This window comes from Pleurodeles waltl, chromosome 2_1 (assembly GCF_031143425.1).
Source record: "Pleurodeles waltl isolate 20211129_DDA chromosome 2_1, aPleWal1.hap1.20221129, whole genome shotgun sequence".
NCBI classification, from domain to species: Eukaryota; Metazoa; Chordata; class Amphibia; order Caudata; family Salamandridae; genus Pleurodeles; species Pleurodeles waltl.
The window spans coordinates 269,368,451-269,945,166 of NC_090438.1; the positions used below are offsets into that span (position 1 = coordinate 269,368,451).

Genomic DNA, 576,716 nt, shown 5'->3' on the forward strand with positions numbered 1-576,716 from the left:
TAGATCTGGGTTTAATCCATCGTACTTTTGCTCACCATGCCTCCCCAGTTTGGACCCAGCCATATGCAAATCAGTCTTGACCCTGTTCCTCATGGGAACAGTCCATACCGAACTGCCAAGCCATGTCCTCACTGGACCAGAAACAAGCATCCTGGGACCGGTTTCGGGGTTTCACCCCTCATCAGCCAGGCTAGCTTGAATCCAGTGGCATTGGAAGCACGGGACCCACGTCTGGGCATACCCTTCCCACTTGAGGCGACAAAGCAAAAACAACAAGTGATGGACGGAATGCTGAACATTGTCAAACACTCACCCCCAGTCACAGATCTGGGTTTAATCCATCGTTCTTTTGCTCACCATGCCACCCCAGTTTGAACCCAGCCATATGCAAATCAGTCTTGACCCTGTTCCTCATGGGAACAGTCCAGACCGAACTGTCATCAGCCTTCATTAAAAAAAGATTGCAGCACAATTGATGGTACTGAGAGAGCGTAGCTTATATAATCTATATTAAAATGAAATGTTTATGAACTAATGTATACTAATGACGCATAGAAACTGTATTAACATGTTTTGCTAAAACATGCACTTGAAATGTGACCACGGGGAGTGCCCGCCAATGTATACGGGGACTAATGAAACTGACTAATAATGGTGAAATGTTTTATTAAATTGTGATTTTACATTAATGTTGAAAGGCTAAATGTATTAGATTCTTGCTAATGAAGCAGTAGGCCTTAGTTAGCATTAGTCGAGGCCTAGCTGCCTGACTCCCATATTAAATGTATTTTTCTAACGTGCAGTGTGCTGACTTGCTAAAGGACATGAACTCTTGTTTTTCCAAAAGTTAGAAGCTGAATGTAACTGTAGTAGATCTGTTCTCATAAATTCACCCTGCCTATAGTAACATTTTCTTAGCTAAATGCAACAATGTAGATTAACATGATGTACAAGGTCGCCTAAACAGGTACGGACAATAGAGTCACTGACCGAAGATGTGCAAAGGACCACAAGACGATGAAATCATACCGGACATTCCACCTGCTAAAGAAGTCAATCATAAGCACCGATAAAATACGTGAGAACTGTTGTGGGGTAACAAATTTGATGAGCTAATGGGTTTTTAATTGGTTAAATTTGGTGGGGTGCAACCCCTTGTCCAATTAGATTTTAGGGGAATGTACAACGAAAAAGGGATAAAAACCCTTGTCACCAGGAAGTAAATTAGACTAGAGAGAATTAGGGAGCAGGAGACTAGGAGAGGGGGAGATGCTGACGCTATTTGCTATGACCCAGACACTTTGTCACTCTTCATAGAGACTTTCCTGTTTGGTTCTTAAAACCATTCTGTCCTTAGATTGGCCATTTACACTTTACCTCCTTATGAGGGAAGTGCCTTTTTTTTCCTTTTTTGCTGGAGCTGAATCTCTTTTTATGGCGAATCAACTGATGTCCTGAAGACGAAGACAGAACCTGAGTGCTGACCAAACTTGGAGGGTAACTATATGACAATGAAATTGTGATTGTCTGTTTGCTTTTTCTTTCTAGGTACCAACTGCTTTTCTTTTGACAGGTGCCATAGTTAGATGTTTTCCAAATTAGTGTTACGAAATTGTTTTGCATGAAGCCCAACATGCCAATGCTAATTTGAGGTTAGGTGAGGGGTTCAGTGAACTGACGCAAATAGACAAAGGACTGAATCTATGTTTTATTGAACAATGCACTGATATACTCTGCTAATGACAGTCTATGTTCACGCCGTGCTATATTCTGATGTTTGTGATTCTAGCTTTGATGAAATCTTATCAGAGTTGCCATATTGTGACTATGCTATTGTGTTTCTTGGTTTTGAGACTAAAAAACTTGCTAGTAGTATTGTAACCAATAGGCAATAAATGTCACTAAATTCATACTAAACTGGTGTGGTTATTCTTGACTGCAAGGTAATGGTTGTGTCTTGAGTTTGATTAATGTCTTTGACTAAAGTGAAATGCATTGTTGTGATAAATATTGATGATATTATTGACGTATTGATTGACATGTTGATTAGCTATCTAATCCTAAGGTGTCTCTCAACAAGGTCAAAAGATTCATTGGCCTAAAACGAGTCCCAATGTGCAGTAATTTATCATAAAGGGACACGTTAGCAGTTCTGGTAGCAGAGCGACGGTTTAGGCCCTTTGGGGCCCTAGGACGGAGAATTATTGTTTCGATTATTTTTTTGAGATAATTCAAATTAGAGGTATGATGTGTTTCTAAATTCCCCATGACTTTCCTGGGACCTCGGAAGCCTGAATAAGTGATTTGGGAATGTTCTCGGCATCTTAGCATGTGTGGTATAGAATTTGCGCTTGCTTAGCTTATGCATATTGCAGGTGATTTGTGAAGTTTGTGTGTTTAGGCCAGGTAATGTTGTTTTAGGAGGAGTGGGCGTACTCCGCCGTATGAGAGTAGGGAAGTCGACGTATTTCATATGAGTGTGGTGCTTTGTGCAAAAAAATTATCCAGGTGGTTGTTTGGTGATGTACGGACCCGTCGTGGTCTAAGACTCCGTAGTATATTGACAAGTGTAGGAGACACTTGGGTTTATGTTGTAATTTGTGAGGTTTAATAGGTCAACCGGGCGTGGTTGACAAGTCGAGTTTGAGTCAAATTGCGTGTGTGAAACCTTCGATGGAGATTTAGCAAGTTCTACAGTGCACTAGAACAAACCATTGACAAGTCGAGAGTAGGATTTGTGGGTCGAATTCTGCTTGCGTATGCGGAAACTGAGAAGGAAAGAGTAGCGGCCGAGGCTTCAAGTGAAATCTCTGTAAAGTTCTGAAGCAATTGTGAACCCTTCCTGTAGTGAACCGGCAAATTTGAGTTGTTGTTGTTGTTAAAGGTGCTCACAATAATTTTGCATTCATTTGGTGTGAATCCAGTGTAAGGAGGACAAGCCCTAAGACTTTGTCAGCTGCAGTGTGTGAGTGTGACGTCAGTGGTGCCGCGCTGGGATAGGTCAGTTACTGAGAGGGGTCGCACACGGATTGGCAGCCGTCCATGAGACGCTATACGTTGAGAAAGGCAGGTGAAGAGTGTTCTGGGAATTAAAGTCACTTCCTGATTAGATTCAAACAAAAATAAAAGACGTAATAATGAATTTTCTCAAAGCTTTGAGGAGCGCTCTGAAAGGAGACGCATGCATTATGGCGAGTGAAGGGGAGCCTACACCGCCTGAGGGTACTCCAGCTTATATAGTAATGGAGGAGAAGGGAGTCGCGCCATGTCTTTGGATGAAGCAGTGGCGCAAATTAACAGAGAAGGAGGACTGTTTAGCGTTTCTGGAGCATGGAACGTCCAATACAAGAATTTTAGAGAATTTTTTGAGAATTTGAGGTGGATGTTGAGTGTACAAAAGCAGCCTCCGAGACCAGCTCAGTATGAGGCGTTAGCGGTTTGGGATTTAATGGCCATGCGACAAAGACATCAGAAACTCGAAAGCAGACTAAAAAGGGCAGAAAAGACATTAGCTGAGGCTAGATGGGACAATGAGAGCAAAATGTGGAGAAGGGGAATAGTTGACGGACTTAAATTGTTTCTGGCAATTACACAAGAAGATGAGACACAGGGAAAGAAAGCCACCTGTAAGACAGACAAGGGCTCTAATAAGTCTAGGGAGACTCAGAGGTCTTGGGTAGACTCAGATGATGAAGAGTTTCTTAATCAGTTGTTTCATGATCGCCCACCACCATATGCCATAACTGATACTTCTCCAAGCACTAGTGCGGGTCCTGGGAACCAGACACAGAGTAAGGAAGTTACAAATACAATGCAGACAATTGAACAGTTTTGATACAGAATGGTGTCAGTGTACCCACTGCGCCAGACGCGCAGATACAGTTGCAACCTCCACCACAGATACAGAGGATTTACTCAGACATCCCAGTACTAGAGACAAACATGAGTCTAATGGTGCGGCATGATCCAATATATACCTGATCAAAGCTAATGCAGATTGAGCCAACTCCACAATTGCTGCCCCAGCCGCAGCAACAGCTGATTCCAGGTTATAATCCAGCAGCAGGACTTCTGTTGGTACCTGCACCAGCTACATTGAGTCAAGCCTTGGGAGTTACTGCTCCACGGGGTTTGGGACCAGGTCAGACACCAGCTGCCATATCATTACCAATCACTGTTGGTCCCCCAGTACCATTGTATGCGCAGGGTAAGCCTGATGTGTGTGATCAGAATGTGAAAACCCTAGAGATAGTAAGAGGAGGGTTTGCAGGAACTCCTCAGCCACTAACACCAAGAGAACAATCAGCAGAAGGACTCCGGTCCTTGTTGGACCTCAGTCCGATTGGGGCTCCTTTGGAGGCAATGAGACAAGCCGGGTTAAGTGTGCTAGCCCCACAAACAATGAGTACAGATACATCACAGTCACCCTTGATGCATTCAGGGAACATTTTGTTGCAAGGTTTTTCTGCGCAACAATTAAATGAGTGGTTAGAAAAGACTAATGCTTCCCAAAATACTGCAGTAACTATAGATAATCCGGAAAAGGAAGAATACCTGAATTTTGTGAGACTGGGTGTAGAAGCTGCGGAACTAGTGGAAGGGACAATTGGGGTAAACAGATTAGAGTCATACACAGAAGCAGAATTGAGGTATCTGTGCTCCAAGATCACTAAAGTATTGGGCATGGTGCATTAGAGGTTGGCAAACCTGGCAAACAAATACAACATAGACATTGTAAATACTAAACATTTGAAAAGAAGCTACAGATTAGACTTTGATTCTAAAGATTTTGAGCACATGAGATCTACCGGAATGAAAGCGCATCTTAAAGGGATACTGCACGGTGCGCAAATCTTGGGAGCCTTAGAGAAGTGGGAAGGCAGATGGGCAAAGAAAAGAGATAAAGAGAAGGGCGAAAGTCCGGAACCAAATCAGGCTAAAACCGCACCGGACACGGGGACAGTAAATATGTTACCAATGAAAGAAACAGCTGGAGGGTTCTAGTCCATGTGCCGTGGTCCAGGGGAGACATTCTGTCATTCACAAATGATTATCTTAGATTGAGGGAGAAGCCGATAGAGTGGTACCAGCAGACAGATAGGTTTGTGAAGCTTGCGAAATGTCCCTGGGAGGACTTGAATACCCTGTTTGAGATTATAGTTCCACCTGATCTATGGCTTGAGTGCAAGAGAGGTGTGGACTGGCCGACACAGGAACCAGTGATGAAGTACTATCATAAAGTAATTGAGTTTTTGAAGCAGAAAGTTTCGCCGAAAGTGACTGATTGGCAGAAAATTGATCGAACCTCACAGGAGGCTAAAGAGTCTATTCATGCTTACTATGAAAGGTTGTTGAAAGCGTTCAAACATTACAGTGGCACGGAGACCATAGAGCCGAAAGACATGAATCACCTTGTGTTCAGGTTTGTTGGAGGGCTGAGACCAGAAATTAGCCAGATGATTAAGAATCATTTGGTCTGTTGGCAGGTAAAACCGATTGATGAGGTGTTGCAGTATGGGAAATACTGTAGTGACGAGATTGAGCTGAAGCAAAGAAAGCTAAAGGAGAAAGTGATGGTGATGCAGATTAAGGCAGCGCAGGCAGGGATGCAGGGAAATGGAATCCAGCAGATGGTACAGCAGCAACCGCAAGGGAATGGCATGTTTCAGGCACAACCGAGAGGCCGAGGTCGGGTTTTGTGAATTGTGGTCCAGACTTGAATACTGTAGTGGTTCAAAATTATGTACAAGGGATGAAAAAGATGACACCATGTCACGTGTGCGGAGGCGTGGGGCATTGGAAGCGGGAATGCCCAAATGTGGTGCAGGATGGTGTTGTTCAACAAAGCAATGATATCGGTACATTTCAAAATGTGAGGGGTCCAAAGGTAAGGGGCCAAAATCAGAATTTCCAGAATAACATGGTTCAGATGCAGGGGTTACAGCCCATGCAACAAATACAAATGCTGCGTGTTCAACCAGCACAAGTGCAGCAGATACAACACCAGGTTCCCATGGTACCTAGACAGCAAATGCAATTACCATCAGCTCAGGTGATGCTTCCTCAGCAGGTTACAGGCCAAATGATGAGTCAAAATAATACAGTACAGCAATTCCCATTGCGTGGTGAGGATGGAATAAATGATGAATGGTCACATGACAGTTCTGACAGTGAGGAGTGCAGGTTTGCAGCGTCCCTAGAAGTAGATCAGAGGGGACCCTATGTAGAGGGTAAGGTGATGGGTCACAAGGTTTCCTTCTTGGTTGATACAGGAGCTACACGCTCTACAGTCAGAAGTGCAGAGGTTCCGAAATTACCACTTTCAGGACGTACCATAAGGGTGGTTGGTGTGGCAAATCAGTATCTAACAACCCCGATTACAGACCCAGTTCAAATTGAGATTGGCAACTTCCAGAGATTACATAAATTTGTAGTCTATGATTCTAGTCCCGTGTCCCTACTGGGAAGAGACTTAGGCCCTCATTCTGACCTTGGCGGGCGGCGGAGGCCGCCCGCCAAAGTCCCGCCGTCAGGTTACCGTTCCGCGGTCGAAAGACCGCGGCGGTAATTCTGACATTCCCGCTGGGCTGGCGGGCGGCCGCCTTCAGGCCGCCCGCCAGCCCAGCGGGAAAGAGGCTTCCACGATGAAGCCGGCTCGGAATCGAGCCGGCGGAGTGAAAGCTGTGCGACGGGTGCAGTTGCACCCGTCGCGTATTTCACTGTCTGCGCAGCAGACAGTGAAATACATTTAGGGGCCCTCTTACGGGGGCCCCTGCAGTGCCCATGCCAGTGGCATGGGCACTGCAGGGGCCCCCAGGGGCCGCGCGACCCCCCCTACCGCCATCCGGTTCCCGGCGGGCGGACCGCCGGGAACTGGATGGCGGTAGGGGGGGTCGGAATCCCCTCGGCGGCGCAGCTAGCTGCGCCGCCTTGGAGGATTCCAATGGGCGGCGGTACACTGGCGGGTGACCGCCAGTGTTGCCGGTCCGACCGCGGCTTTACCGCCGCGGTCGGAATGCCCATTGGAGCACCGCCGGCCTGTCGGCGGTGCTCCCGCGGTCCTCCAACCCGGCGGTCATGGACCGCCAGGGTTGGAATGACCACCCAACTGTGCAAAACAAAATGTTCGATTACTTGTTCCAATGAAGGGATTGAAGTGCAGACAAACAGTGATGATGAGGGTGATGATGGACAATTTACAGATCTAGAGACGTAAAGTACAAATGAAGAATACCCTCTGATAACTTTATTCCCAATGCTTACAGTGACTGACTTGTCACCTGAGTTGCAGGGAACAGTGACAGAGAAGGTGTGGGACCTGACAGGAAAAGAAGTAGGACTGATAAAGGGAGTTGGACCGGTTAAGGTACAGGTTAAGCCGAACGCAGTGTTTCCTCAGGTGGCCCATTACCACATGGCACAAGATGTCCTCATTCAGGTGTCACAGACAATTGCAGACTTTGTAAAGCAAGGAGTTCTGAAAGAAGTGATGAGCAGCCTGTGTAATTCACCACTAATGGGTCTAAAAAGGCCCTGTGGGAAGGTTCAAATTGTTCAAGACCTGAGGAAAATAAACGAGATTGTGGTAAAGTGTTGCCCCATAGTGCCAAACCCAGCAGTGATCATGTTTCAGGTTCCATGTGATGCAGAGTGGTTCACAGTTGTGGACCTGTCTCAAGCATTCTTTTCGGTGCCTCTTCATGAGGACAGCCAATTTCTCTTCAGTTTCAAATTCCTGGATAAGGTGTACAGTTGGTGCAGAATTCCTCAAGGGTTTTCTGAGTCACCGTCCATCTTCAATCAGATATTGAAGAAGGATTTGGAGTCATTAGAACTGCCTTTCAGTTCGTCTCTGGTACTGTACATTGATGACTTGCTGATTGCATCCAGAACAAAAGATGACTGTAGGTATGACACAATTGCCTTACTGAACCATTTGGGAAAGAACGGACATAAAGTGTCCCCAAAGAAGCTGCAATACTGTCAGAGAGAGGTAAAGTACTTAGGCCATTTGATCGAAAAAGGGCCCAGGAGAATATCAAAAGAGAGGGTGACAGCCATACTGCAGATGAATCCCCCGACAACCAAGAGAAATGTCAGGATGTTTTGGGTAATGGTGGGCTACTGTCGCCAGTGGATTCCCAACTTCTCAATTATCTCTAAACCATTCATAAAACTGACAGGCAAGGAAGTTAAAGATGACCTGAGTACCATAATCTTGTCCGAGGAAGAGTTTGAGGCATTCATGGAATTGAGAGAGTGCATGTGCAGGGCACCAGCTTTGGGTATGCCTGATTACATGAAGCCTTTTTTACTGTTTTGTCATGAATGTGATGCTTGTTCTTTGTCTGTCTTAACACAGGTCCATGGGTTGCAAACTGCCCAGTAGCATGTTTTTCAGCTACTTTGGACCCAGTCGCAGCTGCCTTACCGTGTTGTTTGCGCGCAGTTGCAGCAGTTGGTCAGAGCCTCACCCAGTGTGAAGGCATAGTGATGGGACATCCCTTAACAGTAATGGTTACACATTCAGTTGAAATTCTGTTAACCCGAACTATGACTCAGCACATGACAAATGCTAGGCTAACGAGATATGAGACCATTATACTGGGGTCTCCTAATGTCTCTCTCAAGAGGTGTACCATATTGAACCCGGCAACTTTACTTCCTGTTGAAAATACTGAGATTAATAATACTGAGGAAGTAGAGCATGACTGTCTTGATTTAACAGAACTATGCACCAAACCCAGACCTGACATTAAGGATACACAGTTAGAAGAAATTGATTACATTTTATTTGTCGATGGTTCATGCTTGAGAGACTCAGTCGGAATACTGAGAGCTGGTTATGCCGTGTGTACAATCACTGGTATTCTAGAAGCTTCCTGGCTCGAAAGAGTGTATTCTGCACAAGTGGCTGAATTGATTCCCCTTATTAAGGCATGCCATGCAGCTGCAAACCTGAAAGTCACTATCTATACTGACAGCAGATATGGATTTGGAATTGTACATGGTTTTGGCCAATTATGGTGACAGAGGGGTTTCATGACGTCTTCTGGCTCACCAGTGAAAAAAGGCGAACAGATTAAGGATTTGTTGCATGCGATTCAGTTACCTCTTGAAATTTCCGTGGTGAAATGCAATGCTCATGTCAAGTCACAAGACTTTGTGTCAATGGGAAATGGCTATGCAGATCAAGTCGCAAGGTTTTGCGCATTGAACTGTATATCGTTCAAGGAACAGTGGGAACTACTACCTGAAACTGAAAATGAAACATGCTTGAACTTTGCATTAAGAGTGGTTGATACATTAGATGAGCTAAAATCACTGCAGGGCTGTGCCAGCAGAGAGGAAAAATGCTCCTGGCAGAGAATGCAATGTGTACAGAGGGCTGACGACTTGTGGGTCTCAGAGGAGGGGAAGTTGGTTTTGCCAAATAGTCTTTTATCCCAGTTTGCAAGGCTTTACCATGGTCAGGCACACCTTGGGAGAGACGCAATGATCAGGTTATTCAAAATTGATTGGTTCAATCCAAAATTCAGACAAGCCGCAGAAGTTACCTGTCACAGGTGCATCATCTGTCAACAGATGAATGCAGGAAAAGGGACTGTTGTGACTTTGAGCCACATAGGGAGAGCTGGAGGTCCGTTTAGCAAGATGCAGATGGATTTCATTGAAATGGCTGTGTGTGGAGGCTTGAGGTTCGTGTTTGTGATTGTGTGCATTTTCAGTCACTGGATTGAAGCCTACCCTACACGTAGGAATGGCAGTCTCACAGTAGCAAAGCTGTTGCTTAGAGAATTAATACCACGGTTCGGATTTTCGGTCTCTTTAGAATCAGATAGGGGCAGACACTTCGACAATGAGGTGATAAAGCTCTTTTGTGCTGCACTGGACTTTGAGCAGAAGCTGCATTGTAGCTACCGCCCTGAAGCGTCAGGACTAGTGGAACAGATGAATGGTACCTTGAAGTCGAGAATGGCAAAAATGTGTGCAGCTAACAATATGAAATGGCCAGATACATGGCCCTTAGTGCTGATGTCAATGAGAAACACACCTGATAAGAAGACAGGACTATCTCCCCATTAGATTTTGATGGGAAGAGCTATGAGGTTTCCCCGCAGTACCTGCAAATGCTCTTGTGAATATCACGGATGATATGGTGTTGGACTACTGCAAGGGTCTGGCTGATGTGGTCTGCTCTTTTTCTCACCAGGTGGAGGCTAACACATTGCCACCGATCAGTGATCCAGGCCACACCCTGAAAGCCGATGACTGGGTAGTTGTCAAGAAACACGTGAGGAAGTCGTGTTTGGAGTCGCGTTGGAAGGGGCTATATCAAGTAATACTGACAACAACCACTGCTGTGAAATGTGCAGGCGTTCCAAACTGGATACATGCCAGTCACACAAAGAAGGTGACATGTCCGACTGATGAGGAACTTGAAGTGTCCCAAACAACAACTGCAGAGAAGGAAGTCTCAGGGCCAGAGAGTACTCAAAAAGGAACTGAGACTGAAGGAGAGCCCACTGAGGACGGCTTAGTCCCTCAAACAGTAAACGGGTTCGAGAGAGGTGACAGTGAGCCTGTCTCAGTGGGGGCAGCAGGAGAACCAAGACAAGGAGGGGTTCTCCCAGAAGTTGACGGATACAGGTTTGAACTTGAGCCCGTTACAGACCATGAAGATGAAGGGGAAGGAGCAGAAGGAGGTCAAAGTACATCAACTCCTCCTGAGCCGTTTGCAGGTCCGTCAAGAAAAAACACCATAGCACAAGAAGAGGGTGCTGTTCAACGTCCTGAAAGGCCAAGCAGAAAGAAAACACATAAAGGAGACGACTGGTCAAAGAAACAAGCTGCAAGGGAGAAAATGATCCCGGGTGATACAATAGAGGAAGAAATTGACACAACTAGAAAAGGGGATCTCAGTGAAGGAGAATTGCAAAGCGAACGCAGACTGAAAAGAAAAAGAGTCGCAAATAGAAAGTACGCAGGTCCTGAATGGGCATATACAACGACATCTGAATGGCAACAAGAATTCTTAGCGTTCTGTTTTGATCGAGAGGTACCAGGCCAATATTACAGCACCTGAAATCAACCAGAAAAAAAGACTGTGTTAAAATTGAAATTGAAATTGAAAGTGAAAAGCTGATAAAAGAGACTGAAAAATTACCGGATGTGACACTGATAACCTGAAATGACACTAAAAACAGATTATGACAAGCTGCTAACCTGATTTGACAAAAGGGTTCTGGGGTGAGTGGAACGCTGTAAATACTCACAGAAAGAAAGAGAGACTTTGCATTAAGAGAAAAAAAAAAGGAAACAAAAGAGAGCTTTAAAATCGTCCTCAAGTTGATTGTTTGTCTTATATCTTCTGCCATCTGATTCTTTACAGATCATGGCTTACACTAGAGGTAGTAGCAAGAAGGGTAAGGTGTGTGGTTGGTTGAGTGCTATATTAGGTATTTTGTGTGCAATAATAATTATAGGTGTGATTGTGGGAATGCCTTGGTTGGATAAAAAGATGACTAACAAAATGTAAAAAAAAACAATGCTTCAAAACCTGAGACTGCTACACTAACACCGTGGGAAAAGATTGAGCAGGATACCAAATACTTGCATGAGGGAACTCATTCAAAAGGGGAACTTTCTATTAATGTCTTCTATCGCTTGCTGAATGAATATGTTGATAGAATGGATACAAGAAATTGTTATGTATGCACAAAGATTCCTTCATCAGTACAAGAAGGGGTCACCTACCATAGTTTGCCTCTAACGTATAAGATAAGCTGTAGTTTGCTGCTAACAAGATTCTATGACAAGGAACATGTGCAATATTTGTATTCCAATTTAGATGTTGTGTTTTCTTTTGTGCCTGGGATTGAATTTCTGAACAAGTTAGCTAAAGAGCATAGCATAAAATTAGTTAGAGGTTTCTTTGAGCCGACACTAACCTTTGGGACAGCTTACGCGCACCGCAATAATTTGACCTGCTAACTAACACCTGTAGAAAAGAGCTTCTTAGATCACACTGATGATAGACGCATAGCACTGAAAGAAAGGCTAGAAAAAGGACTAGAAAAACGCACATATGCAAATGATTATGCTTACACCGCAATAAAGACGCAGGGCAAGTTAGCTATAGACGCATTACATGTAGGAAGGCTTTGTATATATAGGCCAAAATCTGATCTTGACACTTTATTTGTGGGAACGAGTGAATGTAGGCATGTGTTTTTGTTTCAGAGTAAATGGACATTCATGTTAAATGGACATGATCCAGCGATCCCTGGGATCTATTACATATGTGGGCTTAATGCTTATTACCATCTCCCTAAGGGATGGTATGGGACATGTTATTTGGGAATAGTTTTCCCAAAGATTTACCAGATTGATGACTTAAAACAAATACCTAAAATGTCTGAATTACAACATGCTAGACAAAAGAGAGAGACAGCGGCTGCTGTCGTAGGTGACATATTTGGAGCCATAATTCCTTCAGTAGGGGTATCTTAAACTCCATAAAGATTCAAAAGTTTTCTGCTATTGTGGATAACATGCTGACAAATTTCACAGGGGCTATACTCTTGATGGATACTGAACTTGCTGCGGAAAGAGCTATGACTCTTCAAAACCGGCTTGCTTTAGGCATTCTTTTAGCGAAGAGCGGCGGAGTCTGTAAGATGCTTAACGAGCGTCATTGTTGCTCATTCATACCTGATAATAGCAAAAAGATTTGAAGTATGCTTACTAACCTAACAAGAGATAGTGCAGAGTTAAAGGAGCTGAAGGAGCCTGGAGTTTGGGAGAAAGTTGGGAAAGGAATTACTAGAGTAGGGAGTTGGTTTAGTAATATTTGGAATGGGGTACTTGCAAAAATATTAGGGGGTTTATTAATTGTCCTGATTTGCCTATTGGGATTATGGGGAGCATGCAAAATTAATGAAAGAAACAAGAGAAATTTGACAAAACGAAGCAAAAGAAATGAAGAAAATGAAAGGGAGAAAATGTTTAATGAAATTTGGGAAAGCTCACACAAAGGGCAAGATGTTGAAATGCGCATTATGCGCAAGGTGAAAAATTGAAAGTGAAAGGTTGAAAGGGAAAGGTTTGTGTGATGACAAAGGTCATCAGAGTAGGGACTGAGAGAGCGTAGTTTATATAATCTATATTAACATGAAATGTTTATGAACTAGTGTATATTAATGACGCATAGAAACTGTATTAACATGTTTTGCTAAAACGTGCACTTGAAATGTGACCACGGGGAGTGGCTGCTAATGTATACGGGGACTAATGAAACTGACTAATAATGGTGAAATGTTTTATTAAATTGTGATTTTACATTAATGTTGAAAGGCTAAATGTATTAGATTCTTGCTAATGAAGCAGTAGGCCTTAGTTAGCATTAGTCGAGGCCTAGCTGCCTGACTCCCATATTAAATGTATTTTTCTAACGTGCAGTGTGCTGACTTGCTAAAGGACATGAACTCTTGTTTTTCCAAAAGTTAGAAGCTGAATGTAACTGTAGTAGATCTGTTCTCATAAATTCACCCTGCCTATAGTAACAAATTTGATGAGCTAATGTGTTTTTAATTGGTTAAAGATAGTGGGGTGCAACCCCTTGTCCAATTAGATTTTAGGGGAATGTACAACGAAAAAGGGATAAAAACCCTTGTCACCAGGAAGTAAATTAGACTAGAGAGAATTAGGGAGCAGGAGACTAGGAGAGGGGGAGATGCTGATGCTATTTGCTATGACCCAGACACTTTGTCACTCTTCATAGAGACTTTCCTGTTTGGTTCTTAAAACCATTCTGTCCTTAGATTGGCCATTTACACTTTACCTCCTTATGAGGGAAGTGCCTTTTTTTTTTCCTTTTTGCTGGAGCTGAACCTCTTTTTATGGCGAATCAACTGATGTCCTGAAGATGAAGACAGAACCTGAGTGCTGACCAAACTTGGAGGGTAACTATATGACAATGAAATTGTGATTGTCTGTTTGCTTTTTCTTTCTACGTACCAACTGCTTTTCTTTTGACAGGTGCCATAGCTAGATGTTTTCCAAATTGGTGTTACGAAATTGTTTTGCATGAAGCCCAACATGCCAATGCTAATTTGAGGTTAGGTGAGGGGTTCACTGAACTGACGCAAATAGACAAATGACTGAATCTATGTTTTATTGAACAATGCACTGATATACTCTGCTAATGACAGTCTATGTTCATGCCGTGCTATATTCTGATGTTTGTGATTCTAGCTTTGATGAAATCTTATCAGAGTTGCCATATTGTGACTATGCTATTGTGTTTCTTGGTTTTGAGACTAATAAACTTGCTAGTAGTATTGTAACCAATAGGGAATAAATATCACTAAATTCATACTAAACTGGTGTGGTTATTCATGACTGCAAGGTCATGGTGGTGTCTTGAGTTTGATTAATGTCTTTGACTAAAGTGAAATGCATGGTTGTGATAAATATTGATTATATTATTGACGTATTGATTGACATGTTGATTAGCTATCTCGACCTAAGGTGTCTTTCAACAGGGTCAAAAGATCCATTGGCCTAAAACGAGTCCCAATGTGTAATAATTTATCATAAAGGGACGCGTTAGCAGTAATATATTTTGTCACTGTCAGTTCTATGTTAAGCATCCATCACCAATCAATCCAATAATCTCATTTACATGCCATACCTTAATCAAAAATCTGCATGGGTACATTTTGTTTTGTGTTACTACTCAGAGAAATCCATGATTGTTCCTAATTTCAAGGAATACTCCTGGGACTAAATGTGAATTCACAGAAAGCAAGACATCTCCTCCAAGCATAGGAAATCTACAGGGGTAGGTGGCTGACCTTTTCCAGCTGGCCTGCCTGAAGCTTGCTTTCCATGTCTTGAAAGTGTTTTGTTTTCAGTTTTGCTGGGATTCAGACTAGTCGTTGCAGAAAACTTACCGTCAATGACAATGCACATTTTTGCAACATCAAACACTACTCTAAACGCCGTTCTACAACGTTGCATTCATTTGCACATGTCTCATCTACGAAAAGATGGAGCTTACTTAAAACTGCATGAATTCCTGTATTAATCCTGAGGTCGGTTTAATAAAAAACGCTCCAATTTGTTTTGCCTTCCAAAAAATTCTTTGTATCTAAACTTGTTTTCATTTTCGCTGCTGTGAGCTCAATCCTGATTTTCTCTTTGCCCTGTCTCATTGGCTTTCCACCTGCTATTCCACCAGCAGGAATCTTCCAACCAATGTAGCATGGTGCTCATGTCGCCATAGCCGCCTCAGCCGTTGTCCATGTTTCATTCATTGGCCCGATATTTACATGGCTCCAGCAGTCCATCGTTGATAGTCCCAAGCCTCTTTATAGTGGACTAGCAGAGCATGCCACGAACAGCAATAATGATGCTGCAGCTGTTGTATGCATTATCCCAGCAATAATGACTTATAACAACCACAGTGAAAGAATGACATGCCAATAACACAGATCACAGAGCTTCTAAACCATTCCTCCGTCCACGAGTAACATTAACAACATGTCAAAGCACCTTGTTCTTTCATGCAAGCATTCTTCTGAAGAGAGCATTTTAATAGAGAAACATTCCCCGAAAGCAACGCGAAAGAAAGGAGCTAAGCATCATTAATACAGAAGATACTTTTATTTGTGTTGGGATATTTTATTCCAGGGATCTAGCTATTTTTCTAAGCACATCTAATTCCGAGGAGACAGTGATGATTCCTCTCTGTTCTTAAGGCAGATATTTCGACAAACGAGATGCCTCGCTGAAGGTTTCTAGCATACCATTATGTTGAGTTTGATGTGGGATCTCACAGAAACGTGTTAATTGTGGCCTGACGGCCGCTGCTGTCTCCTCTGCACAGTTATATTGCTACTTCACTCGAACAGTGCTACCCAATGCCAGCTTGCAGCGGCTGATGGAATGAAATGCATTGTATACACTGAACAATGCGGCGGTGAAGACGGCGCTGCAGCTGGTGCAGAACTTGCCAGAACATTTTCTGTGAACTTCCTGTATCATTAAGAGGATTTATCCTCTCTCGAAGAATCTACACATGAAGCTTGCATTTCCCTTTTTAAGGTGTACACATAATGAGAAAGGGCTAAGGGCTTGATGTACAAACCTATGATTCATAAAGTCACAGGGTGTGCGACCACAGCATGGCTTTTTCACGTTAAACTCATCTGTGTGAGTCAGAAAAGCCTGAGTTTTGCAATGTATTCTCAATCATAATTAGAGGTAGACGTGAAAATGGTGACTCCTGATTGTGAATCACAATAGTGTATATCAATAGTTTGGGACCACAATTTCCGTAGTATACTATTGATTAGTTACCGTTACTTCAGATGAGATTGCAACTGATTCGAAAAGGAGACATGTCTCCTTCTGTTGGTCAGTCTTGGATAGGAGGAGGCAGAGGTTTAGGGATTTAGGGCCAGATGTGTCATCACGGCCCTTTGCGATTTGGAAATAGTGATTTTTAAGAAATTGCTATTTCCGACTCGCAAAGTGCCATGTATCACATTTGCGAATCGGTAATAGCGATTTTTTAAAAATCGCAAATGCTATTACCGTATCGCAAATTGCGATACCGGCCACATTCACAGCTATGGGCCTGTTGGCCCATATCTGTGAATTTTTTGCATTTCCAAAATTGCGATTTCTGAACCAGAAATCGTAATTTTGGAAATGCAAAACCCCAGGGTGCTGGGGGGCTAAGGCCCCCTCTCCTGCACCCCCCAAAAAATTTGGGGGACATGTAAGGTGCACACATGCCAAAAGGGCATGTGTGCTTTACATGTACAATTTAAAAATGCATTTTAAATGCATTTTTACATTTTGCACCTGGTTACCACCTGGTTTCAATTAATGGTATTTTGCATGCGCAAAATGCCATTCTGCGAAAAATAGCAGTTTGCGATTTTTTGATGCATCTCTTTGCGACTTGGATTTTGCGACTCGCAATTTGCGCCTCACAATTTCCTACTGGAAATACCGAATCGCAAATTGCGACTCGCAAAACCAGGTCGCAAAGCAAAAAATCGGAATTTTTGCGATTTCGTATTTTTGGTCTGCGAATGCCTTTCATGCATCGCAGACCACTTATTCGCACACGCAAATGGCCGATTTTTGCGATTTGCACCGCTTGCGAGTGCAAGAAAGTTTCATACATCTGGCCCTTAATCCCAACCTTTTTTCTTAAATTAGTTCTTCTTCCTTTAAGGAGAATGTGCTGCCTTACAAATACAAATATTTCAGAACTGTAATACAAGCACAGGGATAGGTGTATGTTGTTCCTCGCAGGCCACCACCTATGTGTTTGTAGCCAAGCACACAGGCTTGCAATTGCCGACCTATCTAATGTATGCAACAGGTTTCTCTGCACCCCTAGGTGACTGAAGATTTTGTGATGCAACCTATTATTACATAGTTTCCATTGCAAAATTAAAGAAGCAGTCTTTTAGTTCACCTTGCCCATAAATGCAGTACTTAAGAACTTTTTAGATCTAATGTGAGATTGTACGTTTTCCTGTGAATAAACACAAAAATATTGAGAACAAACTGTACCACACATGCTGGGTTTATACTTTTTCGGAATACTGCATCATTACAGAACCAAAAGAATATCTGAGTTTGCATTTTCGATCATACGAAAATGGTAAAGTATTAAAAATCATAAAGTCATGTCCTGGCAGTCTCCCCTCTCACATTTGAAATCACGTCAACATTTGTATCACCTGCCATTGTTTTAGCATCAGGGAGGACTGTGCAGCTTTCAGTTCCGAGACACTATACTAGATCCAATCAAATAGTCAGTCCATGTGTGCATAAACTGTAAAAAGCTTGTTTTATGTGTATGAAGAATCATCAAACTGAATTTGTGAAAGCACAAATTACATTGCAGGTGCAAAGTTAAGGTTATGCACATGTAGTTGAGCGTGCGGGCCCAAGGGTATGATAGTAGGAGAGCTAGGTGTGTACCTCAAAGAATGTTGAACCTCATTTTATACTCTCTCTCACAGTTCCACACTCTTAGTTCTTCCCTTGTGCAGGAAAATGAGTAATGCAGTCTCCGTGCAAACATGTCTCTTGTCTGCATTGTGCACTCACAAATATCAGCACTTCGGCAGGTCGTGTTGGCTCAATTAGCCCATTGGCTCATTTCATTTCGGCTCCTAAATTCAAGGTAGAAATGAATTCACTCAGGTATTTCTACACAGATATTTCAGATCAGTGGAAGAAAATACACTTCCTGACCAACAGGTGTATTTTAAGGATGATTGACGGTGTAGTGTTTGCCCTTAAGTGTCTCATGGACTCATATTTCATGCAGCAGCAGAGGTCCTGTGCCTGCTACTTTGCTATGCAATAAGGGTTGTGCTGCACCAGTTGGTGCAGTACTAGCACTACTAGTCTAGCCTTTCCTTGCACGCAGGTATTAATATTGAGACAGTACTTATTGGTAATCGTCATTTCTCAAAGTCACAAAAAAAACATTTCTGCCCCACATATCATGGACACCACAGAAAATGTTTGATATCTGACCAACGTAGGTGGGGCCATAAATGAGCATTCTAACTGCTTTAGCAAGGAAATAAAGCCAAATATCAAATTGTTTTATCTTTTCTAAGTGAAGGAAGAGAAGGAATCTAGATCTGTGAATAGGAAAACTATGACTTGGAGTAATAAAGAATATCAGTAAGTAATTGCACATAACCTGTCTCATCCACTTCCCCACCCCAGTCCTAACATAGTGGACATATACCCAAACCATCTGTGAAACAATTGATACACAATTCCGCCAGGTAATGCACCACCCAAATTGATTTATTATTGAACAATTTCACATAAATATATCCTCAATGGAGTTAGGGAAGCACTGCTGTCCAAACATTACAAGCAAAAACGTCACGCATTCTTAATTTGTAATGTATGATGAAGGCGTGAGGGGAGGGCTATTTGTCAGCAACACTTCCAATTTCAAGGAAGTGCCTCTAAACGCTGTCTATGAGGAAGGCATTTCTTTGGATATTGGGAGAAAGGGAAACTCCAAAGTTCTGGTAGGTCACAGAAACAACTCTCCTAATCCAACAACTTAAAATCGAAGTAATAAAATATTGCTCCTTATTGGCTAGACCAAATGTAACACAAGGAAATCTGCCTAATTGGAGAGGCGCTTTTCAGGTATTTGGAGATGGATCTTAGACGATCCAGAGGACACCAGTGGGCATCGTACTCTAAAGACAGAGAGAGGAAAAAAGCAGAAAGCACCAGATCCTGGGAGAGATGTAGAAGAAACCTTTGGAAAATTGTAGCATCTGGTCTCATCACTACCTTGTCTTCAAAAAAACTCAGTAAGGGATCATGACAAAGCAAGGCCTTGGTTTTTCTCAGTTCTGGGACCGAAGGTGATGTCTATGAGGAAAAATACCTGTTGTGTCGAATATTTTAAATAAATAGTTGGCAGGGACTCAAAAGGGTTTTTCTGCAACACATTCAAAACCAGAGGCAAGTCCCAGAAGGGGAAGAAGGGGGCAAGGGAATGGACAACCGGCCTCCTCCAATGGAAGATCCTGTGCAGCGGAGAAGGCAAATGATCATACTGTGCATGGTGGTGCTCCTGGTGGCTTTGATCACCATCTATCGATAGTGATAACCTAAAGAAAAACCATCCTTAAGGAACTCCAAAATCTTTCCCCCTCACAAGAGATAGAAATAAATCCTCTTCAGTGCACCATTTAAAGACATTCTTGCAATGTCTCTAATAAACTCCTCAGAGTTCTTTCTGTCCTAGAATTCTGAATCAGTAAAGCGATCTCTGAGGAACAACCCAAAGCCTGTAGCCTCTACCTCTCAATTTCCAGATCCCCAGGGAGAAACAGAAGTAAGGACTAATGGATGATGCAGCAACAGGAACCAAGGCAGATAGCTACAGGCGAGAACCACTTCCAACACTTCTACCTGCCCCCCTTTGAACTTGGACAAGACTCTGACGAAGAGAAGAAAGTGATGAAAAGTGAAAGGAGATATGTGGGCCACCTGAAACTCATCATGTTGACCCTCCATGCCATCCAAAAGGATAGGAGATAGTAGAGGTTTGGAAGGAGGGCATCCTGTGAAGACACAAATATGTCCAGCCACAGGGCACTGAACTAATCCACAATCTCCTGAAATATCTGAGGACAGAGAAATGTAGACCAGGAGGGGAATGTTCATCCAAGGTGATCTGAACACCCATTCTCCTTCCCCAGCAGGTATGTTGCCATTAGACAAAAGGTTCCTGTTTGCCCAGGTCCCTCCAACTAGGAAAGCTAGCTGAGGAATCTTGGTGACCCCCCGGGTGATTTATGTTTGCCTTTGTGTCCTCACTGTGTGTCCTGATATGGACTGCTTTGTTATGGGGCAAAAACCAATACAGATGTGAGGACAGCGGCCACCTACTTTCAGTTCGAAGAAGTCAGGAACTCCACTGATGTCCAAAGTTCCTGGGCTGATAGGGCCTCCAGTGTCAAGCCTCAGTCCAGCCTCTTGACATCTGTTGTCACTGTCAAGAGAAAGAGGGAATCCAACAATAATCCTCTATAAGTTTTGATATTGTGAACCATCATTGCAGGTTCTGAGAAACTCGACTGAAGGCTGTAACTAAAACCTCATTGTTCTGAGAGTTTGGGTTCCAGAATTAGCGGAGGTGATAGGCCAGATGAAACAGATGCATAGAAGGCCAGTGGTTTAGAAACAAGTCTGTGGCCGTGTCCCTGTGCACCCTCAACAATTTTCTCTCCGAGGCTTCTTGAGAGTGCAACAGATTTTTCAGGTGAGCCATTAATTTCTGTTGCCACAGGGGATACTCTCTCTGCATATTTGTGTTGAACAAGGGACTGATGAACTGGAACTCCGATGAATGAATCAATTGTTACTCATTGGTATTGAAAATTAACCCCTGGTCCCTCAACATTCACATACCTGTTGCACTTCACCCATAAGAAAAGAGGAAGCACTAATTAACACGTCCTCCAACTAATGGAAAACAAATAACCCCGAGGTGCCAGAGGTTTAGTGAAAACCCTTGGAGCAGAAGCAAGGCTAAAAGAATAGACACAGGATTGAAAATGTTGACCCAAGACAAAGAATTTCAGATAGCTCTACAAAAATTGTTAAAGAAGTGTGGAAGTAATCTTCCAAGAGGTCAATAGCTACTACAAACATGCCTGCGGAAGCCAGAGGCAAAATGTACTGTAGACCTACTATTTTGAATCTTTGGAAGGGAAGAAACAGATTGACAGGCTTTAGATCCACTACTGGACAATACTTTTCAGAATGTTGCTGTACTGAAATAATAAGCCACTTTTCCTCTTCTTGCACTGGAACAGTTACACCTTTCCTTAAGAAGTGGTGAATCTCCTTGATTTGAGGGCCTGACACTTTTGGGGATTGTGTTGACTTGAGATGAAGACATACTTGGAGGAGAAAGAAAGTCTATCTTGTAGCCTTGTTTTATACTCTGGAAGACCCAGGTGTCATAAACATCCTCCTCTAAGGCTGCATAAAATCTGTTGATCCTTCCTTCTACTTTGTCTGGATTGTCATGCCTTGGAGTTGACTGGAAGGGCTCGAGAAACTGTGGGTTGCTGCTGGGATTTGTTTTTGAAGAGAGTATCACTGTCATGTTCTGTCCCACAAAAGGGCTGTTTTATAAGAGTGGCTGTAGAACCTTGACCGTCTTCACAACTTCTTCACAAGGTCCTCAAGCTGGGAACCAAAGAGTTTTGATCAACCAAAAGGAATCTAAATCAAAAGAGCCTTTGGTGAATTGTCTGCCTTCCATGAATGTATTCAGATATGGCGTTTGGCAGGTATCACAGATCCTGATGCTGCGGCAGCTGCTGATAGAAGTCAAAAGTTATGTTAGCTAAAACCTGATGTGTTGCTCCATGATGGACAATCTTGCATTCCTATCTTCACCCTGTTGCAGTTCATCAACCAGAGCATGAACGTCTTGAAGGAGAGACTGGAGGGTATGCTCTTGGAAAGGCAGCTTTAGAATAATTCACTTTCCTGAAAAGAAGGCTGAAGATGTGCATGAAAATGGCACTCCTCTCTGCTACTACAGGTTCCTGAAGTAAATGAGTCATCAAAAATATCCATTTCCATGCATTTGTATCTTTAAAACACATGACTGTTTTCAGTTTTAAATTAGTTGCCTAATTGTTCTGTCTCTATTACAATGTTACTTATTTAAATATATGAATAATTATTACCTTTCAATGTAGTCACTTATTAGTGATAAGAAGATACATTTTTATAGGAAATAAATACTAGATTGTAAAACGTTTTTTATGATTTCCCTATACCTTACATACATTAAAATGGTTTCAACGACAGTGTGTATTTCTGAACACAGATGTAACTACGACAAAGGGGAATGAGCGAAGTAAACAGGAAAATAAATTGCCCAGAAAACAATATGTGCATAGGGTCTCACTATCAGTAGGGCCACAATCTTTGCAATTTAAATATGACATCTATCTGCACTGAGCTTCCAGAGCCTCTAAGCAATCTACTTCCATGCATTCAAATGAAAGATTAAATCCTATAATGTGGAATAACATTTTACTATTTTAAATGAGGTTGGCATTAAGTAACAGAGAAGATAGGTAGCCTGCAGAAACAGACTTGGAAGGGGAATGTTGGACTTAGTAGAGCTCACACTTATTAACCTTCTTTAAATATATTATCCCAAAAATGACTAATAACCCACGCTTCACCTCACATTTTTTGAAACAGCTGTTTTAATAGCTCGACATTACTCTTCAATGTGGATAGAGTGTGTTCTTCCCCATAGGAATGACTTTAAATTAAACAGCTCCCATTTCAGCAACTTGGAGTTCAGGACGGCCTTACTTTTGCCATGAATATAGAATATTAGCACTTTAGTTCTGTTAGACCTGTCAGCCTTAGGGTGGTCTTCTCCCTAAATTGTGTTTTCTCCTCCCCTTTCTGTGATATTGTTTTTGCTGATTTTAGGACTCTGCATACTTTACCAATGCTAACCAGTGTTAAAGTGCTTGTTCTAGCTCCTCTAAGCATGGCAATACAAGCCTATCCCCAAGAGGCAAATTCTATTTACTTATAAGTCCCCAATAAGGTGGCACTTCCAGTGCCCGGGCCTGTACGTTAAATGCTAATAGTGGGTCTGCAGCACTGATTGTGCCACCCACTTAAGTAGCCCTTTAAACATTTCTCAGGCCGGTCATTGCACCCCTGTGTGTGTGCAGTTTTAAGCTGCCACTTTGACCTGGCAAAATAAACCTCTTGCAAGACCAAACCTTCTTTTTAATACATATAAGTCACTCCCAGAGCAGGCCTTGGACATCCCAGAGGGCAGGGTGCCACATCTTTAAAAAGTAGTGCTGTTCATTTTTACATGTCCAGGTAGTGAAAAACCCTTAAGTTCATTTTCCTCCACTGCAAGGACCAACTCTCCCATATGATAATATTGGACATACCTTATTACATTTTCTAAGTGTAATATCCAAATGGGAAGAGATAATCAGTTCATGTGTGGTGTCTGGAATCACAATGTAAAAGCCTAACATATGGTGAAATCAAATTATAAATTGCAGCACGTATGAAAATGCCACTTTTAGAAAGTTTACATTTTTTTGCTCTAGCTGTTTAGTGCCTGTAGCCTGTCTCTGGTAACATGACTGGGTGTAGCTGGCGAATAGACTTTGTGTATTCTTCCTAGAGAGCCATCCATTGATGCGTCATCACTGGCAGGATGGAAGGGAGGTACCGGACACAGCCCCATTTACACTTTAATAGGCTGTGCCCTACTTTCACACAAAGGACTGCATATCCCATGTAGTTAGTCTGGAGCCAGGGCACTGAAGCTTCTCCCCCACCTCAACGGCACAAATGGGTATAAATACTGGACCTCAGACACCAACTCTTCAGTATACTTTTAGACCTGTAAATACTCTGCCAGGAAGAAGGACTGATGTGCTCCTGAAGGACTGCTACTCTTGTGGACTACATTTTACTTGACTCCTGCTTTGCTGTTCTGACCTGCTGCCTGATACCTCTTGCTCGATGAGAAAGATTGGATCTACATCTCTTGAATCCAGAACCCACAGTAACTCCATGGGCTAGTTAATTGGCCTCCTGATATGAAGTTGCAGAGACATAACAAATTTCCAAAAACTTTGCACTTGCACAGTGGTGCCACCCCAGCTCTGGAGCCTTGGAAGTAGGCTTAAGATGCTTACTAGCATCTGTGGATCCATCGGAACTGGCAATCTTCTCTGCTCTGCAGCTCAAGCTCGAGCAGAACCAATGCATCACTCCTGCTGTTTGGCTTGGATCCATTGCAAGGAAATGCATTGAATCTCAGCTCTTTGGAACTGCAGCATTACCCTGACTGTGTGCCACATCCTTGATGGAGACCCTCTCATCCCTTATCGATGACACCCTCAACAATGTATTCCGCATCACAGCCTTTCAGGTCTTCGGCTCCAAAACATTGCCCCAACTGCGCACCACATCCTTAACACCTAACCTTACATCGCAAGCTTCATCAATAGGACCCTTGATGATGACACAGGCCCTCACATCGCAGCCTCACTGCATCTCAGAACCGATGCATCACTTCAGCTACATGACGTATCTTCTACGTGGATCTTCTCAACACTCTGCAAACCAGGATTTAAGGTACTTTGTTTAGCAGGCCTAACAGGGTCCTTGTGACCAGCCTGTGCTCCATCACTGTCAGCCTGAATTTGTGACTTTGTCCCAGTCCAACAGGCCCACATTGACACAGTTTGTGCCTTACACCTTATGGCTCTATTTTTACTCATAACCTTTACAATTTAATATCTCTGGATTTATTGGTTGGATTTGTGTTGTTTTGTTCTTGGTTTATTTATTGAAGAAAGTCCTATTCTTTTGTGACCTGGTGTGGAATTCTTTTTGTGTGGTGTTTTCACAGTTTTTCTGTTTGAAGTGTAGCATAAATATTTCACACATTGCCTCTAAGTTAAGCCTAACTGCTCTGTGTCATGCTACCAGTGGTTGATCAAAGGTTAATTTGGAGTTTCCTTGTATCTTACACTGACGAGGACTATGTTTGCTGCTTGACCAGGGCTCATGCCACAGTCATCCAGTAACCCGATTTCTTACAAGTTGTTCATTGGAATTCTGTGGTGAAGCTACAGTAGATCACTGGGGAACAAACTGGCAGAATGTTGTTAGAAGTGTGAATTTTCAGACTCTTTTCTGTCATTGAAGAGGAATATACTTATTCATTTATCCAAAATAAGAGGTCATTTTGGCTTTTTATGGTACTAACCATATTTTCACGAAGAAATCATGAGATAAAACCACTTTATCTCAAAGATGGTTCATCAAATCCCACAAAGGGATGAGCATTTTCCACTGTCCAAAATCACCTTAGAACTCACCACAGTTCCAAAAATTTGTATTGCACTGCCAATAGATGATTTATATTGTGACTACAATGTTATTTCACCCTACTATGATTTTCAGACAGTGACATTACAACAGGTGCTGGTGCACCCCATGCACTATAGCATTGCCCCCAGCTCTATTACAAGCCTGAGACAATGCTGTAGCCCGTTTCCCACTGGGCCAGTGAGAAACTCATAATGGCCCTGTGTGGAGGCTGCCATACTGGCAGCAACCTACCTGTCAGAACTTTTGCAGACAATGAACATTGCGACAGGTGCTGGTGCATTCTACACACTACAGCATTGCCCCAGCTCTATTACAAGCCAGAGACAATGTTGTAGCCGGTTTTCCCGCCGGACCAGGGAGAAACTAATAATGGTCCCGGCAGGGAGGCTGCCATACTGGCAGCATCCTACCCATCGGAACTTCGGCGGATGGGGTTTTCCATCCGCCAAAGTCATAATCAGTGCCAATAATTGTCTTTTGTGAGATTCAAATCTAATGCATTTCAATAGACTGGAACTGGCTATGCATTATCATAAAAAAAAATCAAAGAGGTAGGCTTTTTGTAACCTTTCACCTTGAAAGTAAGATGAAAGACTCACCATATAACAAACTATTTTGTAAATTTCAATTCAGATTGCAAGTGATTTACAATTGTACAAGTATCCGAGGTTGAGGGCAATCCCGGTTAGTAATCGACTTTGGTGGAATGTGGTCCTCAGGTTCTTCTCAAGCCCTTTGATTCCCCCAGTCAGTCACTACCTGGGAGTGTCCCACCCTTGGAAAAGGTTGTTAAAGTAATGAATAAATATGTATAATTGTAGTATCTTCCATTGAAAATGAAGTTCACTGAGAAAAAGCGGCACATCCATTTTCACTTTTTCAATTTGTCAATGCAGGTCTTGAGGAGAAGAGACACAGGAACCATCAACATTTCAGCTCTCTGTAAAAGTGTTCAGGAGACAGATGATAGTAAGCGTGGGCGTGGGTTGGGACAAACAAACATTTTAGCTTTCTTTTGAAGGAATTGTTGTGTGAGTTAGTTTTTATTACCAGTGAGATGGAGATCTATGCCAGGGCCCACTTCCAAAAAAAGAATTCTTGGTGGTTGTTTTTTTTATTTCTGCAGGCCTATTGTTCAAGCAGGAGTGTGCCAGTACTCCATAGTTATCATACTCTACTTACCATTAGTTTATGGGCTAATTAGTTGAGAGTCTGAAGTTGTACAGTTTTGTGACTAATGCAGGCCAGTTTAAATTTACTCTTGACTTTAATCAGAAGCCACTGCAGTCAGATAAAGAATGGAGAAATACAACAATATTGAAGATAGTGACCAGTCTAGCCACTGCAAGAAAATCAGCATTTAGAGGTAAAGATGCAACATGAAAGTTCTGGTAAGGACTAGCCAGAGTTTAGTCATGATCAGATTAGAGATTATACCACTTGTTTAAATTCCTCTTTGGGAAGAGAAGGATTTTTCGGTGCACAAGTCTGAGTTAAAATGGTCTCCTTTCGCTAAACAATTGATGTGCTCTGGGCGTTTCAAATTCTTGTTGATTAACATAAAGCATATGGATTAGGAAGATTCAATACTGGATGGAAATTTTTCTAATGTCATAAATGCATTCATTCATTTATGCACAGGTATGGAACATGTTGGGTGGGCAAAAACCAGACAAAATAGAATTTCAATTCGTTTTTTATGACGTGTTGGTGGGTCATGTGTGAAAGGAGGACAATATAACTCAGGGAAAATTCCTTCATTTAAAACAAAGTGCCATTCGTGTAAAAGTGGTAGGAGATGGTGGGGTGTTTAAGGAGAAAGCCAAAAGTTCTATGTATTCATTAAAGAATGTAGAAGAGAGACTAGACCCTTCAGCAAAGCTTTGTTGAGGCATGACAGGATTAGAGGAAAGGATTAGAGAGAGAGATCCACATTCTTATGCAATGGCATGAATTTGGTTGTTTTTTAATGTTAAATGATGCTGGTGTTTGCTGCAGCTATGTTCTCGTGGGTCATATGGCCCAGCTTTTTATTTGTGCTTTTTTTATTTATATATTTCAATGTACGATTCCCCGCAAATATGAACTTTAACCGTTATATGTTATTAACAGTTTACAAACCGAAATGAAAACTCAGTCACAGATGAAAAATAATAATAAAGGCTGTATTTTTTTATAATTGTTTGAAATGCTGTTCACCTTGTTGGTTTGGTGGTACTAGATGTTCTGCTTGTCATTTTGTTGTCTTTTCATGATTAATAAAAGTAAAACACGAACTAAAATTACACCTGATTGCTCAAATTGAACTCCTCTCAATAATGCTTAGGGGACAGTTGCTTAAGTTTTGTGAATTATGATCAAGTTGTACACCAGACAATAAACATTTATTCTGGATAATGTTCTATAGACCTCTGCCCTCATATTAAGATGCAACAAATTTCGTACGAGCACACCATGGTATTGAAAAGAAATCGAATTTTCTGTGAAAATTCTGGTTTAATGCAGACTATACTGTAGAATTTGATGGGGATGGTTGTTTCCATCTCCTTGCACACAGGCAGCTCTGCTAATGTTGACTGTTCTGAAGAGGAGGATACCGGGTTGATACCTAATGTACACCACTCTGTGGATTTCCAAGATGTGTTTAAAGAAATAACATTTATTCAATTTACAACCACCAACAGTTTGCATTGTTCTACGAAAACAAATATGTTTTTAAGTTATGCTAAAGCCGTCTGAAATGCACATTCCTTAACCCCTGAGGTCCCTTGGACGTAACGGTTACGTCCCGGGCAGCACTGCTCGGGAACCGTTATGTCCTGCTACCAGCCCTCGTGGGAAGTGGGAGGGGGAAGCCCTCCCCTGGGCAGCGATGGAAGGGAAATGGTTCCTCTTTCACAACCGCCCTCCCACCCCACGTGGCGTCTGATGATGTCAGCGCGCAATGGCACGCTGACCTCATCAGAGGCTGTCCCCACTGCTGAGCTTCCAGCACGGATCAGAGAAGAAATGCAAAAGCATTTCTCCTCCAATCATGTGGAGGGGCGAGAGAGGCATCAAAGGAAAAGAAAGGCCTTTCCTTTCCTTTGATGTCTCTCTCAGCATTTCTTCTGATTGGGCAGCGGAAATGCCAAATAGACACCAGAGAGTTATTTTTTATATATATGCATAAGGGGAGCGGCCCCTTGGGCAAGGGCCTCTCCCCAGGGGGGGGAATTATTTTTAGGCCTTTTCTGGCCCCCCATGGGGGCAGATAGGCCTATTCTATTTAGGCCGATCTGCCCCATGGGGGCAGAAACCACTAGACACCAGGGACTTTTTTTTATTTGGTCAATTTCACGCAAGGGGAGCGACCCCTTAGGCAAGGGTCGTTCCCCTGGGTGGCAAATTTATTTTAAGCCATTGCTGCCCCCTTTGGGGACAGATCAGCCTATTTTTATTAGTCCGATCTGCCCCCAATGGCGGCAAAAACCACGAGGCACCAGGGATTTCCTTTTGAGCCAATTTCAAGCAAGGGGAGTGACCCCTTAGGCAAGGGTCAGGCCCTTGGGGGGGCAAATTTATTTTAGACCGTTTCTGTCCCCCTTGGAGGCAGATCGGCCTATTTCTATTAGGCTGATCTGCGACTGGGCGGGGGGGCGGCAGAAACCACTTAGGTACCAGGGATTGGTGTGTGTGTGTATGTGTGTGTTTTGTTTGGGGGGCAGCCCCTTGGGTAAGGGTCATTCCCCATGGGGGCACATTACTGTTCTGTTGGCCATATCTGCCCCCCTTTGGGGCAAATCGGACTATTTTTGGAAGGCCCATCTGCCTCACAAGTCACCCCATCCTGGATTCCTCTAGGTGTCTAGTTTTAAAAAATGCACAGGTTTGGTAGGTTTCCCTAGGTGCCGGCTGAGCTAGAGGCCCAAATCCACAGCTAGGTACTTTGCAAAAAGACAGGTCTGTTTTTTTGGGAAAATGTGATGTGTCCACATTGTGTTTTGGGGCATTTCCTGTCACTGGCACTAGGCCTACCCACACAAGTGAGGTACCATTTTTATATAGAGACTTGGGGGAACGTTGGGTGGAAGGAAATTTGTGGCTCCTCTTAAATTCCAGAACTTTCTGTCACTGAAATGTGTTGAAAAAGTGTTTGTTTTACCAAATTGTGAGGTTTGCAAAGGATTCTGGGTAACACAACCTGGCGAAAGCCCTACATGTCACCCCATCTTGGATTCCCCTGGGTGTCTAGGTTTAAAAAATGCACAGGTTTGGTAGGTTTCCCTAGGTGCCAGCTGAGCTAAATGCCAAAATACACAGCTAGGCACTTTGCAAAAAACAAGTCAGATTTTAATGTAAAAATGTGATGTGTCCATGTTGTGTTTCCTGTCGCAGGCACTAGGCCTACCCACACAATTGAGGCACCATTTTTATCGGGAGACTTGGGGGAACACAGAATAGAAGAAGAAGTGTTATTACCCCTTGTCTGTCTCTACATTTTTTCCTTCCAAATATAAGCCAGTGTGTAAAAAAGACATCTATTTGAAAAATGCACTGTAGTTCACATGCTAATATAGGGACCCCGGATTTCTGAGATGTGCAAATAAACACTGCTTCTCAACGCCTTATCTTGTGCCCATTTTGAAAATACAAAGGTTTCCTTGATACCTATTTTTCACTCTTTATATTTCAGCAAATGAATTGCTGTATACCCTGTATACGAGAAAAACCCATTGCAAGGTGCAACTCATTCATTGACTCTCGGTATCTATGGATTTTGATGAACCTTCAAGCTCTATATATCCCCACAACCAGAAGTGTCCATCAGACGTAACGGTATATTGCTTTAAAAAATCTGACGTCACAGGAAAAATTTACAGAGTAAAACGTGGAGAAAAATGGCTGTTTTTTTACCTCAATTTCAATATTTCTGTATTTCAGCTGTTATTTTCTGTAGGTAAACCTTGTAGGATCTACACAAATGACCCCTTGCTGAATTCAGAATTGTGTCTACTTTTTGGAAATGTTTAGTTTTCCGGGATCCACTATTGATTTTACATCCATTTCTGTCACTAACTGGAAGGAGGCTAAAAGCACAAAATATAGTAAAAATGGGGTATGTCCGGGTAAAATACCAAAATTGTCTTGAAAAATGTTGTTTTATGATTCAAGTCTGCCTGTTTCTGAAAGTTGGGAAGATGGTGATTTTAGCACCGCAAACCCTTTGTTGATGCCATTTTCAGGGGAAAAAACACAAGCCTTCTTTTGCAGCCTTTTTTCCATTTTCTTTTACAATTACATTTTTGCTGTATTCTAGCAAATTTATTGGTCTCCTCTATGGGAACCCACAAACTCTGGGTACCACTAGAATTCCTAGGATGTTGGAAAAAAAGTACATAAATTTGGCATGGGTACCTTATGTGAACAAAAAGTTATGAGGGCATACGGGCGAACTTCTCCAAATGGCCAAAAAGAGGCTTGCCATCTGAGGGGGAAAAGGCCTGGCAGCGATTGGGTAAAATTAGTTCAAAATAATCTGCACTCAAGAACGTGCTGTGAATGCTGTTATCAGTCAGATAGTATTTCTACTATAATTGCCCCTCCCAACCATGGATGTCCATACCAAAACACACATACCACCATCTCTTGTGTATAAATAAACACACAACCCGGGCATCAAAATTCCTGACATAGCGGACATCATCACAGGACTCAACCTACCTGCACTCATCACTGAGACCTGGTGCAAAGCCATTTCCAAACACATACCCACAGGTTATAATATTCAACATCTAGAATACACAAACAAGAATAGAGTAAGACTTGTTCATTCAAATAACAACCTGACCCTGCTGTTCAATTAGCTAAGCAAAATCCAGGTCACTCACTCGCCACAGCTGCCACTTCCAACTCTAATCATGTAGACAGCCACTCACTATAAACCTGATTTGCATATCTTCTGGACCTAACAAAGATCTCACAGAGGAAATCTCAAACTTCATGAAACCCAGCTCAATTTAATATGCCCCCCAAATTCCTAGCAGATTTCAAACTCTGTGAAGTACCATGCAGCAAGAAAGTGAAAACAGTGCTTAATTTGTAAAAAGATAGGTACTAGGGCCCTCATCAGTAAGTTATTCAATCTTGTACCATTCATTGCCCCTGCCAACACTGACAGTGACAGTATCAGCACAACTACTAACCATGACACTCCTACCAGTGTGGCAATTCAGGCTATTCCAGGCCCCAAGAGATATAAGAATGGCTTATGTGGCACGGTATGGTAATTTTTTAATGTTTATTGAATTTATAAGCAACTGTTGTTGAGCTCATCTTTAAATTAAATAAAGAGTGCCACCATTTGGCTGACTGTCATAAGTGACAGTGATGACAATTAAGTGTTGGTGCTGAGCACTGGAAACCACTGGCTCTAATTATGCACTAAATAAAAGACTCCCTTGACACATTTCCCAACATCTTGGACATTAAACAACACATCACAAACCCAGCCCTTCCAGATCCAACACCCTAATTTCCAACATATTGGTTGCCTCTGTTTCATTATAGTGCAAGACTCAGCTACTCCTGATTTTGAATCAACATCTTGTCATCCCTTTTTCCCTCTTCCAAACTATCCCGACCGCCATGGTCAACAAAAACATAAAAGTAAATCTATTGCTCCTTCAAAGACTTCCTCACTGTCTGTAATCAAGAGGTACTCAAGAAACTCTCAACAATCCTTACATGAAGAACAGAAGTCAATGCACTCTTCAATGCAAACAACACTGCCAACAAAACACAGTATCCCCAATGAACAATTACATTTTGACCTTCCAAACTGGGTCCCTGATCACCTTGGTACTCTCAAGAACTCACCAAGAACAAGAATGCCATATGAAGACAAGACAAACAAGACAGACCAAAACCCTGATGACTTCAAACATCTTGAAATACTCTGCACTGCCAACAGGCATGACCTTGGCTACACCCAGTTTCTAAATCACCACAAATGAAACATCTAACATAAGCAAAGCACTCTTCAAGGTCTCTCAAAATGACAGGCTCTCTTCCTTTTGAAATAGCCCACCATGAACTCATACAATAGTTCCAAATACCACAACTGCTTGTGGAGGAGAGGAGACAAAGGGCTCCTTTGAAGCTCAGGGAGATTCCCGTGTCTATTCCCATCCCATTGGTCATTCAAAGGGATACCCCTCCCTCAAACAAATTAAAAGATAGTTAAGAGGACAACCTCCCTTGTTTCTACCTATATTTTAGGTCTCCCCTGAAAGCAGACTCCCAGCTCCAACCCATCTTCTTCTAGCACCTTAGAATAAATGCTTTGGCGGGCCAATATAAGTGGAATAAGCAAAAGGGGCAGGACTGCCCACAGAGGTCTCACAGCTGACTATTAGAATCCACAACTGCTTTCTGCAACTTAGAATATACATCAGGCAAAACCTTTCACCGACTGTGCCAAGATTTACCAACAAGAAGCCAGGTACCCACACCTGTGGTAACAAAGGAAAATGTTTATGCTTCAGCCCTGGAGTAGGCAGTGTGAACTCCTCTTGCCATGTTCAAGACCAGAACATAAAGACGTTTGACAGCCTGCCAGCAGAATCTGCCTTGAAGCATAGCTTGAATGAAGAATCTGATTGACAGCAGGGGAAATATTTCTGGTGACTTTGCACCAGAAGACATAGGCTTAGAAGCAAAGGATCTGAGAAGGTGGTGAACTATTAAGGCTGCTTTAGCCAAGGGAGGACCTGTACCTCATGAAATCAGGTGAGGTTCAGGTGACCTGAGTGTGTCTACAGCATGAGCTGTCCTATGGAAGTACCCGGGAATAATTGGACTTCCTGAAGATACATGAAGAGCAATGGGTGACTCCTTTGCTAGAAGCTAGCATAGAGAAACAGAAGCAATAATCAACTTACTACTGCAGTCAGTGATTGCACTATATTGAGCACAGCCACAAAGGAGGGTAGTCCCTATTCACAGAGAAGGACATCAAATAATGCCTGGCTTATCAATGTAACTGGGTTGGGATAATAGCTTTATTTATCTTGCAGGATTGTTGTCTGAGCTGGAGGAAAATCCAAAGACCAGGATTCACCTGACCATGAGCAGTGAAAGCACTGCACAGTTGCTCTTCCACTGATACTGTGTAACCTGCACTTCCCTTACTGGGTATACACAGATGCATTAACCAATGAGTAGAATGAATGTCTGCTGGCCCAAAGTGAAGACACAGGCGAGTCCTCCTCAGTGGGCCATGCAAAATGTACCTCATCTCAATCAGTGGGGCCATTTTCCAACAACGAACTGCAGAATGGGCTGGAGGAAACTACAATCAAAGACTGAAAGGGACAGTGGCATTATGATGCTTCAGAAGGCAAATAATAATGATATTGTTTTGCTGACTGAAAACAGTAACTCTTAAGCTAGAATGGTGAATGGACATAGCGTATCTATCCCACAGTCACCTCCCCTGAGATTCCCAGCAAAAGGGCCAAGAGACAATGATCATTACATCATAGATCTGTCCAAAGAAAACACTTTATATGGTGCATGCTGGTGTATGGATTGCCGTAGTGATTGAATTACAATGGGTTTATTGCTTAAGATGCTCTATGAAGATTTCATAAAGTAGTTGCTTTATGTGTTAAGTTTAAAGTGCTTTTATTTTATAAACAAAAGTACTGACTGGACAGTGCTATATTATTTATCAGATGTTTTATTGAATGTATATTCTTTACCCCACACCATCTTTCTGAGTAAGCCTTGGACTGCTCACCTTCACTATCCTGAGGGTCAAGTGCTAAAGGCGAGCAGTTGGTGTTCAGGTTTAGGCTCATAATAAGGTTAAGAACAGTGGTAAAAGGCTCTGAATATTTCAACACATTTCTGACACCAATCAAATAATCACAAGAATTCACCGCATCATTCACCACCTTCAGCGTGGTACCAGCTCATCCTCTTGAAGAAACTGAAGACTACTTCAAAAACAACAGGTTCAGAACAACTGTTCAAGTCTTATTCATTTCCCATCTGTGACAAGGCTCTTCTTCCACAGCCCCTCTAGTGCCAACCTGACCCAATGCAATGCATCCTACAAACTGCAGCATTTCTTACTAAAGACAAACCATATCACTCCAAGTCTTAAGGAATTATATTGGCTCCAACTTGAAGCCACATTCATAATATATTAGGTCAATAGAAATTATATCCCTGTACATACCTGTCTAGAAAGTGACTATCTGAAGGAGGACAGAGATTCACCAAACAGGACATCTCCAGGCCAGAAAGCTAAAATAATAAGCCATTTCTTCTCTTTGTATGCTCTTGGAACACGAAACAATATCCCAGTCAAAGTTAGAACAGCCACAACTCTCCCAAAAGTTGGAGAGGATCTGACCAATCTGCTTCAAAGAACACTTAATACCCCTTTAACTATAGGAAATGGACAGAGGCCCATTGGATGTCCCTGACTTCACACAACATTTGGCTGAATGCATGTGTTGGACCTGGTCCTTTTTGCAGGATTACCCCAAACTTTTTCCCTTCCTCCTCCTATCTTTTTAACTCTTTTTGTTGGCTTTAGGCCTCTGGGCACTTTACCACTACTAATCAGTGCTACAGTGCATGTGCTCTCTCCTCTAAACATCGTATAACTGGTTTACATCTGATTGGCATATTTGATTTACTTTCAAGCCCCTTGTAGAGTAGTATACCATATACCAAGGGCCTGTAAATTAAATGCTACAAGTGGGTCTGCAGCACTGATTGTGCCACCCACAGAAGTAGCCTTTCAACCTGTCTCAGGCCTGCCACTGCAGTGCCTGTGTGTGCAGTTTACTGTCGCTTCGACTTGGCTTTTAAAACTGCTTGCAAAGCCTTGAACTCCCCTTTTATTACACATAGGTCACCCCTAAAGTAGGCCTTAGGTAGTCCTAATGGCAGGGTGCTGTGAAAGTAAAAGGCAGAGCATGTACTTTTATGTTTTGCATGGTCTAGTAGTGACTAACAGTCTACTTTGTTTTTCACTACTGTGTGGTCTGCTCCTCTCATAGGTTAGCATTGGGAGTTCCCTTATACACGTTTAAGTGGTAATTCCAGATCAGAAAGGAGTAGCTTTGTCGTGTTTGTTATGTTTAAAATGGTGGTTATAAATCCTGCTTACTGGTGTAGTTGGATTTTGCCATTTGGAATACCTATTTTGTTGTGCTAGCCTGCTGCCTGCTGGGTTGCTGAAGGGACTGCCACTTTGCAATCTGCCTTTTGCGCTGGCCTGCCTACCTCTTCGTGCCCCAGTGTTCTCCAAGGGCTTGCCCCCTGTTCTCCCCAAGGTCTCAGGAACATCAAAGACCTCACCCTACCCAGGTCTGCCTTTAGGAGCTACAGTGCTGTCCGATCACCACAGGTTCAACGTGCTTGGAGTTTCCTAGCAAAACCTCATAAATTCTTCTGTGTTCTGGACTGACTTGTACCCCGAGCTTTCCTATTGGTTCATGAGTGCCTCAGCAACACATGGTTGCTGAGTGATGTAATTATAACCTGCAAACATCATCAGACCCAGCCTGAAGAGCCTGACCGGGATGAGGGCACCGCCCCCACTCGCCTGCACAGGAGGGGGACAGCGCACAGCAATGCCTCTCTCTGTAGCTCAGCATGGAAGTACTTGGGGATTTCCTGCGACCTTACCCGAGTGGTCCCAGCACCCAAAATGGCTGCATTGATCATGAGGGTGTCACAAAAATCACTGCAAGGTTTCCAGTTTGAGAATATTTTGGCCTGCATTTCACCAGGAGGAGGCTCATCATTTTCAGAAATACCATAGTACATATGGTAGGTGCACTACACAGTGTGTGCTTATGAGGATATGTGGTGATTCATGTGTTTTTTCATAATCTGATGCATTTCATGCCCTAAGTAGTTTCTGATGTATGTTGCTTTTGCCTCCCATTGTCCAGGATAACGAGTAATATCTGAGTAATAGCATTCAATGCAGAGTATGTATGATCCATGTCGTTTTAGTCTTGTTTTTTTCCATGATATACCATATTTTGTTTTATTAGAATCCTCTGTGGAGTCTCTTTTGAGGTGTAGTCATTGTGTTGTTGTGTGACTGTGTTGCGCAAATGCTTTACACATTACCTCTAATGATAAGCCTGCCTGTTCTGCACCAAGCTACCAGTGGGTGAGCACAGGTTGTCTTTGGTGTGTACCTTACTTGCCCTGACTAGAGTGGTGGATTCTGCCTGGCTTAGGTGCATACCCTTGCATACCAGAAACCCTATTTCTAACAATATGCATGAGTAGATGCAATATTTCCTTCTGTTAGAGGAGGAAACCGCTGGGCCATCTAGGGGGAATGTGGAGTAACTTGCCAAAACTGAACAGTGTAAGAGAGTGGAGCATTGCCATGAAGGTAAACCAGATGCCCCTTGTGGAAATGTGTATCCAAACATCTGAGGTTATGAATGTTATCCCTGTAATAAGGGATATAACTAGAGAGCAAAAGGGCACCTGTTCATGGCACAGAACAGCACTGGATCAGGTTGAACAACCACACTTTCAATAGGCTCAGCACTTCCATCCTGACCTTCAGCCAGAAGACTAATAACAGACAGGATGCAATAGACTTAACAACGAACACCCTAGCTAAACTTCCAAAATGCAAGGCATGGCAATATCCAAAAATACCTTGAATCAAAGGACAGCACAACCCTTGATCTATTCGCTCCACCTCATCTTTTCCTTACTTTCACAGATGTTTCCTCGAATGCCAAAGAGGCACATCTTTCTGCTGCAAGAGAAGTTGTTTCCTTCTCATAAACGTTTTTCATTTCACTCATCCTTACAACATATCTTACATGGGCTCTTGGGTGTTGAATAAATAGCACATTATATAGGGCCATGTGCCCTTCAACTTGGAAGTGTGCAGTTATTGCAGTGTTTGACATTTCAAAAGTAATTCATGATGACAGTGTCTATGATGGCATTGATATTTCCATTCAATGGTTGAATACAATTTCCCACTGGTGGCAGTTTATCATCACTACTGTCTCCTTCATTCACCAGCACCTCAGGGATGTGCCACCTAGCAGTTATTTTGTGGATCATGATAGATAAAAGAATGTTGCAACACTTATTTTCGGACTGCTTTTCCCAGGCACACACACTGTGGTATTGACTTCTGAATCTAGTCTTCAACATTCCTAATGCATACTTAATTTTGTTCTATGTGCTGAAATTAGTTCATGGTTCTCACAGCAGAGTAATGGGCCACGGCTTCAGGCGGTAACCAGCATCACCAGCTTAGTATATAAATATTAATATCAGTTTTGGAGAAGATGACACGTATTTACATATTCTTTCTAGGTATCAACATATTTGTCATGCTAAACAAAAATTGTGCAAGGTATATTATGTCAAGGTTCTGACAGGAAGGCACGGGACACTTACTCATGAATACATATCACTCCCTGTTCTCACAGATGTTGTCCCTAACTAATTATTCTTTGCATAGTTACAATATTGTCATGCCTTTCAGGTCACATGGCAGTTGATGTCAGTGAGGCATTACCTTGTTTTAGCATATTCACAGACTGTACTATTAGAAGTGAATGTATTGACATGTTTGATGCAAAATGTTGTACTGCTTCTGCAACATTGGGATCCTGTCTAGCTTCGTACTTGGACTGTCATTACTCACTGTCAACGAGGAGGTTGTCACATACTCATGAACATCCCTGTCCTTTGCAGGTGGTTGGTGTCCACAGTGTTTGGAATGCAACTCCTCAGCATCATCAAGTCAAGTGTTAATTAAACTACGATATCTGGGAGAGTAGTGTATGAAGCAGAGATCATTGTGGTACATCATCTGGACATTCATGGTGTGCTTCATCTTGAGGTTTCTAACACCTGATCCTGTCCCAGGGGGGCTGGGGGCAGTGCTGTCTGGGAGCAGTTTACCGCTCAAACTACAGTCAGAACGTCTGCTATAGCACATTTCGCGCTGATGGCGTTTGCTCTCTATGAGTCAGTTTCAAAGTCAATGTGCTGAAGGCTCACATTGAGCAAAACTTCGATGACCAGTATGAGTATTTTGCAGAATGCTGGATGTGCAGTCCAGGTACTAGACCGAATGTAAGCCAGTTCCCACACATTCCTGTACAGCAATCATTTTAGGGGGGCGTGCAAAGGTGCTTATGCCTATGTCCGGCTCTAACAGTCCCAAACAGAAGCAAGGAAGTTGTGTATAGTATCCATATTCAGCCTGTTTGTTTTAAGGATCTCTGCCGCTGTGAGATTTAGTAATCAAACTTTGCCATTTTAATCTTTTCCTGCAAATTTGGGGTATGCTTTGCTTTTGAGGGCGGTCATCCTTGCTGTCTGTGTCCTTCTGTAAGGCAGGCTGTAGAAGCACAGGGGTCTGGCAGAGAATTATCAAGTGGCTAAAAAGTTGACCAACATAGTGCTTTTCGCAGGAAGTGAATTGAGGGGATTTTTAAAGGGCATGTGATTGCAACACCCATGTGTTGTACAGGTGGGTCTTGCGAGACTATGTGCTAGAATACGTCGTTATAGGTGCGTGTACGGTGCTATAATTGCTTATTTTATCCCTCATTGTGGGTACAGTGTGTTGTTTCTCTATCATTGTGGGCAGTTCTCTGTTTGTAGACATACAGGGGTCATTCCGACCCTGGCGGTCAAAGACCGCCAGGGCCGCGAATGGAGGAAGCACCGCCAACAGGCTGGCGGTGCTTCCCTGCCCATTCTGACCGCAGCGGTAAAGCCGCGGTCAGAAAACCGGGTCCGGCGGTTTCCCGCCGGATTTCCCCCGGCTGGGCAAATCCGCCAGGGCAGCGCTGCAAGCAGCGCTGCCCAGGGGATTCTGACCCCCTTCCCGCCAGCCTGTTTCTGGCAGTTTACACCGCCAGGAAGAGGCTGGCGGGAACGGGTGTCCTGGGGCCCCTGGGGGCCCCTGCACTGCCCATGCCACTGGCATGGGCAGTGCAGGGGCCCCCTAACAGGGCCCCAGCCTGCTTTTCACTGTCTGCCCAGCAGACAGTGAAAAGCGCGACGGGTGCAACTGCACCCGTCGCACACCTGCAACACCGCCGGCTCCATTCGGAGCCGGCTTCAATGTTGCAGGCCCCCTTCCCGCCGGCCCAGCGGGAAGGTCGGAATGCCGCCAGCGGTCTTTTGACCGCAGAGCGGTCAAATGGCGGTTCCCGCCAGGCGGGCGGCGATCGCCGCCCGCCGGTGACAGAATGACCCCCACAGTGTTTTCAGGCAGTTTTGCTGATTTTAGAGCTTAGTCCCTGCATTAGCCTTATTTGCTACCTTCTTTATGGTGAGGAAGATTTAAGGATACATTCATTTTGTTTTGTGTCCACCTTTAGGCTTCAAGTAACTTTTTTTTCCACGTCTAATAATTATTGCATGCGGTAATTATTGATATCAATATTTATTGCATTCAATAAATATGACCGTTTTTGTTCATGATCTGGTAGGCACATGCATATTTGTCCGTGGCATGCAGTATGTGGTCTGAAGCACATTGCTTGTGATAAAGACAGGGGTGTTGTAACTGTTTCAAGATGCATAGATGCACTATTCCACCCCTCGGTGCAGATTTAACTCTGCTGAGAAATGAGGAATGCTAATGCAGGTATTGGTGACGCGATATGTCAAAATGATACTTTGTTGATTAACCTAGGAGGTTAAATGAAGACTATTGTGTAATCTTGTGCATATCCACTGTGATGGATATGCTTGTACTGTATGAGGTGCAAGTGGGATTTTAAAATATTTAACTCGCTGTACGTGTTGTGGTCTTTAACTTGGTGTAATTAATCACTACTTTGGTGGTGGGATTGATGTTGCACTAGGCCCTTTGCAAGCATTGGCAAAGCCCATAGGTCTTGCCTACGTGAGATCTATTGGCCTTGTCAATGTTCTTGTTAACCGTGTTGCACAGCAGCACGAACTGGTGCTCAGCTTGGCTTGAAGTAAAAACAAAACACTATGACAGCACATTGCGCGTTTTATGAGCCATGTTGCACAGCAGACCGAGCTGCTGTGCAATATGTTAACAAAAGTATGAAAGCAACAGGGTGGGTTGGTGAGGAGGATGGGAGCAGCCACAATGGGTGAGGTTAAAAGCAACATGAAGGAGGTGCTGGGAGAAGGGAGGGAGCAGCAGACAGGGCAGTAATATGGAGAGGCAATGGGTGGGAGGCAGTGCTTGAAATGGAAAGATAGAAGTGCAGGTACTCTGTACCGGAGTACCTGCTTGTTTTTGAGAACTGATGGTACTCTCTAATTAAAAGTATTATGTTTCTCCCAAGAAGTGCAGATACTCTCCTTCTCAAAATAAACAAGTGCCAGTACTCAGTACCGGACAGTACCGGCCCATTTACAGCAGTGGTGGGAGAGGAAATACACAATAGTACCTCAATCAAGGTACAAGCAGCAGACAGGCACTAATTAAGTTTAGGCATCTGTGCTGGGTAAGTGCTCCATAGAAAGGAAGTGACCCTTGGCCTGTACTCACCCATTTTGGAGGCAGCAAAGCAGAGTGACACTGAAGCCACCAAATGGTAAACAATGGGTTGGCTCCACCCCCTTTATTGCGAGAGCGCATGCAGTGCATGCGCTGTTGCATGTTCAACCTAAAAATGGTAATCAGTGCTGAGTATTTGAATGTAATCTTGCGGGAGAGTGTCAGAAACAAAGTGTGAAATGGTCTATACTTCCTCATAATTACAATTTCACCCTGGACACCAGGACCTATGAGATCAGATACATTGGGGGATACAGAATAATTTAAAAAAATTCAATGCTATTACTTCAGATAGGGTTGTGTTGACCAGGATATGGACAGTCAGGTATGGCACCTACATCCTGTCTAATCTTGATTTCTTAACTCTTTTAGCACCGTCTGCTAATCATGTGAAATGACAAATCCCTTGCTGTACCATAAGGCGCCCTATCACTTTTATGGGATGTGCTTCTTTCTATTCACATCTTTTCTTATTTAAACATCCAGAAAGGTTTTTCTTTTTCGTTTTGCATCCTTTGAAACTGTTGGAGAGTTTCGAAGTGCTTCTCAAATGATGAGCACATCAATGGAACATCAGGGTTGCTTCTTATTTATGCAATTATAATGATAACCCTGGGATTTGTTATCTAGCACACTACATTAATGTAACAACAGTTTAAAAGTTACTATATCATAGGAAATGGTAATCCAAAGTGTATTACCAAATTCTGACCTAACCTACCCTATAATTAAAATACGAATTCTGATATATTTCTACATTTTCAAAATATGGTTCCCTGAAACTGAAGAGTTTTAGAGTTTGCATGTGAATCTTGTAAAGGAAGAACATTTTAAACATTTCTTTAACAATGGATGCTACTGCTGCATGAGATATGCTTTGAAGTAAAACATCCAATTTCTCAGGTGCATTTTTTTATCTCAACAGCCTGTAAAGGATTTTTTCCTTCTTTTGGATATTGGGACTGGGAAATATAAATGCACAAACTCAAGAGTGATTAAGGAGCGTATTCGCAATAAACAGATGTTAGGCAAGAGCAAAGGCAAAGTGAAAATGAAAAATGAATTTTAGACGCTGCTTTATAACACATGCTATTTGTTTGCACCAGATGTAGCGTTGTGCATCAGTATGGTCCATCAGCTTCTTAGCAAAATTACCTGCGGTGGATTTTTAGTTTTCGTTTCTTTTTTATGTTTTTATTTGCGCATATAAAGTGCAAGAGCATCGGAGAGCTGCACACAGAGACTAGGCAGGGTATAGGACAAAATCAGTAGCATATGCAAACAACAAAATAGCCATTGGCTATAATAAATGAAAATAATTTACACATCATTAAAATTATCATAAATTACTAATCCATTTGGCACTACCAAATGGGTTTGATCATGCCCATTTATTCAAGATGTGAAGTGTAAACGTTCCCCTGTTTTCAGAATGATGTCCTCGATAAGAATTAACCATTTTCATTGATAGGAAGGCCTTTCTTAATTTAACAAACGACAGATAAAGATGAAGTGATTAGATTGCTTTAAGTATTATTATGTGCTAATATATGCATCATAACATCCATTTATAAAAACATATTTTTTACTGTTAAAACAAGTGTCTCTTAATTGAGTGTCGGTTAAGTCAGTCCTGAACGAAGAAAATAAATTCATCGAGAAAAAGTGCACGTTCAAGCATTGCGGTTCTTGCAACATACTCCTTAAAGCGCAAGTCCCACATTTGTGAAATGGAACTGTAAGTCCTGCGGACAGACCATTTTATGAATTGAAAACTCCAGAAGTGTTAGGGCATGGACGTCAATTATAGCTAGCCAGGAAAGCCATTTCTGGCCCCCTTTAACCCCTTGTACTGGCCTTCTCCCCTGGTCTCAGGCATCAGCAAAACAGAAAGTAAAGAGGGCATTAAAACAATGTTTACCTTGTGTAGTGTCAGCTCCTTGCCCTTCTACCGAGCTGTCTCGCAAATATTAGATGTTGACGAGAATAGGATGTGACAAAGGGCAAACAATAGTAATTTGAAGTCAAAAGGTTTTTGAGGTCAATTCCGCTGTTGATGGCATTTTGGTCAACCAACGTCTATATGGTTGGAGTAGAGGTCATTTGCTTTACTGAGCAAAAAGGTGGAATGGGATTTATTTTTATCATTTCTGAAATCTGCCTAGCAAGAGGCAGAAATTGCACCCCACCCACCGACTAACCCTGAATCTGTCTTCTTGAGCTCAGGCATTAGCATGACGCAAAGTGTTGCAAGTTGTGGTCTGATATTTATTATTAAGCACAATAAGTTTTAGCTCTGGAAAGGTGCACTTTTCAAATTACATGAGCTACTTTGCGCTGCTTTGGTCAAGAGCTTTCAAACCAGAGAACAGTCATTTCGGATCATGCCCCAGTAATAATTGGCTTTGACCTCCTTCCAGTTCATCCTACTTTCCATAGATGAAAATTTAAGAACTCCCTGGTACAAGACCGTACAATCTCCTATTCTTCATTACCTTCGCTGAGGAAGTTTTTGCAATCCATGCGCATCCTGATATACCTCCTTTATTGTTGTGGGATACTTTTAAGGAATAAGTACCAGAGTGCTGCATAAGATATCTTTACTCTCCATCATAAAACTTTAAGAACATCACTATTATTCCTCTAAATCTGGAACTGATTTAAAGGCACCCTTTCAAACCAAAATACATTTTAATAAACTCTCTACTGATAATGCTTCATCTATCTTGTTTCGTACTATTGCATGTTATTACAGGGGTAGAAAGAAAGCAGGTAAATGTTTGGCTAATTATTTAAAGGTGAGAAAACAATGTACAAATTCTTAATATATAGGCATAGCCTGAGGTAATCTTTTACTTAAAGGCAATGATTTTCTGGTTGACTTTGTTATGTTTTATCAGACCCTTTATACTCTTAAATCTGTCTCCAAGTTTCTCATATTGATTCCTACTTACAAAATTCCCGATGAGTCATTCCTATTGATCTTAATTTTGTTTTTTCTTGAGAAGAATGTATCTCATTCAAATATTCTTCATGAACTTTCCCTTCTTAAGAAGGGCAGTACCCCAGTGATGGCTTCACTGTAGAATGTTGATATCATTTTTCTAACCTTTAGGCTCCTAAATTACTATGACCATTTAGTTATGTCTCCGCTACTGGTGCTGCAGGAAGAACATTAAAAGAAGCCACAATTTGGCAATTTGGCTCATACATAGAGAATTCAAGGGTCCGTCTCAATGGAAAAAAATTATAAACCCATTTCAGTAGTAAATGTTGATTATGAAACCTTTGCCAAAATCATAGTTTAATGCCTTTATCCTTTTCCTCTGAAGATAATTGGCAGGGAACAATAGGATTCATCAAGAGTCATCTAACTTCAGTCTGGGATTCTCTACTAGACTATTCTTTAACATCTTGAATAGATCCCCTTCTCTAACCTACTCATTATATGCCATCACTGTTGATAAGGGAAAAGCCTTTGATAAGCTTGATTGGTCTTCTTGCTCAGATCTCTAAAGTGGCATGTCTTCAGGCGCAATATTATCTTTCTGTTATCTCTACTGTATCAACCCCCAAAAGCCCCAGGTCTGGTTAATTGGAATGTATCCCAATCGTTTTAACTTCCTTGTGGTGTTTTAGCTCTTGAACCATTTCTTTTTCATATTTCTGCTGATTCCTCAATTCCTGGCTTTCATTATGGTGACCAACAACTAAATATATCAGCTTATGTTCACAATATCCTTTTTTAGTACAAATCTGGACACTTCAGTACCAACTTTCTTCAGATAAATCTTTGATTTCTCCTCTGTTTCAGGCAGGATACAAAGCAAACACTGAAAAGACTGAAATGCTTCCTCTTATCAAATTCTGCTTAAAACATTTCTTTGATTCTGCTGGTTTCCAATAGACCACATCTAAAATTAAATAGTTAGGTATATGCTTTACAAATTCCGTCAAATTATCTGTATCAGAGAATTGTAAAGTAGCCTTGGTTATGTATGTTGAACACCTGTCATTGTGGAATCCATTATTTCTCTCCTGGTGGGGCTGACTTGATTCACTTAAAGTGATAATTTCTCAATTTCAATTTCTAAGTTTCAATGGAATATAAAGATCACTATTTTTGTTATCACCAATAAAGGAATCTAAACAAGAGGATGGTTTGAACTTCTCTGTTTTTCTCCTGCTTAAAACAAGCCTGATTTTGGATCTCTCAGTTATCTTTTCTCTATGCACCACTCCTTGAAAGTTGTGGTTTTCTCTCCAAAATCATTTGTTACAACTTCAACACTGTTTCTTCATACCTATCAGCTTTTGAAGTACTGTTTTCCTTATTACCCCATATCTTGTAATAATTTCTTGCAGTCTCATCCTTGGTAAAACACTCTTATTTCAATTGATAACAAACCAATCTTTTGGAAATCCTGGAGACAAAAAGGTATTATGAAAGTTTCTGACTTATTTTTTGATGGGACATTTCATTGTCCTTGATCATTCCATCCTTGGTTTTCTCTTCTACAAAATATTATTTTGGATATCTTTAGGAGCTGCCGCTGCAAATATCAAGGGGGAGGTGCGGGTGGAGGGGAACAAGACAGGAGATAATAAAAATAAAAAAACACATTTCCCAACGATGACGGCCGCCTCGCGCTCCTCTTCTGATGATGTACCAGCAGTCCCTTGGACACCAGCACATGCTCCCCCACAGAATCCTAGCATTGCTCTCATGCTTTACCTAGCATGAGAGCAGTACCAGGATTGGACTGAGCATCGTGGCCTGCCACTCAGGCACTCCTTTGAAGTCTGTGGAGTTTCTCCAAACCGGCTGTGTAACACAGTCAGTTTAAAGAAACCTAAGTACGCATGTCAGTTTGGCCTGCCTAAGACGGTTGGCCAAACTAACATGCACACTTATTGCACTCCACTCCTTCTCCCTCAATCCCCCACCAATGGCCCAGTCCCTCCCATCCCTTCACAAGCTAGCTCAGCGGAGCCAGCAGCTGATGAACTAAAACAAAATACTATTTTATTTCTCAGCTTCAGGCTCTTAGCCATTAGGGTGACACTCCTCTGCCATTGTGAAGGAGTCACCGCTGGATATTCTGCACTCGTAATGTAACATTACAACTACTTCTTCCTCTGACTCAGGTATTTCTAACATTTTGGTCTCTTCTCCTACAGTTTACTCTTATATATTAATATTGTCTAACTGTTAATCCTTCCAGACTGAAATCCAGTTTGGAACTCCTCTGGGGATATGATTTCAACTGTTTGTGGCCCGTTGCATTCTGGAATAAGCTATGGCACAAGTTACTTAAGGTTACCAGCATGGCTACTAAAACCTAAACATTATTCTTTTCATTTCACAGTCATTATCTTACTCCTACTTGAATACATTTTCTACAGGCACTAACGGCAGATGTTGGCCCAGCGATCACCCCAAAGGAGAGCTTATGCACATGTTTTTGAATTTTGGCATAAAGTCTGATCTGAACTTAGGGCCTGATTTTGATGTTGGTTGTAATGGTTCACAGTTGACTTTTTGACAGGATACCAGCCCATCCCCATGTTGGTCCACACACCTTATTTAGATGTCAGCAGGAGCATCTGCAAAAAGACTACCCACGGTCTGCCATCACTGGCAAGAATCTTCAGCCACATTAGTGGTGCCATAGGCAAAAGCAACTGGTGGAGGGACAACAGTCCCTTTTACCACTGAACCAATCACGATGTGCAGTCCAGCCAAAGCAACTGCTGCAGCTAAACCTCCATACCTAAGTTGTCAGCTTGGGAGCTATGTAAACACAAAACTCACCTTTTTAGCACTTTCCACATATACTGCCACCATGTAAACACTTCTACCAGTCCTCTCATTCCTCTTGGAATACGTCCAAGATGGAAATCAACCCCTCATCGCTGGAACAGACGGTAAGTCACAGACATTCCCGTTACCCTCGGAGTTGTAGCTTTAAAGTAATTCTGGACTCCTGTATGACTCATTAATTTGTGTAAACACCACCATAATGTTTGGCAATGCTGAAGTGTGTAGTGTTGCAGTCAGAAAATGTATTACAGCAGTCCTCAAGATGTAAGTAGCACCCACCAATCTGGTGAGGACTGCCTTAATGTCTATGCACACCTACACAAAAAGTCTCAATGATTGCAATTAGAAATGTGTCTGTAAAGGAGTGTGCAATATTGCCCCCAAAACATCAAAAGTATCAACTTAAACAGTACCTCCAAATTGAACCAATTAATCCCATGATAATGTAGCAATTACACTACAACATGCTACACTTGGATGTACACAGAATGCAACACCATTTTTACTCTTGAACTGCCTACATGTCAGAGATGTATGAAGGTCACTTGTTCCCTTGGTGTGTGCAATATATCACAAACATAAGATCCCATTCAACTGTAAAGTGTCAGGTTATGTGTGTAATGCATATGTGCATATTATTGCTACATCATGTCAAAATAAACACACATGCATTCTCCACTCACAAAAACAAAAATACATATAATTTTGGTGTAAGTGTCCAGTAACAACATGAATGCTTGCACCAAAATTAATATGTCCATCACTAATGCACAACACTAATGTATGCATTTAAAAAAACAACTAAAATATAAAACCTGTGGTTGTCACTGTAACAAATGAGAGTAAGTTCCTGACACACAACATTGGACAGAAAGAGCATCACCAGCAAACAATCAAAAACTAAGACCACCACAAAGGTATTCTCAAAATAGAATGTCCTTATATAAAGATGAGATAAGTCTCCCAATGAGAAATAAGAAAAGTCTATCTTGACAAATGGGTATGCATATACATATGTATATGTATATGTATAGATATATATATATACATATATATATATATATAGAGCTATTAGCCCATGTGGTCCATAATGGCTGTCAGGCCCATCACATGCCTCCTAATTCATTGTGAAAATAAACTACCTCTGGAAGGGGCATCAATGGGGCACAGAGCAGGTACCTCAATGATCTTAGTGGGGGGTCCTTAGGTTTGGGAGGGGAGTGTTTTGGTTTCGAAGGGGAGGGTTTGAGTTTGGGAGGGCTGGGTTTGGGTTTGGGAGGGCTGGATGTGGGCTTGAAAGAGGTGGGTTTGGGAGGGGCAGGTTTGTAGATGTGATTTGGGATTTGGAAGGGGTGTATTTACGTTTGGTAAGGGAGGGGTTGGATGTGAACGGGCTGAAGGCCAGGGAAAAAAAGGCTTTCTTTAGGAAAATGGGTACGATGTTGGGTTTGGGGGGTAGAGGGAGTGGCCCTCTGTTGTGCATGTGTGTGTTGAAGGTGTGGTTGCTTGAGGGTCTGGTGTATATGCTGTAATTTTAGATTTGTGTATTTTAATGATTGTCTGTTGGGTGGGTGAGTGTGAGCATTTGTGTCGAGTATGTGTTTGTGTGTAGTGGATACGGTATGCATTGGTGTGGTCTGTGGGTGTAGTGGTGCATGCGTGTGTGGTGGTGGGTGTGCTGACTGGGGATGTGTTTGTGTTGTGTGTGGGAGTTTCTGTAGTGGTAGGTGTTGTGCCTGTGGGTGTTGCAACGGTGTGTGGTTGTGTTATGATGGGTGCACTGACTAGGGATATGTGGGATTGGTGCTGTAGTGGTTGGTGTTGTGTCTATGGGTTGGGTGGGGGCATGTGGTTGTGTCATGGTGGGTACACTGACTGAAGATGTGCTTGTCGTGTGTGTCAGTGTTACTGTATTTGTGGGGTTGTGCCTGTGGGTGTGGTGGTGGTGGGGGTGTGTGGTTGTGTCATGGTGGGTACACTGACTGGGGGGGTGGCTGTGGTGGTGTATGTGGTGCCTTCATCTGTGTGTCTGTGCTTATGTTTTTGGCTGTGTTGGTGTTGTGATGTGCTGCTTGTGGTTGTTGCATGTGCATGTATATATTTACATGTGTTTGGGCAGAGCATGGTTGAGGGGTTTGTGATGGGTAAGGGGTGGGAATCTGGGCATGAGGTTGGGGTGGGTGTGGGGCTGCGGACAATGAGGAGGCCAGACCCTGAAAGGACCACTGTAGGTCAGACTGGGCACAGTGAATGCCATCCAGATAAGCCAGCATCTAGGTATTCAGACCAGCCATCCCCTGGATGGCATTCAATAGGGTGGTCTGGCCTACAGTGATCATTCTTAAAAGATCAACACCCTCCTCAGTGAGCGCAGCCTGAGATGCGGGGGTACAGGCAGAGGTGCCTGAGGTAGAGGTGACACCAACCCTTTTAGGGAGGCAGCGACGGCCAACTGGGGTGGAACAAGAGGGAGGGTGGAGATTGGAATAGGGGAGGATGAAGATGCAGATGTCACAGTCTCTCCAGAGTCCATCCTCACTAAGGACTGATCTTCATTGGAAGCCTCCGAGAAGGATGCAGAGTCACTGGTGGCCTCCGTGCCAGTTGCCTCACCTTCTTTGACACTGGGTCTCTCAGTGTCTCCGGTGTCCACACCCGATCCCCAGTGATCAGCTTCTTCTCTGCTGGTGTGTCACCTTCGCTTTAGCCAATTGATGCTATAATTACAGATATAACAGTTACAGGGTATGTCTGAGAATACAATTGAACATCAATGTACATCACACAACATTTGCACCAAGTTCGGTAATCCCCCATCTCAGCTCCCATTTCATCTATGTCTTTGCCATTTACACACTTGTAGTTCACTCCATAACAAAGGGTTTCAACATTATGAATAAACACATAGGCCTGGTTACATCTCTGAACTACTACAGTATAGGGCTTCTCCCAAGGGGTAATATTTTTAGCGGGACATTGACTGCTCAAAGTGGCACACCACAACATATATGTGATGTTACCTTCATATGTAAATGTCCCTTGTAGTAGTACTTTGCTCCTCATCATCAATGTCTCCTCTGGGCAGGACTAAGGACACCAAAATGTTTTCTGTGGGACACACAATTCTTCACCAATGTGGAGACATTCCTGTCTGTTGCAAACAATATAGTTTGGCATGGAAATTCACTCTGGCAATCACAGACTGGCTTACTAAGGACTCAGGTCCACCTGCTACTGTCCATATTAACTTAACTAGAGGTTTTCTGGACAAACTGCTATCAAACATGTGCCAGATCAGGAATGATATCACTGTACACAAATTACCAATTTGTTTGGTGTGGATGCACATTCTCATATTGTCATAGCACTAGCTTACCAATGCCAAGTCTGATATATAATCTGCATCATAATTGTGCAGCTTTCCACAATTACCAGTAATGAATCCTACAGTCACTACACACATTTGTGACATACCATAACAACTGACCCAATCATGACATGGGACATGTTTTGTTGAATTGTCCCTCATGTCATTGTGAAACTGCTGGCAATCCCTTTGCATGCAGCCATGGGTCTGTCCACAACAGTACTTGCCTTGTGAGGAGGAATCTAGTGGTATCATTCAGCACAAAGCAATACACCACATATAGCATCAGAGTTTCTGATCATCTTACATCTCCAGAAATCCTCATGGGCTTTGAATCTGTGTCAACCTCAAAGCTGATGGCATACAACATAGCTGGAAAGTAAATATGTTAAACCACAATATCTACAGAAAATGACTTATCCCCTTGAGGCTGTGGTTTGGAACTCAACTGCTCCTCAAGCTCCGGGTTAACCAATGCAAGGATGTGTGCCAATAGGGGGGGGTCAGGATGTGGTGCACTCACCTGGATCACTAGGAGGAGTGCCCGTCTTGGCTTACGACTGACTTTCTTGTTGCCTGACCCAGGTCCTCCCACCTCTTCTTACAGTGCAGGTTATGCCGATTGTGGTGGACCCCAGGGTCCAGACCTTCTTTGTGATGGCCTTCCAGATTTCCCACTTCTGAAGGGCATTGACCTGTGCAGATGACGTTAAAGGACAAGAAAATAAAACTCAGTATTACTGTTGGGCAGTACTGCTGTGAAATTACATTTTGAAAAGTCACACGTACATCCACCACGCAGATATTTTGTTTACCAGCAAATTGTTACAGGTAGAGCAGAAATACTGATTTGCAGTGATCTCATGTGCACCATCAATATTTGCTAGCTTTTCATGTTACCTAATCAGGCTTACAACATCATCTTGGCCACAGTGTTGCAACCTCTCCTGTTGTGACAGCCATCCCTAATTAATCACAATCAGTGCGAGCAAATAAAGACCAAACCACCTGTACAATCCTTACACATAAACATACTCACAGCTACATTGCCTTCTTGCCTAAACTCCCAAAACTCAGAACCCATGGTCTGCATCCCATACAGTGACTGAGGGCATGATAGAAAGTCCACCATGTGTCAATGAAAGAAGGGATTTGTGGGTTGTTTAAACAAGTGTGTTTTGGAATGGGACAGACTGGGATGGATGATGGTGAACCAGTGTCATCTGAACTAGACATTGGCTATATTTTGTCAGTCATACTACTTGTGCACTGTTTACTGGCCACTGGTAGTCAATAGTCTGCAGTTTGTGTTACGAAATAAGATTTGTGTGCTACATGGACACACATTACAGCTTCTGCTTTCAGGTGACTTAACATTGCCATGCAAAGACATTTCAGACTTTGGTCAAAAATCTGTCCCAGCTATGTCATTCTGTCAACTCCAATAACTACACTGCCCCCTTGCCAAAAAGGAACCATATAGCTTGTGAATCAGAAAGGAATGGATTAATCAGTCAGGCATTCCCCAATGAGACATGTAGCTGTTTTTCTGGGGTCCTATAGAGTTGACAGTTCAGGGACAGAAACTCCCTGGCAAGGAGCTCCAGTCCCTCAGGGGTGAAGGCAGGGGCCTTGTCGCCTCCTTTGCCCATCATCCTGGCTCCCATAGATCAGTACCAGCACCAAAAAACAAGGAGGCCTTGATGGCTGCAGTGCTAGGAGGCACCTGAGTGTTTTTTTTTTACAATGCGGTGTACAAGTGCACAGCGGGCGCAATCCGTGATGGAGACAGGCCCAGCCATTGGCTTTCATGTGTAGCCGTCACACGTTAGCCTATGGCAGAGGCGATCATGGAGGCGACCACCTAATACATGGTCAACTTCTGCTGATGGCCCTCAGATAGTCAATGTCCTGATGACAAGGTCAGACAGCTACAACTTTAGGGTGTGAAGCTGCACATTTTTCAATTTTTAGTGCATCACCAGCACTCTAAATGGAGGCCAGTGCATTTCCAAATGTCAGATATGAACATCACTTTTCTTGGAAATATATGGCACAATAAAATGTGAACATTAATCGTGTTTCACAAAGAAAGTGTCGTGGGGAAGGTACTACCTCGGTTGACGGTATTTTAAAACAAATTAAAAAGTTATGTGCAAATAATACAGTGCAAATGTATTATTTGCACACAATGACAAAACATGAAAAATAAGCTTTTATTCAAATTCTTGATGTCCAAATATTTTATGTTAGTGTGTGCACATGTATTACCCAATGAAATTTATATTGTTGCCAGGAAGTCAGATGTGTTTTGACATTAAAAGTATGGGTGACTTTTTCATCTGATCTTTTCTTTTCATACATACAGATGTCTGAACCTAGCCGTGGGTAGAAGACAACAGCCTCAGGTGTTTCAGCCCTTTCCAGACCTTGCCACCATGGAGGGAAGGAACGTCATCAAGCAATATTGTCTACAAAGGCAACCTATACTGGATTTGTGTCAGCAGTTGGAGTCTGATTTTCTGCCTCACAATATGAATCCAACAGTCATGACACAAAGAGTAAAACTCATGGAAGTACGGCATTATGTAGCTACTGGTACCTTTCAATACACTGTGGCAGTATCTGGGGGCATGTCCCAGCCAACTTTCAGTGGTGTGCTACAGGACATCCTTGCTACCTTGATAAACAACATCAGCAACTACATCCAATCCCCATGTCCACAGGATTTGGCCACAGTGAAGGGAGAATTTTATGCTTTGGGTAGAGTACCACATGTGGTTGGAGCAATATATGGCACGCATATTGCCTTGGTGCCACTACACGCAAGGGAACAGGTCTACTGCAATTGGAAGAACTTCCATTCCATGAATGTGCAAGTTGTCTGCTTACCAGACTTATACATCTCAAGTGTGTTTGCCCTCTTCCCTGGGTCAACACATGATTCAGTCATATTACAGAACAGCAATATTCCCATGCAGATGTCACAACGTGAACCAGAGAGGGCCTGGCTTGTTGGTAAGTACAATGTGACTTGTTGATCTTTTGTCTTAATCCTTGTTCAGTAAGGGACAATGGCTTGATATGTGAGTAATCTGTTGATGTATTGCTTCCATGTAGGAGACTCAGGGTATCCTAACCGACCATGGTTATTGTCACTGCTGAGGAATTCAAGAATGCCAAGGAAAGGCTGCTTCAATGAGGCCCATGGAAGAACACAGAAGCCAGCGGAGAGGGCGTTTGAGCTCCTGAAGGCTAGGTTTAGGTGCCTGGACAAGACCAGTGGAGCCTTCCTCTACTCACCCGATAAGGTGTACCAAATCAAGTTTGTCCACTGCATTCTCCATAACATTGCTCTAAGGAGAGATCCCTATAATTGCAGAGGAGGGAGACCGTGATAAGCCCCCAGGGGAGAATGTTGAAATGTACAATGAAGATGACAGTGGTGAAGAATAAGGAGTTGACTTACAAGGACCTGTTGCCAACATTTGTATGTTCCAAAGTCATTCTCAGTTGAGTTTGTTTTCTTTGAATAAATTGGTTAACACTTTACTTCTTTGTAATTGCAACATCTTTTCCTAACTGTATGTTGAGAAGATTTGATCACATGACAGTGGAAGATGGATATCACAAAGGAAATGCAACTAAAAATCCAACAATAGTCTTATCCTCTGTGCCCATAATATTTATTATCATAACACAAAACAACAGTGAGGTGTATTATAAAAAGATGAAATAAACAAAAACAGGTCTATCATGGTAGATGGAAACATGGTAGTAGAGCCAAAAAACAGTTTGAGGTCAAATGTCCAACATAAAACTGTCCTCAGAAAAGGTAAATATGTCCATGACATAGTCACATCACCCTGTATGGTGTTATGATCCAGTCATCTGATGTCAACCTTGTTATCTTCTCTGCACTTTTTGATATTCTGAAGCCCCTGTTAGCTTCACTGTAAATGACATCCTCTACTCCCATTATGACCAACACACAACTAGAGGAATGAAAGCAGGCAGTATAATGTAAGAATAAATGAAGCTATTTGAGACTATAATGCGGAACACAGGTACTTCTACATTGTCACAGCCCAAAATACTGTCAAAGATCAAACTTCTATCTCCTCAGGAGCCACCACCACTTTTTGATACAGCACCCTCATTCAACGAACCTTCCAAAACAGCTACAACAACTAAATCACCACAGAAAATCTAAACCAGTCTAAGGCATGACTCACATAGCAGGTGGAGTTACACACCTGATACTTTTACATGGTCTAATCCTGATAACTAGAGCACAAAACCCCACATACATGAAGTACTTTCCTCCCAGGAACTTTTTCTCTAACTCCTCCTGATACACTTCACTTAGATCATCTATATCTGAAGAACCCGACAAGCAACTCAACCCCTATACTTTGGAGTATCCCTCCAAAGCACATTACAGCTAATAAACCCCACACACCTTATCACACTGATAAGCCTAACGCATGTCCTATTGCAACAGTCATCATAAATCTGACCATGAAACTTTACAAATAATCAACTCTTCCTAAGCCAGCGACCCATTTCCCAAATTACTCATCACATTAACCCTCCTGAACGTGAGGTCTGAGCTCTCTATTGCAGCTTTCAGATTTGTCCTTTTTTAAGACTGACCTTGATCCTATGGTAAAGCTAGCTTGGTCCAACCTTCACAATACAATCTTACTACTCGCATACAACATCTTCCACCTCCAATAGGAGAGAAAAATGGACAGTGGTTGCCCATATACCTGCAATCACTTAAAATGAAAACTGATTGACGCTATAAACTTCTCCTCATTACAGTGCCTCGTTTCATTTGCTACAAACATGATATCTAAACCACTGAGGTAAAACATCTAATCCCATCCACCCGGCGGCAAAAATAGTTTTATTAGTGGTTTCCTTAATTATAGCACTGATCAACTCACCTCCTCTTTTACTTTATTTCCCAACAGGAAATTAACAAAGACACCACCACTTTCCTCCTGAAGTCATTTATATCAATCAACCTACCACATGGCAGCTTCTCTACTTATGGTAAGGGCTCTGCCCTAAGCCACAGTTTCATAAAGAAACTCCACAGACACATCTTCAGCTCTCTCAAATGGTACAGTCAGACCACGTCTTCATTCTTTTCAAAATCCAGAGATTAAACCCTCTTCACATTCTGCACTGGAGAAGGAAATGATAAATTCTAGCGATCTCTGGTGTTAATGTTCTGATGCTTGCAAATATAGGTATGCACAGACTGCATGTGCTATATCTCTGTATAACTTGTCTTGTTTGTGCCTTCTATCTTGGTGACATGTTTTTAATTTGCCATGTTTGCTCTGGCTCTGCTCTTGTATTTCTTAAGCTTGCAGTGCTGGTCTTTTTATATTTTTAATATTGTTAGTCTCTAATTTGATGTAGGAATAGACCAATTATTTTCAATATTTAATGCTTGCTGATTAGTTGCACTACTATATGATTATACTAATTTAATATATTTCTTGACTGTCCTCCACAATGCCCTATTGTTTCTCTTTTCCCGCCTTCATCTCTCTCCTATTGTATTTTAGTTCCAAATAGACATGCTAGTTCAAGAATTACAATCTTATGACATATGTATCACTAACCAATTATTTTTTCGCAGTTATAAATAGCATACACCTCTGTCCTATCTTTGGTAATATTTCTTAAATGATGTTTATTCAAAATATATTGTATTTTATCTGATTCATATTTTAACAATCCCATTCTTAATATTACACTCATGTTGATTCTGCTGTGTAGAGGTACGATTTTGACATGTTTTATTTCTTGTTCTATATTAAATCAAATACATTCTTTCTGATTAAAAAATTATTTGTCAAAGGAGTGTTAGTGTTATGTTGACTCCTGGCAGAAATCATGTCAAACCTCTTCCATTATTAGAAGCCCAAAGTATTATCCTTGAACAAATTATTTACTGCAGGAGGTGTTTCCTCAGTTCGTATTCTGATGAATGTATTTACTTTCCTTTGCTATTCAATCTGTTTCTATTTTCTGGTATTGAGTTCAGAGCTATATCAAACCTGTATCCAAGCTCATTTATTAAATTGCTTGCCATGTTTTGCGAAATGTGTGTAAGTGGGTGTTGACTCATACGTTCCTTTGTATTATAATTAGCTAAATCTCCAAATATGAGATAGCATTGCGTCCTTTATTGTCCTTATTCATTGTGATTTGAATTCATTTGATTAAAGAAAATTGTGCAAGTGAACAGATTTGAGGCCACGACTGCTGTTTTATATCAATCATTGCTATGCTGAAATTTTTACCTCTGATTAAGATGTTGATGGTGGATGTTAGCTACACTATTTATCATTGTATTATCTATTTGACTTTACTAGTGTAAAATATTGAAAACTGCATTTGCCATTCATCTCCAAGACCAATAACATATTAAATACCATCAGGTGCTCCAGGTATTCCAATTCTTTCCTTGGGAGCAAACTAAGATGATATCCATCAGATAGTCATGGGTACCTTATGGATAACAAATAATCAAGACCCTTATCTATTAGTTCTCCTCAGCTGATGGACAGTAATGAAGCACCAAAGACCATTAGGTTTGTCTCTTATCCCTGTGTCATTAATCATACTCCACAACTGGTTCACCTTATTGTGATGCTACAGACAGTAAGTCCTGCAAATGGTAACCTCCAGTGCCACTATGTTGCAATGAAACCCAATGCCTAACAACCTGATTCAGTATGATTCAAAAAGGGATATTCCTCTCTTAAAAACTGAAAATTTGTTTTAACTGTCAATGAGTCCCTCGGGGTTCAGCCTTAAGTCTAGCTCTTGCAACATTTATAGCAGAATCCCTAGAGCCAAATTTATCTACATCTGCTATATAGATGACATGCCGTTGCTGTTCTCTTAGGCAAGGGAGAAGAATTTGCTGGAATACAGATCAAAACTTGTTTAACTGCATTCCTCCAGTGGTTGGCAACTCGTCAACCCAAGTGTAATGAGGGTAAACAGAAATTCTCATTTTTGGCAATGTTCCATAAGAATTTTGGCAGAATTACTGTCTTGAGGGTGTGCCCCCTAAGGGTCCCAGAGTGGCATAGTGAGAAATCTTGGGATTAAATCTGATGACAACCTGTCCTTCACGCCTCAAATTCGGGCATTGGTAGGTGCCTGTTTGCATCATGCAGTCCTTAAAAATATTTATGCACTTTCTGTCCTTTCTGCCAAATTGGTTATTCAGGCTCTGGTAACTGTAGGATAGACTATGGTAATGGCCTGTACTTAGCACTTCCAGATTATCTGATGGACAGGCTTCAAGTGGTCCAAAATGTGGAACCCCCTTCTGCTGAATGTGCCAGTCAGATCTCGGATTTCACCTTATCTGTGGGCCTTACATTGACTGCCCATCAGGAAAAGAATTAGGCTTAGGCTCTCATACTGGTACATAAAGCTCTTTACCAAACTGGGGCTGCTTATTTTAGAGCCAGATTTAGATTATACGCTCCTCCCAGAAACCTGAAGTCAGCTAACAAATTAGTAACATTGACTCCCAGAATTTAGCATGCCAGAGTGGGAGGAAGGTCTCTTACCTACATTGTCTCAGTAGCTTGGAACCAGCTACATTTGGAGCTGTGTGAAGTGAGTAATGTCGCAGCGTTCAAGAAAAAGCTTTAACCTGGCTTTTTGTGCAGGATTAATTACTGCCAACCTAAGCAACTCTCTGGAGTAGCTGTGCGCATTATAAATCATCATCATTAGGATAAAATATTTTAATAAACTTTTCAATTTAAAAATAAATGTTAGTTTAAATAATAAAGTCGTGCCTAAAGTAAAATGCTTGTGTTTACATATTAATAACTACAAAGTAGTATACAAAGGATTAATTTAAATGAATGTAATTGCTTTAAAACTAAAATTCTATTTCTTTTTAAATGTAAATAGGTGTTGAAATATTTGTCATAAAATCACATTTGTTTTTATTTGTATATAATTTTTTCATTTTTAAATCTACACATTTTTTTAGATGTAGAAAAAAATCATTTTATTTTAATATTATTTCCTATGGGTTCTCTTTCAAGTTTTAAGTCCCTGTCTCCATTATTTTCTATTAGACAGTATTGCAACAGCAGTGGTTGTCCATGTGTGGTGCTGAACTTACTACAGGTCTTAGCTGGAGTACATTTACCTCTGTTTTAGGTCATTTTTTGCAGTAGAAATGTTATACTCCCAAAGTTCAATCAATTTCATGTTTCAAGGGGTGGAGACATGTATGCCTGCATTCAGACAAAAGCAGTAAATTTACTACATAACAAGCATGCAGCAGTGGTTACATTACGCTGCACAGGTCCATTTACAGTCCAATCAAATGGTGTTGTGCCCAACCTCCAGATGCAACTGCTACCAACCTACCCTTCCAGATTTCAAATCATGAGGAGAGCACGTGCACTTTTATTGGATCACTTGTAGATCAAATATTTGCTCTATGTTGAGCGTATTACCACTTTCAAAACCTTTGAGAACACTGATCCAAAATACCTTCCATGGGATGCTTAAACTAGTTTTGGTATTTTCCTTTATTAAACTCTCATATCAAGCAGACCCAGCCAATGCATTTCATTCCCTCCATGAACTTCATCAGGGCCGGTTAAGTTCTTTGCAAGATCACACCATGTGGGAGGCTGGAATCAGAACCAATTTTGCCTTCTAGTGAGAAAGATGGGAACTGGCCATTTACTTTCTGTCGGATGGATAATAATTTTTTTAGGCTCATGTAGCTATATAAATTATCGTATTCAGTCATTGGAGGGACAGTCCAAGCAAAGGTTTTTTTTATGGAATATGAGCCACTGGTTGTATTTCTTTTATACAGTGTTGTGTTTTTTTAAATGTCACATTTCAGCTGTTTCTGACTGTTCCAGATTTCTGCAGTTCAAAATTCGTAGCATTTCCAAAACGTTATTTTATTTTGGTGACAAGTAGGGGTATGTCAGGATGGATGACGGGGTCTGCAAGTGTGAGCAGGATGCAAACTTAACAAGCACATCACACTTTATAACCACTCACAAGCCAGCCAAATACTTCCACGCAGGAGACCCTGTTCCCTCTCTTCCAATAAACGTCGGCCTCCCACCGCCCCCGGAAGCAGGAGCAGTAAATTTACTACAAAGTGTAAGAATTAATTTACACGGGTAGCTTTATGCACATGTAGGTTTACCTTTGTGAATAGACCCCTCTGTATCACAATTTATTAACCAAATACTTAGGTGAATCAATACAAAGGGCCCAATTCATAAAGTGATTTTACAGGTGTAATTCTGACATGCCTGGAAAGTTTTTAAGCTTATCATGCATAATACTGACTCATTTAAAGTGCGTGCCAGCAATGTATATGCAATGGACCTGTGAGAGTGTAGACTACTCACTCATTAACTCACCTAAAACCTGTGACTTTTTCGATGAGTATATCAGAGTAATGAACAGAAAAATCATCTACCAGCGAACATACACTCTGGCCCATTAACTTGCGTCTACATATTTCCAGTGCTTCTCTGCACATGTAAGTTACACTTGAATAAAACACACATAAATGCATTAGTGAGGCCTGTTGTGCCTGATTGTTGTATGGAAATCACCTAGTGGTTGTAGGATGGACAGACACTGAAGGGGAAATAGTAGGGAATGTTAAGTCACAAGATAAAAGTTTTATCTTAAATTCCATAACTATATGCTTGCTTACATCACACATTAGGTAGACTACGCAAGCGAAGGAAAAGGGCACTTGTCGTGCTTATTAGTCAGTTCCTTGCATTCATATGGATGATTTACTAAATGCAAGATTTAGGCTTGCCCACGTCAGAAACTTGTTGTGAATTAGTGAGACTAAATTATGACCACGTTTCGGCGAAAAATACAGATGTTCTATTTAAGGTCAGGTATCATTAAACCGTACCTTTCCAACCTGTTTGTGAACAAAGGTGTATGTATGTATAAGGCAGCACATGCCTATGCGAAATCATACATGCATTTGTGCATATGGCAAGTGGAAATGAGACTGCACATTGGTCTCTGTATTGAAATATGTGTAATCTTTCGACACTTGAGTGTTCGAACCCGCAGTCCATATTCGGCGTGGAATCATTTATGATGTACTTTTGATATGATGCAAAAAATATGTTCAAACGGATTTCTAAACCCAGAGAAAAAATGTACTGATGAAAAAGAAAACTTGAAAGGATAAAGCAAAGAAAAGAAACATGCATGAGAAAGATCAAAACAAGTTCCATATTTGAAACTTTGTGATTCTGACATACATTTCATATGCCCCATCTTTTTCTTTGGGTGGTAGTTTTTTCACACAATTATAAACGTGTGAAGAATAAACCCCTCGCGTTGATCTAATAAAAAGCTGGTTTTATAATACATTCATATACTTGAGCCAAACTTTCAGAAGCAAATACTTTTTTAACACTCTGGAGCGAAATGAAACAGGGACCTTTGTACATAACTCAACTTTTATGCATGTCACTTCAAGTGATTAACTATTCTTCTACATAGACAGGACGCCTAAACATTTCTATGAGTGGTTGAGACCTCTGACTTGCATGTATTGCTAAATGTGCCTTATTAATTTCAAAACAATAAACATGCATTTATTACACGTGACTATAGTGTAGCAATGCACCCTATTTCAAAGACATGCAATTCGTTTCCTTACACGGTGTCAGTCTTACTGACGATACATTAATTACCCACTTAAATAGTTTCAGGTTTGTGCTTAGAGTCAACAAAATAAATATGATACATCCCAATCCATGCATTCCAACTGTGTCAAACAGAAAATAGACTACAATAAAGACAGTCTTATTAAGTGGACAGCATCAATTAACAACAGGAATAGCCATGAGTTACTATAATGTTTATTTATTTCCAGGTTTAGCAATTGTGAGTGGAGAATGAGCTGCCTGAGTGAAGGATTTTGCTACTAGAATAACAGAAGGATTTCGCTGGTTTAATACTATGCAATATTTGCAATGGAGTATTGGTGAGTCTAGCCAAGACTTGCTAGAGGGCATAGGACATGCTCAACCTCCTCCTTTTATGCTACATAAAAATGTTAAGACGTGTAAGAAAATGGGTGTATTATTTGGTAAAGTTGGGGCCCTATCCTGCAGTACACTCACATGGGTCTCCTTGGGACCAGTCAGAGTTATTTACTCAACGTTCAGCTTAACCCTTTGGTGGCTGTGGCACCGAGCAGCAAGGCTCAGCACAAGAACAATGTGTAAACCATTTAACAGCACTGAACAACAAAATAAGAAAGTCACCAAACACAACAACACTTTATAACAACAAAGCATATTTGTATGAATTTTTAGAGTCCTTGATGACTGAAATCTACTGGAGGGTTCCAGAGGTATGAATTTTTAAAGCATTAATTTTTTTTTGCGTCAAGCGCAAACAAGCATTGGCGAGTTAAAAGTTTGCATACAAAACTTTGTAAAAGTTTGAAACACCGAGTTCAGCAATTCCAACCGTAGTTGGGCAACCAAATCTGATAGAATAGTGGTCTAGGAGTCTTAAAAGAAAACTCTGGACAGTTATTTGGCCACCAGAGCATTTTTATAGAAAGCTTAAAACTTTACAGGACAACCACCAATGACGTCTATGGAGTGGTCCTGATGCTGAGGAGTGCAGGCTTAAGGATGCTCAATGGATGGCTCCGATGTTGTGCGGTTCACGGGGTTGAAGTCCAGTTGAGTCCTCCATCCACAGGTGAGTGGGGGCAACTCCGGCCTCGGATCTCAGGGTCCCACAAAGTCCTCTATGCAGGTGTCAGAGGACTGCTGATGCAGACTTTTTATTTTTGCAACACAGGGGCTCCGGTGTGAACCCTTGGTGAGGGCTAGTGTCCCCTAGGGTGGATGAAACCAGTCACAACTAACACTCTTAGGCCCAGCAGACTCAGGTTGAACTTCTGGCTATTCCCAAATTGTCTGTCGAAGTGCCTGGCATCCACTAGTGGCAAAAAAGCTGCGGTGGCTACCAGGAATGCAGTTTGGGCTCTTCCAGGTTTAATGTCCTCAGTGCCATTATGGGGGGGAGAGGTGGGCAGCCAACAAACCCTTGGAGTCTTTGCTTTGGATTGGGGCTGGGAATCATCTTTCCTAGAGCCAGGCATGCAGAACAGGGTCCAAACGCTGCTAGCCCAAAGTGCAGCAGGTGCAGTAGCAGCCTCTCTTTGTGCACTTCCAATGGATGCAGAGTGGTCTTCTTCTCAACCTTGGTCCAAATCCAGCAAGTACTACAGCCTCGGGTGCCCATTATATCCTAATAAAGTGCTGTGAGGGTACAACGCAGTCACTAGCCAATTGGATAATTGGTCCCCTCCTCTCTGGTGACATAGTTCCAGTGATGCGTGGAATCTGGTTATCCCAGAATGCATCTTGCATGCCAAAACCAACATGGCTGAAATCTTCAAATAGTGTGAGGACCATGGCGAGGAAGTTGACTTCTAGATCCATTCACTTTCCACCTGACACACACTCCTGTTCAATTCTGTTGAATGCTTTCTCCGCGTCCAGGAACATAACCCTCTTCTCAACAGGATTTTGGTGTGTTTTTAATAAGATATTGTTAGAAATGGGGTCTTTGGTTGGCTGTCAGGTTACCCCCTGTCCAAGCAAGGACCCTCACTCTAGTCAAGGTAAGTCACACACAATCCAAATTATCCTGTGCCCACCCTCTGGTAGCTTGGCACTGAGCAGTCAGGCTTAACATAGACGGCAATGTGTAAAGTATTTGTGCAATAAATCATACAATAACACAATATAGCACAACAAAAATACACCACACAGTGTTTAGAAAAATATTTAATATTTATCTGGATATTTGCAGGTCAAAACAATAAAAGATGCAATAAGAAAATTTAAAGGTATCACTGGAAAGTGATATACAAAGTGTCTTAAGTCTTTTAAAAGCAAACAAAGTCTCTTTCAAGCACAAAGTACCTGGTTTGAGTGAAAAATCTCCACAAAGGGCCGCAGAGGAGGAGATGCGTGGAAAATGGTGTGTGCGTCAGTTTCGCCCCTTCACACACGGACTTGCGTCGTTATTTTCCACGCGGGGAACACGTTGCGTCGATATTTTTCACGCGGGGAAGACGTTGCTTTGATTTCTGGCGCACGGACGGGCCTCCTCTTCGGGTTGCGGGGTTTTCAGATGCCCCGGGGTCTGTGCGTGGAATCCTGGTCTTGTTGGCAAGCTCTGCGTCGTTCCGGTGGGCGATGCGGGGAAATTTCTCCCTCAAGGCAGGTGCTGCATCAATTTCCCCTCTGGGAGTCGGGCATCGTCGTTCCAGGTCGGCTGTGCGTCGATCTGGTGGGCCGTGCGTCGAAGTTCCGGTCGCACAGCAGGCGCTGCTTCGATCTTTTCTTTGCGAAGTCGAGCGGCGTCGTCCCGGGTCGCCGTGCAGTGAATTTTTCACTGCGGAAGAGGCTGGGTGTCATTTTTAGTAAGCTGTGCGTCGAATTTTTGCCGCACAAGGACTCCAGCTGCAAGAGAGAAGTCTTTTTGGTCCTGAGACTTCAGGGAACAGGAGACAAGCGCTATCCAAGCCCTTGGAGAGCACTTCTGCAGCAAAGCAAGAGAGCAGCAAGACAGCAGGGCAACAGCAAGGCAGCAGTTCTCTGTAGAAAGCAGTCAGGTGAGTCCTTTAGGCAGCCAGGCAGTTCTTCTTGTCAGGGTGCAGGTTCTGGTTCAGGTTTCTTCTCCAGGAAGTGTCTGAGGTGGTAGGGCAGAGGCCCTGTTTTATACCCAAATGTGCCTTTGAAGTGGGGGAGACTTCAAAGAGTGGCTTAGAAGTGCACTAGGTCCCCTTTCAGTTCAATCCTGTCTGCCAGGATCCCAGTAGGGGGTGTGGCAGTCCTTTGTGTGAGAGCAGGCCCTCCACCCTCCCAGCCCAGGAAGACCCATTCAAAATGCAGATGTATGCAAGTGAGGCTGAGTACCCTGTGTTTGGGGTGTGTCTGAGTGATTGCACAAGGAGCTGTCAACTAAACCCAGCCAGATGTGGATTTTAAGGCACAGAAAGATTTAAGTGCAGAGAAATGCTCACTTTCTAAAAGTGGCATTTCTAAAATAGTAATTTTAAATCCAACTTCACCAGTCAGCAGGATTTTGTATTACCATTCTGGCCATACTAAATATGACCTTCCTACTCCTTTCAGATCAGCAGCTACCACTTCAACAATGTATGAGGGCAGCCCCAATGCTAGCCTATGAAGGGAACAGGCCTCACAGTAGTGTAAAAATGAATTTAGGAGTTTTACACTACCAGGACATGTAAACTACACAGGTACATGTCCTTCCTTTTACCCACACAGCACCCGGCTCTAGGGGTTACCTAGGGCACACATTAGGGGTGACTTATATGTATAAAAAGGGGAGTTTTAGGTTTGGCAAGTACTTTTAAATGCCAAGTCGAAGTGACAGTGAAACTGCACACATAGGCCTTGCAATGGCATGCCTGAGACAAGGTAAAGGGGCTACTAAAGTGGGTGGCACAACCAGTGCTGCAGGCCCAATAGTAGCATTTAATCTACAGGCCCTGGACACATATAGTGCACTCTACTAGAGACTTATAAGTAAATCAAATAGTCCAATTTGGTGTGATCCAAGGTTACCATGTTTAAAGAGAGAGAGCATATGCACTTTAGCACTGTTAGCAGTGGTAAAGTGCACAGAGTCTAAAAACCAGCAAAAACAGTGTCCAAAAAGTGGAGGGAGGCAGGCAAAAAGTTAGGGGTGACCACCCTAAGGCTGTCAGGTCTAACATGTGTCCCCCCAGCTGAAAGTGGGGAGAGCTACCCAACCTCCTGGGAGCTCTCATCGCTAAGGCGAAAGTATCTGGAGAGACCATCAGCATTGGCGTGGTCAACCCCTGGGCGATGCTCCACTGTAAAGTCCGTCCCCTGTAGGGAAATGGGCCACCTCAAGAGTTTTGGATTTTCACCCCTCATCTGCATGAGCCATCTGAGGGGCCTGTGGTCTGTCTGAACCCGGAAGTGAGTCCCAAACAGGTATGGCCTCAGCTTCTTCAGTGCCCAGACCACAGCAAAGGCTTCTCTTTCAATAGCACTCCACCTATGTTCCCGTGGTAATAGACTTCTGCTAATAAAGACTACTGGTTGGTCTAGGCCCTCTTCATTTAGCTGTGCTAGGAACACCCCTATGGATGCTCCGAAGCATCTGTCTGCACAATAAATTCCTTGGAGTAGTCAGGGGACTTGAGCACGGGGCCGTACACATGGCTTCCTTCAGGGAGTCAAAGACTTTCTGACAAGCCTCTGTCCAAATCACCAACCTAGGTTGCTTTTTGGATGTGAGTTCTGTCAAGGGTGTCATCATGGTTCCATAGCCCTTGACAAATCTGCGGTAATACCCGGTGAGGCCTAAGAAGGCTCTCACCTCTGTTTGGGTTCTAGGTGGTTGCCAGGCCTTGATAGTTTCAATCTTGGCCTGGAGTGGCTGCACCTTGTCACCACCTACTAGGTGTCCCAAGTACACCACGGAACCCTGCCCAATCTGGCACTTACTGGCCTTGATGGTCAGGCCTGCCTGTTCCAGGGCCTGAAGCACTTCCTTGAGGTGGAGCAGGTGTTCCTCCCAGCTGTCACTGTAGACGGCAATGTCGTCCAGGTAGGCTGCGCAGAAGGCATCGTTGCCAGCTAGGATCCCGTTAACCAACCGCTGGAAGGTAGCGGGGGCATTTTTCAACCCAAAGGGCATCACCCGGAATTGGTAATGGCCCTCAGGTGTGGAAAATGCTGATCTCTCTTTAGCCCCCTCAGTCAATGCGATCTGCCAGTACCCTGATGTGAGATCAAAAGTACTGAGGAATTTGGCAGCGCCTAGCCTGTCTACGAGCTCATCAGCTCGGGGGATGGGGTGAGCGTCAGTCCGTGTGACTGAATTGAGACCCCAGTAGTCCACGCAGAACCTAAGTTCTGGCTTGGCACCGGGGGCAGTAGCCTTGGGTACCAGCACCACAGGGCTGGCCCAGGGACTGCTAGCCTTCTCAATAACCCCTAGAGCCAACATCTTGGAGACTTCCTCTTTGATGCTGGCCTTCACCTTGTCTGACAACCTGTAAATTTTGTTCTTTACAGGGGGACTGTCTCCCTTGTCAATATCATGGACACACAAGTGTGTGCGTCCAGGGGTGAGAGAAAACAGGGAGGAGTACTGTTCCAGTAACTGGTAGCAGCCCCCTCTCTGGTCTAGGGTCAGGGAGTCAGAGAGAATGACACCCTCCACTGACCCATCACCTTCCTTGGCAGCGAGGAGGTCAGGGAGAGGTTCACTCTCCTCCTCCGCCCCCTCATCTGTCACCAGAAGCATGTTGACCTCAGACCTCTCAAAATGAGGCTTCAGTCGGTTGACATGGAGCACCCTTAGGGTGTTCCTAGGGGATTGGAGGTCCACTAGGTAAGTGGCCTCCCCTTTCCTCTCCTTCACTTCAAATGGGCCAGACCAGCAGTCCTGGAGAACTCTAGGCTCTACTGGCTCCATTACCCACACTTTGTCCCCAGGTTGAAACTCTACCAGGCAGGTGGCCTTCTGGTCATACCAGCGTTTCATCACCTCTTGACTGGCCTCAAGGTTACTTTTGGCCACTTTCCAGAAATGGTGCATCTGGTTGTGGAGGGCCAGCATGTAGCTGACCACATCCTGAGGGGGTGCCTTTGGAGCTTTCTCCAACCCCTCCTTGACAATGCTTAAGGGTCCCCTGACAGGGAACCCATAGAGGAGCTCTACCCACTTCTGGGGTACCTCTCTGTAAGCAAAGAGAAGTCATGGTAAGAGGATGTCCCACTTACACCTCAGGGCCTCAGGGAGGCCTGTGATTATGCCTTTCAAGGTCTTGTTGAATCTCTCCACAAGACCATTAGATTGGGGGTGATAGGGTGTGGTGAACTTGTAGGTTACACCACACGCATCCCACATGCACTTCATGTATGCAGACATGAAGTTAGTGCCTCTGTCAGACACTGTCTCTTTTGGGTAAATATCCCCATCAGAGTTCTGGTCACCACCGGTGCAGTTACGGTCCTCAGAGGGATTGCCTCTGGGTAACGGGTGCCATGGTCCACCAAAACCAGGATGAACGTGTTGCCTAGGGCAGTTTTGGGGTCCAAAGGTCCAACAATGTCGATGCCCACCCTTTCAAAGGGGGTGCCAATGACAGGAAGTGGAATCAGGGGGGCCTTAACCCTTTTTCCTGTTTTACCACTGGCCTGGCAGGTAGGACAGGACCTATAGAACGTATCTGAGTTTGTCCTCATTCTGGGCCAATAGAAGTGGGTGACAAGCCTGGCAGAGGTCTTGTCTCGCCCCAAATGTCCTGCCAGGGGAATGTCATGAGCCAGTCCCAGTAGGAAGGTCCGGTAACACTGGGGGACCACAAGCGCACACGCTGCCCCAATGGCCGGAACCTTAGGCTCACTGTAGAGGAGATCATTCTCCCAACATATGTGGTGATCGCCAGAGGCTTCACCTGCTGCCTGGGCTGAGGCTTGCTTCCTCATGCCCTCTAGAGTGGGACATTCTTTCTGCGCCTTGCAGAATTCCTCCCTGGTGGGCCCACCCTCAACTTGCCAGCCAGCAAGCTCAGGTAGGTCACCTAGGGCTGCAATGTCTTCCCCAAATGGCTCGGGGGCCTCCTCTTCAGGAACCCCGTTAACCACTGCGGGAACTTCTGGGACCAGTTTCCCACACCCCTTGGCTCTCCTCTTGGCAGTTGTCTGGGCCATTGTTCCAGGCTCCAGATGCCCTTGACTTCCCTCTTGGTCAGCCATGGACCGTGTGGTCAAGCAGACCCACTCAGGCAATCCTAACAACTCCAAGTGAGACCTTAGCTCTACCTCCTTCCAGGTAGTGTGCTCAAGGTCGGTGCCCAACAGACAATCTAAAGGCATGGCAGGACTTCCAGCTACTTTTAGAGTACCAGAGACCTCCCCACTCAAAGAGAACCAGAGCTACCAGTAGGTGGCTCTCACGATTGTGGGCGACTATGACTTGGTGGAATGTATTTGGGATGACCTGCTCTGCTGACACCAGCTGACCCTTGACATTAGTCATGCTGGCTCCTGTGTCACGCAGAGCCTCCACCCTTTGCCCATTGATGGTGACCCACTGCCTATACTTGGAAGTATTGGCATGCATGTGGGTTTTTGGCACCATCTCTGCATCCCCCAGGGACACTAGGGTTACCTCTGTCTGCTCCCCAAAACTGACTGGGACCATCTCCTCCCCGAGCGCTACGCTAGCCAACCCAGGTGTCTGCCCTCCTTTGGGGGGCTGTGCCATCTTGGGACACTTGGAGTCGCCCTCAGAGTGCCCATACTTATTGCACTATGCACATTGGGGTACAAACCTCCCTGTCTTATGGTCAGTAAAACCTCTCCTTTGGGAATCAGACCGGGACTGGTTACCACTACTCCCTTGGGAACTATTTTGGGGGCCTTTTGAGAACTCCTTGTTTTTAAGTTTTTCTCCCCCCTCTTTCTTCTGATGGGAACCCTGACCACCTTTGTGGGTGTCCCCCCCATATACCTTTATGGACCCTCTGGTACTAGTCCAGAGGTCCGCCTCCTCAGCAAGCTTCCTGGGATCAGTCAGCTTACTGTCTACTAGGTGCTGGCGCAACTCTGTTAATCAAATACTGAGCATATGCTCTCTCAGAATCAAATTATACAATCCTGTGTAATCATCTACTTTGCAGCCCCGCAACCACCCATTCAGTGCCTTACTGGAAATGTCAAAGAAATCTACCCATTTGTGTGGACAGTTTGGTGCTGTCCCTGAACCTCTGACAGTATTTCACAGGGGTCAGCCCAAACTTGGCAAGTAAAATGGCTTTCTGAATTGGGTATGTGTTTTGATCCTTTGTGTCCAATGTGAGAAGTGTGTCCCTCCCCAATGGTGGCACATAACTCCACATAGCTGTACCCCATTGCCCTTCAGGAACCTCATGAGCCCTTAGTGCAACTTCATGAGCAGCTAGCCATTTATCTATGTCATCTCCCACCACAAAACTGGGCACCACATTTTTGGGCATACAAACCTTCTTTTCTCCAGCAGGTCCTGTCTGTATGCTGCCACCATTACTGCTGGATTCAGACTGTTTTGCCTTAAGATCCAGCTGCTTGTGCTTCTCTGTCTGCCCTTCTTTCTTCCCGTTGAGCCTCAATTTTCAGTCTTGCCATTTGCAATTGGAACTCCCTCTCCTTTCTCCTTTCCTCTGCGGCCAGGCCTTGATCAGAGACACTGCTCCCTGGTCTGGAAGGGGGCACAATTGCAGTGGTAACATCATCCACTGATGGCAAAAAAATCCTCTGCGGGGCCATCTTCTGGCTCCTCCTCCTCAGCATCCTCCTCTAAATGGGCTTCTGCCCAGGCCCTCAGTGCCACTTGAAAATCCTCCTTTCTGGAGGCCCCTTGGGTGGGTACACTCATCTCCTTGCAGAACCCTTTTAGCTGTTTGACAGTATATGTCTCCAAGAGGGCTAGGTCAAAATCTCCTGCTTGAGACCCAGCCTGAGACATGTTGAGTGAAGATTTAGGTTTACAAAATTGTCAGGAAAAACAAATTTGAAAAAAAAGATAAAAATCAAGTTGACCTTCAACTGTGGGTAGGTAGTGAAATACTTAGCTACTGTATGTCACTGCACAAATACAAGTCCTATCCTCACCGCTGATCACCAATGTTAGAAATGGGGTCTTTGGTTGGCAGTCAGGTTACCCCCTGTCCAAGCAAGGACCCTCACTCTAGTCAGGGTAAGTCACACACAATCCAAATTATCCTGTGCCCACCCTCTGGTAGCTTGGCACTGAGCAGTCAGGCTTAACTTAGAAGGCAATGTGTAAAGTATTTGTGCAATAAATCATACAATAACACAATATAGCACCACAAAAACACACCACAAAGTGTTTAGAAAAATATATAATATTTATCTGGATATTTGCAGGTCAAAACGATAAAAGATGCAATAAGAAAATGTAAAGATATCACTGGAAAGTGATATAAAGTGTAAGTCTTTTAAAAGCAAACAAAGGGGGTCATTCTGACCCCGGCGGCCAGGGTCGGCGGGAGCACCGCCAACAGGCTGGCGGTGCCCCACAGGGCATTCTGACCGCAGCGGTTTGGCCGCGGTCAGAAGAGGAAAACCGGCGGTCTCCCGCCGGTTTTCCGCTGCCCTGCTGAATCGCCGCCATGGGGATTCAGACACCCCATACCGCTATCCTGTTCCTGGCGGTTCGCCCGCCAGGTACAGGATGGCGGTATGGGGTGTCATGGGGCCCCTGGGGGCCCCTGCAGTGCCCATGCCAATGGCCATGGGCACTGCAGGGGCCCCTGTAAGAGGGGCCCCTGTAAGAGGGCCCCACAAAGAATTTCAGTGTCTGCTGTGCAGACACTGAAATTCGCGATGGGTGCAACTGCACCCGTTGCACCTTCCCACTCCGCCGGCTCCATTCGGAGCCGGCTTCCTCGTGGGAAGGGGTTTCCCGCTGGGCTGGCGGGCGGCCTCCTGGCGGTCGCCCGCCAGCCCAGTACCTGTTTTGAGTAAAAAATCTCTGCAAAAGTGTCACAGAGGAGGAGATGCGTTGAAAATGGTGTGTGCGTCGGTTTCGCCCCTTCACACACGGACTTGCGTCGTTATTTTCCACACGGGAAAGACGTTGCGTCAATATTTTCCACGTGGGAAAGACGTTGCATCGATTTCCGGCGCGTGGACGGGCCTCCTCTTCGGGTTGCAGGGTTTTCAGACTCCCAAGGGTCTGTGCGTGGAATCCTGGGCTTGTTGGCAAGCTCTGTGTCGTTCCGGTGGGCGATGCAGGGAAATTTCTCCCTCAAGGCAGGAGCTGCGTCAATTTCCCCTCTGGGAGTCGGGCATCGTCGTTCCAGGTCGGCTGTGCGTCGATCTGGTGGGGCGTGCGTCGAAGTTCCGGTCACACCACAGGCGCCGCGTTGATCTTTTCTTTGCGAAGTCGAGCTGCGTTGTCCCGGGTCAGCGTGCGGTGAATTCTTCAACGCGGAACAGGCTAGGCGTCGTTTTTAGCAAGCTGTGTGTCGGATGTTCACCGCACAAGGAGTCCAGCTGCAAGAGAGAAGTCTTTTTGGTCCTGAGACTTCAGGGAACAGGAGGCAAGCTCTATCCAAGCCCTTGGAAAGCACTTCTGTAGCAAAGCAAGAGCAGCATCACAGCAGGGCAACAGCAAGGTAGCAGTCCTCTGTAGAAAGCAGTCAGGTGAGTCCTTTAGGCAGCCAGGCAGTTCTTCTTGTCAGGGTGCAGGTTCCTGTTCAGGCTTCTTCTCCAGGAAGTGTCTGAGGTGGTAGGGCAGAGGCCCTGTTTTATACCCAAATGTGCCTTTGAAGTGGGGGAGACTTCAAAGAGTGGCTTAGAAGTGCACCAGGTCCCCTTTCAGTTCAATCCTGTCTGCCAGGATCCCAGTAGGGGGTGTGGCAGTCCTTTGTGTGAGAGCAGGTCCTCCACCCTCCCAGCCCAGGAAGACCCATTCAAAATGCAGATGTATGCAAGTGAGGCTGAGTACCCTGTGTTTGGGGTGTGTCTGAGTGATTGCACAAGGAGCTGTCAACTAAACCCAGCCAGACGTGGATTTTAAGGCACAGAAAGATTTAAGTGCAGAGAAATGCTCAGTTTCTAAAAGTGGCATTTCTAAAATAGTAATATTAAATCCAACTTCACCAGTCAGCAGGATTTTGTGTTACCATTCTGGCCATACTATATATGACCTTCCTACTCCTTTCAGATCAGCAGCTACCACTTCAACAATGTATGAAGGCAGCCCCAATGCTAGCCTATGAAGGGAGCAGGCCTCACAGTAGTGTAAAAACGAATTTAGGAATTTTACACTTCCAGGACATGTAAACTACATAGGTACATGTCCTGCCTTTTACCCACACATCACCCTGCTCTAGGGGTTACCCAGGGCACACATTAGGGGTGAGATATGTAGAAAAAGGGGATTTTAGGCTTGGCAAGTACTTTTAAATGCAAAGTCGAAGTGACAGTGGAACTGCAAAAACAGGCCTTGCAATGGCAGGCCTGAGACAAGGTAAAGGGGCTACTAAAGTGGGTGGCACAACCAGTGCTGCTGGCCCACTAGTTGCATTTAATCTACAGGCCCTGGGCACATATAGTGCACTCTACTAGGGACTTATAAGTAAATCAAATAGTCCAATTTGGTGTGATCCAAGGTTACCATGTTTAAAGGGAGAGAGTATATGCACTTTAGCACTGTTAGCAGTGGTAAAGTGCACAGAGTCTAAAAACCAGCAAAAACAGTGTCCAAAAAGTGGAGGGAGGCAGGCAAAAAGTTAGGGGTGACCACCCTAAGGCTGTCAGGTCTAACAGATATAAAAAGTGATTGTAGGTGGGAGATGGAGGAGTGATGGGGCACTGGCTTAATGTAAAACCCCCTGCAGAATGTGATGAGGGGCCTGAAAGTCACCCATATATCAAGAATATTCTTTGACGTTGGGCTGAAATGGGCCCCCTTGAAGGGTTGGTGGCACCCCTGCATCACAGGGGCTGCAGGGGTTTGTGTAATGTCCCTGCAATGGGGGACAATCTTATCAGGGCAGAGTACACTAATGTTGGAATAAGCCATGCTAGTCTGGTTGCCAATACTTTCACAAAGATTTGAATATCCGTGTTTATTAAAGAGATTAGTCTACTACTCCCAACTGCAACAGGTCTTTGCCTGGATTTTATCTGAGGGTGATGCACTATGCAGTGAGCTCCAGAAGCAGCTGTGTTCCAAGGGCAGTTTCTGAAAAGAGCTTCTGTAGGAGGCAACTACTGTCATCTTATTCCCTTTATAGAATTCAATGGGATATCTCACAAGGCCAGGGGGTTTATTAGTGTTCATTGCTGCTATCACTCGAGTTATTGCCTCCGTCATGTTTTCTGCTTCAAGTATTTGTGCTACCTCTGAGACAGGAGAAGAATCCTTTTTTTTTTAAAGAAGATCGATGTCCTCTACTGGTGTCATATATAGAACAGACTAGCAATGGTTGATGTAGACGGAGCTTAAGGAAAATATAGTGGCTGTTAAGATCTGCCAATATCTGCTTGACTAGAGTTGGTGGCCCTTTTCATATCAACATGGCCAGTCCTTCCTTTCTGTGTATTTTGGATATGCTGTCTAATGTTGTAGACATTGTTCACTTACAGGAGTAGTAGACCTTTTCCGCCCACTTCCACTTAAGCTTATAGTTTTATTGGGGGGTGAGATATATCTCCCGTAGGAGTGCTAGTTCTGGACAGGAAGACTTTAAGTAGGGAAGTGTCTTCCCTATGATACAGGTCAGGAGGCCATTCATGTTTAGTAATATAATTACCAAACCTTGACTGGCAGACATACAGCTCAGCAGGTACAGGGAGGCTTTCAGATTTACTTGTTGTGAGAAGTCATGGGGCAAGAGAGTAGAGAACTCTATGTGGATAAGGGTAGCTGAGGGTTGGCTGAGTGCACTCTTTCTGTACTATGTAACTAATGTTGTGCTTGTAAATATGTGCTATGTGCACTGGCAGTTCTAACAGGTTTACCCTCATATGGGAAGACTATACCAGAAGGGATCTTCTAATGAGAGATAATCAGGATTAGTTGAGAGATTTCAGCTTTTTCGGTGAGACACTGGGAGACAAAGTAAATGGGGAGACTGCAACTTAACGTCCACTAGTTGCTATTACTGATACTATGGGGGCCCAAGCAATGCCGTGTATATTTCACTAACAGAATGGGGAGTAGGCATGGGAAAGGGAACAACCAAGTGACTATTGTACCTGGGTCTTTAATTGTTGAATGAGATGATTGTTGTTCATGTGTAATGATTCCCCTTTGTATTGATTTGGGATTTGGCTGGAGTATATTGTCATGCACACCCTATTTCAAGGGAGAAACTATTGCAAGGGATTCAGAGGAAGGTCATCTTTAAACATTTCAATATATCGTCCCTGACCCCACACTCCTCTATCCAGTACCACCTGGCTACACCCTCTTTGTGCCTCCTCCCTGAGGGGAGGGGGGCACATCCCTAATCCTATTGGGGGAGTCCTCCATCTGCAAGATGGAGGATTTCTAAAAGTCAGAGTCACCTCAGCTCAGGGCACCTTAGGGGTTGTCCTGACTGGCCAGTGACTCCTCCTTGTTTTTCTCATTATCTCCTCCGGCCTTGCCGCCTAAAGTGGGGCCATGGCCGGAGGGGGCAGGCATCTCCACTAGCTGGGATGCCCTGTGGCGCTGTAACAAAGGGGGTGAGCCTTTGAGGCTCACCGCCAGGTGTTACAGTTCCTGCAGGGGGAGGTGAAAAGCACCTCCACCCAGTACAGGCTTTGTTACTAGCCACAGAGTGACAAATGCACTCTCCCCATGTGGCCAGCAACATGTCTGGTGTGTGGCAGGCTGGCAAAACTAGTCAGCCCACACTGGAAGTCGGGCATGTTTTCAGGGGGCATCTCTAAGATGCCCTCTGGGTGTATTTCACAATAAAATGTACACTGGCATCAGTGTGCATTTATTGTGCTGAGAAGTTTGATACCAAACTTCCAAGTTTTCAGTGTAGCCATTATGGTGCTGTGGAGTTCGTGTATGACAGTCTCCCAGACCATATACTCTTATGGCTACCCTGCACTTACAATGTCTAAGGGTTTGCTTAGACACTGTAGGGGCATAGTGCTCACCTGTGGTATAGTGCACCCTGCCTTAGGGCTGTAAGGTCTGCTAGAGGGGTGACTTACCTATGCCATAGGCAGTGTGAGGTTGGCATGGCACTCTGAGGGGAGTGACATGTCGACTTAGTCATTTTCTCCCCACCAGCACACACAAGCTGGCAAGCAGTGTGTATGTGCTGAGTGAGGGGTCCCTAGGGTGGCATAAGACATGCTGCAGCCCTTAGACACCTTCCCTGGCATCAGGTCCCTTGGTACCATGGGTACCAGTTACAAGGGACTTACCTGGATGCCAGGGTGTGCCAATTGTGGAGACAAAGGTACAGGTTAGGGAAAGAACACTGGTGCTGGGGCCTGGTTAGCAGGCCTCAGCACACTTTCAAATCATAACTTGGCATCAGCAAAGGCAAAAAGTCAGGGGGTAACCATGCCAAGGAGGCATTTCCTTACAGTACTGATCAGCTAGCCCTTGGAGGCAATCTTATGTCTTGGGTAGAAGTGGAAGAGGTCCCTCTCTTGTGGTTGATCCTCACATCATACAGCAGGCACATTCCTCCTTGGGGAAATCCTAGGTGCAGTCCTAATTAGTGCAGCCACTTTTGTGCAATTCAAGTATACAGCAGGAACGGTCCTGTTTTCCACAGGCCCAGCAGATATCTGAATTCTTTTGGAAGGGTTGATAATTTATCCTGTGCACAAACTTGTGTCATAGGTGGACTCACTGGCCAATAGGGCTGCCTCTCTCCTTGGTAATTCCACCCACCTTGTGACTATTTTTTGGTAAATGTTTAATCTAACTATCCTTGAATGCAATATTCTGCATTGCCAGACCCTTTCTTCTCTGTATAAAGTTCACTTGCCCACCCGAAGTGTGGCTACCTGGGTATTTCACTCCCTCCTTCAGGGCAACTCCTAATCTAATTAAAGGCTGGCCCACCAACAAAAGAAAAGGGGTAGGCATAAGCTCATAATAATGAGGGAATAGGTTGTACCCTCTGTCCCTATAAAAAGGAGGTGGTTGACACATCTGTGCCTCCAAAGAAGGCTATTACATATAAAGAACCACCTTTACCACAGCCTTCTTATCAATCCACTCCACCTCCTTCTCCACCACCAAATTCACCACCACATGGGACACAGGATTTAGAAGACACACTAGATGACCAGGATCCCTGGGACACATATGATTCAGATCCTATTACAGCTACCCGCCTCAACCATCACCACCTGAAGATTCCATCTCATACCAGCAAGTCATAGCTAGGAAAGCTCCATTTCATAATGTAACAATGCACACAGATCCTATTGAGGATGCCATTCTCTTTGACATCCTTGCCACAACATATAAAGGAAGTCAATTCCTGCCAATGTTCCAAAACATGCTAATGAGATCTTCAAGGAGCTAGTACAAGCACACACAAATGTAAGGCTTCTACCACTGGTCCTTTGTTATTAAAGGCTCAATACCTCCACAATCCATTGTTGTCTACTTTATGCAAAAGAGCTAATAGCCAATCTACAGGGGATACTCTTCCCCGATAAAGAAGCAAAAAGTTAGATTCGGCAGGCAAGAGTCGCAGCTCATGCAGCCAACCACTGGCACATTGCGAGTGCACAGGCTTACTGGCACGCTATGATATGGCACACTGGGATGCCATGGAAGAGCTCCTTCAGTATCCTCAAGAGCATCAAAAACGTGGTTCTGAAATTGTATCAAAAGGGCAGACCATCACAAAAATTCCATCAGGTGCGCATTAGATGCTACTGATAATGGCTGCATGCAGCATTCCTACCATTGTCATTATTAGATGCCATGCTTGGCATGGGTGCTCTAGATTTAAGACAGAAGTACAGAAGGCAGTCTTAAACATGTCCTTCAATAAGGACACGTTTTTGGCACATAAGTTGACACAACTTTAGAAAAACTCAAATAAGATGGCGAAACCGCAAAAGCAATGGTAGCCCTACGAGCCACAATGTGGCAATTTTCGACATCCAGGTTTCGCAAGAATGTTTAGGTCATTGTAGGAAGTTTGCTCTGTATTTCCTATTTCAAAGTAAGAAATAGTGTGCACAGAGTCCAAGGGTTCCCCTTAGAGGTAAGATAGTGGCAAAAGTAGATAATTATAATGCTCTATTTTGTGGTAGTGTGGTCGAGCAGTAGGCTTACCAGAGGGTAGTGTTAAGCATTTGTTGTACACACACAGGCAATAAATGAGAAAAACACACTCAAAGACTTACTCCAGGCCAATAGGTTTTGAAAAATATATTTTCTTAGTTTATTTTAAGAACTATAGGTTCAAGATTTACAATTAATACGTTAAATGTAAGGTACTTCACTTAGATACTTTAGGAACTTTGAATAAAAACAATATCATATACAGTCTTTGTAAAAATGGCAATAAGCTATTTTCAAAGTGGACACTGCAAAAATCAACAGTTCCAGGGGGAAGTAAGTAAAGGTTAGTTTTGAAGGTAAGTAAAACACTTAAAAGTCTCATGTTTGGTGCATAGGCAGCCCACCGTTGGGGGTTCAAGGCAACCCCAAAGTTACCACACCAGCAGCTCAGGGCTGGTCAGGTGCAAAGGTCAAAGAGGTGCCCAAAACACATAGGCACCTATGGGGAACAAGGGTGCTCAGGTTCCAGTCTGCCAGCAGGTAAGTACTTGCGTCCTCGGGGGGCAGACCAGGGGGGGTTTTGTAGAGCACCAGGGGGGACACGAGAAGGCACACAAAGTACACCCTCAGCGGCACAGGGGCGGCCTGGTGCAGTGAGCAAAGCAGGCGTCTGCTTTTAGGTTGAAAACAATGGAGAAACCAGGGGGTCACTCTAGCGTTGAAGGCAGGCACGGGGGGGGCTTCTCAGGACAGCCACCACCTGGGCTAGGCAGAGGGTCACCTGGGGGTTGCTCCTGCACTGACGTTTGTTCCTTCAGGTCCTGGGGGCTGCGGGTACAGTGTTGGTTCCAGGCGTCGGGTCCCTTGTTACAGGCAGTTGCGGTCAGGGGGAGCCTCTGGATTCTCTCTGTAGGCGTCGCTGTGGAGGCTCAGGGGGGTAGTCTCAGGTTACTCACGGGCTCGCAGTCGCCGGGGAGTCCTCCCTGAAGTGTTTGTTTTCTGCAGGTCGAGCCAGGGGCATCGGGTGCAGAGTGTGAAGTCTCATGCTTCCGGCGGGAAACGTGAAGTCTTTGGAAGTTGCTTCTTTGTTGCAAAGAAGTTGCAAGTTTTGAACAGGGCCGCTGTTCACAGGAGTTTCTTTGTCCTATAATCCAGGGCAGTCCTCTGAAGCTTCAGAAGTCGCTGGTACCTGTCTGATGCATCGATGGAGCAGGTTTTCGAAGTCAGAGACAGGCCGGTAGGGCTGGGGCCAAAGCAGTTGTTGTCTTCCTCCTTCTCTGCAGGTTTGTAGGTCAGCAGTCCTTCTTGTTTCTTCAGGTTGCAGGAATGTGATTTCCTGGGATCTGGGGAGCCCCTAAATACTGAATTTAGGGGTGTGTTTAGGTCTGGGAGGGCAGTAGCCAATGGCTACTGTCCTTGAGGGTGGCTACACCCTCTTTGTGCCTCCTCCCTGTGAGGGGGGGGCACATCCCTAATCCTATTGGGGGAATCCTCCAATCTCGAGATGGAGGATTTCTCAAGGCAGGGCTCACCTCAGCTCAGGACACCTTAGGGGCTGTCCTGACTGGTGGGTGACTCCTCCTTGTTTTTCTCATTATCTCCTCCAGCCTTGCTGCCAAAAGTGGGGGCAGTGGCAGGAGGGGCGGGCAGCTCCACTAGCTGGGATGCCCTGGGGCACTGTAAGAGGCATGAGCCTTTGAGGCTCACTGCTAGGTGTAACAGTTCCTGCAGGGGGAGGTGAGAAGCACCTCCACCCAATACAGGCTTGGTTCCTGGCCACAGAGTGACAAAGGCACTCTCCCCATGTGGCCAGCAACATGTCTGGTGTGTGGCAGGCTGGCAGGAACTGGTCAGCCTACACTAGAAGTCGGGTATGTTTTCAGGGGGCATCTCTAAGATGCCCTCTGGGTGTATTTTACAATAAATTGCTCCCTGGCTTCTGTGTGCATTTATTGTGCTGATATGTTTGATACCAAACTTCCAAGTTTTCAGTGTAGCCATTATGGAACTGTGGAGTTCGTGTTTGACAAACTCCCAGACCAAATACTCTTATGGCTACCCTGCACTTACAATGTCTAAGGTTTTGCTTAGACACTGTAGGGGCATAGAGCTCATGTACATATGCCCTCACCTGTGGTATAGTGCACCCTGCCTTAAGCCTGTAAGGCCTGCTAGAGGGGTGACTTACTAATGCCACAGGCAGTGTGAGGTTGGCATGGCACTCTGAGGGGAGTGCCATGTTGATTAGTCATTTTCTCCCCACCAGCACACACAAGCTATGAGGCAGTGTGCCTGTGCTGAGTGAGGGGTCCCTAGGGTGGCATAAGCCTTGCTGCAGCCCTTAGAGACCTTCCCTGGCATCAGGGCCCTTGGTACCAGTGGTACCAGTTACAAGGGACTTACCTGAGTGCCAGGGTTGTGCCAATTGTGGAGACAAAAGTACAGTTTAGGGAAAGAACACTGGTGCTGGGGCCTGGTTAGGAGGGTCCCAGCACACTTTCAAATCATAACTTAGCATCAGCAAAGGCAAAAGGTTCGGGGGTAACCATGCCAAGGAGGCATTTCCTTACTGTCATCCACTACGGACCAGTCTGCTACACAAGCCAGGACTACCTCTCAATCCTACACATGGGGATTTTATATATGTTCTTACAGAGGAAACAATACTAGACGTAGCAGGAAGCCAAACAATGACTGCCTCCGCCTTCCACCGCCACTCACCACTCCTGTAAGGGAAAGACTTCAACATTTTTACCCACAGTGGGCAAATACCACCACCAAGTGGGTTCTTTCCATCATCCTAAATGGTTACTGTCTAAAGCTCATTTGCAGTCCACCAAACATACCCCCTTGCACGCAGACTTTCACAAGAACATCTCACACTTCTCAAAGAGGAAGTACAATCTCTTCTCCTCAAACAAGCCATAGTCCATCACGCTTAAACATCATGGTTCGGGAGTATACTGCCTATACTTTGTCATACCGAAAAATAGACTGTTCACTCAGGCCAATTCCAGATCTAAGACTGTTAAAACAAGTCAATCTATCAGGGAATTTTCATATGGTCACTCTTCACTACTCAGGATGTCATTCCCCTTCTTCGACAAGGCATCTGACAAAGTTACACATTCCCGTCCATCCAGCACCCCACAAGTACTTCAGATTTGTGGTGCAAGGAAAACATTACCAGTTCAAGGTCTTGCCCTTTGGGGTCACAACCGCTCACAGAATATTCACCAAGTGCCTTGCAGTAGTTGCTACACACCTCAGAAGACAACACATTCATGTCTTCCCTTACTTGGACGACTGGCTCATCAAAGCCAGCATCTTTCAACAATGTCAACATCATACTCAATTTACAATTAATCACCTACACACTCAGGATTTGAGACAATATACTATGAATACCAATCTCCAGCTGCTTCAGATACCTTATCTAGGTGTGGTTCTCAATACATAGTTAAGGCTGGCGTTCCCCAGCCTGTGTTGAGACTTTTTACTCATTGATTTCTCAGTTAACAGAAAACCAGTCATACAGTGAGGAGTTTCATGCGCCTGCTAGGGGTGATGGCATTGTACCTCACGCCAGACTTAACATGCATCCCCTTCAAAGTGTCACTCTCTCCAATGGTCTCGGGCACAGGGTCAACTGGAAGATCTAGTTCTGTTGGACCACCAAGCTCATCGCTTTCTGCAGTGGTGGAACACCACAAACTTTATCAAAGGGTGGCCCTTTTGGACCCTGTGCATCAGGTCATTCCTATTACAGATGCATCACAAACCAGTTGGGGAGCTCATCTCCACAACCTCACAGCGCTAAGCCTATGGAATGTCATTCAACAGTCCTTACTCATCAGTCACCTGGAATTGTGTAGTCTTCCCAGCAACCTTGGTGTTCCTTCCACACTTGCAACGTAAAGTTCTGCTAGTATGTAGAGAACACATAATTGCCATATACTATCTTCAAAAACGGGGTGGCCACGTTCATCTCAACTGTCCCATCTTACACAAACAATATGGAAATGGGCAATTCATCACCACATTCACATAGTGGCATAGTATCTCCTAGGATTGGACAATCATTTGGCAGACCTACTCAGCAGGATGCAGCAACAAGTCCTCGAATGGGAACTCCACCCACAAGTCCTGCACCAGTACTTTCTAAAGTGTGGAACACTTCAAATAGACGTACTCATCACCGCGCAACACTCAAAATGCCAAAACTTTGCATCCAGATACCCTCAATGAAAAGGGCAATGCTCTGTGGATGAGTTGGCCAGAGATATTTGCTCATGCTTTTCCGCCTCTACTACTCCATTCTTTTTATAGTTCGGAAAGTCAGACACTATTCACTCACCATAATACTTGTAGCTATCACGTGGGCGCTTCGGCCACAGTTTGCAACACTTCTGGATCTCTCACTAGTTCCACACCAGAAGCTCTCCGTCAGGCCGGACACATAAATAAAGACAAATAAGACATCCTGACCCCAATTCATTTAGCCTAGCAATATGGCTCCTCAGTTCATAGAATTTGGATATTTACAGCTATCTCAAGAATGTATGGACATACCTAGAGAAGTGTGTAAACCCACAAATAGACAATGTTATGCAGCAAAGTGGAAACATTTTGTCTGCTACTGCCAACCAAAAAAAACCTTTTTATCTTTGTTACTTACTGCATTTACAAAAAGCTTATTTGTCTTACACCTCCATTAGGCTTCATCTAGCAGCTATAGCTTCATATCCGCCCAGGAAGAAGCACTGAATCGGCACTCATAGCAATCTGAGATGATCTTAAAAACACAGTTGACCGAAATGGAGTTGCTGCACTACTTCTCTTGGACCTCTCAGCTGCCTTTGATACGGTTGACCATGACACCATAATTCAAATACTCCACGAAGCCGGCATACAAGGAATTGCTCTCAACTGGATTACTTCCTATCTTCAAAAAAGATCGAATATCATCCACTCGCCCCCCTTCTCGTCCGAACCCTACCTCACAAAAGCAGGGGTCGCCCAAGGGTCAATCATCTCACCTTTGCTTTTCAACATCTATATGATATCTTTACCAGAACTGATCAATGATTTCCATCTCACATACTACAACTATGCAGATGACACACAAATACTACTTACATTAGAATGCCCCAAAAACATTGAAAACTCACAAATCTTCAGTTGCCTCAGAGCCGTTGATCAGTGGATGACCTGGAGCCATCTCAAACTAAATACCTCCAAAACAGAAATACTCATATGTGGTGACTGGAAAATTTATGACCCTCTGTGCGTCTGGCCTGACTATCTCGGACCACTTCCTCAATTATCCAAGGAAGTTAAAAACCTAGGAATCACCATGGATTCCAAGTTAACTATGAATCCCCAAGTGGACAAATTAGCACGAACAAGCTTCATCACCTTGAAGACTTTACGACGCATCTTCTCCTACCTCAGATTTCCACACAAGGTGCAAGCTACTATCTCGCTTGTACTATCCAAAGTGGATTATGCCAATGGCCTCTACCATGGATCATCTCTATCTATGATTAAAAAACTACAACGTATTCAGAACTCCGCAGCCAGGCTACTATTACATGTAAAGCCGCAAGCCCACATCTCCCCTGCCTTGAGAGCACTACACTGGTTACCCGTTGCCAGACGATGCACTTTCAAACTGCTTTGTATCACCCACAAAGCTATACATGGAACAGGACCGCTTTTTATCAGAAACAAAAAAAACAAATACATCCAACAAAGAAACCTCCATTCAAGATTGGCACCGGGCCTTAGAACACCACCATACAAGAAAAAGACTATAGGTGGTACATCCTTCTCCGTTCAAGCAGCCAAACTATGGAATTCATTACCCCCAACTATAAGAGCCACAGATAACTTTCTTATCTTCAGAAAACTACTCAAGAGTTGGCTCTTTCCTTCATAACCACCATATTCAAACAACTATGGACTGCATATGCCTATGTTGATAAATATTTTTTTCTGATTATGTGTATATTTCTAATTATGTATAGTTTCTTTAGAAAATATGTATCGCTATTATGTCATAACAATAAAATACACACACACTCTTCAAACCTGTTTGACTAAGTATATTTTACCCATGGTTCTACTTATGTATTGTATGTGCATATGTGTGTGTATTCATGTGTGTGTGTATGTATATATATATATATATATGTATGTATGTATATTTGTTGTTTCTGTGCTTGGCATGTTCGTGTATCATTGCATGGCTCTTGGGTGGGTTGTTATACTAGATATCTATGAATTCCTGCTCTCATCTAATCACACTTATCTACCCGTCATCATATGTCATGTCTCTATCAAACTATCCTCCATTCTCACTCTGACTCATCCCAAATCCTTTCTACTACTTTCATCTCCTAAATAACTCTGCCTAAGCTCTTCCCTCCGCTTCCACATCTAACTCACCAAACCTCACTCTACTGCCGTGAACTCCCACACAACCCTACTAAATTCTCCCGCATTTATCTCACCCTGCTACTATGCTCTCCCTAACCCTTCCACGTACTCTTCCCTCCTCCATCCCCCTTTACTCATCCCAAGCCTTTGGGTTGAGTAAACTAAGGATATACTCCCAATTAACACTTCTGGATTTCTTTCCTCCTCCACCCCTCCATTACTCCAGTCAATCTAACTAACAAACTCTCATATCCGCAGCTCAAATTAACTCATAAGAATACTAAAACTGTACTCATTATTTCCCGATACTAATCCATCACTAATTCTTGTTGGGGTCCAGAGTAGCATGCTACTCACCGAAAAGCGCTTTGACGCCTCGTCAGGGGTAGTAAGCGCTATATAAGTACGATTACAATACAATACAATACATTGTCCATAAGATTTGGTCATCAAGGATCAGCCTTCTCATTTAGGACAGTCTCAAGAAGTTTATGTAACATTGGAGAGGTGAGTACATCAAGTACCAGCAGGGTTTAATTGCAGTTACCTCATTCTTTGCAGTCTCTTCTTCAGGGGAAGGTTTCAATGGAAATCTGGATTTGTCTGGTGGGACTGAAGCTGTGTAAAAGTTGCTGGTCACATGAGAGGGAGTTAATATATGTCCTTTTCTGTTGGGTTCCATTCTTCTAGAAATCTTTCAAACTGTGTAGGGTCTATGAATTCTGTGGTACAACCTTCATGGGTAATTACCATTGTGGCGGGTTCCAGTGGGCCATATCAGATCACTAACTTCTTGAGTTTTATCCTCAAGGCCAGGAAGAGTTTTCTTCTTTGCAGCATTTCTTGTGAAAATTCTTGAAACGTGAAGATTTTGAGATTTCCTAGCTTGAAGGCCCCTTCACATTTTTACTCTTGATGTAACTGTCATTCTTGCTGGTGCTTGAGGAAGCATACTATTACTTGCTATGGAGAGTTCAGTTTGTTGGTGTTGCTTGTTTGGATCCTGCAAGGTTGTTGCAGTACTACTGGTGGGTCAAAGGACAAGTCTGTTAGTTCTGGTAGGAAGTTCTTCAGGAAGGTTATTACAGCTTCTTTCTCAATTTTTTGCTGTATTCCAGAGAAATGATGGTTGTTTTACCTGCTCCTGTCTTATGACTCCACCCTTTTAGGCCAGATGTGCCAGTGGTCTTATTCACAGACCATGGATGCTGAGATCTTATGTTCCACTTGTGCTAATCTCTCTTCTGTCATCATCAATGGGTATTCCACGATACTATATCAGCACTCAAAGACATTGATTCAGAGACAAATTTTGTCGCAGTCGTTTCTATGGAGAAAACTAACTCCTTAAGTAATGTGAGGTGTTTCATGATAGCATAAACGGTCAAATATTTCAACATGTTGTCTGTCGGTGCTGCTGTCTTTTCACTTTTGCCTGTGACCGCTGATCATGAGGAGCAGTTGCCTAACCAATTTCGATAATTGGAAGAGATTACAATTGACAATGAGTTTAGTAACTACCTTTAGGAGGTGTTCAAGGCTCATTTGCGAATCAACCAATCTCAATGACTCTCTGGGAAGGATTATTTGTGGTAGTACACTGGATACCGGCAGGGTTTTTTATGACTCACACTGAGCATCAATAGATTGTCTGGATAAGGTCAAGGCTGCAGAATCACACACTTTTTCCCTACTTCTGCACTGAGTCCTTGTTTTGGGGGAGTTCTGACAAACCAGCCTCATACTACTGCGCTATATGATGCCCCTTTTGACTCCTCTGAGAAAAAGAGTAGTAGAAAGAGTCCCTTTCTGCTCTGTAAGTCTTGGTGCAGCACGGTATGTTGGCCTGTAAATAGAGCAGGGACCAAGAGTATGAATTTCCTTTTATTTGAGGCTCAAGTCTATTTCTAAACTGGTGGTTTGATGTGCTCTCAGTTTTCGGATGCCATTGTTTTCAGCATGTGTAATACTCTTATTTTGGCTTGTGAGTCGATGTATGTATTTAGGTGGAACACTGTTCCTCATAAGACAGTTGGGTCTTGTAACCTTTTTGCTGCTGTTATGGACATTCACCACCACTGCCTGGATTCAAAGATTGTTTCAAGTTCCCCCTGCTTTCCGGGTGCCTTCAGTGCACATCTCAAACTCACCTACAGCTGGCGACCTCCTGTACATCAGTGATGCTGCCGTCAGAGTAGATTTGCAGTACTCTGTTTTTGGAGGTATATCAGCCCAGTTAGCAGTCTGACATCTCTGTCAGGTTGTGCCTCTGATATAGTTTAGAGAAGTGGAAAGGCAGGTAAAGTATCCACAGCTGCTTCTGCCATGCATATCCACTTTAAAGTCTAGTGGTTGTGATGATGGCTAAGTTAAGGCTGGGCTATTACAGGGCTTTTACTTGTGCACCTGGCTCATCCTCCTATTCCTCCCACCCTACGTCCAGTAGATCTTTAGCAGAAATGAAACACAAAATGCTGAACAAATGGCTATCCATTTCACCACCAGTTCACACCGATTATTTTGATTTACAGACTGAGGCCTATACATTTGTACATCTATAGAAATTGATGGCATTTTTTTTAAATACATGCTAAAACAGAGAGGGTTTCAGAACATGTGTGGCTAGCAGATATCCAAATGCAGGAATTATTGGACATACAGACACAAGTCTTACTTTAGGAGAATGTCAACTTGAAACAACTAGCAAAAGCTTTAAATATTGACTAAGTCCTCATAAATTATAGTGGATTCAAAATGAAATCATAATTTGTTCCAAACCCTGCAAATCAAGAGATAATTGATTTATTATATAATGTATACTAGAAGACTTTTCAAACATAAAAAAACCCACAAGATGGAATTCATCCAAACAAGAATAAGGGACATTAATGCTCCTCAAAAATGTTTCAAAATTACAACTGGGGATACCATTCGAGGTGATAATATAGTCAATTCTAAATGTCACTGATTATGATACAGAAACTAAAAAAACAATTAGATGATCCTAGTTGCTGTCATAAATTTTAATTGTAATCTTTTAGCAAAGTCAAAAAGCATGACGGAAATGTTACAGAAATGGTGAAACAATGGGATACTAAGGGCCTGATTTGCAGCTCAGCAGATGGTTCACTCCACTACAAACATGACAGATATCCTGCCCACCATATTGCAAGTGCAATTGAATAAAATACCCTTATAATATATTGTAATAGCGTAATATACTTGTAAGATAAAGAAAGATCACTTGATTAAACCATTAATATAAGGCCACCACTGGGAAGAGAGCTAATTTCTCGCACTAGCCCCTAAAAGAAAATGTGTGTTGTTTATTCTCTTCCACAAGAGAGCGAGGTGTCGATCCCGGAGAGACATCACATTTTGGGCAGGCTTTGCATTGATCTTCCACGCCCAGCGATGTTGCATTGAAATCCGTTTGCACGGTGTCAAGAAACCACGCTGTGTGGTGGGTTGCATCGTTAACAGCAGCCGTTGGGGGTGTTGGGCGTCATTTCTCCAGCGTTGTATCAATCTCCCAGCCGTGATGCTGGTGGAGCATTGAGTTTAGCCACAAGGCCGGTGGGATGTCTTTTACCAGCCACGGCTGAGTGGTGCATCCAAATTTTCCCCGCACTGCAGTCTTTGCGTGGATTTCTGTCTTTTTCCAACAGCTTCACCTTTCAAGGGTCCAGAGACAGGTTAGGACACCACTTGGCAGGCAGGACTCTCAGCAGAAAGCCCAGGTGCTGGCAGAGATAAGTCCTTGTTGTCCCTGAGACTTCAACAACTGGAGGCAAGCTCAGGTCACGCCCTTTGAGATTCTTCACCAGTGGGAAGTCACACAAAAGTCAGTCTTCATCCTCTCTTAGACAGAAGCAGCTACTGCAGGCCAACCCAGCAAAGCACAGTCACAGGCAAAAGGGCAGTAGTCCTCCTCCAGCTTCTCCAGCTCTTCTCCCAGGCAGAGGTTCCTCTTGGTTTCAGAAGAAATCTGATTTTCAGGGGTTTTGAGTCCTCTTCTTATACCCCTTTCTGCCTCTGAAGTAGACCTACTTCAAAGAGAAGACTCTGTTGTTTTCAAGATCCTGTCTTGCCCAGGCCAGGCCCCAGACACACACCAGGAGATTGGAGACTGCATTGTGTGAGGGCTGGCACAGCCCTTTCAGGTGTAAGTGACCACTATTCCACTCCCCTCTAGCCTAGATGGCCCATCAGGATGTGAAAGCTACGCCCCAGCACCCTTTATGTCACTGACTAGAGGAGAGGTGAAAACAGCCCAACTGTCAAACTAACCCAGATAGGGAATTCACAAACAGGCAGAGTCACAAAATGATTTAAGCAAGAAAATGCCTACTTTCTAACAGTAGCATTTTCAAACACACAATCTAAAAACCAACTTCGCTAAAAGATGTATTTGTAAATTGTGAGTACAGAGACCCTAAACTCCATATTTCTATCTGCTCCCAAAGGGAATCTGCACTTTAATGATATTTAAAGGCAACCCCATGTTAACCTATGAGAGAGATAGGCTTTGCACCAGTAAAAAACGAATTTGGCAGTAGCAGTAGTTACTTTATTTCGGTAAAACAGCCATAAAAGTATACATAAATACGTTCACAAAATTGAGTATATACAATCTCCTAGTGCAATCAGATCTTAAAAAAAAAAAATGTAATATTTATATGTGTAAAAGACTGAAAAAATACATATGCATAGTATAAGTGCAAAGTACAAACTTAACTTGGAGTACATGTACAGCGTATGGGAAATAGGTATAAATTTGGAGATGAGGTAATCAAGTGTAGGCTCAAAAAGTACATGCTCAATAGCTAGACAGCCTGGGCGCTTTGTCAGTCGAAGAATTTCCATTAGGACATGGCTCTCCGTCCGATGCGCCATGCTTGCTCCAGGTATTTGGTGACAGCAAAGACTATCACTGCCTTTGAGACACATTTAAGGATTCTCAGGGCCTTCCAATAGTATCTGGCACCCAAGAGCTTACAAACAGGGATTATCCATCTCCTGCGAGGGTGTGAATATTGTGGGCAGAAAAAGAGAAAATGCTCTTAAGTTTCCTTTAGCTGATGGCAGTAGTGGCAAGACACAGAGGGGGCAAGGTTCTCCCATTTAGCCATTAGATGTCTTAGTGGTAAGGATCCGTGTCTATGCTGTAGGTAAAAGCGCTTGGCAAAGGGGGGATGGATTTCATCCAGGAATTTTTCATAGGATGGAGACATTTGATATTTAGAAATTTCCCAGCCAGGTTCTCATGACCATTGTTCAAACATGTCTGTTCCAAGGAATAGTTCCAGTAAGCTCTTTTCAATGTCAAGGATACATCCTTGGTGACCACTGTAGGGCGACTTCCAGAGGTCAATCATTTTCAGTTTCTCACACTGGGACTTAATGTAATTCAGCCAACGCGTAGTTACCAGTGAGTCACTAGAGATAAGGTCAATCAACGAGTCTCTATATGGTGTTAGTTCCCTGCATTTCCACAGCCTCACCCGATACAGCAAGGGTTTAAAATCCATTACCAAAGTTATAGGATTAAGTGCTAAGTCCATCCTCAGTGGCACCAGTGGCGTTCCATTGGGTAACCTGAGCATGTTCCTAATGAAATTGTTCTCAGCCGTTAGAAGGATGAAAGCATCTGTGAAACCCAAAATCTCTGCCCCATAAGTGGCTGCCATGGGGGCAGTAGCTTTGAAGATCTGGAGAACCGGGAACACTGTGCCACCCCCCGTTTCCTTCTGTTTCCTGCTTATTGTGTGTAAAACACATCAGTACATGTCCCACCTTTAACATACACTGCACTCTGCGCATGGGGCTACATAGGGGCTATCATAGTGGTTTAGGCCTGGCAAGTGTGTACACTTGCCAAGCCGAATTGGCAGGTTAAAATGCACCCACAGACACTGCAGTGGCAGGTTTAAGACATGTTTACAGGGCTACTAGTGTGGGTGGAACAACCGGTGCTGCACGCCCAGTAGTAGCATTTGATTTACAGGCCCTGGGCACCTCTAGTGCACTTTACTAAGGACTTACTAGTAAATCAAATATGCCAATCGGGGATAAGCCAAATTACCCATATAATTTATACAGAGAACATTCACACTTTAGCACTGGTCAGCAGTGGTAAAGTGTCCAGAGCACACAAAACAGCAAAAACAGAGTCCAGAACACAGAAACAACCTTGGAAGCAGAGGCAAAAAGTTAGGGGAGACCACGCCAAGGATGGCAAGTCTAACACGTTTCCCCCCAGCTGAAAGTGGGGAGCAGCTACCCAACCTCATGGGAGTTCTCATCATTAAGGTGGAAGAATCTGGACAGACCATCAGCATTGGCGTGGTCGGTGCCAAGGCGGTGTTCCACCGTAAAGTCAATTCCCTGTAAGGAAACAGACCATCTCAACAATTTGGAATTCTCACCTCTCATCTGCATTAACCATCTGAGGGACCTGGGGTCTGTCTGAACCCAGAAGTGAGTCCCAAACAAGTAGGGTCTTTGCTTCTTTAGTTCCCAGACCATAGCAAAAGTTTCACGCTCAATTGCATTCCACCTACGTTCCCTGAGAAGTAACCTCCTGCTAATGAAGGCTACAGGTTGATCTAGGCCCTCTTGATGAGAGTACTGCTCCAATACCATGCTCTGAGGCATCTGTTTGCACAACAAATTCCTTGGAGTGGTCTGGTGCTTTAAGCACAGGTGCTGTGCGCATGGCAGCCTTCAGGCCATCATAAGCTGTCTGGCAAGACTCGGTCCAAGTCACATTTCTAGGCTGCTCTTTGGAAGTTAACTCGGTCAAGGGAGCAACAGTTGTGCCATACCCCTTGACAAACCTCCTATAGTATCCAGTGAGACCTAAGAAGGGTCTCACCTCCGTTTGGGTCTTGAGAGGCTCCCAAGCCAGAATAGTTTAAATTTTTGGCTGTAGGGGTGCCACCAGGCCAGTTCCCTCCTGGTGTCCCAAGTACACCACAGAACCCTCCCCTATTTGGCACTTGCTTGCCTTAATAGTGAGGCCTCTAACAATTTGCAGAGGTGTTACAAGTGTTCCTCCCATATGGAATTGAATACAGCAATGTCATCCAGGTAGGCGGCACTGAAATCATCCAGTCCAGTGAACACGTGGTTGACCAACCTCAGAAAGGTGGTAGGGGCAGTCTTCATCCCACAGGGCATCACCCTAAATTGGTAGTGCCCATCAGATTTGGAGAGCTGCCAATACCCTGAAGTATGATCAAATGTACTTAGGTATTTGGCAGCCCCACCCGGTCAAAGAGCTCATCAGCTCCGGGGATAGGGTGCGTGTCAGTCTTGGTGACCGCATTGAGTCCCAGGTAATACACACAGAACCGGTGTTCCGGAGTGGCACAAAGAGCAGTAGCTTTTGAGACCAAGAACACAGGGCTGGCCCAAGGGCTACTAGAAAACTTAACAACCCCCAACGCTAACACTTTAGAAACTTCATCCTTAATGTTAGCCCTAACCTTGTCAGTCACTCTGTAAGCTTTATGTTTAACAGGAGGACTGTCACCAGTATCCACATCGTGTGTACACAAGTATGTGACCCCTGGAATCAAGGAGAACAAGGAGGCAAACTGACCCAACACCTGTTGACAGTCCCTCTGCTGCTCTGGGGTCAGGGATGGGGAGAGGTTCACTCCCTTCACAGAACCATCCTTCTCTCCAGCAGACAGGGGGCCAGGAAGAGGATCACTCTCTTCCTTCACCCCATCATCTGTTGCTAGGAGCATGGACAATTCAGTCCGCTGAAAGTGTGGTTTGAGCCGGTTCACATGCAGGACCCCCAAGGGGTTCCTGGGAGTCCACAAGTCCACCAGGGAGGGAAATTCACTCTTGCGCTCCACCACCTCAAATGGACCAGCCCACTTGTCCTGGAGCACACCAGACTCCAATGGCACCATCACCCACACTTTCTGGCCAGGCTGAAACTCGACAAGAGTGGCATTATGGTCATACCAGCATTTCATGTCTTCATGTCTCTTGTGCGAGACTCCGGAAGCATCAGTCTGGTTTCTCAGAGCCAGCATGTGACTGAATTTATCCTGGGTGGATTTACTGGGGGCTTTCTCCGAAGCCTCCTTTACCAGACTCAAAGGTCCCCTGACTGGGCGGCCAAACAGTAGCTCAAAAGGACTGAATCCCTGCCCTTTTTGAAGCATCTCCCTGTAGGTAAACAGAAGGCATGGCAAGAGGACGTCCCACTTATGCCTCAAGGGCTCTGACACGCCCATAATCATGCCCTTCAAGGTGCGGTTGAACTTCTCAACCAGCCCATTGATTTGGGGTGGTAAGGAGTGGTGAACTTGTACGTTACCCCACAATCACTCCACAGAGACTTCATATAAATTGATATGAAGTTGGTATTCCTATCGGATACCACTTCCTTGGGGAACCCCATGCAGGTAAAAACCACCATCAATGCACATCCCACTACAGGGGCAGTGATCGATCTTAAAGTAATGGCTTCTGGGTACCGGGTGGCATAGTCAACCAAGACCAAGATAAACCTGTGGGATCCAGAGGCCCCACAATGTTAATACCAACCATTTCCAATGGGGTACTAACCACAGGAACAGTTTGGAGGGGAGCATTGCATTTCCCCGCACTCTTGCCACTCACCTGCTCCCAGCAAATCAAATGTGATCCAGGCTCTTTGCCAGGCGCCTGGTCTGCAGCCTGCTCCTGCAAACCCTCCAGAGGAGGGCATACTTTTTGTGACTCAGAAAATGCCTCCCTGGTGGCCCCCTTCCTGTTGCCACTGTGACAGCTCAGAGACCTCTCCCAGTTCAGCCACCTGTTCCCTTGTAGGCTCCAGGCCCCCACCTCAGATTCAGCCTCCTCCTGGACCATGGGAATTTTTGGAACCGGTTTCCCACGCACCTTGCCCTTCCTCATTCTGACAGACACCTGGGCCACTCTTTCAGGCTCCAGGGTCTCCTGATCACCCTGACGGGCTGCCATAGACCGGGCAGACACACACACCCACCTACGCAGACCCAACATCTCCAAGTGTGACCTGCGTTCCAACTCCTTCCAAGGGGAATCTTCCACTTTCTCCAACTACAACTGAGGAGCCCTCTCTGCTTGTCTGTCCGGCAACTCTTCAGGAGTCAGACCCTTGGATGACATACTGCTACTTGCCCTGGAGACTCTTCCCACAGACATAACAGGTCTACCCACTATCCCATTGTGTATGGTTTGCACCTCCTCACCCTCACCCTCATCTTCCTCTTCTCTGTGCCCCTCAGCTTCCCTGGCTGTCACACAGACCCTTAGTGCCTTCTGCAGCTCTTCCTTCCTGATGGAGCCCTTAATGGGTCAGGCAAGACTTTTGCAGAACTGTTTCAACCCTTGTAGATCTCTCCAGTTTCCCTAGGTCAAAAACAGCTCCAGCTGATACATCTCCAGATTGGGACATGATGAAGAATACAAAAATGCAGAGTTCCAAAGGCATAAAAAGAGTTCTCAATGGAAGGTTCAAGAGTCAATAAAGAATCACCACAAAATATGGAAGTAAGGAAAATATCCAAAAAGAGAAAAAGCAAACTCACAAAGTCAAGTAGTATGTGGACACGTAATGGTCTGCACTGAAAACAGTAGTGTACACTTAATTGTAATACTAATTGCAATTGTAATTGTAATAGTATTTATATAGCGCTTACTGACCCTGTCGAGGTGTCGAAGCGCTTTTCGGCGAGTAGCGCGCTATTCCAGAACCCAAAAGGAATTAGTGGTGGATTAGTATAGGGAAATATGAGTACAGTTTTAGTATTATTATGAGTTAATTTGAGCTGCGGATATGTGAGTTTGTTAGTTGGATTGACTGGAGTAATGGGGGGGTGGAGGAGGGAAGACTCCAGAAGTGTTAATTGGGAGTTTATAGTAATAGGATTTAGGCTTGGGATTAGTAAAGGGGGGATGGAGGAGGGAAGTGTCTGTGGTAAGGGTTAGGGAGATCATAGTAACAGGAGGGGTTTTGGATGAGTTAAAGGTGAGATAAATGAGGGAGAATTTAGCAGGGTTGTTTGGGAGATCATGGCAGTAAACTGAGGTTTGGGTGAGCTAGATGTGAAAGAGGAGGGAAGAGATTAGCCAGGGCTATTTAGGAGATTAAAGTAGTAGAATGGATTTGGGAAAGTCGGAGTGGGAATGGAGGATAGATTGATAGAGACATGACAGATGATGATGGGTAGACAAAGTAAAGCTTAAAAGAGAGTAAAAATATAATATTTTTTATTTAAAATTTTATATATATATATATATATACACATATCATGTTGATCACTGTTTTTATTTATTCTTTATTATTAATATCTATATTTGTTTTGATTTACTTCTAATTTGAATTTTATTTATAGATTTTATTTTATTTTAATTATTTTTTTTCTCTAGTACAGTAGGACTAGAGTAATAAATAAATAGATATGTAAGTACATAGTAAGGGAATATATGTCCAAGGAATATAATAATGGGTATAATATGAGAAGAAATGTAGTGTTGTAGAAACACAGACTTGTAATATTTGAAGTTAATTAATAAGTGTACTTTCCTAACATTTATTTATCTTTACTCAATTTTTGAATAGCCAAATTCCTATGATAATAAACATTTGATCAGTGTGATATAAAATAAGAGCAGGGATTGATACGTATCTAATATAACAACTTATCTAGGAGCTATGCAATGACCTATGAACATATTAAGCATAAAATAACATATATATATATATATATATATATATATATATATATATATATATATATTAATATATATATATGTATACACACACACACACACACACATGAATACACACACATATACACACATATATGTACACACATATTTAAACCGTGAGTAAATACACATTAGTTAAACAGGTTTAAAGAGTATGTGTGTAGTTTATTGTTATGACATAATAGCAATACTTACTTTCTAAAGAACTATGTATATCTAGAATATACACATAATCAGATTAAAACAAATTATCAATACAGGCATATGCAGTGCATAGCTGTTTGCATATGGTGGTTATGGTGGTTATGAAGGAAAAAGCCAACTCTTGAGTAGTCTTCTGAAGACAAGATAGTTATCTGGGGATCTTATAGTTAGGGGTAATGAATTCCATAGTTTGGCTGCTTGAACGGAGAAGGATGTACCACCTATAGTCTTTTTCTTGTATGGTGGTGTTCTAAGGTGGGGTGCCAATCTTGAGCGGAGGTGTCTTTGTTGAATGTATTTGGTTATTTTGTTTCTGATAAAAAGCGGTCCTGTTCCACGTATAACTTTGTGGGTGATACAAAGCAGCTTGAAGGTGCATCTTCTGGCAACAGGTAACCAGTGTAGTGCTCTCAAGGCAGGGAAGATGTGGGCTTGTGGCTTTACATGTAATAGTAGCCTGGCTGCGGAGTTCTGAATACGTTGTAGTTTTTTTCATCATAGATAGAGATGATCCATGGTAGAGGCCATTGGCATAATCCAGTTTGGATAGTACAAGCGAAATAGTAGCCTGCACCTTGTGTGTAAATCCGAGGTGGGGGAAGATGTGTTGCAGAGTCTTCAAGGTGATGAAGCCTGTTTGTGCTAATTTGTCCATGTGAGCATTCATTGTTAACTTGGAGTCCATGGTGATTCCAAGGTTTATAACTTCCTTGGATAATTGGGGAGGTGGTCCGCTATCTTCAGGCCAGGCGGACAGTGGGTCATTTCTTTTCCAGTCACCACATATGAGTATTTCTGTTTTGGAGGCATTTAGTTTGAGATGGCTCCAAGTCATCCACTGATCAAAGGCTCTGAGGCAACTGAAGATTAGTGAGTTTTCAATGATTTTGGGGCATTCTAATTTAAGTAGTATTTGTGTGTCATCTGCATAGTTGTAGCATGTGAGATGAAAATCATTGATCAGTTCTGGTAATGATATCATGTAGATGTTGAAGGTAGGATGTAATCCAGTCGAGAGCAGTCCCTTCTATGCCAGCTCCGTGGAGTCTTTGAATTTGGGTGTCATGGTCAACCGTATCAAAGGCAGCCGAGAAGTCCAAGAGAAGTAGTGCAGCAACTCCATTGCGGTCGACTGTGTTTTTAAGATCATCCCAGATTGCTATGAGTGCTGATTCAGTGCCTCTTTCTGGGCAGAATCCAGTTTGGTAGTCTGAAAGTATAGAATTGTCTTCAATGAATTGTGACATCTGGGTGAATGCTGCTATTTCTATCAGTTTGCCATGGAAATGTTCATTTGTGATTGGTCTGTAGTTGGGGTTTTGTGGGTCTAGGTTTGTTTTCTTTAATAACGGTTGTATGTATGCCTTTTTCAGGTCTACAGGAAAGGTTCCTGTAGTTAAAGAGTTGTTGATGATTATTCTTATAGGTGTGGCAGTAGAAGTAGATAAAAGAATGTTCTTGAAGATGTGTGGTGGGCAAGGGTCAGAAGGACAACTGGAAGGTCTGCTTGCTTTGACCAAATCCATAAATTCACCTTGTGATATTTGTTTGAAGGGCTGTAGAGGCTGGGTTGGTTTATTCTTAGAGGGTATTTTAGGAAAGGGGTTGGTGCTGATGGTTTTCTTCGGTTTTAAAAAGGAGTCCAATGTGTCTGCCTTGGTTGTGCAATGAGTTGCCAGTTTGTTTGTGAAATCTTGAGTAGTGGGATGGCTTCCTTCGATGCATGTAGGTTTTTATAAAATTCTTTGGTTGCAGATTTAGCATTTTGAATTCTGTTTGGGTAGTACCTTTTTAGCTTTTTTGATTGATAATTTGTATATTCTGTTAAGTTTGTGTAGCTGCAGTTTGCCTTGACTGTTGTTTGTTTTGAGCCAGGTCCGCTGCAACTTTCTGATGTGTTGCTTTATCTTTTTAAGTTCTGTGTTTCTCCAAGGTGTTGGTTTTCTTTTGTCCTGTTTAGTTTTTCTGAATGGTATTGGGATATCAAAAGGTTCCTATAGCCACTCATAAAGTTTTGGAACATAATTAATTGTATCTAGATCTGTGTTGGCTGTTAGTTGTGTTTCTAAGTCTCCACCTGTTTTGATTCCTTATCAGGTGGAAGTGCTGGGAAGTTGTTGTCAGTTTTACTAACAGATGTCTGCACCAACAACCATTAGAGAGCGGGTTACTGAGCAAAAAATGTCAGGTTGTCCAGGACGATGGCATTGCACAATTTAACAGTGGACTGGGGGGAGGGGAGTAGAGCAAGATTTGGCCCATGTCCACAACGTAGTGTCTGTAAGGACTTAGTTAACAGGTAAGAGGGGCTCAGTGGAGGTTTTCCCTGCAGAAGGACCTCTGTAGTAACACTGGTCTTGATCTCTAAGGTGGGGAGCTCTGGGTCAAAGACTTTGGCGTCCATACACATGACCATGACATAGGAAGGACTATGTTCAGTGGCCAGACCATGGGGTGAGTGGAGCACTGACTCAGTGGAGGTGTGAAAGCCACCAGTCTATTGCAACTCATCGTACTGATTCTCCTCATAGTGTGGCTGGCCAATCTCATGGCCCATGCCGTAATAGTTATCTCAATTTGTCTTGAACAGGAAATGCAGAGTATTTATTCTCCCTTGAGAAGGATTGGGTGAAGGAAGCAGCACCTTGACAGAGGTCAGGGGCAGTCTCGGTCGAGGATGAACTGACGACTCCAGAGGACATAGGTCTATGTAGTGTACCAATGTAGGGGTACACTGTGCAGATAGTCCAGGGTGAGAGGGGTGAAAATAAAAGCTCTCGTTTGTGGTAGTTGGGCGAGGAGCTAGGATATCAATTTATACAAAAATAATACTTATTTTTATATAAATTTAGATATCAGAATCAGGTAAGTACTTTTCGAGATATGAATCTTTGTTTCAAAAGTTGACACTGCAATTTTTGGAGCAGTAATGTTATCCTATGGGGAAAAAAACATATACTGCATTCAGGCACTTAACAACAACTTACAAGATTGTTCTTCTGGAGTCAAGTCTAAGGTCTAAAGAAGTACCAACAGGTCACTTTGGTGGGCACTGAGGCATCAGGATGCAGATCTGCATTTCAGCCTCGAGTGTCCTAATGTATTCCTATGGAAAGAAACATATACTGCATATGGGTACTTGGCAACGAATTACAGAATGGTTCTTCTGGAGTTAAGGTAAGTATGGAGCAAGGTCCAACAGGTCACCTGAAGGGGCTCTGGGGCATCCGGGTGCAGAGGTGTGTTACGACATCAGGGGTCCCAATCACTTCAATGGAGAACAGTCTGGTTAAAAAATTGTCTGCAAGCAAGGACTGGCTGGTGGGTGGTGGTGGAGGGGGGATTGGGAGGGGGTCATGCAAGAAACCCACAGGGGGATTCAGGTATTACAATGCTCTGGGTCACCTTTGGTCCTTTTCTCCTCGGGCAGGGGCGACCAGGTGCAGAGGTGTCCAGAGGCATTGTGTTTTTGTTCCCGGAGGCACTCGTGGTAGAGGGGGGTGCACAAAGAGGCTGCAGGTGACATTGAGAAGTTCACTGTTGGCAAACCCAAGGTGGGCTTTGGCTCTGGATGGCCTGGGGATCACACTGGCCCCATGGGCCCACATGAACTTGGGCTAGGGGGCACAGGTGCAGCGGTGCTGTCTGGTATCAGGTTTTGGCAGTCCAGAGTCTTCGTGAGTTTTCTGTGGTGCCTGTAAGGTACAGGAAAGCAGCTACGTTACTCCAAGGGAGATCCTGGTTACTTCTCGAAGTGTTGGCAGTCCTCCCAGGCTCTTGGATGCACATCAGCTGCAGGACGAGTTGTCTTTGGAGCAATTTTTGAGGACAGCAGACAAGCTGGCGCGGTTGGGGCTAAGTCAGTTGCTGCTCCTCAGTTCTTGCTTTTTGTGGCTCATCAAGTCCTTCTTTAAAACTGCAAATTTGAAGTCCTGGCATCAGAAGGTCCCCTAAATAATTTAGGGGTATTTACGGGGAGTGAAGGATTGTAGCCAATGGGCTACTTACACCCAGAGGTCACTACATGCCCTAGATGACCACTTCCTTCAGGGAGTAGGCATCACCCTGTCCCAGAATTCCTATTTCCACCACACACAAGAAGATGGAATTCCAAATTTTGTGTTCACTTCAGGCTGGTCACCCTAGAGGTGTGTCCAGCCGGGCAGTACAACACACTTCCTGCACAGCTAATTTTCCCACCTGTCCTGGTGGCAAATGCATCTCAGGGCAGGGAACTGCCTCTACCAGGTCTGGGGGAAGTGGGGGTCGCATTACAAAGGCAGCAGGGACTTTGAAGTCCCTAGCTTTGGTATGCAGACTTACTAGCCATCCTGTTGGCAGAGATGATAACACCACCTGCCAGAGCAGGCAGTATTTATGACCTCGGAGAGCATAGGGCCTCACCTCTAGGGAGTTAGAAATTAGTCTGTGGTGGCAGGCTGGCCGAAACCAGTCAGCCAGCACACATAAGGACTAGTAGGTTTCTGGGGGCACCTCTAAGGTGTCCTCTGGGTGCATGTCATAATAAATGGTGTTTGACACCAAACACCGCTATATTCCGTGCAGCCACTTTGTAGCTGGGTCACTCTTGTCGACCAGTGTCCAGTACATGCTTGAGACAGGCTTGCAATGTCTAGGAATAGACCAAGATACCGCAGGGGCATATCTGCTCCTGCAGATATGTTTTCACATGTATTATAATGCACCCTGCCTTAGGGCTCCTAAGGCCTGCTATAGGTGTGCTTACATTTAATGCATGCAGTGAAATTGGTATGGCACAAAATGTGTTTTCCATGTCGTGTCGTCTTTTCACTCAGGACTTCCACCCCGACAAACAGTCTGCAATGGCAGGCTGTGTGTAATTTGTGAGTGGGTCCACTTAGGGTGGCATAAGTTATGCTGCAGCTCTAAGGAACCCTCTTTAGTGCCCATGCCCTAGGTAGCAGTGGTACCATATACTATGGACTCTAAGGCGGTCATTCCGACCGTGGCGGTCGTCGGTGAAGCGGCGGTAAGACCACCAACAGGCTGGCGGTCTTTTTTCTGACATTCTGACCATGGCGGTCACCGCCATGGCCAGCCGCCGCTTCACCGTTCCGACTGCCACGGCGGTAACGACCACCGGGCTGGAGACCTGGGTCTCCAGCCCGGTGGTCGTCACATACCGCCGGCGGTATTCTGACCCGCCTGACCCCGGCTTACCGCCATGGATTTCATGCGGTTTGGGACGGCCATGAAATCCATGGCGGTAAGCACTATCAGTGCCAGGGAATCCCTTCCCTGGCACTGATAGGGGTCTCCCTCACCCCTCACCCCCACCCCAACTCCCTCCCCTACCCCCCCACCACCCCTGCCACCCCCAAAAGGTTGCAGGACCCCCCTACCCACCCCGATCCCCAACATGTACATGCACGCATACATGCACGCAGTCATGCACATACACACACCCCCCGCATTCATGCACGCAGTCATGCACATACACACCCCCCCGCATTCATGCACGCACTCTCAACGTACACACACCCCCCGCATTCATGCACGCAGTCATGCACATACACACATACCCCCGCATTCATGCACGCACTCTCAACATACACACACGCACACCCCCATGCACGCACACAAGTCACAACACCCTCCCACCCCCTTTCCCTAACGGACGATCACCTTACCTGTTCCGGTGATCCTCCGGGAGGGAACGGGACCCATGGGGGCAGCTCCGCCGACACCGCCACGCCAACAGAACACCGCCACAGCGAATCACAAGTCGTGATTCGCTGGGCGGTGTTCTGTTGGCGCGGCGGTGTAGGTGGAGCTACCTCCACTTCCCCGCCTGCCGCCAGTATGGCTGTTGGCGGCTCTTCGTCCGGAAATGGGCGGAGCGCTGCCAACGGTCATAATGGCCCGTGCGGAAGACCGCCAGCACTGGTGGTCTTCCGTACGGCGGTCCCTCGGCGGTCTACAAAAAAGACCGCCGAGGTCAGAATGATCCCCTAAGAGTTGCTAAGGTCCTGTGTCAATAGTGGAACAGTTAGCCACACTTTGTTTTCAGGAAAGAGCACTGGCACTGAGGTCTGTTTAGCAAGCCTCAGAGCACTGTCAGTTGAAAATCAGCATCTAGTAGTTCTAAAAGAGGGTAAAAATTGCATGTGGGGGTATCTGCACAGAAGGCCAGTTTCCTACAGTCACCTATCAGTGTGCAGAGTTATTGCTGAAAGGTTTCTAGATACAGTCGGACACCTGAGAATATTCAAAAGGTAAAGGATCTGCGGCTTGAAGTCTCTATCAGATCTATTTGAATTTGGGGTTACTCATGATATTAAGTAACTCAGAGGACGTTTTGCAAAATGTCTTCTAACACTGGCTTGCGTTTGAAAGCCAAAAATGCAGAGAAATCCAATTAGTAATAATAACTGTTATACTATACTGTGTTCTCACATGTTTCCTGATAAAAACAGTACCCCACTTGTGAGGCCAGACCTAACCCCTATGACACAAAGCACCTAAAAGCATGATCTGGAGACGTACCATTTCACCAGCAAGGTCAATGCATTTCTAATATGTGCGTATGTGTCAAATTTGAGCCTAGCACAGTTCACAATCCCCACCAGTGGAAACCTAGACATGTCTGAAAACTATACACTCACGAGAGTCCAGGATTGTGTGCCTTACATGGATCCCATGCCTTTTCTTACTCACATTGCCCTTCAAACCTCAAACTCAGGCAAAAAAGGAATATATTACTTACCCTGTAAGCATCCGCCCGTGGCATGAAGTGCTGCAAATTCACATGCTTTGCTTTACTCCTGCCATCTCGTGTTGTATCTGGATGAATGCTGGTGATTTTCTTCAAAGGAAGTCTTTTGAGTCACAAGGTAGATTGATGACTCCTTCTAAGGGATACTGTGCATGGGCATCTAGTCCACTGTTAGAGATGGTTTTCCCACAGGAGGGTGAGAATGGAATGTAGTGTAAGTGTAAGTTATGAGATGTCCATGGGAGAAAGATTAGAATAAACTTAAATAGCCACAGGAGTCCGGGGAGGAGGGTGGGTGCTTGTGAATCTACAGCACCACATGGCACGAACAGACGCTTACAGGGTAAGAAACATTCCATTTGCAGCATGTGTGACAGTGGATACCCATGCTCTGCATAGACTGTAAAGCAGTCCCCCTGAGAAGCAGAGGCTAACTTGTAAGTGTTGAAGTTGTTTGAAAAAGAGTACGTAGCACTGCCTGACCTACATTAGCTTGTTAGCATGCTAAAATATCCACACAACAGTAATTAATGAATGTGGTGTGGACAATGCAGCTGCTTCACATATGTCAGCTAAGGTAATGTTGCCTACAAAAAATTCATGGTCACTCCCTTTTTCCTAGTAGTGTGTGCTCTCAGGGGAGTAGTTAAAGGTATTTTGGCTTTAGCATAAAAAGTTTGTAGCAGTAGCAGCAGGAGTGAAAGCATCTCCCACCCACTTTACGGTTAGATCCCAAAAGCAGTGATGTAAGCTTCTCAGAGATAAACATAGACAATATATATATATATATATATCTATATATATCTCTATATATATCTCTATATATATATATATATATATATATATAGATATATATATATATATATAGATATAGATATATCTATATATATATATATATATATATATATATATCTATATATATATATATATATATATATATAGATATATATAGAGATATATATAGATATATATAGAGATATATACACACACACACATACACCCCCCCTTTGCAGTGCAGGCTGCCCTCACACACACAACTTGTCAGAAGCAGAGCACCTCTCCCTCCTTCATACTATGTACAGAATGTGCAATTGCCATATACATCTTACAACAAACACTACCGCTTGAGCAGCACCAGGAATCTTTCCTTGCATTTCCATGTATTTGCAAGAGTAAAGAAAGTTTTCCTTTCATGCATTGAAGGTTCAGTCAGAACAAACCACTGTCTCCACCACCACCACCACCCTCCTACCTGAACAGATTAAAGATGAAAAAAACTAGCAAACATATACAGCCAACATATGGGACAGCTTTCACAATTCTACTCTGTTACCATGAATGATAATGCCAACGGTAGCGCTCTTTTACTGAACATAGGCTTACAGTTCATAGACAGCAGCTCTAAAAGAGTGTGTGAAAAAGAAAAGGGAATGATGGTGATAAAGGAGGAGAGGGCTATATACTTAAAGAGACAAAAGTTTTGAACAGTGAGAGAAGAAGAAAGCAGCCGAGGACCTGCAAACTGAGAGAAAGAGCAGATGGTGAAAAGAGAAAAGGCAACAGAAGATGGGGCACAGAAAGAAGCAAAAAGGTATACAGAAAGCTGTTGAGGGTGACAGAGAGAAGGTTGAAACAAGAGCAAAAGGCACAGGGTACATAGAAAATGGAAGGTATAAGGAACTGACAAAGCATGTGAGGGCGTATGAGAGGCAGAGATGAATGGCAAGGTGGGAGAGAGGTGAGAATGGAGATAGATAAGGGAAATGAGAGATGAAGAGGTTGAATAAGAAATTAAGAGAGATGATGTGAGGGGTTACTTTGTAACTTGCATATCAGACCTTTCAATCCCATTTCGAATGCACCATATCTTTGAAAATATGGTGCTACTCTACTCTACTTTCCTTTTCATGCAATGCAGCACATCACCTTCACTTTCTGTGTTTGTTGCTTCAAATGTTAGTAAATATGTTCCTCAAAGATTTGGCACTGGTGTCCAGACCACGTACATGCTCAGCTGCTGTTTGTCTAGGGTCCCACTATAAAGAAACATATAAATATAGGCAAAAAAATCCCTGCATGTTATTTTTCAAAGAATGAGGAAGAGATCCAAATAAGGTTCCAGCCCGGAGCATTTGCCTGGCAGGTTACAGTGACACACTAGAAGATTCTGGGATTAGCGTACTTCAGTCTTGATATGCAGGCATTTCTACTTGTGCTCTTCATTATCTATTAACTGGAAATGTTGAAATAAAAACTTTACAGAAACACAGATTAAAATAAAATTAAATCTTTCCATTCATAGTGCCTTCCTACCTGTTCATCCGACAATCCACTGAAGAGCTTTTACAACAGGGTGTGGGGCAACGCAAAGGCTTCAGGAATGATAGGTCCGTCCCTGATGGGGCTAACTTTAATGCTGGTGCCAGATGGTGTGAGAATATTTTTTGTGCCCCCACCCCTCCCCTCAGACTTCCTTCTCCAATGATTCAGTCCTCAAATGATGTCCATGGATGTCATTTAGGGATCGCCAGGGGTCACAGCTGCGACCTCTGGCTTGCCCCTTGCAACCCCCGGAACTTCCTTTGCCACCCCTGGCTTCTGAAGTTGCAAATTCAGTGCCAGGAACATAGTGGCAGCTCCTCCAGGATATCAGTTGGCACTCCACTCTTTGTTTTTTGTCAATTTGTATTACACTTATATATTATAAGTAATTATATTTTATTCACTATTAGTGTAATAAAAATGCAATACTTTTAGCTGGGAATATCCCCTTTCAGGGCAGCTGAGATAAGTAAAAATGCTTTTAAATGTGTGTTGTGTGCGTGTTTGCAGGTGAGAGTGTGTTTATGTGAGAGTGTGTGTGTGTGAAAGTGGAGGTCCAAGGGCACGTGATGTCACTCTCACTACCCCTGGCATTTTGGTGAATTGACGTCCATGATGCTGTCTCTCATCCCTACATAGACCCGCTCATATGTGGATGTAATTCCTTTTAAAGTGCTACTCATCCCATCCCAAGTATGCAAAGTAGAGTAGGGTGCCAGAGTGAGTTATATCACATACATATTTTACAGAGACAATGGTCTGTAATTGTGTATATCAGTGTTCAGGAAATGATACTTAAGACCATGGCCACTGGAATTATGCAGTTGTGCAGCTGGGACGATGTTGAGTTGTGGTGCACTGTATGTCAAGCACAAATACAAGTCCAATCCCAACCGCTGATCACCAATGTTAGAAATGGGGTCTTTGGTTGGCAGTCAGGTTACCCCCTGTCCAAGCAAGGACCCTCATTCTAGTAAAGATGAAGGAGAATCACCCTCAGTTAACCCCTGCCTACCCCCTTAGTAGCTTGGCACGAGCAGGCAAGCTTAACTTCAGAATTTAAAAAAGAATGTCTTAATCCTTAGAAAACAGTGAGATTGCACAAAAGTACCTGGGTAGCGTAAAAATAAAGCTGTACGGGAGTGTGTGTGTCAAAAAAGGCCAGCAATGCGTTGATTTCTCATCACAAGCGAGACCATGCACCGTTCCTCCTCCGGTCAGGTCGGCGCACGTCATTTCTTCTCTCCCACAAGAGAGCGATGCGTCGATCCCGTACAGACACCTTGGGTCCGGGGAGCCTTTTCGTTGATTTTCTGCGCACAGTGATGTTGCGTTAAAATCCGATCGCACGGTGTCAACAATGAAAACAGACTGGCCTGAACTGGATATTTTCCCATTGGTATTTTAATCATAATAGTATTTCTTTAATACTTTACAACAACAATTATCAGTACATTATAATTTTATTTTTTTCTATAAATACTGATAACAAAATATTTACAGGAGGATTTTGAGTACAGGACTGTGTACCGGACTTTAACGTTTATTTTACATGTGTTTTTCTGTTGGAGATTATTTTTAAACTGTTCCTGCAGTAAAATATATTTGTCTTTAACATGCAGCACATATCACCTCTTCCATTGTTTTCTTCCAACACCAGGTGATCCACCCCTTTTGTGGTATAAGTGGGAAAAAGTGTTTACTAATTATATCAAAGTGTGTGGACGAAGCATGTATCGAGTGGAAAAAAAGTCCATGTTTATTCATTGTTTAGGGGTGGAGGAAAGGAAAGGAAATGTATGAAAATTCACCTGAGTTAAATGCAGAAGGTGATGAGGACACAGTAAATTAATTTGAAATTGCTTTTAACAAACTAGACATACATTTTCTTCCTAAAGCTTCTATAATTTTATAACAACATTATTTTAGGAAAAGGAAGCAGGTGGAGGATGAATTTGTGGAGACTTCATTATAGCTTTGAGGAAACTAGCAAGTATATGTTATTTTGATATAATAATGAAGAGAGAATACAAGATCAGTTCATGTTAGAAGGTAAGACTGACAAAGTGCGAGAAGAACTGTGGATCAAGAATGATCCCAATCTTGAGGAGGTCATAAATATTGCTAAACAGGAACATTTGTTACATTGCATACAAGAACTGAAAAAATCTGAAGAGAAAGTGTCTTCTGTTCAAACTAACATGGAAACTAAAGAGAAACAACTTCAGACAACTAAGAATAAGCTATTGTGTTTCAGCTGTGGGAGTCCTAATCACTTGGCCAGTAGTAAAGTGTGTCCTGCCATTCATGTTGCCTGCAGAGCCTGTGGAACAAAACAGACATTTCACCAAATATTGTAAGGCTATGTCTTCCAAAGAAAAAGTTCATGAGATTGAATGTGAACAATTAACTGTGATATTAGAAATTGTGAGTGATGTAAAATGTGTTTACAATGTAAACTGTGAGCTTCCTTCTGATGTAGTTGGTGATAATGGTACCGAGGTATCTATGATGATGGACTCTGGTGCGAGGCTAACGTTAGTCTCTGGTAAAGATTTTGGCAAGAACTTTGAAGGGAAAGTTATACTTTTGCTGATAGAAGACTGTATAGCTACAGTAGCAAGCCCATAGAGTTGAGAGGGTATTTTGAAGCTGATCTAGAATTTGCAGGTAACTATTCTGTTAGAAAGGTTTATTTTCCAGTTAAAGGAGATTCGATTCTCAGCTGGCCACACCGAAAACATCTTGGAATATTTTTGGATCCTTACATGGATCCCCACGTTCAAGTCTGATAGGTGTTTGATATAGGAGACATGTTTCAACAAGAATTTCCTTCAGTGTTCTCAGACAAATTGGTGTGTGTTAAGGGTCATGCACATCAGATAGTCTTAAAATATAATGCTAGCCCTATAGCATGTAAAGTTAGAAATATTCCTATAAATCTCCATCTAGCTGTTGAAGCACAACTACAGAGATTGAAGCTGGAAGGAATTATTGAACCAGTAGCTGCCACCAGCTGGGTCGCCTCAGTTGACACAAAATCTTCAGGAGGCATAAGATTGTGCATTGATCTGAGGTACTTTAATAGAGAAGTGGTGGAGAATAAGTTTCCTCTACTTAGTATTCAAGAAATGGTGGCAATTATAGGAAAATCCGAGTTTTTACAACACTTGATTTGTCCTTGGTCTGTCATCAGGTTCAACTTACAGACAACGCTAAAGACCTTACAGCATTCATTACACCTTTTGCGGTCTGTATGTTCAACAGGATGCCTTTTGGTCTTGGTTCAACAGCATTTGTTTTTCAAAGATTGATGACTTAGGGCCAGATGTAGCAAAACGCCAATTTGCGACTTGCAAATTGCGAGTCCCTGCGACTCGCAATTTGCAACTCGCAAATTGGTATGCAGAACGGTGTCTCAGACACCGTCTGCGAGTCGCTATGGGGTCGCAATGACCCACCTCATTAATATTAATGAGGTGGGTCGCAAATTGCAGCCCCATAGCGACTATAGGCACTCGCAAACATGGAGGCCTGCTGTAGTCCATGTTCGTGACTGCTTTTAAATAAAGCTGTTTTTTTTTTTTAAGTGTAGCCCATTTTCCTTAAAGGAAAACGAGCTGCACTTAAAAAAAAAAACGAAACCTTTAGTTTCGGTATTTTTTCAGGGCAGGGAGTGGTCCCTTGGACCACTCCCTGCCCTGAAAAAATATTTGTGGGTCCATTCACAAAGTGGAAGGGGTCCCATGGGGACCCCTTCTAATTTGCGAGTGGGTTACCATCCACTTCAAGTGGATGGTAACTGCGACTCCATTTGCGACCGCATATGCGGTCGCAAATGGAATTGCATTCCACTCCGAATCGCAAATAGGAAGGGAACACCCCTTCCTATTTGCGATTCTGAAATGCATATTGCGAGTCGGTCCCGACTTGCAATATGCATTTCTGAATAGCAAAGAGGCTTTTGCGCCTCGCAAACGGCGATTTTCGCCGTTTGCGAGGCGCAAACCCTTTGCTACTTCTGGCCCTAATTTCTTTAAAGGGCTAACACAAGTAAAGGTTTTTTAGGATGATGTCCTGACCTATAGTGATACATTTGAAGACCATCTTGGAAAAATAAGGAGGTTTTCAAGATTTTTCAAGATAAGGGAATGATACTCAAAATTAACAGATATTGTTTCTTTCTCACCAAGATCACTTATCTTGGTCATGTATTGACAGAAAAAGGTGTAAAATCTAAAGAAGAGTTGATTAGAATGTTAGTGAACATGTCATCTCCTAGTAAAAAAAAGAAGAGGTGCAGTCCGTTTCAGGAATGACAGAGTATTATTCTTGGTTTTTTCAAACTTTGCCAGTCTCACTCAGGCAATAAGAGTGTTACTTAAGAAAAACTCTAATTTCACTTGGACTGAACAATGTCAAGAGGAATTTGTTGACATAAAGAATGTTCTCTTGCCTGCACATAGGGGGTCATTCTGACCCTGGCGGTAATTACCGCCATGGCGGAGGTCGGCGGTAGCACCGCCAACAGGCTGGCGGTGCACCGCTGGGCATTCTGACCGCGGCGGTTCAGCCGCGGGCCAGAAACGGAAAGTCGGCGGTGTACCGCCGACTTCCCGCTGCCCTTGAGAATCCTCCATGGCGGCGGAGCGCGCTCCGCCGCCATGGGGATTCTGACACCCCCTACCGCCATCTGGTTCCTGGCGGGTCTCCCGCCAGGAACAGGATGGCGGTAGGGGGTGCCGCGGGGCCCCCGTAAGAGGGCCCCACGAAGAATTTCAGTGTCTGCTTTGCAGACACTGAAATTCGCGACGGGTGCAACTGCACCCGTCGCACCTTCCCACTCTGCCGGCTCCATTCTGAGCCGGCGTCCTCGTGGGAAGGGTGTTTCCCGCTGGGCTGGCGGGCGGACTTTCGGCGGTCGCCTGCCAGCCCAGTGGGAAAGCCAGAATGACCGCTGCGGTCTTTTGACCGTGGAGCGGTCTTTCGGCGGGAACCGCTTGGTGGGCGGCGACCGCCGTCCGCCGCGGTCAGAATCACCCCCATAGTGTTGGTAGTTTTATGCCAGATAGACCCTGTGTGATAGTTACTGATGTGAGTGAAAAATGTTTGGGGGGCTGTAATAAAACAAGTTCAGGAGGGAGGAGAAGTAACTGTAGCCCTTGCCTCTAGATCATTAAGGGGTACAGAAGAGAAATATTCAAGCATTGGAAAAGAAGCATTGGTTGTTTTTTAGGCCATCAGCAAATTCAAACAATTGTGTCAGGTATTACATTTGTTGTACACACTGACCACGGGCCTTTGAAAGAAGACTTTAGAAAAAATGTTTAGATAATATTTCCTCCCACATTTGCAAGTGGCTGGTTGTATTGCAAGATTTTCAATGTTAAGTCAAGTATATTCTGGGATTAGGGAACAAAATGGCAGCTTGTCTCTACAGAATGTCTCTACAGAATGTCAGTGGATATAGAAAACAATGATGTGTAATCAGGTACTTGGTGGATGTAGAATGATGTATATGCATGTGAAGGGACACAAGTTTGTGTTTCTGTGGAAAAAGGGTTGGAAGAACAAACATTAGTTGAAGAGTTCAGTGTGTAAGCACAATTTGTCAAGAATAATGATAAAAAGTGGGCAAAAGAAGATACATTTGCTGCATATGTCAGAGTTGAGAATGAGTTGCCGGTAATGAAGGGTATTGTTGTAAAGGAGACATGACTGGTTCCACCCAGAAGAGTGAGACAACAACTTGTACAATTGGCTCACATTGGTCATCAAGGCATGGCCAAAACATAGGAAAGACTCAGGAGTATATACTGGTGGCTGGCCAAGGATATCATGATTGAGCATATAGTGGGAGATGGTGGGTAATACCATCTGAGTAAAAACAGTGAGTTCTGCTCCCATTGTGTGGAGAAACATTCTTAGTGAGGTCTGAGAGGAAATAGCTTCAGATTTGGTTGGTCTCATTTATTCAGGTGGGTCTAACCGGTATATCTTAGCAGCTATGGATATGTTGTCTAGATGGCCCAAGGTAGCATGAAATAACCACCAAATCTGTGATCAGTTTTCTCTCAGAAGTATTTGCTAGGAAAGGAAATCCCAAGTTAATACTCATAGATAAAAAAGTACAATTTACAGCCAGAGAAATAGAAAGTCTTCTGCAAGACAGAGGCATTCTGCATAAGAAATGTGCTCTTTATCATCCCAAAAGCAATGGAATGATTGAGAGATTCAATCATGTATTAAAAGAAACCATTCAAATTGCTAGGGGAACAGAAGAAATTTGGATTCAAACTGTATAGAAAAGAGTTGTAGAGTATAGGTTTACACCACATGCCACAACTGGAGTTACATCATTTGTTTCATTCACAAAACACAGTCCCAACACCATTCTGATTCCTTCTGATTCCTCAATGGGTGAGGAATTATGGTGGGAGTGACAGTGGTAGTAAAGGTCAGGAGGATATACGACAAAAGGAGAAAGAGTTGCAGTTGAAAAGAAAGTTGAATTTTGATAATTGTAAAGCTGTGAAACCTAAAGAGGTGCAGTTCAGGGACAACGTGAAAATCAAAGCAAAAATCAATTTACCTGGAAAAAATAAAAAATTTCATTTCAGTGAAATATATAATGCCACAAAGACATTTCGCAATGCAGCCAAAAAGAATGATGGTTGCATATATACTTTTAACAGGATTGTGAAGATGAATTCGTTTTGCACCTTTTGTTTATTCATCTTATTTGTTTTCTCTCAAGAAGAAAGGTGTGTGACATTTTACATATTTCAATTTACTATATAATTTTGGTATGTATATTTTCCCCTATTTCCCCTTTATTGCCCTTCCTGCTGTATTGTTCCTCACCAAGTTCCATTACAATGTTAGGATTTGAAATGTTGAGAGGTTGCTAGGGGGTAAAGATGGAAGCTGTACTCTTCTGGCTACTCTGTGGATGGAGTTCCTCAAATATTGGAAATAAATCTACATTTCAACTTGGTCTTCTGCATTTTTTTTTATTTACTTGGATCTTCACTGTTAGTTACATCGAGCACAAGCCCTCACCCACCTAAATGTGGTATGCTTCATCATCAGGCTGTGCTCCTCATTGGACCAGCACTGCAATGCTCAAACTTCCCTTCAAGGGGGATCTTTTTGTAGATGGTAGCCTTATGAGTTGCTAGTGTGCACCTCTGATGCTATCAATTTGAGTGAGCACAGATGTATAGGAAGATTCGTGAGGAACTGTACTGCCTAAATTAACCATAAAACCCACGTCTTTTATTGTTCATTCTTGGGGTTTATGTTAAGGATTAAAAATATGAAGAAGAATGTTCAGGAACACGGAAGACAGGTAGGTGTCACAGCTTGGATTACACTACAGGGAAATGACTCCAAAACAGTCCAATCTTTAGGAATCCCAAGGGGCCAATTCAGCAATTAATTATGATCATAAGCAATTGCTAACTACTATTCTCCTAATTATAACATTGGAATGGTGGGAGCTCCATTGAAAACAATGTAATGCTTCAGGCTTCTAATGGCTGGTAGAAGCCTGAAGCACCCACATTCCAAGGTTATTGGTCACAGTTGTTGCTGTAAACAAAGTCCTCACAGATCCCGAGGGGTTTCAATCCCCTTGGGCTCTGTGAGACCTTTGCTGTGTTTATTAGAACATTTTGCCTTCAGTGGTGGAATGTTCTGATAGCCTTAAAGGCCTCCTTAGCTTGGCTCTACTGACATTTAAGTTCTGTTCCCTTGTTAAAGGCCATTTCCTTCGGCTCGGGCCTTTAACACTGAAGCTGTAATTTAATGAATGGTATAGCACGCTACATCAGGCTAAAAAGGCTATATTAAGGGATGTAATTCCATGAAACAACAATTTCTGTTGTAACTTTGTATGATTTTCACTAATGTGGGGTTTCACTTATTATTTCAATACAGTGTAGGAAAACCAATACAGCAGAAGATTAGATAGCTTTCAAGGTCCTGATGAATTGCCATAGATCCTTAGTACCTGGATTGACAAGAACCATGTTGGCCAACTACCATTTAGAAAGCATTTACAGAGCATTACTATCCTGCAAAGGAATGGATGGGCATAATGTAGCGGATCAGGATTCACTCCGGATGTGTCCATGTGTAGGTTCATGATGGTTGGAGCCTTCTCTGCCCCTGAGACTCTGATCAAGAGGATAGTCAACTAGCCCTTTGAGACAATCTGATAGTCCTGGGTTCAAGCAGTGCAATAGATTTCAAGCAGCGGGGAAGTCCTCTGGGAGTTAAATGCAGCCTTCAGACAGCAGAGCAGTCCTTCTTGGAGCAGTGAATAGTCTTCTAAAGTACACAGAAGGCCACAGCAGCAGGCAGTCCTCTGAGAGTCCTACAGCAGTTCCAGGAAGTGGCCTAAAGAGTGGTCTGAGTGTCCTATTGTTATGCCTGGTGTCTTCTCTGAAGTGGGAGAAGTTTCTAGAGATTCCCTTTTGAAAAGTGCTTGGAATTCATTGCATCTTCGCCCTGATTACAGGCCGATTGGGCTAGTGTGAAGTTCTAGAGTGAGCAGGGCCCTGCCTACTGATGTGTAAGTGGAGCTGTGCCCAACTCCGCCCTACCATCCTGCTAGTGATGGCCCATTCAGGCACACCATTTCCCTCTGTTGTGTGGTTGTCTGGGAAGACTATACAAAGAACAGCTGCCACTCAAACCTAATCATTTGACCCAGGCGCCAAATAGACAGGAAAACACCAGTTTTTTAAAAGTTGCATTTTCAAAATTGTGACTTTAAGTACTACTTTAACATTAAAGAGGATTTAAAATTACAAATTACAATTTCTGAGACACTAATAAGGACTTCCTTACCAGTTCCCAATCACAACTTAGCACCTATTAAATATAATAAGTTAACCCAATGTCATCTTAAGAGAGAGTTAGGCCTCACGGTACTAAACAATGAATTTCTGAGTTTTACATTACAAGGGTATGTCAAATGTAAGTGTACATGTACAACCTTTTAAATACAATGCACTCTGCCCTATGGGCTGGCTAGGGCCTACCTAAGGGGTGGCTTAAATGTAAGAATCCCTGTTTTCTGTTTTTCCTGATTTTTACAGATGAATACAGAAAGAAAACCATTTATGTGACAGTCTGTATTTACTTTACATGTGTATAAAAACTAAATTGGGTTGTTTTAGAGTGATTCTAAATGCTGTCAATAATGTGCTAGGCCAATAGCTGTGCAGGCAAATAGGTTAATAAATAAAGGAATTTAAGTAAAGAGCCTTAAACAGCAATAGATTTGTGCAACTTAACACTAAACTTTTCATGTTTTCTTTTAAGTGTATATTTTATCATCTGAGTGTATTTATATCATTGAAATCTGTCACGCATTCAGGCATGACTGCGCACTTAGTGGTTAAATAAATGTAGAAATATACACATTTCAGCTTCAATTTTCAAAAACCCAAAATAAATATGGTATTGCAGGAAACATTCGCTAAAAATAAATATGGATAAACACAGAAGGAAATGCTAATAAAAAAAATAAAAATAAAAATGGGAGCCCTACTTATAAATAATAAAAGGGAGTTTAAGGCCCAGCAAGGATGTGAGGGGTTCCTTTGCCATGTGGAATTGGCAGTTTAAAACTGCTAGCAGGCTGCATTGGCAAGCCTGAGGCATATTTTAAGGGGCTTCCTAAGTTGGTAGCACAGTAAGTGATGCAAGCCCACTAGTTCCATTTAATTTATTAGCACTGGGTATAAGGTATACCACTTTACCAGGGACTTATAAGTAAATTAAATATGCCAATGAGGTGTAGGTTAATTTTACCATGTTGTAGGGGGTGAACACAAGCACTTTAGTGCCATTTAGTACTGGTAAAGTGCACAGACTCCTAAGGCCAACAAAAACAAGTTCAGCAGAAATAAGAGGAATGAAGGCAAAAGATTTTGAAGACCACCCTAAGGTTGACAGGTTTTAAATAGCAAATCAATGTTTTGGGACCCTTGTTTTTCTTGGCCTCCGCTTAACAAGTGGCACCGAACTTGTATTAAGGAGCTGAGGTGGATGTACATTTTAGGACAGTTTTGAGCAGATTCATCACAGAAAATGCTGTTGCTGTGGGAACACTGGCCTAACCATTACTACACAGTGGAAATGACTGCCTAATAAATGTATATATTCACTGAAAAACACAAAGGTTAAAGTGACATCATAATTAGGACTACTGACAATAAAACACTTACTTTAACACTAAGACACTGAAATTTGCCTGTTATACTTTATTGACCTAACTATAAATTATGCCCCCAGACATATTATATCACTCATGACATGTTAAATGACATCATTATTTACATCATTAATGATATCACTGATGACATCATCCAAGCTACTGCTCATCAAACAGAAGTAATGTATTAGAGGAAACAAGTCTATTTCAATATGGTAAAAGTTATATTGTGCGCACTTCAGTAAACAGTAAAGTTTTAAGTCCAGCCAACTTAGTGAGCTGAACTAGTATGAGTTGTAGGTTTAAGTTTCACAAAGAACGTGCCATAATTCAAATGCCAGTTACCAAAAATATACAAGAAAAATAAAGCTTCTCCTTAGAATAAATTGTGGATGTCTGTGAACATGCACACATTAAAGAGTTGTTATGTGGTCTTCTAACAATTTCTATAATATGGCGAATTCAGATATTTATTTCCAAAAGATCTGTGGAAATTCTGAGACATTAAGCATTGTTGTAGAATGTATAATTTTCCGGGGACTCACTTACAGACGCATTGTTAAAATGTGAACACCGTTTCAGGAATATGCGTAGCATAGTTTTAGAAACTACAGAGGGTTGTGCCTAGAGCGTGCTAGTGCATGCCTTAGTTGGCTAAGGTTGCTCATTTTCATTGCACATATTCAAGCTGTCCAGCTCCTTCTTTTTTCTTGACTAGGAATTCTAGGTGATGTCAAGAGGATTAATGTATGTAATCCTGACAATAGTTTGTTCTGTCAAAGGGTAGGCCATTAATTAACTGGACAAAGTTTTATTGGCTTGAGTAGCAAGTCCTAATGGAGAGACACTGACATATTTTGTTAGATGTATGAAGGGCAAGGGGGTCTCTTTCGATGAGGTGAAGATTTTGGGGTCAGCTCCTCCCTCATCTTTCCGGGAACATATAATTTGGCAGGTCTTTCTAAGCCTCAGTGGGAGACATTGTGATATTCCACAATTATATTCATACTTGCCTCGGTGGTGGGAAGGTCACTCTTCATCAGGAACTTGTTGGTCAGTTTACTTGGTGCAAATGTGAGATAAGGGTCATGACTTGCAGAGTATGCATGTAAGGAAGTGGAAGTCTGTGGATAGAAGGAAATTAATTATTGGGTTTTCAAAACAGGCCGTCGTAAGGGTTTCTCATTATTAGATGTTATTATTCAAGCTAGCATTTGCCCTTGTAGTTTAAGGGGTATTTCGGACCAGGAAATTGGCGGTGAGGTTGGGTTTCACTTGGGTGACAGGCTTTGTGAAAATATAGCTTTGTGATCAGGCTATTCTGATGAATGACCATCCAGAAAGAAGGTAGCGATGGAGACCATTTAAGAAGGCCGAGAGTTGGAGTACTGTGATAGTGGCTTTGGAAGTGTCAATAGTGCTGCACTTACCAGCATCTTCATCAGTTGCCATTTTACATACAAATGTGGAACCACTGTTGCATTTGTTTTATTTTCTAACGTTGAAACGGCCATTGAATCAGCAATGGATTGATACCTTTCTTTTTTGAGACTGGGAAAGATTTTCATGAGCAAAGTCCTCTTGGACCAACTGCTGGATTTCTTTATTAAGCAGCAGCAGACCAATGGTCACCTACCACTGACCGTCACGCTAGCTTTACAGTTACCCAGCACCCACACAAAAAGCATGTTGGGCTTTACCACTGGGGAAGAAATGTACAAATTACTAAGAAGAGTGAAATTATGTAAAATAAATACGAGTCTGGCAACCCCGAAATCTAAATGGATACTGGAGAACAACAACAGTTCTGGAGCCCATATTTTCTCACATTAGCTGAAAACAGCAATAGCCGTGCTTCCAATTACTGGTCAAGGGTCAAGGGTACCACACAAATGAGAGCCATTTTCAACAGTGCTATAGTAACCAGAGTAAGAGATCCCTGAGGAATGCCTTTAGGCAATGTAAACGGCACGGTAATGATGAGCACCATAACAAATAGCCACAACCAGAAAGTTACACAACAAGCTCATATGGCAGCACAAAAGACAATATCAGGAATCGCAGTGGCTCCTGGTTTTTAGGTCGAGCATAGCTTTTCCGACCTGTTGGTATGTATCTGGGCTGTTAACCACGCCCACCTCACGCCCATCACTTCCACTCGTTCATGGGCTTGCCCCCCAAAACTCCTTTGTTGACATTGGTAAATGGTTAATGTTTGTCCCTCCTAGGGGAGGTTTTGTTACCGCCTTGTCCATCGCCCCTGTTACATGGCTAATTGCACATTTGTCAATATGTTTGACTGCGAGCGAACTTCTTTTTCCTTTTGTCTGTCTCTTCACGCTGATGCTCATGGCAGCCGTGGCCCTGTGAATCGGCTCACTTATGTGAAACTGTTTTACTTTTAATTTTCAGTTTATATGATGAGAAAACTCCGCTTAGGAGTTTATAACACTAATAGCTCTAACTCGAGCAAATGCGAGACCCATTGCATTGTAAATGCTTGTTAATCTTTTGAATCAATGTAATCAGACCGACCTTTGGCAGTTTATTAATAACTTCAATGTTCACAACCAATGCAAACACAATGGTGTAACTGCTGACTCTTGGGTTAAGCATGTTCAAGCACTGTACTGCAAGCCCCCCACCTGAGCTAGTGGCCTCTTCGACTCAAGTCACAGGACAGTCCAGCATCTAATCAATCATATCTTAAAACCAAAGCCCTCATATGACTAGACTTGCATGCAGCATGACTCAAGGAGATGCAGACAGTTTATCAAAATCCTGAAGAACATAAAGCAAGACAGGTCCCCAGGACCAAATGGGCTGCTAGGTTCTCTATTCAAGGAGGATTGCGCTTTTCTGGGCATCCCTGCTTTCCCAACTTTACCAGCATTGATTTTCAACAGTCACAGTACCAGATTCCTGGCTAGGATCAATCCTCCAACCAATACATAAAAAGGGCTAAAACACAGACCTGACTAAAGCAAAAGCTTTTGCTGGGGCATTACTACGAATTTGGAAAACTGAGTCAGAGAAGGGGGCATCCTGCCATTTTACCAATCAGGATTCAGGGAAGGGGCCTCCACTACTGACAACAATGTGGCACTAACATATTTGGCAAAGCAGGTTAACCTCTTAGCTGCTGGGCCTTCTACCATCCCCCCCCCCATCCCCTGCAGTGCTGAGCCCTTTTATGGCTATTTGGGGTAGTTGTCGCTTAGGCCTTCAGACCTTTTTGTTCACATAAGCTATCCACACCATGTTTGCGTCCTTTTTTCCCAACATCCTATGGATTCTAAAGGTACCCACAGTTTGTGGGTTCCCCTGGAGGAGACCAAGAAAGTAGCCAAAATAGAGCTAAAATGTTGTTTAGTTTTTCAACAAAATTGGAAAAAAGGGCTGGCAAAGAAGGCTTGTGGTTTTTTCTCTGAAAATGGCATCAACAAAGGGTTTGTGGTGCTAAGATCACCATCGTCCCAGCTTTCAGGAACAGGCAGACTTGAATCATAAAACCACATTTTTCAACACAATTTTGGCATTTTACTGGGACATACCCCATTTTTACTCATTTTTGTGCTTCCAGCCTCAGTTAGTCACAGGAATGGGTGTGAAACCTATGCTGGATCCCAGAAAGCTAAACATTTATGGAAGGTAGACAAAATTCTGAATTCAGCAAGGGGTCCTACAAGGTTTTCCTGCAGAAAATAACAGCTGCAATAAAAAAATATTGAAATTGAGCTAAAAGAAAACAGCCATGTTTCTCCATGTTTTACTCTGTAACTTTTTCTTGCAATGTCAGAATTTTTAAAGCAATATACCGTTACGTCTGCTGGACTCTCCTGGTTGCGGGGATATATAGGGCTTGTAGGTTCATCAAGATCCCTAGGTACCGAAAGTCAATAAATGAACTGCACCTGGCAATGGGTTTTCATTCTGTACTGGGTATAAAGCAATTAATTTACTGAAATATAAAGAGTGAAAATAGGTATCAAGAAAACCGTTGTATTTTCAAAATGGGCATAAGATAAGGTGTTGAGAACCAGTGATTATTTGAACATCTCTGAATTCCAGGGTGCCCATACTAGCATGTGAATTGCAGGGCATTTCTCCAACAGACGTCTTTTTTACACACTGTCTTACATTTGAAGGAAAAAATGTAGCAAAAGACAAAGGGCAATAACACTTGTTTTGCTATTCGGTGTTTCCCCAAGTCTCCCAATAAAAATGGTACCTCACTTGCGTGGGTAGGCCTCATGCTCACAACAGGAAACATAACATGGACACATCACATTTTTACATAGAAATCTGATGTGTTTTTTACAAAGTGCCTTGCTGTAGATTTTGGCCTCTAGGTCAGCCGGCACCTAGGGAAACCTAGCAAACATGTGCATTTTTAAAACTAGACACCTAGAGGGATCCAAGATGGGGTGACTTGTGGGACTCTCACCAGGTTCTGTTACCCAGAATCCTTTGCAAACCTCAAAATGTGGCCCATAAAACACTTTTTCCTCACATTTCGGTGACAGAAAGTTCTGGAATCTGAGAGAAGCCACAAATTTCCTTCCACCCAGTGTTCCCCCAAGTCTCCCGATAAAAATGGTACCTCACTTGTCTGGGTAGGCCTAGTGCCCGCAACAGGAAATGCCCCAAAACACAACATGGACACATCAAATTTTCCCAAAGAAAACAGAGGTGTTTTTTGCAAAGTGCCTACCTGTGGATTTTGGTCTCTAGCTCAGCCGGCACATAGGGAAACCTACCAAACCTGTGCATTTTTTAAAACCAGACACCTAGGGGAATCCAGGATGGGGTGACTTGTGGGGCTCTCAACAGGTTTTTTTACCCAGAATCCTTTGCAAACTTCAAAATTTGGCTAAAAAAACACTTTCTCCTCACATTTCGGTGACAGAAAGTTCTCGAATCTGAGTGGAGCAACAAATTTCCATCTACCCAGTGTTCCCCCAAGTCTCCCGATAAAAATGATACCTCACTTGTGTGGGTAGGCCTAGTACCCGCGACAGGAAATGCCCCAAAACACTATCTGGGCACATCAAAATTATCAAATACAAAACAACCTGTTTTTTTTTGGGGGGGCAACCTGCTTTTTTGGTCCTGGGCTCAGCAGCAAACTAGGGAAACCTACCAAACCCAGACATTTCCAAAAACTAGACACCCGAGGGAGTCCAGGGAGGTGTGACTTGCGTGGATCCCCCAATGATTTCTTACCTTGAATCCTCAGCAAACATCAAATTTAGCTAACAAACTTTTTTCCCACATTTCTGTGTGGGATCACCGCACAGGGACAAATTTCCTACCACCCAACGCTCCCCTCAGTCTCCCACTAAAAATGATACCTCACTTGTGTAGGTGGGCCAAGAGCTTGTGACAGGGAAGAGCCAAAAACATGTCGAAATTGAGGCTGACAACTGCAGCAGAATTTTTATCGGTATAGATGGGACAATGTTGGGTGGTAGGAATTTTGTGGACTCCTGCAGATTCCGGAAGGTTCCATCACAAAAATATGGGAAAAATCTGGGATTTTCAGCAAAGTTGGAGGTTTGCAGGGCATTGTGGGTAAGAAAATGGTGCGGGGTGCATGTGAAGCACACACCCTTGAATCGACCTGATGTTTAGTTTTCAGATCTGTCTGGGTCTTGTTGATTTTTCTACATGGCAGCGTCCCAAAGCAGCCCTCACCATTCCAAGTTGGACGATTTTGAGAGTTACCAAGCTCTCATGGCCCAAATGTAAAACCAAAACCCAAAGCAATCAAATGTCTTCTTGCTTGCCGTGGACTAAAATGTTTTATTGTGCGGGGTCAGAGCTGAAAGACTGTTACCCCCTTCAGCTGGGGTGGGGGGCGTAACCAGACTCATACTGGTTGGTAGCCACCACCCCACTATTTTTTGTTTTTTTTAATTCCATGCCATCTAGTAGACTTTCTGCCCCCCCCTCCCGGGTGTGGATCTGGGGTAATTGCCCTATCTGCCCACTGGTGGGCAGAACAACTTTGGCCCCATTTATTTGGGTTGGGGTATGGCCATACCCCCACCCTCTTATTTTGAAAAAAAATCTTCCCTGGTCTCTGGTGGGCTTTCTGCCCCCCTTGGGGACAGATGGGCCTTCCAAAAATAGGCGGATCTGCCCCCAAGGGGGGCAGATACGGCCAACAGTAATGTGCCCCCATGGGGAGCGACCCTTGCCCAAGGGGCAGCCCCCCCAAACAAAACACACAGATACACGCACACCAATCCCAAATGGCCTAAAAATTATTTGTCTCCATGGGGAGCAGCCCTTGCCCAAGGGGCCGCTCCCGTTATGTTCATTTAAAAAAAAAAATACCGGTTTCTAGTTGTTTCTGCCCCCCCCCCCGGGGCAGATCGGCCTAATTATATTAGGACAATCTGCCCCCGGGGGCAGAAAAGGCCTAGAAACAATTTGACCCCCCAGGGAGCAACTCTTGCTGAAGGGGTCGCTCCGTAAACATAAAAGAAAAAAAGTAAAAGAAATCCCTGGTGTCTAGGGGGTTTTCTGCCCCCCCAGGAGCAGATCGGCCTAATTCTATTAGGCTGCTCTGCCCCCAGGGGGGGCAAAAATAGCTTAGAAACAATTTGCCCCCCCCTGGGGAGCGGCCCTTGCCCAAGGGGCCGCTACCCTCATGCTTATTTCACACAAAAAATTCCCTGGTGTCTAGTGGGCATTTCTGCTGCCCGATAGCATTGCGATCGGGCAACAGAAATGCTTGCAGAGACATGAAAGGAAAGGCCTTTCCTTTCCTTTCATGTCTCTGCTGGCCCCCTCCTCCCGAGCGGAAGAGAAATGCTGAGCATTTCTCTTCCGCGATGGGAGGTGACCTCTGATGAGGTCAGCACGCTTTCGCGTGCTGACGTCATCAGGCTTCACTGGAGGGTTTTGAGGGTGGAAGTGGAAGCGATTCCCCTTCCAGCCCTGACCGCTCCCCCTGAGGGCCGGTATATGGACGTAATGGTTACGTCCATGGCGCCACACAGGGGCAGCCATGGACGTAACCATTACGTCCATGGCACCAAAGGAGTTAAATGCATGTCACACTTTATTAAAGCCAGGGGACTCAATTCACAAAGGTAAACTGAGACCAAAAGTCTAAGTCTAGACCGAAGTCTAAGTTTAGACCTTAAGTCTAACTTTACTCATAGTTAAGTTAGACTTTTGGTTTAAGTTTAGGCTTTTGGTCCAAATTTAGACCACAATTCTAAACTTAAACCAAAAGTCTAAATTTACTTGTAGTAAAATTTGACTTTTGGTCTAAGTTTAGACTTTTGGTCCAAACTTAGACTTTTGGTCTAAATTTACCTTTGTGAATTGGGACCATTATTTCTAATTCACGGAGTGCGTACCTGTAGAGAAGTAAAATAATTACTCTAATGCTTGGAAACCCTGGTTGACTTGGCAAAATTTGTCAAATTCATGGCCTTAACCCGAAATCTGTTAACTGGCCAACCTCCAAACAAATCACAGCTAAGCTCACAAACTACAAGACTGAAGTAACTTCTGAGTAGAAAAATCAAAACCCAAAACTTGACCTTTGCACTTATGATTGTTTGGCTCTGCAGTCAGCATGTTGCAATTTCAGATGTGGCTCCAACCATTACCTCACACAATTCACAGGGCGCCAACTAGAAGATACTGTGTAAGATAATGTATTTCCCAAAGACTTATTAAGAATAGTGGAGACACAAAAGACACTTCAACCAAGCCTTATGTACTTCTAGTATTTTATTGTTACCTATGATAAAATGTCCAAAGATTTAACAAGAGCAGTGGGCACAAAAATGAAATGTCTGTGTTGCGTGGCAGGTGCCTTCCTTTTGTAACAATTCTAAATTTAAAGCTTGACATTTGCACTGATAAATGGTTGCCTCCACAACCGCACAATGTACTTTTCCAGATGTGACCCCACCCGTGACCACAGACAATTCAAGGGGCCCCAACTAGAAGACATTGTGTAATACCATTTATTGCTGACAAGATAAAAGATATTTCAATCAAGTTATACACATTGCTAATATTTTATTGTTACCAATGATTTAATGCCCAAAATTGTAGTAAGAATAGTGGGCACACAAACAGAATTTTTATTTGTATTTTATGGCATGCGCTGCTCCTTTTCTCAACAAATTCAATTAATTGAATCAAATAAATGATTACTTACTTACTATAATAAGACAAAGTGACTTGGGGTTGAGTGAAGTTAAAAAAAATTAGGTGGTAGTCATCTGAATGTTGAAGTAACTATGGCCCTCATTACGACCCTGGCGGTCGGCGGTAATTTGGAGAAAGGTACTGCCAACAGGCTAGTGGTACCTTTTCCCAAATTATGACGTTGGCGGTTTGGCTCAAGCCAAACCGCCAATGTACCACTCCGTCTGGAAGGGTGGTATGGATTAGGACCCCACCTACCACCATGGTTTTCATGGCAAGCGTACCGCCATGAAAACCATGGTGGTAGGCTCTATCAGTGCCAAGGAACTCCTTCCCTGGCACTGATAGGGGTCTCACCCGCCCCCTCCCAAGAGTCCTCCCCCACCTTTCACCTCCCCTTCCTAACCCCCCCGCACATTTACACACCCACACATCCACACATACACACACGCATACCCACATCCACCCACGCATGCACACGTACATACCCACACACCGCAACACACACCAACATACATTGTCGCACACACGCATTCACAACACACAACATACATGTACACTCACATTCAGTCATTCACGCACTCATTCAACGTGACTCACACCCACATGCACGCATACAAAAACAGACACACACACCCCCACACACGCACACAACACCCCCACACATGCACACACCATCCCTCACCCCGTCTCCTGTCGGAGAACCAGACTTACCTGCTTGCAGGGGGTCCTCCAACAGGAGACGGGACGCAGCGCTTCTGCCAGCAGCAGTGTCCACCAGAAAAACACCGCCAGGCCGTATCATTGCTCATGATTCGGTCGGCGGTGTTTTGCTGGTGTGGTGTTGTTGCTGACAGCAGCGCCACCTTTCCGCCATCCGCCGCCATGAACGTCGGCGGTATTCCGCCAGCCTTCTGGCGAAATTCCGTCTACGCTCATAATGCGGGTGGGTGGCTGGTAGCCACGGTGACGGTATGTTGGCTGGCGTTGCCGTGGCGGTAGGCAGTCAATACTGCCAATGTTGTAATGAGGGCCTATGTGTGCAAAAAAGTGATTTGAATGTGTGTGTTTCATTTTGGATCTTACATGTGTTTCCCTTGTTCTTGTGTGTTATAAGTAAGAACTCTATCTGTCTAGTTAAATAGTCATCCTTCATGTGCTGGGCAGCAGCTACATGATTCATGAGGCCAGAGGCGTGGGAGTGAAAGCAAACAATGGCCATTCATGTGTAATGTATTGGTATGTGGGGACTGCATTGAACCAAACAGATTTGTTTAGTCTTCAGCTTGTTGGTAACCATTTGATGGGTTCAATTAGGAGAGTGAGCCCAGTTCAGAACAAATAAGCTTGCTTATGTGTGTGTACATCTACTCACATGTAGATCCACTCCTAACCAGGTGTAATTCTCCAGTATTTTGCTATTACCCATTTTTGAGTTGAGATTTACATCTAAGTCTAGACTTAAGAATCTTCATCTCATAAAATGAGTAGGGTGAAGACTCCTAGATTTTAATTTAATTGAATGAAGACATTCTTAGTAACTTTCCACTTGTTATTTGAGATCTTTTTTCAGGATAGAGATCTCCCTATATGAAAATATAGGAGAATGTAATACATTATCTTTCTTATTTTTAAAAAATTTGAATAAATATTAATTTCGTGTGAAATAAAAATGCAGAACAATTTAAAACATTGTTAGCCTAAGGCTGCGTAAAGTAAAATATACAACACACTGCCTCCTAAAATTAACTTTCTTTAAATTTGTGATTTCATTTAATATAAATATATTCATTAGTTTTTTTTAATATTATTTTTGAACAATAATTTAAACTAATCCATCCTCGCTTTCACTTTTGCTTTTATTTCCTGAGTAGCAAACCTGACTATCAGTCACAGTTTAATTAATGTAAAACATTTTAGACTTTTTAAACTAATTTAACACGTAATTCCATTTAAATTTAACTATATTATTAAATTTCTATTAGTGTTATTAAGTAATGATACAATGTAGTTTTAATGATATTTGAGTGTTTTTATTTAAAAAGTTGTAAAGACACAAATTGGATTTATAATTAATTTATGTTATTTTACATTATTTCCCACAGGGTTTAGTGTTACAGTCTCCATGTATTTCTGCTGGATGGCATTGCAGTAATAGTTGATGACCATGTTTGGCTCATAACCTACTCGAAAACGGGATTTGAGTGCATTTAGTCTGTGTTGCCACTATTAGGACTATTAGGGTTGTAATAGAATTAAAAGTGTATTTTGTGAACTGCAAGTATTTTCACGGTAAGTATACATAAGAATAGATTTTTTATTTTAACTCCACATCTACATACCTTGATGATATCTATCTCATAGATAAATAGATGTGGAGTTAGAAGTAGTAAATATACACTCACTTATCTATCTTTATGTTTACAATATAGTGATAGTATCCCACACTCATTATTTTTGTAAGTTCTCTTTTTGAACTTCATATTCTGAGACAGAACTCTCTCTAGGGCCAATGAAGACCATTGATAAAAGACCAAAGACAGGTGGTAAGCAGCAGTTCCCTCCTTGAACACCAAGACCTTCATAAGATCTTGGCATGGGTATCATAGTTCACCGAGTAGACTCCTGTCTTCTTATCCTAACAGACACGTAGGGCCTGATTTAAAACTTGGCAGTGTTAACACCAAGCAGCGTCAGCGGGGGACCTGAAAGGACCATCAAGTCAACGGTGTTCTGCCTGCTGCATTTAGATGTTACAGCTCTGCAAGTGGATTGACTGACAACAGATTGCTAACGGAGGGAGATGGCGATGGGACCCAATGGATTTTGTACAAAGGAAGAGGCTAGGGAAGAGATGTAAGTGACACACACACACAATGTCCCTTAGCCATATGTGTACCTCCGCCCTACACACTACACAACACACCACTTTCACACCACCATCCATTGCCATTCCAACACTACACAACACATACATGCTGAAAACACACATTGACATGCATCCATGCCACAATATACACACACCATTGACACTGAACCCACATATGACACAACCATCACAACTACATACACACTCAGCTACACAAACGTACTCACACAAAAGCACAACTACACACATCCCAACAACGTCCGCCAGACAATAACAACACTCACCTGAATGTGTGACACAGCAACACAACATACACAACATCAATCTCACATGCAAGGACACACATTTAGACACGATCACACCACCCTCTCCAGCTCCCTTCACCTCAAACAGCCAATAAACACACACACATACAAGTACAGACTCACATACACAACAGATAGCACAAATTTACCTGTACAGATCACCTTGCAATGCACACACAGACACCATTGTCCAGTGTGAGTGTACCATCATTTTGGTGCTAGCATTCATTTTGCAATGAATGATGACACCACAATGACAGTTGTGTATCTGTGCAAGTGTGTCCCAAGCCACGTCTGACACCATTGTGTACCCCATATATCTATGTCACAGTGATTAAAAAAATATCTGTGGTATGTATATGCCTGCAGTGGTAACGACCTCCCATGCAGTGCCCACCCAATGTACCCTGGCTATGCGGCATCCCTACCTTCGAGTCCGGCAACAGGGGGGTCTTGTATTCTCTGTGAGTTAGTGGCAGCAGTGACAGCAGATGTTATCCAGTTGTGTCCAGTCGAAGAATGGGGAAAAAAGGTGAGTGTTCACCACTTACCCCCGATCCACCAACTCAGACATTGAGGTCCGACCACCACTTTTTCATTAGCAGTCAGGCACATCCAAATCTACACGGCGGGAAGAGTGGCTGGCATCCATTTTTAACTCTCCTGTCATCAACGTGGGCAGTGTTGCTTTGCGGAGACAGTGATTCGAATGCAGGCTTGAGACTATGGGACCGCCAGTATGTAAATATGGAGGGCTGACCATCACAGTGGCGGACAGACTTTCAGATGAAAAGTCGACTGCGGAACCTTTATCGCCAATATCTAAATCAACCCTTTAGTTATTTGGACAGTGAGGTACTTGGTAGATCTACAGTTTAAAATAAAAAAGGTTATTGGTTTTAGTTAGGTCCCCAAAAGGTAGTCATACAGAATTCGGTATTTGGTGATTATTTTTGCTGATGTACCTTTGAGAGTTCTTTTTGTAACTGGAACACAAGAACAATGTGAACCTCCGAATTTTTATGTAGACCTTGAATTATTTTTAACTTTACTTTCATTATATACTTTTAGTAAATGCAATTATTAGGACCCAGTGGTTTTATTTCCCAAAAAACAACAGCAGCCGGATTTCATCAGGCTGGCAGGGAGCCATAATTAAATTGCCCCACATTTTATTTAGGTTCACAGACTGTGTGCCCCGTCCACAAGTCCCTAATTCAAGATTTTTGATATGTACAAAGCTCTATGCTCTTAGCCATTGCACTTTTTTGTGCTGCAGCTCCCAATACATTCTGACTGCAACAAAAATAAAAAAGACATAAATACTTTACTAAATGTGCATGCATTTAGTCTGAAGCCCATGTATCTTCTTCCAAGACCCACTACAGACCACCACATCTCACTGTTTGTGGCTCATGCTCTCATCCTTTATCACCTCCCTCTTTCTACGTCTCTGTGAGAAGAAAGTTAGGTAAACTATTTATAATTTCAGAATAGAATATAAAATAATTTGGAGGTTTAAATTGTAAAGTAGAAAGTGATTTGAACAGTTCATATAGGTACAATACAATACAATACAATACAATACAATACAATACAATACAATAGACATATATAGAGGACATGGCTACTTCTGGAGAAACGTCCCGGCCCTGATAGGTATCCCTGAGGATATTGGATAAGTCAATACTTTCAAATGCTTCCATAGACGAACGCACACAGCTCCATTTCTTATGTTACATAAACCAATTATTTATATTTACCTATTTGTATTGTTATGTGGCAATTTTGTAGCATGCTTTTCACTATTAGTATGGGATGGCCGTTAAGTGCTTGTATGAATGAGCATGCACATAGCTGAGATTGATTTTACCTAAACCAGTGTTTTATATATTGCTACTTAGACTATTCACAAAACTATCCTGGTTTTAACAAAAGTTGGGAGCTGAAATACTGGAAGATGATTTAGCTTGCCCTGGACTTACTGGGAGCAATTTTTAAAAACAAAAAAGGGATATTCTCAGGGGGGCTCCTTTGCAATGGCAAGGGAGTGTCCCCCTCCACCCCCCTTCCGGAACCTTCCCCCAGCTAAGTCAGGAGCTGAAAAATAAAATAATATATCATTATCGTTTTATTTTTCAGCACCTGGCTCAGCCAGCAGACTGTGAAAGAAGGGGCGGCGCTGGCCCACAGAATGGAGAGATAGGAGGGGGAGCGGAGTATGTGCACTTCTAAGTGTGCATGTGTGTTTGGTTGGCCATCTCAATCTGGCCCAGCACACATGCCCATTCAGGTTTCTCCAAACCGGCTGTGCTACACAGCTGTGTTGGAGAAATGCACAGGCTCCAGTGCACTGTCTGAGTGGCAGAACAAGCCACTCAGACCAATCCTGGTGCTTCTCGCATGCTTGGTTTAGCATGACAGCAGTGCCAGAATTGCTGGAAAGCCTGTGCTGGTGTCCCAGTGAATCCTGGGACACTAGAAGAAGAGCAGAGGAGCGAGGCAGCAGGTAGCGGCAAAGGGAACATAAACGTTTTTTTTCTTTAAATGTATCCCTACCTTCTATCCCACCCACCCCTCCCCTTGAGATTTGCAGAAGCCGCTGCTTGATATTCTATAAACAGAATGGTAGGCCCACAATTTTGCTTCAACCATTGGACACAACATAGGAACACGGCATGGGGAGAGGGCGTGGCCTTACACTGGAGCAGCCTACTTCGCAATTGGGGAACCAGGGCCAATATTTATGAAGCCTTTATGTTATCCATGTGTCATGCTAGGTGACAGACAGACAACACAAAGACTTTAGTAATATTTGCAAAGACACGCAAGACCTTCATGGCTTTGAGTAGCTTTGTTAAGAAATGAAACGCTGCTTGCACTGCATTACATTGATTTTCATCTTGTGAAGTGTTTCGTGGGTGGAGCATGGGTGTTCTCATGCATCTACCAATTGATTTTGGCAAATTCCCAAATTTACAAAGACTTGAAACCTGGAAATGCGTTAAAATGCTACACCTTCAAAAGTGAGACTTATCTAGGTGAAATAGTTTTTTTTTTTCTCCTCGTTATTTCCTCTTTTATCCTGCATCACACATATAAAAGAAAAAGGCCTCTAAGGGTTATTTTGTGCAGGAAAGAAGTCCAGGAACATCTCAATTCCTGTGCAGAAACAATCCTGCCTGTAAAGTAGGCAGCCTTGCACTATGGTTGGCGCTAGGCAGCACAGAGTGCAGAAACGCAAGGAGAGAACAAAAAAGCTGCATATTTTTGCATGTATGGAGCATTTCTGCTCTCTTCCTTTTATGCAACGCAGCACAGCACAACAACTTTGCTTGCTGCCCTGAGTTACGTGAAGGTTTAGTAAATCGGCTCCCCCAAAGCCCCATCCCAGATTCCAGTCCCTGCATCGGCTCAACATCCTGTGATTCTGCAGAAATCACTTTAACTCCCTGTGCCTAAAAAATTATGGTTCCTTTGTATATTGTAACTAGTGCCCACGTAAAATGCTCCATCTTCGGGTCAAGTCTGCACTATATAAAACTGAAAAAAAAAACTTAATAAATGCAAATGCTGCACTAAAGGTGGTTAAAAGTAATTTTTACACATGTTATTTGTGTTAGTTAAATTGCTTTCTGATATTGGCTGCTAATAAATTCTGTACTGGAACACAAATCGGTCACCGTTTGTGTTTGGTCAATCCTCTCTTTAAACTGGGACATAGAATGCATTTACTGACATTTGCTGGCACGCGTTGTGAAAAAAACAGGTCTGTCTCCACAAATCTGGCATGCTTTGTCCCTCTATAGCAACACAGAAAGATGATGGATGGAATGCTGAACACTTTCAAACATTCACCCCCAGTCATAGATCTTGGTTTAATCCATCATTCTTCTGCTCACAATGCCACCCCTGTTTGGACCCAGTCAAATGAAAATCGGTCTTAACCCTGCTCCCCAATGGAACAGTACAGCCTGAAGTGCCAGGCCAGGTCCCCCTGGACTGGAAAAAAACATCCTGGAACCTGTTTTGGGGTATCATCCCTCATCAGCCTGGCTAGCTTGAATCCAGTTGCAGAATCCAGTCCGAACTGTCAGACCTGGTCCTCCCTGGACCAAAAACAAGCAGCCTGGAACTGGTTTCAGGGTATCACCCCTCATCAGCCAGGCTAACTTGAATCCAGTGGCACAGTAAGCATGGGACCCACGTCTAGGCATACCCTTCTAACTTAGGGTGACTATAGCAACACAAAAAGATGATGGATGGAATGCTGAACATTGTCAAATATTCACCCCCAGTCACAGATATGGGTTTAACCCATTGTTCTTTTGCTCACCACGGCATTTCCAGTTTGGACTCAGCCATATGCAAAATAGTCTTGATCCTGCTCCCCATGGGACCAGTCCAGCCCGAATGACAGGCCAGGTCTTTCCTGGACTAGAAACAAGCATCCTCAGACTGGTTTCATGGTATCACCGCTCATCAGCTAGGCTAGCCTGAATCTAGTGGCACAGTGAACACAAGACACATGTCTGGGCATACTCTTCCCACTTAGGGTAATGATAGCAGCACCAAGAGAAACTGGGGTGGGATTGTGAGAAAAAACAACTATTGGTTTAACCAGATCTGTCACTGGTGGTGAGGGTTTGAAAGATTTCAGCACTCCATCCATCATCTTTTTGTGTTGCTATAGTAACTATAAGTGACCAGGTTATGGCCAGACATGCTTGCTCTCTGTGCCACGCGATTCAGGCTAGCCTGGCTGATGAGGGGTGATACCCTGAAACCGGTCCCAGGATGCTTGCTCCTGGTCCAGAGAAGACCTGGCCTGGCAGTTCAGGCTGGACTCTTCCCCTGAGGAGCATGGTCAAGACTGATTTTCATATGGGTGGGTCAAAACTGGGGTAGAATGGTGAGCAAACAAAACTATGGATTTATTCCAGATCTGTGCCTGGGGTTGAGTGTTTGAAATGTTTCAACACTTTGTTCATCAGCTTTTTGTGTTGCTATAGTCACCCTATGTGGCCAGGGTATGCCCAGACAATCAATCAATCAATCACAGAAATTTATAGAGCGCGCTACTTACCCGTTAGGGTTCCAAGGCGCTGGGGGGAGTGGGGGGGGACTGCTACTGCTCGAAGAGCCAGGTCTTGAGGAGTCTTCTGAAGGCGAGTAGGTCTTGAGTCTGTCGGAGGTAGGTAGGGAGCGTGTTCCAGGTCTTGGCGGCGAGGTAGGTGAAGGATCTGCCGCCGGAGGAGGCTCGTTGGATGCGGGGGACGGTGGCGAGGGCGAGGCTCGCGGATCGTAGATGGCGGGTCGGGGTGTAGAAGTTGAGTCTGTCGTTGAGGTAGGAGGGGCCGGCGTTGTGGAGTGCTTTGTGTGCGTGGGTGAGGAGCTTGAAGGTGACCCTTTTGTTGACGGGGAGCCAGTGGAGTCCTTTGAGGTGAGGGGTGATGTGGCTGTGGCGGGGTGCGTTGGTGATGAGTCGGGCTGAGGCGTTTTGGATGCGTTGGAGTCGCTGTAGGTGTTTCGCTGGGATTCCTGCATAGAGTGCGTTGTCGTAGTCCAGTCTGCTGCTGACGAGGGCGTGGGTCACTGTCTTCCTGGTGTCGGTCGGGATCCACTTGTAGATCCTACGGAGGGTGCGGAGGGTGTTGTAGCAGGAGGAGGTGACGGGGCTGACTTGTCTGTTCATGGAGAGTGCGGAGTCGAGGATGAATCCCAAGTTGCGGGCGTGGTCGGTGGGAGTCGGGGGGGGGTTCAGAGGGTAGTGGGCCACCACGAGTCATTCCAGGCGGACGGGGATGTCCCGAGGATGAGGATTTCTGTCTTGTCGGTGTTGAGCTTCAGGCGGCTATTTCTCATCCAGTCGGCGACTGCTTTCATTCCCTCATGGAGGTTGGCTTTGGCGGTGGCAGGGTCGTTGGTGAGGGAGAGGATGAGCTGGGTGTCATCGGCGTAGGTGATGATGTTGAGGTCGAAACAGCGGGCCACTTGTGCGAGGGGGGCCATGTAAATGTTGAACAGCGTAGGGCTCAGGGAGGAGCCCTGGGGGACGCCGCAGATGATGTTGTTGGCTTCTGATCAGAAGGGTGGGAGGCGTACGGTCTGTGTTCTGCTGCAGAGGAAGGATGAGGTCCAGGATAGGGCTTTTTCCTGGATTCCGGCTTCTTGGAGGCGTGACAGTAGGGTGCGGTGGCAGACTGTGTCGAAGGCCGCGGAGAGGTCTAGGAGAATGAGGGCGGGGGTCTCGCCACGGTCGAGTTGGCGTCTGATGTCATCTGTTGCGGCGATGAGGGCGGTCTCGGTGCTGTGGTTGCATCTAAATCCGGTTTGTGAGGAGTCGAGGACGTTGTTGTCTTCGATGTGGCGTGTCAGCTGAAGGTTGACGATCTTTTCTGCGACTTTAGCTGGGTAGGGGAGGAGGGAGATGGGGCGGAAATTCTTGAGGTCCTTGGGGTCGGCTTTTGGTTTCTTGAGAAGGGCGTTGATGTCTGCGTGTTTCCAGCTTTCTGGGAAGGTGCCTGTTTCGAAGGAGGCGTTGATGATCTTGCAGAGTTGGGGCGCGATGATAGAGTCGGCTTTGTTGAAGATGTGGTGGAGGCAGGGGTCAGTCGGTGATCCGGAGTGGATGGAGTTCATGATTTTGCGTGTTGCGTCGTCGTCGATGTTGGACCAGGCGGTGATGGGGTTGGTGATGCTAGGGTACGAGGTGGTGACGGAGGTGGGTGAGGTAGGGGTGTTGAAGCTGCTGTGGATGTCGGCGATCTTGCTGTGGAAAAAGGCGGCGAGGGAGTCACAAAGTTCCTGAGATGGCGGGATGTCGTTGACGTTGGTGCTGGGGGTGGATAGTTCCTTCACGATGCGGAAAAGCTCTTTGCTGTCATGTGCGTTGTTGTCTAGGCGGTCTTTGAAGGAGGACCTCTTGGTGGTCCTGATGAGGTGGTGGTGTCGGCGGGTTGCGTCTTTGAGGACAGCGTGATTGTCTGGTGTGCGTTCTTGGAGCCATTTCTTTTCCAGTTTCCTGCAGGCGCGTTTGGAGGCCAGGAGTTCGTCGGTGAACCAGGAGGCTTTCTTGCTGGTGGGGTTGTTGGGGGGTTTCTTCAGTGGGGCGAGGATGTTGGCGCAGTTGTTGATCCATTGACTGAAGTTGCAGGCCGCGGTGTCTGGGTCGGTGGGCTCGTTTGGTGGGTTCTGGGAGAGGGTGCTGAGGAGTTGTTCTTTGGTGACTTTGCCCCAGTTGCGGCAGGGGAGTTGGCGTCTGTGGTGGTGTGCGGTGGTTTTGTTGTAGGTGAAGTGGACGCAGTGGTGGTCGGTCCAGTAGGGTTCGGTGGTGTCGTTGAAGGTAACGTGGTCACTGGTGGAGAAGATGGCGTCCAGTGTGTGTCCGGCGGCGTGGGTTGTTGACGTGACAAGTTGTCTGAGTCCGAGGTTTGCGAGGTTGTTGATCAACGTGGTGGAGTTATGGTCGTTGTTGTTCTCGAGGGGAAAGTTTAGGTCCCCAAGGAGTATGTAGTCCGTGGAGGTGAGTGCATGGGTGCTTGCGAGGTCGGCGATGGAGTTGCAGAACTGGGCCCGTGGTCCGGGGGGCCTGTAGACGAGCGTTCCTCTGAGGGTGGTGTTGGGGTCGGTGTGGATCTGGAAGTGTAGAAGCTCTGCGGTGTTGAAATGGTCGTCGGTGTGGGTGGTGATCTTGAGGGAGGATTTGTGGACGATGGCGAGTCGTCCTCCGTAGCCGTTGGTGCGGTCCCTGCAGGAGATCTTGTATCCGTCTGGGATGGCGATGGCGATGTCTGGCGCGGATGATTCGTTCCACCATGTCTCTGTCAGGAAGGCTACGTCCGGGGCGGTGCTGTCGAGCAGGTCCCAGAGTTCTACGGCGTGTTTGCGTGCGGAGTGGGTGTTGAGGAGTATGCAGCAGAGGAGGTTCGGTCTGGCGGTCGTTGGTTTGGAGGTTCGGTCGCAGGAGAAGTGGCAGGTGCAGCAGGCGAACGGTCCGTGTGTGTGCTTCGGTGCGGCTAGGTAGCAGTGTTGGTTTTGGTTTCGGCCGTTGTTGAGTGCGTGGAGGGCAGTAGCGTCGTAGCTGAGCCTGGGCGGGGTGTGGAGCGGGTGCGAGGGCCAGGGGTTCTGGCGCTGGACGTGGTCCGGGCACAGACGGGCACAGACGGGCGCAGATGGGCTTGGCTGTGGCGCGCCTCAGGCGCGCCTCAGGCGCGCCATCGGCACGCCGGCTGTGCGCTGTGCGCGGTCGTGCAGCGACCTGCATTAAGAGGGGGTGGAGGGAGGAGGAGCTGGGGGCGGGAGGGGGGCGGGGCCGAAGCGGTGAGAAAAACGGGCGAGGGAGCGGCGAATGTGGAGGGGGTTGGAAATAGCACTGGGTAGCTAGAGGGGAGGGGGAGGTGGGAGGGCAGGGGGTGTAGAGAAGGGGAAAAAATCAGGGAAGCGGGCGGATGGCGATGGATTGGGGGTGGGGGGTCAGAGTAGGGGGAAGCGCAGGGGAAAGAGCGGGATCGAGCGCACAGAAAAGGCAATAGCAAAAGAGTCACTACTGGGCAAGACAGCTACAGAGTACAGATACTAATGAACACAGTGGGCACAATAGGGACAACAGCAACACAACAGAGACAGAAACGAAAGAGACAAACGAGGAGATTACAGAGACACGACAGAAGCAAACCTTACTGCCCACCACTGGGCCACCAGGGATGAGGCGCAGGCGGAGGCCTGCGGTGGAGGAGGGCCTCGAACACGGGCAGCAGTCAGGGAACAGGGCACCTGCAGGGTGCGCTGCGCAGCGGGGGGAGCGTCCTGTCCTGACAATGAGGTCAGAGAACGCCATGACATGGCTCCCTTGTTATCTGTGTCACTGGATTCAGGCTAGTCTGGCTGATGAGGGATGATACCCAGAAATGGGTACCAGGATGCCCTTCCAGTACAGGGAGGACCTGGCCTGGCAGTTTCAGCTGGACTGTTCCTATGGGGAGCAGGGTCAAGACTGATTTGCATATGCAGGGTCTAAACTGGGGTGACTTGGTGAGCTGGAAAATTATGGATTTAACTCAGATCTCTGACAAGGGGGTGAATGTTCAAACAGTTTCAGCACTCCATCCATCATCTTTTTGTCATGCTTGTTCACCCTACCAGGATAGCCTTTGCTGTTCCTTACCTCTGCTTTCCTCATTGCTGCTCCTTCTTAACTATTTCAAGATTTTAGGTAATTTGGAAGTGGAGAAAGATCAAATTTGTGGGTACCTGTTCTCTAGTATGCAGTAGGGAATGGCCTTTGGTAATCATAAATATTGAACATTACGTCTACCTTGCTCACTTACAGATGGTAAGGTCCAATGCTGAAGGCAAATGCAATGAGCAACTTGGCGCCCAAGAATGGCACTCTGGTAAACACCTTGGAAAAACTGGGGGAAATGTTTGCCATTTTCCTCTTTCACCATAATAACATGAAAAACCAATTGAGAACCAACAAATAATCACTCTAAGAAACTGTGAGAAAAGAAACATGTACATGTGAAATGAATACATATAACATTGCCTACGCATAGTCGTCTCTAACAAATCAGAGGTCTGGGAAGGTGGAAATGAGAAGGTAATCTTGCAAAGAGACAGAAAGGCCTACTTCTGTTCTGCGGCCCTTCAGACCACCAGGAGCCTTTGGGCTACTACTGGCATCCAAAGGTGAGACCTGGGATTATATTTTGGAGGCACTTGTTGCAGAAGGAGCACACAGTGTTTGTGTTGTCTAGAAGGAACCCCTGACCACTCTTGGGTAATCAACATAGAGTTTCATGAAGAGCAGCTATGGGAGTGTTATCTGCAAGACTTACTCCAAACGGCAATTTACACACAAACCTTTGTGGTTATGATCTTTAAAAGTAAGCACCCTCAACTGTCAAAGCAGACACAGTAGGTGCTGGTCTAATTTTGGCCTTTTTGCCCAACTTCAGAAGTATGAGCAGCACTATCATTAAAGGATCAGCACATTTGGCGCACAAGGTGTGGTATTCTGATCTTTTACATTCCTTCTTTTTCCTTATCTTACATGTACGGGCTTCATGGCACTAAGTTTGAGCAGCGACAATAAAACATGTCTAAATGGAGGTGGCACTGTGGTGATATAGGGCCCTAAATCCTTGACAAGAGTAGTCATTTGGTAACTATGATTTTCCCAAGAAGACAGCAAATGTTAGTGCTACAAAATAGAGAAAGTAAGAAGATGCTGTTGTGGAGGCCTTTTGCCAGTGGCAGCATCTATGACACGTTTTAAATAGAATACACACTCCTAAGATAAGTCCTTTATTTACTGTATAAAGTGTATCATTTGTGGTATCCAAGCTGCAAGGATAAGGGCACCTAAGAATCAATCACCCTTGACACCAGTTGCCACGCTGTCTCCGAAAGTGCAGCCTCTTCAGCATGTCTGGAGTGACAATAAAGGCAGCCCATGAAAACAAGCACTGGGAAGCTAATAGTTCTCACCCATGCCAGAACTATTGGTTTGGTAATGTGTTTTAGACATGTTGTACACCAGTGTGACAGTTGTTCAGAATGGCTAAAAATTAGTGGTGTGGAGTGGGGTGGGGTGTGATAGGCTGAAGCAGAGTGGAGTGTGGTAGAGTGGAGTAGAATGTAGTGGGTGTGGATATGGGTAGAAATGAGTGGGATGGAGTGGAGTACATTGGCATAGAATGGAGTGCAGAAGATTGGAATAGGGTGATGGAAATGGGGGAGCTGGGTAGATTGGTGTGGTAGATTGGAGTGAGGTAGATTGAATTGAGGTGGAGTGGGGTAGATTGGGGTAGAATGCAATGGGGTGGATTGGAGTAGGGTAGGTAGGAGTAGTGTAGATCAGGTAGATGGGGGAAGAGTGGAGTGGGATATTCTGGGGTAGATTGAAGTAGAGTGGGGTGGATTGGAGTAGATTGGAGTAAAGTGGGATAGATTGGAGTGGTGTGGGATAGATTGGGATAAGGTGGGTAGATTAGAGTGGTGCAGAGTAGGGTAAATTGTGGTAGATTGGGTGTATTTTTGACTGGAGTAGATTGGAGTGGAGTAGATCGGGGTAGGTTGGAGTGGGGTAGATTGGAGTGGGTGAGTGGAATAGACTAAATTAGGGTAGGTTGTTGTGGAGTGGGAGCCTGAAGTGGAGTGGGCAATGGGGTGGGGTGGGGTAGATTGGGGTGCAGTAGAGAGAGGTGAGTTAGATTGGAATAAGGTGGGATGGAGTGTGGTAGAATGGAGTGGAGTAGAATGGGTAAATTAGAGTGGAGCAGATTGGGGTGAGATACATCAGGGAGGGCTAGATTGGAGTAGGGGAGATTGAGGTGGACTGAAGTAGTCTGTGGTGGAGGAGAGTGGAGTGGATTGTGGCACAGTGATGCTGGGTGTGGTAGATTAGATTGGGGTAGATTGGAGTAGGGTAGAATTGAGTGGGGTAGAATGATGTATATTTGAGTGCAGCGTGGTAGATTGGAATGAAATAGAGTGGGGTAGATTTGGGTAGAGTGGAGTGTAGTAGAGCGGAGTTGGGTAGATTGGAGTGTAGTGGTGAGATTGGGTGGATTGGAGTGTGGTAGAATGGAGTGGAGTGAGGTAGATTGTGGTCGATTGGGTGGGATATATTGTGGTGGACTTGGGTGGATTGGAGTGGAGTGGGGTACATTAGAGTGGAGAGGAGTTGGATAGAATGCAGTGGAGTTCGGGTGGTGTAAATTGGAATGAGTGGGATAAAGTGATCTGGTGTGGATTGGAATGGAGTAGGGTAGAGTGGGGTGGGGTAGATTGGGGTAGTCTGGAGTGGAGTCAGGCAGTCTGGAGTGGGGGAAAGTGGACTAGGGTAGATTGGGTCATAGTACAATGGATCGGGGTAGATTGGAGTGGAGTGGTGTGGATTGCGGTAGAGTGGGGTAGACTGAAGTGGGGTCAATTGGAGTGGGGTACATTGGAGTGTGATGAGTTATCAGAGTGAAGTAGATTGAAGTGGGGTTGGTTAAATTGGGTAAGGTAGATTGGAGTGGGGGAGATTTGGTGGGACATGGTAGATTAGAGTGAAGTAGAATGTAGCAAAGTAGAATAGTGTAGATCGGGGTAGACTGGAGTGGAGTGGGATAGATTGGAGTGAAGTGGGTAGTCGATTGGAGTGTATTGGGGTAGATTGGAGTGGAGTGGGGTAAGTGGTGTGGAGTAGAGGGGCGAGGAGTGGAGGAGTAGATTGGTGCGGCGTGCTGTGTTGTTCAGTGGCATGTCGTAGAGTAGAGTGGAGTGTTGTAGAATGTTATATAGTGGTATATGGTTGCATAGTGTGAAGTATGCATGGTGTGGTAGCACACTGCCATTAAAGGCAACATATTTTCAAATGAAATGACTATCATATTTGCCCTGAAATACAATTTTTTCTGTGTACAAACAATGTGTGCAAATGTCATCACTTAGTGTATTCATGTGTTTTGCTTGATTCAAATATTTGTTTCCACCACATTTCTGAATTACAAAATAAGGGTTTCATTTGCACAAATTCTGATATATTCTAAAACATCAGCACAGTTCATTTTTTGTTGTGTGCTAGAAAACAAATCCTCACCCGGGGTCTACAACCTTTTCTGTTGTGCTATTGAAGACTAAACATTGCATGCATTGTTACCAGACACCATCATGCCCAGCTACATTGACTCTAAGCCAAACGTCAATTGAGGAAAATACTATGGTTTGAACGAAATACTTTGACTAGGGGCACTATGACAGGGCACCAATGTGCCTCAGTGTGACTGTGGTCTTTGTCGATGTATGAATATGTGTGCATATGAATGGGATATTTTTGCATGAATTACTGAGAGTCTGTCTCTTATGTACATGGTGCACAGTACATACCTTTCACCATATGTGACATCATTACATGTTCAACACAGACAACCATATTTTTTAAATACGAGAAATTTAAAGTGCAGAAACATTTTCTGCAAAAATGTTCATAATATAGAACATTTTTCTGTAGGTATGCCACACTGTCTACTTGCCACTGCTAACAACAGGCCTGCTGTTCGGTAATGCAAAATGGGAGAACATTAAAATGAAGAGTTAAGTTAATCATTAAGGCAACTTTTTTTGTAACTTCCTCCCATTTAAAAGCATTTAGAAACATAATTTTGTTCTCACACTCCAATATTAAGTTGACAAGGGCTTTTATTTAGGAGTTAAATACCTCAGTACTTCAGCTGTTCACCTCTGTCCCCCAACCCCAGCCTGAGTCATAAATCAAACTGTGCAGTGCTCTTTATGGGGCTCTGCTATCTGCAGCCCAATGATAACAACATAAAACAAGTACAGCCTTCCCTTAACTTTAAAAGGAAAATGTGACCTTGTGCTTATTTAAAAATGAAAGTGAAACTGCAATCTACTTAGAAGGTATTTAGGACGTAGTGGTAGCTCGGAATCGACTAGATGGAGACACCTGTCCTACACCATCTCCTCTCACTCATATTCAGCAGGACTGCTACATAAGTTCTTTCACTTTGAAGTCAGAGAAAGAAAACTGAACACCAAGCTCCCTCAGAAGACAGAGCCTGCTGACATTTGACCTCTGTCTTTGAATTCACAGCAAATGTGACAAGAGATTAACAAGATTTGAAAGGCCTTGTTGGAGGCTGGCTCTCCACAATAGTGTGCAAAAATGATGTACATTGTGCAGGGCAACCACACCTTGGTATCCAGAGGCAAAAATAAATCATCAAATGTTCTATTTGTGCGGTAGCTTGGTCGAGCAGTGAGTCTAATCCAGGAGATGCTGTAAGAATCAATATATGTGGGGACACACTCGAAAGAATAACTTGAGACCAACTTACAAAAATACTTCAGATTTTTATAAAATGTTTAAGACCAAGATCATCAACATCAGGTAGGTACTTTTTAAATTATGATTTTTCAAAATTTAGAAACTGTTCTGTTTCTGTGCAAGCTTACGCACCATAGGAATCAATGGGAGAAAAAAATTAAATTGCATATAAAATCAGGCAATGCTCTCACAAGTGTCACCTTTTGTTTCCAGGTCAAGGTTGTCAGGATGTCCTGTGGGGCAGCTGGATAAGTTTTGACGGCTCATAGTTTTGACGGGAGTAGCAGCTGAAGGTCTTGGAGCTGGTGTGCCACCGGAAAGGGGACCACTTGGAAATACACTGCACAGAGGGACTTAGAGGTATGTTCAATGGATCCCCTTGGAGGATGGAGGTCACAAAGCGTTAGGGACCACTAGAGCACAGTTGGTTCTCCGATGAAGGGTGCCAGAGTGGCCGGGTGCAGAGCAGATAGGTCCACCAAAGATTGTGCATCAGGGAGCCTTTTGAGCCAGATGCAGGTCAATTGGAGGGTGATTTGCAGGTCAGCAGAGCCACTCTAAGGGGTGGTTCTTGGGTGTCCTGAAGTTTATTGACTTGTGATTGTTCCTGGTCCTCAGAGAGTCCAGAGTGGACTTTTTTTCTGGATGTCCGACGGGTGTCCAGTACCCATGGCTATTGCACGGTTCAACCACTGGAGGTTGCAGTGTGACCAAACTTGGCACAATTTTAGGGTTTGTCCTGCTGGGTCTGTCAAGTGGAATTTGGCCTGGCTGCTGTGTCCAGTTCGTTGGTCAGTGACCGATCAGTGATCCAGGCAGCAACTGTTCCAGGGTAGTGCAGGTTTTGCAGTGACACCTTTAAGGTGGCCCCTGGGTACACCTTATAATAAATCCAACACTAGTACCAGTGAGGATGTATTACTCATCCAAGCAACCCAGGGTTCAGAGTAGCAATCATCTACCTGGGACACTCGTAATGACCCGAGTCCAGCATATGTACTTGCTATGGCTTCCCTGTGTACTTACTATGCCTTAACGTTTTGTAAACACATAGTAGGGGCATTTTTGCTCATGCAACTAGAGGCTCTTACATGCATTATAGTACACCCTGCCTTGGCGAGGGCTGTAAGACCTGCCATAGGTGTGACTTACCCATGGTGCTTGCAGTGTTAGTGGACAGGTGGACTCTTGGTGAGTGCCATATTGAGGTTGAAACTTTTAACTACACCTTGTCATGCACTTGCAATGGCAGTCTGCATGAGGCTGGTGTGAGGCCTCTTGGAGTGGCACAATTGGTGCTGCACATCTGGGGGGCCCACTTCAGCACCCATGCCCTGGATAACAGGGGTACCATTTACTATGGACTTACAGGGGTGACAAGTGCCAATACATAGTACAGTTTTTGGGAAACAGACCTGGCCCTGGGAACCTGTTTAGCAGGGGTCCCGGGCACTTACAATTTTGAAACCACATAATTTTCCAGGCAAAAAGCGGTGGGCTAACCATGCAAATGAGGCCTCTCTCCCAGGCCTGTTCACAGAAAGTGAGTTTGTGGAAGAATTCACTGAACAAGGTTTGGGCAATGGGACAATATGAAGTTGCTCAGTCTAAAACAAGTAATGCCAGCAAATAGAAAGCGAGAAAATGTGAGTTACAGTATACAAAGCCAATAGTCAGCAAATGACAGAATACATTCCCAGAGAAGCTTTCAGAATGCCCACAAAAAGTCATAAACAAACCAGACATCTGTGCTGTCTGGGAGGCTTTGACCTAAAAAATACCTGTACACCCTTGCACAATGAACCATGATCAAGTCTCGCCGGCCTGGCTAATCATCTTCCAGGGCAGTTTAGAGATAGCTGTGTGCACAGTAAAACAATTTCAAAGAGGTTAAATTAGTTGTTTTTCAGTACAGTGTCTCATATATTGGCTGAATGTGATATCTTTTACCAGCAGTTCTAAATCGAAACTTGTGAAATTTTCCAAAACCCAATGTTGGCACAGCACCCAGAAGTGGTTTTTTTGTATGTTTCAGCAAATTATGAATATACCTACAGTAAATGTAAGTGTTTAGAACAAAATGCTTATAGCTTATGGAGCCTAATGGGCAAATTTCTTTCAGCCCTTCGAACCAGGGGTTAGGGTTGCCACCGGGCCGGTTTTCTACCTGGACCACTGTGTCCTGGCCAGTACAAAAATAAGAAAAATCACTTACAGTCAGTATTTTTAGCCCTTGTTTATACACACTTCAAACAACAAATATAAGTAGAGAACCTTTTAAATGTGTTCTGGAGCTGTGTTAATGATCCTTGGCAAATAATTAAAGTAAACAAAGGCAGAAAGTAATGCTACAAATTAATACATGCCATTTTCTTTAAGGTCCTATTTAGTGTCAAGTCTGCAATAGCATGTGCTAATGTATGCATCTTGCTTGCGAGACACTCTTGTAAACAAGAAAAGGGCTTATAGCCCCCCTGTTGCTTACCATTTGTTGACTTGAGCAGCACTCTTCTTTGCAGCCTTGCAATTAGTCAATGGAGGCATATCATCATTTCCATTCCTGACTGTGGAATAAGGACCAAGCCCTGATTGATTCACCTTAATCAGTGCTCATCTGTTGCTCCTGACTTGATTGAAGTACTATGTTGTTCTTTTGAACTTCTACTTCCCTGCAAACAAAAGGCGTGTGACTGGCAAAAATGTGTCTCACAGGACAAACAAAATTGGAATGTTTTATTTTCTATAGTTATCTCTTTTCTTTGGTTTACCAAGTCCTCTTTTCTTACTTTGAACTCATGTTTTCTTTTGTGTTTGCTCATGGGTGCTGTTCTCAAAATATGATGATTATCTTGTTCTAAATTTTGCAAAGTGATGTTTTTTTGTAATGTGTACTTTCCAAAATGATACTTTAACACATAATTGTGCAGTAAACCCCAATCCACCCCACTCCAATTTAATCTGCTCCATTCCAATCCACCCAATTTCACCCCAGACCAATCCACCCACCAAGTCCAATCCACCCCACTTAATCCAACCCACCCGAGACCAATCCAATCCACCCCACTCAAAACCAAACCATTCCATTCCAATTCACCTCACTCCAAACCTCCCAACCTACCCCACTCCAATCCAAAACAATCAACTGCACTCCAATTTGCCCCATTCCAATCAATCAATCAATCAATCAGGGATTTGTAAAGCACACTACTCACTTGTGAGGGTCTCAAGGTGCTGAGGAGGGGAGAGGGAGAAGGTGGGGGGAGGGTGGGGTGCTGCTACTGCCCGAACAGCCAGGTCTTGGGAAGTTTCCTGAAGGTAAGGAGGTCTTTGGTTTGGCGCAGGTGGGTGGGAAGAGTGTTCCACATTTTGGCGGCGAGGTGTGAGAATGATCTACTGCTGGTTGTAGTTCTGCAGACGTGTGGGACAGTTGCGAGAGTGAGGTCGGCGGAGCAGAGGTGCTGGGTCGGGTGTAGAAGGAGAGTCGTCTGTTGAGGTATTCTGGTCCGGTGTTGTGCAATGCTTTGTGAGCGTGGGTGAGGAGTTTGAAGGTGATACTCTTGTTGACTGGGAGCCAGTGCAGGTTTTTCAGGTGGTCTGTGATGTGGCAGTGGCATGGGATGTCCAGGATGAGGCGTGTGGAGGAGTTGTGGATGCGTTGCATCCTCTTCTGGAGTTTGGCTGTGGTTCCTGCGTAGAGGGCATTGACGTAGTCCAGTTTGTTGCTTACGAGGGCTTGGGTGACTGTTCTTCTGGTTTCGGTGGGTATCCATTTGTAAATCTTTCGGAGCATGCTGAGGGTGTTGAAGCAGGAGGAGGAGATGGAGTTGATGTTGATTTGCTGGGTAATGAATAGTGAGGGGTCCAGGATGAATCCTGGGTTGCGTGCGTGGTCGGTGGGAGTCGGAGCGGTTCCGAGAGTGGCAGGCCACCAGGAGTCATCCCATGCGGAGGGGGTGGAGCCGCAGATGAGGACTTCCGTCTTGTTGGGATTGAGTTTGAGGCAGCTTCTCTTCATCCATTCGGCGATGGCCTTCATTCCTTTGTGGAGGTAGGTCTTGGCGGAGTCCTTGGTGAGGGAGAGGATCAGCTGGGATTTGTCAGTGTATGAGATGATGTTGAGGTTGTGGGTTGGGCGATGTTAGCAAGTGGGGCCATGTAGACGTTAAAGAGGGTCGGGCTGAGGGACGAACCCTGGGGTACGCCGCTGATGATTTTGGAGGCCTCCGAGCGGAATGAGGTGAGGTGGACTTTCTGGGTACTGCCGGTGAGAAATTAGGTGACCCAGTCCAGGGCTCTGTCGCGGATTCCAGCATTGCTGAGGCGTGAGCCTAGGGTGTGGTGACAGACGGTGTTGAACGCAGCCGAGAGGTCCAGGAGGATGAGGGCTGTGGTTTTTCCGCTGTCCAGTATGGTTCTGATGCCGTCGGTGGCGGCGATAAGGATGGTGCTGTGGTTGCTGCGGAATCTGGGTTGGGAAGAGTCCAGGCAGCAGTTCTCCTCTAGGAAGCGGGTTAGTTGTCTGTTGGCAGCCTTCTCTATGACTTTTGCTGGGAAGGGGAGCAGGGAGGTAGGCCGGAAGTTCTTGAGGTCCTTTGGGTGCATCTTGGGCTTTTTGAGGAGGGAGTTGATCTCGGTGTGTTTCCAGCTCTCCGGGAAGATGGTGGACTCGAAGGAGGTGTTGATGATCCTCCGTAGTTCGGGTGCGATGACGGAGCTTGCTTTGTTGAGGATGTGGTGAAGGCAGGGGTCAGATGGAGAGCCAGAGTAGATGGTGTTCATGATTTCGACGGTGTCGTTGTCGTTGACAGGGGTCAGAGGTGAATCTGTGGTGTTGGTGATTGCCGGGGGGGTTTGGGTGCTGAAGCTGTTGTCGATGTCTGCAATAAATCGGGGGAAGTAGGAGGCTAGGGAGTTGCAGAAGTCTTGGGATGGCGGGATGGCGTTGGCATTGGAGCTGGGGTTGGAGAGTTCCTTCATGACGTTGAAGAGCTCCTTGTATCTGTGTGTGTTGTTGTTGATTCGGTCTTTGAAGGCAGCTCTTTTGCCGGCTTGGATGAGTTTGTGGTGTCTGCGGATGGCGTTTTTGAAGGCTGTGTGGTTGTCCAGAGTCTGATCTTGGTGCAACTTTCTTTTGAGTCTTCTGCAGCTTTGCTTAGATTCATGGAGGTCGGCAGTAAACCAGAATGCCTTTGTGTTAGTGCGTCTATTGGAAGGATTCTTGATTGGGGCAAGAGTATTGGCACAGGTGTTGACCCATTGCCTGAAGTTGTGGGCAGCTCAATCAGTGTCGGTGGTGTCGATGGGTGGGTTCTGTGAGAGGGTCATGATAAGTTGGTCTTCAGTGACCTTGTTCCAACTGCGGTGGGGGATCCGTTGCGGGTGGTGGTGTGTTGTGGGTTTCTTGAAAGAGAAGTGGATGCAGCGATGGTCTGTCCAGTGGAGATGTGAAAGAGACGTGATTGCTGGCGGAGAAAATAGGGTCGAGTGTGTGTCCTGTGGAGTGGGTTGGTGTTGTGACGAGCTGTTTGAGGCCGAGGTTGGAGAGGTTGTCGTGCAGGGTGGCTGTGTTGTTGTCGTTGGTGTTATTGAGGTGGAAGTTTAAGTCTCTGAGGAGCATGTAGTCAGTGGATGCTAGAACGTGCATGCTGATGATGTCATTAATGGAGTCGATGAACTGCTCTTGTGGGCCGGGGGGCCTGTAGACGAGGGTCCCTTGGAGAGGGGTGTTTGGGTCAGGGTGGATTTGGAAATGCAGGAGTTCGGCGGTGCTGAGGGTGCCTTCGGTGTTGTTTGTGATCCTGAAGGTGTTCTTGTGGATGATGGCGATGCCTCCTCCTGGTTTGTTGGAGCGGTCCCTGCAGGTGATCTTGTAGCCGTCCCGGATGGCTATGGTGATGTCAGGCGCTGAGGAGGGGTTCATCCAGGTCTTGGTCAGGAAGGTGACGTCTCGGGAGGCTGAGTCGAGTAAATCCCATAGCTCTACTGCGTGCTTGTGGACGGATTCCAATCCACCTCACCCCAATCCACCCCCTCCATCCCAATTCAACCCACTCAATCCACTCCACTCCAATCTACCACAAGTAACCCCACTCCTATCCCCCACACCAATCCACCCCAATCCATTCTAAAACACTACAATCCAAGCCACCTCATCCAAATCCACTACACTCCAATGCACCATAGTCCATCCCACTCCAATCCACTCCATCCCATTCCAGTCCAATCCAATCCACCCCACTCTAGTCAAGTCCACCCCATTCCAATCCACCTCACTTCAGTCTAATCCACCCCACACCAATCCACCCCACTCCAGTCAGTCCATCTCACTCTACTCAATCAACCCCACTCCCGTACAACACACTTCAATCCAATCCACTCCACTCTAATCCAACCCACTTCAGTCCACCCCATTACAACCCATCCCAACCCACCCCAATCAATCTACCCCATTCCAATCCAACCCAACCCACCCCACTCAATCCAATCCAACCCATTTCAATTCAACCCAGACCACTACAATCCAATCTAACCCATTGAAATCCAATCCACTCCAATCAAATCCACTACAACCCCGTCGACCCCACTCCAATTCAATTCACCCATCCTACTCCAACACACCCCACGCTAATCCAATCCACCTTAATCCACCCTACTCAAATCCAATCTAGTCTGCCTTAATCCACCCCACTCCAAACAACCTTAATCCACCCCACTCCAATCCAATCCACGCCATACTAATCCAATTCACCTACTCCAATCCACCCACTCCAGTTCACCCCACTCCAGTCCAATCCACCCCACCCCACTCCAATCCAACCCACCCCACTCCAATCCAAACCACCCCACATCAGTCCAATTCATCCACTCCAATCCACCCACTTTACTCCAATCCAATCTACCCAACTCAAAGCCAGTCCTCTCCACCCCGTCCAATGTCACCACAATTCAATTCCACCCCAATCAAATCCACCAAAATCAAAACCACCCCACTACAATCCAACCCACTCAACCCGCTCCCACCAACTCCACCCCAGCTCAAGAAAACCACCCCACTCCAATCCAATCCACAGACTCCAATACACCCCACCCCACTCCATCCAGTCCACCTAAATCCAACCCACCTCAAACCAATTCATCTAAATCCAATCCAGTCAACCCAACACCAGTCCAATTCACCCACCCAAATTCACTCCAACTCAGTCCAATCCCCCACTCCAATACAATCCACCCCATTCCAATACAATACAACCCTATCCAATCCACCTCACCCAATCCATCCCACAACAATTGAATCCACCCCACTCAAACCAATCCACCTCATTCCAATCCAGACCACTGCAATCCAATCCACTCCACTCCTGCCCAACCTCTCCAATCTAATCTACCCCGCTCCATTCCACCCCACCTTACTCCAGTGCAATACACTCCAGTCCAACCCACATCATCCAATCTGCCACACTCAAACCAATCCACTCAGTCCTATGCACCCCATTCCAATCTACTTGACCCCAGTGCATTCCACCCCACTCCAATCTACCCCAGTCCAATCTAACCCACCCCTTTCTAATCCAATCTAACCCACCACAATCCAATCCACCCCACAGCAATCTGATCCACCCTACCTCTCTCCAGTCCACCCCATCCAATCCACCCCACTCCACCCTAATCCTTTCTATTCCAACCCACCCAACTCTACCCCAATCCAATCCAACCCACCAAATTCAATCATCCCACTCCAATCCAATCTAGACCACATACTCCAATTCAGCCCTACTCACTCCAATCCAATCCAACCTGCTCCCATACAATCCACCCCACCCCTCTCCAGTCCAATCCACCCCTCTCCTCACAACTCAGTCAATCCCACTCCAGTCCTCCCCACCCCACTCCACCCTACCCCAATCCAACCAACCCCAATCCAACCTACCCCAATCCAATCCACCCCAATCCAGTACACACAACCCCAGCCTACCCACTCCAGACCACCCAACACTTCCCAATCCAATCCACACCACTCAGTTTCAATCTGCCCCAGTCCAATCCACGCCATCCAATCCACCATCCTCCAATCCGCCCCACCCCACCCCACTCTAACCCAATCTACTCCAATCCACCTGATGCTACCCCAATCCACCCTAGTTCAGTCCACCACACTCCTATCTAATCTATCCAGCACATCCCGCTGCAATCCAGCCCACCCCACTCCAATCCAGTTCAACCCACTCCCATAACCTTCACCTCACTCCAGTCCAATCCAACCAGCCTCCAGTCCAATCCACCCTACTACACTGAATCTAATCCATCCCACTCCAGTCCAATCCAAATCACCCAACACCAATCTAATCCACCCCACCCCACTCTACCCCATTGCAAGTCAGCCCACTCCAATCCAATCCATCCCATCCAGTTCACTCAATCTAATCCAACCCATTCCTCTCAATCCACACTACTCTACCCTATTCCAGTCCATCCCACTGTACTCCAATCCAATCAACCCCACTACCTCAATCCACTGCAACCCAATCCATGCTATTCCACTCCATGACGCTCTATGACACTCTCTGCAACTGAGCCACTGAACTCTGCTTCCCCTACTGAACTCTGCAACACTCTACGATGCTCTACTGCAACAAATCCACTCTCTGACACTCTATCCCCCACTCCACTCTACAGCACAAACTTTTAGCCATGCAGAACAGCAGCCACATTGGTGTACTACATGGCAAAATCACATTGCCAATAAGTCGTGTATAGGTGAGGCCTATTGGATTTGCCAGTGCTTGTGCTCCCTTGGTAAGGTGGCAACCCTACCAGGGGTGTAGATAGCTATAGTGCAGCGAGTGCAGTAGAACCAGGGCCGTCGGCTTTAATGGACCCACTGCACCCCAATTAGTGGCTGTTTTTAGTGCCAAAATAGGGGATGGGTGTGTAATTTAGGGTCCCTGGTGTCCTTCCTACGCCAGTGCTTCCAGTCCAGGAAGCAGCTCGCAGTCTCCCAGGCTACGTGGTTTCTCTGCGCTCCACATGAATAAAACCAGATAACATTCCTATGATCCCGTTACACAAGTGTCAATCACACGATGTTATTTCTGTTTGTAACCTCTCCCTCCCTCGTCCCTCGGGTTAATTTAACCATAGAGATGTCGTTTTTACATCAACATCCAATCACCACCTGCTTGTTAAAACAGAATGTCTGCAGGCTACTTTTTTTGCTGTGACCTGCCATCTTGTGCGGACTCAGATGATGTAAAACCCGGATCGCTCTGTTCAGACAGAGCGTTTCTGGAGTCTAGCTTTAGGCAGTAGCACCCGCGCTTTCATATTTAATTTTGGTCCGGCGAGCTATAGCTTCCATTTCCGGTGTTCAGTAAGCAGGGCCGGTGTATTGGTATGCAGAACCGCCGCTTTCTGCCTAAGCTGCGGTAAGCAGTTTCGCTACCCCCTTTCCTGCCGCTAGTGATCTGCTTTTTGTGTCTTTTAATGGCTTGTTAACCCTATTTCACACCTGTGAATGGGGTTTAAATGGCATGTCACGTAACAAAAGAGTGGGGAGATGGGGAAGCATTGTAGCGAACAAGGTGTCGGAGAAGCTCTGTTTAACTGAAAGCTACCGCCAGAGGCACTTGCTTTTCTTGTGGATGTCTCATTTAAATGTACTAGCCAGGCCGCAGCGCAATCATTACTTCACCCTCAAGATTCTCTAACAAGAGTTTGTTTTTCTAGTAATACCACTTTATTATTTCAAGCCGGAACTATCAATCGGCTAAATTGAGTGCCCAACGGAGTTTCAAAGCGTAATATAAACATATATATCTTCCCTTTATGTCCTAGTAGGCAACAATTCAAGCATTCTAATGCTGGCGAGTTAATACTACACGACTTGTATTCATCCCGGTTTTAAACTTTTGAGACCGAATTAAAATGTACTCTCAAATGTTTTGCCCCAGGTTCTAATTGTTTTTAAGATGCTGCATCTTTCATTATCTTTCATTATTTCCTAAATATATTGTGCTACAGTGGCCAAAACACACTGGGTTAAAGGAAGCGTGAGTTTTAATCTGTTCTAGTGCCTGTCCTCTGTCTTCCAACTGTTTACGATTTCATGTGTAATGAGGAATATATATTAAGGTTCTTCTATGTAAATGTGTGTTGCAAGTTCATGTTCCAACACGTGGTTTCAGGTGTCTCGACAGATAAGTTTTAAAGTGTACTAATGATCAATCTCGTAGACATTACTTGCTCGTTTTAGACTGTCTCGGGACCGGATAATGTAAATGGCACCAGTGCCAGACTGGATACTGTGAATTAGAGCACCCCACCCCCGCCCTGCCCGGCATTATGTGATTTCGGCCAGCATCCCCAGGCCCGACCAAGCACCCCATGAAGTTCACACTGGAGATTTCAAGACCCTAACACATTAACAGCCGCTACCCGCACTCTGCCATCGTTAATGGTGGAGCGGAGGTTAGCAGCACATATCAGGATATGTTCTGCAAAAAGCCCCATTGTTCTAAGTGGAGTGCGACCCTTTCCTGTCCACCAACGGCTAAGACTGAGCATAGGCCTGGAGATGGGATCCACCAGGGCCCCAGTTCTGGGCTGCCCTTTGCCTGCGGCATTCCTCTCGATGAAAAGAAACAACGTGAAACTTCTTAGATTTCTTATTGAAAGCAGCCTTTTCCCACTAGAGATTATACACATGACACATTGGGATGTTCATCGGAGGCAAATTCAGTGCATCATCTAAGCTATTCTTATTGAGTACAGGCAAAGGCACAAATTCTCCAGAAATATCACCGCGGGCACCGAAGACATCCACAGACTGACCTGCTTGTTAAATAACCCTATGTAGCCTCGAAAGCATTCATAAGAGGTGAAGTCCTTTTTCAGTTCATTTTATTTCAATTTCTTGTATTTGTTTATATTGCTGCATTCTAAGCGCTATTTATAGAGAGAAAATCCAAGCGCACAAAAAGTAGTGTAAAAAAGTATTCGTTTAAATGGTAAGGAGGCTGAACCTACGAGGGGATGCTTCGTGAAGGAGATGGGCTTTCAGAGACGACAGGAAGAGGTTGAGAGTAGATGGAAAACGTAAGTTTCTGCTACCATTTAGAAGGAAGTGGAGAAATAGATTTATATCAAGAAAGGGCTCAAGAGGGTTACAAGAAATAAAACTCCCCGAGTACATCCCTGAGGTCCACTGCTTAAAATGGGTTTCTTATAAACTACACCTCAGGGGCTAATGCAAACCAGTGCAGCCCCTGATGTGCAATGGGGGTCCCCAAGCATTCAGAGGAGGGGTCAGCCATTCAAGGACCCTTCTTCCGTCCAAAACCAACGAATATCTGAGATTTGAAAGACCTATGGGCCCCTCATCTCATTTTGCGAGGAGAGGTGGGAAGGGACTTAGAATTGAACGCCTAGACTAGAGGTATCAGGCTGGCATGTTACTTAAGTACCGACTAGGGGTGGAAAAAAACTTGTATGTTAATCAGTGTGCAACGTGTAGAGTTCTTGTCAAAGCTGTGAGTAAAGCCCATATGAGGCGTGCGCGGTTGTTATGTATTAAAATTACACTCGAGAATTTGTAGCTGAGAAAGCGCCACTAAAGTGCTACAAATCTTCAATACCACAACCTCTAAAAACAGTAAATGTCATGGAATAATAAATATTTCTTCACAATAGTTCATATAAAAAAGAAAAAATAACATGTTTAAAAAGATCCAAAGGGCTTATTTTGCAAAGACTCACGCTGAAATGTTAAAAACAAAGCGTAAAATGTATGCATGCAACATTTTCAACATGTGGGTAATTGTTCATTCAGAAATTATTTTTAGATAATAATTTGTACATCAAACCTTTTTAGCCTCATAGTGAATATGTTTTACAGCAAGAAACGCCTTAATTTACACCAATGTAAATTTACACCCTAAAATTGGCTACTCTAAATATAAGCAAATAAAGGTGTATTTACAGGGCGAGAACTATTTCCAAAGGTTAAATGAATATTCAAAACCCTACAATTTTGGGGTTGTTCACCTACATCAGCCCCTTGATCATTCATAAATGTCATAAACCCCACCCTACCCCACCCCAAAATATATGAATGTGGATACTCCACCACACTGGCCAAATTACAGCATTTCCAAGTGCATCTTGCAAATTTAATAAAATCATCCTGAGAAAATACTGTTTTGGGCCCTGGGTTCAACATTGGTGCACACAACAATATATGAATGAAGCCTACCGCAGTCAGTGGCTAAACATGGATAAAAAACTATTTCAACTTTGCTGAGATCTGTACCTGTGACTGGAAGGTTGTACAATGATCTCTGCAGTGATTATATTAGGCCGTCGAGGTATCTTTAAACTGTTTATTTTATCTGCTCATTTACCTATGACATTATTGTGCAATATTCTTTAGCACTGACTACTTCTTCAATGACAACTGTTGTCAAAGGCAGTTGTAATCCTGATTAGGGATTGAAAGAAATGTGTTCTATTTTGGGACGTTCTCTCTCGTGTTATATGGGTTTTGTACTTTTTATATGGCACTGCAGGCTGAACTATCCATTGCAAGAGATGGCTTTTAATATATATATAAAAACCTTGAACACATACTTATACACATAATGATGTTTACAAAAGTGTGTTTACTCAGGATTGCCTATAAATAACTCTTTGGCTTTTAATAGAAAACTAGTTTGCTATTTCCTTCCTATCCAGCGAACGAATACCTGAGGTCAGCTATGCATTATAGACTACAACTCTATTGTCAGCAACTCAATAATTTAGCCAGCAGATCTGGCAAATGCCCCTAAAGTAAGCTGTGACATTAGCAGAGAATAAGAAAAATGGTCGATATTTCTCACCCTCCCTTTTAGTTATGCTTATACAAAGTTGGGGTGCTGAGAGTCAGACAAACCTTTCAGAGAACCTCCTGAAACCGCAGGCGATTTAGCAAAGCCCCACCCTAAACCCCCCAAATTATTGCATCCGCAAATGTCGATATTTTATAGTAATTTAGAATATTTTATGCAATATTCTTCCACAAATCATGTGCAAGAATAATCACCATAGTAATGATCACAGCCTTGCAGCATCATTTATTTATTTCAGATATTTCCCACATGTCTGTATGGCACACATCCTGAAATAAAATCTCATATGACAGCATCTCCCCAGGAATCGTTCATAAAGCGTGTCTGTCCCAATCGCTAAGGTCTTTTATGCCATGTTTATTTTGCACAATACCTATATTTAGGGACACTGAAATTATGCAGCAGGGGGAGGTCAAAATTATGACAGGGTTGAATAAATTATGTGGCACAACAAGGCAAATTATGCAGTGTAATGTGCACATTTTGTGAAAGAATTACTTCATTATTTTGTAATTTTAACACAGGTTAAACCAGGGCATAGGTTGAACCTCATTAATAGCAGCTTAACAGTCAAATTTAGTAATAAGCAGCAGATGTCACTGTGTTTTCAGTAACTTTTGAACTGTTTGAGTTAAAAACATTTTTTGTGGTTGAAATCTGCAGATCATGCAGCAGATGACTGATTAAATAGCAAATGCAGCAAATCTATAATTTTGCAAAAAATGTTGCAGCCGCACAATCGCATAATTCTAGTGACTCTGCCTATACTTAACAGTGAGCTTTCGCCTATGGCTAGCTTTCTTATTGATCTCATTTGCTTACTTTTTTTGATTGCTTTTCCTTCCTCTTCTTATGTTTATCCCTGCCCTGGAGCATAGCGTATTTACCGTCATTCTGATTGCATGACTTATATCCTTCGTGGCTGATATTCAGGGATTTTCTTTTTTTCTCTTCCATTGACCACTCCTTGGGAGTGCACGTAATTCCTTTATATCACTCAAGTGCTGGTATTTCCCTCCCATTCTTTGACCCCCTAGTCTCTTCTTGTTGCTCCATCGCGGTTCCTTTCATTCGAATCCTCATCTACTGCATCCCCTAACCTATTCCATTGCTTTGTATTTTTGTTTTTTTTCAACCCCACAGCTCTTCCATTGCACCCCACCCCTCCCAGATTTCCACTATGTTTCTCCTGTCCACTCATATGATGTTTAGATGCTTTAATGGCCGACCCCACTCCACCATTGCTTCCCATCCCTGTTTCGTTTTTTGAAATTCTGTTTTTAAAATTGTTTAGAAGGCCCAGCAGTTTTGTCTTCTCCTTTCTCTACAAGGCACTTTTGTGGGCTTTTACTTATGGTTTTCATTTACAGCTTCAAGATTGACGTCTGCTACCTTGGAATAGTAAATGTAAAAAAAGGAAAAATTGCTGGCTCTTTATGGCATATGCATGTTTCAACATGTTGACACATGCACATACGTCGTAGTACAACTGTCTTCTGGCTTTCTTTTGTTTTGTGGATGCAGTTCAGTATCACTAGTAAGCACTAGAAAAGACACAGTGAGCAGGAGAAAACGTGAAAATGTTGCACATACAAAAATGCTGTTGCAGCTACAAACACTCTGCTAGTTTGCAAACAGCGAGGCCCACAATTTAGGCCTAGAGAACTTATTATAAATAAATCAATCCTAATGCACAGACTTGGACTATGATAACATGCATCAACATCTGTAATGCATGCTAACATTATCACTCCTGTATAAAAAGCATGCTTACACATGACTGTTCCACGAGCAGGTGTGATATGATCATCTTGAGGCTGATTTTTCTCTTCATTAGACTCCATCGTTCCATAATGTCTGTCCATCCTTTCCTTCTCACATCCAATGGCTGTATTAACGGGGATAGCTCTGGCCTTTTTTAGTTTAATGACAGACAGAACAGAAACATGGCTGCAGTGATGGCACACGGTACTGGAAGATATGACAGTGGCTGCTGCTTCATTTAGGGAGGTGAAGCCTACATGACAAGTGCTGGGTATCTTACTAAGTTTGCCTAAAATGTATGTATTTTCGTTAAAGAATATAAGAAATGGTTGTTCTGTCCAGTGTGTGATAATGGTGCTCTGAAAAGATGACTAGAAATCTCTGCAAAGGAGGAGGAAATACTAATTTCCGCTTTCATCAATTTCGAGGAACACCATAGGATAGACAGAGGTGTTCAGCAGATTGAGGTTCCAAAAGCAGGCAATGATTGCTAAGGATATCAGGCAATCTGAAACAATCCAGATCCTGGGAAAAGCATAATGACACTTCTGAAACTTTTTCCGATGTTAAGGGTGTTGCCAAGGATCCTGAACACAATGGCACATATACTTTAAGGACATTATTACTGGCCATTAGAACTCGGAGATCAACAGTAGGCCCTCCCCCAACACCGGCCATACACAGTCCGACAAATTTGTCTTTCGTTGGAAGAAGGTTTTTATTTAACTTTCTCATTGCAAAATTAAAAACACACATTTCTAGATATAAATCACTTCAAGAAAAATTCTAAGCATATTTACAAATCTTGACTGACTTCATACCATTGATTATGTAACCATAAATCATTTTTGACAGGATCCCTTCCTGTCCTGAACCTCCCTTGGACCACACAGGTGAACTGTCCACCACCTGTATCCGTAGGGGGGGCAGTTCCCCCTGACTTCACCATTCCTTGCCCACACGCTCAGGGTTCCACCCCCTCTCCAAACACCAATCTGTCAAGGGGTGTAACGGGCGGCCAGGGACAGGAGACCCGTGCCCACCACAGCTATCTGGGCTCCCTACCCCTTAATCTGGTGTGTACATCCACAGGTTGGTACAGGACTTGAGGATCCTATCTCTGGTGTTATCCCGGGGCCCCAGCCTTGGGGACCCCGCTGTTGCTTCAGGTTACTTTAGTACCCCTTCACCAACATAAAATTAAGGAGAGGGTGGGTGGGACAACAACGAGCCGTCCAGACGATTCCCGCTGCGCTGCCACAAGGTAGAGCCTTTCTGGGGGGTGCTTATGTAGCCCCCCCACTGGCATGCGGCGGTTGCAGCCGGATCGGCGATCGCTGCCACAACGTACATCTCCCGTAAGGCATTTCCGCCCCCCACACCTTGCGAGGAGTGAGGGCGGAAATACAAAGGCCAGCCCCTTGCACAACTAGTGCAGGGGGGTCAGCCCCGGCGGCCCCAGCAGCCTCGACCTCTAAGGGGCCGTGCTCTCCCCATATTGGGGGGGGCACTTTTCCATTAAGTGCACGTTAGGATTATCTGTGGGGAATTTAGCAGGTTTCTAAAGACAGATACATTACTTCGTATTGGGTTAGAAGGGCTAAAATTGAGAGAACAGGGAGGCAGAATTGCAAAAGAACTATGCTCAGTCTTCTCCATCTATCAGGTCCAGCATCGCAGGTGTCTATATATCACAATCTCTTCTAGTGTGGCCTTGTATGTTATGTCGGATGAAGGCTACTACTGAACAGAACTATTGTTCATCATTACACACCATATTTAGATCTTGGCAGCTATCTCCAGTATCAGCATCAAGGTGTCAGCACTGCCTGATGGATCAACAGTGGCATAACACATTGGAATACAACTGGATCCCAGATGTTTTCCCTTAAAACCTGTTGCTGTGCATTACATTCTGTCTAGGGTTAATGTTTGGTCTATCATAGGAAAATGACGCAATGAAGGCACTATCCATGGTCTTTTAAAGTCAAGTTAAAAGTTGCATGTCTCAGTCAAAGAATTTCTCAATATTAATGACCAGGAACCAAATTTAATTCAGGCTCTTTAAAACCCCAGCAGCAGCAGTGGCAGCAGTTCTTGCCTTTCTGTTACCATCCATTGCCCATCATTAAGGAAACCTGCAAGCCAGAGATCAATTAAAGTGGATACTTTACACCTGGGAAAGATCAATTACTATACATGTGAAATAACCATTGCATGTTTATCACATAGGCCCTCATTACGAGTCTGGCGGTCTACTGACCGCCAGACTCGCAGTGGCGGTCCCACCACCAGACTCGCAGTCCCACCGCCTACAGGCCGGCAGTAAAGACTGCCACGTTATGAGTATGGCGGGTTGGCCTCTGCCAATCCACCACATCCCGCCTGTGCTGCCAGGGTGGTTGGACCCACCAGGAATTAGTATCTCCGACCCGGCGGTCCAATGAAGACCGCTGGCGGTATTAGGAGTCGCTTATCCACCAGGGTTTCCGCGGCGGTAGCAACATCATGAAAACCCCGGCGGAAAGGCTACTGGTGACAGGAAATTTCTTTCCTATCACTGACAGATGATCCCGCCTGCAAGCCCAATACCCCCCAACACTCCTCCATACCAGAACCCCCCACACCCCCACCAGAACAGCGCCCCCTCCCCTCACCCTCTCCTAGTATCGTGCCCCCACCCTGTTCTTGAACAGCACCCTCCACCAGAACAGCTCCCCCCTCCGACACCCATACCCCCACCGCCCTCCCTGCATACATGCACACAGACACCCACACTCACCCCGCATACACTCATTCATGCACCCCGCACACACTCATTCACCATCACTGACATACACGCATTCACTCACAAGCATCCATACATGCACTCACTTTAACATTCATACATGCACTCACTTCAACATTCACACATGCATTCACTTCAACATTCATACACGTATTCACTTCAACATTCATACATGCATTCACTTCAACATTCATACATGCATTCCCTTCAACATTTATACACACATATACAAACGCATACACACATACACACACCCATACACACACGCATACACACTTACATTCACACACGCAGACAACACCCATTCACACATGCACACACAACACCCCCCACCTTCCCACCCCCTCCCTTGTCACACACCCGACTTACCTTGTCTGGTGACGAGATCGTCCGGCAGGATACAGGAATGGGTGCTTCCACCGCCTGCAGTGCCCCACAATCAGGACACTGCCAGGCCATTTTACAGGTCGTAATATGGCTGGTGGAGTCCTTTTGGCAGGGAGGTGCCGGTGGTGGAACCGGCCATGCACCTCCGACTGCCAGCATGACTACTGAAGGATTTCTGCCCAAAATGTGGCGGAAATCCTGCAGTACTCTTAATATGATGGTCTTCTGGCGCCCGCGGCTTTGGCGGTTTTGTGAAAAGACCGCCAATGTCGCAATGGGGGCCTTATTCTTCATAATTCATCCTCCTGAACCCAGTACAGTAATCATTTTGGTTTGAGGATAGTTTCTTAATACTAGCCCTTTAAGAAGGGAGTACGAGCCTCATGCTATTATAACCAGCCCTACTAGTAAAAGGGGAGAAGGTTCTCCCATTCAAGGTGGCTAGAGAATACCTGATTCAAGATAGGCACATCATAAATTAGCATCCTCTTAGAACACGAAACACATCACTAAATCTTCAGTATGAATAACTGCATGTGCATATTTATCAGGATCACCAGAGGATTCTATGTTTTGCTGATTTAAAAATAGCCCTCTACTTTCCTTTGCAAATTGCTCCCACAATATTCATCTAATTCATGGCTCATTTGAAAAGGCGTTTGGAGCAGAAGTACCTGTTGTCCACGTATACGCTCAACCCCCCCATGAATATACTATTTTAAACACAGAATCTGGGTGCACAGAGGTGAAGGAGCATGAGTGGCTACTGAACTTCAGTAGGTCTCATCTTACCCGAGAAGCAAGGCTGTTGCTCAACAGGCTTTGTTAAAAACAGATGTGTAAACAGTTTCCCTCTCCCAGCTCAAGGTCTAGAAGCTCTAATTCCTCCTTCATAATCAATGGGGTTTTCTTCACTTTGCAAGAGGAAACGTGAACATATCTGTCCTGGTCATTGCAATTGTCCTCATTTGCTATCTGCTCTACAAGTAGAGTTTGCACGCCATCTCAAGCATTTACGAAATTGATTCCAGATTGATAATACTTCAGTATATGGCTTTAGTGGAGGTTGGAACATGATCTCGTATAGATGCTGATGGTCTTTGAGCAGCTCATGTAGTGCCAGATGTTCCAGTGGTCAAGAGTAAGCCTGAAGTCCCTGGTTGTGCATGGTCAATGGCGGTCAACTTTACTCACACCACCAAGTAGACTGCATGTAAAATGGACAAGTGAGCACCTGGCACCCTTTTACTGTTACCCGAAGTGTACAATAGTATGTTGCCCAGGTAGAAATCTTGTCGATTGTTTTCCCTTTATGACCAAGATTTTTTCGTTTTTTTGTCTGTGCTCCCCTGCATTAGGAATGGTTGTTTAAATGGCGAAATAGTGAAATAATAATGTCACAGAACCTGCAGTGTTTTGCGGTATAATTTGCCTTTTATTGCTGCATGATTTAACCAGCCCACCTGTATAGTCTGCTCCTTCATTGCCTCATAATTCTACTGTAGTGTTCCTGATCAAGAGAAACACTGTGACTGCTAAGTGAATTACTATGGCAATTTTATCTTATTCATGTGATCAATTTTGTGCCAAATTCATCCAGCATTTTATCCATATTTTTTGCTAAAAAGATTTGCATATGCACTGCATTGACATCAAATGATGACCTAGATAACCTGCAAACACATATTTAGTGTGTAGTCGGATAATGTTTGTGTTATATTGAATTTAAAGCTTTTTGAAAAAACGTTTCACAATGCTCCTCGCTTTCATTTATTTACATCTTTGTATATGTGCATGTTTCTTTATAATTGTTGATTGATGCTTTTTGTTCTGTGCTCAAAACGAGCAATTAAATACACATGGTGCAGCAGTTTTTTTGAAAGGTTAAATCAGACAGGGCGGAAGGTTATATGAGTTATCAACTAAGCTGCTCACTTTTAAATTTGGAGGCTTTGGTTTGCTTGACTGATTATGTTGTAATTCTGGGCAAAATCTGGACTATTCTCTAGGATCGTGCGAGACTCGCTTAATGTGCTGTGGTATAATTATATAAAATGGCAGCAAACTTATGAATAAATTCTGCAAAATACATCTTGCACTCAGAAAAATTACCCAACTGATCCATTCAGGTGAAAATTCAACTTGAAAATGTAATTTTGAGTTGATTTCTGTCGCTCACTTTTAAAACACGACTGTACACGTTGGGATTTGTAATTTTGTGCTCACAAATTACCTCAGTGGTCCACTTGGGTAAAACATCTTCGTGAAATTCTTGTTGCCGAGCCATGTTAAAGAAAAGGCTGCTCACGTTTGAAACACTGTTGCTTGAGTTCGGATTTGTAGTTTCGAGCTAAAAATGATCCAAACGATACATATCACATTAAAAAAAGGAAACAAATGTGAATATATCAAAAGCAGTTGCAATTATGTGAATCTTGATAAATCACTCAATATCACTGTGCCTAGTAATATTAAATATATGAAAAGCAATTATATATCAAATGTCAAGGAATTGTATACTTCAAGGATGTAAACCCTGACATATTATACTCAAGCCTGGATTGTTTCCAGCATGCCACATAGCGTACAGTACCCCTGATTTGCACTAAACACATTCCAAAATGTACATAAAATAACAGGGTTGAACTAATACAGGAAAGCTAATGATCCAAGTATATAGGATACGCAGGGGCTTATCCGCAAATTCAATTTTTCACCCTTTAATAGTACTTTCATAGTACAACTCAAGTACTGCAAAATACTACTCACTAACCTGCATGCAGAGGTCTACGACTCTGCCCCTCATATCTTTCACATGTGGAGACTCCCCTCAGACTGCATAGGTCTCTGAAACTAACACCTACATTTTAGTAGTAAAAGTGGGAGGGATGGTGAGGGGTTGGAAAATAGAGAAATACTACTAAATGGAAGGAGTTTAGGGAGTAGTAGGTAGTGGTTAATGGAGGTGTTTAAGGAGGGACATGCAGTCACCCACAAAAGGGTAAGCCCATTACAATTTACGGACTGCACTTCTAAAGTTACTACAGACAAAAAATAAACAAATCAGTTGTAAATGTGCTCAGACCTGGAGTAAGTTCAACATCACAAAGGGTCCAGTGCTAGTACTGCAACACCCTCCCATGGAAAATGATGGCAGCAGGGACTTATATTAACACCACATACAAAATAATGTTAAAGTACATACATTTATTTTTACTTTAAAAAATATATATCAGTTTGAATTATCAATTACGTGTGCAAATAAAAATATTTTTATTCTATTATAACAATTTAATAAACGTTTATATTTGTAAAAATAAATGTAACTGGAAATAAACTGAGCAGAAGATTACCACTGGTACTGTGTATATCCAGATAGATTGTCCAGAAAGAAAGCGTGACATTAGGTGTCATCTGGCTTTATCCTTTGCATCTTATTAGAATTGTATGGTATCCCTTTTAAAAAAAAAAGTTTTCCAAAGCTACAAACCTCGGAAGTGGAGTTCCTATCTTTCTGTCTGGTTGTTTAATTCAATAGCTAATGTTCTTCAAACATCAAAGGGAAGGCAGTGGATGTGGTCCATTTTAGACCATGATTTTCCTATTTTCATTATTGACAGTAGAGAAGTGATAATTCACAAAGAAATTTGACAATCTGCAATAAAAGGCATTCACCCAAGTTTGGGTTTCAAATTTATTTTTCAGGAACTCTCAAGCATTCCAGGAATATGGCTGGAAGCCTGTGACAGGATCCCAGGAGTAATCTTGGAAATCATCTCACAGTTATCATGTATGTGTAACTGAGCCTAGTATAACTGTGCCTGCAAAAGTGTTTTGCAGGGATAGAATTGGAAAATTTAAATTTGTTGTATTTTACGAGCCGGCAACAATGCTGCAACCACTTTCCTGCTGGGCTGACGGGTGGAAACTTCCCCTTCGGACATTCAGCGGATTGGTCTTCCCGTCTGCCCAACTCCTAATCAGGCCCTAAGTACCCAGTGTCCCATAATGACTGTCGTAACATTTTCTTTAGTGAAAATGTAAAAAATGAGTCAGCATAGTCTGGAAAACATTGCCAAACAACCTGATTAATGTGCTGACACTTTTTATAGTGCGTCTGCCTTACATAACCCAGACGACCTACATAAGCATCATTCCCTGGCCCTGATAAATGCAACCTTTTTCCAATTGCATAGCCTCTACCTATTATTTTAGTTTTCTTGTATTCTGTCTTTAACATCCTTAGCACAGAGCCCTGTGCTCCTGGTGTGTTTTTCTTCATCCCTGAGGCTCTGACAACATGTAAGCCACCCTACTGACAAAACATTGGGACATCACAGGGGCCTACTAACTGTTACTTTATTGATTGGTATACACTTAAACTGTTCAGTTCACCACTAAGGTAGGGGAAGCACATTGAGGATGAGGGAGTGTGGTACATTGGCATTTGTGTGATCCGTGCAGAGAAAACAGATGTAGAAGACTAGTTTGGAGCATAATAATGAAGCTAAAGAGCATTCCAGTCTCTATATGCAATAATGTTCTGTTTTTCAATAAGGACTTTAATTTCAATTTTTTTTGAGTACCTGCACTAATACACTTTTTGCCCTATTTTCAAGAAACCTTACAAACTTGTACATCTGAACTACTTTATTTCCACCTTCTCGTAGATTATGTGTGGTGTACACTGCTAATTCCTCATCCATTTTATTGAGCTTGATGGGGTCTACAATGCAGAATAGATCAGAATGGCACTGACATGGTACAGAATGATACTGACATGGTAACAAAAGAAAGGGCCCTGCCATCTAATGAGTGTGTGCAGTTTTGCTCTTGAAGCATATGCTTAAGTTCAATTTATGAGAAGAGGAACCACTCAAGCAACCTCTACAAATAAGATGATGCTGCAGAACAATATGTTTTTGAAATTTGAACATCATTGGCATTTTGTCTTAATGAAGTTACATAAACTACAAAACGATACAGAAAGCACAGGCACACCAGTGGTCATAAGTAGAATAAAACTGTGTGCACTTGGCTGCCCTGCCTTTAATGATATCAAGGGTGAGTGACCCCCAAACACTATGTAAACCTTCCCAACAGACCCCACTCAGTTTTGTTACTACTGGATAGTGCAGCTCCTGTTCCTAGTTACATTAATATTGCTTTTTGTACCATGATCTATGATAGCTCATGAGAACTCTAAACTAACACCTCCTCACATCCCACCCCTTCCTAGTGTTAATCAGTTCAGCCCAGCCTATGTTAAAGGAACTGCAAACATTTCTGCCAACTTTATCAGAGGTAGTATTGTTGATCATGTGTGACTTTGTCTGAGACAATCCTGGTCATGAAAAGAATCAAATGTTACCTGCCCAATTCAGGCTCTTATTTAAATGTTACCTTATGTAGTATTACCACAAGGAAAATGTACAGCTGTAAAAAATACACACAATAGTGTTGCCCAATGTTTTTAGGACAAATATTTTCTGCAGTATTTCCAGAGATTATCCAAAGATTATGAATGATTTAAACAGGCAAGGCTTGATTTGTTTTGTTAAGTACCCCATTACCCTAATAAACAGTGTGACAAACTGTGTGCTAACAATTGAAGCACTGGGACCACAGCCTATCCATCCATACCCAGATATTATTGCCCTATTCCCCAGAATTGTGCCTGATACATACATGGGATTGTCATACTTAACTGTCACACTTGGCTGGCTCCGACTTGAGCGCTCCCTCATCATCCCCACTCCAGCTACTGACTTTCAAGTCTTCCTTTTGAAGTAAGTTTGCTAATGTAATTTTACAAAGACTTCAAATAGACGTGATTTAAAACTGTCTCCACCAGGCAGAGGTGTAGAGTAGATGTCAGAAAATATATGAATCTTATTAGGACATGCAGTCAGATTATGCACACAAGGGTGCATGTGAAGGAAACTGAATTATTATTTGTCATGAGACACTGACTGCCTCAGTGAATAATCACAACTCTTGTCAGATTTAATGCTTAGGGGACTTAACGTTATTTTCTGGACGTGGAAACCTACCGTGCATCAATGAGATGCAAGGTAGGTGCTCCAGTGCAGCAAACGACGTTATGGCCCTTGCACCATATTTATCCCCCATGCTAAAATCATGCATGGGGGATGGGGGCCTTAAATATTGGCGCTAAGCTTGCTTAGCTCCATTATTTAAGGCCTGTGTATGGGCCGGTGTTAGGGTATACTGGGCCTATTTCCATGGTCAGAGACCATGGAAAGAGCCCACAGGGGCCCTTCCCTGGCCCCAGGGACACCCCCACCCCCACCTGGAAGACACCTAAGGATGGGGGAACCCCATCCCAGGTAAGTAGAGGTGAGTATTTTTGTTTTATTTTTTGTAGTGCCAGAGGAGGCCTAACTTGGGCCCCCCCTACATGGCACTGGACTCAATGGCCATGCCCAGGGGATGAAGGCCCCTGGGCATGGTCATGGGCTGAGGGGGGGCATGACTCCTGTCATTACTTAGACAGGAGTCATGTCCGGGGGGTTGTGTGCCAAAATATGACGCTCATCAGGTTAGAGTAATTTTCTTGAATCTAACCTGACTAGCGCCATTCTTTGATGCACAACCTCCAGTTTTCCCTACGCCTCCCCCACCCAGTTAGTGTAAAATATTTCAACGTTAACCGGGCCTTACCGCCAACTAACGTCAGCCCATAAATATGATGCTCAGCTGGTGTCTTGGGATGGCGCTCGCCGGCAGTATACTTTTTGACGCTAAACTGTGTTAGCGCAGTTTAGTGTCAAAAAGTATAAATCAGGGCCTTAAAGTCACAAATTATTCTGAGCTTAACCCCATGGCAGCTTTGGCACGGAGCAGGCAGGCTTAACTTTGCATTGTAGAAGGTATTTATGCAGTACCAAACCAGTAAGAAAGTCACCAAGCAATAAAAATCACTAACTGAATAGGAAAAATAGAGAAAAATGTAATAAACAAAATGGCACCAAAGCAACTAAAATCATATATGGGGAACTGGTGTTGTGAATCTTTAAAGATTTTAGTGAAAATAGCCCAAAAAAGCAAAAATAGTAGTCAATAGTTATAGTAGAATGGAACATAGGTGCGATTTGAGACTAATCGTGATGGAGTTCTGGTCAGATATACATTATAGATTGATCTTGGTGAAATTCTGAAAGTCAAAACATTTCAATACGTTTCAAAAATCTAAATATTAAGACCTGGGAAATCTGTATGGAGAAAAAAACTATTTTAGGAATGAGGGGCAAACCTAGGTATGATGAGGAACACCTCTGTGTGAAAATGAAAAGAGGTTAACCAGTCCAGGATAGCTGACCAGCCTATCATATGAATTTGTTTGATGCCCGTACTTGACATAAGCCTGGCTAGTATTTCAATTACACCGACGCACGATTAACATTGTATGTGTGCATATTATCACCTTCTGCATGTAGGCTGTGTTATATGACGCATCTATTCATACTACTTACCTTGCCATTTACACTAGGATGAAAGATGTTTGGGGCTTATGTGAGATCTAAGAAGGTGGAAGTTATGTTTCGCTTGAGTTTGAGTATATAGGAAATCTCATCACCATAACATTCTTCCCTCTGTTCTCCATTTGTTGAATTATGGCCTCTGCTGTGGAAGGAACTCTTCTGTGTTGGCCTCAGTAGGATTTGCCACACTAAAATAATCCATCATTGTTCTTTGAATACAGTGCTATTACAGATTAGCCTGACTGGCTATATATGTATGTTTGTGTACAAGAGCAACTTATATTAATTGAAAAAAATATATGTGAGTCCACCACAAGGAATAAGACCACAAACATGGCAGGGTAATACACAATTTGAATCCTTGGCTCAACCTCCTAATAACTATGGCACTGAGCTTACAGACATAAGTTAGGTAAGGAGTAAAATAGTTAGTAGTAACAAAACAGTTGAAAGTCAAAACACAACACATAAAAATCCTCCAACCATTTTCTAAAACTAGAGAAAAATGCAATGTACAAAATGACACCAAAAGTAAAAAAAATCCAGTAAGGAACAACCAGAAATATGAATTTTCAAAGATTTAGGGTAAAAACCACCAAGAAAAATAAAGGCGCTAATTTGTAGTTACTATTCATGCTTGACTGTGACATAAGCGTGATTTCATAGTGACTCAGAAGGCATGTAGGTCAGAAACACCAAGTAGGTTATTCCGGTCAAAGATTTTATCTTCTGACTTAAGGCACAATTTATTTCCTGCCAGACGGCCTGGTGTAAACTACTCCGTGTTCTGGCAGAGAGACTGCCCACCAGATTTATAAATGACCACCAAGCTGGTGGTCATTAATAGAGCTTTGCCAGGTACTGTGATTCCTGAATGTGCATTTCACTGTTTGGTGAAGGGCTGCAAACAGTTTTCTATTTTAAAACAAATAAGACAATAGTCTCCTTGCAAGGGGACAATGAAAAAATGTTCACCGCCCCTTACCGCCAGGGTTTTCCTGGTGGTGATGGGAACTAAAAACAGACTACTAATTTGGCACATCTGTATCAGTTGGGCAGAATTACAGGTCTGCCTCCGATGGCTCTTACTCCACAGAGCCGTTGAGGGACTTAATCATGGTGAAGGCAGAGTAGTCTCACATGTGATTAAACTTATGGTCTGCCTGCATCTAAAACAGGTGGACGGACCATGCGATGGAGAAAGCTTAGTGCCAGATATGAATGTGGCCCTTAGTCTCAAAAAAGAAATTCAGAATCCCCCAGTAACTTTGAGAAGTTCTCTAAAAGACAGATAGCTGTTGGACGAAGTCTTGCTGAGTCCATTGGTTTTGGCAGGAAAAGCTCAAGTGGGACAAATTCAAATTCCATGACCATCAAAGTTCTCACATCATACGGATACCGTTTACACCTTCACCTGTTCAAGGTTTCTGCATTTGGACTAGGAGGCTTATATACAAACTGCATTTTGTAGTATGTTTAGTAGTACTGCAATAGTACCACAAATGTACTATGAAATGGTATTTGCAAACCTACGTGTGGCTGCCTGTGTCTCCTGCCTTTTATTTGAGAAGCTCTGCACCCTGATTCCAGAAGTTGCTGCTCGCTTAAGTATACATTTTGGTAGTAAATGTGGAAGGGATGGGAAAGTGACTGGAAAATAGAAACTGCTTCCTTCAAAATGCAGAGTTAAAGGTAGATTCAGAAGGGTTTCAGGGAAGATTAAGGTCCAGATAGGGATGGGCATACATCCACCCCCGAAAAGAGTAGGCAATTGCTATTTACAAACTTCTCTTCTAAAGTTACTAGTCAAAAACGATCAAATACAATCGTAAAGGCACTCCAGCTCAGACCTGGAGTAAGTTCAGCACCACATATGGCCAATACCTGGTACTGCAACACCCTCCCGTAGAAAATAATAGAGTTCGGGACGTAAAATAGAATGTCGTAGGAACTAATGTAATTATTTTCTGTTAAAAAAATATTAATAAATATTATTTAACATACACTACATAATAAATAAATGTAAATTTTATAAGTAAAATACACAAAATATACACACAAACCAAAACCAGGTAAGTAAACAGTTAGAAAAGTAGTGCTATCACTGTAGAATACAATAGGATGCAATAGACCTAGGGGCAACACAAACCATATACTAAGAAAGTGGAATGCGAACCACTGAGGGACCCCAGGACTAGTGTAGTGTTAGAGGGTTGCCGGGAGTGTAAGAAAACACTAAGGGTGTCCAAGATACCCCACCCGAAGACCCTGAAAAGTAGAAGTAAAGTTACCCTACTTCCCCAGAAACACAAAAGTTGTGATAGGAGATTCTGCAACAACAGCAACTGACTGCAAAGCACTGAAGACGGATTCCTGGACCTGAGGACCTGAGGACCTGTAAAGGAAGGGGACCAAGTCCAAGAGTTGCGAAAGTGTCCAGGGGGGGGGCAGGAGCCCACTAAACCCCAGATGAAGGTGCAAAATGGGTGCCTTTGGGTGGAAGAAGCTGAAGATTTTGCAACAACGGAAGATGCCAGGAACTTTTCCTTTGCACAGAAGATGTCCCACGGTGTGCTGGAGGATACAGAGTTGTTTCCATGCAGAAAGACTGCAAACAAGCCTTGCTAGCTGCAAAGGTCGTAGTTGAAGAAAATGGGTGCTGCCCGGGCCCAGGAAGGACCAGGAGGTCGCCCCTTCGAGGAGGAGACAGAGGGGGTGCTCAGCAGCACAGAGAGCCCAAGTAGAAGCACGCAGCACCTGCAGAAGCACTTCAACAGGCGTTCAAGAAATCTGAGCACCGCGGTCATCTTAACACTACAAAGGTTGTCAACTCAGCGAGTTGGGCAATGCAGGGCAGAGTGCTGGGGACCTGGGCTATACTGTGCAGGAAGGATTCCTTGCAAAAGTGCACAGAAGCCCTACCAGCTGCAGTTCACACAGTACATAGGATTACTGTCTGGTGTGGGGAGGCAAGGACTTACCTCCACCAAGTTTGGACAGACGGACCACTGGGCTGTCGGGGTCACTTGGATCCAGCTCCTGTGTTCTAGGGATCACGCTCGTTGAGATGAGAGGGGACCCAGAGGACCGGTGAAGCAGAAGTTTGGTGCCTGTGTTAGCAGGGGGAAGATTCCGTCGACCCACAGGAGATTTCTTCTTGCCTTCCAGAGCAGGGTGAAGGCAGACAGCCCTCAGAGCATGCACCACCAGGAAACAGTCGGGAAAGTCGGTAGGATTAGGCGCTACAATGTTGCTGGTAGTCGTCTTGCTACTTTGTTGCAGTTTTGCATACGTCCTGGAGCTGTCAGCGGTCGATCCTTGGCAGAAGTTAAAGAGAGAGATGCAGAGGAACTCTGGTGAGCTCTTGCATTCGTTATCTGACGAGAAACCCACAGGAGAAACCCTAAATAGCCCTCAGAGGAGGATTGGCCACCTAACCAGGTAAGCACCTATCAGGAGGGTCTCTGACATCACATGCTGGCACTGGCCACTCAGAGGCCTCCATTATGCCCTCACACCTCTGCATTCAAGATGGCAGCGGTCTGGGACACACTGGAGGAGCTCTGGGCACCACCCCTGGGGTGGTGATGGACAGGGGAGTGGTCACTCCCCTTTCCTTTGTCCAGTTTTGCACCAAAGCAGAGGCTGGGGGATCCCTGAACCGGTGTAGACTGGTTTATGCAAGGAGGGCACCATCTGTGCCCTTCAAAGCATTCACAGAGGCCAGGAGAGGCTACTCCTCTCAGGCCCTTAACACCTATTTCCAAAGGGAGAGGGTGTAACACCCTCTCTCAGAGGAAATCCTTTGTTCTGCCTTCCTGGGAGTGGGCTGCCCAGACCCCAGGAGGGCAGAAGCCTGTGTGTAGGTTGGCAGCAGCAGTAGCGCATGGCGCATTGGAATGGCGTTAGCCAGCTGTAAAGTTGTTTGACGGACAACTGAGTTGGCGCAGTTGTGCGTCAAAAAGTATAAATATGGCCCCTAGTTTGGCAGTACCCGGGGATGCATGGGATTGGCATCCCAATATCAGTTTTGGCATGGAGGGACAATTCCATGATCTTAGACATGTTACATGGCCACATTCGGAGTTACCATTGTGAAGCTACATATAGGTATTGACCTATATGTAGTGCACGCATGTAATGGTGTCCCCGCACTCACAAAGACCAGGGAAATTGCCCTGAACAATGAGGGTGCACCTTGGCTAGTGCCAGGGTGCCCTCACACTTAGTAACTTTGCACCTAAACTTCACTAGGTGAGGGTTAGACATACTGTATAGGTGACTTATAAGTTACTTAAGTGCAGTGTAAAATGGCTGTGAAATAACGTGGGCGTTATTTCACTCAGGCTACAGTGGCAGTCCTGTGTAAGAATGGTCTAAGCTCCCTATGGGTGGCAAAATAAATACTGCAGCCCATAGGGATCTACTGGAACCCCAATACCCTGGGTTCCTAGGTACCATATACTAGGGAATTATAAGGGTGTTCCAGTGTGCCAATCATAATTTGTAAAAATGGCCACTAGCCTGCAGTGACAATTTTAAAGACAGAGAGAGCATAAGCACTGAGGTTCTGGTTAGCAGAGCCTCAGTGACACAGTTAGGCACCACACAGGGAACACATTCAGGTCACAAACTATGAGCACTGGGGTCCTGGCTAGCAGGGTCCCAATGAGACATATAAAAAACACTGACAAATAGGGTTTTCACTATGAGCACTGGGGTCCTAGCTAGCAGGGTCCCAGTGAGACAGTAAAAACACCCTGACATATACTCACAAACAGGCCAAAAGTGGGGGTAACAAGGCTAGAAAGAGGCTACCTTCCTACACCAATTAAGTGTGATTTATGTAGTATTTACAAGTTCCTGTCATAAAGGGTTATATTATTAACATACATCTGCAGGTTTAAAAGATGCAAAAGTCAGTCTACACAGGAAGCCCCAAAGCCATGTTTCCCTTGTCAGTCTAGTGGACGGCACAACATATGCTGCAATCCACAGATGACATTTTAATTTTCCATGCCATTTGTGTATTTTCCATGCCATATCTTAACATGTTTCTGTTGAACACTAGTGCCCTACCTGGGTCAGCAGTCTTCAGCAGGACTTAAAGACCCATGTGTAAGGTCATGTCCCTAGAATCAGCCAGTCAAAATAAACCCACAAAAACAACAATAAATACGTGCTTGGAATTTCAACATAGACATTTTCCTGTGTTATTTTCGGAATATCTTAAACAAGCACTGGCAAATTCAGTAGATCTCGCCTACGTGTTATTTCACCCATATTGTATAGCAGTACAGCTGCTGTGCATCATGGCTGGAAATAAAAAAAAAAGGCTATAACACGGCCAACACTGACAGCATCATAGGGCTTTTTTATCTTTACCTTAAGCCATGCTGCACAGTACAATATACCTAAAAAAACTAATTGACAAAGCCAATATCGCTAATGTAGGCAAGACCATTTTTATATTCATACACTAAAGTTGAAGATATGAGTTACCATGCTCATCAAAGAATTTTAATTCCACCTTAATACATTTATTTAAATAGTTAAAAATAGGTAAACATAATAATAAATATAAGCTAGTGTGAAAATATATATAAAAATAGTAAATATTTTTAGGTAAAATATAAATTATTTCAATCATCTTTTTCCATTTTAAAATTACTGTAAGACAAAATGTTATACAATATACTTACCTTTTACTTTTTTAATTAAATATATTTATATTAATCAACATCTTTATTTATTTTATTGATATTTATACCCAAAATAAATGTAAAATCTTTTTACAAATTTAATAAACTTTTTTATTTTTCCCTATATTTTACTCTAGGGAGACTCACAGTCAGGCCTCAGATCATGGTATGGTAAAACATAGCGAAAAGTTAAAAAGTTGATGACTCTTGTAAAAATAATTTGTCAAATACTTGTATGTTAAATATTATTGTAAAATATGTTTTATATTTATTTCAATTGTAGGCCTAAAATAAAATAGATATGTTATGCAACTAAAAGGATGTTTAATATTTGAACATGGGAAATGTGTGTTTCTGCAGCTTAGTTATTGTTCTTTTTGTTCTGTGCAACTCAATATATGCCATGCAAATGAATGGATTACAACTCTTGCAAGATACCTGGTAATCAAATGAGCAACTTATCTAAATTCTCCAACCCATCTCCAGATGAAACTCATCTCAATAGCAATTAATCAGGTTGACCGCATAAGAAAGGAATGCACAAAACAAAACTTTTTTCCTGCCTCCACTATGTTGGTGAACATCCTTGTAGATTAGCACCTTCTCTTGAGAAGGAAATATTTGAGGAGGAAGAGAGAAAGAATATATAGACAAAAGATCAACATCTTTGGTATGCCCAGTCAAGCCCTCATTGCCAGATACTACTTCCCACCTAATGTGACCATGAACATGATGGACATGATTTCTGACAGGAAGCTGGATTCACCTACAGCCCAATCCTAGGCTATCAAAGCCTATGTCGAAATACTTGTTGCACTCCATTTCATAGTCAGTGGAGTTTTTCAAAGAGTCTCCTCTTACAAAGTTGCTATCTTATAGGCAAGCCAGTTCTGAAGCTTGCTTGAGGTGCTGGGATGCATTAACAGAACAGTGCACTAGTTTATTGCCATGCTACTCTCCCTTGAGAGAAAGCAATGCGGGGCAAGGGAATTTTATGCCTTTGCCCACTACCCTCATCTGCTAGGTGCCATTGACTTCACCCACTTGGCACATTTGCCACCTCTCCACACAGCATACTCTTTACTCAATAGACACCCAGGGGTCAGGGTGGAGTCCACAACAAAGTACAGTGTATGCAGGTTCAGTGCTCTATTTTTTCTTGAGCTGCTAGTTTGCTTATTGCATTTATGTGGTTCGACAGCCTGTTGTCAAGGATGAATGGTGAACATCTAATACACTGTCCATAGATTACATTCTGATGCAACTCTGTTTACTTTGCATATCCTTTTAGGATCCTTTTAAGATATTGGGTGAAAAATAAGTTGTCTTTGTAAGTTTACAAATATTGTATCACTTATTCAGACCAATATTCAAAGGCAATAGCTCACGTGCAGCACATATGGTTTTGGGCACACATATATTAGGTCCAGAAATTAACCCTTCTTAGATCTTATGCCTCTTTGACATTTTTGTGTCTTGGACTACATGTATGGTTTTTCCTTCCCTTATGCAGAGTCTCTGCCCCTTGTGGGCAGATTCTACTCTGCACGTTATGAGGAAACTCTGCATTCAGGGCAGATATATTTGCCTACTGCAAAAAAAATACAAAGGAAATGATATACAGGAACAGGAAGTCGGCCACTTTGATTTCATTCTGCACAATTCTGTCCTACAAGAAGTAGTCTCTTTCATCCTGCTGCCCTTGCCACATTTGTGACCCCAGCATGGCGGAGGGGCCTGAGGAGAAGGCCCTCCCTTTTTCTTAATCAGAATAAAACATTATCATGTAGGATGTCATAAAGAAGTACCCTGAGCTTAAGGGCAACTAGAAACACAAATTGAGCAACATAGATTTGGTGGGAAATTGCCCTCACACTGTAGTCCAGTACGTATCCACACCCAGCGGTTGAAGTTATGTCACAAATGCTGGGAGGACCTATGTTGCTGGACTTGTATTAAGACTCAGGATGTTAAGGACTTGTCACCTCAGCCACATATACAGTACTCCAAAGGTCCAGGTGCCTCAAGAGGTCTCTGGGCAGCTACAAAATATAACTGGGGCTATGACCTCCTTGGCTGAAGCAATTATGTATTGCCTTCTTCCCCAACCTTCTGTAGTCACGTCTCCCAGTTCACCTTTGCCTGCTTCCAAGCTACCCTGCTAACCCTCATGATCTTTCATTCTGTGGAGTGTCTGATCTTGTCATGACCAGCGAAATTACCCCTGCATCAGAGAAGGTTCTGAAATTTATCATAAAAACTGAGAATAAGGATAGACAGTGACTTTTGCTTCCACACCAAGCATTTGAGATGGACACATCCTCTGGCTTGGGGGTCTGTCTTTATTTTTAGACAATGGACATTTGTTTTTTGACCCTTTATGGACTATGAACATTTTTATTTCCCTTTGCATATAGACTGGTTTCCTTGATGCTTCATTTTTATAATTTTCCAAATCCTCTCCAAGTTAGCATTTCCCCTATGAGTTAAGACCATATTGTTCTTCATAATACTACCTTTGCAAGCACAGTTTTCCTATACCTCACAGTGTTTTTTATACAAATCATTTTGAACTTTAACAAAAATCTATTCTTGTATATTTCAAGTCATATTGTATGATGCATTGCATGTCTGCCAGGGGAGACACATTATGATTTAGTATATACTTTCTATGTATAATTACAAATTAAAAATAACTTACACTTTGACAATGAGTGAAGAACATAACATAGATAACACTAACCTGTGACATAAATTCAACAGAATAGATTCAACACAAAAGAAAGGTTGACAGAGGTTTGTGTTGTAAAAAGTGCACAGAGCTGTGTTATACAAAATGGTGAGAATAATAACTGAACACACTTATGGCAGAGTTTTCTGGTACTACCCTGCCTACTCACACTGTTTTTTGCTGTCGATGAGTCACTGTAAAGTTACTCAAACAAGTAGGAGTAAATTACACATGGACAAGTGTAACTGATCTTTGTCAATAACCCTGACTGAGTTAGCTTATGCCACGGGAATTTTTCATCTATATGCTTTTTGAAAAAAATCTGAACCCTATTTTTATAATCCTGAGCACCCATTATGTGGTAGAACCTATCCTACATAATGGGTTCAAGGATGAAGGAAAAGCTTAATAGTGAAGCATGCCATGAGATGTGTGCGAGGGCTCCTTTTCCAAAAAAAGGGATCTCCTCTACATGGCACAACTAGCATAAAAATTAATTGCTACCTTGGTCTCACTGTACCATTGTATGATGATTGCTACTTATGGGAAGAAGGAGTAGTGGCACTTACAGATCTCTCTCTCAATTTTGCAGATGTAGAGGAGCCATCTATAGCATTGGCCAAAGGGAACGTGGGCCAATGATGTGAGTGAGAGTCTTTGTAACTGTGCTTCTGTCTTGGTTCATGTGGTGCATGTGGTACAGGTGATGAAGATGTCTGTGTGTAGTCTCCTGCATGTGTTAATCATGAAGATTGATATTGTCATTTTTTGCAAACTGCCTCTGTCATCTGCATGGCTAAGTGATACTGTCTTGCACTGTCTTCTTTAAACATTCTTAGATGGTGTTGGAGCTTCTGTACCATGAATTGATAACAATGTGGAACATTATACATGGAACATATCTGCTTGTCAATCATCTGAGGTAGAGCCTCAATTGAGTCAATAATCTCCCCAGAGTAGACCCCATTGCATAAATAGCCTTCCAATCATTATTTTGTTGCTGAAACAAATTGATACACCAAGTGGACAGCATTAGCCTATGCTAGACCTCCCTCCCCTCACACGTGTGACCTTCTTAAAAGGAATCAGGTTGACCTGAACATAGAGGAGTGGCACCTGTGAGGTTGGTGGAGCACATTAATTAATGGGGGATACCTGCTCCTCACCAGGGGTGTGCTCACTCTCAGATGATTGAGAGAAAACCTGAGATGCAGCTTCATGGAAAGAATATGTAGGAGATTGTACAAAGACATGTGATGTGAGAGCTGTGCGGAGGTGAGTGCTGCATAGGCAGATGTAGCATCCATGGCTGCTTGGCTAATTGCTGGGAGTGGCAATCCTCACGAGAGGCTATTTTGAGGTTCTATGTGTGGCAGCAACAATCCTCTCTTCTTCTTCCCAAGTCCTCCTCCACCTCCTCCTTTTTGACCAGTACCTGCTTCACCTTGTACTTCTCTTCTTGGTGAGCAATATTGGCTGGAGATATTTTGTTTGGAAGAGGAACAGATTCTATCCTTAGATTGTCCGCCGTCCTCTGCTGTAGATGGTACAGCATAATCATCCAGCTTGGCGTCCCCAACTCCTGAAAGAAGAAGATTTCAACAGATGAACAACATCACATTCAGGCCCTCATTACAATCCTGGTGGTCGGTGATAAAGCGGCTGTAATACCGCCAACAGGCCGGCAGTAAAAAAAAAGTAATTATAACCACGACAGAAACTGCTCAGACAGACAGCCACTTTAACACACCGACCACCACAGCGTTAGCAAGAAGCACCACGGCGATAACCACTAACACCCAGGTGGAAGACAATGTACCACCCTCTGTATTATGACAGGCCCATCCACCACCTTTTCCGGGGCGGTACCAACGACATCAAAAGCACGGCGGAAACAGAACACAGCAGTCAAAGGACTCACCTCTGGAGACTAAGAGAACAACCACAACGCCATGGAGCCCAAGTTGCACATTTTCCTTATGCTCGTCTACCTTTTCCTGCATTTTGAGCAGCAACGCCGGCGAAGACGACCACAGTGAGTACTGCCGCCTAGCACACAAGGGAGGGGGGAGGAAAAAGAGAGTGACACACGCAACACACAACACCCCCCCACCACTCCTAACTTCATACGCATAACCAGATGCACAAACATTACATATTCATCCTGTACCGCTCAGGAATAATGCAAGGACAAAATGGTTGGAAGAAACTGAGTGTAATATGATAAAATAACATAAATAAGTGCAGCAAAATACAAACGTATATACATATTCACAAATGGAGGGACACTGCCCAGTCCTCAATGTCTGTGGGCCACAGGGCCACATCACATAGGCCAAGGCCCCACCTCACTCCTGCAACAACACAGAGAGAACACTGCAGGGACATCAGGTAAAAAATACACAGGCACCTCAGGGGGACGGGGAATGGTGGGGGCACCTCAGCCGGAAGAAGGTACAACACCACTGGTCCTGGGGGGGGTAACATGCCCATCACTCTGTCCTGGGGAGTGCAAGGCCACAGTCTCTCAAGTGGGTGGTTTGCCCACTGCCTGGTCCTGGGGAGTGAGAGGCCACAGTCTCTCAAGTGGGTGGTTCTGGAGGGGGCATTGTGCCCAGTGTGCTTCATCTTGTGAAGGATGCAGTGAGTGGATGGCTTCTTCGACTGTTTCTGGAGGGGGCATTGTGCCCTGTGATGCAGATCTTGAGGAGTGTAAGGTCACAGTTTCTCACCTGGGTGTCACACCTACAGGATTTGCAGGGTCCAGGACACCCTACAGCCCATGGAGGCAGGACTACACACTGTCAGCCGCCGATGACAGCTGCTCAGTGGTGGCAGTGCTGGTGTTGGGGCTGGCAAAGGTAGGGGTAGGCTCCAGCCATTCCCCTGCAACCTCAGAAGGCTACCCACTGATGCTGCTGCTGCTGGAAGTGGTGCTGGTGGTGATGCTGGTAGTGGTGGGGGTAGGCTCCAGCTCTTTCCCTGCAGCCTCAGACGGCTGAACCGCCATGGATGGTGGTGGGGGCTCCGGATGAGTCCAGCACCAGGCCTCCTGTCCTTCCTGCCTGCAGGTGCAGGCCCCTTGCCCTTCGCTTTCGAAGCTGGTGGTGCCTCCTTGCCCTTCCCTTTCGCAGCTGGTGGTGCCTCCTTGCCCTTCCTTGATGCACCTGGTGCATGCACACTTTCAGTGCTGCTGGCAGGTTCCCAGGATCCTCTCCCACCTGCAGTAGTTGTCAACACCTCTGTGGCCATGGACTGAGTGGCTGAGGTGCTCGTCTGGGTTCTGACCACCCTGGCCCAACGTGAAGGATGGGGGAGGGGTAGGGAAGAGGTCAACAGTGAAGAGGAAAAGCTTCTTAGGGACAATGGGGCGAGAAGAGGGTGAAGGTTTGGGAGTGGAGGAAGAGGAAGTGGTTGTAGGAGGTGTCTATCTGCTGTGTTTGGGTGCAGGTGCATGGGCTGGATGCTGGTGTGCGGTGGATGGCTTTTGGGTGTCTGAGTGCTTGCGTTTGTGTACTTTTGGAAGAGGGGGCACAGACACAGTGGAGAGGACACAGGGGACGTGTGCATGGATGTGGGGGTAGTGACTGCCAGTGAGGGGCGTGTAGTAATAGGCGTGATGGTGGTAGTGGATGAGGATGTAGTGCATGCAGGTGTGAGTGGAAATGCTACTGGGAGGGAGGTGGATGAGGAGGAGGAGGGGGACACAGTGGAGGCAGTGGATGTTGGTATGTCTGCATCTGGATGGTGTTTGTGTGAGTGCCTGTGGGATGATGTGTGGTGCTTGTGTTTGCTTGAACCACTCCTGTGTGTGTTGTCCTGGGTGCATGCTGGTCTGCCTGTGTGCTTGGGATAGGTTGGGGTTGGGGGTAATGGGATTGGGAAGAGGAAGTTGGAGGGGGGAGGCTAGAAACAGGGACAATGGCTGCCATCAGAGAGGAGGCCAGAGCCTTAATTGATCTCTGTTGGGCCACCATGCCAAAGTGAATGCCCTCCAGGAATGCATTTGTTTGTTGCAAATGGCCTACCAGCCTCTGGATGGCATTCACAATGGTTGACTTCCAAATAGAGATGGATCTCAGGAGGTCAATAGCCTCCTCACTCAGGGCAGCAGGGCTAACTGGGGCAGGGCCTGAGGTGCCTGGGGCGAAGAAGATGCCCACCCTCCTGGGTGAGCGGGCACGGGAAACACGCTGAGGGGCTGCTGGCAGGGCGGTACTGGTATGGGGGTGGCGCCTTTACCTGTAGTTGGGGTGGCCACAGAGGTGTCCGCCACCACCAGGGAGCTTCCATTGGAGGAGGTATCACTGTCCGAACTGTCCCCTCCTGTCTCCGCCATGGTGCTCCCCTTGCCCTCCATCCCTCTGGTGCCCTCACCATCAGTGGATTCGGCCTTCTGGCCCATGTGGGATGCAGCTCCCTCTGTCACCGGTGCCTCTGCTCCTCCGCCAGATGATGTTAATACACATAAGGACAGGGTGACAAAACAAAAACGGGGGAGAGACAAAGGATACACTTGGTCAATGGCTGCAACAACACCACCGTTGGTGCACATGACACACACACACACACACACAGAACAGCCTTACGCATTAGGCAATGCACTAACAGTCACAATGCTAGTCACCAGGCCATGGACAATAACACCTAACGCCAATAACAGCATACCTGAGACCCACAGACCCCTGCCCAGTAGTGGATGCCTACTAGCTTGGTTGGAGGTGGTTCACATCATACCCTGCCCAACATGGGACCTACCCTGCAATGTCCAGCCTAGCCTGGGGGCACCCACAGGCCCACATCCCCCACCCGGAGACCTCCCCACCACGTGCAAGTAGTATATTGGGAAACTGTACTCACCCCCTTGTGGCTGCTGTGATGCCCTCAAGCACCCATCCAGCTCCGGATAGGCCACCACCAGTATGCAGGCCATTAGGGGGGTCAGGGTTCGACGGGCACCCCTTCCTCGTTGGGAGGCCATCCCCAACTGGGCCTCCACTGTCTTCCTTGCCCAGTGTCTCTAGTCCTCCCACCGTTTGAGACAGTGGGTGCTCCGCCTGCCATGGACCCCCAGGGTCTGCACATCCTTGGCGATGGCACACCATATACCCTTTTTCTGATGGATGCTGACCTGCAGAAATAAACACATAGCAAAAGGTATCAGTCAGACGTCCGGCCCACAGTAGCCCCCTGATCCCCTTACGCACAGATATTGCCTACCATACATGCAGCACACAGCCCAGGGCCCTTCCACCAAACCCCCCACACGAGGACCTCACACACACCACTCCATGCATTCGTACCCCATGCATTGTGCTCACAGTGTACTCACCAGTTGGTCTGATGGACTATACAGGATTCGGTACTGGGGTAGGACCCCATCCACCAGTCTCTCCAACTCTGCAGCGGTGAAGGCAGGGGCCCTTTCCCCAGTGACACGAGCCATAGTTGTTTCCAGACACAGGTCACAGCAGAACCTGTAGTGTAGGTCCTCTGCTGGTGAAGGTCAGGTAGCAAGTGCGTGAACAGATAGAAAATGGCAGTCATGTCCACGGTGGTGCGTACCGTCACCGCCGGCATACATCATCATTGGCCACTGTAACCGTTTGGGCCCAATGGGATCCGATGAGGTGTTGCATGGCAGTTTTCGACCGCCTCCCGCAACAGTGCACAGCGTCAGCGGAATTACCTCATTTCCACCTGTCCCTCCATACAGGACAGACGGATGCCATTTCAGAGGGGGGCAGGCCATGGCACCTAACTACATCACAGTACACATAGGCACCATTTGGGCCTCTACAACAATATTGTGTTACAATCACAACATGCAATGCGTTGTAGTGTTTCGAAACATGGAATACTGACCAGTTACTCACTGCTTGCCCCCTAGATTGCAACCGCTGCGGATGAATAGGATATGGAAACATCCCCCGTGTACAGGCCCCTGGTGGACATGGCAACAATGGAGGACAGGCACATTATCCTCACCTATGGACTGGACAGGGCCACAATCACAGAGCTGTGTGCCCAATTGGAGCCTGACCTGATATCTCCTATCCGTCAGCCCACTGGGATCCCCCCTCTTGTGAAAGTCCTATCTGTGCTCCATTTCCTGGCAAGTGGCTCTTTCCAAGTGACAGTGGGCTTGGCAGCAGGAATGTCTCAGCCAATGTTCTCAATAGTGCTGACCGGAGTATTGTCTGCCCTGATTAAACACATGTGCAGCTACATCGTTGTCCCCCAGGTGGAGGACTTGGCCACAGTGAAAGCTGATTTCTATGCAATTGGACATATCCCCAACATTATTGGGGTGATTGATGGTACACATATTGCATTTGTCCTCCCTCCGGAGAAATGAACAGGTGTTCAGAAATTAAAAGAGCTTTCACTCCATGAATGTGCAGATGGTGTTGGTGGCCTTTATCTTGAGGAATAGCCGCACACCATATGTGACGGCTCAACTACAGAGGTACCTGGTGTGGCTAATAGGTGAGCCCTGGTTCCCATCCAGGTGGTGTTGGTGCATGGGTATGGTGTGGGCCCTAAGGATTATTGTGTGTCTAACAGTTGTCCCTCGATATATGCAGGTGACTCTGGTTACCCCAACCTCTCATGACTACTGACCCCTGTGAGGAATGCCAGGACAAGGGCAGAGGAACGTTACAATAAGGCACATGGGAGAACACGAAAAATAATAGAAAGGACGTTCGGCCTCCTGAAGGCCAGGTTTCGTTGCCACCATCTAACAGGTGGATCCCTGTATTACTCACCCAATAAGGTGTGCCAGGTCATTGTGGTATGCTGTATGTTGCACAACCTTGCCTTACGTTGCCAGGCACCTTCTCTGCAGGAGGATGAGGCTGGAGATGGCCGTGTGGCAGCAGTGGACCCTGTGGACAGTGAATATGAGGAGGCAGAGGATGAGGATGAGGACAACGGAAGTGCTATTATAAGACAGTACTTCCAATAACACACAGGTAAGACACTGTAATTACACTTTACATTGACAGTTTTGTCTTTGACATTGTCACTGGCAGGCTTATTTTTCCACTTCTATGGCCACTTACTGTACCCTTTGGCATCTTTAATCTCAGATATTTGTGTCCCACTATCACTCCTGGTGTGTTGACTGAAGCTGACTACAGGTCATTCCTATGTATATAAGACTGTACAGTTATTTTGCAGTGTTTAAAGCTTGTTAAACAAATACATGGTTACATGATTTGACAGACTGCATACTTGTATATTTTCAAATGGTGTTTATTTAAGTGCTAATGATTAAAGGGGGATGTGCAATAGGCTGGGGTGATGATGGAGGAAAGTGGTACGTACTGTGCTGGACTTCTCACCTCTGGATTTCGGATTGGCGAATACACCAAGGGGGTCATTCTGACCCTGGCGGCCGGTGGCCGCCAGGGCCACCGACCACGGGAGCACCGCCAACAGGCTGGCGGTGCTCCCACGAGCATTCTGACCGCGGCGGTTCAGCCGCGGTCAGAAGCGGCAAGTCGGCGGGCTCCCGACGACTTACCGCTGCTCGGGGGAATCCTTCATGGCGGCGGAGCGCGCTCCGCCGCCATGAGGATTCTGACAGCCCCTACCGCCATCCTGTTCATGGCGGGAAACCCGCCATGAACAGGATGGCGGTAGGGGGTGCCGCGGGGCCCCTGCCGTGCCCATGCCAATGGCATGGGCACGGCAGGGGCCCCCGTAAGAGGGCCCCGCAAAGTATTTCAGTGTCTGCCATGCAGACACTGAAATACGCGACGGGTGCAAACTGCACCCGTCGCACCCCTGCAACTACGCCGGCTCAATTCTGAGCCGGCGTCCTCGTTGCAGGGGCATTTCCTCTGGGCCGGCGGGCGCTCTTTTGGAGAGCGCCCGCCGGCCCAGAGGAAATGTTAGAATGGCCGCCGCGGTCTTGTGACCGCGGTGCGGTCATTTGGCGGCGGAACCTTGGCGGACGGCCTCCGCCGTCCGCCAAGGTTAAAATCAGGCCCCAAGTCTTCTACAGGTCCTGGATACTCCCAGATAAGGGCGACCCCTTCTAGTAGCCACAGTGCCGCTTGACAGGACAACAGGAAACAAAAATAGGCAATATCCAGGGTAAAAGGCAGGAAAAAAGGAACAGGCAAAAATATCCCAAGGCAAAAACAGGAACAAAGAACAGGCAAAAATCTCCCAAGGCAAAAGCAGGAACAAAGAACAGGCAAAAATCTCCCAAGGCAAAAATAGCAGGAACAAAGAACAGGAGCGAACAGCACAACCAGAAGGAAGTGTTTGCAACGCAAGGAGGAACAAGACTGACTGACTTATATACTGAGAAAAGGGAAGTGACATCACAGGAAAAGGAAGTAACACCATCTTGGATTGGGAAAAGCCCATAGACCAGTATAGGAAAAAGAAAGTAGTATAAAAGAAAAACAGAGCATGCTGGGACAAAAACACGAAGAAGACAAGATGGACACAACATGGATAGAGGCAGGCAAAAGGACCAACAAAAACCCACCACCAACAACAAAAGAAGAAAAAAGGGCTACAAGTAAGTGTAGCGCGACCAGGAGAGAAATATATGCTTCCCAGAAAGCATAGTCAAAAAACGAGGGGAACGGCGCTCCAAATATCGGTAGCGCGTTCCACCCGTGAAACAGAAAGAGACGCTGCGTCAGAGCGCGGCGTTACAGAAAGTCCAAGATAGAGTCCGGTCTATTTGTATCACAGGTACGTTGTCCAAGGGGGCATAGGAAGTGGAGCAATGGCAGTTCAAGGTGGACAGGGTGAAAGAGTGGGACACAAGGGTGACATTCAGGAGAGTCTTATTTCCTGGCGGAGTTTTGGCAATGTTCTCTGGCTTCTGCCTGGATCGCATGGACCGTTTGCGGGGTGGTTCTCTTTCGGAAGGGGGTGGGGTGCTGGTGGCCTGTTGTTCCTATGGCAGGGCCTCCTGTCCACTAGCGGCAGCGGAGGTGGAAGGCTGTTCATCGTTTTGGCTAGTATTAGGGGCCCAGTGGTGTGCCACTGCCTCCCTCATGGTGTTGGCCATATCTGCCAGCATGCCTGCAATGGTGACTAGGGTGGTGTGGATATCCTCCAATCCCTTCCTGATCCCCAGGTACTGTCCCACCTGCAGCCGCTGGGTCTCCTGCAACTTGGCCAGTATCTGGCCCATTGTCTCCTGGGAATGGTGGTATGCTCCCAGGAACTTGGTGAATGCCTCTTGGAGAGTCGGTTCCCTGGGCCTGTCCTCCCCCTGTCGCACAGCAGTCCTCTCAGCTTCCCTGTTGTCCTATGCCTCTGTCCCCTGAAGAGTGTGCCCATCGCTACTGACCCCAGTTCCATGATCGTCCTGTATTTGTGGGGTGGCCTGGGGTCCTGTAGTGGTGGACACACTGCTGACTGACGTGTCTTAGGGACGGAGGTATGGGCCTTCTGGGTGTGTACTGTGGTGGTGTTTCCTGGAGGGGGAGGCTCTGTGGTGGTATGGGACTGTGCCTGGGTTATCGACTATCCGAAGATCCCTGATGGGCCAGGTTGGTCATCCAGATCCAGGTGTCCAGAGCTGCTGTCATCAATGTGGGCCTCTTCTGGGGGTGGACTAGAAGTTGCTGGCACCTCCTCTCCGGTGACGTTGGGCAGGGGACCTGTGGGGATGTAAATGCAGTGTTATTGTTTCTGTGTGTGTCATCTTGTGCATGGGTGTGTTGCGCTGTATGGTTGTTATTGCCCTGGCAGCTTTGCCTTGTGTGAGTAGTGATTTTGTGGGCTAGGTGATTCTCTCTAATGTGCATGCTTTAGTGATGGGTGTCCATGCAGGTCTGTGATGGGGGTCCGTGCATTGGTGTTACATGCAGGGCTCGGTATTGGGAGTGGTGGGCTGTGATGGTGGGGTGTGTGTGAGGTGGTGGAGTGATGGGAGTGATGGTAAGGGTAGGGGTCTCTGAGGGCATGCAGGTATGCAGGGTAATAGTAATAGAGATTTGACTTACCAGAGTCCATTCCTCCTACTACTCCTGCCAGGCCCTCAGGATGCATGATTGCCAAGACTTGCTCCTCCCATGTTGTTAGGTGTGGGAGAGGAGGTGTGGGTCCACCGCCAGTCCTTTATACAGCTATTTGGTGTCTTTCTGCTGTGGAACGCACCTTCCCCCGTAGGTTGTTCCACCTCTTCCTGATGTGATCCCTTGTTCTGGGGTACTGTCTGCCGGCTTTTAGCCTGTCCACGATTATCCGCCATAGCTCCATCTTCCTAGCAATGGACGTCTGCTGCACCTGCGATCCAGATAGCTGTGGCTCTACCCGGATGATTCCCTCCACCATGATCCTTATCTCCTCCTCAGAGAACATGGGGTGTCGTTGCGGTGCCATGGGTGTATTGTGGGTGGTGTGGGTGAGGGTGTGTGGGGTGTTGTGTTGGGGTGTGTGATGTAATGTGCGTGGATGGTGTATAGGTGATGGTGTTGTGTGTCAGTAGTCTTGTCTGTGGTTTTGCTATCTCTCTTGTCGCACTTGTTTGTAACGGTAAAGGGTTGTGAGTATTGTGTGTGTGTTTTTTATAGTGGTGTGTGGGTGTGGTGTGTGTATGTGTGTCAGGTGTGTGTAGTTTGAATTGTCCAAAGTGGTGTTGTTTTGTTAGGTTGTGTGAATTTTGAGTGCAGTGGTAGTACCTCCAATGGTTTAGCACCATTGAATGTCCGCCGTGTTAATTCTCGGGTCATAATACTCTGGGCATAGTTCTGTTGGCGTAACAGTGTGGGTTTTGATACCACCAGTTTATCACTGACCTTTGGGCAGGTGGACTTGTTTTTGTGGCTGTATAGTGACGGATTGCTATGTGTGGGTCATAATATGGGTAGCAGTAGTCCGCTGCGGCGGGGGTATGTTGGTGGCAGTCAGCATGGCGGTAAGTGGGATTTACCGCCAATGTCATAATCATGGTCTCAGTCTTCTAAAAGAAAATCACAGCACACTAATAAACATTGTTCTTCAAAAAAATTATATAGTTAGTAACATGTAAGAGTAAGACATCATATGCTATTAAGTGTGGACCCATGGATGAGCTTAGTATTTACCAATAATGCAAACTCACCAGCTCTAGCAACAGAGATTACCGTTTTGGAGATCTCCTGTGAGGTCAGCTTCTGAACCTGGATCCTGGTAGTTGGTGTTCTCAAAGTATGTCCAGGTCCAGCAGCTATATTGATAAAATGTAGGATCAATTCTTATTGTGAATTTATATTCATTGTGACCACAAATGGAGATATACTAGAGAGACATATATGAGTGTATCTACCACCACAAATTTAATCAGTTCACATTTAATATACTAACAAAAATGGGAAAAAAGAGTTAAGATCATAAGTTCCCAGACTTGTGTTTAGGGTTGACACCAGGAGCTGCTGTATGACGGAAGATGATAGATGATAGAGAGAGAGACATGCATGGGGAGAAGTGATTGTAAATCAAAGAAGACAATGCGAAGCATATGCTTTCACTATTCATTTTGAGAGGCACATAACAACTGATTTCAAACTATTCCTATACATACATTGTCAAATTCCAGGGCCAATTTGGAAGACATAAAAATATGAACACAAATATGCTGACAAAGAGTGGATGGTGCCACTAGGGATATGTGGGAAAAGACAAACAGCTTCCCTCTCAGTTATTAATAAAGATATTAGCACCTATAAAAACAGCAGCCATTCGCCTTATCACTGTATACTATTTGTTTGCTGTGTGGTGCCAGAACTGCAGTTGTAATACTTCTTGGAGCTGAAGCTGATGCTGTGGCAGGCAGTGGAGGGGACAACAACACAAGGCCATAAATTAAAAAAAATAAAAACATTACTATATGTAAGTGTACAGTATACATGGGAAGGTGAGGTTTAAGTACAATTAAATCGCATGGACAACACATATTGAAATTTCTCATGTGGATACCAAAAGTGAGTCAGGACAATCCTCTTTAGGCTGTTACTAAAAGATATTGAAAAACACATATTGAAATTTCTCATTTGGATACAAAACACAAGCCAAACCAATCTTCTACAGTATGGTGGTTAGCTTGTTGGCAGAGGGGCATACCTGTCTGTGTATATTGTCTGTGGTGAACTACCTGCCCTGTGTATTGCCCTTAGGTAAATAGAGCCAATAGTATTGCTGCTGCATGATTCTGTATTGTTAACACAGTAGCAGTGATGTCAGAATGCGCCCAAGCTATCTATTCATGAGCTCAACTAAATAAATCTAATCTAGCTCATTCATTAGGTATTTATGCCTATCCCTTTTCACATGTATAACAACCATAGGATCATTATCTGTGGTGAAACTCTAAGAATATTTGGAAGGAAAACCATCAGGAGGGTTTTTCCATTTACTTCTGCCTCTATTGCCACTATAATGTCTGCATTGATCTTAATTTTCGATTGAGTCTTAACAGGTAACTTAAGGGTTTGCATGTATACGTCAGAAGCAAAGTTCTTTTGTGTGTGAATTCCTTCATTTTTGGGCCATCATGGACCAAAGGAAGCTTATTCTACAGAAAAGCTCCCTTTCTCCCAAAGTTGCTTTGCTTTTATAAACTTACCTTTTAGATCTCTGAGCCAGATGAAACAGCAATATGACAAGTCTACATTGTACCCCTGTACACAGAATGCCAAATCTGACACAATAATTGTGTTGGAACTGATGGGCCAGCTTTCTGAAAAGCATCCATCTGAAGAGCAAGTAGTAGGGCTTGTATATCTGATATCTGTGTAGTGGAATCATCTTACACCTGTGTCCAGGGCACCTTAAAGGCACAGTTCTCAAAAAGTCCATACACTGCAGCAAAAGCCATGGAGTATTTATGTTAGTGGCAACCATAGGCTGTGCAGAACTGTCTGCATACAACAAGCACTTATACTTGTAAATAGTAAAATGTTTGGAGTTTGTGGAATATTCTCTGTGTGCTATAGAAATTCTCGAATCCTTAGACTCGGATTGTTCTCAAACTAGACATCCACCTTATTTAATATTGTGGCTTATTACACCTAACAAAGGTACAGAGCTCTCACATCGGGGATACTAGCTTTAGTAGCTGCTTCAAGAGTAGATATAGGGGAAACTACAATCATTTGCATCCTCCCAGCAAGAGTACGCTTCACTGAAATGGACATCAGAACTGGCATGAGAATTTTCTCAGTAGGAATAAATCAATCCTCTGCAGTCAAGAACAAATTTGATCAATAAACAATTGGCGGAGTATTTTCCTCATTGTAAACTATATATGGGTGGCCTGAAGTGCTAAGAACAACCTTAATTGACAGGTTCTTTATGTAGTCTTGCATCTGTGTACACTTCATCTTTAGGATGTTGCTAGAAATTGGGTTTCTGACAGGCATAGGTATGCACCCTGTCCAAGCAGGAACCACAATACTAGTCAGACTAAGTCACAAACAAACCCAAAGTTATACTGTGCTCAACCCCTGGTAGCTGGGCACAGAACAGTCAGGCTTACTTAAGATGCAATGTGTTAAGTAGTTGTGCAACACATCTAACAGCAAAACAGTGAAAAAACACCACACAAAAAGATACCACACCTGGTTAGGAAAAAAGAGCCTAATATAATGGACAAAACAAGCCTAAAACAATAAAACTCCAATAGGTAGACAGTGAGATATGACTTTTTAAAACATAAACTTGGTTGTAGTGCTTAGAAGCAGAAAGCACCTACCGGGGCTACACCGGGTCAAATCTGAAAAGCCAGGCTGACCATGATGGAGTTCCAGTTGGATACAGGTACCATCCTTGGCCACTGAAATAGTAACTTGGTTCTTAGATGCGTTGATGCTGAAGCCTAGAGGCAGGGAGCAGAAAATGTTATGGGCCATTGTCGATCCTTTGGATGTAGGTGATTCGTCGGTTCTGACCCACACAAAGTCAAAGATGTGTCAGAACCTGGAGATGATGCTCACACAGTCAGCGATGATATGTCTTTGACCCTCATTTCTGTGGCAATACGTCAGTGTCAAGGGAGATGTGCTGGTTCTGATCCGTGCAACAGCATTGATGGGCAGTTTCTGGTATTTGAAGCACTTAATACCCACTTTCAAGGACTGGATTGGCCACCACTTGGCATGACAAGTCTCTCAAATGGCAGAGTACAGGTGCTGTAGGTGATGACTTTTGTGTTCCTGCGACTTCAGAAAAACAGGAGGAAAGGCAGCAAGCCCTTGGAGTCACTCTGGTTCTGGGTTCAATTGCTGTGGGTCTAGTCCTTCTCACCAGGCAAGGGTGGCAGCAGGCAGCAGGTTTGCACATCAAGAAAGCAGTTCTTCCAGAGCAGCAGTCCAGCAAAGTAGCAGTCCTGGTAGCAGCACAACAGTCCTTCCTCCTATTAGAGTATCAACAGGTCCAGAAGTGTACTGAGTTGGTATAGTCAGAATTCCACTTTGTATACCCAGTAATGTCTTTGAATTAGGGGAGACTTCAAAGAAGGGCTTTGAAGTGCACAGAGGTCCTCCCTTCCTGCCTTGTCTCCAGACTCACTCCAGGGAGTTAAGCTGTCCTTGGTGTGGGGACAGGGCACAGACTTTTCAAGTGTAGGTGTGAGGCAGTGCCCAGCAACTCCCCCCATCCTAGCCAGGATGGCCCATGAGAAAGTTGGTAGTCCATCATTCACACCCAAGCTCCCCTTGTGTGTGGATGTCTAGAGTGAGTCCTCAAACCCAGCTGTCACCCCACCCCAGAAGTGTATTGCAAGCAGGTTGCAGGCACACAGTGCTAAGAGCAGGAAAATGCCAATTTTCTAAAAGTTGCATTTTCAAAGTTATAACAATAAATCCAACTTTACCATTAAAGAGGATGTATCATTAAAATTCCATAGGTACTAAACTTGACATGTCTACCCCTTCCCAATCAGTAATTGCAGATTATTAATTGTAATAAATGATTCTCAATGTTTTCTTATGGGGGGATAGGCCTCACTGTAGTGAAAAAAACAAATGTGAATGCCATCCTACCTGGACATGTAAAACTTAAAAGTACTTGACCTACCTTTTAATTACATAGCACCCTGCCCTATGGGATACCTAGGGCCAACCTTAGGGGTGACTTATATTTAGTAAAAGTGGATTTTAAGGCTTGGCAAGTGGTTTTAAATGCCATATCGACTGGCAGTGTGCCACTGCTTTTAGGCTTCAACGGCAGGCCTGGGACATTTTTCAAATTGCTACTTAAGTGGGTGGCACAAGCAGTGCTGCAGGCCCACTAGTAGCATTTGATTTACAGTCCCTGTGCACATATAGTGCACTTCACTAGGGACTTTTAAGTCAATTAAATATGCCAGGTAGGTACATACCAATCAAGCCATGTTTTAGGGAGAGAGCACATGCACTTTAGCACTGGTTTAGCACTGGTTAGCAGTGGTAAAGTGGTCAGAGTTCTAAGGCCCAAAAAAAAGAAATCCGAAATGAGGCAAGCAGGCAAAAGTTTGGGAGGAGGCCACCCTAAGGCTGTTAGGTCCAAAACATGTCTGCTTGCAATGCATGTAAGATAGCTATGTATGTTTTGATCTAATTATTTTCAGAAAACATGGGTGTACGAAATTTGCATAAGGACCTAATTCACTCAGTATTTTGCAGCAAGTAAGCTCTTCCAAAATTCCCAAACTCCATTAAGACTTCGACTTTCTTAATGACAGTAAAGTAGGACACATCGGTAGGAAAGCAGGTGTCAATCCGTTATTCTCACTGAATAATTCAAATTCCATAAAAATTCATTTTACCATACCAAGTTTTAGAATTGTTTTGTTTATTTTTTTATTCATGTTTCGCTAAAAAGTCACTATTCTATCCTACCTATGTAAGTGTTCTATCAGACCATAATCATCTGTAATGTAAATATATCAGTGAAGGATAACACCTCTGGATCTTCTTCTAAGATCTCCATTGTTCCTGTAGTTAGGACAGGGCTAGGCTATTTTTATATACCAGAGGCAATTTTGTATATCAGCTGAACAAGAAAGCAGTTGGATACAGCGATTCAGGTGCTATGTTTTGACTAAAGAGACCATTCAAAATGCTCTTTGAGAGTCTAGCTAGTTATAGTTACTTCTGCGGCCCTGCCCTGAAGGTCTACTACCCAAGCCTTTTGTGCAGAAGTATGCTCATTTACTGAGGTATATCTGTTCTTGTAATCTAGCTAATTTCTTTTCTGAAAATTAGCTTTTGAGCCTGGACCTTTCTCTTCCTTCTTCATGCCAAACACATTCTCATGTGCCAATTCTATTTTACCCATCTTTCATATGTCTAATATATTTGTCCTTTCAGTGATACTCATGCCCTCATGTCATGAGGACCACCAAACTTACTGCAGTGGTCTAACTGCAGCGGACCTGGCAGTAAAGACTGCTGCATTACGAGTTGTGGGGTTTGGCCAAAGTCAAACTGCCATAATGCCACCCGGCCCGCTGGTGCAGTCACACCGATGTGGCCGGCGGTGAGCTCCTATGGGTCGGCAGCAGGCCTAAGGCTGCCTGCCGTATTTGGAGGCAGCGAACTGCCAGGCTTTTCACTGCAGTCGCCCCACCACAAAAACTCTGGCGGTAACGCACCCAGAGACATGATCCCCATTCCTGTCGCTGGCACATGAATCCCCACACGTCCACACACATGCAGTCACCCCCTACCTGTCCACACACTTCCAAAAAAAAAAAAACACACACATCCATGCTAACACCCCCACCCGCTCTCACACTGACATGCACACACCCCTCTCACACATATGGACCCACCGCACAATCATTCACACACCCACCCCCTCTGCAATCATACACACCCCCTCCGCATACATGCACACCCCCACCCCTCCACGCATGCATACATTCAGACTCCCCTTCTGCATACACATAAATGCACACATCCCCCTTCATCCGCACACATTCACACACTCCCCTTCATCCGCACACTTGCACACACCCCCCTCATCCGCACACTTGCACAGTCACCCCCACTCATTTGCAGACTTGCACACAGTCACCCCACTCACTCGCAAACTTGCACACATGCACCCCCACTTGCATGCAACCCAATACACACACCTACTCACTCACACCTCAACACCCCCCTCCCCTCAGCATAGATGCAGACACACACCCCCAACTGCATGTATGCATCGAGACACCCCCACTCGTTCACTCACAATCACGCACTCAGGCATCTCCCTTTGCACACATACATGCATTCAGACACCCCAATTCGCACACATACACACACTCAGACAGATAACCCATCCCCTCTGCATACAAGCACACATGCACTTGGACCCTGACATACCCCTCCCCCTGCTTCCAATTGGACACACACCCCCTCCATGCACATGTACATACACACACTCACTCATGCACTCCTATTTTGCTACACATACACATGCACACCACACACATGCACACAATACCCCGCCTTTGGACAGTCCACTTACCTGTTTTTGGCGAGGTGGTTGTCCATGAGAGGATGTGTCTGCCACCGGCAGCACCGCTGTATGCCGCACCGTATTATGCAGTGTAATATGGCGGGCAGAGTCCTATTGGCGTGGCAGTGCTGGCTGTGGAACACCCTCTCTTCCTCCGTCAGCCAGGCCAGCAAGGTCGGATTTATATCAATGAGGGCCTCAGTCTGTCTTCTCCTAATATTGATGTATTTTTTTATTTTTATCATGGTCGCTCAAATTCTTTACACCTCCCCACATGGGGTTCTGTTGAACATTCTGCTTCTTCTTAGTTTGTGATGCATCCTTTTCTTTATCCAAACCCTCCGACTACTTTTTTCTTTTGAATTGCTGTTTTATGGCTCGAGAACCTAAAGTATCCTGGCCCAGGGAGGTGAATAATTCTGAGATAATTATAGGAAGCTTTTGGCCATAATCTTGAATAGGTACAGCAGCAAAATGCTGTCACTGGTACTTGCACTTGAGCATTAATGAAAAAGAGAATATTTCAGAATTTCTTAGCAATTTCGTCCCTAAATCAACACCCGGGATGGCTTCATGCTCATTACGTATTTGTTCTAACAACTCCAAATACATGGCCAATGAGGGTGTTTACATGCATAGTAAATGCTTTGAGATTATTCCCATGCAGTATACTCTTCTATGGGTGAAGCCATACCAAGTTTAACACGCATAGTTAGAAATGTATGTTTATCTTTGGATGAGATGTGCAAAAAGACTGCTTCCAATTGACTGATTTTGTGAGCAATCCATAACTGAATCTAATTTAGCATTATGGCATTTCAAACATCATTGAATTCATAGGGGGTCATTCTGACCCCGGCGGTCTTAGACCGCCGGGGCCAGGGTCGGCGGGAGCACCGCCGACAGGCCGGCGGTGCCCCGCAGGGCATTCTGACCGCGGCGGTAAAGCCGCGGTCAGACCGGCAACACTGGCGGTCTCCCGCCAGTGTACCGCCGCCCTTCTGAATCCTCCAAGGCGGCGCAGCTTGCTGCGCCGCCGAGGGGATTCCGACCCCCCCTACCGCCATCCAGTTCCCGGCGGTCCGCCCGCCGGGAACCGGATGGCGGTAGGGGGGGTCGCGGGGCCCCTGGGGGCCCCTGCAGTGCCCATGCCATTGGCTTGGACACTGCAGGGGCCCCCGTAAGAGGGCCCCTACAAGTATTTCACTGTCTGCTTGGCAGACAGTGAAATACGCGACGGGTGCAACAGCACCCGTCGCACCTTCCCACTCCGCCGGCTCGATTACGAGCCGGCATCCTCGTGGGAAGGGAGTTTTTCCCTGGGCTGGCGGGCGGTCTTTTGGCGACCGCCCGCCAGCCCAGGGGAAACCTCAAAATACCCACCGCGGTCTTCCGACCGCGGTACGGTATTTTGGCGGCTCCCGCCGGGCGCGCGGTGACCGCGTCCGGCGGGAGTCAGAATGACCCCCATAGTCTGTTAACTAAATGTCTACATTGGTAGATGCTGTCACTGTGAAAGACCTGGAACTAATGCTTCATTTGCTGTAGTGTGTAAAACATACTTTTAAATTCTCTATATATATCTACTAAAAGATTTAGGACCACATGTACAAAGATTTTTTCTAGTCGCAAATGGGCTGATTAACATTTGCAATTCGAAAAATGCTTTTTGGGTTGTTTCAACCCCCAAATTGCAATTCAGTAACTTGTTACCGAATCGCAATTTGCGTTTTGTCATTCGGTAGTACGAAGGGGCGTGTTGAAGGTGTCCCTTCCTATTACCCAATATGAAAGGTATGTCTGAATGTTTTGCAACCAAAATGTTGTCACAAAACATTTTCAGTTTATCTCCAATAGAAAGTTGGTGGTAAGTCATTCACAAATGGGAATGGTTGGGTAAGTATTTTATAAGAGCAGGAAGTGGTCCCACGGACAACTGTCCATTCTTACAAAATGAGACTTAAACATTTCATTTTTTTCTTTTTAAATGCATCCCATTTTCCTTTAAAGAAAAAAAGCTTGCTTCATTTAAAAGCAATCACAGCCATGGTGGTTTACTGAGCCCAGAAGGCCACCATCCCTGTGATGGCTGTGATTCCTAGTGGGTCGCAAATTGCAACCTAGCTCATTAATATTCATGAAGTAGGTCTATTTGTGACCCACTATATATCGCAAATGAAACTTTAAAGGGTTTCATACATTTGAATTAGCGATTTCCTAAATGTGATTCACAGGAAATCGCAATTAGGAAATTGCAAATATAAACGTTCGTACATGAGGTTGTTAGTAACTTTCTTAATTCAGGAGCATTCAGTTTAGTTTTACATGAATGCAAAATATAACCAGCCAACATGGGTTAGGTAACCTCTTGATTACTAAGTGGACCCATTCTGACAGTCTGTACTACATATGGTAAATGTCTATCAAACCAAACTTTGCTTTCAAAGTGTCATTTCTGCAACAGGGCACTTTTGCAAATCTTTCACAATTGTGAATAACAGAGTTATTTCCTATTTCTGTATTTGATGACATGCTATAATGGAGGTGCATTTGAGTGCAGGACTGTGCTAGACACCATTAATGTTTTTGAGTCTGGGCCTCAGTCAGGTATGGCCTCTTCCTCATGGAGGAGTGGAGGAAGTTGTGTTGCATATTAAAAATATCTAAGTAATGCCCTTGGAATTTTTAAAATGGGGTGCTTATGTGAGAAAATAATACGTTTTGCCAAGTCATACTTTGGGACCTGGCCTTTTTTGCAGGGTCATCACCAAACGTTTTGCCTTCCTCCTCCTATTTTTTCTGACCTCTAAAGTTGGTATGATTGGCTTACAACTAATTGGCACATTTAATTTACCTGTAAGTCCCTTGTACAGTGGTATCTCTATACCCAGAGCCTGTAAGTTAAATGCTACTAGTGGGCCTGCAGCGTTGCTTGCGCCACACACAGAAGTAGCCTTTCAAACCTGTGTCAGGCCTGCTAGCGCAGGCCCTGCGTGCACAGTTTACTGCAACAGGGACCTGGCATCTTAATTCACTTGCCAGGCCTGAACTCCCCTTTTACTACATGTAAGTCACCCCTAAGGTAGGCCCTAGCTAGCCCTGTGGGCAGGGTGTTATGTATGTATAAGGCAGGACATGTGCCTGATTGTGACAAACAGCCCATTTGGTTTCTCACTGCTGTGAGTGCTGCCTTGCTCATAAGAGTGCCCTGGTAATGCCATGCCTTATGTTTAGGGGGTATTGTCTGATATATTAGGGGTAGCTTAGGCATGTTTGGTATGGCTGTAATGATAGTGAGAAATGCAGCTTACTGGTGTAGGTAGATTTTTTATTACCATTGTAGAAATACCACTTCTAGAAAGTGTGCCTTTCTCTGTGCATATGACTCTGGTGTTTTACAGCTTGACTCCAATCCGCGTCTGGGTCAGAGCGACAGCTGGGCTTTGTACATACTTTTCAGACAGCCCTTACACAGGGAGGGTGGAGGTGTCAAAGAGGTGCATCTCCATATTGAATGGTCTTCTTGGGCTGAGAGAAGGAGAGGTGGGATATACCTGCATTTGTAAAGGCTGTACCCTGGCATCACTCAAAGGGCTTGTTTACCCCCAATTGGGTCTGGAGCCTGTGCTGGATGAGAGAGGGGACACTCCTAGAACCAGGTGTTAATGATTTGAACCTCTTCTCCCCCTTTTGTGAAAGCTGGTACATAACTCTGTATAAGTACCAGGGTTTTTCCCCATGTAAAGAGAGACACTTGTTGACTATTAACTGCCTCTGCTTGCAAACCTTTGTGCTGGCCTGTTTGCTTGGGCCCTGCTGCCTTGTGCACCCTTTCACTGTCTCCATTGGCTGGGTGGTGTGCCCCCTGCTACCCTGCAACGTTTTCTCTGTGCTGAAGTGGTGCCAGAGGAGCGCTTTATTGCAGAGAAGTAAAGTGTATCCTGAGTGCTTCCCTTGTTGCTGCATAGTGCGTTCAGAGTGCTTTATTGGGGAATGTTTAGGTTGGAACTGGTTGGAACCTCTTTTCCCCCTTTTGTGAAAGCTTGTGCAAAACTGAGTATAAGTACAGAGATGTGCCCCCTGTTCCTGTGCAAAGTTTTCTCTGCGCTTCAGTGGTGCCGGATGATCGCTTTATTGCACACACAAAAAGCGTGTCCTGAGCTCATCCCTTGTTGCTGGATAGCATGTTCCAAGTGCTTTACTGGGGAATATTTAAGCACAGCCTGAGTGCTTTATTTTCTTGCTTTGGAGCGTATCTCGAAGTGCACCGCTGTTTTATTGCTGATGAATCACTGCCGTGACCTGGGTGGGTCTAGTGTGTCCGAACTTGCTTCGTGTGTGCCCCACGGGAGTCTGTAGCGCTGTGAAGAGTTTGGACAAAATCTCTGTGGCGGCCCAGGATGGATACTTTGCACTAGATCGTGTGCCGGAGAGTGCCAGTGAAGAGGAGTGGCCCCAGGAGCGAGGAAAACGTCATCGGAGGTCCCGCCTGCTCGTAAGGCTGCCCCCGGGCCCAACATGCCGGTGTAGCTGACTCGGGGGAGACACACGGTTCCTTGAGGGGCAAGAGGCTACAGTAGCCTCTCTCCTCTCACCAGTTGGCGAGGAAGCCTCAACAGAGAGGTTGAGCATGGTGCCCCCAATCAAGGAGGGGGCACCCCAAGAGCAGAATGCGGGGAGGTGAGCTGCGAGAGGAGCATGAATGCTCCAAACTTGTTAAAAGCTCTGTTATGTTCCCTGCCCTCGCAAGACCTGGTCATGGCCTCTGGCGGCCATTGGCTGAATTGTGCTCTTTTTGGCATTTTTCTCCTGTGTGGGAAGAGGCCTCACCCGAGGTAGTGTGTGCTGCCCCCCTCCCTCACCCGTGATCAGATGGCTTGCTGGCCAGAAGGGAGACCTCCATGGAGGCCCCGTCCCCACAAAGCCAGGTTTAGGACCCCCCATGTGTGCTAAAGGAGCGAGGAGTCCCCCCATGTGGCCTCAGCAACTTGGCCTGTGAGCAGGCAAGGAATGCTTCATGGTTCTGGGCATTCCTCATGATTTGATGATACTTTGCACAATATAATGTTCACTGTACATTTCATAATATTATTTAGATCTTGTTTGTAACATGTGTTGTCCATGATGTGTGCAGTCCTGATGTTATTGGATATTGGCGCAATACGATTCCTACTGTGTACATTCATGATACTGTTTGACCTTGTAGGTGATGTGTTTTTCATGATCTGTGCACCCCTAGTGATATTGTTTTCCTGACTACTGCTTATGTTGCAGAATAACCGGTACCTCATGTGTTTCATGTGATTACTGCTGCCTTTTGCAGAGTACCTGTTTGTGTAGCAGGGTATTACTGACACGTTGTGTTTGGTCTAATAAGGTTGCGTACAATAGAGTTTATTTTTATATAACTTGGTGTTGTGTTTCCTTTGTGGTGCGGATACTGTGTCACGTGTGTCATGTGTTGTACAATCACTTTACACATTGTCTCTATGATAGGCCTGACTGCTCGTGCCATGCTACCAAGGGGGTGAGCAGGGGTTATCTTGGGTGTGTAAGTCCCTCGCCCTGACTAGAGTGGGTGGGTTCTGCCTGGCTTGGGTGCATACCCTAGCCAACCAGAAACTCCATCTCTAACACATACCATCCCAAAACTTAGACTGTACAGCTTAGATTGTACAGGTCAAAATATGTAAAACATACCATTGATTCAATCATTACTTCGAAACATTGACTACAAGCAGAATAAGAGATGAGAAATAAACAGAACAGTTGTAATTATGGGGAAGAGGACACATCTCTTATGGTTAGCGACAGTAAAACTGTGTGCATTTGATAGGTAAAAACGTAATTGATGAATGAGAGTGAATGAGTATAATTATTCAGTGGTGAACAAACAGTGAGAATTAGAAATTGTGTAAAAAGATCATTATTTGATTAAACTATGTAAATCCCTGAGATATGAAGTTTTCACAGTTGAACATAAAGTGCTGCCCTGTTGATAAGCATTGCCAATCATGTGTGAAAGGGGTATATCCTAACAGCCGTATTTATTGATATGATGTTCACTGCATGTGTTTGATGGAGAGCCAACAACATGCTTACAACAGAGCAATTACTTTAAGACTTTTTCCATGTAAGAACATTGAAAGTTTTGCCTGAGACAGTGCACATGCTGTTGCTTGCAAGACACTTTTGCTTCTTAAAAAAACAAAAAAGGGCTCAAAGTCCTCCCATACTTACTATTGGCTGGCCTAATCTTCCCCTTCTTTTCTATTGTCTCTTGGTCAGTGCATGCTGTTTCACTTTCTCTCTTTGTGTATTTTTCTGTTTGATGGAGCATGGACCATCTGATGGTCAATATTTTATTAGTGCCCTTATGCTGCACATGCTCTGTTTCAGGTGTTTTTCTTGTTGTTTCCCCCATTGTCGTGGCTTCCTCATCATCACTATCCACCTCCTTTCATTGCTGTCTGCCTCCACTTTCATGTTCATCATTGTTGCCTTGCCTCCCCCCTCCCATCATTGTTTCTTGCCTTAGTATCTTCATGCCTCCTGTCATTGTTATTTTTCTTCCTATCCTTGGTGTTTGACCTCCTCCCCCCTCCAGTCATTGTTGCTCACCTTCCCTCACTCCCCCGGACTCTCATTGTTGCTTACCCACCCCCCAAGAAAGATCTCTTCCGCTTTCTTGGTTGAAAGACCAACATACCAGACAGCCTTGCTTGAGACAGCACCACTTTGCACATGTTAAGAAATTATCTTCGGTCCCCACAAGTCTAAAATTACTTTTGTAGTAGTAATAATAAAAACTATCTGTTTTGTTTTACATAAATGTTTGTTCCTACAGTGCATGCACCTTCTGTTGGGTGCTTTATAGCTCCACGTAGTGATTGTTTTCACAGTGTTGCAGCTTTGTTGGTAAAGATGAAACTACTAGCCTAATCAATGGAACTCGATTCGTACTTTACAATGTTTAAGTTGTAGGTGGTACCTCTTGGCTCTCAGTCTTAGTTGCCCACTGGTGCCTAAGTTGCCTAAATTGTTCAGTGAATTAAACACTAGATGCTGGCATCTATGTAACCTGCAGGTGGTGAGACTGAACATTTTGACTATGCTGGGACGTTGGATACCGCAAAATAAGACCTGCCACATAAAAGTAGCAGCATTGTTGTATGATATTCTATATTAAAATAGGTCATCTAGAAATAACTATTAATATAAACAGATTTTCTAATAATTCAGTAAGATTGGGGTTGTTTCAGTCAAAATAAAATATTTTATTTTAAGTGGTGGCAATTGTGCTTCTAAATGTGCAAACAGAGGCAGATCAATGGGTTGATGGTCAGGGTGTAAAAGAGGGTCACATTGCCTCTGTGAATTACTTGCACCTGGAGGGTGGGGCACCTGCATGGCTACAAGTAGGAAATGGTGGTCTTTTCAGATCAAAATTATAACTCTCCTCATAATCACTTCTGCGTGTCAGAGTGGTTGTCATCTCATTCTTTTATGGAGGAGAAGTATTATAATTCAGATATTTGACATATCACGAACTGGCTTCAAAGACAAGAGAACATGTATTTGTAGCATTAACACCTTACTGGTGCATACACTGAATGGTATAAAATACATTTCAAACCCAGGCATTTGCAAAGTCAACAGGCCTTTCCTAGGACCGATGTATTGACTTTGTCAGTGTTTTTTTTCCAAGTTATTTAGCAGAGCAGCTGCTGGGAAGCATAGCTGAGAGTTAAAAATATAAAGCACTATGATGCGGTCCATGCTGACCATGTCATAGCACTTGTGTTTTTACTTTCAGCCATGCTGCACAGCAGCTGTGCTGCTGTGCAACTTAGTTTAAAAGGCAATGCCTATAGATCTTGCATAGATGAGACCTACTGGCTTTGCCGATGACTGTTTACCACAGAAGAAGGTGTCCACTAAGATACTACTGTGTCTCAAGTTACTTAGGTACCATTCATTTAATAGCACATTGGGAAATATGCTGAGAGGAATTATCCTTTGTTACCTCTCTAAATAAAGAATATTTTAAAGTAGCAGCAGTTAAAGCACTTGACATTGTGGGCAGATAATGAATATATGAACTGGCGTCATGAATGGTGTACAGAAGAGGACCTGGAACATCATCAATAAAGTCAACAATACAATAAATAAAATGAATTTACATTACATTATTGCATTAACAAACTTTAACGTAACCTCAATGCCAAGGTAACCCTAAATTGAAATTAAATTTAATTTAATCTGTAACCTAAATTAACCATAAAGCCAAATCGGAATTCACTCTTAATTAATTAAAACAAAAGTAATGCTTATAGTGTTTGTAAATTAAATGACCTCAAAATTAAATTAAATGCTATTGAACTAACCTTATTCAATGTGGTAGCATCCTCAGTAATGAGAAATCTGATGCAATGGTACCTTGATGTAATTAATTAGAAGAAGAGGGATTGAGCTGTTTTATTTTACTTACCTATTGAGCAGAAAAAGGAAACACAAGAGATGGGAATGTTAGACACAGAAATAATTGATCAAATGAGGCTTATTGGAGGATTGTTCCGTTTACAGATGGTTCTAGAAATTCTGTTTCCTAGTTTTGTCAAATGGTCCATTTTTCATCATATGTCACATAGCAACACGGAGATTGATTTGCAAAGGTTAATATACATTTGTAGGTTTACTCACATGCATATCTTCTCCCACACCTAGGTGTAAATCTCCACTTTATATTGCTCTTCACCATTACCGAATGTAGATTTACATCGAGGTACTTAAGGTTATTTGTCATTGTTCCTTTCATGGATGATTTATTTTCCCAGTTATGTCCAATGATACCCTCTTCATCACACACTCACACTTTGACAGCAACACAGGTGGGCTGATTCGCAAAGGTTTACATACATTTGGAGTTTAACTCATGGGTAGATCTAGCCTTACACCTAGGCATAACTCTCCACTTTTTACTGCTAAGCACGAAGTGGAGATTTATATCTAGGGATATACATGCATGTCTTCACCCCCTCAAATAAGGGGGTGAAACCTTCTAAAACATAATTCATGAGTATAAATTTACTACAAGTAGCTTTTCACCTACTGATGGCGATCTCTTCCATCAGGGTGGAGATATTCCTATGGGAAAGTGTAGGAAAACGTAATAAACAGTAATTATTTAAAAATGTTTATATAAATGTATAAATTATTTATTATATTTTAATAGAAAATAGAAATAGAAAATAGAAATATGATTAATAATAACTCAGTACTAATAAAATACAATTTTAATGTTTAAATAATTTAATTAATTCAACATTAAATCCCATGGGGAGTTATATTAAATTCCTGCTTTCACTGATTTCTATGGGTGCGTTGCAGTTTTTTCTATTGGCCTTGCGTGGTACATGACGTACTCCAAAGTTGAGCTGAAGCATATTTAAGCCTGTTTTAGAGCTGTAGTAACTTTGGAAGTGTATTTTGTGAATTGCAATAGTGTTACTTTTTTATGAGTGCGCTGTTTTAAATAAGCCTGTCCCCTGCATCCCTCTCCTCAAATTTCCATTAACCCCATACATTTTTGAGTAATTATATCCCATTTTCCTACCACTCCTCCTGGTCCCGCCCACATTTGCTACAAAGTGATATTATTACTTGTGTGGAGAGATCCACCACTGTGGCGATGATCTTTGCACAGAAAACTTAGGAGAGGCAGTGGGGAGGTCCTCAGCCAGAGACTGTGATTTGGACTTTGTAGTAACTCTGTAGTGTACGACTTCACATACTACAATATTTGTATGAATATGCGGGATTAGGAAAATTGTTGCTCCATATGTACAATGGGAAAACAAATATTGACACCTGATCCCACCTGACAGATAAATAATCGGTTTCCATCCCACATTTTACATTGCCTTTATTTTCAGATACATAAATGCTAATACAGCAAATTGAAAAAAACGAAATTTATTGCAGCAGCAATTAAAAATTGACAATGCTCTCCTCTGTACATTGTTTGCCAAGTGAAAAGAGTAAGTAAAATGTACCCTTGCATTTTGAAAAATAAGTGCCTATTTAAGCAGAAAATGCCTTCTAGATAATTCAATGTTTTTCAGGTCAATACTGCATTGATAGACACAGGTAATTGTGTTGTATTTATTAAATATGAATATAATTTCACTACAAAAACAACATTTGCAATTAATAACCAGTGCCAAAACTGTGGGGCCTATGCACAACTAAGCATCTACTAGCAGCTATCTTTTGAAATAAGCTTGCATTCTTTCATGAACTGGTTCCAAAGAATCTAAAATGTGCAATTAAAATACTATTCCTAATGTGGATCTGGATGTTTCAGGGAGAATTCATAAAAACAAGTAAGAGTGCCTAAAGGGTACTACTTGCAGTTAGATAGAGTTAGGCAAGATAACAGGGTGAGCCAAGCCAGAGCTGAGCCAAGGGTCTTGCTTGGTTCTTAGAGCCTGTGTGCGAGCTGAGCCCTGAAAATTTATGCCACAAAAATCATACAACAAACAATGTGTAAAACATGATAACCTCTCTCAAATTGTATCTCTTTAGTATGTGGAAGCTTTGACGTTATATGTCACATTATAGCACTGCACCAAGAAGTAGTTATTAAAACTAGAACTTAGAACCATTCCTGCCCCCGCCCCCACTCTGAAGACAGTGCCATTGTCGAATTAAGAGGCAAGACAGTTGTCATGTGAAACCTCCCTATATGTGGCCCACATTGTTATAGATTGAGCAACATTGTAGTCTTTTAAATCAAACACAATAAGTTTTTGTACAACTGATATGCTGAACTCACTCATTTGAGGGTGTCTTCACATGCAACAGTGAAGAAAAATGAGGATCAGTCAAATAAAATATTTACCTAAGATCATAGAATTTGGTTAAAGGAGAAGCTGCAATTAATCCTGGTTTTCTGGTTTCCCAACATCTGCATTGATCAAACCAGAGTAAAATGTACATTTCTGCACGTCAGTTTATGTAAGCATCTTTTTGCACTGGTAATTAGGTAAATGTTAGTGAAAACTGTGTTCCACTGGTCCAGTGTTCCATAATCTTGTTCTTAAAAAGTAGTGGTACTCCACAAAAAGGGTCTTATTAGGTATAAATCCAAAATGAAATTAATAAAATAAATTGTGCTTATTCCTGTATATTTGTTTGATGCAGACAAGAGACTCAAAAAAGATGAAAGACAAAATTCCCACCCTTTTTTTTTATAACCAATATTTATTGATTTTTTTAACATCAAAAATACCTACACAATTAAGGGGCAATCAGTTACATTTAGCATTTACAACAACGATGGGTCCATCATAACCATCATGCATGTGCAAAACTTAACATTTGTTGCAGGAGTTGTTGGTCCATTTTTGATTATAAGAACAATTTAGAAAAATAAGTCATAACCGCAGCAGTACATATTTTGGCCAGTCTTGGTCTTCCTGCCGTGCCCTCATTACCTTTATTATGGTACCATGCTTAAGGGTAATGGATGTTTTGAATGACTGAGTTGTAATATCTAAGCTTTTGCTCATTGGGATATAAGGTGGGAATGAGTTAATGTGGATGTAAGGTGGGGTAGTAGATAGGGAGGAGTTGTAGAGTAAGAGGAGTTCAACTGAGGTGAATGATATGTCACATGATCTAGGACAAGTGTACTCGGGGACTTATCAGAGAGCTCTTCCTTGCAAATCCTGAAGTATTGTCTCCCACTCTGCAGCTATGGGGATTCTTTGCAGTCCCTGCACCTCTTCTTGACTGAGTGCCACAGCCTCTGCCCAGCCCCATTTTACATGACCCCAAACCAGTGCTTCAGCCCTGGGAATGTTTGGGCCTTCCAATGCCTGACAATAATCCTGCGAGCTATCGGAAAAGCTAGATCAAGAAAGCTGCACTGAACTTTTACCGATTTTATGTGTTTAAAAAATCCTACTAGCGAACCTTCCATAGCACATACATTACTGGGGCCTGTCTCCTTCATCAGTGCATTGACAATGTCTCCCCACAGTGCCATTGCCATTGAGCAAGTCCAATACATGTGCGCCCTTTCAGCCGATGGCCGCTGGCAGCGGGGGCAATGCGAGGCAGTGTCTGTAATTTACATAACTGGGTCAGCATGGTCAATAACCGGCCATATGCCAGGAAATGGCCAGTCAGTAGTCCACAGTCTGCCAGCAACTGCTCAAGAAGTGTAAGAGCACCATTTTTAAATGAAGCTCCGAGTGTGTCCACCCCAGCGACTTCCCTGCCCAATACGCCCTACTTGCTTATCATGTTATCAAATGGAGTAATAGAGCGCAGTTATATTACAGGGGAATATGTGTAAGGGGCAGCATGAGCTGTAAACTGCAGTGATAGCTGTTGTGTGCTGTACATTGTAGATTAGACTCAGGAGGGGGTGGTGCCCATGGAAGGTAAACCTCTTGTACCACCCGGTCTGTGTGATCGACAGAGGGTAGTCTTAACTCTTCCAACAGGCAACCCACTTACCAATGAGCAGTCCATTGAAGCTGTGCATCCGGTAGTAATTCTCAAAGTTAGGGGCTCCCAAGGCCTCCTCTATCTACAGACAATTGTAGTTTGTGTAGTGCAACTCGGCGTCTGTCAGGAATGTGTATTGCGGATTTGCACAGGTAGATCATGAAAGTAGTATAAGAGACTGGGGAGCATCACCCTTTTAGATAGAGACACCCTCCTTTGGACTGTGAATGGGAAAGTACATTCCTATCCTTGCTGTTGGAAGAAAAAACCTCCACTATGGACCATTTTTCCTATTACTTCAGTAAGGAGTTAAGTTTGATGCCTGGCGTGAATATCCTTACTACTCACAGTTCCACAGAACTGTGACCATAATTAGGGTGCTCAAACTATTCCAAGTACTAAAAAGTAATGGATGCAGATATGGTCATATCTATTCCTAGTGACCTAGATTGAATGTACAACTATGTTCTCATTTCAGTAATGATGTTTCACAAAATCTCAGATTTCAGACAATTGTGCAAATAATCTCACGCATTTCTGACAACATTTCTTATGAAGCTCATGTCTTTCTCTACCACATTCATGCATTGATGAATAATTGGAAGCTATTGGTGACTTGGCTTGAATTTAAAATTGTATTCACAAACTATTATTCTCCCATTATGTGTTAGAATTTGGTGCAAATTAGCATATTAAAAAAATTATGACTCTAGGTGTAAAATTCTCCCCATGAAGTTTTAACTCCATGTACATTTTGTACTCTCCAGGCTTGAGGTAGTTAGTGTTGTCATTTTCAGTGTGCCACAATCATGATCCTGCAAGACAAATGGCAGAAACGTCTGCAGAGCCCTTTGACAAATGTATGCTCTCAGATACAACAGTGTTGTGCTTCAGAAAACAACATGTTATGGAGATACAGAAACTAAATCATGAACTAAGTAACTGGGAGAATACACATTGAAACGCATAAATGAATTCAAAATTAGGAAGTCTTGAGCTCACTAGAATTATCCTGCATGAATCGTTTATTAGAAAACAAGCACCTTGACATATTTTTGCTGGTTGTTAAAAACACAGTGGAAGCTTAGAAGTGCTCGCTTTCAAAATGGAAAAGGGCATACGATTTATTTTATATGGATTCAAAAAGATGGATTATTGTTTTCAAACGAAGTGTAGGTGTTTTAGAAAAACCTCAAATGGCTTTTTTAGCAGTGTCACCGTCAATGCCATATTCACTAATGAGAGGGAGAGACAGATTTTAAGTCGCCATCGGCCAAACCAACTATTTGCTGAATATTTTATTGGGTAAATGTCAATTCACGTCCGAAAACAGATCCACAAACATCACTACATTGCCATAAATGTACCCAGCAACCCAAAGGTACACATAATTTCCAACCGTAAAAATATATATCATGAAAATTCTTTCAGCCACCTTTGAAATTATCGAAAAAAGTTAGTGGCAAAATGAAGAATAAGATGTAAACAGATCCTATTAATAATTGTATAATTAATACAGTAATATACATCACAGAAAGAGATTAAGCAACAAACCTAGAGATCTTCTGTAAAACAATGTACATAGAAGAAATCCGAAATATGTGATATGCAAATTTAGCCCAAATACATGAACTGTTTCTTGGTTGCTCTTGCCAAAAACAGGAAACTGGCAGATCATAAATATAACAGGTGTTCAGGTGCAATGTCAGCCACAATGTTACACCATCAGTACCAAGAACCTGTGGCTTTTCAACCTTTTTTTAAAATACCTCTTTTTCTCTAAAATTTGATATAATGTGGGAAATCAATTTATAGCCCTCGTCTTTTAAAAAAATCTACATTCTCCTACTGATTTCTTTCTAATGTTACTCTGATTTGTATGGTGCTGAGAACCACGTATACAGTATTATAGTGTATTTTTTATTTGGGTGCCCATTCATGCATATGTTAAAAGGACATCAATGTGGTGCCTGTTTGTGTGAAGTTAGTAGAGAGTTTGTTAAGTCTTTGGTTTCACTACTTAAGTGAGTGGCACAATTAAGTGCTCCAGGCCCATCAGCAGCATTTAATACAGGCCCTAGGTATGCTGTACACTAATTAACTAGGGGTGCTCAATTAAATATGACATTCAGGTGTAAATAATTCTAACATTTTCGGGAGTCAGCACAAGCACTTTAGCACTGGTTAGAAGTGGTAAAGTTCACAGAGTCCTAAGGACATCAAAAATGAATTCAAGTCCAAAAGTATATAAGTGTTAAAATAACAAAATAATTAAGTAATACTATCACAACATGGTCTACATTGTGCTGCATAAATTGCCTTTTCTTACCATATAACTTAGTCAACAGTGCTTAATTTGTTGTAATTCCGTTCATCCATTTTTTTTTCTGTTTAATTTCCCAAAATTTCCTACAGGAATTACCATGTGAAATCAATATTTTGGGTCCCTTCCTTTTTCTTGGCCCCTGCATGATGGATCTGCACAAAACCTTCCAAGAAGAAGCTGAGGTGAATGAACTTTTTAACAAAGTTTTGTGCAAATTCATTAACTAGCACCAAAGCTATTAACAAAACAATAAACACTCGTCCTATGGAAACTCTGACCTGATTATAACAACAAAGTGACTACTCATGAAGTGCGGAAATAAAAACAATACCTTAATTACAGTCATGCAAGGAAACAAGTCAAGCAGTCAAAGGACGGTAAAGAAGCTTTGCTCCCCAGGGCAGACGAAAAGAGGAAATTGAAGGAAAACTATTGAATTAGAAGCAAACAAATGAGATTGCCAAGAAAGGCAACCAATGATAAGCAATTATAAGTAAAGGGCTGATTCGAAACCGCTCTAAGAATTGTTATAGTACACAATAGGCATTGGACAACATGCAACTAAAAACTGTTATTAGGTGAACCCTAAAAATAATGTTAAAATCATAGCATAGACAATGTATAAATAAGAAGAAAAAGAGCTAAGACTACCTAAACAAATATTGGAAAAACAAATAGGTTTTGCCTATGCAAGAGCGATTGGCTTTGCCAACATGTTTTACCCATGTTGTACTCCAGTGTGACTGCTGTTCAGCATGTCTAAAAGTTAGTGGGGTAAAGGAGAGTGGCATGGAGTGGAGTGTTGTGAAGTGGAGTAGACTGGAGTGTTATGGAATTGTGGGGAGCGGTATATAGTGATATACAGTGGAGTTGAGTGGCGTGAAATGAAGTAGAATGTCATGGGGTGGCATGGAGTGGTGTGGAACATTGCAGAGTGCCTTAGAGTGGAATAGCATAGAGTGGAGTGGAGCTGAGTGGTGAAGACTGGAGTACAGTGTCAGAGTGGAGACGAGTGGCGTAGAGTGTTGTGGAGTGGTGTAGAACAGAGTGGAGTGGCATAAAGGCTGTTGCATAGAGTTGAGTAGAGTGTTGTATATTAGAATGCCATGGAATGGAGTAGATTGTCATAGAGTGTTGTAGAGTGGTGTGGCGTACACTATAGTGGAGTGTCATAGAGTGGAGTGACATAGAGTGGAGTGGAGTGGGGAGAAGTAGAGTGGAGTAGTGGAGTACTGTGTCTTAGAATACAATGGAGTAAAATGGCATGGAGTGGCATTGAGGGAGGTGCATAGAGTGTCATTAGAGTGGCACAGAGCAGAGTAGAGTCTTGTAGAGTAGAACAGTGTTGAGTAGAGTGCGGCAGCATAGAGTATCATTGAGTGGAGTGGCATTCATTGAAGTGGAAAGGCATAGAGTGAAGTAGAGTGGTCATTCATGGAGTGCTGAAAGAAAAATAATAAATTAGTACCCTTAATGTCAGTCATTGAAAGAAACAAGTCATTCAATGAAAGGATGGCAAAGTAGCTTTGCTCCACAGGAGAGACAAAAAGAGGAAATTGACGGAAAACAACACACACTTAACAGCTGTCAATATGTGAACCCTAAAAAATGTTAAGATCATAGACAATGTATAAATAAGAAGAAAAAGAGCTACCACAACCTAAATAAGCATCAACAAAAAGAATAGGTATTGGCTTTGCCAATATGTTTTAGCCATGTTCTACACCAGTGTGGCTGCTGTTCAGCATGGCTAAACGGTAGTGAGGTTAAGGAGAGTGGCACAGAGTAGACTGTTGTAAAGTGGAGCAAACTGAAGTGTTATGTAGTTGTGTGGAGTGGCATATAGTGGTGTGGAGTAGAGTTGAGTGGCATGGTGTGAAGTGGAGTGTCATGGGGCAGGTGGAGTGGCGTAGAGCATTGTGGAGTGTCATGGAGGGACTGTCTTAGAGGGGAAGGGCATACAGAGGAGTAGAGTTGAGTGGCATAAAATGTCAGAGTGGAATAGAGTGGAGTGGCATAGAGTGTTGCGAAGTGGTGTAGAGCAGACTGCAGTGGTGGAAAGGATGTTGCATAGAGTGTGATAGAGGGAAGTGGTGTACAGTGGGTAGATTGTCATAAAGTGGAGTGGCATAGAGTGGAGTAGGGTATTGTAGTGTGGTGTGGAGTAGAGTACAGTGGAGTGGCATAGAGTGTCATAGGGTGGAGTGGCAAAGAGTAGAGTGGAATGGCGTAGGGTGGAGAAGGGGAGTGGAGTAGATTGGAGCAGTGAGTCATAGAATAGAATCTAGTAGTGGCATGGACTGGCATCAAGGGAATTGTGTAGGGCATCATTGAGTGGAGTAGTGTTGTAGAGTGACGTAGAGTGGAGAAGATTGTTGTAGAGTGGAGTGGCATAGAGTAGAGTGGAGTGGCATAGTGTGTCATAGAGTGCAGTAGAAAAGAGTTAGAGTGAAGTGGACAGGTGTAGAGTGGAGTAGTGGATTAGAGTATTGTGACATAGAATAGAGTGCAGTTAGAATAGAGTGCAGTTAAGTGGCATGGAGTGGCATTGAGGGAGATGAATAAAGCGTCATAGAGAGGAGTGTTGTAGAGTGGAGTAGAGTGTTGTAGAATAGAGTGTCATAGAGTAGAATGGTGTGGTATAGAGAGTCATAGAGTGGAGTGGCACTGAGTAGAGAGGTGTAAAGTGGAGTAGTGGAATGGTGTGGAGTGGAGACGTGGGTAATAGAATAGAGTGGAGTAAAGTGGCATGGAGTGCCATAGAGGGAGTTGAGTTGAGCGTATTAAAGTGGAGTAGTGTTGTAGAGCAGAGTGACATAGAGTGGAATAGAATGTCAAAGAATGGAAAATAATTTAATAGAGTCAAACATCATTGAGTGGAGTATTGTAGAGTGTAGTGTCACAGAATGCAGTGTCATAGGTTGGATCAGAGTGGCCTAGAGTGAAGTGATATAAAGTACAGTGGGGAAGAGTGTATTGGCTTCGATTGCAGTGACATAGAGCAGAGTGGCCTACAGTGCAGTGGCATAGAGTAGAGTGATGCAAAGTAAACTGCAGTGGTTATAGTGCAATGGCATACAGTGCAGTGGTGTGGAGTGCAGTGGCATACAGCAGATTGTTTCACAGGACAGTGAAGTGGAGTAGAGTGCAGTGGTGCAGGGTAGATTGAAGTGGTGCAGGATAGAGTGTGGAGGTGTAGAATGAAATGGCTTAAAGTGCAGTGGCATAGTGTAGAGTGGCATATAGTGCAGTGGCATGGAGTGCAGTGGTGCAAAACAGAGTGGCATGGAGTGATGCAGAATGCAGAGGACAGTCATGCAGAGGACAGTGCAGTGGCATAGAGTGCAGTGGCACAGGGTGCAGTGACACATAGTAGAGTGGTGCAGAACAGAGTGGTGCAGAGAACCATGGTGTAGTGCACAATGGTGCAGAGTGGAATGGAGAGGCATAAAGTGCAGTGGTGTAGATTGATGCGGCGTGCAGTGGTGTAGCATGCAGTAGTACAAAGTGAAGTGATGCAGAGTAGATTAGCATTGAGTTCAGTGGCAGAGAGTGCAGTCTTGCAGAGTAGAGTATGGCAGAGTGCAGGGTCTTAGAATGCAGTAGGCATTAAGTGCAGTGTCATTAAGTTGAGTGGCGCAGAGTAGAGTGGTACACCGTACAGTAGCATAGAGTACAGAGCTGCAGAGTAGAATAGAGTGTTATAAATTGCAGTGATGTAGAGCACAATGGTGTAGAGTGGAATGGAGTGTCATAAGTGGAGTAAAGTTTAATGGAGTACAGCGTCATAGAGTGGAGTATCATAGAGTGTAGTGAAGTAGAATGCAGTAGAGTAGCAACGAGTGAAGTGATGTAAAGTACAGTGGCACAGAGTTGATTGGCATAGAAAACAGTGGTGTACAGTGCATTGCTTTTGAATAAAATAGTGTTAAGTGCATTGGCTTAGAGTGCAGTGACATACAGTAGAGTGACATAGGGAGCAGTGGCATATAGTAGAGTGATGCAGTGCAAATCGCAGTGGGATAGATTGCAGTGGCATTTGCTGCAATGGCATAGAGTGCAGTGGAGTAGAGTAGATTATTTCAGAGGAAAGCAAAGTGGTTCCATTGGAGTGGTGCACGCTAGATTGCTGTAGCGCAGGGTATAGTGCAGAGTACACAGTAGAGTGGCTTAGAGTGCAGTGGTACAGTGTACAGTGGTGTGGTGTGGAATGCTCTAGTGCAGAACAGAGTAGTGTTGAGTTATGCAGAGTGCAGTGGCATAAAGAGCAGTAGAGTGCATAGAGTTGAGCGGTGCAGAGTAGAGTACAGTGGAATAAAGTGCAGTAGTGCAGAGTAGAGTGGTGCAGAATAGAGTTGTGCAGAGAGCAGTGGTGTTGAACACAGTGGTGTAGAGTAAAATAGAGTGGCAAGAGAGCATAATGGTGTACAGAGATGTAGCATGCAGTGGCACAGAGTGGTGAAGAATGTAGTGTTGAAGAGTAGAGTGTCACATAATGCAGTGGCATAGAGTGCAGTGGTGCAGAGTAGAATGGTCTAGAGTAGAGTGACACAGTGTACAGTAGTGTAGAGTACATTGGTGCAGAGTAGAACAGAATGGCGTGGAGCACAGTGATATAGAGCACAGTGGTTTAGAGTGGTGTTGTGTGCATTGGCATAGAGTGTTGCACAGTAGAGTATAGTGGCGCAGAGTGCAGAGGTGCGAGTAGTTGGCATAGAGTGCATTGGTTTTGAGTGAAGTGTCTTGAATGCAGTGATTTAGAATAGATTGGCATAGAGTAGAGTGGTGTAAAGCTGATTGGTGCATAGTAGAGGACAGTGGCGTACAGTGGCACAACCTAGAGTGTGGTGACAGAGTGGAGTGGTGCATCATTAAGTACAGTGGTGTAAAGTGCAGCAGCATAGAGTGAAGTAGCATAGAGTAGATTGTTTCAGGGTAGAAGGAAGAGGCATAGAGTGGGGTGGTACAGGGTAGAGTGGAGTGGTGTATGGTAGAGTGCAGTGACATAAAGTAATGGCATAGAGTGCAGAGTTGTAAAGAAGAGTGGTGCAGGATAGAGTGGCAAAGGGAGCAATGGCCTAGAGTGGTGGGGCATAGAGTAGTGTAGAGTGCAGAGGCATAGAGTTGATTGTTTCAGAGTAGAATAAAGTGGTATAGTGTGGAGTGGTGCAGGGTACAGCGCAGTGACATATAGTGTTGTCATAGATTGCACTGGCATAGAGTGTACTGGCATACAGTGCAATATTGTAGAATAGAGTTGCACAGAGTGGAGTGGCGTAGAGTGAAGTGGTGCAGAGTACAGTGTTGTGGCTTAGACTGGAGTGGTGCACAGAGTGCAGGGGTGGGGAGTGTAGAGTATAGTAGAGTGGGGTGGTGTAGAGTGCACTGGCAAAGGGTAGACTAGTGCAGAGTAGAGTAGAGTGTCATAGAGTGCAGTAGTACACAGTAAATTAGCATGGCATAGAGGTTAGTGGCATAGAGTGCAGTAAAGTGGCATTGATTAGAGTGCTGCCAGAGTAGAGTGCAGTGGCACAGAGTACAGTTGTGCAGACTAGAGTGGTCTAGAATAGAGTGGCGGATAGTGCAGTAGTGAAGAGTAAAATGGCATACAGTGCATTGGAGTAGAATGCGGTGGCATAGAGTGGTGCAAGGTGAAGTGATGTAGAGCGGAATGGTATGGCCTGGAGTGTTGCAGAGTAGAGTGTAGTGGTGTACAGTTCATTGGTGCAGAGTAGATTAGTGAAGAGTATATTGCTTTTGAGTGAAGTGGTGTAAAGTACATTGTCATTGAGTGCGTGGCATAGAGAGCAAAGATGTTGAATAGAGCGCAATAGAGTAGATTGCAGTGACGTAGAGTGCAGTGGCAGAGAGTAGATTGTTTCAGAGTATAGTGCAGTGGTGTAGCGTGTGGTGGCATAGAGTGCAATCATAGAGTGCAGTGTGATAGAGTGTAGTGTTGCAGAGTAGAATAGAGTGGCTTAGAGTGGACTGACGTAGAGTGCAGTGGCATAGAGTGGAGTGAAGCAGAGTAAAGTGACGTACAGTATAGTGGCATTGCATTGGTGTATAGTGCAGTAGAGTGTTAGAGTGCAGTGGCATAGAGTGAAATGGTGCAGAGAAGAATGGCATAGAGCTTTTTGGCGGAGAGTGCAGAGTAGAGATGTACAGAGTGAACTGGCGCAGAGTGGAGTGGGGCAAAGTAGAGTGGAGTGGCGCAGGATATAGAGTATATACATATATGATTTCTCAAACGGTCCCCTCTAGGCGTGCTCAAATCAGTGGTGCTCACGTCAGGGAAGGACCAATACCCTGTATTAATACACCGGCAAATTGACTAAGACCTTGTGGGTTGAAACGCGTTGGTGTTGGGCTAATTGATTCACATTACCAATAAAATAAGACATTCCAAGGATCCTGTGAGTGCTGCGTATGACTATTAGACAATTTGTTGGTGAATATATAGATATCTCTCTCTCTCTCTCTCTCTCTCTATATATATATATATATATATATATATATATATATATATATATATATATATATATATATATAGATACACACACTTTACTGAGTTTTTGCGTTATTTGATTATTATTGCACTGTATATGTTTAACTGAATTGAATGTAGAAACGCGCCTGGGCTTATGGAAGTTATAGAAGAATGATTGCCCTGCTATCAGAGTACTACCCTCCTTCTTGAAGGACTGCTTTGCTGTCTTAGAAGTAAGACTGGACTTGCTTGCCTTTATTACAGGCTACCCAGAGTGACTGCAAGGGTCAGTTGACTAACCTCCTGTGTGAGCTACTGGGACACAACAAGTTTCAGAGACCTCCTGCAAATGTCCAGCCGACCTGCTGCAACTGGACCTGCCTGGACCTGCATCTGGACCTGCTTGAACCCTGTTGGCTTATGCTGCAGTGAGTACCTGATCACCAAGGAGTAACTCCTCAGGTCTTGGACCCTTGGCTGGCATACAAGAGTAGTCCTCCACAAGAAAAGTTGAAAATCCTGACTTTTGGGTTCATTCGTGCCAACTCTACCTCCCGTGACAACTGCCAATGTGAACCTCTTGGGGAGACTTGCCCTTTGTATCCACAGCGACCACTAGCACCCACCAGCACTGCAAGACCCACACTTCACACGTCAGCATTGACAGTCAGAGACAACTGCCAATGCAAAGCTACAGCAACGACCATGTGCAGCGCTTGACCTGCTCTTTGTGTTACAGTGAGAACCGTCCAGGATGCTTGACCTTCTCTTGGAACTACAGTGATGACCATCCACAACACTCAGCCACCTCCGTGCACCCTTCTCCACTGCAAAAAGAATTCTGGGCTCCTGACATCAAAGGTAAAATTTTGCCTGGACTAACCTGGTCCCCCTATCTAACCCACTCATTGTGGTCAGCCTGAACTTGTGACTGTGCCCTGGTCTGGAGCAACCAGATGGTCATGAGTGGTGCTTTGTGATTTTGACACTATTTTCACTACAACGTCTGAATTTGAGTGTCTCAGTTTCTACTGATTGGATTTGTGTTGTTCTGGTATAATTTCAATTAGTAAAATGTACTCTATTTTTCTACATTGGTTTAAGTGTTTTCTTGTATTTTTTTTAATTTATAACTGTTTGTGTGCTGCATAAATTCATTCCACTTTGTTAAGCCTGACTGATTTGTGGCAAGCTACCAAATGGTTAAGCACAAGTTGATTTAGTAACTGTTTATAGTTCCCCCTTACAAGGATTGTGGTTGTTGCCTTAGTGGGGCTTCCTCATCCCTCAACCAATAACACAATTTTGTTCAATTTATATTAGTTTTTGCCCTGGATTTAGTATCAACACATGGCATGATTCTAATGGTTGCTCCCTCCAGACACCAACCATTTGTTGTGGGTAGTCATAGCACAGCTTCTTATTTCTGTCTTTCAGTTGCATTCTATAAGTAACAAGCACTAACTGATCCTGTCACTCCATTGGTCAAATCCATCACATTTGAGAAAGGTATAGCTCCTTTTCTAGCTCAATAGCCATTAGGCACATATTCTACATTAGACATGTGTCTCTGTTTTTTTTTTTTCTTTTTTTTTTTTTTTACAAAAGAGAGTTACATTCTCATTTACATGTGGATTAAATGAACACATACCTGTGCTTTTCAGATTAAAGGTAAGGCGTCTCTAGATTTTCTATTCCACAAACTCTAAAAAAGGGTCTCATCATTTGGGTAAGGCATTTATATTTTTCTAATTCATCTCATTAAGACGGAAATGCAGATACCTTTTGTGCCACAAAAGGCCTAAGCTAAGAAGTGTGAGTGTGCTTCTCTTTCCAACAGTACAAGCTGTATAATTATTAAATAGTAACAACTGATATGTATGTGACTACTAATCACTGGTAGGTACACATATGTATGTCTCACTCTAGGAGGAGTTCTCACATATGTAGTTTTCCTTTCCTAAACTAAGGGGCAGATTTAAGAGCCCCCTAGTGGCTCCTTGCACCACATCAGAGTAATTTTGTTTACACTAATGTGGCCCAATGAGGCCAAAATTGCCACACCAAATTTACAAAGTGGCGCAATGCATGCATTGCTCCACTTTGTAACCCATTGCGCTACATTATGCCTATGCCAGGCATAATGTATGGAAAGGGGGCGTACCCCCTTAGCGGGGCCGAAAAAATGGTGCAAAGAAATCTAGAAGATTTCAGTGTAAGCATTAAAAGGAGCCACACCATTGTTTACAATGGGCCTCGCAAAATTAGCATTAACATTTTTTCGTCTAATCCTGCAAAGCGCTGAACTAGCATAAAAAATTATGACACTAGCTCCCTAACTACCTCCATGGTGCGCCGTATAGTAAATACGGCGCACAACTGGTGGCATTAGGGGCGCTAAGTGGCCCCTAAATATTTCTAACTGAGAACTTATTCTTTTCTTCAGCCCTTTAATAGTGATTCATGAGGGTGAATGACCACGACGACTGAAATTTTTTTTTTCCCCCTTTTAGAAAACCTAAAGTGTACATTATATTTAATATTTCAGTAAAGTGTTTACAATCTTTTGGTTTTGTGAGAGTTTATTTGAAAGAATGGTCAGATCAACAAAGCAGGATGTTGCTACTTATTTCCAATCTGTTGTTTGATATACAATGTCCACCTGAAGAAGGTCAGGTGGAAATTGTATCACATGACCAATGTCTTAACGTTTATTTTAATATATGCCTTGTAAACCTAAATATATACGTTTTATTTCATTTTTTTAATTTAAAATGTATAGCACAATGACGTCAGAAATTTGTCAGGTATTAAGTATAAATCAGTGGAATGTAACGATTCCTATTGTATCATACCGCATCGCAACAAGAATGTTGCCAAATGTCAATTCATAGAAGCATTCATTAATTTCTAGGATAAAATCACCAAGTGTAGCCCCTTTTTCTTGGGGGTTTGTTCGATTTTGTTATTTTATCACATAATTAAATGAATGACAGTCACCCCGTTTCTCTTTCACTTTTTGCACTTTCCCATTCCTTCATCTATACTTTTTCTACACAAAATAACTCTATTTTATTTTTCTACTTTAATATTAAAGGATGGTGATTCAATTTTCCAGGTTCAAGCAAAGGTGGCTGAAGCAAAATATGTTTGCCATTGTGTTGCAGTCCACATGCATGGAGAACTTAAAGGGCATATTTAAGAAAAGCGGCGCTGCTCTGTATGCAGCACTACTTTTCTTGCACCCTATACTGCCCCCCCACCGCCACCATTTGTGCGCCGTATTTAAAATACAGCGCACCATCACGCAGGGTAGGGGGTAATAGCGTCATTTTTCATGATGCTATTGATGTACTCTGCAGGAGTAGCGCCAAAATACTGGTGCTACTCCTGCAGAGTACATAGGGGCCCATTATAAATAATGGAAGCCCCCTTTTAACACCTGCTCTGTGCAGGCGTTAAAAGTGCCATACAAAATTAAGTAAGGAAGTCTGTTAGATTTCCTTGCGTCATTTTTTCAGCCAACTTAACGGGAGAATGCGCCCTTTGCATACATTATGCCTGGCGCAGGCATAATGTAGCGCAAAGGGTTATAAAGTGGTGCAATGCATGCATTGTGCCACTTTGTAAATATGGCTCGAGAAGTTTGCCCCTGTTGGGCCACATTAGCGTAAAAAAAAAAATATGCTAATGTGGCGCAAGGTAGTACTAGGGGCTTATAAATATGGTCCTAACTGTACAGGTCAAATGACAAACGTTCACTGTCAATATACAAAATGGGTCTGCATCTACCATATCTATACAATGGCCAAAACTGGCTACTACCTGGATATCATTACTGCTATTAGCCTAATGGCCTTTAGTGTTCACTACCACTGCACCAACTTCCCTCAACATTAGTTAATGCTCCAACATCATAAAAACTACTAAATTTACCAAATTCCAAAACTGAGAAAAACGTGAATGCGAAATATTTTTGCAACTTAAAGATAGGAACATTGATGTTTACAACAAGAAATAAGTGACCAACAATCAGGCTAGAAGTTGTTCTGTGCCTGTGGTCCACGGAAAGATGCAGCTATTGATGCATGAAATTTAAGAAAACAAACTGAAAAGGAAATTACAGAACAGAAATTGGAGGTTGTAACAATTGTAAAGGCCGAAGTTTATGGGTGGAAGGAGGACAAAGTATACAGCGGATGTTGTTCTATGGAAACACCAGATGTAGCAAGGAAAAACTTAAACTGAGTGAGGAGTTTCCACAATATAATAAAACAGACAAAACGAAAGCTCATTAGGAAAGGTTTTAGTGGATTTAATCTGAAGTAAAATAAAGAAAACAAAAAACAAAGAGAAGGATAAATGGTTATGTTCAGCATGGGAAGGCAAGCAGAATTAATTGAAGTGAAAATAACAAAGAGTAGGGAGCACACAGGGAGAAGGAAAGGAACATTTTAAAAAGCTGGATATAATAAGAGCCAGACTGCAGAAGAGCGTAGTGGAAGGAAGTAGTAAAGAATAGAGGTCGAGATAAAGGACACATTCAAGGTCACGTTAATAAAAGTAGGAATTGTAATTATTGGTGAAATAAGGTGAAGGTCGATGTTAAAGGAGGTGAAAGTGTAGGTATTCGAGGTAGTGACAAGTCTTTATGACAATCTCTGTATGAGTTAACATGTTTTATTTCAGCTAACTTTTAGACTCAGAGACATATTTACTTCTGAAGAATTAAAACGCCTAACTTTAATTAGGTACCTCATGTGCATGTTTTCCCTACTATTGCAGTGACTTATATGTGGTCTGTTTAGTAGCTGAGGCGCATTACATTGTGCTGTTGAACAGTAGACATAGACTTGTGAGCTAAGGTTCTGCTGTTTTGAAAGTAAATAAACTGTTTCAAACTGTACCTATACATTTGGGGGATTAGTTTACGACCACTTTACTGTTTGCGGATAAAGATCCAGTGAATTATACTTTATTGGCCCAATGTCACACTAACCTTTCGACGTACTAATTTGCCAAAATAGCACACTGAAAGACAAAGATACCATTAAATTGGTTAATAGTAACAGTTTTTAATATTTACTGTCCTCAAAATTAAAGTGAGAGACCAAAAAACTGTGATTTTAAAAGGTATTATGACAAAGAAACGATTTAGTATGGTTTAAGGTTACTGTAAAGTGTAAAGGGGCGCAGATTTGAGCTGTGTGATGAGTCATAGTAGTGAAGGCTCCAAAGGCACTGTCAAAGAGAGACGAAGCATAGAGAAAGAAAGGGCCTCTGAAGTCAGTCCAAGGTGAAGACAGTAAGAACTTCTTGTGCTTGCTAGCAATGCTGCAGGGACTGGAACAGAAAATAAGTTTCTGCAGCCATTGAAATGGGGAAAAGCTGTTTGTGCTTGCCAGCAATGCTGCAGGGACTGGAAGAGAGAAATCCGTTTCAGCAGCCAGTGAAATATGGTAGAGGAGCAGAAATATCAGGGCCTGCAGGCAATGCAAATGTAAACAAAACAATTCTGATGCACAAACTACCCTTAAAATGCAGCCACAATAAAGGAAATATGGAATATAAACTTGGCTTTGTGGCCAGTGTAACAAGAGATCCAACTATGTCGAAACAAAACAGCTGGTTTAATAATTCAAAGATTAACTTTTTATAGAACTCTTAATACATTATTTTTGCTGTACACAAGCACTGTAAGTAAGAAGCGGTAATATTATACAACTTGTCCATACTCACTTTATACATTTCTGATCAACGAAAAAGTGAGCTAGCCCTGTGTTCAAATGTTTCACCTGTAGTTCACAACAGATTTCAACAGCAAGATCAGACTTCACTTGGACATCTTTCAGACGTTATAACTTTCACATGTGGTGCATGACATTTATGAAGTGTGAAAAAAAAACAGGAAAACGTCAAATAAAGTATTCCAACTACACGGGCAATTTAATACAGTATTCTGTGCAGAAAAAAAACAGACATCTATCTATCATGATTTAATCCAGGAATCTGTGCAGAAAAAAAGCAAACAGACATCTCACTATCCGTGGAATGGACATCAGAAAAAAGTAATCTGGAATGGAATCCATTCAGAAGAAATGTATCTGACCTCAAATAATTGGTGGTGTGTTGCCTTAATCATTTTCTTTGATGTAATGTGAGTCTGGCCAACCTAGGTGAGCACCCACTGAGTGATATTAATACCTCTGTTGGGATAGGAAAGTGGTTATCCTGGAAATCTATTTCGGGATTCCAGTGAAAGATATATGTGAGCCAGCAGAATCAGATAGGAGAATGTATGTCAGTAGTTAGTAGAAAATGAGAGTATTCAGAAGCAGATAGAAAGACATAACAATATTGGATAATCCCCATTTAATTTATATCAGTTGTCATTACAAGAAGAATATTTGTATTAGTTTTCACTAGATAAAAAGAGATTGGCTGTTTGGATCTGGCTACAGGCATCTTTAGATGTATGTACCACCTCAACCCATCCAGTCTTCAAAAAATAACAATAAGAAGTACCACGTGTGGGCTTTGGATCAGCCTTCTTCATCCCTTGGTTTTTATGTGCTTGACAGTCTGCCATTTCTTGGATGGCCTGTCTATCAAAGCCATGGCATCTCATCAAATAGTTACATTGTTTCTTTTGATTTTCCATTGTCTTTTGATGACAGGGGTCAAGTATTCCTTTTGTTTAGAATAGTTGCCGTTCCTGCTCTTTGATGTATTTACTCTGCTGACACAATGGCACTTTAACTTCTTGTTTAGGGTTTTTATCTTTAGGAAGTGCTTGCTGTTTGAATGCTCTATCTTGTCATAAAACCAAAGTGTTATTCATCATCATAGTCACTTTATATACCTACATGAACAGAACACAATAAAACAATACAATAAAACGAATGCAATTCGTCAGGACAAGGCATAATGAAAAATGCAGTGCTAGGGTAAAACTTCATAAGTCCAAAAGTGAGGAAAGAGTACAATATTGGGTTTTCACATAGAACAGGTGGTGATACAACAGCACATAAGAACTACAGTGCAAATGCATGTGCAAGAAATGCAGGGAGTGCAACAGTAATGCAATTTAAGAAATCATATTAAAAGACATGTCCGTTTATACGATGCACTCTGGGGATACTTCACTATGACATATACACCAAGTGGGTCTTCTTCTGTCTAAAACTTCATAAAACCAAAGTTGGAAGAAGAGCACACTATTTGGTTTTGACAAAGAGCAGGTGGAGATGCAACAACACATATAAACTAAAGGTCAAATGCATGTGCAAAGAATACAGAAATGTGCAACAGCAATACAATTTAAAAGATCACACTAAAAGACTTGTCTATTTATGCCATGCACTCTTGAGATACTTCACTAAAGCATACACTGCAAATGAGTCTTATCCTATCTTAAAAGCCAACCACGCAGATGACTGATATAGTAGTCCCAACTTATGACATACTGGGGTAATCCATTTGGCTTGCTGAGTATGCTGGACAGAAAAAGAGGAAATGTTCCTCAGTCTCCTTATAATATAAGATACAGCACTCCGCTGTGCTCCCGGTGTTGGCTGACCAAGTGCTTAAAAATGCTGCAAGGGGAAGAATGCCATAGCAAAAGTTTAAGTAAAGGCATCTGGCAAAAATAGGAGATAGTATCTCAGAAGTTTTCATTAAAAAATACTTTAAAAGTTCAAAAGCATTGAGTAAACATGCCTAAAACTCCAGTGCTGTTCACCATCTGCCTGTGCACATTCATTTTGTTTTAGGGTCATAATAATTTGTTGGTGGAGCAATAGCTTTTTTCACCATAAAGTAAGTATATGCACACATACTTTCTTAAGGATGCAGCACAAATATCACTTCTCTGTCAAAAGTGTGTTCTAGTCAATATTTTGTTGTGTACGCCTTTTGAGTTCATTCTTACACTGCAAAAATTAATTTTCTGACTCTTACTCATAACACTCTACATTGAGAGTTCAGCTTAACTCTGGTCACACTGTTTGTTTAGGTAGGGAGCTCTGCTTCCAATGTCCATATTATTAGAGCCCCAGATGATTCTTCACTATGCGATTTTCTTTAAAGGACTATGAAAGGCAACCTACACAAAGGCAATCAACTATTGTCAAATACCACTCTAAACATCTAACAAAATGCCACACTTTTGTTCTCAGCTAATGCTTACTGTATATAATATTTAATACCTATATTTAAGTATTTTTATGTGTTTCTAATTTTGCTAGGGAGAGGCAATCAAGCAGAGATATACCACATGCATCAAATGGAGCACAAATATACAAGACAGCTGGCCACCACATAGCTCCGAACAGCACTGACAACTATTGACACTGAAAAAGATCTTGTGACCTGATATCTAATAAAGCCATTCATGGCCCTACAGAAATGGATCTCAATGCTCAACCTTCAAATAAAATATTGAACTTTACAGTTTTAAGGGTGGAAAGGAACACAGTAACTAAAGCATGAACCATGTGACCACAGTGCTACACAGTCAAGCAAACGGTAGATGTGTGCTGTATCAATACAGATAACATAATATTACTCCATGTGGGAATGCAGTGATTTGATGCCTAAACTGCATATACCCTAGTATCAATTTCCAAATCTAAGGGTATATGTCTGTATTCACTAAGCACCACGTGACAGTATTTGACAATAACTAGAGATCCTCAAATGCCACATATTCCAATAATTATTGCCTCTAAAGAGTGCATTGACCAGTATTAGTTATAGCAGCATGCAAGATAAGGCAGCATTTAGTACTCAAAGGATTTATTCAGTGTCCCTCCGTAGATGGTTTATTCCAGTGCTTGGTATAAACTCCACTGAACATTGCAAGTGCTACCTTTGGCTAGCTTGCTGACATCTCACAAGATGTATTATGTGAAGCACAACATGTATTTGCACTTTAAGTTACCATGTGCTTTCAAGGAGATGTATATCAATATGGAAAATAAATTGCTATTTTTTTCCTTGTCTACTTTTAGTGATTAGGTGACTGGACTCATTGCACTAGCCTAACTAGGATAATAGAGGGCACTTCTGCAAAATCAAGTAAAGTAGCACAAAGTCATGAATTGGTATTTACTTTCCGGGCAAAATATATTTCTCTCAGCTGGAAAAGTGCTCTCCCTTTCAGCACAGTTAGTGCTCTGCGATTCTTTGTGACACTGTGAGCCTCAGTGTCATTTGGTTTGATGCTCCGGTGGTGCAGTGTGCCAGCCCAGATTTACAAGGCCACGCAAAGTCACCTTGCGTGGCTTTTCATGGGCTTCTAAATATGGCCCCCTTTCACGCATAACACTGCATGAAAGGGACGGTACATGGGTGTTGCTTGGGGGTGTTCTCATGCAACACCTATGTAACCGGAAGGAATCAGATGCATTCCCAGATGTACAAGTCTGAGAATGCTTCAGATTCCTACGCCATCTCACGGGTGGCATCAGAATGACACAACATGGAGAACTATATTTATTTCTCCCTGTTTTTTCCTCTTTCTATGTGTGCTTCATTCTGTAGCACGCATAGCAGGAGGAAAACACCTCTTGTGATTATTTTTGTGCAGAAAGGTGTCCCTTCCTGCACAAAAACAATCATCTCCGCAATACACGCATCCTTGCATCACTGTTCCCGCAAATTGCGCTAGGCAGCAATTTGTGGAGCCAGCATGGGGAGAGGAGAGAAATGTGCTGTATCTTGTAGATATGGTGCATTTCTGCACTTTCCCGGTGGCTCAGGGCAGCACAGTAGGGCACTTGCTGCACCACCCTGCACCACTGGCCTCGTGAATGAGGGCTTTAGCATCACATGGGTGCTACACGGATGTTTCTTGGGTATTCCAGCGCCACTAAAAGTGTAAGACTGGTCTTTTCCATGAAAAAAACAATGCCTCCTTGAGGCAAGAGTATATATATATATATATATATATATATATATATATATATATATATATATATATATATATATATAATAGTAGCCTATCCTTACTCTGTAGAAGGAAAAAGATACGGACACCTCAGGAAAGTTGCAAAAATGAGTTTACTATCATCAGATATCACCTCCCAACACATTTCAGCCGTAGCCTTGGTCAAAATAACCAAATACATTCAACAAAGAAACCTCCGATCAAGATTGGCTCTCTGCCTTGGAACACCACCATACAAGAAAGAGACAATAGGTGTTACATCCTTCTCATCCAAGCAGCCAAACTATGGAATTCATTACCCCCAAATATAAGATCCACAGAAGGATATCTTGCCTTCAGAAGACTACTCAAGAGTTGATTCTTTCCTTCATAACCACAATATCCAAACAGCAATGGACTGCATATGCCTGTGTTGATAAATATTTATAATCTGATTATGTGTATATTTTAGAAATGTATAGTTCTTTAGGAAATATGTATTGCTACTATGTAACAATAATAAATTATACACACACTCTTTAAGTCTGTTTAACAAATGTACATTTACTCACGGTTAAATATTTAAATATGTGTGTATATGTGTGCGCTTGTGTGTGTATATATATTTATACACACACACACACACAGCTGGTCACACAGCCAGACCGCTATGAAGTTTTGTACCCGTAACCATAGGAGCAAATCAGCTTTGTAGATTGTATTTAAATCCTCCCAGTTTTTCATAATTTTATGTAATATGTATATGTTTTATTGCATTACTATTGTTCTGTTAAATTTTTTGCTGAAGGATTTATTTTATGGTTTTAATTAACAAATAAAATAAACATTCTGGCCTCTCTCTCTCTCTCTCTATATATATATATATATATATATATTTATATATTTTTATATATATATATGTGTGTGTGTGTGTATGTATATATATATATATATATATATATATATATGTGTGTGTGTGTGTAGACATATATATGTGTATATTATTCTATGATTAACATGTTCATAGGTCATTGCATAGCTCCTAGATAAGTTATTCTATTACATACTTATTAATCCCTGCTTTAATTTTTATATAACACTGATCAATTGTTTTATTATCATAAGCATTTCACTATTCAAAAATTGAGGAAAGATAAAGGAATGTTAGAAAAGTACACTTATTGATTAACTTCAAATATTACAAATCTTGAAAGTCTGTGTTTCTACAATACTACTTTTCTACTCATATTATTATACCCATTATTATATTATTGGCCCATATCATCCCGTAATATGTATTTACATATCTATTTATTACTCTAGTCCTACTGTACTAGAGACAAATGAAATAAAAATAAATTAAAAAAAATCTAATTATGAATAATTAAATTAAAGGTAAAAAATAAATGACTAAATAAAATAAAAAATTATATATATATATATATATATATATTTTTTTTTTACTCTCTTGTAAGCTTTACTTTGTCTACCCATCACCATATGTCATGTCTCTAGCAATCTATCCTCCATCCCCTCTCTGACTCATCCCAAACCCATTCTACTTTCATCTCCAAAATAACCCTGCATAAACTGTTCCCTAGTCTACCACATCTAGCTCATCCCAAACCTCAGTTTACTACCATGATATCCCAAACAACCCTACTAAATTCTCCCTCATTTATCTCACCTTTGACTCATCCAAAACCCCTCCTGCTACTATGATCTCCCTAACTCTTTCCTCAGACTTTTCCATCCTCGATCTCTCCTGTACTCATCCCAAACCCCATTCTATTACAATAAACTCCCAATTAACAATTCTGGATTCTTCCATCCTCATCCCTCCATTACTCCAGTCAATCCAACTAACTAACTCACATATGCTCTGCTCAAAATTAACTAATAATAATGCTAATACTGTACTCATATTTCCCTATACTAATCCACCACTAATTCCTTTTGGGTTATATATATTGTGTACGTTATATATAATTACAGCTGGCCCTCCTGACTTGGATTTTAGAAAGAGAAAAACTGGCCAAACAAATATTGTGCATATTAAATAATATTATTTTGAATAAGCTTGCATAAGCTATGGTGTGATGTGTAAAACTAATCAGTGTATATGTTTGGGATTTTCCACAGTGCAACCCTAGCAGAAGAGCTTTGTGTATCATCTGATCTAAGAACCATGAAACAGCTAAAAATAACTTTAGAATGGCAATGGCTTTGGAACATGAGACACTGCTGCTGGTTAGGAGAACATTCCTTGAGGTTTCCACTCTTTAAATGTGTTGCTTTATATTCGTTCAATGAACAAGCACAATAGACCATTCCTGGATGTGCTAAGAATGTCTTGCCATATCTCTTGGCAAGTGTAGCCTTTGGGGAAACTTCCCGGGTTTTAGAAACCCAAAATGCTGTACAGTATTATCTTGAGTGATACAGGTTGCTATGGTTGCCGTGGCTGTGCAGGAGTGTAGCCACAACTATGTTTTACGAGTTACCCTCTTTCAAAAATCGAATTGTACAGCTTATTGAATATATAATTTAGTTTTTGTACCCCACAGGAAACTCTGATGGAGCTACTTTTCACTTACTATTATGTTTTGTATTATTCATTCAAATCAAGAGTTGAGTAACATTCATATTTTTTATTTTTGTTGCAATTATTTACAACTTAATTCAAAGTAAGACATAGTGATACAGTGTCCCAAACCCAAGTCTCGTCATGTATGTATCTAATGAGCCTTTTTGGGCAGCTGATAAAAGTACTTGTGAGTGACCTCATACCCCCATCCACAGCCAAAACAAAGTAAGAGACTGGCATATTGTTTCCTTGACTCAACATACTGTAATAGTTAGAATGTAAGGGTGCAGTGTGTCATATTTCTGAATAAAAATAATAAAACACATGGTGTTATTGAAATCGTTAGAATGTAAGTGTGTAAGTGTGTTATCTTTCTGAATAAAAATACTAAAAATATGGTGTTGTTGTGCAAAGCTTGACACCGCGGTACTGAAAGTTTAGTGATATTAGCTATCAGAGTAGTACTGGTATTATCAACCCAGTTTGGGCTTGAACTTGTAACCTGCATGTTAGAGAGATCACAGCATTATGACGCTAAAATAAATTTCCAGAGAGAAGAAAACAATCCACCGATCCAGTGTCACTAAAAATGACCAGTAATCGCAACTCCATAAGGATCCTTTGTTTGGCGACATCTGCTCTGGGTGTGGGTCCTATAGGGACATCGCTCATCTGAGAGCCCTTTAAAGTCAATGAGGGCTGGAAAGAACAATGCGCTGCCTTTTGGTATATCCCTGCTCCTTTCACTCTTTTATGGATCCCTCTATACGCTCATCCCTTGGTCTGCTTAACATTTTTGTTTGTTTTGCTTGTTATGCCTGCTGCAATACACATTTGCTTCTAGATGTTGGACCGTGGAAACAGCATATATACCAAAGAGAGGTTATATTTATTAGTGCCACAGAGTGTTTGGTTTGGTTGCAAAGACCAAGACTAGTCACCGTCAGTAGGGCAACTAAGACTAGTCAATGGAGTGGATTGTGCTTACAGTGGTCCGGACCCTGACCACCTGGAGCCAAGCCTCTAGTTGTGGTTACATTAACCAAGTACAGCAGGCGTTAGCAAGGCATGCATGGCAGCCTAAATAGGAGGCACATACGGGATAAAAGACACTAACTTATCATAAAATGTACAATAATTCAAATTCAATTCAAAGGTTGTTTAGGGCCAGAATGCTCCACGAGCAGCCAAAGGGGAGGCTGGTCGGTCACGGCAATCTCAGGTATATGCATCCTGCAGCCGTAGGGTCTGTTCTGTGGGGTCTTGTGCTCTTCACGCTGGATAAGGGACAGCACTTGCCTATGAAGAGCAGGGTCCTTCCGAACCAGTTAATGGGTGGGATAAACTTGCACTAAATGTATTAATGATGATTGCTGTCGTGTTTATCAACTGCCTTGTCATATTTTACATAGAGGTGTATTTAATTTGAGATAATATGTTTATATGTGTAAGTTATGAAAACATTTTACACCGTACCTAAACGGTTACAATACTTCATAGTATTTAATGTACTGTTGTAGGGAGACAACGATCTGAAACCTTTGAAAGTTACTGAAGTGTCACTAGAAAGACTTCTCAAAGCCACCTTCTCTCAGAGCAGAATTTAAAACTGTAGTTTCACCTCACCGCAGATGGGTTGTTTCTTGCTACAGGTTTACATCCACAGATTCCATGCCATCTCATAAAAAGCTCCACCTCCACAAAATTCATAAAACCCTACATGAAAAATTGACCTTGACTTAAATTGTAATTTTCCTTCTTTTCTTTTGAAGCCTGTCTACCTTTGTGTCTATTTCTTTGAAATCATATTCCTGCAACTAAACAATATGACTATTCATTCCATCATATTTCCTTTTCATATGATGACACCAAACTCATTTTTGTACCACAAAGAAACTGGTGTAAAAGCATTGAATTGTTTCCTTGAGCACAAGATCATTCCCAATAAACAATGGAGAATAACCACTAACTCAGAGTTCCCAAGGAGTGTACTTCTCGCGATGAAGAGCTTCAGAGCCTTGTCACGGCCACTTAGCCCTACATAAATGCAATTTCGATTCAATTCGAATCTATTTCCATTCACCCAAACACTCTTCCCCAGAATGATTTGCTTTTATGCATATTATGGAATTGTGGAACTGTCACTGTAAGTCAGCATTTTCATTTTTCAAAGACTATTTCCAAAACAGATGGACATCACGGAAAAATAGGAACACGGACACACGGCGTTGTCAATTATCGACCTGACTGAGTAGGAGCCTGTCCACGGTCAGGAAAGGACCAATCAGTGGCACACTACAGGTTTCCCATCTATCTTAGACACAGCAAGGCACCATGCAATCTAAAGGACACTGCGGCCACAGGAGCAGTGCCGTGAGACCCCTGCTGGCCACTATTCACTCGTGGGCCTAGCCACCAAACTGGGGTGTGACCTGGAGCTAAGCCTGATTAAACTAAAGCGCTCACCTCCCCCGCATCTGGAGGAGCAGACCAGAAAGAAACATTTTCATTTGTTTCTTTCACACTTAAAATATGAACGCAGTTCATTGGATGAACACAAATACAATTACATTCCAAGTCACATGTTTTTCTAAACCAGCCCTTCAGCTTTTAGAAGAATGAAAAACGTAATGCATGATTAAAAACGTTTTTGAAGAAATTCACTATAATCTGATGGAATCCATATTAAGTGGAATAGGTTTCCTACTATTTAAGAGGACATTTGGTAACATAATATAACATAAAGTTAAAAGATTAATGTAACTTCAAGGGTAATCCAACTACAGCTAACATGCAAAGTTAGAGTGCTCTACTGAGCCCGGGGATTTGGTATGGCTACATATTTTTATGTTGTTTATAAACTAAATATAATAATGATCTGTGGCACTATTGACAAATTATCTTAATTTTGGATGGTGGATATGAAAGCAGTGAACTGAAACAAAGATGCATTACGTCATCTAACCAGGGTCACATCCTGGTGATTTGAAAATGCTGTTATTAGAAAACAGATCCCTCGGATCCATGATCGATCATTTTTACAGGAGATTGCACCTCTCAGGATAAGGCCCTATAAGCACACAGGAAATACACAAAACGAGGCTGAATTATATAAGCAAGAACCCTGGGAATTTTCAGTGAGAGCATAGGCTTGCACGAATGTTTTGAAGCCAGGTATTTTAAAAAGATATACGAGTTGTAAACATTTGGTGGATACGAGAGTCTTGTGGTGTTCCTCCCAGAGTAGATTTGGGAAACATCCCACCAACAAATGTAATCTTGTGTCGAACGATTTTTTTTAGAGATTGCATAAAGAAATTATATAAGCAGCATCTTGCCTGCCCCTGTGGGTCTTTTACAAGTTGCCAGGGGCATCCTGAAAATGTCACTGCCCCCAGTTTCAGCTGCGACCCCCACAGCAAAGTCGCTGCCCACTTGTGAAGCACCAAGCCGCCATTTAAAGGACCCGAGCAGCTGTGCGCGTGCGCCGTGCAGAGCCGCCCTCCTACATGCCATTAATCGGTGGTGTTTCTGCCTCTGGTGAACGGGAAATGGCTGCAGGTGAACGCAAATATGGCATATTCGTATTTCCGCACAGAGCGTCCTTTTTCCTTTAAGTAGAAGAAAATGTGACTTGCCAGTCAGAAATCCCCGTTGCAAGCAGTAGGCCTCTTTCTTCTGATCTGAGTGACTGGGCAAGGGGCTGGCTGGTTGTGGTTAAAAACAAGACGAGGGTGTTGAAACCAAAGTTGCCTCTTCCCCTCTGAGACTGTTAAGCATAAAATTAGGTGGTGTCATTTGTCAAAAATATCAATGAAGAAAGCAGACTGTACACTTTGATGCCTTGTCAGTGCTGATAAATGTAAAAGGTCTTGTTTGCCAAATAAAACAACAGCCATAGAACAGTGTAAAACGTAGACGCCGATTAATCCTCAGACAGTTGAGAAAAGCATAATAGAAATTACGACCATGACAGCCAACGTCAGGAATGTGACAACGATAAGTTGTCTGTTAAAAATACTTAGGATTTGCAGTGGTACTAAAAATGTTTCGAAACGTGTAACTCATTAAACTGTGCAGAAAAAAACCCATTCGCAAAGTTTTTATAGTGTTTCACTAAAAATACTGAACACAGCTGGGTTTTCAATTATTTGAGTAAATACAGTAAAAACGTGCATTGGTATCACTTACAGTATAGGCAGAGAAACTCCGGGTTCCGGAAGATCAGATCTTAACATTCCTACTCCAACGCCTTGCCTCCCTCAAGAGGCATTTGGAAACCAAACTGCCTCTAAAAAAAATCACAGCAATATTACAGTGTGATAACGTATTTAACGATATTTGTGAGCTAGGCTTGTTTCTGCTTTCTACTACTTTGGCGCCCGAGTGTTGTGTTTGTGTGTTAAATGCACCCATAGCCAAGTTTGGACTTTATTTTAATAGTAGATCTCGCATAAGGCTGTGGGATGTACATAACATGCTGAATTGTGGTCTTACAAAACTTAAAAGGCAAGCGAAAAACTGTAACCGGTGAAGGAAAACTTTCCTTTTCTTAAAAAAAGCATAAAATATCACAAGCTGAAAGTGGCAGGTTTTTTTTTCATAACTGAAAATGGGTTGGCGTTAATAGCATCATCGAACTGTGTGTCTAATAAACAAACATAAAAAATACATGCCCAATAGTTTCTTCTTCATATGTATATTTTCGATTGTGGTGTTAATTAAATAAATGTGGCACATGAACATGTGTTATTTTGGTTTGTAGAGTGACTGCACCAATAAATGCAAATTAGTGCATTTGTTACTACAGTGCAAAGATGAATGTCGAGTTGATAACTACAGTATAGGACATTTGATATTAGAACAACGCTGTGGGAAGCCAGCGACTCCCTTAACAGTCAGGAGGCCTCTTTAGTGTGATTTAACCTCCCTGCAGATTTAACCCCACGAATCCTGATTTAATTTAAATACCTTTTGATAAAACATATATGCAGATGTCGAGACAATAAGACGCTATTTATAGCCATTTTTGAGGAAAGGGGGACATCATGACACACTCCAGGGTTCAGCTCTGAGGAGTCATTGTCCTTATCCACTCCCAACAATGGCAATAAATGACGTGTTACACTCTGCATGTGTAAATATGCGCCCCTGCAATGAGTCTGTGATCAGGTTTTGCTTAAATACCTGTTTTTTTTATATCTAATGTCCTCGGTCCAACAGCTTGGCATGCATTAAATAAGCAAATGCAGAGAGTGATATGTCGTTGGGTATGTTGTTCGGGGAGGAAAGGGATGCTAGGACCCACTCGAAGCTGTCTTTCCTGCGCCTGCCCCACACTAAACAGTGATCATTAATGGCATACCATACTCTGGCGATAGATAGATAGCTAGATAGATCGATAGATAGCTAGATAGATCGATAGATCGATAGATAGATAACACATTATCATATAGTGCACATTCCATGTTATTACCACAGTAGAAATTGACCTTTTAAGTCCACAAGAAGAGGGCCTGGGATTGATTGCACTTTTTCCATGATTAAATAACAGTGCTCATAACAAATGCACATGAAAAAAACACGATGTCATAAACAGCATTTGCAGCTGTGCGCATAGTAATAAGCTACTTATTGTCATTGTTGAAAGAATGACAGCATGATGCACTCTAGGCTTCTCTTATAAGTCACTGCCATCCCCTACACGGAATAATGATAATGAAAACACGTTGCACTAACACAAACAACAACATTTGTATTTTCCTAAACAATGTGTGAAATAAAAACACTGACAATATTGACCTCATCGACCAACCACTTACACATCCCTGCAAATATTTACATTACCTAGATCCACATTTACTATAAAGTGGAATTCTGCAAACGAAAAAGGAACAGACAGAAGTACCACCAACACTGGGCTTTCTTCCTGGAAGCACACTTACCAGTGCGCCAACCATGCTCCACTGTGCTTAGTGTCAATATGTGACGTGGGAGTGTTGGGGTTGGGGTGTTTTATGAGCCGAGTGCCTCCTAGGAGGCAGTGGAAGTGAGGAATAGCCTGCCTGTGACTAGTACTAGAAGGATCTGGTGGCAATAGAGAAAGTTATTGGGTAAACTGTGGTTGCAAGGGTGCAGATTATCTGCCTTAAATTCACGACACGTCAATTTGTTGTTGTTCTTGGTTCAGCTACAGTCACTAGTGCAGAACAAGTAGACGTGAACCACAGCTCTTCAGAGCCTCTCTAGTCATGTTTTTGGAATGTAAATACACTGACTTCAGACTGTTTTTCAGTACCACAGACTGAATCGTCGTCTTAGGAACTATTATTCAGCGCAGTTATAAATGACCCATACCATACCACAAGGAACTGTAGTGTATATATATATATATATATATATATATATATATATATATATATATATATATATATATATATATATATATATATATATATAGTTTGTGTGTATATGAATGAGTGTGTGTGTGCTGCAGTAATGTCCAATAATGAGAATACATTTAGAAATGCAAAATGCAACCATACATTATACTAGAATTTATATCGATAAATACACACAATTTGTCAAATGTTATAGTGCTATAAATAAACTGGTCCTTTGGTCTTCCTTTTTATTTTATTTTAGATGAGTGTAATTTCTGGTAAATATTCCAATTAGCCATAGAAATACCTGCTCCGTATTTTTATCAAATGATTGCCACATACTACCACTGCTGGGTAACATAGGGGCTATGATAGCATAGGGGGTTGACTAGATTAAAACTAAGGATGCGCACTGGGATAACTGACAGCCTTTTGCCTTATTTTCAAAGCATTGTAAAATGTTCACAAATTGTTTAGTACTTGGGACAATTACCTCTTGTTATAATTTGTAATACTACGTTGTGAAGGATAAATGTATGCCAGTACGCAGCTTACTCTCACATGAATATCATAGTCACCAGATTAAATAATATACTTACCAGATGAACTAATAAACTCGGTGCATCACATGATATATATGCCACTGTTCCAACAATACAATAAGGGAAGTGATAAATATTGCATGTGTGTGTGTGTGCTCCATAATACCTCTTTCCATAGAGCATGTGTCATATATGGGAATAACAGCAGAGATACTTCACTGGTACCAGGACAACCCATGGTGCCTGCGTTGCCTATAACAGATCAATAACAACAATAAAGTAGTGGTGGGTGAGAATTCCTCCATTTGATGGAGCCTGTATTGACCTCCTATGGATAAAAGGTTGTTTTTGACTCTAAAGGACTCCAGGTGAGAGTGACCTGCAGCTCACAGCAGATGTCAACAAGAAGTGATGAATTCACCGAGCCAGTGTCCCAAATAATATGCAATGCATCGACCAGCTTCGTTGCACCCATTAATGTGTGTTGATTCAGACAAACACACACTTCTGCTCCTATTAGTAAACAGCCGCGGGTTGCCATTGTGTATATCCTTTTATCTAAGAATGTTAAAAGAAGGTTCGGCTAGAAAATGTTGGCTCAGGACATCATAGCTGGCAACGCTGGGCATATTTGGACTCAGGGATGTGACACAGGCCACTGCGCCCTTCGGGGGGCCTCCAAACATTTCAGAGGAGCCCCATTTCACACAAGGCCAATAAATATCTCTGAGATATGGGAGATTCAGCGGCCCCTCTTCACAGTCTGCTCAGCGAGCCATCATCTTCACATGGTATAGGCAATGATTAAAACCTGCTTTTTATCTGCAGCCTACAGTTCACAATGACCATGTCTGTGTGTCGGTACCAAAGACCTAGGTGGAAAGAGCGCGGACAGGGTACTCTCTGTGCCAACCCACCACCCCATCCCTCTCCCTGTGTCACACTCTGTCTGCTGCCTAGAAAAAGACTCGGCAAGTCAAATGTTCGGTTTTGTTCCTTGAAAACAATAAATTTTTAATGCTAAAGCAGTTATAACCAAAAGCTGTACAGAGTTTTTGTTAGAAAACAAAAATTTCCATAAATATTGTTCAGTTCCCGGCACTTGTTATCAATAATTAAATTACAAACGATAAATATGGCATCATGGATATGTATTTACAAGAGTTATTACAAAAGGCAACTGTAGACTAAACGGCCACAATCTGTGTAGTAACAACACGTCCCCACCCTGAAAAAATAGCGAAGAGCTCGGGGCTCGCCAGACAAAGAGTACATTCACGGTGTGATGCTTTATAAGGTTCAAGACATTACAGAACTTTGGCACGGTTTAAGACTGTGAGAGCTCGACAACCACCTCTAAGGCGAAAGGGAGGCTTCCGGTCACTGAAACACACACCCGAAAAGCCCCCGAAATTTCTGTTTGCGGAAAAAAGGGACGACAGCGTTAAAATGAAAACGGAGACGGGGGAGGGGAAAGATGGCAAGGCCGATGCCAAAAAAAGTTGTTTTCTAATCCTGAGAAAGGGGACGTTAGTCCGGAGTTTGGATGCCTCCAGTTTCCTCCCGGTTCAGCTCGCAGTTCCCAAGACGCAGCCCTATGTGGTTTCAGTAAGAGCCGCCTGGTCCGGGCGGCGGCCCGCAGGTCCTCGGGCAGTTCATTTGGTCCAGTCCACGCACAGTCCGTGTGGCTGCCGGCGGCCTCACACGTACCACTCGTTGAAGTTGGGCGGCAGCAGCGCCGGGTTGGGGCCCAGGCCGCCGCCGCTCTGCTGGACGGCTCCGGAGCTGCCCTTCGTCGTCTCCTCGCTGCTCGCAGACACCAAGGCGGGGGGAGTGGAAGATTCATAGCCCGAGCTGGCAGCCGGAGACGAATCGGACCCTTGAGATTCGTGAACCTGAAATTAACAAGAATTATACCACACGTTAGTTTTCAACTCCGTCATCTGGGGGGTAATGTATTCGTTTAATAATAATTCAAACACATATCAATGGAGGTCAGTCAAAAAATGCAAACACAATCAATCCCCCTGTTCTTCGAATGGGTTAATTGCCAAAACGTCTTTGGTTCAGAAACAGATAAAGTGATATTAAAAGCACAACTTATTGGACGGGAATTCGATGTAGTTCTGCCCACCAGCCACGCATGGGGGACGCTTCTCGGGCCTGACTGTTTGCAAAGAATGTTCAAGGTCACGGCCTTGTTCGTTGGTCTATGTCTGTGCAAACAGTGACCGCAGTAATCGCCCCCGTGCCATTCTGCAGCCACATTTTAAACCGATCGCCGTGGGATAAAGAATCACTCTCCCTGTCGAGTGTAAAACGAAAACGCGTAGGACAAATGATGTACAAAGAGATTCGAAACCTCGGACAAGTATAAAAAAAAAATCCACCTACAATGCTGTATTTCTGGTTGCACTTCTCTACTGCAGTGTTGAGCACTTTGGCTCAAATTAAGAAAACTTACTACGGACAAGGAGGCAATTTAAAAATAAAAATGTCTAACCATTTTTGGCTGTTTGTGTTTTTTGTGTTGTGGTGGGGCAAAAAGATGTTGCTCCGATCTATAAAGATGTTTTTGGGGGGGGTATCTAAAAATAAAAATAAAATCAATTGCAAACTATTCCAGGCCCGATGTTATATTATACAGTAAAAGTTATACAGACATTATTATACCTTTAGGCATTACAGAGAACCAATACTTTAATATACATTTGCACATTATACAAACCCTTTACTATATTATATATTTAGAACTCATAAATCTATGTAGGTGTTTGTGTTCTAAGAAAATAATACACCTCTTTTAAACAAGCGGAGCATACTTATTATGTATTATATTTTCTGTTCAAGGATTATGGCTGTTGTAAAACACTGTACGAATGTAGAAAAATGTGTATCAGCTCATATACCTTTCCTATTATAATACAAATGGAGTGTGACATCGGTGTTACTCCACAGGTGTTCCTGCCAAAAAATAATGTGGGACTAATGCTTACTAAACTCTGTGTACACTGATCAGCTCAGTAGAGGTGTCCTCTTTCTCAACAAGTGCACACGGACACGTTGGGTATCCCTGCCAGTCAGGAGTGATCACCGGTTGCTTTTACACCACAGCCGTGAGTTTGGGGACACAGCCTAGATCCCCATGAACAGGCCCATCGAGGTCTCAGGACGTGTTTGTAAGGCCTGGTGCTCTCGCCCCAGTACACGGGCATTATCCGATTATTATTGTACAGTATTACAGGACATCTGCCAGGCAGGGATGTCCCGCCCCCTTACCTTCATGTGCTTCCGCAGCGAGCTGGGGTGTGTGTACGACTTGTCGCACACCTTGCAGATGTAGGGCTTGTCTGACGTGTGCACGTGCATGTGCTTCTTCCGGTCGCTGCTGTTGGCGAACCTCCGGTCGCAGCCGTCGAACTCACACTTGAAGGGCTTCTCACCTGCGGGATAGAAGAGGAAAGGCCGTCAGTGTGGGAGTGAGGGAGGGCAGCCCGAGACTGCCTGGAGAGGGTTGGTGCAACAGAGGAAAGGGTAGTTAGATGCTGCCTCGAGAGCAGAGGGGGTGGTAAAAATAGAGGAAATGGCGGCCGTGGCCTGAGTGAAGCGGAGGATGGTGTAAGAACAGAGGAAAGGACGGTCAGTGCCTGGGCGAAGAGGAGGCTGGGACAAGATCAGAGGAAAGTACTGTCAGTGTCTGGGTGAAGAGGAGGCTGGGGTAAGATCAGAGGAAAGGACGGCCAGTGCCTGGGTATAAGAACAGAGGAAAGGTGTCAGAACCGAGAAAGGAAGTCGTGTCTGGGCGAATGCAGGGTAAGAACAGAGGAAAGGACATCGGTATCTCGGTGGAAATGAGGCTGGGGGTAAATCGAGTGAACCGAGGAACGGACAGCGGGTGGCAAGAGGAAGCCGAGGATAGGAATTACACATGTAGTAATGCGGGCAGTGTGAAGACAAGGGTGAGGGGTGTAAGGAACACGAGGAAAAGTTGTTGGGGCAGAGAAAACCCGGAGTCGGAAATTAGGAAAGGACCGTCAGAGTCAATAGAAGGCCGCGGCCCAGAAGTGAAATGGCGCTACTTTCAAGGTGAAGGGGGGGGCGGGGGGGGGGGGCAGCGGGACTTAAAAAAAACAGAGGCGCGGGCACTGCCAGTATGGACAGAAAAGAGGAGCGGGCCAGGCACTGTTAGCGTGTAGGAGACGAGAGGACTGGAATAAGGAGAGGACCGGGCTCTGCCCGTAAGTAGGGGAGGCCCGGGACAGAAATAAGGAGAGGGCAAGGCGCTCTCAGTGTGCAGAGGGGACAATGGGACAAAAATGAGAAGTGCCATTGTGAAGAGGAAACAGGAGAACAGAAATGAGAGAGAGTCAGGGCCAGGGTGAAGAGGAGAACGCGGGGCAGAAATAAGGAGCAGTGCCAGGGTGAAGAGGAGAACGCGGGGCAGAAATAAGTAGCAGTGCCAGGGTGAAGAGGAGAACGCGGGGCAGAAATAAGGAGCAGTGCCAGGGTGAAGAGGAGAATGCGAGGCAGTACTAAGGAGCAGTGCCAGGGTGAAGAGGAGAATGCGGGGCAGAAATGAGAGGGGTCAGTCAGCGCACGGGCGAGGAGAGGTTGTGGACGGCGAGGCTACGCTCGGTTTTCAGTCTTCTCGCGGTTTCCATATTGGGCCTAGACCGAAAAGTTTCCCCCTTTCAAGGCCAAACGCAACGAGAAATAAATCAGGTTAGAGGGAGCACTTCCACCCGGCTTTTGTAGTTTAAAGGACAACACCTCGGTGAGGTAATAGGAAAAGGCAGCGACAAAGGGTCGATTGTCGTCTTACAGTTAAATTAAATCTGCCCCTTTGTCTTGTTTGCAAAGCGCCGCTTTCAGATGCAACGATTCTGCTAAGTGAAGTGTCGAGGAATGGCCGGGGCACTCGCTTTCGAAAGGAAATGGGCATTAATTCACGGTGCCAAAGACAGGTTTAAGACGCTCTACACAAGACTGGGAAACGTGCTCTTGTCCAAACTTTTTTTCCACTTTCGACCCTCTTGTAAAGAGCTGCAATGAACACAGCATTCCAAATAAAAATACTATGACAAAAGTATCACTGATTTAATTAGGAGACGTGCCAATCAAGTCTGCAAAAGAACGGAAGTAGGCGAAAATTAGATTTAATTAGCATGTGTATAGTTCGCTTAACAGAATGTATGCAAAGACCTAAATCGTTTGCAAGCAATCCACACCCGCTCAGACGATTCTGATGGGCCCATCAGGACGGAAATGGGTCTCAACTCGAGGACAATTGCTGCTGATCGGACAAGAGCCACCATCCTATCTAGTGAGTGTGCTAAGGTGGGAATAACATTAATTCAAAGGTCATAGCAGGTCCCCGTCGAGCGAAATTAGTACCGAAGAGCAACAACAAAAACAAGTGCGTTGCCGATCAAGCTGAAAGGCACCAACCGCAACAACGAACCAGCAACAAAGAACATACCGACCATGAAGCAGCATATTAATTTCAGTTTTGAATAATTCGTACATAGAATGTTCACTTTCAGGCACTCTGTTCACATATAATATGAAAACTGGGATGGCTTGTCATTTTATATGCCTCTAAAAACAAATAAATAAAAGGTCATATATTTAATTCGCCTGTTTATTACCCTTAATCGGAAGTACCGCCTATCTTATAAATTATTTATTGAGTAGAAATAAACTAAAGAAAAATAAATGTAAAATAGTAATCAAACTGCTTGAATTAGTGTTCGATTCGATTATTTGCCGACCAAGAAAGAGTAATGTGCCACGCAAATAACACGCACGATACCCGCCTCGTAGGAGAGTTCAGCCAAAGCGCATGTTATCAAAGTCCGCACAAGCGCCCAATTCAAAAAAGCACTCCCTTCACCAAAGACAAAAAGCATAGAAGTCTAAAAAGCCACGGTAAGGCTCTAAGAAGCCACTACCGATTCCATTGTAACCTTGTTGGAGGGCATCTGGATCTGTAAAATATGCCATAGCGATTCCTAGCCCCAGTCTATAATTTATTTTTCGTCTCTCCGGGGACCGGTTTTCGTTAATCTTTCAACCCCCTCTGGACCCGCCGTCCCTCCAAAACCCTCGCCTGGGTGTCCACCAAGATAACACCCTAGTCTGTGGGGGTCACCCTTTCCCCAACAGAGTGTCCCCTCGCCAGAGCTGATGGGGTCATGGACTCCATGAGCACACCGACCACCCCACGTGGCGCTAGCTCCCGCGCCCCTTACCCCCAGCTGTGTCCAGTGACTCTTACCCGTATGTGTCCGCTTGTGGATCTTGAGGTTCTCGGAGCGGGCGAAGATCTTGCCACAACCGGGAAAGGGGCAGGGGAAGGGCTTCTCGCCCGTGTGCACCCGGATGTGGTTGACCAGCTTGTACTTGGCCTTGAAGGACTTGCCGGCCCGCGGGCACTCCTCCCAGTAGCAGATGTGGTTGTTCTGCTCGGGGCCCCCGACGTGCTCCATGGTCATGTGAGTGACCAGTTCGTGCATGCTGCCGAAAGTCCGCTCGCAGGCCTTCTTGGGCCGGCTCTGTTCCTCGATCCACTTGCAGGACAGCTCCTGCTTGATCGGCTGCCGCATGTACCTGAAGAAGGCGCCGGGCCCGTGGTGGTGGTGGTGCGCGGCCATGTTCATGCCCATGTTCATGTGGTTGTAGTTGTGGAACTGGGCGGCGTATGGGTCCGCCCGCGGGCTGGGCACGGCTCGGTAGGGGTCCGGCCGCCCGAACAAGTCCCCTGCCCGCAAGCCCAGGTGCATCTGGCTGTGGCCCGCGGCGGAGGCGCCCAAGCTGGCCCCGGGGCTCTGCTCGTGCAACCCCGCCGGGAAGAGAAGGTGGCTCGGGGGGTCTGCCATGCCCCCCGCCGGACCGTGGTGGTGGTGCGAGCCGGCGAACAGCCCATGGTGCTGCGGGGCGGCCGCCTCGGCTGCCCGGCTGCGGAAGAGGAAGTCCCGCGGGGAGTTGTAGGACGCAGCGCCGCCGCCCCCGTAGGCGGAGGGCGAGGCGGACACCTGCGGCCCCGGGTGGTGGTGGTGATGGTGGCCCAGCGCGTAGCCCGCCGCAGCCTGCGGGGTGAAGGCGGAGCTCTGGCCCGGGGACAGCTCGTGGTGGCCCGGGGACAGCTTGAAGGAGGAGTCTGCGAAGGGGTTCAGCCCGCCCATGCCCGGGTGCTCCGCAGCCGAGCGCTCGTGGTGCCGCGGGGCCCCGAAGCCCCCCAGGGCGCCGGGGAACTGCGACCCCCCGTCCAGGAGCATCGCCATGGAGCGGCACAGAGGGGCTGCCAATCCAGGTCCGGCGCAGCGGGAGAGAGGCACCCCCTGCGGACCAGGCACAAACAATCCGCGGGGCTGGGGGTCTGAGGGTCCTGCGAGGTACGCGCTGCAGCCTCCGCTCCGACGGGATCAGGTCCAGGCTCTGCTAGAGTCAATCACTCACTCCCCGCACATAAACCCGCTCCGGGGGCGGCCCGCAGCCGGCCAATGGCAGGCGCGCCTCGCGACGCGTCACGTGACACCTCCCGCAGACACCTATTTGCCCCCATAACTCTTGATTGACAGGCACCGCCGCTCAAAATGGCCGTGCGGGGCTGGAGAGCAGCCCGTGATTGGTGGACTAGCATACCCCCTATCAGGTAAGGTTAAAGGGTGTGGGAAGGGGGAGTGATGGGTCCCAAATATTTTTTGTTTACTTGAAAATCCGTTCCCTGGTTGTTTGCCTTTAGTAGATCATGCACATTTGGCTTTTTGTTAGTTTTTATATCCCTAATTGGGTACCGTGTTTATTTGGTTTAAAATATTAAACCAAATAATTAGGAATACAAATCTTTACCCCTCGCTTTAAATTGCAATTTTCCACAGTTTTACTGAAAATAACAATGCTTAAAAAGAATATATTTGAAAGAATATCTCTTGGGTTGCTCACTTTCTTGAATGATTTTCGCTTTGTATGGATTTGTGTACAGTGTCTCTTAAACGACGGAATCACTGTTATGTTAGTCTGCCGCCTTCAAACATTGAATAGAACACATTTCCCATGCGCTATTTTCTGGCAAAAAATATTTCTACGCAAAACGTTTATTATTCCTTCATTTCAGTTTGTTACTACCCTTTCAAGTCAGATTATAATGAACGAGGTTTGAATTTGCGTTGTAAAACATGGGTGTTTTGAAATGCAACTAAGAAATGAAAACCATGTTGAAAATTTGAAATTATCTATCTATCTATCTTTCTATACATAAATTATGCAGCAATATATGTATGCATAACATAACAAATATGTATGTGAGTGTCTTAATACACTCGTGCCTGCACACAAACACACACATACACATATATATATATATATATATATATATATATATATATATATATATATATATATATATTAAACATTTGAGAAAACCTAGTTGTCTAGTTATTTAACGTAGGATTGCTACTAATATTCCACCGAGAGTTTTTTTTTTTTTTTTTTAAATCAACAGTCAGTCGCCCACACGGGGTTTCACCGGTTTCGGCAACATAGTGTTTTTTTTTCAAATAACATTTAATTATGTCTGCAAAAAAAAGGAGTCCCAATCGACTACAACTGTGCAACGCTTCCAGTTCATCAAGAAAAAAGTGAACTCTACCCAATTTGCTTTTTTATTTCCGGAAATACATTTCCCTTTTGAAATTGTTCGGCTAGGAGTGATGGCCGGTTTCATAAATCTAATCATGTTCCCCTCGGGAGATGCATTTCCAAAGAACTCTGGGGAGCAAGAGCGGCAAGAAAAGGCGAGAAGAAAGATGGCTGGGATTGTAATATCCTGAGATCTGCCCGGGCCCCGAAAGTCTGCCCATTGAGGGCTACTTTTCAAACGCTGCCGCCTGCTCTCTGCAGGAAACCCCAAATCTGATGAAGTTCACAGGCGAGGCATTGAGGGCAGCTCTCTCAAGCAGCGCTTTATAACTCCTCTCCTTTCACCCCGTCCCCCAATCAGCCCTGCACGCCGGCTTCGGGCTCCTTTAGTTCCCACTTTTTTTGCCAAAAGCCACCGCCCTGCAAGCCCCTTCACCGGTAACACAATCTGACATGAAAACCTATCAACCGCACTGGCCCGAACCTTCTCAAAGTTAGGAGGTGAGTCTGCGCTCTTTGGCGACGCTTGTAAAGCCCGGCTGCCTGCTTCATATGCTCCTGGTTAAGTACATGTTTGTCATAGCGGATCTCAGAAAAAGGCAACCCCAGGAATGTCCGCGCCTCGCTCGCGCTGCCCTGCCAGCCTTTGTCCGGGAGAAAGGTGGCCGCGAGCAGCGCTTGTGTCTTTTAATCTGGTTTGGGCGCTTTTTCATTTCCTATAAATCTGCATGGGAACCGGCCCCGGTCCGTGGGATGGGAGCGGGTGAAGTCGGGCTTTGAAGTCTCCTCTGAGGAATGTAGGGCACCCAGACACCCTCCCAGGCTTGTTGGGGGGAGGGGGGAAGAGGGGTATAGGGAGCTGTAAAGGTTTATGGCAGCGTTCTTGCCTTTTCATGGAGCACGACCAAGTTTGCGCAAAGACCTCTTGCCCGCAAATTTATTGGCTCATAACACAGATGTACCATTAAGATACTGCTCGGGGCAGTACCTGTGTCTGTCCGTTCTTAGGTTTGTTCAGCGCCTAATAACGTCATTAATTACTCCAAGCACGCGTTCCGTTGTCTCCTTGACAAAAAGACATAATTCAATTAGCTCATCAAGTGAGAATTCTGTTGTGAGGTGTCCCTGATGTTGCCGACCCGGGGCCAAGGGGGGCAAGTGACCTTTGCTTTGCAGAGAGGCCGGACGTACCCTGTCTCTCATTGTTTGGGGTGCTTGAGCCAGTGTAAGACAACTCATGAGAAGCACAATACAGAGTCATGTTTTGGACCAGACAGTGTGCATTTGGCTGAGGGGACGTTTTGCTTTCTTCTCCTGTGTGCCTTAGGAAGGGGGTGGAGTTGGCTTAGCTAGCCCAGATGTGTGAAGTTGTCGGCTGTAAAAATAAACAGCCCCTGGAAATGAAAGTGAAGTTCACAGCGTAACCTTTTAGCCAAATGGCGAAACTTTATAGCAAAGCTTTCAACGTGTTGCATCCAGGGTGCCAAATGCTGGCCTCACCAGCTAAGAGGTTTGGGGGCGGGGGTCTTTTATTCCCCCCATACAGGAGGTGCTGAACTGGAAAGTAGTATTTTAAAGTGTAGAAAGGTTGTGTGTTTGGATGCATTTCAGCAGTGGCTGCTTTAAACAAGACTTGAGCCTGACAGCGGTGAATTTATTGCAGAGATTAGCAAAATGTTACAGCTCATGCCTTGCTACAGGTTGCATGCAGATCAAACCACAATAAATCACACACGTGCTGCGATAACAGGCGGCTTCCTGATGTTTTGTGCCATGTGACAATATGCAGAATTTCAGAGAAAAACGTTTGATGCAACCAGAAAATATGCCTAGTGTCAGGATTATTTGAGACAAAACACTGAGCACTTTGTTGCGCCAGGGAATGAAGACGCGGAGGCCTATCTCGAGACTGCAATCAATTTACTTACAAGCGACGGTTTAAATGTTTCTTTTCAACGGCGAATTCATCTTTGGAACATAGTCATTGCTACAAAGAAAAGGAGTGGCGTGGATCGGTAGATCGCACACTGACATCGCTTCTGTTTTGTGTTTCGGGTTGTGATAAAAAGCTTGAATGAAAAAAACATGTTTCAGTGCCAACGTAGACAATATTGGAACGTGGTGCGGTGTTGCTGCAGCGCCCTCTTCAAGGACAATATTTGTCTTATGTTTGGAGACCGCAAAGACGCATGTTTTGATTGCTTTTAGAAGCTTGTATGAAGCTGTACTTTACATGATAAAATGAGGAAAGTATTGGGCCATGGAGGGGTGCTGAATCACCATGTCCCTGTGAAACACAATTTCACATATTTTACAGAATCCTGTACTTCAGAAACAACCGAGTGCCTTCTTGTTTGTCGATGTGGTGCCTCAGGGCCTCCTGTATTTATCTGCCTCGTGGCAGAATTGTGCCTGCTGCTGCAATTGGGCTGCCTATTTGTGTCTGACTATTCTCCAAGAGCACATTATCAGGTGCATGCAATAAGCCGCGTTTGTGGACACTGAAGGCAGAGATCCTGCAGCAGGAAGGGAGAGAACTGAATTTACCTTTCGACTTGTTTTGCAGTAAGGAACATTTCTTTTGGGGGGGACTTGGGCAAAAAGACGACGAGAGGGACCCAGAATGCAGTCTAAATAATGGAAAAGTGTCCACCCCTCCTAACCCTGAAAGCACTGTTACCAGCGCATGCGTTGTCCCACTATTGCCAAATGTATTTGCCCACAGAAAGTTACAGTCTTTAGAGTCTTCGGCTTCATTTGTACGGAGTATTTTCAATTAAATAACATCAGGAGCAGTTGGGTCGTTCCGTTGTTGTGCGTGGTCCTATATGTTCTCATTTTCTACTACCTGTGTTACTTTGTGTGTGCATGCGTCGTGTCAGTGGAGCGTTGTGCGTGTACTTGCGTGCGTGAGGTTCGCGTTTCGCTCGTTTTACTTTGCAGCGCACGTCTGCGCACGAGCTCCTGCGCTCCCACGCGCAGGACAGGCCGCAGGTCGGGCTCGCTCTCGGCGTGGTCGAGGGCGCAGGCACAATGTGCGGTCCGCCTTTCCGTCTATGACTGGAGTTTGCGAGCGGCCGCCCCTCCCCGGCGCCCTTCGCACATTGCGAATGCACAGTCATTAAACTGGGAGCTGAAACGGGCCGGACGCTTTCATCGGCGCTGTCAGCCAGCTCCGGTAAATCACAGCCGCACTTGAACTTGGAAGCAACCGGCTGACTACGCTTGTCTCCGGGACTTATATCCCTGATTTGGTTACCTCTGCCCCTGTTGAGCTAACCCTGTCCCTCTACGGACACTGTACACACCCTGCTTAACACACACCAAGGGCGGCACCACGCTCCACACCATACAGGGCCCAGGATTACTGCCTTGGGCTACTTCACACGAACATGAACTGACTTCTGAGCCGGGCCTTCCCCGACTCTCTACCCGGTGACAGGGACAGCAAGCTGTATACTACACCGGAAGCAAACAACACAAATCCGAAAATCGCTCCGTGGAGACAGGGAGCGGCCTCGCTGTCCAGGTAGGCCTGGGAAGAGCTGCCGTGCCCTGTCTGTCCGGTCAGGGCTGGGGCAGGAGGCTTCACGTGTCCGACTGGCATTATTTACAAGCCAGGAACCGGCGGGTTGGACAGTGCAAGGGCACTCACTAAACCACGCCTCTTGGCATTGCCTACTTCAGGGGCGAAAGGGCGCCCAGAGAGCTGGTCGTCGGCGGGTTTCTTATCCTTCTGTACTGAGGACAACAGGAAAAAGTCTCCACTGGCACGATACACTCCTTTAGACGGGAAAGACCTGTGTGGAGATGAACGGGGCCCTCGATGCCTCTGAGCGCCCGCAAAGAGCTATTTCATAGACCTCATACTGCCTTCTGAGGCAGGCATTGACCAGGGGGCAGGGTGGCAGCCTTCGCAATGTAGAGAGTTACACACTCTGAACGCCCGCATATCGGCACCTGGCAACCTCCTCTGCCCCTTGGCACCCGGCATGTGAATTCCCAGAATGGCTTCCGAACTTTGGAGACAGAACATTTGCGAGCTAGAGACTTGCACGTGCTGTTGGCCTTCGTTGGATTTAGAAAATTTCCGAGAAGGAGGACAGAACTGGGCGCAATAATATTAAGACTTTTCTCTTTTCAGACCTGCAGGTTGGTACTGTGGGGTCAGCCACAGTACAGCCACCGCACTCTGTTAAAAACACTGTTCCAGCAAAGCCCAGGCTCTGGCCATGTGTGTGGAACATTCTCGGACTTAAATATTGCAAACGTCTGTGGAGGTTGAGGGAACGCGGCCAGAACGCCAAAGAAATTCACATAAACCGGGTCAGCAGCGGAGGCGCACAAGTTAGAAAATAACACACCGTGTGTTTGATTTAACAGCTTTCTCCCAAAGAGACACATCCTGCCTATGTAAGGGCCCTCCCATAAAAAAACACAAGCAACAACTGTGCGCTGCTTTTTCCGGTTTATGGCCCGATTCCACCAGTACGATATGCGTTGAGTCCGCCAACCAGCGCAAAGTCAGCTCGAAGAACTTATTTTTCTTTATCATTCATTAGTAAAAAAAAACATGTTTTTCTTTTCACATAGACATACATTTTCGACTGACGTTAAAAGTGTTCGAATACGTAAATATAGACCTTTTTTGCATTTTCGGGAATACTCAAGTGAAAAGTCTGACGTGGGCACTTTTATCCCGCTAACCTATACACCGCAGACCATATTACAAAAAGTCTGCACCGGTGTAATATCACGGCAGCTGCACTACAGCACTTATGCTGTCTGTGTGATGTAGGATGGCGCAAAACGTGCTGTCCATAGTACAGAAAATGTTTTTTTGGGGCGAAAAATTAGGAAACGAAATGTAACTTGTTTTGCTCTTTGAAAAGGAAATAAATACCGGCAACTCTAAATGAAGACATCCAACTTACCAACAGTCCCCTTCAAAACAAAGAACACGATTTGCACTATTTGTTAACTTGTGTCATAGCAAATGAAATAAACTAAATTCACCGTTTATGGCATCGCATATTTCATGTTTGAAAGTGCTGAAAGGTTACTTTATCAAATAAGTATGCAAAAGTAACAAAGTTGGGCCTAACTGCACTAGGGGTTGTTCTGGGGGATTGTGCTGCGCCAGACCTTTCAAATAGAAAGTAGAATAAAGAAATGTCTTAAATTGTTTTTATCCCACGCAAGAACCTGGGCAAAATGTTAGCAAGTAACCCCATAACAGTCAAAGCATGCCCATATACCCTTATGCAAATCCCGTTTGCCTAGTTCTCTATTACACTAGGAGCAAATCTGACCCACATATGAATTTGCGCCGTTGTTTGCACTAGTGCAGAGTTAATGTAATGTGGCACCATCCCTAGCCTGGATAATTTGTAACCTGCGCCGGTACTGCCTGTGTCCTAGACGTCTTAGTATAAGGATAGAAGCACAAGTTGAATATAAAAAATGCATGTTTAAAAAATAAACTTGCATACATTTCCTGAATGACAAGTCAACATATTTCAAAGTTAAATGAACCGCTGAGAAGAGAATCATTTCACAAGGTCAGCTCAGCTTTATAATTTAATATTTCACCGCACAAGTGTCTTTAAGTGGGGTTCACAGATGGAAACGAAGCACATCATCATTGGCTTTGGGCGTGCAGCCGTGCTCAAGCTGGCGACCAATCTCTCAGTCATGTCAGGCCGGCCCCTCTGCAAGCACTATGTCGTGTTAAAAATACCTATTTCAATTATCGGAACATTTCCAGAGCCTCTCCTGCCTGAAAGGGAAAGTAGCGAATATCTCAATCAGTGACGAGTTGACCTGTGACCTGGAGGGTGGATTTATTGTCCTCCTTCCATTGTGGGGTGCACATTTTATTGACTCTTTCTGCGTGACTGTGCCCTGAGGAGCAACCAGAGGCAGCGAACTACTTGAAGGCACGCAGTCGAGGCAGGGAACAGGCGCCAAGCACCTCTCCTGCGCCCGGGAGAGGGGGCGGCCTTTGTAGATTACTGCGCTGCCGAGAGCGGGGCAGCCCTCAGAAAACACTGCGCCTGAGAGAGCGGGGTCAGCCCTCAGAAGACACTGCACCTGGGAGAGTGGGGGCAGATCGCAGAAAATACTGTGCTTGGAGAGCGGATCAGCCCTCAAGAACCGATGGGTTGAGTTGGGCGGGGGGTGGAGGGGTGACTGCGCTGCCTTCAGAAGATACTGCACCAGGGAGAGCAGAGGGAGTAGCCCTCAAGAGAAGGGACAGCCCTCAGAAGAGTCTGTACCTGAGAGAGCGGATGCAGACCTCACTGGGAGAGCAGGGGCAGCCTTCAGAAGATATTGGGCCCGGAAGAGTGAAAGCAGTCCTTAGAAAATACTGCACCTGGGAGAGCGGAGGCATCCCTCAAGAGAGGTGACAGCTCTCAAAAGATACTGTGCCTGGGAGAGTGGGTGCCTCCCTCAGTAGATACTGCGCCTGGGAGAGTGGGTGCCTCCCTCAGAAGATACTGCGCATGGGAGTGTGGTGGCAGCCCTCAAAAGATACTGAGCATGAAAGAGCGAAGGCAGCCCCTGGAAAATACTGCCCCTGGGAGAGTGGGTGCCCCATCAGAAGATACTAGGCCTGGGAGAGTGGGGGCACCCCTCAGAAGGTACTGCACCTGGGAGAGTGGGAGCAGCCCTCAGAAGATACTTCACCCGGGAGACTGGAGGCAGCCCTCAGAGGATACTACACCTGAGAGAGTGGGGGCAGCTCTCATGAACAGAGGGGCTGTGCTGCCTTCAGATGATACTGCACCTCGGATAGCAGGAGAGTGGGGGCAGCCTAAAAGAGAGGGGGCAGCTCTCAGAAGATTCTGTGCCTGGGAGAGCGGGTGCAGACCTCAGAAAATACTTCACCTGGGAGAGTGGGGGCAGCACTCAGAAGATACTGCACGTGGGAGAGTGAAGGCATTGCGTAGAAGATACTGCACCTGGGAGACTGGGGACAACCCTCAGAGGATACTGCACCTGGGAGAGTGGGGGCAGCCCTCAAGAACAGGGGGTGGGGGAGCTGCGGTGCCTTCAGAAGATACTGCCCCTGAAAGAACAGGAGAGTGGGGGCAGCCCTCAAGAACAGGGGTCAACTCTCAGAAGACACTGAGCCTGGTAGAGCAGGAGAGCAGGGACAGTCCTTAAGAGGGGGGCAGCTCTCAGGAGATTATGTGCCTGGAAGAACAGATGTAGACCTCAGAAAATACTGCACCAGAGAGAGCGGTGGAAGGCCCCAGAAGATACCGCACCTGGGAGAGGCAGGGCAGCTCTCAGCAGATTCTGTGCCTGGGAGAGAGGGTGCATCCCTCAGAAGATACTGTGCCTCGGAGAGTGTGGGCAGCCTTCAAAAGCTAATGAGTCTGGGAGAGCGGAGGCAGCCCTTAGAAAATATTGCACCTAGGAGAGTGGGGGCAGCCCACAGAAGATACTGCACGTGAGAGAGTATGGGCACCCCACAGAAGATACTGCACCTGAGAGAGTGGGGGCAGTCCTCTAAATATACTGCACCTGGGGGGGTGGGGGCAGCCCTCAGAATATACTTCACCTGGGAGAGTGGTGGCAGCCCTCAGAGGATACTGCACCTGAGAGAGTCGGGCAGCCCTCAAGAATAGGGGTGGGGGGCTGTACTGTCTTCAGAAGATACTACACAGAAGAGCAGGAGAGTGGGGTCAGCCCGCCAGAGAATGGGCAGCTCTCAGACGATTCTGAGCCTGGGAGAGCAGGTACAGACTTTAAACAATACTGTACATGGGAGAGCGGGAACAGCCCTTAGAAGATGCTACACCTGGGAGAGTGGGGGCAGCCCTCAACAACAGGGGCTGCTCTTCCTTCAGAAGATACTGCTCGTGGGGCAGCTCTCAAGAGATGGGACAGCTCTAAGAAGAAACTGATCATGGTAGAGCAGGAGGGCGAAGGCAGCCCTCATGAGAGGGGGCATCTCAGAAGATTCTGTGTCTGGGAGAGGGGGTGCCTATCTCAGAAAATACTGATCCTGGGAGAGCAGGGGCAGCCCTCAGAAGATATTGAGCCTGGGAGAGTTAAAGCAGCCCAAGAAAATACTGCACCTGGGAGAGCGGAGGCAGCCCTCAAGAGAGTTGACAGCTCTCCAAAGATACTGTGTCTGGGAGAGTGGGTGCAGAACCCAGAAAATTCTGCACCTGGAAGAATGTGGGAAGCCCTCAGAAGATACTTCTCCTGGGAGAGTGGGGGCAGCCCTCACTGCCCTCAGTAGATACTACGCATGGGAGAGCAGGGGCAACCCTCAGGAGATGCTGAACTTAAAAGAGCTAGGGGGAAGCTATAAGAAGATACTGGGCCTGGGAGCGACAGGGCAGCTCTCAGAAAATACTGCTCTGGGAGAGCAGGGAAAGCCCTCAGTAGATACTTCACCTGGGAGAGCAGGTGGAGCCCTCAGAAGATACTGCACCTGGGAGAGTGGGGACAGCCCTCAAGAATGGGAGAGGGGGGCTGTGCTGCTTTCTTTCACAAGATACGGCACCTGGTAGAGCGGGGGCAGTCCCTGGGGGACACTTCACCTGAGAGAGCGGGGATGTCCTCATAACATACTGAGTCCGGTAAAGCAAGGGACAGCTCTCAGAAGGTATTACACCTGGGAAAGAGAGGGCACATGTCTGAAGATAGTATGCCTGGGAGAGTATGGGCAGCCCTCGGGGGCAGACCTCAGAATATACTGCGATTGGGAGAGTGGGGAGAGCCCTCAGAAAATACTACAACTGGGAGAGTGGGCGCAGCCCTCAGAATATACTGCACATGGGAGAGTGCGGGCAGCACTCAGAAGATACTGCACCTGAAATAGTGGAGACAATCCTAAGAAGATACTGAATCTGGGAGGGTGGGGCCAGCCCTCAGAAGATACTTCACCTGGGAGAGTTGGGGCATACCTTAGGGATACTACACCTAGAGAGTGGAGGCAGGCCTCAAGAACAGGGGTGGGGCTGTGCTGCCTTCAGAAGATACTGTACCTGGGAGAGCAGGAGAGCAGTGATAGCCCTCGAAGGGAGGGGGCAGCTCTCAGAAGATTCTGTGCCTGGGAGATCGGGTGCAGACTGTAGAAAACGCTGTACCTTGGAGGGCAAGGAAAGCCCTCAAAAGATACTGCACCTGAGAGAGTGGGGGCAGCCTTCAAGAACGAGGGGGGCTGCTCTGCCTTCAGCAGATACTGCACCTGGGAGGGCAGGAGGGCAGTGGTAGCCCTCAAAGGGAGGGGGCAGCTCTCAGAAGATTCTGTGCCTGGGAGAGGAGGTGAAGACCTCCGAAAATGCTGCACCAGTTAGAGTGGAGAAAGCACTCAGAAGATACTGCACCTGGGAGAGGTGGGGCAGTCTTCAGCACATACTATGCCTGGGAGAGTGGCTGTCTACCTCAGAAAACACTGCACGTGGGAGGGTGGGGGTAGCCATGAAGAGAGGGGGCAGCTCTCAGAATATTCTCATCCTTGGAGAGTGGAAGAGTGGGGCAGCCCTCAAGAGAGGTGCAGCTCTCAGAAGATGCTGTGCCTGGGAGAGAGGGGAAGACCTCAGAAAATACTGCACCTGAAAAATGCGGGAAGTCCTCAGAAGATACTGAGCCTGGAAGAACAGGGGCAGCCCTCAGAAGATAACACACTTTGAAGAGTGGGGTGGGCAGCTATAAAAAGATACTGAGCCTGTGAGAGAAATGGCAACCCTCAGAAGATACTGTCTCTGGGAGAGCAGGAGAAGCCCTCAGAAGATAGTGCACTTGGGAGAGTGGGGAAAGCCCCCAAGAATGGGGGCGGGTGGATGTGTGCTGCTTTCCGAAAATACTGCACCTAGTAGAGCAGGGCAATGCCGGGGGGCACTCCATCTGAGACAGTAGGGATGCACTCATAACATATTGAGCCTGGTAGAGCGAGGAGCAGCCCTCAAGTGAGTGGACAGCCCTCAGAAGATATTATACTTGGGAGAGCAAGGGCAGATGTCTGAAGATAGTATGCTTGGGAGAGTTGGGGCAGCCCTTGGGGGCAGACCTTGAATATACTGCACTTGGGAGAGTGGGGGCAGCCCTCAGAGAATACTGAACCTGGGATAGCGGGGTAGCCCCCAGACAATATTGCACCTGGGAGAGCAAGGGAAGATCTCAGAAGATAGTATGCCTGGGAGAGCTGGGACAGCCCTCAGTGGCAGCCCTCTGAAGATACTGGGTTTGGCAGAGTGGGGGCAGCCCTCAGAAGCCTCTGAGCCTGAAAAAAAGGAGGGGCAGCCCTCAAAAGTTAATGATCCTTGGAGAGTGGTGGCAGCTCTCTGAAAATACTGGGCCTGGGAGAGCGATGGGCAGCCCTCACTGCCCTGAGATGAAACTGAGCCTGGGAGAGCAGCGGCAGCCCTCAGAAAATACTGAGCCTGGGAGAAAAGAGGCAGCAAGAAGATACTGAGCCTGGAAGAGTGGGAGGCAGCCCTCACTGCCTTCAAAATATACTGAGCTTTTGAGTGTGGGGATGGTCCTCAGAAAATATTGTGCCTGGGAGAGTGGGGGGAGACCTTACTGCCCTCAGAAGATGTTGAGGCTAGAAGAGTAGGGATGTGGGGCTACCTTCAAAGGATACTACACATGGGAGGGTGGTAGCAACCCTCATGAAAGGTAAGCAGTCCTCAGAAGATACTGAGCTTGGGACAGCAGGGGCAGCTCTCAGAAGATACTGAGCACGGAAGAGCAAGAACAGCCCCCAGAAGAAATTGTGCTAGGAGAGCAGGGACAGCCCCCAGAAGATATTGAGCTTAAAAAAGCAGAAAGCCCTCTGAAGATACTGCACCTGGGAGAAAGGGGTCAGTCCTAGAGAAGGGAAAGTCTTCAGAAGAGAAAGATATTTCACCTGGGAGAGCAGAGGCACCCCTTAGAAGATGAAGATACTGCACCTGGGAGAGCAACAGCAACCCTCAGAAGATATTGCACCCTTAGTAGCCGGAGCAACCCCCAACAGATATTGAACTTTGAAGGGAGGAAACCCGTGCATAAATTTTGAAAAATAAGTGTCAGGGCCCTTGCCTAGAGGCCACAGCAGCTTGCATCACCCACTTCAATTGCCAGGGCTGCCAAAAATGGTACGAACACAATTACTAATCCTCACACTCCAACAAGTGGGACAATGTAGATTTTCCTAGTAGTCTATAACGGAAAGTCTTAATTTTATTAAAGACACGGAGGCGAGTATTATGCTTCTCTTACTTGCTTTAATTTTAACAGCAGCAGTCAAGAAAACTACAACTCCCAAAAAGGCTTACAACATGAAAGCCAATGGGAGAGAAAAACGTAATAACGAATACACCAATCAGAAACCATGGAAGGTATGTCTAAACCAAGCTTGACTGCGAGCAGCCCTCTTTCTTGATGCGAGAAGGCTAGGAGTTACGAGAAAACAGTGGAAAAATGGCAAGGATTATAGCAATTGCAATTGTCAGAGAACAAAAGTCCTGGATCAATGCTAGACAAAACTGTAGCGAAGCAGGTGTCCTGTAGGGAGAAGAGAAAGTGCTTCAGAAGGAATCCGACCGACCAGCTGATATGTTGGTGTTTGTCAAAATCATCTTCTGATCATGTTGAAGGTTGAGCTGGAGTGGAGGTAACTGCAAGGGAGGGAAAAAACAAGATAAATCAGAAATATCTCCTTGTTGAGGCGGGATAATACTCGCCTCCGTGTCTTTAATAAAATTAAGACTTTCCGTCATAGACTACTACGAAAATCTACATTTTATGTCAAGAACGGGGGCTCCTATTATGCTATTTTAAAGCATATTAATCACTATTGATGTAGCAGTATGAACTGGTTTACAATAGAATGTCCTAAACACATTATCATTGGACCAATCAGCAGATCTCAGAATGTCCTCTAACCTGGATGCAACGCAGAAGGCCTTGGAGGCCATAGCACCCCTAACCGAGTGAGCTCCAAAAGTGGAGGCATCAATACCCGCAAGGGACATCACCCATCGAACCCATCTGGCAAGAGTTGCTGCAGATACGGGATTGTGAGGTTTTTGGAAGGAAATTAACAGTTGGGAAACAGAGGACTTTCTGAGATCAGCTGTACGTTCCTCGTAACATTTGAGACATTGTCCCACACAGAGCTTAGGTTGATCTGGAAAATATGGATAAAAAACTGTACGTAAGTTAGTTTTTGTACGTTTGTTAATAGAAAATAGGACCCCTGTGGGGGCAAACTGTCGGGAAGTAACATCAAGTGCTCTAACATCAGACAGTCGCTTAATAGAAACTAAACAAAGTAACATGGTGAGTTTTGCTGAAAGCATTTTCAAAGACAAGTCAGCATTGTCCTGCCAAGATAAAAACAAATTCAGGACCAAATTGACATCCCATAATTTTGAATATTTAGGTAATGGGGGGATTGAAAATCTTACTCCCTTCAACAGCCGGCAAAGTAGAGGGTGTTTGTAGGAGGCTGGACTGGCTTGTAGTGAGTACCAAGGGGTACTTGCACCTTGCACCAGGCCCAGTTATCCCTTATTAGTGTATAGGGTGTCTAGCAGCTTAGGCTGATAGATAATGGTAGCTTAGCAGAGCAGCTTAGGCTGAACTAGGAGACGTGTGAAGCTACTACAGTACCACTTAGTGTCATATGCACAATATCATAAGAAAACACAATACACAGTTATACTAAAAATAAAGGTACTTTATTTTTATGACAATATGCCAAAGTATCTTAGAGTGTACCCTCAGTGAGAGGATAGGAAATATACACAAGATATATATACACAATAGCAAAAATATGCAGTATAGTCTTAGAAAACAGTGCAAACAATGTATAGTTACAATAGGATGCAATGGGGAAACATAGGGATAGGGGCAGCACAAACCATATACTCCAGAAGTGGAATGCGAACCACGAATGGACCCCAAACCTATGTGACCTTGTAGAGGGTCGCTGGGACTATTAGAAAATAGTGAGAGTTAGCAAAATAACCCACCCCAAGACCCTGAAAAGTGAGTGCAAAGTGCACCAAAGTTCCCCTAAGGACAAAATAGTCGTGTTAGAGGGAGAATGCAAGGAAAACACAAATCAGCAATGCAACAACGATGGATTCCTGTCTGAAGGTACCTGTGGAACAAGGGGACCAAGTCCAAAAGTCACAAGCAGCTCGGAGATGGGCAGATGCCCAAGAAATGCCAGCGGTTGGTGCAAAGAAGCTCTTACTAGGCTGAAGAACTGTGAATACTGCAGGAACGACAAGGGCTAGAGACTTCCCCTTTGGAGGATGGATCCCCCACGCCTTGGAGAGTCGTGCAGAAGTGTTTTCCCGCCGGATGGACGCCAACAAGCCTTGCTACACGCAAATCGTGCGTTTGGCGTTTTTGGACGCTGCTGGGGCCCAGGAGGGACCAGGAGGTCGCAAATTGGACCTGCAGAGAGAGGGGACGTCGAGCAAGACAAGGAGCCCTCACTGAAGCAGGTAGCACCCGGAGAAGTGCCAGAAACAGGCACTACGAGGATGCGTGAAACGGTGCTCGCCGAAGTTGCACAAAGGAGTCCCACGTCGCCGGAGACCAACTTAGAAAGTCGTGCAATGCAGGTTAGAGTGCCGTGGACCCAGGCTTGGCTGTGCACGAAGGATTTCCGCCGGAAGTGCACAGGGGCCGGAGAAGCTTGCAAAGTCGCGGTTCCCAGCAATGCAGCCCAGCGAGGTGAGGCAAGGACTTACCTCCACCAAACTTGGGCTGAAGAGTCACTGGACTGTGGGGGTCACTTGGACGGTGTCGCTGGATTCGAGGGACCTCGCTCGTCGTGCTGAGAGGAGACCCAAGGGACCGGAGATGCAGCTTTTTGGTGCCTGCGGTTGCAGGGGGAAGATTCCGTCGACCCACGGGAGATTTCTTCGGAGCTTCTGGTGCAGAGAGGAGGCAGACTACCCCCACAGCATGCACAAGCAGGAAAACAGTCGAGAAGGCGGCAGGATCAGCGTTACAGAGTTGCAGTAGTCGTCTTTGCTACTATGTTGCAGGTTTGCAGGCTTCCAGCGCGGTCAGCGGTCGATTCCTTATCAGAAGGTGAAGAGGGAGATGCAGAGGAACTCGGCTGAGCTCATGCATTCGTTATCTAAAGTTTCCCCAGAGACAGAGACCCTAAATAGCCAGAAAAGAGGGTTTGGCTACCTAGGAGAGAGGAAAGGCTACTAACACCTGAAGGAGCCTATCACAAGGAGTCTCTGACGTCACCTGGTGGCACTGGCCACTCAGAGCAGTCCAGTGTGCCAGCAGCACCTCTGTTTCCAAGATGGCAGAGGTCTGGAGCACACTGGAGGAGCTCTGTACACCTCCCAGGGGAGGTGCAGGTCAGGGGAGTGGTCACTCCCCTTTCCTTTGTCCAGTTTCGCGCCAGAGCAGGGGCTAAGGGGTCCCTGAACCGGTGTAGACTGGCTTATGCAGAATTGGGCACATCTGTGCCCAACAAAGCATTTCCAGAGGCTGGGGGAGGCTACTCCTCCCCTGCCTTCACACCATTTTCCAAAGGGAGAGGGTGTCACACCCTCTCTCAGAGGAAGTTCTTTGTTCTGCCATCCTGGGCCAGGCCTGGCTGGACCCCAGGAGGGCAGCTGCCTGTCTGAGGGGTTGGCAGCAGCAGCAGCTGCAGTGAAACCCCAGGAAGGGCAGTTTGGCAGTACCAGGGTCTGTGCTACAGACCACTGGGATCATGGGATTGTGCCAACTATGCCAGGATGGTATAGAGGGGGCAATTCCATGATCATCGACATGTTACATGGCCATATTCGGAGTTACCATGGTGAAGCTACATATAGGTAGTGACCTATATGTAGTGCACGCGTGTAATGGTGTCCCCGCACTCACAAAGTTCAGCGAATTGGCTCTGAACAATGTGGGGGCACCTTGGCTAGTGCCAGGGTGCCCTCACACTAAGTAACTTTGCACCTAACCTTTACCAGGTAAAGGTTAGACATATAGGTGACTTATAAGTTACTTAAGTGCAGTGTAAAATGGCTGTGAAATAACGTGGACGTTATTTCACTCAGGCTGCAGTGGCAGGCCTGTGTAAGAATTGTCAGAGCTCCCTATGGGTGGCAAAAGAAATGCTGCAGCCCATAGGGGTCTCCTGGAACCCCAATACCCTGGGACCTCAGTACCATATACTAGGGAATTATAAGGGTGTTCCAGTAAGCCAATGTAAATTGGTAAAATTGGTCACTAGCCTGTTAGTGACAATTTGAAAGTAATGAGAGAGCATAACCACTGAGGTTCTGGTTAGCAGAGCCTCAGTGAGACAGTTAGGCACCACACAGGGAACATATACATGCACACCTATGAGCACTGGGGCCCTGTGTGACAGGGTCCCAGTGACACATACATATAGGCAACAAACCTATGAGCACTGGGGTCCTGACCAGCAGGATCCCAGTGACACATAACAAACATACTGAAACCATAGTGTTTTCACTATGAGCACTGAGGCCTGGCTATCAGGATCCCAGTGAGACAGTGAAAACAGTGACAAACACCCTGACATACACTCACAAACAGGCCAAAAGTGGGGGTAACAAGGCTAGAAAGAGGCTACCTTCTCACACAACCCCCCCCCAAACGAAGGACAATAAGGCTAACCTTGGCCAGTTGAGACTTTATTGTCTAAGTGGTGATAAGTAGAGAGTAGCTCTGCAATAGACTGGTTACTCCCTTTATCATCCACTATATGGTTACTTCCCTGTGGGGATGTAAACCACCCTGTTTGAAGTTTTTTAGCTAAGCAACAATGTGAAGATGTATTTTCAGAGTTTCTATCAGTAAGTTTTAGTTTAGAGCAGTGGGAATTGTCCACTGAACCTATTTGTAGTGATGGAAATGCCAGACAGGGATGCTGTCTCAGAAAAGCCATAGCTGGGCAAAAACTTTGTCCATATGGCTGGAAGAGAGAACAGGGATGCTGTTTCTCTTGGGTTGGAGCAGGGCAGGGATGCTGTCCTATCAGCTCCACACTAGGGCAGGGATGCTGTCCTAAGTGTTGTGAGGCAGAGCAGAGTTTCTGCACTAAAGTTTCTCTGGGAGGGTTGGAGGGATGCTCCATGTTAACTAAAATGGTGCTCTTTTTCTCACCAATGTTAGTTATCCCACAGAGAGGTACTTCCACCTCAGGGAGTCCAGCTTTGCCAGCTGATGATTCCCTTGGAACAGGTGCCACCCCAGGAGAGGTTTCTCCCACCACAGGAATAGTATCCTGAATGGTAGGGTGGTTAGGGGATACTGTGATACCCTTTTTACCTGTTGCTGGAGAGGGATCCTGAGTTTTCAGGCCTTCTCTCCTTTGCTTTTTCATTTCACTTGAAATGAGAGGGAACAATTCCTCAGGGATGCCCAGCATGGCTGCATGGGCATAAAACTCTACATCAGCCCAACCTGAGGCCTCTAGGTCATTACCTAAGAGACAGTCTACAGGTAAGCTAGGTGATACCACCACCTGCTTAGGGCCAGTAACTCCACCCCAACTAAACTGAATTATAGCTAAGGGAAGAAACTTAGTGGAGTTATGGACATCAATAATCTTATACTGTTGTCCAATGATGTGTTGTTCAGGAGGCACTAGGTTTTCAGTCACCAAAGTGAAACTGGCACCTGTGTCCCTGTAGGCCAAGGCCTCAACACCATTTATTGAAACTGTCTGCCTGTACTTATCCATTGTAAGGGGACAAGCAGCCAGTGTGGCAAGGCCAATGCCACTAGGTGTGACAGAAACTGTCTTGGGACTGATTACATCAGTTTCCACTATGGACCCATAAGTGAACCCAACTACACCCTTTGCTTGACTGTTGCCAGCAGTCCCACCACTAGTATCACTACTGCTAGGGGCACTAGAGCTTGATGTATTAGTGGTGGTAGGCTCAGGGGGTTTACCTGGACAGGACTTATCCCCTGGCCTATGGCCTCTGTTTTTACACACAAAGCACCAAGGCTTTTTAATGTGTGCAGGTTGGGAAGAAGAGGAAGAATTTGTTTTATCCCCACCCTCTGAAGAGTGTTTAAGATTTGAAGTGGGATCTTTGGTTTTACCCTTATCCCCATGCTTATCTTGAGATTTTTCACCATCTTTCTTCTTATTGCCATCTTTGTCACCCCCTGTATGAACTTTTCTGTTCACCCTTGTTCTGACCCATTTGTCTGCCTTCTTTCCCAATTCTTGGGGAGAGGTCAGATCAGAGTCTACCAGGTACTGGTGCAACAAATCAGACACACAATTATTAAGTATATGCTCTCTCAGGATTGTGTTATACAGGCTGTCATAATCAGTAACTTTACTGCCATGTAACCACCCCTCCAAGGCCTTCACTGCCTGGTCAATGAAATCAACCCAGTCTTGTGAAGACTCCTTTTTGGTATCTCTGAACTTGATCCTGTACTGTTCAGTGGTTAAGCCATAACCATCCAGGAGTGCATTCTTAAGAACTTGGAAATTGTTAGCATCATTTTCTTTTACAGTAAGGAGCCTATCCCTACCTTTTCCAGTAAATGATAGCCATAGGATAGCAGCCCACTGCCTTTGAGGGACATCCTGTACAGCACAGGCCCTCTCAAGTGCAGCAAACCACTTGTTAATGTCATCCCCCTCCTTGTAAGGGGGAACTATCTTATGCAGATTCCTGGAATCATGCTCTTTTGCAGGATGACTATGGGGAATACTGCTGCTGCCACCATGGGTATCTAAACCCATTTTCTGTCTTTCCCTCTCTATTTCTAAAGACTGTCTATCCAAATCCAGCTGTTGCTTCTTGAGCTTCAGTCTGGTTTGTTCCACTCTCAATCTATTGAGCTCCCTTTCCAACAATCTGTCATCAGGGTGGGTGGGAGGGACATTTCTAGATACAGAGGTATGATGGGAATGAACAGAAGGAGACCTGTCCCTTACAGAGGGCACCCTAACAGCTTGGCTACCAGCATAATGTGAGAGCACATCATCAGTATGATGTGATTCAACCTCTGTACCAACTATGCTAGACTGTCTAGTAATGGGCAGGCTGAGAAGTTTCTTTCCTGAACCTTTTCCTGGGGGAGTCCCTGGATCAGATTGAGAACCATTAGCTACTTTTTCTACAGATTGGGCACTTATGGCCTTATCCTGTACTCTAAGCATATTAATTAACAGTTCTAAGGAAGGATTCTTCCCTACACTCAAACCTCTCTCTATGCAGAGACTCCTTGCTCCTTTCCAGCTAAGGTGATCATATGCAAGTTTGGACAGTTCAACTTTTTGGCCTGTGCCAGACATTTTTTAGAGAGAGTTAAAGTGATAGCAAAAGAGAAAAAAGTTTTCAGAACTTTTTGGAAAGACAGAAAAAACTTTTTAAACTTTTAAGAACTTTTTGAAAGTTTAGAAGTACTTTTCAGCACTTAGAAAAGAGTGAAAAGAGGAAATGCAAAACTTTTTGGCTATGTGTATATACACTGACCTTGTTTTGTATATTTTTCTCTTATGAAAAGTACAATGACAAGAGTGGTAAGTAGTCTCAAAGCACTTATCCCACCACTGCACAACCAATGTAGGAGGCTGGACTGGCTTGTAGTGAGTACCAAGGGGTACTTGCACCTTGCACCAGGCCCAGTTATCCCTTATTAGTGTATAGGGTGTCTAGCAGCTTAGGCTGATAGATAATGGTAGCTTAGCAGAGCAGCTTAGGCTGAACTAGGAGACGTGTGAAGCTACTACAGTACCACTTAGTGTCATATGCACAATATCATAAGAAAACACAATACACAGTTATACTAAAAATAAAGGTACTTTATTTTTATGACAATATGCCAAAGTATCTTAGAGTGTACCCTCAGTGAGAGGATAGGAAATATACACAAGATATATATACACAATAGCAAAAATATGCAGTATAGTCTTAGAAAACAGTGCAAACAATGTATAGTTACAATAGGATGCAATGGGGAAACATAGGGATAGGGGCAGCACAAACCATATACTCCAGAAGTGGAATGCGAACCACGAATGGACCCCAAACCTATGTGACCTTGTAGAGGGTCGCTGGGACTATTAGAAAATAGTGAGAGTTAGCAAAATAACCCACCCCAAGACCCTGAAAAGTGAGTGCAAAGTGCACCAAAGTTCCCCTAAGGACAAAATAGTCGTGTTAGAGGGAGAATGCAAGGAAAACACAAATCAGCAATGCAACAACGATGGATTCCTGTCTGAAGGTACCTGTGGAACAAGGGGACCAAGTCCAAAAGTCACAAGCAGCTCGGAGATGGGCAGATGCCCAAGAAATGCCAGCGGTTGGTGCAAAGAAGCTCTTACTAGGCTGAAGAACTGTGAATACTGCAGGAACGACAAGGGCTAGAGACTTCCCCTTTGGAGGATGGATCCCCCACGCCTTGGAGAGTCGTGCAGAAGTGTTTTCCCGCCGGATGGACGCCAACAAGCCTTGCTACACGCAAATCGTGCGTTTGGCGTTTTTGGACGCTGCTGGGGCCCAGGAGGGACCAGGAGGTCGCAAATTGGACCTGCAGAGAGAGGGGACGTCGAGCAAGACAAGGAGCCCTCACTGAAGCAGGTAGCACCCGGAGAAGTGCCAGAAACAGGCACTACGAGGATGCGTGAAACGGTGCTCGCCGAAGTTGCACAAAGGAGTCCCACGTCGCCGGAGACCAACTTAGAAAGTCGTGCAATGCAGGTTAGAGTGCCGTGGACCCAGGCTTGGCTGTGCACGAAGGATTTCCGCCGGAAGTGCACAGGGGCCGGAGAAGCTTGCAAAGTCGCGGTTCCCAGCAATGCAGCCCAGCGAGGTGAGGCAAGGACTTACCTCCACCAAACTTGGGCTGAAGAGTCACTGGACTGTGGGGGTCACTTGGACGGTGTCGCTGGATTCGAGGGACCTCGCTCGTCGTGCTGAGAGGAGACCCAAGGGACCGGAGATGCAGCTTTTTGGTGCCTGCGGTTGCAGGGGGAAGATTCCGTCGACCCACGGGAGATTTCTTCGGAGCTTCTGGTGCAGAGAGGAGGCAGACTACCCCCACAGCATGCACAAGCAGGAAAACAGTCGAGAAGGCGGCAGGATCAGCGTTACAGAGTTGCAGTAGTCGTCTTTGCTACTATGTTGCAGGTTTGCAGGCTTCCAGCGCGGTCAGCGGTCGATTCCTTATCAGAAGGTGAAGAGGGAGATGCAGAGGAACTCGGCTGAGCTCATGCATTCGTTATCTAAAGTTTCCCCAGAGACAGAGACCCTAAATAGCCAGAAAAGAGGGTTTGGCTACCTAGGAGAGAGGAAAGGCTACTAACACCTGAAGGAGCCTATCACAAGGAGTCTCTGACGTCACCTGGTGGCACTGGCCACTCAGAGCAGTCCAGTGTGCCAGCAGCACCTCTGTTTCCAAGATGGCAGAGGTCTGGAGCACACTGGAGGAGCTCTGTACACCTCCCAGGGGAGGTGCAGGTCAGGGGAGTGGTCACTCCCCTTTCCTTTGTCCAGTTTCGCGCCAGAGCAGGGGCTAAGGGGTCCCTGAACCGGTGTAGACTGGCTTATGCAGAATTGGGCACATCTGTGCCCAACAAAGCATTTCCAGAGGCTGGGGGAGGCTACTCCTCCCCTGCCTTCACACCATTTTCCAAAGGGAGAGGGTGTCACACCCTCTCTCAGAGGAAGTTCTTTGTTCTGCCATCCTGGGCCAGGCCTGGCTGGACCCCAGGAGGGCAGCTGCCTGTCTGAGGGGTTGGCAGCAGCAGCAGCTGCAGTGAAACCCCAGGAAGGGCAGTTTGGCAGTACCAGGGTCTGTGCTACAGACCACTGGGATCATGGGATTGTGCCAACTATGCCAGGATGGTATAGAGGGGGCAATTCCATGATCATCGACATGTTACATGGCCATATTCGGAGTTACCATGGTGAAGCTACATATAGGTAGTGACCTATATGTAGTGCACGCGTGTAATGGTGTCCCCGCACTCACAAAGTTCAGCGAATTGGCTCTGAACAATGTGGGGGCACCTTGGCTAGTGCCAGGGTGCCCTCACACTAAGTAACTTTGCACCTAACCTTTACCAGGTAAAGGTTAGACATATAGGTGACTTATAAGTTACTTAAGTGCAGTGTAAAATGGCTGTGAAATAACGTGGACGTTATTTCACTCAGGCTGCAGTGGCAGGCCTGTGTAAGAATTGTCAGAGCTCCCTATGGGTGGCAAAAGAAATGCTGCAGCCCATAGGGGTCTCCTGGAACCCCAATACCCTGGGACCTCAGTACCATATACTAGGGAATTATAAGGGTGTTCCAGTAAGCCAATGTAAATTGGTAAAATTGGTCACTAGCCTGTTAGTGACAATTTGAAAGTAATGAGAGAGCATAACCACTGAGGTTCTGGTTAGCAGAGCCTCAGTGAGACAGTTAGGCACCACACAGGGAACATATACATGCACACCTATGAGCACTGGGGCCCTGTGTGACAGGGTCCCAGTGACACATACATATAGGCAACAAACCTATGAGCACTGGGGTCCTGACCAGCAGGATCCCAGTGACACATAACAAACATACTGAAACCATAGTGTTTTCACTATGAGCACTGAGGCCTGGCTATCAGGATCCCAGTGAGACAGTGAAAACAGTGACAAACACCCTGACATACACTCACAAACAGGCCAAAAGTGGGGGTAACAAGGCTAGAAAGAGGCTACCTTCTCACAGTGTTCACCTATCGGTTTCCCGTTGACATGGGAGTGATGCATGGAAATAGCAGATCTATATAAATTAATTGTCCTGTAAGACTTACCTGCACTATCTTGCGCCGCAAGAAAGTTGATTACATAATTTAAATCTGCTGAAATGGGATTGAGGTCCCTTCCCATACACCAGCTAGCCCAAAGAGACCAGGCGGAAGAATATGCTTTCCTGGTGCCGGGGGCCCAGGCCTTATCGAGGAAGTCGGTAGCCTCTTCCAAAATTGGGATGGTAGATGGGGCATTCCTGAAACCTTCCAACCTGAAATGGTGAGTGTCTTGTTGAATACCAACGGATGGGGATTCCCAGAGGGATCTAGCAAAAGGAAAGGAAAAGAGGGGAGAAGGACAGGAAAATCGATTGCCAGTTTCAGAAGAGGGGGGAACCAAATTTGAGATTGCCAAAAAGGAACCACGAGGACCAGAGTCGCTTCTTGATGCCTGACTTGGGCCAGCACTCTGGTGATCATAAGAAAAGGAGGAAAAGCATAGTTGGAACGCATCGGAATCCAAAGCTGAAGGATCTGGACGCCAGCTGAAAAAGAGAGGGAGTTGGGCGTTGAGGCGGGAGGCAAAGAGGTCTATACTGAAGGGGCCCCACTTGTGTAGGATAGATTGAAACGCTGAGGGGTGAAGTTTCCAATCGCTGTAGTCCCCGAGGAAGCGAGAATGCCAGTCCGCAGTCTGATTGAGGGAACCGGGGAGATATTCCGCTGTGAGCGATATTTCGTTGTTTAAACAATATTCCCACAGGCTTTTTGCCAGGTCTGCTAACGGCTTTGATCTGGTCCCTCCTAGATGATTTATGTATCGGACAGCCGAAACATTGTACATTGTCCATGTGGAGGAGGATGGTACACTGAACTCTGCCTTTTGCCAGACTCTTTATTGCAAAGGAGCCTGCAAGCATCTCTAAATAGTTGATGTGCAATCTGGACTCCCTTAACGACCATGTACCGCCAGTCGAGATTGGTCCACAGCGGGCGCCCCAGCCCGTCAGGCTTGCATCGGACTCTAACACAAGATCTGGGGCCGATGGAAAGATAGTTCTGCCATTCCAGGCATCTAAATGGTCTATCCACCATTGGAGTTCTAGACGTGATTCTTGATCCAGAAAGACCATATCTGAATATGCTAGACCTTTTCTGAGATGATGGATTTTTAATCTTTGAAGAGCCCGATAATGTAAAGGGCTGGGAAATATGGCTTGAATTGAAGAGGACAAGAGGCCTACAATCCTGGCTAGGGATCTTAGAGAGATCTGAGTTTTCCGGAGCGTTCTCCGAATCTCCGATTTGATGGAGTTCACTTTTTGAAGGGGAAGATGAAGGGTAGAGGAAGAAGAATCTATTTCGAACCCCAAAAACTGGATTCTTTGAGAGGGAATCATGCTTGATTTCTCTTCGTTGACTTGAAACCCCAGTTGGGAGAGAAGAGAACAAGTCAACTGTAGATGAGAAAGAAGAGTCTCGCGATTCTGATGTAAAATAAGGATATCGTCGAGATAAATCAGTAACCTGATGCCCAAAGATCTGAGATGCGCCGTTATTGGTTTCATTAGTTTTGTGAAGCACCAGGGTGCTGACGAGAGACCGAACGGAAGGGAAGAAAACTGGTACGTTCGACCGAGCCACTGAAATTGAAGGTACTTGCGAAGATCCCAGTGAATGGGAACTGAAAGGTACGCATCCTGAAGATCTAATCGTACCATGAAGTCCAATGGGAGGAGAATATCCCGTAAATGAAGGATTGTTTCCATTTTGAAATGTCGGTATACGACAAACTGGTTGAAATACTTTAAGTTTATGACTGGCCTGAACTTTTTGTTTTTCTTTTGAACCAGGAATAATGAACTGAGGAAACCTGAGGGATCTGGAGAAGAGATTTGAATGGCGTTTTTGGAAAGGAGAGACTTTACCTCTTCTGAAATAAGAAGAGACATTTCCGTCGAGAAAACTGGTGGAGGGGGAAAACAGACTTGGTGAGTCTGTGAATAAAACTCTATTTGGTATCCCCGAATCGTATTCAGAACCCATGGATCGGTGGTTAAAGAGTGCCATTTTTTTATGAAAAATTTTAGTCTGACCCCTATTGGAGGAGGGCCAGAGGTAAGGCTTACCTTGGGTCTTGTTGGATCTGAATCCGCGTTGTCCACGGCCCCTGTATCCTCTGCCTCTTTGAGGGTAGAACTGGGGTTTGTAGGATTGATATCCATAGTTGGAATATGAGAATGAGGAGCCTCTGAATCCTTGTGGATGGGTGAAGCGGCCGGTAGAGCGGCTCCTGCCTGTACCGGCCCTGGCAAAAACCCGTTGATTAAACACTTTTTTGATATTTTGCTGGGCCTTGTCGATAGAGGAAAAAGTTGCGACAAACTTTCCCAAGTCCTTAATAAACGAGTCACCAAAAAGACGACCCTCAGCTTTCATACCAGGATCCATGGACGCTAGATTAGACAACTTAGGATCTAATTTGAGTAACAGTCCCTTCCTTCTTTCGTGGGTAATGGCAGCATTAGCGTTGCCCAATAAACAGAATGCTCTCTGAGTCCATAGGGAGAGTTCTGAAGGATCGATGTCCACATTGTCTGATTTGGCTGATTCTGCCAGATCCAAAATACGAGCTAGGGGAGCCACCAGATCAAGGAGCTTATCCTGGCAATTGGACCAGGCCTTATCAACCCCTTTCCGGGGGTCCTTGCCAAATTTAGAAAAGAAAGTCAAGAGTGATTCATCAATTACTGGGGTAGTAGTGATGTTGGAAGAGAGAGCGGGTCTGGGGCATTCTGACCTTAACTTAGCTCTCGTTTGCTTGTCCAGGGGAAGCCTTAACCTGGAGGCTATATAATGTCCCACATGACCCGCAGGAGACCACTCCGTAGAGTTAGGGTGGTGGAGATAGGATGGATCAAACATGGGATTACCCTCTGAATCTAAAATGATTTTTGCGGAAAAAGGGTTAGAAGTTTCTAATTTAGGCTTTTTCGGGGGGAGTTTGCGAGAGCGAGCCCCATAAATCAGAATCATCGTCATCATCATCCATGTCACCGATATCATCATCGGTATCTGAAATATGTGTGATCATAACTTGTTTTGGCGCTGAAAGAGTGTTTTTTACTTTGGACTTACGTTTTCCAGAAACGTTATTAGCATTCCCCTCCTGAGCAGGAGGCCTGGGAGGCATATCATCCTCAGTCAAGGGTGAAGAAACTTCACCAATCAAAGCGCCATCTTTTTGTATTAACAAATCCTTGTTTTTTTCTCTTTCTGCTATCCCCCGCAGAATGGGCCAAAAAGGATTTTAAAACCATATTCTGTACTGAGTTTTCAATGTTCTTTGACATTTTGCTCATCGTGGCTGACATAGCCTTAGTTACAGCCTCATTAATAAAGGCTCCGATTTCATTATTATTAGCTAATTCAGAAAAGGGGTCTTGCCCTTCCATGATAGGGTAATAGGGAACAAGGGAAACGAAAAACCTGACTGGAAGGGGTTAAAAATATAAAGAAGGTTGAAGGAGGGAATAAACACGCCCAGGGAGGTGAGTCCCGGCAAGCTACAGCGAGGGGAGGAAACCGGAAACTCTTCACCTCGTAATGCGAGGTCCGGGGAGGAAAAAACGCTCAGCCGGCCCACCGCGAGGAAGAACGGCCGTCCAGAAGGTAAGCGCCGAGCCCCAATAGAATAAACCGTTCAACGGACGCGTCTTCAGCAGAGCGCGTCCGTTAGAACGTTCGGGATAAGCTGCCTCAGCCGCGCGCGAGTGCGCTAAACCAAAACCGGGTCCCGAGACCCGGGTAAAACAGCGTGCTGCCAGTAAACACAATGATAACAACGATAAACTGAAACGCAATGCAAATATGGAAATGCTGTAACACAAATATGAAAAAACAAGCACCGTAAATATAAATATATATAAGCTAAGAAAGAACGTGACTTATCTTGACTGCGAGCAGCAAGAAAAAGGGTTGGTCGCAGTCAAGCTTGGTTTAGACATACCTTCCAGGGTTTCTGATTGGTGTATTCGTTATCACGTTTTTCTCTCCCATTGGCTTTCATGTTGTAAGCCTTTTTGGGAGTTGTAGTTTTCTTGACTGCTGCTGTTAAAATTAAAGCAAGTAAGAGAAGCATAATAGGAGCCTCCGTTCTTGACATAAAATTCAGACTGTTTAAGGCCACCAAATCTGTAAGAATAGCTGTAAGATGTCAATTCTTTTTAATGTATTTGAATTACTGAACAACTGTTGTTTATCTCATTTCTACATTACACAAACAGTACCACTATATGGCAGCTTCATAAGTGCTGGTGTTGCCAATTAAGTGCTGGTGTGGAGCTCTGGAAACTACTGGCTCAAATTAAGCACTGGATGTAACCCTCTCAAATACTGTATCCCGACAGCAGGGCTAGTAATCATAGATATTGTGATGGGAGAGTAGTGTCAGCCATCTGAAGATGCTGCACCTGGAGAACAGAGGCAGACCTTGGTACATACTGCACACAAGAGAACAAGGTGCAGCCCACTGCAAATACTGTGCACAGGAAAGCAAGGTGCAACCCTCTGCAGATGAGGGAGGCCTTAAGCCTAAAGTCAAAATCCTCTGTACGGGGCCGGAGCACTGGAGCAGTTGAACGAAAGAGGATTTTGACTTTAGGCTTATCAAGGCCTCCCTCAACTCTACCTCGTTAACACTGGGACCCTCCACACCCATTGCCGTGAGGTTATCACCTCATATTTACATTATATACTACAAGATTTCCACCTACTGCATAAGGCCACTTGCCTTATCATACGTTTCTTTTGAGTTTCATTTTCCTGGCTGGACGGCCCAGCCTTGATGAAGTCACCTGAGTGACGAAACACGTGTTGGCTGTACCTTGAAGACTGCATAATCCTGAGGCAAACTGTGCCTAATATTAAAGACATTGCTCATTACCAACTTGGGATCTTCACGTTTTGTTCTCCTCATCCTCGACTGTATTACCAGGGATACATATCATCACTACGTGATTGGACTTTACATTTCTGTGTGCTGTGGTCACACTGTTTTTGAGCACCCTGATGAGTTCATTGAAGTAGGGAGAAAGCAAGGTCACTTCCTACACAGATGGACAATGGAAAATGCAGCTGTCACTTCATGTGTAGAAGGATCATGGGAAATAAATCAAGGGTAGCCCTGCACAGACATTGTGCCTGGGAAAATAGAAGAAAGCATACACAGATACCTCACTGGAGAAATCAGGGGCAGCCCTCTGCCCCGATGTCTCTGGTGATGACCGCTGATGTAATGCTACATTGAGGAGAGTGCTTGCTGCCCTCGGCAAACATTGGACAAAACACTCTACAATACTGCATCTCGGAGAACAGGCAGACCTCTGCCAATACAGCATCTCGCAGTAGGGCATTGTTGTGCCTGGAAGAGTACAGCCAGATCCGTGCAGATACTGCAATGCTAAAAGTGACAGCTGAGACAGCTGTTTGCAAATATTGTGCCTGGAATAGTAGAACTCATTCTCCTATGGATACTGCGGAAGCAGAGAACAGGCCCACACACACACACACACACATATATATATATATATATATATAGATATATATATATATATATAACCCCTATGAGATCAGAGCACAGCCCTCCAAAGATACTGCTTCCAAGAGAGCAGAGCTCATCCTTCAGTGAACACTGCACCTGGGAACCTGGGAAAGCAAATCTGGTCCTTCAACAGATATTGCACCTGGGAGAGATAAGCTCATCCTTCTGTATACAAAACACCCAAGAAAGAAGAGAGAAGCCCTCCACAGATAGTAAAAAGTAGAGCTCATCCTTCTGTATGAACTGCACCAGGGAGACAAGAGTGCAGTCCTCCACAGACGCTGAAGAATAGAGCTCATCCTTCTGTACATACTGAACTCAGGAGAGTGCAGCCCTCCACAGACACTGGAGAGTAGAGAGCATCCTTCTGTAGATACTGCACCTTGGAAATGCAGCCCTCCACAGACACTGAAGAGTAGAGCCCATCCTTCCTTATATAGTTCACCTGGGAGAGCAGAGCTCATCCTTTCACATATACAGAAGAGTAGAATTCATCCTTCAGTATATACTGCATCTGGGAGAGTAGAGCCCTCCAGAGGCACTAAAGAGTAAAGCTCATCCTTCTGTATACACTGCACCAGGGATACAAGAGTGCAGCCCTCCTCAAACACTAAAGAGTAGAGTGCATCCTTCTGTAGGTACGCACCTTGGAGAGTGCAGCCCTCCACAAACACTAAAGAGTAGAGTGCATCCTTCTGTAGATACTGCACCTTGGAGAGCGCAGCCCTCCACAGACACTGATGAGTAGAGCCCATCCTTGTATAGTACTCACGGGAGAGCAGAGTTCATCCTTCCACAGCTACTGAAGAGTAGAACTCATCCTTCTGTATACACTGCACCTGGGAGAGTAGAGTGCAGCCCTCCAGAGACACTAAAGAGTAGAGCTCATCCTTCTGTACATACTGCACCGAGGAGAGGAGAGTGCAACCCTCCACAGACACTGAAGGCTAGTGCCCATTTCTTATATAATTCACCCAGAAGAGCAAATGCTGAAGGGTAGAGCTCATCCTTCTGTACATACTGCACTCAGGAGAGTAGAGTAGCTCATCCTTTTGTATACACAGCACCTCAGAGAGTAGAGTGCAGCCTTCCACGGACACTAAAGAGTAGAGCTCATCCTTATGTGCACAGTAGTGCACCTGGGAGAACATAGTGCAGCCTTCCACAGACACTGAAGAGTGGAGCAGCTCATACTACTATACATACTGCACCAGGGAGAGCAGAGTTCATCCTTCTGTATATGCTGCATGCAGGGGATGTCCCTGGAAGAGCAGAGCGAAGCCCTCTGCAGACACTGAAGAGCAGAGCTCATCCTTCTGTATGTACCGCACCCAGGAGAGCACAGGATGCCCCTGCACAGACACTGAGAGGTAGCGCTCTTTCTTCTGCACATACTTCACCCAGGAGAGGATAACGCAGCCGTCCACAGACCCTGAAGAGTAGAGCTCATCCTTCTGTTTATAACACACCTGGGGGAGCAGAGCACGCCCCTGGGAGAGCAGAGCACAGCCCTTCACAGACACTGGCGAGCAGAGGTCATCCTTACATGGATACCTCGCCTGAGAGAGTAGACGGTGTTCCTGGGAGAGCAGAGCACAGCCCCTCACAGACAATGAAGAGTAGAGCTCATCCTTCTGTACATAATGCACCCGGAGGGAGAGAACACAACCCTCTACAATGCTGTGCCCTGAAGAAAATGGAGAGGTCTTCATTGATACTGCACCGGGGGAAGGGGCAGAATGAAAAGGCTGTGCACCTGAGAGCAGACCACAGCATCTCGCAGACGGACACTGCACCCTGAAGTAAAGAGCACAGCGCCCCTGGAAGAGCCACGGATAGTCTTCCACAGACCCTGCGCTTGGCAGCGGGCAGCCCTCTGCAGATACTGCACGTCCGAGCAGAGCTCCGGCCTCCTTACATACCGCTCAAGAGAAGGCATAAACCAAGCGTGAGAGCGAGGCCACGCCCTACAGACACCGCGCCTGGGAGAGCGCAGTCTTCGCAGAGATTCCTGCTGGCTGAGCAGTGGTAGCCGCCCTAAATACTGCGTCACTGAGAAGAGGGCTCACAACCCCACAATCCTCCGCGGGGATCAGTGGCTGGCACAGCATTGGCAGCCTTCTGCACACAACCTCCTAGGTGAAGGTCTGCCCTCTGCTGATACCGTCCCTGGTGGCGGGTAGACACAGCCCTCCGCAGGTATGGCATGAGATACCAGGGCCAGTGGACACACCCAGAGCAAGGGCAGTCCCGCACAGATGTTTCCAAAAGAACAGTGGCGGCCGGCCATGTGTCCTATGGCTGAGATCACAGAGCCTGACTATTCAGCTCCTGTGAGAACAAGGACAGCTCGGTTTATACAGCCCTCTGGATATACTGCTCCTGTGAGAACCGGGACACCTCTCGGTTTATAACGCTCCTGTGAGAACATGGAGAGCCCTCGGGATATACCGCTCCTGTGAGAGTAGGTAGATCTCTTGGCTTATACTGCTCATGTGAAAGGCTGGACAGCTCTCAGTTAATACCGCTCCCGTGAGAGCAGGGACAGCTCTCGGTATATACCGCTTCTGTGAGAGCAGGGGTAGTTCTTTGTTTATACTGCTCCTATGAGAACAGCGACAGCCCTCAGGATATTCCGCTCCTGTAAGGGTAGGCACAGCTCTCAGTTTATACCGCTCCTGTGAAAGGAGGGACAGCCCTCGGTTTATAGCGCTTCTTGAGAACAGGGGAAGTCCTCCGGATATACCGCTCCTGTGAGAGAAGGGACGGCTCTCGGTATATACCGCTCCTGTGAGAGCAGGGACAGCTCTCGGTATATACCGCTCCTGTAAGAGTAGGTAGATCTCTTGGCTTATACTGCTCATGTGAAAGGATGGACAGCTCTCAGTTTATACCGCTCCTGTGAAAGGAGGAACAGCCCTCGGTTTACAGCGCTTCTTGAGAACAGGGGAAATCCTCGGGATATACCGCTCCGCTCCTGTGAGAGGAGGGGCAGCTCTCGGTATATACCGCTCTTGTGAGAACAGGGGCAGCTCTTGGTATATACCACTCCTGTGAGAGCAGGGACGGCTCTCGGGATATACCGCACCTGTGAGAGCAGAGACATCTCTCAGGATATACCGCTCCTGTGAAAGGAGGGACAGCCCTCGGTTAATAGCGCTTCTTGAGAACAGGGAAAGTCCTCGGGATATGTACCGCTCCGCTCCTGCGAGAACAGGGGCAGCTCTCGGTATATACCGCTCCTGTGAGAACAAGGGCAGCTCTCGGTATATACCGCCCCTGCGAGAGCAGGGATAGCTCTCGGATTATACCGCTCCTGTGAGAACAGGGACACTTCTCGGTTTATTCTGTTCCTGTGAGAATATGGAGAGCCTCTGGGTATACCGCTCCTGTGAGAACATGGACAGACCCCTGAATTACCGCTCCTGTGAGAACAGGGACACCTCTTGGTTTATAACGCTCCTGTGAGAACATGGACAGCCCTCGGGATATACTGCTCCTGTGAGAGCAGGGGCAGCTCTTGGTATATACCGCTCCTGTGAGAGCAAGGGCAGCTCTCGGGATATACCGCTCCTGCGAGAGCAGGGATAGCTCTCGGATTATACCGCTCCTGTGAGAACAGGGACACCTCTCGGTTTATTCTGTTCCTGTGAGAATATGGAGAGCCTCTGGGTATACCGCTCCTGTGAGAACATGGACAGACCCCTGAATTACCGCTCCTGTGAGAACAGGGACACCTCTTGGTTTATAACGCTCCTGTGAGAACATGGACAGCCCTCGGGATATACTGCTCCTGTGAGAGCAAGGGCAGCTCTCGGGATATACCGCTCCTGCGAGAGCAGGGATAGCTCCGGGTTATACCGCTCCTGTGAGAACAGGGACACCTCTCGGTTTATTCTGTTCCTGTGAGAATATGGAGAGCCTCTGGGTATACCGCTCCTGTAAGAACAGGGACAGACCCCTGAATTACCGCTCCTGTGAGAACAGGGACACCTCTTGGTTTATAACGCTCCTGTGAGAACATGGACAGCCCTCGGGATATACCGCTCCTGTGAGAGCAGGGGCAGCTCTTGGTATATACCGCTCCTGTGAGAGCAAGGGCAGCTCTCGGGATATACCGCTCCTGTGAGAGCAGAGGCAGCTCTCGGGATATACCTCTCCTGTGAGAGCAGGGACTTTACTTTGTTTATACTGCTCCTGTGAGAACCGGGGCAGCTCTCGGTTTATAACGCTCCTGTGAGAACATGGACAGCCCTCGGGATATATCGCTCCTGTGAGAGCAGGTAGATCTCTTGGTTTATACTGCGCATGTGAAAGGATGGACCGCTCTCAGTTAATACCGCTCCTGTGGGAGCAGGGATAGCTCTCTGCTTATGCTGCTCCTATGAGAACAGCGACATCCCTCGGGATATACCGCTCCTGTGAGAGCAGGGACAGCTCTCGGGATATACCGCTCCTGTGAGAGCAGAGGCAGCTCTCGGGATAAACCGCTCCTGTGAGAGCAGGGACTTTACTTTGTTTATACTGCTCCTGTGAGAACTGGGGCAGCTCTAGGTTTATAACACTCCTGTGAGAACATGGACAGCCCTCGGGATATATCGCTCCTGTGAGAGCAGGTTGGTCTCTTGGCTTATACTGCACATGTGAAAGGATGGATGGACTGCTATCAGTTAATACCGCTCCTGTGAGAGCAGGGGTAGCTCTCTGCTTATACTGCTCCTATGAGAACAGCGACATCCCTCGGGATATACCGCTCCTGTGAGAGTAGGCACAGCTTTCAGTTTATACTGCTCCTGAGAAAGGAGGGACAGCCCTCGGTTAGTAACGCTTCTTGAGAACAGGGGAAGCCCTCGTGATATACCGCTCCGCTCCTGTGAGAGCAGGGGCCACTCTCGGTATATACCGCTCATGCGAGAGTAAGTAGATCTCTTGGCTTATACTGCTCATGTGAAAGGATGGACAGCTCTCAGTTTATACCGCTCCTGTGAAAGGAAGAACAGCCCTTGGTCTATAACGCTTTTTGAGAACAGGGGAAGTCCTCGGGATATACCGCTCCGCTCCTGCGAGAGCAGGGGGCACTCTCGATATATATCGCTCCTGCGAGAGCAGGGACAGCTCTCGAGATGTACTGCTCCTGTGGGAACAGGGACAGCTCTCGGCTTATACCGCTCGTGTGAGAGCAGGTGTCGAGTTAAAACGCTCCTGCGAGAACAGAGACAGCTCTTAGTTTATGGCGCTCCTATGAGGACAGGGGAGCCCTATGGATATACCGCTCTCGGGAGAGCTTGGAGATGTCTCGGCTTATACGCTCCTGTGAGAACAGGGACAGCTCTCGGTTTATACCGGTCGTGTGAGAGCAGGGGCAGGTCTCGATGTATACCGCTTCTGTGACCACAGGTACAGCTGTCGGGATATACCGCTCCTGTGAGAACAGGGACAGCCCTCGGTTTACACTGCTGCTATGAGAAGAGGTACAGCCCTCGATTTATACCTCTCCTTTGAGAACTGGGACAGCCTTCGGTTTATACTGCTCCTTTGAGACCAGGGATAGATCTCGAGATATACCGCTCCTGTGAAAGCAGGGACAGACATCGGTTTATAACACTCCTTGAGAACAGGGGCAGTCCTCGGGCTATACCGCTCCTGTGAGAGCAGGGACAGCTCTCAGTTTATACCCTCAGAAGAACAGGGACAGCACTCGGTTTATACCCTCAGAAGAACAGGGACAGCTCTCGGGTTATACGGCTCCTGTGAGAACAGGGACAGCTCTCGGGATATACCACTCCTTTGAGAACAATGACAGCGGTTTATACCACTCCTGTGAAAGGAGGCATACTGTGCCCCGGAAATGCTGGGCCCGGCATACTGTGCCCCGGGAACGCTGGGCCCGGGTCGCCAGTCACTGCCCACAAAGAGCTGGGCACCCTCTTCGTTTAATCCACCTGGTCGAACATTGTGCGCTCGAGTGTCGGAGGGCGGCAGACGCTGAACTGGGAGAGGAGGGACAGAAGGTGCTGCATCTGAGAGAGGAAAGACCGACCCGGACACAGCCCCGGCATCACGTACTGTGATGAGCACGAGAGCACACCGACAAAAGATACCAATAGCAATGCATACTTAGATAAACAGATGCCTCTGTGATATGCGGGACGGACGGACAGAGAAGCTGATAGGAAAACAGATAGGTAGATAGACTAAGAAACAGATAGATAGATAGATAGATAGATAGATAGATAGATAGATAGATAGATAGATAGATAGATAGATCTTGACCCGTAGGTGCCCACCATATGCCGAGGACAACCAACGCAATCCTAGTGTTAATCACAGTATTTTTTCGCTACAACGCAGCAGTGCACACGTCTCTAAATCAGTATCTTGACTCTAGATTCTAATTGATATCATTGATTTTAGGCACGCGCAGCGCCCACCCCCTTTCTCGATAGGTGGCAGAGTTTCAGGAGACACTGTCGGCTGCTATATAATGCGTGGAATGGTAACTTCAAGGCGCTGCACCCAGCAAGTCATTTTATTGTTTGTCAGACAAGAGCTGCTTTTTCACAAGCCCACGTTTCTTCGGTTTTATAACGAGGCTGCAGCCGAACAGGAACATTGCAAACCAAAGTATTAAAGCATGCTGTTTGTAAAATGCTATCTCTGTTTTTAATTAAATGCTTTCCTCAAGCAATCACCCTTACATTGGAATTCTCTTCGGTTTGTACCTGGAGCTAACAAAAAATAATGTTTGCTTATGTTTGTATGTATGCTTGCAAATACAGCGCTTCATGCACCCTTGCTTTTTTAAGCGCTATCAATAACACGTTGACAGCCTATTTTAAAGACGCTTGGCTGGGCGAAAGGTATACGTTTACTCTGCCTAATACGAATCCGTGCCTTCTAAATCGCTGCCACGACCGCGGTAGTGTCAACCCTCCGAGCATCTTGCTGGCATGCACATTCATTTAAAAATACGTTTTGTTTTAAAAAATAAAGCATGAGCGGATTTCGTGGATGATACTCTTTTTGGCGCAACGTTTACGAATGGTTATAGGGTTTTAGGGCGCCCAGCTGTTTACACAGATGCTTCTCTTGAATAAATTGTTCTATAAAAATATTAATGAGAATATCTTACCAATTCATAAACACACCGACCCACACAGGTCCGTACTAATCATTAGCACATATGTTTCTATTATATTTGCTCCTATTGCACATTTTATCCAAATGCGCGTATTGATGGTCTTTATAGCGCATACAAATACCCCAGCTGGTGTCTTGGCACTTGAGCCTGACCAGATCTTCAGAACTGGACAACCTCTGAACCTTCTCAACCTCCCTTCTGCCCCACACACCGCTGTAGGTCAACTAAGATCCATCACTCCCCCCTACCAAAAAATATGGGTATCTTTCCTTACTATTTATTTCGAATTTAAGGGTTTATTGGAAGAGGTTTTCGTACAAAAAGAGAGTCACGATGGGGATGCTCACGCTGTACGCAGCTGTTCACCGTGTCTGATTTTATTAGCATTTAACCGCAATGCAAGCATAATTTCTTCTTCGCTCTGCCATATTTTTGCTCCATGTTAGAAGGGGTCTACAAGCGCTTCCGCGCCCCACGTATGGGTAAGAAGCGCTATATTAAATGGTGCAGTACATAAAATGCAACACTCCTGCTACCATTCGCGCAAAATAATGTCATGTCTCTTTAGCGTGTACATTCAATTAATAAAAAACAGTTTTGAGCTTCTTTGGGTTCATCATATACGACGTTTTGTCTATAAAGATGTGCTCCGTGGAAGCCGCCATTTTGCACCGAAAGTGCTGGATGACTGTTTTATTGTATCCCATGGGGTAGGGGTTCCGATCTGTGGTACTGCCCATATGTATTCGGGGATGCCGAGGAACCAACAGGTGCATTGGAAAGGCACCCCCAAACTCTACTTTATGGGTATACGCACTTAGCCTGGGTCGGAGACGCCACCTCACCGAAAGTCACGAGATGGCACAGTAGAGGGTTTTCTGTTTTCTGTTTTTTTTTTAAAGTTTTCTGTCTCTCTCCGCTCTTGCGCAATATGGAATAATAGCGCCACAGTGGTGCACTTTCCACAGATATCAGGATTACGGTGACTGTCGCTTTGGTATTTTCCCGGGCGGCTGCTGGCTTTGTGGGCCGCTTTCAGAGAAGGATGGCCTGCCACGGCCCACCCCTGTCCCCACGGCCCACCCCTGTCCCCATGGCCCGTTAAAATTGCGCCTCCTGCAGGGTGGAGCTGACTTGGCCGTATTTGCCAGGGCTTGTTTTCATTTTGAGTCCGACTGAAGCGGGGGTTAATCCAGCTTGACCCATTTTATGATTGATTGGGATGTTATGTAGAATGTAATCAATCAATAGGAGACTCGCCTGAGTAATTACGTTTTGCTAGAAGGAACCGCGCAGTTTAAACGGAATCACAGAATATGATTTCTGAAGTGATCAAACATGGCACTCAAATCATGGTCCAATCAGCTCTGCTGAGTCACTTTTTCAAAGCAACTTTTGAGTGTTCTCTGGGCAAGTCTATTTGTATATATTTCATCATCAGTAGATTGCAGCCGTTAGTTTAATACATAGGCGCTGGAAGTAGGGGTGCAGCACCCCCAAAATAAACTCGCTGGAGGTGAGGAGGTGAATGAACAATGAATATGTCTTTCGATTTTATTCTCATCTTTTCACAGAAGTCAAACGTTAGGCTTTGTCTTCTGACAAATTGCTGATTACTCCTTTAAAATGGAGACTTGTGTTTACTTTTCTCTCTCGCACTGCAACGGTAGAGAATTTTGTAACCTGAACTATGTCACAATGTTGCTGAGTGTGAAATGAAAGGCTGTAGGATGTTAATTTCTATCAATCATAAAACAAAACTAGAACTGTACCAAAATTACAAAATATATCTGCAGTTAGGGGAGCAACATTGAATCACTTTCTTGTGTACTTCTAAAATGGGATGTAGGCAAATATTTTAAAAAAGAACAAAACCATTCAAGACACTTCACTTGGTGAGTCACACATGAAAATATTCACTGAAACCCGAGTTCCACACATTATAATTTGTGCGCTGTATAGTTTTCCTAAGTATGGCACTTCTGTGCAAATGTAGCCGCCACTTCAATGGTAAATATGCTGACTGAAAAGGAGAGTCCACTGCCACACCATATGTTGTCAATTTATTTGTGACACTGTGCTTCAAAATGGACTACTGGCAATATACCACACCCTACCACTCTTCTATTGAATGGGCATCTCTCATTTGCTACACTTGTTCGTGCGATGCTTGAGTGTTTCACAATCCCTGTCACCGACCTAACACAGATGGCAATTCCTCCACTCTGAAAATTTCTTCAGCATCATTGGTTTATGTTTATAATTAAAACTCGAGCATCTTGGTAGTAATTAAAGCGAGCCTGAAACACTGTTGCATTTTTAAAACTACTGAGACAGCCCATGACTTCAGTGGCAGAATACTTACCAGAGTCAATTTCAGTTTTTAAAAAGAACCACGTAATGTAAAAATGGATCTGTGCAACATACTAACTACATAACAAAGTACATCTTATAGTGTAACATGGATAAGCCAACATTCATACTTAAAATAAAAAAAATGTTTACAATATGGAATTAATAAATTAAGTAGGGGACCTTTATTCAGGGTTATCTCAAAGTGATTTGGTGCCCCACGCGGGTTGGATGTTTTGCTCCACATCCCTTTTTTTAATGAATGTAAAACAGCAAATGCATCCCTCAGAGCTTGGTCCCACATCTCACTCCCATGCATCTCACACTACCTTTCAAATGAACCCCTCTCACCCCCTACTTTGTCTTGAAGATTAGTAAAGGGCAGCAAGTTGTTGGTGCCTTTGCCCACCTAGGTGTTCAAATGCCTAACTATATAAAGGCTTTGTGAACTACCTGATTTTAGCCGATTGTGTAGTTTGCATTGTTTCATGGTTTTAGTTCGCCCGCCACCGATATGCTTTTCTGCACATTACAATTCTAATCTAACCTAGCTACAGGAGATAATATATGCAGACCTTTTCTCTGCAAGATTACTTTTTTGTGAGCTAGATTCTCACCAAGGCCACAATTTTCAGTCAAATGCGAGGAAAGCAAAAAAAAAAAACATTGAAAATTCATAACGCTGCCTTAGACCATCACAAAGTTGTGAACCTCTGCACCTCTTGTAAGCTGGCTTCTGCTTTTGATATCTTTTGATATATATCCCTTTTAACCTTATATAACCTATACAACAGAAAACTGAGACTTCGTTGGATTATTACCTTGGCGTAAAGTCATGGTTTAAACACTTTCCAGGAAGAATAGAGATTTCTCTGCCTCCTGAGCGTCAGTGGTGACCATTTCCAGTGGCCTCCATGCGGAAGGCGCAGCCCCTGATCCAGCCAGCCTTAAGTTTGACCACACACATCTTGTTTCCCTTATAGACCTGGTATATCTGATAGGTGTATACTGTTGTATCTTTCCACTCAGGCAGACACTGCTGCTATGTCATGGCAAAATATAATTTGCATTTCAGAACGATTTAAATATTACCCCTTTCCTCTCTGCTAAGTAGTGGAGAGATGAGAGGTCTGAATTATTATTTCTTTTGCACCAAAACTAAGTGTGCTGTTGCACTCTGGAGACAGGATAGTGCATTTACTGTGGCCCCTAGGTAGATGTTATTTGTATATTACATTAAGGAGTCTATGAACTCACTAGTCAACCTAATGCAATGATTCGATGTTAGAAAAGGAATAAGGTGCCAAGTGCAACAATACAATTGCAGTTTTTTTTAAAATTGGACAATCTGGGAAAATCAGTCTCGATTAATATTCTAATTTTGCTAATGTTTTTTAACAGAGAATGGTATGATCCAATTGTGCCCGCCCAGACGATGGATGCCAAAAGAGAAGAGCATTGTTTAGTCAGCAGTATCTCTGTCTTGGTGTTATTGAGATAAAAACATGCTGGCATTCCATATCTAATCAGGGCCATTCAGTACTGTGACATAAAGTCCATGCTACCCACCGGGCTAGTCAGGCTCTTTCTATCGTAGATATATAAAAAAAAAAGAAAAAAAAAAAAAACTCTTGTCAAAATTATTCAGTAAGGTGACAGGTGGCTGCAGTTATAATCAGGGCGACTGGAATTAGGCAATTCTGAAGCCGTAGCTTTTTTCGCATAATTGTGGATTTGCTGTAATTGCCACACAAAACAACATCTGCCACATAATCTGCAGATTTGAACAAAAAAATGTTTTCAGGTCAAATGGATCAAAAGTTGCTGAAATGTTGGAGCACATTTTGCGCGCAGTGGAACTCCCTTTGCAAAACTGGTAAACTTTCAGTTTCTGTTTTAATATTTTCTTGTTAAAACTGGTGTAATGAGGTGAAATACTTGCCGAAAACCTAATTTTCATGTATAAAGATTATAAAACAATGAAGTAATACTATAAAAAAAATTCTGCTTTAAGCCACATAATTTACCTTTTCTTGCCGCATAATTTACTCAACACTTTTGCATAATTTGGTGCTCCCCTGCCACATAATTTCACTGGCCCTAGTTATAATCAAATAGTACTGATAATAATATGCATCTTTGAGGCTTACTTTACTGAACTGGACAAGTACAGATAAACAAGTTGTTAATAAAACTGCATATGATCAGCAAAGAAAGTTGCAACCCAGTCAAAGGCAACAACTCCAATAATGAACTAGGTGTGGTCATCCGAGGAGTAGGAGACATCGAAGGTGTCAAAAGCTACCAAAATGTAAAAAAAAAAATAGTCCATATAGACCTCCAACCACAGGTCATTCAGAACAGTGAGCACAATCATTTCCGTATTTTTACCAGGTCAAAACCTCTTTGGTAAGATTGAAAAAACGTAATTGAGTCTTCTAGTGCTTGTAGTTGCTTTTCAGTAACATGTTTCACCAATTTGCCTGACAAAGTTGAGAAACTGAGCGAAAATGTACTAAAGCTGTGAGATCCAAAGTAAATTATTTAATGTGCCATTTAAAATGCCATTGTTAAACTTGTGTATGATATCAGACACAATACTATGCAGCTTTGTTCGAATTGAATCCAGATAACCTTTGCTGGGGTGGTGTAGTATACACACAACCATGAGTGACAGGCTAAAAGTGGTTCATTACCCAAATGGGGCATTTTCAGGTCTCACCTACCCGACAGCGTTTAGCTGTCTGTAAGTAAATGCCTCTTGTGGACCTTACCAAAACTTAGAAGTGGCTTAGAGCTGGCTCATTGCTTAGGCTGGTTAGCTTTGATGCCATTCTCATTAGCTTGCTTCTTAGTCCATGGCTGGCCTTCCTCTTCTTGTGTGTCTCATTCCCCCGGAGCACAGCCTCTAAACCATCCTTTTGACTGGTTGAATTGTATCCCTGCACTGCCCACATTTAGGGAACTACTTTATTTTTTTCACTAAGCACTCCACTAAAGTGAATGTTTTTCCTTAATCTTTCTCGTGTTATGCTCCTCCCCCCTCTCAAATACCTGCCCATTGGTTACCGTTCATTTGTCACCTCAACCTACTCCTGAGTTGGTCCCTTACTCCCTTACTCCTAGCTGTACCATATACACACACACGCACGCAGACTCGCATGGGCACGCTGACATTTGCTGTTGGGTCACTATACATTGCTTGAAGTGATTTGGTATGCCTCAGTTGCTCCCTTGCCCCCTACCTCTTTACTCCCCTTTACTTGTCTCATCCACCTCCACCAGCTCCTCTATCCACGTCAGTCATTGATTTATTTTATTTTCTAATGTTTTGGATAACCCTGCAGCAAATGCAGCTGCTGGGCCTTTCGTACAAATACAATTTATTTTTTTATTTACTGATGTACACCATCTTAGACCGGTAAAAAAAAAGAACATGGTTCTCACATTGTTTTGAAGGCTTGGTGATGCATGTGCACACATATGCTAGGATTCACACATGAACCTAGAGAACAATGAGGCCTGCAGCAGTGGCCACATCACTGAACCATTTCTCTCCTTTGTGGAGTTGGAAAGAAGCATTTTAACGTTTGGCTATGCTTCCCAGAAGAGCCGATAAGTCAACAAGCACAACATATTGGATTTGCCCATGTTTTTTTTTTTGCTTTAACTCCGATACACTGGGGGAGCAAATTTTCCTCATTTTGGTTGTCGTACGTCTTCTTTTCTTTACTCCTGAAATATTGGAGGGACATAGTCACAAAGCCACTGATATTTTATTCCTACAAACTTAAACACTGTTAGAGGATAATTCTTGGCCAAATCTAAGTAATCCTTTAGAAATGTTTTTAGTCAAAAGATCCTTTCTTCGTAATAAGTTTTGTGCACTATTTTAATTCCAATTTATATATTTCCATATGCCTCAGATATTCTTGCCAAAGTTGGAGAGATCATGGTTTATTTTCCATTGGTGCTATAGCTGACAAGTTTTGTATTTAAAAGTATCTTGTCGAAAGAGCACCTTGTTTTATTGACTTTGAATGTGTTATGACTATGATTTTATTTTTAGGTACAAGTTTGTCCTGAAGTGGTTTTAGACCACTGCAAAAGCTTCCCAATCACAGCTAGATCAAGCAATTTAACAGCATGTTGCAGATCATCAATAATAACTGCAAGGGTCACAGTAAGGGAGCACTGCAAGAGTTGCGGCTGATATGCTAGATTATATGTTTCGTCTAGTTATGCATGACTGAAATATATTAAATAATATGGGATCGCATGTTGCTGCATGAAACCACAGTGGGATTACGAGGCGCTGAATGGGCTCAATCTTCCCACCGCCTTAGTTCAGTGCCTGGGTTGCCACCATGAGCTACTTCCAGCCCAGGTTGAGCGGTCTAGATATACCGTCGCATGCACAGTGACGTCGGGGCTGGACCACAGGAAGGTGAGTAAGGCACCGAGATCAAGTGACCTTGACCTGGGCCTTTTGTTGCTTCCTGTGCTCCACCTTGGTTTTGTTGTGGGAGCTTCTTCCTCAGCCATGATGTCAGCCAGGCAGATGCCACAACAACACTTACCTCATGTAGCACATTTTTGGTGAAGAATGCATCTTCTTTTTCGTTTAGAAATATTAATGTTATTTTGTTCTTTTGGGTTGTACTTATGCGGTAGTGGGATATAAATTCTCTTCACTGAACAATTGCCCCAAATTCTCCTTTCATTGTTACCACACACTGGGGAACTATCTGGGGCATTTCGACTCTCTGTTTTCTTTCAGCAGTTGGGTAGTCAACATCTTGTTGTTGGTGGGCCACAGTGCTTTATCCTCTGTCTTCTCTGAGAGGGACCCTGCAAAACATGGACGTCGAGGGAGCATAAGAGCAGGTCTTGCAGTCCAGTAGGGCGGTTATATAGAGCCATTCTCCTAAAATACCGGGGCACAGGTTGGTTGTCCTGCAATGAAAGGGATAGTGGTGTAATTGAAACGATCAATCATTAATGGCCTGGAGTGATTTTATAAGAACTGTGTATGACTATTCTGTTATAAAAATCTGAAAATGTTTTGCAATAATTTGAAACGTAACAAATACTGTCTATTTTGCTTTGTTATGCCTGGCTCAGAGGGGGGAGGTGAGCAAATATTGGATTTATCCCTAGCTTATGTGAATTGGGCTGCAAATCATGCATTCACATAGATGATAACAGGTCATATGGTGTAATCAGAGAGCAGAGTGGAGAAAACGTACAGGGCACATTTTCAGTTTTATTGGGCAGAAATTAAGATCTATTTCTGTGAACCACACACTGCACTCACATTGCAGCTCCAAAAATCTACCCGGCCATTTACCCACAGCACTCCTGCTATTTCCCTGCTGAACACACTCACAGCTCTTTGTAAGACTTCAATGCAACACCCCTTCTGCCATGCACTTCAATGCCACCCTCAGCCTCGAAGCCATACCATCCGTTGTATCTACATGCAGTGGCCCCAAAGCAATGTATTCCTCCCTACCTACAGCATTCCAACCACTACAGCACTGAACTCAAAGACCTTCACCAGTACACCTAAGAACTGGTCTAGTTTTACAAAGCTATAGTGGTGAAACACAGCCCCTCCTAGCAGTGGAATCCACACGTACAGCCACCAGTGAATAAAAAGTGCATCCCTGGGATGGGCGACAGTGTGATTAGAAGCAGGCATGGGCAGCCACAGAGGGGCACATAATCAGCATTTCATTTCTGGGCATCTGGGCCTGGAAATTCTGGTGGAACCGGAAAGTGGAGGGACATGAGTGCTAGTAGGAAGAGGTGTTATTGGGGGAGGCTGGGGTTTAAGAAACGCGAAGTGAGATCAATAGCCTCTTCCTTCATGCTGTTGTATTAGAGTAAAGATTGGTATATGTCTATGGTGTGTATTCAGCAGAAGTTAGTATTTTTTTATGGTTTCGGATTATAGGCTCTTGATTTTCATGAATGCAGGTGAACACAATTTGCGCACCATGTCATATTCCATATTTGCTCGAAAAAAGTTACCTCAGTCGTATCCTTTGTAGGGTTTGCTGTACCAAGGGACTGATACATGGCTGATTGAGTTCTGCACAGTGTGCCGTACCTATACCCCAAGGGAAGGGGCAGTAGTCCAGATCCTGGCCCAGTTGCCGAGGCACATCTATGAAAAGGGTATCATGGGCTCAGCAGGGCACATCTGGTCTCGTCTGAGAGAGGGTTTTAAATCCGAGTCACTGTTAGTGCAGCAGATTTGGCTACATTTAGGTATGGACTTCATTTGGCCAGAGTTTGTGTGGTATGCAGTGTGGAAAGATAGAAGGGATGTGACTCGTGAGTTTATCTAATCTTAGAATGTTTTGTTTTACATTGTAAATAATGTAAATAATTTATGCTCACCAACGTTAGTTTGTGATTGTAATGTCTTTTTTTTTTAACTGATGTTGATCGCTTTGTAATAATGTTTTTCTCTCATCACGCCAAATTGTTTTTTTTGTTGTTTTTTTTGTGCTGGTGCAGCTGTCATTCACCGAGTCCTCCTTTTATTAACTGTGATCCTGTAATGTACCTATTATGATGTTCTAGTGCTCGGGAAAGGCAGCTTGATCAAATAAATTTGCTCCTGATTTACAGAAAATGTATTAGCAATCACTAAGGGCTATGACACATAATATCAATCTTGACATGTTTCAGCCTATGCAATGCTAACTGTGGGTTCCAGAGACAGCACTTTTAGTGCTCCCCAGCAAAGACATGTAATGCTCCTCATTGTCAGGGTGGAAACCCCATGAACCTCAGCGCTGACCCAAAGCGTTCCATTCCATTCTAGAAATGAGACACCCGCACAGTGCTGTGCCCATTTTGGCGGATCCATCGCTATCTTCATAAGTACCTTTTACAAGTATCTTCACAAGCGCACTATCGTTGATTATCATAAATGACCCACAGCATCCTATGCTATTCCAGGACTGGGATAATCACTTTCCTGTGGAGTCTAGAATTGACTAATGGCATGTACTCATCTCCTCCCTAAAGTGTGCTGAGTGAACTTTGTAATACTGCTCTCTTCTGTTCTAATCAGATAAGAGATTTGCCTGATTGCCACTGTCCACATCACTTCTGAGAAACCTCTACATTCCTAAAATATGTACCTAAAGTTTTCACTGACAATTCTTTGCTTAAAATCTATCTACAGTTGCCAATTAAACACAATGTTTTCTCCTAGCAACTTACTATCGTAGTTTCTTCACTATCAGACACAAAGGCAGTGAATTACTCCCAATGATCACTTCAAATGACCAGTGTTGAGATGTTGTGTCACATCTCAAACAGTGAATTTCCATAACCACAACGTTATTAAAAAAAAATATATGAAAATTGAATCCAGGGCTGTTGGCTGTGTAATGTACTACTCAGCCTCTTGTATTTTAACATTTCCTGTAATTCTTTTAGCAGATATAAGGCCCGAAATCGCAGCTGAACAACTAGATGATTGCCCCTCATTAAGCAGCTGATTGACTGATTAACTGTTTCCCCCTGCTTTAATTACCATCTCTTCAGACTCTTGCATGTAGGCCTATCCAGAGAGTGGGTTTAAACTACTGCACATTGTTAGGCAGAGCTTTATAAAAATCCCAACAAAATAAAACATATGTACCTTGCTGCTGGAATTTTTAATTGTAATCATACATTCCTGTTCTCCAGGTAGCTACGTTTCTGAACAAGATGTCTACTTAAATTGATCCACTTGGGCAGTTCATTAATAAAATAAATCACAAAAACAAGCCATCAGAACAACAATTACTAAAGGTTATCTATTCACACATATGTGGGTAGAAACTGTATTTCCGTTAAATTACCATATTACTTTCTTTCAGTGTTGACAAATAGTTTCTCCTACCTTCTTTTCTGGAAGGTCGGCTCAAATAAGATTATCACATAAAGAATTTCCTCACTTTTATGTACCCATCAGCCAGATTCTCAAAGATTTTGCAAAGATTTAGCTGTGTATTACTCTTGGAGTACTCCTGTATTTCAAGAGTAAGTCTGAAGTAGTCCTGGTTTATGCCCGAATTCAGGGGAAATCACGAATATTACAAGTTTAATTTACATCTATTCACAACACAGCCTTTATGGCCTAATATCGTTTTTTTCTTGCATGGTTGATTGATATTTTGAAAGGATTGTAACAGGATGCTTGTAAAAGTCCAAACCTTTGTCTTTTTAGCGTGTTTCTATTCATATAGTAATGTAGCTCTTCAAAACTTTCATGAATTTATTTAATGATGTGCCCTGGTTGTCATTATTGTAGACGTCGTTCAGAAACTTTTCTCACAGATGTTAAGTTTTGTCCAATAAATGTCTTAACTCGAAATACTAAATGCAATTCTCATAAACTGTCTTTATTGCAATCCGTTTTTAGTTTACATAGCACCAGCACTTAAAAAACGTAGCAAACCGCACTATTTATTTTTTAAACAAATTATTATTGATGGAACCTTCCTTAAAGCGTACTCCCATATCAAGAAAAGTGACATACCCTAAAACAACATCTACATTGAAATGTATTTATCTAGTTAACCCATATTCCAACTTATTCACGAGTTTGGGAAATTGATCATACACCAGGAAAGGTTTGTTAAAACTATTTAAAAAAAGTTACCCAGCCTAGCTTATTCCTGGAAAGTTTCAAAATGATCCATCAGTTGGGGGGGGCGGCAAAAAGCGGAGTCCCAAAATGCAATTTCCACATGCAATTCAACATAGAAAAATTGAACAGTGATACAGAAAATGGCCAAACAGAATTACACCAAATTTGGCAGAAATCCAGATCTTGGTCCAGAAAGCTTGGTTTTTGTGATTTGGTGTAAAGCAGTTTTTGAGAAATTAAGGTTCAAAATTTGTCTATCTGGATGGTTATGTTCGCAGGAAGCTTGTGATCATGCACCTTCAAATAATAGAGCAATGTGATTGGCTGAGAGGGCTTTTCTCCCATCATTCTTCTTGCTCCACTGGAGATTGTGTTGTGATTGGCTTGCAGCAACATGAGGAGAAATGTTGCAGTCACCATTTCAGCACACAGTGACTCAGTCTTCATGTCCTTGGGTCAAATAAAAAAAAAAGAGGTTTCTTTGATCCTGCGCATGTCCCGCTAGAGCCAACAAGGTCCCCTGGACTCCCACCCTGTGAGCAACTATTAAAATGCTGCATCACAGGTAAGTCAGAAGTACGTATTAATAGGCAGCAGGATAGAAGAAGCCACCCACAATGCCTGACCACATCTCTGTAGCGTCCCAACCGCTAACCACCTTCTCTGTTCTTGAACCTTATTCCATCCACAGCATTTCACAAGCATATGACAAACAGCGCATGATAGAATTGTGGACTACTTCTTACATGACTTACACAGCCCAAAACATCTTCCCCCTTTAGAGCAAACAAATAACTTTTGTTCGTAAATATGAAACTGAATGTTACAACAATAAAAATACATGAATCACAACCTATATATATTGGACACGTACAGGGGGCCCCTAGTTTAGAAGTTCAGCATCTTGTTTTATGGAAATGCAGTTCATACTGGCCATACGCTAAACACTAGAATGTTAAATTTGTCACATAGGGTAATCTTGGAACCTGTTGGGCAAGTTGGTCATTCTGGATGTAGATGGACGTGCCACTCTTTCATACTCCCCACACTTGCACTCAGTTTCGACAGTAATTATGTGTCAATGAGACACTTCACTCCTGTTAGTGTTCCACCACTTACCATCTTCTTGTTTCACTGCACTCTTTCTTACATCTACTACTTTTGTAGACTCTGAAAATGTAGATTCTCCTTTAGGAATGATTCTGGGGCACTTCACTCTTACATCATCCCCCAATCTCAGTTTTAAAAACAACTTGTTTAGGTTGTGTTTGAGTGTATTCAATTTGTGCATGACTCTTTTCTTCTCTACCTGCTTTATTTTTTCCTTTGGTATTTCAAACTTTCTCATCATTGTTCTCAACATTTTAGAAGCAGGCGCTAGTCCCTTCTCCTATAGAAATGGAGACACAGCCGTCTCTGCATATGAAGTGGTGCACAGAGCCCATAACAATTTCTAAAGTTCTACTTTGCAATTCAATCCACTAGCTTTAGCCAGTTGCACATTTTCCTTTATCACGCTATTAAATCTCCCAACAAAAGCATTGCTTCTTGGATGATAGAGGGATGTTCTATTGTGTTTTATGTCCGCGAACCTTAAAAATTCTTCAAATTGAGCTGATGTAAACTAACATTCATTGTCTGACAAAATCTCGTCAGGATTCCCTTCTCCGGCAAAAAATAATTCTGTTGCTGATGCTGAATTGAGAACTTTCACAAACTTGACCTCAGGCTACTGGCTGTAAAAATCTATGGCCACTATGTCATATTCGGGAATCCTTTTAGCAAGGACCATAGGGCCAATGATGTCAATGGCCATTTTGGCCCATGCCCTTTTGGGTACAGCAATTGTTTCTACTGGACTGGGTACAGTTACTTGTGACTTGTCACTAATGGCACAACTCATGCAATCTCTCACATAATGTTCTACATCTTTATCTAACCCTGGCCACAAGAAGATTTCTCTGATCCTTCTTTCCATGGCTCACGTGCCAATATTGCCTTTGTGTGCTAATGTGAGTATTTCGTTTCTTATAGCTTCTGGAACTACTAGTGAAGTGCCTCGATACAATAACCCATTAACTATTTATAGTTCTTTGAATACATGTTTATATTTTACATGGGTCTGCTATTTTCACTCCACTTACACCTGCCTCAGTTAATGCCCTTGATGACATTCTAGATCTCTTGATGTTTCTCAAATGCACTTCTCCATTCCTGTTCCGACATTGCACCTTCCAATTGGCTTTCCAGACTACATGCAAATTCAGGGGCATTTTTGTTTACGCTACTGTGGCCCAAGGAGGCCAAAAATAGCAGCATCAAATTTACAAAGTGGTGCAATGCATGCATTGCACCACTTTGTAAATTTTTGAGCTACATTATGCCTGCATCAGGCATAATATATGCAAAGAGGGCATTCCCCCGTTAGAGGGGCTGAAACAATGGCGCAAAGAAATCTAAGAGATTTCTTTGCATCATTTTTTTCGGTACTTTTAATGCCTGCTCAGAGCACGCATTAAAAGGAGGCACACCATTGTTTACCATGGGCCTCAAAGGGCTTTGCAGGATTAGCATCACAATTTTTGATGCTAATCCTGCAAAGCTCTGAATTAGCATCTACATTTTGATGATAGTTCCCTAATTACTGCCATGGTGCGCTGTGTTTTGTGGTCAACTCTCACTGTGAACTTTGAGCCTCAAAGATATTGTTTAAAGTGGACAATATCTCACCAACAGGCCAGTGTTTCCGTGCTCAATAATGGAATAGGTTGCTTCAGCTTCCCTCAAGCTGCTGGAAGCAAATGCTACCACTTCATTCTTGCCCCCTCTATGCTGCATGAGCATAGCTCCTAACTCTCTTTGACTACCATCTGTCATGATTATGGTTTGGTCCCTAGTGTCATATGGTTTGAGGGAAATGGCCTGTGCTATATCTTTCTTAATTTGATTGAACTCCTTAGCACATTCATCACTCCATTCAAAACTGACACTTTTCTTGAGAAGACTCCTCATAATGAACATGTTCTCAGCACAATTGGACACAAATGTTCAATGTTTTACCCCCATAACCCATTGGGTGAATTGTGGAACACCCCAGATCCCTTTGGATGAGAAACAGTTATTTCCATTTCTTCTCACTCACGAGTGTGAATGGTGACTCAGAGTTTGTAATTACTTTAATGTCCACCCCATTTATGTTCATTAAGCAAAAGGGTCTTCTTATTCTTTGCCCTGTTACTCCTCCCACTTCCCTGCGAGCAATCAAATTTGATCCTCTCATGGCCAGAGCTTCGTTTTCTTCCCTATATGAAGTATTTTCCTCTTCCAGTTCAGTCTCTCTGCGTCCTTGTTGAGAGTGTGTGGGCTGAAGCGAGTGTGTGAGGCTACATTTATATCAAGAACGTGGTTGAAAACATGGAGTCTGAATAAGAACTCTCCAACACAGATACCAATAGAAAGCACTCAGCAGAGGATACGGAGGAAGAACAGGCATTCAAAAGATCCAGAAACATTGATGAGAAGGTAGAATTGTGCATTCTGCTACAAAGCAAGAATGCATGAGTAGTAAAGGGGAAAGGTATCAAAAACATCAGAGTACTAAGGACAGACTACAATGCCAGTGTTTCAGTCCCAGACAGCAGTGGCCCGAGTGCATATTGAGCATCAGCACAGACATAGAAACAATAGGAGAAATACTGAAGAAAATAATTTCCACCTTGGAAGAGTACCGACTTTACAAAGGAAGCAACTTTGATTGTGAACTAAGGGTATTGATTCACCAAAATCTCACAGGTGGAATTATCGGTGTGAAGGGTGCGAAAATCAAGGAGCTCAGAGAGAACCCCCAGACTACCAGTAGGCTCTTCTAGGAGTGAGGCAGTTAGTCAACTGATCGCATCATTATAATCGGTCAAAAACCCATCAGGGTTGTTGAATGCATCAAAGTTACCCATGACCTTATTTTTGAGTCTCTAATCAAAGGTTGTGCTCAGTCATATGATCTAAATTTCTATGACGAAACCTACGACTACAGTGGCTTCACCAATGCTTAATTTGTGCTTGTTGTTTCCGTTTACTGAGCATCGGTACTTATTTTGGGGGGCCGGCGCTTAGTTTTCTGTATCAGGCATTTTCTGAGAGCAAAAGACACATATGGGAAAGATGGGAGAAGAGAAAAATGAAAAAAAATTCAAAGGGAGAGAGCAGAAGGCTGCAAGAGTGAGCTGAAGGGGGAGGGAGTGGCTGTAAATGGATTAAAGAGGCCCGAGAAGGCTTTAGGATTACACTGCCTTGATGTTGTGTGTTTTCACATTTAATTGCAGCAACTACGTGTTTCACAGAAGAGCTTCGGGCACCGGCACGTTTTTATTGACAAATTAAGCACTGGGCTTCACAATGATGTGTGATGATCGAAGGGGGTGTCCAATGGGATTTCATTTGAGGTTTTGACTGTATGCCTCCTGGCCAGCAGACGAAACAAGATTATGATGACATGAGTCCTCGCAGGGATCCTCTTCCATTACCTCCTGGCCGTAGGGGTAGAGATGGTAACTGAGTTCACAATCTCCCTCTACCATCACCACCACCTACCTGATGAGGTGACAGGAGAAGACGTCCCGCCAAATATGATGCAGTGTCTTCCCAAACATATTATGACACTGGCCAACCTAGCGAATATGACACAATGGGTGCATCTGGATATGGGGGGCCTGGTTCTTACGATGATATTGGTGGGCTTGTCATCACAACACAAGTAACCATTCCTAAAGATTTAGTGGGCTCTATTATTGGCAAAGACTAAAGCAAAAAAGGCCTGAATCAGGAGCTTCCATCAAAAGAGACGCACAGTTGGAAGGATCAGAAGATCAGATAATTACCATCATTGGCACACAGGATAAGATTGAGAATGCACAGTACTTGCTACAAAACAGTGTGATGAATTCCGAAGACCATTCTTACGGGTTCTGACTTCCAAACAATTGAGGCACATGCTCAAGGGTTATAATGTACAATTTATTTTATTGTGAAGCAGTATTTTTTGGCAACTTTCCTATAAGACTAGGGACGAATAAAGGAATCCTGTACCTTTTTTCTTCTGCACTTCTGGTAAAGATATCATTCCTCTGCATCATTAGGTCATCTGTGCTTGAGGTGTAGCAGCATCTTTCCCAGTTAACCCAACACTAGGTTCTTACATGGAGTGGGAAGGGAAGTGTCTGAAAGAGTTTTATTTTGGATGTAATTTGTCCTGTTACAATTTAACTATTGTGAGGACTTGTGTACACTGCATCTTTTTGAAAAGTTAGTATGTCCTGCCATGAACAATGTGCAGAATGTGATGTTTTGTAAGCATTTTATTATTTAAAAAAATAAACTTCGAGAACATTAATTAGATTAAATTATATGTACTTTGTTTTCACCCGCTTTTCCAGGTGACCCGCGTACTCCCCCAGTGTCCTTTTTCATGCATTTGGTGCATGTTTTGGCAGTAGCAGGACACACTTTGTCATTGCCTAGATGAGATGCATTACCACATCTATATCACTCTAAACATTTGGGTGGAGGTTTCTTGTTGGCTTTATCACTTGTGTTGGCCCTGTCTTGCTCATTCTTTTTCCTGTTCATTTTATACTTACTTTTGACAACCAACATGCCTGGCAATTGAGATTGGTATTTTGTGTCAGACACTGACATTTGTTCCATATGTGAAGTGGTGCTCTCGATTCTGGTAGCAATTTCCAAGGCTTTTTGTAATATTAGATTCGGGGTGGATAATAATGCTTCTTAATCTTTTTTGTTGGTTGTTTTCTTCATCAACTGGTCCCTAATGATCTGTTCTTCAAAGGTTTTGTATTCAGAGGACACTGCTAGTATACACAACTCGCCTACCTAACTCGGCACAGACTCTCCTGACTCTTGTACTCTCTTGTAAACATTATCTCTTTTTGAATTAACGTTCTTACACGCTTTAAAATGTACTCCAAGGGCTTAATGGCTGAAACATATTAATCAACTCTATCACCTTCACCATCCTCCAGAAGTACTACTTCTTTTGAAACATGCTTCAAGATTTTGCGACCATCCATACCAAGGCGATGTTTTAAAATGGCAAACTTTTTCCTATGTGTGAGCGTCTCTCCTTCAAGGGCATCCAATACGCCTGAAAACAAACTCTTCTTCTTCTGTTCCCAATCTGTTTCCGGATTTCATGGATTAAGTTTAAATGCAGGAAGAGCTACAATCGATTGTTGCATGCTGAATTGTTAACTGTGCAAAATTGTATATATATATCTAGTGCGCTTCACTGAAATGGTGCTTTATGGAATATGTTAATGTGTCTCTTGGTATGTGTTTCACCTGACGTGCTATCCAATTTATAGTGTGCGCGTCACTGAAATAGTGCTGTCTGGAATTTGTTCCACTAACTTTAGGTATGCAACAGCTGATATTATAAATACATGTGGTTGTGTTGTGAGTCTCACTGATCGGCATGCAAGCATGCAGGTGGAAGGTATTTTCTTAAAGGAGAGCCCAATGAAAGATGGCCGCAGATTGCAATACATCAATTGAAATGAGTGATGATGCAACTCTAATTGGTGAGCATATCACTGAGTTAGGAGGTATACGCAAAATCCATAGATGCAGTTGCTTGTCAATCCAAAATGGCCGCCGACACATGTGATATGTGCGTACATAATGGGGATCAACAGGCTGGCGGTCTTAATTTGTGGAATTATGACCATGGCGGTTACCGCCATGGTCATCCGCCGGTTCTCCGTTCCGCCCGCCAGACCTTGGTCTCCAGCCCAGCGGCCGTCACTATACCGCCAGCGGTATTTGGACCTGGCTTACCGCCGTGGATTTCCAGCGGTTTGAACCGCCATGAAATCCATGGCGGTAAGCACTATCAGTGCCAGGGAATTCCTTCCCTGGCACTGATAGGGGTCTCCCACACCCCCCACCCCCACCCCGACTCCCTCCCTCCGTAAAAGGACGGAGAGCTGCCAACGGTCATAATAGGCCGAGCGGCAAACCGCCACCACTGGCGGTCTTCAGCGCGGCGGTCCCTCGGCGGTCTTTAAAAAAGACAGCCGAGGTCAAAATGACCCCCAATGTTTCTAGAGGAGATGGAGTACGGCTGACCACTGTGAAGCTCGAGCAACAGCAGACGAATGAGGCATTGGCAGCAGACCCTAACAGAAGTTGGGCATCTGCTGTGAATTATACCTTTTACAGTACCTTGAATGTAGACACCTCACGAAGTATAAGTTCTGCAGTGTTTCACTACGTCCACTTCACTACATCATTCTTCACTGGTGCAGAAATGGACTGAACGCACTGAAATTAACAATGGTTGCAGACCTCCATGACTACGCTTGAGATGTCCTGCTGTCCAGAATACTCATTGCAAATATTAAGATGCCACATCACAGGTAAGTCAGAAGTATTTATTAACTGATAGAAGGACAGGAGAAGCCACCCAGAGCACCCAACCACGTCTCTGTAGCGTCCCAATCGCCAACCACCTTCCTCGTTCTAGAACATTATTCCTCCCACAGTATTCCTCAAGTGTGTGACAAACAGCGCATTATAGAACTGTGGAATGCTTCTTACATGCTGTGCAAGACCAAAGGCCATGCACTGCAGGAAGTTGGCTGCCTTCGAAGGTTTGGGCAGGGCCGGACACAGGGCCTGACCTATAACCGACCAGTTATAGTTATTTCAAGTAACTATAACTCACAACCTCCTCCTGAACTGCTCATGACTCACATATTACAACACTCATGACATGTTATAAGATCATTATTAACATCACTAATGATAACTGAAATGACATTAATAACGTCACTTATGGTAACTGAAATGACATCATTTCTGACAACAGTGTACACAGTGGAGGGTGTGAGTTATAGTTACTTTAACTGGTGAATGTTAGTGTTTTTTGGTTTAAAATATTTATACTAGCATTTTTCATTCATTCATGTTTAGTTTTAATCTAATTTAATTATCTGAGAATTTTCCTCAACAGATATTCATGAAAGTTATTGAATAGTCACAAACAACTACTCTTCATATATAGTTATTTACAATTGATCTAAGTTAACCTAAGTTAATAGAAGCAGACTGTAATATCAATTCTTCTAGCCGTTTGATACAAAATTCAAAATAGATGTTTGAGGGACACCTCGTGGAGGAAGCAATTCATTAAGTATAACGTGTCTTGGTGATTCTGAATTAATTTGACTAGTCCAAAATGAGCAGGTTAATATAGAGGACAGCGCTTTAACCTAACTGGATTTAAAATTCCCACAGTATAAACTCAAAAGAGATATTAAGTCAGAGACCAAGGGATTGTTTTCAATCCAGGCCCCTCTAATAAAATCATCTGGTATTTTAAAGATAGGAACCAAATCAGTGCACTCTAGGTTAACAAAGATTTGTTTTAGCATGATAGTCATCAATTAGATGTGCCTCAGAATGCCCTGTGAATGCGTAAATTAATTAAAGTATTAATTATAGCCTGTACATACATTTTCTTAGTAGAATTCAACAATTTCCAATGAAGATCGTTATCAATATAAATACCTAAATAGTTGTATTTGTTACCCCTGATTGGTAAAAGCCCAAGGATCATTTCCTTCTATATGTAGCATACACAATGTGATGATTTGGACCTTTGCTTTTGTTAATCATCATTGCATTAATCTGTGAATAATTTGATAGAACATCCAACATTTACTGGAGAACGATGTCTGTATTGTCACACAATTGCATGCGGTCATTTCTGTAGGTCCTTTAAGGTTTTTCTAAAGAAACTATGGGGGTCATTATGAGTTTGGCAGCCTTTTGGCAAGACTGCCACTGTGCCGACTGGTAAAGGTTGCCATGTTGGCGGTAATCCGTCTGCCGTATTAGGAGTTATACTGTGAAGTCTGCCAAAAAACAGCCAAATGTGCGAAACAGACTGGACACCGGAGGACAGAAAAGAGGCGTTCCCACCACCAGCATGGCTAGCCCGACAAAAATCCTCCCATCATACTATGGTCCACAAATCAGGACAGCAGTTCTTCCATGGTGGAAAACCAGTGGTTCTGCAAACCGCGGCGGTCTGAACTCATCACGCTGAACAAAAAACCTCATTGGATAGTTTGAATATCCCACACCTGACACTCATCCACACCCTCAACACACCTACACACTCCACTATATAACACACTCCTACACATCCCACAATCCTTTGCAACCAGAATGCCACACACAGCCACAGAGGAGGAATAACCATCACAGATTTTCTATAACAACTTTTGTCACCTATACACATTTCACCACGCATACATCACACACCTGCACAACATACACAACACATAATTTACTTTCACACACAACACACAACCACCAACCGCTCACATCACAACACCTACACCGTATCACTTACTGTTTGTTCATTTTTTTTTTAACACTACCTCATAGTCTTAACCACCAATACCCTGCCCCCATTAAAACACTTACGTTTCACTGATAATGAGTTGAGGTTCATGGTGGATGAAATTTTCAGGGTAGAGCCACACCTGTTCGGAACACAGGTCCAGCAAACATCAGTAGCCAGGAAAATGGAGTTGTGGCAAAGAATAGTCAACAGCGTGAATTCTGTAGCCAGCTATCCACGTACAAGGGAGGACATCAGGAAGAGGTGGAATGACCTAAGGGGGAAGGTATGTTCCATGGCCACCAGGCACAAGCTGGTGGTCCTCAAGACTGGTGGTGGGCCTTCTCCTTCTCCCCCTACTTTCACATCTTGGGAGGAGAATGTCTTGAACATCCTGCGTCCTGAAGGCCTGACAGGAATACCTGGGGGAATGGAGCCTGGTAAGTCCCCACAACATTCATTTCACCCAAGTATTTTGACCTGCATACTCACTCATCACCTTATCCCACCTCAATTAACAAACCACCCACCACCCTCTGTCCAAATACACCTCTCTGGCATGCCACATGTCCACTAAACTTACCTGGCTCCACAGCTCTAGGGAATGGCATTTGAAATACTGGGAACTCATAGCACTACAACTCCCAGAAGGCAATATTCCACCATCAAGAAAACCTGAATGTGAGATGTCATGTATGTGAAATAACTACCTATCTAGCGCATCATGAATGTTCCACTGTGAAACCATTTATAGAATGACATCAATGCTATGGCCCACTCCCGCTATCATTACAAGCAAAACACACCTACAGCTGAGTGCCCATCAAACTGCCCTTAGGAAAAAAATGACAAACATGGAATTGACTCACATGGGGTGGTAATATAGATGCCAAAGTGGATGCACATGCAGTACATCCAGTTGGAGGTCAATGTCAATTGCTTAGCCCCACATTGTGTCCCTACTCTTACACTAATGTGCATTGTGCAGCTTTTTGTGTGCTTTTTTGTGCCATGTATCATGCCAGACACTTCACTAGACAACAAAGGTTAACACCTAGGTCAATACTCAGACAATATAAGAGGGTATCAGCAGTCTAATAACAACTAACATAGTTTGACATCTTTGAGCATGGTGTATGGTATTGACATTTTAGAGTCTCATGGTGTACTAAGTAAGATTTGGCAGCAGCTGTCATTGTCATTTCTGGGGATCATGTTAAGGCACTGTGTTCAGCTCACACAACATCACTAATACTCAAACTGAAACATCACTTGTATTACTTACAGCAACTCTGTGTTCCACTTCTCCCATAGGTAACCTTGCCATTGTCACCATGAAGAGGATACCAGAGACTGCCACTACCCTTCTGGATGAAGGCCCCAGTGAGGACAACACCCCTGGATGTGTGGACACTAAGGACAAAGCTGGCCCATCAGGGAACCCTGGTCAGTCAATAACTGTCAGTCTAACCCTCCTCCCAGTCGTGTTCCACCCACATCACAGGCAACTATTCACCCCCAAACCGGTGTCCCAATGATGGTTTCTACCATTGTGTGCCACCCCCAGTACCGGTCACTGAGTCTCCTCTTGTCACCCCTGACTATGATGGTCCTGTTACCAGTGGGAGTTGGCATAGTATGCCAGGGATACAAATGCACGTGGGGGTAGGGTGTGGGGGAAGGAAAGGTGTGGGACAGAGAATGGGGGCTCAAAGGGACAATACAGACCAGGAAACCATCTCCCAAGTCTTAGGAGCCTATCAAAATTCCCAAGGCATGATGGGCCAGGTACTCACCATGATGGGGGGAAATCCAACAGCTACAGAGTGACAGCGACCAGGAAGTCATGCAGCAGTGGCAGGCACAAAATGCCATCCTGGCTTCCATTGCTGGGGTGCTGAGGGACATCAACACCACCCTGAGTAAGTCTGCCACCCAACATGAGGCCTTTTCCACTAGTATTGACTCTTCTGGCCCTTCCACATCTGCGGCTGATAGTTGAATGGAGGCCCTGCCAGGGAAAGGACATGCTTCAGAAACCCCACCCTCTATAGCAGAGGAACACCCCCGCAAATGTGGACGTCCACCCAGACATCCAGGATGAGCAGATACCAAAACCAAACCCAGTGCCAGGAAGTGAACCTCTCCTGATTGTTTTGCCTTGTGTGCCACAGATACACCCAATTGACTGTTCTAAAACATAACTCATTTTTCCTATGTGCAAAGATACTGGACTTGTGTTTCCAGATAGTGTAGCACCTACTCTGATGATTTCAGACACCATGACTGAATCATCCACTGTCTACTTTGTGTTATTTATGTTTCAATTCAAACATATTGTTTTGTACTCCCCAATAAATACAACTTAAAAACAAGTTCTGTTCAAGTGTCATTTATCAACCATCTACAATTGTCATGTATGACAACTCTAGTATCAATATGTCCCGCTGTATTATACAACTTTTGTTATGGACCTCATACCTGTACTATATCACCAGGAGAGGAGACTCATTACATTATGATTGTAACATAGACATAAGCCAAAACAACTGTATTAGACATCTCCACACATTTATTTCTTGGTTTGCAAACAGCAGATAGAGTAGTACTGCTAGTGACATCAGATTGTCAGCTTAGGTGTCATTAACCACTAACCCACAGGATACAGAACTTCGGGACATGTCAGTCTTCCTACAAGTCTGCAGCCATACAGATTGGTCCTTTATATCACCAGGTAAAGCATGATAACATACCCTTACATTAGCCTCCAAATAATCATTCCCTATGATACAGACAGATTTTAGTACTGATGTCCCCAGTCCTGGAACCTTTCACTTACCATGGTCACGTACCTGTAGGCTTGCTACTCGCCTATGTCAGTCCAGTGAGACATGCACATTGGTCTGCAAAGTAGTAGTACACTGATAGCTATGTTCAAGGTAGGTCACATACAACAGAAACTATTATGATGATAGAGGCTATGCTCCAACATTTTTACATGTGTCAGACACATACGAACACACACTTGACACCATTTGACCACCTCCAGTACCAAACAGGTCTTCTTATTGGGGAAACACACTTCCACCCAAGTGTCCTGACAGTCTTGCCATATTAGTTACACTCCACATACTCATGCCAATCACTACCTGTTTTCATCCATGTCCACCTCTCATTTCTGCCTGCAATTCCCATCTGCCTTTGACACTGTCTGGGACTTGCCAATGATGAAGAGCCAAACAGAAACTCATCAAATCTGTGCTTGACAGAGATAAGGGATAGGACATATCTGTAAACAAACATCAATTCGGACATGTCATTTGCACAAGTGTGACTTTGCTTGTGCAGTAACATTTCACAACACTACACAATACTAACTTACAATCTGCATGCATACCTGACTCATTGGCATTGGAGCTAATTAAGACCTCACAGATGATTGTAAATAGGAGGTGATATGCCAGCCATCAATTGTAGAATACAACATGAAATCTCACTATTAAAAAGACATTACATACCTTGAGTCAGTTGAAGTACTTGCCCTGAAGTCTTCAGCTTCATCTTCATCTGGCTCATTCTCACTTGGCAAATCTCCATTTCCACCCACAGGTTCTGCTGACGCCACCTTATCTGGTATGAATGGTAACTGATGTCTCAGGGCAAGTTTTTGGAGCATGCGGCATGCAACAGTTATTTGTTATGCCTTTGGGTGAGTAGAAGAGGGCTCCTTCAGATATGTCCAGGCAGCTAAATCATGCCTTCAGGACCCCAAAAGTCTGCTTCAAGACACACCTTGTGCGTCCGTGGGCCTCATTGTAGCTGACTTCCCCTGGTGTGGTTGGGCACCTCACTGGTGTCAACAACCAAGGAAGGTTTGGGTAGCCAAAGCCCCCTGTAAGGAATAGTTACAACAAAACAAACATATATTTTGGACATGCACATTTGTGATAGCTTGAGATAAACTTTGCAAGCACACATGTAAGATGTGGCTTACTAATCAGCCAGGCCCTCTCTGTGTAGATTTGTGTCATCAGCGGTGGGATATTGCTGTTCCTCATGATGAAGGAATCATGGACTGAGCCAGGATACTTTGTACAGACTTGTGAAATGTACTAGTCTGCGAAACACACCACTTGGATTTTTATTGAGTGGTAATGTTTCCTGTTCCTGTATACCTGTTCATTGGCACTGTGGAGAACCAAGGCTACATGGGTGCCATCTAAGGCTCCAAATAAATGTAGAATGTGTCCCAAAGCATAAAACTCTGCCTTCACATAGGCCAAATCTGCACTTTGGGGAAACCTGATGTAGCTGTTCAGGTGTTTCAACAATACACACAGTACATCCTTCAAAACCAGACTGAACATGGGCTGAGACATCCCTGCAGTTAGGGCCACTGTATTTTGAAAGGACCCAGTGGCCAGGAAGTGTAGCAATGGCATGACTTGAACGATGGGAGGTATGCTATTGGGATTGCAGATGGCAGTCATCAGATCTGGCTCCAATTGATCACAAAGATCCATGATTGTATGCATATTAAAGCAATAGATCTGTATAATGTGTCTCTCCTCCACAGTGTCCAGGTCTACTAGTGGAGCGGTACACTGGAGGTTGTCTTCCTCTCCTCATGCCAGGGTAACTATGTGGGAAAAAATAGAATGTAGGTGACTTTTACAATTTACACATAACTAATATGTTCAAATAGAAGTCACACATATCTCCATATGATGTCAGATACAGCATGTGACATTAGAAGTGCAGCATAATTCTGTGCATCCTATGACAGTCCCCTTGGTTCACATTCCCTGAATCCCCTGATGTACTATACATGCATATTGATCTGTGACTGTCAGTGTTTGATAGTCCAACTTACTTTACATGTGAAACATATTTGTTTCACCTATGCTCCATTGTCGTCGCACATAGGATGTTGAGAATAGGTTATCATTTCCATTACTGCCAATTCCTCTGTTACCCAGCTTTTACTACTTACATGCACAATTAGACTGTTAAAAATGAAAGCAGTACTTACTAGTAGTTTGCACAAAACAGATAAGCATTACATTCTATTACCTTTCCATATATAATTGCCTCAAAATGGCAGCTGCCTGACCTACTCTACTGGACATGAGGAAGTGACTTGACTCCACTGGCGGATGTCGTCATGGCAGTATGCGGTCAGTGTACAGGTTATAACACTGACATACAGATGTGGAGCTTCTAGTGTGTATAGGGAGATAACACTCACCAATGTGAACCATATTCTATTGAAGCATGTGGTGATGCACATGTGACAGTGTCATATATGTACCACTATACTTCTCTATTTTGCTAGGTTTTTCTTCCCACCTACTGATCTATACTCCAGGTATTTTGTTGGTATGCTGTTCAGTTCTTTGGTCTCTGTCCATTCCTGTTCCACTGGATCGAGCTCTATGTGCAACATAGGTACTGGTAGGTGAGAGACAGGCCAATTATTCAGGAGTTGTGAACTAGATGAAAAGTTCATGTGAGGGGGTGATCTCAATCTGAAATTTCACATGGCATACTTGCTACACTTACTCAGAGGTGTGAGGAGATGACCCCATTGTTACGTGTGGACTGTACATTGGATAACCTTGGTGTATATTCAGGATGGACATCCTACAGGATGAAAAGCATCATGTAGTTCCTAGTGCAAGGCATGCCATTGAAATGTGAGTTCAGACTATTTGTCCAATGTACATGTTATTGTGAAGGTAAGTGGCCAGCCTGCTATTCCCTTAGCCAATGTATTGTGAGCATGCTACATAGGGCAGGACATCTACTAAATGGTACAATATAAACAGTTTTTTGCCAACATCATATGTACATTGGTAATTCCTGCCATTTGCAAGATTTCTGATCTAAGTTTGGCACACTTACTTTAGCTATTCTGAATCTTTTAGATGGATATTAGTACGGCTAAGCTCAATTTGCACTGATTTCATTGTGCTGCTGGTTTAGTAATTGACATTCACATGTTGATCGAATGGTATATGTTATCAGTCAATTTGCTGCACTCTAGCTGTATGTCTCAATCATTGTCCCTCAAGAGGTTGTTTATGTCAGTGTAACGTTACTCCAAACATGTAAGGTTACTCATGCTTGAAGTGCTGATAGTGATGTTGAGATTTTGATATTGTTGATGTGAGGTTGCTAAACATCAGTATTAGTAGAACTGTATGTGGCCTTCATGCACATGACAGTTGTCCATTATATTGAAGGTGTTGGTATGGTCCCTGGGGTTGTCTGTGGCTAAATTCTGTGTGCTGAGTAGGCCCCTATTGCTGTACATGACTTTGTTTATTATGTGATAATTACTAAGATGAGTAGGTCCACAAAGTATGTATCAATCTCTGCAAAAACACTATTGATGCATGTGTTGTTGAAATGGATTTGAAATCTATCATACTCCGACTTTGGATATGCCAAATGGAGTAGGTGCATCTGTAGACACAGGTAACTTTCATAGGGCATGGCATCTGGTAATGGACTGACCAAGTTTAGATTTGGAGTATCTATGAATGTGATATCAAAGTCAGCACTAAGTCCTATTGATGGATTGTCGATCCACAGTTATGCTATTTATAGGGATGCACTTTTAATGTTGACAATTTACCTTGTGCAGGTATAGGTTGTGTTACAGCTGTACTGATAGGAGTGTGATGTAGTGGTCAGATAGCTGGCTTCTGTTGTGTGTGACATTGTCATACAGGGTTGTGGAAAGTATGTTGTTGTGACATGATGTTGGCACAAAATGGTTTCTACCTGGGGGTCTTTTATACATAGAAATGATGTTACTGTTGTGTATGGTGTAATGTATGTCTATGTAAAGAATGTAGTAACCCCACCTCTCTCCCTGTTTCTCAGCATCAGCATCTGTAGGCTAAGGAGATTGGGCACAGCTGAGTGGGGAAGATGCTGGCCACGGGGCCTGCAGTCATTATACCACCGACACTGATGGACCCAGTGGCCCCGAGGGCAGTGCCAGGGGGAGACAGGATCCTGGTCTTTATATTCGGAATCCTCCTCCAGTGGGCACTCTCTGGTGGTGGCGGACCCCTCTGGGACCACCCCAGTACTGTGTAAGTCCGCTACATCCCTTACTACCACTGTCTTCCCTGTAGCTCCCCACCCAGTTGGCCATGCCCACTCATCCAAGAGGGTGGGCCTTTCCTTTGCCACAGGCACCTCTGCCCCTGCCCCTGTCAGCCCTGCTGACCTCAGTGAGGTGTCTATTGACCTCAGGAGGTCGATATCTGCGTCAGTCAACTATTGTGAATGCCATCCAGGGACTGGCAACACAAGTCCAACAGAGTAAGGCATTCCTGGAAGGCACTCACAGTGTACTAGCTGGCCTACAGAGATCCTTTCAGGCTCTGGCCTCCACACTAATGGCAGCCAGTCACCCTTTATCTCCTGCCCCCCACCACCTTCCTTTTCCCAAACCCCCCTTCCCCAACCCAACCAAAGCATACAGAGAGACAGGCATGCATCCACCTCAACATCCAAGGGTAGCTCAGACAAACATAGGCACCACAAGACATACCACTGGCATGCATACAGATCCAGACACAGGACCAGTCACAACCTGCTCTGACACCTCTACCCCCCAGCATCACTGACTCTACACCTGGCACCCCTGCAGACACCACACCAAAATTCGTAGATTCAGCCTCTACACCTATCCTACCCACAGTCAGCTCAACAGCAGACCCTCAGACATCTACCCCAGTCACCCGACCTGCAGACACCACAACCAGACACTCCTCATGCAACACATCCACCATGCCTGAAGTTACTACCCCAACACCCAGTCACCCACCCACCCACAACAGCAATGCCCAGCACCTCCACCCCCTCAGTCCCATACACAAAAACGCCATCACTCACCCACCCAACAGACACCCACCACCCATCAGCATACCTCCCACAAACACACACCCACATCATCCACACATACAAGTCATACAACCACTCCCTCAGCCTCCACACCAAAATAGCCTTCTGATGACTGTCCATGTGTGTCTAAAAAGTGTTCCTTTCATGTTTTGACCTTTTCCCTACTCCTCTTTCCCCTGTGAGAACCCTAAAAGCTCCATTTCCCTCTGCAGACCTGTCCCTTCCACCTCCAAGGCCTTTCCTACCCCCGTGAAAGTACCAATGTCCATCCCCTGCCAAGAAGTCTGCACCTCCCCCACCTACAAGTCTACCCCTCCCAAGAGAACCCACCCTCCCCTAAGCCTAGACCTAAACCCCTCCCCCCCAAGCCCAATCCCAAAAAACTCCCTCCAAAACCTAGTCCCAAACTGTAGGAAAGTAGCCTCTTTCTAGCTTGATTACCTCAATTTGTGGTCTGTTTGTCAGTGTGTTTGACTGTGTCTACTGAGACCCTGCTAATCAGGGCCTGAGTAGTTATGCTCTCTCCCTTAATTATGCTTGTTGTATACTGCTAACCAAGTAGTCAATCCACAATTGGCATGTTGGTGCCCCCTTATAAGTCCCTAGTATATGGTACTGAGGAACTTAGGGCATTAGGGCTCCAGGGGATCCCTATGGGCTGCAGCATATGTTTGCTCTCATAGGGAACCCATGCAAAGGCTTCTACAGGACTGCCATTGAAGCCTGTGTGAAGAGGTTCATGCACCCTTTCACTGCCATTTACACTGCACCAGGTCACTTATAACTCACCCCTATAGCAGGCCCCCCAGCTCTGAGGGCAGGGTGCAGAGTGCCTCTGTATGAGAGCACCCCTGCACTAGCAGAGGTGCCCTCACAACCTCCAGGACCACTTTCCCAGACTTCGTGAGTGCGGGGATGCCATTTTACACATGTACTGGACACAGGTCACTATCATTGTCCAGCTACATAATGGTAACTCTGAACATAGGTTGTTTGGTATCAAATATGTTGAAATCATACCCCAAGGCATCTGCAAGCATTGGTTGTGTGATTTCAGGCACTCTGGGGACTCCTTAGAGGACCCCCAGTATTGCCATTGCAGCCTTCTGAGGTTTTCCAGGCAGCCCCAGCTGCTGCCACCTCTTAGACAGGTTTCTGCCCTCCTGTTGCTCAAGCAGCCCAAGCCCAGGAAGCCAAAACAAAGGATTTTCTTTGGGAGAGGGGTGTTACACCCTCTCCCTTTGGAAATAGGTGTTACAGGCATGGGAGGGGTAGCCTCCCCAAGCCACTGGAAATGCTTTCAAGGGCAAATTTGGTGCCCTCCTTGCATAATCCAGCCTACACCAGTTCAGGGACCCCTAGTCCCTGCTCTGGTGCAAAACTGGACAAAGGAAAGGGGAGTGACCACTCCCCTGTCCATCACCACCCCAGGGGTGGTGCTCAGAGCTCCTCCAGAGGGTCCCTGGGTTTTGCCATCTTGGATTCCAAGTTGCCAGGAAACTCAGGGAGCATGTGAGTGGCCAGTGCCAGCAGGTGACATCAGAGACCTCCCCTGATAGGTGATTACCTGTTTAGCTGACCAATCCCTCTAATAGCACTATTTAGGGTCTCTCTCTTGGGTGGTTCTTCAGATTCAGATTGCAAGACTTCAGCAGGAATCTTCTGCATACTTTACTTCAACTTCTCACCGAAGAAGCTGCACCTGGACCCTCCAGGAACTCTACAAACTGCAACAAAAAAATAAAGACGACGTCTGTAATATTGTATCCTCAGCTCCTGCCAGCAACTGCAACTGTTTCCCAGGTATACATCCTCAGAGGGCAGCCTGTCTTCAGCCTGCACCAGAAGAATTAAGGAATCTCCCTTGGAGTGAAGGAGTCACTCCCCTGCTTCAGCAGGCACCTCTCTGTAATGATGGCTTGCAGTGTGTGTCCCCTCTCCCGACAAGCTGCATGGATCCTGTCTCACGGGTGGTGGACTGAACTGGTCCAGACGGTCCTGATGTCCTACTGTCCAACTATGGTAGAGGTATGAGCTTGCCTCCCCACACAAGACAGGACCCCCATGCTCTGCACGTTCTTCGTGCAGTGTGCAGCTCCGGCCCCCAGCACTGTATCATGCAATGCACATCATCCTGAGTGGTTCTCCGGTGGCGTGGGATCCTTTGTTGTAGTGATGCATGGGCCTCTTTTTGCACCGCCTTTGTCCCCATGCTGTGGGACTCCTGTGCATGTTGCCTGGTCCTCTGTGGGCTGTATGAGTTGCTGAGAGCCTCCTTTGACTCACCCTCCTTGGTAAAGACCACCAGGTCCCTCCTGGTCCCGGGCAGCGCCATTTTCGGCTAACCCCGAGCTTTGCATGTGCCAAGGTTTGATGGCCAAATCCAATGATACAAACCAGACTGCAATCTTCCATCCAGCGTGGCACATCATCTGCACCAAGTAGGAACCCGCATCCGTCTTGTTGGGTGCAGTACTGACTGTTGTTCTTCACCAGTGGTTCTTCTTTTGCACCTCCATCCAGGTTACAAGGGGATCCTGTTCTCACTGTGCTTCTTGGACTTAGTCCCCTTCTTCCACAGGTCTTCAGGCCCAGGAACCCACTGTTAGTGTCTTGCAGTCTCTTCTGGTTCTTGCATAACCTGCTTTCTCATGTTCTTGTGTATTCTAGGAAAGTTACTGTGATTTACTCCTGCTGCCCTGGGCTCTGGGGTGGGTTCTATTACTTAGCTTTGGTGTTTTCTAATACTCCCAGCACCCATCAACACACTACACTTTCCTTGGTGGGAACCGACATTCGCATTCAACTTTCTTAGTATATGGTTTGTGTTCCTCCATGCCCATTTCTAACTATTGTGATTTTTGCTACTTGCTCTGTTTTCTAACTGTTTTTACACCTGCTTCTGCATGCTAGTGTATATACTTTGTGTATTACGTACCTCCTAAGGGAGTAAAGTCTTTATGGTATTTTTGGCATTTGTGTCACCAAAATAAAGTACCTTTATTTTTATACCACTCAGTATTTTCTTTCATGTGTGTGAGTACTCTGTGACTACAGTGGTATTGTATGAGCTTTGCATGTCTCCTAGATAAGCCTTGGCTGCTCAGCTATAGCTACCCCTAGAGAGCCTGGCTTCTAGACACTGCCTACATTTCACTAATAAGGGATAACTGGACCTGGTATAAGGTATAGAGGTACCCACTACAAACCAGGCCAGCCTCCTACACAAACCACCACTACACCCCTGATAATCCCTGAGGTGTCTGCCTGCCCCCTTGATGCCCCTACCTGTGGAGTTTACATGGCAGTCAGGAGTCGAGTTTGGGGCACACAGATGTGCATTGTGTGCATGTTGCACATTTTTAAATTGGACTGGCCTCTGGCCTTGGACATTTCTTTGATTTTATTATTATCAATGCTTCTTTGGACCAACCAGTTGTCGGTTTTGACGTTACATATATTATGGCAGATTTGGGAATGGCTGACATTGTTTGTGTGAGAGTATTTGTGTATAAGTGGTGCTTGTGCTACCTGTTTTGTCTGGGCAGCATGTGATGTTGTGGGCAGTGTTTTTGTCCTCAGTGATGGGTGTGTGTTGTGTGATGGACATGTGTATGCTCAACACATTTTGTTGTGATGGTATTGAGTGGTGTTTGTGTTGACATGTGTTTGTTGCATTGTTGTGTGGCTTTGTGTGCTTTGACTGTGTGTGTGTTTAGTGCATGGTTTATCAGATACATTGTGTTGTGCTCTTGCTGAATCTGTCGATTGCTGTGTTGTATGGTTGTGTGATTCTGTTTGTTCCCTGTTGGTGTTAAGTTGTGTTGTATGTGTGATTTGTCACTGGGTAGTGTCTATTGTGGGTGCTTGCCAATGCATTGATGGTGTTGCAGTTGATGTGTGGTAGTGATGTGTTGTGGTATTGTGTGTTATTATGTGTGACTGGACTGGTGCTGAGTTTCCTGGTGTCGGTGTGTATTTTTGACGTATGTGTGTGATGGCCTTAGTGTGTGTACTTTGTATGTCTGGGTGTGTATGTGGCTGCCTGTGAGTGTGTGTCTGGTTATGTGTGCTTGTTACCCTCACCCCTGTTCCCGATGGTATGTTGTGTGAGCGTACAAACTTTGGCAATTTACAACAGTGATAGGTAAGTGTGTGTACTTATGCTTACTGTCTTCATCTTCGACGATGATTCCGGAACCTCGGGCAAGTAGGAGCAGTGGGATGACGTGGAGTTCTGATTCCATGGTGGCTTCAGACGAGTATGGCTTCCTGAAGGTGAGTGTCTCCTTTTATGCAGTTTGTTTCTGCCTGGGTTTCTGTGGTGGTGCAACCGCAGCAGAGACCTTGGCGGTGTGCAACCTTGTAATCTGTCCAGCAGAAACATGGTCTCTGCCGGCCTGCAAGTAGCTACCATCGTCTGTGGCGCCCAGACCACTGTGGAGGCCCCATTGGTGCTTTTGCTGCATTCTGTTGTGAATACTGCCAATGTCATAATTTGGCGGTCTTCTCTGCCAGCCTATTGGCAATACGACCGCCAACATGGCGGTCCTGAGACTACCAAACTCGTAATGAGGCTCCCAGTGTTGAAAAAAAGTATTGAAAATTAGAAGGAAAAAACGTGCATTTGTAATTGTTTTCATTTGTAAATCCACATCACGATGGGTGATTTATAAACGCAATATACCATTACTTTTTTTTTACTCTTCTGGTTGTGGAGATATATAGGGTTTGTGGTTTTCCTTGCACTTGATGTAAACAGGGCCAATAACTGAGCAGCACCTTGCAATGGTTTTTTATTGTCTAGCGAGTATAGAGCAATTCATATGGTAAAATATAAATAGAGAAAAAGAGATATCAAGAAAACCTATGTATTTCTGAAATGGATACAACATATGGAGTTTAGAAGCAGAGATTATTTGCACATCACTGAATTTGTGGGTACCCATACTAGCATGTGAATTAGAGGGCATTTCTCAAAATGACTTCTTTCTTTACACTATCTTTAATTGGGAAGGTGCAAATACAGAGAAGTACAATTGGTAATAATGCTTGTGCAACTATTCTGTGTTCCCCTAAGTATCCTGATAAAAAAGGTACTTCACGTGTGTAGGTAGGCCAAGTGCCAGCAAAAGGAAACGTCTCACAACACAACATGGATACATCACATTTTGTAACTCAGAACTGACCTTTTTTTTTGCAATGTTGCTAGCTGTGGATTTTGTGACCTAGCTCAGGATGGGCTTGCTTGTTTAGCCTAGCAAACCTGTACATTTTATAAAACTAACCACCTAGGGAAATACAGGATGGGGTGACTTGCATGGCTTTCCCTAGGCTGTATCACCCAGAATCACTTGCAAACCTCAAACATTGACTAAAAAACACATTTTACTCACATTTTTGTGATGGAATATTTGGGAATCTGTGGAGAGCCACAAATGTTGTTCCACCCAGCATTCCCCTAAGTCTTCTGATGAAAATGGTACATTACATGTGTGGGTAGGCCAAGCGCCTGCATCAGGAAATGGCCCACAATGTAACATGGACACATCACATTTTTCCACTCAAAACAGACCCATTTTTAGCATCTAGGGACATTTTGAAAAGCTAGACACCTAAAGGGAATCCAGGATGTGGTGACTTGTGTGGATCCCATGAAGTATTTGTTACTCACAGTGCCATACAAAACCTCACATTTTGCCTGAAATCACACATTTCCTTTCATGTCTGTGATGGAAACTTCTGAAATCCATAATATTCCTACCACTCAGCATTGCTCCACCTGTGCTGATAAAACCGTTGCCCCACTTGTGTGGCTGGGCTTAGTGCCCTCAACAGGAACGGACCAAACCAAGAACAATGGGACCTTTGGGTAGGGACTCATTTTGATCTTGGTTGGATCCATTCCTGTCACTGGCACTAGGCCCAGCCAGTCAAGTTTCACAGCATTTTTATCCACACAAGTGGGTCAATGCGGGGCAGTAGGAGTTTTGGCGATTCCTGCAGATTCCAGAATTTTCCGTCACAGAAATGTAGGGAAAATTTGTGACGTCAGGCAAAGTTGGAGGTTTGCAGGGCATTGTGGGCAAGAACACCTCATGGGATATACACAAGGAACCCTACTCTGGAATCCCCTGGTTATCTACTTTTCAAAAATGTCTGTGGCTGCACCATGGATGGCAGCAGAGCGTGGCCTAAAATCCTACAAGTGCCCCTATTGCTGATCTCCCCATGTGGCACTTTAAGGCCTTTAGTGTCTAGGTCTTTAGGCCCACCCACACAAGTCAGGTACAGTTTTTATCGGGGGACTTGGGAAAATGCTGTGTGGTAGGAAATATGTGGATCCCCAAAGAGTCAAGCAGTTTTTCTCAATTAAATGAGGAAATTGTTTGTTTTTATGCATTGTTTGAGGTTTTCAGGCCTTCCTGGGTAAGAATATGGCATGGGGTTCATGTGAAGCACACCACCCTGGACTCCACCATATGTCTAGGTTTTAGAACTGTCAGGGTCTGGTCGGTTTTTCCAGGTGGCAGCCTACCCAAGTCCTAAAAGTGCAACTGTTCATCATTTCAAGTGGGACCATATTGGGAGTTAACCAAGCTTTCGTGGTCCATATGTAAAATCAACACCCAAAAGAATCAATCGTCCTCTTGCTTTCTATTGGAATGAGATGCTTTAGCCTGCAAGGGGAGCAGACAGACTGGTGCCCCCTTCATTTGGGGAGGGGGAATAACCATGCCCATGGTGATGGGCAGCCCCCACCCTTCAATTTTGTATTAGATACCCTGGAGTCTAGTGGGCTTTCTTTCTCCTCAAGTTCTAGATCGGGGATAATTACCCCATCTACCCCCCAGGGAGGCAGAATGGCTGTAGGCCTGATTAGGAGTTTTGTGGAGGAGTTTCCATAGGATATAACAGGATCATTATATGGCAGATAGGATAGCCATCACATTGTTGAAAGAGTAACCCCATCTGCCAAATTCTAAATCACACCCTGTGCCCATAGTAGGCAGCCCCCACCCCTCATTTCCCCCCAAAAGTATTCCTTGGCATCTAGTGGGTTTTCTACCCTCTGGTTGCAGACCAGCAATAATTAACCCCATTTGCCCCCCCCCTCCGCCAGTGGGGCAGAAAGACTGTTTCCCTTTTTTGGGGGTTGGGGGGCATTGCTATGCCCATGATGGGAAGCCCCACCCCTAAACTTTATGAAAATAAATTATCTGTGTTATCTAGTGGGCATCCTGCCCCCACCCCTCGGATAGCATACTGGGGGTTATTGCCCCACCTGCCCATAAGGGGGGGCAGAAAGATTTAATCGAAAATGATAGCTGGCGGAGCAGAAGCCCTTGCTCAAGGGGCTGCTCCGCTATCCCTGGTGGCTAGTGGGTGGATCCCTACTTGGGGATAGCCCCCCTCACTGTTTCAGTGAAGCCACTGAGCACTGATTCAGTTAAAATAAAACAAGTTTATTTGCTCATTTTACTTTCACTTTTAATACAATGACATCAGCGTGCCCTGTACACTGATCATCACTGTATTAAATACAGAAAAAGGATCAGACTACTCGGGCAGCTCTTCCCGAGCAGCCTAAGCAACATAATCAATAAATAAGTAAAGTACTCTCTATAGTGCTGAGCATCAGAGGGACCTTTAAGTGCCTCTCTGGTGTCAGCCAGTGGCTGACAGATGCACCTAGGAGCGGGTGCAGGTATCGGCCAATCACCAACATCTGCTCCTAAGTGGTTAATGAAACCAAGTAAGTGAAGCTTTTGTCATAGTAGTAGTGTCATTGAAACGCAAATGGCATTTGAGTCATTAAAAAAACAGCATTGTATGTTTAAGGAATGTAGGTGTTTGGAAAGAAGTGTTTGAAAGAAGCAGTCTACATGTCATGCCAATTGTTGAAATACTGAGGGGCCTATTTATGAAAAACTCATGCAGTGCGCTGGAACAAGTCACCTTGCTGTGCTGCATGGCAGGGAAGGGGCAAGAACGCACTGTATTTAAGGCAATACAATGCATTCCTGCCTTTTCCTCTGCACTGGTGCCTTTTGACAGCCTAGCGCCAACACAGGCACCCTTTCACCATGGTGCAATGGTGCCTGCATAGGATGCAGGATTCTTTTTGTGCAGAAAGGAAGACCAACACTCACAGAAAAGAGAAAGCAGCAAAGAGAAATAAAGATATTTCTCCATGGTATGCCTCTTTTGGGAAGACATACCTTTTTGGGTCATTCCCAAGTTTACCATTTCTCGTTAATGTGAGAATGAGTCAAAAACATGAGAGTTACCTGGGAACACCCGCGCCTTACCGATGGAAAGCATTCCCAAGGCAGAGTAAGGCAATGCAGCATTTTTTTGCTGCATTGACTTACTCCAGATTTACGGCGCCACTCAGGGCCATGCAAAGTGCCCTTGCATGCCTTCATAAACCTGATTTAAGGTTCGTCAATAAGTCCCTGAACTTTTAAAAAACATTGAGTTGTAACCAGGTGCGGGCAGATCAGAAAACAATTTCTGGTTTCTGAATTGCTTTATTCAATAAATAACATTTTCAGAGATTGATTCTTTTTTCAAATGCATGTTCAGAAATGTATTAGTGTGTTTTTTTAAATATATATGTTAGTCAATGTTTAGATAATATTTTAATGTGTAATTAAATTTAGTGTGTTGTAGTTATTTTAGAATATATAATCAAAGGGTGGAGTTGGTTTATTTTATAGAGTAATTAGTATTTTTATTGGCTAGATATTTTGTAGTGTAGTTATTAGTATTTTAAACGTGTCTGTAGATTTTAGTGTAAATATCTATCCATCTATCTATCTATCTATCTATCTATCTATCTATCTATCTATCTATCTATCTATCTATCTGTCTGTCTATCTATCTATCTATCTAGCTATCTATCTATGTACCTACCTTTTGATCGAACTATCTATCATATATATTTATACTCACAGCCTAAGGTAACTCGTAACTCAAGCCCTCGCCATGTACTGCTAAGTACCCCAGATATTAAAGCATTCATGACAACATTTATAGCATCAATAAAAATTTCAATGAAACATTAGAAGCCAAATAATTGAAGAAAAAAACTGTGCTTGGCGGGGGAACGAGTTATAGTTACCCTAGGCTGTGAGTTATAGTTACTTGATATAACTCTAACTTTAACTGCTGGCTTTCTCTGGTTTTGTGCGAGAAAATTCAGAACCTTACTATAACGTTCCTGTAATCTTTGGTTCTTTAAGTGAATTTCTAAGTTTTTTTTTTTTTTTTATTCTATTGCCTATCTATAACGTCCTTATAATCTTTGTTTTTTGTTTTTTCAGAAAAAAAATATATATATATTTCCACTAGATAGTCATACTTAGGACCTAGTTTCTATGGAAAAAGCATTTTTTGTTTTGCTAGTACCTTTGGCGCTGTTTGATGAATCTTCACAATATTTTTCCCCCGAAAAAAAATGGTGGTTACTTCAGCTGCTGTCTGGAAAGTATAAGTTGTGGTCAAGTGGGGGCAGAGAAAAAAAGGGGGTCCCAAAAATCTTTTTCTCCATTCATTTTTCCATAGGGATGTTGAACAGTGATAGCGCCCAAACCACCAAACGGAAATACACCAAATTTGGCAGAAATGTAGGTCTTGGTCCAGAAAGAGGCCTTTTTGTTATTTGGTGTAAATCCACTCAGAAAGTTTTGTGGAAATTAAAGAAAATCCAAATGTGTATATATATCGATGCCAGGACTCCACAAAACTTACAGATTTTGTGCTGAGATCTGATTGGCTGTCAACACTTCAACAAGGAAGTGTTGGCAGCCATGTTGGGGCTCAGCTTCAGCAAAATCCCAGAAAAAAATGTAAAAAGAAAACAAAAGAGGCCAGAGTAGAGTCACCCTAGCCCCTTAACTCTGGTGCGTGGGTACCAAAGGGACCCACCCAGAGCTAAAAAACATTTAAAAAAAAATGTTCACTGCATTTCACGGTGGACCAGTGGATCAAGTGGAAATATTTTTTAAAAAGAAGCAGGGTCACCCTTGTTTAACTATAGACCCTGACTGGGCCAAGTCCCAGGAGCATTCATAATGCAGGAGGCTGCCTGCCACCTCCCCGGGGCTAACAAAATTATGTGTGGGGGGCACCTGGCTCCCCGCAGCACTGGAGACTTCCACCTCTCTGGGGCTTATATGCAATTCAATGCGGGGCACCACGCTCCCCCTCCCACAGCCCCGGGGACCACCAAATCCCCAGGGCTACAATAAAAAGAATGATAGTGATCTGTTTCAGACCCCCAGAACCCCAGGGGCCACCACGTCCCTGGGGCTATGCTTTTTGGAGGGGGGCTGTGCGGCCCCCTTGTGGAGCCACTCATGGGTCTGGTGGCCGCCACCTCACAGGTCCGGCTTGTGCTATGTCCCGGGGTGCCTACCCCCAGGCATAGTTGTTTTCTTTTGCTTGGTGGAGCTTTGACAACTCCCACCAAGAAAAGGCAATCAAAGTCCGCTTTCTGCAAGAGGGACCTGTCAAACAGCTCTCCCTTTCATGAAAACTGAGTTTTCATCTCTCTTCCCTGCAAGCAAATCTGCGTGCAGGGAAGACAGATGAAAACATTGCTTCCACGTGCAGGGAGCTACTACTTCAACCAGCTCCTTGATTGTGGGAGCAATGCTGGCTCCCACAGGATGTGTGGAGCTGTCACACTCTATCTCTTCCATCCCATAATGGGATGGAAGATACACAGAGAGAGAGAAAGTCATTGCAATGGTCTTTCTGTGCAATGACTCTTGTAAGTAGTTACCTGTGGCATAATGGTTAAGGTCACAGACCCTCACACTGAAAGTTGAGAGTTCTAGTGCAGGTGTGTCTCTAGACATTTCCCTACTTTCACTTTTTTAAGTTTTAAAAGTTTAAGGTTCATACTGAAAGTTGAGCTCACTCTTTTTAATTGATAAATGCATTTTTCTTTTCAATTTGTCCAGAAATATCTCATTCTAAGTATATCATCCATCAAAGCTTAAAAAACTATCTGTCTCTTTCTTTCTCTATCTTTCTATTTTCCAATCTCTTTAACCCATTCATACACTCACACAGACTCTAACACACTCACTCATGCACCCTCTCACAGACCCACTCACACTCATGCACCACTCACAGACCCATTCAGACACTTGTGCCCCTTCTCACTGCCCAACTCAGACCCTCATGCACTCACTCACAGACCCACTCAGACTCTCAAACACCCACTCACAGACCCACTCAGACCCCACGTACCCATTTACAGACCCATTGAAAACCTTATGCTCACTCTCACAGACCCACACTGAAACTGACACACTCACTAAGATACAGATGCACCCCCAGTGACACCCAGACAGACTCACTCACACCCACTCTCACCCTCAGTTACACCCTCTCACACATATTCTCAAAGCCAGGGAGACAGTCCGGGGCCAGCTCCCACTGTGCATTGCCTAAGAGCTGTGCATAGTGTGGGGTTGGTTGGTTAGAAGGGTTGACCACAGGGCCTGGCCACAGGCCATGCCTTGAAGCCTACCATAACCATGGACGGCCGAAGGCCATGTGCAGCAGTAGTTGGATTAATATGTAGTTATGAAAATGACTTTATGTTAAAAAAAATAGAAATTCACTGAAAAAAATCAAAGATTGTATGACGCGATAGTTAGGAAATAGGCTCACATTTTAAACATACAAAGCCATAGACATTTACCTGGTATAGTTAGAGTTATCTAAAGTAACTATATCTTGTGCCCTAAAGTAACTATTACTTGCAGCCTCACCATGAAAAAAAAAGGAAGGAAATGACCAGGGACACAAAAAAATTTGAACCCTCAACACTCAGTGCGAAGATCTATAACTTTCACACTTGAGCTTTCATTTTTAGGGGCGAGCGCAAAGCACTCCATCCCCTGTTGTAATCTCTCTTTGGCTTCTAACCACGCCCATGTCACATCAGTCACTTTCATTGGTTCATTGGCTTGCCTTTTAAAATCCACTTGCTTTCATTAGTGAAAGGCATGCATACGTCATGCTTTTTCCGGTGTTTAGCCCTCCTTTAGCGCACCGACCAACTACTGAAAACACACTTGGCTCGATGTTTTCCGTCTGATTTCTGAACTACTTTTCCACTTTATTTTGCAGCGCGATCTTGCTGGGCAGTAGTCGAGCGCTTTGCATGACATCAATCCTGTTACATAGGTAATTGCACTTTTGCCGGTTACATAAATAATTGCACTTTTGCCAGTTACATGAATAATTGCACTTTTGCCGATAGGTTTCACTGCGAGTGAACTTTTATTTCCCTTTGTGTGTCTGATTTGTGCTGATGGCGGCCGTCGTCTCACTTATGTCAAACTTTTACTTTTCAGTTTATATTGCAGAAAAGTCCGGTTGGTATTCTATTGTTTATCTGAGTGCTCCTTGGGAATTAAAGGTATTACACAGCGTGATCGTGCTCATTTTTAAAAATTATTTATTTGTAAATTTCCATGTCCCTAGCCCCCCTGCCGCCCGCCCCTCTATGTCACTTGACCTTTTCAGTCTGCCACAATGTGTTAACCAAAATAACTTTGCATGCTGTAGTCTGTAAAACAGTGATGGAAAAGAAATGGTAGATCCTAACAGGCAGTACGATTAGCTGAAATGCAGTATCTGGCTGATGGTGTCACAAGGTACTGCCCGCTTGAGGCTGTAATTTTGGCCCATATTTATACTTTTTGACGCTAAACTGCGCTAACGCAGTTTAGCGTCAAAAAATGTTGCGCCGTCTAACGCCATTCTGAAGCGCCATGCGGGCGCCTTATTTATGGAATGGCGTTAGCCGGCGCAAGCAGACCGGCGCTGCCTGGTGTGCGTGGAAAAAAACCACGTAGACCAGGCAGCGCCGGCGTTGGGCAAAAATGACGTTAGGGCGTCTTAAAATGGGGCAAGTCAGGTTGAGGCAAAAAAATCGTCTTAACCCGACTTGCGCCATTTTTTAACGACGCCCATCCCCCATCAACATGACTCCTATCATTGTAAAGATAGGAGTCATGCCCCCTTGCCCAATGGCCATGCCCAGGGGACTTCTGTCCCCTGGGCATGGTCATTGGGCATAGTGGCATGTAGGGGGGCACAAATCAGGCCCCCCTATGCCAAAAAAAATTATTAAAACAAAAAAAAAAATACTTACCTGAACTTACCTGAATGTCCCTGGGGTGGGTCCCTCCAACCTTGGGTGTCCTCCTGGGGTGGGCAAGGGTGGCAGGGGGGGTCCCTGGGGGCAGGGGAGGGCACTCTGGGCTCATTTTGAGCCCACTTGTCCCTTAACGCCATGCCTGACCCAGGCGTTAAAAAGCGGCGCAAATGCGCCGTTTTTAGCCACGCCCACTCCCGGGCGTCTCTTTTGCCCGGGAGTATAAATACCACGTAAAGGCCTGGGAGTCATTTTTTAGACGGGAACGCCTCCCTTGCATATCATTAACGCAAGGAAGGGGTTCACGCTAAAAAATGACGCACATTCCGGGAACTTTGGCGCTATACGCCTCTAACGCCATAGTATAAATATGGCGTTAGTTGGCGTTAGTTTAGCGTCGAATTTGCGTCGAAAAAAACGGCGCAAATTCGGCGCAAACGGAGTATAAATACGGCCCTTTGTATTGTGCTGTTTTTAGTTGCTAGACCTTAAACAAAAGTTCTGCTTTATTAAGAGCCAAACAAGCTCTTTGTTATGGTAACACAACAAAGCAGGGATGTTACTGGTTTGCAGAATGATTCTGTTCATTGTGTCAGTAAGGAGTATCTGATTTATTAATGTATTTTGGTACTGAGAGAGCATAATTTATATAATCTATATTAACATTAGATGTTTATGAATTAATGTGTGATAATGCCGTATAGAAAACTGGGATAATATGTTTTGCTAAAACGTGCACTTGAAATGTGACCACGGGAAGTGGCCACCAATGTATACGGGGACTAATGAAAATGACTAGTGCCTATGAATTCTTGTATTAAAGGATGGTTTTATACTAATTATTAATGATTATGTTATTAAAGTTATGCTAAATAAATATTGTATGCCTTAAGTTAACATGAGCCAAAGCCTAGCTGCCTGGCTCTCATATTAAATATGTTTTTCTAAACATACAGTGTGCTGACTCACAAAAGGACATGAACTCTTGTTTTCTTCAAACTAGAAGCTGAATGTAACTATAGTGGATCTATTCTCATGAAATTCGCATTGCTTGTAGAAATGTAATAGTCAAAATGCAACAGTGTAGATTAGTATAATGTACAAGGTCATTCAAACCGGTACAGACAATGGAGCTACTGACCAAAAGATGTGCAAAGAATTACAGAAGGATGAAATCATACCGGACGTGCTACCTCTGAAGACGTCAATCATATGGACCAATAAAATGTCTGTGAACTAATGTGGGGTGAAAGATTAATGACATAATCTGTTTTCTAATTGGGTAAAGATAGTGGGGTGCAACAATTAGCCAATTAGATTTTAGGGGAATGTACATTGAAAAAGGGATAAAAACCCCTGCCACCAGGAAGTAGACTAGGTGAATTAGGGAGATGCTAGTGATTTGATCCAGAAACTTTGTCACTCTGTTTGGTGACTTATTGGTTTACTTAAAACCATCCTCTTCCTTAGATTGGCCATTTACACTTTGCCTCCTTATGAGGGAAGTGCCCCTTTTTGCCCCGGAGCTGAGTTTTGACAGATGGCGAAACAACTGATGTCCTTAAGACGAAGACTGAACTTGAGTGCTGATCTTAACCTTGGAGGGTAACTATGACAATGAAATTGTGATTTGTCTGTTTGCTTTTCCTTTCTAGGTACCAACTGCTTACTTTGACAGAGACCATAGCTAGATGTTTTCCAAATTGGTGTTCTAAATTGTTTTGCATGAAGCCCAACATGCCAATGCTAATCAGTGGTTAGGCAGGTGTTCACTAAATAAAGATTGATTAAAAATGCAATAAGTTTCTATGCTTTGCAGTTTGCATGCAGCTCCTTGATGCTGGTTCATGGCTCACTATGCTGCAGCAGAAAGATTATAAATAACTAGGACCACTGGAACTATGTGATTCAGCTGCCACAGTATTTTCCATGTAATTACGGATTTACTGCATTTGTCCCTTAATCCTCCATCTACTGCATATTATGCAGACTTTAAGGAAAAAATTGTTTGTAGCTCAGTCAGTTTAAAAGTTACCAAATACTTGTTGACACTTGTTACCGCACATTGGAAGGCCCTTCTTAAATGTTGACTGGTCATCATCCTTTCGTTAATTGCTGTGTTTGATTGTTAAACTGATACTAATGAGGTGAAACATTTGTTAAGACTGGGTTACAATGTTTTAAAGTAACAAATTAATAAAGTAATACCATGACAAACAATGAATAATTTGTCTTTTCTTGCCCCAAAATTTCGTCAACCCCGCCGCATTATTTGGTACTCCCAGGCTGCATAATTCCAGCAGCCCTGATTATAACTAAAGAGCTGCAAATAATGAAAGGACTTTGAAGTAGTATTCCACTGACCTTTCAACAAAAAATACAAATCTGATCTGCAAACTACACGCTGTGATTTGCACCAGGTAAATAAACCGTCTCTGCTAACTTATGCAGAGTTAAAACTGACTAGACAAAATAGGGTTCTCTCTGGCAAGTATGCAAAAGAAAAAAAAACAGGCATGTGCTGGATAAATTACTTAATGAAATTTGGACCGGTGAGATCGAGGTGAAAATGGCCACAACATCTGACCTGTTCTTCCAGGGAGGACTTTCAGCCTTTGTGCACTCTGCAAGCCGCCACCCACATCCTTGACCCAATCTCAAAACAAAGCGCTTTGTTTGACTAGCCTGGATGCCGGCCCCAAAAAACAATGACCTGGGCATGTCGGAATGGTGGCGGCCGGGGAGAACAATAGGAAACACTGTGGGCAGTTAACAGAGGCCCCACAAAAAAGTGGCCCCCTGCTGGCACTTAGGCACCGGCCCATCGGCCCGTGGCCAACTGCCCGCTTTACCAATCCGACCCTGGCCACAGCAGACTCTGACTACGCAGAACTCCTGTGTTCCAAGATACGGTACTCCCTGTCTGTGCGGATAGCAATACATTTGCTTCCTGCACACACTGGAGCAGCTACTCAACAGTGAACTGCATGGCAATCAATGCAGATTACCCGACCCTTGCAAATCCTCTCCAGACAACCAGGCTCTGTAGGCTTTGTAGACACTGAAGTTTCAGACTTATGAATGGGATAAAAGCGCTTTACCCCAACCAGGCCTGGCTAGATATTAAGGAATGTTGCTAACTGTGCTAGCTGGGCCCTTATTGAAACCTGCTAGATAACTGTACTTCTCGGGGCGCTAATGGAATTTCCAGAGAAGCAAAGGTGGAAATTGTGTCAGTTTAAAAACTATGCTAACAGAGGCATCATGGAAATTGTATTTGTTAGTCAGGAATTGTATCCAATAATTCTTCTGGGTTGATCAATTTATTTGGCAAGAAAAGTCCAGTTATGAATTTACAGTGCCAATAGCTCTAGTTCAAGCAAATGCGAGACCCACTGCATTGCAAATGCTTGTTTTAATTATATTTTTTAGCCCTTTATTGGCTGTCTTGGACTAATGGGGGAGCAACATGCCTCCCCCACAGTCCCTAACAATTTAAAAAATGTGTTTTTATTCTATGCCCTTTATGGGCTATCTGGGACCGCGGAGGGATCCTCAAAGCCTGCCCTAATCCCTGACTATTTAATTTTATTTTACTATGTGCCCTTTATGGGCTATCTGGGACTGCGGGGGGAGCCTCAAGGCCTCCCCCGTGGTCCCTGACTTTTGTTTTTATTTTATAACATGCCCTTTACGGGCTAAGTGGACTACAGAGGGAGCTTCAAAGCCTCCCCATTGGCCCGTTGCTCCAGCAAGCAGGAAGCTGCTTTAAGTAGCAGCTCTGTGGTTGCTGGAGCAAAGCTTTCATCTCTGTTCCCTGCACGCATATATGCATTCAGGGGACAGAGATGACTGCAGGACCTGTTGTGACTTGGCTGCAGCTGTCAAAGCTGTAGCCAAGTCACAGCAATTAGCTATGTCCTAGGGTTGGTCACCCCAGGATATAGCAGGAGCCAGCCCTGGGGGGTGGTGGTCCCCAGGGCTGTGCAGCCCCCCTCCAGCAAGTATAGCCCTGAGGAGGTGATGGTCCCTGGGACTGCAGTAGGGGGTGTGCAGCCCCGCATCTGTTTTGTTCAATGCCCTGGGAGGTGGTGGTCTCCAGGGCTAGAGGAGGGCAGTGTGGTCTCTGGGACCCCAGCACCAGAGTCAAGGGGTCAAGGTGTCTGTACCCTGGCCCTTTTTCTTTTTTTTTAACAGAGTCCCAAGATGGCTGTCAACACTTCCTGGTTGAAGTGTTGACAGCGAATCAGATCTCAGCACAGGATCGGTAGGGATCACAAATCCCTTACAGCCCTATATACACATTTGTTTCCCCCTCTATTTCTCAAAAACTACTAAAGGTTTTACACCACAACAAAACAAGTTTGCGTTGTGGACTAGGTCATACCTTTCTGCCATATTTAGTGTAATTCCATCTAGTAGTCTTGACATTATCACAGTTCAAATATTCCTGTGGAAAAATAAATGGGAAAAATTTGTTTTGGGACCACCCTTTTTTTCTCCCATCACCCACCTCACCCCTCCCCCTCCTCATGGATCACCCCAAACCATTCCAGACAACAGATGACGTGACTGGCAAAGTTTTTTAGAGAGTTCGTAAAGAATAATCAAGCGACACCAAAGACATAGATAGATAGATAGATAGATAGATAGATAGATAGATAGATAGATAGATAGATAGATAGATAGATAGATAGATAGATAGATAGCTGCAGTAAAGCTAAAGCAGTAGTAACCAATCCAACCTTTAACAAAATAAATCTCTTGAAACCCTACATTTGCTTTGCATTTGAGTAGAGGGCACCCTGACAACCATACATTATAATTGTCATTTGCCTCATCTGCTTGTTGAAGCTCTTGCAATACCTTCCCTTTTGCTTCAGCAGTTTATGGTTTTGTTGGCACATTTGGTTTGGCTCAAATTTTCTTTGCATTTTTTGTTACTTTGTGTCCTTGGGTTGCTCGTCCACCTTGTGCTGCTTTGTGTCAAGGCGTGGCTGGTGTAGCATGTCCAGTTAATGTGCTGGGTTATAGGAGTAGAGGTGGGTGCACTATAGCTGTTCCCTGCCTTTGGGCACATTTGGCTTCTCTTCTGTCCACTTTATTATCCTTGCCATTCCGCTCCATTTTTTTAAAGCTCCTCTCCATGGCCTTCAGGGCCTAGTATCGAGTTTTCCTGGAAAGGAAATGCTTCCTCTGATGATCATTCTAGTATTCTATTGGTAAAGTGAAAATTATTATTGAAATTATTCTTTATCAGATTTATTACAATATTTTACATGATTTGGTTATTGTTGAAATGAACCACTAATATACTCTTTCGTAAGAAAAAAATAAAAAATGTGTGGCATTTGACATTTGTAAGACAATAATTAATATTCAGTGTATCAGTTTTCAGTCACTCATAAGGACCTTTATCTTTCATACTGGCAAAAATACATATGGAGAATACATATGCTTAGTGCAAGTTGGATTTACACACATTTAAAGATATCTGTCTGTCTGTCTGAAAGAAAAATTATCTGCATCCCATACATATTTCAAACAAATTCTTTGAGCTACAAATCATGTATTGTATTGTCAAATAATCATGCCATTCATTAGTTAATTCATGCATTCATTCAAATACATGCCAAGCTGACATTTGAGATTCTCAATCTCATTACATTTTCATCCCACAAATTTCATTTACAGTTTTTACATAAAGAGAAAACATCAAGAAAATGATGAAAAACACTAATAATTACTGAAGCTAAGGACTAGACATGTTTGTATGTGCAACATTTAAAGTGTGACAATTCTAATGGATGACACTTCCTAAAATATTTGATACAAAAGGTTGATTTGAAACACTTGGTTAGTACATATGTTTTTTGTTTTACATAGTGAGTCATTCACTAGACTGTTGTGGTATACCGAATCACACTGAACTTTGACACATTGCCAAAAATATTATTCTTCAATTCTAATGCTCTGCATTAATAGGATTTGATACAGCATTAAATATTTATACACTTAGTGAAGATTTAAAAAAAATGACAATGTAGATCTTGAAGAAAATAATGCACAGTGTGCGATTTCTACCAATCACATAGCCAACATACTAACTATTTGTGGTTCAATCCTTAGGTAAAATTTATAGAAGTCATTATTTATAACCAGCGTTGTAGTGGTGTAAATACTTACAAGCATTTAATATAGCTTTCACATTATTAATGTAAAGCAAAATCCAGTTAAAAGAATCATGTTTCGCTTACTATACAACAGATGTAGTTTGATAGTATTCATATTGTGAACATGAAATTCATTCAACTATGGTCTTTCTTTACCACAGAGGCAAAGATGATGTGCAAATGTGATATGCATATGTGTGTTTTGCTTGCCTGATTTTATAACGCCACCCAACACAAAGTTTGCTGAATGAATTTTCAAAGCACTGCGTATAAAGATTAATGTTGATTTAGAACCCAAACTCACAGAATACAGCATAGTGCCCTACTTTGTGTTACATTGAATCAAGGGAGTGTTTCATGAGTGGTGCATGTGTTTTCACATCAAACCACACAAGGCTTGGGACATAAAGCACTATTTACAATGATCTGTAGAGAGGGATTAGCAAAAACATCTTGCCCCACTCTAAGACAGGCATAACGACTAGAAATTTATTGATTTCTCATTGTTGTTTCTTCTTTGCATGTCTGCTGCATTCTGCCACTCACATACAAAGAATAGCATTCCTTAAACCATAGTTTTTATGTTAGAAGGGAGCTTTTCGTGGACACCAACTATGCAGAGCACAACACAGACAGCCTTGTTCTGTGGTTCAAAAGGGCTGTTTTGGTGCATGCAAGATAAAACAGTTTATCACCGTTCTAAACTCAACAATTCTGCAGACATCATTTTAAAAGTAAATATAATTAAAACAAATATGTATTCTTTAAAAATACTCATCAGTGGCAGCAGGATTACTGAAGAATGAACTCTCAGCCTCATCAAAAGGAGTAGGATCACTTACAATGAAATTAAAATTATATCTGATTTTGAACATCAAAATAAGGTATACAAATATTCATGGAACAGTTTCATCATATATGACAACAGCACATTACTCAAAAAATAAATATATACTAATATTTCCCAACACACAGCTTACATTTTAAACTTTGAGCTGCTTTAACCAAAACCTAGACATAGTAACTTTGCAAGCTTTCACTACATTTATATTTGGGTTATGATATTTCAATGCTTCTGCAATGATGTCAGTCAAGTTGCAACACAAAAGCCCAAATGTTATAGTGCTAGGGTGTCTGTGTAATGTTAAACATGCTTTTGGCACCAAAGTGCCTACCTTCCCAACAAGACAAGTATGCTTTCATACACAAATAAACTGGTATGTGTGATGTACAAAACTGCACAGCAATTTTGTTAGAACATGAAAAACCTACTGAATATTCTCTGTTGATGTTCCTTCAAGGAGATGTATATATAGTTTGAGTTCAACGATCCTTTAATACCATTAATTACACCATGATGAATTTATGTACTTATGTTTTCTCCTTGAAGAAAAGTTTAGTAGTAGTCATACTTCTTCTGCTTCGTGTCAATTTGCAAAAAGGTGTAGAGTCCAGCTAAACACATTAGCTTTTACATTTGGAAGGTACGGCCAGATGTAATAAAATGTCACAAGGGAAAAGTCTAAACAGCATCATATCTTCTAAAATGTGGGATGTTCTGCTCTCTCCCTGCGCTGGTAAATATTTTTATGCCAGGCACAAATGCACACACCCTTGCATCATAGTGAAATGGTCTGTACATTTCCCCTAACATATTTTGCTTCACAGAAGGACTCTGTTTAATTTTTCTCAGTATTAAACTAACATTTCAGCCTTTGTATGACAATGCAGCATACATGGAAAGTCTGACAAAAAGTAGAATTATAGACATTTTTCAGTATCTGGCAGGCACCTTTCGTAAGTTTGATTGAGGTATTAAATCCATGTGTGGGAATCTTTGCAGGTCAAGTTTTGCCTATAAAAATTGATGGTTGCATAGAAAAACACATGCACCGCCTATGAAATGACCAGTGATGTAAAGTGACACAAAAATTAGCATTGTTCAACTTTGTGTTACTTTGGGATACTATGGAAGGCAAATTAGGATTTCTTTTAAACACTAAGGGCCAGATGTATCATCAAGGCCCTTTGCGATTTGGAAATAGCAATTTTTAAGAAATCGCTATTTCTGACTCGCAAAGTGCCATGTATCACATTTGCGAATCGGTAATAGCGATTTCTTAAAAATCGCAAATGCTATTACTGAATCGCAAATTGGGATACCGGCCTCATTCGCAGCAATGGGCCTGTTGGCCCATAGCCGCAAATTTTTTGCATACCCAAAATTGCAATTTCTGAACCAGAAATCGCAATTTTGGAAATGCAAAACCCCAGGGTGCTGGGGGGCTAAGGCCCCCTCTGCTGCACCCCAATTGTTTTTGGGGGGGACATGTAAAGTGCACACATGCCAAAAGGGCATGTGTGCTTTACATGTACAATGTAAAAATGCATTTTAAATGCATTTTTACATTTTGCACATGCTTCCCACCAAGTTCAACTTGGTGGTAATTAGTGATTCCTAAATGCCAAAATCGCATTTAGGAATTGCTTCATACATGTGCTAAAGAATCGCAAATAAGGAATCCTTATTTGTGATTTCTAATTTAGAGTCGCAATTTGCGACTCTCTAAACAGGGTTGCAATTTTAAGGAATTGCCATTTTAGCGATTCCTTAAAATTGCGTTCAGAATGTATTTCATACATTCTGAAATGCCATTTTGCATTCGCAAACGGGCATTTGCACCATTTGCGAATGTAAAATGCTTTCATACATCTGGCCCCTTATCCCAACATAACACTTTGCCTGGGCTTAGAATTACAAAATGTTTGTCAAAACAAGGCAAAGCATTATCAAATGTCAGGTCTAGTTTTCTAAATTTGTATTATATTTATTATTTTGAAAAACATGATTTGATTTAATATTTAAATGCACAGAGTAATATGTTAACTACAAAATGTTACATAATGTTTCTTGAGAGAAATTTGGTTGTTGATGACTGGGTTGTTAACCCTAGTCAAGCAACAGCCACAATCTCTTTCAGGGTGAACCACAAAAGTCACTAAATTAACCAGTGCAGAACACTTTGGTAGCATGGCACAAAAGCAGTCAGGCTTAACTTAAAGGCAAAAGTAACCTATTTATGCAGCATGCAAGCTTAATAAAGTGAAAATACAACATAAGAAAACATCCACACCAATTTAGGAAAAATAGAGTATATGTTAGTAAAGTATTACATACCAAAACAGCAATAATCGGATTAGAAGAACCAGAGTTAGGATTTTTTTCAAGTTTTTAGTAAGATCTAGCTTTTAAAAGATCAAAGTGCCAACGTAGACATCTGGTCACGGAAGACCACGTCAAAGTTGAAAAATATGGCCGACTGCAATAGAGTGTGGGTCGAATACAAGAAGTGGATTGTGCCCGGTCGGCAATTACTTTCAGACTTACGAGAAAGTTTGGAGAAAACTTTTTGAGAAGGTAAAGTTCCATGGGGAAAGCCTGTAAGCAGTGCCTGATGAGGAAGGGTGGTCAGCAGGAAGCTGCTGGATGAAGTCACAGAGAAGAAGTCTACATTTGGAATCAGCCTCTTTTTTTAAGTCAAAAATCTTCAGCTGGATGAAGCTGGAAGCTGTAGCCATTGAGTGTTTCGGAAGGCTGGATATCCCTTTTTTGAGGGACCGCTAAACAGGATATGCTGCTGCAGAGAAGTACATAGGGGGAGTACCAAGATATCGGGCCAACCTGTGGTGCACCTTGGATAGATCGATGAACAGGTTGGTGCCAGTCTTCCCTTAGTTCTCCTAATGCTTTCTTCTCAAAACATTTTTAGGTCCCAAGTTCTGGATTTTAGACACTGGGGGCACTGCAACCAAGAGTCCAGGACTGGAGGGGTACCATCACTTATTGGTTCAGGATTTACTCAGACTGGGTCCAGATGAGGGTCCAAAATGATGGGACCTTGTTATGTCCCTGTGGCTCTGAACATGAAGCAGAAAACTCGGGCTTTAGGTCACTGTGGTAGTCCTGGGTTCAATCAAGGAAGCAGTGGTCCAGCAGCAAGACAGGCCTCTGAGGGTTCAAAGGCAAGCTCCAGGCAGCACAGCAGTCCTTTCAGGTACAGCAAAGCAGCTTTGTGGACTACACAGCAAGCCACAGTAGCAAGCAGTCCTCTGAAAGAACCTTCTTGTGGCCTAAAAAGTGAACTGAAGGGTGGGTCTGAGGGCCCCATTCTTTCGTATTGCTGGTGCCTTCTTTGAAGAAGGAGAAGTTTCTAGAGGCTCATTTTTGAGGTGCTTGGAATGTACTGACTCCCCTGACTTGGATCCCAGCTGGCTGCAGGGATAATGCAGTGATGACAAGCCCCTTGTGTGAAGGCAGGGTACAGTTGATTTTGTTGTCAGTGGAACTGTGCCTGGCTTCGCCACCCCATCCTGCTAGCAGATGATTTATTCAAACACACATAATCCCTCTGTTGTGTGACTGTCTCATGCAAATTAATAAAGTCCAGCTTCCAATAGCACCTACTAATGTGACCTGGGACAGGCTGCAAGCACCAAGAAGCAAAGGGCAATAAACTTCCAACTTTATGAAAATGTGTCATTTTCAAAACTGTAATTTAAAATCTGACTTTATCATTAAAGAGGATCTTTTATTACAGTTTCGTAGCTAGAAAACATGAGATGTCTACCTTACCCCAAATAAATGTTAGCACTTATTAAATGTAATAAGGGGACCAAATGTTATCATATGTGACAGGTAGGCCTTACATAGTGAGAAGTGAATGTAGGAGCTTTTCACTACCAGGATATGTAAAACAAAAACATATATGTCCAGCCTTTTTAATGACAGTGGTCCCTGCCCTATGGGGATCATCCTAGTGGCTTCTTTAGGGGTGATTTATGTGCAATAAAGGGGGCTTTTAAGTCTTGCTAAGGGGTTTATATTGCAAAGTCAAAATGGCAATCTAAAATGGCATTCAGGCTGCAATGGCAGGCCTACGGTTTGTTTTAAGGGGCTACCTAAGTGAGTGGCACAATAAGTGCTGCAGACCCACTGGTCATTTACCAGCCCTGGAAATATGGTATATCACTCAAGGGATTTATAAGTAAATTAAATATGCCAGTTAGGTGTAAGCTAATTTTACCATGTTTGGGGAGTGAGCAGAAGCACTGGCTAGAAGAGATAAAGTACACACAGTCCTAAGGACAACACAACTGAATTTCATCAAAAAGGGAGGAAAAAAGGCAAAGAAGTTTGGGGTAAGACTACCCGTAGGCCGACAGGTCCAACAATTCCTTATTTCATATTCTGAGTTACAATTAAACCAATACTAGGAAGAAAAAGTATTATTATAATATTAGTAAATGTATTGTCTGACCGCCCAAATGACGAAGGGCAGTGGCTGGCAAGCCAGCGGCCTCCCCACAGCCATATTATGAGTTCCCCATTGGGCTGGCTGGCGCAGACAGTGCAGCAGCATTTGCTTTGGCACTCGTAGAGAGCCCAGGCCAATGCCACAACACTGTCTGCACCAGCAGCACACTGCATAGACAGTACACATTCCGAGTGTGCTGGCAGGGTGGCCAATGCACTGCATGGCCCCCCTGTGGTCCCATTCCTGCCTTTCCACCAGACATTTCATGGCAGTGGCTCTACCATGAAAACGCTGGCGGAAAGGCAGGTCTTGATCAATATGACAGTGCTCACATTGGCACTGCCGTGCTTGACCACAACTTGCACCGCTGTAAGTCTCCTGGCAGTATGACTACCAAGATTGCAGCAGTCGTACCGCCACCACGAGTATGGCTGTCTTATGACAATTATACTCTTTATTAATCCTTTAGTCTAAGCAGAATTTATATCTAAAACATTTCTTATTGCATTTATGTAATATGATATTACTTGTAAGAGGTTTCAAATAAACATTATAGCAAACATTAGAGATTTCAATTAAACACACGTTAAACATTCTACACAAATATTTAATGGATTATACAAGCACATGTATCTTATTTTTTGGTTCCTGTCATGCTTAAAGCAAGAATATGTAGAGGCATTTGTTTATAAAATGATGCTTATTGCTGACGATATTTGTTACCCCCCAACTGCACAAGAAGCAGTCTTTTTAGTTTTATTATAATGCAAGCTAGTGTATCATATTTAAGACACAGTGTGGGAAAGTCAATTATTAGTTGAGGTGGAGGGTAGTCCACAAAATTAGTCATGCCACTGTTCCTGTTAGGTTGACTAAATATTTCATTAATTTTAACCTGAGCTGACCCTCTGGTAGCTATGGCGCAAAGCCTATCTTAAGAAAATGTGTAAAGCATGTGGAACTTCCAAAGCAGTTAAAAAGTTGAAAACACAGCACAAAAGAAATCTCATTCCAATGTATAAAAACAGAGAATTGTTAATGAACAAAAAGAGACCTAAATGACAAAAATCCAATAACAGGAATCACAGATATGAATTTTTTAAGATTTAAATAAAAATAGCACCAAAAAACTCAAAGTGCCAGTCACTAGCAACTGGTTATGCTAGAACGTGACAACAGTAAGTTGTGAGGCTGACCACAATAGAGTGCTGGTGGGTTACGAGGCCCAGGTAGGTCCTTGTCAAAGAGTTACTTTCGGATGTAGACTTTTATGGGAGAAAATGTAGACATTGATGAGTCATTAGTGGGGCAAGATGCAAGCTGGATCTGAGTCAGGGTTTGATGACCATTGTGGTTGTCCAAGTGTTGTTGTCTAAGTGGGCAAAGTCTAGTGCCTGTACCCAGGAAGCTCTCAATGTCGACTGGCTTCTGTTCAGCATTGCTTTTGGTGAAGTCCTCCATGACTTAGAATTATTTCAAGTAGAACAGACCAGCTAGTTGGGTCTGTCAGGTAATTTCACTTTGATGACTTTGGCAGCTGTCCCAGTGTCCCGTAGCTTCTTCAGAGCAAAAAGTTTGCAAAACTTTTTTAAGCCCCAGCCTTCATAGTTTGAGCAAGAAAGGTACAGTGTGAGACTTATCTAAGGGCCACAGGACCTCTGGGATATCACTTAGAGGTCAGAAATTAGGCAAGTAGAAGCTGCCAGCAGGGTCCAGATCAGGTCTAGTTGGAACCGGTTCTTTGGGCTCTTTGAAAAAGGGGGGTCCTGCAGCTCTTGTGTCCCTATTGCTTAACAGGTCAGCCAACTGACCCCTGGAGTCTGCTTCTTGGTACTGGGAACAAGCGAGAGCAGGTCCTGCCCTGAGTGTTCTTGTCACATGACACAATAGCAAGTGTAGTCCTTCTTCTGTATTCCAAAGGTTCAGCAGTGTACTGAAGAGCCAGCTTGTGGGTGAAGGTGAGGAAAATTCCTGGCCACTGCCTGACTAGCAGGGTAAACTTTCTCAGGTGTGAGCCTACCCACTTTTGCAGCACCTCCTGTATGTTTTACTGAGGGGTAACACACAGTCCTCCTCTCTATCACAACCCAACAAGAATGAACTTTTGTTGCTCTGTGCAGAGCTCTCTGTACCCACCCAAAGGAGGCTATGATAATATGCAAAGCTCCCTTGTGGTTCCTCCAAACCAGGTTTAGGGTATCTCCCTTTTCCCACTGGGTTTGGAAATATGCTGGCTGTGTAGCCAAAAGGGAGCAGACCTAGGAGTGAGCTACATCTGCCAGTGCAGGCATAATCATCATTTGAAACACTGAAAAAGCAGGCCAGCATCCAGGCCATCTGGCTCAGAAAGGAAAAAGATCTCACCACATCCAGGCCCTTTGTCCATTATCTGGGAGCAATCCACTACTCAACACAGTGGGGGCATCAACAGTCAGGTGACTCTGAACAGTGACAGAAAGGCACATTTGCCTTGGGCAGGAAAATGCCAACTTTCTGGAAATGTCATTTTCAAAATAGTAATTTAAAATCTGACTTGACAGTTAAGTTGGATTTTAAATTATTATGAGAATGAGTCCTTGCATCCTTGTTCAATCTGCTCCCAAAATTGAAGTTAAACATTATAAGGTGTTAAAATGTAACCCTGTACTTTTCTATGAGAGACTCCACCTTGCCACAATGAACAATTACTTTGGAAGTTTTTCAGTGCCAGGACATGTAGAACATAAAATATACATGTTGTACTTTTTAAATACAATGCATCTTGCCATATGAACACTTAGGGCCTATCTTAGGTTTGCCATGTAACTATTACAAAGAGCGGTATAGGCCTGGCAAAATGTTTATTATGCTATGTTGAATTTCTCCAGGGAAAAGGGACTCCTCAGCTAGGCTCCATCCAGGAAGTGGGCTTTGTGCAGCATATGTTTCTCAGTATCTCAGTAACTTTATAGGTAGTCATCCATCTGACCCTTGGAAACTATTTTCTGTGTGATGGGTAGAAGCAGGAAAGGCCTCTGGATCTTGTTGTGTCTCTGTAGCTCTAACAAGAGGTCAACCAACTGACCCTTGGAGTCACCTCTGGGGTCCTAGGTTAATCATATGCAGGTCCAGTCTTCCTTCAGGTTCTTCAGACAGCATGCCAGTCCTTCCTATTCTTCAGAGGTCCAAGAATGCTCTCAGTAGGGTACTGGGAATGCCACAGTGCAAGCTTGGTGGGGCGGAAACTCTAGGCTACTCCCTAATCAATGGGATAAAAGTTTCCAGTGGTGACCCTACACACATTCAAAGCACATACTGTGTGTTTTACTGTAAACTATCCCACAGTGCTCCTCTCTGCCTAAAAACAACACAGCAGACCCTTTCTTCACCTGGTCAGAACTCCCTGTTCCCCCGCCAGAGATGTGCTTAAGCTATTGGGCAAACCTTCCCTTGTGATCACTCAGTACCATTTCTGCGGCAGCTCCCGCCTTTCACCAAGTTTGAAGCCATGCTGTCTAGGAAGACAAAGGGAGGCAGACTTCAGGGTGAACTACATCGGCCCATGACAGGGTTGGCACCCTTTGAAGCCCAGCACGGGGCTAGCCACAGCCCCCAGTCCATTCCTCCCAAGGAAGAGAAACATCTTTCAAACCCCAAGCCTTTGGTCGACTGTCTGGAAGCAAACCATATCTCATCACATGGAATCTATTCAACCTTTAGTTGCCACGTGGCACTGGCAGAAAAAGCACATGCATACTAAAGGTGTCATTTTCAAAACTGCAATATAAAATCCGACTTTACCATTAGGTTGGATTTTAAATTACTATTAAATCACATTTCTAGCTGCTGCCAAGCTAGAACTAAGTATTACACGCTGTTATAATGTAACCCAGTGTTCTCCTATGGGAGAGCCAGCCTTGCTGCAGTGAAAAACTACTTTGGAGGTGTTGTCACAGCTAGGGCATGTTAAAAATAAAATACACATGCCATATTCTTTATATACCATGCACCCTGTTCTATGGGTATTTAGGGAATACCCTATGGATGACTAATAAGTACTACAACATAAGGTTTATTCCTGGCAAAAAGTTTATTTTGTCAGATTGAAGTGAAAGTTTAATACTGCACACAAAGGGTGTAAAGGCAGACATCGAACCATAGTTTATAGAGCTACTTTAGTTGGTGGCACAATGAGTGTTGCAGCCAACTTGTAGGATGTATTTTACAATTCCTAGCTACCTGTTGTTCCATATACCACAAGCATATAAGTAAATGACTTGTACCAATTAGATGTATGCCAATATTATCATGTTTAGAAAAGAGAGCACAAACACTGTACCACTGGTTAGCAGGTCTAAGAAAAAGTGCAGAGTCTCAGGACCACCAAAAAACAGTTTCTATTTGGGTATTCTAACGAAATGCCAAATTTTGTACAGTCATTTTTTCAGGGGAACTAAACACCTCCTGACACCCAAAGGCCTTCCCCTTAGCTCTGGGAGCCAATTCACACCTCAGCTCCTGTGTGACGCTTGGAAAGTCAGGCAGGCAAATGGGCATCTAGTGGATTCAGGCACATTAAATGTGACTTTCTAAAAGAACCTTTTTAAAAATATTTAGCACAAATCGGACTTTTTAAATGAATTGGATTTGTAATAAATATTTTCACATGTCCACGAATTAACTTTTATCTGGTTCATAGAGGATTGATATTGTGTCCCACTACTTTCCATAGGAACAGGCAGCCCTGCAATAATGAAAATTGCTTTTAGGGCTTTGATACAGTAAGGATATATTTAACGTTAAACATTTATAAGTCCTACTTTTAAATACCATGCACCCTGCCCTATGGGAATTTGATTTGAGGATATTTAGGGGTGACATATTAATATTTAATAGAAGAGTTTAGATATGTCAAAAGGGGATATTTTGGATTGATAAATAAGCTGTTTAAAACTGCAGAGAGTAGCTATCCAGTCATATTTTGCACCGTTGCTGTAGTGAAGGCACAATATGTGCTGAAGTTCACTACTGAAATTTAATCTACAAGCCATGTTCTAGTGACTTATAGCTAGGTTAAATATGCCAATTAGGGGTATGCCAATTTCACAACACAAAAGGATGATGGATGGAGTGCTGAAACTTTTCAAACACCCCAGTCACAAATTGGGGTTAAATTCATAATTCTTTTGCTCACCATGCCACCCTAGTTTGGACCATGCCATAGGCAAATCAGTCTTGACCTTGCTCCCAATAGGAACAGTCCAGCCTGAACCGTCAGGCCAGGTCCTCCCTGGACCAGAAATAAGCATCCTGGGACCAGTTTCAAAGTCTCATCCCTCACCAGTCAGGCTAGCTTGAATCCAGAGACACAGTGAGTGAGGGACCCACGCCTGGTCATACCCTGGCCACTTAGGGCAACTTTAGCAACACAAAAGAATGATGAACGGAATGCTGAAGCTTTTCAAACACTCACCCCCAGTCACAGATCTGGGTTAAATCTATTGTTCTTTTGCTCACCATGTCACCCCAATTTGCACCCAGTTATATCCAAACCAGTGTTGACCTTGCTCCCCATAGGAACAGGCCAGCCAAACTGCCAGGCCAGGTCCTCCCTGGACCAGAAATGAGCATCCTAGGGTAGGTTTTGGGGTATCACCCCTCATCAACTAGCTTAGCTTGAATCCAGTGGCAAAGTGACCAAGGGACCCATGTCTTGGTATACCCTAGCCACTCAAGGCAACTTTAGCAACACATTAGGATGATGGACGGAGTGCTGGAACCTTTCAAACACTCACCCCCAGCAACAGATCTGAGTTAAGTCCGTTGTTCTTTTGCTCAACATGCCACTCCAGTTTGGACCCAGCTATATGCAAATCAGTCTTGAACCTGTTCCCCATGGGAAAAGTCCAGCCAGAACTGTCAGGAAAGATCCTCCCTGGATGGGAAACAAGCATTCTGAGACTGGATTCGGGGTGTCAACCCGCATCAGCCAGACTAGCTTGAATCCAGTGGCACATTGAGCAAAGGACCCACGTCAGGGCATACCACGGCCACTTAGACTGACTTTAGCAACACAAAAGGATGATGGATGGTGTGCTGAAACTTTTCAAACCTCACCCCCAGTCCCAGATGTGGATTAACTTCATTGTTATTTTGCTCACCATGCCATCCCAGTTTGGACCCAGCCATATGCAAACCTGTCTGGCACCTGCTCCCCATGGGAGCAGTCCAGCCCAAACTGCCAGACCAGGTCCTCCCTGGACCAGAAAAGAGCACCCTGGGTCTGGTTTCAGGGTATCACCCCTCATATGCCATATAGAGGTATAGCCAATTGTTATATGCTTTAGAAGTTAGAGCACAAGCTCTGCATCCTGGGTAACAGAATCTCTGTGCACAGAGTCCAAAAAACAACAATAAAATCTAGCAAAATGTAGGGTTAACACACAAAAAGGGGCATTTTCCAACATTAGCTAAAGATTATATTGCTCTGTAGCCTTTAAGTTATTGTCTCTAAATTTAGTTTTTTTATTTTTTATTTTAAGACAATTAATTAAGACATGTTAATGTAATGGTTATTTTTTAAGGTTGAAGTACATATGTTAAAAAATACAGACAATAAAATCAAATGGAATCATTTAGGGTACTGAAAGTACAATAAGGACAAGTTTTACTGAAATCCATATGTTGTTTAAATATTGTAATGATGTGGTGGGTATGCTTTGGGACAAAATATGTGCCCATATATTATCATGTATTATTGATTAATTTACATTAAGTTAGTAATAGAGAAACATAACACCTTCTTCACTGCATAGATAGCAGTGTGGTTCCGCACATACACATTTGAAAGTACATTATTATTTAAAAAAATTTAAATAACTCTAGTATTGCTGTGTGTTTGTGTTACACAAAAATGCAAGTGTTTAAAAATGGATAATGCTAAATACCCATAAAAAAATCTTCAAATTCTAAATATATGAAGGAAACAGCTGATGCCTATTAATCCTCTGATGTGTATGTGATATGTCAATGTTCAAATAGCAAGATATGGTTTTTTAAATATGTTCTTCTGATACACTTGAAGTAATGGTTTTAGTTGACAGATATGGCATAATAAAAAAGCTAATCACATATGCAGGAATAGTTCATTTCAACAGTACTTGGAAATTACCTTCTGTATTCCTTATGTATATATTACTTTATGGATTGATGGGCGCTTATTTCTACGTGTAAAACTACTGCATGATGTTGATGATTACAGTTTGGGGATTATTATTGTCAGGAATCAGTATTATAGAGATTTAAAGAAGTATTAGTCAGTTGAAGGTTATCATAAGCTTAAATCCAATGTAGTTTAGCTCATACGAGTGATCAATGTAATTATGTGGCTTTAAACAATACACAATACAGATTTTTTGTTAGAGTTCAATAGTTTTTTTTTGGTTTAAAACCATTGAAAGCAAACATTACAATTACAATTCAACATAAAATAAAATACAATAAAAATACATCCTTTTTCTACAATACTTATTTTGTAGCAGTGTTTGTAAATTGGATCCCTAATCATTAAAATTTCAGATCCGTCCTCGTCCTTAAAAATCCTATTAATAACACATATTTGCTTACTGCCAAAACTATATGTGAGACAGTATCGTTCTTTAATTCTCTTAAAGTATCTAGATTTTTCCTGAATCCTACATTTTTACATAATGGTCAGATCCACACAAAAATAAGCTGTGCAAAAAGACAGAACATCTTCAACATGTCTTGAAATACATAGAATGCATAAGGTGCAATTTTCTTCTTCCTGTGGTCTCCAATTAGCAGAGTAGGGTTTAATCTGGAGTGTATCATAGCAAAATTTCATATATAAGATCCTTGCCTGATGAGGTTGGATTACATCTAAAAATCTTCAAAATGTGGCATTGGCCTGCATAAAAGAAATTGAGATGTTAGCCTGCCCAATCCTGTATCTGTATTATTTATATCTAAGATGTCATCACAGCAAGCTTGTTTTAATTGGGCCTTTTAGCTTTGTGTCAGAAATTGTGTCTCAGTCCAGTAAATAGGCCAGCCCAGCTTGTACAACCACTTCTGTATGTGCTTAAGCCATGGACAAGTTTATCCACTATTGAGGCTCATTATTTCTCCGATGTAGTGAACCTACTCCTGTGTCGACCATAATCTGACCCAATAGAGTAGTATACATAGGTATTAAGGGTGTTGTCATGGGTAAACATAGTAGTTCTGTCATAAATGTATTTTCTCCTTTTATGAGATAATTTGCATCACCTACCCCCTACAACTCTGACCTATATAGAACAGCTGATTGCACTTTATGCTTATATATTTCTAAAGCCTTTGTGATCTGTTTGCTCACCGATACATTATATTTATTGAGAACAACTATGGATCTATGGGCCAGATGTATGAAAACTGGGGTCTGCGATTCGCAAAATGCGATTTTTAAGAAATCGCTATTTCCGAGTCGCAATTGGCCATGTAACAAAATTGCGATTCGGAATTAGCGATTTCTTAAAAATCGTTATTTGTGGTTTGCAAGGCCCATTACCAAATCGCAATTTGCATTCTCGCAATTTGCGATTTTTTTGCGATTTGGTAAAAAATCGCTAAATGCGAGAAAGTTCGAGAATGCACACCTGGAGGAGCCTGATGACATCACCAGCAGGAAATGAGTCATCCCAGGCAGTTACAGGTGCCACACCCAAACCAGCATCCTGAGTGAGAGCAGCCCAGCCACATTGAGCAGCACTCTGAAGGAGCAGCATCACCTGAGCCACAATGGAGCCCCAAGGTCCAGCACAGGAGAAGCAGGATAGGAAGCGCAAACTGAAGTTCAGTGAGCAGGAGCTGGAGGTATTAACAGAAGAGGTGGTGAGGAGCCATGACCGCCTGTTTGGCAAATCATCCCTCCAGGTGCCAGAGAGTGAGAAGAGAAGACTACGGCTTGAGATCCAAAGTAAAATCTGCACTATTGGAGTGGCACAGCGCCTCATTGAGGAGATCAAGAAACGCTGGTATGACCTGCGGTCCCGGGCAAAGGAGAGGGTGGCAAGGAGACTTGCAGAGGCCAGGAGCACAGGAGGAGGACCACCAACCGAGCCACCTGCCACACCACTGGAGGACCTGGTGGAATCGACACTCCTACCGGAAGCAGTGACAGGGGTCACAGATATAGACACCTCCGCTCAACCAAGTACCAGCCAAGGTAAGTCCAATGTTGTTGTGTGAACCCAATATGTGCATGCATAAAAGCCCCTTAAGAATTAGCATGTAATGTGAAGTAGTGTGTGAAGTAGTCCACTCCACATCTTAGTAGCAGCACAACAATGCATTATGGGAGTCGTGGTCCACAAACCAGTACAGACAGTGGCATGACAATGTAAGCAAGCATAGTGACACCCAAGGTAACACAACACACACTACACCATGTAGAGCAGTACCTATAGCTTTATTGCCATTTCTGGACAGATAATGTAACATACAGAACTGACATGCTGCATATTGTTGTTGCAGGTGGGCCTGGCACAGCAGCCACAGAAATTGCGTGTGTAAGGGAGACGGACACACAGCTGCCCTCTGACACCAACACCAGTGGGTCCGTCAATGTCTCCACTGTGCGCCGCAGGCCCAGGCCATTGCCACTTCCAGACCTCAGTGGTGACTCCGATGTGCAACAGGAGGGGCCAAGCACACCATCTGCACCCGATAGACGCAGCCAGATACCAGAGGACAGGGGTCATTCAGCACATCGCAGAAGTGCCACAGTGTCCCAGCAGCAACTGCAGGAGGCAGCTGAGGGTACATCCTTGTTTGGTGGACTTGAGGCTGCCATGTTGCAGCAACAGCGCCTGCAAAACAGGAGAATTCTGAGTCTGGACAGGAACCTTAGAGTCCACAACAGACATATGGTTGGCCTGCACCGGCGAATTGACACCCTGAACGACAATATCACCCAGCTGCGTGAGGGACAGGTGCAGGCCTCTCAGGACACTAGGGAGCTGACCAGTGCAGTGCGTGACCTGTGTGAGTAGCTGCGCCACGAAAGAGTGAGTCGAGGCAGACATGATCACCGTTTCCGAACCATGTTTGCGAACTACTGCAGGTCCTCAAATAGGATGGCCAACTCCACCGCCCTCATCGCCCGTCGTGCTGTGGTGGCCCAGGTCGAGGCTGCACACACCAGAAGGGATGTGGTCCAGGGCCTTGTCCAAATCACCAATGTGATTGAACTAGTCATGGGACAGAGGTCGGCCACTCCCAGTGAGGTTGCCTTGGGGGACATGGAGGACAGTTCGAGCCTCAGTAGTGTGCAAGTACCTGCTTCAGACACCAGGCGGTGCAGTGCCAGGCACAGCACTGCCACTGAGGGTGACATTCAGGGTGCCAGTGAGTCAACTGGGCACCCCAGTGGTGTGCGAGGGAGGAGGAAGTGACTCTTGCCACATTGACACTGGTGTCCCCACTATGAAGTAATAGTGTGGGACTCTGTTCTTTTGTTTATTTTCGTTTTTCTTATTCACCTTTTTACTTCTTTCATCACAATTAATTACCTGACGTAACGTAATACATTTCTATCACTACAGGTATAGTTGTCAGTGGAGTTTTGTTATACATACTCACTTCTGAAATGGTTGTGTGTGATGTCAGCACGCCTTTGCCATCCCTCTGCTGCACTGGTCCTGTCTGCTGGCTGTAGAGGTGGTATGGGATCGTCATCCTCATCTGATTCAGTGTCACTGATTTCTATAGGTATGTCCCTGGTTGTAGCTATATTGTGCAAGATAGCACAAGTAGCCACTATTCTACATGTGGTTTCTGGACTGTACTGTAGTGCCCCTCCACTCTTGTGGAGGCAACGGAAGTGACTCTTCAGGAGGCCAAATGTGCTCTCCACCACGTTGCGGGTTGCCCTGTGTGCTGCATTGTATCTACGTTCTGCCGGTGTGGTGGGACTGAGGTAGGGCGTCATCATGTAAGTGCGCACTGCATAGGCACTGTCTCCTGAAAGGGACAGAAGGTTTGATGAGTACCTCAGCCATCTGACAAGGGTTTGTTATCTATGCGCCATTGTAAAGAGTGACATTACCTAGTAGATATCCTTCACCAAACTCCCCAGCTACCAGTCTTGTGTGAATGCCGCTGTAGTGAAAGATGTATGAATCATGTGTGCTCCCTGGTACCTGGCCACGAGATCAGTTATGATATGGGAGCCATTGCATATCACCTGTATATACATGGAATGTTGGTGTTTACGGTTTCCGTACACATACTCTGTGACTGAAGGTGGACATATTGCCACGTGTGCCATCTATTGCACCTAAGACGTGGGGGAACTGTGCTATCTGATAAAACTCAATTTTTGTCTGCTGTATTTCCTGTGGGGTGTGGGGGAATCAGATGTACTGTTGGAGTTTGCTTACCATGGCGTTGATAAATGCAATGAAGAATCTGGAGAGGGTGCTCTGTGACACCCCCCCAGCCGCTGCTATGACCCCTTGATAGCTCCCTGAGGCGGGTAGGTGTAAGGAGCATAATACCTGCACATGGGTGGGGATACTATGTGTCCTTAGTGTTCTGCGCTGCAGTAGGGGTTGTAGCTCAGCTATTAGGTCAAGTATCATGGCTGAGTTCAACCTATACCTCTCATATACTTCCTCCTCTGTCAGGTCAAAAAGTGTAATGCGCACTCTGAAAATGCGCTCCTGTCTCCTCCTCCCTCTCCTCAAACCTGCCAGGATCCTCATCCTCCTCGCCATGACGTAGAGTGCAGCCATTGTGGTAGAGAGTCTGAGGCATTCTGGGCCTCTTTATATAGGTTGCACCTGGTTACCACCTGGTTTTGCTTAGTGGTATTTTGCGTGTGCAAAATGCCATTCTGCGAAAAATCGCTAATTGCGAATTTTTTATGCATCTATTTGCAATTTGGATTTTGCAATTCGCATTTTGCACCTCGCAATTTCCTACTAGAAATACCAAATTGCAAAATGCGACTCGCAAAACCCTGTCGCACCGCAAAAAATTGCAATTTTTGCGATTTCTTATTTTTTGGTCTGCGAATACCTTTCATGCATCGCAGACCACGATTTTGCACTCGCAAACGGCCGATTTTTGCGATTCGCACCGTTTGCGAGTGCAAAAACTTTTCATACATCTGGCCCTATGTGTCATAACCATGCTGGCCTTAAGTATGTAGGGTTCCATTACAGCCTTGAATCAAGAGTTGCACCCAGGAAAACAAAGTTAGGCACAAGGTCTAGGGTTTGCCAACCTACCTTGATGCCCCTTTTGAAGTTCCTATAGGGTTTTATGGCCATGTACTTAGGCCCATGTTTATACTTTTTTAACGCCACATTTGCATAATGTTTTGACGCAAAAGCGGGCCAAAGTTACACAACATAATTTTATTTTGTAAGTTTGTGCCACTTTTGCGTCACAAAATGCACAAATGCGGCATTAAAAAATTATAAATATGGGCCTTAGTCTTTTCAATATTTATTTCCAAACTCTTCTCAGCACAGTATGCACTAAAACGATCCAGCAGATTTTGCAGGCCTCTAGGTATCTGTGAGATCAGGATACTCTCATCTGTGAATAGAAGCGTGGGGACTGTGCTTCCACTGAGTTTCGAGGAGTCACACTTACATTTCCTGAGATAATCCACCACGACATTGATGTGGAGTGAGAACAGGGTAGGCTCATCCCTGCCTCACTCCTCTGTTTATTGGAATTGGTTCAGTCAATTCACCATTTGAGCCCCATTGAACTCGGCATACCTGTCTTGGTGCAACCTGGCTGTCTGGCTAAAGATATCTTCAGGTACTCAATGCTTTTCTAATGATACCCAAAAGGCTCCTTGTGGTACCAGATCATATGCCGACTATAGATCTATAAAGGCTACATAAATGTGCCCCCTTTTAACCTAGTACACTTCCATAGAATGAACATAATTCTAAACACCTGATCAATGGTACTGTGCGTGTTTTAAACCCTGCTTGAAAAGCTGATAAAACATTTCTGTCGTCGATCCAAATTCTCAATGTATTAAGGATCTGCCTTGTAAAGATTTCCTGCATTATGTCTGTAAGACTAATAGGCCTATAGTTCCATGGCTTTTGTCTACTCTCCTTTTTATATATAGGGACTATTTTGCCCCCAATCCATGATACAGGCATTAGTGCTCCTGATACAACAACTTGCATAACCATATTAACATAAGAAACCCAAACTTTCTTATTGTGTTTGTAGAGATCTCCTGGGAGCCTGTTCAAGCCTGGGACTTTCTCTGGTTTGATACTATGTATTGCTTGGGATGTTTCCTCCCTGCTAATATGAGATATATAACTCTTATTGGTCTCAGAATATCGGGTTGCCTATGGAGGTTCCTCATTGGCAAAGTACAGGCCTGTAAAGTGCTCAACCCAAGTAGCAGGGTCCAGGTGGTGTTCTATTTACATTGGTGAATCCTTATTTCCCTTGGCAACTATTCTAAAAAATCTAACCCTGTCTTTTAATTTTGCTGCTTGAACAAGGTCGCCTTCTCCTATCTTCTTTGAGCAATAGTTAGCACTTTCTTGTAGCTATTCCCAGCTTCCCTTATCTGGTTTGCACTGCCTTACTTTAGATTTTTTTAGTAATATTTTTTTAGTGTTTGCATTCTGCAGTGTACCAGGAGTTCTGTCTTAGTGCAATATGTCTCTTACTGTTATGTTTGCTCTTGATATTCTTTGTTAGTAAAGGTCCTAATGCTTCTACAAGTATTTGATGCATAACCATTGTTGAAGTAGAAGAGGGGTCTTGTTTAGTGAACTGACCCTCCACCTTACTGAAGCTACTGTAATTACTAGCCATTGTTTTAAATTACCTGTAACACAATGCCACTTGACTGCTCTTTGATTGTTTCCAATTATTGGCTGAATTGAGGAAGGATTGCTATATAATTGGTGTATTTCGATAAAGCACCCCATCATTTCTAAACATAATTGAAGATGGTCCCTACCTTCTCTTTTATCAACTTTAAAAGCAATGATCCTTTGCCAGCTGTCAATACTATGTAAAATGTAGACTATCCTTGTTTGTTATACTGCCTCTCCTGAATGTATTCATTGTACTACCCACAGTGTTTCCTCAAAAGACCTTACAAGTACATTCTCTTAGATCATGATCTAATGTCAGGTGTGTTATTTGTGTCGCTGCTGTAGTGCGTGAAATCCAAGGGCCTATATTAAACTGTGAAATTCACCTTGCCGCATCCTCCCCCCTCAGCATTGTCTCCAGATAATTTTTTACTTGTAGGTACAGTTGAAATCACCCCCTATGTCCTTAGGATTTATACATTTTAGTGCATCATTCAATTTGTCTATAACTTGCGACTCAAGATTGCTTCTTCAAGGCCTATTGTAAACATGAAATAGGTGGAAACAAATCCTGTCCTTAGTGCTCAGGCTCATGTCTAAAATGTCTTGGGAATCGACCTGGTGTACATTAATTATAACACTAAAAGTAATTTTAAACCACAGAATTAGCCCTTCAGATGGTCTAATCTTGGAGATGCAATTGCTTTGATGTAAAAGGTTTTGTACCCTAGTTTATATGGTGAATCTGATATCCAGGTCTCCTGGTGTAGGAAAAGATGAAACTGTTCAATATAATGGTGCCAGTTAGGATCCAAAAGGTTATCTTTTAGCCCTGCAACATTCCACAACACCAAAGCAAGAGAGTCATGTTTTTGGGCTCTAGGGACCTTCGAATCAGCTTCTTGCTTTGACTTCTATCACTCTGTTCTTCGCCTCTCTCATTCCTTTCTAGCTGGTTTATGATCCTCTCATACCTTGCTCTCTGTGTTCCCTTAGTATACTATTCCCATTCTAGTGGTGGACCTTCTTTGGTGTCATGTAACATTTTTATATTCTGTCAAGCTACAGCTTCCAGGTCCTGCACTTTTCGCCTATAGGGTGCTGTATTTGCCAGAGAGCCACTGTACCTCTTGGCGGAAGCTTGGTTAAAGATTGGTCTGTTCAATTTAACCTCCTCTTAACACAATGGGAGAGGAGTGGAGAAAGAGGACATAGACCTCATACTGTCTCCCCAAAATACACAACCAAGTACACAAGGAGTTTGGGATGTTTATGTGGGTACCAAGTAAAGTTAAATTGCCCTGGACCCTCTGTGGTCCCAAACTTTGGGGCTTGTTCGACTGCTGAATGTGGTTGTCAGGAGGGGAATTTCTCCTTACGGACTAGGTGGTCTCACACACTATGTAGTGTCATGCTTCATCATTTGACCACCTAACCCCATCCAGGTAGGATAGTACCACCTGGACGGATTCAACCTCGCCGTTAAAAGAACTTGGAGTGAGTGCAGAGATAAAGATTATCTGGATAATAGTGGGATCCAGTTGTACTACAGAAAATATAAAATCACCTAATCAGTCACCTGTGTTATATTGCACCTTGTCCTCAAAGCTGACTTAAAAATCATCATCACCCTCCACAGGAGCACGCAGAGCAGATGTTGATTGAGAAAAGGTCTATAGAGGTTCAGTTGGTGACACTGCAACTTTGTTTTGTCCATTGTCAAGATGGGAGGAAAATTGTTCAAAACATACATGAGGTCTACAAATGTTTTCTCATCAAAAGAGGACAAGGCGCGATAGAAGACAGCAAACACGCCTTTGACAGGCTTTTCTTCAAGAGAAGGATCTTGCACCTCTGAGACAGAATAATGAGAAAATTGATATGTTAGAATTTAAATTATTATTTGAAACATCATAAAGATATTTTCAAAAGAATAAATGTATTCATCACTAATTTATTTTCTTTTATCAAAAAAGAAAGATTATTAATGCTAACATATATTGCAAGCAGTTTAAAAAACATACAGAATTACATATAAAAACAAAACAAATATGATGTGACATGTGCAACAGAGAAAGAGTACAGCAAGAACTATTTATGTTATGTTTAGAACTATGATGATGTTTGCTTTGGTCAGTCAGCGAAAGGTTATTAGAAACAAAAAGATGGTGGACCAATGCAGCACAAGGAGCACATTTAAAATTAACTTACACATAGCTCCGGCACAATGTAATGAAAATATATTATTTAGAAACTTCCTTCATTCCACAGTCACTTCTCAGTATTAAAAAGGGTGGAGATTAGAACACAATGTATTATCTTAGTCACATATGTTGCCTCTAAGAACATCAGTGGAACAACAGATTCAGCTTTCACTGACATGATGTTGGGAAACATGGTTTAAACTGAGTACCTGTTAATATAATAATTGGCCTACCATGGGTATGTTCATGAGGTATTTACAAGGGTTTAGATAAGAATTCTACATTATGTAGTAGCTCCATGGAGCAGTGTACATATTGGCATTAGTAAACATATGTAACATTTATTATTCTCCATACCTGACAGAGTAGCAATATGTTTAATCTGCGATAACTACTTATGGTTAATATAGAGGCTTATTAGCAGACTGTGGCCCCACATATACACAACAAAAATAACACATTTTATAACATGCAGCTTTTCTGTTGAACTTATTGGCAACCAAGGAGCACGCTTTATAATAAAGAAGACATTGTAAAAAAATATTTAAAGAACAGCAGTGGTGGACCAGGTCTTAGTCATTTTTCTTGAGAGGAGCAGGGTCCTTTGTGTGGGACGAATCTGAAACCCAATCCTATGCCATATAATTGCCAGGTGCATACTTTTTCTGCCATGTCCCACTGAGTATCTGGAGTTCCAGAGGAAAAGTTTTCAAAATTTTCCAAACTTTCTTCTGGTGCTCACACAACCACAGAAGTCTACTTCTAAGCTCTCCAGGACCGCAGGACAGGACTCGCGGCTTATCAGGCAATAGCCTAAAGCAGGGTCCAGTCCAGGTCCAGTAGCTCCTGGTTATAAGTAGTCCCCTCCTCTATGGTTACTCAAAAACAGGTCTTGGGAGCTTTCCTCTGACTGTGTTTGATGTTATCTTGTCTATTGTGACAAAGGCTGTCATCTAACATTTACTTGTGACAAGGCAGGTTTATGCCTCTTTCACACCTCATTCAGGCTATGTACAGGCAGGGTAGTGGCTGATCTAAATTAGCCTCCATCAGCTTCAGGCAGGGTAAAGCTAACTTTCTAAAAGCTACATTTCCCTTATAGTTTATACAAATTCGAATTTATCATTACATTGGAGTTTTATTACATGTAAAATACGAAATTAAATGGAGTCTGTAACTTGTACAGATCAAAAGTTATACATTAAAGGGTATATGCTATACGTTTACATTTCCGATGTGCCAGTTTTAGCATGACCAGTTATATTATGCACGCTACCATGTGGCAGAGTTGTGTGCTTAGAGGTAACTAATGTAATATTTAATATTCAAAATCAATTTTTCTAGCTGTCAAAATAATGATTTTATTAGACTTATGTGTGCTGCTGCTGTCATGCTTCACAAGGTAGGCCTGAAGCCATATTTTCAGTTGTCACACTAGTGGATGACATAATGAGTGCTGCAGTCCACAGGTGACATTTAACTCTCCTTACCATGTGTGTATTTCCACATCATTTGCTATGGACCTATAGAAATTTTAAATATGCCAATTAACTAGTAATCAATTTTTGCATGTTTTAGAAATCAGAGCACATACACAGCAGTACTTCAGTGTGCATAGCCTAAAAAAGAGCTATAAAAATAATCTAAAAATGGGTACAACCACGCAAAAAAGGGGCATTTGCCAACAACACCCATTTACCTAGTGCACACCACACCCCTATTTGTTTCTTCTCTTTGGACTTAAATAATTGTTTGCATTAAGTCTTGGGTTGCGTCTTCTTTGTCAAGATTTGAGGCTGAGACCAGTAGGCTACACTGTGTGAAACATATTAAGTATATTTTGACCAATGAAGAAGGTTACAAGAGGAAATTGAAGATAACTTGTGCCATTTCTAGTTCTATCCCATGCCTTGAACACTCATAGTACTCTCTCATTATTTCATTATTTTTAAACTAAAAAATGTCACTTCCACCTGTTGCTATAGTAGAATACATAAACACATTTTAATTCAACCAGCTTTCAAATGTGTGCAAGAAGTAACTGCATATGCATGTATTCTCCTATAAGCACATACTCAATTATACACATGCAACATTCCCAAAATCATGCTAACATGGAAATATCTGTACAACATGTATTAAATAATGTACTTAATACAGATTGTCTAGTCTGCAATACGACAAAGACAATCCAGCTTCTCTCTATATATTGATTGCATTTATTTTCAAAATATTAAGGTGTACATTTCTCAGGAGTCAGTGAAGAGGACACTTTAAACGTTAATGTGCCTTATTCCAACACACACGCTCAACATAATGCAATAAACAGGATTGTTTGATTCGGAGGGGCAGGAAATGATGTTGCCTGTTACATAATATACTTCTCCTACAGGGACTTCAGTGTGTAAACTGAGATGTGTACTCAAGTGGACACAGATCTATCTTTATTGTGCTACCTATGTCTTGCAACATATTTCTACTAGATCTGGGCAGAATTTCAACTATGCCTGAGTAATTGCAGTAATTTTGCTAATCTCGTGTTGCTTTTTGATGCACAATTACAGAAAATAACGCAATTACTCCAGCTCGGGTAACTAAGAGTAATTTGGGGGAAAAAAATCCTACAGTGAGAGCGCATTAAACAAGCACGAGGAGCCACTTGCACATGAAATTTGTTTCTGCTGCATTTAACACTATTTATTCACGCAAAATGCATCTTGTGTCCTTTCTCGATCAAAAAGTGCATTTTGCACTAAGAAAATAGTATTAAATGCCTTAATGGCTGGCGCTGCGCATCGAGGGTGAGCGACCTCTGACCTGTTTTTGGTCTAGAGCTCGCCCCCCACGTCCGCAGCACCACCTTGCTGTCTCGTGTCCCTGACCCCCGCCCACCCTGCTGCTAGCGTGTTCGAGGCCCTCCTCCACCCGCAGGCATCCTCCTGCGCCTCATCCCTGGTGTCTAGTGGGCTCTGATATGCTTTGCTAGACCCGTGTGCACTGTGCCGCTTTCGCCGTATCTGTAAGTGTTTTTACTTTTCAGCGCCTTGCCTCCTTGCGCTCTTGCCCCCATTTGTGCCCCTTCTGATTGCTGTATTCCGCTTCTACTTTGTGCCATTTACCGTATTTGTGACTGTTTAGACTTGTGCTTTATTTCTCACTGTTGTGCCTTTTTCAGCCTGGTTTTCGCCCCTTAGGCGCTCCCCCTTGCTGCTTCCCCTGCCGCTGCCTCCCTGTGGCTGCGCCCCCATTCGCCGCTCCCTCCCGCCTCCCAGCTGCTCCTGCCTCCCCCCTCCCTTCTTAATGGCTGGCGCTGCGCGTCGAGGGTGAGCGACCTCTGACCTGTTTTTGGTCTAGAGCTCGCCCCCCACGTCCGCAGCACCACCTTGCTGTCTCGTGTCCCTGACCCCCGCCCACGCTGCTGCTAGCGTGCTCGAGGCCCTCCTCCACCCGCAGACATCCTCCTGCGCCTCATCCCTGGTGTCTAGTGGGCTCTGATATGCTTCGCTAGACCCATGTGAACTGTGCCGCTTTCGCCGTATCTGCAAGTGTTTTTACTTTTCAGCGCCTTGCCTCCTTGTGCTCTTGCCCCCATTTGTGCCCCTTCTGATTGCTGTATTCCGCTTGTACTTTGTGCCATTTACCGTATTTGTGACTGTTTAGACTTGTGCTTTATTTCTCACTGTTGTGCCTTTTTCAGCCTTGTTTTTGCCCCTTAGGCGCTCCCCCTTGCTGCTTCTCCTGCCGCTGCCTCCCTGCGGCCCCGTCCCACTCGCGCCCCCATTCGCCACTCCCTCCCGCCTCCCAGCTGCTCCTCCCTCCCCCCTCCCTTCTTAATTGCTGGCGCTGCGCGTCGAGGGTGAGCGACCTCTGACCTGTTTTTGGTCTAGAGCTCGCCCCCCACGTCCACAGCACCACCTTGCTGTCTCGTGTCCCTGACCCCCGCCCACGCTGCTGCTAGCGTGTTCGAGGCCCTCCTCCACCCGCAGGCATCCTCCTGTGCCTCATCCCTGGTGTCTAGTGGGCTCTGATATGCTTCGCTAGACCCGTGTGCACTGTGCCGCTTTCGCCATATCTGTAAGTGTTTTTACTTTTCAGCGCCTTGCCTCCTTGCGCTCTTGCCCCCATTTGTGCTCCTTCTGATTGCTGTATTCCGCTTCTACTTTGTGCCATTTACCGTATTTGTGACTGTTTTGACTTGTGCTTTATTTCTCACTGTTGTGCCTTTTTCAGCCTGGTTTTCGCCCCTTAGGCGCTCCCCCTTGCTGCTTCCTCTGCCGCTGCCTCCCTGTGGCCCGCCCCCCTCGCGCCCCCATTCGCCGCTCCCTCCCGCCTCCCAGCTGCTCCTCCCTCCCTTCTTAATGGCTGGCTCTGCGTGTCCGCGCTGCGGGCGCGCCAGTGGCGCACCAGAGGCAAGCCTGTCTGCGCCCGTCTGCGCCTGGACCGCACCCAGCGCCACCCCCCCTGGTCCGCACGCCCCCCGCACCACCAGGCTTCGATACTCGGCCAGGGAGCTCCTCGCCCTCAACCCTGGCTCCTCCACAGCCTGCTTCCAGGCCACTCCGAACCACACCAAAGGACCCTTCTCCTGCCGAGCCTGCAACTTCACCTGTAACAGAACAAGGAAGCCAGCAACAACCAACACCAACCACCTCCACTGCATTCTCCTCAACACACGCTCCGCATGAAAGCACGCCATCGAGCTCTGGGACCTGCTCGACACCACCACTCCAGACGTAGCCTTCCTGACCGAAACCTGGTGGAACGACTCCTCGGCCCCAGACATCACCATCGCCATCCCTGACGGCTACAAGATCACCAGAAGAGATCCCACCAACGGAATCAGAGGAGGAATAGCCATCGTCCACAAATCCACCCTCAAGATCCACACCCACACGGACGACACCCTCAAGACAGCTGAACACCTTCACTTCCGGATCCACACGGACCCCAACACAACCCTCAGAGGAACTCTCATCTACCGTCCTCCAGGACCAAGAGCCCCCTTTAGTGACACCATTGCCGACCTCGCAAGCACCCATGCCCTCGCCTCCATGGACTACATCCTCCTTGGAGACCTCAACTTCCACCTGGAGAACAACAACGACGCCAACACTGCATCACTGGCCACCAACCTCTCCTACCTCGGACTCAGACAACTGGTCAACACACCCACCCACATCGCCGGCCACACGCTAGACCCAGTCTTCACTGCAAGCAACCACATCTCCTTCAGCCACACCACCGAACTCCACTGGACCGACCACCACTGTGTCCACTTCACCTTCAAGAAACACACCGAGCACCACCGCAACCCACTACCTCCGCACCGCCGCTGGGGCAAAGTCACCGAAGACCAACTAACCAGCGCCCTCGCCCAGAACCCGCCGACCGACCCGACCGACCCGACCGACCCGGACACCGCTGCCATCAACCTCCAACAGTTGATTCTCAACTGCGCCAACACCCTCGCACCACTCAAGAGGCCCACCGTCAACCAAGAAAAGAAAAAAGCAGCCTGGTTCACAGACAAACTCATCACCTCCAAACGCACCTGCCAGAAACTTAAGAAAAAATGGCTTCTCGAACGCACACCTGACAGCCTGGCAAACCACAAGGAAGCCACCCGCAAGCACCACCAACTAATCCGACTCGCCAAACGCTCCCACTTCACAGAACGCCTAAACAACAACGCACACAACAGCAAGGAGCTCTTCTGCATCGTGAATGAGCTCTCCAACCCCAGCGCCAACATCAACAACGTCCCACCATCCCAGAAACTCTGCGACGCACTACCCACCTTCTTCTACCAGAAGATCGCCGCCATCCACGACAGCCTTAACACCACACCTCCGCCAGACCCCACCCCGACAACTCCTGCTACGCCAACCGCCTTACCACCTGGACCCACGTAGATGACGCCGAAACTCGAAAGATCATGAACTCCATCCACTCAGGATCCCCCTCAGACCCCTGCCCACACCAAGTCTACAACAAAGCCGACTCCACCATCGCCCCCCAACTTCGAAAGACCATCAACCTATCCTTCGATACCGCGACTTTCCCGGACAGCTGGAAGCACGCCGATATCCAAGCCCTCCTCAAGAAACCCAAGGCTGACCTCAACCACCTCAAAAACTTCCGCCCAATCTCCCTCCTCCCCTTCCCAGCAAAGGTCATCGAGAAGATCGCCAACGCCCAGCTCACCCACTACGTCGAGGACAACTCCATCCTGGACCCCTCCCAATCCGGCTTCAGACGCAATCACAGCACTGAGACTGCGCTCCTCGCCGCCACAGACGACATCAGACAGCAAATGGACAACGGCGAAACTTCAGCCCTCATCCTCCTGGACCTCTCCGCTGCCTTCGATACGGTCTGCCACCGTACCCTACTAACACGTCTCCACAAAGCCAGAATACAAGACAAAGCCCTCAACTGGATCTCCTCATTCCTCTCCGGCAGAACTCAGAGAGTCCGACTCCCACCCTTCCGCTCCGAAGCCACTAACCTCATCTGCAGCATCCCCCAAGGCTCCTCGCTAAGCCCGACGCTGTTCAACGTCTACATGGCACCACTCGCACAACTGGCCCGTCAGCACAACCTCAGCATTCTCTCCTACGCCGACGACACCCAGGTCATCCTCTCCCTCACCAATGACCCACACACCGCCAAAGCCAACCTCCATGAGGGATTGAAATCCATCGCAGAGTGGATGAGAAACAGCCGCCTGAAATTAAACTCCGACAAGACGGAGGTCCTCATCCTCAGACGCACCCCCTCGGCCTGGGACGACTCCTGGTGGCCCACCGCGCTGGGACCCCCCCCTACACAAGCCAACCACGCACGCAACCTCGGCTTCATCCTCGACTCTGCTCTCACCATGTCCAAACAGGTCAACGCAGTCTCCTCCTCCTGCTTAAACACCCTCCGCATGCTCCGTAGAATCTACAAGTGGATCCCGACGGAAACCAGAAAAACGGTGACCCAGGCCCTCGTCAGTAGCAGACTTGACTACGGCAACACACTCTACACAGGCATCCCAGCAAAAGACATCCAACGACTCCAACGCATCCAGAACGCCTCGGCCCGCTTGATCCTCAACATACCCCGCCGATGCCACATCTCCCACCACCTGAAGGACCTCCACTGGTTAGCCGTGGACAAGAGGATCACCTTTAAACTCCTCACCCACGCGCACAAAGCACTCCACAACGCCGGACCCGCCTACCTGAACAACAGACTCAACTTCTACGTCCCCTCCCGCCAACTCCGCTCTGCCAACCTCTCCCTCGCCATCGTTCCCCGATTCCAACGCAAGACCTCCGGCGGAAGATCCTTCTCCTACCTCGCCGCCAAGACCTGGAACTCCTTCCCGACCCCCCTGGCCCAGACCCGGGACCTCCTCACCTTCAGGAGACTCCTCAAGACCTGGCTCTTCGACAAATAGCAGCTACGCCCCCCCTCCCCTCAGCGCCTTGAAACCCTAACGGGTACGTAGCGCGCTTTAGAAATTTACTGATTGATTGATTGATTGAGTAACTTGGTGGACAATCCTACCCAAGAGCACATATAGAGAGTGCAAATGTCTGCTTGTGCCCACTATTCATGTTCTATTGCATTTAGCACTATATTTCAGCACAACATGCATCCTTACATCTGTTTTGGACACAAAGGGACATTTTTGTGCTAAGAAATAGCACTAATCACACAATTACTCTTCTTATGTTATTCTGAATAATCTAGCTGAATCCTCAGGTCATTCCATGTGATTATGCTAGATGGAATTATGTGCGTTATGCCAACCCCTAATTTCAACCAACAGAAATATTATGATCGGGCTAGAGGGTCCCGGGTAGCACAGGTCACCCCAGTGTCTCCCAAAATCACTCGGACCTATAGGAGCATCTCTATCATTTGAGAGACAGCTGAGGAATCCCCAATGGAGCCACACTTGCACCTCCTATGATAACACCAGATGAGCATCCCTTCGCGTCTGGTGAGGTTGTATTGTCTCTTACTTACTATTTGAGTATATGTATAATCCATTGCTGGATTAGGACACATTTCCACAACCTCTTACACTTTTTCAAATCTTGCCCATGGTTTACTGGTGTAGGGGACATGCCAATGCCACACCACTGATGTACAAATGGAACAACAAAGACAAACTCGTGTGTGTCCTTCTTTCGTATGGATGGGAAAAGGGTGTTCCTCATTCACAGATCTGTTTTTTGTAATGTAGATTTTCAGAAGTTCTACCTCCTGATAATGTTTGGCTATATATACTAAAGCACCTCCCTTGTTTCTCAAGACAAATAGACTGAAAAAGGCTAGAGAGATTTCTAACATGCTATTCTGTCTTCTACATTTGTTTATCAGTTGTCTAGAGCAGTTGTCATTTTGTTAAGTGAAAACTGAAGAGACATTCTGGCACTCTAAAATGTTTAGTGCTTCTAACATGGGAAGAGTTTCTTACAGCTGACCCTGTCTAATGTTCTCAGATTCAGATTACGTTTATTTGAGTCTATTTGTAGAATAGCATCCCCCTCCCATGACCATCTATTGTGATAGTATTCCTTTATTAAGCGGTTCTTAAAGTCGATAACTGCAGATAACTCATAAACTCATATATTTCATTACAGCTCTGGTGCAACGTCTTTTAAAAAATATATCCTCAGTATATGTTAAAACATAAAACAAAATCGAAATTAAATAACAATAAAATAATTCCTGGTGGACAGCTCAACACTTCAGACTGGGATAATGCCTCTTGGTCAGTGTTGAATTCCATAATTGTTCTGTTCTTATTCCCACTACCAACTACCCAAAAAAGAAAAGAAAGGCCTATATGTGTGTCCACGTTCCGCCCCAGTTCCAACAAAATTTAAAAAAAATAAAAAAACACTTGCATATTTTAAGATCAGGCATTTTCTAAATACAAAAAACCTTCTTCTCTTTCAGGAAGAAATAGAGTCTGCGGTACATTCTGGTCCACACACAGCCAAAATAAAATGGAAATATTAACAGAACATCTACCCCGTGGAATTTAACACCAACCAAAAGGCAATACCCCAGTGGGAAGTGAGGAGTTTGTCACTCAATAAAGATCACAGAATTAAAATTGGCTCTCCAGACACCTTGGCCATGAAAGGGGCTCACTAATTGGAATTCTACTAATGTGATTTATGTAATCAAATTACCCTGTTACCTCTTATACATAGGCATGACCATATGAAAGATAAGGATTAGGATCAATGAGAATAGAAGCACAATAAGGAGCTAAAAGGACAATACCAAACTGACTAAGCAATATTTAGATAAAAGGCACACTGAGGACTAACGTGAATGATTTACCACTGAAAAACTAAAACCATTCCATCTAAATATGGCACTATCAGTTTCAATGTATGGACAATGCTGGAGTTACAGTCTTAAGACTGATATTAAGGGCCCTTGGCACATATAACAAAGTGAGAAAATAAACTGGTTTGTTCATTATCTATCCATAAGGCCAATGTTCAATCACCTGACTTTGTTTTTTTTCTCCTTCTGGAGAGATGACAAACTATATTTCCTGTAATAAATTGGTCCATTGATTGAAAGGGGTGAAGTCCCACTCAGGCATCAGCCACAATCCTTCAGGGTGAACAACAAATGTCACTAATTTCACCTGTGCATAACCCTCTTGTAGCTTGGCACAAAAGCAGTCAGGCTTAACCTAGAGGAAATGTGTAAAGTTTGTATGCAGCACACAAATTGTAACAAAGTGAAAACACTCTAAAGAGTTACTTTCACAAGTCCAGAATGTAGAGTTTTGTTTGCATATGTTGGGGCCACGAGAAGGAGGCTTTCTGTGTCAAAAGGAGGTTAAGTGCTGTGGTTGGTCATTGCTGTAGCTCAAAGAGCCCATTGTTGCTGGAGCTCCGTGTTGGTTTATCATTGCAGACGGTCGCTGTTGAAGTGAACTGCAGGTCTTCTGTTGCCAGTATTCATATATGGTCTCTGTCAGTGTAAAAAGTAGGTCTTGCACTCACAGTAATCACAAGAGGTAAATTATCAGCATGAAGAGATCACTTTGTGAGTGTAAGAAACCATAAACTTCAGGATTTTCACATTTTCCTGGAAGGTTCTCCCTGATGCCAGCCAAGGGCACAAGGCCAGGGTGGCACCTCTTGAGGACCAGGACTCATTCAAGGAGAGGTCACCACAGGGCTTAGGCAGGTCCATTTGGTGCCAGTCAGATGGGCAGTTGCAGGGAGGCCCCTGGAAGTGTTTTTTGTACCTTTAGCTCAGACAGGAGGTCAGCTAAGTGATCCTTTTTTAGTCACTCAGAGTTGCCTGGGACTAAGGCAAGCAGGCCCAGTCTTCCTTCTTCAGATTGCAAGGCAGTTCTCCTAGCAGCAGGGCAGTCCTTCTTCTGAATATTCCACAGTCTCAGGTATGCTTTAATGAGTAGTTCTGAGAGTCCTACTTGTATACCTTGCATACCTTGTATACTTTTTATACCAGCCTTTGTGTGGGAGAATTCCATGAAAACTGTTTCTGGTCAATTCTTTCTCTTTCCTAGGTACTGGCACTAAACTGTCTAAGGTGACAAAGGTAAGGGCAGGCCTGGTGTCAGGTTCCTATGTGTATGCTGCAGTCAAGGCCTTTTGAAATTTAATCAGGGCAGGGTACAGCTTCTACCCAGCCATCCTGTCAGGAAGAACCACTGCTGTGACACCAAGGCCTCCTTTGTCACTCAGAGTTGCCTGGGATCAAGGCAGGTCCAGTCTTCCTTCTTCAGATTGCAAGGCAGTCCTCCTAGCAGCAGGGCAGTCCTTCTTCTGAATCTATCACAGTTCCAGGAAAGTTCTAATGTGTAATTCTGAAGGTCCTATTTTTATACCCTGTACCATCCTTTGTGTGGGAGAATTCCATGATCTACACCTAAAACTTGTTCTGGTCAGTTTATTCCCTCTCTGGGTAATGACACCAAACTGTCTAAGGTGACAAAGGAAAGGGCAGGCCTGGTGTCAGGTTCTTTTGTGTACAGTGCAGGCAGGGCCCTTTGAAATGTAATCATGGTAGGGCACAGCTTCTCCCCAGCCATCCTGTCAAGAAGAACCACTGCCCCGACACATAGGCCTTCATTGTCACCATGTCTTTGAGCAATATACAAAACACCACAGGAGAGCCATTCAAGCTTGTGAGTCAGGATACTGATAGGAAGGTACAGTTGGCTTGGGGTAAAAAATATCTATTTTCTAAAAGTGTCATTTTCAGAATAGCAAGCTAAAATCTGACTTTACCAATAATTTAAATTACACTCAATTTGAGTGAAAACAATATTTCTCTATCTGCTCCTGATCTAAAGTAATCACTTATTAAGTGTAATAAGTTAAGTGAATGTAGGTCTGCAGGAGAGATATGCCTCACAACAGTGAAAACGACTTTAGGAGTTTGTCTCTGTCAGGACATGCAAAATTAAACATGTCCTGCATTTTTAATACATGCAGTCTGCACTGTGAGTCTTTTGGACCACTTTAGCAGTGACTTGTAAGTATTTAAAATGGAAGGGGTAATCCTGGTAAAAAGGATATTTTACCAAGTCAACATGGCAGTTTAAAACTGCACTCCATACCGCAATGGCAGACTCGAGGCATGTTTTAAATAGCTACTTTAGTGGATAGCACAATTACAATTACTATGGCTGCCCACTAGTAGCATTTTTTTATGAATCTTCTTATTATTATTTTTGTGTTTGTAATTGCATTTCAGACATGTAGAACAAGCACATTGTAAAGACATTCACTGTAGTAGGGGAAGCTGGAAACAATACTCCTGGCACAACTAATATATGTTGAATGCATTAACTGACAAGTTACATATCCTCATGTCCAGTGCGTCAGGCCTAGGATTTAATCCACATTTCCTTGTCTGGGGCGTGTGTCAGAGGCTGGCCCTCTATGTAGTGTGCAAAACAAAGCGCACGTTGCTTTCCAGAGGTAAAATTAGACCACCTAAATGCTCCAATTTTTAAGGTAGCTGGTCGAGCAGTTAGGCTAATCCAGGAGATGTGCTAAGTATTTGCTGTGCTCACAAATCCAATTATGCACCACACTCACTCAATGAATAACTCGAGACGAGAAGTTATACAAATACTTCAGACTTTTAAATACATTTTAAGAACAAGATCTTTAGAATATGTTAAGTACTTTTCAAGTTATAGCTTTTCAAAGTTTTGGTAAAGTTAGTCTTTCTGTGTGCAATTACGCACTATTGGAATCAATGCACAGTCACCTTTAAAAATGCATTAAAAATCGTACAATTGAGTTACCAGTCTCTTCTTTTGCAGGATGGTCTCAGCAGTCTTTGGGCACCTTATGCCAGCTGGAGAGTCTCTGGAAGCTCCTGATTCCGGCAGGAGCAACGTTTTAGAGGTTCTTGGCACAGGCACACGGCCAGCTGGATGGGCCACTTAGTAAAGGAGTTGTTTTTCAGATTTAAAGATGGGGTTCCCTTGGACTGTTGAGGTCACAAGGGGCACGGGACCCAGGGCACACAGCAGATCCCGCGATGCAAGGCTCTGGGCGGCCAGGTGCAATGTGAGTTGGAGATCCAGGAGCTGTACGCAATAGAGTCCTTTGGAGCTGGAGGTGAGTCTGTTCGAGGGCTGCTTACAGGACAATGGGGGCACTCTGGTGTGAGGTCCAGGGTGTTCCTGAAATCCTTCAACTGGGACTTCCTCCTGATCCTTTTTTCAGCTCTGAGGGAGCTGTTTTTCTGGTTGTCCAATGCCAGCTGACCAGTACCCATGGTATTAGTATAACTTGACATTTGGAGGGTGCAGTGCCACCAAACTTAGCACAGTTGTAAGTCACAGCCGGGCGTTCGTCTGTGTGTCATCAGGTCAAGCTGCAGCTTCCGGTTGCGGAGATAACGGCTATTCAGTGAAGTGACCCTCAGCAGTTTGTTGGTTCTTGTTTGGTTTTTGAGTGGTGGTGCGTCCACAGTGGTGTTTTGGGGTCCTGGGTGCAGCAGGCATGGTTTGGTGCCTTTTTGAGTGCAGCAGGTCCACAGTTCTCTTGCTTTGGATCTTCTTTGGTGCTGGTCTTCCTTTTCTTTTCCAATCTTATTTCTTGGTCTAGGGGAGCCCACTAAATATTTAATTTAGTGGGCGTTTTAGGGGGAAGCTGGTAGTGTCCATTGGGACACTTACCCTTGGGTGGCTACACCCACTAGAGTGACCAGTTCCTGTGGGAACGGTCACTTCCCTAAACCTTATTGGCTATTTTCCTGCCATCCAAAATGGAGGAAAATTAAATGAAGGGTCCACTTCACCTGTAAGCCCCTAGGGGTGGTGCATGCTCAGTAAGGCAAAACTTCCAACCCTTTGTGTGGCTTCCCGCCTTTTCTCCCTTCAAAAGTGGGGGTTTGGTAAGGGGGATGTCATCTGCTGCTAGCAGCAGGCCTGGGGATCGAGTTACAAGGGTGGTAGCCCTTGAAGCTCACTGCCAAGGCAGTGCACATTCCTGAGGGAGGGAGAGTTAGCTCCTCTACCCAGGAAGGGCATTGTTTTACAAACCAGAATGACAGGGCTCTCCCACAGGTTTGTATATTGGCTGTCTGGATGTGGCGGGCTTGCTGGAACCAGTCAGCAAACATGCCAGGATAGTTCATTTTTTGCAGGGGGCACCGCTAAGGTGACTCTTTGGTACATTTTATAATAAATCCAGTACTGGTATCAGTTTGGATTTATCATTCTGAGTTTGTGATACCAACCAACCCGGGGTGCAGAGTAGCCATTATGTAGCTGGGAAACTAGTATTTACCAGTGTCCAGCACATATATTAAAATGGCTGCTCTGTTCATTCACTATGGCTCAGGTTCAGCAAGGACACAGTGGGGGCATATTCCTCACGCAATTATGCCCTCACATATATTATGGTGCACTCTGCCTTAGGGCTGGAAGGCCTGCTAAAGGGGAGACTTAACGATAACATATGCAATGTAGGGTAGACAGGGCACACAGGGAGTGTGCCATGTTGAGTTTGTATTTTAGGTTTGCACCAGGACTCAGCCTGCTATGGTAGTGCTGGGTGCATCTGGTTGCATGGCTCTTGAGGGTGGCACAATCAGTGTTGCTGCCATCAGGGGCTTACCCATATTACCCCATGCCCTAGGTACCTAAGTACCTTTTACTAGGGACTTATAGTGGTAGCAGAAGGTGTATCCAATTACTTTTGCAATGTTTTAGGGAAAGAGCAATGGCACTGAGAGCCTGGTTCACAGGATCCCAGTGCCCTCAGTCCAAGTTACATTCAGAAACCAGGAAAAAGTGGGGGGTACTGCAACAAGGTGCCAGTCTCTCAATGCGCTGATCTCTTCGAGGTTGAAGCAATTCTGGGATATCCTCTCAATGGACAGCTCTCTCACATAGCATCATATCAAAGTGAAGATTCAGCATTAAAAGCATGTAGAACAATATAACTACAGAAAAAGGTAACAAACGTGGAGTCTGTTTCAAGCGCCCTCCCCAACCCCCTGCCCCACAACTTCTTAGCTCCATCTACTCATCTCATCTAAGTCCCACAGTACGTATCCACAAAGGTTTTCTCCCATTCGATTCATTGAGGCCCCTCTCCTCCCCAAGGGAGACGCAAGCGAGGCAAGTGCATCACCAGAAACACAGCAGCTATTTACTGCATGTGGGCAACTTATCCAGTCATCAACGGTATGTCATTGGCTTCCGCAGCCCCCGTACCTGTCCATGTCCCAACTCCCGCAGCCTAACCAGTATCACATACCAGCCACCCGCCAGGGGATATTTACGCAGGCCCAAATTGTCCTCCCTCCGCAGCGCCACTCCTTCAGTTTCCGGCCATACCATAAGAGATTTCTCCCATGCTATTATTGAAGTCCCTCTCCTGGTAATTAGGCATTTGGCCATCAAGAGGCCAAGGTCTAGGAATCTTGTTGAGGCTTTATGCTTTTTAGCTCTGTGAAAAAGGCCCAGAATACAGGCTTCTCACGCAGACAACAGCGGTCGTGCTGTGCACTCTGATAATCGTGTAGTTACACTGCGCCAGTAAGTGCTTAAAGAGGGACAGGACCATAACATATGGAGTAAGTCCTCCCCTACCAGCATACAGTGGAGGCAAGCGGCATCCACATGGTTGAAGTACCTTTTGAGCTTAACCGGTGTGAGGTAGGTCCTATGGAAGATATAAAACTGGATAAGGCGAAATCTAGAATTGCGTGAAATAATAGTGTGGCTTGGCAATGCTGCGGCCCACTGTTTATCAGTGGAAAATCCTCTTCCCAGCTGGTGCATAGCGCATCACAGGTGTGTGCTTTGTGTGTTCGGAGTGCATCGGTAAACCATCATATCAAGTGTCTACTCCGCCCCATAAACTGAACACTGCCACATCTCGCAACACCTGCGCACACTACACTGGCTTCCCATAGAGAAAAGAATCCCCTTCAAGATCCTCACACATGCACACAAAGCCCTCCCCAACACCGAAGCAGCCTACCTGAACAGGCGACTCAACTTCCACATACCTCACAGGGCCCCACGCTCAGCCCAGCTCCTGCTCTTTGAAGTACCCCTCATCAGGAACACCAGAATAGGGGGATGCTCCTTATCCTACCTTGCAGCTACCTCCTGGAACACCCTTCTGCTCCACATCAGACACACCATCCTCCTCCTCCTCAACTTCACAATTGAGCTGTAGACATGGCAGTGCATGGGCAGCGCAAGGGCTTCCCGGGAGGCCCCGAGGCACCCATTCTGCCAGCCTTTCCCTGGTGGGGTAAACCACCAGGGAAAGGCTGGTGGAATCAGGTACATTATCCGGCGGGGAGCGCTGCTTGCAGCTGTGCCCTGTCGGATATGTAACTCTGCCATCGCCAGGCTGCCTGGCAGTGGAAGCCTGGTGGTGGCGGACTTACACCAGTGGCGGTTCTGCCATGTACATTATATGGTGGTCTGGGCTGCCATGCCGGTGGCGGTAATTGCTGACACCGCTGGCATGGCGGCCCAGACTGCCATGTTCATAATGAGGGCCTAAATCTCAGTAAAGTGTTTAGAAACACAATAGCTCCAACTGGGTCATGAGGTCATTGACATAGTCATTCAGAGCAGTCCGATGCCACTTGCAAGGGAGTGTGGGCCGGTCACAGAGTCGCACGGACCCCAGGTACAGTCCGTTTGGAAAATGATGAAACAAAGACATTGCATAGATTCAGAGAAGTGAGGTGTTTGCTGGAGCCGGTGCAGTGTCGGTTCCTTACTACTACCGGGAGGTGAGGCATTGTTTTCTTATTGTTCGGCAGGAGAGGTGAGGCGTCAGTTCCTTACAGTATCAGGGGAGGTGAGGCGGCATCGGTGGCAAGGCATTGGTTCCTTATGATCCAGGGAGGTTGATGAATCCAGCAGGTCAAGATGCAAGACGTCAACTTTTGTGTGTCGTGATCACACCATGGGGCCACAGGCACTGCAGCGGAGCCAGAGTCGGGTCCCCCGGATATCAGGGACATGGCACTCAGTACTCACGGTGTGGCAGGACTTTGGCGGTGCTGCCACAGTGTCAGGCTTGCGACGTCAGTCAGGGTCATTGCACTCAGCGGGGACCGTGACACCGGTGCAGGCAGAGGTGTGGAGTTGGTCAGCAGCACTAGTTCCAAAGTCGCTTTGGAGTTGATGCACTTGGTTTCACCAGAACTCACTCCCAAGGTCCCAGGAAATGGATTTGGCACCACTTGGCAAGACAGGACTCCCAGCAAGCGAGCCAAGGTGCTGGCAGTTGAAGTCTTTGATGTCTCTGAGACTTCTTACAGGAGGCAAGCTCAATTCAAGCCCTTAGAGAACCTTTGGAAGCAGGATGTAGAAAGCAAAGTCTAGTCCTTTCAACTCCAGGACCGAAGCAGGAAGCAGCAGCCCAGCATAGGGAAGCAGCAGGCAGAGTGGCAGTCCCTTCTATGGCATCTAGCTCTTCCTTCTGGCAGACTGTCCTCAATCCAGAAGTGTTCTTAAGTTGGGGTCTCAGAGGCCCAAACCTTACACTCATTTCTGCCTTTGAAGTAGGCAAACCTGAAAGGAAAGTCTTTGTAGTGAACGGGACTCTGCCTTTCCTGAATTTGCCTCAGACACACTCTGGGAGGTTGGAGACTGCTTTGTGTAAGGACAGGCACAGCCCTATTCAGGTGCAGGTTTCAGCTCCTCCAACTACTCCAGGCTAGGAAGACCCATCAGGATATGCAGGGCACACCCCAGCTCCCTTTGTGTGACTGTCTAGAGTGAATACACAAACAGCTCAACAGTCATCCTGACTCAGGCATATACTCCAAAACCAGGCAGAGACACAGAATGGTTAAAAAAGAAAATAGGGCTCTTTCTAAAAGTCAGACAAGAAAAAAATATGCAAATACTGACTCCTCTTAAACAACAAATGAACAAATGACTTTTGAAAATGTGTGGATGTGCCTATGAAATAACGCGGCCAGCATTTAATTAAGAATTATCATTAGAATTCAATCAAATATATACATCAAAATATCGTACACACTAGGACAAACAAACAATGTGCAATGCTTTTTTTGCAATTGAATTAATCTGCAACACAAAAATGTATTTCACAATAATCTCATCCATACAATGATAAACAGTACTACAATTGGTACCCAGGTTCTGAAACAATCTACAAGGAAAAACTGAGCTCAAAATGTTCAAATTCCTAAATAGCTCCTACATCTGGAGCCTAGCTCAGAGGCGAAAGATTTTTAGTCATACATGTGGCAAATATCAGAGGTAATTAATTTCCTAGACATTATTTGTCTTTCTCCTTATTTGCCCATTCAGCTTCACTTGCACTCTTCTATATTCTGCTCTTTTTTGTCGACAGGTTTCGTAGCCTCTCCCACATTCCATTGGCATATTTTTTTCATGTTTGATTTATATGGCATAGCCTTGATGACTGATAAGCCTATTCCCATTTCTTTTATAATACACTTTCTAAAAGTGGCTTTTTCAAACTTACAATTTAAAAATCAACTTGACCAAAAGATAGGGGTGACTCTTTGCAATAGCGAAGGAACATCGCCCATCTGGCTACGAACCAGCAGCTCAAAAATAAAACAATATTTGGTTATTGTTTAATTTTTCAGCTGCTGGCTGAGCCAGCATGTGCAGCATGTGCAGAGAGCAGCGGGTCTGGGCCAAGGGAGGGAGAGGAGGAGAGGAGTGTACTTAAAAGTGCACATGTCAGTTTGGCCGGCCGTCTTGGGCCGACCAAACAGATATGCACACTTAGACCCCAATGCACTGTCTGAGTGGCAGACCAAGCTGCTCAGACCAATCCTGACACTGCTCTCATGCTAGGTATAGCATGAGAGCAGTGCCAGGATTCCGTGGGGACCCTGTGCTTGTGTCCCAGTGACTGCTGGGACACCATCAGGAGAGAAGAGCGAGGTGGCCTGCAGCTTTGGGACAGGTAATTTTTAATGTATTTGTTTTATAATTTATTGTTTCCCCCATCCCCGTCGGCCCCCTCTGCTCCCCCTCCTTGAGATTTGTGGCGGCCACCACTGCCAAAAGATATATTTTTAAATTGTGAGTTCAGAGACCCCAAACTCCACATCTCGATTTGCTCCCAATGGGAAATTACACTTAAAAGATATTTCAAGGCAATCCCCATGTTACCCTATAGACATGGGCCTTGCAATAGTGAAAAACAAATTTGGCAGAATTTCACTATCACAACATAAAAGACACACCAGTACATGTCATACCTTTTAAATATACTGCACCATGCCCATGGGGCTCCTCGGGCCTACCTTAGGGGTGACTTTCAGGTAGTAAAAGGGAAGGTTTGGGCCTGGTAAGTGTGTGCACTTGCCATGTCGAACTGGCAGTTAAAACTGCACACGCAGACACTGCAGTGGCAGGTCTGGGACATGTTTACAGGGCTACTCCTGTGGGTGGCACAATCAGTGCTTCAGACCTACTAGTAGCACTTGATTTACAGGCCCTTGGCACACATGGTGCAGTATATTAGGGACTCACTAGTAAATCAAATATACCAATCATGGATAAACCAATTACCAATACCATTTAGACAGAGAGCACTTGCACTTTAGCACTAGTCAGCATTGCTAAAGTGCCCAGAGTCCCAAAGTCAGCACAACCTATATTCAGCACAGGATCAAAACAGGAGGTCAGAAGCCAAAAGAATAGGGGAAACCACAGCAAGATCTGACATGTCTAACACACAGCATAATGTTTGCAGTAGTGGTGTGTATATAGGCAGTAGTAAACCCGTTTACACCTGCTGGTATCCTTTAGTAGGTACCTGAAACACATAAAATGAGCGGTTTTTGGCCAAAGCATATGTTTATGGCTGTAAATGACTTTGAGGGCCAAACCCTACACTTAGGCACATGGAGAGTATCAATAAACTGGAGTTTTAAATGAAATTTCCTTTTTAATGACTATTATTGCAAACTTCAGGATGAAATAAAGAATATCAACCTGAAATCTTTGTGTAGTACCCTTAAACTGATTTTCTGAAACTGCATAGGTGGGCTCTTATAGCACTAGGAACTTTAAGCTCACTCTCTCTCTCTGTAATGATTGCCTTCAGCCTTATGTCTTGTTGTTTCTGGGTGGGACATCTGGCTTCATGAATTTATTACCTGCAGGGAAGGGGCTGCATAAGCTTTACTTTAACCTAGTCTGGAACCTTGCTCAATTTTTGGAGGATTAAGGTTCGCAGTTTTGCCTGGTGACTTTTAAATCTTCACCTCAGTAGGGTTGTGCGATTTATCTCGTTGGATTTCTGGGCCCTACCTCCTGAGCTCAACATACATACTAAACTTATTCAGAGGGGCGATGTGGGAGCAGTCTCTTTTATGTACACAGAGGTGGCGGAAAGTAGAGGCTTCCCTTGGTATGGAACTAGAGGACCTTGTGAGCTTGATAGGTATTGTACTCTATCTGATGCAAGTTAGCAGTACTGCTGCACTCAAGTTAAGAATATTCCATTTAATTACAGACACAAACTATCATAGGCATTGGAAGTCGAGGTGCGAGGGGGGTACGGCACTCTCAAAATAACCAAACTGGACTCCAGAAATGCATGTAAATGCCTTTAAATTTAGTTTTTATCTTGTCACGGAGGTCAAATGTCAGGATCTGTGACCAGAAAAATTGCTGCTCTTTTTTTAATCATGGAGATTGGTGTTTACTTCCCTTTTTCTGACATAAAAGGCAGAGGATTTTTTAAAGTGAAGTATGTGATAGTCTTGTTGGGGTACAGGGATTGTGAAAGGAAAGGCTGTAGGATGTCAGCTTTTTTTCTAACACACAGAAAAACTTAAATACCTGTAATTTCACTGTACTCAGTGCACTCTATTTCAAAATGTGTCAGCAGTTAGAAAAGCACAAAGCAGTTTATCTTTCACAAGTGTGATGTAAACACATGTTTTGATATGGTTAAAACAAATGAGGGCATTCAAAACTTTCCAATTTAGTGCTCATCTCACAGGAAAATGAGCTATCGGTAAATGACACACTACTACCACTCCATGCCTTAGTAAATATTGGCGGTAGTATGCTCCAAAATGAACCACCGGCACCACTACACCCTAATCACTCTCCTGCTGAATTGCTATGGCTCACTTGTTTCACTTGTTCTCTTGTGTGAAATTGGGATTTTTCACAATTCCTGAGTGATGTAACTTTGTTGGTAGCATTCCCACTTTGCAAATTGTTCCAGCACCACTACAAACTATTAAATTTCGGATCCATTAACGCTCCAAAACACACAGTAGGTTCTCTCAGGCAAAATATGGTAAAATGTTAAAAATTAAAACCAAAACAAAAGTTGCTGTGAGAAATTGGGTTGGTAGTTGATTATTGGGAATGACCCCTTTTCAAGCAACAGCCAAAATCTCTGTAAGGGTGAACCGAAAAAAGTCATTAAATTAACCTGTGCTTACTCCTCAGTAGCTTAGCACAAAAAACAATCAGGCTTAACTTAGAGGCAATGAATAAAGTATTTATGCAGCACACAAACAGTTATAAAGTGAAAACACAACACAAGAAAAATGCCACATCAATTTAGAACAAGCATTGACAAAGCCAACAGGTCTTGCCTACACAAGAGCTATTGGCGTTAGCAATGTGTTTTTGCCATGTTGTACATCAGTGTGGATGCTGTTCAGTATGGCTAAAATGTAGTGATGTGGAGTGTTGCAGAGTGCAGTGGGTGAGTAAATATTGTAGAGTGGAGTAGGGAGAGTAGTGTGTCATAGAGTTGAGTGGAGGGGAGTAGGGTCAATGGTTTAGGGGCAGAGAATGTGGCGTGGAGTCGCATGGGGTAGAATAGGATGGAGTGAGTTTGAGTAGATTGCGGTACTGTGTACGGTGGGGTGGATTGAATGGGGGAGGTGGATTGGAGTGGGGTGAATTGAAGTAAGGTGATTAGATTGGATTGGAGTGGTTGGATTGGCCTGAAGTGATAGGACAAGGATACAATGAATCGGATTGGGGTGGATGGCTTGGGTTGGGATGGATTGGATGGAGTGGCGTGGATTGAACTGAGTGGGGTGGATTGGATTGGTGAGGGGTGGTTTGGATAGGTATGGGATGAATTCAATTAGTATGGGTTGGGAGTGAGTTGCATTCAGTTGCTTCAGAGTGGGGTGGATTGGACATGAGTGGGGTGGATTAAGCTGGACTGTGTTGCACTGGAGTGGGGTGGTGTAAGGTACATTGCATTACAGTGGAATGGATTGGATTGGATTGGAGTGGGGTGGACGGAACTGGAGAGGTGTGGATTGCAATGGGATTGATTAGGATAGAGTGCAGTAGATTTGATTACAGTGGAGTGGGGTGGCTTGGAGTGGGATCAAATGGAGTAGAGTTGGGTGGGGTGGATTGAAGTAGAGTGGGTAGGATTGGATTAGAGTGAGGTGAAATGGAATACAGTGGGGTAAAATAGAGTAGAGTAGCGTGGCTTGGAGTAGAGTAGGGTGAGGTGGATTGGATTGGCATGGGGAGGGTGTGGTGGGTTGGATGTGATTGGGGTAAATTGAAATAGGGATGAGTGGGTGAGGTGGATTGGAGTGGGATGGAATTATTGGTGTGGGGTTGGTTGGATTGTATGGGGGTATGGTAAAGTGGATTAGTGTGGGGTGGAATGCATTGAGATGGGGAGGATTGGATTTGAGTGTGGTGAGTTGGATTGAGTGGGGTGAATTGGATTGGAGTGAGGATGGGGTGGACAGGAGTGCAGTGGACAGGAATGAGGTGGGTAGATTGGACTGGGTGGGGTGGATTGTATTGGAGTGGAGTGGAGTGGGGTGGTTTGGACTGAAGTGGGATGAATTGGATTGGAGTGGAGTGGATTGGATTGAATTGGTGTGGAGCACAGTGGATTGGACAGATTTTTTATTAGAGTGGGGAAGATTTACTTTAGCAGAGTGGGTCTTGCTTTGGATTGGAGTGGGGCAGATTGTTTTGGATTAAAGTGGGGAAGACTTTTTTTAATTGAAGTATAGCAGATTGTTTTGCATTGAAGTGTGACAGTCTGGAGTGGGACAGATTGTTTCGGACTGGAGTGCAGGAGATTTTTTTGGACTGGAGTAGGGAAGATTGTTTTGGATTTGAGTGGGACAGATTTGAGTGGGCAGATTGTTTTGGATTGGAGTGAGGCAGATCGGAGTATGGCAGCTAGGAGTGGGATAGATTGGGGTGTGGTGGAATGAGGTGAAAATGAGGTTAAGTGGACTGGATTGCATTGGGGTGGATTGCAGTGCAGCAGATCAAATTTGAGTGGGATGAATTTGAGTGGGGAAGATTGTTTGAGATTGTAGTGAGGCAGATTGCTTTGGATTGAAGTGGGGCAGGTTGCTTTAGATGGGAATGGAGCAGATTGTTTGGATTGGTGTGGGGAATATTGTTTTAGACTGAGTACGTAAATTATTTTGGACTGGGTGGGGCAGATTGTTTTGCTTTGGAATGGGGCAGTTTGTTTTGGATTGCTGTATTGGAGGGTCAGATTGATTTTGTATTGAAGTGGGGTACATTGGAGTGGGGTGGGTTGGAGGATTAGAGTGTGGTAGATTGGACTGGAGTGGGGCTGATTGGAGGGGGCGGATTGTTTTGGAGAGGGGTAGATTGTTTTGCAGTGAGGCAGATTGTTTTGGATTAGAGTAGGGCATAGTATTTTTAATTGAAGTGTGACAGATTGAAGTGGGACAGATTGTGTTGGATTAGAGTGAGGCAGATAGTTTTGGATTGGAGTGGGGCAGATTGTTTTGGATTAGAGTGGGGCACATTGTTTTGGATTGGGGTAGGGCAAATTGTTGTGGATGGAAGTAGGACATATTGTTTTGAACCGCTGTTGTGGTGTGGGACAGATTCTTGAGATAGGAGTGGGGCACATTGTTTTCGATTGGAATGGGGCAGATTGGAGTGGGGTCGATTGGGAGGACTGGAGTGTGGTGAACTGAATTGAATTGGGATGAGTAGTTTGGATTCCAGAGGAGTGGATTGGATTGGAGTGGGGTGGATTGGGGTGTACTGCATAATTATGTGTTAAAGCATAATTTGAAAATTACACATAAGAAAGAAACAATTATGCTTTACAATATTTATAACAAGATAATAGTCTTCTTTTGAGAACAGTGTCCAGGAGAAAAGGCAAAAACATGAGTGCAAAGTGAGAAAAGAGGACTCAGAAAAATAAAACAAAAAGTTAACTATTGAAAATGCATCTTTGCAATTTTGTTTGCCATGCTGAGCATGTTGTTGTCAGTCATGCCTTCTGAATCAATCAGTCCTCGGTCCCTGCTTGATGGACAGGAATGGAAATGATGATATGCCAGCCATGACCAACTGCGACCCTGTAAAGAAGAGTGCCACACAATTCAAGCCCTTTTTCTAAATAAAACAGCACCTTGCAAGCAATAAGCATGCATAAGCACATGCTTTTGCAGGCTTGACCCTAAAAACTGATTTTAATCATTTGATACATTTAATAAATTATTTGACATAAAAATGACACATATCTAAAAAATAGGACCAGAGCTATGAATTTTTTTAATTTTTAGAAAAGTCGCACAAGAGTGGGTCAAAGTGATAACATTGTGAAAACATATAGCCGAACACGATAGAGTGCGGGTCGGATACAAGAAATCAATTGGCCTGGTTGGTGCTTATCTTCTGATTTACAAGAAATTTTAGGAAAATGTTCTGTGAAGATAAGGTTCAGCAGGTTAAGGCTGCACTTAGTGTTCAAGGAGGGAGTGTCATTGCTGGGGAATCGCTGGAGAATGTTGTGGTGAAGATTTCTATGTTTGGAATCTTTTTTCAAAGTCAAAAATCTCCAGGAGGATAAAGCAAAAGGGTGTAGCTGACAAGAGAATGAAGCAGGACTCAAACACCAGGGCAGGCGTCTGAACATTCAAGGCACACTACAGGCGTCGAAGCAGTCCATCCGGGTGTGGCAAAGTAGTCTTGTGGGGTACACAACAGGCCACAGCAAATGGCAGTACTCTGAGAGTTCTTCCACTGTTCTAGAATGTGAACTGACGAGCGGATCTGAGGGTCTCTTTTTTACACTTGGTGCCTTCTTTGGAGCACGAGAAGCTTCTAGATGTTTCTCTTTGAAGTGCCTGGAATTTCAAGGCTCCTCTACCTTAGCTCCAAGCTGGCTGCAGGGACAATGCAGTGGTGACAACTCATTTGTGTGAAAGCATAGCACAGCCTATTCAGCTGCAAGTGGGCCTGTGCCCACCTACACCCCACCCCTCCATCTGGCCAGCAGATGGCCCTTTCAGGCAACCTAATCCCTGTATTGGGTGACTGCCTCGGAGAAATAAACAAAATCTGCCTGCCTACTACACCCACTCATGTGGCCTAGGATAGGCTGCAGGCATCAAATTGTAAACAGCAGGAAAATGACAAATTACTGAAAGTGGTATGTTCAAAACTGTAATTTAAAACCTGACTTTAGAACTGAAAAGGGTTTCAATTACAATTTCATAAACACTAAACGTGAAACCTATGCCTGTTGCAAGACAGAGGTTAGCACTTATTACATGTAATGAGGAAACCCAATGTTATAATATGAGACAGGTAGGTCTCACAATAATGAAAAACTAACTTAGGAGCTTTTTACTACTAGGACATGTAAAACTTAAAATTACATGTCCAACCTTTTACAATGCACCCTACCATAGAATTGATTATGTTTTTCTAAATAGATGTGTGAGTTTGTATTTTGCTGTGTATTCACTTTAATGCTGTTTGTGTACTGCATAAATACTTCATGCATTACCCCCCTTAGGGCCTTCCTCAGGAATGGCGTATATGCACTAAAAGAGGATTTTAAGTCTTGGCTAGGGGATTATATTACCAGATTGAATTGGCAGTTTAATACTGCATTGAGGCTGCAATGACAGGCCTGCGTCATGCCTAATTTTTGGGACTTGGGCATATGGTACACCACACTACAAAGGATTTGCAAGTAAATTAAACATGGGGAATCCAATATAATCTCCCATGATTGGCAAACAGGATTCAGATCTTCAAATGAGACTGAATTGGAGAAAATTTGAGAAGAACCCCTTAGCTCCATAACATATAAGATCTTCTTAGCCCCTTTGATAGAACCTACTCAATGTTGCTGGTTCTCATTAAGCTCTGTGCAGAGTGTGAAAAACTCCAGTCCAGTATTCTGTCAATTGGGGGAAGGTCCATGTAGTGTTCAGGAAAGCAACTGTTTGACCTGACCCTCTCTCTAAAGTCACTCCCAAACTGTTTGCCTTTAACCTGCGCTTTTTGCCAAATTTGATTTTGTTGGTCTGAGGGCTCTGTGCACTTTACCACTGCTAACCAGTGCTAAAGTGTTTGCGCTCACTCGACAGTAAAACTGGCTTATACCTGAATGGAATCTTTAATTTACTTATAAGCCCCTGGTAAGGTGGAACTAACTACATGTACCCGGGGCCTGTAAATTTATTGCTATTAGAGGGCCTGCATGACTCAGGTCTGCCATTGCAGTTTAAACTCTCATTTAGACCTGGCAAAATAAACCTTTTGCCAGGCCCAAACCTTACTTTTTAATATACATATGTCACTCCGTGGGTAGCCCCTGGACAGCCTATAAGGCAGGGTGCCGTGTATTTAAAAACCTGGACATTTACTTTTCAGTTTTACATATCCTGGAATACAATTAAAATTATAAATTAGGCAGCCAATGTAGCAGCGTGCATTGTAATTAAAAAGTTGGACATGTACTTTTAAGTTTTACGTGTCCTGGTAGACAAAAACTCACACATTTGTTTTTTTACTCCTTTGAGACCTACCTCTTCCAAAGGATAACATTGAGTTGTCTTACAACATTTAATAAGTGATAACTTTTGATTGGTTGTAATTTAAAATCTGCTTTAATAGTAAAGTCGAATTTTAAGACACAATTTAGAAAAAAGCCAATTTTAGAAAGTTGGCATGTTTCTCTCCCAGCTATTTTATGCCTGCAGTTAGTTCGTGAGTGACATGGCTGGGTGTAGTTGGCAATTGGACTTTGTTTATTACTCAAAGACAGGCATGCAATAGAGGGATTAGGTGTGCCTTGATCTGCCATCATTGGCAAGGTGGGAGCGGGATACAGCCTCACTTGCAAATCAATAGGTTGTGCCCTGCCTTCACACATATGACTTTGTAATAGTGTAGTGAAATTAATAGAATTAAGAATACTGTGAGCGGAATGATCTTTCTGGTCCGACGAGAAAGATCATTAGGGTCGGTAGGAGTGTGTGTGAGTGCTCCAATAAACCGGAATTGTTCAAAGGCCTTTGTTGTGACTGGCAACTTATTCATTACATTTTTGGTGATGATTCAAACGCGAGGAGCACTCAGCACCATTTCAGCATTACTTAATGTTCGACTTGCGGTGTTTCCTTTCTGCTGCTTTGTACCCAGTTAATGAAGACATCGGAAGACATCACTTTGTAGTGTGTCTTTGAAATCCAGCAAGATTAAATCAGGAACAGGAAGTGGTGAGGCAACGCATAGCCGTGGCATTTTTCAACTGAACTGCTTACATTTAAATTGAAGTGTACTCGCATGGTGGCCATTTTAGAAACACTTAGGCCCTCATTACGACCCTGGCGATCAGTGATAAATTGGCAGTAATACCACCAACAGGCAAATTATGACCAGGGCAGTGATATTTCCCATAGACAGCCATTGTACCACACAGACCGCAAGGGCGGAAACAACAGCAACCATGGCCCTAGCCGCCTACAGCCAGGCGGAAGACAAAGTACCACCCACCATATTGTGACGCACTATTCTGCTACTTTTTCCGGGGCGGTACGGCCGCCATCAAAAGCCTGGCAGAAACACATCACAGAAGAGAAAGGACTCACCATTGGAGACCCAGGGAAGAACCAGGCTTCCATGGAACCAGAACTGCAAGTCTTTACGATGATCTTCTATGCTATGCACCACCTGCAACACCAACGCTGGTGAAGACGATGACGGTGAGTACAGCCGCCTAGCACACAAGGGAGGGGGGAGGAAAATGAGAGTGACACACACACATGCACAACACACACTCGACACACATACACGCCATACACACAACCATATACAATACAATAACAATTTGACCACGAAAATCTGCAGAATAATGCAAAGGTAACAGGAATTTACAAAAATGATTGTAATCAGTCCAACAAGAAAATGAAAAATCCGATTTGGCCACTAAACAGATGTGTTTAACAAAGGGACACTGCCCAGTTCATAGTTCACAGGGCCCGGTCCAAGGTCCCACTCGAATCCTGCACCATTCCTGAGAGAACACTCCAGGGGCATCAGTTGGCAAATAGGCAGGCACCTCAGGGGGAGAGGGGGCACCTCAGCCGGATGCGGGAACAAGGCCACTGGTTCTGAATGGGGCAACATGCCCTGTGCTTTGTCCTGGGGAGTGCAAGGCCACAGTCTCTCGAAGTGGGTGAATCCCCCACTGTTTCTGGATGGGACAATATGCCCATTGCTCTTTGTCCTGGGGAGTGCAAGGCCACAGTCTCTCGAAGTGGGTGAATCCCCCACTGTTTCTGGATGGGGCAACATGCCCATTGCTCCTTGTCCTGGGGAGTGCAAGGCCATAGTCTCTCGAAGTGGGTGAATACCCCACTGGTTCTGGATGGGGGCAACATGTCCATTGCTCTTTGTCCTGGGGAGTGCAAGGCCACAGTCTCTCGAAGTGGGTGAATACCCCTCTGGTTCTGGATGGGGAAACATGCCTTGTGCTTTGTTCTTGGGAGTGCAAGGCCACAGTTTCTCAAAGTGGGTGAATACCGACTGGTTCTGGATGGGGCGACATGCCCTGTGCTTCGTCCTGGGGAGTGCAACGCCACAGTCTCTTGAAGTGGGTGAATACCCCACTGGTTCTGGGTGGGGGAACATGCCAATTGCTCTTTGTCTTGGGGAGTGCAAGGCTACAGTCTCTCAAAGTGGGTGAATACCGCACTGGTTCTGGAGGGGGCAACATGCCCATTGCTCTTCGTCCCGGGGAGTGCAAGGCCACAGTTTCTTGAAGTGGGTGTCTTGCCCATTGGTTCAGGATGGGGCAACATGCCCATTGTTCTTTGTCCTGGGGAGTGCAAGGCCAAAGTCTCTCAAGTGGGTGTCTTGCCCACTGGTTCTGGTGGGGGCAGGAGGCACAGCAGCCCTGGAGGCTGGACTACAGTGGTGGTGGTGTGGTGTGGTGGTGGTTGTAGGAGGCTCCTGCCCACCCCCTGCACCCGCTGATGGCTACACTGTAGTGGTGGTAGTGGGAGGCTTCTGCTCAGCCCCTGCACCCCTCCGATGGCTGCACTGTGGTGGTGGTTGTGGGAGGCTCCTGCTCAGCCCCTGCACCCTCTGATGGCTGCACAACCACGGCTGGTGGTGGGGGCCCTGTGACAGCTGGTGGTGATGGCGGTGTTTGACTGTCAGCTTCCACTTGCTCAGATTGCCTCCTCTCTTCCTGCTCATGGGTTGGAGATCCCTTACCCTTCCTGGCACTGGTGGATGGGCTCCTCTCCTAAATGTCTGGTGTTGCAGGCTCCTTCCCCTCCTTAGCAGCTGGTGCAGGTTCCTTCCCCTTCTTAGCAGCTGGGACAGGCTCCTTCCCCTTCTTTGCAGCTGCTGCAGGCTCCTTCCCCTTCTTAGCAGCTGGTGCAGGCTCCTTCCCCTTCTTAGCAGCTGCTGCAGGCTCTTTATCCTTCTTAGCAGCTGGTGCAGACTCCTTCCCCTTCTTTGCAGCTGCTGCAGGCTCCTTCCCCTTCAGTATTGTTGGCCTGGAATCCTTTCCAACACGAGTCTGTGGTGCTACCACTGGGCCCGTGGACTGTTTGGCTGAGGTGATTGGCTGGGTCCTTTCTACCCTGCCCATACGTTCAGGTTAGGGTGAGGGATAGGGACAGAGTTCAATCTGGGAAAGGAAAAGCTTTTTTGGGACTTTGGGGTGGGAAGAGGGAAGAGTAATTGGAGTGGAGGATGAGGGAGTGGTTGTTGGAGGTTTTATCTGCTGGATTTGGGTGCAGGTGCATGGGCTGAATGCTGTTGTGAGGTGGATGGCTGTTGGGTGTCTGAGTGTTTGCATTTGTGTACTTTAGGTGGGGGGACAGACACGGTGGAAGAGGACACAGGGGACGCGTGCATGGATGTTGTGGAGGTGTCTGCCAGTGAGGTGTGTGTTCTGCTTGGTGTGGGGGTGATGCTGGTAGTGGATATTGATGTAGTGCATGCAGGTGTGAGTGTAGGTGCAACTTGGTGGGAGGTGGAGGAGGAGGAAGAGGGGGAGACAGCAGAGACAGTGGATGTTGTTGTGTCTGCAACTGAATGGTGTTTCTGTGAGTGCCTGTGGGATGAAGTGTGGTGATTGTGTTTGCCTGTGACACTCTTGGGTGTTGTCTTGTGTGAATGCTCACCTGGCTGTGTGCTTGGGATGGGTTGGAGTTGCGGAGAATGGGAGTGGGAAGTGGAGGTTGTAGGGGGGACGGTTGAAGCAGGGACAATGGCTGCCATCAGAGAGGAGGCCAGAGCCTGAATCGATCTCTGTTGGAGAGTCCATCCACCGTGAATGCCCTCCAGGAATGCATTTGATTGCTGCATCTGGGCAGCCAGCCCCTGGATGGTATTCACAATGGTTGTTTTCCCTACAGAGATGGATCTCAGGAGGTCAATAGCCTCCTCACTCAGGACAGCAGGGCTCACTGGGGCAGGGCCTAAGGTGCCTGGGGCAAAGAAGATGCCCACCCTCCTGGGTGAGCAGGCATGGGCAACTTGCTGAGGGGCTACTGGGAGGGTGGTGCTGGTACGGGGGTGGCGGCTGTACCTGCAGCTGGGGTGGTCACAGAGGTGTCTGCCACCACCAGGGAGCTCCCATTGGAAGAGGTATAAGAGTCTGTATTGTCCCCTCCAGTCTCCGCAGTGGTGCTCCCCTCGACCTCTGTCCCACTGGTGCCCTCAGCGTTGGTGAACTCTGCCTCCAGAGTCCTGTGGGATGCAGCTCCCTCTGTCGCCGGTGCCTCTGCTCCTCCACCAGATGATGCTAATGCATATAAGGACGGGATGACAAAACAAGAAATGGGGGAAAGAGACAAAGGATACACTAGGTCAATGACAGCACCAACACCACCGTTGGCGTACACAGCATCATCACACACAGGGAACAGGCCTACGCACTATGCATGGCACTACCAGTGAAATGGCTAGTCACCAAGGAATGAGGAGGGGCACACACCGCCAACTGCAGCACACTTGGGACCCATGCAGCCCTGCCCAGGAATGAATACTAACAAGCTAGGTAAGCAATATTTCCCATACAAACCCTTAGCCACCAGAGGACCTACGCTGCTATGTCTGGCCTGGCCTCGGGGCACCCACTGATACACAACCACCACCCTGATACCACCCCACCAGCCATAAGTTATAATGATAGCCATTATACTCACCCCCTTGTGGCTGCTGTGATGCCCTCAAGCGCCCATCCAGCTCAGGGTAGGCCACCACCAGTATGCGGGCCATCAGGGGGGTCAGGGCACCCCTTCCTCATTGGGATGCCATCCCCAGCTCAGCCTCCGTGGTCTTCTGTGCCCAGCGTCTCAGGTCTTCCCACCGTTTCCGAGGACAGTGGGTGCTCCACCTGCCATAGACACCCAGGGTCTGCACCTCCTTGGCAATGGCACACAATATTCCCTTCTTTTGATGGTCGCTGACCTGCAGAGGCAATACAGACAGGAGAACACCATTAGACAAACAGATTGGCCTGCCACACAAATGGCCACCGTCAAGAGGACATCCACCCACCCTACTTACATGAGGCCTTCAGACACAACTCCAAGCATTCATGTCACATGCATTATACATCATGCACAAGGTGTACTCACCTGTTGGTCTGGAGGCCCATACAGCAGTCCATACTGGGGTAGGACCCCATCCACCAGTCGCTCCAACTCCTCCAAAGTGAATGCTGGGGCCCTTTGCCCGGTCACACGGGCCATGGTAGGTTCCAGACACAGGTCACAGCAGCACATGCAGTGTAGGTCCCCTCCTATGGAAGGTCAGGAAACAAGTGAGGAATCAGATAGAAAATGGTGGTCACGTCTCTGGCGGTGCACACCATCACCGCTGGCATAGATCACCATTGGCCACTGTACCCCATAGGGCCCAATATTAACCAATGAGGAATTGCACGCCGGTTCACGACCGCCTACCGGCACAGCGCACAACACCAGCAGCATTACCTCACTTCCACCTATTCCTCCACACAGGACAGGCGGACGCCATTTCATGGGGGAGTGAACAGGCCTATTGATTATTGCTGCGTCACAGGATCAATAGGCACATCCATCACAAATTACACTGTCCCATAACATGTTTGCACATTGTGGACTGCTATTGTGGCTCCATTGTTCAGTTTGTGACAACCTATTCACCCTTGTGTCATTTAAATACCTACCGCTGTGGATGAATAGGAGATAGAGACATGCCCCCTGTGTACAGACCCCTGGTGGACGTGGCTACACTGGAGGACAGGCACATAATACTCACCTATAGACTGGACAGGGCCGCAATCACAGAGCTGTGTGCCCAATTGGAGCCTGACCTGATTTCTGCTATCCGTCACCCCACTGGGATCCACCCCATTGTGCAAATGCTTTCAGTTCTCCATTTCCTGACAACTGGTTCTTTCCAAGTGACAGTGGATTTTGGCAGCAGGAATGCCACAGCCAATGGTCTCAAACGTGCTAACAAGAGTGTTGTCTGCCCTCATAAAACACATGTGCAGCTATATTGCATTCCCCCAGGTTGAGGATTCGGCCACTTTAAAGGCCAGATTCTATGCATTGGGACATATCCCCAATATAATTGGGGCGATTGACAGAACACATATTGCATTTGTGCCCCCCACCCCCGCCAGAATGAAGAAGTGTTCAGGAATCTTAAGAGTTTCCACTCCATGAATGTGCAGATGGTGTGTTTGGCAGACCAGTGCATCTCCCAGATCAATGCTAAGTGTCCAGGGTTGGTGCATAATGCCTTTGTCCTGAGGAATAGCAGCATCCCAAATGTGATGTCCCAACTACAGAGCTACAGGGTGTGGCTAAAAGGTGAGCCCTGGTTCCCACCCAGTATATGTTGGTGTATGCCTATGGTGTTGGCCATATAGGATAGTGTGTGGCTAAATGTTGTCCCTCAATATTTGCAGGTGACTATGGTTACCCAAACCTATCATGGCTGCTGACCCCTGTAAGGAATGCCAGGACAAGGGCAGAAGAACGTTATAATGAGGCACGTGGGTGAACCAGTAGGATAATTGATAGAACCTTTGGCCTGAAGGCCAGGTTCAGGTACCTCCATCTAATAGCTGGATCCCTATGCTACTCACCCAAGAAGGTCTGCCAGATAGTAGTTGCATGCTGCATGTTGCACAACTTGGCCTTCAGACGCAGTGTACCTTTTCTGCAGGAGGATGAGACTGGAGATGCCCCTGTGGCAGCAGTAGACCCTGAGGACAGTGAGGATGAGTATTTGGACAACAGAACATCTGTGATACGTCAGTACTTCCAATAACACACAGGTGAGACAGTGCAACTTTACTTTTAAATGACTATTGTTGTATTGTGTGTGACATTGCCATGCTGGCATTACACACTTCTTTGCCCACTAACTGTTACCTCTGGATATTAATTTTGCAGATGTTGGTGATATGACACATTCTTCTGGTGTGATCCCAACAGCCTGCTACAGGTCAATCATTCTATGCTCATTGTATAACAGTTCATTTGCAATGAGTGTAGCTGTTTCAATGAATACAAATTTGAAATACATGATATACTAGTATTCGATTTTTATCCAAGGGTGTTTACTGTAGTGCTAAAATATAAAGGGGAAAGTGCAATGGAATGGGGTGATGAGGGAGGAAAGTCCAGGGTATTGTCCAGTCTGTTTGTAGCACAGGTGCATTGTCCATGGGACATAGGAAGGGGAGCAATGGCAGTTCAAGGTGGACAAGGTAACAGAGTGGGACACAAGGGGGACAATCAGGATAGTCTCATTTCCTGGCAGTGGTCTTGGCAACTGTCTCTGGCTCCTGTCTGGTTCACAGGGAACATTTGCAGGTGGTTCACCTTCTGCAGGGGGAGGGGTACTGGTGGCCTGTTGGTCCTGTGGCGGGGCCTCCTGGCCACTAGCAGAAGTGGAAGGCTGTTCAGATGACTTGCTAGTGGTAGTGGCCCGCTGGTGTGCTGTTGCCTCCCTCATAATGTTGACCAATTCTGCCAGCACCCCTGTAATGGAGATCAGTGTGTTGTTGATGGCCTATGAGTCCTCCCTGATCCCCTGATACTGTCCCTCCTGCAGCCGCCTGTTCTCCTTCACTAGGATCTGGCCCATCATGTACTGGGAATATTGGTAGGCTCCAAGGATCTCAGAGAGTGCCTCCTGGAGAGTCGGTTCCCTGATCCTATCCTCCCCTGGTGCACAGCAGTCCTCCTAGTGTCCCTGTAGGCATGTGCCTCTGTCCCCTGAATGATGTGCCCACTGCCCCCAGGTCCCTGATTGTCTTGGGTGTGAGTTGTGGACTGGGGTCCCTGTACAGGTGGGCACATTGCTGATTGACGTGTCCTGGGGAGAGAGGTGTGGGTACGCTAGGTGGGTGCTGTGGTGTTGATTCCTGATGGGGGAGGCTCTGTGGTGGTCTGTGACTGGGCCAGATCGATCGTCCAGATCCAGAAGTCCAGAGTTACTGTCATCACTGTGGGCCTCTTCCGTTGGGGGACTGGATAGTGGTGGCACCTCCTCTCCAGTGACATTGGCTGGGGTACCTGTGTAGATGTAAATGATGTATTATGCTTCAAGTCTCTGACATTTGTACTTCTGTAGCTTCCCCTCTATGGTTATTGTCCCCCTGCCAGCTTTTGCTTGTGTATGTTGATGTATTGTGGTTATGTTATTTTTCCTATGCTGTGCATGCTTTGGTGATGAGTGTCCATGCAGGGCTGGGAGAGGTGTCCATGCATTCGTACAGCATGCAGGCCTCAGCATTGGGATTAGTTTGATGTGATGGTGGAGTGTGTGGGATGGAATGAAGTGATGGGAGTGAGGGTGTGTGATGGCATGCAGGTATGATAATTGTTAACAGTTGACTTACCAGTGTCCAGTCATCCTCCAACTCCAGCCAGGCCCTCAGGATGCAGTATTGCCAGTACCTGCTCCTCCCATGTTGTGAGTTGTGGGGGAGAAGGTGAGGGTCCACCTCCAGTCCTCTGTATGGCGAGCTGGTGTCTTGCTGCAATGGAATGTACCTTTCCCCGTAGGTCATTCCACCTCTTCCTGATGTCGTCCCTTGTTCTTGGGTGCTGTCCCACGGTGTTGACCCTGTCCACGATTCTCCACCATAGTTCCATCTTCCATGCTATTAATATCTGCTGCACCTGTGATCCAAAGAGCTGTGGCTCTACCCTGATGATTTCCTCCACCATGGCCTTTAACTCCTCCTCAGTGAAGTGGGGGTGACTTTGTGGTGCCATGGGTGTTATGTGATGTGTGTTGGTGAGTGTGTTGGGTAATGTGTTTGGGTGTGTGATGTGGAGTGTGTGAGGGGTGTCTGGGTGTAAGTGGTGTGTGTGTCTAGTTGACTCTGTGCTCTTCTTCTTAGTCTCGTGGTGGCAATAGTTGTTGGTAAAGGGTTATGGTTATGGGTGTGTGTTTTTTTAGTGGTGTGGGTGTGTGGGTGTGCTGTGTGTATGAGTGTCAGGGGTGTGTTGTTTGAATTGTCCAATGTAGTGTTGTTTTGTATGTGGGTGTCCATTGTGAGCGCGGTGGTATGTACCGCCAATGGTTTACCGCCGGTGAATGTCCGCTGTGGTGATTTGTGGGTCATAATGTGATGGGCGTTGTTCTTTTGGGGTAACAGTGTGGGTTTTGGGACCGCCACTTTAGCACTGATCTTTGTTCTGGTGGATTTGTGTATATGTCTGTATTCTGTCGGATTGGTGTGTGTGTGTCATAATATGGTGAACGGATGTTTTCCAGCGGGGCGGTAAATTGGCAGCCGTCAGCATGGCAGTTAGCGCTGTTTACCGCCTATGTCATAATGAGGGCCATGGTGTTTCTAAATAAGGATTGGCACGCAGCCCTGCATCATTGATCAGCGGTCATCTAAGGTTCTGTGTGTGTGTCCTATAGCATAGTAAATAACGTTTTGGGGCAAATGAATGCAGTTTAAATAAGACATTATAACAGTTACTTTTTTTTTAAATGAGGTAATTTTTGCTCTAAATTGGTTTTCCTGGCTATATTTATCCATATAAATATTTAAAATGAGCCACACTTGTGGTAATCTACCTCCTCCATTTTTAAACTCTGCTAATGAGGCCTCTCTGAAATGTTTCAGACATTTCAAGAACTATATGTTGGCAATTAATAGTGATTCATTTGAATCACACAGAATGAAAGCCTTACGAATTAACTTAATAGGACTTGAGGCTGAAGAAATGTTTGAGCATTTACCTCCAATGTTCCAAATGCTCCAAATGTGTTTAGTGAACAATTAGGTAAAGTATCAGGATTTTCGCATCACAGTAAACTTTAAAAATGCTATTCCTATCAAACACAAATTAAGGCATGTTCCTTTATCGGCCAGGAAGGAATTATCTGAGATGCTGAATAATATGTGTAAAGAGGATATTATAGAGCTTGTTGATGCTGCAGAATGGGTATCCCCAATTGTTCTGGTGAGTTAAAAAACAGGAGATTTACATTTATGTGCAGACTTAAGATCTGTGAATAAGCAGATTTTGGTGGTTTGTTATCCACTTCCACGCATTCAAGATCTGTTCACAAAGTTAGAGGGGTCAAATTTTTTTCTCCAAAAATTGATCTAAAGGCTGCATACCATCAAATAAAGTTAACTCCTGAGTCTCGTTCCATCACTACTTTTATCACTACAGATGATGCTTTTCGATATAAACGTATGCCTTTTGGTTTGGCCTCAGCTGCTTCTGTTTTTCAAAAATATATGTGTTATTTATTTGGAGATTTTGAGAATGTCATTGCTTTTCAGGGTGATACTTTTATTTATACAGCTTCAGAAGAAGAACACCATACGACACTGGACAAAGTCATGTCAATTTTAAGTAATAAGGGAATGACGATTCGTTTGGACAAGTGCACATTTTAAACTAATGAGATAGACTATTTAGGGCACACAATTTCTGAAAAGGGAATTACACCCAAAACAATACTCTACTGCTGATACAGAACATGGATGAACCTAGAAACAAAGACTGAGTTAGTTCTTTCTTAGGTCTATGTGAATATTATTCTAGATTTGTCAAAAAGTTGAGCGATTTAGCTATGCCTTTACAGGTATTACTCAAAAAATCTGAAAAGTTCCTATGGTCTAATGAACAGGTTGATGCTTTCAGAAAATTGAAAGAAAACATTGTCACCATACTCTGATGATGCATTAAATGTCATCACTATAGATGTGAGTGCAACAGGTTTAAGTGCAGTACTAACCCAGGTCAAGGGTAATGTTGAACAAACTATTGCATTTCTTTCTACGGCATTATCTGAAACTGAGTGTAGATATTTAACAAGTGAATGTGAAGCACTTGCTTGCGCTTGGTCTGTTGAACATTTTAAGATGTATATATGGGGTAAACAGTTCAAATTGAGGACGAATCATAAACCTATTTCTTTATTATCAAAAAATGGTATCGGCAAAGCATCTTCAAGACTCATTCTTATTCTAGCAAAATATGAATACGGTATCACAGTGTTATTTGCCAGGAATAATGAATACCAGAGCAGATTATTTATTTATATTATCCTGCAAAGATTAAATTATACTCAATACTGAAGTGTTCGAAGAATGTGTTGTAGCAAGTGCAAAAGATGCAGTGTTGTCAGTTGCAGATGTCATTTCAGAAGAAGAATGGGTTTCAGCATCTGACAAGGATGAAATTCTTGAAAAAGTGAAAGGGTTTATTATAAATGTTTGGCCGTTAGAAATGTTTTTGACAAAAGATTTACAAGTTTTCTGGAAAGTAAGTAATGAGTTGTCTATAGAAAATGAAATGTTACTAAAAGGGGAATGTTTTGTACCTCCTATAGAAATTAGAAGGAAATTGATTTCCAAAGCTTATATTGGACATTTGGGTCAATCTGGGACTATCAAAAAATTGAGAGATCATTTTTGGTTGCCATACATGGAGTCAGAGGTAGTCAATTTTAGTGAAAACAGTATGTTGTGTAAGGATTCTGATAAAGTTTTGAAAACACAAAAAAAGAAGTTAACATGCTAAAGTTACCAGAACAGCCATGGAAGGATTTAGCCATGAATTTATTAGGTCCTTGTGAAGTTGTTAAGCAGTAAAAGGTGTATGTGTTAGTCCTTATTGATTCATTTTCTAAACTGGCTGAGTACGAATGGATTGGACGACCCAATACTGAGGAGGTAATTGAGTTCTTAAAAGATTGTTTCAGAAAGGAAGGTTATCCTGAAAGTATTACTACTGACAATGGTATGCAGTTTACTTGTTCCAAATTACAAGACTTCTCGTCTAATCTCAAAATTCAATAAAAATGAACTGCTCTATATGCACCTAATATGAACAACTTAGTTGAAAGATTTAATAGAACTTTAGTAGAAGCAATTCAGTTGGCATTAAGAGCTGGGATTGATGTGAAGGAACATCTTGCACAAAAAATTTGGCCCTATCACTGTACACCTCATTGTTCAACTAAGTTTTCTCCTTTTTGTTGTTGAAGGGAAGAAAACCTAGATTAATTTTAAATCCATCTTTGTTGGGAAACAATGTACAGATCTATGATATTAAAAGAATTTATAAGGAGGCTAGGATGAATGTTGAGAATAAATACCAAAAGAGGTGCAAGGAAAATGGACAGGTGAATCTAAATCTTAGTGTGGGTGATTGGGTTAAGATTAAGCTTCCCACATGTGTTAGAAAGGGAGAATTGAAGTATTCAAAACCTTGGAAAGTAGTTGAGATTAGAAGGACTTCAGCTATGTTGAGGAATGGATCATGGTGGCTTTGTTCCAGATTAGCACAGGTAAACAGTGGAAGTTGTCGTGAGTCAACTTGTCTGTCTGATCCCGATTTTGGAAATGAGTCAGTCAAAGTATACACAAACAGTAGAACAGGTGGTATTGATAATACTTGGTCGAGTAATTGTGAAGAATACAATGCATTAAGTGATAATACGATTGAGTTGGTGTCAAATTCAGTAGACATATAAAATTGCCAAACAAATACAAAGATTTTATAATGTATTAGCTATGTTTTCTTTTATTGTTTTATTAAAATTGTAACACAGGATGATGTTAGCTAGGGTAGAAATTATTTTTCAAATTTGTTACACTGTTTTTTTAAATATTTTTTCATTTCACTTTATTTTTTGAAAAAAAAAGAGATGTGTAATAGTATAGTGACATTTTTAGAATAAAGAATTCTGTGAACGGAACGTTCTTTCAGGTCAGACAAGAAGAAGCGTTTGGTTTGTTAGGAGTGTCCATGAGTGTTCCAATAAACCAGAATTGTTCAAAGGCCTTCGTTGTGACTGGCAACGTATTTATTACAGACTTCACACCACTTCAGCATTTCTGCAGTCAGGCTGGAGTCAGGGCAGGGAGGGCTGGACGTTCCAAGCACTTCAAAGGGAATTGTATAGAAACCTCTCCTGCTTCAAAGAAGGCACAAGGTATGAAAATAGGACCCTTAGACCCACTCTTCCGTTCACTTTCTGGACCTGCAGAAGGACTTTCAGAGCACTGCCTGGTGTTGCGTCTTGCTGTGTACTTTGGAGGACTGCTTCACTGCACAAGAAAGGACAGTTCTTCTGCCTGCAGCCTACCTTGAACCCTCAGAGGCCTGCCCTGCTGATTGAGCCCTGTTCTTCTTGAACCCGGGATTACCAAAGTAACTCCAAGAGTTAGTTGGCTGGCATCCCGATCACAGCCTCAGGAAAAAAAAAGGCTTCAACTATTTTGAGCCCACACATGGACCTGGCGTGAGTGAGTCCTTACCCTCCAAGTAGTGCCTGTCTAGTTCTGGACCCTTCGAAGTAGTGCTCAAGGTGCCAGAATCCACAACTTGGGAATTTAATTTGTTTTGGCTAAAAACTGCTCTGAGAACCGAGAGGACACTAGGGCCTACCTTCTAATTGTTCTGGCCAAGGATCATCATTGGTTGGCCAGACTCAGCAGCTCCTGGTACCTTCTTCTCCACAGCAAAACAACCTGTTCATCAGTCCTTCAAGGAAGGGGTATCCAGCCTCACGGAGCCCTCGTAAACTACAGCTTTGTCCCACTAGAGATTATTGATTTCCGAAAAAGAGACTAAGGGCCTATGGGATTTATATTTAGGCATACTGGATATCCGTCATTGTTGTGATGGAGGAACCCCTTCTCCAAACTCCAAAACAGACCCTACGTCTGAATGTAGAAATCTTCACTGTGACTCCATCCAGCAGCTCTCCAACCACAACACCTTCTCCTCAGACGCCAGCTGCAGCCTTGTCTCCTTGAACTATACCTTCTCAGACATTTTTCCACAAAATTTCTTCAGAGTCTGAAGATAAGAGCTGGCTTGGCCCAATCCCCTTCTTGTATCCGACCCACACTCCAACGTTGTCAGCCATATCGTTTGACTTTGGCTTAGTCTTGAGTAACCAGATGTCCATGAGTGGCGCTTTGATCTTTCAGGTGCTCATTTTTACCTTTAAAAATTGATAACTCCAGTTCTACTGATTGGAATCTTGTCATTTAGGTGTCAAATACTTTATTAAAATGTATTCTATTGTTCTAAATAGATGTGGGAGTCTTTCTTGTGTTGTGTTTTCACTTTATTGCCAGAGGGTTAAGCACAAGTTAATTTAGTGTTTTTTTCTGGTTCACACTGAGAGGGATTGTGGCTGTTGATTGAGAAGGGTTTTACCCCACTCAACTACTAACCTAATTTACATCAATATCTCTGATGGTCTCTATTGTTCTTTTTATTGTGGCACCTGCAAAATGTCAGACCGATTTGCAAGTTTGCATGTTCCTATAGGAGTAGAGATGTGCCCCATGCAAAAGTTATATTTGTATTTAGATATTTTATATAGTACAGTCCTTTCTGCACTTGTGGCAGTCAGAGAGATTTTGTTTTTTAGATCAGGTACTTGACCTTTATTTCGGTCCTCTGATATGAATTCGAACTGTCGTGTAAATTGCTGCTGTCACCAATGCCATTTTAAAATATACTTTTCATCCAATTCATAGATTGTCAATGACATGACAGATATCGGTGTGCGTAGAGGCAGCAGCACAAGAGACTAAGACAAGAAATGAGAAGTGAAGATTTCTTTTCAAATTGCTTTTAAAAGTGGCATGTTTTCCCCTTGCTGCTGCCCACATGTACATCGTCATTCGGTAAGGGGCAATTTAAAATTTAAAAAGTATTCCTGTGTGTAGATTTGCGGGAATAACTACTTTTAGCTCTCTGTCTTGATACACGTCTTACCATTCTGTGGTGATTGGATAAAGCAAACATACCTGCCTCAAACACAGTGCAATCCGGGAAATTGACGTAGGATGTTTTTTGTTGTGTTTTTCACTTTATTGCTGTTTTAGCCTGCATGTTTGTGCCAAGCTACCAGAAGGTTAAGCACAGGTTAAATTAGTGACTTTAGCCGTTCACTCTGATAGTGACTGTGGCTGATGCCTGAGCAGGGTTAACAACTCACTCAACCAAAAAAAAACATTTCTCACACATCACTAGTTGTCGGTGGTATTCATGTGATTAGTCACAATTCCATGCGATTGTGTTCCAACACTGTGGGGCTACAGACTTGTCACACTCCCAGTTCACCACTTCACAGCATCTAACAGAACACCCATTTACTAAACACAAAAACTATCCCTAGACTGTAACATAATCATACGCAGGATATGTCAAATTACCGTAAAGAGTTATGCTTTGTCAGTATTTTCTGCATCTACATAATCTACATCCATGCCACACGTTATCAACTGATTTAATTCCAAATAGTGACAAAAGCTGCAGATGGCAAGGGACATCTAAACTTCCGGGTCAATCACTTCATCAAACTGTAGTACAATGTCATATTTTAATGAAGTGGAACAGTAAAGGTAACTTTATTAGCCAGTGGCAGTAATGTTTGAGTAATGCTAGAGTCCAGTTATGGCAACATTTTTAACAATTAATACAATGATATTCTGTTCAAAACTCTTTGGTGTTATGCAAGTGAACATATTTTAGGGATTAAGCAAGCCTAAGTGTTGTTAATGGCAAATCATTGAACTGGTGGAAAGGAGGGTGTAAAAAGCAATCAAACAATTATTGCTTAGGGTAGTAGAAGCCAGATAGCTAAATAAATAATGTGGGACCTAAATCAGAGATTACTTTGCTCACATTGTGACAATGGTAGTTTTGTTTACCTCTGGTAACATTCTATTAGATGCAAACAACAGCACCAAGTACATGATTTTTGGAAGTACCAGTCAAGCTAAGGAGGCAGACCAGTACACACCTATTAGATTTTCTAGTCTTTTCTTCAGAACACAGCCCAAGAAGAGTTTTCGAGAGCCCCTGGCACTAAGGAGTTATTTAGCGTCCCAGTCTAAGATAGACAGGGCCACTGAAATATACAACTGTGCAGCTGATGCACTTTTCTCAAAATTATGGTTTTGCCACATTTGACATATTATCCATATTCTGTTGCATAATCTGCAGATTTAAACAAAAAAACAGTTTCTAACACAAGCAGTTCAAAGGGTAATGAAAATGCAGCAAACCGTGTTGTTGCGCAATGGAAGTACCTTTGCAAAGGTTGACTAGTCACCTTTCTGTTCTTTATAGCTATATGTGGGTGGTCCAAGTGAGGCGCAACCTATGCTGGCACAATGTTAACAAGAGTACAAATGAAAAATATAGAAAACATATTATCACAAAATGTGCCACGTTATACCGCCCAATTTGCCTTTTCTTGTTGCATAACTTGACCCCTTCTACCACATAATTAAGCCCTCCCCCGCCACATAATTCCAGTGGTGCTGGAGATAGATAACCTAGTAGTATGCAATCACCTCGCAACCCACTGGGCATTGCTTGAGTGAGTTTCATTTTAGATAACAATCGGTCCAGAGCATTTGGGCGGTCTTGCTGGTCTTCCTCATGCCATAATGTAGCCCCTGCCCAAATAAGAGAAGGTCCTGTCCTGGTACACAGTAAATGATGCTGAGGAGCAAGGGGGGTTACAGGGAACATGAACAGGAGTCGAAATGGGAGGCAAAAAATTAGGTGTGGGTGATAAATTCCGCTGCACTGGTGAAGTTGGCATGTTTTGGCCACTCTGCAATAATCTTTTAATGTGGAGTTCTGGCCAAATTCCTCCAACCGCTGCATGGTGGAGTTTTTTCTCACACGCAGCATGCCAATGGTAAGTTGGAAAGTGAGAATTTACATCACCTAGCACACTTTTTTAGCACTAAGGTGGCACCATTCAACCACTTTCAATGAGAAAGCTGCCACTGGAGTAGTAAATCTACTTGAGCAGCAGCAAAATCAACTCAGGCAACAGAGCCCTCAGCGTGGAATGAGTTGCAGGTGCTAAAAATCAGAGCAAGCAGCAAGACCTGCAGATTTCTGCCCATTTGCTGAACTCTGTGGAGTTTTGCTGAGTTTTCATGTTACTCTGAAATTCCACGTAGTGAAACTCAGCAAATTCAGACCATCTCTACTAAAAATGTCCTCCAGTGCCCATGCCCTAGAATGCTGGGACTGCCATGGTGACACCTACAAAAGGGATCACTTAAAACGGAGGAATGCTACAACACTTCTAAATTATTTTCATCTCAAAATATTTACTGCAGTTGGTGCTAAGGACACCAACAGGATTGGAGCTGAGGGGGACAAAAAACTCCCACAAGTCAGGAATGCATGACACAGTATCTCTGCATCCACTGCATAGATTTACACAGTGTGTAGGGTCTGGTTCAGCAAGGTTTCACCTAGCAATTCCATTGCTTACCTCTACACTGGGGGGGCTGAGTAAGTATCAGTTCCGTTTAGGGGTACACTGGTGTCAAGAACAAAAGAGACTCACCACAAAGATCATTGCAGAGCTGATACTCCCTGTGGTCACCTGCAGTAATAGTATAAGATAGTTTTTCCTCCTACCTGCAGAGCTGCTCATTCAGTGGACATTTACGGCTATTGGATCAAGCTTTTTTTTTATCTGCAGACCTACTTCTGGTGTTTCCTTCTCAAGTAAGATGAGGCCTTGTCATATCTGGAAGTTTACCCGTAACATGGTCTAGGTCTTCTTCTGTCCAAAGTACGAGGGACTGTTTCTGGAAGCCACAATATCACCACACACTGGAATATGTGGTAGGCAAGTACCTTTGAGAAATTGCCACTTTATTCTTGCTGTACGAAGAATTCAGAGGATTGAAGCAAGCTAGTACTCCGGAATCCATTAATGGAATTCTCTTTATGAGTGGGGACTCAGAATCAGAAAGTGGAGGGAGCAAGGAAACAAACTATCTTGTGATGCACCTTCAAATCAGACTTAGGCCTTTAAATACTGAAAGAACAGGAAATAGAAATGATTTCAAACACCACAAGACTGGAAACATAATGGATTGGCCTTGGACCTGGTCCTTTTTGCGGGGTCTTGCCAGATTTATGCCTTCCGTTGTCAAAGCCATTTTTTGTTGGCAATTTTTCCCTGCCAACCAGTGACAAAGTGCTTGTGTGCTCTCCATAAAACATGGTACAGTTTGCACCCACCCGATTGGTACGTTTAATTTACTTGTAAGTCCATAGGAAATGGCACTACACGTACTCAAGGCCTTTAAACAAAATTGTACTGGTGGGCATGCAGCACTCATTGTGCCACCTACTAAAGCAGCATTTTAAAACATATGCAATGCCTCTCACCACAGCCTGCAGTGCAGTTTTATACTGATAAGTTACCCCTACAATAGTTCTTAAAGATTCATAGGGCAGGGTGCATTGTATTTTAAAAGTAGAACACATGTACTTCATTTTTATATGTCCTGGCGGTGAAAAGCTTCTAAATTCATCTTTCACTGCTGTAAGGCTTATATCTCTCATTGACTAACACTGGGTTACCTTATTAAATTTGATAAGTGCTAACTTTGGATTAGGAACAGATAGAAATATGCCTTCCACACTCATATAAATTATGAAATCACATTTTAAGTTACAATTCTGAAAATTACATTTTTAGAAAGTCTGACTCTTCTTATCCCAGCCAAGTGTGCCTTCTGCCAGTATCCTGGGTCACTGGCTGTGAATGGCTCTGCTGTTGGTATTTGTGTATAGCTTCCAGGCAGTAGCACAAAGGGAGCTTAGGTGTGGAGAGGCCATCCTGGCAGGATGACTCAGAAGGAGCTATACCCAGCTTAAACTCAAAGGGCTTTGTCTCCTACACACACAACGGAACCTGACACCAGGCCTCTCATGCCTTTTGTCACCCCATATACTTTAGACCCTTAACAGATGAAGGACAAGAACTTTTAAGAACTAAGTGTGACGGTAGGACAAGGAGTCTCACATGGCACCAGGTATCAATATTGGGCATCCAGAGCCATTCATCAGAATGCTCCTGGACCTGCGGAAGCTGTAGACAGACTGTTCTGCTATCAAAGGACTGTCCTACTGCTTGAAGGACTGCCTTACTGTCTGAGAAGGAAGACTGGACCTGATACCTTCATTCCAGGTTTACCTGAGTGACTCCAAGGGTCATTAGACTAACCTCTCAAGTGTGAGCTACAGGGACACATAAAGCTTCAGAGGCCTCTCTGCAACTGACCAGCCATCCTGCTGCAACTGGGCCTGCCTGAGCCATGCTGGCCTCGGCTGGAATGAGTCCTTTATCCCCAAGAGGTGCCTTTCCATTTCCTGGACCTTTGGCTGGATTCAGACAGAACTCCTCCTAAAGAAAAAGGTGAAAATTAAGATGTTTGGACTCCTTAGGATGCTTATCGACCTTTTTGCACCAGACCTTTACCACCCATGATGACCGTCAATGTGAAGCTTCTGTGAGACCTGCTATTCATGTCACTTCACCATTGACAGCCTGCGACAATCACCAAAACACAGCTACAGCAATGACCTTCACACCAAGCTCATCTATCTCTTCATGCTACAGCAGCCACCACCCATGACACCCAGCCTGTTCTTTGCGCTGCAGCAATGACTATCTGAGATGTTCATCCTTCTCCTCATGGCCTCCTTCAATGTGAATGGAACTCTTTGCACCACTCTTAGAAAGTAACTTTATTAGCTGGACTAGCATGGTACCCGTATCTGCTCCGTGCTACATCGCAGTTGGCCTAAACTTGTGACTTTCTTCTGGTCTAGGGTGACCAGATAACTGTGAGTGGGGCTTTGTGCTTAAGTAAAAAAAAAAAAAAATTATATATGTCCACTTATACTGTTTGGATGTTTGTTGTTCTGGTATCATTTTATTTATGAAAATATACTCTATTTGACTATATTGGTGTGGGAATTTTCTTGTGTTGTATTTATACTTTATTACTGTTTGTGTGCTGCATAAATATGTTGCGCATTGCTTCTATGTTAGGCCCGACTGCTTTGTGCCAAGTTATCAGGGGGTTAAGCACAGGTTAATTTAGTGGCTTTTGTGGTTCACCCTGACAAGGACTTTTGTTGTGTCCTGGTTGAGGCTTCCACCCCCCTCAACCAATAACCTTTTCACTTACAATTGGGAAAGTCAGAAAGAAACCAAAAGAGAAACAGACATGGTGAAAAGAAAAGAGAATGAAAACCTGAAGTGAACTTGCTGTGTAGGCACCATAAAATAAAGATAAACGCCCTGAAGCAGATGATTGCAATTTTTGGAGTTGAAGAGAGAAGGAGAACCCGCCAGAGCCCAGGAGCACATAATGGACCAGGCAATAGACTCTTCCAGCCCACACCGTGGGCTTCATGCAGTGTCTTCTGAGGCCCAGGAACCACAGTACCCACAAAGGAATAATTTCTTCACTACAGATCCACGTAGCATGTTCAGCAAGATACAAAACTCTTTACCACCATGCACAGCTCCCAGTCTCTCCTGAAGCATGCTGATGACTTCCAAGGCAGTCTGTCCTCTGTTGGATGCAATGCTGTGATTTCATTTCCTCAGCATCCAGTGCTTCTTTCTCCAGACAGTCTACATCTCTCCTTGGAGGGTCATTATCCACAATTTGTCCCCCCCCCCCAACGGACCAATGGCGATCGAAGTTTCATGACATGAAGCTCAGTAGATGTCTCAGACACACTAAAAAGTGTCTCTGATACCTGGTCATCCCAAAAATAGCAACTTGCCAGTATTTATTCTCAGACTAGACAATCAATTTGTTGAAATGTTCAGAAATAGGAGGAGTCCTCCAGTCAGAACCTGCATGCTGTTTGTAAGTTCAAGGCATGTGAGTGTAGGAGGCTGGACTGGCTTGTAGTGAGTACCAAGGGGTACTTGCACCTTGCACCATGCCCAGTTATCCCTTATTAGTGTATAGGGTGTCTAGCAGCTTAGGCTGATAGATAATGGTAGCTTAGCAGAGCAGCTTAGGCTGAACTAGGAGACGTGTGAAGCTACTACAGTACCACCTAGTGTCATATGCACAATATCATAAGAAAACACAATACACAGTTATACTAAAAATAAAGGTACTTTATTTTTATGACAATATGCCAAAGTATCTTAGAGTGTACCCTCAGTGAGAGGATAGGAAATATACACAAGATATATATACACAATAGCAAAAATATGCAGTATAGTCTTAGAAAACAGTGCAAACAATGTATAGTTACAATAGGATGCAATGGGGAAACATAGGGATAGGGGCAACACAAACCATATACTCCAGAAGTGGAATGCGAACCACGAATGGACCCCAAACCTATGTGACCTTGTAGAGGGTCGCTGGGACTATTAGAAAATAGTGAGAGTTAGAAAAATAACCCTCCCCAAGACCCTGAAAAGTGAGTGCAAAGTGCACTAAGGTTCCCCTAAGGACAAAATAGTCGTGTTAGAGGGAAAATGCAAGGAAAACACAAATCAGCAATGCAACAACGATGGATTCCTGACTGAGGGTACCTGTGGAACAAGGGGACCAAGTCCAAAAGTCACAAGCAGCTCGGAGATGGGCAGATGCCCAAGAAATGCCAGCGGTTGGTGCAAAGAAGCTCTTACTAGGCTGAAGAACTGTGAATACTGCAGGAACGACAAGGGCTAGAGACTTCCCCTTTGGAGGATGGATCCCCCACGCCTTGGAGAGTCGTGCAGAAGTGTTTTCCCGCCGGATGGACGCCAACAAGCCTTGCTACACGCAAATCGTGCGTTTGGCGTTTTTGGACGCTGCTGGGGCCCAGGAAGGACCAGGAGGTCGCAAATTGGACCTGCAGTGAGAGGGGACGTCGGGCAAGACAAAGAGCCCTCACTGAAGCAGGTAGCACCCGGAGAAGTGCCAGAAACAGGCACTACAAGGATGCGTGAAACGGTGCTTGCCGAAGTTGCACAAAGGAGTCCCACGTCGCCGGAGACCAACTTAGAAAGTCGTGCAATGCAGGTTAGAGTGCCGTGGACCCAGGCTTGGCTGTGCACGAAGGATTTCCGCCGGAAGTGCACAGGGGCCGGAGTAGCTTGCAAAGTCGCGGTTCCCAGCAATGCAGCCCAGCGAGGTGAGGCAAGGACTTACCTCCACCAAACTTGGGCTGAAGAGTCACTGGACTGTGGTGGTCACTTGGACGGTGTCGCTGGATTCGAGGGACCTCGCTCGTCGTGCTGAGAGGAGACCCAAGGGACCGGTAATGCAGCTTTTTGGTGCCTGCGGTTGCAGGGGGAAGATTCCGTCGACCCACGGGAGATTTCTTCGGAGCTTCTGGTGCAGAGAGGAGGCAGACTACCCCCACAGCATGCACAAGCAGGAAAACAGTCGAGAAGGCGGCAGGATCAGCGTTACAGAGTTGCAGTAGTCGTCTTTGCTACTATGTTGCAGGTTTGCAGGCTTCCAGCGCGGTCAGCGGTCGATTCCTTATCAGAAGGTGAAGAGGGAGATGCAGAGGAACTCGGCTGAGCTCATGCATTCGTTATCTAAAGTTTCCCCAGAGACAGAGACCCTAAATAGCCAGAAAAGAGGGTTTGGCTACCTAGGAGAGAGGAAAGGCTACTAACACCTGAAGGAGCCTATCAGCAGGAGTCTCTGACGTCACCTGGTGGCACTGGCCACTCAGAGCAGTCCAGTGTGCCAGCAGCACCTCTGTTTCCAAGATGGCAGAGGTCTGGAGCACACTGGAGGAGCTCTGGACACCTCCCAGGGGAGGTGCAGGTCAGGGGAGTGGTCACTCCCCTTTCCTTTGTCCAGTTTCGCGCCAGAGCAGGGGCTAAGGGGTCCCTGAACCGGTGTAGACTGGCTTATGCAGAATTGGGCACATCTGTGCCCAACAAAGCATTTCCAGAGGCTGGGGGAGGCTACTCCTCCCCTGCCTTCACACCATTTTCCAAAGGGAGAGGGTGTCACACCCTCTCTCAGAGGAAGTTCTTTGTTCTGCCATCCTGGGCCAGGCCTGGCTGGACCCCAGGAGGGCAGCTGCCTGTCTGAGGGGTTGGCAGCAGCTGCAGTGAACCCCAGGAAGGGCAGTCTGGCAGTACCAGGGTCTGTGCTACAGACCACTGGGATCATGGAATTGTACCAACAATGCCAGGATGGCATAGAGGGGGCAATTCCATGATCATAGACATGTTACATGGCCATATTCGGAGTTACCATGGTGAATCTACATATAGGTAGTGACCTATATGTAGTGCACGCGTGTAATGGTGTCCCCGCACTCACAAAGTTCAGTGAATTGTCTCTGAACAATGTGGGGGCACCTTGGCTAGTGCCAGGGTGCCCTCACACTAAGTAACTTTGCACCTAACCTTTACCAGGTAAAGGTTAGACATATAGGTGACTTATAAGTTACTTAAGTGCAGTGTAAAATGGCTGTGAAATAACGTGGACGTTATTTCACTCAGGCTGCAGTGGCAGGCCTGTGTAAGAATTGTCAGAGCTCCCTATGGGTGGCAAAAGAAATGCTGCAGCCCATAGGGATCTCCTGGAACCCCAATACCCTGGGTACCTCAGTACCATATACTAGGGAATTATAAGGGTGTTCCAGTAAGCCAATGTGAATTGGTAAAATTGGTCACTAGCCTGTTAGTGACAATTTAAAAGTAATGAGAGAGCATAACCACTGAGGTTCTGGTTAGCAGAGCCTCAGTGAGACAGTTAGGCACCACACAGGGAACATATACATGCACACCTATGAGCACTGGGGCCCTGTGTGACAGGGTCCCAGTGACACATACATATAGGCCACAAACCTATGAGCACTGGGGTCCTGACCAGCAGGATCCCAGTGACACATAACAAACATACTGAAAACATAGTGTTTTCACTATGAGCACTGAGGCCTGGCTATCAGGATCCCAGTGAGACAGTGAAAACAGTGACAAACACCCTGACATACACTCACAAACAGGCCAAAAGTGGGGGTAACAAGGCTAGAAAGAGGCTACCTTCCTCACACAACCCCCCCCCAAACAAAGGACAATAAGGCTAACCTTGGCCAGTTGAGACTTTATTGTCTAAGTGGTGATAAGTAGAGAGTAGCTCTGCAATAGACTGGTTACTCCCTTTATCATCCACTATATGGTTACTTCCCTGTGGGGATGTAAACCACCCTGTTTGAAGTTTTTTAGCTAAGCAACAATGTGAAGATGTATTTTCAGAGTTTCTATCAGTAAGTTTTAGTTTAGAGCAGTGGGAATTGTCCACTGAACCTATTTGTAGTGATGGAAATGCCAGACAGGGATGCTGTCTCAATAAAGCCATAGCTGGGCAAAAACTTTGTCCATTTGGCTGGAAGAGAGAACAGGGATGCTGTTTCTCTTGAGTTGGAGCAGGGCAGGGATGCTGTCCTATGAGCTCCACACTAGGGCAGGGATGCTGTCCTAAGTGTTGTGAGGCAGTGCAGGGTTTCTGCACTAAAGTTTCTCTGGGAGGGTTGGAGGGATGCTCCATGTTAGCTAAAATGGTGCTCTTTTTGTCACCAATGTTAGTTATCCCACAGAGAGGTACTTCTACCTCAGGGAGTCCAGCTTTGCCAGCTGATGATTCCCTTGGAACAGGTGCCACCCCAGGAGAGGTTTCTCCCACCACAGGAATGGTATCCTGAATGGTAGGGTGGTTAGGGGATACTGTGATACCCTTTTTACCTGTTGATGGAGAGGGATCCTGAGTTTTCAGGCCTTCTCTCCTTTGCTTTTTCATTTCAGTAGAAATGAGAGGGAACAATTCCTCAGGGATGCCCAGCATGGCTGCATGGGCATAAAACTCTACATCAGCCCAACCTGAGGCCTCTAGGTCATTACCTAAGAGACAGTCTACAGGCAAGCTAGGTGATACCACCACCTGCTTAGGGCCAGTAACTCCACCCCAACTAAACTGAATTATAGCTAAGGGAAGAAACTTAGTGGAGTTATGGACATCAATAATCTTATACTGTTGTCCAATGATGTGTTGTTCAGGAGGCACTAGGTTTTCAGTCACCAAAGTGAAACTGGCACCTGTGTCCCTGTAGGCCAAGGCCTCAACACCATTTATTGAAACTGTCTGCCTGTACTTATCCATTGTAAGGGGACAAGCAGCCAGTGTGGCAAGGCCAATGCCACTAGGTGTGACAGAAACTGTCTTGGGACTGATTACATCAGTTTCCACTATGGACCCATAAGTGAACCCAACTACACCCTTTGCTTGACTGTTGCCAGCAGTCCCACCACTAGTACCACTACTGCTAGGGGCACTAGAGCTTGATGTATTAGTGGTGGTAGGCTCAGGGGGTTTACCTGGACAGGACTTATCCCCTGGCCTATGGCCTCTGTTTTTACACACAAAGCACCAAGGCTTTTTAATGTGTGCAGGTTGGGAAGAAGAGGAAGAATTTGTTTTATCCCCACCCTCTGAAGAGTGTTTAAGATTTGAAGTGGGATCTTTGGTTTTACCCTTATCCCCATGCTTATCTTGAGATTTTTCACCATCTTTCTTCTTATTGCCATCCTTGTCACCCCCTGTATGAACTTTTCTGTTCACCCTTGTTCTGACCCATTTGTCTGCCTTCTTTCCCAATTCTTGGGGAGAGGTCAGATCAGAGTCTACCAGGTACTGGTGCAACAAATCAGACACACAATTATTAAGTATATGCTCTCTCAGGATTGTGTTATACAGGCTTTCATAATCAGTAACTTTACTGCCATGTAACCACCCCTCCAAGGCCTTCACTGAATGGTCAATGAAATCAACCCAGTCTTGTGAAGACTCCTTTTTGGTCTCTCTGAACTTTATCCTGTACTGTTCAGTGGTTAAGCCATAACCATCCAGGAGTGCATTCTTAAGAACTGTAAAATTATTGGCATCACTTTCTTTCACAGTAAGGAGTCTATCCCTACCCTTTCCACTAAATGATAGCCATAGGATAGCAGCCCACTGCCTTTGAGGGACATCCTGTACAACACAGGCCCTCTCAAGTGCAGCAAACCACTTGTTAATGTCATCCCCCTCCTTATAAGGGGGAACTATCTTATGCAGATTCCTGGAATCATGCTCTTTTGCAGGATGACTATGGGGAATACTGCTGCTGCCACCATGGGTATCTAAACCCATCTTCTGTCTTTCCCTCTCTATTTCTAAAGACTGTCTATCCAAATCCAGCTGTTGCTTCTTGAGCTTCAGTCTGGTTTGCTCCACTCTCAATCTATTGAGCTCCCTTTCTAACAATCTGTCATCAGGGTGGGTGGGAGGGACATTTCTAGATACAGAGGTATGATGGGAATGAACAGAAGGAGACCTGTCCCTTACAAAGGGCACCCTAACAGCTTGGCTACCAGCATAATGTGAGAGCACATCATCAGTATGATGTGATTCAACCTCTGTACCAACTATGCTAGACTGTCTAGTAATGGGCAGGCTGAGAAGTTTCTTTCCTGAACCTTTTCCTGGGGGAGTCCCTGGATCAGATTGAGAACCATTAGCTACTTTTTCTACAGATTGGGCACTTATGGCCTTATCCTGTACTCTAAGCATATTAATTAACAGTTCTAAGGAAGGATTCTTCCCTACACTCAAACCTCTCTCTATGCAGAGACTCCTTGCTCCTTTCCAGCTAAGGTGATCATATGCAAGTTTGGACAGTTCAACTTTTTGGCCTGTGCCAGACATTTTTAGAGAGAGTTAAAGTGATAGACAAAGAGAAAAAAGTTTTCAGAACTTTTTGGAAAGACAGAAAAAAAACTTTTTAAACTTTTAAGAACTTTTTGAAAGTTTAGAAGTACTTTTCAGCACTTAGAAAAGAGTGAAAAGAGGAAATGCAAAACTTTTTGGCTATGTGTATATACACTGACCTTGTTTTGTATATTTTTCTCTTATGAAAAGTACAATGACAAGAGTGGTAAGTAGTCTCAAAGCACTTATCCCACCGCTGCACAACCAATGTAGGAGGCTGGACTGGCTTGTAGTGAGTACCAAGGGGTACTTGCACCTTGCACCAGGCCCAGTTATCCCTTATTAGTGTATAGGGTGTCTAGCAGCTTAGGCTGATAGATAATGGTAGCTTAGCAGAGCAGCTTAGGCTGAACTAGGAGACGTGTGAAGCTACTACAGTACCACCTAGTGTCATATGCACAATATCATAAGAAAACACAATACACAGTTATACTAAAAATAAAGGTACTTTATTTTTATGACAATATGCCAAAGTATCTTAGAGTGTACCCTCAGTGAGAGGATAGGAAATATACACAAGATATATATACACAATAGCAAAAATATGCAGTATAGTCTTAGAAAACAGTGCAAACAATGGATAGTTACAATAGGATGCAATGGGGAAACATAGGGATAGGGGCAACACAAACCATATACTCCAGAAGTGGAATGCGAACCACGAATGGACCCCAAACCTATGTGACCTTGTAGAGGGTCGCTGGGACTATTAGAAAATAGTGAGAGTTAGAAAAATAACCCTCCCCAAGACCCTGAAAAGTGAGTGCAAAGTGCACTAAGGTTCCCCTAAGGACAAAATAGTCGTGTTAGAGGGAAAATGCAAGGAAAACACAAATCAGCAATGCAACAACGATGGATTCCTGACTGAGGGTACCTGTGGAACAAGGGGACCAAGTCCAAAAGTCACAAGCAGCTCGGAGATGGGCAGATGCCCAAGAAATGCCAGCGGTTGGTGCAAAGAAGCTCTTACTAGGCTGAAGAACTGTGAATACTGCAGGAACGACAAGGGCTAGAGACTTCCCCTTTGGAGGATGGATCCCCCACGCCTTGGAGAGTCGTGCAGAAGTATTTCCCGCCGGATGGACGCCAACAAGCCTTGCTACACGCAAATCGTGCGTTTGGCGTTTTTGGACGCTGCTGGGGCCCAGGAAGGACCAGGAGGTCGCAAATTGGACCTGCAGTGAGAGGGGACGTCGAGCAAGACAAAGAGCCCTCACTGAAGCAGGTAGCACCCGGAGAAGTGCCAGAAACAGGCACTACGAGGATGCGTGAAACGGTGCTTGCCGAAGTTGCACAAAGGAGTCCCACGTCGCCGGAGACCAACTTAGAAAGTTGTGCAATGCAGGTTAGAGTGCCGTGGACCCAGGCTTGGCTGTGCACGAAGGATTTCCGCCGGAAGTGCACAGGGGCCGGAGTAGCTTGCAAAGTCGCGGTTCCCAGCAATGCAGCCCAGCGAGGTGAGGCAAGGACTTACCTCCACCAAACTTGGGCTGAAGAGTCACTGGACTGTGGGGGTCACTTGGACGGTGTCGCTGGATTCGAGGGACCTCGCTCATCGTGCTGAGAGGAGACCCAAGGGACCGGTAATGCAGCTTTTTGGTGCCTGCGGTTGCAGGGGGAAGATTCCGTCGACCCACGGGAGATTTCTTCGGAGCTTCTGGTGCAGAGAGGAGGCAGACTACCCCCACAGCATGCACAAGCAGGAAAACAGTCGAGAAGGCGGCAGGATCAGCGTTACAGAGTTGCAGTAGTCGTCTTTGCTACTATGTTGCAGGTTTGCAGGCTTCCAGCGCGGTCAGCGGTCGATTCCTTATCAGAAGGTGAAGAGGGAGATGCAGAGGAACTCGGCTGAGCTCATGCATTCGTTATCTAAAGTTTCCCCAGAGACAGAGACCCTAAATAGCCAGAAAAGAGGGTTTGGCTACCTAGGAGAGAGGAAAGGCTACTAACACCTGAAGGAGCCTATCAGCAGGAGTCTCTGACGTCACCTGGTGGCACTGGCCACTCAGAGCAGTCCAGTGTGCCAGCAGCACCTCTGTTTCCAAGATGGCAGAGGTCTGGAGCACACTGGAGGAGCTCTGGACACCTCCCAGGGGAGGTGCAGGTCAGGGGAGTGGTCACTCCCCTTTCCTTTGTCCAGTTTCGCGCCAGAGCAGGGGCTAAGGGGTCCCTGAACCGGTGTAGACTGGCTTATGCAGAATTGGGCACATCTGTGCCCAACAAAGCATTTCCAGAGGCTGGGGGAGGCTACTCCTCCTCTCCCTTCACACCATTTTCCAAAGGAAGAGGGTGTCACACCCTCTCTCAGAGGAAGTTCTTTGTTCTGCCATCCTGGGCCAGGCCTGGCTGGACCCCAGGAGGGCAGCTGCCTGTCTGAGGGGTTGGCAGCAGCAGCAGCTGCAGTGAACCCCAGGAAGGGCAGTCTGGCAGTACCAGGGTCTGTGCTACAGACCACTGGGATCATGGAATTGTACCAACAATGCCAGGATGGCATAGAGGGGGCAATTCCATGATCATAGACATGTTACATGGCCATATTCGGAGTTACCATGGTGAAGCTACATATAGGTAGTGACCTATATGTAGTGCACGCGTGTAATGGTGTCCCCGCACTCACAAAGTTCAGTGAATTGTCTCTGAACAATGTGGGGGCACCTTGGCTAGTGCCAGGGTGCCCTCACACTAAGTAACTTTGCACCTAACCTTTACCAGGTAAAGGTTAGACATATAGGTGACTTATAAGTTACTTAAGTGCAGTGTAAAATGGCTGTGAAATAACGTGGACGTTATTTCACTCAGGCTGCAGTGGCAGGCCTGTGTAAGAATTGTCAGAGCTCCCTATGGGTGGCAAAAGAAATGCTGCAGCCCATAGGGATCTCCTGGAACCCCAATACCCTGGGTACCTCAGTACCATATACTAGGGAATTATAAGGGTGTTCCAGTAAGCCAATGTGAATTGGTAAAATTGGTCACTAGCCTGTTAGTGACAATTTAAAAGTAATGAGAGAGCATAACCACTGAGGTTCTGGTTAGCAGAGCCTCAGTGAGACAGTTAGGCACCACACAGGGAACATATACATGCACACCTATGAGCACTGGGGCCCTGTGTGACAGGGTCCCAGTGACACATACATATAGGCCACAAACCTATGAGCACTGGGGTCCTGACCAGCAGGATCCCAGTGACACATAACAAACATACTGAAAACATAGTGTTTTCACTATGAGCACTGAGGCCTGGCTATCAGGATCCCAGTGAGACAGTGAAAACAGTGACAAACACCCTGACATACACTCACAAACAGGCCAAAAGTGGGGGTAACAAGGCTAGAAAGAGGCTACCTTCTCACAGTGAGGGCTTGTTTTCCTCAGGAGCTCTCACAAAGGTACTTTCAGGCATTTCATGACTTATTTGTTTATTCCACTCAGACTGGCCCAGCAACAAATTTTGTTAAAAAGATTCCGAAGTATAAGTGAAAGAGCTGTGCCGTGACAGTGTAGAGTAACCTAAACTTCAAAGGGAAGGATTTGGCACCTTTGCCCCCTGCCTTGGGAAATTCAATGACAGTGAAATTCAGGGGTAATACTACAACACATTAGTGGTTTTGTCTGAATAAATTGACCATCTATTAGAAGGGACAGACTTAAGGTGTTCTTCCCTTCGACTTCTTGCCTAACTCCTACACCTTTCTGACAATGTTTTTGCTGGCTATAGGACTCTGTGCACGTTAACACTGCTAATCAATGCTAAAGTAATTGTACTCTCTCCCCTAAAACATGATAATATTTACTTACCCCTCCCCCCCCTGGAAGTAATGAGAGCTACATCTCAAAGTCTGATTTCTGATCCAGTCCCCGTGATACCTAAAGGACTGGAGTAGTAAACTAGGCAATACTGAAAATACATTTTTGGCTGAGACTAAAGAAATTAAGGACTGAGTGAGTACCCTTGAACATATAGTTAAAGAACTTCTGGATATTAATAAGAACATTAGTTCTGTCCCCTTGCAATCTAAGGAAAAAGTAGGTATGACAACAGAAACATTGCCCCAACAGAGATGGGCCCAAGTAGGAGAGTTGCTGCTTCTTCCAATGCAGATGTTCTTGTAACAGAAAATATAGAGGTTGTCCCCCAGCATTAATTATACCAGTTGCCCAATAATTGTAAGCTGGGAAATGGGGCCCTATACTTAAAGGCAAAGCGAACGTAAGGCCACCGGACCCTGTAGAGGATTTCTTACACCTATCTCCAGATGCAGCCCTATACATGATTGTTCCGAAAGATGTGAAATTAGATCTTGGCACAACTGAACCTCAGAGAGTTCTACATAGTAAGGTGGTTTATTGGCTGTCCAATTACATATTCACCCCAAATGCTATACGCAGAGAGATTATAATGAAAAGACGGGTAGCGTGGGTGGGCCGTACTAGGAAACAAAGCTACGGAGACTGTATAGATGTAAACTTCTGCTGGCCACCCATGATCAAATACTTACTCAGTGTCCTTTATCACAGGCAGTACAACAGTAGGGTCCTGGAGAAGACAATTATGGCAGTACCACTGGGGTTTTTTATAGACCATATTCTGGCACCCTTGCGCTGTATGAACATGGCCCGCAGCAATTCTCAGTCAACCATTGGATAGGAGACATTGGGAGGAGTGGTTATAGATTTGCCCCCTCAGCTGCTGTCAGGATTGACAATCAGAGATCCCAATACAAGGAGGGGATCTTCGTTGCCAATGGGAAAAGCTAATAGAAGAAAATAAGTCTTGTACTGGGGATTTGTATTCTTCTTCACAGTGTAAGAAAATAGTAATTAAGTCATGGAACATAGCAGATGTTAATAATAAACTGGGGAACAAGGAATGGCAGGGTCTTATAAAATTATTGTATCTGGTATGCTTTCAAGAAACTTGGCATAAGGGGACATTTCACATTGTTGGGTATTCTTCCATTGTTAAGCCAACAACACCTTCCCCTAGTGGTGGAGTAAAACAGGGCCTTGCTATCCTGATATTGACATTGGCTTCACTAAACTTGATACAATCTTACACTAGCTACCAGATCCTGTATTTACAATTTAAAGAAAATTCGGGCTTTGTTTTGATAAATTACTACAATAACAGATTTTATTCCACAAAATGAATGGTTATTGCAGAACTAAGGAAAGAGTATGGATTGTTTGCCGGTAGTTTTAAGGAGGTTTACTGTTCTATTTGAGTTGATGATTTTAATACCACTAAATGACAGCTAGCAGTGGATGAGGTGGTGGGCTTAGGAACAACTTTGGAAATGGTCAACCCCACTCACCACATAATCCATACAGGGATAGCTAAATGAACTGATGTGTCAGTACGACTTACAATTAATGGTTCAGAGGTGTGGAATATAGAGATACTGACTTTTGTGGGGGGTGGTCACTCATCAATATTTTACCATATTTTAATCTCTAAAAGTGGGATGGCGATGTTCGAATCATTCAGGGTTGTTCCAAGTTATTTTTGTGATTGCTAATCATTACTTATTATGCTAAGTTTAAAGACCCAGCATAGGGATGGAATTCAGTTGACTGCCCACATCGAAGCAAAGGGTAATAATGGGATATATCTGAGGTGAACAGGTAGGTCCAGCCGAGACAACTTTTTAATTTTTACTGAGAGGGATACTTGACTCTGCAAACTACTCACTGTCTTTGGCAAAATTACTACTTTGATGGCTCAGGTTTAAATGTAGGAAGGAAACATAAGCTGAAATAGACAAGGTTGTTTGACCATAGCTGTTCATGTGCTAACCAGAACCTTAAAAGTGCTTTACAGGCCTCACCAAGGAACAAGGTGGAAATCAAATCTCTATGACTAGCTTACAATTAATCACTTGAAACTAGAAGATCCTTTCTTTGAGAGACGGCCTCGGATGACTTAGTAAAGGCAGCTGAAATGAAAGATACCACCCAGTTCTGGAAAGTAGTAAATTAGCTGTATCTTAGAGAAGCCTCGACCCCAATGGTAGAGTCACATGTCCTTCCAGCAAACTGGACAACACATTAAGGCAGGATTTTTAAGCTACATAATGAGTCAGTGGATTTTCCCCCTGATGAAGTTTTTACGATAGGCCTTCCCCATCTAATACCATTCACTACTGAAGAGATTAATAGGACATTGGAAAATGCTATATTGGAAAGGCCCCTGGTCCTGATGGGTTACCAGTAGATGCTTATAAATCGCATCCTGAATTATGGGCTTCTATTTTAACACAGGTGTGTTTTGCAACAGGGGAAAGTTATGTCACTGCAAGTTGGGCATAAAGCATTATAGCCACAATTTTTCAAAAGGGGAAAAGGGGGAGTTGGGGGGGGGGGTGCACAATGTTATAGACCGATCTCCCTCCTTGATTCATCTGCCAAACTGCTTAGGAGAATTTTACTTGAAAGATTGGAAAAATAGGCAGAGAAAAATCACGTACTTACTGATTCGCAATTTGGTTTCAATAAGGAAGCTTGTGCCTCGGAATAGTGTATAAACTTGTTCATATGCAGGCATACTGTAGCAAAAAAAAGGGCCATATCCACATATGTTTTGTTGCTTTAACTAGCGTGTTTGATTTGGTTAACCACACTTATTTGTTGATGACCTAAAAAAACAAATGGATGCCTTGAAGATATTATTGTTTTTTTTGTCCCAGTTACATAATCAAATGACTACACAGGTACGCTATGGCCCAAATGGAGAATGTATCCCTGGATTTACAGTTATGTGAGGAATCCGCCACGGGTGCATCCTTGCCCCTTTTCTGTTCTCTCTTTATATTAATGGGGTGGGCTAATTTTTGCAACATTGAAGTGTTGATTCTCCCAATTTTGGTGTGCACTCAACCTAAATCCTCCTTTATGCAGACAACCCTGTCTTAATATCATGACCCGCCTATGGCTTACAAAATCTCATAGATAACTTTGTCACATTTATGGAAGATAAAGACATGAAAGTTAATTGAATTAAAACATTTTTATGGCACGTGGTTCTGGTAACATAAAAAAGAGAACTTATCTTGTTAAAGGAAAGATAACATTTTTCTAATAATGGATCTTGGGTCCCCACATAAAAACTGAGCTATTAAAATATTTAAGATCTTTTGAAGCTATTGTTAGATTTTCAGCTAAAATTGGAAACAAGCCCATTAGGGAGATACTACAGCTTCATAAAAGCAAATGTGTTAGTTGTGTTTTCTGTGGGACTGCACTGTGGGATATCACAAGTAGCAAGCCATTTCAGACACTAGAAAATAGGTTCCTCTGTAAATTATTGTCTGTCCCCTGTTATACCTCTTTACATATAGTCCATATTGAATTAACGGTCCCTTATTTAGAAGACATAATTGCCATTAGTGCACTTTTTACCTGGCACAGGATTTGGAGAAAGTCTGAAACCAAATTTACCAAAAAGACAATCAGAAATTGCTTAGTGCTAGATGGCAGGAATAAAATCCCTGGTTAGGTCATGTGAAAAATCTCTTGAAGGACTTAGGCATTAATGCCAACTTAGACGACCCAGTTAGTATTTTGAACTTCAGTGAAAAGTAATTGAAATCACTGCTGATTGGGAATAGAGAAACATGAGAGATAACATAGAAAAGGACAAAATATTGGTTCAGACATACTTTAAAGGACCTGTGCAAAAGGGATTTCAAAGCTACATAACCCTTGTACCAAATACAAAAGATAAATTGTATCTCACAAGACTTTGTTTAGGCACTTTTCACCTTCTGGTGGAATTTCGAAAACTGGGTGTTTGGAATGAAAATCTTCCTAAATGTCCCTGTGATTATTCATCTAAGCAATCTACTTTATATGTGGTCCTGTTTTGTACATTTGTCCAGGTTATTAGAAAATGTTATTTAAAATTACTACTTATTGCACAAAAACTGTTTTATTACAAAGAGCCACTTCTTAGGTCTAGCGTGAAAGCGCTCTGGCCTGTTGTTATCTTTCTGTGGGCTTTTAACCACACCCACTGCACGCCCATCACTATCACTTGTTCATGGGCATGCCTTTAAAAAATCCTTTGTTATCATTAGTGCATGCTTTACGTTTGTCCCTCCTTGGGTTGAGGAAGATTTGTTACCACCTTGGCCATCGACCCTGTTACATGGATAATTGCATGTTTGCCGATATGTCTCACTGCGAGCAAGCTTTTTTTCCTTTTGTGCCTCTCTTTCGCGCTCATACTGTTTTACTTTTCATTTTCAATTTATGTGGCAAGAAAAGTCCAGTTATGAATGTACAACACTAATAGCTCTAACTCAAGCAAACGTGAGACTCATTGCATTGCAAATGCTTGTTAATTTAAGTCAGTTAGACTCAGTGGACTTGTGTTTTGCAGTCTCTACATTTATCTCTTGTATTATAAAATGCAGGAAAGCATACAGCCACTGTTGGACTTTTGCTTATGCAGGGTCATCCTGAATCTTTTTGCCTCCTGCCTCCTATTTGTTTCTGACCTGTCGCAGTTGGCTTTTGAACTCTGAGCACTTTCCCACTGGTAACCAGTGCTAAAGTGCATATGCTCTCCGTGTAAATTGTATGTAATTGGTTTATCCATGATTGGCCTATTTGATTTACTAGTAAGTCCCTAGTAAGGTGCACTAGAGGTGCCAGGGCCTGTAAATCAAATGCTACTAGTGGGCCTGCAGCACTGGTTGTGCCACACACATACGTAGCTCTGTAATCATGTCTTAGACCTGCCACTGCAGTGTCTGTGTGTGTATTTTTATACTGTAAATTCGACCTGGCAAGTGTACCCACTTGCCAGGCCTAAACCTTCCCTTTTCTTACATGTAAGGCACCCCTAAGGTAGGCCCTAGGTAGCCCCAAGGGCAGGGTGCAGTGTATGGATAAGGTAGGACATATAGTAATGTGATTTATATGTCCTGACAGAGAAATACTGCCAACTTCGTTTTTCACTGTTGCAAGGCCTGTCTCTCTCATAGGATAATATGGTGGCTACCTTTAAATATGATTAAAGTGTAGATTCCCCTAGAGAGTAGATGGCCATGTGGAGTTTGGGGTCCCTGAACTCACAATTTAAAAATACATCTTTTAGTAAAGTTGATTTTAAGATTGTGCGTTTGAAAATGCCACTTTTAGAAAGTGAGCATTTTCTTTCTTAAACCATTCTGTGACTCTGCCTTGTTTGTGGATTCCCTGTCTGGGTCAGTTTGACAATTTGGTTGTTTTTCACCTCGCACTAGACAGTGACACAAAGGGGGCTGGGGTTTAACCTGCATTTCCTGATTAGCCATCTCTGCTAGGAGGAAGGGGTGGAGTGGTCACTCTCATCTGAAAGGACTGTGCCTGCCTCTGACAATGCCGGCTCCAACCCCCTGGTGTGTGTCTGAGGCCTTGCCTGGGCAAGTCAGGATTTCACAAGTAGGTGTGAGTCCCCTTTGAAGAAAGGTGACTTCAAAGACTAAAATGGGTATAAGAAGGGCACCCAAATCTACAGACTTTAGAAACACTTCTGGAACCAAGAGGAACCTCTGCCTGGAGAAGAGCTGATAGCTGAGGAAGAGGTGCTGCCCTGCCTGTGACTGTGCTTTGTGGAGCTTTCCTGCAGTGCTGCATCTGCCAGAGTAAGAGGGCAAAGACTGGACTTTGTGTGCCTTCCATCTTGTGAAGAAATCTCCAAGGGCTTGATTTAGAGCTTGCCTCCTGTTGTTTGAAGTCTCAGGGACAGCAAAGACTTCTCTCTGCCAGCACCTGGAGCCTCTGGAGAGACTCCTGCTCTGACAAGTGGTGCCCTATCCAGTCCCTGGGCCCTTGAAAGGACAGCTGGTGGAAATCCAAGGAAATCAACTTCGGACGACTCCGGACCGACGCCGTTGCTGAATCCGGTGACGCCGCTGCTGAATCCGGTGACGCCGCCTGCACCCGACGGCGTGACCCTCGCTGGAACGCGACGCTCTTCACAGGCCCGATGCCGCTGCAGCCCCGCTGAAGTCCATGGCTCCGTGGAAGTCGCCGCACCCCGTCGTGACCGACACCGCTCGAAGCGCGTGGATTCAACGTTTCACACAGAAGCCACGATCCCCGACTTCGCGTCTCAGCTTGTTTTCACTCTTCACCAAAGGTACTGTACTTGGGGGTCTACACGACTCCGTGTCCGGCGCCGCTGGTGTCGGCATGTTGGGAACGACTTCGTCACGACGCCGCGTTAACACCTCATCGAAGCATTTTTGTTTCTAAACGCTATTGAGTTTAATCTTTAAAAATTCATAACTTGACTTGTGTATGTCGGATTTTTGTCGTTTTGGTCTTGTTTTGTTTAGATAAATATTTCCTATTTTTCTAAACCGGTGTTGTGTCATTTTGTAGTGTTTTCATTAATTTACTGTGTGTGTTGGTACAAATACTTTACACCTAGCGCTCTGAAGTTAAGCCTACTGCTCTGCCAAGCTACCAAGGGGGTAAGCAGGGGTTAGCTGAGGGTGATTCTCTTTTACCCTGACTAGAGTGAGGGTCCTTGCTTGAACAGGGGGTAACGTGACTGTCAACCAAAGACCCCATTTCTAACAGCCACCTATAATATTTACTGTATGAAATGGTTTAAAATTCTATAGGCACTAGGATATTTGATGAATCCTGAACCTGATGTTTTATAATCAGTGTTTTATTTATAATAATTGGTTTTAAACTACAGTTTGCATTTTTACTGGACCTGCGTAGCCTTGGTGGACTTGTGCTTTGCAGTCTGCCCACAAAATCCCTTTTAGAACAAAGTGCAGGTAGCATATAATCACCCAGATACCTTATTTTATTAAATGGATTATATTATGCTATGGGTTAAGTTATAGGACGATTGATTCATCTTTGTGTTTTAAAACTAATATTGTTATTATAAAATAAATTGTTTTCTATTATAGTAATTATTTCATGACTTCTGAAATGTGCCTTTTATGGATTTTATCCGAATAAAGATTTGATGATGACTTATCCCAAATTGGCATATTTAATTTACTCAGGTCTGTCATTGCAGAGCCTGTATGTGCAGTTTACACTGTCATGTCGACCTGGCAAATTAACTGTGTCGCCAGGCCCAAATCTTACCTTTTTATGCATACAAGTCATCCCTAAGGTAGGCCTTGGACAACCCAGCAGTTAGGGTGCGATGTGTTTAAAAGGCAGGAAATATACTTTTATGTTTTACATGTCCTGGTAGTTAAAAACTCTCAAAGTCATTTTTCACTACTGAAAGGCCCATCTTTCCCATAGATTGACCATTGGGATTACCTTACTACATTTTATAAGTGTCATTCACAATCTGGAAGAGGTATGTTTTCAAGCTTGTTGTCTCTGGAATCACACATTAAAATCACAATTTACTGTGAAGATGGATTTTAAAGTGTAATTCTAAAAGTGCCACTTTTAGAAAGTTGGCATTTTCTTAATTTAACAATTTGGTACCTGCTGCCTGTCTCTGATCACTTTTCTGGGGTGGGTGACAGCTTGGTTTTGTATATTTCCTCTTAACAGTCACACACAATTGAAGTTTAGGTGTGACTTGATGGGCCATCCACAACCTGGTGGGCCATCCTGAGCATGACGGAGGGAGGAGCTGAAAAGACTGAATAAACTGTGTGCTGTCCCCACACAACGGGCTGCATAAGCTCCTGTAGTGAGTTTGGAGCAAAGACAGGAAGGGGAGGACACTTGAGCACTTCTAAGGCCTTTCTTTGGATTCTTCCCCACTTTAAAGTCCGGCCAAACTGAATTTATGTACTGGACCTATGACACCCCAAGACAGTACACTTCTGGGCCTGTGGATACTCTGCCAGGAAGGGGGACGGCTGTTCTGGTGCAGGTACTACTACTCTGTTGGATTGCTACTCTGCTGAACTTCTGCTTTGCTGTGCTGACATGCTGAATGCTGCCCTCTTGCCTGGGAGTGAGAAGGACTGGACCTGTAGCTCTCCAACCCAGAACCGAGAGTGACTCCAAGAGCCAGCTTGCCGGTCTCCTTTTTGAAGTCTCAGGGACAAAAAAGGCTTCCAACCCATCTACAGCTACACCTGGACCCTGTCATCTGTGAGTCTACCCTCCCATGCGGTGCCACCCCTTTCCTAGATCTTTAGAAGTGGGTGTAAGATCATTGCTACAGCGGAAATGCAATGTGTGGGCGTAAGGTCATTGCTGCAGCTGAAATGCAATGCATTGTCACAGCTGCTTGGATCAGAACAGACGCATTGCCCGTTGTGAGGATTGGAACTGGCCCATTGGCCATCTTGCATGGATAAAAGTCGATGCATCTCCTCTCCAGGATGGATTGACTTCAGTGCATCAGCTTCAGAACCACCGCATCTAGGACCCGACTAATCACTGCTGTAGTGTGTTGAAAATCTACATATCTTCTCTACTGCATGCGAAGGAGCCATGCATCGCTGCCACTGCAGGGGTCAATACCGATGCATTGCTTCAGCCTCCTCCTTGCATCTTTGACATCGACACAATGAGGATTGAGGTAATTTTGTTCAGCCAGCTTCACTATGTTCCTATAGCCAGTCCATGCTCCATCGCAGTCAGTCTGAACTTTTGGCTTTGCCCTGGTCTGGCACAACCAGATATCCCTGGTTGTTGCTTCTTGTTTCTTAGTGCCATTTTATAGTTAATTCTGTAGAAATTGATATCTCAAGTTCTACTCTTTGGATTTTTGCCGTTTTGGTCTTGCTTATTTATTAAATTAAGTTCTGTTTTTCTAATGAGGTGTGGTATCCTTTTGTGTTTTTTTTTCACAAATATTTTACACATTGCCTCTTAATTTAAGTCTGACTGCTCTGTGCCAAGCTACCAGAGGGTGACCATGGGTTAATTTAGGGTGGGTTTGTGATTTACGCTGTCTAGGATTATGGTTGCTGCTTGTTCAGGGTACATACTTCTGTCAACCAGAAACCCCCTTTTTAACACCATCATTTTCTTATTTCACAGGTGGTTATCCAATCTCTCCTCATGGGAAAGGATTTGTTCATCTCTCCCTTCTGATTAATATTTTGGGATTTTACAGTTGGGCCTGCCAAGCAATTGTACAAGAAAAGGAAATGCATTTATTATTTTCTTAAACATTAGTGTGCTCACTTTTTACTTAATGTGAGCACTTTTTGGTCTCATCAGCGCAGGGAGCACTTTCACTAAATGGTATTATTGATGAAAAATAATAAAGCCTCTCCAATAATAATGAATATTCTATTTGTTTAAGTTTCTGTGTTTCTTGGAAATCTTTTTACATTTACAGTATATGAGGAGGGATTGGATAACCGCCTACAAACTAAGAAAATGATGGTTATTTTGTTCCAAAAGAACCACTGATGTGTTGTACTGTTAGAAGCCCAGGTTCTGGTTCTGAGGTACACAGGTTTACCCCTTTGAGTATTATGTAATTCAGGGGGAAAGGCAGGAAGGTTCTAGGGCCTACTCTGAACTAACAAAATATCACCGCCAACCACCAGTTGCTAGAGAACAGCTATCTGAATGAGTTTCAGAATTAGTCAAAGGCTGCTCTCAGGTTAAGGAAAAGACCTGAGAGGTTCACATTAGCCATCCGAGTTTTCATTATCACACTGGAATCCCAAACCGAACTCCTTTGCCCAGTCAAGTGCGCATACAAGCTCTACACTCACCTTACATCACACATGCAGGGTACAAGTACATTCAGGGCCTGATTACGACCTTGGCGGATGGGATACTATGTCACAAACGTGACGGATATCCCGCCAGCCGTTTTACACGTTCCATAGGATATAATGGAACTTGTAATACGACGGGTAGGGTATCCGTCACTTTTGTGACAGAGTATCCCAATGGCCAAGGTCGTAATCAGGTCCTCAGTCTCTATCTAAGTCTCATGTGAGTGTAGTGAAGAACCAAGTTAAAAGAAACTAACAGACCTTTGAACAGGAGAGGGCAAAAGGCATCCCTTCACTGAAGGTGGCAGGCAAAACAGCCTGCACTTTTCACTCCATATCAATGATGCCATAATGGCTAGTTTCTCTCAGTTCATTGAGAGGAAAGTAACGTTGGGTGCCCTCCAGATTTCAGAGACCTGCTATAGAGTCTTAGTTCGTTTACATGGGGGTCGTAAGTGAACATGTGGCAAAAAACTAAAATCCTTTGCAACATCCAGTACCTTTATGGGAATCTGAGCATAAAAAGGGGAGCACACTTTCCAGAGTTATACAGGGGACATGCTGTGCTAACAGATACATACGTAGATGAACTGAGAGATCAAAAGAAGGACATGCAAATATAGAAAGATAGATAGATAGATAGATAGATAGATAGATAGATAGATAGATAGATAGATAGATAGACAGACAGACAGACAGACAGACAGACAGACAGACAGACAGACAGACAGACAGACAGATGAAAAGTGATGTTATATTGATCTGAATAGTGCACTAATCACCTGAGAGGGTATACAGATATGTAGATAGATATGTGATTAAAGAGCTCTGTAGCAATAAAGAAGGACTGAGAGGATAGCATTCCTTAATTTGTAAAAGAATGAGTGTCAGTGGCAAATCTGGACTCAGAAGCGTGAGCTTGCCACATTTAATTGTCAGCTCACCGAATACCAAGGTTGTGTAGTCTTCAATCCATCTCATGCTTCCTTAACCTACCACCAGCCACTCCTTCACATTTTATCTCACTCTTACAAGTTCTTGCTTTTTCCCTTTGTGATGGGTTTTCAATCTTTCGCTTCCTCTTTCTTTCCCTTTTCTGTTATTTTCTCTCTCTTGCTCTTGGGAAAAGGCTGATCAGGAAACATAAGTGCTGGTCCCCAAATATGTTGATGAATGGACAGATGGGCTGACAGACATAAGGACAGCGGCAGCTGGCATGTATGCAGAGTGGGGGGCAGGCAAATGTGGTGCTGCTGCATGTGTACATGCATGGTAAGTGGTGTGTGCAAATGAAAGGGAAAAACACTTACCTCGCTTGCTGCACGATGTTTCAACATCCTCCTCGCTTAGGTCTCCTCTCGGGCTCTAGCAAATTCCCTTAAGCAATCCTGACGCTTCTTTCATGCTGGCAATCAGCATGAAAGAGGCGTCAGGATTGGAGGGAGCAGCCTCTCTCGGCACTCTTAAGAGCACTGGAGGCCTGTGCTTTCTCTAACCCAGCTGTCTTACAATAGGTAGGTTAGAGAATTTTGAAGTGCGTATGTCTGGCTGGCTGTCACAAGGAACCACCAGAACAGCCATCTTTAGAGCTGAGGAACTAGGTTTGAGTCTCAGCATTCGCTCAACATCCTGTGATTCTGGGCAAATCACTTAATCTCCCTGTGGCTATCAAAATATGAATATGTCCATGTGTAACATAACCGATGCTCATTTAAAGAGCTCCAATTCCTCCAGGTCGAGCTTGTGCTATATAAAACTGCAAAAAAACACAAACAACTGTGCACAGCTCACTGCTGCCGCTCAGCAGCAGTGGCCCCGCCCCTTTCCTGAAACTCTGTTCATGACAGATGAAAAATAAAATGGTTATTCATTCACTTTATTATAATTTTATTTTTCATCCCTTGGGGGAATTTAAGGTAGAGGGGTGACACTCCTCTGCCCTAAAGGAGGAACCAAGGGATGGCTAAAGATAGATAAAGTAATTGTGAGAGAGAGAGAGGAAGAGGTAGAGAAAGAATTGGATTTCTAATGCTACTGCTCACTACATTGTTGTGTATAGTTACATTACAATGGACATTGAGCTTTTCAATATCTTTCCCACAGACAGACCCTGTCCTCGCCATTTGTCCTGATCTCACCTCTCTTAGAGGCTAGAGCCACAAATCCAGGCTGAAGCTGTGCATCTCACAGGGCGAGGTGTGATGGGGCACATCTGCTGCTAAGGAACAGGAACTGGCCTCGGATGGATGACACATCACGTACATTCGGTGTTAATGTTGACGTTTGAAAGAATGAATGCTGGTAGCGCGGACGGCTGCATTTCCCGCAAGACGAGTGTGTGAATTTCTTAAACGTATTTTTATTGATAGAAAAGATACAGAGTAATAAGGAAACGCGCTTTTTTAAACTTCTCACTGTGGTTCGGTATTACTTGTGAACACATGAATTCCACAAAGTATAAGTCGTACCCTGTTTTCAGTCTGAAACGTCGCCCTGAAACTGCGGTGATAAATGTCTACATTCAAATAAAACGGTAGCCAGTGCTCTCATGCATACCATTAAAGGTTAAATGGGAGCATGCCTGTGTGTGGATGGAATATTACTTAATGGTATGTTGCCGACATTTTACTTAGCGCACGGACGCCGTTGCTCCGTACCCGGAGTACTTTGTCAGGCAGAAGCGCCTCTGCGCATATTCACTGGTATTCTGGCTTGTTACGCGTTTGCGTCCATTTGTGCGCGTTATGCTCTCTTTGTTCTCGAGCCTGCGCACATTTGTACACGCGTGACACGTGTTGTTTGACACCACAAGTAGGGCAGAGTACTGAAAAGGCTGCCCAGACTGCCCGTGTAACTCCACCATTACAGTCAAATATTTAGCGACACGGGAAGAGACGAGCAGCTTGCGTTACTTCTTCCAGTAAACACGGGAATCCAACACGTATTCTTTCGGTTTTTGTTGGTTTTCATTGAACTATGCAGCTTAGCGGTGTACAATCTTTTTATGGAAACTTCGGGTTCAGTGTCGCTTCTTTCGTGAGGTTCTATGGAGCAGGCAAGCAGGCAAGCAGGACAGTTCAAGGATGTGCCGCCGATGCTGACCATCAGACACATATGGCCTTAGTTTACCGCCAATCAGAAGGCCAGCCCCAGCAACACGCAATGACATTCTCCTTATTTAAGAGTTGACGTCACTATCTATCTCAAGGATGTCGACAATGCGGAACTGGCATCATTGTGTTTAGGAAAGCATCGGTGAAGTATTTCAGTCTTCGAAATGTGTGTTTATTGAAGCGCTGCGATGGACCTGAGTTGTTTAAAAGCTGTGAGAATTAACGATCTGTTTTTAGGCATCCTACTAGTAGGCTTAGCTTTGGAAGTCTGACAGGATTAACTAAAATAAATACAGAAGTGTCAAGGCAAAACACTCATTGCAGCTTGCAAAACGAATTAGGCGCATTTGGAGTCTATCACAGTCGCCTTGAATCAAAGCCAGCGAGGTGAATTAAAGCCCTGGCGGCTAGAGGTTAATTCCTGGGGTAAAGGAGGGGAGGGAGGGGTCTGATCTGGTATACCCTCATACACACGGACTGCTTGAGCAGTGGGTGTACATACATGGTCCGCTTGAATAATGTTACGGGCTTATTTGAGCAGCCAAAGTAGCGTGACCCAGCATGGGCTGATAGTATAGTGCTGTGACTGACCTTGCAAGAGGTGCTTGGACCATACATGAACAGCTAGAGTTGTGTTGTGACTGCACATGAGCTGCTAGAGTAAGGTTGTGACCTTACATAAGTAACTCGACCAGTGCTGTGACTTTACTGGGGCTGCTAGAATAGAGTTGCAACCTTAAATGAGCAGCGAGAGTTGTGTTGTGACCCGACATGAGCTGATAGAGTAATGTCCTGAGCTTACATTTGCTGCTAGAGCAGTATTGTAACCTTACCTGGGCTGGTAGAGTAGTGCTGTGATCTTACATGTGCTGCTACAATAGTGTTGTGACCTCACATGAGCTGCTAGAGTAGTATTGTGACCTTATATGTGCTGCTACAATAGTAGTATGATCGTACACGTGGTGCTAGAGTAGAGCTGTGATCTTACTTGGGCTGCTAGAGTAGAGTGTTGTCCTTATATGAGTGGCTAGAGCAGTGTTGTGACTTTACAGGAGCTGCTAGAGTAGAGTTGTGACTACACATGAGCAGCAAGAGTGCTGTTGTGACCTTACACTGACTGCTAGAAAACTGATGTGCCCTAAAAAAAAGTGCCGCCATACACTGCTGTGCACTGGCAAGGGCTGCTAGAGTATTGTTGCGCCTTCACATAGGCTGCATTATTATTGTTGTGCCCTTGTTTGTGCTGCTCTGATACTGCAGCGCCTTCTCATTGGATGCTCTTGGACTGCTATTGTGCCTTCTTCCACACGGGTTGCTAGAGTATTACCTAAGTAATTTTACACATTCACATGTGCTGCTCGAGTACTGTTGCGTCTTCACAGTGCCGTTTGAGTGATGTTTTCCCATCACCGGGCAGCTGGACTACTTTGTCTGTGAGTTTACACTAGCATTTATAAGACTGTTGTACCCCCTAGTCCCCCCAAACACACATACAGGCTGCTTTATTAGTGTTGTCCCTCCACACCAGCTGCTGGAACACAACTGTTTGAAAACGTTGGCACCTTCATACTAGCTGTTGTTGGAGCAAATTTGTGCATTCACCTAGGCTTCTCGAACACTGTTGTGCTTTCGTGCGAGAAACTGGAGTACTTGTGTGCCTTCACGTTACTTCTTGAGAATGGTTGTTTCTTCACAAGGACTGCTAGAACGCTGTTGTTTCTCCACCTTAGCTGCTGTTGGAATTTTAAGGTGCCTCCGCCGACTGCTGGAGTAACGCTTGCCTTCACCCGTGGTACCAGAGTGCTGAAGTGCCTTCACATTAGTTACTAGTACTTCTGTGGTTTAATACAGGCTGCTAGAGAAACAAGTTTCATCCCCACGGGCTGCTAGGGTGCTCCCTTCAAATTGGGTGCTAGAGAAGTATTATTCCTTCACGAGGCTGCTGCCCTACTATTATTCTTTCAAAGGGGCTCCTAAAGTCTTTATGGCCTTCACAAAGGTTGCAAAGGTAGGCTGTCCACTCACATCGGGCTGCTAGGATAGGTGTGTCCTCTAATGAGGATGCTAGTGTGCGGCTGCTGCCACTTCACTGGGTTCCTAGATTATATATGCCCATCCACATGCCGCTAGGGTGGTGTTACCCTTCACATGGACTGCTACAGTGTTCATGTGTCTGTGTAATGGCTACTGGAATGCTGTTGCCCTGTCACACTCCGGCTAGATATTTTGTATGCTTCCACAGGGCTGCTAGACTACTTATGTACATTCACATGGCTACTAGAGTACTGTTACCCCTTCTCGGGGCTGCTAAAGTATTCTGTGTGCTTCCATTAGGCTGCTATTATACTTTGTGTGCCTCCACAGGGCTGCTACAGTATTCACATAGCTACTAGAGTACTGTTGCCCCTTCATACTAGCTGAGACATCATTCAGATGCCTACACAATGGCTGCTAGAGTGCCGTTGTTCCTTCACATTCGTTCCTTGAGCAGTGTTGTCCTTTCACGCACCCAGAGTACTGTTGCCCCTTCACAGGAGTGGTAGATCACTTATACGCCTTCACAGGACGCTGCTAAGATACTGTTGCCCTTTAACACTGGCAGCGACCTGCTCATCTGTCTACAGATCGGCTGCTAGAGTACTGCTGCCCTTTCACACGGCTGAATAATCACTTGTAACCTTCACAAGAGGCTGCAAAAATACTGTTGCTCCTTCAGTCTGGCAGCGGCCGTGCTCCTGTGCCTACACAATGGCTGCAAGAGTACTGTTACTCCTTCACATTCAATGCTAGTACCAGAGTGGTATTTTCTCACACCTAGGGCACTGTTGCACTTTCACGGCTGATTGATCACCTGTAGCCTTCACAAGAGGCTGGCAAAATGCAGTTGCTCATTTGCCTACACAGCTATTAGAGTACTGTTACTCCTTCACATTCGATGCTAGTACTAGAGTAGTGTGGTCCTTTCACACACCTAGAGTACTGGTGCCCCTTCAGAGGGCTGAATAACCACGCGTAACCTTCACAAGAGGCTCCTAAAATACTGTCGCCCCTTCACACTGGCGGCGGTGGTGCTCATGTGCCTACACAATGGCTACTAGAGTACTCTTACTGCTTCACATTCGATGCTAGTACTAGAGTAGTGCGGACCTTTCACGCACACAGAGCACTCTTGCCTCTTCATACGGCTGATTAATCACTTGTTCGCCTTCACAGGAGGCTGACGGAGTACTGGTGCTCCTTCCCACAGGCTGCTCTTACTGTTGTGCCACGCACAAATCGCTTCGGTTTTTAAGTTCAAGACCTTATGATGCTTTTTATGACTGCGCACGTTTTTGGACTTCTGGTTGCAGTTATCAGTATTTGATTTTTTAGATTAAATTGCAAAAGTTGTTGGTTTGAGGTGACATGGACAAGTTAATCTGACGTTAGTCTGGGTAACACCAGGTTGTGCGTGGGAGGTGTTCGAGAGCTCAGTGCTGGTTTTACATTAGTTCTTCCTTAAAACTCATCGGTCAATTTCCCATTTACTAAACGTGATATGTGGCCCTTGTTTCGTTTTCTTTAAATTATAGGAAATGTGGTGACTTTGGATTTTACAAAATAAGATATGCAAAACAGGGCATCGAATGACGACTACAGACGTACACAAGGGTGGCGTGATTAACTGTTCAATAAAAATGAATGTTTCAACATTCGTTCTCGTTTTACCAGTGCCCCAAAGAGAGAAAAGTTACCTTCATTCACAGTGCCGCAGAGACCAACCAATAACAACAGAAGCTTCAATTATTTACCGGAAAGATCTTTCGAGAAACTCAGCCCACTGCCTCTCCTTCTCAAATGCCCAAATATTTGGATTTTCTGCCTGGGGTTGAATGGTTAACTTACATGAAAATTCATTGCGCGGCTTTCATAGCCATTAATAATAATATATTAATTAGAACATGTTGTTTAGAAGGCGTTTTACTTCAGATTTTTCATCTTGCCTTTTCCTCTATTAAAATAAATGTCACCGTGCTATAAAGTGAAGCGGGGAGGCTGCTTCGCCTTCCTTTGCGGCGCTGTTCAAAGGCTGGTGTGATATATTTGAGAGGAGAAACCACGCTGTGAGAGCTTGCGTGCCTCGTCTCTGGCGCTCTAAGCCCCTGTCACTCAGGCCGGGCCCCGTCCAATCAGCGCGCCCCCTCCCTGCGAGCGGCCCGTCCTGCTGTGCTTTTATACGTCGCGCTGCAGCGCGTTTTCATGCATTTTTACTGCGGCTGCCAGAACTTGAATCGGGAGGGCACAGTACAGGCTCAAACCCCACAGGCGCTCCCTGGCCCGGGTTCCTGCTCCTGTGTTGTTTTTCCGTGTCTAATGGCGGATTGTCGGTGTTCTGGGCACCGGCATGTAAACAGCTATCAGAAGGAAGGCTTTGGACCTGTGCGAGCCCCCTGTCTGCAGCCTCCACCAGAACATGGTAGAGGCCTTTAGGAGCCAGGATCATGCATGCCGCCCCACACATCATGTGCTAGGCACGGCTCACCACATAAAGTGAAACGCACTCACCAGTAGAACAACAGGCCTCTGCTGTGGGAAATGGCTGCCCACAGCAATGCACACTAGTAGTAAGAGTGATTCTAGTGGGCATACAAGGACAGGCCTGTGCTGTGATAAATAGCTGCCCACAGCCCTGCACACTAGTAGTAAGAGTGACTCGCGCAGGCATACAAGGACAGGCCTGTGCTGTGGTAAATGGCCTCCCACAGCCCTGCACACAAGAACAGGCCTGTGCTGTGGTAAATGGCTGCCCACAGCCCTGCACACAAGGACAGGCATGTGCTTTGGTAAATGGCTGCCCACAGCCCTACACACAAGGACAGGCCTGTGCTGTGATAAATGGCTGCCCACAGCCCTGCACACTAGTAGTAAGAGTGACTCGCGCAGGCATACAAGGACAGGCCTGTGCTGTGGTAAATGGCCTCCCACAGCCCTGCACACAAGGACAGGCCTGTGCTGTGGTAAATGGCTGCCCATAGCCCTACACACAAGGACAGGCATGTGCTGTGGTAAATGGCTGCCCACAGCCCTGCACGATAGGCGAAAGTGTGGCTCTCGCGGGCATAGAAGGACAGGCCTGTGCTTCGTTAAACGGCTGCACACCTACGGGTAAGGCGAGGCTCTCACATACATACAAGGGGAGAACTGTGCTATGTAAAAGGTTACACACTGACGTGCGAACCACTGCTTGGGGACTATGCTATACCTCCTGGGTACCTTGCACACCCGTGGGAGGCACTGCTCTCACAACCATAACACAACACCATTGGTGCGACACATGCGTCTCCGAGAGCCAGTGACAGCTACACCGCCCTGCCTGTACACACGGTGGAAGGAGCCACTCTTACCGGCACATTTTTGCAGGCCCGGCAGAGCTAATGACCGCACTCCACTGTACACCCCAAAGAAGCATTGGTCGCACATATGGACGTAAAAGGCAGGCCCATGTGCACACTGACATTGGGGCATGCACTTCGCTCACTACCCCATCTCATTTACTGTCCCCGGCTACCCCACTGACATGCAGACTCTGGAGAGAGCTTTCACCTTTAAAACTGCCATGAGTTCAAAACCTATGTAGCCGCTTTCAGTAGCCATGGAAAGCCTGACACATCTCAGAGTCTGGCCCCGCTGCTCTGTGCACACTGCGGTGCACTGCCTCTCACTGTCAAACTCCGACATTGTCTGGTGAAGTACTCTGCACGCCCCGGGGGAGAGGAGGCCATTGGCACTGCCCCCCACTGGCAGAGAGGAAAATACATATTCAGCTGTCATGGACTGGCCCACTGCCTTTCACAAAAGGTGGGGAGGGCCTAGCAGCTCACCGTGATAGGTATGCAATGCCTGAGAGGAGCCCAAATGCACTGCATACACAGGGGGGTTCACGGCTCCCTCACAGCATGACTAGCCTGTATGGGATTCCATAGTTACCACTCATGCCGCGAACAACCTGGCAGAGACACCGTTTCGGCACCATTACATAGCAGGCCTGCCCGGAGTTCACTTCCTACATCCGCTGCCTTACACACCCTGGGAGGCACGCATGTAGTCTGAAAAACGTAACTGCTCTGCCAATGGGTTAGTGGCCACCAATGTCCCCGCAGAGCCCGGGATTTATCACCAAATTATTCGAGGGCACTCAAGAGTGCTCCCACTGCCATCATAACTACGGAGGTGGGTGTGTGGGGGGGGGGGGGTAATACTGCCAGCCTGGGAATGAGATATATAGCGTCACACAGGCAACTCCCCAAATCACACACACCACACACACTCAATTTGTGTCTGACCTTAGTACCCGCCTAGGCCCTCTTAATGATAGCAGTGGTGGCTGTGTTGCCATGCTTCAGAGGTCTGCCTGTGTCATATGATACCGATATCGCAGACATCAATGATCTATGGAAAGTCTATTTACATCAGGACCAGGAGGTTCAGTAGCAGTCCCCTAGATAGGAGTCGTGGTGTATAAAATGGCAGAGATGTGCAGAAAGGAAGGTGGCCTGTTTGTGCCCCTTGGGAGATAAGGCCTCCCCATGTGTGCCACAGCTTAGTGTTTTTCGGTCTTGATTGTCATGGGTTGCACTTGGCAGGTCGTGGGAATGTCGAGGATGCTACCCTTTAGAGACGTATTCGGATGTGAAGGGACACCGCCAGTGCGAAGTCACCACAGAAATACCAACTCTGCACGGAGCCGATCAGAAGGGACCACTCTTAGTTTACGGTTCGAGCCTCAAGCTTCTAAGGCGCCAGTACGTTATTAATTGGTTAACGTGTTACCTGGAGAGACGAGCATCTTAATATGTCTAGTGGGGTTAAAAGCTGGAAGCGCCCCAGACCTCGCTGCCCCTCTGAGACGGATATCTCCCAGAGCACCCCGCGGAGCGACCAGAGAAAACCAGTCAGCTCCGTCACTGGCAGGTCCAGGCCGGCTAGGGGAAGCATTTCAACGCAGAACACACTCTTCTAAACACCCCGGAAGCAAAGAGGGGAAGGGAGAGAGGAAAACAAGATCCCTGCAGGGAGAACTATGACAACCGTAATGTTTGCAATATAGAAGCCGAAGTACAGGCAAAAGTCTGCAAACAATGCTTCGTGTCGAGTGCTATTCTGAAAGCTTTTTACAAATAACGCACATGGCTGTTTTGTTCCCTCCTGGGATAAATGCTGCATCTTTTTTCGTCCTTGTCAGTCTGCTTGCGTATCCCTTGTAGCGCGAGCTAAATCAGATTCGTTTGTTTCTCCAAAAGCACCGGAAATCGTCAGATAAAGCTGTCAACGGCCTTTTTAACTGGGCAATGTTTTTCTAGAGTTGCATAACAGTTTTAAGGACTTGCCTTGTATCGGGTTACCAAGCGCGCTGAGACACACCAGACTAAACTCCAGACGAACACCAGCGGGACACTGCATGTGAACACCTAGCGTGGCCCAGATATCAGTGGAAAAACCATTCATATATAATTATACATTGTATGAAGAAACTGCCTGGAAAAAAAATAAAAAGTGCTCTGACTCCTCTTCGGGCTATTTTTTTTTTATTCTTGACTACACATTTCTTGCTCAGAATTGGTTGCTAGGCATGCACGTCATGGAACTTGCGAGCATGTAATACTGTCTTTTAGATTTCTAATCACTCAGGAACCACGATAATTGAGGTACGGTTTCGGGCCACTTTATACCATCTGTAACTAATACATACATCAATAAATAAGCTTGAATTTGATTTTTTCATCCTTGGTCTTTCATATAATGGTGCACAGGCGAGGGAAGGGGTCTTCAGTCGTGCGAGGTCGTTACTGTGGCTGGTTCTTTTATATAAAAAAAATACGTGCCCATGGTTTCATCCCCCACACACCCACACTGATCGTCTTATGTTTTTTTTTAAATAATATATTTGGATGTCTTTTTTAAAACTACTATAGCTAGGAACCTCGGTCCAATACCGCCTCCATTCGCCTTTGAATGCAGCACTAATTTAACCTTCAGTTGTGTGATCTCTTAATAAGGTACACTGTGGTGACTCATCGGAGTGGAAGAGGGTCCCCCAACCAGCACAAATGGGATTGGGAGGTGGACTTAAGGCCGAGTATTTCTGCGGATACTCAGTGCTAACGTTTGCTTTGCACTTAACGGGCTTTACGTGATAGCTTCATGCGTTTCCACAGACACCCTAAAAGGCTTTATCTCCCCACTTGCTCTTCGTTTCTCGCCTTTTTTCTCTCTTCGTCGTCTTGCACACTTCGCACCTTTCCCGGTCACTCTCTCTCGCTCTTCTTCTTCTTCTTCTTTTTTTTTTTTTTTTTTTTTTACAAACAAAAACGTTTTTACTTTACTTTTTTGGGTAGCGCATACCAGTTTATGACGATAGAAAGCGCTCTAATGCCATTGGGCCCGGTTTGCGCTATTTAAATCTGCAAAATTGCGAACAATGGCGCCGCAGTCACATTCTGGTGGACATTGTTTGTGCCTCACGCACGGGTGCGCAAACAGACGCACACCTTTTCTTCGCGCCCTGCGAGGCTGGGGGCAGCGGCCTCTTGCTTAGGGACACACGCTGCTCTGGGGAACTGTTCGTAGACAGGAGGCGCGGAACACAGATAATCGCTAAATTGTCGGATAGTTAAAAGTTTCTGGCTAGAGAAAAAAAGAATTCTTAAAATAATAGCTTCTTTTGATGGTGGAAATTACTTGTTGCCTCCTGCTAACACGTCGTTGTCACTCGTCTTACATATTCGAGCGCCTCAGTTCTTGTTCCTTAGCGTGTGGAGGTGGGGGTTGTGTTCTGGGAGGAAACCACTGAAGTGAGACATGCTGGTCTGTAATTTAAGGCTTTGCCAAAAATTGTAGGGATCGAAAACTAACTCGTTCATTTAGAACTCGGTTACCAACTTGGTACTCTCAGTGTTAAAGGTGGAAGCGGCTACTTCCGGTCTGTGGAGCACCTGGGAGGCGGTGGAGGGGCTGTGCCTCAAGCGTCCAGGAAGAATCACTGCAGCCTCTCCGAGGAAGGCTTCCTGTGTGCGTGGAGATCCAGTGAGCAAGGAAGGAGTCCCCTTTGCACAGAACCGCCAAGGGAGCTGAGGCCTAGATCACTGCCAGGGGGCCTAGGCCAAACGTGTTTTTTTTTTGGGGGGGGGGGGCGGGGTTGGGGGGCGTGTTTGGAACATGATTAACTTTCAGCTTTTTCATGGCATCTTTGGCCAGGTCACTGGCAGTTCACAGGCGCACTCGTCCAAATTCTCACTGTGTTTAGAGCTAATATACAGAGTTTGAGGTGCGTGTTTTCAATATTGCAACACAGAAGCAGCTCACTAATAATACCGCACATAATCTCTAGGACACCCTCTCATTTCTCATATGTGAGGGCCTACTGGGATCTAAAATACACTTTTTATGGATGTTGCATGAAATATAAAATATTTCTCTGCAAAAATGTTTGTAACAGACTCTCACATATCACCCACATTAAAAATACATTAGAGGGAAACGGTATTTAAAACAACCTGTTTTCGATAATTATTCAAGATCATCAGCGCAGGACTCTGCAGAACAGGGCTGGCTCTATCGGGGGGCTCCTTGAAAGGCTGGGGCACTGGGTCAGAGCCCACTTCCCGTGCCTTAACCCGTCTCCGATCAGAGGGGCAGAAAGGTCAAGACCTGCTCTGGTTAACACACCAGTTCTCAGTCCCATGAGAGATGGGGTGCGCCCCCTGCTGTCAATCGGAAGCACTGTGGTCTCCCCAGCCCTTCCACCGCCCATGATTGGAAGAGGAGGTACGACCCCACCCGCCAACCAGAAGCACTACAACCTCTCTTCCGAGGCTCACAAAGCTCACCAGCCTCCTGACACGCACCATTTGTATGTTGTGATATTTCACTGTTTACATCCGCCACTAGTCAGACGTGGTGCAGCCGCTCACTTTGACTTTCATGTTGGAGGAGGCCCAAAGAGAGGGGAACGGTCCCTTCAGCTCAGGAACACCGATAAAGCGGAGGTCTGAATCTCGGCAGCAGCACACAAGCGGGGTTGTCAACTTAAGACCCCGCCTTAGCTGAACCAGCCCCCTCATAGCCAGACCTCTGTGCCCTGCCACCACCTATGAGGTGGATGCTAGGAGTACATTTAAAGCATACCAGCCTCTCCAGGAGATGCTATCTGTGCGTGGAGGCCTAGGGAGATCGAGCTCAGGAGGCACAGCAGCACTGAGGAGGCGGAGGGCGGGATCACTGCCAAGGACACTGACAAGACCTCACTCCACCCCTCCGACTGAACCCGGCCCTCTCAGTCAGACTCCCCTCAGTGGCGTAACATTAGCCCCCGCGGCGGGGGACGAGGGGGGTGGCGAACTCCAGGGGACCCCCTCAGCACAGTACACTGTGCGCGGGTGACCGGCCCCTAGCTGGAGAGCTCCTGACTGTGAGCGGAGGGCGGGGAGAAAGCGTGGGCTTGGGCGGGGGGTGTCTCCATGTTCTTTGCGGAGGTGGGTGAGGTGGGTAATTTTCGTTACGCCGCTGACTCCCGTGCGTCCCAGTGAGCGGACTGCACAGTGCTGTGCGGCATGTCTGATGCTGCATGGTCACTCTTTACAGAGATTGTTCACGTGAGGAAGATGTGGGCGTCTCGGCTATCCGTGATGTCAGGCTTTACTCATAGTATACCCGATAAGAGTATATGAAACAACTCGGTTTGGTCTTAGTACCTGTGTCTTCACCTGTATTGCATATACTATGCTTGTGGCTTATTTTCCCTCGAACTTTTTCTAATACCACTTTAAGGAAGTGAGTGTGTTCCTGGCGACATGCCTGTTCAACTGGCCGTGGGAACATTTATTTTTTCAGATTGATATTATAATCAAAATAAGAATAAATAGATTGTTATGTTGGCTTTCTCAGTTGTCTGCTGGGTGACTTTCCTCTTCATTGTTGAGTTTGTACCCAGTGGTCGAAGTGCATAAAAAAATTTGGGAACTGTGATGCCACATGCAATGGGGCGTCATTTGTGAGTGTGGGGTCAAAGGTGTGGCAAAAAACTGTTTAAAATAAGGCACACCATGGTAGTAGTTAGGGGATTAGTTTCATAATTTTTTAAACTAGTCTTAGGGTGACCAGATGTCCTGGATTTCCCAGGACAGTCCCGGTATTTAGAGGACTGTCCCGGTGCCCCGACCCTTCTCTTCATTTTGAATAAATGTCCCGGTTTTTGGGACAAATGTCAGATTATCTAGGGAAGCATAAGTTAAAGATGCTTACAAAGTATGAAATAATTAAAGTAATGTATCTGTCACTGTCAGGCAACACAGTCCCTTGTCTGCTCCCAGCAGAGAGACAGAGGGGGGAGCAGAGAGAGGTTGGTGGGGGCGGGTTGGGGGTGCAGGGAGGGATGTCAAGCCATACCTAATTTTATATATGTAGTCTTGTAAATGTGTGTAAATATGTGTGGGACAGGCCAGATATAAAAGTGAGAGTAAAGTCGTTATTCCTTCTTTTATGTCTGACCTGTCCCGGTTTTTGCTCCTCAAAATCTGGTCACCCTAGCTAGTCCAGAGCTTTGCAGTATTAGTTTAAAAAATGTTGATGCTAATCCTGCAAAGCCCATTAAGGCCCTTTGTAATCAATAGTGTGCCTCTTTCTGATGCCTGCTCATGGCAGTCATTAAAAGTGCTGACATTTTTTTTAAGCCCCCCTAATGGGGAACACCCCTTTACATACATTATGCTTGGTGCAGGCCCAATGCAATACAAAGGGTTACAAAGTGACGCAATGCATGCATTGCGCCATTTTGTAAATATAACGCAGGGATTTTGGCCTCGGGCCACATTAGCGTAAAAACCAATTACGCTAATGTGGCACAAGCAGGCGCTAGGAGCTCTTAAATATTCCCCTACAAATTCTGTACTCTTATTAGTCTTTCCCCATCAGGTAGCTGCATATAAAATTACATGCAGCTTAAATGAAAAATACATCAAAAACAAGTTGTTCCTCTGTGGGAAATGCACTATAGTCAACTTTGAAAGCTCTGTTAGCTACTGCACTCTGTAATCGGCGAGTCACATAATTAAATCTTGGTTGGCGAGGTGAAGAATAGTGACTTGTGCATTTTTAGTGCTGCGAGGTCAGAGCCTGTGTGAATATGTAATACATTATTTTAAACTTACATTACACACAATAGAACAAAGGCTGCTACAAAATTCACACAAAAGGTTTAAGATAAAATAAGACTTCCAAAATATAGATTTTAGTAATACCTAGACTGTTCTTAATGCAATTTTTTTTACATAACTGTCACTTCAACACCTCTTCAGGAGTAGTAAGCACTATATAAATACAGTTTCAATTAAAATCACACAAGTCACAACTCAGTCGTTATCTCTTTTCAATACCACTTAAAAAAAAACTTGTCATCACAAAGCTTTGAGTGATCCAATCAGTTAGTCAGTATCGGCTCCCAAGCAATCTTTACATTTGCAGATTATCCTATAAATTTGCAGATTAACTTGGTGCGCACATTTGCATTTCTTTAAGGGACGCAGGCAGCCTGGCAGAAGGGCTTGTTAAGCTGTCTGCCTGTCTTAAGTTTCACAGCACAGGAGACTCACTATATGAGGCTTCAGCTGAAGCATTGACAATATCAGAATTAACCGCCCCTGGAAAGTTGCGTTTTTACAAAAAGGTGGGGAACACTTGTTCATAAGTCAGAAAAGTAGGGCACGTTGTGGCCCTCCACCACATCGACCACTGTTTGTACCACCCAAGAGCATTCTAGACTCCCAGTGTTTTGACTGAATGTGCATGTATTCTTCCACTGTGTACTTAAGGGGCTCGTTTTCTATATACTGTTCAGCACAGCATTTTTACTTGCTAACTCCCTCATTCTAACTTTCCCATTCCCCCCTTAGGCCTCAAATACTAGATAGTGCAAGTGCTGTATGTTGCAAGACCTATTTTTACCTAACAGTGGGCCTCCCTCACTGCCTCTGATGGTTTGAACACCGATTCTGCCTTTCTCTCCACCCTCTACCCTGTTCTCATATAATCTAGCTCCCTCCGGCCCGTTGGTGTTACCTTGTCCTTGTCGTGCCTTCTCTAAGCAGGCAACACTGTCTCTCTCTTCTCTGTCTCTCCGTCTTCCTCTCTCATTCTCCTTTTTCTCTCTTCCCCGCTGTCCTCTTCTCCCCCACCCATCCACCCTTCCCCAATAGATGTCGCTGTTCTCCCCTCAAACTCGGGTCTGGCCTTCTCTTTGCATCCAATCTCTCTTCCTGCTCCCCCCCCCCAAATACACACACGTGTTCTCTATGGTCTCTTAAACCACGGCCTCCTCCCTTTGCCTTTCACTAGTTTTCCTTCTTTCTGAGTATGTGCATGCTACTGCCCTGTTCAATCCCTCCAACCTCTCTTCCCATTCTCTCTCTCCTTGCCTCTCCCTCTCTCTCTCTCTTCGTCTCTCTCTCTCCTCTTCACCCTATCCCTCTTACTCTCTCCTCTTCACCCTGCCCCCTCTCTCCTCTTCACTCTGCCCCCACTCTCTCCTCTTCTCCCTGCCCCCTCTCTCCTCTCTCCTTCTCTTCACCCTGCACTCCTCGCTTCTTCAACTCACTCCATTCTTCTCTCTCCCTCTCTTCACCCTGCCCATCTCTCTCCTTCTCTTCACCCTTTCCCTCTCTCTCTCTCCTCTTCACCCTGTTCATCTCTCTCTCTCCACCTCACCCTATCCCTCTCTCTCTCTTCTCTTCAACCTCTCCCTCCCTCTCTCTCTCTCCTCTTCACCCTGTCCATCTCTCTATCTCCTCTTCACCCTGCCCCCCCTCTCCCTCCTCTTCACCCTGCCCCTCTCTCTCCTCTTCACCCTGTCCATCTCTCTATCTCCTCTTCACCCTGTCCTTCTCTCTCTCTCTCCTCTTCACCCTGTCCATCTCTCTCTCCTCTTCACCCTGCCCCTCTCTCTCGCTCCTCTTCACCCTGTCCATCTCTCTCTCTCCTCTTCACCCTGTCCCCCCCTCTCTCTCTCCTTTTCACCCTGTCCATCTTTCTATCTCCTCTTCACCCTGCCCCCCCCCTCTCTCTCCTCTTCACCCTGCCCCCCTCTCTCTCTCCTCTTCACCCTGCCCCTCTCTCTTCTCTTCACCCTGTCCATCCATCTCTCTATCTTCTCTTCACCCTGTCCCTCTCTCTCTCCTCTTCACCCTGCCCCTCTCTCTCCTCAACCCAGAGATGTCTACATACGTCGGAACATTTTTTTTGTGTGTGTGGGGGGGGGGGGGGAGGACTCACAAGGATTCAGCACAAGAATTGTACAGCGGACGACACTCAACATTGTACATCCGTTGTGCCTTTCAACCTAGCCAAAAACATACAATGCACTGTTAGCTCACAGATGCTAAACTATAGATCAATCCAATCTCAATGGAATAAACAATCGTCTCTATAGCGGTGAGCTATCCGGTACAATGCTGAGGAATTGTAGAACAAAACGGAGTTTTTATTGTCAATACGGGATTGGTTGTTGTCTCTACTGCCTAAGTACTGTGCGATGAAAGGTCATCTAGAGGTTAAAGCTTCAGTTTCAGGGGGCCGTCTTCTGTATTGAAACAACGACCCCCCCCCCCCCACACACACCACCAAATCGCGCCTTCGTAAAACAAGCATGTCTAGATTAGAGCGACCACATACATGTTCCGTGTTATGTAGCTGGTTGCACTTGTCGCTGATCATAAGAAAAACGGATCATTTGGTTGTTCGGTCTGAACGGTTACATGTACATTTTACTTATCGTTATAATCAAACAGTAAAAAAAAAGAATCCGTGGGTTGCAGGTGTCCTGAACCGTGTGCTATGTGCACAGGTTGTGTGTCTCTCTCTCTGCCCGTCTCTTTGTGTTCCCGCGTGCTTAGGTATATTTTTGCTCGTGTTTGTGTGTTTCTGCTTGCCTTGTCTGGTTTGTGTGTTCATTCGAGTACATCGTGTGTGTATTTTTTTTTTTAACAATTTGGATTTCTGTCTAACACGAATAATGAGTAGTTTGTGAAAATATATGAGCAAAGATAATACAGAGTAATGTGTCTTGATGGAAAATATCCATCCATTCATCCATCTATATTTCTGTCGTTGTATCTGTTTCGAAAAAACAGTCTTTCATCCAGATGCATATGAAACTAAACAGTTCATACAGCTGGAACTTCATACATTGGTAATCTTTGTTGTCGAGTTCATCTAAAAAGAAAAGCAGTACTATGTGTGTTTTGTGAGGGTTATCTAAATATTCAGAAGCGAAGACATTGACAGGAGACAGCGAATCCATTGGCTATTCCGTCCCTTTTAAACAAGCGCTGCGCATCTCACGCACTACACTGAAAACTTGTATTTGTAATGCAGTTACAAACGGGTTTATAGCCAGAGAAACATTTTTTTTTCTTTATAGCTTCTCTATATATTTGTAAAATTATTGATTAAAATCATTACACGATGAAATACATCTTATAAGAAAAACATGCACTTCTGCTTTCTGTCGAACGTTTTTGCGAATATTGAAATATGTCAACAATGTATGTGTTTGAAGAAGACATTTACGAGGAAAACCGTGCGAAAAGTTGGCCATTTTCCTCATAATACATAAAATCTGGCTCTCGGGTAGTCTTGGGAAACGCGATGCAAAAAGTGCATACAGTCACACATGACTGCAGTAAGTGAGGTTTATGGGCCATTAGTTCAGGCAGTTGTTCCGAATAAAAGTCGAAAGTCGTATTCCTAACACCTCTTGACACCCTGTGTGATCTTGGACATGATACTTAACCTTTAGAGCTGCTTAGCACATCAGAATGCAATGTAGGGTGCCTCGAAGCAGGTATACCCCAGGGCTTACTGGTGTGTATATTTTGTATATTTAATATTTAGAGGCATATAGTGGTTCAAGGAAGGACGTGGGCCAGCAGGTGAAGCAATAAGAAATGTAAACCATTACCGGTATGTATGGAGTCATTTTATACACGTTGCTGTTAAAAAATAACCGGGATTGTCGTAAACTAAGCCTCCTTCCTGTCAACATTGATTCAACATAAATTGCAATTTTCCCAAGCCTCTGTCCCCGTGTTCGCGGAGGTGTCCGTGGCAGCTGCCGTTTACATTAAATTATTGTTCGTCTCGCGTGAGCTCGCTAGATTTGCACAGAAGTGCGTCTGAACATACTTTTGCCGCTCAATTTTTTAAATAATTAATTTAGCACTTTTTTATTTGGTCCCCTGTGCCACCCCCTTGTGTCGGAGAGCGCTTTGTTGCAACAGATTTCTGCCACCTGTGATGTGTGTCACATAAAAAAAACGAATCTATTGAATCTAGGCACCCCTTTCAAGTCAACCAAGAAGAAAGTTCACTCTGAGGTGCCTGCTTTCCTCACGAGACGGGATATTTTCGGTTTTAGCTCGTTTACTTTCATACAGTATATTTGTGCAACGTGTTATTTCGTTTACAAAAAAAGACTTTGAAGAATATTTTCGTGGCACACTTGCCTAAATACCTAAAAACTGCCTTTGTTATTGAATCGACTTTGCGTGGATGGAGGGCTGGGCAGTCCTACGTTCTGATGTGCGCGTCCCTTCTCCGACCACTATCAGCAGCTAAAAGGTGAAATTATGTTTTCTTTCTCAAAATATATTTAATGAAAACGTGTATACGGAGGAAACATTGAACGCAAATTGTCCTTATTTTATAAACGCTTTCCCGCGCATCGCTGTTGGTCACCGGACTGAAGCGGGAAACCTGTGTTTTGGGAGGTCAAAATCAAAGGTTGTCATTGTAGCGGTCGAGCTGCGACTTGCAGTAGATAAGTGAAGCGGGGGCACACGCGCGGCAGCAAAGTGAAAACTGGAAATCCTCATCTTCGTTTTAAAACTTTATTCCACTTTTTGATTATTCAATAATTGTTAAATCGCTCTAAAAATTGTCTTGCAGCAAATACGATTAATTTTATATATGCATACATTTGGCCGCAACGAATTTCAGAATTATAGCTGTCCGAATTCCGTTTGTCACTCGTAGCGCTCTTTGGTCACAGTGAGTCGCCCAGAGCCCCATTAATTCCCAGTCACTTGTTCAACTCACACTTCACGTTCAGCCTTGCGGCAGATCAGTGTTCAAAGATGGCTTGTGGGGGTTCACCCTGTACCTCTCCTGCTATCCCTACGAGGTGTGCCACGGTCAAGGGCGTGTGTGTACAGCTATGGACACACGTACATCGTGTTCCCCGATATACCTAACTTGTTGTCAGGCGCTTTCTTCAGACAGTGAACTTGACAGACTGGAGTAGGTGACATGAGCCCCAAGATATTCAGCCAGATCCCCCGTGTGCACTGGACATGGGGCTCACTGGTGAACACGAGCCTGTCCCCGCATATGGAATGCCCACTTAAACGCGTACACACACATTCTACGACCCATCCCCGCCATGGTTAGCCACTAATACACAAGACAGCAGCCTATAGCCCTGTGTGTGCTTTCGAGAGGGTGGGGTAGGTACATCCGCTATACACACGATAGTGTCTCAGTGTTGCTTTGGAGGGGAGGTGGGGCAGGTGCATCCACTATACACAGATAGTGGTTCAGTGTGGTTAGCCTGGAGCCCTGTGTGTGCTTTGTGGGGGGCGGGGCGGGGGCACATCCAGTTATACACACCACAGTGGGTGCGCTTTAGAGAGGTGGCGAGGGGGAGGTACATCCACTATACATACGATAGTGACTCAGTGTGGTTAGTCTATAGCCCTCTGTGTGATTTGGAGGAGGGAAATCCAGTCATCCAGTAATACATACGACAGTGCCTCCGTGTGTTTAGTCTCAAGCACTGGGTGCGCTTTAGGTGGGGGGAGGGACGGAGGGGGGCAGGTACATCCACTAAACACGCGATACTGTCTCAGCGGGGTTCGCCTGTAGCCCTGGGTGTGCTTTGGAGGGGTAGGTGTATCCACCTATACACACGATGGTGCGTCAGCGTGGTTCGCCTGTAGCCCTGAGTGTGCTTTGGAGGGGGTGGGTTAGGAACATCCACTATACACACGGTAGTGCCTCTGTGTGGTTCGCCTGTAGCCCTGGGTGTGCTTTGGAGGGGGTGGGTTAGGAACATCCACTACACACACGGTAGTGCCTCTGTGTGGTTCGCCTGAAGCCCTGGGTGTGCTCTGGAGGAGTAGGTGTATCCACCTATACACACGGTAGTGTCTCCGCGTGGTTAGCCTGTAGTCCTGGGAGTGCTATGGCAAAGGGGCGCATACTTTGGTACATATGATGTGTTACACGGGATGTGTAGTCTGTAGTCCTGAAATCGGTTAGGACTGGGGAGGTGAGGCACACTGGTGTGCACGAAGAGTATGCATATCGCATGGGGCCTTGGAATACCTTGCTCAGGAAAGGGCAAGTGAATGTACTCGAAAGTGATTAGCGCGTGACCATTGCACGACAGGTGATACTACGAGGTGATCTGCTGCACAATTAACTTATTACTCTCTCTTTTTTCGGTTAGGGCACAGGACAGACATTGGTACAGAAAAGACATGCCCGTATGTTGGTTCAGCCTGCAGTCCGGGGTCCCATTTGACCAAGAGACACGAATACGCGACGTAAAGGTAGCGGCCATGTTAGTAATGCCACAGACCAGGGCCCATATTTATACTTTTTGACGCTAAACTGCGCTAACGCAGTTTAGCGTCAAAAAATTTTGCGCCGTCTAACGCCATTCTGAAGCGCCATGCGGGCGCCGTATTTATGGAATGGCGTTAGCCGGCGCAAGCAGACCGGCGCTTCCTGGTTTGCGTGGAAAAAAACCACGTACACCAGACAGCGCCGGCGTAGGGGGAAAATGGCGTATGGGCGTCTTAAAATGGGGCAAGTCAGGTTACGTCGAAAAAATCGTCGTAACCCGACTTGCGCCATTTTTTTTCGACGCCCATCCCCCATCAACATGACTCCTATCATTGTAAAGATAGGAGTCATGCCCCCTTGCCCAATGGCCATGCCCAGGGGACTTCTGTCCCCTGGGCATGGTCATTGGGCATAGTGGCATGTAGGGGGGCACAAATCAGGCCCCCCTATGCCACAAAAATAAAATAAAAAATACTTACCTGAACTTACCTTAATGTCCATGGGATGGGTCCCTCCGTCCTTGGGTGTCCTCCTGGGGTGGGCAAGGGTGGCAGGGGGGGTCCCTGGGGGCAGGGGAGGGCACTCTGGGCTCATTTTGAGCCCACTTGTCCCTTAACGCCATGCCTGACCCAGGCGTTAAAAAGTGGCGCAAATGCGCCGTTTTTGGCCACGCCCACTCCCGGGCGTCATTTTTGCCCGGGAGTATAAATACCACGTAAAGGCCTGGGAGTCATTTTTTAAGACGGGAACGCCTCCCTTGCATATCATTAACGCAAGGAAGGGGTTCACGCTAAAAAATGACGCACACTCCGGGCACTTTGGCGCCCGAAGCGTCTAACGCCATAGTATAAATATGGCGTTAGTTGGCGTTAGTTTAGCGTCGAATTTGCGTCGAAAAAAACGACGCAAATTCGGCGCAACCAGAGTATAAATACGGCCCCAGGTGCGCCCAGAGGCGCCTAGCTTGCGCGTCGCGGCGGTCCGAATCTCACTGACCTTGTGGACCGCGTCTTTCTTTATAACAGTGACTCCACGGGACGAATCAGAACGTGTGTCTCATCTGCCTGACCATACCTAGGTGCAAGGAGACCGAGAGTGGCCGCACCATCTTGAGCCTCAGTGCTACCGTATCTGCACTGCAGGCTATTCTAACCCAGTTTAACATATTTTGTTACATCGGATATGACCATGAAATGGAAATAAACTACTGCTAAAATGTATTTGGTTTTCCCACTAAGGAAGCGTTAAAAATGTAGACTGTATCTGTGGGTGTGTACCTCTTTCCAAGATTAATCTGGAGACCTTGGAAATTAAACTTTGCACCTGTGTGCTGCAGCTTTGCACCAGGTTTTGTGAAGATCAACTGATGCAAAAACGACATTTGTATTATTGGCCGGTTGTATTAGCGGGCTCACTCTCATTTGCACTGGTTAAAATCAAGAGCGAAATTCACTGATTGAGCCCCAGTCCATGACGTATTGCACCCACTGTGATGCATTGATGCACAAGCGTGAACTGCGTACTCTCGTTGAGGGAGGCGGCACTGAAACAGCATGTTTGAGGACTCCTAGAGCTCAGCTATCAATGGCCAGGGCCACTGGAATTATGCAATTTTACCGCTGTGGCGATTTTCGCTTAATTATAGATCTGCGCACTTGCCACATAATCGTCATCTGTTGCATAATCTGCAGATTTTAACAAAAAATACAGTTTCTAGCTCAAATGGTTCAAAAGTTGTTAAAACTCTAGCATCACTGTTTCTGCCCAGTGGAAGACCCTTTGCAAAGCTGGACTGGTCAGTTTTCTGTTGCTTTTTGCTATGTCGGGTGTTAAACTGTACTGATAGACTTCCAATACATGAGCAATCTTAATGCTCTTGCAAATGTAATATGTTTTATTGTAGAATGATAGTTGCCAACTCTCTTTCGTTGTTCTGTGGCTACTGTGTGAAAAATGGGTCAAAATAGTAGGCCTTTTGTGAGATACACTCTCAACAAAGTGGCATATACGACCAGATATACACATTTACTGGTTCCAACTACTGCTCAAAGTTTGCAACTAGAACGTTTTTCGGATGAACCAACCTATTAACGATATATTTGTGGAAAAAATGATTGAAGGTGGGTGGCAGCCTGACAACCCTCAGTAATATTAGAGAAAGGCCACAAATTGCAACTCACTCCAGTTGAAGAAAATCACAGGGACTGTGGCTTGCTAGATTCAGAGCTCCATGCCTGTGATTGACTTAAGTACAATATCTCATTTGTTTAAAGCCTCTCAAATTCTTTAAAGGAAATGGGGCTGCTTTAAAAAATATTTTAAAAAAATACATTCTTTGGCTGTTAGAAGTGCTCTCTGGACTACTCCACACTCACCAAGAAACCTCTTCCATAATTCATAAAAGGGTAAGGGGTCTCAACCACTTTTCACCTCTATGAAGGGATACTGCCATATTTAAAGAGTCATTAACTTCACAATGGTTGGTGACAAGAATTATGGTCTAAAATCAATGATACACAGGCTACCAAATTCATATTTGGAAAGGACTCCCACACAGGTTCCTTTCAAATTACAGTTTAGGAACCACTCCTGAAAAATTTGTCTAATCACAATTACTTTCATGATTTGGTAAATGGATTTAGTACACGGTAAAAACAATTTAGCAGCCACAAATCCAATAATTCAGCAAATCACAGGGTTCACAACAGCAAAAATGTTTTGCATATAGTTTCCTAGTTTTTTTAATAAAACCACATGCAACATTTTCTTATCGTTGCAAATAACACGGGTTACTGTTACCTAATGTAATGCTACTCAAGTTACTGAACATGAAAAGCTGAGAAGTTGAGTTTTTGTCTTTGTACAAAGATAACATTCACAAAAAGTGGTTGCAAATTGTGCACCAACATTTGTAATTGTAATCTTATTTTGTCAACCGACCAATGTCAAAATTGGTTGCTTCACAAAATACCAAATCACAGTTGGTCCCAGAAAGACCTAACTAATTAATATTAATTAGGCAGGTCACAATTTGTGATCCCTTTGGAATCGAAGAGATGGTGTACTGAATGGGTGAACAAACCCCCATGTCTGCTTTTGTGCTCAAATAACAAACACTTTAAAAAAATAATGCGGCACATTTTCATGATAAAAAATGGAACTGTGCTATAACAGGAAACTTTTATTTTTTAACAAGTTTCACTGAGGTTTAACAGTGGTCTCTCAGACCACTGCCTACCCTTTTTGAAACGCTTTTCAACATTCTCAAATTCTAACGAGGACCCAATCCCATTTGCAAATCTATTACCTCCCGAATTTGGGAGTACATAGCTGATCAATATAGTCTGCAAACAGAATTACAGTTGCAAACCATTCATAGATCAGTCACAAATAGCAGTTTGAAAGAGATGCCCACAAAATGCCCTTCAAAATAGTGATTGTTAAAAATTTCTAAATCTATCTTCTGATTGAAATGCTTTTGCACAAACCTTCTGACTTTGCTAAAGGAATTATTTTTAGGCCACAATCTTAAAGTCCATGGATTGACTACTCTATGTCCATCTAGCAACTTTTGCAGCCATTTTAACACAGAGCATATATCAATTACCCCCTTTTCTCCAGGGACTGGTCACAGGGGGGCAAGGGGAATGTATGGGGCCCTCACTCATCGGGAGGGCCCGCGTATAGTGGGATGCTGGGCCGATAACAGAGATGGGGGTGCATCATGCCCACGTACCCTGCCCGGGGGTCCACAGGCTCGGCAGAGATTGGACAAGGGGTAGTGCGGCTGCTTCCAGGATGCATGGGATGATAGCGCCGCGTCACCCCCCCCCCCCCCCCCCCTTTTAAGAGGTCAGCGGTGAGCGAGCAGGTCTCTTTCTTCCGCTTGCTGACCGAGTGAATAGGCAGTGCGCTCTGCAGGAGGAGCAGAAAATCAACAATCCTTCCTCTCTTTTATTTTTCTCTTTTCTTTCTTTGCACAGGTGCCCACGAGGAACAAAAATGCCCCTCTCGCATTCTGCATCTGTTTGGCCACAGTCCAGTTTAGCAGCCCAGCACGTACCTCGCTGGGAGCCATGCAGGTTTGAGCCACGCTCTCCGACCCGAGTGTATCTCGGTGGCAGCTCCAATGGGGCCTCCGGTCTGCAGGTGAGGGGCTTGGACAGGCCATATTATTGCTGCGCAGTGGGGAAGGGGCATTGTTTAGGAAGCCTAGCTTGGGTGATTTGTGGTGGGACCCTTCTTAGACAGGGTGGTAGCTCAGAGGCAAGCTCAAGTGTACTTAGCATCAGATGCCCCTTTTAATGTTGAAAGGTAGTTTTCTCCATTGGTGGGAAGGTCGTGTTTGATTCACTGGTGACGCCATATTGGCTATGGTTTAGCTACTGCTAATGCATGGTATTTTTTCTTCTGTTCTGTTTAGGCACATTCAGTGTAAGGTTTGTCTCAGCAGTCTGGAGTTTGAATGTTTTGTTGGATCATAGGTTCAAATCAAATCAAATCATTAACATTTATAAAGCGCGCTACTCACCCGTGGGGGTCTCAAGGCGCTAGGGGGGAAAGGGGGGGTTATCGCTGCTCGAACAGCCAAGTCTTTAGGAGTCTCCGGAAAGCGGAGTGGTCCTGGGTGGTCCTGAGGCTGGTGGGGAGGGAGTTCCAGGTCTTGGCCGCCAGGAAGGAGAAAGATCTCCCACCCGCCGTGGAGCGGCGGGTGCGAGGGACGGCAGCAAGTGCGAGGCCAGCGGAGCGGAGGGGGCGGGTGGGGACGTAGAAGCTGAGGCGTCTGTTGAGGTATTCCGGTCCCTTGTTGTGGAGGGCTTTGTGTGCGTGGGTGAGAAGACGGAAGGTGATCCTTTTGCTGACTGGGAGCCAATGCAGGTGTCTCAGGTGTGCGGAGATGTGGCTGTTGCGGGGTACGTCGAGGATGAGGCGGGCCGAGGCGTTTTGGATGCGTTGCAGGCGGTTTTGGAGTTTGGCGGTGGTCCCGGCGTAGAGGGTGTTGCCGTAGTCCAGGCGACTCGTGACAAGGGCGTGGGTCACGGTTTTTCTGGTGTCGGCGGGGATCCAGCGGAAGATCTTGCGGAGCATGCGGAGAGTGAGGAAGCAGGCGGAGGACACGGCGTTGACTTGCTTGGTCATGGTGAGAAGAGGGTCCAAGATGAAGCCGAGGTTGCGGGCGTGGTCTGCGGGGGTCGGTGCGGTGCCGAGGGCCGTGGGCCACCAGGAGTCGTCCCAGGCGGACGGGGTGTTGCCGAGGATGAGGACTTCCGTTTTTTCAGAGTTCAGCTTTAGGCGGCTGAGCCTCATCCAATCTGCGACGTCCTTCATACCCTCTTGTAGGTTGGTCTTGGCGCTGGCGGGGTCCTTGGTGAGGGAGAGTACAAGTTGGGTGTCGTCGGCGTAGGAGGTGATGATGATGTCGTGCTTGCGTACGATGTCGGCGAGGGGGCTCATGTAGACATTGAAGAGTGTCGGGCTGAGCGATGAGCCTTGAGGTACGCCGCAGATGATCTTGGTGGGTTCTGAGCGAAACGGAGGGAGGTAAACTCTTTGGGAGCGGTTAGCGAGGAAGGAGGCGATCCAGTCCAGGGCCTGGCCTTGGATCCCGGTGGAGCGTAGGCGGGTGATTAGGGTGCGGTGACAGACGGTGTCAAAGGCAGCCGAGAGGTCGAGGAGAATGAGGGCGACTGTTTCACCGTTGTCCATCAGGGTTCTGATGTCGTCTGTGACTGAGATGAGGGCGGTTTCCGTGCTGTGGTTGGTTCGGAATCCGGTTTGTGAAGGGTCGAGCAGGTTGTTGTCTTCCAGGAAGGTGGTCAGCTGTTTGTTGACGGTCTTTTCTATTACCTTGGCTGGGAAAGGTAGAAGAGAGATGGGGCGGAAGTTTTTCAGGTCGCTTGGGTCAGCCGTAGGTTTCTTTAGTAGGGCGTTGACTTCAGCGTGCTTCCAGCATTCGGGGAAGGTAGCAGAAGAAAAAGAAGAGTTGATGACGGTCTGGAGGTGCGGGGCGATGATGTCGTCGGCTTTGTTAAAGATGAAGTGCGGGCAGGGGTCCGAAGGTGCGCCGGAGTGGATAGAGTTCATGATGGATTTGGTTTCTTCAGTGTTGATGTGGGTCCAGTTGTTGAGGGTGATGTCCGGGGAAGCGGGTTCAGTGGTGTATGGTTGGGTCTGGTGTCCGAAGCTGTCGTGGAGGTCGCTGATCTTGCGATGGAAGAAAGTGGCGAGGGATTCGCACAAATCCTGTGAGGGCGTGACGGCGTTGGCGCTGGGGTTGGAGAACTCTTTGACGATGCTGAAGAGTTCTCTGCTGTTGTGGCTGTTTTTGTCTAGTCTGTCGGTGAAAAAGTTCCTTTTGGCAGTGCGGATCAGGTGGTGGTGTTCGCGTGTAGCGTTCTTGAGGGCGGTCATGTTGTCCGCGGTGTGGTCCTTGCGCCAGGCCTTCTCAAGGGCACGACAAGTTTTCTTTGATTCTTTGAGGGTGTCAGAGAACCAGAGAGGTTTTTTGGTGTTGGTCTGTCGATGCGTGCGTTTGAGGGGAGCAAGGTTGTCAGCGCAGTTGGAGATCCAGTTTGTGAGGTTGAGAGCTGCGTCGTTGGGGTCGGTGGTGAGGGTGGGTTGGTTGGCGGCGAGAGCGGAGAAGAGTTGCTCTTCAGGGATCTTGTTCCACTGTCGACGAGGGGTGGGTTGAGTGCGGAGGTGGGAGGTCTCGCGTCGGAATGTGAAGTGGACGCAGCTGTGGTCGGTCCAGTGTAGGGCAGAGGTGTGGCTGAAGAAGATGTGTTTGCTGGCGGAGAAGATAGGGTCGAGCGTGTGTCCGGCGATGTGGGTGGCGGTGTTCACCAGTTGTTTGAGGCCGAGGTTGGCGAGGTTGTCGAGCAGGGTGGTGGTGTTGGGGTCGTTGTTTTGTTCCAGATGGAAGTTGAGGTCGCCTAGGAGGATGTAGTCCGGTGAGGCGAGGGCGTGCGGGGAGATGAAGTCGGCGATGGCGTCGCTGAAAGAGGCGCGAGGTCCGGGAGGACGGTAGACGAGGGATCCTCTGAGGGTGGTCCTTGGGTCGGTGCGAATCTGAAAATGCAGGTGTTCAGCGGCGAGGGGGGGGTCTTCGGTAGAGGTGGTGACGCTGATGGAGTCTTTGAAGATGATGGCGACACCTCCTCCTACTTGGTTGGTGCGGTCTTTTCTGGAGATCTTGTAGCCTTCGGGGATGGCGGTAGCGATGTCTGGAGCAGAGGAGGCGTTCATCCATGTCTCCGTGATGAAGGCGACGTCCGGGGCTGTGGAGTCCAGGAGGTCCCAAAGTTCAACGCCGTGCTTGTGGACGGAACGAGCGTTGATCAGGATGCACTTGAGGTGGTTGATGGCGCGTGGGCTTGTGGTCGTGGTAGTTGCGTGGTGGAAGATGCGTTTGCAGGAGTTGCAGGCGAAGGGTCCATGGGTGCGTTTGGGGTGAGCTAGGAAGCAGGTTTTGGAGCGCCCTGGGTTGAGGGCGTGGAGGGTGGTGGGGTCATAGCGGATCAGCGGGGCTTGGGGGAGCTGGGGACCAGGGGTCGTGGCGCTGGGCGCGGGCCAGGCGCGGACGGGCGCAGACGGGCTTGCCTCTGGCGCGCCTCCGGCGCGCCAGCGGCGTGCCCGCTGCGCAGTCGCGCAGCGGCCGCCATAAGAGGTAGGAGGGGGGGGGAGGGGTCAGCTGGGGGCGAATGGGAGCTGGGGGGCAGGGGCGTGCAGGAGGTCGCGGCGGGAAAGCGCGAGGGAGGGGGGGGGGACAGGTAGAGTGAGAGGAGCTGGGGGAGGGGGTTTAGGGTGGAGGAGGGTGAGTGTTAGGAGGTTTGGAGATTAGGGAGAGAGATAGGAGTAGGGTTGTGAAGATAGGGGAGGGGGGGTTGTAGAGGTGGGTGAGGGAGAGAGGTAGAGTGAGAGGATAGGGAGATAGGTAGTAGAGGGGGTGGCGGGAGGGGGGGAGAGATAGAGAAATAGATAGAGAAAATAGATAGAGAAGTCGATAGATAGGGAAATAGATAGATAGACAGATAGGTAGGTAGGAGGAGGTGGAGAGTGGGGGAGTTAGATAGTGAGATAGGGAGCTAGAGAGATAGGAAGATAGGAGGAGTGAGGGAGGTAGATAGCGAACGGGTTAGCTAGGGGTGAGAGAGGGGGAGGCGAGTGAGGGAGGGGGATGAGGAAGGAGCAGGAGGGCAGGCTCGGGGGAAGAAGACGGAGGAGGTAGAAGAGCCGAAGACAGGAGAACAGAAGACAGAAGAACAGAAGACAGAAGAACAGAAGACCGGAAGAGCAGAAGACAGAAGACCAGAAGAACAGAAGACAGAAGAACAGAAGAACAGAAGATCGGAAGAGCAGAAGAACAGAGAAGAACAGAGAAGAACAGAGAAGAACAACACAGAAGCACCGAGAAGAACAGAGAAGAAGAACACAGAAGACCGGAAGAACACAGAAGAACAGAAGGGAAGAACAGAAGAACAGAAGTACACAGAAGAAGATTGCAGAGGGGGAGCGAGGAGGAAGAGACAGAGAGGAGGAAAAGAAGCAGGAGCAGGAGAGAAGGTGAGTGGCGCGGGGCAGGGCGAGGGGCTGGGAGGAGGGGGGTACTTACAGTTAGGTGGGTCTCAGGAACACAGGAACTCGGGAACTTGGAGGAGCTGCAGCGGCAGGGGGAGCGACCTACCCTTGGGATTATCCTTTGTGATGGCAGCTAGTGGTCATAGAGGTGCGAAGCATTCACTCATAGAGGAATTTTTTGAGGTGTTGATGCTTAGGATGGACGCTATGGACCAGGCCATAGCGTCAATGAGGTACCAGCCTTCTGTCCCGAATCCAGTGCCCAGTGATCAGGTAGAGGCTGAGGAGGCCAGGGGTGCCTCCTAGGGAGGTATTATCTCCAGTCCTGAAGAGGGTGCAGGACCAGAGGCAGGGCAGGGGGTCACACCAGTTCAGACAGAGGCAGATTGCCTAGCCAAGTGGTTTAGGGGTGATCCTGTAGAGTCTGACAGTGCCTTTGTCCTCCCCATAAAGCTGACGGTGCCATTGGTGGCGGCTCCTCCCTCCAATAGTGTTGTCTAGGTTATAGCAGGAGCTGGTCAGGCTCCAGCGCAAGCATCAACCGTGAGTGTGGCAGTTCCTTTAGTGAGTGGCGGGCTGGTTGTGACCGCAAGTGTTGCCAATGGTGGGGATGTTGGGAAGCCGGATGTTGTGGGACATTTGGCCTCCATACTACCGTGACTGTCTGAGGGGGGTATGCTGTCCCCAGCTTTAGTTGTAGCCCCCCTGGTGGGCATAGGAGAGGATCATGTTATGGAAAGGGCACATGGCTTGGTTTCCCATCTAAACTCCTCAAAAAATAGTCAAGGGCCACAATGGGATGTGACTGGGGTAGTAAATAGTAAGTGGCTAAAAAAGGAAGTTTCCCCCACATTGGCCGGTGCAGCCAGGGGACAGGCCGCATGTAGGCCAGAGATGACCACCAAGCAACCGGCCAAGGTATCAGCAGAGGAATGCACTTCAATGACATTGTCTTCTAGCCAGGTGACAGTAAATTCAGGTACTGGTCACATGTCTCTCCTTATGGACCTGGGTGATATTCACTCTGAACATGAGCGCCTAGAGCATGTGGCAATAGAGGTTGAAGAAAAGATTTGAAAGGGGCTTACATTGACATCTTCGATTTACTGGTTGACAAATCTGATAAGGACGAGGTTAAGCACTGTAAGAAATGTGCTCATTCAAGGGAGTGTAGATATTGGCATCAGAAGAAGAAAGTGGAGGAGTCACTGGAGTCACTGAGGAATTGGGTTAGGGCCTTCTCAACCTACCAATCCATTGATTTTGAGTGTGTCAAAGATCAGGGAGATCAGCTAGCTTGCTACCAGAAAGGATTGTGGGTGCTCACGATGAGTATGGTGGTACTGCTTGGAAGGACTACGACAGGGAGTTTAGAAGGATCAAAGCTAATAAGCCTACCCCAGGCTGGTACCAGATCAATATATTCACGTAGTTGCAGTATACGAAGTGGAGTGGAGGGCAGCCCTTGTGGGGGTGCAGGGACTGCCTCTGGTTCATGTAGCGTGAGTATGTCAAGAAAAGGGCCTGCTGGGATTTCAACTGATGTACATGCTCCCGTTTTCCAGGAAGCAGCCGTTTTAAGCACTTTTGTGCTCTCTGCAACCAGGCCTCCAACCCTGAACTTAAGTGTTTTAAAAAATCACCAGATAAGGGCAGCAAGAAACAGGATTTATGATTCTCCAACAGTTGCAGATTTTGACTACGTTTTCAGTAAGGCCTCCCCGCCTGTTGATTTTGTGGCTGCGGTCCCTTGGCTTCATTCTTACCAACCATACAGCAGCACAGGTCTTGTAGGATACCAGCACAAGGTTGCACAGGCCCACACCACTGTAGGAATTAGTTGTCTCTGAGGTCCAACCCCAACACGGCTAGAACTAAGATTCTCAAAGAGCTAAGCTTAGGGAGAGTAGCAGGTCCCTTTGCTGGAGTCCCCATGCAGGATTTTCCTTGTTTCCTCCTTGGAGTTGTCCTAAAGACAGAACTGGGGGAGTTCAGACTCATTCATAACCTGTCAGTGCCCAAGGGTCAATCAGTGAACAACGTTATCTACTCAGTCAAGTTGGCGTAATCAAGATAGCGACCGGTGCGGACGGTAACTAGCGAGATCCGCTCCCGGCCCGAAAATATCCTGCCATTAATCCCACCCGGACTCCCCTAGAGCAAGTAAATGGATCCAGACAAATAGGAGGTGCTAGAGGGGCATCGCTCGAACAAACCTTCTCTGCTGCAAGTGTCATCTAGGAGGCCGATGGGCCCTGTGAATAGGAGCACCGGCCAAGTAGAGAAGGAGGGCCCTAAAGGCGGCCGGCGTGGGAACTACACGTATGCCCAGAGAGCGGACTGAAGGGGCCTTGCGGACCTACCTGCATCATCGTGGAGGCATCACAACACAGCTGCGGACTGTCCCAATGCTGAAGGCGCTGACAGAAGAGTCGAGCGCTTCACCGGTAAAAAAAGAGACCACACACTACATGGAGCAAGAACACAGGCTGGAGGACGACCCATGTTAATAAAAACAAACAAAACCCTTAAATCATGTGAGAGCACCCCAGGACTATGGGCCCCCTTTTCAAACAGAGGCTCCCCAGTGAACTAAAGTGTGACCCCCCACAGGTGCTCGGGTGGTGAACACAAGCTGATTGATCATCAGGGGACACAGAGGGCACCGCAGAAGGTGCCTGGGGGGCCTACGGCCTCGCTGGCCTCCCCAGCCGGTGCACATGCACTCGGTCTGGAGACACACTCAGTGGCTCAACTGACACACAGAAAGGGGCAGTGTATGAATCCTTGGACCTGCGCCCCGGTGCTGTCTACTGCAGTCCTGCATCGCCCCTTGGTGCGTGGGTACTACAGGCGGTGTGCCACTCAGATGGTGAGCCGCGGTGAGGAGAAACTCAGACAGACTGGCAAACGTGAGGAGGAAGGCAGAACCCCTTTCAATCATGCTTAAACCAAAGGCGACGCAGCCATCACTGCCCACAGGGGGAGAAACGCCACTTTTAACTCCCACTGTGAATTAACATGCTGTGACCCTCCAACAAATGAACAAGACCTTAAGAGTCCACTCCACCCAATTTGATAAGCTTCTGCAGGCTGTATTGGACACCAGGGTAACCCTGGAGGGTAAGATCGACTCAGTGGCACAGGAGGTAAATCTTCCCAGGGCGGACAACAGCAAACTAGCGGACAGGGTGTCTGAAAACAAAACTACACTCCAACGGTACAACCAGAAATTAAAGATCTACAGACCCAGATATAGCAGTTGGAGACAGAGGTCTCATCTCTTAAATGCAGAACAAAAGACACAGAGGGTTGCTCGCGGAGAAATAATGTCAGTTTTCTGGGGTTCCCGGAATGAGTCTAGATGCCTAACGCCAAGGCCTTCCTAGAGCAATGATTGAAGACCACAGTACTGGCAAATAATGTATCACCCCTCTTCTCGGTCGAGCGTGCTCACTGGATCCCGGGTGGGCTGCCGCGTCCAGGGGCCCCGCCCCGGCCTTTATTAGCACAGCTCCTCAATTTCCGTGACCGTGACTTGATCCTTCAGAGTTTCAGATCTCAAGGCCTGTGGCAGTTGGATAACATCAGTATCATGGCTTATCCCGACAACACCATTGAGGTGCAACGCAAGCACACTTAATTCACAAAGGTTAAACATCTTCTTTGGGAATAAATATCACCTACTCCTTGTTGTTCCCAGCATGACTTCGGGTGGTAGACAAAGGGAAAACACACATCTTCCCATCCCCGGAAGATGCATGGACACGGTTGCATGCCAAGGGCCTGGTCAAACTAAGCTGTGATGAATCTTCAACAGGGGAATGGCGCACACCCCAACCTAAGCACAAGAAGAAATCTGGTATCAAAACATGCCCATCCAGGGCACAGGCGGCCTAGGCCCAAGCACAGGCCTTGATAGATGCTTCCCGTCTCACATCAAACCAGTAAACCGCCCTTTGTGATGTCAAAGCCATGGACTCGCAGTCATCACAGGGCCAATCAAGCGTTTCCACAATCCCTTCTACGCTTGGCCCTGAACTGACTCCAAGCATAGCAGATGACTTATAATCTTGCACAATATCTGTTGCTCTTGGTGCATCATTCTGGAACTAGATGCTAGACTGAAAACATTTTGGTAGTACAAGAGGTGTGGAGTTTGTGTCTCGCAATTAGTAAGATGCTCGACGAGGCCTTGTATCTCGGCCCGCTGACTCCACTTGTTGAACTTTTCGGTGACACTCCCAGGGCCTGATACTATGGACGCAGCCACAAAGGATGGCTATGTGAACAGGGGAGACCCAGTGAGAAGTCATTCGAAGAGGGCCAAAACCTGCATGATCTTGACTCCTCTTACCCACACCCCCTACGTCATGTCATATAGGTTCCCGAATGGACACTGTTCGAAACATCGTTAATGGTGGCACCCGTTGTGCCCACATGTTACAAGGTGGGCATAGCCCTGTAAGTTTGCTCTTTGTTTATTGTTGTTATTTTACTACATGTTCCTTGATGCCGACCATGCTGGAACATAAGGAGAGAAGGTGCACATGGGAGGTGGGAATTCAATTGCAACATTGACTCCCACAATGACTGCGACCCAGTACAACACACCAATAGACCACACACTGTTCCACAAACTCACAGCTACATGAAGATTGACAACTACAACGTATTTATGTGGAACGTGAGAGGCATGGCCAATTCCACTAAAGGCAGCAAGATATATGCATACCTCAAACGTCACAGAATCCACACATCGATATTACAGGAAATGCATCTCACAGTTATAGAACTACACACCCTCAAAACCAAATGGCAAGGAGTAGTATATGGTACAACGACATCAGCATTCGCCAAAGGGGTGTTAATATGGTTGGCTCCAGAGGTTCCATATGAGGTAGGGCACTGCATGGTAGATGTATTACTGGAGGGCTCATTACATGGCAAGCCACTATCTATAGCAAGGCTATATGCTCCCAACTCAAATCAGGGAGACTTCCTAATGTCGATTACACCTACACTCTTCCGGGACCCAGCGGCCAATACCATATGGGGAGGTGACCTAAACTGTTTGGCAAACATAGATATGGACTAATCCTATTGTCTACTGGAAAGCATTCCCAGTAGGAAAATGTCATGCAAATTAGGAACGTGGATGTCTGACAGAGGACTCTGTGATGTATGGCATTTCCTACACCCCCAAGATAGAGAATACTTCTTCTATTCTCCGGTTCATAGGTTACACACCCGCATAGATTTGTTGCTTAGCACTGCTGGACTGGCTTGCGATATCGCAGAGGCATTTTACTTGGCTAAGACACTGTCGGACCACTGTCCATTGATGGCCACCATACAATGGAGAAGAATGCGTGCTCGCATACCTATGTGGCGCTTACAGCCAGACATGTGACGGACCCTCCGTTTCATCAGGAGGTGGCCGATTGCATCTCTAAATATTTTGAATTAAATGGAGGGACGGCCACATCGCACGCAGTGGAGTGGGACGCCCACAAGGTAGTGGTGAGAGGCCACTTTCTGACTGCAGCAGGAGGAATACGGCGAACACTGGCCAGAGAACTAACACTAGTAAAAACAGACCTACGCAATGTGGTATGCGTCGTGGCACAGGGCACGCTTGGCACTGATGCTCTTCGGGAACCACGTGCATGACACAGAGAGGTGGACATGCGCTTGTGGAATTCCAATTACTGACATTACGTTACTAGGATACACTTGGAAGGTGATAGCTCCAGCAGGTTAATAGCATGGTTGATCCGAGGGGAGAAGCTGTGTACTTCTATAGGTGCCATAAGGCTCGACTCTGGGATAGTGGTTAACATGCAAGCAGACAGAAATGATGCCTTTAAGCACTACTATAGTGGACTATATGCAGTGAAACCTGACCCCTCTGCTGTACAGGTAGCAGACTTTTTCACTCACTTCCTCTTGCCCATCTCTTCCCACTGCAACAGATGGAGTGAGATAAACCCACAGAGATCGAAGAGATCCAAACAGCATTGCGACAATTAGCTTGAAACAAGGCTCCAGGTAACAATGGTTTGCCGGTGGAATATTACAATACCTTTGCTGCGCAATTTCTCAAGCCATATCAGGAGATGTTATATGAAGCGCAAACAAAAGGGCAGCTTCCGGATTCACAGCGCTCAGCACTAATAGTAGTTTTACCCAAACCAGGCCGTGACCCCCTAGATGTGCGATCATATAGGCCATTATCACTGCTAAGCCTGGATTTTAAACTGTTGGGCAAGATCCTCGCAAACCGACTGGTCCCACTGATGCCGCACTTGGTGCACAAGTACCAATCAGGGTTCATCCCGGGTGAAACACCTTCCTAAATATTAGACACCTTCTGCAGTTAATGCCAGACACTCCTAGGCTGGAACACAACAGGGTCGCGGTAGCCTAGATATTGAGAAGGCTTTTGATACCCTCGGATGGCCTTTTTAAGAGAAGCTCTGCGGAACATGGGACTTGGCCAGGGATTCCTAACATGGATCGATATTCTCTATAATAACCCCGCAGCGCGGATCAAAACGGGTAAGACCATCATGGAAAGTTTCCCTATAGGACTGGGCACTAGGCAGAGATGGCCGTTATCACCCCTGCTGTTTGCACTAGCGATCAAGCCTTTGGCAGGCCAGCTCAGACAACGTGCACAGCAGTGGGGCATACCTGATGGCAGTAGACAACAGATCATATCCCTCTATGCAAACAATGCACTGATATATCTACACATATGCACATCATCGCTCTCAGAGCTACTGCAACTACTTGATCTCTTTGGGGATCCATCTGGCTTATGTGTTAACTCATCAAAATCTTGTCTATTCCAATTGACTCCGGTATTGACATGGTGCTACTCCACATTTAAGTATCTAGGTATCCAAATATACTACAATACAGCAGACCTAATAGAGGGCAACTTGTGATGTGCGGTCCGATCGATCCGGGGCTCCGTAACATTCTGGTGCTCCCTACCACTATTGCCCATGGGACGAGTAGGGATTGCGAGAATGATAATACTTCCAAGACTATTATACTACCACACAGCACTCCCGGTAGCTACCCCTCGTTATTTTTTAAAACACTGAATAGCTTGATGGTAGGATTATAATGGTAAAATGGCTGCCAGCATGAAGCAGTCACTGAAACATATTTACAGCTTGTGCAGGGGGGTCTGAGCATGCCGAATTATGAGCTGTACTATGCAGCAGCGCAACTTCACTGGCAATTGCAATGGCTATAGAATCCCTCCAATTTGGAGACAACACTTGAATACAACAGCTTGGAACATACAAACATATTGTTGTGGCTGCAGGATTACACTAGCCCTCCACAGCATGGCAATGCACTGATGGTCGTGGCCCGTAAGTGCTGGCATCGTTACATACTTGGCGGGGGCTTGATCCCACCCTACTCACCCAGAATTCCACTAATGGCCGTCCAGGAGGTAAGGAACTTATGCGCTCACCACACCCTTGAACCATGGCTAGAATTGTGAATACAAACAATAGGGGATCTTTTTAGGGAGGATTGCATTATGACATACTCTGAACTCGAAGACATTTATATAGTGTAGGCCCAGGACAGTTCATAACCTACTGCGCATTGAGGCAATTTATATGAAAAGTCTGACAAATTGGTGTATTGAACCCAGAACCTCACCCCTATTGCATAATCTACTAACTGGCCTAGGATCACACCACACTATGGGGGTTATTCTAACTTTGGAGGAGGTGTTAATCCGTCCCAAAAGTGACGGAAAAGTGACGGATTTACCACCAGCCGTATTATGAGTCCATTATATCCTATGGAACTCGTAATACGGCTGGTGGTATATCCGTCACTTTACCGTCACTTTTGGGACGGATTAACACTCCTCCAAAGTTAGAATAAACCCCTATATCCCAGTTGTACAGTATCCTACTTGGGGCTCCTGATGGCACTCTAATTAGAGCAAATGTGAGATGGGACGAAGTTCTCCCAGCACCGCTGTCGCAATCTGCACGGACTACAGTGCTCCGCATGATAAAAGAGGTATCACATAATCCACAATTTCCCTACACTCAGTTTAATTATACGCACCAAACCTATTTATCCCCACATCAGCTCCAGAGCATTTTCCCTCACGCTAGCCACGAATTCCCTAGATGTGGGGAACCCGATGCTACCTTTTACCACATCACATGGACCTGTACACCAGTCCTAAGGTCATGGGAGGAAATAACTTCCTTAACAGCAGAATTGGTTGGTCACTCACTATCCCCACACCCGAATCCTGCATGCTTGGTGTCCGCACGAGGTCCAAGAAAGAAAAACAAAAACACAGGGGCATAGAAATGGCATTTGTGCTATTTAAACTCCTCCTGGCAATGCAAGGGAAGGCACTGGACACGCGCCCTTGGTTGGGTGACCTGCTGAAATGTCGAGGGTGGAAACACAAGTTCTACACTCATTCCATGACAGGAGGGTGACAATAAAGGGAGTGGGACTATGGGATGATTTCATAACTACAATTAAGGCCAAGAATGATATCCGCCCGCCCTAAACATAGAAGAAGTGGTACCATGCACAGCAGGCTCACAACTGGGTTGTGACGACAAGATAGCACCTCGATATGAGGTGAACTAACAGTACTCGGACCATGAAGCAATACAACATGCGCCATAGACCCTCACAGGCATACATCCCCATATTAACGTAGGAGAACATAGTCCCCACATAGGATGCTGGAAGGTGACCCACCACTGAGGACCTTCAAGTATAATTGCAATCATCACAATACATACAACTACTGCCACTCATAGCTGAATGAGTGATTACTATGCACTTACAGGCATGACAGACATCTGGAACACCCAGGTCCTAAGAGAGCACTGCTATTTTAACAAGTGCTGAGGTGAGATCCCCGAGTTACTGCCTCTTATTGTGACTTGACGGTGCTTATAGAAGGTCTACATTACATGTTAATAAATATAATAAGATGTGATATCCCCCCCTCACGCCCTTCCCCCCACTAGCGATACCCCCTTTTTTCCTATTGTACGTTGATCCGGTTTCTATGATATGAATGCAGCGGCCTGGTTGGCTGTCAATTGTACAAGTTGTTGTATCTCACATAATAAAGAGATAAAAAAATAAAATAATCCACTCAGTCAAGTATGCTTCGTTGGATCAGGCAATTCAGATGTTCCGGGAGCTTGGGCCTGGGGCTCTGACGGCAAAATGAGACATTGAATCTGCATTTAGGTTACTACCAGTTCACTTGGAAGATTTCCATCTCTTGGGTTTCTAATTTGAGGGGAAGTACTACTTTGATAAGTGTATGCCAATGGGCTGCGCTGCGCCCATTTAATTTTTTTTAGCACATTCCTGGAGTGGGTTTTCGGGCATAAGGAACAGTACCAGTGGCTACTGCATTACCTGGATGATTTCCTCATTCTTGGTTCCCATGGTTTGGATCAGTGTGCATTTGCTTTGGACGTTTTTCATAGTCTTTTGGGATAGCTCGAGGTTCCGCTTGCACACAGCAAAACTGTGGGTCCCCACACCACAAATTCATTTTTGGGGATTGAATTAGACTCCAAGGTGGGGGTGTCCAGGCTGCTGTGAGACAAAGTACTCACTTTTTCTTAAGCAATCCAGGCATGCTGAAGGGTGAAGAAAGTCACTCTCCATCAATTGCAGTACTTAGTTGGGCAGCTCAATTTCACACTACCGATCATTGTTATGGGGCTGTCTTTCTCACGGTCTATTACTCAAGCCATGTTGCGGTTAAAGGTTAAACACTACTATACTTGGCTCTCCAGTGAGGTAAAAAAAGATATGAGGATTTGGGAATCTTTCCTGCGTGACTTCAATGGGACAGTGATGTGGCCGAGTCCTCCCAGGTCCAGTGAGGAGCCGGTTCTCTTCACAGACGCAGCAGTCAGTGAGGGCTTTGGTGCCATTTTTTGCACAGAGGTAGCCCACAGAGTGGGTTCAATCTGAACTGGTGACTAACATTGGATTTTTAGAACTATTCCCGATCTTGGTCTTCTTGTCAATCTGGCCAGATAGATTCCGCAACCTGTCTGTGATTTTCTGGGCTGACAATGTGTCAGTGGTAGAAGATATAAATCAGCAGGCTGCCGGGTGTAAAATGATTCTAAGAATTTTTAAAATAATTGTACTACTGTGTCTTAGGTTAAATGCAATATTTAGAGCAAAGCATGTCACGGTGTCTTGAATAATGCAGCTGATGCACTGTCCCCTTTTAGGATGCAGGTTTTCAGATCCCACCATCCACAAGCAGAGGAATTCCCAAAGCCCTTCCAAGACCATATGTGGCTGATTGGTGCCCATATCAGGCCTTGTGGCAGCCAGTTTGGCACCAAAGGCAAACAAAGAAGCCTTATGAGGAGGCTTTCATGGTCTATATTAATTTTCTGGTGCAAGCAGGAGGTCCGCTTGGGCAAAGGCATCTTGGGTGTTGGCTTTCCTGGAAGTCCTGAGGGAGAGTGGGAGGATGGTTGCTTGTGCTAGGCACTACATGTCTGACATTTCCTTTTTTTGCCCAATGACAAGGGGCACATGATGGAATTAAACCCTTCCTAGTAAGGCGGGCCATCAAGGGTTGGCAGCAGCTGCAATGGACCAAGGCGGACTGTAGGTGTCCCATTGATGTTGGGAAGTTGTGCTCTCAGTTTGGGAGTACTGGTACGGGTCTGTGCTCTTCCCTGGGAGGTCGCCCTGTTTAAAGCGGCTCTCACGTTAGCCTTTTATGGCACCATCGGACTGGGCAAATTGGTCCAGCAACAAGGGAGACATAAGTGGGGTTTACATTTGGGTGACATTCATTGGCAGGTGGGGGCCAAGTTCCTTTGTGATCAAAATGCCTCGTTCAAAAATGGACCAGGAGGGGAGGAGGGACCACATACTGTTGCAAAGTGCCCCTGGCAATGAATGCTGTCCAGTGTATAGTTTGGAGATCTTCCTAGCTCTATGCCCCCAGGGGTCACAGGGTATGGTCTTGGTGCATGCTGATGGCTCACCATTAACCAGGTACCAGTTATAACAAGTACTCAAGCGCACTCTGTGTGCAGCGGGTTTTGACGCCGCCAAATTCAGTACTTATTCCCTTAGGATTGGGGTGCAACAGCGGTGGTTGCAATGGGTTTGTCTGGTGCAGCAGTCCAAATAATTGTCAGATTGTCCTCTGACTGCTATACGAGGCATGTGAGATTGCATATACTGTGAATACCGGCTTCTTACATCCCCCCTCTTCTCTGTCCTGCCCATTTTCTCTAGGTGGCCGAGGTGCTTGTTTGGAGGTCCTGAGGATTCCAGTTCACGCAGGAGCTTTGAGGTTCACAAAAGTGTGGATCAACAGCCACTTGTATGTTTGACGGGCAGCGGATCTGTAGGTGAAGAGTGGCATTGTGTCACTTGCAACACAGCTCAACACAGGTAGGCTTCCTCTTTTCCTTCTTTGGTCATGGGGGGACTGCACCTCCCTCAGTTGAGAATGGTATAGGACTCAATGCTTCCATGGGGGGGCTCCACAACTGGATGTGATCATACTGCATGTAGGGAGCAATGATTCAGTTCCCCTTGGCCGGCAGCAGTTATTTGAGCTTGTAGTATCAGAATTCGGTTGGCTTGCAAAGAAGTTTCCGCAGGCGGCGCTTGCATGTCAAACATTATCCCCCGATTACAGTGGAGGAGCGGCCAGTCAGTTAAGGCTGTCAATGACTTGGTGAGGAGAATTATTACCAAAGTTTCCAGGTTGTTCAGATCACAGAGGTCAGTAGTCATCCTGTATGGCTGCATCCAAGGGATGTGTTTCTTTCTCAAGGATGGGGTGCATCTTTCTCAGGTGGGAAATGACATGCTGCTTGAAAACCTTTTGGCATGGTTGGTCCACAGTTCCCAGGAGGGAGAATGACTGCGGGAGTGGGAGGCAAGATAGTTGGTTTACTATGCTGGCCTGTGGCAGGGTGAGATTATGACTGGGGGGAACATTAGGTGCCCTTTTCCTTACCTCAACAGGAAGGCAAGGTAATTGGACCCTCCAAGGGGTGCTGGCTGGGAAGTGAGGATGACATCCAGGGGTGCAGAGGGTTGCGAACGGTCGCTGGCATCTGGTCCCTAGGGTAAACCACCCGCGCATGTGCAAGGTCTTGGAAGCTAGCAATGGCCCTTGTTGGAAGGTCTGAGAGTCTGTGGGTGGAGTGGGTGCCTGATATAGGTATCCTGGTGGGCAGGTGGGCCCCCTCCATATGGTATACCCCCAACTGATAATTTGGAGAAGGCATGGAATGATCCCACATGGAGGGCCTACCCCTGAACCCTGTAGCCAGAGGAAGGGGCAAGGACCGTGTTACTTTAGCAGTCAGTCATCATCTCGTCCACAGTCACTGGTATTGTAATATGCAGGAACTGATTTGCTTTGTGAAAGGAAGACAGATGTATTATCACACTGTGTTAAGGATAGTGTTGGAAAATGGGTTATTGGTAAGGGCAGGTAGGTACCTACACTTAGCAATAGGCCACTAACCTCCACCTAGGTCCAGTTAGGTCTCAATAAATTAAACCCAGCTCAACCCTTGGTAGCTTCGCAATGAGCGACAAGGCTTAAATTAGGAGACAGAGTATAAAGCATTCAAATATCACAAAACAGTAATTAAATAAAACACAGGAAACAGTTTAAAAATCCAAAACCAGTTTATAAATATAGATTATATTTTTATCTTTAAAATGACACAAATACGAATAAAATCAGATAAGGGGAACCGGAGATATGAATTTTTAAAGAATTGTTTTTTTTTTAGTGCCTAGAAACAAAAAGCACCAATCGGGTCATCTGGTTGCATCTCAACCGGGGCAAAGTCAAAGTTAAAGGCCAACCGCGATGGAGCCCTGCTCGGCTACAGCTCGCGGTAGGACTCAGTGAAAAGTTTACCTTCGGACTTAGGGCCAGATGTAGGAAGCCTTTTGCGCCTCGCAAACGGCGAAAAACGTAGTTTGCGAGGCGCAAAAGGCTGAACGCAATGCAGAATCACATTTTGCGAGTCGGTACCGACTCGCAAAATGTGATTCCGACTCGCAAATAGGAAGGGGTGTTCCCTTCCTATTTGCAACTGCATCGCGATGTAGAGTTGCTTTGTGACCGCGAAAGCGGTCGCAAACCAACTCGCAGTTACCATCCACTTGAAGTGGATGGTAACTCATTCACAAAAGGGAAGGGGTCCCCATGGGACCCCTTCCCCTTTGTGAATGCCCACAAAAATATTTTTTCAGAGCAGGCAGTGGTCCTATGGACCACTGCCTGCTCTGAAAAAACCGAAACCAAATGGTTTCGGAATTTTTTCTTTTTGCAGCTCGTTTTCCTTTAAGGAAAACGGGCTGCAAAGAGAAAAAAAAAACGGCTTTATTTAAAAAAGCATTCACCGACATGGTGGTCTGCTGTCTCCAGCAGGCCACCATCCCCGTGAGTGCCTAGACTCGCTATGGGGTCGCAAACTGCAACCCACCTCATGAATATTCATGAGGTGGGTCTTTGCGACCCCATAGCGAGTCACAGAAGGTGTCTGAGACACCTTTCTGCATAACATTTTGCGAGTTGCAAATTGCGAGTCACTATGACTCACTATTTGCAAGTCACAAAATGTTTCTTTGCTACATCTGGACCTTAGTCTCCTTTCTGAAGATTTTCTTCAGCGGCACAAACCTGTCAGTCCAATCCGACCTCCTGGAACTCTTCTCCGGATACGTGTCGTGGTAATCCTCAGTGGAGATTTTTACCTTCAGACTTAGTCGTTTTTTTGAGGTGAAAATCCTTTGACCTAGGTAAACCTGGATCTTGATCCGACGTCCTTGGAGCCCTCCTCGGATACGCTGGCTGGGAGGTCCCGGTTAACTTTTTACCTTCGGACTTCACCAAGATGAACCAGAAAATCAGGCCGGGTCGCGGTTTAGGCAAGCCGGCTAGAGTTGCCGCGGAGAGTCGGTCCCTCTATGGAGCTTTTTTTCAAAAGTTCTCCAAACTTCTACAAACTTCTGGGGCTTCTCCCAGATGTTCTTCTAAGGTTCTTGTGGGGTCCACAGCTCACCCTAAGGGTCCAGAAGCTCTGAGATGATCCTTGGGGGGTGTGGACTACAACTCCCAGAATGCACCTGGCGCAAACTCCTTTTTGGCCACTGGTCAGTGGTCAGCTGGTCGCTTTCTTCAGGAGTTGGTGCAGGGGACTCTGGTTAGCAATTTTTCACCTGTAGCAAACAGGGAGTCCCTCCTTGAACCAGGTGAAGCCAGCCAATGTCCTTCTTGTGGTGAAGCCCAAGTGTGCAGCTGGTGCAGTCCTTCTGAGTGCAGGTTCCAGGTGCATGCCAGGGGTCCAGCAGGGCAGTCCTTCTTCTTCTGTAGTTCTTCCTGGTAGGGATGTGGTAGGGAACTGAGGTGTGGGTGCAGGTCTGCCAGTTTTATCCTTGCTCCTGGGTGAAAAACAGGGGGGTCCTGATTCTCCAATTAGGTGCAGGGTCCTTCCCCCTTAGATTACCACTTCCTGGGAGGTGTGGCAAAAATCAATCCCAAGAGGCAACATTCTTCAAAAATCCATCAAGGCTGAATTTGATTTTTGGAGGTTACATCTGGCTGAGCCCACCCACTGCTGTGGCTAAAAATTATAAACACACCCCTCTCCTGCCCTCTCCTAACCTAATCAAGGGGGTACCTAGTTGTCTGGGGTTGCAGGATGTGGGGGTGTTGCTGGGTTGCTCCAAATGTCCTTCTCTGCCTTTGAAGACCAGTTTGGCAGCCCTCCCCCTTCCTGCCTCACCATCTGCTGAGGGGAAATACCCTCCCACGGGCACATCTCTTTGTGTGAAGCCAGGCCACTTCACACCTCATCAAGGCAGCCTGGCCAGGTTGCCAGAGGCTGGCCAATCAGAGCACAGCAGCAAAAACAATGCAGGGCTGAAATTGGCTGTTTTTACCTCGCAGGGCTTATACAACTATTTTTATAAGGTCCCTGCTTATAGTTACATGGCACCCAGCCCTAGGGGCACATAGGGCACACATTAGGGGTGACTTATATGTAAAAATAAGGTAGTTTAAGACTTTGGAACTACTTTTAATTCCAAAGTCGAATTTGCATATAACTTTAATTTAAAAGGAGCCAGAAAAGCAGGCCTGCCTTTAAAATGACACTGGACACCTCAACAGTGCACCCATGTGTGCACTACCTATGCTGTGGTCCCTAAACGTACATGCCCTACAATATACTAGGGACTTATAGGTAGGTTGACTTAGCCAATTATAATTAGCCTAATTTGCATATTATTTTCCACAGAGCACAGGCACTGGGACTGGTTAACAGTACCCAGGGCACCATCAGAGTCAGAAAACACCAGCAAAAAGTGGGGAATGGGGGCAAAAAGTTAAGGGGCCTCTGCAATCAGCCCGTTTTTCTCACAGATAGGCCTCTGAAAAATGTAAATACCATGTAAAATATATTGGGAGGTTACTGCGAAAATGTTTGTTGATTGAATGTTAATTTATGTTTCTTAAAAATTAAAATACGGCCGTAAGTTCACAACTTCCAAACCCAAAGTGTGCAAGGTGAAGTAACGCCAGGTTAGTGGTGGTTGGGGGTGTGCGGGTCTTGTAGTAAATGGTGGGGCCTGGGTGGCAGGCCTTTGCTATAACAAGACCACATGGGATTGAGATAAGACATTAATCATCAGTGTCACACAGAGTTCTGAAGTCTGCCACTTTCTGAATATGCCACTGACCCCACCATGCCTACCAGGGTGACCCCTGTGTAGGATGCGCAGTCACTCCCAAAACATTGCCTGTTTGGCATATATGTGCCATTCTTTGTCTTGTGTATACTATTCTTTCTATGTCTCTCTCTGTGGTTATTGCTCTAGTGATGCTGCCCTCTCATACCTGTCCCTTCCTCTGGGAATACACTAACGACAATGAAGGCCTATTGTCCTTAGGTCACTCAATTCATCCGGTAAATGTTATAGTGCATGCAAAGAGCTTGAACACCGAAGATGGCGGTGAATGTGACTGCAATGTGTCAGAATTTCGTTTGATGTGGCCATGAATTAAGGCAAAGGCACCTTCTTTTCAATTGTTGCCTCACCTCCTGAGGTTCAGACCGATATCAAACACCTGCACCCAGTAGAATTATATGTATTCTGTGACCGGAACATCAGGGGATCTGTGCCTGGGTTATAAAAACAGCTAACACACAGAACATCTCAAGTTCATTTTCAATGTTTGCGCTGTTTACAAGCAAAAAGGAAACCCTGTGATGTTCTATCACAATGTAAACCGGCTGCTTTGAGGGCCAGATTTACAAGGCCCTAGGAACTCGTAGCGCCAAACCAGTGTCATTTTTTTTACACTAATGTCGCATTAAGGAGGCCATTCTTGTTCACCATATTTACAAAGTGGTGCAATGCTTGCTCCAAGTGTAATGTATGCAAGGGGGGCGTTCCCATGCAGGGAGGCCCGTAAAAATTACACAAGGAAATTTGCAACATTTCACTGTGCCATTTTAGCACCATTTTTAACACATGCTCAGAGCAGGCATTAAAATGATACATCCATTACTTTAAATGGGCCTCCCTTTACTTTGCAGGATTAGCGGCACAAATTATGGCGTTAATCCTACAAAGTACAACAATAGCATCATAAATTTTGATGCTATTGTCCTAACGTGTGCCATGGTGTGCTGTATTGTAAATACAGTGAATACATGGTGTCGTTAGGGAGGCGCAGGGGAGTGCAAGAAAAGTGTTGCATCACAGCTGATGCACCACTTTTTTGTAGTAATGACCCCCTCTGAATTGCTACTGGAATACGGGTGTGCACTGGGGCAGCAAAAGCAGTTCCTACATTTTGAACTTCAAAAAATATACAAAAATATAGAAGCACGTACGTATAAAATAAAAACATGCACAAAGAAACGTTTGTATTATTTCAAAAGGAGTGAGATGCCTGAGTCTAGCGTGTTACTGCCTTTTTGTTAGTGTACATCAGTGCTTCAACTGAGGCCACCAGTCGTCCACACTAGATCCTGTTACTGTACTTGTGCTGCTCCAACCGATCAAGCTAATGATACCAACTTAATTTTTCACGTCCCATTTCGAATTCCTTGACTTTATAGATCCTTTTTAAAATGTTCAATTTAGCTTCTTTATGTACATACATTATATTACTATTTTAATTATATGTTAATATTATTTCTTTTTCTAAGAAATTGGGGACCCCTTAGTAGGTGGGACAGAAACCCAGGGGTCGGTAGACCCCGGCATAAGAATCAGTGGTGTAAACAAATTATTTACACCACCGGATCTCCATAGTCTGCATGTTTTGTTGAATATTAAATACTTCCAAGGGTGAAGCACTTACCACCCAATGTCTGCTCAAAGTAATGGTTTATCAAGAAAAATATAAGCATGTCAGTTTGGAGTCTGCAAATGTTTATTAGCAAGAGAATAATCTATGTGTGAGTTACAGAACTGAGTGACTAGGGGATCCCCCAGCACCCAAAATGAGCATAGGCTGCACAAGAAGAGACAAGACATACATGTATAGGTTTTCCTACACCAGGTTTAAGTGGCAGTTATGTGATAAGGAGTTACACAGGTGCGGAAATATGAAGTCATGAGAATGTTTCCACATCAAAAGTACCCAATGAGAAATCAAACTATTTAGATATAAGTGCTCAAGGTGTAGTCTGATAGTGCTTAGAAAAGACCTCTTTCAAAGGGCGGAGACCTTTACCCACTATATGGTGACATTCTTCTTCATAGGGTACCTCCTCAAGCTGATGATAATTGCCACCAGCGTGGGCTACAGCTTTAACAAGCAGGAGAGTACTTAGTTGATGTGCCCTGTGGGAATCGACCTAAGGCAAAAATGTAGGTGTGGTGATGGTAGCATAACACTAACATTTGTTCATGGAGGTAGGGGAATTGTTCATGCTACCTTAAATACAGAGATAAAGTAACTGTTAAATCTATCTCAGAAGGGTCAATTCTTTGTGTCCATGTGAGCTATAGTTAGAAACCAAAGGGGAATATTTCATCTCTTTTTAGTGGTCAACATGGTTTATCCCAGGTACTGCCCTATTTAGAGAAGCTGGAGACTTTCTTCAGGATCTTGAACTATTTTGACCTCTGTATATGTTACTTGTATAATTCTGTGTAGTGCAACAGTAAAACATGTATACTTAGTACTGGAACCTGTCATCCTTGCTGGGCACCTTAGTTGCCAAGTCGTTTTCTAATCTGCGATTGAGAAAAAAGTAAACAGTAGTCCCAAGCATATTGCACATGCCTTCCAAATATTTGTACATTTTCTTCTAGAGGTGAAGTTTCCCCGCATGCACAGACCATGGAGTTGATTATGGGATAAAATGAAAATATGCATGGTTTGCTCAATGGTATGGCAGTTCACACTCAGGGCCAGATCTACAAGAAAGTGACCCATCAATCCTGATGTGCCACTTTTCTTGTTCCTCCTCTTCCCCACCCAATGACACCATGGTTGCGCCATATTTACAATATGGCCCGCCATGGCACTTGTTTCCACGGTAGCGTCATAATTTAATATGCTATTTTGGCGCTTTGATGGATTAGTGCCATAAATTATGGCTATATTGCAGCAAAGCACTGGGGAAACACCTAGGATGCTATGGGGCAGCCAATTTAACTCCTGCCCTGAGCAGGCCTTAAAAATGACGGCAAAAATGTTGCTCTGAAATCTTGTAGATTTCACTGTGCTATTTTGTTGTGGCCTCCCTGTGTGGGAAAGCCTCCTTGCATACATTATACCTGGTGCAGGTATAATGTGGCCCAAGGGGTTACAAAGTGGCACAATGCTAGCATTGCACCACTTTGTAAATATGGCGAAGGAGAAGGGCCCCCAAAATGCCACAGTGACATACAAAATGGTGATAGTGTTGCCTAAGAGGCGCTAGAGGCTTGTAAATCTGGCCCTAAGTATGCTTCACTCTGTGTGCACATCCCACAGACAGACAACCCCATGCTGAACATGACCTTTGGCCATGTGCAGCTGAGCATTGGCCACAGGTCTTGACCTGCTGCCAGTCCAGTGATCAAACCCCCAGCAAGCTGCTAACCCCACGCCACGCGCAGCTTGTCACATGCTCAGCATAGGGTTCGCCTTCTGACCCCAGGGACCCCATCCCCATTGGCCAAAACATATATATTAAGGGGAGTGCTGGCCCAATCCCTGTGCCTTAATTGGCAGAAGGAAGCTCGTCCCCCTGAGATCAAGCTTCAATGAAAAGGGGAGGAGGCAAGTGACCCCTCTCCCAAACCTTAAAAAGTCCCAGAGACCCACTTCCCCAGGGCCAAATACATTTAAACAAGCCTTCTTGAATCCCTGAGACTCAATCCCCCGTGGCCAGATCCTAAGGAGAGAAGGGCATGCAGATGCCTTCCTTGCAAAATGCAATAAAAAAGGGGAGGGGCTCGGAGTACCTTTCCTTGAGCCCTATTAGGCCCCAGGGACCAAATCCCCTGGGGAGTCATATTACCAGAAAGGGAAGGGTGCCATGCAACACTCCCACCCGGAGCCTCCACAGGGGCCCTAACCCCTCAAGGCCAGTGGTGGGTGCTCACCAGGGCACCAAAACACCATATTTTGGGGACTGTGGGGGGAGCTCCATGTCCCTCGTGATCCCAGCCGGCTCCCGACATTGTGCAAGAGCCAGCACTGCTCCTGCTCAGAAGGAGCACCTATTTATGCTTGTGCCCTCCAGGGAGATGCAATATGTGTTATTTTCCCCTGTCTGCATAAGTGTGGGCAGAGAAGCAGAACACAAATCTGCTTCCAGGCAGCAGGAGCACCTTTAAATCTCCTGCCGGATTGGAGCTGACTTACATGTGTGCTCTCATTTAGCAGTAGATGTAAAAATGCTCCCACTAAATGGGAGCAAACATGTGTTTCTCTGCCCCCACTGGTGAGGTCAGAGAAACTGCTGTTTCCAGCGGTGGGATCCCTGGGAAACAGTCACTGAGCCAGTATCAGGGTATTTAAGGACTTATGGAGGGAGGAGGGCTATGCAGTTCCCTTCTCTTTAAACTTTATTTTGCCCCAGGGGATGGACTGCCCAGGGCCTCCTTAGGCTGAGTAGGAGTTTCGCATGGCCTCTCTCCCATTTCATTTTGATTTCACATCAGAGGATGAGATCACCAGGGTCTAACAAGGCTCAGGGAGTGGGTCTGTGCACCCCTCTCTTTACATAATACATTAAGCAATGGGGGATGGGTTACCTAGGACCAACATCAGCTTGGTGTGGGTGGTCATGCAACCCCCTGCCTTTCATTAATATACATAGTGCCAGGGAATGGATCAAAGTGTCTGAAGATGGCCCAGGGAGGGGTCCCTACTGTTACCCCTTCCCCATATATTTAATTAGAAAAATGGCAGACAACATTTTCTTTTTTTTCTGCAATCCCACAGGAGTCCTGCAGGTTCATGACAAAAACTGCCATTTTTGTATTTTGGCCCAATGGAGGATAACTCAGGGTCCCTCCATAAGGCCTAGGTGGTAGGGTATACCTACCCTGCCCACTTATAATATTTTTGTAACATCAGGATAGAGAGCTCAGTCCCTAAGTCCTGTAATGAATGCCAGAAACATGTTGCTGGCAGCCAGTCAGAGTGCTCACACCCTTGGGAGTTTAAGTCCTCCAGGAGCAAATTAAATCTAGGGAAAAAAGCGCCCTGGGACAATCAAACACTTAATTTTTTAATTGATGATTCTGCGAGACTTGCTGTTTTTGGAAAGCTTCAGGAATTTCATCAAACAGCGCTAAACATAGTAGCAACCAAAAAAAATGCCTTGTCTATAGAAAAGCAAACCTAAAAAGATATAAGAGGGCAGGGTAGAAATACCCTGACCCTTTAGGGCTGGTGGTGGGGTTCCAGAGGGACCCCTTCTGTGACCAAAAACTTTTTAAAACAATTTTCCAGAAAATTTAAGAAGGATCTGTGAATCCACAAAACAAAAAAAAAATACAAGCATTGTCTCCTACTCTTGTTTTTTAAGCCTCCTAAGTGGGCATAGTCCAAGGGGGGGACCTAATTATAATTTAGGGGTGGGGCCTTGCATGCCCCCCTCCCCAGGCTGATTTCAACCACAGGGCCTCCATCTCCCAGGGCCCAGCCACATAATAAAGGTGAGAGGGACATGCAATCCACCCCTTCCTGGGCCTATTTTGGCCCCAGAGATCCCATCCCACGGGGACTAGCCACTTTCAAAAGGGAAGGGGTGTGCAAGGCCCCACTACCCACTTTGGGGTTGAGGACCCCATCCCCGGGGCCTGGCCAAATATTGAAAGGGGGATGGGGGCCACACAGCCCCCTTCCTCTAGCTGATTGTGGGCCCAGGGACCCCACCCCCTGGGGCTTGGCTATGTCTAAAAATGGGAGGGGACCATGAACCCCCTGTCCCTGAGTTATTAATGGCCATAGGGACCCCATCCGCCAGGCCAACTCAGGCTAGGTCCCAGGGTGCCCACTCCTGGGACATACCAGTTTCCTGCCCACACTGGTGCGGGCAGGAAAACCTGTGCTTGCTCTCGCTTGGCGGGAGTAATTTCTAATCTTCCGCCAAGCGAAAGCACAAATTCCGCTCCCGGCTGGCGGTAGCTTTAAAAGTGTGCCCAGCTGGGAGTGGGCTTCAGATCTATGTCCCTGCCTGATGTGATGCTGGCATGGAAGCAGATTGGAATATTGCTCCTGCCCACATGGAGCAGCATTTTTAGCTGCTTCCTGGGGGCGACAGCAATGCCAGCACCCGTTAGATATGGGGAGCCAGCTGGGGCTGTTGGAGCCTTGGGATTCCCCATGCACCCCCATACGAGGATTTGGGGCGTGTCCTTTGTTGGGCAGGCCCCTGGAGATGGGGTTCTCTGGTCCGAAATCATCCCAGGGAGGGGGGCTGAATGGTCCCTTTCCCCCTTTGAATATTTAGCCAGATCCCAGAGGATGGGGTCAGGAGCCAAAATTGGTCTGGAAAGGAGGGTTGCGTGCCCCTGTGCCTCTTAAACATGGTGCTTGGCCCCAGGGGCTGGGGTCCGAATGCCAAAATCAGCCCATAGAGGGGAACCATGTCCCCCACCCAAAAAAAATACACCATTCCCTGGTGGATGAGGTGTACGGGGGCCAAAAGTAGCCTGGGAATGAGGGACATGTCCCCCCCCCTCTCACTAACAAATGCACTGGGTCCATAGAAATGGAGTCCCTGGGGATCAATTCTGCCTGTGGAGGAGAACTACATGTCTTCTCCCTTTAATGTTAATTAGTGGCCCTGGGGGATGGGGTCCACAGGGCCGTACAAAGCTCAGGCAGGGGCCGCAGGGCCCTCTACTCTTTAAGAAAAAGGCCCTGGGGTCCTCAGGGCCAGGACCTGTGGCTAATTCTAGGTGTGCGGTCGGCTGCCTTTTGGGGGGTTGGCAACAAGGCCTGGCTGCAAGCCTTGTGGCAAACCCCCACTTTATTAGGCTAAAGGCCATGTGTAGTGTGGGATTTGTTGCATGTGGGGGTTGACCACAGGGAAGTGACCAACCCCCCGCTGTGCACGGCCTCTGGCTAGCAGTTCTTGGATTAATATTTGGTAACTGAATATTGCTTTACAGTAAAAAAAAAACTAGAAATTCACTGCAAAAAAGAAAGGTTACTGTGATTCATATGCATTGGCACTACAATCTCATAAGAGAGGGATCACAGTGCAAGACGCTTCTATGAGTGTTTTTTATTACAGTAAGGCTTAATGTAGGGTTTTGCAGTGGGTAGTGGTAAAGGAAGGTTAGGGTGATCTTAGGGTAATTTTAGGATTTCGAGTAGGTAGTGGTAAGGGGTCCTAAGGGTAATTTTATGGTTATGGTTCAGCAGTCGATATTGGTAAAGGGTGGTAAGGATAATTGTAGGGTTTGGGATGGGTAGTGGTAAAGTGTAGCAATGGTAATTGCAGGATTTAGAGGTTGGTAGTGGCAAAGGGTGGTAATTGTAATTTTAGGGAGTAGGGGTGGGTAGTGGTGAAGGCTTTGAATGGGTAATATTAGAGTTTAGGGGTGGGTAGTGGTGAAGGGTGGTAATGGCTGATTTGACAGTTGTCCTGCATGTTTGGGAAAGGTTACATCCATTAGCACTTCATTGGTGATAGAAAATTGGGCCTACGTTTAACTTGTTGAATACCTTACAATCCAAAAAGCATATAGCACACTGTCTCATTCATTGGAGGATGTCATTAGTGATGTCATCATTGATGTCACTTGAGATATCATAAGTGATGTCACCTTTGATGCCATTTAACATGTCATGAATGATATGTTATGTGAGGTCATAGCTGTTCATGACAGTGACACAATTTATTTTAAACTAACAGAATTATATCTGCCAAATTCACTGTTTTTTTTTGGTGTTTAAATGTTAGGTCTCGTGCATAGAGTTTACTGTAGAAACAGGCAGAAGAAAGTATTGGAGAGGGGGGCTTCTAATTTGGCTTACAATGTAGGAGAAATATTTCTGAAATACACTGGAACTGGATTTTATCTCTTCTATATTTTGTTGATTTGTCTGTTTTCTATATTTTCCTGCTTGAGTAAATTAAAACGTTTTGACAAAGAATATAACATTTTCTGTCTGGCACAATCAAATACCTCTTGTTGGATCAGCTCTCTTAAAAGTTGGTTGTTTCTTTGTAGCCCTTTCCATTCATTGCTTAAAAGCAATGCACTTCACATCTAGGATCAATCCAGAAAAAATATATATTTTTCATGTCATGTACTTGCTATTAGAAGTAGTCCCATTTCAAAATATGAGGTGCATTGTTTCCAGGAACAATATCAGCTGGCAAAGATTATTTTGTGAATGGTAGGAACCTGAAGTTGATTATTGCAAGCAAGCTGTGACTTATATTTCTGGTGCATACTTTTATTTTATTTTCTAGGTATAATCTTAGGAACAATGCCACTGAGAGTGCTCAGGAGTGTGATTTACAATCTCTCATCTGATGGATCTTGTTCAGTTGATTCGAAGGAATTAACAATAATAAGCTATTTAGATTTCTGTGTAGCCCATTTACCAAACAATGTAGACCAAGAATTTATAATTGATGTTAAGTAGTTTATTTCCAATCAATCATCAATCCAATATATGTGCATGTCATGAAAATGTTAAAAAGATACAGGATTATAGTTGGGAAGTATTGCATTTGGTTCAGCCTTATCAAATTAATATACAAGGCAATTACAACCAAAGCAATACAGAAACTGAGAATTAGAAATATGTGTTCCATAACAAAACCCCTGCTCTGTCTCCATAACATGAAATTATTCTAAAAATCATCTAGTCAGAGTTCTAAATCAGGAATGAGATGGTTGAAATTACGTCATAGGGAAACATGGAAATGTGAGAAGGTGTCAGCATAGTGAAGACTTCACTTAAAAACTTCCAGAAAAAGTAATATGTTTCTAGCATAATGCTTCACACTTGGAAGAATAAAGGAAGCAGAGAGGTCTGTAGCCCTCAAAGTCTAATGGAATCTGCCTCTACATCTAACAGTGTAAGCATTAATTTAATCAGACAAAGTTTTCAACATCAATGGTATCTCTTTCCTCCCCTGTAGGAACCATTCCACTCCTGGTCCGTCGTGTGCATTTGGAACATCATCTGAATTTCCCATCCCACAGAACATGGACAGTGACTGAAACCTGGAACATCCCCTGTTCTTGGTACACGATGAATAAGTGACCTCAGCTGCTCATTAGAGCTTCACGTCTTTTGCCAAGATTTCTCTTCTCAAGCCTTACTATCAGCATTTAAATACATAGAACAATGTTCCTTTTCTTTAACTAACAAAGCCTTGCAACTCATCTGCAAAAGAAAGAACGCTCTATCCAAGCAAAATACATTTTAGAATTAAGGCCTTTATTCAGGCTAACTTTACCCCACCTTTGAATGTGCATTTCAAATACATGATTACACACACACACGTGTTCTTGTCAAAATAAATGGTGAACATAAATGAAGAATACGTTTTCTTCTACAAATACATGTTAATGTGTAAATATAAACATAAATAATGAACACATGTAACAAATTTAAGTGAACATTAGTGTGCACTTTTATAAAGCTTCAGTCTTTCAGTGGTTACATTTCATTAACACATTTAAATATCCACACATGTTATTCATATTATGGCACACAGTAAATATAATGTCAAATATAAATGTGTATTTTAGACAATGATGACTTGTAAAGTATGGTGTCTCAATTGCGCTGCTCCAACATCGAATATAAAAATAACAAGTATGTAATTTGTGCACGTAAAGGCTTGTTTATTTTTTATTACTATGTATAAACAAGATATTTTGTATATATTGTTGGTAGCATTTACAATATCACAGAGCCTTTAACATTTGTGACAAAGTGCATTCTCTTCAGAAAATGTGGTTCCAACAGAACAAAATATAAACTAGTGAGCAAAACACAACATGGCGTTTCTCCACCCCCTTATACATTAAGCCATTACTGTCAAGCCACCCTCTAAACACAGCACTTTGTTTCACATTCTCCTCATACAAGAAACATTATTTACACACAATGTTGCAGAGCAGAGCGTATTGGAGTGAGAGGTACCCTACATCAGTAGTCTAAAACAGTAAACCCTTTCTACTGTTTTCATTCCAGCTACTACTTCCTACAAGTCAACTGAGCCTCAAGCCATGGAACTCTATTCAGGAAGCTTGTGCCTGCTGGATTAAATGAAGGTAACAGGGGTAGACTCAAAAACAGTCTGGTCAGAAGTGAGTTAGCCTGCATTCTGTCAATGCTTATCTCCCCCACCTACCTTGATGTTCTGCAGGGCTGCTACCATTGGTATAGGTTCTCCATATATAGATGCCTATGCTGACAGTGTGCAGGGTTTCATTTGTAAAATAATTAGTGCCATAGCCCAAACCTTTGCTCAAAAGCTGTTGCAACTGCAGCAGAAGGCCATTGTGCTGAATACTATGACTGCAGAGTCTTGATTCTGCCTCAGGCTTCTTTTTTTCCATCACCAAACACTCCCCGCCCCTCTAACCCATTCTTGCACATTCTTTCTCCCTTTCATGTTTTTCTCTATCTTATTCTGGATTTAAGTCTGATGAAGAAAAATTAGTGTTGGTGGGCCACACCTGCAACCACTGGCTCATGTTAAGCAATGACAACGTATATTAACAATTGTGTACTATAGGTTCATTCTTTTACAAGAGATGTTCCAAACTGACAAGTCCTTCAACTGGAAAGCTCAATCTGCTGGAATGATGAAACGATAACCTGCATGAATAATCTTAAAACAATTGATGGACTGGTCACCCCACAGTATTATAATATTGCCATATTTGCATGAATTATCTTGGAACAACTTCTGGCTTTGCCATTTTAAGAATCCTACATAAAATCTTCACCTGGCTTCTTCAGGAATCCTGCAAAACTGATATTGAGGCATGTATATTGCCCTGCTTAGATAAGGCAATGCCCTTTATGCTGCCATTTCCAAACTGCTGATAGACCATCTACAGGTCATGCAAAATTACGCTGTCCATCCTATCTTCAATCTGCTGCTGCAAGAAAATGGGTGTACTATATGATAGGGTAGGGTCCTTATTGTGCAGTACACTCATGTTTATCAGTCATAATTGTTTACTTAACCGTCATCTCAAACCTTTGCCAGCTATGTCACAGAGCAGCAAGAAGGAACGATGTGTAAAGCGTTTTAAGCACCAAACAATGGATTAAGAAAATCAACAAACAAGAAAGATGCACAAGGGAACAATTTATAAAATTATAGCATATTTTTATGAATTTTTAGAATCATTGATGACCAAAATCCACAACAGGGTTCCAGAGATATGAATTTTTAAAGCATTAAAAAACGTTTACATCAATTGTAAACAAGCACTGGCAAGCCTAAACTTTGAAAACTGTTAAAAGGTTTGTAACACTGATTTTGGCGAGTCTGACTGGGTTTGGGTGACCAAATCCAACAGGACAGAAGTCTAGCATTCTTAAAGGAAATCTTTGGACAGTTACCTGGCCACCAGAGAGTTTTTAGAGTGATTTCCAAACTTTACAGGACAACCACAATTGACTTCTATGGAGTGGTACTGACACTGAGGGATACTTAAAAATGATGATCGAATGCTCCAGATACTGTGGTGCATGGGGGTGAAGTCAAGTGGAGTCCTCAGTCAACAAGTGAGTGGGGGTGACTCAAGCCATGGATTTTGGGTTCCCACAAAGTCCTCTATGCAGGGGTCAAATTATGCTGATGCTGACCTTTCATTCGTACAACACAATGGTCATGGTGAAAATCCTGGGTGGGGGCTAGTCTCCTTTGGGGTGGATAAATCCGGTCACAACCAACACCCACGAGTCAAGCGGACTCAGGTGTAACTTCAAATTGTCTGTCGAAGTGCCTGGCGTCCGATACCAGTAAAACAGCTGCACTGCCTTCCGGAGATGTGGTTGGGGCTCAGTAGGAAAGTCCTCCTTTTTCCTGGTCACCCCAAAATCTTTTGGACAAGATACTAGCGGTTACTGACTCTTGGCTGGGCCTTGGATACTGCTAACCAGTCCCAGTGCCAGTGCTCTGTGTAAAATGGATTTGCAAATTTTGCAAATTATAATTGGTTAGGCTAACCTACCTACAAGTCCCTAGTATATGGTAGGACATGTAGGTTTAGGGACCCCAGCATAGATAGCACCCCCATAGGTGTACTACTGAGGTGCCCAGTGCCATTTTAAAGGCAGGTTTGCCTTGCTGGCTGCGTTTAAATTAAAGTTACATTCAAATTCGACTTTTTAATTAAAAGTACTTCCAAAGTATTAAACTACCGTATCTTTACATATAGGTCACCCCTAAGGTGTGCCCTAGGTGGCCCCAGGGTTGGGTGCAGTGTAACTATAAGCAGGGACCTTATAAAATAATTTTTCTAATCCCTAGTTAGGGAAAAATAGTCAAATTAATTTCCCCTCATTGTAGTGAATGGGCTCAATAGGCTAAAATGGGGAGACTTTATTTTTAATTAATAAAGCCCGAAAAGGAGCTAAATATTTGAAGTTAGCTGCCAAACTGTTTGTTATAATAAATCCAACAACTTGCCATTGTTGAATTTGATCTAACTAGTTCAGGGAAAGAGTTTTAGAACTCTACCTGAAAGTTGCAAACTTCAGCCCTGTGGTGCCTTTCTCTGATTGGCCATCCTCTGGCAGCCTGCCCAGGGTGTCTTGATGAGGTGTGAAGTGGTCTGGGCTGAGGAAAAAGGAGAAGCCTTGGTGAGGAGATTTGCCTCAGCAGATGGTGAAACATTATGGCGGGAAAGCAGCCAAACTGGACTTCAAAGAAGGGAACAACATTTGGAGAAGCTCAGGACCTCCAACATTTCCTGCAAATCCAGAGAACCTGGTGCCCCCTTGATTAGTTTAGGAGATGGCGGGAAAGGGGTGTGTTAAGGAATCTAAGCCACATCAGTGGGTGGACTCAACCAGTCCTAACCTCCAGGAAGTGGTCATCCACGTGGTCATCCGAAAGGGTGGTGGCCTGCCTGTGATTGGACAGTTGGCCCCCCTTGCTTTCCACTCCAGGTGCAAGGATAAATATGGCAGAGCTGCACCCACACCTCAGACACTTACAGGGAACAATGATAATAAGAAGAAGGACTGCCCTGCTGGACCCCTGACCTGCAGCTGGACACTATACACTGAAGGACTGCACCAGCTGCAAACTTGGGCTTCACCACAAAATGACTTTGCCTGTCATCAACTGGATCAAGAAGGGACTCCCTGTTTGTTACAAGTAGAAAATAGCCTCCCCTGCATAAAAGCCTGAAAAAACTGACCAGTTGACCACTGTCCAGTGGTCATTTTTGAGTTTGAGCCTGGTGCATTCTGGGAGTTGGAGTCCAAACCCTCAAGGAGCCCTGCGGTGAGTTGTGGAATACTAAAGGACATTGAAAGACCTTTTGGAAGAAGTCCCAGAAGTTCGGAGAAGATTGGAGAACTTTTAGTAAAAAGCTCCATAATTGGACCGACTTGACGTTGTGAGTCAAGTGAGCCAACGTCGACTGCGACCCGGCCTGACTTGCAGGTTCATCCTGCTGAAAAGCTCCAGAGCCCCAGACTTCCAGGATTTCACCGGGGGGCTCCTGGAAGGGCAAATCAACAACATCGACTTGAAATCAGCTTGCTGTGGATGGTTGTCCGACAAAAGTGACAAAGTCTGAATGTAAAAAGCTGACTGGGACTTCCCTCACAGCATATCTGAGGAGTGCTCCACGGACGTCAGATCCAATTTCAAGTTCGGCCCGGGCAAAGATTCCATCCTCAAAAATTAACGATGTCCAAAGGTAGAATTCTTCACCAAGGTCTCCTGCGACACGTATCCGAGGAGGGCTCCAGAGAGGTCAGATCCAATTTGTGATTTATTCCCAGTGAGGAAAATCTTCAAGAGAAAGACTAAGGGGGGGTCATTACTAGTTTGGCAGACTCAGGACCGCCATGTCGGCGGTGGTAGTCGTACCGCCAATAGGCTGGTGGAGAAGACCACCAAATTATGACCATGGCGGTATTCACAACAGAATACAGCCAAACCACTGCTGGCACTACTACTGCAGTCAGACCGCCACTGTTGATGATAGCCACCTGCAGGCCGGCGGAAACCATTTTGCCATCGGACATATTATAAGGCTGCACATCACCAATGTTTCCACCGCGGTCACACCTCCACTGAAACCTTAGAGGAAACCAACAGTTTAAATGGAGACACTCACCTTCAGGAAGCCCTACCCATCTGGAGCTGCCATGCAGCCAGAACTGCATATCTTCCCACTGCTCCTGTTCACCCAACGACTCCGGAACCAGCAATGATGACAACAACAGCAACTGTAAGTACACACACTTACCTGTCACTGTTACAAAATGTCAAAGTACCTACGCACACACAACGCACCAATCAGGAATGGGTGGCGAGGCTGACACACACATATAACCTCACACTGACATACACACTCACAGATAGCCACATACACACCAGCACATACTCAGTACATACACTACGCCATCACACACACACACACATGCTGAAAACACACACCTACCACTCAATACACAGCACCGGCACAGTCACACACAACAACACACAACACCACCAAACGGCACACCAATTCCACAACAAACCACCACCAAAGCACCGTTAAGGACCCACAAAACACATCATCACTAGACTAATCATAAATACAACACAACATAACATCACCAGAGAACTAACACAGATAATCACGCATCTAAACATCGAGGCACACGTCATACCCCGCAAACACATATCACAACAGATCTGACATACCAAACCCCAAGCCCAAACAACTGGTTGGCTGTGATATATATAAAAAATAATTACACAAAGAATAAGGCCATAGGTCAGTCCAACTATGCAAGTGCAATTTGCACATATGGCAATTGTAAGTGCCACAACTTGACTCCTGAGTGCTATGTAACCTACACAGGTAGGGGCATCAAGTGGGCAGGCAGACACCTCAGAGATGGGCTGGGGTGAAGTGAGGGTTTGGGCTTAGGATTGGAAGGGGGATCTTTGGGCTTGGCTTTGGGAGGGGGGCTTAGGTCAAGGCTTAGGAAAAGGTTTGGAACTTTTGGGAGTGGTAGACTGCTTGGTGGGGGAGGGGCATGGGTACTTGCAGGGGAGGCAGGGGAGGCAGGGGAGGTGGTGGAGGTAGAAGGGCTGGACTTGGAGAGTGCCAGAGAGCGTTTGGGGGGTCACACAGGGTGGGAGAGGAATAGGGAAAAGGTTCAAATCCAAGAGGAAACATTTCTTAGACACACGGGGACGGTCATTGCAAATGGGTTTGGGTGTGGAGAGAGAGGGAGTGGTTGTCTGAGATGTTTTGGTGGATGTCTTGAGTGCATGTGTGTGCAAGGTATGCTTGTGGGTGCTGGGTGTCTGTTGGGTGGGTTAGTGTGGGTGTTTATGTGTCTTGGGAGAAGGGGGGGAGGTGCTAGGGGATGCAATGGTGGATGGGTGACTGTCTTTTGGGGTGGTGACTGCAGGCATGGTGGATGTGCTTCATGTAGGCGTGTCTGTGGTGGCTGCAGATGTGGTGAGTGGGGTGGATGTCTTAGGGTCTTCTGTTGTGATGTCTGTGGGCAAGATAGCTGTAGTGGCTGTATCGATCTATGTTGGTATGGTGACTGCAGGTGTGTCAGGTGTTGTGTTTGTGATGCTTGGGATGGTGGGGGTGTCACAGCAGGTAGTGACTGTTAATGTGTCTGCAGGTGGATATTGCTTGGGTGCATGCTGGCAGTGGGTCTTGTGGTGCTTGTGTTTGTCAGTGCTATCCTTGGATGTTGAGGTGGATGCATGTTTTTCTGTTTGTGTGCTTTGGCAGGGTCGGGAAAGTGGGGTTTGGGATTGGGAAGAGGAAGCAGAAGGTGGAGGGGGATGGAAGACAAAGGGTAACTGGCTACCATACTCGTGGAGGCTAGAGCCTGAAAGAATCTCTGTAGGCCAGCCAGTGCACCGTGAATGCCATCCAGGAACACATTACTCTGCTGGACTTGAGTTGCCAGTCCCTGGATGGCATTCACAATGGTTGACTGACCTACAGAGATGGAGCTCAGGAGGTCAATAACCTCCTTACTGAGGGCAGCAGGGCTGACAGGGGCAGAGGTGCCTGCAGCAAAGGAGACACCCACCCTCTTGGGTGAGCGAGCAAGGACAACTGGCTGAGGAGCTACAGGGCGGGTGGTGGTTGTAAGCGGGGTGACAGACAAGGATGGTGCTGGGATGGTCCCAGATGGGTCTGCCACTGCCAGGGAGTGTCCACTGGAGTAGGATTCCGAAGATGAAAAACAGGATCCTGTCTCCCCTGTGACACTCCCCTCGCCCTCCGGACCACTGGGTCCCTCGTTGTTGGTGGTATCAGCACTCCCGGTCCTGTGGCCGGCAGCATCCCCACTCACCTCTGCCCCGTCTCCTTTGCCTGCCGATGCTGATGCACACAAACAGAGAGAGAGGTAGAGAAGGAGAAAGAGGGTCATCACATTCTTCACATGCTCACATTACAACACACACAACTGTAGACATACATCTCCTGGCTAGGGAATCCCATATAGAAAAACACAGATCCTATACAGTGTCAAAACATGTTACTTATATCTGCCCCTTATTGTCATCTCGCTCACCGACATAATTATCCATGTAAGGTAGCACAACTGGAGCATGCCATCAAATCACCTGTAAACCTATGTAGCATGCTCATCATGCCCTGGCTAAAGCTGATATTCCGTCCTAATCCAGGTCATAACTCTCCAGAATCTTAACACCTTTAGACAATACAGTTGACTGATAACACCATATCATATATGTTCAGAATAAAAACCTGACCGTTCCATGTCCATAAGTCATGCTCCTTGCAAGTAAAGACAACTATATTCACAAATGACACAGCACTTGCCATTGCAATCACATGCCTAGCTGATCCCTCTGTACATATATGTCACAATGGATACAATCTCTGATGGAGACTCAACATGTGGCAGTTCCATACAGGTGCCATCATATTTTTACATTACATGTCTGGAGAACAGCTATGTCACTACATGTACCAAATCTTAGAGGGATAGCTGCAGTCACTATTCACAAATACTCCATATCACATCAATTATGCATATACAGCGACAGTGGCCTACCTAGCACACATGAGACATCCACTGACTATCACAGAGAGCAGTGTTATAAAAACTAAAAAAATAACTGCCTACTAATTCCTAATAGGGGATATCACATTCCATCTAAAATGATGATACAGAGCCACGACATGACAACATGAGTACACCAACATCACTCACACAATTCCTGATGTGATTTCCAGTAGCAAAGTCCAGACTACACACATGTCCCACTGAAAAGAAATGTACACATGATGTACACATGGACCTATATGACTGCCATTGCACTGACAGCATATCCCACAACTACATCACCTGCATAATAGATAGTAGTACAGCTAAACCATGACATCTCGAAATGAGATGAGTGAAAAACTATTTCTGTCCAAACTGGCCACATCAGTTAGGCTAGGGGTAGCATTGATTCTCCCACTCAACAAGATCTGCCCCCAAGTAACCATTGTGGCTTGATGTGGGCAGCTAACACCATATGTTGCAGTATTAGTGGTAGGGCATTGGCACATATTGCATGGACATTGCACATTGTCAAAGGGGAGGACAGCCTAACCACTTACCTCCTCTAAAGCCATAGCATTGGGATAAAAGTGATTTGCCCATGAATGGCATGGAAATGGATGGTAAGGGCAAATAGGCAAAATCAGACATCCATAGTTGGATGCCCTTCCGTTACAACCTTCACATGCCCCATTGTGTGAATATGAAGGGACAATGGGTACCTCCACAAACCCATATGAACAGCCCAGTACTGGCCATACCTATTGACCAACTGAGATGCCAGCTTCACATGGAGTCAAAACATGTACCAGGACAAAAGGTAACTAGTCCCTGTAACAAATATGTCAGGCACTATGTAGCAAATACAGCATATACATATATTCAGAATAATGGTCCTGGAAATACTAGACAAGTATGATAATACAGCAGCTCACATACATATATATGCTGGGTAGAGTCACACATGTGGCACTGTGAATTGTGCATCTCCACACGCAGTCATAGGAACTCCTTGACACAGGTGATTTTAACGTACACATGCGCAACTCTAAGGCCAGATCTCCATGTTTTAGTCAGGCAACTTGAGTACTATGTATTGCCAGTAGTTGACATACATGTAGCACCAACTACAGTGTCATAGCTGCTAAAGTGTGACAGCAAACACCTAACTACCAGAGTGAAATACATGGAGTCTGTCAGTATTTACCCCCTTGTGGCTGCTATGCTGCCCTCAAACACCCATCCACCTCAGGGTAGGCCACTGCCAAAATGCAGGCCATTAGGGGGTCAGGGTCTGAAGGCACCCCCCCTCATTGGGAGGACATCCCCAGCTGGGCCTCAGCAGTCTTTCAGGCCCAGCGTCTCAGGTACTCCCACCGCTTTCTGCAATGGGTGCTCCTCTGGCTGTGAACCTCCAGGGTCTGCACTTGCTTGGGGATGGCACCCAAATCCCCTTCTTCTGATGGACATTGACCTGCATGGAAGACAGAGACAAAAGGAGAAAGTCATGTACGCATGGCCATACCAATAGGAGTGGTCATTACACATCAGTCTCAGCAGGTAGGCACATGTGCCCATCGTATCTGCACACACGCTTTCACATTATGCCATCTGTATGCCTCAACGCCCTCACAAGTTCACATGCCAGATGCAACATCACACATAACATCTATCCCACGGGGCTAGGATATTGGACTCACCTGCTCCTCCGGTGCCCCATATAGCTGTCCATTCAGGGGTAGGACCTCCTCCACTAGCCTCTCAAGTTCTTCCATGGTGAAGGCAGGGGCCTATTCACCTGCAGGACGTGGCATGATAGCTCCCAGAGGGAGTACTCAGCAGCTCACATTGTGGAGGTCTTGCTGGCAACAGTGTCAGGAGTCAAGTGAGCAATAGTGCAGAAGATGTTGGTCACAGCCGCCACGTTAATGACGGTCACAGCCGGCAGACATCGCCATTGGGCCAAGTCCACCAAAGGCAGCAATGTTTGCCAATGGCAAGTTACACGGCAGTTGTGACTGCCTACAGCCATGACGACTTCCGCCGGCAGACTTAGGTCACTTCCATCTGTCCAGTGCAGTAGGTCAGGTGCTTGCCATTGTGAGCACTTTTCATAGATGGCAATGTATACTAATCTGCGTCATTCATTTTCTCGACTAAAATGCTATATATCTGTAATGTACTGCCATCATGTTTGTGTAACGTATTATGCAAATGTGAAGTAAACATTGTGTTGAGTGAGGTAATATGGTGATAGCTTTTTATAGCTACTCAGAGGTTCATAGTCGACAGGAAGATATTGATCTATTCAAAGACATATGTGTGGTTACTGCAGGACAGCTAAGTCTTACACACATATCCTCTCACATTAGTATCATATGTCCAATCCCATTGTCATAGTTGTCAATGTGTACCATACCAAGGAGGGTGACATCGGTGCATATCTATGGGCTGTAGTGTCTATGCCAGATGTGCTAGGCATCTTCTACAGATGGTACATGTGAGGTAATAAACAAAGTGTACATGATGTGTGCATACTGCATAACACATTGTATTTTCTTTTCTCCCATCATAGTTATGCTGCCATGAGGAGAGTGAGACAACCACCAGTGAACCGTTCAATAGTAGACCTGGACACCAAGGAGGAAAGGCATGTCATCAAGAAATATCATCTTAATCGTCGTGCCATCCTGGATCTTTGTACTCAATTGGAGCAAGAACTGATGCCTTCCATTTGCAATCCCTATGGCATACCTCCCATCGTTCAGATCTTCTCAGTGATACACTTCCTGGGCACAGGCTTCTTTCAGAATACAGTGTCATTAATAGCAGGGATGTCTCAGCCCATGTTCAGTCTGGTTTTGAAGGATGTACTATGTGCATTGTTGAGACACCTGTATAGCTACATCAGGTTTCCCCACCAAGCAGATTTGGCCTATGTGAAGGCAGACTTTTATGAGATGGGACACATTCCACATGTGGTAGGAGCCATTGATGGCACCCATGTAGCCTTGGTCCCTCCCAGTGCCAATGAACTGATGTAAAGGAACAGAAAGAACTACCACTCAATCAATGTTCAGGTGATGTTCCTGGCAGACCAGCACATCTCACAAGTCACAGCCAAGTATCCATGATGTGTGCATGATTCCTACATCATGCGGAACAGCAATGTCCCACAACTAATGGACCGACTCTAAACAGAGGGCCTGGCTGGTCAGTAAGTTTCCATTGTTGTGTGCGTTTGTGAGTTATGTCTCCTGTCATCACAATATTGCCAGCACCACATATATTTTTGAATTGTTTAACAATTGTGTTCACAGGTGACTCAGGCTATCCAAACCGTCCTTAGCTGTTGATACCAGTGAGGTACCCAACCACGCCAGGGGAACTCTGTTACAATGAGGCACAAGGGAGGATGAGGTGTATAATTGAGCAAACATTTGGGCTACTGAAGGCAAGATTCAGGTGCCTGAACCTATCTGGGGGAGCCCTTTTCTACTCGCCCTACAAGGTATGCCAAATTGTTGTTATCTGCTGCATGCTCCACAATCTAGCCATTATATGTCAGACACCATTGATAGCAGATGAGGGGGAGGCAGCTGGACCAGTGGCTAGAAACGCTGATATGGCATGATATAGCAAATAATGAAGAGACTGAGGAAGAAGGAGAAGGTGACTCTAGGGTAGATCTCATCAATCAGTACTTCAGCTGACATACAGGTATGTGAAGTGGACCGCTTGTTGTGATGAATATGCACAACTTGAAGTAGATGACTGCCATTACACCTCCTTTCTAGCTTTATCAGTGGGGGTATAATGTGTTCCAATGCCTATGTTTGAATTGTGGATGCAGACTGATAGTTTTTAATGTGTACAGGACAGTATGTTCTGCTTTTTCATGTATTGTTACAGCAGAAGATAACATGCACTTCTGGTAAGGACTTCTCAGATCTGATGTATGTTTTGTTCACTCTCCCTTCCTCTTTTCCTTCCACTCACTGATTTAGCTATGTCACTTTTGGCTCTGCAAACTAGGCTGACAGACATGAGAGGTGTACCTGGCAGATACCTGATTGAATGAGTTGAGTTTCAGTGGGGTGGTACCTTGATAGTTTGTTCTCCACACAAGTGGGGTGATAAATGCTTAGTCCTTTTTATTTACCTGTGGTACTGAGGAGGATGTAAAATGCTTTATGATGTGTCAAGTGAAGTTTGTGGCACATGTGTGAAGGTTGGATCATGGCCTCTCGCTTCACAGTGGGTGGAGTACTTTGTGATAGCCATGGGACCTAGCTGTGTTTGTGTTCTAATGTTGTTGTCCAAGGTGCATGTAACTGTATACTGACATAAGTGACTGACAATCCTACAGGTATGGGGCCTATGTTAGTGAATGTTTTGGGTACTGGGTCCCTGTGTTGTGTTCACTGTGTGTTCCATGGGATATATGAATTTGTAGCTATGGTATGGGTATGTGAATAGCCTCTACCTGGTGAGATTGAGGACCTATCTGTGTGCCCCTGCTCTGTAGGTAGTTTACCATGAGCCTGACATCTATAGCCTGTCTATGTGCATTGTATGACACCATGGATAACATCCTAATGGTACTCTCTGTCATGCTCTATTTGCAGAGTCGAATACTGACTATACAATTGTGTTGACCTGGATTCCTACTTCTCTGACATCTGTCCTGTGACATTTCTGTTGTAATGTGTCTCCTGCTGAGGCAGCCTCCGTCTGATGACCATTGCACTAGCTGTTCGATACAGGGGGACATGACCAGACCACAGTTGGCAAGCATAACTAATGTACATGTATTATAAAGGACACATACACAGTAGCAGTGTTTATGTGTGATTTATTGTGCATATCAAAAGACTATCAGTAACAATTAAAGTACATAAATGATAATAAAAGTGATGAGTGAAGTCATGGTTGATGTATTCACCAGGGTAACTGTTACACCCGTTGGTTACACAAGTCCTGTGTCCTTGTATCATGGGAAAATGGAGTTTGGTTTCTGAACAATCAACAGGATGTATCTGTGGCACACAAGAGTGACTAATCAGGAGAGATTAACGTCCTGGCAGTGGGTTTGGTCTTGGCATCTGCTCCAGCTTGATTTCTGGGTGGACGTCCACGTTTGCAGGGGGGTTCTTTAGCTACAGAGGGAGGGGTGTCTGAGACATGAGATTCCCCTGTCAGGAGCTCCATTCCACTAGCTGCCGCAGATGTAGAAGGGGCAGATGTAACATTGCTAGTGGAAAGGGCATGATGGTGTGTGGAGAAGGTCATCAGAGTGGTATTGATGTCCATCAGCACCCCTGTAATGGTAGCCATGTGGGCATTTTGTGCATGCCACTGCTGCATGACTTCCCGGTGGTTCTCCCTCTGCAGCCTTTAACTTTCCCCCCAACATGGTGGTGATTTGGCCCATCCTGTCTTGGGAACTTTGGTATGCACCCAAGACTTGGGAGATGGTTTCCTGATCAGTTGTGTCCCTTTGAGGCCCAATCCCCTGGCCCACAGAATACTTCCCATGCACCCTACCCCCACGTGCCTGTGCCCCTGGCACAGTGTGCCCACTCCCAGTGGTTGCAGGTCCATAATTCCTAAGAGAAGTCAGGCGTGTCAATGCTGCGTGAACAAGATAACAAAATCACTCGTATTATGGTTTATGTAATGGCTACCATTACTTCAATAGCACATTTTTAAAACCATCCTGATTATCTTATAATTACACAAGAAGAACTGATAGATTTCTTCTGCAACCCTAAATACCAACACATATGCAAGTTCGCTACATTTTTTATCGAGTTTTTAAAATTGCACCTTTAGATGTAAATATAAAATAGCAACAGTTTGTGTGGTTTGTTGCAATCACAAACAAGCTCATTTATTAGTTAACCAGTTAATAGGAGAAGTCTCCTCTTATGCCATGTATCATCATACCGCCTCTGTTTCCTAAGGATGTCAATACTCGCTTTATATAATACCACCTAAAACTTAAAAATATAAAAATAGGAACATTCTGCTAGAGAGAGATACGGCTTTTTAGTTTTTCATTGTCATGTATAGGAATATGTTTGTTAGGGGTTTAGAAGCTACACTCAGACAGAATTTACGTTCAAAATGAATTGCTTTGTGCTCAGTTGGATGGTCAGATCATATAAAAAACGTGGCTTAGAAAATACAATGTTTCCCTCTTAAGTCTCCCATTTCCTTTTCAGGTCTGGCAGCAGACAGTATTAGCTGTCAGTCAGAGCTCATGTCACCAGCACCTAAAACATACACAGAAGGGTTTTTTTCAGCACCCTTCAGTGTTTGGTTTCTTTGTTACATTTGAGTCACTCCCCTTTAGTCATTGCTTAAAGAATGTCATTCATCTTTTTTCGGTCAGAGGAATATTTTAAACCTCATGTTAGTTATTGCATATTTGTTATGATACTCGTCCTACCTAAAAAGACGGTCAAGTGAAAAATCCATGCACTGCAATGGTGTTTCATTAGTGCCCCTATTTGTTTTCCACATTGATGTCGTAGTGATGGTGGTTTTGCACCTTAGAATGGCTTTGCATATAATGCTGAAATTGTTCTATAACATGGTACTACAATGTTGTTTGCTTTGCTCCAATTCTGGTTTAAACATTTAATCGAAATTATGTCTAAAGGTGATTTTACTCATAGATATGATTTCTGTTCCTAATGTTGCACCCATGGTGATTTTACACTTTAGCGCACTGAGGGGCAGATTTATGAACAGTGGTGCTGCACCAAGTGCAGCGCCACATTTCTTGCACCCCTTAGCACCCTCGAATGCCACCATGTGTGCGCCTATTTAAAATATGGCGTACCTTGCCAGTGGTCAGGGGTACTAGCGTCGTAATGTTTTACTCTAGTCCAGCGCTTGTCAGGATTAGCATAAAAAACGTTGACACTAATCCTGCAAAACACCCAGAGGCCCATTGAAAACAATAGGAGCCTCCATTTAATGCCTGCTTTTAGCAGGCATTAAAAATGCAGATAAAAATGACTCAAAGAAATCTCTTAGATTTCTTGCACCATTTTTTTGCCCCCCTTAGCACCAGAATGCCCCCCTTGCATACATTATGCCTGGTGCAGGCATAAGTGGTGCAAGAGGTTACACAGTGGCACAATGCAACTTTGTGACAAGAACTCATTTTCACCTAGTATGTTTGTGCACCTAAATTAACTTCTTGCTCCAGTATGTCTTTATGTACTTAAATGTTTGTCCAATCTCATGTTAATGTTGCTTCAAGGGTGTTGAAGCAATAGTGATTTTTCACCTTAATGTGAATGTGCATTATTATTTAATATTGCTTCTAAATGTGTAGCCATAATGCTGATTACATTGCACCAAGGGTTATTTTGAACCCCTAATCATGATTCTACATTCAAAATATGATCTGTGTTTCAAGGAGGCTTCCACACACATGCTGATGTTGCACATAGGGTGAGTGTGCCATAGAATGTACTGCCAGCCAAATGTGATCTCATACCTACTTCTCTATAGCTCTTCCACCTAATGTGACATAGTACCACATTTCTTCTCTTTGCATTGAGTGACTGTGGACCTAAAAGTGATAGCACACTCCTGCGAATTTGGAACAGTTGGTACATTTACACCTAACCTAAATGTGATGTGATTTTTGTCCATAATTGTGTTTTGTTTTCTTCTGCACCTATTACTGGATCTGCACCTACATTTGATATTCAAAAGTGATTTTGATTTAAAAGTGCTTCCGCTCCTGGCAATGTTTATGCACCCACAATCCGACTTGCACCTTAATGTATTTTTTCTCCTGCAAGCATTTTTATACATCTGTTGAGATTGCGCCAATGGTGATTTTCCACATACATGTTGTTTTGTATTATAATATGTTTGTGCTTCTAAATGTTTTTGATACTCATGCTGATGTTGCTAAGATGACTCTGCACCTCATTGTGTGGTGAACTAATTTTAAGTTTGTGCTACAAAACTCCTTTTCTATGTAATTCGACATGTTTTCTCTTTGTTTATATTTATATAGAGTTGCCCTTCAACTGCAACCTGAAGTTATTTTTACCTGCACTTAAAAGTGCCATTACATCACTGCTGATACTGCAAGAAGAGTATAAGAATGTGTCCCCTTTGCTTGAGTTGATTTACACTGTTGCTGCTGTTTTTTAACTGTGTAGACTGGGATATTGCTGTCTGGGCCGCAGTACATGTGCTCAAACTTTAAAACATGGTTATATTCACCAACTTATTTAACTTTCTTATAAGGCCATTTATATGGTGCAGAAAATACACATATGGTATTTACTAGTGAGACAAGGAATACATGACTTTACTCTTATCATTGTAGCCTGACTGCTGAAGTTTAAACCAGCAGCCTACTTGTCAAAATAACATTTTTGATGGTGGGCTAACCTTCCTATCAAGTATAATAAGTCACGACTATGTAGGCCTAGTAGTCCACGAGTTAGGGTGCATGACATTTAAAAATTGGACATCTAGAAAATGTATGTCACCATGTCCTTTCAGTGACAACCCCATAAAAACTATTTTCATGGTGGAAGTCCCTGTCTGTCCTAGAGAAAACTAGGGTTTGGGACCATATAGCAAAAATAATTCAACAATTCTTTAAAATATTTATTTAAACACCAATTCAATGGTGAAGTTGGTTTTTTAATACATATTTAGATTTTAGAAGATTACCTTTTCCCTGCCTTAACTTGCTGAACACTAAATTACAGTAGCTCTCCAGCAACTGTGTAACACATGCTTGGGCTTAATGAGGTGCAAAAACTGCTATCAGAGCTGGAAGAATGTCCTGTGTTTAGGGAGGTGTTTTCTTCCCCTGGCAGGAAGACCAGTTGGGGTCAGACAAGTAACTTAATTAACTTCAAAGGGGCCTTCCTTGTTACAAATAAATGTCCGGTAAGACCAGGAAAGGTGTGACTTTGTTCACATAGACAAACTATACGTAAATCAAGTGGGGTGGGTAAGGAGTACCTAGAACTAGTCTTGAGTGAGCAAATAGGAGGGGAGTGCTCACAACACACAAGGCATGCAGGCTGCACACTAGGGGAGAAAGAGTTCCCCATATTAGAGCTTCAGAATAATGTGCACTGTGCAACAGGGCAAACAGGATGTGCTTCAAAAGTAGGTAGTGTTGCCTTTAGGAACGTCTTCCTCATTGGTTATGGAGAAGCACTCCCACCCACTAACTGGTGCCAAGAATAAATGTGACACCCCAAGAGAATATCCCCAAATCTGTCTCTTAACCTGTAAACAAAACAAAGAAAGTCGATTTGATAATGATCAGCTGAGCACTTCCCGGAAAAGGCATCTTGCAGCCTGTTGTGTTCCCATTGCCACACAGGAGGAAGCCAACTGACCCTTTGAAGCCACTTCTTGGTCATGGGTACAAGTGAGAGCAGGTCCAGCCCCTCAGGTCTCCTCGCAGGGTTATGAGGATAGTGCCTTGGTGTACCATATTTATGCATGGCACTAGTGGATGAGGATTACTCCTAGACCCTCCCTAACCAATGGATACAATTTCCAATGGGAACCCTACCCACTTTTGCAGCAGTTATGTTTGTCCTACTACCTAACAGTGTATGTTACTCTTAATATCCAAATGGTGGAACCTTTCCTCCATAGTGCAGACCCTGTGTGCCCACTTAGTGGTGTAGCAAGGGAAATCAACAGTCCCTACCACTGTGGTCACTCAAAAATGATCCTGTGGTGTCTCTCCTCCTTCAGGGATTGTTGCTATTCTGGTAGGGGGGATAATTGGTTGCCTTCTCCAGGACTCAACGTACTTTCACTTTTGAAGTGACTGGCTCCTTTACAAGTTAGTGTAGTTCCCGGGTCTGTCCTAAGTGGTCTTCCTGCAAGGGGAAGAAAAACACCTCCCCATGCCAAGGGCATTGTTTCTGCTCTGGAAGCAGTTTTCAAACATCACTAATGTCGTGCACTGGCTGGGCAAGTGCTGGAGAGCTAATGCAAATGAACTTCCAGGAGTTTCAGACATGGAAATGGCAAAATTGATTTTTGGCCCTCCTTCCATCCTCGTAAGTGATTCGCCTATTTGTAAGTGAATTACAAATCTGTTAATATGCTGGCACTCTTCCCTTGACAAAGGTTTGGCTACAGGGAAGTGCCTCCCTCTTCATGACCAGAAAGTGCATTTCAATCCAAGCTAGGGTTAATCAACACACACCTTTAATACAGTTATGAGAGCCCTATGCCTCTGCACTAGATTAATCCATCCCCAATGAAGGCTACAGAGACAATTGGTCACTGTGAACAGTTGAAATATGTTGCATCAGATGGTGAATGTTTGGAACATTAATTTTGAAAATACATAAATTTTCCTTTTTAGCCGTACGCCATGTACTGACAAATAAAAGAGATATAATATGGGTTTACTATAATGTATTTTTTTTTATCTGGATCCCTGCAATTATCCAGCTCATAATAATACTAAACTCCCTTAAATGATTGAGTCCATTCCAGTGGTACTTACCTACTAGGGTGCGAGAAGAACAGCAATAATAAGACAAACCAGAAAATGTGAATGAGGTGCCCTTTTCCGTTACATTTTTAACTGTTTTTTAACTGATCTTGAGCCAGAAATAGCAGAATTCATAATTAATCAGTGCTCTAGTTTTCTTATAGGGCAACCAGAACCTTCCACAGTAAACTCATTTTGGGGGGCTTGTCACCATAGAAACAAGGTAATATTAACTTTCTGCATTCCTCATATTAAATACAATGCACCCTACTTTGTGGGCTACAAGGCGTACATAGGGGCGGCATATTGATATTAAAAGTAAGGCCTTTCCTCTTTCAAAAGGATTAATTTGACAGACCAGTTTACAGGTTTAAACTGCAGCCATGTTTTCCTTGTCATATTAGTGAATAGTACAATACGTGATGCACTTCAGAGGTGACATTATTATTTTCTGCATAGTTTCTACACTATATATTATGGTGTTATAGGAGACTTAAATGTGCCAATTAGGGATTAGCTGTTTTATGCATGATTTAGGGGACACAGCACATACATTGGGAACTGAAGACCAGTGTCTCAGAGTGCGCGTTCTAAAACCAGGAATAAAAATCAGCAAACAAATGGGAGTGACCACGTCAAAAGATACATTTTCTCTCAGCTATAATCTCTTAAAACTAAAGAAGCATACATTTTAATAAATTTACAGTCATTATTATATTCCAAGCATTCCTTCTCCCTAGGAGGCTCTTGAAGCTCTTGAGGGCCCGTCTAACCTTACAGAGTAATTTAACCATAAACCATATTAAAACAACAAAACTACTTTCCATGAAAAAATAGTCATGTTATAAGCTGAGGCAAAGAGAGAAGCACTATGGGGCAGATTTAAGGAAATTGGCTCTGCACCCAACCGCATTGTGTTGTTATACAATAACCAATGAAGCAAAATCTTACATGTGATTTGTTCCCACAGGTAACAAAAGGAGAAATGTTAAGTAAGGAGAGAAGAGCAACAGAAAACGAAGAGAAAACAAAGGCACGAATGTGCAATCAATTGTTAATCAATCAACAGAGAGTCAATCGACACCTAACATGAAACTTGAAATGGCTAAAATATATAAGAAAATTAAATCAACAAGAAATAATGCTTGAGGAATGAGAAGCGCAGTACATTCTGTAACCCTCCGCAAAAAAACAGAATATGTGCCTTCAACCTACCGTAAAGGGATCTGTAACAGAAAGAGAAATTAACATGGACTTACAATGCATGTACTTCCCAGATGTACCGCCATGAAGCCCTACGGTGTATGATTAATGAATAATATACAATGCAAGGAAATGACTACTTTGAAGTACAAAAACGTGCTAATCAAACTTTCCTAATTCTACTGCTCATGTTTAATATCGATCAAGAATCTTTAGTCCTTGCCCTATGAGAATAGAATATGGGGGTGCAGTAGATAAAATACTTTTACATGCCTCTGTTAGTACGGGTAGAACATATAAATGGGTTCTGGTATGTTGGATAGACTGAAGCAATGTGAGAACACGCCTGATTATATAGTTAATAAGAATAAAACGTCAGGGGTGGTTATTTGAAAAATAGGTAATGATTTGGGGAAATTGAGTGACCCTTTACGTAGTTAGGGAATGGCCTAAATTATCAGGGTATAGAAATAACGAAAAACTGATAGGATAGGATGTCTGAAGAGTACTTATACCCTATTGTTCTAAAAGTGCAGCAGGAAGCAGAAAATGAATACAACTAGAACATTTTTATGAACTAACTTATCAGAGTGGAGGCTTAGTGAGGAAAGCCACTGGAATAATCCAGAAATATGGATATACCAAAAGATATTACTGTGTTAGATGGGGCTGATTAAGGAATTGGCTATGATTGGCCAATTGAATTGAAATGGTGTCAATAAACACTTTAAAGGGCATTCAGAAAATAAAAGACTAGACTTGCCCAAATAGGGAAATTGTGACTGGCTAGTAAGACTGTTAGATGAGTCTGTGCGGACCCATACAGGTGTGAGAGATGGTCGTGCATATTGGCTTTTTGAATTGAACATTGGAAAGTTGAAATTGGACTTTGGATTCAATGTCTTAGGTGTAGACAGATATGCAAGAGAGGCTAACCTAGCAAAAACTTAGGGGCATAGCAACGAAAAATTGGAGCATGGCAGTGTTGCAAGTCTTCTTGCTGTGCTGCCCCATGCCAATTTGAAAGGGCAGGAATGTACCATATTTACAAGATACAGTGCATTCCTGTCCTTTCAGCCATTGCCAGTGCACAATTTGTTTCCTAGCGCCAATGCTGGCAGCCTTGCACTATGGGGAAAGGGTGTCTGCATTTTTGGCAGGGTTGTTTTTGTGCAAGAAGGGGAACCCTCCTCCACAGAAATAATCCATGGAGGCTTTCTCCTCTTTCTATGTGCGCTTCAGAAAGCATAGAAAAAAGAAAAGACAAAGAGAAATAAAAATGTTTCCCCTCGTTACGCCTCCCCTGGGTAGGCGTAAGGTTTTGACACATTCTCAAGATTGCAGGTCCTTGTAAATCTGGGAATGCATCAAAACCCATGGGTGTTGCATCGTAAAACTCACAACAAAGCCCCCCGATGCAGCGCCTTACACCATATCTCTGAGATAATGAAAAGCCACTCAAAGTGGCTTTTTGTGGCATCGTAGCTATGTGCCTGCACTCTGCGCTGCCGGAGCGTTATAAGAAATTACACACTGGTGGTTCAAGGGACTTGTTAATATGCCCCTTAGTTTCAAACTAGCAAAAATGTAATAGCAAAGTACTACACTAGCAATTGGCAAAAATGAAAATCCTGAAATTATTGAAATCAGATCTTTCTTGAAATCGGAAACTGGTGTTAGCAGTTATAAACATGTGCTTATGCAATCCTATAGTTCATCATTATTTTAGAAGTTTATAATGCCACAAATTATCCTGTGTGGCTGGTGAGAATATTTTGGCATATTGGCTATTTTTAAAGACTGTGAGCCCGATTTATATGTTGGCAGGAAGGGAACTCTGTTTTGGTGGTGACAGAGTTCCCTCTCTGCCACCAAACTAGTCTGCCCACCCAACTTAATTTGGGACGGACTATCAATTTGGCCACAGCGGAGACTACTCTGTTTCCTCCATGACCAAATGTTTCCAACAGCCCTGGGGCATAAGAGCCATCTGAAAAATAGTTACATGTCCACCCACCCAATTAAGATGGACAGACATATAGCAATTTTTCACTGTCCATCGCCGCCAGGTAAACCCTCGCGGTGTGAGGCAGTAAAATTTAGATAATGCTCTGCCCACGATGGAAGATGACTCCTATGGCGAGGAGAGCAATATTTGTTTATTCTGAAAAAGAAAATCACTTTTGGGGATTTTCTTTTTCAAAATAAAAAACAAAACTGTTTTGTACAGGGCAACCCTGCACCACACTTTGATATGTATTGACAGAAATGACAACAGTTCCAGCCAATGCTTTATAAATAACCACCAGCTTTGCGGTCATTTATACATTTGGCGGTTGGGGCCTCCACCAGGGCATCTTGGATATTTACTCAGTCACCGTGGGGGAACAATGCCAAAATATAAATCAGGCTCTGTATCTGTTATCATTAAACAAAGTCTTGTCCAAAAATGCTATGTCCAAAAGCCCTTTACAACTGTCAATAAATTATATTTTCAGAAGGAGAAAGGCAATAGTTTTACTGATGTGTCTGACCAGGAATGCAAACTCTGCAAACAGGATACTGTCCAGAGAATATCATATGCATAATGTATTCCAATGCACGATCTATTGCGATGGAATACTACACACCATTTCAATTAATCAACTGTATAAGACAAACACTGTATAAGTCAAATGTATGGAAAGATAACAAATATTTTTTGAGGTGTCTAGCTCTTGTAGCCACAACAATAAAAACTGCTTTCATCTTAACATTTAGCCTGATGCACAGGATAAAGGATCCTGATGCCTCACTGTGATTTGCATATATAGCTGTTGGGAAAGTAAGCCATAATGATATAAGAATTGTAATTGTAATACAGCTTGTCTCATTTTTCGGTTATATATCTCCTGTGTAGATACTAACAGGTGAAAAGCGAATCAAATAGCAGCATTTTGGCACCCTACAGTTGTCTGATTTACAATAAAGTTCAGACTAAGCTCATCCTTTCATTAACACTAACAAAATCGCCCTAGGTCTTCTACTGTCATATTACACCAACAACTTAACTTTATGACTGGGCAAGACCCAGTCAATAATAGCAACAGCTTACAGGGTTGTACTGATTACTCCGTCAAAGGGTGGTGAGGACAAATGTATTGATTAATATATTAGAAGTTTCCTTCGTAACGAAGGAGACCCACAACAGCATCAGGCATCAACTGTCGCTCCACTCAGTCCGCTGTCTCCGTTCTGGAATCCCAACCATGTCACGAGAGTCATGGGCAATGTGAATTCCAGAACGGCTGTCAGCTGGGACTTGTACACTACAACACTACATATCCCCCTCTTTATAACAAAATAAATATATAACAAACTAATTATAAATTGAAATTACATCACTAACATTTTCCTAAACATGGTAACAAAAGCAAACCAATGAAGATTTAACAAACACATTGCTTAACCGATTTCTTCCTAACAATAATCTTCAAACCTCTTTGGCCTCACAATCCTCCTACCAGATCTACTCCATTCTTCCTCCCTACTAGAACCCATACTTGTATGACTGGGTTAGACACCTGTTCTAATTGGTGCCAGACTATCATCATATGTACTGTCCCCATTGGTGTCAACGGGTCCTTGAAGATTGTTTGTGCATTTCTCATTCTCATCATCCTTCAACCACACTTTAATTTTATGTCCTATCTGTCTAGGGCTACCCTTCATCTCATTCTCAACCTTACTTCTGCACCTTGACAAAGCAGACATGTGCCACACCTTACCATCACTTAACGTTGCTGAATTATTGAACTCTGCTTCCACCCTCAACAGTGGAAATCTACCTTGACACTTTCCCACATGTTTACTACTCTTAACTCTCACTACACCACCCACACTTAGGCTGACCTCTCTACTCTTATGTGTAACATCATAATATCTGTTATATTTCTTGTGTGCTTTCTCAATATTCCCGTTAGCAGCCTTAAGCAGACCCACATTGTCTTTAGACATGGGAGTTCTTCCCCTCATAAGTTCAAATGTACTGGAATAGGTACTGACACATATAGTCACTCTAAATGCCCACATGGTTTTCCATATCTCTCTTTCCCACACTAAATGATTACAACTTGCCAATTGGATCATCCCTTTAAGCACCCGGTTAAACCTTTCTACCACCCCGTTACCCGCAGGATCAGTCACCGAAGTGGTTTAATGCTTGATCCCATTCCTTCCCACGTATTCCTTAAATTCTGTGGAAAGAAATTGAGACTCATTGTCAGATACAATGCGTTTGGGTAGATCTTCTCTCACAAAAACCTTGTCCAGAAACGTAATGATGCGACATTCATTAGCTTTGCTTACAATTTCAACTTCTGGCCATTTACTAAAATGATTCACCAGCACCACAACAAACACTTTGCTTGTCCCCTTCACCAATGGGATCCATAACATCAATTTCTACCCTTTCCCATGCCATATTGGGAAAAGAAATGGGATGTAAAGGTGGTCACTTGTGTTTTGTCAGCATTTTCACTTACCACACACTCTCTAACCTTCCTTTGTACTTCTTTATCTATTCCAGGCTACAAGTACCAATACTTCACTCTGTGGTTTGTCTTTCCAGTACCCAAATGACCCTCATGGCATATTTCCAAAGTTTTAGTCCTCAAAGTAGTAGGGGGTACCACTCTTCCACCTCTGACAATCAAATCATCTTCAAAGGATAATTCATCCTTAACTTCCCAGAAAGGTAACAACATTCTTATCCCCAGGCAAATATTGCACAGTATAATTATAGTCGAACAGACGTACTGACATCCTACCTAGTCTAGGAGATGCTCTGCATAACCCCTTTGTGGTTAACACTTTCACATGTGGTTTATGATCACTTCTTAGTATAACTTCCTTCCCCCAGACATATTGTCAGAAATGTTCCAAAGCTCATACACAAGCCAATGCTTCATGTTCAATGACAGAATACTTTTCCTCAGACGAGGTCAAAGAACGTGAAGTAATTGCACTAGTGTTCTCTTGTCCAGCCCTGTTCCTCTGGGTCAGAACTGCTCCAATTCCTCTACAACTGGCATCTGTATTGATAATACAATGGAGATCTGAATCAAAACCTTGCAAAGAAGGTGCTTCGCAAATGTCTTCTTTGAGCATATCAAAAGCATGTTGGCATTACCTGGACCATTCAAATTTATTTCTCTCATTGAGCAGGTGCCTTAGGTCAAACGTTTTTGCAGTAAAATTTTGAATGAGTTTAGAATAAAACTCAACTAATCCCAAAAACGCACAAACCTCATCTTTGTTTCGAGAATTAGGTGCATTAATTATGGCAGAAACCAGTTCTTCCTTTGGTTTGATTCCCTCTGCTGACACTATATGACTCAAATAAGTAACATGATCACAAGCAAATTTACACTTGCTAAATTCTGCAGTTAGACCTTTCTTATCTACAATATCAAGTACCTGCAACAGGGTTTGGTCATAGCCTTCTTTGGATTCCCACTAATGAGAATATCATCTTGGAAGACTATTCCATTATCCACATTTTCCAACATGGAATACATCATTCTCTGAAACATCCCTGATGCTGACGGTATGCCAAAAGGGACCCTCCTGAACCTATAACATCCGAATGGAGTGACAAAAGTGGTCAAACACCTACTATCTGGATGTAACGGTACTTGGTGGTAAGCTGCTTTTAAATCTATGGATGAAAACCATTTCATAACTTTTGTGTGAGACAACATTTACTTTATGTTTGGCAAAGGAAATTAGTCAATCAGAATATTATCAATAAGATTCCGTAAGTCAATGCATAATCTAAGATTTCCATTAGCCTTCCTCACTACTACTAAGGGAGCCACCCACTCCAAAGATTCTATGCTTTCAATAATGTTTTCCTCCTGTAATTTATCCAATTGCAACTTGACATCTTTTTTAAAGAAATGGGAATATTTCTTACTTTTTGGATATGTGGTTTAATTTTTTTTTCAAGTGAATTATTTCATGCTTGAACCCTTTCATTTTCCCAATATGGACAGAAAATACCCTTGGAAATCTTTTTAGAACTGTATTGCCAATTTCAAGCTCTGATTGGATCGTTAACACGTGTTCTGGGTTCTTTGGATCCAATACAATACCTAATTTACCATGGTCAATCCAACCCAATACAGATGGACCTGTGTAAGGAAATGCCTCATTGGCATGGTTACCCCCTGACTTTTTGCCTTTGCTGATGCTATGTTTTGAATTGAAAGTGTGCTGAGGCCTGCTAACCAGGCCCCAGCACCAGTGTTCTTTCCCTAACCTGTACTTTTGTTTCCACAATTGGCACACCCTGGCATCCAGGTGAGTCCCTTGTAACTGGTACCCCTGGTACCAAGGGCCCTGATGCCAGGGAAGGTCTCTAAGGGCTGCAGCATATCTAATGCCACCCTGGGGACCCCTCACTCAGCACAGACACACTGCTTGCCAGCTTGTGTGTGCTGGTGAGGACAAAACGAGTAAGTCGACATGGAACTCCCATCAGGGTGCCATGCCAACCTCACACTGCCTATGCAGTATAGATAAGTCACCCCTCTAAGGCAGGGTGCAATATCCCATAGGTGAGGGCACCAGTGCATGAGCACTGTGCCCCTACAGTGTCTAAGCCAAACCTTAGACATTGTAAGTGCAGGGTAGCCATAAGAGTATATGGTCTGGGAGTCTGTCAAACACGGACTCCACAGCACCATAATGGCTACACTGAAAACTGGGAAGTTTGGTATCAAACTTCTCAGCACAATAAATGCACACTGATGCCAGTGTACATTTTATACACCCCAGAGGGCACCTTAGAGGTGCCCCCTGAAACCTTAACCAACTACCCGTGTAGGCTGACTGGTTTTAGCAGCCTGCCACACTCGAGACATGTTGCTGGCCACATGGGGAGAGTGCCTTTGTCACTCTGTGGCTAGTAACAAAGCCTTCACTGGGTGGAGATGCTATCACCTCCCCCAGGCAGGAGCTGTAACACCTGGCGGTGAGCCTCAAAGGCTCACCCCCTTTGTTCCAGCACCACAGGGCACTCCAGCTAGTGGAGTTGCCCGCCCCCTCCGGCCACGGCCCCACTTTTGGCGGCAAGGCCGGAGGAAATAATGAGAATAACAAGGAGGAGTCACTGGCCAGTCAGGACAGCCCCTAAGGTGTCCTGAGCTGAAGTGACTCTAACTTTTAGAAATCCTCCATCTTGCAGATGGAGGATTCCCCCAATAGGGATAGGAATGTGACCCCCTCCCCTTGGGAGGAGGCACAAAGAGGGTGTACCCACCCTCAGGGCTAGTAGCCATTGGCTATTAACCCCCCAGACCTAAACACGCCCTTAAATTTAGTATTTAAGGGCTTCCCTGAACCTAAGAATTTAGATTCCTGCAACTTACGAAGAAGAGGACTGCTGAGCTGAAATACCCTGCAGAGAAGAAGAAGACACCAACTGCTTTGGCCCCAGCCCTACCGGCCTGTCTCCCTCCTTCAGAAGAAAACTGCTCCTGCAACACTTTCCCCAGGACCAGCGACCTCTGAATCCTCAGAGGACTGCCCTGCTTCCAAAAGACCAATAAACTCCTGAGAACAGCGGCCCTGTTCAACAAAGACTGCAACTTTGTTTCCAGAGGAGCAGATTTAAAGACCCCTGCAATCCCCGCAAGAAGCGTGAGACTTGCAACACTGCACCCGGCGACCACGACTCGACTGGTGAAGAAACAACGCTACAGGGAGGACCCCCAGGCGACTCCAAGACTGTGAGTAACCAAAGTTGTCCACCCTGAGCCCCCACAGCAACGCCTGCAGAGGGAATCCCGAGGCTCCCCCTGACACGACTGTCTGATTCCAAAATCCCAACGCCTGGAAAAGACCCTGCACCTGCAGCCCCCAGGACCTGAAGGATTGGAACTCCAGTGCAGGAGTGACCCCCAGGAGGCCCTCTCCCTTGCCCAGGTGGTGGCTACCACGAGGAGCCCCCCCCTTGCCTGCCTGCATCGCTAAAGAGACCCCTTGGTCTCTCATTGAAACCTATTACAAACCCAACGCTTGTTTGCACACTGCACCCGGCCGCCCCCGCGCTGCTGAGGGTGTACTTTCTGCGTGGACTTGTGTCCCCCCCGGTGCCCTACAAAACCCCCCTGGTCTGCCCTCCGAAGACGCGGGTACTTACCTGCTGGCAGACTGGAACCGGGGCACCCCCTTCTCCATTGAAGCCTATGTGTTTTGGGCACCACTTTGAACTCTGCACCTGACCGGCCCTGAGCTGCTGGTGTGGTGACTTTGGGGTTGCTCTTAACCCCCAACGGTGGGCTACCTTGGACCCCTATTTGAACCCCGTAGGTGGTTTACTTACCTGCAAGAACTAACAATAACTTACCTCCCCCAGGAACTGTTGAAAATTGCAATGTCCACTTTTAAAATAGCTATATGTGTTTTATGTGAAAAGTATATATGCTATTGTGATTATTCAAAGTTCCTAAAGTACTTACCTGCAATACCTTTCAAATGAGATATTACATGTAGAATTTGAACCTGTGGTTCTTAAAATAAACTAAGAAAATATATTTTTCTATAACAAAACCTATTGGCTTGGAATTGTCTCTGAGTGTGTGTTCCTCATTTATTGCCTGTGTGTATGTACAACAAATGCTTAACACTACTCCTTTGATAAGCCTACTGCTCGACCACACTACCACAAAATAGAGCATTAGTATTATCTCTTTTTGCCACTCTCCTACCTCTAAGGGGAACCCTTGGACTCTGTGCATACTATTCCTTACTTTGAAATAGTGCATACAGAGCCAACTTCCTACAACCTGTGACTGCAATATTAAATTTTCCTATGGTTTCTCTACCTTTGTACTGAAATATCAACTTTTTAAATCCTAACAACTGAATAACTTCACCAGTAAATGTTTTAATGGTTATATGTGACGGACATAACCTGTCATCCAAAGTTTCTTTAAATTTCCTTTTCCACACATCACTATTAACAATTGTGTACAATGAACCCAAATCAACTACAATATGTATGTTCACCCCACCAAATGTCATCTCACACGTCGGTTTCTTCCTCCTTTTCTTTTCCTCTTCTGCAATGTACAAAACAAAAGTAGAATTCCCATCTATACCATCCACACACGATACACACATATTCAAATTGTCACCGCCGGTTTTCCTGTTCTGACCGCGGCCAAACCGCCGCGGTCAGAATGCCCTGCGGGGCACCGCCAGCCTGTTGGCGGTGCTCCCGCCGACCCCGGCCCCGGCGGTCCTTGACCGCCGGGGTCGGAATGACCCCCAAAGTGTCTTAAGTCTTTTTAAAAGCAAACAAAGGCGGTCATTACAGCATTGGCGGTAAAAGCCGCTTACCGCTGTGCAGAAGACCGCCAACACACCGCTGCGACCGCAGAATTCCATCACAGCCATTATGACCCACATTTCGGAATCTGCCAAAATTCAGACACCCACACAAGTCCGCCACACCAAAGGTCAGTGATAAACTGGCGAAAACAAATCCTCCACCGTCACGCCAACAGAAATACGCCCACACTATCACGACACACGAATCCACACGGCGGTCTTTCAACCGCGGTATTCCATTGGCGGTACACAGCGCCGCGCTCAAAATACACACACTCTTACAAAACACTACCACATTGGACAATTCGAAATACACACACCTGATACACATACACACACCACTCCCACACACCCATTACAATATAAAACACACACCCACATCACCCACAAACCCCCAGGACCACAAATTCCGAAAGAAGGCCAGAGAAAGACACCACCAGCAAGAGCAACAGCATCCACAGGCACACAACACCATCACCCACAGAACGTCCACGCACCTCACACAACACCCCACTATATACCAGCACACTTATCACCACACACATCACCTACACCACCCCATGGCACGGCAAAGACACCCCAGGTTCTCGTAGGAGGAGCTCACGGTCATGGTGGAGGAAATCGTCCGGGTAGAGCCACAGCTATTCGGAGCACAGGTGCAGCACACCTCAATTGCAAGGAAGATGGAGCTATGGTGAAGAATAGTGGACAGGGTCAACGCAGTGGGACAGTGTGAGAAAGTAGCCTCTTTCTAGCCTTGTTACCCCCACTTTTGGCCTGTTTGTGAGTGTATGTCAGGGTGTTTTCACTGTCTCACTGGAATCCTGCCAGCCAGGGCCCAGTGCTCATTGTGAAAATCCTATGTTTTCAGTATGTTTGTTATGTGTCACTGGGACCCTGCTAGCCAGGACCCCAGTGCTCATAAGTTTGTGACCTATATGTATGTGTTACCTGTGTGATGATTAACTGTCTCACTGAGGCTCTGCTAACCAGCACCTCAGTGGTTATGCTCTCTCATTTCTTTCCAAATTGTCACTAACAGGCTAGTGACCAATTTCACCAATTTACATTGGCATACTGGAACACCCTTATAATTCCCTAGTATATGGTACTGAGGTACCCAGGGTATTGGGGTTCCAGGAGATCCCTATGGGCTGCAGCATTTCTTTTGCCACCCATAGGGAGCTCTGACAATTCTTACACAGGCCTGCCATTGCAGCCTGAGTGAAATAACGTCCACGTTATTTCACAGCCATTTACCACTGCACCTAAGTAACTTATAAGTCACCTATATGTCTAACCTTTACCTGGTAAAGGTTGGGTGCTAAGTTACTTAGTGTGTGGGCACCCTGGCACTAGCCAGGGTGCCCCCACATTGTTCAGGGCAAATTCCCCGGACTTTGTGAGTGCGGGGACACCATTACACGCGTGCACTATACATATGTCACTACATATGTATAGCGTCACAATGGTAACTCCAAACATGGCCATGTAACATGTCTGAGATCAAGGAATTGTCATCCCAATGCCATTCTGGCATTGGGGAGACAATTCCATGATCCCCTGAGTCTCTAGCACAGACCCGGGTACTGCCAAACTACCTTTCCCGGGGTTTCACTGTAGCTGCTGCCAACCCCTCAGACAGGTTTCTGCCCTCCTGGGGTCCAGCCAGGCTTGGCCCAGGAAGGCAGAACAAAGGACTTCCTCAGAGAGAGGGTGTTACACCCTCTCCCTTTGGAAAAAGGTGTCAGGGCTGGGGAGGAGTAGCCTCCCCCAGCCTCTGGAAATGCTTTGATGGGCACAGATGGTGCCCATCTCTGCATAAGCCAGTCTACACCGGTTCAGGGATCCCCCAGCCCTGCTCTGGCGCGAAACTGGACAAAGGAAAGGGGAGTGACCACTCCCCTGACCTGCACCTCCCCTGGGAGGTGCCCAGAGCTCCTCCAGTGTGCTCCAGACCTCTGCCATCTTGGAAACAGAGGTGCTGCTGGCACACTGGACTGCTTTGAGTGGCCAGGGCCAGCAGGTGACGTCAGAGACTCCTTCTGATAGGCTCTTACCTGTGTTGCTAGCCTATCCTCCTTCCTAAGTAGCCAAACCTCCTTTTCTGGCTATTTAGGGTCTCTGCTTTGGGGAATTCTTTAGATAACGAATGCAAGAGCTCATCAGAGTTCCTCTGCATCTCTCTCATCACCTTCTGCCAAGGAATCGACCGCTGACTGCTCTGGACGCCTGCAAAACCGCAACAAAGTAGCAAAGACTACTACTGAACCCTTGTAGCGCTGATCCAGCCGCCTTCTCGACTGCTTTCCTGGTGGTGCATGCTGTGGGGGTAGTCTGCCTCCTCTCTGCACTAGAAGCTCCGAAGAAATCTCCCGTGGGTCGACGGAATCTTCCCCCTGCAACCGCAGGTACCAAAAGACTGCATCACCAGGTCCTCTGGGTCCCCTCTCAGCATGACGAGCGTGGTCCCTGGAATTCAGCAACTCTGTCCAAGTGACTCCCACAGTCCAGTGACTCTTCAGTCCAAGTTTGGTGGAGGTAAGTCCTTGCCTCCCACGCTAAACTGCATTGCTGGGTACCGCGTGATTTGCAGCTGCTCCGGCTCCTGTGCACTCTTCCAGGATTTCCTTTGTGCACAGCCAAGCCTGGGTCCCGACACTCTAACCTGCAGTGCACGACCTCCTGAGTTGTCCTCCGGCGTCGTGGGACCTTCTTTTGTGACTTCGGGTGAGCTCCGGTTCACTCTTCTTCGTAGTGCCTGTTCCGGCACTTCTGCGGGTGCTGCTTGCTTTTGAGTGGGCTCTTTGTCTTGCTGGACGCCCCCTCTGTCTCCTCACGCAATTGGCGACATCCTGGTCCCTCGTGGGCCACAGTAGCATCCAAAAACCCTAACTGCGACCCTTGCAGCTAGCAAGGCTTGTTTGTGGTCTTTCTGCACGGAAACACCTCTGCAAGCTTCTTCACGGGATTCCGACCCCCTCACCGCCATGGGGGATTCCCAGGGCAGCGGAAAACCGGCGGGACACCACGTCGTGGGACATCCATCCTCCAGAGGGGAAGTTCCTAGTCCACTTCGTTCTTGCAGAATCCACAGCTTCTACCATCCGGTGGCAGCTTCTTTGCACCCACAGCTGGCATTTCCTGGGCATCTGCCCACTCCCGACTTGATCGTGACTCTTGGACTTGGTCCCCTTGTTCCACAGGTACTCTCGTCCGGAAATTCATCGTTGTTGCATTGCTGGTGTTGGTCTTCCTTGCAGAATTCCCCTATCACAACTTCTGTGCTCTCTGGGGAACCTAGGTGCACTTTGCACCCACTTTTCAGGGTCTTGGGGTGGGCTATTTTTCTAACCCTCACTGTTTTCTTACAGTCCCAGCGACCCTCTACAAGCTCACATAGGTTTGGGGTCCAGTCGTGGTTCGCATTCCACTTCTAGAGTATATGGTTTGTGTTGCCCCTATACCTATGTGCTCTCATTGCAATCTATTGTGACTGTACATTGCTTGCATTGCTTTCTATTGCTATTACTGCATATTTTTGGTATTGTGTACATATATCTTGTGTATATTTGCTATCCTCATACTGAGGGTACTCACTGAGATACTTTTGGCATATTGTCATAAAAATAAAGTACCTTTATTTTTAGTATATCTGTGTATTGTGTTTTATTATGATATTGTGCATATGACACCAGTGGTATAGTAGGAGCTTTACACGTCTCCTAGTTCAGCCTAAGCTGCTCTGCTAAGCTACCTTTTTCTATCAGCCTAAGCTGCTAGACACCTCTTCTACACTAATAAGGGATAACTGGACCTGCTGCAGAGTGTAAGTACCCCTTGGTACCACTACAAACCAGGCCAGCCTCCTAGGACAGCACCCAAGAAATCGGGAGGACATCAGGAAGAGGTGGAACAACCTACGGGGGAAGGTGCGTTCCGTGGTCTCAAGACACCACCTGGCGGTTCAGCGGACTACCGGCGGACCCCCACTTCCTCCCCCACAACTAACAACATGGGAGGAGCAGGTCTTGGCGATTCTGCATCCTGAGGGCCTCGCAGGAGTAGCTGGAGGAATGGACTCTGGTAAGACAAATCTTAATTATTACATCCCCCACCCTACCTGCATGCTAACATATACCCCCACCCTCACCCTCACCCCCAGCACCCCAAACTCCTCACATATGTCCCAACATCACAAACCACCCATCCCAACACCAAGCCCTGCATGCAACAACAAAGCATGGACACCCATCACTAAAGCATTCCCACTGCACATACCCATACAACCCCCTAAACCATCATCACACAAGGTCCCACACAGGGATGCAAGCAATGGGGTACACGGTCACCCACCCATTGCACACCATGACACACAAAGATGTAATAACCATCCTTTTATACCCCTGCAGGACCCCTACCCAACGTCGCTGGACAGGAGGGTCCACACATGTCCACACTACCAACAGAAGAGGCCCACAGTGATGACAGCACCTCTGTCCAACTGCATCTAGATGACCAGCTCGGCCCATCGGAGACCTCAGGACAGTCAGTTCCCCTCACACTGGCACAGGCCACCACAGACCTTCCCCCCTCTGGAAACACAAGCACAGCACCCACCCAGCGGGCCCATACCTCTGTCCCCAGGACACGTCAATCAGCTGTGTGTCCACCACTACAGGGAACCCAGGCTAACCCACCACCCCAACAATAACAGGGACCTGGGGGCAGTGGCAGTGGGCACACGGTCCAGGGGAAGGAGGCCCAGGAACACTTGGGAACTGGGAGGGCTGCTGTGCGACAGGGGGCAGACAGGCCAAGGGAACCCACTCTCCACGAGGCCCTCTCCTCCATCATGGGAGCCTACCACCACTCCCACGAGACGATGGCAACGGTACTGGCCAAGTTTCAGGAGAACTAGCGCCTGCAGGAGGAACAGTATTTGGGCTTCAGGGAGGAACTCAGAACCATCAGCTCCACCCTGGGCACCATCGTAGGGGTGCTGAAGGAAGTACTCAACACCAGGAGGGAAACTGTGGCACTACAAGGAGCCCCTGACATTAGCATGGATGATGAACTGCCCACCACCTCCGCCAGCGCTAGTGGACAGGACGCCCGCCACAGGACCACCACACCAGAACCCCACCCCCTGCAGAGGGAGAACCACCCCTCAAACGGTCCCTGAGATCCAGGACAAAGACAGAGCATGATGCCAAGACTTCCGCCAAGAAATTAGACCATCCTGATTGTCATCCTACTGTCCCACTTTGTCACCCTGTCCATCCTTAAACTGCCCCAGCTCCACTTCCTATGCCCATTTGGGCAATGCACCTGTGAGACTAATAGACTGGACTCTGCCACGGACATTCCTCCGCCATCACCACTCACCATTTCACTACCCCCTCCAATATTGAGCACTAAAATAAATACACTTAAAGCACAAAACAATCTGGAGTCTGTCTGTGATTTTGAAATAGTGTATTATCAACTGCAGTGACAAAATGCTCTTTCAATTATAATGTCAACATACCTATGTCACACAGCTCTAGTCCATGAGGAATCTAAGCAGATGTCACACAGTGGGACCCACATCTGTGAAATCGTAAGGGAAAGTGACAACTCAGTGACCATACACTGGGTGAAAACGACAGACAGTAGAGAGGTAGTAGTGTTAAAGTACATGTAGTAGGCAGGTCTGTACTCTTACCTGTGTCTCACTGGAAATATTGCTGGATCACTGAGTCCCTGTTGTTCATGTCTTCTTCCTCTGCTTCCTCGTCCTCACTGTCCACAGGCTCCACAGATGCAACAACACTGCCATCAATATCATCCTCCTGCACAAAAGGCACCTGTCGTCACAAAACCAAGTTGTGAAGCATACAGCAGGCCACGATGATCTGGCACAACTTCTTTGGTGAGTAGAATAGGGATCCAGCTGTCTTATGGAGGCACCGGAACCTGGCCTTCAGGAAGCCGAAGGTCCACTCGATCACCCTCCTAGTTCGCCCATAGGCTTCATTGTAGCGTTCCTCTGCCCTTGTCCTGGGATTCCTCACTGGGGTCAGTAGCCATGACAGGTTGGGTTAGCCAGAGTCACCTGCAAATGGTGAGGGACAACTGTTAGACACGCACTAACCTGGAGGGATATCCCCAGACCCAGACAACCATTCCCACTGACTTGCCTCCAGGTGCTCACCTAATAGCCACACACGGAGCCTCTGGAGTTGACCCATCACATAAGGGATGCTGCTATTTCGCAGGATGTAGGCATCATGCACTGAGCCAGGGAACTTGGCATTCACATGGGAGATGTACTGGTCTGCCAAACACACCATCTGTACATTCATAGAATGATAACTCTTCCGGTTTCTGTACACCTGTTCACTCCTGTGGGGGGGGGACCAAAGCCACATGGGTCCCATCAATGGCACCTATGATGTTGGGGATGTGTCCCAGGGCATGGAAATCACCTTTCACTGTAGGCAAATCCTCCAACTGAGGGAAAACGATGTAGCTCCACATGTGTTTCAGAAGGGCAGACAAAACTTTGGACAATACGTTGGAAAACATAGGCTGGGACATCCCTGATGCTATGGCCACTGTTGTTTGAAATGACCCACTTGCAAGGAAATGGAGCACTGACAGCACCTGCACTTGAGGGGGGATTCCTGTGGGATGGCGGATTGCTGACAAGAGGTCTGGCTCCAACTGGGTACACAGTTCCTGGATTGTGGCACGGTCAAGCCTGTATGTTATAATCACATGTCGCTCCTCCATTGTCGACAGTTCCACCAACGGTTGGTACACGTGAGGATGCCACTATCTCCTCACATGTCCCAGCGGATGGTGCCTATGAAGGACAACAGCGAGCACAGAGTCAACCAACTCAGAGGTACGTACCCACAGTTTACCCAGAACACCAATCATACACAAAAGGTGGCCTGTATGTGAGTTGAGTCTAGGCCTAGGTATGTGTGACGCAGTTGGAAATGAAGCCATGTGGGCCCCTGAAATGGCGGCTGCCTGACCTGTAAAGTGGGACAATGGGATGTGCGGTAACTGTGCTGGCGCTGTACACCGTCGCAGTAGGCGGTCAAAGACCGCAGCGCAATGCTGCATTGCTTAACATTGGACCCTATGGGTCCCAGGAGCCAATGACGATGTATGCCGGCGGTGACGGTACGCACCGCCACGGACGTGACCGCCATTTTCTATCTGTTCAATCACTCGATACCTGATCTTCGACAGGAGAGGACCTACACTGCAAGTGCTGCTGTGACCTCGGTCTGGAAGAGACAATGGCTCGAGTGTCTGGGGAAAGGGCCCCTGCCTTCACATCGGAGGAGTTGGAGAAGCTCGTGGATGGGGTCTTCCCCCAGTACACGCTACTCTACGGTCCTCCAGACAAACAAGTAAGTACACAGGGAGCATGTTGTATGGGCTATGCCTGTGTGGAGAGGGCTGGATGTAAGAAGGAAGGGGGGAGAGTGCTGCGTGCATGAAACGACGGTGAATGCATGTGCCACATGGCAAGGGTAGGGATGGGAGCCAATCACTTTGACGGTGCAGCTGGTAATAACTTCTCTTTTTCCCCTGTACATTTCATGTAGGTCAGCGCCCACCAGAAAAAATATATTTGGCGAGCCATCGCCAAGGACTTCCGGACCCTGGAGGTATACCACAGACGGAGCACCCACTGCTGTAAAAGATGGGAGGACATTCGCCGCTGGAGCAAAAAGATGGCAGAGGCTCAGCTGGGGATGGCCTCCCAACATGGGAGGGGTGCCCGTCGCACGATGACCCCCCTGATGTTCAGGATCCTGGCGGTGGCCTACCCGGAGTTGGATGGGCACTTGAGGGCATCACAGCAGCCACAAGGGGGTGAGTTTACTCTCATTCTGGTGACTTTGCGCGCAGTGGAGGTGTCTGGGTGGGGGAGGTGGACTGTGGGTTTCCCTAGGCCAGAGCGAGTTCCGTAGGCAAGGCCCTTCTGTAAGGCAGGCCATGTGGCATCCCAGCCCACCTCTGTAGAGTGCCAAGTACACCTAGTCATGCCCCTGTGTCATCTATTTGTGCAGATGTCGTCCATAGTCTTGTAGGCCATTTCCCAGGAATTGAACAGTGGAGCCCAAGAGCGCGGCGTAGTGCAGAGGCTTCTGTGTCTGTCGTGTCCGCCAACTGTAGCGGTAATGCATGCACTCAACATGTCTTTCTTCTGTCTTCCCCCCGCTTTTTGTGGTCTCCCTGTTCTTGTGTGCATTAGCATCAACAGGCGGAGACGTGGCACCGGAGCACGAGGGAGCTGCATCCCACATGGCCCTGGAGGGCGAGACTACGTACTCAGAGTTCACCGATGGGACGGAGGGCGAGGGGAGCTCCACGGCGGGGACAGGAGCTGACACCAGCGACACGGACTCGTCCTCTGATGGGAGCTCCCTTGTGGTGGCAGAAACATCTGTGCCCCCTCCATCTACAGGTACAGCCGCCACCCCCCCTACCAGCACCGCCCTCCCAGCAGCCCCTCAGCCTTTGCCCCGTGCCCGCTCACCCAGGAGGGTGGGCATCACCTTCGCCCCAGGCACCTCAGCCCCTGCCCCAGTCACCCTTGCTGCCCTCAGTGAGGAGGCCATTGCCCTCCTCAGGTCCCTCACTGTTGGGCAGTCTACCATTTTGAATGCCATTCAGGGTGTAGAGAGGCAGTTGCAACAAACCAATGCATTCCTGGAGGGCATTCATTCTGGTCAGGCGGCCCTTCAGCAAGCTTTTCAGACTCTGGCCTCAGCACTGATGGCAGCCATTGTCCCCGTCTCTAGCCTCCCCCCTCCAACTTCCTCCACTCCGACCCAATCTCCTGTACCTCTGCCTATCCCAAGCACACCTACAGACCAACATGCACACACGTCAACACACAAGGGAAGCTCAGGCAAACATAAGCACCACACATCCCACAGGCACTCACACAAGCATCACACACATGCAGACACACCAACATCCACTGCCTCCACTGTGTCCCCCTCTTCCTCGTCTCCCTCCTCCCTCCCAGTCTCATCTACACTCACACCTGCATGCACTACCTCTACAGCCACTACGTCCCTCTCTAGCACACCCACCACCACACCCCACTCACATGCAGTCACCACCCCCACTACCATTCACACGTCCCCGGTGTCCTCTCCCAGTGTTTCTGTGACGCCCCCTCTCAAGATACACAAACGCAGGTACACACCCACCCAACAGTCATCCACCTCACCCAAAGTCACCAAACGTACACATCCTACAACCACCACCTCTTCCTCCACTCCCAAAACCCCCTCCAGCTCACCGTCCCAGTGTGTCCAAAAAACTTTTCCTGTCCAACCTTGACCTCTTTCCCTCACCTCCCCCACCCCGTCTGTCTCATAGGTCCCGAACTAGCACCTCAGCCACAACATCTCCGGGACCAGTGGTGCCTGTAGTCACCGGAATATGGAGTGCACTGGCCACCAGGGCAGCCAGTGTGGCACGGAGCAACAGCACAGACAGTCCCCCACCTGTGAAGCATCAGAAGTTGGCCAGTGCCCGACGGGAGAGGGGGAAGACTCCAGCCACCAAAGCCGCTCCCAGGGGTCCCGGCGGGAGTGTGGAGTCAGCTGTGACACCTTCCAGGGTGTGGAAGGGCCACAAGAAACCCGGCAAGTCTGGGAAGAGCTGCACGGCGGAGAAGACCGCCGTCATCCCCGATGCCCAGGAGGCCACCTCCAGCACAATCCCTGCTGCCCAGGAGGCCCCGCCAGCACCAGCCCAGCTGCCCAGGAGGCCACCGCCAGCAGCAGCCCAGCTGCACAGGAGGACCCGCCAGCACCAGCCCAGCTGCCCAGGAGGCCACCGCCAGCACCAGCCCAGCTTCCCAGGAGGCCCCGCCAGCACCAGCCCAGCTGCCCAGGAGGCCAGCACCAGCCCAGCTGCCCAGGAGGCCCCCACCAGCACCAGCCCAGCTGCCCAGGAGGCAACCCACCCACTGTAGAGACTTGAGAGACTGGCTTTGCACTCCCCAGTATAAAGCAGTCGGCAACCCACCCACTGTAGAGACTTGAGAGACTGTGGCTTTGCACCCTCCAGGATAAAGCACTGGGCAACCCACCCCCTGTAGAGACTTGAGAGACTGTGGCTTTGCACTCCCCAGGATGCAGCAGTGGGCAACCCACCCACTGTAGAGACTTGAGAGACTGTGGCTTTGCACTCCCCAGGATAAAGCAGTGGGCAACCCACCCACTGTAGAGACTTGAGAGACTGTGGCTTTGCACTCCCCAGGATGAAGCAGTGGGAAACCCACCCACTGTAGAGACTTGAGAGACTGTGGCTTTGCACTCCCCAGGATTGAACAGTGGGTATGTGGCCCCCTCCTGGATTTGGCGTCAAGCGGCTGAGGTGCCCCCCCCCTTTTCCCTTCCCCTGAGGTGCCTGTTTAGTTGCTCTCTGATGCCCCTGCAGTGTTCTCTCTGTCATGGTCAGGGATCTTATGTGGGCCTCACCCATACCGTGTGGTCCCAGTGTTCCACTGACTTTCTTAGTACACTACCTGGACTACTATGCTTGGTATATATTATGTACATGGTGTATATATATATTTATGCCTACTTGATTTTAATATATTACAATGGTTACACTCATTTTCTATTGTCTTTGCATTCTTCCAGGGGGATTGGTGGGTTTAACTGTGATGTATTGATATGCATTAGTGTGTGTGTTGTAGTGGGTGGGGGTGTTGCGTGTGTGTGTCCCTGTTTTTTGCCTCCCCTGTGTCGTAGGTGCAGTACTCACCGTGGTCTTCGCCGCCGGAGTTCGTGCTCCTGGTAGAGGAACAGGAAGACTATTGCAGGGAGGATTTGGAGTTCCGGGTCCATGGCGTCCTGGTTCCTCGTGGGGTGTGCAGAGGTGAGCGTTTTCCCTTAGGAATTCCTGTTTCTGCCGTGTTTTTATCCGCGGTGAATCTGCCTCGGAAAAGGTGGCAGATTGGCCTGTCATAACAGTGTGGGCGGTATATTGTCTCCCGCCTGTCTGTTGGCGGTGACCGCTGCACTGTTTGTTTGTACCGCCATGGCGGTCGGAGTGTTAAGGTGGCTGTCTTTGTTGGCGGTTTCCGCCACAGTCGTAATTGCGATTTTTTTACTGCCGGCCTGTTGGCGGTCTTACCGCCACTTTAACACCGACCGCTAGGGTTGTAATGACCACCAAAGTCTCTTTCAAGCACAAAGTACCTGGTTCACGTGAAAAATCTCCACATACAACCGCAGAGGAGGAGATGCGTGGAAACAAAGGGGTGTGCGTCGATTCTTTGGGCTGCACACGGCGATGCGTCATTTAATTTTCATGCAGGGACGGCTGTGCATCGATTTCTGGCGCTCGGTCATGGGTCCTCTCCGGGCTGCGGGGTTTTCAGATGCCCCGGGGACGGTGCATGGATTTCCTGCACTGACAGAATGAAGTAAAAAGAGCTGTGTTGATCCGGTGGGCATTACGTTGAATTTTCTACCGCATGGCAGGCGCTGCATCGATTCCTCTCTCTAAGTCAGGCTGCATATTTCCAGCTCAGCTGTGCATCGATACAGTGGGCCGTGCGTCAATTTTCCGGTTGCTTCGCTGGCACTGCGTTGATCTTCTCATTGCAAAGTTGGGCTGTGTTGTTCCGTTTCGGCATGTGGGGAAATTTTCACCCCAGTGCAGGCTGTGCGTCATTTCTGGCAGGCTGTGCGTCAAATTTCACCACACAAGGAGTCCTTCTTGTAGAGATGAAGTCTTTTTGGTCATGAGACTTCAGGGAACAGGAGTCAAGCTCTATCCAAGCCCTTGGAGATCACTTCTTCACCACAGCTAGAGAGCAGCAAGGCAGCAGGGCAAGAGCAAGGCAGCAGTCCTTCACAGAAAGCATTCAGGTGAGTCCTTTGGGCAGCCAGGCAGTTCTTCTTGGCAGGATGCAGGTTCTGGTTACAAGTTTCTTCTCCAGGAAGTGTCTGAGTTGGTAGCGGCAGAGGCCCTGTTTATATACCCAAATGTGCCTTTGAAGTGGGGGAGACTTCAAAGAGTGGCTTAGAAGTGCACCAGGTCCCCTTTTAGTTCAGTCCTGTCTGCCAGGGTCCCAGTAGGGGGTGTGGCAATCCTTTGAGTGAAGGCAGGTCTTCCACCCTCCCAGCCCAGGAAGACCCATTCAAAATGCAGATGTATGCAAGTGAGGCTGAGTATCCTGTGCTTGGGGTGTGTCTGAGTGAATGCACAAAGAGCTGTCAACTAAATCCAGCCAGATATGGATTGTAAGGCACAGAAAGAGAAAGAGAAATTATCACTTTCTAAAAGTGGCATTTCCAAAATAGTAATATTAAATCCAACTTCACCAGTCATCAGGATTTTATTTCACCATTCTGGCCACACTAAATATCACCTTCCTACTCCTTCCTACTCCTTTCAGATCAGCAGCCACCACTCAAACAGTGTATGAGGGCATCTCCAATGCTAGCCTATGAAGGGAGCAGGCCTCACAGCAGTGTAAAAACAAATTTAGGAGTTTTATACTACCAGGACATGTAAACTACATAAGTACATGTCCTGCTTTTTGCCTACACAGCAACCTAGGGCATGCCTTTCTGGGTGTCTTATATGTAGAAAAAAGTGAGTTTTAGGCTTGGCAAGTACTTTTAAATGCCAGGTTGAATTGGCAGTGAAACTGTGCACACAGGCCTTGCAATAGCAGGCCTGAGACAAGGTTAAGGGGCTACTTAAGTGGGTGGCACAATCAGTGCTGCAGGCCCACTAGTAGCATTTAATCTACAGGCCCTGGGCACATATAGTGCACTCTACTAGGGACTTATAAGTAAATTAAACAGTCCAATTTGGCATGATCCAATGTTACCATGTTTAAAGGGAGAGAGCATATGCACTTTAGCACTGGTTTGCAGTGGTAAAATGCGCAGTCTTAAACCAGCAAAAACAGTATCTAAAAAGTGGAGGGAGCCAGGTAAAAAGTTAGGGGTGATGACCCTAAGGCTGTCAGGTCTAACACTTGTTAGTTGTTCTGTAACTTGCCTTATGCAGTTGAATGTAAAACCTCAATATGGCAATCCAATATACAATTAGAAAATTTAAGATTTGTTTTTAATGTGCACGATTAAAATGTCAATAGTTGGAAGCGCTATGAATATAATACGTGCTTCTGATTTAAGCTGAAATAACCCAAGTATTTTCTTCCAATCCAAAATGGCTGCCCGTGGATGCAACGGACTTTCCTCCAATGCATCAGCAATGTGAACCGTACGCAGCCCTTGTGCGGTCCATAGGAGCCATTACTGCTGCAGCACCCCGGGAATCACAATATATGTGCAACGAAACACGCGCATGGAGTTTAGTCCTCAGTGAATGGATACGTCACACCAACTTTGCGTAACACAATGCAAACCAGCTGACTTCAATGACTTTGAAGCATAGAATTTAACTGTGATGTTGCTGGGTGCTCAGCTCTTCGCAGGGTCCTTCAACTTGTCGCCAACTTTGTAATGATTACTCCGTCAAAGGTTGGTGAGTACAAATGTATTTATTAATATATTAGAAGTTTGCTTAGTAACGAGGGAGACTCACAACAGCATCCAGCATCAACTGTTGCTCCACTCAGTCCACTGTCTCCATTCTGGAACCACGACCATGTCACGAGAAACATGGGTAATGCGAATTTCAGAGCGGCTGTCAGCTGGTGCACTACAACACTACAAGGGTCCAATGTGATGATTGCATTACCAGATTAAAATAATTCTTATGCCTCTGAATGATTTTTAATACAGTATATGTCAGTCACCCCTAATGTAGGTCTCCTAAGCCTAGGAGCCAGGGTGCATTATATAAAAAGTGTGGACATATATGCGCAAGCTTATATGTCCCTATAGATGTCTCTTTCAAGTAAGGGCTACTTTAAGTGTTCAGAGGGCTAAAGGCTAACATTATTTGGCACCTGGGCAGGTTGCCAGCTTCATTATGGCTCATCTGCAAAGTGTAAGGTTTGATATCAAACAACTTGTCTCATCAAACCCAACTTGATCCCCAAGTCGGATTTGATGTGACATGACCCAGGTGGACACCTTAGAGGTTGCCAGCCTGGCTGCCCCAGCTTGTCCTGTGCCCTGTCCTCCAAGACAGGCATCTGACCCCCTGAACACTTCTAGGAGTCAAGAATAAAGGCTTTCCAGGGCAGGAGATGTTACCTTCCTCCTTAGCAGAATGGCTAGTGAAGTGGTACATCAAGGCAATCCGCTTCAAAACTCCCAATGCATATACAAGAATGGACCAACCCCCTGCCCCTGACACATCCGCAAACCAGAAAGGTGGGAAAATTAGGTAGTCAGGAGGTGTACACCCCCAGAAGGCTAGCCACATCCCTAGGGTGTGCTACCTGGTCTGTATATCCGAGGATGGGTTCTGTCATTTAAAAAAGTTGCAGAATAGAGGCTTCTGGGAATAAAAGGTGGCACCCCCCACCCCCAGATATGGTCACCTCAGGGGTGGATTAGCCACTGGAGCTAGCATCCCATTGGCTACTAGCTCCCAAACTAAATGGCCACTAAGTCTAGGGCTCAAGGGGCTCCCCTGGCACCAGAACTTCAAATCTGATAAAATTGCAACAAAAGGACAAAGAAGAGGCCCGGGTCTATGACTTCAGGACCTGCATGAATAACTGCACCTGTGGCAACCACCCTGCAACTGCACAACTATGACTCGTCCTGAAGCAATTTCTTTGTTCGACACTGTGCCTCAAGGACATCCTGCAGCACTTTCAATCTGACACCCCAGTGGCCCTGTTGACAAGATTTTGCATCCCTTTCCCCACCAGCACTGTTTAAACAGCAAAAACAGTATCCCCAGCTCCCCCGTTCAGCACCAGGGACAGCCAGGACATCCCGACCACTGGGCCATACAAGCCAGGTAAAATTCAACTGACTGCTGGAGCCTGGTCCTGGGGCTCGTGTTATCTCTACACTCATTGGTTTACACTGCACTCGACCTCCAAGTGACCGATTGTCACTAGTATGTTTTCCCATTGACCACAATGTTATCTTTTTGCAGAAGTTAAATGCACTGATTTATGTTTCCTTTAAAAATACACAACTCTGGTTATCCTTATCCAATTGTCTTAATTGTGGTGTCTAGAATTATATAAAAATCAGCTTTATTTTTATAAATTGGTATCTAATTTAGTTTTAGTTGTGTCAATTATTTACCATTCATGTTGGTACTCTTGCTTAACACATGTTCCTCCAGTAAAGCCTGACTTCTCTGTGCCACATTAACAGGACTGAGCTAGGGATTTATTACTGTGAATCCAAAGGACTTATTTGGGGTAACGTGAAGGTATTATATAGTGAACCCTAACCAGCCTCAGTGCATAAAAGCCCACTTTTCTACACTAAATCAATAAATAGAAATCATTGGCAAAACAAATATGTCTTATCATTGGCACACTGTAGTAACATTGATGGCAGGGTGTCAGCAGGAGTGAAAAGAGATAGATGTGGCTGTAAAGCAGTGACTCATACAGATCAATGCAAGCACTTGAATGAAGGTAGGAGGAAATGCACAAATAGCCTATAACATGAGGTGAGAGATAAATACTCCACTCTACTGAGCAAAGCTGTGATTGACTGAAAGATGATCGTTAAAGACAGCTGAAGGTTAAAAGAGGAGGACAAAAGCCCACTCTTCATACATTGTTAGCAATATGTGTGTTGGACATCTGTGCTTGCAAAACTCCACTTAAAAAACATGCAATGAATTGCAGCATTCTAGATATTTTAAGCTTGGATATACTTGTCCCGAAGAGGCACAGCTCTTTTTTTCTAATAGCAAATGTAATAATGGTCTTATAAGCAGACACTCTCTTGATAAGCTCTCATCAAGTGCCTAAAAACTCCTGATTACTCTTGTAACTCACCTTACTACCCGAATCAGCAGTTATAAATGGGGAAGTAATTCCACAGTGATCATTTTGCTTGGAGAATTGGTGGATTTAATCACTGAAATAAATTTATCAGTGTAGCACAATGCCCTAACACTGATTCTTGCAGCACAATCCTTTTCTGGATCACATTCTGTACATTATTCTGCCATCTAGTGTTTGGGTCCAGAAATGTCTGTGTATTTCTTCTCCTCTATTTTTTTGTTGTCGGCGTCATCGACCACCATTTGGTAATAGGTCCATCCACTATGTGAGGTCAGACGAAGCCCCAGATTTTTCTGTTTGTGGTAGCCATCTTCAGATTCCTTTTCCTGTCATTGGATCTGGAAGCAAAGTAGGAGCTCTGAAAATATTGTAGGAAAACACTAAAAAATCTTAACAGAAATTGAATCGCAAAACCAGATGGGAAAAGAAACACATGAGAGAGAAGGGGAACCTTCACTCTACCCTCCAACGGGAAACCCTGCCGAAAACAACACATGGCTGGAGAATGAGGCAAGGTAGGAGTCATGGGAAACACCCCTTTTAAATTTTGCCCAAACTGTCATCATACATTTGTGCAGCAAGACCCCCATGAAGTCTGCAGCCTCTGCCTTCCTAAAGATTACGGGGACCAGGACTGCAAGGCCTGTGGTACGTTAGTGTTGAAAACTCTTAAAGTAGGCAGAAAATAGAGAATGGAACACTACTCAGCCATGACCAGCATCCAGAGACCAAAGGCGTCACTCAAGGACCTGGGCCTATCCAGTGACTATGACTATAACGTCGAGAGAGCAGAGTCGGCCTATGGAGGATGGATGTCGACATTTTCAAAGGAGACACAGACAGAAGGCAAGCAGCAAAAAATGTAGTGAAGGATACCACAATGAAATCAGGCAAGGTAAGAAGACCACCAAAAGGCTTGGAGGCTAAGACCTGGGAGAAAAAACCAGAAGGCAGCCTTGACGTCTAAGAAAATGACAATCAAAGGCCACCCGCAAACAAAAGAAGCCCACTGATCCCAGCCTTGGGATACCAAAGAAGGCAACACGTCAAAGCAACAAAAAACACATCAGGTGCTGCTTGTGCTTGTCAGTGGTACCCTTGTCTGTTGAGGTGGCATGCCTGTGTGTATTTGTGCTTTGGCTGGGTTTGGGATTAGGAAGAGGTAGGTGGAGGGGGGATGGTAGACAAAGGGAGACTGGCTGCCATCAGTGAGGAGGCCAGAGCTTGAAAGGATCTCTGGAGGCCAGCCAGGACACCCTGAATGCCCTCCAGGAACACATTGCTCTGTTGGACTTGAGCTGCCAGTCCCTGGATGGCATTCACAATGGTTGACTGACTCACTGAGATGGACCTCAGGAGGTCAATAACCTCTTCACTAAGGGAGGCAGGGCTGACAGGGGCAGAGGTGCCTGCAGCAAAGGATATGCCCACTCTCCTGGGTGAGCATGCACAGGCAACTGGGTGGGGAGCTACAGGGAGGGCGGGTGGACAAAGATGGTGCTGGGGTGGTCCCAGATGGGTCCACCGCCGCCAGGGAGTGTCCACTGGAGGAGGATTCCAAAGAAGAGGTGTTAGAGCCAGTCTCCACTGTGGCACTCCCCTCTCCCTCCGTCCCACTGTGTCCCTCGCTCTCGCTGTTTGCAGCTTCCTGTGTCTGGTGGGCTGCTGCTTCCCCACTCGCCTGTGCCCCTTCTCATTCACCTGATGATGCTGATGCACACAAAAAGAGAGAGAGGGAGGGACAGAGAGAGAGAGAGATTGAGGAATAATGGGTTATTATATAGCTCTCATACACACTGATCAAGAAGCACATCTATGACAATACGTATCCTGGCTAGCCAATCGCAGGTGCCTATATACACTATCTATATCATGTCACAACATGTCACTACTACCCACACCTGCATTTCAACCCTCACACCTACATAAATATCTAAATAGGACAGCACAACTGGATTCATCCACATGATGACTACCAAACCCATTTCTGCTGGCACAGCATGCCCTGGATGCAGTATCAATTGCATACCTGAATACACATCATACCTCTCCATGCCCCTATCACCCATTGGATGTCCAGCTGATTAAACAAAACACTTCTGTCCACTACAGTTCCAGCACATGATCAGGCTATGGCCCTCATTTTGTCATTGGCATTAATGACCGCCTACCGCCGCAGCGACAGCCGCCAAAACACCGTCACTGCGGTTACCTACCATTCGCCATATTATGACCATAGCCGGAATTCCACCAGAAGGATGGCGGAATTCTGGCTGCTGTCATGGCGGTGGACGGTGGTAAGGTGGCGCTGCTGCCAGCAGCAGTACCAGGCCAGTAGACCGCCGCAGACCGCAGCGTGACCCATGATACGGCCTGGCGGTGTTCTGCTGGCAGATGCTGCTGCTGGCAGCAGTGCCACATCCCATCTCCTGCCAGAGAACCCCCTGCTAGCAGGTAAGTTGGGTGTTCCGACAGGGAGGGGATGGGGGTATTGTGTGTGTTTGGGGGGGGGGTGGGTGTATGTTTGTGTGTGCGTGGATGCGGGTGTGTGGCGTGTCAAATGCGTGTGTGTATGAATGGGTGTGAGTGCACATGTATGTGGTGTTGTGTGAATGCGTGGGTGCTTGTATGTATGTCAGTGTATGTGGATGTGTGTATGAATGTATGTATGCATGCCTGGGTGAATGTGGGTATTAGTGTGTGTATGTGTGTGTATGTTGGTGCGTGAATGTGCGTGTATGTCGTGGGGGGTCAGGAGGGGAGGGGTAGATTGGGGGAGGACTCTGGAGAGGGGGAGAGGGGTGGGGGAGACCCCTATCAGTGTCAGGAAAGGAATTTCCTGGCACTGATAGTGCCTACCACCGTGGTTTTTGTGGCGGTAAGAAAGCCACAACAAACATGGTGGTAGGGGGGGTCATAATCCTGCGGGTGGGACAGTGACAGCAGCCTGGCTGGAGACTCAAGTCTCCAATCTGGCGGCTGTTACCGCCCTGGCAGACGGAGTTGTGCATTCGCGGTTTGGCTTGACCCAAACCGCTAATGTCATATTTTGGGGAGAGGTACCGCCAGCCTATTGGCAGTACCTTTTTCCAAAATACCGCCGTCCGCCAGGGTTGTAATGATGGCCTATGTCCTCTGTAACATATCCATTACATTGAAGACAACTCCACTCACAGATCACACAGCACCTCCCTGTCACATTACATGCCAGATCAAACACTCTATACAGTGATGCCAATATGGAAATCAACACTGAATGGGCCATTGCAAGTAAGACACCCAAACAGTTGACATCTGATGTGTAAGAAAAGGGTCTGTGGTATAGCCATTCGAATAATCTAACCCAATCATTGGGCCACATCAGCAGACGCCAAACACATATATGTCACAACTGCTCATAATGTCAAGTGTATCTACAAAGGCCCATAGATCACCTATGACACATCCATACTCAATCACTGAGTGCAGTGTCACACCAGGTGTACTTCAGGAACACACATATTACATCATGGTCCACTTACAATGCCACAACACATGCAGTCACACCTGTTAGACTGCACAACATGACAACTCCACCCTCAAACGCCATTCCAGAAATGACAATACCTGTCACAGAGCCTAGACAACACACATCTCAGACGGCAAATATCATACTGCATTAGGCACACATGGACCAACACCACTGCCTGTACACAACTTACACATCCGACTACTACATGAGCCAGCCAGGGGAGGCTAAATGCAACATAAGATTCACATCTACATGGCATGTGAAATGCAATCAGCCAACCTCTCCTAATCTGCCACTTCAGTTCAGCGAAGGCATGCAGAAAAGTCCTGGCCCATCAGATGTGTCCTCAGCTTACCATTGGAAATTATGTGGGCAGTAACTCTGCAATGTAGAATATCAATTGCTAGGCCATTGTCATACATCCCATATACATACCATGGTGATATATACCTGTCAAGGCACATACCACCTCTTGTACCATCCAACTGGTTTAATCATAACATCCCCACAAGTATTGCACCTAGGAATGCATGATGTCTGCAACCAGACATCATTAATTGTACATGTATCACTATCCCTGTTTGCCAAACTTCACGTACCCTACAGTCAGCAGATCACCTATATATGGCAGTACAGCTATCAAATCTAAAATTTAGTTCCATGAAGGCCATATCTGTTGTGGAATTGTAATGGCAGCCCCACATTTAGTCAATACCATTACCAGATTGTGGTGTATTTAGTCCCTTTGATAAAACTAGAGTCATACAGTAGCATATACAGGTATGCTACACAGATGGGAGTGGACTGACACCTCAGAGCCACAAATGAAGAAGGATAGATCTGATCATACTCAGTGCTTTCGTTGATATTAATACTCACAAGCATTGCATAGGCAGGATGGTCTCACAATGTGGCTATTTAATTTGACCATCTCCACATTCCAGACATGGAGAGGTCTAGAAATAGGAGATCCACATCCACTGACAACAAAGCATGCCAACACATCTATTATAGTTACTCAGCCAGGGTGCATACAATCCATTTCCAATTGACGCTCCACAGGTTGTCATTACAACAATGTCACTTTGCTGCAGTGAGGTTCATAATCCCTATTAAGCCTAACCAAGTGCCAGGATACAGTCAGAACTCAAACACTTGTGGCTGCTGTGCTGCTCTCAAATGCCCATCCACCTCGGGGTAGGCCACTGCCAAAATGGGGGTCCAATGGGCACCCCTCCCTTGTTGGGAGGACATCCCAGCTGGGCCTCTGCGGTCTTCCTGGACCAGCGTCTCAGGTCCTCCCACCGTTTTCTGCAGTGGGTGATCCGCCGGCTGTGGAACCCCAGGGTCTGCACTTGCTTGGCGATGGCACGCCAGATCCAGCACAGGTCCAGTGTCCAAGGGTCATGGGAAAATGGAGTAATGTCAATGAGCAGTCAACAGGGTGTCGCATTGCCACACAAGAGAAAGAAATCAGGAGAGTTTCACTTGTCAGTGGGTTTGGTCTTGGCATCTGCTCCAGCCGGATGCCTGGATGGACATCCACATTTGCTGGGGTGGGGTCATCAGCTACTGAGGGAGGGATGCCAGAAGCAGGGCATCCATTCCAGTAGCTGCCCCAGATGTGGACGGCTCAGATGTGATGTGATGTGACTAGTGGAAAGGGGAATGCTGGTGGGTGGTGGTAGCACCCAGGGTGGTATTGAGGTCCCTGAGCACCCCTGCAATGAAAGCCATGGTGGCATTCTGGGCCTGCCACTGATGCATGACCTCCTGGTGGTATTCCCTCTGCAGCCTTTGGTTTTCCCCCAACATGGTAATGATCTGGCCCATCCTGTCCTGGTATTATTGGTATGTTCCCGGGACTTGGGAGTTGGTTTGCTGGTTATTTGACTCCCTTGGGTGCCCCGTCCTCTGGCACACAAGTTGCCCCCCCCATTCCCACTGCCCCCATGTGCCTTTGCCCCTGGCACAGTGTACCCACTCCCAGTGTCACCAGGGCCTTCTTTGACTTGGTTGTGAGGGGTGGACTCAGGTCCTTGTATTGTGGGGCACATTATTGATTGAACTGCCCTTGGGGCACAGGTTTGGGGACAAAGGGTTGGCTGTGCTGTTGATGTCACAGGGTGGGGGGTTTGATGTGGGCAGGATGAGGCAGAGATTAGTGGACGGACCAGGTGTCCCAGATGGGCCTGGTAAGTCATCAATGTCCAGACATTCAGAGGCGTTGTCCTCACTGGGGCCTTCATCATGAGGGGGGCTGACTGTCTCTGGTATCCTCTCCATGGTGGCAGTGGCAGGGGGACCTGTGGATGGAGTGAGAGAGTTAAATGGTGGATGTGTGATTGGTTATCTCTTTGTCTGAAGCATAGAGTGGCTTGACATGATTTCCAGCAATCATTGTTTGTGGATAGTGGATTGTGACGTGTACCATGATCCATTGAGGATTGGTGTCAATCAGGCTAGGTAACTTTTGGTGGGTGGGTTCAGGTCTTGTGTGATGGTTCACATGACAGGTGTGCCCTGTTTGCTTGTGACAAATCAGGCTTGCTAGATGTGAGTGGGGATGGATGTCCATTACACCATGGTGTCCAAGTGGGAGGAGGTTATATGTGTATGGTTAGCAACTAGTCCTGCTGTGTATTTGGTGCATGGGGGTTACCTTTTTACTTTCTAGCCCATGCTCAGTCCATTTCAGGGGTGTTGAGCTTAATAAGTGACCAGTAAGTTTTGTGACAGATCTGTGGCTATGTTTGTCCTTGTTTGCCATTGTTTAGTGCCATTGCATTCCTGTCATTGCCATGTAGTGGTCCTCAGTTGTAGCATCCAGTTGGTGTAGCTAGTGCAATAGTCATACATGATAGAGATGTGCAGTGAAGTGGACATTGCAGGATTTGATGTAGATGGGCTAGTGATTGTTTATTGGCACTGCTAACTGTGCACTTGCCAGGGACTGTGTGGGCATTGGTGCTGGGTGGTGGTGTGGCACACAGAGGAGGGGTATTAGGTGATTAGGTGGGAGGTGTAGTGGGAGACTGAGTCAATACAGGAGTGTTTGGGTGGTGTGGAAGCATGCTGGACAGGACGAATGTGTGCCAGGGGAGTGGTAGTTACATACCAGAGTCCAGTCCTCTGGGTATTCCAGTCAGGCCCTCTGGGCGCAGGATGTCCAAAATCGTCTGCTCCCACAATGTGCACTCTGGGGGAAGAGGAGGGGCCCACTGCCAGTCTTCTGCATGGCAATCTGGTGGCGTGATGTCATGGAACCCACCTTCCCCCGTAGGTCGTTCTACCTCTTCCTCATGTCCTCCCTTGGGCGTGGATGGTTGCCTTCTGAGTTGACCCTGTCGACAATTCTTTGCCATAACTCCATTTTCCTGCCATTGGATGATTGCTGGACCTGTGCTCCAAACAGTTGTGCTTCTACCCTAACTATTTCATCGACCATGACCCTCAACTCATCGTCTGTGCTTTTGTCGGGACATGGTGGTGGTTGTGTTGTGGGTAGGGGTGGGTGTTGTGTGTGTAAGGGTTCAGTGTAGGGTGCTTGGTGGGGTGAGGGTGTTTAGTTGTATGTGAATGTCAGTTGTGGTGTTTGTGTGTATTCATTATGTGTGGATTGCGTTGTTCGTTCAAATGTATGCTCGCGGTGTATGCAATTGTCGTTGGAGTTGCAAAGGATTGTGGCTTGTGTGGGGTTGTGTTTTATAGTGCAGTGAGTAGGTGTGTCTGCTGTGTGTATGTGTATCAGGTGTGGGGTTTTCGAACTGGCCAATGTGGTATTGTATACTGTCTGAAGTGAGTTTGTATGCACAGCGGTTCGCACCGCCAGTGGTTTTCCACCATGGTAGAACAGCTGTGGTGATTTGTGGGTTGTAATCTGGTGGATGGTAAATTGTTGGGTTGGCGTTGCTGGTGGTGGAACCGCCTCTTTTCCTCCAACCTGTGTCCTGCAAGTGTCAGATTTGTGGCTGTTTAGTTGCGGCCTCCAGTGTGTTACTCTTAATACAGAAGTCAGATGACCGCCAACATTGCGGTCTTTTGGCGGCTGTCACTGCAGCTGTCTTCCGAAAAGACTGCCAAACTCGTAATGATGCACTTTGTGTGTAAAAAGAAAAATAAATTACCTCAAAGCATATGCACCATGCAGCACAAGTATAATTGTGATTAATTAATGGAGGCATCCTAGCGTGTAGGATACTTTGCTGCTCTCTGCAGTCTGTCTCTGCAGCAGCTGTAATGGACAATTTATTATCTTATTTCAATTCCAAGAGCCCTGCTCTTCTCCAACTGCCTTTCAATTCTACCCTGGATCCAAAGAGGCAGATGAATACCAAAAATACTAAGTCAAATACGTCACCTATAAAATGCAGATATCCTGTCTGCCGTAAGTAAATAGTGGGAAAAACTATGCACTGTAGTACAGGGAAAGGAATGGGACATAGATTCTATTAAGCACATTCATCACAGAGTATCTCATCTTCCAAACTCTAAATCAGGCACTTAGTCCCACTTTACTCCCTGGCCTCACCCTTCACCACTAATTAGTTTCAATAAATGCTTTGCCTGGAAGTAAGGAAACTTACTATGCTGCAGGGTAAGTTAGAGGGATTAGGGTAGGTCAAGGTTTCACTGCAGATTAGTGGTGCGGTGTCACTGATCATCATGTGCTAAGCTTTGGCTTAGTCAGTCACTGTTCTCGATGAATGACAAAAGGTAAAAATTTGAACAGACATAAATCCATTTTGGAAGCCATGAAATATATATACATAAATCACATGGGCAAAAAAATTTGACATATGCCAAGAATAGGTTTTTAAATGTTTATGGTAGGCTGGAACAGAACGTAGGAAAGAATAATGGAGTAAAGTACTAGGAGTTGACTGAGTGGGCACTGGGAAACACACATTGTTTTTTAATTGTAAAGCATTGAAAACTTTGTAAATGCCACATTAACTGAAGGAGATGCACACTGCACAGCCAACAATGCAGTGCCGAATTGAACCATGCTGCAGAGTAAGGTCATGGATTTCAAAATGCTATGGTAGGGCAGTGATTAATGATGATGGGTGGGATATCTGCCTCGCTGAACAAATACAGTGAGTATATTTAATTTGTCACTAAGCAAGCAATGTTACTTACCACCAACTGTCGTCTGCCACCCCTGGGACTCTCCCTTGAACTGCCTCCTCTGCCACGCCCCAGCACTGGTGGACTGTGTGGCTAGAAAAAACATCACACATTTTAGATGCCAGATACACCTCTCCTTATTTTTTTTAACAAAATGCAACAGCAATACCTCACTAAAGTTTGGTTAGCAGTATCTTCTAACAAACATATCACTTTGAGGCAGTTTCTTAGTTGACAGTGTTAAAAAAGCCAAGAAGTCAAGCCAAACAAAAACCTTTTGTAATGGAGGGGCAGAGCTATGATGACTCTGAGTCATTTACATTCAATGAAGGGGTTGAATAATGATCATTGAACGACATGTGGTTTTGGTTGGAAAATGCAATAGAATGTCATGCTTTCCTGCCTGCTGCACTGTCATGGAAACTGCTGGTATACTGTATAAATTAATTAATACACAACATTGGGGTGGGGGTCCATCATGACTATGGCCACTGTTTCGTTTTAACTGTTTGATCCTGAGCAAGAACATGAGAGCCTTCTCAACAAACAAGTATAGTGAATAATAGCTTACTTAGACCTGCAGTCTTCACAACAGAGTAACACAAATCTGTTCTCTTGGTCTTTCAGTACCACAAGATATATAAGGGGAGAGGGAAAGCTTAATAACAAAGCAGAAGAAAGCTACAGACTAGTACAGACAAGAGGAAGTCAGCTACAGAAACATGAAATATAGAAAAAAAGGTAATGCAGACATAAGAAGAATTTAACAAACATTCAATAGAGGAGTTAAAAATATGAGACAGCATGAAAAATAAACATAGCAAACATATTGTAATAATGGGGAGAAGTAAAAATTAGGGAAATATTAACAGGATTTACTGGAGCCGTCAGAACCATTGGCCGTGGCACTAATTGGAAGTGATTTGATCTGCCATTGCCCTGGTGGTGACAGCCCCTTCACCTCCTTCATCCACCTTAGAAGCCCTCTTGTCGGTGGGTGCTGTGGTAATATAAAAAAGAAGATAAAAAAAAATAGATTAGTGATACTGTTACTATCCCCAAAAAACTTTGACAGGCACATGCAGTATCATTGTATTTTTCCAAATCAGATCACCTAAGTACTAGCATTGAGTTGACCTATTCCTAATTTCCTAAATCTAAACTACATTATGAAACTACTAATTCATTGCTTCTCAACTCCCTTTGATGGGCCAACTCAGTCTCCCTTTTCAATGCATAGATGTATACTACACATCACTGGGGGATTGGGACTGTGGGGGTCATTCTGACCCTGGCGGCCGGTGACCGCCAGGGTCACCGACCACGGGAGCACCGCCAACAGGCTGGCGGTGCTCCCAAGGGCATTCTGACCGCAGCGGTTCAGCCGCGGTCAGAAAGGGTAAACCGGCGGTCTCCCGCCGGTTTACCGCTGCCCGATTGAATCCTCCATGGCGGCGGAGCGCGCTCCGCCGCCATGGGGATTCAGACACCCCCTACCGCCATCCTGTTCATGGCGGGAAACCCGCCATGAACAGGATGGCGGTAGGGGGTGCCGCGGGGCCCCTGGGGGCCCCTGCAGTGCCCATGCCAATGGCATGGGCACTGCAGGGGCCCCCGTAAGAGGGCCCGCAAAGTATTTCAGTGTCTGCTTTGCAGACACTGAAATACGCAACGGGTGCAACTGCACCCGTCGCACCCCTGCAACTACGCCGGCTCAATTCTGAGCCGGCGTCCACGTTGCAGGGGCATTTCCGCTGGGCCGGCGGGCGCTCTTTTGGAGAGCGCCCGCCGGCCCAGCGGAAATGTTTGAATGGCCACCGCGGTCTTTTGACCGCGGTGCGGTCATTTGTCGGCGGGACCTTGGCGGACGGCCTCCGCCGTCCGCCAAGGTCTGAATCAGGCCCTGTATGAGCTGCATAAAGAAAGGCACAGAGAATGCTAACTCACTGATGTTACTTCTATCACTATGTTAGTGACAGGACAAAGGAGTCTAAATAACTTCTCAAATAAATTAATCAGCCAAAGTTAGAGCCAACAAGTGTGATTAGGTAGTGCCAAGCACCTGGCTACCTCACGCTGGATCACATAATATTTGTAGCGTAAACTAAACTGACCTCTGAGTGTGAGAAGCATGCTATTTAAAAAAAAAAATACTAGCATTGTAGAACACAAAAAAATAAAAAATTACTCACCAAGCCCCACAACCTCTATGCCCAGCAGGTTAAGCATGTCCTGTCCTTGTCCAGCAGGTCAGCCTAGTGGTGTTTCAGCTGCTGCGTGTTGTGCTGAACCCCAGCGCTCCAGTGCACATACTGATGCACTCTCCTCCACAGCAGCCGACACTCCTGCAGGGTGTACCATCTTCCAGACATGCTGCCTGAATCCAGCATTGGGGGGAGGTGGCCCTGCACATAAAAAAAGTGTGGCCACCTCTTCAATGGAAAAAATGGGGCAGGCTGCACACCTCAGCAGTGCACGCGACTGCAAGGTGTGAGGCTTGAAGCAGCCTCAATGGTACCACCACTTGCTGCCTCAGCTCCGACATGGCACTGGAGTGGGAAAAAAGTATGAATAAGAAAAATAAAGGGACAGAAGGAAGTAGAAGGGAAACAAAAGTACAAAAAAGTCACAGAGAAAGTTAAAAAAAAGGCAAAAAATGTAAAATACATAAACCCAAAGAGAAACACGGATAAAACAAAGTAAATGAAGGGTGGATGATTGAGATATGGAGAGGTTGGAATAGATACAAAAATCAGGCCCAGTACCATGCAGCGAACAGAAAGCAGGTAAAACAAAATTACCGCACCCTTCCAGACCGCATAGTGCAGTTCGTGCTGATTTTTCAGCGCAGAACTCGCTACTGGCCTGGAAAAACAGCATGAAGCATTCTTCTGCCCGTTTGTGGAGTTCTTTTTTTGGAACTCCATGGAATTCAGGGAGCAAAAATCTGTGAGTTCCACCCAGGCCTTATCATGGAGCACCGGGAAGCCGAATTCAACCACTGATCAGGTATTGTGCCTTTCACATTTAACTTACACCTACCACAACATACATCATGGGATAATGTGTAAACCTACTTCAGCCACTGATCAATTATTCAGCCATTCATTTTATTCTCTCCCACCACACCAAAGGACAATGTATCTGATCACTTCAGCTATTGATCAATCAAAGTGCCATTCACCTTTTACTTCTGTCTATCTCAACACATGTCATTGGGCAATATGTAAGCCCTTTAAAGCCATTGATACATTATTATGCAATTCACATTTATCTTCCACTATGCACACCATAAAACATCCAAAAAATGGATGAGCCCATTTCAGCCATTCATAAATGATTGCATCTTTCTTATTTTACTTCCACCTGGCACAATCAATCAATCAGTACACTTGTAAAGCGTGGCTAGTCACCCGCTAGGGTATCAAGGCACTAGGGGTAGGGGCAGAAAGTGAGTGGTCATCGAAGAACAGAGGGGATCAGGTGAAGAGGCAAGTTTTGAGGTCTTTTCTGAATTGTGATAGACTGGGAGATCTTCTGAGGTGGATGGGAAGAGAGTTCCAGGTCTTGGCGGCATGGTGGGAGAAGGACCTTTCTCCGGTTGTGACCTTCCAGATGCGGGGGATGGCGGCGAGGTTGGCGGAGAGGAGCTGCCTGGTGTGCGTGTAGAAGTGGAGTGTCTGGTTGAGGTATTCTGGTCTGGCGTTGTGGAGGGCCTTGTATGTGTGCTTGAGAAGTCTGAATGTAATTCTCTTGTTTATTGGGAGCCAGTCCAGGTCTCTTGATGAGATGGTAGGAGGCGTTCTGGATCCATTGCAGTCTTTTCTGTACCTTGTTTGTGGTTCCAGCGTAGAGTGTGTTGCCGTAGTCCAGCCGGCTGCTGACGAGGGCCTGGGCAACTGTTCTTTTGGATTTTGTTAGGATCCATTTAACATCTTCCGGAGCATGCGCATGGTGTTGAAACAGGCGGAGGAGACTGCGCTGACTTGATGGTTAATCGAGGGTGCTTAGTCCAGGATGAATCCGAGTTTGTGGGAATGGTCGGTGGGGGCTGTAGCGCTTCCGATGACAGTGGGCCACCAGGAGATGTCCCTGGCTGAGGGGCTGTTGCCTATGATGAGGACTTGTGTTTTTTCTATATTTAGCTTGAGGCAGTTCTCCTTCATCCTGGCCGCAACTGTCCTCATTCCGTTGTGGAAGTTGGCTTTGGCTGTGTGCGAGTCATTGATGAGGGAGATGGATAGCTGAGTATCATCAGCATATTAGATGATGTTGAGTGCGTGGTGTCTGGCGATGATGACTAGGGGGGCAATGCAGAGGGTGAAGAGAGTGGGGCTCAAAGAGAAGCCTTGTGGGATGCGGCAGATGATCTTGGTGGCCTCTGAATAGAAGAGGGAGTCAGACTTTTTGGGTACTGTCGTAGAGGAAGGAGGTGATTCATTCTATTCCCTTGTCTCGCATGCCGGCATCGTGGAGACAAGTCCGTAAAGGGCGTGGGAGATGGTGTTGAAGGTGGCGGACAGGTTGAGGAGGATGAGAGTCGCGGTCTCACCCCTGTCTAGGAGGATGCAAATGTCGTCTGTGGTGGCGAGGAGGGCAGTCTCAGTGCTGTGGTTACTCCGGAAGCCTGACTGTGAGGGGTCCAGGATGTTGTTGAGTTCGATGTGTTTGGTGAGTTCTCTGTTGACAGCCTTTTCGATGACTTTAGCTGGGAAGGGGAGTAGAGATAGATGGGCTGGAAGTTCTTGAGGTCATCTGGGTCTGCGGTGGGTTTGTTCTGTAAGGGCTTGATATCAGCGTGTTTCCAGATTTATGGGAAGGTGGTGGTTTCGCAGCAGCTGTTGATGTGTCGGAGTTTGGGTGCAATGGTGTTGCTTGCTTTTTTGAAGATGTGGTGGGGCAGGGATCAGCGAGAGCCAGAGTGGATATAGTTCATGATGTTGAGGGTTTCTTCGTTGATGGGGCATGGGTGAGCCCACTTCAGCAACTGATCAGGGATTCAACCATTCATATTTTGCTTCTGCCCAACACAGCACAGGGTACTGTGTCATCTCACTTCTGCTGTTTTTCAGTTACATTCACATTTAACTTCCACCCAGCTCAGCATAAATCATCCAGGAAATGGATGAGCCCACTTCAGCCACTGATCAGTTATTCAGTCAGTCACATTTTGCTTCTGACAGCATGGGGCAATGTGTCATCTCACTTCTGCTGTTTATCAGTTATTGTGCCATTCACATCTTGCTTCCACTAAGCACAAAATACATCATAGGTCAAAGGGTGAGCCCAGTCCATACATTGATTCATTAATGTGGCATTCATTATTTTCTTCCATCCAGAGCAGCATATATGATGGCACAATGGGCGATCACACTTCATACAGAGATCAGTTATTCGGCCAATCACAGTTTTCTTTTGCCTGCCAAAGTATAGCAAAAAGTGTAAGCCCTTTTCATCCATTGATCAGTCATTGTGAAATTGACATTTTAGTTAATCCCAGCATAGCACATACATCATGGGGCAGTGACCAAGGAATGTCATCAGCCACTGATCAATTATTCATTCATGCACTAATGTATCATTGGGCAATGGGCAAGTCCACTTTAGTAGATGATCAGATAATGTGCCATTCACACATTACTTTCAACCAGCACAACATTTATTGTGGGGCAATTAATGAGCCCACTTCAGACATTGATAAGCTATTATGTTATTCAGATTTTACTTCCACCCAGCACAGAATCACAATGAGGTATTGGCTGAACCTAGTCCAGCCACTGTAAGCCTAATAGAGCAACCCAATAGCCTCCCATGAGTATAGCTATAAACTCTGATCAATACACAAAGGACTTCTGAAGGAGTAATTATACAATGATTTTAATAATATGGTGCTTGTTATTGCACAAACCCAAGCACTATGTTCAATGAAAGAACAAACTATAAAAAAAATATATATAATGTACTGAGGCACACATGTTTTATAAATCATATTTGAATGAAAAATATGTCATTCTGAATATTCTTTCAATGCTAAGAAGTTTTCTCAGTATGAAATCAGTTAGATTATACTACAGGGTTATTTGAAAAAGCACATACACATACTGACACAGGGCCAGCTGAATGTATGTGAAAGTTCATATAGTCTTGGGCTTAGTCAATGACAAATCTACTCAACACATGGTGGTCAGTAGAGTAATCGTTATGTCCTTTTTGATAGATGAGCTAAGGAGTATGTATAATACTCAGTGAATAATTTGTCGATGTTTCTATCTCTGTACCCCAGAAAGTATGTGTGACCTTCCTCAAGACTGGGTGTAGAGAAACATAAATGACCTACCCTCATTTAATCTAGGTATTCCAAAAACACAATAAGCTATGTCTAACCTCAGTATGGAGTACCATCAGTATCAATCAGGTTATATAGCATAACCAGAAGAGACACTAAAATGGGAGAAACCAACCACTTGGAAAAGCAAATTGATTTAATTACAATCAAAATATGTACCAAAATCTATAAATAAACCCAGGAAAGAAAATGTTTTTGTCATTATATTCAATGTAATGGTTCAAGCCTATAGACTCGACAAAAAACAGAACTCTTACTAGAAGAGATATTGAAAATAGGAAAAAATCACCCAGAAGTCATCTGTGCCAAGAGAAAATTGCCGCCTCTGAAAGAAGGCTGATAAGCACTTCGATGTGGCATGCTTCATGGTCACCATCTTAGACTGGATGTAAATTACTCACAGCACAAACACTTCAGCTGCCATCTTGGAACTGGTGCAGCATATTATATTTATCAAAAGTCATGCCATAAATAGGAAGTAGCTGAACACAAATAAGAGCAACTCTGAATGTACCTCTTAACTAGAAATAAAAAGTTACAGCTATGTTCACAATGGATAGAGGTATAACAACTTGAATGAGGTAGCTGTCCTAAATAAAGAAATTGGTCAGGTAACAGCAAATATTACCAGGGACCCAATCTTATAAGTGGATGGTCTAATGCTGAACACATTCAGCACATGTGATAATAATGACAAATAGACAGATCTATGTCCAAGTAGGCCAGGAAGGCAGCCATATTATTAGTAATATTGAACAAAGGATAAGAGTATGTGTATGCTCTGAACAAAAAAAGCTAAATGTGTTTAGCATTTAAACCTTCCAACAGGAAAACTGTACATACTGTAAGAGGTACTTAACAACCATTCTCCTGTAAAACGCCATCAGTATAATGTGCCTAACAAGCCTGGCTAAGGCCTTTTTTGACAGTTTAAGCATTGCATAGCCATCTGCTTTCTCTGACAATAAGTAACCAGTCCACATTATGGCCCTCGTTACAACCCTGGCGGTAAAGACCGCTGACCGCCGTGCTGACGGCCGCCAACATACCATGGCCGCAACAGAAATCCGCTATAGGTATTATGACTCACATCTAGAAAACCACCACAATAAAGACACTTACACAAGTCCACCACACCTAAGGTCAGTGATAAACTGGCGATAGCAAAACCGACACCGTTACGCCAACAGGAATACGCCCACACTATCATGACCCACGAATCAACGCGGCAGTCTTTCAACTGTGGTAATCCATTGGCGGTACACACCGCCGCGCTCAAAATACACACACACTTACAAAACGCGACCACATTCATTCTGGCGTGGCAGCCCAACAGAGAGCATTTCAGGCTCTGGCCTCAGCACTGATGGCAGCCATTGTCCCTGTGTCCAGCCTCCCCCCTCCAACCTCCACTACCCAGACCCAATCCCCTCTACCTGGGCCTATCCCAAGCACACCATCAGACCAGCATGCACACACATCAAAACACAAAAGGGGCCCAGGCAAACATAAACACCACACATCCCACAGGCACTCACACAAGCACCATTCCCATGCAGACACACCAACATCCACTGCCTCCACTGTGTCCCCCTCCCCCACGTCCTCCACCTCTCTCCCAGTCTCGTCTCCACTCACACCTGCATGCGCTACATCCTCAGCCACTACCTCCGTCACCAACACGCCCATCACCACACACCCCTCACGTGAAATCACCACCCCTACTTCCATTGACACGTCCCCTGTATCCTCTCCCAGTGTATCTGTGAGCCCTCCACCCAAAATACACAAACGCCGGCACACACCCACTCAACAGCCATCCACCTCACAACAGCCTCCAACCCATGCACCTTCACCCAAACTCAGCAGACGCACACCTCCTACAACCACTACCTCTTCCTCCTCTCCCAAACCCCCTCCATCTTCCCGTCCCAGTGTGTCTAAGAAACTTTTCCTGGCTAACATTGACCTCTTCCCTACACCTCCCCCACCCCTTCTTTCCCTAGGGCCAGGTTGTCTCGAGCCCTGACCAGCACCTCAGCCACCAAATCCTCGTCCAATGTGGTCACTGCAAGTCCGGAAACATCGAAGGGGGCACCTATCAGGGCTGCCAGTGTGCCACCTAGTGAAGTCAAGGACCACCCTATTCCGCCACCTGCCAAGGTAAAGAAGGGGCCAAAATGCAGAAGAGAAAAGTCGCACCAACCACCCAGCAAGGCCTCTTCCAGAACCAAAGAGGACAGTGCCAAGGTCCCAGCAGCGACTTCCAAGGTGGGGAAAGGACACAAGAGCAAAGGGAAGTCAGCCCAGGGCATGGAGCTTCCGGGTGAGGGATTGTGTCACCCCTTTTTTCAAGACAGCCCAGCAATCTGTACCGCGTGGGCACCGCCGCAACAACAGTCACCTGTACTGCCACCTTTACCGCCATCTACACCGCCACCTGCACGGAAGCTGCCTCTGCTACAGTCACCTGCATCATCCCCAGTGGGACACCTTCCGAGGCTGCAGGAGACGGCCTGGTGTCTCCCTCCACAAGTGCAGACACCTGCACCACCGTTAGCATCCCTGCCGCAAACACCGCTGCAGACACCAACGTAGCCACCGCCACCTGCCCTGTGACGTGCCCAGCCAGTGCCACTATAGTGGACATCAGCAGCATCCCCAGTGGGTAGGTGTCCGAGGCTGCAGGAGACGTCCTGGACACTGCACACACTACATGAGGCACCACCACCAGCACTGGCACTTTCAGTAGTTTGCAGCATTAGTCGTCGCAAGGAGGAGTGTGGCTCTGCCTCCATGGAGCATCATGCTACCTGTGACTGGTAAATCTTGTGGCTCAGACACCCATGTGAGGGAATGGGATCTGCCACACCGCTGGTGCAGCATCACTGGGCTCCATGCCCCCTCCAGAACCAGTGGAGAACAGCATCCACTACCCCAGTCCTTGGCAGGATGAAGCACTCTGGGCACCAGGCCCACTCCAGAACCAGTGGAAAACAGCATCCACTACCCCAGTCCTTGGCAGGATGAAGCACTCTGGGCACCATGCCCCCTCCAGAACCAGTGGAGGACAGCATCCACTACCCCAGTCCTTGGCAGGATGAAGCACTCTGGGCACCAAGCCCCATCCAGAACCAGTGGAGAATTGCATCCACTACCCCAGTCCTTGGCAGGATGAAGCACTCTGGGCCCCAGGCCCCCTCCAGAACCAGTGGAAAACAGCATCCACTACCCCAGTCCTTGGCAGGATGAAGCACTCTGGGCACCAGACCCCCTCCAGAACTAGTGGAGAACAGCATCCGCTAGAGATACTGTGGCTGTGCACTCCCCAGGACCAAGCAGTGGGCAGACCACCCACTAGAGAGACTGTGGCTTTGCACTCCCCAGGACCAAGCAGTGGGTAAACCACCCACTTGAGAGACTGTGGCTTTGCACTCCCCAGGACCAAGCAGTGGCAGACCACCCACTTGAGAGACTGTGGGGGTGATTTTCACCCTGGCGGGCGGCGGAGGCCGTCCGCCAGAGTTCCCCCCTCCAAAATACTGCTCCGCGGTCGCAAGACCGCTGAGGGTATTTTGGGTTTTGCACTGGGCTGGCGGGCGACCGCCAAAAGGCCACCCGCCAGCCCAGTGCAAAATAGCCTTCCCACTAGGACGCCGGCTCAGAATTGAGCTGGCGGAGTGGGAAGGTGCGACGGGTGCAGTGGCACCCATCGCGTATTTCAGTGTCTGCAAAGCAGACACTGAAATACAAAGTGGGGCCCTCTTACGGGGGCCCCACGACACCCCATACCGCCATCCTGTTCCTGGCGGCAGAGCCGCCAGGAACAGGATGGCGGTATGGGGTGTCAGAATCCCCATGGCGGCGCAGCGAGCTGCGCCGCCATGGAGGATTCTACAGGGCAGCGGAAAGCCGGCGGGAGACCGCCGTTTTTCCCTTTCTGACCGCGGCTGAACCGCCGGGGTCAGAATGCCCTGCGGGGCACCGGCAGCTTGTTGGCGGTGCTCCCGCCAACCCTGGCCCCGGCGGTCCATGACCGCCGGGGTCAGAATGACCCCCTGTGGCTTTTCACTCCCCAGGACCAAGCAGTGGGCAAACCACCCACTTGAGAGACTTGAGAGACTGTGGCTTTGCAATTCCCAGGACCAAGCAGTGGGCATGGAGCCCCCTCGAGGAGCAGTGGCGTCGTCCCATGATCCGGCTGAGGTGCCCCCCCTCCCCTTCCCCCTGAGGTGCTTGTGTTTTTTTTTATCTGATGCCCCTGCAGTGTTCTCTCCGTTTTGAGGCAGGTGTCATGTGTGGGCTTCACCCATGCTTTTTGGGACCACTGGTCCACGGACATTTAATGGGACAGTGTACGGACTTGTGTACTTGCTGTAAATATATGTATATATGGATGCTTTAAAGTTCTCTTGGGCTATCTGATTGTTCGATTATTACACTTATTAAACTCATTTCATTTGGTACTTGTGTTCTTCCAGGGGGTGACGGGGTGTATCTGTGATGTTATTGGATGTGTGTGTGTGTCTGTTGTTGTGGGTGGGGGGTTTGCGTGTTGCGTGTGTGTGTCACTCTCTTTTTCCTCTCCCCCTCCCCTGTGTACTAGGTGCAGTACTCACCATCTTTGTCGCCTCCGTCTTTGATGTTCCTGGTAGATGAGGAGGTAAAGCAACATGGGCAGGACCTGTAACTCAGGCTCCATGGCATCCTGGTTCCTCGTTGGGTGTCGAGAGGTGAGTGGTTTCCCTTCTGTGTACTGCTTCCGCCGTGCTATTGATAGCGTTGGTACCGCCCCGGAAAAGCTGGCGGATTGGTGCCTTGTAATAGTGTGGGTGGTACATTGTCTTCCGCCTCTCTGTTGGCGGTTACCACCACAGTGTTTTTTCCTACCGCTGGCGCGGTCGGAGTGTTAAAGTGTCTGTCTGTGTTGGTGGTTTCCGTCATGGTCTTGATTCCATTTTTTTTACCGCTGACCCGACTGCCAGCGTTGTAATGAAGGCCTATGTCTTCTCCTAGACCTGGTGACCACTTCCACTTCCAACACAAACCATTTCATTTCATTAGAAGAGTGATTCAGTTCTTTATAATGCTCTAACAGAGGAGGCATTTGTACATTGCATTGCAGTCTCGTTTATTGTTACAGTATATAGTGTTGTACTTCTTGTGTTTTTTACCAATGTATTTGAGATTACAAGGACATTCATGCATGCAATATATTAAAATGTTTGAAGTACAATTAGAGAAGTGTTTCAGATTAAGGGGGTCATTACGACCCTGGCGGCCGGCAGAACACTGGCGGTAACACAGCCAACAGGCTGGCGGTGTTCCACCAGTGTATTATGACCATGGCGCATTAGCTACAGCCATACCACCGGCCTTCCTCCAGGCAGTCATAATCCCCAGGGCAGTGCTGCAAGGAGCACTGCCCTGGGGATTGTTTGTCACCAACCGCCAACCTGTCCATGGCGGTGCGAGGCTAGCAGTAAGGAGGACGCAGGGTTCCCCTGGGGGCCCCTGCACTGCCCATGCACTTGGCATGGGCGGTGCAGTGGCCCCCAGGCACAGCCTCATCACGCATTTCACTGCCCGAATTTCAGGCAGTGAAATGCGTGACGGGTGCTGCTGCACACGCTGCCCATCAACATTACCTCCTGCTCTATTATGAGCCAGCTTCAATGTTGATGTGACTTTTACACTGTTTCCGTGGAAATGTCAAAATAGGGTGCCACCAATGCCACCAGAACTGGCGGTATTGTGGCCCACGCGGCTTTGGCGGTCTTTTTTCAAGACCGCCAAAGTCATAATGAGGGCCCAAATTCTTTACCATTTATATTACATAATTTAGTAGTACATCTAGGGCCTGATTACGAGTGTGGCAGTCGATAGACCACCACACTTGCAGTGGTGGCCTGGACCTCTGCCAATGTGCGGTCCGACCACCAGATTACAACCCTGGCAGTCGGACCACCAGGGAAACGCCAGCTCCACCAGGGACTAATATCCCAGGTGTCTGGAGGATGGTGATGTCCTTATTTGCCCGGGCAGTGCTGCAAGCAATGCTGCCTTGGGGATTATGACCCCCCTTCCCTGCCAGGAGTTTCATGGCGGTAGCACCACACTTGGCCTGGGAAGTGCAGGGGCTACCTGGCCAGCACCGTCTGCTTGGCAGACAGTAAACATTGCGAGGGTGCTGGTGCATTCTACCGGATACAGCATTGCCGCCAGCTCGATTACAAGCCGGAGACAATGCTGTAGCCTTTTTCCCACTAGTCCAGTGGGTGGAAACTCAGGTTTCAGCCTGCCTACATAGGAGGAAACTCTGAATTACTCCGGCTGGAAGGTCGTCGCGTTGGCAGCAGCCTCACTCTTGGGAGTTTGGCTGACAGGCTTTCCCGTCCACCAAACTGGTACTATGGTCCATAGTGTTGCTTGCTAGACAGTTATCCCTTTGATGCTGCCCTGTCAGGGGTTCAAGCCCCCACAATTATGTGGGTGTAGTTTTTTCCTTTTTCCTTTTTTGGTTTCACTAGTCTAGATTCCTGCTTCTTTTGAATGCAAATATAAGTGTTTTTCACTGGTAAATTTATCTGTGTGTAAAAAGTGACAGCTATTGTGTCATTCACACTTTACCACCGCCCACCGTAGCATAGGGCGATGTGTCTCTTAAGCCATTGATCAGTTACTATGCCATACATATTGTGCTTTCACCCTCTGTGACATATAGTGGAATTACTGGCCCCTTCTTTGTTTTACTGTGCTGCCAGGGAGTGGGCAATAGATTGCCAAAAAGGCCTTGGCCAGCAGAAGTAAAATAGACAAAACCCCCATCAAATTTTGCTTGTGTGATCAAGGGAGTGCCAGAAAGGCGTCATGCAGCAAAAGCAGAAATAAAGTATGCCAAATTTTCATTTTCTTGGGGGGGTCACATCATACTCTTCACAGGGCCCTGATTGTTCCACCCCCTCTGGAAAGGGAAAATGTACAAAAAAGCTTTTTTTCATCAAGAGGAGGGGTCAAATCATGGCAGAGGGGCAGACCCCCCCAAAAAACAATAATTCCCTAGTGTCTAGAAGGATACCTGCTCGTGGGACGCAGTGCACCTGCCTTTTTCAAGTGGGTATCTGTTTGAAAAAGGCATTGCTGTAAAGGAGAGACACTCCCCCTTTCCAGCAATGCCCCCTTCCAGAGCAGAGGTGATAGCTGATGGAGCTATCCCACTGGATGCATGCACAGCTGTTCGTACTTGCTCCGAGTGACACACAGATGTCACTGACAGTCAGGAGAGGAGTGGAGGCTGATGCAGAAGTGATTCTGCATCACCCCACAGGTGCCCACATCAGGGGAGGCCTCTGGTGTGAACAGTGGAGGTTACCTCATGCTTCCTTGCTGGACGACCCATTGAGGCCCTTGGTTATGTGGAGCTAGTATGAAGGACATCAATGAATCATCCATCGCATGCAGTGAGTTAAATAACAACACACAATGAAACCAATCAATTATCCTAAGTTTATAATCATCTCTGTCCAAGTGGTAAATGTAATGTGATATGTAATCACTTATGTAAGATGACCTACAGTATTTGCAATTGCATCTATTTAATTGAAGCTGAGGTCATGAGCTTAGCATTTGGTGTACGAGTTATGGTTTGCATGGCTGTTATGAGAGCTATGAACTGTCTAGCTATAGAGGTAGACAGATAGATAGATAGATAGATAGATAGATAGATAGATAGATAGATAGATAGATAGATAGATAGATAGATAGATAGATAGCTGTTAATGGGTTTAACAATAATAAATCTATACTTATCGTATATAACTACCCTCACAATATTGTGGAAGTTGATAAAATCACAATATTCTTGTAGAAAAATGTCCTGTAGGAATTTTCAAAACCAGCTTTCTAAATTTCTGATTGACTATGTGTCACTATCATCCTAAAAGATTGTTTGATCATATGATCATTAACTTCTCCAGGTAAAGTAAAAAAATAAAATCATACTGTAACATAGCATGTTATATGTAAATCCAGAAATGATTCTCCTTGGTTCATGAGGAAAACTGGTATTTTGTTAAAATTCCAGAAAAAAAGAACCCTTTGAGCTGTCTTGAGACCAAAGGGACACTTATAGTTAGTACATCTTTTTACATTAACATTAAAATTGAAATTAACTATAACACAATCTTGTATTGAGATTTGTTTAATCATGGAAAAGATCCATATTTTGCGGCTGATTCACAAATTAATGTATGAGTATGTGAAGTAATATTGCAGGAATGCCGCTTAATGTATTCATAAGTGCCTTTGTGAATGAGCCCCAAGATTTCCAATTCCCTAATAATAAAAGTGCAAACAGGAAACAGTTGTTTTTCTATTTGTACTAAGTTTATATAAGTATTCCTTGAATAGTCCCATTTTAATTCCATTTCAGATAGTTTGGGGGAACTTCACAAGTACATTTAAGAATATGTGAAGTTGTATTACAGGAGCAGCACACAATCATAAGGGTGTTTGTAAAGTGGTCCTTTGTTTTTACTTCATAAAACTCATAGGGTCTAATTACAAGTCTGGTGGTCCGGGTAGTGGCAGACTCGTGCTGGCAGTGGGCCTGCCACTGCATTGGCAGACCGACCGCCACATTACGACCTTGGCTGTCGGACCCCCAGGGGACTGCCATCTCCGCTGGGATCGGTGATCCTGATGGGCTGATGGTGGGTGAAGGTTACTGATTACAACCTGGTTCTCTGTCAGTCTTTTCATGCCGGTTTCACTGTGGTTTCAAAAGGCTGGCAGAGAACAGGTGCAGTGGGCCACAGGGGTCCCCCTGTCCAGCACCCTCATAATGCGTACTGTCTGCTGTGCAGACAGTGCATATAATAAGGGTGCTGGTGCCCCCTGTGGGCAGCAGCATTGCCAGTGGCTCGATTACGAGCCAGCAACAATGTTGCCGCCACTTTCCCTCTGGGCTGACTGACGGAAACCTTGGTTTCTGCCCCTCAGCCCAGCAGGAAAGTCATAATGGGGTCGGCAGGGAGGTCACCACTACAGTGGTCAAAATCAGGGCCATAATAGGATGCTGAGACTTTCAGCCCTTTTATTCTAGGTGCTATTGCTCAGCTTCATTGATGGTTCTGTGTTGGAATGTTGTCATTGACAGTTAGAAATGTTAGTTGAAGAGGCTGAACTGTAATGTGCCTTGCCCTGGTAGGAAATTAATTTACTATATTTCTTGCTTTATGCTGTATTGAAGAAGATACCTTGGAGTACACACTTCTTCCTCCAACTTTACAATGGCAGCGAGGATTTTTAGGGACCCTTTCCTCTCTTGAAATGCACAGTTAAAAAAAAGTAAACTGAAGCAAGGATTAAAAAAATATATACACCATCAGTGTCTCTATTACCAGACAATATTTTCAAGTGGAACAGAACCAACAGCAGAAAGCACCTCAGAAATCTGCAAGGGACTCTGGCCTTCCCTACTGTAGTCAACTGCATCTGTTTCTGTGAAACTCATTATTGTGCTAACAGAGGAAAACACCTGTTCTGACTTATGGGAAAGAGGCAGCTTCAAAGTAAGATTCTTGTAGGAGAGACCATTTGTCTCTGATGCTAAAGACATTATAAACGTAGAGGTTACTTTCATAATGAAGGCATCTGCTGGTGCTGAGCTGGTTTCAAACATTACTCATGTCATTAATGCAGTAGATTTGAAAATCTGTTTGCCTAGATATTGGCACGTCTAACTTCTGTGTTCTTCTCTTTCTTAACTCTGTAAAGGGAGATCAAGACTTTACTGTTTGAAGACGTTCACAGTTAAGTATGTCACTTAATATTTCTGCTTCTGGGGTTGATATTTCATCGTCTTTGTTTCTGAGTTGTGTCTTATTTGCATAGAATTGTGTTTGAGCCCCATATGAGTGTATGTGTCCTTGTGTCATGCCCTGCTAGTCGTTGCACAATCTGGGTGTACCATACTTGCACAGCTACATTCTATGCCTGGCGCAGGTTCATTTGAGAATTACAAGTCCTGTTCAGGGTGGATTTATCCTGATCCTGGAGTGTGCACTGCAGTGCTAATGCCATTGTGCGATGACGAGGAAGTGATTCCTGGGTCAGATTTAAGTGGACCTATAAGCAAGATTGTTACTTTCAAAGGGTTACCCTGCCCTCTTTATTCCTGGTTTTGGGACTCTAAGCAAGTACTAGTGAGTAGTTCATGGCAAACATATATTGGGAGGGATCAGAGAGAAATGTATTTGCCATCACTTGGTGAAGATGAGACTGACTTCATTCCATCTGTGACCGTGTTACATTGACTATTAAGAGGGAGTCTGAAGGTGATTGAGATATCCACAGTGACTACATAGAGTTGAGGTGTTTGGTCAGGCTCCACAATGAAAGTTGGTTGGGCTTATCCCACAATATTTTCAAAGCACATATCTCAGATTTGTTGACATACACAGGGCTAGATTATGAGTCTGGCAGTCTCCAAACCGCCAGAGTCGCTGCTGCAGTGGGCTGCTGTAGCTCTTGCAGTCTGACCCCCACATTACAAGTCTGGGGTCGGACTTCCGAAAGCCTCCGATCCTGACAGGCTAACAACAGTTTTGGTTATGATCAGCCATTGTGATGCTGAAGTCAGAGCCACACTGCTGATTAACCGCCATGAAAAGGCTGGCTGAGAGCAAGTGCTGGGGGCCCCTGTGACATTGTTGTGGGCAGTGCAGGGGCCCTCCTTCCCAGCACTATTGGAATGCACACTGTCTGCTCAGAGCATTCCGAGGGTGCTAAGAAGGCCCCTGTGTGACTGCATTGGACACAACTCCACGTGGAGCCGAGTTCAATGCCGCCAAATGTTTTTCACTGGGCTGACCAAGGAAAACCTTGGTTTCTGACGGTCAGCCCAGTGGAAAACTCCTAATAGGGCAGATGTGGAGACTACCAGCTCCCCGGCGGTCTCCTCACCACAGGTACTCATAATCAGGCTCATAATCTACATTCACAAATGTAAGTGGCAAAAGCAGTGGACCGATCCATCCCACAGACCAAAGGGGGCGGGAACTGTACCAAATTTTCTTAGGTACCAAAAGCTGCATATTTGCGTCTAAGAAATCTCATGATGACCAAACATAATTTCACACAACATGATAAATATTACATTCCTACGTTTAACAACCTTACTATTCAGACTCCAGACCTGCCCAGCCTCAAACTAACTACAAAATATTACACATTAGCCAGCTGAGGGGAATAAAGTGATAGAAGAACTTGGTTTATACAACTAACCCCCCTTTCTTGCCATTATCCAAGTTAATTTTTAATCAATGTAAGAAGCTAACCAAACATCTAAATATCATGCACACCCCACCCCACATGAAGCAGAGTTTCCTCTCTTTTCATTGATCTCTCTGACTGGATAAGTGTAAACCAATAATACCTTGATAACGGGAGATACTACCTTTTGAGGAATCCTCTCAAGTCATGAACCTTTCAAATCAATTTAACAAATAAAACAATATTTATTGAAGATATTTATGATCACATTTGTCCTTTAACCAAAAGCTAAGTTCACGCTCATGTTTTTAACTTTCCATCATTGTGCTATCAATTTGCCCCTTTTTCAGGAGAAATGAAAAATCTTCATTTATGGTGTATACCAGGAATTAATCAATTCTTTGAATCAAATCTTATCACAGGTTATGTATGTAAAGTAAAGCAAAAACAAAGTTTAGGAAACAGATTAATGAAAGCAATTCTTTAAAGGGATCTTAACTATGATCTCAAGCTTATTCTTTCTCTTAAACCAATGTTGAATTCCTCCTTCAATTAGTGTTGCCCCTTACAGCACCACACGTTCTCATAGAAATTGATCTTGCTTAGCCCACATTATTCAATCTTGTTAAACAGTAACCTACCTGATTTGAACAAACATATTTTACCTCATGTTACATGGGCAGTGACAAAAAAGATGCTAATTTTCAAGTCTTAGTCTAACAATCTAAATAAATATAGATATTCATTCGTATCAAATAAATACAAAGCTGTATGTTTCATAATCCATTAGAATTTTCTCTGTCATTTTCTGATGTCTCCTATGCCCATAAGCATAACCAAATAAACTTTAAGCATATCTCACTAATTTGATGAACTTTTTTAAAGAAATGTTTTACTGCAGGTGATGTTATATTTTGTTTATTTTATTACTTTTAATAAATTGAAACATGCAATAATGTATCCTGAATCACAGCCCGTATGCAGTCACAAAATAGAATTCAAATTATAATACATGTTTTTGTAAATGCAAGATGCAGTTCCCGACATTCCAGCCCACCAAACAAAGCCACCTAACAATGCAATAAGTCTGAGATAGTAGCATATATTATCACCCCATGATTTGAAAAGCTAGCATCTTGCCTATCCCAGTGGGCTCACCCACTCAAAATGTCAACACATACCCTTTCTGGTCTATAATATAATTCTTTAAAAAATTACCTTTCCTAATAATTGTCTAAAAAAAATAGCAATTTTTGAAATTTTAAAATTTAATTAAATAAGCAGAAAAACCCACTTGAAACAAATACACAAGTACAGAAACACATCTAATGAAAACCAATAAATCTATTACAATTAATGAAACCTAATCATCTTAATTAAAAAATAAAAATTTATTTAATTTATCATATACCACAAAAGATAAAAATATTATATATGAAATATAGTTAATTAAAAATATAACAATATTAAAATTGCATTAAAAATAAACAAAACATTACATATGAAAATGGAAATTTCAAGTAATTTGAAAATAAAAATGTGAAAAATATAATTTAATGATAAATAATTTATATTTTTAGAAATTGAAAGACAAATTAACACAATAACAATTTCAAATATAACACACTTAAAAATTTAAATAGTTTAAATTACTCCCCACCCTATACCCCTAAAAACAAACATCACACTGCTAAAATATTATGCAATAACAATGTAAAAATTTTAAAAAATTTGATATATTAATAAAATAGACAAAATGCACCTAAACTTTTCAGGTGTGCAAAGCATTCAGTATCAACAAAACAGTAAACAAGGAAAACACAACACACATTAAAAATCCAACACCAATTCATAACAATATAAAATATTTGTATCTTTAAAATGACACCAAACAGACACAAATCTAATGTAGGGAAGCAGAGATATGAAATTTAAAAGATTTGGGGCCTCTTTACTACTTTGGCGGTCTTTTTGGAAGACCACCGCAGTGGCGGCCGCCATAACCACTGCGGTCTAAACTATCATCAGGCAAAACACCACACGACATTGGATAGTTGGAAAACCCCTGACACATGTCCACACACCTGACACACCTACTCACTGCACTGTATAACACACCCCTACACAACCCACTAGGAACCGGAGATATGCACTTAAAAAAAATTAATGCTTTTTAGCGCATAAAAAACGAATAGCACTGATCTGGTCATCTGGTCGCACCTTGACCGTGGCAAAGTCAAAGTTTAAGGCCAACCGCGATGGAGCACTGCTCGGCTACAGCCCACGGGAGGCCTCGGTCAAAAGTTTACCTTCGGACTTAGTTGTTTTCTTGAAGATTTTCTTCAGCGGGACCAAGTCACCAGTCCCATCCAACCTCCTGGAACTCTTCCTCGGATATGCGTCGCAGGAGCCTTCGGTGGAGATTTTTACCTTTGTACTTAGTTGTTTTTTCGAGATGAAAATCCTTCGACCTGGGCAAACCTGAATCTTGATGTGATGTCCTTGGAGCCCTGTCCGGATACACTGTCTGGGAGGTCCCGGTCAACTTCCTACGTTCGGACTGAGTCACTTTTTTGGAGAGTTTCTTCACTGGGACGAACCTGCAAGCCTGGCCGGCTTGCGGTTGAGGCAAGCCAGCTAGAGTTGCTGTGGCGGGTCGGTCCCTCTATGGAGCTTTTTTCAAAAGTTCTCCAAACTTCTCAAAACTTCTTGATCTTCTTCCATATGTTCCTTTGAGGTTCTTTTGAGGTTCACAGCTCACCCCAAGGTTCCAGAAGCTCTGCAATGCTCCTTGAGGGTGCGGACTACAACTCCCAGAATGCACCTGGGGCAAACTCCTTTTTGGCCACTGGACAGTGGTAAGCTGGTCAGTTTCTTCAGGACTTGATGCAGGGGATTCTGGTTAGCAATTTTTCACCTGTAGCAAACAGGGAGTCGCTCCTTGAACCAGTTGAAGCCAGGCAAAGTCCTTCTTGTGGTGAAGCCCAAGTGTGCAGCTGGTGCAGTCCTCCAGAGTGCAGTGTCCGGGTGCAGGCCAGGGGTCCAGCAGGGCACTTCTTCTTCTCCTGTAGTTCTTCTTGTAGGGATCTGAGGTGTGGGTGCAGGTCTGCCAGTTTTATCCTTGCTCCTGAGTGAAAAACAGGGGGCCCTGGTTCTCCAATCAGGTGCAGGGTCCCTCCCCTTGTTGTGACTACTTCCTGGGAAGTGTGTCAATAATCAATCCCAGGGAGCAACAGTCCTCAAAAATCCATCATGGCTGAAAATGATTTGTGGAGGTTACATCTGGCTGAGCCCACCCACTGGTGTAGCTAAAAATCCTAAACACCCCCCTCTCCTGCCCTCTCCTAATCTAATCAAGGGGGCGCCTAATTGTCTGGGTTTGCAGGATGTGAGGGAGGTGCTGAGTGGCTCCAAATGTCCTTCCCTGCCTTTGAAGACCAGTTTGGCAGCCTTACCCCATTTCTGGCTCTCCATGTGCTGAGGGAAGTTCTCCTCCCCAGGCACATCTCTTTGCATTTAGCAAAGGCTACATCACATCTCATCAAGGCAGCCTGGTCAGGCTGCCAGAGGCTGGCCAATCAGAGCAAAGCACTACAGGGCTGAAGTTGGCAACTTTTTAGGTAAAGTTTAAAACTCTTTACCTGAACAAGTTATTAAGTCCAATAATTATAAATTGTGGGATTTGTTATAACAATCAATTTGATACCAAACTTGAAGTATCTGTCAATTAAGGGGACCTTATAAATTAAAATGAAGTCTCCCCATTCTAGCCTACGGAGGACATTCACTACAATGAGGGAAAAACGAAGATGGCTGTTTTACCTCACCAGGGCTTATAAAACTATTTTTATAAGGTCCCTGTTTATAGTTACATGGCACCCAACCGTAGGGTCACATAGGGCACACCTTAGGGGTGACTTAAATATAAAAATAAGGTAGTTTAAGACTTTGGAACTACTTTCAATTCCAAAGTCGAATTAGCATGTAACTTTAACTTAAAAGCAGCCAAAAAGCAGGCATGCCTTTAAAATGACACTGAGCACCTCCGTAGTGTACCTATGGGTGTACTACCTATGCTGGGGTCCCTAAACCTTCATGCCCTACCATATACTAGGGACTTATAGGTAGGTTAATATTGCCAAATATAATTTGCCTAATTTGCATATCCACTTTACACAGAGCACTGGCCCTGGGACTGGTAAGCAGTACCCAGGACACCCCCAAGAGTCAGTAACCACCAGTATCTGTTCAAAATGTTTGGGGTGATCAGAGCGAAAAAGGAAGACTTTCCTCCAGTAATCTAACACACATTCCGAACTGAACTCTGTGTCTCACTCTCTCCACAAGTAACCCAGCCATTATCACCATGCAGAGGATACCAGATACTGCCATTCCCCCTCAGGATGAAGGCACCAGTGAGGACAACACACCTGGATGTTTGGACAATGACGAACAACCTGGCCCATCTGGGACACATGGTCAGTCAACGACTCCCAGCCTCACCCTACCAACATCAATACTCCCCACCCCTGGTGCCACCACATCACAAGCAACCAATTGTCCCCCAAAACTGTGTCCCAAGGCCAGTCCAATCTATTGTGTGCCCCATATTACAGGGACCTGAGTTGAACCTTGACATCCCTGACAAGAAGACTCTGCTACCACTGGGAGTGATCACTCCATGCCAGGGGCACAGGCAAAAGGGGATAAGATGCATGGGATGGATGCTGTGGGCCAGAGGGTGATGCCTCAAAGGCACTCCACTGACCAGGAAACCATCTCCCAAATCCTGGGAGCATACCAAAGCTCCCAGGACAGGAAGGGCCAAATAATCACCATGTTGGGGAAGAATCAAAGGCTGCAGTGGGAATGCCACCAAGACCAAGAAGTCATGCAGCAGTGGCAGGCACATAATGTCACTATTAGTACCATTGCAGGTATACTGAGGGGCATCAATACCACCCTCACTGATTCCTGAGCACACCACTAGACCCCTTCCACTAGCAACCTAACATCTGACCCATCTATATCTGTAGCGGCTAGTGGAATGGAGGCCGTGCCAGGGGAACCACAAGCCTCAGACACCCCTCCCTCTGTAGCTGAAGAATGAGCCCGCAAACGTGGATGTCCACCCAGACATCCAGCTGGAGCAGATGCCAAGACCAAGCCCACTGCCAGGAAGTGAACCTCACCTGATATGTCACCCTTGTGTGCCACTGAGATACTCTGTAGACTGTTCTGAGACATCACTCAATTTTCCTATGGTACAAGGACACTGGACCTGTGTAACCAACTGGTGTAGCTGCTACTCTGATGAATCCATCTACCATATCCTAAATCATTACCCTTTTTTTCATTTTACTATTTTGAGTTTGACCTTATTCACCATGATATGCACATAAAGTCACAATTGAGCACAGCTACTGTATATGTGTCTTTAGTAGCACCTCAGCCATTGTCATGCTTGCCAACTGTGGTGAGACCACGCCCCCCTGCATTGAACAGCCAGTGTAATAGTCATCAGACAGCATGAGACATACTACCACAGAGATGTCACAGGACAGGTGTCAGAGAGGTTGCGATCCAGGCCAACACCACAGTATAGTCAGTATTCCATTCTGCAAATAGAGCATAACAGAGAGTACTATCATAATGGAAGACAGGGTGGCACACAATGCAAAAATTCAGGTAACAGAAGTCATGGCCATGCTAACCCAACTACAAAGCTTCCAGAATGGACCTATATATCACCAGGAACACACTCTTCACATATACATAAGATAGCTACATGATCACATATCCTATGGAACACACATATAACATCAGTACATTAACCATGACCAAACATAGGGCCTATATCTGGAGTGATGTTCTTACTGATTTGTCACTTTACAGTAATCTGCACCTTGCACAGCAACGTCAGATTGCAAACACAGTTAGTCCCCACAGTCATCACAAACTACTCCACCCACTGTGTAAGCAGAGGCACTGGTAAAAGGAAAGGATGAAGCTGTCACAGTTTCACATGTATGAATGGAGTACAAACAAGTTTACATCCCACTGTAACTATATTCAATTTACCTGCTATCGGTGATAAACAACTCTCATGTCTGTCATCTACTAACATTGGCTACTGACAATTAATAACTCAAGCGATTGGTTGCAAAGGCAAACAGGAAATTGCAATTTCAGTGAGTAGAAGGAAAAGAGGATGTGAGAGTGCAAGAAACATAGCTCAATACTGGATAGTCTATTTCAGAAGTGAATGATAGGATCCGATGTAACAATACATGTTTGAGCTGACCCTCTATTACTGTACACCTTACAGTCTACCAGTCAGCTTCCCCAACTCACATATAGATACTAGAGCCCATTACACCACCACTGATTAATGTTGTCAGAAGGTGTCATGGCAGCCATCCACATCAAAATGTAGACATGCAACACTTGTAATATCCACTTCACATCCCTGGGTTTCAATGGAAGAACTGATTGTCCTAGAGTCAGTTGCTCCTCCTTCCTCTGGCTCTTTATCGCTTGCCATATCAGCATTACCATCCACTGGACCTGCTGCCTCCCCCTCATCTGCTATCAATGGTATCGGTTGTCTCAGGGCTAGATTGTGAAGCATGCAGCAGCCAACAATTATTTGGTATACGTTGCGAGGCAAGTAGAGGAGAGCACCTCCAGATTGGTCCAGGCACCTGAATCATGCCTTTCAGGAGCCCAAATATCCGCTTGATTACATGCCTTGTCCTCCAGTGAGCCTCATTGAAACAGAGTTCCCCTGGTGAGGCTGGGAATCTCACTGGTGTCAACAGCCAAGGAAGGTTTGGATAGCCAGAGTCACCTGTGAACACAATGGTAAAACAAAACATAAATAGTTTCAGTGACTGCCTATGATATGATAATAGGTGGCATAACACTAAAACACACAATACAATGCATACTTATCAAGCAGCCAATCCCTCTCTGTTTGTAATCGTGCCATTAGATGTGGGACATAGCTGTTCTGCATTATGTAGGAATCATGCACTGATCCAGGAAACTTGGTTGTGACTTGTGAGATGTACTGATCTGCCAGACACACTACCTGTACATTGATTAAGTGGTAGTTCTTCCTGTTCCTACACACCTGTTCATTGGCACTGGGAGGGACCATGGCTACTTGGGTGCCATCAATGGCTCCTCCCACTTGGGGAATGTACCCCATCTCATAAAAGTCTGCCTTCACAAACTCCAAATCTGCCCTTTGGGGGAACCTAATGTAGCTCTCCAGGTTCTTCAACAAGGCACACAGTGCATCCTTCAACACCAGACTGAACATGGGCTGAGACATTCCTGATGTTAAAGCGACAGTATTCTGAAAAGGACCCTGTGGCAAGAATGTGTAGCACTGACAAGACTTGAACAATGGGAGGTATGCAATAGGGATTGCAAATGACTGACAACAGATCCGACTCCAACTTTGTACAAAAATCCATGATGGTGTGACGATTCAGTCGATATCCGGCGATGACGGTCCTGTAGATGGTGGCTATAACTGCCATTTTCAGCAGTTTTGCTCACTTGACACTGTTTCTGGAAGACCGCAGAGGCCCAGCTGGGGATGTCCTCCCAACAAGGGAGGGGTGCCGGTCGGACCGTGACCCCCTAATGTCCCCGATTTTGGCAGTGGCCTACCCTGCAGTGGATGGGCATTTGAGGACAGCACAGCAGCTACAAGGGGGTAAATACTGACAGTATCCTTGTACCTGACTCTGGTGGTATTGTGTTTGCAGTCACACTGTAGCAGCTGTGACAATGTTGTAGGTGGTACATGTATATAGAATAGTGGGAATACGTGGTACCCACATTGCCTGACTATTAGATGTAGATCTGGTATTCATGGTTTGCTATGTATACATTTATTTCACCTGTGTCGACATATATATGACTGCATGCGGATATGCTCAGATGACAATGCCACATGTGTGACTCCACTCAGCCATTTTTATGGATGTAAGCTGCTGTTTCATCATACCCATAAAGTATGTCCTGGTCCATCCTTCAGCATATGTGCTCTAGTAGCTCTAAGGTGTCTGAGTACTCTCCTCTGTCTTGATCACCTGTATTTGCAACTGGGTACCTGACATCTCAATCACTCTGCAGATATGGCCAGTATAGGACAGTACATATGGGTCCGTAGATATATCCTCATTGTCCCATCATCTTTATACAATGTGGTATGTGAAGGTAGTAAGGGAAGGCTATTCTACTTTGGGTGTCTGATTTTGTCTATTTGTCCTGCTCATGCTTTTCCATGGCATCGACATATGGGTAAATCACATTTATCTCAATGGCTTTGTTCTCAATGCAGTAAGTGACTAGGAAGAGCTACCCTTTGACAATATGCAAAGTCCATGCTATGTGTGCCAATGTTCTACCAATAACAGCAACTCATATGTTATTATCTGCCTACATCATGTTTCAATGGTTACGTGGAGTCACATGTAAAAGAATGAGCACATCATTCCTACCCTTTGCCTAGCAGTTTGGACAGGAATTGTTATTAAATAACTTCTAATTTCAGGATGCAATGGTTTAGCTGTACTACAATTTCTAAAACAGGTAGTGATGTGGACTATGTTGTCAGTACATCGGAAGTCGTGTAGTTCCACTTGTCCATCATGTGTACATATTTCTTCAGTATGATATGTGTGTTGTCTAGACTTAGGTACAGGTAATCACATGCCAGGAAAAGTGTGAGTGGTGTTTCTTTTATTATGTAGTCATGGAGTGGAACTGTAACAGCATGTTAGGTGCAATGTTAGGTACCCTATGATGTTTTTCATGGCTGGCTAATGTTTAGGTTTTTCTACACTGCACTCAATGATTGTCAGTGGATGTCTCATGTGTGCTATGTAGCCCACTGTAGCTGCACATGCTTGTATGAAGTGATGTGGTGTATCTGTGTTCAGTGTCTTCAGAGGTTCCTCTGGAATTTAGTACATGTAGTGACATGGTTGTTCTCCAGACATGTTTTATACACATCAGATGTCACCTGTATGGAAGTGCCTCATGTTGTGGCTACATCAGTGAAAGTTTCCATTATGGCGTTTATGTACAGAGGGTTCAGCCAGGCATGTGATTAGAATGGTGGGTGCTGTGTGGTCTGTGAATTGAGTTTCTTAACCATCATGGGACATTACTTATGGACATGAACTGGTCAGGTGCAGATTCAGAACATGCTTGTTATGTTGTGATCAGTCAATTGCTTTTCCTAAAGGCTATAGGACTATGGAGAGTTCTGATCAAGATTAGGGCAGATTTTCTGCTTCAGCAAGGGCATGATGAGCATACTGACATAGCTTCAGAGGTGATTTATTGGAATGCTCCTGCTATGCTACCTCAATTGGATTATGATGTGGGTGAGAGGGAAGACATAAAGTAGTAGATAGGAGTAACATGTTGTGCCATGATGTAGGTTATATGGGTTACCAGATGACATAGCCAAGCCAGGAGTTGTATACTTACAGTTGTCCTTGTTCTAATGTGTGTATGTGATGAATGTGATGACCATCTCTCGTCCTTTCTATCTCCCCCTCCCACTCTCGCTATTAGTGTGCTTCAGCATCGGCAAACGAAGGAGACGGGGCAAAGGTGACTGGGGATGCTGCTGGCCACGTGACCCAGAGTGCTCATACCACTGACAGCGAGGGACCCAGTGGCCCAGGGGGAGAGGGGATTGTCACGGGGGAGACTGGATCTTCCCCCTCATCTTCTTTGGAAACCTCCTCCAGTGGACATTCCATGGCAGTAGCAGACTCTTCTGGGAACATCCCAGCACCATCTTTGTCCGATACCCCCCTTAGTACCACCGCCCTCCCTGTTGCTCTCCACCCAGTTGTCTGTGCCCACTCACTGAAGAGGGTAGGCATCTCCTCTGTTGCAGGCACCTCTGTCCCTGCCTCCTTCAGCCCTGCTGCCCTCAGTGAGAAGCCTATTGCCCTCCTGAGGTCAATCTCTGTGAGTCAGACGACCATTGTCAATGCCATCCAGGGACTGGTAGCTCAAGTCTAGCAGAGCAATGTGTTCCTGGAAGGCATTTACGGTGCACTGGCTGGCCTACAGAGATCCTTTCAGGCTCTGGCCTCCACACTGATAGCATCCACTCATCCTATGTCGTCTGTCCCCCCTCAACCTTTCTCTTGCCAATCCCATTCACCTCTTCACTGTCCCAGTCAAAGCACTCAGACAGACAAGCATTCATCTACCTCAACATCCAAGGGTACCACTGACAGACACAAGCACCACAAGACCCATCACTGACATGCATACAGACAACACCCACCTGTAGACACACCAACACTCACTACCTGCACTGACTCCCCCATCACCCCTACCTTCACAGACAATACACCAGACACACCTGCAGGCACCACACCAATATTCGCTGATACAGCCACAACTTCTATCCTAGCCACAGTCACCACAATAGTAGACCCAGAGACATCCACCCCAATCACTACATCCTCAGACACCACAACCGCAGACACGCCTACATGCAGCACATCCACCATACCTGCAGTCACCACCCCAACAGTCACCCATCCACCACGGCATCTTCCAGCACCTCCACCCCCCTCCACCCAAAACACATAAATGCCCACACTCACCCACCCAGCAGATACCCATCAGACACAAGTATACTTTGAACACACATGCATCCAAGACATCCACCAACACACCTCTTATAACCACTCCCTCTTCCTCTACTCCCAAACCTGTTTGCCATTCGCCATGCATTGAAGACATTTTTCCTTTTGGAGTTAAACCTTTTCCCTTCTTCTCTCCCACCCCATGTGACCCCAAGAAGATCTGTGTTCCTCTCCCAGTCCAGCCCTTCTACCTCCAAGTCCTTCCCTGGCTCCCCTGCAGGTACCCATGCCCCTCTCCCACTAAGAAGTCCCAAGAGTTCCTAGCCCTCCCCGAAGCCTCAACCTAATCCTCCCCCTCCCAAGCCGAAGCCAAAAGATCCTCCTCCCAAATTGAAACCTAAACCCTCACCCTGCCCCCCATTCCCTGAGGTGCCTGCCTGCCCCCTTGATGCCCATACCTATGAAGGTTGTATGACAGTCAGGAGTCATGTAGGAACACTGAAATGTGCCATACGTGCCTGCAGCACATATGTGTTTAGACTAGCCTTTGGCGTCTTATCATGTAGATAGTTCTGCATTTATTTTTATTTATTGCCATACATCTGGGCCAGTTGTTGCTTCCAAGATTTTTGTCCTGCCTTTTATTCCTAATGGCTGTTTTGGTCTTGGCTACTTCTGTTTATGTGTTAAGACGTTTTGGTTATGTGATGGTTGTGCTACCAGTTGTGTCTGGCCAGCATGTGTGGGTGTGTGCATTGCATTTGTCCCGCTTGATGGCTGTGTATTTTGTGATGGTATACATTTGGGACATATATTAATGCTGATATTGTGTGTAGTGATTGTGTTGACATGTGTTATTTCAAGTGCTGTGTACCTTGTGTGGCTGTACTTTGTGAGTGTGTGTGTTGATTGCTATGTCAGATCTGTTGTGATATGGGTTGGCAGGATAAGATGTATGCCTTGTTGTATGGATGTGTGATTGTGTGTGTTCATTCTCTGGTGTTGTTAGGTTGTGGTGTATGTATTAATTGGAAAGTGGAGGTGTGTACTGTGGATGAATGATGGTGCATTCGGGGGGTTGCGGTTGTGGTGTTGTTGTGTTATTTGGTTGTGTTGTGTGTTGTAGTGTTTAAATGTGCCTGTGCTGGGTATCTGGTTGTTGGTGTCTGTTAGGGAAATGTGTATGTATGTGTGTTGGCCGCGGTGCCTGTACTATGTATGTGTTTGTGTGTGTGTGGCTTTGTGTGGGTGTATGTGTCAATGTGAGTGTACGTGTGTGTGTGACACCATCACCACCTGTTCAGAATGTGCATGTGGTGTGTGCATAGATACATTAGCATTGTGCAATGGTGACAGATAAGTGTGCATACTGTTGTCGTCGCTGTTTGCAGAGTTGTTGGGCGAGCAGGAGCAGTGGAAAAACATGTATCTCAGGTTCCATGGCAGCTCAAGATGGGTACGTGTTCCTGAAGGTGAGTGTCTCTTTTTATAGAGTTGTTTTTCACCAGTTTTTCACCAGTGTTTCCGTGCTGGTGCGACCGCGGCTGAAACCTTTCTGGAGGAGAGCCTCATAATCTGTCTGGTGGGAACATGGTCTTTGCCAGCCTGAAGGTGGCTGCCGTCATCCGTGACGGCCTGGTCACACTGGTGTTGCTGGCAGTGGATTGGCTGTATTATGTTGGGAAGGCCGCCAGGGTCATAATTTGACAGTCTTCTCCGCCAGCCTGTTGGTGGTAAGACCGCCACCGCCAACATGGCGGTCATGAGACCGCTGAACTCGTAATGACACCCTAAATGTATTCTAGCTCCTAAAGAATGCAAGTGCCACTCTAGGACATCTGGCCACACTCATCCGGGGCAAAGTCAGAGATTGAGGCTGACCATGATGAAGCCCTGCTCGGCTACACTGAGTGGGAAGCCTTGGTAAAAGTTTTACCTTGGCACCTAGTACATGTCTTGAAGATTTTCCTCTGACAGAGACGAAGTCATAAGTTGAGGCTGACCACGATGGAGCCCTCTTTGGATATACTGCATGGGAGGCCTCAGTCAAGTTTTACCTTTAGACTTAAAAAAGTTTTTTGGGAGCTTTTTTTCTATGATGTCGGACAATCCACCTCAGCAAGCTGATTTTGATGCAATGTCATCGGATTGCCTTTCTGCAAGCCCCCGGTCAAATCCTGGAAGTCTGTGTCCCCGGAGCTTTTTAGCAGGATGAACCTCCAAGTCAGGTGGGGTCGCACTTGACGTTGGCCGGCTTTACTCTCTACGTCGGGTCCATCCACTCCTGGAGCTTTTTTCCAAAGTGGCTCCAAACTTCTGAATCTTCTTCCAGAAGTACTTTGTGGTTCCTCAAAGTGTTTACAAACTTACTGCAAGGTTACAGAAGCTCTGAGTTGCCTCTTGGAGTTGGGACTGTAATTCCCAGATTGCACCTGGTCAACCTCCTTAACCACTGGATACTGGTCAGCTGGGCTACTCTTGCAGGACTTGATGCAGCAGGTGCAGTCCTTCTGAGTGCAGGGTCCAGGTGCAGGTCAGGGTTCCAGTAGGGTAGTCCTTTTTCTTCTTGTGTTTTTTTCAAGGAGGGATCTGAAGTATGGGGTAGCTCTGCCATTTTTATCCTTGCTCCTGGGGGGTAGAGTAGGGGGTGCTCCTGTCCAATCACATACAGGCCACCACTATCTTTAGTGACCACTTCCTAGGAAGAGTGGCAAAAATCTATCTCAGAGAGCAACATTTGTCTAAAATCCAAGATGGCAAAATGCAATCTTAGGGTTTAGATCTGGCTGAGCCAACCCACTGGTGTGGCTACGTTTCCCTTAACACACTCCTTTCCAGCCCTTCTCTTATTCTAATCTGGTGGTAGCTGGCTGTCTGGGGCTGCAGGAAATGGGAGAGGTTCAGTTGCTGTCCCAAATGTCCATTCCTCCTTTGAAGTCCAAATCTCCCCCAATCCTGTTCTACTAACTGCTGAAGCAGTTCTCCTCCCACTAGATGCTTCTTTTGTTTTAGCCCAGGCCACTTCACACCTCATCAAGGAAGCCGGCTCAGGCTACCAGAGGTGGACCAATCAGAGAAGGGCACTACTGGGCTGAAGTTGGAAAATGTTAGCAAGAGTTCTAAAACTCTTTCCCAGTCGACGTTATATTAAATTCAACAGTGGCAAGTTGTTGGATTTATTGTAACCTTTATTTTGGTACCAAACATGCTATATTTAGCTCCTTCCTATGACAAATAAGATTTCATTATTTTAAAATAAAGTCTCTCGATGTTAGCCTATGGAGCCCTTTCACTACAATGGAGAAAAATGAATTTTGCTATTTTTCCCTTACCAGGACTTATCAAACATATTTTATAAAGTCCCTGCTTATAGTTACACTGCACTAACCTTGGAGGCACTTTGGGCATATCTTAGGGGTGACGTATATCTAAAAATAAGGTAGCTTAGGACTTTGGAAGTACTTTTAATTCCAAAGTCAAATTTGGAGATAACTTTAACTTAAAATCAGCCAGCAAGCAGGCCTCCATTTAAAATGACACTAGGCACCAAAGCAGTGCACTTATGGGTGTACTATCTATACTGGGCCCCCTAAACACACATGCCCTTTCATATACTAGGGACTTATAGGTAGGGTGGTACAGCCAATTATAATTAGACCATTTTGAATGTATCATTTAAATCAGAACACAGGCCCTGGGACTGTTTAGCAGTGCCCAGGGCACCATCAGAGTCAGGACAGCACCAGTGTGAGTGAAAAATGAGGGCAACAAGTAAGGGGATTCTGCAATCAGCCCAGTTTTACCACATAGCCCCCTTCCCCAGCCAACACACCCAGGAGACTCAGCCTAATCATGAAAGAGTCTTCCTGGCTTGTCAGGCGAGGAAGTCAGTGAGGAAATTTAGCTGCCCTTTTTCAAGGCCTGCTCTGCATTACATCCTCCTGTCAGGGTAACTCCCTTCAAGCAGCAGTGATCCACAACAGTAAAGGAACCCATTTTAAACTGAAACCTCCCTCTAGGGGGATCTTTCTCCTCTGTCTCTTCCAGTTTGGTTAGTGAGGTGTCCACCTCCCCTATCCCTCAGGTTGCTAATGCAACACCTAGATTACCCCCGGAGGTTACACAGCACTTGAGCAACCCCATCATGACTGACATGGTCAGTGGGCCTACTTTGCTTCTGCCAATGGGGTCTGCTTTCCAGGCCAAGTGCAATGCTGCCATGAAGGGCAGCACCAAGCAGAGGCTACTGACAGGTGTCAGAACCATACCCTAAGCTCCCTAAGGTGGGAGAGCTGCTTTAGGGGCCACTGTGGGGTTCTGGCACCTCTTTTGCTGTTTAGAGTGGGAGGTTACCACATCCTGTGGCAGATACCCATCCTCCACTCTCCCTTCTGTCAGTGCATGGGCAACACTCTGCAGCTGGACAGCTGCCTGAATACTCAGGACTTCCTTGGGGTCAGGTGAGGTCTTATCAGTGTCAACTCTGGGCTTCTCCCCCTCCCAGGGCAAAAGGCTGTTGGCTTGCTGGACCTCGCTTGAAGAGTGGCCTCATCTTCCTCTTCTTTTTCCCTTTTCATGGAGATCCCTGTCTCCTACCTGCAGGGGCTGGCTCCGCAGGATCTTTAGTTGGGGGGCACCCTGGGTGACCGCCTCATCTGTGATCAGATTAATGTCTGGGAGGTCATTGCCCTGGATTGAATCTGAGGGGAGGTCAGCACTGACCACCACCTTATACCAGTCAAGGGTACCCTCCTTCTCTAGGGGCACTCTGGATACAGGTTTGGTTGTGATAAACCTTACTTTCAGGGTTTCTCCTGGTATATACATGTCTGGGTGTTGGGAAACGGGTTATTGGTAAGGGCAGGCAAGTACCTACACTTAGCAATAGACCACTAACCTCCCCTTAGGTCCAGTTAGGGCTCAGTAAATTAAACCTAGCTCCACCATTGGTAGCTTGGCAACGAGCGATAAGTCTTAACTTAGGAGACAGAGTGTAAAGCATTCAAATATCACAAAACAGTAATTAAATAAAACACAGGATACAGTTTAAAAATCCAAAATCAATTTATGAAAATAGATTATATTTTTATCTTTAAAATGACACAAACGAATAAAATCAGATCAGGGGAACCAGAGATATGAATTTGTAAAGAATTATTGTTTTCTAGAGCCTAGAAACAACAAGCGCCAATCTGGTCATCTGGTCGCACCTCGACCGGGGCAAAGTCAAAGTTTAAGGCCGACTGTGATGGATCCCGGCTCGGCTACAGTCTGCGGGAGGCCTCGGTCAAAAGTTTACCTTAGGATTTAGTCATTTTTCTGAAGATTTTCTTCAGCGGGACGAACCTGCCAGTCCAATCCGACCTCCTGGAACTCTTCCTCGTATACGCGTCACGGGATCCCTCAGTGGAGAGTTTTACCTTCGGACTTAGTCGTTTTTTTTAGGTGAAAATCCTTCGACCGGGGCAAACCTGGATCTTGATCCGACGTCCTTGGAGCCCTCCTCGGATACGCTGGCTGGAGGTCCCTGTCAACTTCTACGTTCGGACTTAGTCTCTTTTTTGGAGATTTCCTTCACTGGGACGAGCCTGCAAGTCAGGCCGGGTTGTGATTGAGGCAAGCCGGCTAGAGTTGCCGCAGCAGGTCGGTCCCTCTACGTAGCTTTTTTTCAAAAGTTCTCCAAACTTCTCCAAACTTCTGGATCTTCTTCCAGATGTTCTTTTAAGGTTCTTTTGAGGCCCACAGCTTACCCCAAGGTTCCAGAAGCTCTGAGATGCTCCTTGAGGGTGCGTACTACAACTCCCACAATGCACCTGGCACAAACTCCTTTTTGGCCACTGGACAGTAGTCAGCTGGTTGGTTTCTTCAGGAGTTGGTGCAGGGGACTCTGGTTAGCAGGGGCAGGGTCCTTCCCCCTGTGATGGCCACTTCCTGGGAAGTGTGGCAAAAATCAATCCCAGGGAGCAAAATTCCTCAAAAATCCATCATGGCTGAAAGTGATTTTTGGAGGTTACATCTGGCTGAGCCCACCCACTGGTGTGGCTAAAAATCATAAACACACCCCTCTCCTGCCCTCTCCTAATCTAATCACAGGGGCACCTCATTGTCTGGGTTTGCAGGATGTGGGGGTGTTGCTGAGTTGCTCCAAATGTCCTTCTCAAACTTTGAAGACCAGTTTGTCAGCCCTCCCCCTTCCTGCCTCACCATCTGCTGAGGGGAGATTTCCTCCCACAGGCACATCTCTTTGTGTGGAGCCAGGCCACTTCACACCTCATCAAGGCAGCCTGGCCAGGCTGCAAGAGGCTGGCCAATCAGAGCACAGCAGCAAAAACACTGCAGGGCTGAAGTTGGCAACTTTTCAGGTAAAGTTTAAAACTCTTTACCTGAACAAGTTATATTGAATCCAACAACTGGAAGTTGTGGGATTTATTATAACAATTAATTTGATACCAAACGTCTGGTATCTGTTACTTAAGGGGATTAAAAAAATTAAAATAAAGTCTCCCCATTCTAGCCTATGTAGGCCATTCACTACAATGAGGGAAAAACGAATGTGGCTGTTTTACCTCACCAGGGCTTATAAAACTATTTTTATAAGGTCCCTGCTTATAGTTACATGGCACCCATCACTAGGGGCACATAGGGCACACCATAGGGGTGACTTATATGTAAAAATAAGGTAGTTTAAGACTTTGGAAGTATGTTTAATTCCAAAGTCGAATTTGCATATAACTTTAATTTAAAAGCAGCCAGCAAGGCAGGCCTGCCTTTAAAATGATACTGGGCACCTCAGCAGTGCACCTATGTGTGCACCACCTATGCTGGGGTCCCTAAACCTCCATGCCCTACCATATACTAGGGACTTATAGGTCGGTTGACTTAGCCAATTATAATTAGCCTAATTTGCATACTGATTTTACACAGATCACAGGCCCTGGGACTGGTTAGCAGTACCCAGGGCACCATCAGAGTCAGGAAAACACCAGCAAAAAGGGGAAAATGGGGGAAAAAGTTAGGGGGCCTCTGCAGTCAGCCCTGTTCTCTCACACTGGGGCAACTAGCCTGTCCCTCACCATTGTGTGACTCGCACACATATTGCTCAGGCCTGTGGTAGGAATCCCATTCACCTGAATGGAGTGAAAGTGCCTACCCCCATCATCAAGGATAACCAGCTTACCATCTGAATCTGTCTCCCAGCACAATGCTATGAGGACCTCTTTGTCAGAGGAGTCCTCCTTTATGGCTACACAAGACAGCCCAGTGTTAACCACATTCTTGGAACAGGCTGCATCACCTCTGAAGTGACCTGTCTGCTGACAGTCAAAGCAGGCCCTGCTATCCAAGATCTTTTTTTTAACCCGGGGTCTCTCTGCCTCTGTATGTCAGAGTGGGAATGGGACCTACTTTAGAGGTCTGGGGTACTGAGGAGCTTCTGTGGTGGGTTAACCACCTCCCGCTTTAAGTTTTTGTGAACCTGACCCCTCTTCTTAAGGTCTCCCCCCCTAGTTAGTCTGGTCCTCAACCACTCATCAGCTATCTCTCCCAGGTCCCTGGGTTTGGACAACTTAGAGTCTACCAGATACTGGCATACATTCTTTGAGACACAATTGGTCAGGATGTGCTCCTTCATGATCAAATTGTATAGCCCCCTCATAAGTACTTACTTTCTTACCCTGTATCCAATCCCCCTGACACCTTAACCGAGGTGTGTACAAAGTCAACCCAAGACTGGGCATTGACCTTCTGGATGTCCCTAAACATTCTCCTATGCTGCTCTGGGGTGAGACCAAACTTCTGGGTGAATCACGTCTTCATATTGAGATAGGAGTCTGTCTCATCTTCCCCTAGGGTCAGGAGCCTATCCTTCCCAGATGCTGTTTAGAGTGGGAGGTTACCACATCCTGTGGCAGATACCCATCCTCCACTCTCCCTTCTATCAGTGCATGGGCAACACTCTGCAGCTGGACAGCTGCCTGAATACTCAGGACTTCCTTGGGGTCAGGTGAGGTCTTATCAGTGTCAACTCTGGGCTTCTCCCCCTCCCAGGGCAAAAGGCTGTTGGCTTGCTGGACCTCGCTTGAAGAGTGGCCTCATCTTCCTCTTCTTTTTCCCTTTTCATGGAGATCCCTGTCTCCTACCTGCAGGGGCTGGCTCCGCAGGATCTTTAGTTGGGGGGCACCCTGGGTGACCGCCTCATCTGTGATCAGATTAATGTCTGGGAGGTCATTGCCCTGGATTGAATCTGAGGGGAGGTCAGCACTGACCACCACCTTATACCAGTCAAGGGTACCCTCCTTCTCTAGGGGCACTCTGGATACAGGTTTGGTTGTGATAAACCTTACTTTCAGGGTTTCTCCTGGTATATACATGTCTGGGTGTTGGGAAACGGGTTATTGGTAAGGGCAGGCAAGTACCTACACTTAGCAATAGACCACTAACCTCCCCTTAGGTCCAGTTAGGGCTCAGTAAATTAAACCTAGCTCCACCATTGGTAGCTTGGCAACGAGCGATAAGTCTTAACTTAGGAGACAGAGTGTAAAGCATTCAAATATCACAAAACAGTAATTAAATAAAACACAGGAAACAGTTTAAAAATCCAAAATCAATTTATGAAAATAGATTATATTTTTATCTTTAAAATGACACAAACGAATAAAATCGGATCAGGGGAACCAGAGATATGAATTTGTAAAGAATTATTGTTTTCTAGAGCCTAGAAACAACAAGCGCCAATCTGGTCATCTGGTTGCACCTCGACCGGGGCAAAGTCAAAGTTTAAGGCCGACTGTGATGGATCCCGGCTCGGCTACAGTCTGCGGGAGGCCTCGGTCAAAAGTTTACCTTAGGATTTAGTCGTTTTTCTGAAGATTTTCTTCAGCGGGACGAACCTGCCAGTCCAATCCGACCTCCTGGAACTCTTCCTCGTATACGCGTCACGGGATCCCTCAGTGGAGAGTTTTACCTTCGGACTTAGTCATTTTTTTAGGTGAAAATCCTTCGACCGGGGCAAACCTGGATCTTGATCCGACGTCCTTGGAGCCCTCCTCGGATACGCTGGCTGGAGGTCCCTGTCAACTTCTACGTTCGGACTTAGTCTCTTTTTTGGAGATTTCCTTCACTGGGACGAGCCTGCAAGTCAGGCCGGGTTGTGATTGAGGCAAGCCGGCTAGAGTTGCCGCAGCAGGTCGGTCCCTCTACGTAGCTTTTTTTCAAAAGTTCTCCAAACTTCTCCAAACTTCTGGATCTTCTTCCAGATGTTCTTTTAAGGTTCTTTTGAGGCCCACAGCTTACCCCAAGGTTCCAGAAGCTCTGAGATGCTCCTTGAGGGTGCGGACTACAACTCCCACAATGCACCTGGCACAAACTCCTTTTTGGCCACTGGACAGTAGTCAGCTGGTTGGTTTCTTCAGGAGTTGGTGCAGGGGACTCTGGTTAGCAGGGGCAGGGTCCTTCCCCCTGTGATGGCCACTTCCTGGGAAGTGTGGCAAAAATCAATCCCAGGGAGCAAAATTCCTCAAAAATCCATCATGGCTGAAAGTGATTTTTGGAGGTTACATCTGGCTGAGCCCACCCACTGGTGTGGCTAAAAATCATAAACACACCCCTCTCCTGCCCTCTCCTAATCTAATCACAGGGGCACCTCATTGTCTGGGTTTGCAGGATGTGGGGGTGTTGCTGAGTTGCTCCAAATGTCCTTCTCAAACTTTGAAGACCAGTTTGTCAGCCCTCCCCCTTCCTGCCTCACCATCTGCTGAGGGGAGATTTCCTCCCACAGGCACATCTCTTTGTGTGGAGCCAGGCCACTTCACACCTCATCAAGGCAGCCTGGCCAGGCTGCCAGAGGCTGGCCAATCAGAGCACAGCAGCAAAAACACTGCAGGGCTGAAGTTGGCAACTTTTCAGGTAAAGTTTAAAACTCTTTACCTGAACAAGTTATATTGAATCCAACAACTGGAAGTTGTGGGATTTATTATAACAATTAATTTGATACCAAACGTCTGGTATCTGTTACTTAAGGGGATTAAAAAAATTAAAATAAAGTCTCCCCATTCTAGCCTATGGAGGCCATTCACTACAATGAGGGAAAAACGAATGTGGCTGTTTTACCTCACCAGGGCTTATAAAACTATTTTTATAAGGTCCCTGCTTATAGTTACATGGCACCCATCCCTAGGGGCACATAGGGCACACCCTAGGGGTGACTTATATGCAAAAATAAGGTAGTTTAAGACTTTGGAAGTATGTTTAATTCCAAAGTCGAATTTGCATATAACTTTAATTTAAAAGCAGCCAGCAAGGCAGGCCTGCCTTTAAAATGATACTGGGCACCTCAGCAGTGCCCCTATGTGTGCACCACCTATGCTGGGGTCCCTAAACCTCCATGCCCTACCATATACTAGGGACTTATAGGTCGGTTGACTTAGCCAATTATAATTAGCCTAATTTGCATACTGATTTTACACAGATCACAGGCCCTGGGACTGGTTAGCAGTACCCAGGGCACCATCAGAGTCAGGAAAACACCAGCAAAAAGGGGAAAATGGGGGAAAAAGTTAGGGGGCCTCTGCAGTCAGCCCTGTTCTCTCACACTGGGGCAACTAGCCTGTCCCTCACCATTGTGTGACTCGCACACATATTGCTCAGGCCTGTGGTAGGAATCCCATTCATCTGAATGGAGTGAAAGTGCCTACCCCCATCATCAAGGATCACCAGCTTACCATCTGAATCTGTCTCCCAGCACAATGCTATGAGGACCTCTTTGTCAGAGGAGTCCTCCTCTATGGCTACACAAGACAGCCCAGTGTTAACCACATTCTTGGAACAGGCTGCATCACCTCTGAAGTGACCTGTCTGCTGACAGTCAAAGCAGGCCCTGCTATCCAAGATCTTTTTTTTAACCCGGGGTCTCTCTGCCTCTGTATGTCAGAGTGGGAATGGGACCTACTTTAGAGGTCTGGGGTACTGAGGAGCTTCTGTGGTGGGTTAACCACCTCCCGCTTTAAGTTTTTGTGAACCTGACCCCTCTTCTTAAGGTCTCCCCCCCTAGTTAGTCTGGTCCTCAACCACTCATCAGCTATCTCTCCCAGGTCCCTGGGTTTGGACAACTTAGAGTCTACCAGATACTGGCATACATTCTTTGAGACACAATTGGTCAGGATGTGCTCCTTCATGATCAAATTGTATAGCCCCCTCATAAGTACTTACTTTCTTACCCTGTATCCAATCCCCCTGACACCTTAACCGAGGTGTGTACAAAGTCAACCCAAGACTGGGCATTGACCTTCTGGATGTCCCTAAACATTCTCCTATGCTGCTCTGGGGTGAGACCAAACTTCTGGGTGAATCACGTCTTCATATTGAGATAGGAGTCTGTCTCATCTTCCCCTAGGGTCAGGAGCCTATCCTTCCCAGATGCTGTTTAGAGTGGGAGGTTACCACATCCTGTGGCAGATACCCATCCTCCACTCTCCCTTCTATCAGTGCATGGGCAACACTCTGCAGCTGGACAGCTGCCTGAATACTCAGGACTTCCTTGGGGTCAGGTGAGGTCTTATCAGTGTCAACTCTGGGCTTCTCCCCCTCCCAGGGCAAAAGGCTGTTGGCTTGCTGGACCTCGCTTGAAGAGTGGCCTCATCTTCCTCTTCTTTTTCCCTTTTCATGGAGATCCCTGTCTCCTACCTGCAGGGGCTGGCTCCGCAGGATCTTTAGTTGGGGGGCACCCTGGGTGACCGCCTCATCTGTGATCAGATTAATGTCTGGGAGGTCATTGCCCTGGATTGAATCTGAGGGGAGGTCAGCACTGACCACCACCTTATACCAGTCAAGGGTACCCTCCTTCTCTAGGGGCACTCTGGATACAGGTTTGGTTGTGATAAACCTTACTTTCAGGGTTTCTCCTGGTATATACATGTCTGGGTGTTGGGAAACGGGTTATTGGTAAGGGCAGGCAAGTACCTACACTTAGCAATAGACCACTAACCTCCCCTTAGGTCCAGTTAGGGCTCAGTAAATTAAACCTAGCTCCACCATTGGTAGCTTGGCAACGAGCGATAAGTCTTAACTTAGGAGACAGAGTGTAAAGCATTCAAATATCACAAAACAGTAATTAAATAAAACACAGGAAACAGTTTAAAAATCCAAAATCAATTTATGAAAATAGATTATATTTTTATCTTTAAAATGACACAAACGAATAAAATCGGATCAGGGGAACCAGAGATATGAATTTGTAAAGAATTATTGTTTTCTAGAGCCTAGAAACAACAAGCGCCAATCTGGTCATCTGGTTGCACCTCGACCGGGGCAAAGTCAAAGTTTAAGGCCGACTGTGATGGATCCCGGCTCGGCTACAGTCTGCGGGAGGCCTCGGTCAAAAGTTTACCTTAGGATTTAGTCGTTTTTCTGAAGATTTTCTTCAGCGGGACGAACCTGCCAGTCCAATCCGACCTCCTGGAACTCTTCCTCGTATACGCGTCACGGGATCCCTCAGTGGAGAGTTTTACCTTCGGACTTAGTCATTTTTTTAGGTGAAAATCCTTCGACCGGGGCAAACCTGGATCTTGATCCGACGTCCTTGGAGCCCTCCTCGGATACGCTGGCTGGAGGTCCCTGTCAACTTCTACGTTCGGACTTAGTCTCTTTTTTGGAGATTTCCTTCACTGGGACGAGCCTGCAAGTCAGGCCGGGTTGTGATTGAGGCAAGCCGGCTAGAGTTGCCGCAGCAGGTCGGTCCCTCTACGTAGCTTTTTTTCAAAAGTTCTCCAAACTTCTCCAAACTTCTGGATCTTCTTCCAGATGTTCTTTTAAGGTTCTTTTGAGGCCCACAGCTTACCCCAAGGTTCCAGAAGCTCTGAGATGCTCCTTGAGGGTGCGGACTACAACTCCCACAATGCACCTGGCACAAACTCCTTTTTGGCCACTGGACAGTAGTCAGCTGGTTGGTTTCTTCAGGAGTTGGTGCAGGGGACTCTGGTTAGCAGGGGCAGGGTCCTTCCCCCTGTGATGGCCACTTCCTGGGAAGTGTGGCAAAAATCAATCCCAGGGAGCAAAATTCCTCAAAAATCCATCATGGCTGAAAGTGATTTTTGGAGGTTACATCTGGCTGAGCCCACCCACTGGTGTGGCTAAAAATCATAAACACACCCCTCTCCTGCCCTCTCCTAATCTAATCACAGGGGCACCTCATTGTCTGGGTTTGCAGGATGTGGGGGTGTTGCTGAGTTGCTCCAAATGTCCTTCTCAAACTTTGAAGACCAGTTTGTCAGCCCTCCCCCTTCCTGCCTCACCATCTGCTGAGGGGAGATTTCCTCCCACAGGCACATCTCTTTGTGTGGAGCCAGGCCACTTCACACCTCATCAAGGCAGCCTGGCCAGGCTGCCAGAGGCTGGCCAATCAGAGCACAGCAGCAAAAACACTGCAGGGCTGAAGTTGGCAACTTTTCAGGTAAAGTTTAAAACTCTTTACCTGAACAAGTTATATTGAATCCAACAACTGGAAGTTGTGGGATTTATTATAACAATTAATTTGATACCAAACGTCTGGTATCTGTTACTTAAGGGGATTAAAAAAATTAAAATAAAGTCTCCCCATTCTAGCCTATGGAGGCCATTCACTACAATGAGGGAAAAACGAATGTGGCTGTTTTACCTCACCAGGGCTTATAAAACTATTTTTATAAGGTCCCTGCTTATAGTTACATGGCACCCATCCCTAGGGGCACATAGGGCACACCCTAGGGGTGACTTATATGCAAAAATAAGGTAGTTTAAGACTTTGGAAGTATGTTTAATTCCAAAGTCGAATTTGCATATAACTTTAATTTAAAAGCAGCCAGCAAGGCAGGCCTGCCTTTAAAATGATACTGGGCACCTCAGCAGTGCCCCTATGTGTGCACCACCTATGCTGGGGTCCCTAAACCTCCATGCCCTACCATATACTAGGGACTTATAGGTCGGTTGACTTAGCCAATTATAATTAGCCTAATTTGCATACTGATTTTACACAGATCACAGGCCCTGGGACTGGTTAGCAGTACCCAGGGCACCATCAGAGTCAGGAAAACACCAGCAAAAAGGGGAAAATGGGGGAAAAAGTTAGGGGGCCTCTGCAGTCAGCCCTGTTCTCTCACACTGGGGCAACTAGCCTGTCCCTCACCATTGTGTGACTCGCACACATATTGCTCAGGCCTGTGGTAGGAATCCCATTCATCTGAATGGAGTGAAAGTGCCTACCCCCATCATCAAGGATCACCAGCTTACCATCTGAATCTGTCTCCCAGCACAATGCTATGAGGACCTCTTTGTCAGAGGAGTCCTCCTCTATGGCTACACAAGACAGCCCAGTGTTAACCACATTCTTGGAACAGGCTGCATCACCTCTGAAGTGACCTGTCTGCTGACAGTCAAAGCAGGCCCTGCTATCCAAGATCTTTTTTTTAACCCGGGGTCTCTCTGCCTCTGTATGTCAGAGTGGGAATGGGACCTACTTTAGAGGTCTGGGGTACTGAGGAGCTTCTGTGGTGGGTTAACCACCTCCCGCTTTAAGTTTTTGTGAACCTGACCCCTCTTCTTAAGGTCTCCCCCCTAGTTAGTCTGGTCCTCAACCACTCATCAGCTATCTCTCCCAGGTCCCTGGGTTTGGACAACTTAGAGTCTACCAGATACTGGCATACATTCTTTGAGACACAATTTGTCAGGATGTGCTCCTTCATGATCAAATTGTATAGCCCCCTCATAAGTACTTACTTTCTTACCCTGTATCCAATCCCCCTGACACCTTAACCGAGGTGTGTACAAAGTCAACCCAAGACTGGGCATTGACCTTCTGGATGTCCCTAAACATTCTCCTATGCTGCTCTGGGGTGAGACCAAACTTCTGGGTGAATCACGTCTTCATATTGAGATAGGAGTCTGTCTCATCTTCCCCTAGGGTCAGGATCCTATCCTTCCCAGATAATGGCATCACCTCCCATAAGAGTGAACCCCAGTACTGAGGTCTAACCTTCCCTATCCTGTGAGTCCTCTTAAAGGCTGTCAACCACTTGCCTATATCATCACCCTCCTGGTAGTTAGGGACAATCCCCTTGGGTAGTCTGTGGCACCACCCACTACCCCTGGACACCTCAACCCCTGTGTAGCTGTCACCAACTCTTTGTTCACCCTTTGCCTACTTCTACTCTAGGACACACGTCTGTGCCTCCAAAGCTATGTAGGCTAACTGGACCTCAAGTTCCCTCTCCCTGAGGACCAGTTCTGCTTCTTCTTCGGTGGATAACATAGACCCTCCCCTCCAACTAGCTCTGAAAGGGTCCTAACCTCTGAAATCAGGACAGGCGATCATCCTTCTCCTCCTGGAGGTTGGAGAGGACATCTACCCCCTCCCTTCCTATCTCTGAAGCTTTCTCTGTCTCCACTTACAGTAGCCAGGCTTCAAGGAACTGACTCATCACAGCCATGCTATGGTAGTTGGCTGCAGACAATCCACATTTTCTGCACAACACCCTAAGCTCAGCTGCAGTGAGTGTGGGTAGGCTAGACAGATCAAGTTCCTTGATATCCCTAGTTGTGGGTCACTAAAAATGTTGGCATCAATTGATAAGAACAATTTCGAAAAATCAAAAATGAAGTAATTAAAAAATAATTAGTCCAAATACAAAAAATCTAAAATAATTTGGTCCCAGGACAATTTAGATGATTTTTAGCTTGTTCTCTTAAATACTGTATGGTGATATCAAACAAAAGTACTGGATCCCACCACTGCACACCAAAAATGTTGAAAAGTGGATTATTGGTAAGGCCGGATGGTACCTACACTTAGCAATAGGTCACAACCCCCAGTAGGTCCAATCAAGGTCTAAATAAATTAATCCTTACTCAACCCTTGGTCACTTGGCCCATGAGCAGTTAGGCTTAACTTAGGAGACAGGTGTGTGAAGCATTCAGTATCAACTAAACAGTAAATGCATAAAATACAACACACAATAAAAATTCAAAACCAATTTATAAAAATAAAAAACATTTTTATTTTTAAAATTACAAAAATCCAATGTTGGGAACCGGAGATATGATTTTTTAAAGATATAGGGCCTGTTTACGAGTTTGACATTTGGAAAACCCTACTGCCAGATCCGTGGTGAGGAGACTACAGTTGAGGTGACAGTCTCCCCACCGGCCCTCTTACTACTTTCCCACTGGGCTGACAGGCGGGAACTAAGGTTGACCAGGGCTGACCGAGATAACTGATCCTGGGGGTGATGGTAATAGTTTGGCAGGTCTTCTCACTCACCTCATAAAGTACCAGTCAGACTGTCACAGCCATGGTGGATGACCTCCTCCGCAGTGCTGGCAGTCTTTGGACCCCCAGCCTCGTAATAAGGCCCTAAATGTTTTGTATCACCTAAAAACGAAAGGCGCCACTCTGGGACATCCTTTTACACTCGAACTTGGCAAATTAAAAGTTTGAGGCTGACCGTGATGGAGCCCTGCTCGGCTACACTGAGTGAGAGGCCTCGGTTGAAGTTTTACCTTCACAGTTAGAAAATTTCTTGAAGATTTTCCTTCGACGGGGACAAAGTCATAAGCTGAGGCTGACCACGATGGAGCCCTCTTTAGATACACTGCACAGGAGGCCTTAGTCAAGTTTTTACCTTCGGAGTGGGAAACATTTTTGGAGCTTTTCTTCGCCAACGTCGGTCGATCCTCCTCAACAATCCAATTTCGATGCAATGTCATCAGATTGCCTTTCTGCGAGGCCCAGGTTAAATCCTGGAAGTCTGGGGATCTGAAACATTTTAGCTGGATGATCCTGCAAGTCAGGCCTGGTCGTGATTGACGTTCGCAGGCTTGACTCTTGACGTTGAGTCGGTCCACTTATGGAGCTTTTTTCCAAAGTGACTCAAAATTTCTCCAGACTTTTGGATCTTCTTCCAGAAGTACTTTCTGGGACCTCAAAGTGTCCACAAACTTACTCAAAAGTTCCAGAATCTCTGAGTTGTTCTTTGGAGGTTGGGACTGCAATTACCATAATGCACCTGGTCAAACTTCCTAGATGGCCACTGGACACTAGTTAGCTGGGCTATTCTTGCAGGACTTGATGTAAGAGATGCAGTCCTCCTGAGTTCAGGGTCCAGGTGCAGCCCAGGGGGCCAGTAGGGCAGTTCTTCTTCTTCTTGTCCCTTCTTCCAGCAGGGATCTGAAGTGTTGGGTAGTTCTGCCATTTTTATAATTGCTTCTGGGGTGGAAAGCGGGGGGTGCTTCTGTCCAATCATGTGCATGCCACTACCCTCTTAAGTGACCACTTCCTGGGAAGTGTGGCAAAAATCAATCCCAGGGAGCAACATTCCTCCAAAATCCAAGATGGCAAACATTCAATCTTAGAGTTTAGATCTGCCTGAGTCCACCCGCTGGTGTGGCAAAGTTTCATTTAAACACACTCCTTTCCAGCCTCTCTCTTAATCTAATGAGGGGTCACCTGGCTGTCTGGGGCTGCAGGAAATGGGGGAGGTCCAGTTGCTGTCCCAAATGTCCTGTGAATGTGAAGGGTGCCAGAGGCTCACTCGCACTGCTAATTACCCCAGATATAACAGCACTCATGACAACTTTCATAACTCATTCAGCACTGAAGCCTTAGTAGTCTAATTATTGAAGAAAAAACTGTGCTTGGTGGGGACGTGAGTTATAGTTACCTAAGGGTGCAAGTTATAGCTACTTGAAATTACTTTAACTATAAATGCTGAATTTCTATGGCTTTCTGCGAGTAAATTCAGAACCTAGCTATAACGTCCCTCTGATCTTTGTTTTTTTATGTGATATATATATATACATATAGGAACAGGATGAGTGACTCAACATGAGGTATGATTATTTTGAATAAGTAATAAATGAGTTAAAGTATTGTTAAAAAAAAAAAAAAAAAAAATGAAAAATTAAGACGTGTATATACAGGAGGGTAAGTGTTAGAATAATTAGAGGTATAGGAGTAGAAAACAATATGCAGGAATTGTGTGTTCAAGTATGATATATAATCTGAGTTGCACTTTTTACTGTAAGAATCCATTTTAAGATGGCTGCCACTGTTTTAGGTAGTAATTGTAGTCCACTTTTTATGTTCATTATGTTAGTTATAATAGAAAGGGGAAAAGGGTTTCTGAATATTCTTGAATATCTCTGTGATCAAGGGAGCTGCGTCTCATGAAACGCGTTGGAGAATATCTTTTTGCCATTTTTGTGTTTTTCTGCCTGATTAAAGACACTGGGATTGTAGCAAGTAAGTGGCTGCGACATTGTCTTCTTTTCAAGAAGTACTATGGATGATATATATATATACTATATATATATATATATATATATATATATATATATATATATATATATATATATTTATATATATATATATATATATATACACACACACACACAGACACATATGTGTGAATGTATATACATATATGTATATCTATATCTATCTATATATATATATATATATATATATATATATTTATATATATATATATATATATATATATATGTCAGTAGGTAGTTGTAGCTAGGACCTAGTTTTTGACTTGGGTATATCTTTGGCGAAGTTTGGTCATGGAATGTTTCAGGTTGATCTGTGAAGTGGGGACCAAGAAAAAGTGGGTGGGGGGTAAAAAAAAGTGTGTTTCCCATGTTAATTCCAATAGAGATTTTAGAGATTTTAGACTCAACTGCAGCCCTAACCGCTAAATGAAATTGCACCAACTTTGGCAGGAAGGTAGTTTTTGGTCCTGAAAGCACAGTTTTTATTATTTGGTGTAAATCTGCTCTGTAGGTTTTGCGGTATTAAAGGAAATCCACATTTTCATATTGGGTGGACCCTAAGCACAGATCTTATGGTGAGATCTGATTGGTTATCAGCACGTAAACCAGATAGTGATGCAGCCATCTTGGGACCAATATACATGATAGCACCCCATTGAAATGCATTGTAGCTAGTGGTAGGTTTTGAGGATCACAAAAAGGAGAATGTATAAGGAACGTGTAAAGGGTGATAACAGATTTACTTAATGTAACTCATATATATCTCATATATATCTATTTATATCAATATCTATGTATCTATGAAACATCTATTTATTAAATATTACAATACTGATGAGACTGTTGGTTTAAAAGTTTCATTAAAAAAAATAAAATAAATTACTGCATGTTAAATATTTTAATTATTTAATAAAATCTTCATTTGATAAGTTAATGTGTTCTAACATGCTATTTTATTAGTTCTTGGGAAATAATATTTATTTTAAATTAACTCAATTACTATTTATATTTATTATTTTTACCTATAATTTATCATGGGGAAGAGCTTCACTCTGGTAGCAGAGAACTTCTATCTAAGTGTGAGGGGTTGCTAGTAGTATCTTCACACTCAGAAAGACAGTCTTGGATGTCTCTACTTGGGTGTAAAACCTCACTCAGAAATGCTAAGTAGAGCAAAAGTTCAGTCTTATATGTTAGAGCAGAAGTAATTTTAGACATGCGTAAATTTGCATATTTACATTTAACTTTGTGAATGGGGCTTCCTTTGACAATTAATAAATGGTTTTTATAATTAATAAATCAAAAACTACGTTTTAAAGTTAATAGTGTATTTATAAATATTTGACAACCCACTTCCATACTAACACACGCAACTCAAACAGAAGTAAATGTAATTGTTAAAATTTATCAGGCATAATAAGTACAAACACAAACACAATGTAGCTAAAACTTTTAAACAACAACATTTATAAAAAGAGGTGTAAAAGTTTCTTTAAAAGGTCAATACATTAATTTTGTAGTTTAATGTGCAATTAACCAGTTAAAATGATGTAATCAATTAAACAAAACTTTGAAATAAATACATTTAAAACCTTTCCCAGTCTATTGCACTAAAATCCCACCCTAAAAAAATATAATTTAAGATATATACAATGCATGAAAACATTACCATGCAATATACATTTTGCTTAAATAAAGTATGAAATAAGAAATGCACATTTATGTGAAAAAGTACCTTGACATAAATAGTAACGTTTTGATCCAATTAACATTAAAAACAAATGATTGATAATTTGTATTTAAAATTCCCACTTTATACCCCACTCCCATACAATACAAACACTTCACCAATAAAAAAATAACAAAATATGTAGGCCCTCATCATAACATTTGCGGTCATGACTGCCTACCGCCGGGGCGAGGGCTGCCAAAACACCTTCGCCGCGGCTACCTACCGTCCACCTTATTATGACCGTGGCTGGAATTTCACCAGAAGGCTGGCTGAATTCCGGCTATGGTCATTGCGGTGGACGGTGGTAAGGTGGCGCTGCTGACAGCAGCAGTGCCACTCCAGTAAACCTCCACAGACCATATCATGACACATGATATGGCCTGGTGATGTTCTGCTGGCAGACGCTGCTGCTGGCAGCAGCACCATGTCCCGTCTCCTGCCGGAGGACTCCCTGCAAGCAGGTAAGTCGGGTGCTCCGACAGGGGAGAGGGGTGGGGGGTGTTGTGTGTGTGTGTGTGTGGGTGTGTGTGTATGTTTCTGTGGGGCGTGTGTGTATGTTTCTGTGGGGCGCTGGAATGTGTGTGTGCATGAATGGGTGTGAGTGTGCGTGTATGTTGTGTGGTGCGAATGCGTGTGTGCTAGAATGTATGTCAGTATGTGTTGATGTGTGTGTGAATGAATGTATGCATGCGTGGGTAGATGTGGGTATGAGTGTGTGTATGTGTATGTGTGTGTATGTTGGTGCGTGAATGTGTGTGTATGTCGGGGTTTGGGAGGGGGCGGTGGGGGAGGTCTCTGGGGAGGGGGGCAGGGGAGACCCCTATCAGTGTCAGGGAAGGAATTCCCTGGCACTGATAGTGCCTACCGCCATGGTTTACGTGGCGGTAAGATTGCCATGAAAACCATGGCGGTAGGCAGGGTCATTATCCCGTGGGTGGGACAGTGGCGGCCGTCTGGCTGGAGACTGAAGTCTCCAGCCCGGCTGCTATTACCGCCCTGGCAGACGGAGTGGTACATTGGAGGTTTGGCTTGAGCCAAACGGCCAAAGTCATATTTTGGGGAAAGGTATTACCAGCCTGTTGGCAGTACCTTTCTCCAAAATACTACAGTCCGCCAGGGTCATAATGGCCCCCATAGTTCCTTAACTACATTACCTAGTAAACAATTTAAAATAATTAACAATAAAATAATAACACTACATTTAAGAAACATTACACAGACACCCAATTAGATGTACACAAATTATATTAAACAGAGCAATATTAAGTGCTATAGTATGTTTAACAATGTTGACTAATATTATTCTTGCCTATTGTTCTGAATGTCACAATATTGTTTGAGGCAACATAAAAGAGCAACAATACTTTTGAAACAATATTAAGGCAAACCATTATTCCATCAATAAGTTACTTCCTTCCTGGACTAGATCAGGCAGCAGAGCTACCTCAGTAAGGCTATCTGGACCACAATGTGACAGACGACCATCAGCTGACATAGGTCATGCACAGGGCTGAAGCATTCACAAATGTGCTGCAAAACAACATGCAAAGACAACCGAGTGGCTGAGATTTGAAAGACACAAGGCCCATGCCCTACCTTATGGAAGACCACTAGGAATAACCTTCACCCTGTAAACGATAAACCCTTATTAAAGATGATTCAGGAATAATCTTCTCCAGCAGGAGACATTGACTTCATGAATCAGAACTGGGATGAAGTCTGCATTAGCCCCTACAAGCCAAGTAATCTGTTAACATTTGCTATACAAATACCCAGTAACATAACAAAGCATAACATAACATAACATAACATAACATAACATAACATAACATAACATAACATAACATAACTTAACATAGCATGACATGACCTGACACAATAGAACATAACATAATTTAATTTCTGAGTACTGCAGATAGCTGGTGTTTTTATTAAATGATTTGTAGATGCTCAGTTTATTCATCTGAGTGGGAAATTCCTCGAAATGTTCTCTTGAGCCTGTCAACTGTTGCTTGTAAGAGGTCCTGTGCTTCAAAATGGGTCTGCTGGTCTGTGAGAAATTCCAGCTCAAAAATAGTGCATGATTGTTGAAATGAACTATAACCAGGTGTTTAGGGTATATTCGCACTGTGGTGTATGTTCATGTGTTGGGCATCCTGCTATAGGACAGAATCTCCAGGGACATGTTCTGAAGATTTGAGAAATTGCAGAACAGAATAATGCAACTTGCCTAATTTAAAATCTGAACCTTAAAATCCTTTATCCAGGCTCAATGGTACTCTATAATTCAAGCTAGCAAACCTGAGGTGGCCCTTACCTTGAAATTCTGATTGTCTTAATTGGAAAGAGAAAGACATGGGCCTAGATTTACTGAGGGCCTGCATTCCCCTTGCTTATGCAAGGTGGCCAAGAAACTGCAGGCCCTTAAGTCAGATATGCTAAGCCATGCTAAACCACTGTGAGAAAACAGGGCTGATTGCAGAGGCCATCTAACCTTTTGCCCCAATTTTTCACTTTTTGCTGGTGTTTTCCTGACTCTGCTAACCAGTCCCAGGGTCTGTGCTCTGAATGAAATTACCAAATGTAACATCCAAAAATCAGTTTCAGCTATGTTGGAGTTTTGAAGAATGTTGCTCCCTGGGATTGATTTTGCCACACTTCCCAGGAAGCAGTCAACACAGGGGGAAGGACCCTGCATCTGACTGGAGAACCAGGACTCCCTTGTGTTTCACCCAGGAGAAAGGATAAATATGGCAGAGCTGCACCCACTCCTCAGATCCGTACAAGTAAGAACAGCAGAAGAAGAAGGACTGCCCTGCTGGACCCCTGACCTGCACCTGGACACTGCACTCTGAAGGACTGCACCAGCTGTACACTTGGGCTCCACCACAAAAAGGACTTTGCCTGGCTTCAACTGGTTCACGGGGGGACTTCCTGTTTGCTACAGGTGAAAAATTGCTAACCAGAGCCCCCTGCCTCAGAGCCTGAAGAAACTGACCACTGTCCAGTGGCCGTTTTGGAGTTTGAGCCAGGTGCATTCTGGGAGTTGTAGTCCACACCCTCAAGGAGCACCTCAGAACTTCTGGAACCTTGGGGTGAGCTGTGGACTCCACAAGAACCTTAAATGACCTTCTGGAAGAAGATCAAGAAGTTTGGAGAAAATTGGAGAACGTTTTAAAAAACAATTCCATAGTGGGACGACCCACCGCGGCAACTCTAGCTGGCTTGCCTCAACCACAACCCGGCCAGACATGCAGGTTCATCCCACTGAAGAAAATCTCAGAAAAATTGACTAAGTACGAATGTAGAAAGTTGACCGGGGCCTCCCGCACACTGTATCTGAAGAAGGCTTCCAGGAACTTCAATCAAGATGCAGGTTTTCCCCGGTCAAAGGATTTATATCTCCAAAAACGTCTAAGTCCGAACATAGAAATCTTCACCGAGGGCTCCAGTGACGCAAATCCGAGGAAGAGCTCCGGGGTGATCGGATTGAACTGGCGACTTTGTCCCGCTGAACTCTTTCACTTGGAAAAGCTACACCAGCTTTTCCAAGTGAAACAGTGCACCTTAAAACTTAGAAGCCTTTATGGACTCAAAAAAGGTACATACATACCTGGAGGCTGTATTCAGTTTATTTTCCTAAAGGTCGGATTGCCACAGATTGTCTCATTCATTGAAGTCAGTAACAAACTGTAGGAACTCATGCTAATTGGCAGATATCATAGCCCAGACTTAGTAAAAACTCACACATCGATGTACAACTTACTGTGCTGCGCTTCTTGACAGGTAGAGAGGAGTAATGCACCATATCTACTAAGTTATGATGCATTCCTGCTCTCTCCCTGTGCTGGTGCACTGAGTTCTGCTTATAACTCATGTGCCATGGTGCTAGAGTGCCTCTATTACAGGCAGGATTGTTTTTGTGGAAGAAGGGATGTCTTCCTCCACAAAAGCAATCCCTTGAGGCATTTTCCTCTTTCTATATTCTGCAGCACTTGTAGAAAGAGGAAATAACAAGGAGAAATAAACATATTTCATCTTGTTATGCCTCTGATGGGAAGGCGTACCATTTTGAAGCAGTCTAAGTTTTACTGTTCTTAGTAAATCTGTGAATGCACCATAATCCATGGGTGGATAAGTAGAAATGCCCACTCTCTACGCATAGACTGTCTTCCCAATGCAGAGTAACACAAGGCAGCACCTTGGGCTGCCTTGCTTTACTCTATATTTACTAAGGTGTACAGAGCTCCGCAAGGTAGTTGTTGGAAAGTGGATTATTGGTAAGGGCCGGTAAGTGCCTACACTTAGCAATAGGCCACTATACCAGTTAGGTCTTAATAAATTAAATGGAGCTCAACTCTTGGTAGCTTGGCTACGAGGGACAAGGCTCAATTTTAGGAGACAATTGTGTAAAGCATTTAAAAATCACAAAATAGTAAATAGGTAAAACACAAAACACAATAAAAGTCCAACACCAATCTATAACAATAGATGATATTTTTATGGATAAAATGACACCAATATGAATAAAATCGGGTAAAGGGAATTGGAGATATGAATTTTTAAAGAATTAGGGGCATATTTATACTCCGTCTGCGCCGAATGTGCGTCAAAAATGTTGACGCACAATCGGTGCAAACCGTGCACCATATTTAAACTTTGACGCCCGCGGACGTCAAAATCCCGCCGTGTGCGTCATTTTCTGGATGCGGGAAACTGCCTTGCGTTAATGATATGCAAGGTAAGCGTACCCGTCCAAAAAATGACACAAACACCCGTGCGTCGTATCTATGCTACCGCACAAAAATCCTCCACGGCCAGAGGCGGAGTCGGAAAATGACGCACAGCCTGATGTGCATCAAAAATTAACACCTGGGTCAGGGCAGGCATTAAAATGGGGCAAACACACCTGTATTTAATGAAACCACACAGAAGCAACAGCAGAGCAGCAAAAGGAAGACATGAAGGTGCTTATCATCCAGCGTGCACGCAGACGCAGAGCACAGGAACAACAACAGCAGCAGCTTCCACAACACCAGCAGGGACCCCAAAGGCAACGCAGAAGGCAGGAGAGGATATTCCACTCCAGGACAACCCTTCATGGCCTCAGGGAACATGACATCATCCAGAGGTACAGGTTGAACTGGCAAGCTATTCAGCAGCTGCTGCGCAACATTGAGCTACAGTTGGCACCCAGCTTGCAGATACCCCGCACCATCCCACCAGAAACCAAGCTGCTAGCTGAACTACACATGTTGGCAAGTGGCTCCTTTCAAACCACTGGCACCTTGGTTGCTGGGATCTCACAGCCATCATTCTCCGCCTGCCTGCCCTAGGTACTGGATGCCATCATCAGACTCACACCCCGCCACATCTGCTTCCCAAACACACAGCAGAAGCAGCAGGAGACCAAACAGGGGTTTCACCTCATTAATGGATTTCCACACGTCCTTGGTGCCATTGACTGCACACTTGTGCGCCTTGTTCCACCTGCTGCAACTGATCATCTATACCGCAACATAAAGCACACACACTCTATAAATGTGCAGGCCATTGTGGATCACCAGGGATTGATCATCAACATTGTGGCAAAGTATCCTGGGAGTGTACATGATTCATTCATCTTCCGTCACTGTACCATCAATCAACACTTCCAGGATGGACGATATGGAAATGGACTACTTGTTGGTAAGTACAGAAACCTACTTATATACACACTGCACAGCAACCCTCTAGGACAAACAACACATACACCGCAACAGCGACATGTGAACAGGAACACACTGAGGTGTGACACCGCTAGGCATGTTTGATATCCTCACCCAATGGGAGACACACCTAGGGACAAAGTAGCATTCCAAATAAAAACTAATGCCACTCCACAGACACAAGGGGAAAATGTAAACAACACAATGACAAACACATGGTGCCAACTGGCATTACATCTGTGAAGATAAAACTCCAATAACACCCAAACAAACACCCTTCCAGCCAATACGTACTGTGTAAGGGGTGTGGAATGTAATTTGCTGCAGGTCAAACACCGTGACTCACATAGCATTATGATGACTGCAGTAGAGGTCACATGCAATCATTGAGGCCATTCCAATATCTCACATCACTCCTGCACTCACATCGCCCACTACCAAGAGGCAAGTGGACTGTGCGAAGAACACATCTTGATGGTACTATATGGAAGGTGCACATTCATACACATACGCATTGTGACAAATTAACACACAACAGATGTACTGCCATATGGACCTTCTGAAACTCAAACCAACAACCTCACAACCAAGGTAGCCAGCTGAACTAGACCATGTGCAGTAGTCTAGGTAGACGTTACAACCTGAGTCAACTTGCCAAGGGCAGAGAAATAGGTCTGCAGTGAACTTGTCACACATGTGAAATTAATGTACAGTCAAATGTTAAGACGTCAATGATCACAACGTATGGAGAAGTTTGGCTAATTGTCATCTTGCAAAATGTAAGCGTCTCACTAATGTTTAAATTAATCCATTGCATATGTCAAAAGGTATGGGATGTCCAGGGTACATAGATGGAAACATATTACCACCACTGTCAAATTGATTCTGTGTATGGAACTATCATCTCACCCCCAGTTAAGACACAGGGACACCTGTATCACAAGTCACAATGCAAGGGAGTACACACTGTACTGCAACTCCCAAAATATACTGCTGACAACCGGTCAGCAGGCAAACACTCATTCAGCCAAGGAAACAACCCAATGCTGATGGTACATCCTAGAAGCCTAGGAATCAACACAATAACACAAACACAAATGAGTCACAGACAACCCAAGAGAACTACTTCCATGCAAGGTGATATTGATGGGCAAGCTACATCAACATGATCTCAATCATTTTCTCTTTCAGCTGATTAGGGGTATGGGATCCAGCCATGGATTATGACACCATTTGGCAACCCAAGCACTGCAGCAGAGCATGCCTACAATGAGGCACATAGGAGAAACACGCACCATAGTCGAGAGGACCTTTGGCATCCTGAAGTCGAGATTCAGGTGCCTCGACATCATTGGTGGCAGCCTCCTATACTCACCAGAAATGGTCTGCAAGATCATTTTAACCTGTGCCCTCCTGCACAACATTTGTGTATGAAGGAACATTCCCCTATTAGAACCAGAGCCACAAATGCCTGAAGAGGAGGAAGAGGAGGATGCTGGCCATCAACATGAGGGGGACCAACCCAACACAGCTGCAGGATTGTGTAGGCGCCAACATATTGTCAACAATTTCTTTTGAATCAACTCACCATCACCACTGTATTAGCATATGTAAGTAAACACCTATAATAATCACCATATCATGGTCTGGGCAATCAGTTTTTGCTCACCTTTATCTCTAACTATCAGAATAAGAGTGTAGCCTCATGGAGCATTGCTGATATACCGATCAGGACGCAGAAATTTCCAAAGCAATTGTGATGCGTATTATTCAACAGTCACATTCACACACACTGTAAATGACATATATCCTGTACATTTCATCTTTGAAGGGCAATAGCAGAGGACCACACCTACTTCACACATAAATGTTGGCAACATGATTCTTTGCAGCATATGGCACACAACTAAGACACCATCAGTCAATGATGGAACAAAATGCATCATACATGAGGCAGGGGATGTGCAATTACAACAGTAACATTAATGTATGGCCACACCATTGACAGCAGTAACTGTTACATCACCTATCTATGCAAGGACCATGTGTGAGTAGAATTCCATATAAGCAGAACATAGAGAGCACAAGTGCCACACCTATGACAGGCATTGCACACATAACATTCCATGTACATGTTAGCCCATGTCCTAAGTCCTGACACACCCATGTTCCCAGTATCACCCCACCCATCTTAAGAGGTCCCTGGAATGGTAATATGTGTACCCAGAAATTCCCTCCTCTACACACACACAGACTAACAATGTTAATCCAGTGTGCTTCACACTTTAGTATAGTATGCCATAGTCATTGTACATCTGTCTGCATGGACGTCAGGTTAAATAACGCACTGGCTTGTAGTCTCTAAGCCCTGTTCTCACCTGTAGATTGCTTCCCATGTGAAAGGTACTGTTAGCCATTTGAACCCAAATCGCACACCTGTGAGCACCTCCATGCAGACCATCCATTTGAACATGCACTGCCCATGCAGATGCTTGGAACAGCATAGAAGCTGCCATTTTATCGATTACACTGTTATGCATTGCCAGAAAAATAAGCTGTGTAACACAGCCCTTGGGTTTATGTGTCACCTTCCAAAACACAGGACAAACACAGTTTTCCATGTCAACTGTCTTGTTCTTCCTCTGACCAGTCTTAGTCAGACCACTGAGTATGTACCTTGTGAAACTGCTGGATCCTGATTGACCCTGAATCCTGTTAGCCTGACTGGCACCTGTCTGTGCGTTACCCTAAAGGTTCCTTGTGGCTACATATGTATCATAGTTGCTTTCCCAACCCTCACATTCCTCTGGGGGTATTTTGTCAGGTGGTTCTTCAATGCATACTCAAATACGTTATATAGCATAATCTGCTTATTTATCGTACCATAATTGGGAACTTGTCTCCAAATACACAAATCATGGCCTATCCCTTGTCTGGGTCTCATGTATCCATGAGTGACAAAGTGTGACAGTCTACCATGGCCATATGCAGGGATTGGGTATGGTGCCTCCAGCAGAACCAGCAACATCAGATAATGTGCATGAAAAGTCCACACATGTTAGGACTCTGACAGTTCACACGCTGATTCACATTGCTCACAACATATTAATGGGCTGTGCGTGGTGAATAGCTGCAAGATTAATCAACACAGAGGCTATGATGTTCCCAGATGCTATCCTCTCCTGACCCCAAACATGCCCAATTTGTGCAATACATATATGTAGGCCACACGTTTGGCCAGCTATTGCGTCAGTCAAGAGTGAAAATCCTGTACATGAATTAGCAGATCATGGTCCACAGTAGTATGATGTGTCACATGTCCCCATACACCGTCATGCCCAAAGTGGGTGCAATCAGCCTATCTCAGTATTGTCACAACTGTAATATTACATTAAAATGGTAAAATGACCCAAACCCAGTTAATGCCTGAAATTTTGCCGCATACGCGTCAAAAAATGACACACATGCATCTAAAAATGACGCTTATGGCCGAAAAAAGACGCATAATGCCCTGAAATAACCATTGACCCTGAGCGGTATCTTCCACACTGTATCTCTGAAAAATGGTTACGTTTTTACAACTATTTCGAAACATATGGATGCGGGCTCAAATCTACTCCAGTGCATCGAAAAAATGACATGCAGCCTGTATGCGTAAAAATATTTAGACGCATGACGATAAAAACGCCCGCCATTTTAGGCAGGAAGTGATGTAATAGGATATCCTGTTTACAGAATAGGTACAGTGGGTGTACTTTCACTTTCACTTTGCAGTCTGTGACATTTCCTGAATGTGTGGCTGTGTTTCAATTTGTCTCTGTATATTTAGTGAATTTGTCTCTTGTGTGGTCTTTTTATTGTCTTTTTGTGATTAAAAACTTGTTGTAGTATATTGTCTGAGTGTTTTTTGTGCTCATTTGTGTTGTGAAGTATTGTCTTTGTTTTGTTGGGAGTCCGTTGTGGGTAGTGTTAGTTTGGGTATAGTTGTGCTGTGTTAGTAGTTTTTTTGAATTTTTCCTGTCCCCTATTCT

At 44.9% G+C, this 576,716-nt stretch overlaps 1 protein-coding gene, 2 long non-coding RNA genes and 1 pseudogene across 7 annotated transcripts; 2 read left to right on the forward strand and 2 right to left on the reverse strand.

Annotated features, from left to right (window-relative positions):
* Positions 1-105,171: 105,171 nt before the first annotated feature.
* LOC138258708 (uncharacterized) lies at positions 105,172-228,642 on the reverse strand. Its single transcript, XR_011198518.1, has 3 exons — positions 228,310-228,642; positions 159,113-159,229; positions 105,172-105,959 (listed from the first exon to the last, which is right to left on the reverse strand). It is a non-coding gene; the product is annotated as an uncharacterized lncRNA (long non-coding RNA).
* Positions 228,643-232,026: 3,384 nt separating this feature from the next.
* Positions 232,027-238,597, reverse strand: ZIC3 (Zic family member 3). The gene is made up of 3 exons (XM_069212437.1): positions 237,321-238,597; positions 234,323-234,486; positions 232,027-232,938 (listed from the first exon to the last, which is right to left on the reverse strand). The coding sequence occupies exons 1-3, from the start codon at positions 238,324-238,326 to the stop codon at positions 232,744-232,746; spliced, it is 1,365 nt and encodes a 454-aa protein (XP_069068538.1). The 5' UTR covers positions 238,327-238,597; the 3' UTR covers positions 232,027-232,743.
* Positions 238,598-239,803: 1,206 nt separating this feature from the next.
* Positions 239,804-481,138, forward strand: LOC138263152 (uncharacterized). Of its 5 annotated transcripts, none has more exons than XR_011199278.1 (8): positions 239,804-240,184; positions 435,596-435,761; positions 451,503-451,661; positions 464,873-464,978; positions 465,937-466,016; positions 475,562-476,203; positions 476,307-476,497; positions 481,034-481,138. It is a non-coding gene; the product is annotated as an uncharacterized lncRNA (long non-coding RNA). The 5 variants fall into 5 exon arrangements; XR_011199277.1 differs by having other exon boundaries at positions 475,562-476,199; XR_011199279.1 differs by lacking the exons at positions 475,562-476,203; positions 476,307-476,497 and adding an exon at positions 384,080-384,229.
* LOC138269958 (heterogeneous nuclear ribonucleoprotein K pseudogene) lies at positions 274,586-289,209 on the forward strand (annotated as a pseudogene).
* Positions 481,139-576,716: the final 95,578 nt, after the last annotated feature.

Coding starts and splice junctions, on each gene's coding strand:
- ZIC3 (XM_069212437.1), bottom strand. CDS start 238,326: ATGGCGATGCTCCTGGACGGGGGGTCGCAGTTCCCCGGCGCCCTGGGG. Junction 234,487..237,320: donor CCACAAGCGGACACATACGG/GTAAGAGTCACT, acceptor TCTATCCCGCAG/GTGAGAAGCCCTTCAAGTGT. Junction 232,939..234,322: donor CGCTGCGGAAGCACATGAAG/GTAAGGGGGCGG, acceptor TGTTAATTTCAG/GTTCACGAATCTCAAGGGTC.